The sequence below is a fragment of the Schistocerca gregaria genome, chromosome X, assembly GCF_023897955.1.
Source record: "Schistocerca gregaria isolate iqSchGreg1 chromosome X, iqSchGreg1.2, whole genome shotgun sequence".
NCBI lineage: Eukaryota > Metazoa > Arthropoda > Insecta > Orthoptera > Acrididae > Schistocerca > Schistocerca gregaria.
In genome coordinates, this window is record NC_064931.1 from 164989867 (window position 1) to 165563586 (window position 573720).

General features: G+C 41.8%; 3 long non-coding RNA genes and 1 other non-coding gene across 8 annotated transcripts; 1 reads left to right on the forward strand and 3 right to left on the reverse strand.

The window, feature by feature from the left end:
- Positions 1–124989: 124989 nt before the first annotated feature.
- Positions 124990–125064, reverse strand: Trnas-cga (transfer RNA serine (anticodon CGA)). Its single transcript has one exon. It is a non-coding gene; the product is annotated as a tRNA-Ser (tRNA).
- Positions 125065–190896: 65832 nt separating this feature from the next.
- Positions 190897–439318, reverse strand: LOC126299267 (uncharacterized). Of its 2 annotated transcripts, none has more exons than XR_007552765.1 (3): positions 439094–439318; positions 438684–438793; positions 190897–190980 (listed from the first exon to the last, which is right to left on the reverse strand). It is a non-coding gene; the product is annotated as an uncharacterized LOC126299267 (long non-coding RNA). The 2 variants fall into 2 exon arrangements; XR_007552764.1 differs by lacking the exon at positions 190897–190980 and adding an exon at positions 421690–422450.
- Positions 250146–266635, reverse strand: LOC126299263 (uncharacterized). Its single transcript, XR_007552760.1, has 3 exons — positions 266414–266635; positions 266004–266113; positions 250146–254349 (listed from the first exon to the last, which is right to left on the reverse strand). It is a non-coding gene; the product is annotated as an uncharacterized LOC126299263 (long non-coding RNA).
- A 42802-nt stretch (positions 439319–482120) lies between the features above and the next one.
- LOC126299269 (uncharacterized) lies at positions 482121–494334 on the forward strand. 4 transcript variants are annotated; one of them, XR_007552769.1, is made up of 3 exons: positions 482121–482205; positions 482725–482834; positions 492900–494334. It is a non-coding gene; the product is annotated as an uncharacterized LOC126299269 (long non-coding RNA). The 4 variants fall into 4 exon arrangements; XR_007552768.1 differs by lacking the exon at positions 482121–482205 and adding an exon at positions 482244–482424; XR_007552767.1 differs by lacking the exon at positions 482121–482205 and adding an exon at positions 490288–490371 and having other exon boundaries at positions 482498–482834.
- The last annotated feature ends 79386 nt before the right edge of the window (positions 494335–573720 follow it).

Below are 573720 nucleotides of genomic sequence, written 5' to 3' on the forward strand. Positions count from 1 at the left end.
TTGTTCATGTACTTCCTCACAGCCACTGAAGGACCTGGTGATGCTATATTTGGTTTAAAAAGTGTGTTTTATGAAAAATTTAAAAACTGGTATTATTTTGTATGAGCTGTTTCCAAAGAAGAACCTTTTTAATCTCCCCCCAAAGCTATTAACCTTGCTTTTTCCATTCTGTCTGTACACCACAATGTTGTTTTTGGGACGTTACTACCATTTCATTCATTTAAAACTATAAAATATCACATTAGACTGACAGAAATATGTTCTTCATGAATGCTGGCCAGATCAAAGAATGGAATTAAATGGGAATAGTTACCAAACTACAATGTCTTTAAATCAGAATTTATCATTCAGGCATTGCTGCTGCTACTGTAGTAATGACCCTCCATTTGAGGTGTGTGTAGTTACAGTGCTTATTGTAAATGATTCTCTTCTAAGATAATCCAAGAATCACATTTCCTTATTTTTTTTAAAAACGTAGAATTACTATAAACATACAGAGTTGTTTCAGATAAATCAGAAAGATATTTTTTTAGTCTAGTCATGATAATTTCAGCCAGTCTGTATCTGTAAATGACCACACTGAATAATACGAGTGTAGTCCACAAAGTAAGTTCTGTTTCTATTTCTATCTGCGGCAACGCTACGATCACAGTTCCGAGCATGCATGGCAGTTACTCTGACTCAATGAGAAGACATGTAAGCCATTTTCAAGTCGCTACTGTCGACATGTGCTTTGTAGTGCTTCTTCATAATGTCAGTTGTAATTGAAAATGCCATCGCGTGTGGAATCAGATCTGAGATTCATTTTCTAAACGCAAAGAAAGATAAACCAAAGGAAATTGATTGGCAAATCTGTGAGGTTTATGGACAAAATGCTATGAGTGATTCAATGGTTAGAAGATGGGTCAGACTGTTCAATGAAGGACGTGATCAAGTATGGAGTGAACGCCCATCTGTGGTTACTGTTGAACTGGTTCACACAATTGAAGAGAAGATTAAGCACAACCATAAGTTTACACTTAGTGCCCTTGCTATGAAAGTTCTGCAAATCTCACTATCACTAATTCATGAAATTGTTACAGAAAAACTATAATTTCGGAAATTTTGCTCATGTCCTGTACCCAAATTTCTTACTGAACAACACAAAAAACGACGGTTGGGCAGTGCGCTTCAGTTTTTGACACACTACAATGAAGAAATTGATGGTTTTCTTTCTCGGATAGTCATGGGGGATGAAACTTGGGTAATGTAAGACACCCCTGAAACAAAACAGCAATCAATGGAATGGAGGGACACGTCATCCCCAACAAAGGTTAAGCCTAAGCAAATCTTGACACCTCTAAAAGCCATGTGCACTGTTTTTTGGGACAGAAAAGGCATTTTGCTGATTGATTGGTCTCGTGGTAAGAAACCAGTGCCCATGGTTACAGAGAGACCATCAAGAAATTGTGCCGTGCAATACAGAACAAGCGCCAAGGATTACTGTCAAATGGTGTTTTTTTCTACAATAATGCCCAACCTCAGAGCTCTTATGGGAATTTCACTGGGATGTGTTTGATCATCCTCTGTACAGCCCAGACCTTGCTCCTAGCTCTCTTCTTACACCTAAAATTTGTCCTTGGTGGTTAACACTTCAATGATAATGACAAGCTAAAAGAACATGTTACCACATAGTTGAATACACAGGTGGCAATCTTCTATGAAGAAGGCATACAAAAACTTGTGCCACGGTATAACAAGCGCCTACAAAATTTTAGAAGCTGTACAAAAAAGTAGTTTAACAGTTGTAGATTTTTACAAGAAATATTTTTTCTGTGTCTGTGTACGTTTGTTTTATATAACCAAATGGCACTTGCTTTGTAGACAAAACTTGTAAATTAATAACTGTGAAGATCTATAATCAAAAGTGATGTCTATTTAATTATTTTAAGCATATAATTGAAAATTTTGATACTTCAATTATGAACTTTTTTTAACTGCATTTCATAGTTCACTCTCACCTTCATAGTTTAGTGGTCAGTGCGGCTGATGGCCAATTAAGGGGCCTGGATTTGATTACCAGCAGAGTCAGCAATTTCCTCTGCTTGGGGACTGGGTATTGTTTCGTCCTCATCATTACCGGCATGTAAGTCATCAAAATGAAATCAACTAAAACGACTTGCAGCTGACAAACTCGATGAAAGGGTACCCTTGCCAGAATATGCACATTTCATTTTCATAGTTCAAAAGTCAGAGAAGAAGGAAGAGTAATTTTGTAAGTTGAGCATGGTCACTTACGTTTATTTCATAGTAATGTAATGTCCTATGCAGAGAGTAAAAATAACTTGCAATATTGGCTGAGAGTATAATCCATTGGCTACAATCTTTGGAAAAAACACAGTTTGATAACATTTGACACAAACTTTGCTAACTACTTGTAAAATTAATCTGAGGCAGTAATTTAGCCTCTTGGAAAATAAAGTAGTAAGTACATAAGTAAGTTTATTTTTCAGGTGTAGTTGTTGTTGTTGTTGTTGTTGTTGTTGTGGTCTTTTGTCCCGAGACGGGTTTGATGCAGCTCTCCATGCTACTCTATCCTGTGCAAGCTTCTTCATCTCCCAGTACCTACTGCAACCTACATCCTTCTGAATCTGCTTAGTGTGTTCATCTCTTGGTCTCCCTCTACGATTTTTACCCTCCACGCTGCCCTCCAATACTAAATTGGTGACCCCTTGATGCCTCAGAACATGTCCTACCAACCGATCCCTTCTTCTGGTCAAGTTGTGCCACAAACTTCTCTTCTCCCCAATCCTATTCAATACTTCCTCATTAGTTATGTGATCTACCCATCTAATTTTCAGCATTCTTCTGTAGCACCACATTTCGAAAGCTTCTATTCTCTTCTTGTCTAAACTATTAATCGTCCATGTTTCACTTCCATACATGGCTACACTCCATACAAATACTTTCAGAAAAGACTTCCTGACACTTAAATCTATACTCGATGTTAACAAATTTCTTTTCTTCAGAAACGCTTTCCTTGCCATTGCCAGTCTACATTTTATATCCTCTCTACTTCGACCATCATCAGTTATTTTACTTCCTAAATAGCAAAACTCCTTTACTACTTTAAGTGTCTCATTTCCTAATCTAATTCCCTCAGCATCACCCGACTTAATTCGACTACATTCCATTATCTTCGTTTTGCCTTTGTTGATGTTCATCTCATACCCTCCTTTCAAGACACTGTCCATTCCATTTAACTGCTCTTCCAAGTTCCTTGCCGTCTCTGACAGAATTACAATGTCATCAGCGAACCTCAAAGTTTTTATTTCTTCTTCTACATCTACATCTACATCCATACTCCGCAAGCCACCTGACGGTGTGTGGCGGAGGGTACCCTGAGTACCTCTATCGGTTCTCCCTTCTATTCCAGTCTCGTATTGTACGTGGAAAGAAGGATTGTCAGTATGCTTCTGTGTGGGCTCTTATCTCTCTGATTTTATCCTCATGGTCTTTTCGCGAGATATACGTAAAAGGGAGCAATATACTGCTTGACTCTTCGGTGAAGGTATGTTCTCGAAACTTCAACAAAAGCCCGTACCGAGCTACTGAGCGTCTCTCCTGCAGAGTCTTCCACTGGAGTTTATCTATCATCTCCGTAACGCTTTCGCAATTACTAAATGATCCTGTAACGAAGCGCACTGCTCTCCGTTGGATCTTCTCTATCTCTTCTATCAACCCTACCTGGTGCGGATCCCACACTGCTGAGCAGTATTCAAGCATTGGGCGAACAGGCGTACTGTAACCTACTTCCTTTGTTGTCGGATTTCATTTCCTTAGGATTCTTCCAATGAATCTCAGTCTGGCATCTGCTTTACTGACGATCAACTTTATACGATCATTCCATTTTAAATCACTCCTAATGCGTACTCCCAGATAATTTATGGAATTAACTGCTTCCAGTTGCTGACCTGCTATTTTGTAGCTAAATGATAAGGGACCTATCTTCATGGATTTTAATACCTACTCCAAATTTTTCTTTTGTTTCCTTTACTGCTTGCTCAATATACAGATTGAATAACATAGGGGAGAGGCTACAACCCTGTCTCACTCCCTTCCCAACCACTGCTTCCCTTTCATGCCCCTAGACTCAACTGCCATCTGGTTTCTGTAAAAATTGTAAATAGCCTTTCACTCTCTGTATTTTACCCCTGCCACCTTTAGAATTTGAAAGAGAGTATTCCAGTCAACATTGTCAAAAGCTTTCTCTATGTCTACAAATGCTAGAAATGTAGGTTTGCCTTTTCTTAATCTTTCTTCTAAGATAAGTCGTAAGGTGAGTATTGCCTCACGTGTTCCAGTATTTCTACGGAATCCAAACTGATCTTCCCCGAGGTTGGCTTCTACCAGTTTCTCCATTTGTCTGTAAAGAATTCGTGTTAGTATTTTGCAGCTAAGGCTTATTAAACTGATTGTTCGGTAATTTTCACGTCTGTCAACACCTGCTTTCTTTGGGATTTGAATTATTATATTCTTCTTGAAGTCTGAGGGTATTTCGCCTGTTTCATACATCTTGCTCACCAGATGGTAGAGTTTTGTCAGGAATGGCTCTCCCAAAGCCGTCAGTAGTTCCAATGGAGTGTTGTCTACTCCGGGGGCCTTGTTTCGACTCAGGTCTTTCAGTGCTCTGTCAAATTCTTCACGCAGTATCGTGTCTCCCATTTCATCTTCATCTACATCCTCTTCCATTTCCATAATATTGTCCTCAAGTACATCGCCCTTGTATAGACCCTCTATATACTCCTTCCACCTTTCTGTTTTCCCTTCTATGCTTAGAACTGGGTTTCCATCTGAGCTCTTGATGTTCTCTGATCTCCAAAGTTCTCTCTAATTTTCCTGTAGCCAGTATCTATCTTACCCCTAGTGAGATGTGCCTCTACATCCTTACATTTGTCCTCTAGCCATCCCTGCTTAGCCATTTTGCACATCCTGTTGATCTCATTTTTGAGACATTTGTATTCCTTTTTGCCTGCTTCATTTATTGCATTTTTATATTTTCTCCTTTCATCAATAAAATTCAAGATTTCTTCTGTTACCCAAGTATTTCTACTAGCCCTCGTCTTTTACCTACTTGATCCTCTGCTGCCTTCACTACTTCATCCCAGAAAGTTACCCATTCTTCTTCTACTGTATTTCTTTCCCCCATTCGTGACAATTGTTCCCTTATGCTCTCCCTGAAACTCTGTACAACCTCTGGTTCTTTCAGTTTATCCCAGTACCATCTCCTCAAATTCCCCCCTTTTTGCAGTTTCTTGTTTTAATCTACAGTTTGTAACCAATAGATTGTGGTCAGAGTCCACATCTGCCCCTGGAAATGTCTTACAACTTAAAACCTGGTTCCTAAATCTCTGTCTTGCCATTATATAATAACTTTTAGTATCTCCAGGGTTCTTCCATGTATACAACCTTCTTTCATGATTCTTAAACCAAGTGTTAGCTATGATTAAGTTGTGCTCTGTGCAAAATTCTACCAGGCGGCTTCCTCTTTCATTTCTTAGCCCCAATCCATATCCACCTACTACGTTTCCTTCTCTCGCTTTTCCTACACTCGAATTCCAGTCACCCATGACTATTAAATTTTCATCTCCCTTCACTATCAGAATAATTTCTTTTATTTCATCATACATTTCTTCAACTTCTTTGTCATCTGCAGAGCTAGTTGGCATATAAACTTGTACTACTGTAGTAGGTGTGGGCTTCGTATCTATCTTGGCCACAATAATGCGTTCAGTATGCTGTTTGTAGTAGTTTACCCGCATTCCTATTTTCCTATTCATTATTAAACATACTCCTGCATTACTCATATTTGATTTTGTGTTTATAACCCTGTAGTCACCTGACCAGAGGTCTTGTTCCTCCTGCCACCGAACTTCACTAATTCCCACTATATCTAACTTTTACCTGTCCATTTCCCTTTTTAAATTTTCTAACCGACCTGCCCGATTAAGGAATCTGACATTCCAAGCTCCGATCCGTAGAACGCCAGTTTTCTTTCTCCTGATAACGACATCCTCTTGAGTTGTCCCCGCCCGGAGATCCGAATGGGGGACTATTTTACCTCCAGAATATTTTACCCAAGAGGACGCCATCATCATTTAATCATACAGTAAAGCTGCATGCCCGCGGAAAAAATTACGGCTGTAGTTTCCCCTTGCTTTCAGCCGTTCGCGGTACCAGCACAGCAAGGCCTTTTTGGTTATTGTTACAAGGCCAGATCGGTCAATCATCCAGACTGTTGCCCTTGCAACTACTGAAGAGGCTGCTGCCCCTCTTCAGGAACCACATGTTTGTCTGGCCTCTCAACAGATACCCATCCGTTGTGGTTGTACCTACGGTACAGCTATCTGTATCGCTGAGGCACGCAAGCCTCCCCACCAACAGCAGGGTCCATGGTTCATGGGGCAGTATCTCCATATTGTCCATTGCATTATGATCTCACAATTAAGTGTGCGTCAGGAATATTAATGAAACATAAACATGAACATGAAAACTACAACTGAAACCACTAAAAATCACTTGCTGCCCTTATCAATGTCATATACACATTGGTTCTTTAGCTTCCGATATTAAAGGTAAAATAACAAACAGGTGCAGCAGTGAAATGAGAGATTTGGCAACACTGGAAGTAGGAATCACAAAACACGAGTGATGCCACTGACCTTGATATTTATGTTCAGTGGAGATGCTATCATGGGCCAGTGAACAATGTGTTGTTGCCACGAAGGTAATTTACAAAAATGACAACTAAACAGCTATGCAGTGTGTTTTTCGTATTCATTACAATGTCGCAAGTCATGCCCCTGTCCCATCAGCACATGCTATCAAAGTACAGGTAAAGAACTTTGAGGAAATGGGTGATGAGGTGCAAAAGAAGGATGGAAGTGCAAAATGGATGTGTACAATAGAGAATGTTAAAGGAATGGAAGAAGCCTTCAGCCGAAATTCCAGGCATTCTGCACAAAAGCATGTGCTGGAACTTGACGCAACAGATTGCAGTGTGTGGTGAATATAGCAAAAAGAACTGCAAAACTACCTATATTCTGCAAATGAGCTCCTGAAGATAATATTCTTTCACCAGAATCTGACCATGAATGATGAGGTGTCAGGCTTTGCTGACAAGCAAAACTTCACCAACTGATCATGTGAAAATCCTGAAATGCTTCATGAAACACAACTTCAGTCATAATGTGGTGGTGTGGTGTAGTATATTAATGTTTGGAACTGTTGGGTGCTATATTTTCTAAGACAACTGTGCTAATGCCGGTACCATGAATACAAAACATTTTGTTCACATAGTGAAACACACCCTAATGTGACTACTTCCTGTAACTTTAGCCACATTCTTCCAACAAGACCATACCTTGCAGCATTCCATCAACATGCTACAGAACATCTTTCCTGCTCATCTGACCTTCCAGTATGTGATTTGTTCCTTTGGGGTCATTTGAAATCTCAGATCTTCCAGTGGACCCACCAAACACCATCCAAGAAATGAAGGACCAAATTCAGGAGGAAATTAATTGAAGTTCAGTGCCAGTCTTGCAAGATGTGAAGTCTAACTTCTTTAAGACATGAAATGTGTAGTCAGTTACATGACATCATTTCAAGTGATTGTCATCGTGAAGTGCAAGCATTGTAAACTGTTGTTTTATTTTTTTTTCTAGCACTGTGAATAAATTTTTATTGGTGGTGGAGGTTTCAAGATCATCCATTTCACTGCCATAAATGTTAGTAAGAAAATTAGGACAAGTTGCAAAAATGTTAAGGAACTTCTGCTAAGAGATGTATAGTTCCTTAGAGGTGGAGAGGGGAGAGAAGGGGAAGAAATGAAAAAAATTCTTAATAATGTGTGTGACTTTAACATGTTGACTGCCACATGCATAGTGACGGATGTTTCAACACCACGCCAAACCAGGCACACAGTGTTAGGGATGAGGCTGTGCTATGACCTCATGGCAGTCATCATATTAATGGAGATTCCAGTGTATCAGTGCATACATTTTCTTTCTTAATAAGATAAGCTGTTAGTAGGCAAGAGGAAGAAAGAATGAGGGAGTAAGATAAGAACAAAGTATTAAAGGAACTCGGTGTACATTCTTGACAAATGCGGCATAGAGTTGTCAGTGCTTACAGACAAACAGAACTGCAAGAAATAACTGCAGTCTGGGAAGAATGTACATCTTGTGACAGTTACCTTGAAAAATAAAAACAGGAAAAACATCTCATTTGAAATTGGTTACTCCATTTGTATATTAGCATGGGGTTAATTCATCATGCCTGTGGAAATTTTACTTAACTATTTGTGACGATTCCTTTCCACAAGCCCTCATCCCATTCAGTTGCACCCCTAAATGTCTCATGAAACATCTTATTTATTAGGTAATTATGATGTAGATGCATTCTCTGCATGTCATTGAGGTTGATGTTGCAGGAGACGAATTAAATTCAAATTGGCATCCAAATGCCCATCAAACTGGAACAACACTGCCATGCATATTTAAGAACTTACCTGTAGGTAACACAGTAATATTTTCCAGTAACATTAAAAATAGCATCAACAGTAAGCTATATCTGGCTCAGTTTACTATCTATGCAGTTAGATACTAATGCCCAAGGTCCAAAATGCATTCTTTGAGAGAATGTACTTACGTTCATTGCCCGTGAATTCATTGTCTTACGAAATTGTCCAGAATGTGTAACTGGGGAGCATCATTTCAAATTGCATAATGACAAAAAAATTGATTACATGTAACATGGGAAATTTTTCACAAATTTTAAAATGTGAAGTTGTTTGAAATGTACTTCTAGAAATGTGAAAATGTGTCTGTCTTAATACGCCATGACTAAATACAAATAAAAAAATAAAAAAAATTAATGAGGCAAATACATAACTAAGTATTTATTTTTGTTACTATTGTAGAATATTAGTGTTAATGATGTCCTTTTTGGTGCCATTTGTCTTTGAAAACATTTTTATTACACAATAAATCATTTCATATCAAACTCAGTATGTCTTTCTGGTAAATATTTTGATTTATAGAATCTTGAGAATGGCCATTCTTTTGGTTTCTCTTAATATCTGGTAAGGTTCTCGTGCTCCTTTCAAACAACCACGAGCTGATGTACAAACCTCTTCCTCATTGGCAGTTACAATAGGAACTGCACCAATGAAGTTCGCACAGAAATCTATATCTTATATGCTCTTCTAGCCATCCCCAAAATGTTTAGATAGTAAGTAGTAGATTCACGTCAGTCACCTCTGCTTTGCCTGTATGGTGAAATCACTGATGGTTCTCCCCCTGCACATCCGGGGGTAAGAATACGCCCTAGGTATTCCTGCCTGCCATAACAGGCGATTAAAAGGAGTTTCCCATGTTTCGGCCTTTGTGACGGTCCCCTGTAGGGTTTTGAACTCCCTTCTTCAAAACTTTCCCGAAGATCAAGCCAACTGGGGAAGGGAGCCTTACATGGTGCATAATGTCCATCATGCATTGAAATCTTTAGCCCACTTCCTCATTGTCACATCGCAGTCCCGCTCATTCCCCATCTCTTGGGCGAGGACACCTTCCTGGATGCATTCTGCTGTGTCACTTTCTGTGTCGACGATGACCATGGATTTCTTTCCACCTGATATCCAGCACGTTAGCCAGTCCGTTGTGGTGGGGGCGCCATGTACCGTGTTGGTTGTAGCCCCCTGACCGCACAGGGATCGCTCTGCTCATGCCAGCACCGGTAACTCCCAACGTATGCCAAGGGGTATATACCCATCCCCCTGCGGCATCGGGACTCCCGGCAATGGCCGTCCTACCAGGTTGCCTTTGCTGTGGCTAGGTGGCGCCTGTGGGTAGTGCCCCTGGTCTGAGTGGGTGGCATCAGGGAGAAAGACACGCGATGAATCATAGTCCATCATCTATTGTTGGTGGTGGTGAAAGACTAGCAGACTCTAAGCAATCACAAGTTCAATTCAACGCACAAAAGTGCGACCCCAAATCGTTCCCCTCCTTGGCCACACCATGGAAGGAACAGCAGGCCAAGGATGGCAGTGGAACTTATTCGCCACAGTACCTTGTATGTTCGAGAGCTGATGGGCAATCTTTCATGATGATGAAGCCTCAGTTTTTTGTGGAGCATTTGGAGTACTAGTTTGGAGAGGTGTAGGGATTGTCCAAAATGAGATGTGGGTCAGTCTTGATCAAAACAGCATCCTCAGCCCAGTCACCAATGTTAATAGCTTGTGACAAGCTGGCGGATGTTTCTGTAACCACCACGCCCCATAAGAGCTTAGATATGGTCCAGGGTATCCTATCTCACAGAGACGTTCTTCTGCAGTCTTGCAATGAGCTGGGCCCCAATTTAGAGTGGCGAGGTGTACATTTCGTACCTGTAGTCATTCTGTTGTGGTACTACCGAATTTGCGATGCGTTCCTGAAAATAAATCAAAGATACACTGAATGAGTGGAAAGAACAAACATAAGTAGAATAACATCACTGTATGTCAAATTAGAAAAGAATTAAGTATGTACTGATTAGTAACATGAATTTTCTGTGTAGAGTACACCACTCCATTGCCAATGAAGCACCTATGAAGTGAAAACTGCTGCATTTCAGCAAATATTAAGCTGTCAAATGGTGAAGCATATAATCAGCTAATCTGACAACATGTTGCATTCACAATGTAAATGGGCAGCTGCTGACAGTGATGCTAGTGTTTACCAAGAGTCATTTTATAGGTGCATCTTCAAGGCCTTAAGCATTTGTGATGAAGCAAGCTGGGATCTCTTTACTTCATCTCTTATTTTTCCACCTGTCTCCTTAAATTACTTTTATTTTAATTTCTGCCTAGTTACTTTTACATGTATGAATATAATCTGCATTTCCATAAAAGAGAAATGCTGGCCCTCCACCTTAAGGAATATAGCACAAGGTCTCATTCTGTGCCTTCTTTTGTATATGTAATTAATTCCCTAATTTATTTTGACCATTCCTAGTTAAATTTTTGTTATAGGGTGAAATCAGTAATTGTTTTGTGACAGATTCTATTGTTGACTTATAAATAAATATAAATTCTGTAGTAAATATAAACATTTGGAAGAAAAACTACTCAGATTCTTGAAGTATCTATTTGGCTCTATTCAAAAACATATTAGCAAAGTCAGCACTTAATTAATTCCAACATAATTACCAGGTTTGTCAAAAGTATTGTTTGTGTAACTATATTAATTTCATTATTTAAACAAATGATTCGGCCTAATCTTTGTGGTAGAAGGAACTACTAAAAAGAATGAGTTATGAGTTTGATTGAATGAGTTAAATTTTAACTGTAATTTCTGTAACTCAAACAGTGAAAATGTAAAGCTTCAGTGCCTATTATTGTGAGGATATACAAAAAAAACTGATTTTTGGTGCTGAGACAGTCAGCCCACAGCCGAGTTTCAGACAGGAATTATGTATTTGTTAAATTAACAACAATCCATCAACTTAACAGTGGAATAAGTGTAACACAAATAAGCAGTGTGTTATGACAATGTTCAATTTATTTGAGGAATAGTGTCACACATATCGTATTATTCTGCAAGAACTGCCTAGTTAGGTTTTTACTGCTCATAGATATTCAATGGAAACTATTGCAGCAATATGCTGATGTTGCCTGCAACCTATTAATGAGGTGTTTCAACATTAAGGAGGAATCAAACCCTTGCATTAAGATAAGCAGTGGAAGCAGTCATCACCAGGAATGTTTTCAATTGGCTGAGACAACCAATTACTTGCTGTATGTTAGATGGGAACTTCTTAAATATCTTCACACCATAGGATATAATTCCTAAGTTAGATTCCTGTCTTGTATTGACAGTGCCGAACACAGTTCAGCTTGAACTGATTTTTCACAGCCACACTACAGTTATTTCTTGACACCTATATACCCACTATAATGACTGATTTTTTTTACCCACCAGACAGCATTCTCAGGTGCAGTATGATGCACAGGATGGGGAGAGCCAACTGTTGCCTTATCATCAGATGGTACATGTTTGCAGCACTGCTGGAGAGGTGCAGCTGTGGCCAGGCGTGAATAGTACATACTTCTCACTACATTCAGTGTGTACATGTTTTGTTCTTTGGCCATAGCTACATGAGCCACAACAATGCTGGAAATATGCAATAAATACGTCCCATCTGATGATAAATCGCTTGTGAATTCAAAACCAGCCATGGTAAATAGAAACTGAAGAATAAAATTGAAGGCGCCTGGCTGCTGCAAACCTTTACACAATTTTAAACCTGAACTGAAATTGCTTCTTCTGGCAACATCTGCCTGAAGAGAGGTATTTAACAAAAACCTTGTGGCATAAGACTACGATTGCTTGGGCTATTTAGAACTAGATGCCAATATTCCTTCAGAGTAACATGAGCAGTGATGGAGACCAATATGTTCACTATTACTACTTTTCATGCATTGAGCTTGCTGGTAATCTGTAAGTAGCTAGTATGTAGGCACAGAAGACACAGAGTGTAAAACCAATGTAACCTACACCATTTTGGTACAACAGACCAATGATCCTTGAAACATATCATTATTTCTAGTTAGACACACAAACTATATCTGAAGAACAAATTCAGTCTATATAAAGGGATCTACTGATCTAACTATTATAAAAGGTAGATTGGCAAAAAAAAAAATCATGACTCCATCCACCTGTTTTGAACAGTGATGTCATGGTTTAAACTATTTCAAGCACATACAATACGGTGACCATGACATCACTTATTACAACTGCAAACAAACATAAATAACATGTGAAGTATTTAACTCCAACAACAGAATGAAACTGACAGGAGAACAGAATGACAGAGGTGGTTTCGGGCACAGACAAATATACAACAGTAAGAATAATGACATTACAACAAAACAAATATTTGCCCAAAAATCAAGGACATGAAATCATCAAAATTTAACACAAAAAAATTACAAAAACAAAATCTATTGGCACTGTAAATTTCGATATCTCAAATGAGGACTACAATACCAGCAACCCATACACAATTAAAAACCTCAACACCACAATTTTCACCTACATAGCTCCAACAAAGCCCTCGATACCAGGAACCAACATACAACTTTAAAACACGGTATTGCAAATTTCACTTCACCCATAATCCTCAAGCAAAGGTCTTGATATCGTGAACTTGCACCCAACTCCAAAACCCGATGACACAAATTGACCTATATAGCACCAAAAAACAAATCCCACTGTACACAAAGCAACACATTCAAATGCTAAAATCTATTTTCCACACTTTCATTTACTCTACCTAAAGCAAAGACCACAGTACAACAAATCAAACCATGCCCACATGAGTAATATCAGAAACACATTCTAATGGTACATCAATAATCATGATACCAACCAATCACAAATTAAGTACAATATATATTATTTTTTTACCAACAACTTTTAATTATTTTAGTCGTTGCAGATCCAGACCATTCAGCCAGCATGTTTTTGACATTACTGAGAAACCTGTTGTGATTTATATGTTTCTATTTAGCATCGGCCACCAGTCAACACTGGCGACGATTCGTTCGTCGTCGTCATTGTCGTCATAACAATTGGCGAAAAGGTTGAAGGTACAGATTTTTTGGAAAGTGGAACAGTGAAAGCAGCACTATTTATACATGTTTCCAGACTATATACCCGGCTGTGCCACCCATCCTCTCCACATGGTGTGATTGACGAGTGCATGACATTTTTTTCCTACTCCCGTTGTTGATTATTTGCTTTCGTTGTGATGGCAAATCCAGAGGCAGAACTGTTATGATTACAGAATCAGCAGCCCAACGCACTACTGCACACATTGGGACCGCTCGTCCAGGGACAACAACAAGCTGTGCCATAAGTACCGGCTGCACAGCGGGTCACAGACACCACCTTGCTGCATATGACATCCAACGTAAAACACAGCTGCATATGCTTTTATCTTGTGTTGGCGTAGCATCGTACCTCATTCTCCTAAAACTATTCCCGAGAAGTTCTCCATATCAGCACAGTTTCGAAGAACTTGTTCAGGAATTAACTGATTATTACAAGGAAAGTGTCAATGTTGTCACTCAGCAGTACAAATTTTTCCGCACAAAACGGGTACCTCATCAGAATTACCATGAGTGGGTAGCCAATTTGCAAGGCCTCACTTGCGACTGTGGCTTTTCATGTTCTTGTGGCATATCGTATTCTGACATAAGGGTACAGGACGCTATTGTGCAGAATGTGTCCAACACAAGCATTAGAGAGCAAATTCTTAAATTATCCAACCCCACTTTAGAACAAGTGTTGCACATTTTGGACAGGCAAGACACTTTGGATTTTGCTGCAAATTCTCTTGAATCGCCTCCCACTGTCTGTCAGGTTAGCAAGCTGGCTGCACGCGCATCACACATACATGATAATATACCGGCCCGGCGCACGCCTGCCCAATTCACTTCCAGGAGACAGACACAAGTTATGCGCCGGAAGAAGTCACCTGCTTTGCGCTCATGCCCATCGTGCAAGGCCGTGTGCCATTTTTGCAACAAGAAGGGACATGTCCAGGCAGTGTGCCTCAAGACAAAAATCTAATGCTCCATATTACGTTTTGAGACAAAGTAGCTTCCACCAGAATGGTTTCCAAAATAAGACTTCCTATCACAATGAGCCATAAGCAATGGCAATAAATGTTGTACATTCGCCTCCTGTACCTGTGCCATTACCCTAGTGTGTGAATTTCTTTGTGATGCCAGTGCAAGCTGACGTAAGGAGACCCGTCACACACAATCTGCCTGTCAACACAAGCCAGTGCACACTGCTTCTCAGAATGCTAATTTTTGCTGATGGCAGAACAAACTTTTTGTAAACTTGAACATTCAGAACCATATGATTTCTTTTCAGTTGGACGCTGGAGCTTCTGTTACACTCATGAATCATAAAACTTTTGAATTGCTTGGTTCACCTCCATTGAGTAATGCAAATGTTACCGTTAGCTACCTACAGTGGTCAAAGTATCCAGGTTTTAGGACTGCAAACTCAAGTGATTTCTTTTCATGTACAGTGTTCACCCTCATCTGTAAACATTTGTGATCTTGATTTATTTGATGTATTCTCCTTAATTATGCACGATGACATACTAGCAGTCACTAAACGTGTTCCCACCAACAGTGTTTCCGAACTAAGTCAAGAGTTTGCTGACATTTTTTTCACCAGGTTTAGGGAGCAAGAAAAATTTTCAGACGCGTACTTGAATTGAAGGACAATGCACAGCCTAAATGTTTCCGCTCTCACACAGTTCCTTCATGCACTTTCTAGATGAAGTTGCTAAAACACTGCATGCACTTGAGGAACAAGGAGTGATTGAACCAGTGACATCACTATGGGATTCACTGTTGGTTATCTTAACAAAACCATCAGGCAAATTGCCGCCATCAATCCTCAAATTGTTGTTTCAACATTTCCTTTGCCACTTCCAGAAGACTTGTTTGACAAATTGTGTCAAAGTAAATATTTTTCCAAGTTAGATTTGTAAGATTCATATCTTCAAATTCCCGTGGATGACAAATCCCACAAGATTCTCGTCGTGAAAACGCATTTAGGTCTCTACAAATTTAAGAGGCTTCTGTTTGGATGAGCCTCTGCACCTGCACTATTTCAGCAGTACTTACAGGCTCTTTGTGCCTCGATTTCTTCAGTGTGCAATTACCTAGATGACATCGTAGCTTCAGGTTCTACACAACATGAACATTTGCATAATTTGAGACAGTTATTTGAAGTGTTACATGAGAATGGACTTAAACTCAATAAGGACAGGTGTACATTTTTTCTGAGCAGTTATCCTACTTAGGACATGTAATAAACTCTCAAGACATTCATCCAAGTCTGGATCAGGTAAGAGCAATATCAGAGCTACCAGCATGCAAGACAGTTAAATAATTACAATCCATCCTTGGAAAGTTCAATTATTATCAAGAGGTTTTGCCTCATGCATCATCTCTTGCAGCATCATTACATCGACTATGTTGAAAGAACGTTTCGTTCAATTGGTCGCTTGAATGCGAATGTGCCCTTCAGCAGCTTAAATCTGCATTGTTATCTAGTACATAACCTTTTGGCCTCACGGTTGATGCTTCCGAATTTGGGATCGGAGCTGTTCTTGCTCACAAAATTGGTTTGCGCAATTGCCTGATCGCATTTGCTTCAAAGCTACTCTCCCCTGCACAACGTAACTACTTGCAGATCTAGATGGAAGCTCTTGCTTTGATTTTTGGAGTCACTAAAACCCATGCCAACACACTATCCAGATTGCCAATAGCTGCAGACTTGCTGTCTGACTCTTCTGAACAGGCTTGTATGTTACCTGGTGTGCAAAATGATGATGTAGTAGAAAGTTTTCCTGCTGACTTTTGTCGTATAACCACAGCAACAGTTAACAACCTAGTATTAAGTGTCGTTTTGCGTCATGTCACTAAGCAATAGCCTTTGTCAAAAAATTTGGATCGAAGAACCATTGGTTCGTCTTTTTTTTTTTGTGCAGACGACTTTTTGTCCAATGTGACGTCATCTTGCTCTGCACGGAGAACAATCAGTCTCGTCTTATTGTTCTTCATTCTCTGCAGTCACTGTGCTACGACTTCTTCAAAAAGGTAATTAGGGTATTGTACAGACAAAACAGTTAGCTCGCCGTCACTGTACCTAGTTTGGTATTGTTCCTGACACACCCAAGATTTGTTGTTCTTGTTCCGTGTGTGCAGAAAACAATCCGCACCACCGTAGAAAGTTTTCTCTTGGCTTAAGGCAACTTTGCCACACAATAGCTTACATTTAGATTTTGCTGGTCCTGTTTGGGACGCACGATGGTAATTCTTGTTGATTCTTTTAGCAGTTTTCCATCTGTTGTCCACATGTCATCAACATCGTCTGCTACCATCAAATACTTGTCTTCTATATTTAGCATAGAAGGATTGCTACAAGTCATTGTCACCGACAATGGACCTCAATTTGTGTCTGCAGGGTTCAAAACTTTTTGTGAAGCTAATGGTATTCAGCATTTAACTTCAGCACCATTCTCCCCTCAATCGAATGGAGCCGCTGAAAGATTCGTTCGGACATTTAAGTCGCAAATGTCTAAATTGATTGACTCTCATTCTCATGAGGATGCTCTTTTGTTGTTTTTGTCTACGTACCAATCGCAGCCATGCGGCGGTGCTTCGCAGTTGAATCACTGCAACGTCAACCTCACAGAAATCTGCACTTGTTGCATCCCCCCCACACCATATTTCTTTGCCATGGCAGACCCACAAATTCTTGCCAGATGATATTGTCTATTTTCGTCATTCCCACAGCAATCACCGATGGTTGAAAGGGTGCATCCTTCGCCATCTTGGTTGCGCCATGTTTGTCATATCAGGTCCATCTGGTGAGGCATGCAGGCATCGGAAGCAGATGCGTCTCATTAGCTGTGGGGTCTCTGCCACTTGCCCTATGTTTCCAGTGTTGGCTCCGTCGGGGCTGCCCTTGCAGTGCCCTCTTCCTTGCTCTCCACACCCCTGGGTGCCAGCGCCCGTAGCTTCGCCTTTGACATGCGATGATGCGCCAGTGCGGATACCCTGTCTCACAGTGGAGTTGATCGCAGTGCCAGCAACGCTGCGGGGACCACATGACCACATGGACCAGGTGCCTTCAACTGTGATAGGGCACAGTGAAATTCCAGTTACAATGCCATCCAATGCCGCAGAACAGTCTGCACTTCCTGATTTCCTTCTTTGTTGCCGGTCGGGTGGCCTGACCCAATGGAGGTCGACCCTTCGGTTGCTCCCATAGTTGTAGAAGCGCAGATTCCTCATGTTGACGTGCACCGTGGAGTAGGTTTCCAGGCGTTTCCAGTCTCCCGTTGGCCGGAATGGCAGGGTGTAGGTGGGCATGCCTCACCTGCAGTCAGGCTACCCACTTCCTCGATTACATCAGCATGGCGTCCTCCATGTGGCAGTCATAAGCCATATTCAACGGCCGTTCGCAGATTTGTGAGGGAGGAATGTGATATCAACGTATGACACCACAATTGTCAGGGGTTGAAGTTATCGATTGCGGTCCGTATTGGTGTCACTGTACCCATGAGTCATGGCCAGCGCTGCTCTGCGGCTTGTATCAAGTTTCTAGCAAGCTCTTGTCCACTCTTGCTCGGAATGTCAAGTAGTAAAGTAGCATAGCCTTCAGCTGATAGGAGGCAACCTCTAACAAGGTACTTAGTAACGTATGGCTTAACTGAGGCCTCAATAGCTATCTGTTTATACTTATATGTATGAAGCCAAGAAGAATCCTGAACAATCAGTTAAATACAATATATGTAATATTTTCCAACGACTTCTCATTATTTTAGTCATTGCAGATCCATACCATGCAGCCAGCACCTTATTGACATTACTGACAAACCTGCTGTGATTTGTGTGTTTCTATTTAGCACTGGCCACCAGCCAACACTGGCGACGACTCGTTCATCGCCATCATAAAACATATAATAAAAGCAAAAATATCTCCCACTGCAACAAGTAATGACCTACTCATAAGTATCTGTATCTTATTCACAATTGAAAAAAAAGAAAAAAATAATATTAAATCTCTGACCATAAGAAACACATTCCACTAATATTTCCAAACATAAAAATGAATCCATCAGCCACAATGTGAAAATTCAATCTATCTCAGCAGAAATTCTTCCAATAGCAACCTGAAACATTCAATTCATGTCAAACAACTCACTAACATACTTCTAGCACAAGAGAGCGCCCCTAAATACTACAACACACCATCTACAAACACAGACAGACTCAGAAACATCAAACCTCACCATGACATTACCACCGCATCACAGGTATGTAACAGGTCTAAGCAGATGGGTGTAGCATCAGCACCTGACCTTGAGCAAATAACGTGACAGTAGCATCAGATAGTAAATGTGAGGCGGAAAGCAAAAAGGGACCTCTTGTCGGAAGAGTAAAATTTTCAGTACAGGCAAAAACATTCAATAATGTGTAAAATATCAATTTTCGTTTTTTTTTTTTAATGTAACAGTTTACTTCATTCTGAACACGCTCACATTGATTTGAAACTTGTTTGAATGCAACAAAAGTCAATTATATCATTAAAAAAATCAATGTCAGTCTTCGGAAAAGGGACCTATTGTCGATATCGGAAAATAACATTGGTTCGACAAGAGGTCCCTTTCCTAAATATCGCAGCTATACATGCAGTACTTCACACAATAGCATCTATTAAATTTTAGAAGCATTTTAAGGAGCTCAGAGAAATTTCACATAAAAGAAAACTGTTTTGTGATTTCAATAATGCCAAACAACACACACGGTCCTATTTTTGCGAATGCCTACAGATATTGCCAATGTATAGTTGGTAGCCCTCAAAGAACAGCTGACGTTACAAATTCGTGTTTACAGCTTGCTCAGTTTAAAGTATGCAATGTGTGAAGATAGAATTGTGAAAGCACTAAACGATACTGGTCTTGGTGGTGATTTATATGATAAAATTTATTAAGTATTTCAAGATTATTTTTCTGAAAGAATGTCAAGTAGAGACGAATCAAGTGATGAGGAACGGGAATCTCAAGGTGATGACTCAGTTAACCTATTTGATATTTCTTTATTACAAGACATTCCGAAGTTTAATGAAGCCTTAGGTAACAACGATAATGTTACTGATAATGTTATTATTGAAATAGAACGAAATGTTAATAGTGATCACGTTGTAGATGAGAATGATGGTGCTGAAGACTTTGACCTGGTAGTAACTGATGACTGCATAAATTTAATTGACTCTTTTGATGCTGACAGAGACTATGCTCTCGTTTCAGAGTTTTTAAAAGCAGGTTGCGGGTGCAAAGAAGAATGTTGCAATTGCTGTTCAGTTGATGAATATTTGGAAATGTGTCATTAATGTGCTGAGACTGATCATTATGAGAACACTGTCAACACATTAGATCAAGTACTTTTAGGCCAATTGAGGTGTGTCACTTCAGATTCTTCTTTGGCAGCTCAAAAACATAAAGTACAAACTGAGAGGAAACAATCAAAAAGTAAATACTTAGTAAAAGGTCGGCAAGTTTGTACAAACACTTACATGTTTTCCAACAATATTAAAATTACAAGACTAAAGTGCTGTAACAAAAATGTATAATGATACAGGACTGATTGTCAAAGCTCATGGTAATGCAAGAAAACTTACTAAGAATGTGACTTCTTTTTCTGATTCAGTTTGTTGTAAGGTTTTTACACAATTACTCAGAACAACATGCCATAATTTTATCAGGCAGAAGTAGCACTCAGTACAAAGCAAATTTCAAGCTTCTACCTTCAAGTGATGATAAAGCCAAAATTTTTGAAACTTATATGGCTTCCTTTACAAACGATATGCCTGTAAAACCAGTATCAAGTAGAGTGTTTTGTAATATTTGGAAAGAGATATGTCCAAAAATAGTTGTCTTGAAGCCCAAATCAGATCTCTGTGCATTTTGTCAACAGCATTTCACTTCAGGAACTGCAATGGTTTCAGTGCCTCAAGCAACTAAAATGGAAACTATTGAAAAAATGAGGTCCCATCTACAACTTGTTGCAAAAGAAAGAGTGTTTTATAAGGGAACTATCAAAAAGAGTACAGAAAATTTTGAAGATGGTGATAGAAGTTGTGCACACTACAGTTTTGAAATGGCCCAGCAGGTACACATACACAGTAACCCGTTGCAGCCTGGACCTATTTAGTTCTTGGTTCCATTCAGAATAGGTATATTTGGGGTTATGTGTGAGACTGTGAACAAACAAGTAAACTATCTACTCCCAGAAAGTGTATGAACAACAATGGGATCCAACACATGTTAACTCAGCTGTTGCTGTTGGAAATGAAATAAGTGAAGTTGCTGTGAATACATAACATAGTTAAAAATATAAATATTATGCCAAAAAAATAAGCACGGGGCTAGCTATATTTTTCTCAACAAGGGTCCAATTAATTTGGTTTCAAATGTATTTACACTCTGATGCGATATTGGTCTCTGGGAGTAATCCACAGGTTGTGAAGTTTCAATTAAAAAAACTCCAAACCACTTGACAAAAGACATTTTAAGTGTAATATATATGCAGAATTTGTTTCTTAAATATGTAAAGTTAAGCAATGATAATAAAGTGAAACTTTAAAAGGCCATATCTCAAAACAGCTCTTTTATATAATAAATATTCAACCTGCCATAACTTCCTCAAATTTAGAGACAGAAATAAAAATCTTTTACAGGTTGTTCAGAATTTAATGCTGAATGTAAAAACTACAAAAAATCAAATTCCTAAATTTTCGACACGAGGTACCTTTTCGCTTTCTGCCTCACAAATATTGATGAGGCAATGACTGCCAATTGGCAAGAAAACAGGACTAATTTATCTAGAAAGAAGCTTTATTACTGTTGGAACATTTTTTCAATGTTTGCATCTTCTTTGTACAACCCAAAAAGGTCAGCACTGCCTGCTTTGCATTTAGAAATCTTTCTCACTGTACCGGCCCACAAACAAGACTGACAGCACAGTCTTATTCAATCTGTCCTACAGCATATTCTTCTTAATCAGCGCAGCTAAGATTTAAAAATTGTTTACTCTAACACTGAGATTCATATACTAACACCCTAAACCATTTACTCGCCACTGGTACTTCAGATTAATAAGAAACAGACGCTGATTTTCTGAATGTAAGCCGAGACATTCGCATAAACCCTTACCTGCTACCTCAGTATCCTGTTTTGCAAATGCAAATCTCTCACAGTATCTACTGTTTAGTTGCACGTCACCTTCTGCTTTTAGCAAGTTTCATCGTTAAACGCTTCAGTGACTGAAAATAAACTTCAAGAACTTCACTACTTAACAACTCAAAATGTTTGAATGAGAGTTAACTTTCAAGAAGCCTTCCAACAACCATATAAACAGTACTAAATTGCATACAACATAGCTTTGTACTCTTTAATATAAGCTTACAACTATGAAACTAAATCTGCAGTTTATAACGTTCTCAGTACAACGCTGTACTTGCAGCTTGAGCACATACGACACAGTATTAAATAAATCCTATACATTTATATTCTACGGGAAAATACGATATGCTAACCACAATAATTTTAACTGATAAACTTACTTAACTCCCAGACTGTCAATGTATCTTAGGTTTCCTATTCTCTCTCCAACAATTTTGCAACACATTTTGCGTTCTGCTTTTCGTATCTCATAAATCGGAACAGCACAAAGCCTGCAGTTCCACGAAGCATATACTATCTTGACCAAAACAATAACATACCTCCGGCCATACAAAGATCTTCCCGCTGGCCAAAAATTTCGTCTTCAAAGTTCATACTCACAACGCCTTCAAATGTGTGTGGTAACTTCTGAGAACTATATCACTTCTCCTTGTTTCGCTATCATTAAAGTCTTGTGCGATTCACCGCCAAACACTGTACTTGTATCGCTTTATTACATATTTACAAATATTGCAAAACAAAGTAAATTGACTAATTCAACGAAAGCTGGGTCCATGGAAATACAAGTGTAATAAATTACTTTGCAATGGTTCGATACTCGTTAACTATCGATAGTTGTGCGCGTCGAACTTGTAGCCTATAAATAGCGGCTCTTCGGCGCTTCAGTCTATTGAGAAATGTAAAGTACAGTAGAATTGTAATCAGTAGTACTTGTCGTAAATTTGTTTGTAGTGTGAACGTAGAAATTGAAATGTCGGTGTGGGAAACCACTTTAACTCCGCCTGCAGTTACTGTTGGAGTGAATTAAGTAGCTCTGCAGTTGCTGTTGCCGGTCCCAAGCCCGGAGAAAGGAGGAGGGTTGGCGACACGGAAGCCGTAAAAGAATCGACATAAGATAGTTGGAGAGATCCTTTTGAGCTTAGGACCATAGTCGTAATGACGACTACGATAATAATAATAATATTGATTAACCCACACAATTTCAACGAGCGTAACAAGCAGGAATGTTGGCTCTTCCCCAATCAAACGGAAATGCAAATGCTTCTGGTCATAACCGTTCCTATTGAATAAAACTTTTCCTGGTTGTCCCTATTCTTACAACAGCAAAATATAACAGTTTACGAATGGATAACTTGCACACCCTCCGCGCTTGTGCCAATTCCTGCTGTTATGTCAGTGTAACAGCGCCAAAGGACTTGTTAGTACGTAACGACAGCGTGTTTAGTTTGGAAGTCGAGACAAATTTATTGTAGTGGTGGACACAAGGAATCGGATATTCTAACCAATGCTTCTCAGTATATTTATTCCTTTATGAAACTGGTTGAAAGTAATGTGTCTACAAGGAATAGCTTAGTATATAGTATTAACACTAGTGAAAAGATCAATCTACATAAAAACGTAAAATCACGTGCCTTGGCCCAAAAAGGCACCCAATATTCAGGAACAAATAGATTCAGTTAACTGCCAGCAACCATTAAAAACTTTGTTTCAGATGAACTACTGCTTAAACAGAGTTTGAATGGCGTTTTGATAGGAAACTCATCTACTCTGTAGACGAATATCCTAACAGGGATAGTTAGACCAGCTTATGTAAAAATTTCTGTTTTGGCAACACTTAGTCACAACAGTTAAGATTAGGTATGATGATAAATTTATCAGATATTTATAGCTAGGTTTCATTCTGATAGTGTATGAATTCTGTAAATATTAGCAGTTCCAATTTATTGTAATATGTTCACATATTATGACAATCTCCTGACAAATGATTGGGGAAGTGAGTGTTGCATTCATATGTTCTATAATTTTTATGTTATACTTTCTGACATGTTCCACGCCCATGAGAGTCGTGTCACTTTTGGGTCTATGGAACAAAAACTTAATCTAATCTAGAAAGAAAATTTCATCTCATCAAAACAGTCAATAGAAATTGTGAATTAAATTTCATTATGGGGCTTTAAATTTCTAGTAATGGAATAACAATATCTTTGTGTAAACTTCACAGTCAAGTAGATTACCACATAGTGCAGTACAAGTATGTATTTAGAATATGATTTATAAGCCCTTTGTAATGTTTAATTGTGTCTCAGCTACATTTTCTGACATGATAGAGAAAGAATTTAAAGTATGACTAGTAGTAAATCTGGCAAAAATTACAGTGATCCCTTAGGCTGCCCTCATCTGATGAAAAGTTTAATTTATAATTGCAATTACTGTTGATCTGCTAATGTAATGACCAACCTTGCCTTCCATTTGCTGAAACATTCACTGATAACCCCAAAAGTAACATTGTTTTTAACTGTACTAGTAGAGAATTAAAATTGTAATAGAAATTTTCTGCATGTGTTTACCACTCAGATGCCTTTTACTGTGTGAATCACAGCATTCTCTTAAGTAAATTAGAATATTATGGTGTCAACAGTAGCGCTGCAAAATGGTTTGAGTCTTATTTAACTAACAGGAAACAAAGGGTGTCATTGTGAAATACTTGAGCATTAAGCAGTCTTCATCTGACTGGGAATTGATTACGTGTGGTGTTCCTGAAGGTTCCATCTTGGGTCTGTTGCTTTTTCTTGTTTGCATTAATGACTCCTTGCCCATTACATTCCCAGATGCTAAGTTTGTTTTATTGCAGATGGTACAGACATTGCAATAAGTAGGAAGTCAAGTACAGATTTAGAAATGGCAGCTAATCAAGTTTTCACTTACGTTAATAAACTAGTGAAAACTAATTCACTGCAAAGACACACTGGAACCTGCAAGAGATTTCCTTGTAGCATGTGAATAGCACATGAAGACATGCAGATCAAAGAGGTTGACAGTGTTAAATTTCTAGGATTATAACTCGATAATAAATGCAGTTGGGATGGGATTTGCAGTCAAAATGATGTCAGATGTAGTAAATATAATAATAACGTGCATTTTTTTATTTTCTTTCTGTAATGTCATATGGGATCATATTCTGGAGTAACTGACGAAGCTGAGCAAAAGTTTTTAGCAAGCAAAAGCATAACACAAGATTCATTTGTTGTGTATTTCAAGAAAATCATGTAGAAACCTGTTCGAGGAACTTTGTATCCTAACCATTGCTTCTCAGTATATTTATTCTTAATGAAATTTGTTGCAAGTAATATATCTCCATTTCCAACCAATTGCTCAATACATAGTATCAGTACTAGGAATAAGAACAATGTACAAAAAAAACTTAAAATCTCTTACCTTGGATCAGAAAGGGGTCTAATATCCAGGAACACACATTTTCAATTTATCACCAGCAACCATTAAAAACTTGGTTTCAGATAAAGCACAGTTTAAACAGAGTTTGAAAGACTTTCTGGTAGACAACTTCTTCTACTCTACAAATAAATATCTTAACAGTGACTGTTAGACCATCTTAAGGAAAAATATTAGTTTGCACCAATAGGTCACAACTGACAAGATTACGTATTTTGTGAATGATAAATTTATTAAAAGTGAATAGCTGTGTTTCATCCTGACAGAGTATTAATTCTGTAAATATTAGGTGTTCTCGTTTACTGAAATGCATTTACCTATTTTGACAGTCTGCTGATAACTGATCAGGGTTTATGTTCAGCTACTTGGAGACCATTTGCAGCTATTCATGTTTGGAACAATGGTGGAATTTTTATAAATGACCGTGTACTTGGTCACCGGGCCATAACTGTTCGCCCTAGGTTTGAATAACTTTCTGAACAATTCAAGTGTATGATTTGGGCACCAAGATCACCCAACGTGAATCCTTTCATACATTTATGGGACATAATTGAGATGTCAGTTCATGCACAAACTTGTGTACCCGGAACATTTGCAATTATAGAGACAGCATTGGACGTTATTTCTGCAGGGGTCTTCCAACAATGTATTGAGTCCTTGCCACGTCATGTTGCTACATTACTCTGGGTAAAAGCATGTCCAACATATCAGGAGGCAACCCATCACTTTTGACACATCAGTGTATTACACCATTAGTCCGTGAATGTATTTTATTTGTAGGAGATAGTGTTCTTACATAATTTGTGAACCCAAAGAAGTCATTCTGCTCTCGTGGTTAGGTTATCTGCTGCAATTGGCATAGATAAGTACCATCAAGCATACCACACATAACCTTCTACATTCCATCAGTGGTGCCATCCAGGTCATTAAAAATGAGATGCAGATTCTACATTTCCCACCTCCTGTGTTTAAACCACTAAATTTCGTGCCACACACCGATCCACTTTGGAACATCATGGTTTCAACCACACTGGTCATGACATTGGACACAGTGATATAATCACATAACAATGCCTCACACATAATTACAACAGTGTCGTAAGACATCAAATTCAGAGTGAACATGTTTCCAGTCATTTCACGTTCACTGGTACCACATGTGAAATCAACAGAAATATCCACTCATTAGCTTTCGCAGGCCTCCCACACTGTATTTGCAAATTCAGCCCCCACTGTTTGCAACCAGTCAATTGAAAACTTAGTTGCAGTAAATGGAGAGCATTTTCAAGTAACAGCTAATTAGTGACTCTTTTGAATAGTTCACTTTGGTGACCAGTAATCTTGATCAACATGTAACTTCAGTAGTGTTAGACATTATATTATGACGCTCCCTGCACCAGGCCTACAATGCCCTCATGATGGTGCTTATTTCACATTGCACAAAATCAATGGGTCAAAGGCTCACACAGGTCCTGTACAATGAGAGGCATGATGACATGATTCTGTCTGAATTCTGGAGACATCTGCATGGAATGATTATCAGTTTGGATGCTTTACTGTTACACATTTGGCAACAATTGCTACCAAAGTGAGGTTAATTTTAATTGCTCAGGAAGGGCAACCATTATACTAGTTACCAATGAAGTACAAACCTTGCCCAAAACATATGCCACAGTGGCCGCCACGATAACGTCCATTCACTTTGAAGGAAGCCAAACTATCACAGACCAGCCCAACATGCTGCTGCCTCGCCACCATGCCACATGTACCTGAAAGTCATAGAGTGTTCTCGAGGACCTGTGAACTCCCCATGCCACTGTCAAGAGGTTAACTAAGCACTCGTAAGTGTTGCACTATTGATCATGACAGCTGAGTACAAACGAGTCCCCTGCAAATGCCTACAGTGGTTTCATAGCCATAAGGCCACTCAGTCAAATGTTTGCTGTTCCACAGACATTTTGGTCACCTGGGAATGAATTGCAAGAAATTATGTTTGCACCTCAACGCCAAGACATGATTTGGTTGCAACAGTGTGATAGCCACTTACAGCACCTACTGTTTTAGAACAGTTAGCACCCTATGTTGAAAAGCCAGTATAGGACTGCTCAGCCTAACGCTTCTATCGGCATGCCTCCAAAGCTGCCGACTACCGAATGACTGCACAACACTACATCACAAAGGCTGTTCATTACCAACCACTATTCAGGGCTAGTGTTATTAATCAAATGGGATCAGAGATCAGCACACTGCCACACTAAGGCCAATTTAATGGCAGTTAACAAGTCCGTCATACGTGCATATGGTCACAAAACATTAGAGGCTGAAATAGACGCTTTGAGAACTGCAAGTGGGCTTACAAATTAACCAATGTTGTTCAACCAATTTCAGGTGCTGATTTCCTCACACACGTTGCACTGACCACCAATTTACTAAATGAATGACTGATACACTCTGTCACAGTCATACTATTCTTGCAGGAAAGGCTCATTCATCAAAGTACACAATGTCCAGTGTGTATAACTTTAGTGCTAACACCTCAAATGACCATCAACATTACTGGGAGTCCTACTTCTGCAACTTGAAATTACATCTCCATACCATGAAACAAGATTATGTAACAATCAGGCATGAAATAATCAAGTTACATGAGGACAATGTGGTGTTGAATGATACCCTATTGGAAACAGAAGGCAAACTCAAAGTGGCCCGCAAAACATAAGAACAACATAGGACACCTCCGCATTGCATCTGTGCTTTGCACACAACTGCATCCATGGAGTAACTGTGGCCCGTAAAATCACAGGGCATGGGCACACATACTATGGTTCACCATATCTCTACCAGACCTGGTCTGCAATATCGTCACAAGTTCATTGGATTGTGTGAAAATGTCTACCACCGATTTCCAGTGGCTACACAATGTCACCAGGGGAATTACACCTCACACTTCTCCCCCTCTGTCTGCTACCAATGGCATTCCTACCAACCATCATTCTACAGTCCTGGCTGTGTCACTGACTGCAGTTACATGTCCACCATGTCCAGCCACCCACACACAAGCTGGCTGTGATGTCAAATTTGAACTCTCTCTCATCTTTTAGGGGGGGGGGGGGGGTCAAATGCTGTGTGGGAGTTACATAATCAACTAATAAATGTGTGACAAGTGCAGTGCATCTTTAATTACTCATATTGTTTGTTGCTTCCTGTTCTTGTTTGTTCACTAATACACTGTTATTCCCTGTATGTATTTTATATGGAGTAGATGGTGCCCCTACATGGTCCCACATTGTACAGTAATTCATACTATAGGCCTATACTTAAATGTGCACAATAAAATTAATAAATGTGTACATTTGGTAGACTTTGCAACTGAACATGTTATAGAAGACTTTTTATGGACCTAGGGATTGTGACTTGTATACACTCCCTGGTGCTGTTTTTGGTTAACAGCAAGAGTGAATTTAGGATGAATTCAGCAATTCACAATCACATAACTAGATGAAGTAATAATTCCGATGTCAGCTATGTATCCCTTTCTAGGGTTCATAATGGAGTTATATTTTTGTGTACAAAAGTCTATAAAAGGTAACCAGTGGGCTGCAGGCAGAAAACTGAACATTTGCAAATATTGAAAAACAAAATAAAATAATACCTCATTAGCCACTCTTTCAACAATTTATCAGAATATTTGAAGTGAAGAATGTAAATTCTGATAAAAATTAAGCACACTGTTTCATATAGATACATGACAGTGGCAAAACATTGAGTTCTTTAAAAGGAGTCAAGTGATGGAAGAGAAGGGCACTTATTTAATTATTTTCTCTTTTGTGCAATAAATATATTTTTGAGAGTATGTCCCAAAATGGAATGCAGTGTGGCATTACAAAGTGTACAACTGCAAAGCAGGCACATTTGACTGTTTCTGTGTTGATGACTTTACTCAGTCTGTTTAATGCCTTCTCTTTAAGTATTCCTACTGTCGAGTGGTGTATATCAACATATTGTGAGGAATTTTGTAGTTGCATTTTTATGTTTGTAGCAGCAGTCAGAGCTATGAGTTGATGAGAATATTAGGTTAGAATGACCAGAAGACATTACCAATAGACCATTCTACATGTTTAGGGACAGATCATTGCAAAGTATGATAAACAGAATTGGTCAAAGTGTGAATTCCTTGTCTTAGTGCTTACTGCTTTAACCAACACTTTCACTACTTGTTTGGTGATTACAACTTTTTGGACTCTGTTCAAAAGATATGATCTGAACCTATAACTGCATTTTCCCCTAATTCAGTACTACCATAGTTTCTCAAATGTAATGTATAGTTGCCAAAGTTTGTGAGCTCGAGGAATAGCTTGTTGTGTGTTTTCTTTTACAAAATGCACTATAAAATTAATCAAAATGAATATAAAGCTCCATTTATCATTACCCCTTCTAAAAAGACAAACTTTTGGAGAACCAATAAGCAATAACTTCCAAGGAAGCTCTTCAGGCCAATAGTCATTGCACTTGCAGCTAACCTACTGGCACTAGTTTATGTGGCCAGCTGGTACTAAAACATGGAATTTCATCTAAATTACTCTAGCATAGGAATGATTTGTTAACAATTAATGTAGATTTTGAGATTTGTTAACAAGAGTCCTTTATTAGGCATAAAACACAGATGATAACTTGAAATGAACTTCCAGTGTGCTATATTTTAAAACAATTATTGAATCAAACCACATACACCACAGTCTCTCCCTGTGAGTTTCCAATAGTTCTGTTACAAAAGCCAGCCCTTTTCAGTGGCTTAGTAAACAATAAATGCATTATTCACTGAAGTATTTAGTAATCTTCAAAGATAGATAAGTTATTTGGAGGAAGTAACTTCTTTTGTGATGCACAATATCACCTTCAGAAGGGTAGTTCAATGACAGTAGCAGTACTTGACTTAGTTACAAATATATGTTAGGGTTTTGAAAACAAAAGAGTCTAGAGCACTGGTACCTTGTGAGCTTAGTAAGGTATTCAATTGTACCTCATGTAAGGCCCTCCTCAGCAATGTAAAATCATGTGGTGCTGGGGGAGCTGTTGAGCTAATTCCTACCTGAATATCAGTGCAAGGAGTAGACTACATTGAAAGGAAGTTGAAATGGAGTGCACCATAGGAAGTAACATAAGCATCAATGGGCACACCTTGCAGTTTGCAGATAATAACATTTGTTCTCAAAAAGGGAGAGTGTCGCTCAGGCTTTTCAACAAGCAAAAGTCCTATTAGAAAAAGCCAAGGCCTAGTGTAGAGAATATACTTTGTTTAAGCCAATCTTTATTAATCTGCCTTGCTCATATGGAGGTAAATCGTGCACACTATAGAAAGAGAAATAAATTTCATAGCCACAGCACTGGCAATAGACTGTATAGAAAGCCCTGGATGTTGATTAACAAAAACACACAGGGCGTCCACATGGCGGTTCTCGAACTGTTGAATGCACTATTTAAGGGTATCCTGTCATTACCAATGGAGCAATTTAGGACTAAAATTTTGTCTGAACTGTGCACTATGTTCTAGAACTGATTTCATAGTTGTATTGTCATTGTACATTAGATTATAATCGAGTTGATCTCTTCATTATATACACTCCTGGAAATTGAAATAAGAACACAGTGAATTCATTGTCCCAGGAAGTGGAAACTTTATTGACACATTCCTGGGGTCAGATACATCACATGATCAAACTGACAGAACCACAGGCACATAGACACAGGCAACAGAGCGTGCACAATGTCGGCACTAGTACAGTGTATATCCACCTTTCGCAGCAATGCAGGCTGCTACTCTCCCATGGAGACGATCGTAGAGATGCTGGATGTAGTCCTGTGGAACGGCTTGCCATGCCATTTCCACCTGGCGCCTCAGTTGGACCAGCGTTCATACTGGACGTGCAGACCGCGTGAGACGACGCTTCATCCAGTCCCAAACATGCTCAATGGGGGACAGATCCGGAGATCTTGCTGGCCAGGGTAGTTGACTTACACCTTCTAGAGCACGTTGGGTGGCACGGGATACATGCGGACGTACATTGTCCTGTTGGAAGAGCAATTTCCCTTGCCGGTCTAGGAATGGTAGAACGATGGGTTCGATGACGGTTTGGATGTACCGTGCAGTATTCAGTGTCCCCTCAACGATCACCAGAGGTGTACGGCCAGTGTAGGAGATTGCTCCCCACACCATGATGCCGGGTGTTGGCCCTGTGTGCCTCGGTCGTATGCAGTCCTGATTGTGGCGCTCACCTGCATGGCGCCAAACACGCATACGACCATCATTGGCACCAAGGCAGAAGCGACTCTCATCGCTGAAGACGACACGTCTCCATTCGTCCCTCCATTCACGCCTGTCGCGACACCACTGGAGGCGGGCTGCACGATGTTGGGGCGTGAGCGGAAGACGGCCTAACGGTGTGCAGGACCGTAGCCCAGCTTCATGGAGACGGTTGCGAATGGTCCTCGCCGATACCCCAGGAGCAACAGTGTCCCTAATTTGCTGGGAAGTGACGGTGCGGTCCCCTACGGCACTGCGTAGGATCCTACGGTCTTGGCGTGCATCTGTGCGTCGCTGCGGTCCGGTCCCAGGTCGACGGGCACGTGCAGCTTCCGCCGACCACTGGCGACAACATCGATGTACTGTGGAGACCTCACGCCCCATGTGTTGAGCAATTCGGCGGTACGTCCACCCGGCCTCCCGCATGCCCACTATACGCCCTCGCTCAAAGTCCGTCAATTGCACATACGGTTCACGTCCACGCTGTCGCAGCATGCTACCAGTGTTAAAGACTCCGTATGCCACAGCAAACTGGCTGACACTGACGGCGGCGGTGCACAAATGCTGGGCAGCTAGCGCCATTCGACGGCCAACACCGCGGTTGCTGGTGTGTCCGCTGTGGCGAGCGTGTGATCATTGCTTGTACAGCCTTCTCGCAGTGTCCGGAGCAAGTATGGTGGGTCTGACACACCGGTGCCAATGTGTTCTTTTTTCCATTTCCAGGAGTGTATTTTATAGCATCATAGTTTAAACTGCAGTCTTTCATTCAGTTTATTGTTGTAATACTACTGTAATCTTGATGCAGTCTGTCCAGCTATGGCTGGTTAACAACAGAGGGCCGGTAATAAATGGACAAGATGTCAGTCTGGTTTTTGAAGATAATAAGCAAAGTTATCCTAACCACAGGATTATTCATTAGGCTTTGTGTTATAATATTGCAAATTTCAGTAGGTGTGAGCGGGCAAGGAAAAAGTTATCTTGGGAGCAGCACAAAGCTTGTACAGTGACTGGGTACAGAAGGATTGATAAAAGAAGAAAGTTTGTCATCAATGTTTATAAAGTGACTGCTGAACATTTCACATAAATTTTTTGCTCAGAGGAAACACCATCTTCATTCTTAATACATGTTATTGATTGACTTCTTTCCTTTTCACCAACAGCCTCACTGATGACTTTCCATATAGCTTTTGATTTATTACTTGAATTGAGTATAAACTGCCAGTTCTACATTCTCTTGGCTTCACAACAAACTTGTTCACTTTGCAATAGTTATTGAATAACTTATGTAGTTTTACTGTGAACATAGAGCAGTCTTTTGCTTCTGCAAGGGTTTTGTGTTCCTGACACCAGCAATTTATTACTAGACATTTTCCATATAGTTTGCTTAGATCTAAGTTTGGTTGGAAATGCTATATCTTCATGGTTGTACAGAATACTCAAATTCTGGTACCTTACAGTCAACATCACTATCACAATGTACACGCTTCCAGTCAGCTTCATGGAGCACATGTGTGAAGGTAAATATGCTATATTATTTTCTTCAAACTTTCCTGACGATCTGTCAACATCTTGAGAGGTCAGGTACAGCCCAAGCCTTTGCAGCACCTGTGCTGAATGTCTATCCTCCTGCTGTTCTTTTTGCCCTCCCTTGGGAAATATGTCTGGCTAGTTTTGAGAATGCGTACTGAAGCTTTAGTATCCTGACATCAGAACAGTCCCTCAATTGTTTTTCCTCTCTTTCTTCATTCGCCATCTCCTGCCCTTCCTCTGCTTCAACATTTGAGATTCCTCTTTGTTTCTTCTTCCTTCCTGTTTGCTCTTGAAGGCTGGCCTACATGTTTGAAATGTTACAGGTGACTGGGTAATGTGTTATTCCTAGCCCCGAGTCAACAGGTAGTGTTCACACGTAGCCCCTGCTACAGGCCAGGTGCAGGGAGGGATGACTGCCTGAGCTGTTACCTTCCCCAATTGCCAATATGTCACTCTATCAGGAGTTTGGGAGGTGTGAACAATCACCTAAGGCAGGTGAGGCCCCCTTGGAAGGGCCCCAGTTGGAAGAAATGCACCATCGAAGGCAATGTCAATCATGGGGGATTTTCTCCCAATGAGCCAATCATCATTTCTTTCTACATCTACTAAATGTAAACAGAATGATGCTAAAGATTCAAAGAATCTCCCAGTGGGACCTTGGTCCCTCATGGTATCACATACTGAACAATGTCAGTCCTTTGCTACTGTTAATGTGTTTATTATTCGAAAAAGTTTTGCTGCAATCACAGATCCTGTGAAATATTGCCACAATTTATGTAATGGAACTTTGCTTTTGGAGTATAATTGTGATTTTCAGGCCCAACAACAGCTTACAGCTTCACTCCTCCACAGCTACCCTGTTCATGTTGGGGCCCACTGAATACTGAATTCTTTGCTTTGTGATATTTACACTAGACTGCTTGGAGGTCTGACCAAGGGAGAAATCCAATCTTACCTCTCTGATCAGGACATCACTGCAGTCCATCAGGTAACAAAAAGGTTGATGCAACTTTAGTGCCTACACACTCTTTTTCTCACGTTTGATCAAGCAGTGCTTCCACCGAAGAGCAAAGTAGATTATGAAGTGATCACGATGCAACTGCACATTCCAAACTGGATGTGTTGCCACCAGTGTCAACATTACAACCTAATTCACATGTCCTGTTGAAACAAAACTAAATTAGTTATTTGTGGTAGGGTTGCTCACAAGAGCAATTGCCACTTCCGCCTCCATGCTGTATCAATTGCAACAGCGATCATGCAACCTCCAGCGGAAGGTCCACAGCATTAGATCCAAATAGGAGGAATTATGGCTGCTCTTTGAATCGTAGCATCTACTCTTTGTCTGCCTCCAAGAAACAAAACTGCATCCTTGAGATCGCTCTGACCTCTTATATTTCCTTCTGGTCTGCTTTGACTTTCCTGCAGAAGACACCATTCCATCTCATGGGGGAGTCATATTGCTCATCTGGGATGACATTCATAGCCAGGCCATCTTACTGAACACTTGGCTGCCTGCTGTTGCAGTTGACATTATCCTTCCTTGCTTAACCTTTACTCTTTGCAGTGCATACGCCCCTCCATCATTTGGTGTCGCCAGGGCAGGCTTCCTCCAGCTTACTGATCAACTGCCTCACCTCTGCTCATTGACTTTAATGCACACCATCCCATTTGGGGCTCTTCCAGAACCTGTCAGAGAGGTTCTGTCTTGGCTGACCTCAATCAACTCAACCTCTCTATCTTAATAATGGAGCACCCACATTCCTCTCAGACTCCACACACACCTATTCCCATTTGGACCTCTCATTCTCCAGTGGCCAATTTTCCTGTCATCCTGAAAGGTCCATTCTCTCTGATATGTACTAGAGTGACCATCTCCCATGTGCTATCTGTTTGCTGACTCCTGTCGCACCTATGTGTGAAGCTAATTGGAAGCTTTCGGAGGCTGACTGGAGCCTTCAGTCCTTCCTGCAGACCTTAAAAAAAATTTCCCCAGTTGTGATGACCAGGCATAGTACCTCATAAACATTATCCTTACCATCATAGAACATTCCATACCTCACACTTCACCTCTACCTTGCTGTGTACTGGTCCCCAAGAGAACTGAGGCATACTGTGATGTATTTGTTGTAAACAGTTGCAAGTGCAGTGTCATTGCAGCTAGCTGGATTTCATTTACTAATTCTTTTAACAGTTACACTTCCTCTTCCGCCTTTTGGGGGTAACCTGCATCATCTGTTTGGGACTAAGGTCTATTACCTGATTTCTGGTATGACTGTAGCAGGTGATGTCATTGTGGACCTGGTAGCTATCTCCACACCTTGGGCTGCTATTCTGTGGAGATTTTGAGCTCCACCCAATATCACCCCACCTTCCGCCCTTGGAAACGAGTGGAGGAGGCTCAGATGATACCCTCCTCCTCTCAGAAGAGTGAATGCTACAATTCTGTCTCTACCATGGGGGAAGTAGATCATGCTCTCACTTCATCCTGATCTTCCACCACAGAGCCCGACAATGTTCACATTTAGATTGAAATATGCTCACTATTTATATATACTTGAATTTAGCATATTTCGTGACTGTACTCACTTTTCTGTGAAATGTTTATAAGATGACATTTGAATTTTTTGTGTTGGCTTCAGTCGTCTAGTGAAAGTATGATTCCATAATGCTGTTTCGTCAGCTGCAGAAATGTCCTGGTTCAATGCGTTTGCCTCTTTTTTGGTGCTTGAAATACCATTTCTCCGAATGTGCTTCCTTCTTGATGTTTATATAAAAAAAGCCGTACAATAACTCATTTTTGATGGTCACTTGCAAATTATTATAATGGGGACCTGTACATTGTCCCACTGTCACACAACGAGAGTTCACTGCCGACTGACTATGGTCAAAGACGACTCCAGCATCAAAGACATTTCACACAAAACACTAGCTTCCACTTGTAACCAGTCTCTTTGATATTCTTCATCACATCTACTAATATTGATCAATGTGCTGTCACTCACAAACATATAAGCAAATTAGTATAAAATAAGGCAAATTACAATTCACAAAAAATATTCTGACAAAACCATAAGAAAAAATTTACAACCTCCCTCATTAGATTTGGTATCGACAAATCTGGTAGAAAATAACACATCTCCCAGATCCATTACAAGATGTTGCAGCACCTTTCTCAAGAGGGCAAGCACTTCCTCCTTCATACACACAATCACATTTGGGCAGATGGCACATTTCCCAGATGCTGACGTGAAGTCACTATCATACCCATATCTAAGCCCAATAAGGACAAACACATTCCTTTTAGCCAACACTCCATTTCTCTCATCAGCTGTGTTTGTAAGATGATAGAATGTGTGATTAATGGCTGGTTGGTATGGTGGCTCTAACTTCACAATCTACTAACCCTTGCACAATGTGGATTTTGAGCGCATCATTCTCCAGTTAACCACCTCGTCACTTTGTCAACCCATGTCATTAACCATTTTCAGCCAAAATACCCAGTGTTGACTTTATTTTTTGATATGGAGAAAGCCTATGACACCTGCTGGAGGGCTGGTATCCTCTGTACTCTATACACATGGGGCTTTTGATGCTGCCAGCACTGTTTCCTTCAGAAATTTTTAAAAGACCAACTATTCGAGATATGCGTGGATACAACCTAGTTAAACATCTTCATCCAGGAGAATGGGGTGTCTCAAGGATCCGTCCTGTGCATCGTACTCTTTGCTATAGACATTAACCCTATAATGGCCAGTCTCCCACCAGACATCAACGGCTCACTTAACGATGTACTGCAGTTCTCCACATACTTGTATCTTTGAGCAGCATCTTCAGCGATGTCTTGAACATCTTTACTCATGGAGTATCGACAATGGCTTTCACTTTTCCACTGACAAAACAGTTTGTCTGAATTTTTGGTAGTGCAATGTGTTATGCAGAAGCTGCCGGGCAACTGCTGTTATACCAGTGTGATGTTCTCCTCAAGAGACATGTTTGCCATTTGTCTGCTATGCCTAGCCACCCATCCTACACCTCCTTTTTCGATGACTCCCTTGACTGCCAGTATGGGGTGCATCCCGCCTCTTCTCTGTTACCTCCCAGAGTTTGATTTCAGCTACTATTCCATCAACTTATCTTCACACACCTTTCCAGTTTTCCAGTGGGTGTGAACCCTTCCCTACTTAAGCATGTTGCCATGGCCAGTGTTTATCTTGGACTTCATTTACTTCCTAAGTAAACTACTCCAAATTGAATCTATTGCAGTAAGTTTCTCGAACTCTGCACACAACATAGTGACAGCACCTTTGTGTACAGTAATGGTTCTAAAACTGACTGTGGTGTCCGGTGTGTCTTCATCAATGACATGGACCATTTCAGGTACAGGCTTCCAGAACACCGCCCAATATTTACAGCAGAGCTCTTTGCCCTCTATCAGACTACCTAATACATGCAGCTGGAAAGGCTTTTTAATTGACTCATATTTTGATTCTCTCAGTGCCCTTGAGAACCTGTGTGTGCTGTACACAGTCCATCCCTTAGTGCAATGGGTCCAAGAAAGCTACCGTTTGCTGTCTGTTGAGGGAGACACTGTGATGGTCATGCAGTCTACTGGTCACATTGCTCTGATGGGAAATCAGGCTGCTGATGCTGCTCACATGGTTGGAGTCCTCCTACCTCAGTCTGCTAGCTCTTCCATCCCTTTGGATGATCTCTATGTTGCTGTCTGTTGTCAGGTGGTGCCACTTTGGCATCACCACTGGTGCACTCTCCATTGCAACAAGCTCCAGGGAATTAAACCTCTGCTAGCAGCTTGGCCGACGTCATCTCAGCTCCTTGGTCGTGAGGAGATCATTTTAGCTAGGTTGCATATTGGGTATTGTTGTTTTAGCCATCGCCATTTGTTAAGTGGTGATCCCCCACCACTTTACGGTAATTGTTGTCAACCTTTGATGGTTCACCATTTCATGACCGAATGTCCTTGTTTTAACTACTTATGTTCTCATATATGTTTGCCGTGTGATTTGTACGGTGTTATAAGGAAGGACGCGGGGGTTGTCGACTGTGTTTAACTTTTTATCCTTCATAACAATGTGGCAAAGGACATTTAATCTTTGGTTCAGGACTTCCACTGTCTCCACAGCATATTTTGTGGACCTTTCTACATGAGGAAGTCCTTGTTCTTAGCTCACTTTCCATCAGTCGATTGGACTTAATGTATAATTTATTTTAAGTTCTTTTACTTCTTGATATTCTAAGGTTATGACATGGACACCTTAGTTGTTTTTGTGCCAGTGGGTTAGCAATGACTGGATCTGCAGGATTACATGATTGAATTATGTTTTGCAAGGATAACTGGTGTTGGAGGGGAAGGATCCAGATGACAATGGTTAGGAAACGCTAGTACATTAGTAATCAGGTAATGACCATTCATTCCTCTGGGCTGCTTGTTGGTGATCATGTCAAAATAAAATGCTCTGCAGAAATTGTGGCAGCACTGTGACTGCCAGAAGGAAGGTTCCACCTATTTTCTAACTCCTCCACCCACAATCTGTACCATAGTGATCCCATCCCAGAAGAACAACATAACCTTCAATTCCTACTCAAATCCATAGGCCTATCCCACAAGCTGTTCCCTGAACCCATCTCCCTCCTCACTCCAACAACCCCCCGTCCCCCATCCCCCACACACACATATATTACAACCTTCCTAAAATCTATAAACCCAACAATACTGGATGTCCAGTTGTAGGTGGTTACTATGATCCCATTGGAAGATGGTCACTCTTGTTGACCACCACAACCAACCAGTTGCCTGTAGCTTAGCCTCTCATATCAAACATACAAGCCACTCCACTTGGCAATTCTCAGTCATCCCCACTCCATAACCATCTGGAACCTTATTTGTCACAGTTGATGACACCTCCCTGCACACCATCATTCCTCAGGCCAATGACCATGATGCCATCCAACACTACGACTCTCAATGTCCTTCTGACATCAATCCACTACCTCACTCGTTCTAAACCTTACTGATTACATCCTCCTTTGAGAGGAAGATACACTGAAAGGAAAAAAAATCACAACACCAAAAAATAATTAATGTAGAGTATTGAAATTTCAGGAATACATTTGTTTAAGTAACATATTTAAATCATTGACATTGCAAGATCACAGGTCAACGTAAGCACGAGATAAACCAATGCAAATGTGAAATGCTGGTACATTAATAATCAGTTTACCTGCCAGAATTCTGAATGCGAGCATGCAGACATGCATGCATTGTGTTGTACAACTGCTGGATGTCTCTTTGTGGGATGGAGCCCCTTGCACCTGATCAGTCAATACAAGGATGGTTAATGCTCTTTGTGGATGACACTGGAGATGTCACCTGATGTGTCCCATAGTGCTCGATTGAATATGGATCTCGTGATTGAGTACGCCAGTGCAACATTTCATCACTCTGTAGAGCTTGTGGTATTACAACAGCAGTACGTGGGCGAGCTTGATCCTGTTCAAAAATACTCCCTGTAATGCTTTTCCAGAATAGCAGCACAACAGGTTGAATCACCAGATTGACATACTAATTTACAGTCAGGATGTGTGGACTAATCCCGTGATTGCTCCTGGTGTCATACAAACCATAACTCCAGATGTATGTCCTGTGTGTCTAGCACATGAACTGGTTGGTTGCAGGCTCTCAACTGGCCCCCATATAACCAACACACAGCCATCACTGGCACTGAGGTAGAACCAGCTTTCATTTCAAAACACAACAGTCCTCCGCCCTGGCCTCCAATGAGCCCCTTGACACCACTGAAGTCACAAATGACAGTGGTTTGGGGTCAGTGGAAGGCACACTACAGGGCCTCTGTTTCAGAGCTGTCCTTGAAGCAACCAATTGGTAAAAATTCATTGTGTCGCTGTGTGCTAATTGCTGCTGCAGATGCAGCACAATTCGCCAGAACCTCACACCAGACATGATGGTTTCCCCTCTCAGTAATGTAATGTGACTGTCCAGAGCCCCCATCTTCTTGTGACTGTACTTTCTCATGACCACCCCTGATAATGATCATCTACAGTGGTTACATTTCTGCCAAGTCTTACTGTGATATCACAGAAGGAACATTCAGTTTCTCATAGCTCTATTACATGACTTCGCTCAAACTCAGTGAGGTGCTGATAATGGCATTTTTGCTGTCTTAAAGAGGTTCTTGACTGTCATCAAGTCATTATGTTTAGTCCCAAATGCAACCAACACTATGGTTGTTACACCATGTATTTAAAGCAAGCCTCATTTGCATCCTCATAGTGGCGCCCTCAGCAGCAGTCTTATGCGACCAGCATGAAATTTTAATAGACATCTGAAACACACCTACCAACTTTCATTTGTGTTGCACAACTCCCTCTTGGTACTGCAATATTTTTTAGTCAGTGTATTTAAGCAAATCCACAGCACAGCCATGGGCACCCGCATTGCAACCATTCTAAGCCAATCTGTTTACAGACCTTCTTGAGGAATCCTTCCTAGAACCCCAAAACTCCTAACACCTTGTCTGGTTCTGATTTGTTATCTATATTTTCATGATCTGGACCTAGGGCCAAGATATCCTATCTTCATTCATCCACAACATTAACACCTTCTCTCCCATCTTCTTCATGTGGTCCTTCTCAGCCCTATGTGTCATCTTCTTGGCATTGTCGTCCACCTCACTGATGGCTCCATCCATATCCAGCTGTGTGGCTGGATTGAAGAGTTTTTAGCGAACAGGACACAGCATGTTGTTCTCAATGGAGAGACATCTATACACATTAAAGTATCCTCTGGCATGGCACAGGGGAGTGTTATGGGACCGTTGCTTTTCACAATATATATAAATTACCTAGTAGATAGTGTTGGAATTTCCATGCGGCTTTTCGTGGATGATGCTGTAGTATACAGAGAAGTTGCAGCATTAGAAAATGCAGTGAAATGCAGGAAGATCTGCAGCAGATAGGCACTTGGTGCAGGGAGTGGCAACTGACCCTTAGCATAGACAAATGTAATTTATTGCAAATACATACAAAGAAGGATATTTTATTGTATGATTATATGATAGCAGAACAAACACTGGTAGCAGTTACTTCTGTAAAATATCTGGGAGTATGCATACAGAACAATTTGAAGTGGAATGTTCATATAAAATTAATTGTTGGTAATGCGAGTGCCAGGTTGAGATTCATTGGGAGAGTCCTTAGAAAATGTAGTCCATCAACAAAGGAGGTGGCTTACAAAACACTTGTTCGACCTATACCTGAGTATTGCTCATTAGTGTGGGATCCGTACCAGGTCTGGTTGACAGAGGAGATAGAGAAAATCCAAAGAAGAGCGGTGTGTTTCGTCACAGGGTTATTTGGTAAGCGTGATAGCTTTACGGAGATGTTTAGCAAACTCAAGTGGCAGACTCTGAAAGAAAGGCACTCTGTATTGTGATGTAGCTTGCTGTCAAGGTTTTGAGAGGGTGCGTTTCTGAATGAGGTATCGAATATATTGCTTCCCCCTACTTATACCTCCCGAGGAGATCACAAATGTAAAATTAGAGAGATTCGAGTGTGCATGGAGGCTTTCGCTCTTCCCACAATCCATACATGACTCGAACAGGAAAGGGAGGTAATGACAGTGGCACGTAAGGTGCCCTCCACCACAAACCGTTGGGTGGCTTGCGGAGTATAAATGTAGAGGTAGATGTAGATCTCTGCCCATATCAAACTCACTAATCACCAACAATACCTACTTTTTGAGCACTGTCACACTTTACACATCAAAAAATTGTTTCCATTTAGCATGGCCACTTGTGGACAGCATATCTGCTCTGATGATAATTTGTGACGTATCCATAACCTGTTGATGCACTTGGCTCCATGTATCTCAGAGTCTCAAATTTCAGGGTTTTTAAATAATATGCCGAATACCAATTCTATAAAGCATAGTGCAAAATTATGTAGACCACAGAATAGTTAAATTCCAAAGTGGATTCTCCTACTTTATTTTCACTATAGCATTGTTTTATGCCAGTTCAAGTTTTACATATTACAATTTAAACAGGTGAGGAGACATGCACCTCCTCTTTCATAAATGTATCTTGATGAGAATTAAATCAACCACTAATCATAGTCACAATATTTATTGAATTTCATAGTGGTATAATATGCAGTGACAGAAATATGCAGTTAACAGTGCACATTATATAACTTGCTGCACAATCACCATCATGAATTATTCTGTCCAGCAAATAATAGTGATTGAACATTAACACTTTGAGTTTACATATGTGACATAGGTGTCATGCAGATTATGTCAAATCACAAATTTTCACATGAGATATTAGGCCTTCGATATAGCATGTTTCTGAGTGCTAACGTGTCACAGAACTTTCTGATGCATTGACATTGTTCGTTTGGTAGTGCACCCATGAGTCTAACTTAACTCGACATAGAGATGTTACCTGGTTGCTGACCATTCACAGACATAAGAACAATATGTGATTTATGAAATTACTATTTTTTTTAAAATTTGGCTAGGTTACATTTTACAATTTTGTGTGGACTCAAGGACTTTACTGTTATCTAGCTTATGAAAAATATTTCAGGTTAATAAACCATAAAAGCATGTGGAACATCATTATGTTTTTGTAGTCTGGAATCCCATGTCCACAAGTAGGGCATCTATCCTGAAATCCATATTCTGTGATCCTCAGTTATCCAAAATCTTAATTAATGACTGAATTAATTAGTGAGTGTTGTGTGATTCAGAAAAAAATATAGCAACAAAAAAATTATACCATCACAGGCCAAAATCCCATTGATATTAAAGCACAATAGATCATTGAAATTATGAGTGTCCAAACTTTTAATGTCAATTATCCCATATGTTAATTAATTTCAGATAATTTAAAATATGGTCATGAAAAATTGGAAATGTCTGTTTTTGAATGAGTGGTAATAATAATTCCTATCCTGACCATTAGCTCAATATGTTTACCCATTAAGTGCTGTCGTAGGAACTTTAATTAACCACAACTTTTAATTTCTGAGTGTTCTAGTAAAACTACATCATTTTGATCAAAAAGATAAATACAGACAATTGAACCACAAATTTAAATAAAATTTCACATAAATAACAAAATTACACATTCCTATATATCTTACATATTATGTGTGTGATAGCATTAGATACAGGATGAAAAAATGAAAGAATTTTAGTTATTCATATGAGCAGAAAACACAACAGTTGCAGTATTTTACAATTTCCTACATCTGTTAACCCTCCAACTGAATTAAACAGACACTTATGGCAATTAGCTTACTGGATAATTCAGTGGTCTATAAGAGTCTTACATGTATCAAAATACATAAAAAAGAAACAATGTTATCATAATACTTTACACTAATTTTCAAATCAGGTATCCCAACTAAATGTTACCTAACAGCCTTCCCTGGCCATCATATGAAATAAAATTTTACAAAATTTCGAAACATACATGTGTGTAATTAGAATATTTCAAAACACATTTATGTCAGAGAACTTCATGGGTTATAACTTATTCTTGACATATCCCAAATTTTTCACCATGTTAACACAGCTCATTACTCATTAATGGCACCATCTTCAGTAAAACCACACTCATGGTTTGCTGTAGGATATTTCTGGGATTTCTCCTTCACATTTTCATTCACATCCAATGTATTGTATTGTATAGTATTGTATTGTATTGTATTGATCCAAAGTGGTGTTCAGCATTTACTAACATGAAAAGACAAACAAATTTTCTAAATTTGTGCACATCTAATTCCTATATCTATATCTCCAATAAGAATGATTACTCATTAATTGAACATTTACTTGTTATAAATTAACACAGCTATCAGTATAATGTCACACAGAATTTACAACAAAACATGTATTTAAACTGAATGAGAATGGAAGCTGCTTTATTTACTCAATTGGTGTCCTCTGACTATGACTTAACTTTATTGAAATGAAGATTGAGTTAGTGAAATTCTCTGCATTTTTAATTCCTGTCAGAAAATTATACAAATAGGTGGTGTACAGTACAGTATCATAGAAATGAACTTTGTAGCAATTTATATTCAACAAGTCATTAAATAAATTAGTACTTCACTTAGCTACATTAAATAATTTTCAGTATTATTATCTTTTTTTCATGAAAGCATCACTCTGTTTCTGAATACAGTGCTGCAATGTCCAGCAGGTTCTCAACAAGTTATGTCATATTACTGAGGCATGCCATCACAACAAAAGAATATTCTTCTCTTGTGCATCATTTCACTTTCCAATTTATCAATGCTCATTATACCACTTATTTATCCTGTTAAAAACATGTTGACTGAAGAGGTACTTTTGCAAAAGAAGCTGTTACAAAGGGAGGGTCCCTAAGCATTAATGTTTCATATACAGGGTGTTACAAAAAGGTACGGCTAAACTTTCAGGAAACATTCCTCACACACATATAAAGAAAAGATGTTATGTGGATGTGTGTCCAGAAATGCTTAATTTCCATGTTAGAGCTCATTTTAGTTTCGTCAGTATCTACTGTACTTGCTAGATACACCACCAGTTGGCCCAATTGAAGGAAGGTAATGTTGACTTCAGTGCTTGTGTTGACATGCTACTCATTGCTCTACAGTACTTGTATCAAGCACATCAGTACGTAGCATCAACAGGTTAGTGTTCATTATGAACGTGGTTTTGCAGTCAGTGCAATGTTTACAAATGCGGAGTTGGCAGATGCCCATTTGATGTATGCATTAGCACGAGGCAATAGCCATGGCACGGTACGTTTGTATCGAGACAGTTTTCCAGAATGAAGGTGTCCCTACAGGAAGACGTTCGAAGCAATTGATCAGCGTCTTAGGGAGCATGGAACATTCCAGCCTATGACTCGTGACTGGGGAAGACCTAGAATGACGAGGACACCTGCAATGGACAAGGCAGTTCTTTGTGCAGTTGATGATAACCCTAATGTCAGTGTCAGAGAAGTTGCTTCTGTACAAGGTAACGTTGACCACGTCACTGTATGTAGAGTGCCACGGGAGAACCAGTTGTTTCTGTACCATGAACAGCGTGTGCATGCACTATCAGCAGCTGATTGGCCTCCAAGGGATACACTTCTGCGAATGGTTCATCCAACAATGTGTCAATCCTCATTTCAGTGCAAATGTTCTCTTTACGGATGAGGCTTCATTCCAACGTGATCAAATTGTAAATTTGTGGGCTGACAAGAATCCACACGCAATTGTGGAATCACGTCATCAACACAGATTTGCTGTGAACGTTTGGGCAGGCATTGTTGGAGATGTCTCGATTGGGCCCCATGTTCTTCCACCTACACTCAATGGAGCACGTTATCATGATTTCATACGGGATACTCTACCTGTGCTGCTAGAACATGTGCCTTTACAAGTACGACACAACATGTGGTTCATGCACAATGGAGCTCCTGCACATATTAGTTGAAGTGTTCGTACGCTTCTCAACAAGAGATTTGGTGACTGATGGACTAATAGAGGCGGACCAATTCAATGGCCTCCACGCTCTCCTGACCTCAACCCTCTAGACTTTCTAATATGGGGGCATTTGAAAGCTCTTGTCTACGCAACCCCGGTGCCAAATGTCATGCTCATATTGTCGATGGCTGTGATACAATACGCCATTCTCCAGGACTGCATCACGGATTCCATGCGATGGAGGGTGGATGCATGTATTTTCGCTAATGGAGGAAATTTTGAACGTTACCTGTAATAAAGTGTTTGAAGTCACACTGGTTCATTCTGTTGCTGTGTGTTTCCATTCCATCATTAATGTGATTTGAAGAGAAGTAATAAAATGAGCTCTAACATGGAAACATGAACACATTACATATTTTCTTTCTTTGTGTGTTAGGAATGTGTCCTGAAAGTTTGGCCATACCTTATTGTATCACCCTGTATGCTTCAAAGCACTTCATTCAGTTTGCCATTTCATATTCACTTTATATTTCATCAATTCATTATAATATACGTCTCAGTTACATAATACATTGATACCTCATATACTTCATTCTACTTGGCTTTATACACAAAAAAGACTCTACTGCATAATTCTCAAAAGCAACCAACTATATTAATGACAAGACATTACTGTCTATCACATAGCAGAGAAAAATATATTCAAATAATCGCTTTAGTTTCGTCATGTCTGAAGAGCAAGTCTATGACACACTTTGTTCTCACTAAAATTTAGTGCATGCAACAGTTATTATTACTGCGATCTTCTTTATTTATGCCTGAAAGACTTATAATATGGCACACATGCACTGAAAAGATGAACTTTCATACAGACAACTGAACTTGTGTTAGTTACATTTGCAGAATGAGATGAAAAACTGAAATCCACTGGTAAGAGTAATTTATTTTTGCATTATACAATATCTCCTACAGTTTTACTTTTTGAGTTAAATGAAGTGTTTATTGCTTTATGATACTTCATGAAATATGAGCTGTGCATGGAGTCATTTTCCCTTAATGTTGAAGATTGTTGATAAAGTGCAGGTGGGGTTAACTGTACCAATAAAATTTGTTGTTAAGTGGATTGGTTCAGTTAACCCCAGACAGTTGCAAAACATGTAATAAATTACATAAATGTAAGGTTTGCACGTTCAAGTAAAAACCATTTTTCATGCAGTTTCATTTGCTTGCTGTCAGAAATTGCCTGGAAATTCAACTTTATGTTGACTTCTAAAGGCTCTGATTTCATGAGTAATTTCAAAGAAACACATTCTAGTGCCCAAGAAAAATACCCTATATAACACAGCCCTTGTTGGTGTAGCACTTCCTGACATTTGGAAAGACTTTAGTGTTAGTAGTATCAAACGTATCAGTTATCACGTATCTTATGCCCAAAATTATTTATCGTCTTAAATACCGGGCAGACCTTTCCCAGTCTGACAACAAATAACAAATGATTCACTGGGAGAACATGCAAGTACATCTGCAGATGACAATGTTCAGAATCTTGGACACCAGCAAGGAGATAAGTTTACAGAAATTACACATACATTATAAGTTTGGCCATGTTCTAAGGCAGGTGCAAGGAAAACAATGAGACATAGAAGGAAAGGAAAATAAACGGTCCATAACAGTACAACAGTTAAACAATGGACAGAGGCAGCAGCAAAAGACAGAAGAGCAAAGCTATTGCCAAATAAGCATAAATTAAATTAAGTATGCCAAATACTGGCAGAAAGGAGCAGTAGCTCTGAAGATTCTGATCATGTCCAATACACTGATTCATCTGATGCTAACTTGTTCACAAGTGTTGATGAAAATGTTGAAACAGTGCAGAAAGGTGACTTTAATGTTGCTAGAGTGATTAAAATGTATGTTGATGACTGAAGTAGAAATATATAACACAGTTATTTATACTACAAAATTTGCAGCTACAGAAGAAGAAGATCCTTTTTTTGTGTTAAATGAAATAATTGCCAAACCACCCAATGCACTAGGTCTCAGTATGCAAGTAATTTGGTGTGACATCTCTAAGGAACTGACTTCTTAATAACAATGTCGGGTGTTCACAAGAGGTACAGAAAAAGTTTGCTATTTACATTGTTGAGAGTGGTACTGAGAGTGACAGGTTCAAGTGTTCACATGATGCACAAGTTCGCCGAGTGACTCAGTCTTGGAAACACAGCAGATCACTCGAACTGACCTTAACATTCGAGACATTGGAGGTCTGGAGACTATGCGTGAGTACGGTACTATTGTGACTTGAAGTCGGATCCAGGAGCTGATACAGACAAGCCGGGCGTTGCAGAGCGCGATGTCTGGATGTCTGGAGCTCGACAGTGATGCGAATCGGTAAACTGGCACGGATTTCAATCCGGACTCAATGCCCAATGTGGCAGAGGCACAGGTATGTAAACGAGGGTCCAGGGGCTGCGACAGACACAGGAGGCATTGTCTGGGTCTTGACTGGGGTTACCAGCCGAAGGCATGGGAAGCTGGAGACTGGGTCTCTACAGCAGACGGCAGCACGTGGACGACAGATTCTGACGGCGTTCGGCACCTCGGGCGTGTGCTTTCTGTTGTGGGTGGCGTGCCGCGTTGGTGATGCAGCACTGATGTTTGAATCGGAGGCAGTGGACGGCACGTGTGACGTAGTCCACTGGCAGCTGTGGAGGTGGCAACCGGTGCACCTGTGGTGGGCGCGGTCTGAGCAGCCATGCCACCTGCCTGGGCCGGGTGGTGTTAGGCGCATGTGGTGGTGCGATGACAGCAGGCTGCCGCTGTGTGTCACTGGTGGCTATGGGTGCGGGCTCTGTCTGGCCGTTGGTAGAGAGAGTTTTGTCTGTGATCAGGTCTTCTGCCGGGTCAAAGAAAAGCATGGCTGCTGGAGTGAGCAATACATAGGCTAGTTTGACGCAGTCGATTGACACTGTAGATGGCTTCCCGTTGCACTTGATGACGAGAGTTTTGTTACCTCAGCAATCACCTGGTGCGGTCTGCAGTAGGGTGGCCAGAGAGGTGACTGTAGTGCTTTGGTACGCCACATGACGTGCGTGCAGCACTGTAGGTAAGTGTGCACGAATACCTTCCTGGTACCGTGCTGTATCGGTGCGTGTGCTCAGAGGCTGGCCATGTAAGTGCGCATACGTTCTGCCAGAGCGGGTGCCACGGCGTCATGTGGGAGTGGTACTTCTTCAACGAAATCACCCATGATCATCAGACATAAAGGAGGTCAGCAGGTGACGCCCCGATCTCCTCCTTCGGCATTACTCACAGGCCGAGCAGCACCAGTGGGAGTGCCTCTGGCCATGAGGTGTCGTGGCAAGTTAGGGCGGCTTTCACAGTCCTGTGGAACCATTCGACCATGCCATTTGACACCGGGTGGTAGCTTGTTGTCCTGTGTAGCCGGATGCCACACAATCAGGCGATGTGTGTGAACAATGCGCAGTCAAACTGTCAGCAGTCGGTTGTCACATGACTGGGACATCCGAAGCATGCAGGTGTTGATGAATGTGGTGGCGACGGTCTCGGCGGTGATGTCCATGAGGGGCGTTGCTTCCAGCCAGCGAGTGAAGTGGTCCACCATGGTTAATAGATACCACTTGCCTTGAGAGACAGAAAGTGGGCCAACGAGGTCCACGTGAACGTGTGCAAATAAGCGCGTCACATCAGTGAAGGTACCCACAGGTGTGTGGGTGTGGCTGACATGCCGTGCAAGTGCGCGGCAATTCACGGCAGTCCTTCCAAAGCCCGGTCCAGATGAAACGTGTAGCCACGAGCGTCGCAGTGGTGTTGGCGCTGGGGTTTGATGGTCTGTGGGCATGGTCGAAGCCACTGCACCGGAATTCCCCTGGAAGGAACGGTCGGTGCATGCCAGTTGAGATGTCACACCAAATCTTCAGTCCAGAGCTGGGGACAGGCACCAGCTCCAGTTGCAGGATGCTAGAAGTGTCATGACGGAAGCGGTGCAGTTCTTCATCTCTCTCCTGTACATGGTCGACGTCCTCAAAGTTCACAGGGGGTGAGATAGCGGCTCACACTGGAGACAAATAATCGGCGACAGTATTTTCCATCCCCGAAATGTGTCGGATGTATGTTGTAAATTGCGACACAAACTCTAATTGCTTGAGTTGGTGCGGTGAACAGTTAGTGTGGTTGTTGTGGAACACATGCGTAATCAGTTTGTGGCCGGTGAAAATGACAAATTGCCATGCTCCTACAGACGGATGGAAGTATTTCATTGCTGCATAAACCGCATCAAATCTCGGTCATAAGCGCTCCAAGTATGTTGCGATTTGTATAGCTTCTTAGAGAAAAAACTGAGAGGCTCCCACGGATGTGCTGCTGTAACACTGTACCGATGGCGGCCTGGCTGATGTCCCCGACTACAGCTAAGACCATGTCATGTACCTGGTGAGCGAGCAGCGATGCTTCTGCGAGATTCCACTTTGAATCCATGTAGCTCTGCTCCATTGCGTCTGTCCAATTCACAGGGGTCTTTCCCTTTGAGGTAGGACCATGTAGCGCCTTAGTCAATGGCTCTTGCACGGCAGCAGCGTTGGGGAGGTGTCAGCGATAAAAGTTCAACTTGCCAAGGTGACGGCGTATTTTTGTGTGTCTGCAGTCATGGCATAACCAGTATCGCTTGCACTGTCTCCGGTAGTTGTGTCGATCCAGTGGGGGTAATTAAAGGTCCGAGGAACTCGATTTCCGTCACACTGCATTCGCATTTTGCTCCATTAATAACGATGTCAGCTTCACTCAGGCACTGAAAGACGGTCATTAGGTGGTGGCGGTGGAGCTCGGACGTCTTGGAATACACCAAGATGTAGTCAAGGTACGCGAAACAAAATGGCAAGCCTCGAAAGACGCCATCCAAGAACCGCTGCCAAGTCTGGGCAGTATTCCAAAGACCGAAGGTCAGAAGTAGGCTTTCGGAAAGCCCAAAGAGCATTACAATAGCTGGTTTTTCAGTGTCTTTGGGCGCCATCAGAATTTGGGTGTATGCCTCTGCGCAATCTATCTTGCTAAACACCGCGCAGCCCACCAAAGTATAACTGAAGTCTTGAAGGTGTGGGACTGGGTATCGGTCCGACACTGTTCGCAAATTAAGGGCGTGGTAGTCTCCACATGGGCGCCACGAATTGTCTTTCTTGGGTATCAAATGTGACGCCGATGACCATGGCCTTGCCACAGCATGGCTCAAACTCTGCCTTTGCTGCTGCAAGTCTAACAGGTGCGAGAAGACGTGGGCGTCACGATGTGGGTGGTCCGGGTGTGGTTATTAAGTGGTGCACCATCCAATGTTTAATGTCTCTCGGTGTGCCGGCTGGGCAGGTGAGGTCGAGGAATGTTTCAAGGATGTCAGCGTAAGGACTGGGGCACTTCAGAGGTTTATCACTGTAGAATGTGGCCTGCCAGAGCCGTCCCGCTATCTTTAAATTTGTTGGCACGTCGATGAGCTGGCCATTTGTTATATCATCTAGTAGCCTGTAGTGGCCGAGAAAGTCCTCACCCAGGATTGGCTCATTGACATTGGCCACAGTAAATGTCCACGAGAATGGGCAGCGTAGACCTAGATCTAAATTGTGGCTGTGTGTCCTGTAAGTTTTAATTGCTGAATTGTTTGCCAGTGTGAGGGAGAGTGCCTCGACCCACTTGCAGTCTCGTAACATAGAGCAGGGGAATATCAAAACGTTCAAACCAGTGTCGACAAGGTACCTCACGCCCGCACCCTGTTCCACGACAAAAAGATGCTTCGATATCATACTGTAGCTGGGTGCACCTAGGTCCAATCGCAGCTGGCATTTTTGTGTGTGGACAAGGAGCACGGCACCTGGTTGCTTCGTTGCCGAAATGGGCGTGGTACCAGCAGTACCCGCTTTGTGCGTGCTCTGACGTCTGCGGGGTACAGTTGGAGTGGCTGTTGCTGCATTTCCGGCTGTGCAAGCTGCGCCACCGGTAGCCTGGTCTGCTGCTGCTGCGATGCGTGCCGCCCTCTTGCCGCGAGCGCACCAAGCGATCAACTTGCGTCGAGAGAGTTGCCACCTGTGCTGCCAAATTTGCACTAGCTGGTACAGGTCGATGTTCGATGTGGGTGTGGGAGGTGTGTGCCACCATTGAGGTCCGTGGGCGGTGTCGTAAGCTGCCATGGCCGCGGTGCTAGGCGCTGTTGTCAGCGCATCGTGCCCCTGGTCGACCAAGTTAGCGACAGTGTCCAGCTGCATCTCCGTCTGTGCTGCTATAACTGCCTGCACCTGAACTGGGTGGCTGTGCACCCAGATAGTGCATACCAGCGAATCTAGCATCATGTTGGACTGCACGAGGCTCCGTAAGTGACGCAGTTCGGCCTCCAGTCACCGCGTTCCTCTTGCTGCACCATTTGGCTCATCGTCGTTCTTTGGACGACGAGATCTGCCAGATCAGTTCTTCCTTGAGCCGTCTGTATGATGACTGCATCGGCGGGGCATCCCACACTTCGGCCACGTAATTCTGGTCGAGCTGGTTCACTATGCGCCCAAATTTTGCGAGGTTGCAGGTTATGTGGTTCCTCATAAAGACTGCCTCCACTTGGCTGAACCACATTATAGGATCATGTGCCCAAAAGGGAGGCACCCTGATCAACACACAACCAATGCTTGTTGCCGTTCTGGTGATCATAGGAGGTGTGGATGTTGGGGGGGATTTGCACTACAAAATTCTCCTTGGCTGTCTGCAGCTGTGCGGCGTCCGCACGTGTAGTCCATGCTTGTAGCTCACTCTCCAGCCCTTTGTTGCATGTGAGCGGGTCTTCAACAGTCCTTTGCAACTCTTCTAATGTCACTATCTTAGCTCAGAGTCGAATCCTCACTAAAGAGCAAAGCACACAAAATAACGTGACAAAGGAAATCACACAAAAAAGAATAACACAAGACAGCTCGCAAACCAAACATATGCGCACAAAAACAAAACAAAAAAAGAGTTCGTGCACAAAAAAAGTTTATCACTAAGGAGCACCGTTCAGGTGCAGGTGTGTAAGCACCAACTTACTTGTGGTTCCACATTACTTGTACCGACGAACGTTTGTCACCACGTGTTTTTAGCCTTGGATCACGTCGGGGTCACCAGTGAAGCGGGGACATGTGGTATCACTGCTTACAGTCATGATGTGCAGTGAACCAGCTGTATTGCCATGCTCACGCACTGTGTTCAAGGGAGAGGCTTGGTGACAGAAACAACTAGGGCAGTTTTTGGGTGTGACACATTTATTATTCACTAGTTTTAAAATAAGTAACAAATATCATTCATCATTAATGTCCGTGCGTACAGGTGTGTTGCGCTAGCGGTACAGCTTGATCACCAATCCAGGAGGGTGTACACTCCAGTGATGAGCCTTGGCGCGACCATGTGGAGTGACTGAGACAAAAGCCGTGTCACCAAAGGTTCAGCTCCTGGCGCGACTGGAGGCGGCGTGATGTTTTTGAAGGAAGAAAGGCATTGCCAATGGAAGAGTGTGCACCGCTAAATGGGCAACCCCATTTAGGACCGCACGTACATGTTTGCGATGGAGTCGCGTTCACTCGATCTGGTGTGGGACACATCGATGCTAAAACTCGGTATAATGGTATAGCTGCACCCGTGAATGCCGGGCGTCGCTTACCTCTGTAGTCTGAGCCATAGTTCAGCCCTTCACGGTTTTGAATGGTGTGGCCACCACAAGCCTATTCTCAAATCATGCCAGTGGCTCATGGAAGTGGATTAGCCTGCTGGCCTCACCTGTGGGGTGCAACCAGAGATGCCAATTTGCAGCATTGTTTCCAGAGGTGGTTGGGTTCCTTTGGTTTGGAGATGAGTGGAGTGTCTTAACCATTATCTTTGGCTCTGTGATGATCTTGGGTGCAGATTTCTGGAGCTACATTATTGGGTGGAGAGTCATAGGACTCCTCTAGACAGGTCACGGGTGTATTACACAAAGGAAGCAGCTACTCAGGTAGCAGGGGTATTTGTGGAGTGCTCAAGGGGTTTTTTATGGGCTATGTGATAGTTTGTATTCATCTCATAACATACATTTACAGATCATCCGGTCATGCTGTACAGAATATATGTCAAATTTAGCCTTATGATATACATAATTACATAACGCTATTTTTACCATTACTGGTTGATATTGGCCACAGTAATATTATTAAGTTGTTTTTCTTATGGTGTGACAGTACATTATCTTTATATATGTGTACAATATTATACACAATTCTATAAGATGAAACAGTCACACTGTTCAAATGATGGCCATAGTAATTATATAAAATTGTTTTTCTTATGATGTAACAGTACATTATCTTTATATATATGTATATGATATTATACACAGTGCTATAATATTAAACAGTCACAGACAATTTCATTGTTCATAAATTCCTCAATTGAATAGTAGCATTTTTCCAATAGGATATCATATAGTTTTTTCTTCAGTGAACCTATGTCCATGCTCAGTACATCTCTACCCTTGAGTTTATTGTAAATTTTCATTGCCATGTACTAAGGTGTCCATTGGTAGAGTTTTAAGTGATGTGAAAGCATGGAATTTTCTTTGTGTCTAGTGTTGTATGTATGTTTAAAATGGTTTTCTTCTGTCAGCTCAGGTTTACTATGTAAAAAGATGATAATTTCAAATATGTACAATGCAGGGATATGTAATATTTTTAGGTTCCTGAATAATTGGTGGCAGGATGTTCTTGGAAGGGCAGCACAGATTTTTCTAACAAATCTTTTTTGAAGTAGCAGGATTCATGACATGTAGCTTGAGTTTCCCCCCCAAAATTAAACTATTTCTAATTACAGATTCAAAGTAACTATTGTACAGCACTTTTCTGCAGCTTATATCTGTTATACCATTGCAAAGGCAAGGCTGTTTAATTTTGGAGTTAAATAATCTATATGTTGCTTGCCAGCTTAGATTTTTGTCAAAGTTTATTTCTAAGAATTTAATGGACCGAGCTTCGACCATAACTTGATTTTTGTGTACAATACTGAAGTCACTGATTTTTTATTGGTTGGTTCTAAATTGTGTAAAAGTTAAGTTTAAGTCCATTTTCTTGAAACCATGTATCTAGATTGTTTAGTGTGTTTATAACACCATCTGGAATTTCTCCCTCATTTTGTTTTTCAAGGAGTACTGAACTACCATCAGCAAACATGACTGATATTAAGAGGTAAATCATTTATGTAAAAGAGAAACAATATTGGCCCTAAGATTGAACCTTGATGGACTCATTGTGATAATGTACCCCCATGGTGTTAGTTGTTATGATTAGCAATTGCTACCTGTTTGTCAGAAAAGGCCTGAGCCACTGCAGAGCATTTTGCCTGATGCCATATTTGTCTAGTTTATGAAGCAGCATGGAGTGATTCACAGAATCAAATGCCTCTGTAAGGTCACAGAAAACATGTGACCACAATAAACGTTATGTCCTCCTTAGCTGAAGAGCATTTTGTAGCCAGCGTGTGGACTGCAATATACAACTATAGAATGGATCGTGTGTTTGGCGATGTTTATGACTGTTTAAGTGTTTTTAACTCTAACAAATAGTATTTACAATGTGCTCCTCTGTACTCTCCACCATCTACATCTACATCTACATCCATACTCCGCAAGCCACGTGACGGTGTGTGGTAGAGGGTACCTTGAGTACCTCTATTGGTTCTCCCTTCTATTCCAGTCTCGTATTGTTCGTGGCAAGAAAAATTGGTGGTGTGCGTCTGTGTGGGCTCTAATCTCTCTGCTTTTATCCTAATGGTCTGTTCATGATATATACGTAGGAGGGATCAATACACTGCTTGACTTCTCGGTGAAGGTATGTTCTCGAAACTTCAACAAAAACCCATACCAAGCTACTGAGCATCTCTCTTGCAGAGTCTTCCACTGGAGTTTATCTATCATCTCCGTAACACTTTCGCAATTACTAAATGATCCTGTAATGAATCGTGACGCTCTCTGTTGGATCTTCTCTATCTCTTCTATCAACCCTATCTGGTATGGATCCCACACCAGTGAACAGTATCCAAGCAGTGGACGAACAAGTGTACTGTAACCTACTACCTTTGTTTTCGGACTGCATTTCTTTAGGATTCTTCCAATGAATCTCAGTCTGGCATCTGATTTACCAACAATTAATTTTATTTGTCATTCCATTTTAAATCACTCCTAATGCCTACTCCCAGATAATTTACGGAATTAACTGCTTCCAGTTGCAGACCTGTTATACTGTAGCTAAATGATAAAGGATCCTTCTTTCTGTGTATTTGCAGTACATTACACTTGTCTACATTGAGATTCAATTGCCATTCCCTGCACCATGCGTCAATTCGTTGCTGCATTTAGTACAATTTTTAGTTGTTACAACCTCTCTATATACTACAGCATCATCCGCAAAAAGCCTCGGTGAACTTCCGATGTTATCCACATGGTCATTTACATATATTGTGAATAGTAATGGTTCTACGACACTCTCATGTGGCACACTTGAAGTCACTCTTACTTCAGAAGACTTCTTTCCATTGAGAATGGCATGCTGCATTCTGTTACCTAGAAAGTCTTCAATCCAATCACGCAATTGGTCTGATAGTCCATATTCTCTTACTTTGTTCATCAAACGCCTGTAGGGAACTGTATCAAACGCCATTTTGGTCACAGAGTGTCTGCACATTTTGTTTTGATCCACCTACCGCTTTGACATAAGACTAAAATTTTTTAAGATTTTCTGTCGAGTCAGTACATAGAACTTTACTTTCGAATTTGTTGAACGCGACACGCATAGCCCTCCTCACACTACATTTCGCTTCGTGTAATTTTTGTTTGTCTGCAAGGCTTTGGCTATGTTTATGTTTGCTGTGAAGTTCCCTTTGCTTCTGCAGCAGTTTTCTAACTCGGTTGTTGCACCACAGTGGCTCTTTTCCATCTTTTACGATCTTGCTTGGCACATACTCATCGAAAGCATATTGTACGATGGTTTTGAATGTTGTCCACTAATCCTCAACACTATTTGCACTTGAGATAAAACTTTTGTGTTGAGCCACCCAGTATTCTGAAATCTGCTTTTTTTCACTTTTGCTAAACAAAAAAATCTACCTACCTTTTTTTAATATTTCTATATCTGAAATCACCAATGATGTAACAGCTTTATGATTGCTGATTCCCTGTTCTGCATTAACTGTTTCAAATAGTTCGGGTCTCTTTGTCACCAGAAGGTCTAATATGTTATCGCCACGAGTTGGTTCTCTGTTTAACTGCTCAAGGTAGTTTTCAGATAATGCGCTTAAAAAAATTGGATTCTTTGTCCCTGCCACCCGTTATAAACGTTTGAGTCTCCCAGTCTATATCTGGTAAATTAAAATCTCCACCCAAAACTATAGCATGGTCGGGAAATCTACTAGAAATATATTCCAGATTTTCCTTCAGGTGTTCTGCCACAACAGCTGTTGAGCCAGGGGACATATAGAGACATCCAATTACCATGTTTGAGCCTGCTTTAACCGTGACCATCACCCAAATTGTTTCACATTTCTGATCTCCGTCAATTTCCTTCAATAATATTGTCCTTCTTATCGCTATAAACACGCCTCCCCCTTCACTGTCCAGCCTGTCTCTGCAGTATACATCCCAATCTGACTTTAGAATTTCATTACTGTTTACATGTGGTTTTAGCCAACTTTCCGTTCCTAGTACTATGTGGGCATTGTGACTGTGTATTAATGAGAGCAGTTGTAGGACCTTTCTATAAACGCTCTTGCAGTTTACTATTTCCACACTAATATTGTCATTCGCTGTTGCGTTTTGCCTACTGCTACTTTGTCGCGTCCTAGGAGGCGTCTTGTTGGCCCAAGGGAGGGAATTCTCTAACCCAAAAAAAAAAAACCATGCACACTCTACACGTACTCCGCTACCTTGTAGCCACTGCTACTTTTCTACCATTCCACTCTCGAATGGCACGTGGGAAAAAGGAAGACCTAAATCTTTCCATTTGAGCTCTGATTTCTCTTATTTTATGATGATGATCATTTCTCTCTCCATAGGTGGCTGTCAACAAAATATTTTCCCATTCAGAAGAGAAAGTTTGTGATTGAACTTTCATAAATAGATCTTGCCATAAATAAAACTGCCTTTGTTTCAGTGACTGCCACCCCAACTCGCGTATCATATCAGGTGACACTCTCACTCCTAATATGCGAAAACACGAAACAAGCTGCCCTTTTCTGCACTTTTTCAATGTCCTCCGTCAATCCCACCTTGGAAGGATCCCACAATGCACAGCAATATTCCATCAGAGGATGGAAAAGTGTAATGTAGGCTGTCTCTTTAGTTGGTTTGTTGCATCTTCTAAGTATTCTGCCAACAAATCACAGTCTTTGTTTCGCCTTCCCCAAAATATAATCTATGTGGTCTTTCTAATTGAAGTTGCTCATAATTGTAATTCCTAGGTATTTAGTCGAATTCACAGCCTTTAGATTTGTGCGATTTATGATATACCCAGAGTTTATCGGATTTCTTTTAGTACCCATGTGGATGATCTCACACTTTTCTTTGTTTAGTGCCAATTGGCACTTTTCCCACCATATAGACATTCTCTCTAGATCATTTTGTAATTGTAATTGATCATCTGATGATTTTACTAGACAGAAAATTAAAGTGTCATCTGCAAACAATCTAAGGGGGCCGCTCAGGTTATCACCTAGAAAATTTATGTACATCAGGAACACTAGAGGGCCTATGATACTACCTTACAGAACACCAGCTATAACTTCTGTTCTACTTGATGATTTACCGTCTATCACTACGAACTGTGACTTCTTTGAGAGCAAATCACAAATCCACTCACACCACTGAGACAATAATCCATATGCACACAATTTGATTAATAATCACTTTTGAGGAACAGTATCAAAAGCCTTCTGGTAATCTAGGAATATGGAATAGATCTGAGATCCCTTGTCAACAGCCCTCATTACTTCATGGGAATAAAGAGCTAGCTGCATTGCACAAGAATGATATTTTCTGAATCAGTGTTAGTTATGTATCAATAAGTCATTTGATTAAAGGTGATTCATAATGTTAAAGTACAGTATATGCTCCAAAATCCTACTGCAAATTCAGGTCAGTGATATGGGTCTGTAGTTCAATGGGTTACTCCTATTTCCTTTATTGAATATTGGTGTGACCTGTGCTTATTTCCAGTCTTTAGGAGCAGACCTTTCGTCAAGTGAGTGGTTGTATACAATTGCTAAGAAAAGTGCTATTGTGCCTGCATACTGAAAGGAACCTGAGTGGTATACTCTACCCTCCCCTCCTTCTACCCCCAAGAACTAACTGATGTCAAACAACCAGGAACAGAAGTTGCTGTGGTGACATCACACCAAGCCTCAGTCCAATCACCAACAGCATGAGATTCCTCAAAAGATTGAGTAATATACAACACTTCAGCCAAAAATAGATTATCAGACTGTAGTCTGTGTTGATGCCCCTCCTTTCTGGATCCAATCAAATGGTGGCTTCACAGACCATAGAATCGGCATGTGAATCCTGACAAGCATCAGTAACAAACTGATATTTGCAACTGAGGATGTAGGACTGATGGGGTTATTTATGTCAACAATAGAACTCAACACGTGCTGCAATTACATGCATGTACTTTTGGTGATAACCGGAGAAATTACACACTTACATATTTCATCAAAGAAAGTGATGATGGTTCCTGGAGTGGGACAAGATGGAACAACAACTGGTAAATTTGAGGGGAAATCTAAGAAGCGAACAAAGCCTTAAACATGAGTGCACTGGTGACTCCAAAAACAAAGTGGTGTTGCCTAAGCCACTTCTAATAAGCCAATTGTCTTCAGACACAACACCATAATGGGTAAAGAGTAGTGGTTATGCTGACAACATAGAAGCCTACCTACACAGTCAGTGTGGCTGACAAATTCGTGGTAGCAACTGAAAGGGCCTCCTTTGCCTAAAGGAGAGATTTCAGCACTGCTTTGCATGGACATGAGAAGTGACAGAAAAACCAAATACACTGAGCGCAATGAAGTGAACACCAAACTCAACGCCAATTGCATCATAATGTTAGACATAAACAATAGTGCGGCCCAAAGAACAATGTTTATTTATTCATGTACAAGTAAACAACAAACATAGAAATGGGGAGAATGTTGGGAGAACAGAAGAGGCTCTCTCCTGGAACTGCAGAGTATGAAGTAGGAACATTTTGATTGGGGAACAGGAAAGGAAAATCTACGCCCTTCAGACACAATCAGAGGGAGCAAGGAAGGAACTCATGAGGATCAAGGGAGATAGGGGGAGGAGCATGGCTGCGAAGTGACAGCTGGTAGGAGGATAGGAAGAAAGAGAATGCGATCTGACAGTTTTATCGTCAACAGCAAAAACAGGCATCTACCACTACCAGAGTTATGTGGAGAAGAGCCCCAGGTAGAACGAGGAGCAGGAAATATGCAGCACACTTCAACCAAGGCCAAGAAGCCTAGGAATGTACAAAGTCTTAGGAAGAAGAAAGTGCTGCTAGTTAGTAGCCATGGGCAAGGTGTAGGCCCTCAGTTAAAGGAAAGTTTAGGGGCAGCGTACCAGGCCACCAGTGTGTTCAATCAATGCAGGGCTAAGTCATTTGATCAAGGACCTATGGTCTTTATGTGAGGACTTTAACAGATGAGGACCATGTAGTGAGGGTGGGTGGGATGGGAAACAGTTTGGACAGGGATGAGGCATATGACATAGGTGGTGACTTGGACAAGATAGCTACCCTGACTCATGGCACCAACGTATTCTTTGTTGAGCTGTTCCTGCTTCATGATCAACCACACCTTGATGGAGCTGTGAGGTGAATCAATGTGGGGTTAAGAATGGCTCTGAGGACAGCCACCTTTGCTCATGTTTCTCTGCTGCCCATCGGGATTATCAACAGATGGGGTTTCACTAGGCATGGCCTGCACCTAAACAGGACTGGGAAGGGAAGATTGGTACAGCTGATTCATGAAAGTATATGTAGTGGATCTTGGGCCACACATGGTCAAATAACTGTCATCATAGGTAGGAAAAGTAGGTCTTTTTTAGAATAAATCCAGACACCAAGTTCCCCTCATAAAGATTATCTCAAGCAGTTTAAAAAATACTGAAACAATCACTCACAAGACATATTTTAACACTTCGAATATCACACATACCACATGTCGCAAAGAAAAATAAACCATTGGAAAGAGTAACATGGGGCATTTCACAGACTTACCAATTCTCCATCAAAACATGCAATCAATAAAAATTAAAATACCACTATTAGATGTCGAGCTCCAATCTTTGAACTGCACAGTAGTTTGCATTACTGAGCACTGGTGTAGAGATACAGAAATCGAATATGTAGTATTATTATTATATGAAAGGGCAACTACTTCAAGGGGTGGAGGACCGTGCATTTATATTAGAAAAGGAATACAGTTCAAATGAAGACATGACCTCAGTACAGTAAGTGAAGACAAACACTTTGAAATACCAGCTACTTAATTAACAGGGCTTGATATCACCAAGAAATTAATGCTTTTGTGTGAGTATAGATCTCTCAGTAGTAGTGTGGACATTTTTTTCAGTAAATTAACAGAAGATTTAGATGAAGTTTCAAATGCAAAGTCAACATAATACTATGTGGGGCATTAACATCAACACTAATGTCATAGATGAATCCAGCAGCACCTTCATAAACATCCTTCAAAGTTTTGGCATATCCCTATTGGTCAATAGTGCAACAAGGGTTACTACAATGACTACATCAGTAATTGGCCATGTGGCCACAAATATGGACAGGGAAAAATGTGATTTTGCTGTAAAAGATCTCAAACTATCAGAAAATCTCTGTCAAATAACAGTAGTAAAAATCAGCCATCGAATCATTACCTAAACTCCAAGCCTACAAACAACATCTATCAAAAATCAAAATAAAAGATTTTTCAAAAGAACTAGAAAAACAAAGCTGGGATGCAATGTATAAGGAAACCAATGTGAATATGAAGTTCTCTAAATTCTCCACATTGTTTGAATTTAACTTTAAAAAGGCATATCCAGAAGTATGCATGTCTGTATCAACATCTCACAAAAACAGATGGACAACAGCAGGTGTTAAGAAGTCCTCCCAAACACTTAAACACCTCAGTTCCAAGAAAAATATTTGCAATGATCCAGAATTCATAAATTTCTAGCATAGATACAAAAAGATCTATAAGAATGTGCTGATTGCTGCAGAAAAGTCATTTAATGATAAAATAATATATAATGCAGAGAATAAAAGCAAAGCAGCCTTGGATGTTATAAAAAAAGAAAATCAAGAGAGGCAAACAAATGCAGAATAACATACTGCGAAGGGAGCAGGATAAGGTAATAAATGATCCACAACACTTAGCAAACTATATAAATGAGCATTTTTCAAGTATTGCAGACAAGTTACAGCAAAATTTCCCCAAAACAAATATAACACCTGTAAATAATGTTTTACTTAATACAATGATGTTACTTCCTACCACAGAGAATGAAGTCAGTAAAACACTAAAAAGAATTAAAAAATAAAAAGTCAGCAGGCTTAGATGAAGTACCAGTGTGTGTACTGAAACAATGTATAGGGATTATATAAGGCCGCTTAACAAATATAATAAATGAATCCTTCACATCAGGGACATTTCCAGAGCAGTTAAAACAGGCAAAAGTTGTACCTTTGCTTAAGAAATCTAATGCAGAAGACATAGAAAATTAGCAGCCCATTTCCCTGCTGTCAGCATTCTCAAAAATAATAGAAGCAATTATGAAAGACAGATTAATGAATTACCTAAATAAATACAATCTTTTAAGCGAATCACAATTTGATTTACAAAGTGGCAAAAATAAAAAGTGAGCCATAGTATAATTCACAGAAGTTGTACTTGATGCTCTTTATAAAGATGAGTATGTCACGGGCATATTTTGGTTCTCTCTAAGGTGTTTGATACAGTCAACCACAAGATTCTATTAAATAAATTAGAAGCATTACGAATAAGAGGAGTAGCTAATGACTATTTTCCATCATACAATGCAGATAGGACACAAAGAGCAGAGATAACACATACTTCAAATAGAACTAAACATTTAGTAAAACTCTTATCAGAACCAAAATATATTACTATAGTGGTTCCACAAGGTAGCATATTGGGACAAATACTTTCCTGATGTACATCAATGACTTTTCCACTAGTGTTACTCATGGTGAAAAACTTGTCTTCGCTGATGACGGCAGTATTATAGTCACTGAGAAAACAAGAGAACTCCTTGCCAAGAAAGCAAATGAAACTCTCAAGGAAGTTTATGATTGGCCAATAAGCAATAAAGTGACATTTAACATGAAGAATACTAATGCCATTAATTTCAGTTTGAAGAGGAAAAATGACCATGTTAAATTAAATGTAGATTTTTACCTCTATAGACTGTCCAATAAATGCAAAATTTTTAGAACTCGCTATTTATTCTCAATTAAAGTGGTGTGAACACACAAAGGTACTTGCAAACAGAATGTCATCAGCCCTTAGAATCCTATCATCAGTTTGTAACATAAAGTGTCATTTAGTTACATATTATTCATATGTACACTCAATTCTTAGCTATGGCATTCTTTTTTAGGGAACAAATGCACAAAATATGAACACAATTTTCAAACTCCAGAAAAGAGCCATAAGAATAATAACCAAAAACAGTAGTCAAGCACATTGTAAAGATCTGTTCAGAGCACTGAGGATTTTAACTGCATCTTGTGAATTCACTTACCAGTCAATTGTACACATCAAAAATTACATTGGTAATTGCTGCACAAACAGCTCTGTCCATGACCATGCAACAAGAGAGATACTCAACTTACATTTACCAAGAAAAAAATAAACATAAAAATCAAAACAGTATTTGCTTCCACAGAATATATCTGTACAATAAATTATCAAATGAGATAAAAGAAATCACAAAAATTCACTTATTTAAAAAGACAGCTAAAAAAACAGAGTAGGGGTTTGATAAATAAAGTTATACAAATAAATAAATGATGATGATGATGATAAAACATACAACATTCCACATAACACCTTCACTTTGTTTTTTCCTTCTCTTTTCCTTTCTAGAAAAACTTACCTCCAAGCTATGCGTAGCACAATACTAACATCTCTTTAACTTTCTGCACTCAACTTCTCACTCATTGTGGAGGAATGTTGATTCAGTTTTTCAGGATAGCAAATGGGAAGTTGTGGTACAGAAAATGGCCCATGTGCAGTGAGATATATCTGAACAGTGAGGCATTACATTATTTAACAAGTTATTTGTACCAGGAGAAAATCTAATGATTGTCTCTAACTTATTTTAAATTGTTCTGAACTTGTAAATACTTTGACATGTCCAATACCCTTGTAATAAGAGATCTACGGATGAATAAATCTGCTGCTGCTGCTGCTGCTGCTACAACTACTGCTACAACAACGACTACTACTACTACCACAAATGGCAGTTATTATGACTTGAAACCTAAGTTGGTTAGCTGTTTGTGTGCTACTGTTATCAGTATCGATGGAAAGTGGTTGAAGGACAGTGAAAGTATGAGTAGGTGACATTTTTGGACGTTTGCACCCCACCAAAGAACATGGAGTTTGAAAGTTGGTCTGCTCTGTAACACAGATTAAGAAAGATCCAACAACAGAGTGCAACACTGATGCAAGCACAAATGTTTCAGAGCACACCAGGCTTAGCACATTACTTATTTAAAAGGATCAGTGATATTTACTCGTCATTTCATGAATGTAACAATCTCTAATCTTCTTTATTATATGTCGAATCAATCTGGTATTAACAGTACTTAATGAGTCTTCATTTTACTGAGTACCTCTAACAGGGATACCTGAAAAATGGTGATTACTTAATTCAGTATCCATTAAAAATGTGTATCAAATATAATTATGAAAGGCCAGTATAGTGAGAAAAATATCAGTGGTACAGTAGCAATGTATGAATATCGATATTATTTTGGCAGTTTATTGATATTTCTAACATACTGGTGGTCTATCAGTGTCATCTGCAGCCATTCATTTCAGTGAGTAGGAATAACTGCACCAGCCATCCCAGTTTCCCATTTGTGACTGAGTTAAGTGATTTAATAATGCAGTGAAGTGGATCTGTGTACTCCTGCAAGGAATACAGTTTTATAGGAGAAAAACAATCATTAGTAGGAACCCCAATCTACAATAGTGTTGTAGTGCAGGAATAGAGTTTTATAGGAGAAAAGCAATCATTTGTAGGAACCCCACTCTACATTTGTGTTGTAGAGTGCTCCCCTTTTTTGTGAATAATAATCAAAGATGTTCATGTGACACTAAAATCATTCATCTGTGTTTGTTTATGGAATTTCATATAAGACCAGTCCTAAATTTTTTACTCCTCAACACTGATTTCTTTTTGGACCCTTTCACTTTATCACAAGTGTTCCTCCCTTTCCTGGCTGTACTATCAACAGAGCATTAAAATTTGAAAGGAAATGGGAATGTACATAGGTCTTTTTTACCAGTATTCCATATTCCATTAGTTTTTACATAAAATGGTACTTTAGATTATCACCAGCAGAGGTCCACTTATGACACATAACTTGATTATATCAGTGCCCACATTTGGTAAACTGAAGAATTCAGATTTATTTTGTAGATGTCTATTCAATTCTGCTATTCAATACAGACCAAAACATAGTACTTGGTGTTCTCTTAATAATTTTAAATGCAGCAAAATTCAGTGTTTCAAATGTTTAATTATCACATTTGTTGCAGTATACTGATGTGCAAAGCACAATACCACACATAATTCAGGCTGCCCACTTGCTATAGGCTCGTAAGCTGGACGAGAATGTTCAGGATGTATGCAATATGTGTGGTAATTTTTCAATGTTGCAGGTATATATTCAAAATTAACTGTATCATTGTTTCAAATTGGTGTCAGTTGTAACTGATTTATTAATTTTGCACATGATTAGATTGTCCATTGTGATGGTTCTTACATTGTAATGCATCCACTCATGTTCAAGTCTGGTTTATATACCATAGGGATTAGGAAGAAACATATTTATAAAGACTTGTGAGCTACAGTTGTTTTTTCATGAAAGTAATTAGCATTTCTTGGTGCTACATATGTATATTATATAGCAACTGATTATGTACTTCTCTGCAGCTAGAGCAGGTTGTTGCAGCTTATGTGCTCCAACCAGTGTTGGTGTCAGTGAGGAATTGAATTAGCCTGTACAGCAGCCCCTTGTAACCTGTCAACTATAAATGGTGCACATTATGTTATTGTCAACAACAAATTTGGAGTGTTACATTAACTAAAAAATGCAGGAAACAAAGGAAATAAATAATAAGTAAATCTATTAATAGTATGTAATATGTTCATTGGGCTTCTTTAGTTGAGGTTTTTCCATATGAAGAGGAAATATTGAGAATCAAAGTGTCTGCAGTGTTACTGTAGAAGATTCATCGTAATCTCATAAAGAAAACTCCTTTCTTTGCTTTTTACTCTTGCTATGGACAAAAAAAGTGTTCACATCAGTATATATACCCAAACATGCACATGATCATGACCATATTTTTGTATAGGTTGTGAAACATTTTTGCTGTAATAAAAAATCCCACTATGACGAATTCAGTGTGCTGCGGTATCTTCCTTTCAGTGAAGTTAGAAATACTAGATTCACATATTTTCACTTTGGTAATGGTGGCAGACCATGGAATGGAACCAGGAAAGGATTGCTTAATAATTTAATTTCCATTTCCAAAATATTGAGCTCCTGCAGTCCCCATTTTAAAAGACATGCTGAACTGGTTTATCTTGACTTGGTAATCAGTATAACTAGTAATGTTAAAAAAGCCAGGTGACCCAAAAATGTTAAATTGCAGTTTCTCATTTGTGTCTCAAACATAACTTTTCCAAGAACACTCAGATTTTGTTTTGCATGTCAACCATTTAATTCTCCATCCACTGCAGTAAAATATTTCAATTGTTCAGATGTATTTTTTTGTGTGCCAGGAATGCTAGCTCTGATAAACATTTCAAATCTTTCAGGTATTACTCTTCTTTCCCTATCTCTTTGTCAGAAGGAAAAGCTTGCTCACAAATGTGAAAGTAGTTAACAAGAAGTTACCAATTACGCTAAGTGTAGTGTGGTTAGGTATGTCCTCATACCTTGCATCCACATCTTTCTCCTGCCATGGTTGCCACGTCCAAGTTCCAGCGAGTTGCAATTTGTTGGTAAGGGAAACTCCTTAAATTCTCTGCAACTCCTTTGGAAACAAATATTATGCATCTGCTACCACACTTATTGCTACAATAAACTTTTTTTAAGACATAACGCTCTTGATATTGTGCTTTTAAGTCTGTTAGATCTCTGAGTACTTTGCCCTCTATCTGCTCCTAATGCATTGCATGGCAGCATGCACAAGGGTGTGCTGCAAAGTTATGCCTCCAAGTTTTTATACATAAATTCTTAATGCATTTAAATAAAGCACATGTTATTAACATTCTACATCTTTATTCTTCATTTCTATATATTTGCAGCCCTCTGCCATGAGAGGTCTCTGAACTGTAGCACATAACTTGGTGCTGAGTAATGTAACTATGTCAGTAGATGAGAAACAGCATGCTAAAATCCGATTCTGGGTTAGAAGAGTTTGTCCACACATGTAGCACCTGCACCTTTAGTACGATAAAGGTAGATTACAAATTAGCCCTGTGACATCTGCAACAATCGTCCACCTTTGATTCACTGTCATCGATCATCCTCCATAAAATTCCAACTTGGCACAATCAAATTATCATTTTTCCAAAACTTAAATAACACCTTCAAATATGTTACATTGTCAATGATAAAGTGGTAAAAGCCAAGGTGAGGTTCTGGGTCCATCAACCAAGTCAAATATTCTGCAATGACTGTACCAAGAAATTGTCGTCTCGGGGGGAAAATGTGTTACCAGGATGAGTATGCTGAGAATAATGATACAGACTGCTAAGAACATATGTTTTATTTAAGAATCTTAGAGTTTTCATGTAGAAAATTCAGAGGCATTGCTTATCAGGATGTCTTCGTACAATCATGTTGTATGGTATACATACTGACAACATTAAATACTTCGTGACATACACAGCACTGCAGGCATCCATCTATATTAGTAAATGGAATTGTCTGCTCCTGTGACAAAGACATGAGGCTTTCATGGCTAACAATATCTGCCATTGTCAGTGTCAGAACACAATTGTGTTGGCATTTGTTATGTCAGATATGATGACATGATACTTGCAGACAGAATATCATCAGAATTTTATGCACTTGAAGTCTTAATGAGTATCAGCTGTTGTCTCTGAATTATGTAGCTATTTGTAGGTACAATTAGTTCTTCCTTCTGAAATTCTTCTTTGAGGAACAGTTTTGTCCGTCTCCATTTTATCAGATACTGAAGTTAGAAGACAGTTGACATCCCTACAAAACTTGCCGTTTTAGTACATAACTAATACATTATCATGGAAAATAAAGTAGTAGTAGTAGTAGTAGTAGTACTAGTAGTACAGCCATTAATTGAAATGAATATTTCTTCTGCAGTTATTACTGCATTTGCTTTTCTATGGTTCTAACTGCTACACATGTTTTTCAGATAATCAAAATAATCTGTATACAACTATTGATGGATCTGAAGAATGTGTTCCTGTCAGCTTTATTCACAGAATACAGGCCAAGCTCCTGGAAAGAAGTGAACCTAAGAAACAGGTACGGAGAAATGAGAGCAAATTGCTGCTCTTGCAATGGTTCATAACTAATGAACCTTTTAGAGAAATTGTTAGACATCTATAAACCATGTAAAGTGTTGCATTTTCTACACTGACAAAGGTACCACAGTTATCCTTCTTCATTTTAATTCCACTCAGCAGTACCATGTTTTTGTAGTCCAATGAAAAATTAATTAGTCCTGGAGAGTTCTTTGAGAGGGGTATTCCATTTCCTGCCTGACCACCTCGATAGCTTTGACAGTGACATCTCCCACAGTGTCATCCCTGACCTATACTATTACTCACTATCTAGTATTTTGTGTGTCATATCACTGATCAGCAAGATGGTTGAATGATAAGACATCCAATCAATTCCCTAAGGATGACAGCTGAAAGTTTGTTAGCTACATAGGTTTAGACTGTTTTTGTTTATAATATACTTATTTGTGAATGCCATATATCCATATATCCATATTCAATCCCATGTAACTGTTTACCCTTTGCAGATTGTAAGTACCTAATAAATATTTTTGTGTAGAAAGAATGGCACCACTCCAGCTGGGTTGTTGTTGTTGTTGTTGTCTTCAGTCCTGAGACTGGTTTGATGCAGCTCTCCATGCTACTTTATCCTGTGCAAGCTGCTTCATCTCCCAGTACCTACTGCAACCAACATCCTTCTGAATCTGCTTCGTGTATTCATCTCTTGGTCTCCCTCTACGATTTTTACCCTCCACGCTGCCCTCCAATGCTAAATTTGTGATCCCTTGATGCCTCAAAACATGTCCTACCAACCGATCCCTTCTTCTAGTCAAGTTGTGCCACAAACTTCTCTTCTCCCCAATCCTATTCAATACCTCCTCATTAGTTACGTGATCTACCCATCTAATCTTCAGCATTCTTCTGTAGCACCACATTTCGAAAGCTTCTATTCTCTTCTTGTCCAAACTAGTTATCGTCCATGTTTCACTTCCATACATGGCTACACTCCAAACAAATACTTTCATAAACGACTTCCTGATACATAAATCTATATTCGATGTTAACAAATTTCTCTTCTTGGGAAACGCTTTCCTTGCCATTGCCAGTCTACATTTTATATCCTCTCTACTTCGACCATCATCAGTTATTTTACTTCCTAAATAGCAAAACTCCTTTACTACTTTAAGTGTCTCATTTCCTAATCTAATTCCCTCAGCATCACCTGATTTAATTTGACGACATTCCATTATCCTCATTTTGCTTTTGTTGATGTTAATTTTATATCCTGTTTTCAAGACACTGTCCATTCCATTCAACTGCTCTTCCAAGTCCTTTGCCATCTCTGACAGAATTACAATGTCATCGGCGAACCTCAAAGTTTTTATTTCTTCTCCATGAATTTTAATACCTACTCCAAATTTTTCTTTTGTTTCCTTTACTGCTTGCTCAATATACAGATTGAATAACATCGGGGAGAGGCTACAACCCTGTCTCACTCCTTTCCCAACCACTGCTTCCCTTTCATGCCCCTTGACTCTTATGACTGCCATCTGGTTTCTGTACAAATTGTAAATAGCCTTTCACTCCCTGTATTTTACCCCTGCCACCTTCAGAATTTGAAAGAGAGTATTCCAGTCAACATTGTCAAAAGCTTTCTCTAAGTCTACAAATGCTAGAAACGTAGGTTTGCCTTTTCTTAATCTTTCTTCTATGTTAAGTTGTAAGGTCAGTATTGCCTAACGTGTTCCAACATTCCTACGGAATCCAAACTGATCCTCCCCGAGGTCCACATCTACCAGTTTTTCCATTCGTCTGTAAAGAATTCGCGTTAGTATTTTGCAGCTGTGACTTTTTAAACTGATAGTTCGGTAATTTTCACATCTGTCAGCACCTGCTTTCTTTGGGATTGGGTAATAAAATTTATTACATTGAGTCAGTCTAAAGGTTTCATTGTGCCCTGTATCCATTGCTCTTTCACACTGGAGAGGCATATTCCACTGCAGAAAATTAATGTCATTTTAGTTGCTCAGATTGTTGTACAGTGAGCAGCAGCTGGACTCTTGTCCCGGGAGCAATTGGTTACTGCAAGCAGCAGCCACTTGCGCACGGTCACTCATTGGCTACATCTGCAAGATTCCTGTTCACCTTCATTCACCACTGACACCTGTTGTTTGTGGCTCTTGTGACAGTCATATGCCAAACACCAACTGCAGGTGTCAGCATAGGTGTGTGTGAGTGGGTTGCAGCCAGCTGGCCAATTGCTTGCTGTCATCCTGCTGACCACCTGCCCTCTTCCCATGAAGTGAGGGCACGGTCGCCTCCTTGCACTGATGCAGTGCTAACGCAATTGTGCAAAATAAAATATTAATTTTGGTAGCCACCTCTAGCCTTCACTAGCCTGTTACCTTGCCTCAACTATTTGCTGTCTGCCATCCTTACATTGTAGTAACCCCTACATCTCAGGCTTGGCTATAATTGGCACCAGAATTGGTGGCATCTCTAGTAGGCCCCAGATGTTGCATTGTCCAAGCAGCATGATGTCTGGACCACTGCCTGCAGTGTCAGCACAGTAGGGTGAGTGAGAGAACTGTTGGTTATCTTTGGTGTGTGTGACAGGCATGGGATCTAGCAGTAACTATCACCATAGCTTGAAGTTATATGGTTTAGGTCAGAGCAACTGGATAATGTCTCTGAGTTTCAGGACAATGGCAAGGCTCAGTGTTTAAAGCCTGTTAGATATTCACAACGTAATCTGCTTGGGCATTCTGCACTGTGGGCTGAGTGAGTATATGTAACTTGCTTTACATGCTACAATATGGTCATGTTGCAAGGCTGTATATAGAGTGTAGAGTGTTAATGATAAGGTATAGTTTGTAATTTGTTATTTATTTTTTCAGGTTGTGAACTGTTGCATATTTATACTTTGGATATTGTGTGTGGATGAGGAGTAAAGGTGTTGCAATGGCAGTCCCACATGGTGCAGTTTGCAGCTTAAGGGAGTTCATTTTTTGAAAGAAAATGTAGTACAGTTGTCAGCAGATAAAACAGTAATGGGGGCAAACTGCAGTTAAGGATGAGGAAATGGCATTACTTCAGGCACCAGACCAAGTAATAGATCAGCTGCTGCTTGACCCCCTTTCCTGGAAGGTCATCTGAGGATGTGGTGGTCTTTGTTGAGGACCCAGTGATGTCAGCAGGTATTGGTGATTAGTCCAATGTTCAGTTGTTGTGAGTGCCAAAATTACATCTAGTGGAAGAACTGAAAACTACTGTGGGATATAGAGAGGCATTAAGAAATCATAAGTGTTTGAGCAGGTAAACTAGGGGCTTTGCAAGAGGTAGAAGAAGCAGAGCTGTGCAATGTTGTTTCAGGAATGATTGAGAGCTATTACAAGGAGGCATTGACAAACCATAGAGGATTATATCAACAGAATATGCAAGGTCATTGTACATACATATGAGCTGGGACAGAACAATGAAGCAAATATTCAATACAATCGAAAAACAGACAAAGGTAAAAATCTCACTTTCATTTACTCATTGACAAGTTTTGGCTTGGGAGACATTTTCAAATTATGCAGCTAGTCGAAATGGAATTTCCCAAAATATAATACCCATATCAAGATAGAAAAGTTCCGAGGTATTCCTGCCTGACATATGGGGAAACTAAAAAGAGTTTCATACATTTTGGGCTTCATGTGATGCTCCCCTGTAGGGTTTGACCTCCATTTTTCAAAATTTTCCTGAAGAGAGTGCCAATTGGGGAAGATGCCTTACATGGTGCATTGTGTCCATCATGTGCTGATACCTATTGCATCCTTCATCAACTTGGATCTGCATTTCTGCTCATTCTCCAACTGTTGGGCAAGTCACCCTCCTGGTTGCATATTTTTCCATCAACTGTGCAGTTTTCTACGCTGACGATGATAATGGAATTGTTTGCTTGGTTGTACCTGATATACAGCATAGTAGCCAGTCCGTTGTGGTGGGGCCGCCATGTACTTTGTTAGTTTAGCCCCCTGACCACACAGGGATCACTCTGCTGATTCCTGCACCGTTAACTCCCCATGTATGCCAAGGAGTAGATGCCCATCACTCTGGGGCATTGGGACTCCCGGCAATGGCCATCCTGTGAGGTGGCCTTTACTGTGGCTGGGTGGCGCCCGTGGGGAGGGCCCCTGGTCGGAGTGGATGGCGCCAGGGTGAATGGCACCCGATGAAGCGTGAAACACCAGCAGTCTCTAACCGATCACAAGCTCAATTCAACGCACAGAAGTACGAATCAATATCATTCCCCTCCCTGTCCACACCATGGGAGGAACGTCAGGTTAAGGATGGCAGAGGATCTTATTCACCCCATTACCTTGTATGTTTGAGAGCTGATGAGGAATCTTTCATGATGATGACGTCTCAGTTTTCTGTTGAGCACTTAGAGGACAAGTTCGGGGAGGTAGGTGGGTTAGCCGAAATTAAGTCTCGATCAGTCTTGATCAAAACACCATCCTCTGCCCAATCATGAGAGTTACTCGCTTGTGACAAGCTGGGGGGATGTTTCTGTAACCATCATCTCCCTTAAGAGCTTAAATACGGTCCAGAGTATCGTATTTCACAGAGACCTTGTTTTTCCAGCCTGACAATGAGCTGCACGCCAATTTAGAGCCATGAGGTGTACATTTCGTCTAGTGTGTCTACCAGGGTCCGAAGTATAATCAGATTCCCACCGGTGCCTTCATCTTGGCCTTCGAGGGTGATACATTGCCCAAGAAGGTCAAGGTGATGGTCTACCACTGAGATGTAAAGCCCTATATTCCTCCCCCAATGTGGTGCTTTATATGCTGGAAGTTCAGCATATGTCTTCCTGCTGTACTTCCATCATCACATGTCAAGATTGTGGACGCCCATCACATCCCAACACTCTGTGTGCCTCGCGTCCCATCTGTGTCAATTGTGGAGAGTCTGGCATCCCCGGAGGTTCTAGATCTCGCCAGACCCTCAGACACAATGGTTATAGACAGCTCAGGCTATAAATCGGTGGCAGCAGGTGAATCTGAGGCATAAACTGCTTCATTGAATGTTCCATGCCTTCCCAGTCTCACGATGTCATCCTTGAGTTGAATTACGGCTTGTTTTTCCACCGCCTGGCTGAGCTACGGCAACTGTTAAGCTTTACACCTGCTATCTGCATTGCCCTCCAGGAAGCCTGGTTCCCAGCAATGCGAACCCCTGCCCTCTGGGCTATAAGGGATATTACAGGAACCATAGCAACGATAATAGTGTGTCAGGTGGAGTTTACGTTTATGTCCTAAACTCAGTCTGTAGTGAACATGTGCCCTTCAAAACCCTCTTGAAGCTGTGGCTGTGAGAATAAGGACGATGCAGGAAATAACTGTCTGCAATGTATGTCTTCCTCCAGATGGTGCAGTACCCCTGAATGTATTAGCTGCACTAATTGATCAGCTCCCTAAACCTTTCCTACTTCTGTGAGATTTTAATGTCCACAACCCGTTGCGGGTTGGTACCATGCTTACTGGCCGAGGCAGAGATGTGGAAACTTTACTGTCGCAATTTGACATCTGCCTCTTAAATACTGAGGCCGCCACACATTTCATTGTGGCTCATGTTAGTTACTCGGCCATTGATTTATCAGTTTGCACGGCAGGACTTCTCCCATCTATCCACTGGAGAGCACATGACGACCTGTGTGGGAGTGACCACTACCCCATCATCAGGCAGAAGGACGCCTGCCCAGATGGGCTTTGAACAAGGTGGACTGGGGAACTTTCAGCTCTGCTGTCACCACTGAATTTCTCCCACACAGTACCATTGATGTGATGGTTGAGCAGGCGACTAGGATAATTGTTTCTGCAGAATAAAACGTGCTCCCTCGCTCTTCATGCTGCCCCAGGCATAAGGCAGTCCCTTGGTGGTCACCGGAAGTCGCTGAAGCAATTAAGGAGAGTTAGCAAGTTCTACAGCGGCATAAGCGGCACCCTACCCTTGATCACCTCGTAGTTTTTAAACGGCTCCGTGCCCGTGTTCGCTACCTTATCAAATAATGGAAGAAGGAGTGTTGGGAGAGATAAGTCTCCACCACTGGGTGCCACACGTCACCTTTGCAAGTCTGGGCAAAGATCAAACGTCTTTTCGTGTACCAGGCCCTAACAGCTGTCCCTTGTGTTACCATATATGGCGAGTTATATACCGACGCAACACGATTGCCGGGCGCTGTGCCCGAGCCTCTATGTTGGAGCATTACCACCAAGCCTATCGCACACTCAAACGGTGGCTGGAAGGGAATGTCCTCTGATTCACTACACGCTGCAGTGAATACTATAACGCCCCAATTATAGAGTGGGAGCTCCTCACTGCCCTTGCACATTGCCCTGACACAGCTCCTTGGCCTGATCGCTTCCACAGCCAGATAATTAAACGTCTCTGATCCGATTACAAGAGACATCTTCTCGTCATCTTCAACCGGCTCTGGTGCTATGGCTTCCTTCCATCGCAATGGCAGGAGAGCACCAACATTCCGGTGCTCAAACCCAGTAAAAACCCGGTAAAACCCGCTCAATGTGGATAGCTATCAGCCCATCAGCCTCACCAACGTTCTTTGTAAGCTGCTAGAACATATCGTATGTCGGTGGTTGGGTTGACCCTGGAGTCACGTGGCTTGCTGGCTTCATGTCAGGGCGGCTTTCGCCAGGGTCTCTCTACCGCTGATAATTTTGTGTCCATACAGTCTGCCATTGGAACAGCCTTTTCTAGATGGCAACACCTGATTGCCATATTTTTTGACTTACGTAAAGCATACGACATGACTTGGCGACATCATATCCTTGCCATATTGTATGAGTGGGGTCTCCATGGACCACTCCAGATTTTTATCCAAAACTTCCTGTCGCTGCATACTTTCTGTGTCCAAGTTGGTGCCTCCCAATAGTTCCATCCATATCCAGGAGAATGGCGTCCCTTAGGGCTCTGTATTGAGTGTCTCTCTCTTTTTATTGACCGTTTACGGACTAGCAGCAGCTGTCGGGCCCTCTGTCTCACCTTCTCTGTATGCAGCTGCAGCCTCTACAGAGCCCTTGTCCAATTCTTAATTGACTATGGGAGTGTGGCTTATGGTTCAGCAGCGCCTGCAACATTGCATTTACTTGACCTTGTGCACCACTGTGGGATTATATCAGCGACAAGAGCTTTTAGTATGAGTCCAGTGACCAGTGTCCTGGTGGAGGCTGGTGTCGCTCCACTGCAGATCAGACGTGCGCAACTGCTAGCCAGCTAGCAGCACACATACATAGTTCCCCTGAGCATCCGAATTACCATCTCCTTTTAATTCCCACAGCAGTTCATCTCCCCCATCAGCGGCCCAGATTGGGGCTAACGATTGTGGTTCACGTGCGGTCCCTTCTCTCCAAGCTGGAGTACTTCCCTTTACCACCTCTACTTGAGGTCCATTCACGTACGCCTCCATGGTGTACGCCTTGTCTGCAGCTTCGTATGGAGCTTTCGCATGGCCCTAAGGAATCCGTTAACCTTGAGGCTCTCTGCTGTCACTTCCTCTCGATTCTTGACGTGTTCTGGGGCTCTGAAGCGGTTTACACCGATGGATCAATGGCTGATGGTCATGCAGGCTTCACATATGTTCAGAGAGGACATGTTGAGGAGCACTCCTTGCCAGTTGATTGCAGTGTTTTCACTTCAGAGCTGGCAGCCATATCTCGTGCTCTTGAGTACATCCACTTATGCCCCGGCGAGTCATTTCTCCTGTGTACTGACTCATTGAGCAACCTACAAGCTATCAACCAGTGCTACCCTCGCCACCCTCTGGTAGCATCCATTCAGGAGTCTATCTATTCTCTGGAACAGGCCAGCTGTTCCATGGTGTTTGTGTGGACCCCAGCACACGTCAGAATCTCCGGTAATGAACTTGCTGACAGGCTGGCCAAACAGGCGATGCAGAAACTGCTTCTGGAGATAGGCATCTCCGAAGCTGACCTGCGTTCTTTCTTACACCACAGGGTTTTCCGGCTTTGGATAACAGCACACACAGCAAACTGCATGTGATTAAGGAGACTATGAATGTGTGGAAGTCTTCCATGCAGGCCTCTCGCAGCGAATCAGTTGTCCTCTGCCAGCTCCGCATTGGCCATACGTGGCTAATGCATGGTTACTCTATTGCGAGGACCCACCTCAGTGTCACTGTGGCTCCCAAATGACAGTCGTCCACCTCTTGCTGGACTGCCCACTTTTAGCTGCTCTGCAGCAGACTTTTAACTTTCCTAATGCCCTGCCTTTGGTGTTGGGCAACAATACCTCCACAGCAGCTTCAGTTTAACATTTTATCCATGAGAGTGGGTTTTATACTTCTATCTAGGTTTTAGTGATGTCCTTTGTTGTTTTGTGTCCTCCACCCTAGTGCTTTTAGGGTGGAGGTTTTAATGTATTGCAGAGTGATTGGCTTTCCCTTTTTATTGTTGTGGTTGGCTAGCCACTGTAATCTGCTTTCATGTTTTACTCTCTTCTGTTTCTAGCACCTCTGTTGTTTCCTTGTCCTCTTTTGTTCCTTATTGTTCATTGCCTTCCCTTCATTCTTGTGGCTTTTCCTTTAATTCCGTTTTGTGTTATATGTTTTGTCCATTTCATTCTCACACTTTTGGCATTATTTTATTAGGAACAATGGACCAATGACTCGTAGTTTGGTCCCTTCTCCCACCTTTAAACAAACTAACCAAACAAACATGTACAGGTAACAAAGTGCAAATAAATATTTATAGAGCATACAATTATTTTTTGGTGTTGCAATTCTTTTCCCCCATCAGTGTCATCAATTTTGTAGCAGTCTTACTCAGGCAGCAGTTGCACATGGGCACAGGGCTACAGCAGACAAGGAGATGACATGGAGTCTGTGCTTCAGACTTAGTACCACAGTGCAGCAGACCTTCCTGGCTCACTCCAGCAGCAGTCCAACCCCTGTCATGGGGCCAACAAGGCAACAAATTGCAGTCCATGCACAGCAGCTGTTTCTCACCACCACAGTGGACATGCCTCTGTGCCACATGCAGAGGCTGCAGTAACTCATTTGCAGGATTGGCTACCTCTGCAAGATTACTCTTCACCTTCATGCATTGCTGACACCCATATAATGGGGCAAGGCCATCTCGCAGTATAGATACAGTGATGACGTAACGGTGCAAAATAAAACATTAATTTTGACAGTCTCTTCTCTCTCGTCCTTCACCAGCCTACTAACCAGCCTCAACTCTCCACTGTCCCCCATCCTGACATCATAGCCAACTGTCCACCACAAGGTCACCTATAACATGCAACTGTTATGACCACCCACAAAAAGTGGTGGTTGAAGGATGGCGAAAGCACTGGTAGGTGACAAGATGCTGAATGTCCATGGCTGATCGTAGAATGTGGAGGTGAGAGACTTGCCAGCTCTGTAAAGGCAGACAGCGAGTGCTCAGTGGTAGATCTGATGACATAATACAGCGCTGAACAGTCAGAAGTGTTAAGGGATAAGTAGTTTTGTGCACATTATTGAAAATAAGCCTCCACAACAGACAACCCTTGTGTGTTTACATGTTGACCCAATGACACTGCCAGTTGTGATTGCAGTGGCCACAGAAGCAGAGAGATAAGGCTATGAATCAGTGTAAAAGTCTTGCTTGTTACACAAAATCAGTGATTGTGTCTAAATATACAGCCATCCAGGCGAACGGCTGCTTGCATCATTTGTTGCACAAAGTGTTCATTGCCTTCTGTTCATTATTGTGGCTTTTCCTTTCTTTCCCTTTTGTGTTATATGTTTCGTCTGTTTTATTCTTACACTTTTGGCATTATTTTATTAGGAACGAGGGACCGATGACCTCGTAGTTTGGTCCCTTCTCTCGCCTTTAAACAAACTAACCAACCAAACATGTATAGGTAACAAAGTGCAAATGAATAGTTATAGATCATACAATTATTTTTCGTGTTGCAATTCTTCTCCCCCATCAGGGTCATCAATTTTGTAGCAGTTTTACTCAGGCAGCAGTTCCACAAGGGCATAGGGCTATATCAGACAAGGAGACGACATGGAGTCCGTGCTTCAGACTTAGTACCACAGTGCAGCAGACCTTCCTTGCTCATATCAGCAGCAGCAGCATAACCCCTGCCATGGTGGCAACGAGGCAACAAATTGCAACCCATGCACAGCAGCTGTTTCTCACCACCACAGTGGACATGCCTGTGTGCCACATGCAGAGGCTGCCTGGGTGCAGTAACTCATTTGCAAGATTGGTTACCTCTGCAAGATTACTCTTCACCTTCATGCATTGCTGAAACCCATAGAATGCGATAAGTCCACCTCCCAGTATAGTCAGTGCCCTACAGGCACAAAAATTGCTGTGTACTTCACTGCTACACATCTTCCCTGTCCGGGTTGAAGCGCACCGCACTTTAAATTCCTCACGTGGAGTCGTTTATACTCGCTCCCTCGACGGATTGTCTGACGAGGAAATTCAAAACTACCTGTCTGACCAGGGCATCGTGGCTGACCAGGGTGTAACTGCTGTTCATAGTCATGAAAAGGGTCGACAAGAACATCGTTCCAACTCGTACTGTCTTCTTGACATTTGATAGAGTTCAACACCCATCGAACATAAAAGTGGGCTATGAGATAATTTCCGTTCGCCCTTACGTCCAAAACCCTACGCGTTGCTATCGGTGTCAGCGGTTCAATCAGACCAGCCAGTCCTGTTCCAATCTGGCCAAATGAGTTACATGTGGCAAGGATGCCCAAGATGGTGCTTGTCCACCTCCATCCTCTTGTTGCGTCAACTGTATGGGTGACCACGCAGCTTCCTCTAGAGATTGCACCATTTTTAAAGACAGAAAGCTCATTCAGGAAATCAGAGTGAAAGAAAAGGTGTCGACCTTTGCTGCTCGAAAATTATTCGCCAGTCGAAAGCCCATTGTGCCTCAGACAGGAAAATACAGCATTGTCCTTGCCTCTCCTCGGCCAACAAACGAGGCGGCCATGCAGACTTGTGATCTCACCTTCACTGCCACGGTTGTCAGATCGGCCAGCGCAAAATCGCCCGTTCAACCTCCCCACTTTCGCCTGCTCATTCTAAGACTCACCCTTCATTGGGTTCTGCTAAATCTCGAGCCGAAAAGTCAGACACCCAGAGCATACTCGTGAAGATTTTTTACGTACCCCAAATTCACAACCATCAGTTCCTCCTTCATCTAAACATCCTGTTTCCAAGAAGGCTAATAAGAAACACAGTTCCTCTCCTTCTCCGCCACGGCGTGTCTCATCTACAGCAGCACATGGCGGTAGCCACCCTCGGCCGTCTTCTGTGTCACCGAGACTCACTGCTGGCGGCCGATCAACCGGCCGATCGCTGGTGGCAGGAGCTGCTCCTGAACAACCCATGGATCAGCTGAATACCGTTCCACACTGTCGGTCGCACGGTCTGAGCAGTCATCGAGTTTACGGCAACCTTGGTCACATTCTTCCATTTTCTGTCCACTCTATGTCCATTATCCATTGGAATATCTGCGGCATTCTAGACAATCGGGATGAATTGTCGATCCTCTTATGATCCTACTTGCCGGTCATCTTCTGTCTTCAGGAAACAAAGCTGGGTCCCCACGACCACTTTGTTTTCCCCCATTTTCAGTCAGTCTGATTTGATCTCCCCTCTGTTCAAGGCACTCCAGCAAATGGAAGACTCATGATTCTTCTCCATGATACTTTCCATTATCACCCAATCCCCTTAAACACATCCTTCCAAGCTGTCACTGTCCGTCTTTCCCTTTCTGGATACACCTTCTCTCTTTTTACTGTATACATTCCATCGTCCACACCAATGGCACGAGCTGATCTCCTTCATCTTCTTGGTCAGCTTCCACCACCCTCTTTGCTGCTTGGGGCCTTCAATGCCCACCACCCGCTTTGGGGATCTCCACATCCTTGTCCATGTGGCTCACTATTGCTAGACGTCTTTCACCAAGCGGATCTTGTTTGCATTAACACTGGGTACACTACATTTTTGTCGGCCTCCATGACAAATTTCTCTCATTTGGACCTTTCGGTTGGTACCGTTCCTCTAGCTCGGCGCTTTGAATGGTTCGCCCTTGCTGATACACACTCAAGTGACCATTTTCCATCTGTCCTTCGATTGCAGCCACAACTGCCATATACGCGCCTGTGACACTGGAAGTTTGCCAAGACGATTGGACACTTTTTTCTTGTCCAGCGACATTTGATGTCCGTCACTTTCCTAGTGTCGACGATGAGGTCACTCATATTACAGATGTTATTCTTACATCTGCGAAATGTTCAATACCTCGCAACTCCGAATTGACCTGGCGCCCCCAGTTCCTTGGTGGAACTAGGCATGCAATACGTGCTCTTCGCGTTTTCAAACACCATCTGACTTTGGCCAACTGTATCTACTATAAGCAGTTACATGCGCGATGCCGTCACATCATCCGCGACAGCAAGAAGGCAAGGTGGGACTTCTTTACTAGTTTGGAGTCGGATTCTGCGGTTATCTGGCGCACCTAGTTTCTCCCCAGTCTCTGGGCTCACTGTCGCACATGATACATTAGTTTACCCCGCCGCAATTCCTAACTCATTGGGTCAACACTTTGCTGAGATTTCGAGCTCTTCAAATTACCTGCCAGCATTTCTTCTGAACAAACGTGCAGCGGAAGTGCGACCTCTTTCTTTCTCCTCTCAAAATCGCGAAAGCTACAATACTGTTTTCTCCATGCGGGAACTCCAATATGCACTCTCTTCTTCTCGCACCTCCGCCCCCGGACCGGATGGTATCCACATACAAATGTTGCTGCATTTATCATACCATAGTCTGAGTTACCTCCTTCGCCTTTATAATCGAATTTTACCGACAATACTTTTCCCAGACGATGGCGGGAAGCTATCGTCGTTCCTGTTCCAAAACCTGGAAAGGAAAAACATCTCCCCTCAAGCTATCGCCCCATTTCTCTCACGAGTAGTGTATGTAAGGTTTTGGAGAGTATGGTGAAGTGCCGTTTAGCTTGGTGACTGGAGTCCTGCAGTCTTTTAATACCTGTCCAATGTGGTTTCCGAAAGGATTGTTCAGCAGTTTTGCAATCTTGTTGCCCTCTCCACTTATATCATGAACAATTTTCTCTGGAAACGCCAAACAGTAGCAATATTTTTTGATCTGGAGAGAGCATACGATACCTGTTGGAGGACAGGCATCCTCTGCACACTGTTCACTTGGGGCTTTCGAGGTCGGCTGCCCCTTTTTCTTCGAGAATTTATGGCAGAGTGCACATTTAAAGTGCGGGTGAACACTACTCCTTCCTGTACTTTCTCCCAAGAAAACGGGGTACCACAGGGCTCTGTGCTAAGTGTTGTACTGTTTGCCATTGCCATAAATCCAATTATGGATTGTCTCCTTCGTGATGTCTCAGGCTCCTTCTTTGTGGGTGATTTTGCGCTCTACTACAGCTCTCAACGGGTCAGCCTTCTTGAACGACGTCTGCAAGCAGTGTCGATCGCCTCCACTCTTGGAGCATCGAAACAGGTTTCCGCTCTTCTCCCAGTAAGACCGTTTGTGTTAATTTTTGGCATTGTATGGAGTTTCTTCCACCTTCCTTACATCTAGGACCTGTCAACCTTCCATTTTCGGACGTCGCTAAATTCTTGGGTCTTATGGTTGACAGAAAACTGTGCTGGTCCTCCCACGTTTCCTGTCTTTCGGCTCGCTGTCTGAAAACCCTCAACACACTTCGTGTCCTGAATGGTACCTCCTTGGGAGCGGACCGAGTGGTCCTTCTCTGCCTCTATCGCGCCTTAGTGCGCTCGAAATTGGACTATGGAAGCATAGTTTACTCCTCTGCTCAGCCGTCTATTCTTAGGCGTCTCGACTCTGTCCACCACCGTGGATTACGTTTAGTGTCTGGAGCTTTTTACACCAGCCATGTGGAAAGCCTTTATGCTGAGACTGCTGAACCTCTGCTGCCCAATTGGCGAGCAGTCCTTCGCTAGCCATCTGTCTTCCATGCCTGCTAATCCGGCCCATGACATTTTTTTCGATGCCTCCTTCGATTTAGGGTATGCAGGCCGCCCTTCCTCCCTACTACTACTGGGAGTCCACTTCCACCAACTGCTCCATTCTCTTTTTTTCCGCTTTCCTAAAACTTTCTTGATAACTTGGGGTACAGCATCGCCTTGGCTCCGTCCCCGGACCTGCCTGCTCCGTGCCCTTTGTCAGTTTACCAAGGATGGTACCCCTTCACTTGTTTATCATCGGGCATTTTCTGCTGTATGCGCACAAATGAAGGAAACCACATTTATTTATACTGATGGCTCAAAAACATCGTTTGGTGTTGGGAGTGCCTATATTGTTGGCTAAACCCCAAATCTGCCTATATTGTTGGCGACACCCCAGCTCGATTTCTGCTTCCCGACCAGTGTTTGATTTATACTGCGGAGCTGTACGCTGTTCTCCAGGTGGTCCAATACATCTGTCGCCTTCAGCGGATACAGTATGTTATCTGTTCAGATTCTCTCAGCTCTCTCCTCACTCTCCAAGCTCTCTACCCTGTCCACCGGATTCAGGACTGCCTCCACTTGCTCCACTTGGGGTGCACCTCTGTGGCGTTCCTCTGGATCCCAGGACACATTGGTATCTGTGGAAATGAGGTGGCCGATATAGTGGCCAAAGCTGCACTCTCTCTTCTTCAGCCAGCTATTCGCACGTTTCCCTTCGCCGATCTACGGAGTGTTTTATGTCGTCATGTTGTTCTTTTGTGGCACGCACATTGGTCGACACTTCCCGATAATAAATTGCGGGATGTAAAAGCTCTTCCCTGTGCCTGGACCTCTTCCTCCTGAACGTGTCGTCGGGAGGAGGTAACATTAACTAGACTCCGGATAGGGCACTGTCTTTGTAGCCATCGACATCTGTTAAGCGGCGATCCTCCCCCACTCTGTCCCCACTGTTCTCAACTGTGGACAGTGAGACACCTTTTGCTTGAGTGCCCCCTATTTTACTCCGTTACGCACCCGTCTACAGCTGTCGCGTGATATATCTTCCATTTTGGCAGATGACATGCGATCAGTCGATCGTGCTCTCGAGTTCATTAGTGCCAGTGAGATGAATTCAGTAATTTGAAGCTCATTTTGGGGACAGACAACCCCCCATCTATAGTGGTTTTTTAAGTTTTCCTTCTGTTTTTGGTTTCCCCACTTTTTTGAGTTTTGCTCCCATTGCTGCTGGTTTCCAGTTTCGTTTTTTAGCTTTTCCTAAGTCATAGACCAGGCGCTAATGACCGTAGCAGTTTTGCACCCTAAAACCATAACCAAAAAAAACAACAAAAAACAAAGAAAGAAAGAAGATAGCCATATTCACCTCGGTATTTAGTCTGTAGCAGAATAGACGGGGACTCCTTTCTACCTATGATGCTCAATATTTTGTTGAACACATTGAGGATAAGCCTGGGGAACTGACAGCACTGTGCAAGAAGAGCAGTGGTGCAGTCTTGATTCAGACAGTATCCCCAGCCCAATCCTGGGCGTTACTCACTTCTGACCAGCTGCATGATATTCCTGGTTCCATCACTTCCCATAAAAGCCTTAACATGATCCAGGGCATTATTTTCCATCGCAATCTCTTCTTGCAATCTGATGATGATCTATGTGGCAATCTAGATTGGCGGGGTGTTCATTTCATCTAGTGCAATTACAGGGGACTCAAAGACAACAGGTTTGTGCCTTCATCTTGGCCTTTCAGGGTGATTCATTGCCTGAAAGGTCAAGGTGATGGTTTACCGCTGTGATGATAAACCATACATCCCTCCCCCTATGCGGTGCTTTAAGTGCTGGAAATTCAGCCATGTCTTCTCACTGCATTTCCAGTGCCACATGTCAAGACTGCGGACATCCACTGCAAGCAGATACTCCCTGTGGTGCTCCTACCACATGTATCAACTGTGGAGAGCAGCACTCCCCCTGCTCACCAGACTGCACAGTACTCCAAACAGAACGAAAAATCATGGAATACAAGACCTTGGACCGGTTGACTTACTAAGAGGCTAAACATAAATTTGATCAATTACACCCCATTTGGTTGATGTCCACATGTGCTGCTGTGTGCGCCATGAACAGGGGGACCTCCAGGCCTCCAGAATACATCTGCCCCCTTGGTGGTAGGGGGAAAATCTCCCATAGTACTTACTTCGGGAGCAACACCGCCCCCTCCCCCCCAAATGCAGGGGACATCAGTCCCCTCCCTCCAGCCAAAGAAGCAACAGGCTCCTCCAGCTCCTCTCATGCAGAAGGGGTCCTTTGTTACCCTCTTCCCCCAAGGCCTCTACTAATGACACAGGAGCCAAAAGCTGCTGGATGAAGAGCTTCTCGGTCTTTCTCCGTGCCTGAAGCTACTTCAGAGAAGTACTCCCAGGGAAGCAGGAGGGCAAGCAAACAAAGAAGTTTGCTAAGAAGAAGGACCCTCTCGACCAATTATGCACCTGCAGTTGAGGTGGATATCTCACCATCCCCTAAGGACCTGGAGAACTCACTGACACATCATCCACAATAGGAATGGATACAAATACTCAATCGGTGGGAGCAGGTGACCCTGAGGCATAACCTGTCACCTTGCATGCTTCATTCCTTCCCAACATCACAATATCGTCATGCTCCAGTGGAATTGCTGCGCTTTTTCCAACACCTGTCTGATCTACAGCAACTGTTAAGCTTTACACCTGTTTTCTGCATTGCCCTCCAGGAACCTTGGTTCCCGGCAATGTGAGTCCCTGCCCTCCATGACTATAGGGATATTACAAGAACAGTAGTGCCTATAATAGTGTGTCAGGTAGAGTTTGTGTCTACGTCCTGAACTCAGTATGCAGTGAACCTGAGCCCCTTCATACCCCTCTTGAAGCTGTGGCTGTCAGGAAAAGGATGGCACAGGAAATAACTGTCTGCAACATATATCTTCCTCCAGATGGTGCAGTACCCATGAACACATTGGCTGCACTGATTCATCAACTTCCTAAGCCTTTCCTACTTTTGGGAGATTTCTAACGGCCATATCTCCTAGTGGGGATGGCACTGTGATCACTGGCCGATGTAGAGGTCTTAACTCGACCTCTGCGTCTCAAATACTGGGGCCCCCACACATTTCAGTGTGGCTCATGGCACTTACTCAGATATTGATTTAGCCCTCTGCAGCCAAGGACTTGCCCTACCTGTCCACTGGAGAGCCTACCACAAGTTGTGTGGTAGTGACCTCATTTCCATCTTACTGGGCATCCAACAAGATGGGCATTAAACAAGGCAAGATGGGCATTAAACAAGGCAGACTGGGAAGCTTTCACCTCTGCTGTCACCACTGAATCTCCCCCACAAGGTGCCATCGATGTGGTAGTTGAGCAGGTCACTATAATGATCGTTTCTGTGGCGGACAACACAATCCCATGTTCTTTAGGTTCCCCTCCCCTCTCCCCTCCACACAGTAAAAGTCAATTACTTGATGGTCATCAGAAATTGCTGAGACCATTAAAGCTTTTAAAACCGCTCCGAGCTCACATTTGCCATCTTATAAAAAGAAGGAATCGGGCAAGTTGGGAGAGGTATGTCTCGACCATTGGGTGCCAAACATCTTCTTCGTAAGTCTGGACGAAGATCAGATGTGTTTGTGGGTACCAGACCCTGACATTTGTTACTGGTATTAACATCAATGGCATGTTACCTACTGACACAAACGCAATTTCTAAGCATTATGCCCCAGCCTCCACATCGCAGAATTATCACCCAGCATTTTGCACCCTCAAACAGCAAATGGAAAGAAAGGCCCTCTCATACTCTCAATATCACTGCGAACCCTATAATGCTCCATTTACAAAGTCGGAGCTCCTCTGCGTCCTTGCGTGTGGTGGTTTATACCGTGGTCACTTTTCCACTGATAATCTAGTTTCCCTCAAGTCTGTGATCTGAACAGCCTTTTCCAGACACCAACATCTGGTTGCCGAATTTTATGATTTATGAAAAGCTTACAACGCTACCAGGCGACATCATATCCTTGGTGCATTATATTAGTGAGGTCTCTGGGGCCCGCTCCAGATTTCTATCCTAAATTTCCTATCGTTCAGTACTTTCCGTGTCCAAGTTGGCACCTCTCATAGTTCCCCCATATCCAGGAGAATGGGATCCTGCAGGGCTTTGTATTGAGTGTATCTCTTTTTAGTGGCTATTAACTGTCTAGCAGCAGCTATTGGGCGTTGGTCTCACCTTCTCTGTATGCAGACGACTTCCGCATTTCATACTCTCCTCCACTAGTGGTGTTACGAGCAGCGCCAACAGGGAGCCATCCACAACGTGCAGTCAAGGGCTGTAGCTCACTGCTTCCACTTTTCAGCCGCTAAGTTGTGCATCATGCACTTCTGTCGGTGTCATACCATTCACTCAGATCTTTAACTTAATGATGATCCACTCACTGTAGAGGAGACACATAGATACTTAAGACTGGCTTTTTGATACCCGACTGACGTGGCTTCCTCATCTTCATCAGCTGAAATGGAAGTGCTGGCAGCACCTGAATGCCTTCTGCTGCCTGTGGAACACCAACTGGGTTTCAGATCGATCTATGCTGCTGCAGCTCTATAGAGACCTTGTTCAATCCTGCCTTGAATATGGGAATCTGGTTTATGGTTCACCGGTGCCTTCAGCATTGCGTTACTCGAACCAGTACACCATCATGGCGGTCAACTAGCAACAGGAGGTTTTAGGACGAGTCCTGTGACCAGCTTCCTGGTGGAGGCCGGACACCCTCCATGGAAGGTTGGGCGTGCACAGGGGTTCATTCCCACATTGAAAGCCCAGGTAAGGGCTTACAAGTGCAGTTTTCATCAGATCTCTTCTGTCTGAAGTGGAGTCCTTGCCTTTACCAGCTATACTTGTGGTCTATTCACATACACATCCATGGTGTACAACTAGGCCAAAGCTTTGCCTGAACCTTTCACATGACCCTAATAAATACAAATGTTAGTGGGCATTGCGTTCACTAGTAATTCATAAGAAATATAACAGTGAGTGTACAAATGAGTAAAAAATACAGGGCAAACAAATGTGATTATTATTTGTTAACAACGGGCTGCAAAAGTTGACATGTAGCTATAGTAGTACTAAAACTCAAGCAGTTTAACTTCAGCCGGGTATGTTTTGAGGAGATTTAACAAATACATAAAAAAGTCTGAAGGCTCTTCACCAATGTGAGGAATTAATGTACAGTGTTTCCGGTTAGGTGCTATTTGGTGATTATGACATATTTGTATTACAAAAATCTGTAGATGTTTTGTGATCATTCAGGACCCCAAGGCAATACTCTTTTTGAATACATTCACGAAATCATTAACATGCTGACTGATGAGCTCGTTTCCACATTATTTCATTTGATTGGCAAGCATCAAGTATAAAAGTAAAATTTCAGCATTCAACAATGATGAAATCTAAGTATGCACTGATTGCCAGACATAGTCAAACACACCAGGAGTTTCTTTGATTACAACACCTGCAAAGAGAATTCTTGTGACGAGATCCATTTCGGACTACACAGGCTTACGATACATTAGAGATTTCATGGCACTCGCAGAAACAAACAAACTCAATAAATCCAGTGATCATGGAGGCCAGGGAACTGGTCCACCATGGCCAATCAATTGATGCAGGAAAGACCTATTCAAACACTACGAAGAGCCAATCCAAAATGAGCATGCACCCCATTATGCGCCTCACATTTACTGTAGCATTTTCAAGCAAACTGGGAAAAACCTGTTCCAGAAAAGTCTGATAAGTGGGCAAACCCACCCACGTGTTAACTGTGAATTGATGATGTGCAATGTGGTGCCGCATGCCGTGGGCGTTTCCTGGTACCCATAACTGCTCATTATGGTAAATGAATACACCATCTCCCCCCAGAAGTTTGTCACAACATATATATAGAGGGTACATGGGTGTTTTGCTATGGAAGTACACTGTTTCATGTTATGTATTTTTTTCACCACTATTTGCATAACCTTGTTGCTCTTACAGGCCACATTGCTGATGGACACAAAATTCATGCTCCCACTAAGATTTGCTTTTAATCCATCAAAAATCAAGAAGATATAGAAGTACCAGAGGTACCTACCAATGCTAAGGAAAGTTTTAATTTGTGAGAGTAGTGTTCATCATGAAAACAGAAATGAGCCCTACTACAAGGTTTACATAAATTTCCTTCTGGAGATCTGAGTTCTGAAGTAATAAATGTAAAAATTGTAATGAGTTATGTATTTAATGCTAAACAGTCATCAGCCTCCTATAAATTTAAACTTCTTTATTCCTTCACTTAATATTAATTTCATTCTTAATATTTTGTTATAATGTTACTCCACCTCCTCACAGTTTTTTTGTTCATAAAAAATATTATATATAAAATATCTTTTATAATTATTTAAAATGATTGCAGAATGTGTACATGTGGTTAATGTTTGGCTTTCATGTATGAGGGGGGGGGGGGGGGGGTGGAGTTGTAGTTGTGTGTGTTTGGCTCTGTATAATGTCCTAATTCATTGGCAACAACAAATATTTGTAGATGTAAAAACAGTTGTTGTCATGACAACTTCTGTTTACTTGTAACACAACTGTCACTTTCCTTCTCTGTCTGTGAAATAAAAACTTCGTTCTGCAAGTCAAAGGATGTGTATATACTATGTGGAGCAGTGTTTTAATCTCTCTTAATTCTCCACAATGATGGTTTATTTAAATGTAATGGCACTACTAGACTATTATTCCTTCTTGTTAAAATTTTTTCAAGAAAAATAGGGTTCAGGAGACAGAGAAATAAAAAGTTGTCATCTGACAGATCAGTAACCATGAAGAAACTGAAATAGATAACATAGTCATTTTTCTTTGGTATTCTGTTTATCTCATCATTTTCTTCCTCTTATACTGCTTCTACGTCATCATCTGTTCCTCATTAACACTTAGTGTCTGCCAACTGGGTATCTACTATAATTTACTCCCAGGCCCTTACATGTAAAGTTGTGACAAATTACTTTGATCCACTGATGAGTGCCAAATTACTTTTTTGTAATCATAATGTGGTTTATCTGTAAAGGAAAAGCACAAATATATGTAGATGTCTGGAAGATATTATAAGAATTTGGTTTCCGGCCAGTATGGCCAGTACCGCCATGTAAATGAATATCAGATCTATGTGCAAGTGATTTACAGATATGACTGGTGCGGGCCTTTGTTCGTATTATTTAGCTAGAGATTTCTATTCAGAATAAGTCAGTTCACATATATAAATGATAGATGTAAATTTCATGTTAAAAGATAAATTAGGGGTTGCACCCTGTTAAGGGTATTTAAAAATGGATTGTCTGTTTCATTTCATATGGGTATCAGTCAGTGTGGCCTCATTTTTTTTTTAAACATCAGCTAAAATTTTCACAATATCCATATCAACCATACAAAAGAAATTACTGTGATGATGATAAAGAAATCAAGTTAACTTCTTTCTGTCTGTTCTCTGTATGTATAAGTGATTTTTGTCAGAAATAATATAATTTTTTAAGTTGTTGGGATTCGCCATGATAATGTAATTTGACCATGTGTTACAGAGATATTGCAAGTTACTAGTTGACATGCACAGTTTAATATACACACTGATCACCCAGAACATTATGGTCACCAACCTATTATCAATATAAACCTGTTCATCAATAGCAGAGTCACCTTGTGAGGAATGACTGCCCCCCCCCCCCCCCCCACACACACACACACACACCGTGTGTGTGTGTGTGTGTGTGTGTGTGTGTGTGTGTGTGTGTGTGTGTGTCACTTCGAAAACACAAACAATCACATTTGACATCAAAGAATGATTCATTGTTAATAAAATGAAAATTAATGAACAAATAACACATCATATCATATGCAGCCTTAGCAACTTTGGAAACCATGATAATCTGGAGACTGTCAAACTGCTGTGATTCATGACTGACAGTAAACCTTTGATTTTAAAATGTAACTGCCTATTGAAAGGTGGGGGGAACAAACTTGCTTTGATAGTTTCTAATTCTTTTATTTTTTGCTCTTACGCCATGTTTTTCTAATTATGACACAACATAATGACATTACTTACATCTTCTTATTTGTGTGAAAGGTTGTTATTATTATTATAAATTGGTTTATAATCTGTACTGTGACATTTGTTAACTGTAGGTATTATGTATCAGGCAGAAGTTTGGTGCTCTTCTTGCAAATTCAAGTAAATTATTGAAATATTATTTTCTCTGAAGACTAATATTGATTGTTCATCAAAAATCATTTTTTCATTTTTAAAAATTTATTATTAATAGGGCCTCAGATGGATAAAAGTAAAACAAGTGAGGTTATTAGTAAATCCATCATAAATGTGATAGGCAGACCTACTCTTTGACAAGATCTGCATGAGGAAAGCTTTTCATCTCAATGACTATTTGTTTTTTCTGTTATATATTTTGTTTAACAGCTACTAGATATTTCTATATCAGTCATTGGCTTTAGCTGAAGTATGAAATATTTCATGGGCTAAAATGTCTGTAAAAACAAACAGAGACTTGAAAAAAAATTATTTCCATCATAATTCAAGATTATTTTACTTCTGTTGTCAGTAAATAGTTTGAGACGTTGAGAACATAAGATGTAGAAACAAACTGTAGTGTTCCTCTGACTGAATAAAAATTTTAAATCCATAAAAAGCTATTTGAGTGACTGTTAACTGTAAATATTGCTGAACTTATCAGCGAGAAATAATCTGTGCGCTGAACTTTTAACTGTTTTTAGCAGTTCCGATGGATAGTGAATGTGAGTAACATGCTTGGCTAGGAACATGATGTACATAAAATATTTCTTTCACATGCAGATTTTCTTAAAACTGTACCATTGTTCATGTACTTCCTCACAGCCACTGAAGGACCTGGTGATGCTATATTTGGTTTAAAAAGTGTGTTTTATGAAAAATTTAAAAACTGGTATTATTTTGTATGAGCTGTTTCCAAAGAAGCACCATTTTAATCTCCCCCCCCCCCCCCCCCCCCCGGGGCTACTAACCCTGCTTTTTCCATTCTGTATGTACACCACAATGTTGTTTTTGAGATGTACTTACCATGAATGCTGGACAGATCAAAGAATGGAATTAAATGTGGAATAGTTACCTAACTACAGTGTCTTTAAATCAGAATTTATCATTCAGGCATTGCTGCTGCTACTGTAGTAATGACCATCCACTTGAGGTGCGTGTAGTTACCGTGCTTATTGTAAATGATTCTCTTCTAAGATAATCCAAGGATCACATTTCCTTATTTTTCTTAAAAACGTAGAAGTACTATAAAGAAACATAGTTGATTCAGATAAATCTGAAATATACTTTCAAAAGTCTAGTCATGATAATTTCATCCACTCTGTATCTGTAAATGATCACACTGAATAATACGACGGTAGTCCACAAAGTAAGTTCCGTTGCTATTTCTATCTGCGGCAGCACTACGATCGCAATTCCGAGCATGCACGGCAGTTACTCTGACTCAATGAGAACACATGTAAGCCATTTTCAAATTGCTACTGCCAACATGTGCTTTGTAGCGCTTCTTTATAATGTCAGCCGTAATTGTAAATGCCATCGCGTGTGAAATCAAATCTGCGATTTATTTTCTAAATGCAAAGAAAGTTAAACCGAAGGAAATTCATTGGCAAATCTGTGAGGTTTATGGACAAAATGCTATGAGTGATTCAATGGTTAGAAGACTGTTCAATGAAGGACGTGATCAAGTTCACGATGAAGAATGGAGTGAACGCCCATCTGTGGTTACCAATGAACTGGTTCACACAATTGAAGAGAAGATTAAGCACAACCATAAGTTTACACTTAGTGCTCTTGCTATGAAAGTTCTGCAAATCTCACTATCACTAATTCATGAAATTGTTACTGAAAAACTGAAATTTCGGAAGCTTTGCGCATGTTGGGTACCCAAATTTCTTACTGAACAACACAAAAAACAACTGATGGGCAGTGCACTTCAGTTTATGACACACTACAATGAAGAAATTGATGGTTTTCTTTCTCGGATAGTCATGGGGGATGCAACTTGGGTAATGTAAGACACCCCTGAAACAAAACAGCAATCAATGGAATGGAGGCACACGTCATCCCCAACAAAGGTTAAGCCTAAGCAAATCGTGACACCTCTAAAAGTCATGTGCACCATTTTTTGGGACAGAAAAGGCATTTTGCTGATTGATTGGCCTCGTGGTAAGAAATCAATGCACATGATTAGTGAGAGACCATCAAGAAATTGTGCTGTGCAATACAGAACAAGCGCCAAGGATTACTGTCAAAAGGTGTTTTTTTCCACAATAATGCCCAACCTCACAGCTCTTATGGGAATTTCACTGGGATGCTTTTGGTCATCCTCTGTACAACCCGGACCTTGCTCCTACCTCTCTTCTTACACCTAAAATCTGTCCTTGGTGGTCAATACTTCAATGATAATGACAAGCTAAAAGAACACGTTACCACATGGTTGAATACACAGGTGGCAACCTTCTATGAAGAAGGCATACAAAAACTTGTGCCACATATGACAAGTGCCTACAAAATTTTAGAAACTATGTAAAAAATTAGTTTAACAGTTGTAGACTTTTACAAGAAATATTTTTTCTGTGTCTGTGCACGTTTGTTTTATATAACCAAATGGAACTTGCTTTGTGGCCAAACCTTGTAAATTAATAACTGTGAAGATCTATAATCAAAAGTGATGTCTATTTAATTATTTTAAGTATATAATTGAAAATTTTTATACTTCAATTATGAACTTTTTTTTAACTGCATTTCATAGTTCACTCCCACCTTCATAGTTTAGTGGTCAGTGTGGCTGAATGCCATTTAAGGGGCCTGGATTTGATTACCAGCAGAGTCAGCAATTTCCTCTGCTTGGGGACTGGGTATTGTTTTGTCCTCATCATTACCAGCATGTAAGTCATCAAAATGAAATCAACTAAAACAACTTGCAGCTTACAAACTCCCTGAAAGGGTATCCCTGCCAAATTATGCCATATGCACATTTCATTTTCATAGTTCAAAAGTCAGAGAAGAAGGAAGAGTAAGGTTGTAAGTTGAGCATGGTCACTTATGTTTATTTCATAGTAATGCAATGCCCTGTGCAGAGAGTAAACATAAGTTGCAATATTGGCTTAGAGTATCATCCATTGGCTACAATCTTTGGAAAAAAACACTGTTTGATAACATTTGACACAAACTTGGCTAACTACTTGTAAAAAAAAATCTGAGGCAGTAATTTAGCCTCTTGGAAAATAAAGTAGTAAGGAAGTAAGTTTATTTTTCAGGTATAGTAGTATCTCCATATTGTCCATTGCATTATGATCTCACAATTAAGTGTACGTCAGGAATATTAATGAAACATGAACATGAAAACTACAACTGAAACCACTGAAGATCACTTGCTGCACTTATCAATGTCATATACACATGCATTGGTTCTTTAGCTTTGGATATGAAAGGTAAAATAACAAACAACAGATGCGGCAGTGAAATGAGAGATTTGGCAGCACTGGAAATGGGAATCACAAAACAGGAGTGTTGCCACTGACCCTGATATTTTAGTTCAGTGGAGATGCCATCATGGGCCAGTGAACAATGTGTTGTTGCCACAAAGGTGATTTACAAAAATGACAACTTAGCAGCTATGCAGTGTGTTTTTCGTACTCATCACAATCTCGCAAGTCATGCCACTGTCCCATCAGCACATGCTATCAAAGTACAGGAACAGAACTTTGAGGAAATGGGTGATGAGGTGCAAAAGAGGGATGGAAGTGAAAATGGATGTGTACACTAGAGAATGTTGCAAGAATGGAAGAAGCCTTCAGACGAAATTCCAGGCATTCTGCACAAAAGCATGTGCTGAAACTTGACGCAACAGATTGCAGTGTGTGGTGAATATAGCACAAAGAACTGGAAAACTACCTACACAGAATTCAGATAGTGCAAAAAACTGGTGCAAATGAGCTCCTGAAAATACTATTCTTTCACCAGAATTTTTTGGGGTTCATTAACAACCACCCATGTCTGTGCAACAATCTGACCATGAATGTTGAGGTGTCAGGCTTTGCTGACAAGCAAAACTTCAGCAACTGATCATGTGAAAATCCTGGAATGCTTCATGAAACACAACTTCAGTCATAAAGTGGTGATGTGGTGCAGTATATTAATGTTTGGAATTGTTGGGTGCTATTTTTTCTAAAACAACTGTGCTAATGCCAGTACCATGAATACAAAACATTATGTTCACATAGTGAAACACACCCTAATGTGCCTACTTCCTGATCTTCCTGTAACTTTTAGACATTCTTCCAACAAGACCATACCTTGCAGCATTCCATTAATATGCTACAGAACATCTTTCCTGGTCATCTGACCTTCCAGTATGTGATTTGTTCCTTTGGGGTCATTTGAAATCTCAGATCTTCCAGTGGACCCACCAAACACCACCCAGGAAATGAAGGACCAAATTCAGGAGGAAATTAATTGAAGTTCAGTGCCAGTCTTGCAAAATGTGAAGTCTAACTTCTTTAAGACATGCGATGTGTGGCCAGCTACATGACATCATTTCAAGTGATTGTCATCTTGAAGTGGAAGCATTGTAAACTGTCGTTTTATTATTATTATTTTTTTTTTAGCACTGTGAATAAATTTTAATTGGTGGTGGAGGTTTCAAGATCATCCATTTCACTGACATACATGTTAGTAAGAAAATTAGAATAAGTGGCAAGGATGAAGAAAAATGTTAAGGAACTTCCGTTAAGAGATGTATAGTTCCTTCGAGGTGGAGAGGGGAGAGGAGGGGAAGAAATGAAAAGAAGTCTTAATAGTGTGTGTGACTAACATGTTGACTGCCACATGCATAGTGACGGATGTTCCACCACCAGGCCAAACCAGGCACACAGTGTTAGGGGTGGGGCTCTGCTATAACCTCATGGCAGTCGTCATATTAATGGAGATTCCAGTGTCTCAGTGCATAATTTTCACTTTTGCAAAGATAAGGTGTTAGTAGGCAAGAGGAAGAAAGAATGAGGGAGGAAGATAAGAACGAAGTATTAAATGAACTTGTTGTACATTCTTGACAAATGCGGCATAGAGTTGTCAGTGCTTACAGACAAACAGCACTGCATGGAATAACTTCAGAAATTGTTGTGGGACATGATGAATGTATGTTAGGACAGCATGGTGAAATTTGGTGTTAATGGGCTAGGCAGGAGACAACCGACAGGAGTGTCTTTGCTAACAGCACGATATAGACTGCAGTTCCTCACCTAGGCTCATGACCATGTTGATTGGACCCTAGATGACTGGAAAACTGTAGCCAGGACAGATGAGTCCCTGTTTCAGTTGGTAAGAGCTGAAGATACGTTTCTAGTGTGGTGCAGACCCCATAAAGCCATGGAGCCAAGTTATCAACAAGGCACTGTGCAAGCAGTTTGTGACTCCATAATGGTGTGGACTGAATTTACACAGACTGGACTGGATCCTTTGGTCCAGCTGAATCAATGGTTGATGAAATGTTTATGTTCAGCTACTTGCATGCCATTTGCAAACCATTTATGGACATCATTTCTGTGGATGACAATTGACCATATCACCACACCACAATTGTTCATGATTAGTTTGAAGAATATTCTACACAATTTGAGCAAATGATTTGGCCACCTGAATCACTTGACATGAATCCCATCAAGCATTTATGGTACAATATTAAAAGGTCAGTTTGTGCACAAAATCTTGTATCAGCAACACTTTTAGCATCATGGGTGGCTGTAGAGGCAACATGGCACAATATTCCTGCAGGGAACTTCTAATGACTTGCTGAATCCATGCCACATAAAGTTGCTGCACTACGTCAGGCAGAAGGTGGTCTGACAATATATTAAGGGGTATCCTATGACTTCTTTCACTTCATGGTATAAAGTGAACAGAAACTGGAAGTTCTGGAAGGCCATAAACAAAGAAATACGTTATCCTGACATTATCTCTGTAATGAGAATTTGAAATGTATGAGGTACTAGGTATGAGACCCATTAGAAACATCACAGGTGTTGAAGTCTTAGCCCCCCCCCCCCCCCCCCGAGTTCTTTCTAGCAGATATAATCTACCATTTTCATTAACTGTGGTGGCGCACATTCTCAATTCGGTTGTTAGAAATCAAGGAATATGGTCTTTGCCCTTGAAGTCCACACAGGAAGAAATGGCACGGTGAGTAGTCTGGGAAGAATGTACATCTTGTGGCAGTTACCTTGAAAAATAAATGATTCCTTTCCACAAGCCGTCATCACATTCAGTGGCACCCCTAAAAGTCTCATGAAACATCTTATTTATTAGGTAATTATGATGTAGATGCATTCTCTGCATGTCACTGTGGTCGATGTTGCATGAGACGAATGAAATTCAAATTGGCATCCAAATGCTCATCAAATTGGAACAAGACTGCCATGCATATTTAAGAACTTACCTGTAGGGTAATATTTTCCAGCAACATTAAAAATAGCATCAACAGTAAGCTATATCTGGCTCAGTATACTATCTATGCAGTTAGATACTAATGCCAAAGATCCATAAGGCATTCTATGAGAGAATGTACTTATGTTCATTGCCCGTGAATTCATTGTCTTATGAAATTGTCCACAATGTGTAACTGAGAAGCATCATTTCAAATTGCATAATGACAAAAAAACTGATTACCTGTAACCTGGGAAATTTTTCACAAATTTTAAAATGTGAAGTTGTTTGAAATGTACTTCTAGAAACGTGAAAATGTGTTGGTCTTAATACGCCATGACTAAATACAAATATAAATATAAAAAGAATTAATGAGGCAAATACATAACTAAGTATTTATTTTTGTTACTGTTGTAGAATAATAGTGTTAATGATGTCCTTTTTGGTGCCATTTGTCTTTGAAAACATTTTTATTACACAATAAATATGTTCACATTAATTATTTCATATCAAATTCAGCATGTCTTTCAGGTAAATATTTTGATTTATAGAATCTTGAGAATGGCCATTCTTTTGGCTTCTCTTAATATTTGGTAAGGTCCTCATGCTCCTTTCATGCAACCACAAGCTGATGTACAAACCTCTTCCTCACTGCCCGTTACAATATGAAGTTCACACAGAAATCTAAATCTCCTATGCTCTTGCAGTCATCCCCAAACTGTTTAGATAGTAAGTAGTAGATTCACATCAGTCATCTTTGCTTTGGTGAAATCACTGATGGTTCTCGCCCTGCACGTCCAGGGATAAGAATAGGCCAGAGGTATTCCTGTCTGTCATAAGAGGCAATTAAAAGGAGTTTCCCATGTTTCGGTCTTTATGTTACAGTCCCCTGTATGGTTTTGAACTCCATTCTTCAAAATTTTCCCAAAGATCAAGCCAATTGGGGAAGGGAGCCTTACATGGTGCATAATGTCCATCGTGCACTGAAATCTTTAGCCCACTTCCTCACTGTCGCATCTCAGTCCCGCTTATTCCCCATCTCTTGGGCGAGGACACCTTCCTGGATGTGTTTTCCACCATGAATTGTGCAGTGTCGCTTTCTGTGTCGACGATGACCATGTATTTCTTTGCACCCGATATCCAGAATGGTAGCCAGTTCGTCGTGGTGGGTCCACCATGTACCGTGTTGGTTGTAGCCCCTGACCACACAGGGATCACTCTGCTGATGCCTGTGCCATTAAATCCACACGTATGCCAAGGGGTAGATACCCATCCCCCTGGGGCATCCGGACATCCGGCAATGGCCGCCCTGCCATGTGGCCTTTGCTGTGGCTAGGTGGCACCTGTGGGTAGTGCCCCTGGTCTGAGTGGGTGGCATCAGGGAGACTGACACGCGATGAAGCATAGTCCAAAATCTCTTGCTGGTAGTGGTGAAACACTAGCAGTCTTTTGGCGATCACAAGTTCAATTCAATACACAGAAGTGCGACGCCAAATTGTTCCCCTTCTTGGCCACACCATGGAAGGAACATCAGGCTAACGATGGCAGCGGAACTTATTCGCCACGGTACCTTGTATGTTCGAGACCTGATGGGCAATCTTTCATGATGATGAAGCCTCAGTTTTTTGTGGAGCATTTGGAGTGGTGGAGGGATTGTCCAAAACGAGACGTGGGTTAGTCTTGAACAAAACAGCATCCTCAGCCCAGTCATCAACGTTACTACCTTGTGACAAGCTGGCGGATGTTTCTGTAACCATCACGCCCCATAAGAGCTTAGATATGGTCTGCAGTCTGACGATGAGCTGGGCCCCAATTTGGAGTGGCGAGGTGTACATTTCGCTCCTGTAGTCATTCTGTTGTGGTACTACCGAATTTGCGATGCGTTCCTGAAAATAAATCAAAGATACACTGAATGAGTGGAAAGAACAAACATAAGTAGAATAACATCACCGTATGTCAAATTAGAAAAGAATTAAGTATGTACTGATTAGTAACATGAATTTTCTGTGTAGAGTACACCACTCCATTGCCAATGAAGCACCTATGAAGTGAAAACTGCTGCATTTCAGCAAATATTAAGCTGTCAAATGGTGAAGCATATAATCAGCTAATCTGACAACATGTTGCATTCACAATGTAAATGGGCAGCTGCAGACAGTGATGCTAGTGTTTACCAAGAGTCATTTTATAGGTGCATCTTCAAGGCCTTAAGCATTTGTAACGAAGCAGGCTGGGATCTCTCCACTTCGTCTCTTCTTTTTCCACCTGCCTCCTTAAATTACTTTTATTTTAATTTTTGCCTAGTTATCTTTACATGTATGAATATAATCTGCATTTCCATAAAAGAGAAATGTTGGCCCTCCGTCTTAAGGAATATAGCACGAGGTCTAATTTTGTGCCTACTTTTGTATATGTAATTAATTTCCTAATTTATTTTGACCATTCCTAGTTAAATTTTTGCTATAGGGTGAAATCAGTATTTGTTTTGTGACAGATTCTATTGTTGACTTATAAATAAATATAAATTCTGTAGTAAATATAAACATTTGGAGGAAAAACTACTCAGATTCTTAAAGTATCTATTTGGCTCTATTCAAAAACATATTAGGAAAGTCAGCCCTTAATTAATTCCAAAATAATTACCAGGTTTGTCAAAAGTATTGTTTGTGTAACTATATTAATTTCATTATTTAAACAAATGATTCAGCCTAATCTTTGTGGAAGAAGGAACTACTAAAAAGAATGAGTTATGAGTTTCATTGAATGAGTTAAATTTTAATTGTAATTTCTGCAACTCAAACAGTGCCTATTATTGTGAGGATATACAAAAAACTGATTTTTTGTGCTGAGACAGTCAATCCACAGTCAATTTTCAGACAGGAATTATGTATTTGTTAAATTAACAACAATCCATCAAGTTAACAGTGGAATAAGTGTAACACAAATAAGCCGTGTGTTATGACAATGTCTGTTCAATTTATTTCAGGAATAGTGTCACACACATCGTATTATTCTGCAAGAACTGCCTAGTTAGGTTTTTACTGTTCATAGGTATTCAATGGCATCTATTGCAGCAATATGCTGATGTTGCCTGCAACCTATTAATAAGGCTTTTCAACATTAACCAACAGTTAATCACCCATATAATTGTGTAATATTGGGCAGGCTGTGAACAGTGAAAGTAAAGAACTGTGAATCGCAATTGTGCAACTATCAGCTACATCATTTACAGCAGTCAGTGTTGAGCTTCCACCCACTGCTTTTCAGCTAGTATAACAATCCACAACGTCGACACAGAGGACTATCAAGGAAGAAATAAAGTAGGCAAACGTCACACATTCTAACAGCTGTTTCACAAGATATACATTTACTAACGTGGCTTGACATAAATAAACCAGCACAATTTCGAAAGAATAGTGATACCTTCTACTCATTCACCATGTTCTGTACATCCCACCAAGAATGTGAACTTACAGGGCTATGGAACAAGTAAACAACCAAACATTGCTTAAGCCCTACACTATATTAACAAGAAACTATCACAATACTGCTTAATAATAGTTATGTCTCTGCCAGATAAAAGTGTTCTAATGAATTTGAAAGAAAGCTGCTGTTACTTCAGTTACGTTAGGTAGCTGCAGACTGTCTTAACAGGAACTTAATATTTACTTAATTAATAAAGTATTTTTCAAAGAAAATAGTAACCTAAATCTGTTATTACACAGGACAGTTTACAACATACTACTTGCCATCCATCTAAAGGAGGAATCAAACCCTTGCACTAAGATAAGCAGTGGAAGCAGTCATCACCAGGAATGTTTTGAATTGACTGATATAACCAATTACTCACTGTATGTTAGAGGGTAGCTTCTCAAATATCTTCACACCATAGGATATAATTCCTAAGTTAGATTTCTGTCTTGTATTGATGGTGCAGATCACAGTTCAGCTTGAACTTATTTTTCACAGCCACACAGTAACATGAGCAGTGACAGATACCAATATGTTCATTATTATTACTTTTCTGCCAGTGAGCTAGCTGGTAATCTGTAAGTAGCTACTATGAAGACACAGAGTGTAAAACCAATGTAACCTACACCATTTTGGTACAAACAGACCAATGATCCTTGGAACATAGCAATATTTCTAGTTAGACACACAAACTATGTCTGAAGAACAAATTCAGTCTATATAAAGAGATCTACTGCTATAATTATTATAAAAGGTAGATTGGCAAAACAAAATCAAGGCTCCACCCACCTGTTTTAAACAGTAATGTCATCAACAGGGTTTAAACCATTTCAAGCACATACAATACGGTGACCATGACATCACTTATTACAACTGCAAACAAACATAAATAACATGTGAAGTATTTAACTCCAACAACAGAATCAAACTGACAGGAGAACAGAATGACGGAGGTGGTTTCGGGCGCGGGCAAATATACAACAGTAAGAATAATGACATTACAGCAAAACAAATATTTGCCCAAAAATCAAGCACATGAAATCCTCAAAATTTAACACAAAAAATTACAAAAACAAAATCTATTGGCGCTGTAAATTTCGATATCTCAAATGAGGACTACAATAACAGCAACCCATACACAACTAAAAAACTCAACACCACAATTTTCACCTACATAGCTCCAACAAAGCCCTCGATACCAGGAACCAACATAGAACTCTAGAACATGGTGTTGCAAATTTCACTTCACCCATAATCCTCAAGCAAAGGTCTTGATATCGTGTAGTCGCACTCAACTCCAAAACCCGATGACACAAATTGACCTATATAGCACCAAAAAACAAAGCCCACTGTACAAAAAGCAACAGACTCAAATGCTAAAATCTATATTCCACACTTTCACTTACTCTACCTAAGGCATAGACCACAGTACAACAAACCAAACCATGCCAACATGAGTAATATCAGAAACATATTCTGATGGTACATCAATAACCATGATACCAACCAATCACAGTCCAACACAATTACCACACACTGACATGAAAAACCCCAAAATTTATGAAAAATTGGTCATCACTAATTTCAATATACACAAAGAAACTATAGTCAACAAACTCATACCATTGCCAATAGCTGAAGACTTGCTGTTTGACTCTTCCGAACAGGCTTGTATGTTCACTGGTGTGCAAAATGATGATGTAGTAGAAAGTTTTCCTGCTGACTTTTGTCGTATAACAACAGCAACAGCTAACAACCTAGTATTAAGTGTTGCTTTGCGTTATGTCACTAAGCAAAGGCCTTTGTCTAAAATTTGGATCGAAGAACCATTGGTTCGTCTTTTTTTTGTGCAGACGACTTTTTGCCCAACGTGGTGTCACCTTGCTGTGCATGGAGAACCATCAATCTCGTGTTATTGTTCCTCGTTCTTTGCAGTCACCTGTGCTACAACTTTTTCACCAGGGTCATTAGGGTATCGTACAGACAAAACAGTGAGCTCGCCGTCACTGTACCTGGTTTGGTATTGTTGCTGACATACCCAAGATTTGTTGTTCTTGTTCCGTGTGTGCAGAAAACAATCCGCACCACCGCAGAAAATTCTCTCTTGGCCTAAGGCAACTTTGCCACAGAATAGCTTACATTTAGATTTCGCTGCTCCTGTTTGGGACACACGATGGTTAATTCTTGTTGATTCTTTTAGCAGTTTTCCATCTATTGTTCACATGTCATCAACATTGTCTGTTACCATCAAATACTTGCCTTCTATATTTAGCATAGAGGGATTGCACCAAGTCATTGTCACCGACAATGTACCTCAATTTGTGTCTGCAGGGTTCAAAACCTTTTGTGAAGCTAATGGTATTCAGCATTTAACTTCAGCACCATTCTCCCCTCAATCAAACAGAGCCGCTGAAAGATTCGTTCGGGCATTTAAGTCGTAAATGTCTAAATTGACTGACTCTCATTCTTGTGAGGATGCTCTTCTGTTGTTTTTGTCTTCGTACCGATCGCAGCCATGTGACGGTGGTTTGGAGGTGAATCACTGCAAGGTCATCCTCACAGAACTCTGCATTTGTTGCATCCCCCCGCACCATATTTCTTTGCCACAGTAGACCCATAAATCCTTGCCAGATGATATTGTCTATTTTTGTCATTCCCACGGCAATCGCCGATGGTTGAAAGGGTGCATCCTTCGTCATCTTGGCCGTGCCATATTTGTCATATCAGGTCCATCTGGTGAGGTGTGCAGGCATCAGAAGCAGATGCGTCTCTTTAGCCATGGGGTCTCTGCAACTTGCCCTATGTTTCCAGTGTCAGCGCCGTTAAGGCAGCTCCCGCAGGGGCCTCTTCCTTGCTCTTCTCACCCCTGGATGCCAGCACCCGTCACTTTGCCTTTGCCATGCGATAAAGCGCCAGAGCGGATACTATGTCTCACAGTGGAGTCGCCCGCAGTGCCAGCAACGCTGCGGTGACCAGATGACCACCTGGACCAGGTGCCTTCAACTGTGATAGGGCACAGTGAAATTCCGGTTACAATGCCATCCAATGCCGCAGAACAGTCTGCACTTCCTGATTTCCTCCTTTGTTGCAGACAGACTCAGAAACATCAAACGTCACCATGACATTACCACCACATCACAGGTACGTCACAGGTCTAAGCAGATGGGTGTAGCATCAGCACCTGACCTTGAGCAAATAACGTGACAGTAGCATCAGATAGTAAATGTGAGACGGAAAGCAAAAAGGGACCTCTTGTCGGAACAGTAAAATTTTCAGTACAAGCAAAAACATTCAATAATGTGTAAAATATCAATTTTCGTTTTTTATATATTATAATAGTTTACTTCATTCTGTACAGGTGCATATTAATTTGAAACTTATTTGAATGCAACTAACGTCAAGTACATCATTAAAAACTATCGGAAAAAGAGACCTCTTGTCGTTATCGGGAAATAACATTGGTTCGGCAAGAGGTCCCTTTTCTAAATATCGCAGCTATACATGCACTACTTCACAAAATAGCATCTCTTAAATTTTAGAAGCATTTTAAGGAGCTCAGAGTAATTTCATATAAAAGAAAACTGTCTTGTGATTTCAATAACTCCAAACACACATGGTCCTATTTTTGCGAATGCCTACAGATACTGCCAATGTATAGTTGGTAGCCCTTAAAGAACAGCTGACAGCTGATGTAACAAATTAATGTTTACAGCTTGCTCAGTTTAAAGTATGCAATGTGTGAAGATAGAATTGTGAAAGCACTGAACGATACTTGTCTTGGTGGTGATTTATATGATAAAAGTTTACGAAGTATTTCAAGATTATTTTTCTGAAAGAATGCCAAGTAGAAACGAATCAAGTGATGAGAAACTGGAACCTCAAGGTGATGAGTCAGTTAACCTATTTCATATTTCTTTATTACAAGACATTCCAAAGTTTAATGAAGCATTAGGTAACAACGATAATGTTACTGATAATGTTGTTATTGAAATAGAACGAAATGTTAATAGTGATCAAGTTGTAGATGAGAATGATGGTGCTGAAGACTTTGACCTGGTAGTAACAGATGACTGCATAAAGTTAATTGACCCTTTTGATGCTGACAGAGACCATGCTCTCATAAGTAACAGATGACTGCATAAATTTAATTGACTCTTTTGATGCTGACAGAGACCATGCTCTCGTTTCAGAGTTTTTAAAAGCAGGTTGCAGGTGCAAAGAAGGATGTTGAAATTACTGTTCAGTTGATGAATATTTGGAAATGCATCGTGAATGTGCTGAGACTGATCATTATGAGAACAATGTCAACACATTAGATCAAGTAATTTTAGGCCAATTGCAGTGTGGAACTTCAGATTCTTCTTTGACAGCTCGTAAACATAAAGTACAAACTGAGAGGAAACAATCACGAAATAAATAATCAGTAAAAGGACGGCAAGTTTGTACAAACACTTACATGTTTTCAAACAATATTAAAATTAAAAGACTAAAGCGCTGTAACAAAAATGTATAATGATGCAGGATTGATTGTCAAAGCTCATGGTAATGCAAGAAAACATCCTAAGAATGTGATTTATTGTTCTGATTCAGAGTTTGTTGTAAGGTTTTTACACAATTACGCAGAACAACACGCCATAATTTTACCAGGCAGAAGTAGCACTCAGTATAAAGCAAATTTCAAGCTTCTACCTTCAAGTGATAATAAAGCCAAAATATTTGAAACTTATAAGGCTTCCTTTACAGATGATTTGTCATGAAGCCCAAATCAGATCTCTGTGCATTTTGTCAACAGCATTTCACTTCTGGAACTGCAATGGTTTCAGTGCCTGAAGTAACTAAAATGGAAACTATTGAAAAAAAATGGGGTCCCATCTACAACTTGTTGCAAAAGAAAGTGTGTTTTATAAGGGAACTATCAAAAAGACCATGGAAAATTTTGAAGATGGTGATAGAAGTTGTGTACACTACAGTTTTGACATGGCCCAGCAGGTTCACATACCCAGTGACCCGTTGCAGCCTGGACCTATTTAGTTATTGGTTCCATTCAGAATAGGAATATTTGGGGTTATGTGTGAGACTGTGAACAAACAAGTAAACTATCTACTCCCAGAAAGTGTATGAACAACAATGGGATCCAACGTTGCTGTCAGTCTTTTCCACAACTACTTGAAAAACTACATTCATGGAGAAGACAATGTTAATCCATGCTAACAATTGTGTAGGTCCGAACAAGAACAATATCTTATTAGGATATCTTGCTTGGAGAATCAGTAATAACATAAATAAGAGTATTGTTTTGTCATTAATGCCAGCAGGTCACACGAAATTTGCACATGACTGGGCATTTGGACTTTTAAAAAAAAGATTTAGGGTCACCTATATCTCTTCCATACAAGAATTCGCCGACTGCATTGAGAAATCTTCATCTACAACACATGTTAACTCAGCTTTTGCTGTTGGAAATGAAATAGGTGAAGTTGCTGTGAATACATATGGCTGGCTAAATTTCTTGAAGGATGTTAAAGCTAATAAAGTACCTCACATAACTAAATACAACCACTTTGAGTTCAACGTTAGCTACAAAGGTAGAGTACACTGCAAATTGGACATTGATGGAAATGAATTTGTGCACCGCATCTTCCCCAATGACAATGGACCCACAGGGTTTCCTGCTGCAGTAATTCCTCCAGGGCTGACAAGACAACGAAAACAGTACCTTTTTAAAAACATCAGGACCTATTGCAAAGAGAAGTACAACGACATTACATGTCTTGAGGTAGGCTCAGAAGTGAACCAGAAACTCAAGTCAGCGAAAGTAAGGATCCTAAAGAAGAACCTGACCAAACAAATATTCCAGTGAAAAAAGAAGACACGTAAATGCTCTTGTTAAAGTGCCTTTAACCCCATTCAGACTTTTTTTTATGAACAGAAAATAAAGTCGTTTGGCAACTACAAAATATGGGATCTCAGTAATCTACACTCCTGGAAATTGAAATAAGAACACCGTGAATTCATTGTCCCAGAAAGGGGAAACTTTATTGACACATTCCTGGGGTCAGATACATCACATGATCACACTGACAGAACCACAGCCACATAGACACAGGCAACAGAGCATGCACAATGTCGGCACTAGTACAGTGTATATCCACCTTTCGCAGCAATGCAGGCTGCTATTCTCCCATGGAGACGATCGTAGAGATGCTGGATGTAGTCCTGTGGAACGGCTTCCCATGCCATTTCTACCTGGCGCCTCAGTTGGACCAGCGTTCGTGCTGGACATGCAGACCGCGTGGGACGACGCTTCATCCAGTCCCAAACATGCTCAATGGGTGACAGATCCGGAGATCTTGCTGGCCAGGGTAGTTGACTTACACCTTCTAGAGCAGGTTGGGTGGCACGGGATACATGCGGACGTACATTGTCCTGTTGGAAGAGCAATTTCCCTTGCCGGTCTAGGAATGGTAGAACGATGGGTTCGATGACGGTTTGGATGTACCGTGCACTATTCAGTGTCCCCTTGACAATCACCAGAGGTGTACGGCCAGTGTAGGAGATCGCTCCCCACACCATGATGCCGGGTGTTGGCCCTGTGTGCCTCGGTCGTATGCAGTCCTGATTGTGGCGCTCACCTGCACGGCGCCAAATACGCATACGACCATCATTGGCACCAAGGCAGAAGCGACTCTCATCGCTGAAGATGACACATCTCCATTCGTCCCTCCATTCACGACTGTCACGACACCACTGGAGGCGGGCTGCACGATGTTGGGGCGTGAGCGGAAGACGTCTAACGGTGTGCGGGACCGTAGCCCAGCTTCATGGAGATGGTTGCGAGTGGTCCTCGCCGATACCCCAGGAGCAACAGTGTCTCTAATTTGCTGGGAAGTGGTGGTGCGGTCCCCTACGGCACTGCATAGGATCCTACGGTCATGGCGTGCATCCGTGCGTCGCTGCGGTCCGGTCCCAGGTCGACGGACACGTGCACCTTCCGCCGACCACTGGCGACAACATCGATGTAGTGTGGAGACCTCACGCCCCACGTGTTGAGCAATTCGGCGGTACGTCCACCCGGCCTCCCGCATGCCCACTATACGCCCTCGCTCAAAGTCCGTCAACTGCACATACGGTTCACGTCCACGCTGTCGCGGCATGCTACCAGTGTTAAAGACTGCGATGGAGCTCCGTATGCCACGGCAAACTGGCTGACACTGACGGCGGCGGTGCACAAATGCTGCGCAGCTAGCGCCATTCGACGACCAACACCGCGGTTCCTGGTGTGTCCGCTGTGCCGTGCCTGTGATCATTGCTTGTACAGCCCTCTCGCAGTGTCCGGAGCAAGTATGGTGGGTCTGACACACCGGTGTCAATGTGTTCTTTTTTCCATTTCCAGGAGTGTATTTTGTAGGATTTGTGGCTTCCAATTTCTCGTGGTTCTAGCACCATTCATAGCTCCAGGATCAAAATTTGATCAAAAAGATGTCATAACATAGTGTAAAAATATCAATATTATGCCAAAAAAAAAATAAGCACAGGGCTTGTAATATTTTTCTCAACAAGGGGCCAATTTATTTCGTTTCAAATGTATTTACACTCTGATGTGATATACGTCTCAGGGAGTAATCCACTTATTGTGAAGTGTTCATTAAAAAAGAAATCTCCAAACCACTTGACAAAAGACATTTTAAGTGTAATATATATGCAGAATTTGTTTATTAAATATGTAAAGTTAAGCAATGATAATAAAGTGAAACTTTAAAAGGCCATATCTCAAAACACCTCTTTTATGTCATAAATATTCAACCTGCCATAACTGCCTCAAATTTAGAGATAGAAATAGATTTATTTTACGGGTTGTTCAGAATTTAACGCTGAATGTAAAAACTACAAAAACTCAAAATCCTAAATTCTCCAAAGGGGGTCTCTTTTCGCTTTCCACCTCACAAATATTGATGAGGCAATGACTGCCATTTGGCAAGAAAACAGGACTACATTATCTAGAAAGAAGCTTAATTACTTTTGGAACATTTGTTCAGTGTGTCCATCTTTTTGGTACAACCCAAAAAGGTCAGCACTGCCTGCTTTGCACTTAGAAATCCTTCTCACTGTACTGGCCCACAAACAAGACTGACAGTACAGTCTTATTCAGTCTGTCCTACAGCATATTCTTTTTAATCAGCGCAGCTAAGATTTAAAAATTGTCTACTCTAACACTGAGATTCATATACTTACACCCTAAACCATTTACTCCCCACTGGTACTTCAGATTAATAATAAACAGACGCTGATTTTCTGAATGTAAGCCGAGACATTCGCATAAACCCTTACCTGCTACTTCAGTATCCTGTTTTACAAATGCAAATCTCTCACAGTATCTACTGTTTAGCTGCATGTCACCTTCTGCTTTCAGCAAGTCTCATCGTTAAAGGCTTCAGTGACTGAAAATAAAGTTCAAGAACTTCACTACTTAACAACTCAAAACGTTTGAATGAGAGTTAACTTTCAAGAAGCCTTCCAACAACCATATAAACAGTACTAAGTTGCATACAAGATAGCTTTCTACTCTTTGATATAAGCTTACAACTATGAAACTAAATCTGCAGTTTATAACGTTCTCAGTACAACGCTGTACTTGCAGCTTGAGCACATACGACACAGTATTAAATAAATCCTATACATTTATATTCTACGGGAAAATACGATATGCTAATCACAATAATTTTAACTGATAAACTTACTTAACTCCCAAAATGTCAAAGTATATTACGTTTCCTATTCTCTCTCCAACAATTTTGCAACCCATTTTGCGTTCTGCTTTTCGTATCTCATAAATCGGAACAGCACTAAGCCTATCGCGGAGTTAGCACTACACTTCCACGAAGCATATACTATCAAAACAATAACAAACACAGATCTTCACGCTGGCCAAAACTTTCGTCTTCAAAGTTTATACTCACAACGCCTTCAAATGGGTGTGGTAACTTCTGAGAATTATATCACTTCCCCTTGTTTCGCTGTCATTAAAGTCTTGTGCGATTCACCGCCAAACACTGTACTTGTCTCGCTTTATTACATATTTACAAATATTGCAAAACAAAGTAAATTGACTAAATCACCGAAAACTAGGTCCATGGAAATACAAGCGTAATAAATGTCTTTGCAATGGTTCGACACTCGTTAACTATCGATAGTTGTGCGCGTCAATCTTGTAGCCTATAAATAGCGGCTCTTCGACGTTGCATTTGATTCAGAAATTCAAAGTACAGCAGAGTTGGAATCAGTAGCACTTGTCGTAAATTTGTTTGTAGTGTGAACGTAGAAATTGAAATGTTGGTGTGGGAAACCACTTTAACTCCGCCTGCAGTTACTGTTGGAGTGAATTAAGTAGCTCTGCAGTTGCTGTTGCCGGTCCCAAGCCCGGAGAAAGGAGGAGGGTTGGCGAAGCGCAGAAGCCGTAAAAGAATCGACATAAAATAGTTGGAGAGATCCTTTTGAGCTTAGGACCATAGTCGTAATGACGACTACGATAATAATATTGATTAACCCACACAATTTCAACGAGCGTAACAAGCAGGAATGTTGGAGCTTCCCCAATCTCTTCAACTGAAAGCAATCACTTCTGGGCATAACCGTTTCTATTGAATAAAACTTTTCGTGGTTATCGCTATTCTTATAGCAGCAAAATATAACAGTTTACGAATGGATAACTTGCACACCCTCCGCGCTTCTGCCAATTCCTGTCATTATCTGTCAGTGTAGCAGCGCCAAAGGACTTGTTAGTACGTAACGACAGCGTGTTTAGTTTGGAAGTCGAGACAAATTTATTGTAGTGGTGGACACAAGGAATCGGATATTCTAACCACTGCTTCTCAGTAATTGGTTGAAAATAATGTGTCTACAACCAATAGCTTAATATATAGTATCAATACTAGTGATAAGAACAGTGTGCATAAAAACCTAAAATCACGTACCTTGACCCAAAAATGCGCCCAATATTCAGGAACACACAGATTCAGTTAACTGCTAGCAACCATTAAAAACCTTGTACAGATAAATTAGAGCTTACACACAGTTTGAAAAGCGTTTTGGTAGGAAACTCATCTACTCTGTAGACGAATATTCTAACAGGGATAGTTAGACCAGCTTATGTAAAAATTACTGTTTTGACAACACTTAGTCACAATAGTTAAGATTAGGTATGATGATAAATTTATCAGATATTTATAACTAGGCTTCATTCTGATAGTGTATGAATTCTGTAAATATTAGCAGTTCCAGTTTATTGTAATATGTTCACATATTGTGACAATCTCCTGACAAATAATTGGGGAAGTGAGTGTTGCATTCATATGTTCTATATTTTTTATGTTATACTTTGTGACATGTTCCACGCCCATGAGAGTCATGTCACTTTTGTGTCTATGGAACAAAAACTTAATCTAATCTAGAGAGAAAATTTCATCTCATCAAAACAGTCAATAGAAATTGTGAATTGAATTTCATTATGGGGCTTTAAATTTCTAGTAATGGAATAGAAATATATTTGTGTAAACTTCACAGTCAAGTAGATTACCACATAGTGCAGTACAAGTATGTATTTAGAATATGATTCATAAGTCCTTTGTAATGTTTAATTGTGTCTCAGCTACATTTTCTGACATGATAGAGCAAGAATTCAAAGTATGACTAGTAGTAAATCTGGCAAAAATTACAGTGGTCCCTTAGACTGCCCCCATCTGAAGAAAAGTTTAATTTCTAATTTATAATAGAGCGTGCTGTTGATCTGCTAATGTTATGACCAACCTTGCCTTCCATTTGCCAAAACATTCACTGATTACCCCGGAAGTAACATTGCTATTAACTTTACTAGTAGAGAATTAAAATTATAATAGAAATTTTCAGCATGTGTTTACCACTCTGGTGCCTTACTGCTGCATATCTCTCTCTCTCTCTCTCTCGTACATCCTATGAGTTTAGATTGTGGACAATGTCTATCATACTCGCAGTTTAAAAGTGCTGTATATTAGAGCATAGGTGTTTAAACTGAGTGCTGAATTCAAGTCTATATGTGACCCGAAAGAAATGATAAATAATTGTAAAACATGCTTTGAGCCACTTGTTCAGGATAATGACAGTTGTTTTTTGCCTTCTGCTTGTAATGACTTGTTTATGTGTAGATGTCGATGCATTAAGGTTGATTACATGCATGTATATGAGGTGTAAGGTATTCAGGCTGATTATATGCAAGTAAAGAGAGTGGGAAGTGGGCCTACAGTTAAGGATATGTATAGTTGTGTACATGGTTGTTGTAGCGAAGAAAATATCTTACTTGTGAATTCACTATGGTACTGCAAAACATTTAACTGCAGCTGCCAGGTAAATAAACAAACTTAAAACTTTTTGCAGGGCAAATCATCCTGTGGAGAAGAGACAGAGTAGAGCAAGTTATACATGTAAAACAATTATCTTGTCTTTTTTGCCTTGTTTATGCAGACAGGGACAGGTAGGGCCAAAAAGGAAGAGGAACAGATAGCTCTAAAAATATATGAGACTTTGGTGACAAATGCATGTAATGTTGCAAACCTCTTAAACAAGTACTTTGTTTCTGTTACTGACTGCTTGGGCTTTTCAGGTTCAGTAAACAGTGCAGTTGAGTATCTGAGACCATTGCATTAGCAGACCAGTCATTTGCATTTGATTGATTCATGCGAAAAGGTTTCCAACCTGATTATGGCCACATGAGGGGAATTAACAGACTTTGAACATGGAATGGTAGTTGCTGCTAGATGTGCGGGACTTTCCACTTAAAAAATCATTAGGGGATTCAGTATTCTGAGATCCGCAGTGTCAAGAGTGTTTCAACAGTAGCAAATTTCAGGCGCAGTGCAAGCTATCGGTGGCTCCATAATTGTGTGGGCTGTGCTTACATAGAATGGACTTGCTCCTCTGCTCCAACTGGACCAATCATTTAATGAAAATGTTTTAGTTCAGCTACTTGGAGACCATTTGCAGCTATTGGTGTTTGAAACAATGGTGGAATTTTTACAGATGACAGTGTACCTGGTCACCAGGCCACAATTGTTTGCAGTCGCTTTGAATAACTTTCTGAACAATTCAAGTGTATGATTTGGGCACCAAGATCACTCAACGTGAATCCTTTCATACATTTATGGGACATAATTGAGATGTCAGTTCATGCACAAACTAGTGTAAAAGGAGCACCCGCAATTATAGAGACAGCATGGGACGATATTTCTGCAGGGGTCTTCCAACAACGTATTGAGTCCGTGTCACATCATATTGCTACACTACTCCGGGTAAAAGCACGTCCAACATGATATCAGGAGCCAACCCATAACTTTTGACACCTCAGTGTATTACACCATTAGTCCGTGAATGTATTATTTGTAGGAGATAGTGTTCTTACATAATTTGTGAACCCAAAGAAGCAATTCTGCTCTTGTGGATAGGTTATCTGCTGCAATTGGCATAGATAAGTACCGTCAGGCATACCACCATACATTCCATCAGTGGTGCCGTCCAGGTTATTAAAAAAAGAGATACAGATTCTACATTGCCCGCCTCCTGTGTTTCAACCACTAGATTCCGTGCCACACACCGATCCACTTTGGAACATCACGGTTTCAAACACACTAGTCATGACATTGGACGCAGTGACATAATCACATAACAATGCTTCACACATAACTACAACAGTGCCATAAGACATCAAATTCAGAGTGAACATGTTTCCAGTCATTTCATGTTCACTGGTACCACATGCGAGATCAACAGAAATATCCACTCATCAGCTTTTGCAGTCCTCCCACACTGTATTTGCAAATTCAGCCCCCACTGTTTGCAACCAGTCAATTGAAAACTTAGTTGCAGTAAATGGAGAGCATTTTCAAGTAACAGCTAATTAGTGACTCTTTTGAATAGTTCACTTTGGTGACCAGTAATCTTGATCAACGTGTAACTTCAGTAGTGTTAGACATTATATTATGACGCTCCCTGCACCAGGCCTACAATGCCCTCATGATGGTGCTTATTTCACATTGCACAAAATCAATGGGTCAAAGGCTCACACAGGTCCTGTACAATGAGAGGCATGATGACATGATTCTGTCTGAATTCTGGAGACATCTGCATGGAATGATTATCAGTTTGGATGCTTTACTGTTACACATTTGGCAACAATTGCTACCAAAGTGAGGTTAATTTTAATTGTTCAGGAAGGGCAACCATTATACTAGTTACCAATAAAGCACACACTTTGCTTATAACATATGTCACAGTGGCCTCCACGATAACTTCCATTCACTCTGAAGGAAGCCAAACTATCACAGACCAGCCCAACATGCTGCTGCCTCGCCACCATGCCACATGTACCCGAAAGTCACAGTGTTCTCGAGGACCTATGAACTCCCCATGCCACTGCCGAGAGGCTAACTAAGCAGTCGTAAATATTGCAACTATTGATCGTGACAGCTGAGCACAAACGAGTCCCCTGCAAATGCTCACAGTGGTTTCATAGCCATGAAACCACTCAGACAAATGTTTGCTGTTCCACAGACATTTTGGTCAACTGACAATGAAGTGCAAGAAATTATGTTTGCACCTTAACACCGAGACATGATTTGGCTCAGGTGCAACAGTGTGATACCCACCTAACAGCACCTACTGTTTTAGAACAGTTAGCACCCTATGTGAAAAAGATAGTATAGGACTGCTCAGCCTAACGCTTCTATCAGCATGCCTCTAAAGCTGCCGACTACCAAATGACTACACTACACTACATCACAAAGGCTGTTCATTACCAACCACTACTCAGGGCTAGTGTTATTAATCAAATGGGATCAGAGATCAGCACACTGCCACACTAAGGCCAATTTAATGGCAGTTAACAAGTCCGTCATATGTGCATATGATCACAAAACGTTTGAGGCTGACAATGGTCTCTTTGAGAACTGCAAGTGGACTTACAAATTAACCAACGTTACTTAATCAATTTCAGGTGCTGATTTCCTCACACAGACTGCAATGACCATCAATTTACTAAATTAATGACTGATACACACTGTCAACAATCATACTATTCTTGCAGGAAAAGCTCATTCATCAAAGCACACAATGTCCACTGCCGCAACTTGAAATTACATCTCCATACCATGAAACAAGATTATGTAACAATCAGGTGTGAAATAATCAAGTTACATGAGGACAATATGGTGTTGAATGATACCCTATTGGAAACAGAAGGCAAACTCAAAGTGGCCCACAAAACATAAGATCAACATAGGACACCTCCGCATTGCATCTGTGCTTTGCACACAACTGCGTCCATGGATTAACTATGGTCTGTAAAATCACAGGGCATGCGGGGCAGTCGGCCATGTAAGAACTCAGCCGGGTTGTGGTCGCCCATGGCGATGAAACGGTAAGAAGCCAGAAATTGGAGAAGTGCATCATCAGCAGAAGAAGTCAGGAGGTTACTCATCTGAGCCTTAAATGTGCGGACCAGTCATTCAGACACACCGTTTGACTGTGGATGGAACGGAGAGGCCGTGACATGCAAGATGCCGTGACATGCACAAAAATCCGCAAAATCAGAAGAGGCAAATTGCTGACCATTATCAGTAACAAGAGTAGGGGGAAGGCCCTCCATAGAGAAAATGCGAGCTAGATCACTGGCAGTTGCCACGGTGGTAGGCGACGTGCAATGGACAATGAAAGGAAAGTTAGAGTCGGCATCAATAACGAGAAGCCAATAAGTACCTAAAAAGGGTCCTGCGAAGTCAGCATGAATATGCACCCAGGGCTTCTCAGTCGAAGGCCATGGTGCCAAAGATGACTTCGGGGTGGCGGCCTGTGACGCACAAGGGCCGCAGGCAGCAACCTTGTGTGCGATTTCAGAGTCGATGCCGGGCCAGTACACATGACAGTGCACCAGAGATTTTGTGCGAGAGACATCCCAGTGCCCTTGGTGAAGGGGGTACAAGACAGAAGCACGCAAAGACGCAGGTACCACAACACGCGGCGAAGCATTGTTGATGGAAAAGAGGATAACACCATCCCTAGGCATGATGCGGTAACACGAAGCGTAGTAGTTCCACAATGGATCAGAAGTCTTAGCGGACAGATGATCTGGCCAACCCTTCTGAATATAGCATAAAACCTGGGAGAGGGTAGGGTCAGAAACCGTAGCAGCTGCCAGCCGGTTCCCGGTGATGGGGAACCCGACAAAAACATGCTGCTCGGCAACATCCAGGTGCAAACACAAAGATTTGACCCTATCAAATGCCAGATGAGGACCCATGGGAAGGCAAGACAGTGCATCAGCATTTGCATGTTGAGCCGTTGGCCGGAAATGAATCTGATAATTGAAACAAGACAAGTAAAGAGCCCAACACTGGAGGCAGTGTGCAGCCTTGTCAGGAAGTGATGTTGATGGATGAAACAAGGAAACAAGTGGTTTGTGATCTGTAAGAAGGTGAAATTTGGATCCATAGAGAAAAACACCAAACTTATGAAGAGCACAAATAATGGCTAAAGCTTCTTTTTCAATTTGAGAATACTTTTGTTGGGCAACCATGAGCATTTTGGAGGCATAAGAAATGGGTTGTTCAGAACCGTCAGAAGAACGGTGCCCAAGGACTGCACCGACCCCGTATTGAGAGGCGTCCGTGGCAAGAACAAGATGTGGGCCAGGTCGATAAGTAGCCAGGCATGGGGCCTGCTTCAGCAGTCTTCATTTTCTAGAAAGCTAGATCGCTTGATGCAGACCAGTGAAAAGGCACGTTTTTATGCAACAGGCGATGCAACGGCTGAGCCACCGAAGCAGCAGACAGTAAAAACTTGTGATAGTATGCTATTTTCCCCAAGAAGGCCTGCAGTTCCTCAACAGATGTAGGGCGAGGAAGGGCATCGATCGCAGCGAGAGTTTGCTGAAGCGGATGAATACCATCCTGAGAGAGTAGAAACCCCAAGTACATGATAGATGCCTGAAAAAATTTTGATTACTGAAGATTACACTTAAGACCAGCAGTCTGTAAGACATGAAAAAGTGTGCAGAGATTTTGAAAATGTTCGTCAGTGGTGGAGCCAGTGACAACTATGTCGTGCTGGTAATTTATACACATAGGGACAGTGAGCAATAATTGTTCCAAGAATCGCTGAAAGAGAGCAGGGGCACTGGCAACCCTGAATGGCAATCGTTGGTATTGATATAGGCTGAAAGGCGTGTTGAGGACAGAAACTGGCGGAAAGCAGTGTCGAGAGGATATTGATGATAAGCTTCTGACAGGTCAAGTTCAGAAAAATACTGGCCACCAGCAAGTTTAGTGAACAATTCTTCAGGTCGAAGCATAGAGTAAGTGTCGATAAGGCATGGAGCATTTACAGTGGCTTTGAAATCGCCAGAGACGAATGTCACCATTTGGCTTAGCAACGACAAGAGAGGACCACTCACCAGAAGTGACAGGAAGCAAGACCCCTGAAGCAGTGAGACAGTCCAGCTCCTGTTTGACCTGATCATGAAAGGCCACAGGAATGGGCCGAGCCCGAAAAAACTTAGGCCGAGCAGTGAGTTTGAGCATGATGTGAACTTCAAAGTCGTTTGCATGGCCTAACCCAGGAGAAAAAAGGGATGAAAATGTCATCGACAAGGAATCCAATTGAGCATAAGGAATAGCATCAGAGACAATATTGACAGAGTCATCTACGGAGAACCCAAAAAAGCAAAAGGCATCGAAACCAAAAAGAGTCTCTGCATTACTATGGTTAACCACAAATATGGGAACAGAGCGAATGACAGATTTGTGATACCTCGGCATCAAATTCTCCCAAGAGAGAAATCTTCTGTTTATTGTAAGTTCGTAATTGCCTAGTGACATGTGACAGGACTGGAGAACCCAACTGAAGATACATCTGAGAATTGATGATAGTGGCAGCAGAACCAGTATCCACATGCATGCAAACATCTCGACCAAGTATTTGGACAGTGAGGAATAGCTTCCCTGAAAGGGAAGAAATACAATTGACAGACAACACAGAATCAGAATCAGCGCCATGTTCATGAACATCATGTATGCAGTTGGATTTGCAAACAGATGACACATGACCCCTTTTTTTTTGCATTTGTGACACACGGCCCAATGTGGACAATCTCTTTGTGAATGTTTCGTGAAACACTGCGGACATGAAGGAAGTTGCCGTGGGTTTGCTGTTCTGTGAGACCTTGCTATAGGTGTTCTAAAGTAGCCATGGAAACATGTGGGTCAACAATTGAAAAGAAAAATCATTACCTCATCGCCAATTGTTATAACTTCAAGTTGAACAAATATATTTCAAGGAATATGCAATACGTGAAAGTCACAGATCAAGTAAACAGAGTAAGATGTGTGTACACTTTAACAGTCAAATTATAACTGAGTCCAAGTCTAGCGGCCACTTGCTGGCTGGCCGCTTAGGTGGCGCTGCTGCTGCATGGCTGGCAGACAGAGCCGCATGTAGAGGACGCTCGTAACTGCACGGCGGTACTTTGAAAGATCAGTGAGTCACAACATTCCCCTAATTTGGTACTACCATAGGCTTCCAAGGAAGCTTTTCAGGCCAATAGTTTTTGCACTTGCTGCTAACCTACCGGCACTAGTTCACGTGGCCAGCTGGTACTGAAACATGGAATTTCATCTAAATTACTCTAGCATAGGAATGGTGATTTGTAACAATTAATGAGAATTTTGAGCATTGAGAATTATGCATAAAACATAGATGATAACTTTAAATGAACTTCCAGTGTGCTATATTTTAAAACAAAACACATACTCCACAGTCTCTCCCTGTGAGTTTCCAATAGTTCTGTTACAAAAGTCGGTGTGAAATTTTTGTGAGCGTCCACCTTTCCCTTTTCAGTGGCTTAGTAAACAATAAATGCATTATTCACTGAAGTATTTAGTAATCTTCTAAGATGGATAAGTTATTTGGAGGAAGTATCTTCTTTTGTGATGCACAATATCACCTTTAGAAGGGTAGGTTGATGACAGTAGCAGTACTTGTCTTAGTTACAAATATAAGTCAGGGTTTTGAAGACAAAAGAGTCTAGAGCACTGGTACCTTGTGAGCTTAGTAAGGTATTCAATTTACCTCATGTAAGGCCCTCCTCAGCAATGTAAAATCATGTGGTGCTGGGGGACCTGTTGAGCAAATTCCTACCTGAATAACAGACAGCAGATTGTATCAGTGCAAGGAGTGGACTCAATTGAAAAGAAGTTTAAATGGAGTGCACCATAGGAACCTGTAATGGGGTCTCCGTCATTCCTGATTTTTGTTAGTGACATAAGCATCAATGGGCACACCTTGCAGTTTGCAGATTATAACATTTTTTCTCAAAAAGGGAGAGTATCGCTCAGGCTTTTCAACAAGCAGAATTCCTATTAAGCAAAGCCAAGGCCTAGTTTATCATGAACAAGATGAAAATTGGTGAATACAAAACACAGAATGACCTGGAGCCTTATTGAAACTGGAGCCCTGTGTGACACAGCAGCCATCGGCTTTTTCATTGATTTTATGTTAACATGGCAACAGCCCACAAAATAGTATATTCCAAACTTTCCTGGGTCCTGTATCTCCTGGGGAAATTACAAGGTGTAATACCATACAAGTAGCTAGCAACAGTGTACCATGTAATGTTCCAAAGCTGCATTAGACATGGGCTGCTGCTGTGGAGTCACTCTGCAGGCTGCAAGAATACACTTTGTTTAAACCAATGTTTATTCATCTGCCTTGCTCATATGGAGGTAAATCATGCACGCTACAGAAAGAGGAATAAATTTCATAGCCACAGCACTGGCAATAGACAGTATAGAAATCCATGGATGTTGATTAACAAAAAAAAAAGGGCGTCCACATTGCGGTTCTCGAACTGTTGAATGCACTACCTAAGGGTATCCTGTCATTACCAATGGAGCAATTTAGGACTAAAATTTTGTCTGAACTGTGCACTATGTTCTAGAACTGATTTCGTAGTTGTATTGTCATTGTACATCAGATTATAATCGAGTTGTTCTCTTCATTATATATTTTATAGCATAATAGTTTAAACTGCAGTCTTTCATTCAGTTTATTGTTGTAATAGTACTGTAATCTTGATGCGGTCTGTCTAGCTATGGCTGGTTAACAACACAGAGCTGGTAATAAATGGACAAGATGTCAGACTGGTTTTTGAAGATAATAAGCAATATTATCCTAACCACAGGAGTATTCATTAGGCTTTGTGTTATAATACTGCAAATTTCAGTAGGTGTGAGCGGGCAAGGAAGAGGTTATCTTGGGAGCAGCACAAAGCTTGTACAGTGCCTGGGTACAGAAGGATTGATAAAAGAAGAAAGTTTGTCATTATTGTTTATAAAGTGATTGTTGAATATTTCACATAAATTTTTTGATCAGAGGAAACACCATCTTCATTCTTAATGCATGTTATTGACTGACTTCTTTTCTTTTCACCAACAGTCTCACTGATGACTTTCCATATAGCTTTTGATTTATTACTTGAATTGAGTATAAACTGCCAGTTGTACATTCTCTTGGCTTCACAACAAACTTGTTCACTTTGAAATAGTTATTGAATAACTTGTTGTATGTAGTTTTACTGTAAGCATAGAGCAGTCTTTTGTTTCTACAAGAGGTTTGTGTTCCTGACACCAGCAATTTATTACTAAACATTTTCCATATAGTTTGCTTCGATCTAAGTTTGGGTGGAAATGCTACATCTTCATGGTTGTACAGAATACTCAAATTCTGGTACCTTACAGTTAACATCACTATCACAATGTACACCCTTCCAGTCAGCTTCATGGAGCACATGTGTGAAGGTAAATAGACTATATTATTTTCTTCAAACTTTCCTGACAATCTGTCAACATCTTGAGAGGTCAGGTACAGCCCAAGCCTTTGCAGCCCCTGTGCTGAATGTCTACCCTTCTGCTGTTCTTTTTGCCCTCCCTTGTTAAATATTTCTGGGTAGTTTAGGGAATTTGTTCTGAAGCTTTAGTATCCTGACATCAGAACAGTCTCTCAACTGTTTTTCTTTCTTTCTTCATTCGCCATCTCCTGCCCTTCCTCTGATTCAACATTTGAGATTCCTCTTTGTTTCTCCTTCCTTCCTGTTTGCTCCTGAATGCTGGCCTATAGAGGGTGTCCCAGCTATCTTGTGCACCCAAAATATCTCTGGAACAATAACAGGTATTGGAAAACGTCTTTCACCGGTATCAATGTAGGGCTGGGGCCCATGAATGTACATGTTTGGAAACATTCTAAAACAAAAGCATATTTGTTTTTTAACACAAACTTATGTTTTTTTAAATGGACTTCCTATATGTTTTCTTCAGCAATCCATAGCATGACAAAGCACATACACAATGGCGTTGATTGCATCGCAATATTCCCATTACATCCCGAGATATTGAGACGCGAAGTTGACACTTGAAACATCCTACATGCGGTGCTAGCGCACGTCCTGAGGCCCAGGCGTAAACCCCATGCTGCCCATAATTGCGATGTGATTGACTTGTGTAATCACACCTCCACACTTATCAAGAGGTCCAAAACGAATAATATGGTCTTCTGCATCAACTCTCATAAGCACATAATGGTTTCCCTCTTGCACGTTTTACGTATCTACGTACACAATATGAACCAGTAGCGATTGGTGTACACCCGTCGGGTTGTCTTATTTACCCTGCACCCCCAAAATAAGGTTTATCTAATGCGTTATATGACCCATTGTGCCCGTCACGCAGGGCCTGGCTCTACCTAGTCAAGTGTCCAACATAGTTCCCACTACTGCCACAGTTACCACTTCGCCTTGTTTATGATTTGTGACCCATGTAAACTCCTGTACTCCACCACCCTCCGAGCATCCCATTTGTTGTTGCTTTGGCATGCAGTACACCGCTTGCCAGTGTAGTCATGCATCAGAGTAATCTAGTGACGGCACGGAGGTAGTACACATTCTGAACAAACGTTGTGTTGTGGAACTTATACTGTACAGTATAATGTACACACATGAAGACATGGTAGAAATGCTGCTGATCTATGGAGAATGTACGTTGACGGGAAATACGTTATGAGATTGCTTGTTTGCTGATAGTACTGTTAGCAAAATTATGATTATTAAGTTAATATCTCTGTTTTCTACCCTACTCTATATACCTGTACTGTACCCTGTTGTAGTTGGATGAACTGCTGTTCAGGAAGAACGACTGTACAGTAGACGATTCCCTGACAAGCCATCACCTTCACGCTAGATGTTTGGTCGTCTCACATCTCGTCTCCATGAAATGGGAAGCTTAAATCCAATACCTTGACATCATCCTAGAACACACACAGATGAACGCGCTGAAGTTGCTGTGCTCGCTACCATAGCTGTGAATCCTCAAATCAGCACACGTCAAATTGAACGTGAAGTTGGTGTGTCGAAATCAAGTGCACAGCGTATTCTTAAATGTCATAAATTTCATCCTTACCATGTTCATTAACACCAAGATCTTCATGGAAATGACTTCCACAATAGGGTAACATTTTGTTGGTGGGCTCAGCAAAAACGTCTGACTAATCCAAATTTTTTTTGCAGATGTTCTCTTTACCGATGAGGCATCATTCTCCAACAAAGGAATTGTCAATATGAGGAATATGCATTATTGGTCTGCAGACAATCCAAAATGGCTCCGTCAGGTAGAGCATCAACGTCCGTGGAAAGTTAATGTTTGGTATGGGATTATTGGAGATACCATTATCGGATGTTTCTTTATAAATGGCATCCAAAATGGCAGACAATACTCCAGATTTATTCGACACAATCTTCCTGTTCTCTTGGACACCGTACCTCTGAACTGGAGAATGGTCATGTGGTATCAGCATGATGGATGCCCTTCACATAATGCCTTATGAGCACGACGACTTCTGAACCGTAAGTTCCCTGGTAGGTGGATTGGATGAGATGGCCCAGTTAGGTGGTCTGCCCGATCTCCGGACCTTACACCGCCGGATTATTTTCTTTGGGGAGCAGTGAAGGATGCTGTTTACCAACATGAACCAACAACACCAGAGGACATGAAGCAATGCATTATTGATGCTTGTACAGCCATCAAAGAGGAAACAGTAACACGAAGTAGGGCATCCTTCATCTGCAGAGTGACCCTATGTATGCAATCCAATGGGCATCACTTTGAGCAAGAGATGTGAACGCTATGTTTAGTATGTAGTGCTGGTATCACAGTGGAACTTTCTGTAAAGGGCCATTTTACCCAGTGATGTTAAGAAACATTTGTTTGCAACAATTTGTTATTTAACACATTAGATAAACATAACATTGATAATTATGTGATAATAAACCTAATTGGTTAAACATGTTTACATTCATCTTCTGTGTACTACTTGAACTTCCCAAATCAAAACATTTTTACCTAAACAATGGTAAAACTTTTAGTCCACTTGCTTGTTTCAGTAAAACCTACAGCATGAATTTTACTATTACGAGTGAATGATTAACTGTCACTTGCACTAGATCTACAGTAAAGTAAAGTTTTAACGTTGAATAGCATTACCTTTTTAGTAATGGATTAACGATAAGCGAAGTTAACTTTGTAACTAACCTTGCAGTACACAGATATGTTACAGAACTGCATCAAATGCAGGATGGCAGCAGATCATATTATTAGTTTCGGACCTCTTGATAGGTATGGAAGTGTGATTACGCATGTCAATCACATTGCGATTACGGGAAGCCTCAGGACATGCGCTAGCAGCGCATGTCAGGTGTTTCAAGCGTCAACTTCACGTCTTAATATCTCGGGATGTAATGGGAATATTGCGATGCAATCAACGCCATTATGTATGTGCTTTGTCATGCTATGGATTGTTGATGAAAAAAATATAGGAGGTCCATTAAAAAAACATAAGTTTGTGTTAAAAAACACATATGTTTTCGTTTTAGAATGTTTCCAAATATGTGCATTCATGGGCCCCACCCCTATATTGATACCGGTGAAAGTCGTTTTCCAATAGCTGTTATTGTTCCAGAGATATTTTGGGTGGACAAGATAGCTGGGACACTCTGTATATTTGACATGTAACAGCTGACTGGGTAATGTGTTATTCCTAGCCCCCGAGTCAACAGGTAGTGTTCGCACGCAGCCCCTGCTACAGGCCAGGTGCAGTGAGGGATGACTGCCTGAGATGTTATCTTACCCAATTGCCAATATGTCACTCTATCAGGAGTTTGGTAGGTGTGACCTGAGGTGTGAACAATCATGTAAGGCAGGTGAGACCCCCTTGGAAGGACCCCAGTTGGAAGGAATGCACCATTGAAGGCACTGTCAATCATGGGGGATTTTCTCGCAATGAGCCAATCATCCTTTCTGTCTACATCTATTAAATGTAAATAGAATGAGGCTAAAGATTCAAAGAATCTCCCAGTGGCACATCAGTCCCTCATGCTATCACATACTGAAGAAGGTCAATCCTTTGCTATTGTCAATGAGTTTATTATTTAAAAAAAGGTTTTGCTGCAATTGCAGGTCCTGTGAAATATTGCTACCATTTATGTAATGGAACTTTGCTTTTGGAGTATAATTGTGATTTTCAGGCCCAACAACTGCTTACAGCTTCACTCCTCCACAGCTACCCTGTTCATGTTGAGGCCCACTGAATATTGAATTCTTTGCATGGTGTTATTTACACTAAACTGCTTCGAGGTCTGACTGAGGGAGAAATCCAAACTTACCTCTCTCATCAGGACATCACTGCAGTCCATCAGGTAATGAAAAAGGTTGATGCAACTTTAGTGCCTACACACACTATTTTTCTCACGTTTCATCAAGCAGTGCTTCCACCGAAGATCAAAGTAGATTATGATGTGATCACAATCCAATTGAACATTCCAAACTAGATGTGTTGCTACCAGTCTCAACATTATAACCAAATTCACATGTCCTGTTGAAACAAAACCAAATGAGTTATTTGTGGTAGGGTTGCTTGCAAGGGCAATTGCCACCTCCTCCTCCATGCTGTATCAATTGCAACAGTGACCATGCAGCTTCCAGCGGAAGGTCCACAGCATTAGATACAAATAGGAGTTATGGCTGCTCTTCGAATCGTAGCATCTACTCTTTGTCTGCCTCCAAGAAACAAAACTGCATCCTTGAGATCGCTATGACCTCTCATATTTCTTTCTGGTCTGCTTTGACCTTCCATCAGAAGACAGCATTCCATCTCATGGTGGAGTCATATTGCTCATCTGGGATGACATTCATAGCCAGACCATCTTACTGAACACTTGGCTGCCAGCTGTTGCAGTTGACATTATCCTTCCAGAATGAGATTTTCACTCTGCAGCGGAGTGTGCGCTGATATGAAACTTCCTGGCAGATTAAAACTGTGTGCCCGACCGAGACTCGAACTCGGGACCTTTGCCTTTCGCGGGCAAGTGCTCTACCAACTGAGCTACCGAAGCACGACTCACGACCGGTACTCACAGCTTTACTTCTGCCAGTATCCGTCTCCTACCTTCCAAACTTTACAGAAGCTCTTCTGCGAAACATGCAGAACTAGCACTCCTGAAAGAAAGGATACTGTGGAGACATGGCTTAGCCACAGCCTGGGGGATGTTTCCAGAATGTTGACATTATCCTTCCTCGCTTAACCTTTGCTCTTTGCAGTATACGTCCCTCCATCATTTGGTGTCGCCAGGGCAGGCTTCCTCCAGCTTATTGATCAACTGCCTCACCTCTGCTCGGTGACTTAAATGCACACCATCCCATTTGGGGCTCTTCCAGAACCTGTCAGAGAGGTGATCTCTTGGCTGACCTCAATCAACTCAACCTCTCTATCTTAATAATGGAGCACCCACATTCCTCTCAGACTCCACACACACCCATTCCCATTTGGAACTCCCATTTTCCAGTGCCCACTTTTTCTGTCATCCTGAATGGTCCATTCTCTCTGATATGTACTAGAGTGACAATCTCCAATGAGCTATCTGTTTGCTGACTCCTATCCCACCTATGTGTAAAGTCAATTGAAAGCTTTATGAGGCTGACTGGAGCCTTCAGTCCTCCCTGGAGACCTTCAAAAACATTTCCCCAGTTGTGATGACCAGGCATAGTACCTCACAAACATTATATCCTTACCAGCATAGAGCATTCCATACCTCACACTTCACCTCTACCTTGCTGTGTAGTGGTCCCCAAGAGAACTGAGGCATACTGTAATGTATTTGTTGTAAACAGTTGCAAGTGCAGTGTCATTGCATTCTTCGCTATATCAAAACAGGTAGCAGGATTTCCTTTACTAGTTCTTTTAACAGTTCCACTTCCTATTCCGTCTTGTGGGGAGCGACCTCCATCGTCTGTTTGGCACTGAGGTCTATTACCTGATTTCCAGTATGAGTGTAGCAGGTGATGTCATTGTGGACCTGGTAGCTATCTCCAACACCTTGGGCTGCTATTCTGTGTAGATTTTGAGGTCCACCCAATATCACCCCCCCCCCCCCCCCCTTCCTCTCTTGGAAACGAGTAGAGGAGGCTCAGATGATACCCTCCTCCTCTCAGCAGAGTGAATGCTACAGTTCTGTCTTTACCATGGGGGAAATAGATCATGTTCTCACTTCATCCTGATCTTCCACCCCAGGGCCAGACAATGTTCACATTCAGATGTTGCACCACCTTTCTCTTGAGGGCAAGCACTTCCTCCTTCATACCCACAATATCATTTGAGCAGATGCTGACCTGAAGTCACTATCATACCCATACCTAATTCCAATAAGGACAAACATATTCCTTTTAGCTACGACTACATTTCTCTCATCAGCTGTGTTTGCAAGATGATCGGATGTATTATTAATGGCTGGTTGGTATGGTGGCTCTAACCTCGCCATCTACTTACCCTTGCACAATGTGGATTTAGAGTGCATCATTCTGCTGTTCACCAGCTCATTACTTTGTCAACCCATGTCATTAATCATTTTCAACCAAAATACTCAATGGTGACTTTGTTTTTTGAGTTGGAGAAAGCTTATGACACCTGCTGGAGGGCTGGTATCCTCTGTACTCTATACACATGGGCTTTTGATGCCGTGAGCCCTGTTTCCTTCAGAAATTTTTAAAAGACTAAGTATTCAAGGTACGTGTGGATACAACCTAGTCAGACACCTTTATCCAGGAGGATGGGGTGCCTCAAGGCTCCGTCCTGTGCATTGTACTCTTTGCTGTAGCCCTTAACCCTATAATGGCCTGTCTCTCACCAGACATCACCGGCTCACTTTTTGTCGATGACTTTGTGTTGTACTGCAGTTCTCCACATACTTGTGTATCCTTGAGCAGCATCTTCAGCGATGTCTTGAGCATCTTTACTTGTGGAATATCAACAATGGCTTTCACTTTTCCAGTGACAAAACAGTTTGTATGAATTTCTGGCAGTGCAATCTGTTTCTTCCACCATCTTTACATCTTGGGGTTATTGCTTTTGCATTTGCTGAAATTATGAAATTCCTTGAACTCATGCTTGATAGAAAACTTTATTGGTCCTCCCATGTGTCTTATCTGGCTGAACACTGTACCCACTTTCCTAATATCTTATGTGTTCTAAGTGGTACATCCGGGGGAGCAGATCATACCACCCTCCTCCATTTGTCTATTCGAAACTAGACTATTGGTTTTTTATTTATTCATCTGCACATCCATCAATTTTATGCCATCTTAATACAATCCACCATCATGGGATCCGTTTGGCCACTGGTGCCTTTTACACTAGCCCAGTTGAGAGTCTCTATACAGAAGCTGCTGGGCAACTGCTGTTATACCGGTGTGATGTTCTCCTCAACAGATACGCTTGCCATTTGTCTAGCCACCCATCCTACACCTCCTTTTTCGATGACTCCCTTGACTGCCAGTATGTGGTGCATCCCTCATCTCTGTTACCTTCCAGAGTTTGATTTCAGTTCCTATTCCAGCAGCTTAACTTCACACTCCTTGCCTGTTTTCCAGTTTACTTTCTAAGTAAACTTCGCCCAATTTCATCTATTGCAGTAAGTTTCTCGACCTCCGCACACAACATAGTGAGATCACCTTTGTGTACAATCATGGTTCTAAAACTGACTGTGGTGTCTGGTGTGCCTTCATCATTGACATGGACCATTTCCTGTATTGGCTTCCAGAACACTGCCCAAATATTTACAGCAGAGCTCTTAGCCTTCTATCAGGCTACCTAATACATGCAGCTGGAGAGGATTTTTAATTGAGTCATATTTTGATTCTCTCAGTGCCATTCAGAACCCCTGAGAGCCGTACACAGTCCATCTCTTAGTGCAATGGGTCCAAGAAAGCTACCATTTGCTGTCTGTTGAGGGAGACACTGTGATTGTCATGCAGTCTCCTGGTCACATTGCTCTGATGGGAAATCAGGCTGCTGATGCTGCTCACAAGGTTGGAATCCTCCTACCTCAGTCTGCTAGTTCTTCCATCCCTTTGGATGATTTCTATGTTGCCATCTGTTGGCAGGTGGTGTTACTTTGGCATCACCATTGGTGCATTCTTCATGGCAACAAGCTCCAGGGAATTAAACCTCTCCTAGCAGCTTGGCCGATGTCATCTTGGCCCCTTTACCGTGGGATCATTTTAGCTAGGTTGCATATTGTGTATTGCTGTTTTAGCCATCGCCATTTGTTAAGTGGTGATCCCTCACCACTTTGTGCTCATTGTCGTCAACCTTTGATGGTTCATCATTTCATGACCAAATGCCCTTGTTTTAACTACTTACATTCTCATATATGTGTGCCGTCTGATTTTTAGGGTGTTATAGTGAAGGACGTGGGGGTTGTCGACTGTGTTTTACTTTTTATCTCTCATAGCAGTGTGGCAAAGGAAATTTAATCTTTGGTTCAGGACTTCCATTGTCTCCACAGCATATTTTGTGGACCTTTCTACATGAGGAAGTCCTTGTTCTTAGCTCACTTTCCATCAGCCGATTGGACTTAATATATAATTTCTTTAAGTTCTTTTACTTCTTGATATTCTAAGGTTATGACTTGGACACATTAGTTGTTTTTGTGCCAGTGGGGTAGCGATGACTGGGTCTGCAGGATTACATGATTGAAGTATGTGTTGCAAGGATAACTCCTATCTGTGTTTCAGGAAAACTGGTGTTGGAGGGGAAGGATCCAGATGACAATGGTTAGGAAATGCTAGTACATTAATAATCAGGTAATGACCATTCATTCATCTGGGCTGCTTGTAGGTGATCAAGTCAAAATAAAATACTCTGCAGAAATTGTGGCAGCACTGTGACTGCCAGAAGGAAGATTCCACCTATTTTCTAACTCCTCCACCCACAATCTGTACCACAGTGATCCCATCCCAGAAGCACAACATAACCTTCAATTCCTACTGAAATCCATAGGCCTATCCCACAAGCTGTTCCCTGAACCAATCTCACTCCTCACTCCAACAACCCCCTCCCCCCTTCATATTTTACTAGCTTCCTAAAATCTATAAACCCAACAATGCTGGATGTCCAATTGTAGGTGGTTACTATGCTCCCATTGGAAGATCGTCACTCTTGTTGACCAGCACCTCCAACAAGTTGCCTGTAGCTTAGAATCTTGTATCAAACATACAAGCCACTCCACTTAGCAATTCTCAGCCATCCCTACTCCATAACCACCTGGATCCTTATTTGTCACAGTTGATGACACCTCCCAACACACCAACACTCCTCAGACCATTGACCATGATGCCATCCAACACTACCACTCTCAATGTCCTTCTGACATCAACCCACTACCTAACTCCTACTAAACCTTACTGATTAAATCCTCCTTTGAGAGGAAATTACACTGCCAGCAAAAAAATCACAACACCAAAAATAATTAATGCAGAGTATTGAAATTTCAGGAATACATTTGTTTAGGTAACATATTTAAATCATTGATATTGCAAGATCAAAGGTCAATGTAAGCACGAGATAAACCAATGCAAATGTGAAATGCTGGTACATTAATAATCAGTTTACCTGCCAGAATTCTGAATGCGAGCATGCAGACATGCATGCATAGTGTTGTACAACTTCTGGATGTCTCTTTATGGGATGGAGCCTCTTGCAACTGATCAGTCAATACAAGGATGGTAATGTTCTTTGTGGATGACAGTGGAGATGTCATCTGATGGTGTCCCATAGTGCTCGATTGAATATGGATCTCATGATTGAGTAGGCCAATGCAACATTTCATCACTCTGTAGAGCTTGTGGGATTACAACAGCAGTAGGTGGATGAGGTTGACCCTGTTCAAAAATGCTGCCTGTAATGCTTTTCCAGACTGGCAGCACAACAGGTTGAATCACCAGATTGACATACTAATTTACAGTCAGAATGCGTGGAATAATCCCGTGATTGCTTCAGGTGTCATACAAAATCGTACCCCAGACCATAACTCCAGATGTAGGTCCTGTGTGTCTAGCACATGAACTGGTTGGTTGCAGGCCATCAACTGGCCACCATATAACCAACACACAGCCATCACTGGCACTGAGAAAAATCCAGCTTTCGTTTCGAAACACAACAGTCCTCCACCCTGGCCTCCAATGAGCCACTTCACACCACTGAGTCACAAATGACAGTGGTTTGGGGACAGTGGAAGGCACACTACAGGGCATCTGTTTCAGAGCTGTTCTTAAAGCAACCAATTGCTAAATATTCATTGTGTCACTGTGGTGCTAATTGCTGTTGCAGTTGCACCACAATTCGCCAGAGCCTCACACCAAACATGATGGTCTTCCCTCTCAGTAGTGTCATGTGACTGTCCAGAGCCCCCATCTTCTTGTGACTGTACTTTCTCGTGACCACCGCTGCCAATGATCATCTACAGTGGTTACATTTCTGCCAAGTCTTACTGCAATATCACAGAAGGAACATACAGTTTCTCATAGCTCTATTACATGACTTCGCTCAAACTCAGTGAGGTGCTGATAATGACATTTTTATTGCCTTAAATCAGTTCTTGACTAACATCAAGTTGTTATGTTTAGTCCCAAATGCAACCAACACTACAGATGTTACAGCATGTATTCAAAGAAAGCCTCATTTGCATCCTCATAGTGGCACTACCAGCAGCACTCTTATGTGACCAGCATGAAATTTCAATAGACATCTGAAACACACATACCAACTTTCATTTGTGTTGCACAACTCCCTCTTGGTACTGCAATATTTTTTAGTCGGTGTATTTAAGCAAATCCACAGCACAGCCATGGGCACCTGCATGGCACCCTTCTATGCCAATCTGTTTACAGACCTTCTAGAGGAATCCTTCCTAGAACACCAAAACTCCAAACACCTTGTCTGGTTCTGATTTGTTATCAATATTTTCATGATCTGGACCTAGGGCCAAGATATCCTATCTTCATTCATCCACAACATTAACACCTTCTCTCCCATCTTCTTCATCTGGTCCTTCTCAGCCCTTTGTGTCATCTTCTTGGCATTGTCCTCCACATCACTGATGGCTTCATCCATATCCAGCTGTGTGGCTGGATTGAACAGTTTTTAGCGAACAGGACACAGCATGTTGTTCTCAATGGAGAGACGTTACAGTAACCTCTGGCATGGCACAGGGGAGTGTTATGGGACCATTGCTTTTCACAATATCTATAACTGACCTAGTAGATAGCGTCAGAAGTGCCATGCTGCTTTTTGCGTATGATGCTGTAGTATACAGAGAAGTTAGAGCATTAGAAAATGGCAGCGAAATGCAGGAAGATCTGCAGCAGATAGGCACTTGGTGCAGGGAGTGGCAACTGACCCTTAGCATAGACAAATGTAATGTATTGCGAATACATAGAAAGAAAGATCCTTTATTGTATGATTATATGATAGCAGAACAAACACTGGTAGCAGTTACTTCTGTAAAATATCTGGGAGTATGCGTACGGAACAATTTGAAGTGGAATGTTCATCTAAATTAATTGTTGGTAAGGTGGGTGCCAGATTGAGATTCATTGGGAGAGTTCTTAGAAAATGTAGTCCATCAACAAAGGAGGTGGCTTACAAAACATTTGTTCGACATATACTTGAGTATTGCTCATCAGTGTGGGATCCGTACGAGGTCAGGTTGACAGAGGAGATAGAGAAGATCAAAAGAAGAGTGGCACATTTTGTCACAACATTATTTGGTATGCGTGATAGCGTTATGGAGATGATTAGCAAACTAGAGTGGCAAACTCTGCAGGAGAGGCACTCTGCATTGTGATGTAGCTTGCTGTCCAGGTTTCAAGACAGTGCGTTTCTGGATGAGGTATCAAATATATTGCTTCCCCCTACTTATACCTCCCGAGGAGATCACAAATGTAAAATTAGAGAGATTCGAGCACGCATGGAGGCTTTCTGGCAGTCGTTCTTCCAGCGAACCATATGCGACTGGGACAGGAAAGGGAGTTAATGACAGTGTCACATAAGGTGCCCTCCACCACAAACCGTTGGTTGGCTTGCAGAGTATAAACATAGATGTAGATTTAGATGTCTGTCCATATCAAACTCACTAATCACCAACAATACCTACTTTTTGAGCACAGTCACCCTTTACACATCAAAAAATTGTTTCCATTTAGCATGGCCACTTGTGGACCGCATATCTGCTGTGACGATAATTTGTGACATATCCATAACCTATTGATGCTCTTCGCTCCATGCATCTCAAAGTCTCAAATTTCAGGGTTTTGAAATAATATGCTGAATACCGATTCTATAAAGCATAGTGTAAAATTATGTAGACCACAGAATAGTTAAATTTCAAAGTGGATTCTCCTACTTTATTTTCACTATAGCATTGTTGATTGCTAGTTCAAGTTTTACATATTACAGTTTAAACAGGTGAGGACACATGCACCTCCTCCTTCGTAAATGTATCCAGAAGGGAATAAATTCAACCACTAATCAGAGTCACAAAGTTTATTGAATTTCGTAGTGGTATAATATGCAATGACAGAAATATACAGTTAACAGTGTACATTATATAACATGCTACACAATCACCAATATGAATTATACTGTCCAGTAAATAATAGTGATTGAACATTAACACTTTGAGTTTACATATGTGACATAGGTGTCATGCAGATGATGTCAAATCACAGATTTTCACATGAGATATTAGGCCTTTGATATTTAGTCTGGGACTTCCACGCAGAATGATATAGCATGTTTCTGAGTGCTAGCGTGTCACAGAACTTTCTGATGCACTGACGTTGTTTGTTTGGCAGTGCACCCATGAGTCTAACTTAACTCGACATAGAGATGTTACCTGGTTGCTGACCATTCACAAACTTTCACTTTAATCGACACTAGTTGGACACAACACAGTGATTTTGGGGGAGTGGTGGCTATTTAAAGACAGGCACAAGAACATTATGTGATTTATGAAATTACTTAATTTTTTAAAATTTGGCTAGGTTAGATTTTACTATTTCGTGTGGACTCAAGTAGTTTACTATTATCTAGCTTATGAAAAATGTTTCAGGTTAATAATCCATAAAAGCGAGTGGAACATCATTATGTTTTCATAGTTTGAAATCCCATATCTACATCCAGGGCATCTATCCTGAAATCCATATTCTGTGATCCTCAGTTATCCAAAATCTTAATTAATGACTGAATTAATTAGTGAGAATTGTTGTGTGATTCAGAAAAAATTTATACCATCATAGGCCAAAATCCCACTTATATTAAAGCAAAATAGATCATTGAAATATCAGTATCCAAACTTTTAATATCAATTATCCCGTATGTTAATTAATTTCAGATAATTTAAAATATGGTCATGAAAAATTGGGAATGTCTGTTTTTGAATGAGTGGTAATAATAATTCCAATCTTAACCATTAGCTCAATATGTTTTCCCATTAAGTGTTGTCGTAGGAACTTTAATTAACCACAACTTTTAATTTCTCAGTGTTCTAGTAAAACTACATCATTTTAATCAGAAAGATAAATACAGACAATTGACCACAAATTTAAATAAAATTTGACATAAATAACAAATTTACACATTCCTATATATCTTACATATTATGTTTGTGATAGCATTAGATACAGGACGAAAAAGTAAAATAATTTTAGTTATTCATAGGAGCGGAAAACACAACAGTTGCGGTATTTTACAACTTTCTATATTTGTTAACCCTCCAACTGAATTTAACAGACACTTATGACAATTAGCTTACTGGATAATTCAGTGGTCTATAATAGTCTTACATTTATCAAAATAAATAAAAAAGGAACAATGTTATCATAATATTTTAAACTAATTTTCAAATCAGGTATCCTACCTAAATGTTACCTAACAGCCTTCCCTGGCCATCATATGAAATAAAATTTTACAAAATTTCGAAACATATGAGTGTGTAACCACAATATTTCAAAACACATTTATGTCAGAGAACTTCATCGGTCATAACTTATTCTTGATATTTCCTAAATTTTTCACCATGTTAACACAGTTCATTACTCATTATTGGCACCATCTTCAAAAAAACCACACTCATGGTTTGCTGTAGGTTCTTTCTGGGATTTCTCTTTCAAATTTTCACTCACATCCAATGTATTGTATTGTATAGTATTGTATTATACTGATCCAAATTGGTGTTCAGCATTTACTAACATGAAAAGACAAACAAATTTTCTAAATTTGTGCACGTCTAATTCCTATCTCTATATCTCCAATAAGAATGATTACTCATTGAACATTTACTTGTTATAAATTAACACAGCAATCAGTATAATGTCATACAGAGAATTTACAACAAAACATGTATATAAATTGAATGAGAATGGAAGCTGCTTTATTTACTCAATTGGACTCCTCTGACTATGACTTAACTTTCTTGAAATGAAGTTTGAATCAGTGAAATTCTCTGCATTTTTAATTCCTCTTAGAAAATTATATCAAATAGGTGGTGAACAGTACAGTATCATAGAAATGAGCTTTGTAGCAATTTTAGCAACAAGTCATTAAATAAATTAGTACCTCACTTAGCTTCATTAAAGAATTTTCAGTATTATTATCTTTTTTTTCATGAAAGCATCACTATGTTTCTGAATACAGTGCTGTAATGTCCAGCAGGTTCTCAACAAGTTATGTCATATTACTTAGGTATACCATGACAACAAAAGAATATTTTTCTCTTGTGCATCATTTCACTTTCCAATTTATCAATGCTCATTATACCACTTCTTAATTCTGTTACAAACATGTTGACTGAAGAGGTACTTTTGCAAAAGAAGCTGTTACAAAGGCAGGGTCCCTAATCATTACTGTTACATATACAGGGTGTTACAAAAAGGTATGGCCAAACTTACAGGAAACATTCCTCACACACAAATAAAGAAAAGATGTTATGTGGACATGTGTCCGGAAACGCTTAATTTCCATGTTAGAGCTCATTTCAGTTTTGACAGTATGCACTATACTTCCTCGATTCACCGCCATTTGGCCCAATTGAAGGAAGGTAATGTAGACTGTGGTGCTTGTGTTGACATGTGACTCATTGCTCTTCAGTACTAGCATCAAGCACATCAGTACGTAGGATCAACAGGTTAGTGTTCATCACGAACCTGGTTTTGCAGTCAGTGCAATGTTTACAAATGCGGAGTTGGCAGATGCCCATTTGCTGTATGGATTAGCACTGGGCAATAGCTGTGGCGCGGTACGTTTGTATCGAGACAGATTACCAGAACGATGGTGTCCTGACAGGAAGACGTTCGAAGCAATTGATCGGCATCTTAGGGAGCAGGAAAGATGAAGACACCTGCAATGGATGAGGCAATTCTTCATGCAGTTGACAATAACCCTAATGTCAGCATCAGAGAAGTTGCTGCTGTACAAGGTAACGTTGACCGCGTCACTGTATGGAGAGTGCTACGGGAGAACCAGTTGTTTCAGTACCATGTACAGCATGTGCAGGCACTATCAGCAGCTTATTGTCCTCCACAGATACACTTCTGCAAATGGTTCATCCAACAATGTCTCAATCCTCATTTCAGTGCAAATGTTCTCTTTACGGATGAGGCTTCATTCCAACGTGATCAAATTGTAAATTTTCACAATCAACATGTGTGGGGCTGACAAGAATCCGCATGCAATTATGCAATCATGTCATCAACACAGATTTTCTGTGAACGTTTGGGCAGGCATTGTTGGTGATGTCTTGATTGGGCCCCATGTTCTTCCACCTACGCTCAATGGAGCAAGATATCATGATTTCATACGGGATACTCTACCTGTGCTGCTAGAACATGTGCCTTTACAAGTACGACACAACATGTGGTTCATGCACTATGGAGCTCCTGCACATTCAATCGAAGTGTTTGTACACTTCTCAACAACAGATTCGGTGACTGATGGATTGATAGAGGAGGACCAATTCCATGGCCTCCAAGCTCTCCTGACCTCAACCCTCTTGACTTTCATTTATGGGGGCATTTGAAAGCTCTTGTCTACGCAAACCCAGTGCCAAATGTAGGGACTCTCCAGGGCTGCATCAGCGCATCAGGGATTCCATGCGACTGAGGGTGGATGCATGTATCCTCGCTAAAGGAGGACATTTTGAACATTTCCTGTAACAAAGTGTTTGAAGTCATGCTGATATGTTTCGTTGCTGTGTGTTTCCATTCTATGATTAATGTGATACGAAGAGAAGTAATAAAATGAGCTCTAACATGAAAAGTAAGCGTTTCCCGACACATGTCCACATAACATATTTTCTTTATTTGTGTCTGAGGAATGTTTCCTGAAAGTTTGGCCGTACTTTTTTGTAACACCCTGTATACTTTAAAGCACTTCATTCAGTTTGCCACTTCATGTTCACTTTATATTTCATCAATTCATTATAATATACTTCTCAATTACAAAATACATTGCTACTTCATATACTTCATTCTGCTTGGCTTTATACACAAGAAATGACTCTACTGCATAATTCTCAATAGCAACCACCCATATTAGTGACAAGACATTACTCTCGATCACATTGCAGAGAAAAATGTACTCAAATAATCACTTTATTTTCCTTATGTCTGAAGAGCAAGTCTATGACACACTGTTTGGTGTATGCAACAGTTATTATTACTGTAATCTTCTTTATTTTGGCCTGAAAGACTTATAATATGGTACACATGCACTGAAAAGATGAACTTTCATACAGACAACTGAACTTTATTAAATTTTACTTTGCGGCAATGACTTTCTGAATTTCATATACTTAGGGAAAGTTGGGCTAACTGATTCTCAAAGCTAATTCAACCATCACATTTATAAACAATTCAAGAGGGAAAATTATTTTTTCATGCCACAAATATGTTCCATGTGTGAGCTAATATGGATGGTGTCTGTTAGCTACATTTGCAGATATAGATAAAAAAACTGAAATCCACTGGTAAGAGTAATTTATTTTTGCGTTTCACAGTATCTCCTACAGTTTTACTTTTTGAGTTAGATGAAGTGTTTATTGCTTTATGATACTTCATGAAATGTGAGCTGTGCATGGAGTTATTTTCCCTTAATGTTGAAGATTGTTGATAAAGTGCAGGTGGGGTTAACTGTACCAGTAAAATTTGTTGTTAAGTGGATTGGTTCAGTTAACCCAAGACAGTTGCAAAATATCTAATAAATTACATAAATGTAAGGTTAGCATGTTCAAGTAAAAACCATTTTTCATGCTGTTTCATTTGCTTGCTATCAGAAATTGCCTGGTAATTCAAGTTTACATTCATCTTTAAAGGCTCTGATTTCATGAGTAATTTAAAAGAAACACATTCTAGTGCCCAAGAAAAAGACCCTATATAACACAGCCCTTGTTGGTGTAGCACTTCCTGACATTTGGAAAGGCTTTAGTGTTAGTAGTAGCAGTTCTCACGTATTTTATGCCCAAAATTTTTTATCGTCTTACATACCAGGGAGACCGTTCCCAGTCTTACAACAAATAACAAATGATTCACTGGGAGAACATGCAAGCACATCTGCAGACGACAATGTTCAGAATCTTGGACACCAGCCAGAAGATAAGCATACAGAAATTACACATACATTATAAGTTTGGCCATGTACCAAGGCTGGTGCAAGGAAAACAATGAGACATAGAAGGAAAGGTAAATAAACTCTCCTTAACAGTACATCAGTTAAACAATGGACAGAGGCAGCAGCAAAAGACAGAAGAGAAAAGCTATTGCCAAATAAGCTTAAATTAAATTAAGTATGCCAAATACTGGCAGAAAGGAGCAGTAGCTCTGAAGATTCTGATCATGTCCAATTCACTGATTCATCTGATGCTAACTTTTACACAAGTGTTGATGAAAATGTTGAAACAGTGCAGGAAGGTGACTTTATTGTAGTTAACGTACAAGGGAAAACTGTCACAAGTAGTCACAATTATTTGCTAGAGTGATTAAAATATATGTCGATGACTGGAGTAAAAATATGTAAGACAGTTGTTTATACTACAAAATTTGCAGCTACAGAAGAAGAAGATACTTTTTTGTGTTAAATGAAATAATTGCCAAACCACCCAATGCACTAAGTCTCACTATGCAGGTAATTTGGTGTGACATCTCTAAGGCACTGACCTCTTAATAACATTGTCGGGTATTCACAAGTGCTACAGAAAAAGTTTGCTATTTACATTGTTCAGAGTGGTATTGAGAGTGACAGGTTCAAGTGTTCACATGTTGCACAAGTTCGCCAAGTGACTCAGTCGTGGAAACACAGCAGAGCAATCGAACTGACCTTAACGTTTGAGACAACGGTGGTCTGGAGAACATGTATGAGTACAGTACTATCATGACTCGAAGGTGGGTCCAGGAGCTGATACGGACAAGCTGGGTGGTGCGGAGCATGATGTCTGGAGCTCGACCACGACGCGAATCGGCAAACTGGCACGAATGCCAATCCGGCCTCAACGCCCAATGTGACAGAGGCACAGGGACGCGAAGGTGGGTCCAGCAGCTGCGACGGACACAGGAGACATTGTCTGGGTCTTGACTGGGGTTAACAGCTGAAGGCGCGGGAAGCTAGAGACTGGGTCTCTACAGCAGACGGCAGAACGTGGATTCCAGATTCTGATGGCGTCCAGCAGCTCGGGTGCATGTTTCCTCTTGTGGGTGGCATGGTGCGTTGGTGATGCACCACTGCTGTTCGAATCAGAGACGGTGGCCGGCGCGCGTGACGTAGTCCACTGGAGGCTGTGGTGGGGGCGACTGGTGCACCTGTGGTGGGCACGGTCCGAGTGGCTGTGCCAGCTGCCTGGGTGGGATGGTGTTAGGCGTACATGGTGGTGCGATGACAGCAGGCTGCCGCTGTACGTCACCAGAGGCTATGGGTGCAAGCTACGTCTGACTGCTGGCAGAGGGAGTGTCGTCTGTGATCAGGTCTTCTGCCGGGTTGAAGAAAAGCGTGGCTGCTGGAGTGCGCAAGACATAGGTGTCGTGGCAAGTTAGGGTGGCTTTCAGAGTCCTGTGGAACCGTTCGACCATTCCTTTCGACGCCGGGTGGTTGTCCTGTCTAGCCAGATGTCACACAGTCTGGTGACGTGCATGAACAATGCGCAGTCAAACTGGCGGCCGTGGTCAGTTGTCACGTGATCGAGACATCCGAAGCATGCCACCCAGGTGTCGACGAATGCGTTGGCGACGGTCGTTGCTTCCGGCCAACGAGTAAAGCGGTTCATGGTTAAGAGATACCGCTTGCCTTGAGAGACAGGAAGTGGGCCGACGAGGTCCACGTGAACGTGTGCAAATAAGCGTGTCACGTCAGGGAAGGTGCCCATGAGTGCATGGGTGTGCCTCCCGACTACGGTGCACTGTCATGCCGTGCAAGTGCGCGACCATTCACGGCAGTCCTTTCAAAGACAGAGCCAGATGAAATGCGTGGCCACGAGCGTCACAGTGGTGTTGGTGCTGGGGTGTGAAAGTCCGTGGACACAGTCGAAGGCAATGCCCCTGAATTCCTCTAGAAGGAACGGTCGGTGCGTGCCAGTTGAGATGTCACACAAAATATTCTGTGCAGAGCCGGGGACAGGCACCAGCTCCAGTTGCAGGATGCTGGAAGTGTCGTGACGGAAGCGGTGCAGTTCTTCATCACTCTCCTGTACTTGGTCGACGTCCTCAAAGTTCACAGGATGTGAGATATCGCAGACGCTGAAGACAAATAATCGGCGACAGTATTTTCTATCCCCGAAATGTGTCGGATGCATGTTGTAAATTGCGACACGAACTCTAACTGCTCGAGTTGGAGCGCTGAACAATTAGTGTGGTTGTTACGTAATGCGTGCGTAATCAGTTTGTGGCCCGTGAAACTGACAAGTTGTCGTGCTCCTAAGGACGGACGGAAGTATTTCAGCGCCGCATACACCGCAAGCTACTCTCGGTCATAAGCACTCCAAGCCTGTTGCGATTTGTATAGCTTCTTAGAGAAAAAACCGAGAGGCTGCCAGCTCCCGCCGACGCGCTGCTCTAACGCCGCACCGATGGCGGCCTGGTTGGCATCCACGACTACAGCTAAGTCCGCGTCATGTACTGGGTGCACCAGCAGCATTGCTTCTGCGAGATTTCGTTTTGAGTCCGTGTAGCTCTGCTCCATGGCGTCTATCCAATTTACAGGGGTCTTTCCCTTTGAGGTAGGACCGTGTAACGCCTTACTCAACGGCTCTTGCACGGCGGCAGCGTTGGAAAGTGTCAGGGATAAAAGTTCAACTTGCCAAGGTAACAGCGTAGTTTTTTGTGTGTCTACAGTCGAAGCATGATCAGTATTGCTTGCACTTTCTCCGGTAGTGGCATCGATCGGGTGGGGGTACTTAAATGGCTGAGGAACTCGATATCCGCCACACCGAATTCGCATTTTTCTGCATTAATAATGATGTCGGCTTCACTCAGGCACTGAAAAACTGTCATTAGGTAGCGGCGGTGGAGCTCGCACGATTTCGAATACTCCAAGACGTCGTCGAGGTACGCGAAACAAAATGGCAAGCCTCGCAAGACGCCATCCAGGAACCGCTGCCAAGTCTGGGCAGTATTCCGAAGACCGAAAGTCATAAGTAGGCTTTTGGAAAGCCCAAAGGGCGTTACAATAGCTGTTTTTTCAATGTCTTCGGGCGCCATCGGAATTTGGGTGTATGCCTTTGCGCACTCTATCTTGCTGAACACCGCACAGTCTGAAGTCTTGAAATTGTGGGACTGGGTATTGGTCCGACACCGTTCGCAAATTAAGGACGCAGTAGTCTCTACATGGGCGCCACTAATTGTCTTTTTTTGGTACCAACTGTAACGCCGATGACCATGGGCTGCTCGATGGTCGAATGATGCCCTGCCGCAGGATTACTCGAACACTGCCTTTGCTGCTGCAAGTCTATCAGGCGCGACTGGACGTGGACAGCACGATGTGGGTGGTCCGGGTGTGGTTATTATGTGGTGCACCATCGTATGTTTGATGTCTTTAGTTGCGCCGGCTGGGCAGGTGAGGTCGGGGAATGTTTCAAGCTAGCAGCCTGTAGTGGCCAAGAAAGTCCTCACCCACGATCGACTCATTGACATCGGCCACAGTAAAAGGCCATGAGAATGTGTGGCGTAGACTTAGATCTAAATTCTGGCTGTGTGTGCTGTAAGTTTTAATTACTGAATTGTTTGCCGCTGTGAGGGAGAGTGCCTCGACCCGCCTGCAGTCTCGTAACATAGAACAGGGGAATATCGATAGGACCGAACTGGTGTAGACAAGGTACCTCACGCCTGCACCCCATTACACGACAAACAAATGCCTCGATATCAAATTGCAGCCCGGTGCACCTAGGTCCAATCGCAGCTGGCGTTTGTGTGCGAGCAAGGAGCCCGGCCCCTGGTTGCTTTGTTGCTGAAATGGGCGTGGTACCAGCAGTAGCCGCTTTGTGCATGCTTTGATGTCAGCAGGGTACAGGTGGAGTGGCTGTTGCTACATTGCTGGCTGCGCGAGCTGCACCGCCTGTAGCCTGGTGTGCTGCTGCAGCGATGCATGCTGCCCTCTTGCCACGAGCCCGCCAACTGGTCAACTTCTCTATCTCTTCTATCAACCCTATCTGGTATGGATCCCACACCAGTGAACAGTATTAAAGCAGTGGGCGAACAAGTGTACTGTAAACTACTACCTTTGTTTTCGGTCTGCATTTCCTTAGGATTCTTCGAATGAATCTCAGTCTGGCATCTGATTTACTGACAATTAATTTTATTTGGTCATTCCATTTTAAATCACTCCTAATGCCTACTCCCATATAATTTATGGAATTAACTGCTTCCAGTTGCTGACCTGTTATATTGTAGCTAAATGATAAAGGATTTTTCTTTCTGTGTATTCGCAGCACATTACACTTGCCTACATTGAGATTCAATTGCCATTCCCTGCACCATGCATCAATTCGTTGCTGCATTTCAATACAATTTTCACTTGTTACAACCTCTCTATATACTACAGCATCGTCCTGAAAAAGCCTCAGTGAACTTCCGATGTTATCCACAAGGTCATATATATATATTGTGAATAGTAATGGTCCTACGACACTACCCTGCGGCACACCTGAAATCACTCTTACTTCAGAAAGCTTCTCTCCGTTGAGAATGACATGCAGTGTTCAGTTACCTAGGAACTCTTCAATCCAATCACACAATTGGTCTGATAGTCCATATGCTCTTACTTTGTTCCTCAAACGCCTGTAGGGAACTATATCAAACACCTTGCGGAAGTCAAGAAACACGGCATCTCCCTGGGAACCAATGTCTATGGCCCTCTGAGTCTCGTGGACAAAGAGCGCGAGCTGGGTTTCACATGATCGTGTTTTTCGAATCCCATGCTGATTCCTACAGAGTAGATTTCTAGTCTCCAGAAAAGTCATTATACTCGAACATTATTTGTGTTCCAGAATTCTACAACTGATCGACGTCAGAGATATAAGTCTATAGTTCTGCACATCTGTTCGACGTTCCTTCTTGAAAACGGGGATGACCTCTGCCCCTTTCCAATCTTTTGGAATGCTACGCTCTTCTAGAGACATACGGTACACCGCTGCCAAAAGGGGGGCAAGTACCTTCGCATACTCTGTGTAAAATCGATTTGGTATCCCATCAGGTCCAGCGGCCTTTCCTCTTTTGAGCGATTTTAATTGTTTTTCTATCCCTCTGTCATCTATTTCGATATCTACCATTTTGTCATCTGTGCGACAATCTAGAGAAGGAACTACAGTGCAGTCTTCCTCTGTGAAACAACTTTGGAAAATTACATTTAGTATTTCGGCCTTTAGTCTGTCATCCTCTGTTTCAGTACCATTTTGGTCACAGAGTGTCTGGACATTTTGTTTTGACCCACCTACCACTCTGACATGAGACCAAAATTTCTTAGGATTTTCTGCCAAGTCAGTACATAGAACTTTACTTTCAAATTTATTGAACGCCACTCGTATAGCCCTCCTGACACTACATTTCGCTTCGTGTAATTTTTGTTTGTCTGCAAGGCTTTGGCTATGTTTATGTTTGCTGTGAAGTTCCCTTTGCTTCTGCAACAGTTTTCTAACTCGGTTGTTGTACCATGGTAGCTCTTTCCCATCTCTTACGATCTTGCTTGGCACATACTCGTCTAAAGCATATTGTACGATGGTTTTGAACGTTGTCCACTGATCCTCAACACTATCTGTACTTTAGATAAAACTTTTGTGTTGAGCCGTCAAGTACTCTGAAATCTGCTTTTTGTCACTTTTTCTGAACAAAAAAATCTACCTACCTTTTTTAATATTTCTACTTACAGCTGAAATCACTCATGCTCTAACAGCTTTATGATCGCTGATTTCCTGTTCTGCGTTAACTGTTTCAAATAGTTAGGGTCTGTTTGTCACCAGAAGGTCAAATATGTTATCGCCACGAGTCGGTTCTCTGTTTAACTGCTCAAGGTAGTTTTCAGATAATGCACTTAAAAAAATTCACTGGATTCTTTGTCCCTGCCACCCATTATAAACGTTTGTCTCCCAGTCTATATCTGGTAAATTAAAATCTCCACCCAAAACTATAGCATGGTGTTCTGCCACAACAGCTGCTGAGCCAGGGGACCTATAGAGACATCCAATTACCATGTTTGAGCCTGCTTTAACCGTGACCATCACCCAAATTATTTCACATTTGGGATCTCCGTCAATTTACATAATTACTGTTGCACTTTTTATCCCCCTTCACTGTCCAGCCTGTCTCTGCAGTATACATTCCAATCTGAGTTTAGAATTTCATTACTGGTTACATCTGGTTACAGCCAAATTTCCGTTCCTAGTACTATGTGGGCATTGTGACCATTTATTAATGAGAGCAGCTGTGGAACCTTTCTATAGACGCTCCTGCAATTACCACATTAATATTGTCATTCACTGTTGCGTTTTGCCTACTGCTACATCAGAAGGCGTCTTGTCGGGCCAAGAGAGAGAATTCTCTAACCCAAAAAACCTACATACACACTCCACACATACTCCGCTACCTTGTAGCCGCTTCCTGTGTGTAGTGCATGCCTGACCTATTCAGGAGTACCCTACATTTCTCCACCCGATAGAAGAGATCGAGAAATTTGCACCCCACATTTCTGCTGAATCGTCTGAGCCTCTGGTTTAAGCCTCCCACGCGACTCCAAACCAGAGGCCCGCCATCTGTTCTGGGAATGACATTAAAAATATTTAGCTCAGTTTCCACCCCGCGAACGAGGCAGACGCCTTCACCAACTCCGCAAATCGCCTGTATGAACTGAGGATGTCCTCTGAACCCAGACAGCAGGAGTCATTGGTGCCAACATGAGCAACAGTTTGCAGTCGAGTGCACCCAGTGCTGCCTATCGCTGCCGGCAGGGCCTCCCCCACATCTCGGATGAGACCCCATGGCAAGCAGACAGAGTGAACACTGGCCTTCTTCCCTGACCTTTCCGCTATTTCCCTAAGGGGCTCCATCACTCGCCTAACATTGGAGCTCCCAATCAGTAATAAACCCCTCCCCCCCCCCCCCATGTGCTGCTCGGACCTTGCTGAAGGAGCGGCCACATGTCCACTCATAGGCAGAGCAGGGGATGCCACATGGCCAGCCTCCACATTGACCCTCCGCCTCGTGTGACACGAACACCGTTGAACCCACTGCTCCCCTTGGGGAGGGGGTGGCCCAGCTGTGCCCGGTACCCGCGAAGATGTCTCGACAGCAGGGACTGTGGGTGAAGCATGTAACACCTGGGGTGTATCATGCAATGCATCAAACTCCCCACTGCCGCTACTCTCCGAGGCAGCAGCCTGAAGACGGCTGACTGTGGCCATCAGCACATTCAGTTGTTCGCGAACAGTGGTCAGCTCCTCCTGCATCCGTACACAGCAGTCACACATCCTATCCATCCTAAGAAATCAACAATTTACTGTAGAGAGTTAAGTAATCAGTTTTGAACTAGACTGCTAATTCAGTAAAGGCAGCTAATAGCTGACTAAACTGTGGTTACTAGACACTTCTTGTTGGAAACAATGAGACTAAGCACTAACTGTCTCTGGATTGTATTCAAAACAAACACGAAATCTATGGAACACTATTACTAGTACCTCAAAAATTAAAGTTTCCTAAAAGCAAAAGCACATGGAAAAAGAACTGACAAATAAGAAAAACACAGTTAATAATTAAATTTACGTTGCTTGCTGCACAGGAGGTGTGATGCAGACGGCAGTTACCGCTGACAATCATGTGGTGTCAGCTAACAGATACCTTTCAGAACATTTCCAGAATGCTTTTTAACGACATTCTCCAGTATGTCTACTGATATAATAGAGATATATGCAAGTTCACTGCACTACTAGAAAAGAAAAACCTCTGCCTCTAAATTGACATCGATCTGTGTTAAAGGATGATACAAAGTAGGTGGATTAATCAGCTGAGAGGGGCTCTAATGAGTTATGATTTAATGGTAGACTTATGATACATTCTAGAGACAGCGAGAAGTTGTGGTAGGTCATATATTGCACTTTAAACCATTTTTTCCCAATGTTCTCTCATAGCGTATCAGTTGTGTGGTATAACTTGCATTCAGTTCATATGTAATTGTATGTTCTACGTGTGATTTAGAGAGCTATCGACCTGCGATCATTAACAGAAAACCCCTCCATACCACAGCCAGCGGAGCACTTCCAACGCATGTGGGATGAATTGGGTCTACCAAACCGATGGAAAACCTATTTCAGCATCCTCCTCTAAACAAATGAAGATGAATGCAAAGTACTCCATTCCCCTGCCACATCTTGAACATAAATCGAGTGAGGGGTTTGTGAGGTGGTGGAATCCCTGTGTATATATGTGCTTCACAGTTATTGTGTTTGGAAGAGATTGTGTCCTGTTCTCATAGTTAGTGCAGCATTGGTGTAGTCTGGCATGTCAAACACCACTGCTATGCATTTGTCTTTTTCCTCATAAGATGTAGTTTAATGAATTTTCCACTGCTGACAGTCATTTTATATGACTGATACAAGATAAGAATAATTTTCAAACCGTGTTCCTGTACACCTCGAGAAAGCTATTCAATTTTTCCCCTTGGTGTAGAAGGTAATAGTTTTATCATCTTAAAGCTTCTCACCATAGTAAGTAGGATAGAAATCTTAGAGGGTGAATAAATGTCAGGTGTTGGACATATATTTCCTCCATTGGAGTATTAATAGCGTCGCATTCCACATGAATAACATATTGGAAACCACATTGCTTTTACATTATAGCATGTTTAAGTGTTGAATTGTGTAGTCTTACGAGTGTGTGTTCACGTTCTGCGACAATTTCTTTCTTTCCAATACTACAGAATTGCTAGCACAAGTGATTTATGTACAATTTTTCAAACTCCTTCCTCCTGGAATTCCATCATGCATAAACCATACGTTTCTTCTTCTTAATCATCTCTTATACAACCACAACAGTCTCAAAGGCATCAGACCCGTATTCTCTACACACCAGTAAAGGGTGCTAACCTGCTCAGCGTGGATGCATCTAGAGAGATCATGTGTAATTGTATGAGTGACATAAGATTGTTATCAAACAGTCTTCACAGAATGGCAGCTACAGTAGTGGAATGTAAATACTTGTCTGTATCGCTAGTACCAGTCGGTTGTGCAAGTTTGGAAGTTGTGTTATGCTCTTTCTGAAAGCACGATATCGAAGTATATTGATTATGTGGAACTCAGTTCATTCCGTTCTTTAACAAGGTATCGAATGTAGTGGGTATAGTGCGCTAATACTTCTGGTCAGTTCAAAATTAAGTCGGTGACAATGTTGCAGGGAAGATTGGTTAAAGACCAAGCAATAGTTACAAGATGCATAGAGAAAGCATCTAAGAGTTTTTTCTCAGTATCATTAGCCGACAGGTTCAATCAAGGGGCAGCTCATTTCGATATAGAGGGCAGAGTGCTGGTATGGATATGATTCTTTTGTTGGGATGGTAATTGTCAAAGGTGTTAGTGATATCTTTCAATCTAAGACTTTATGCTATGAATGCAAGTATACTTTGTGACTCTTAATCACATAGGCAGAGATAGGCAATCGCAATAAAATCTTACAGAATGTGTGCAGTGTTTTGGCTAAGGAAAGTAGCTTTTGCACCATCTCTCTGCAAATGACTATTTCCCACATTAAGAAACAGTATTTGTCTCATGTGATGTAGGAAGTGTAACAGGGTTTGCGATATGTCGACATGTATATAGCACTCGCAAAGTAATAGAGGGTATAGTTTAGCAGTGATACAGAAAATTACAATCATGCTGCAGTGTCATTGGCTGATAGCATAACGAAATTGACACGATGAAACTTTTTGTCGTAGTGACAGGTCGTCGAGACTGATGGTCTGAAACTCGAGTAATTGGGTAAATTGCGTTATGGGAAACCTGGCAAAATTACGAAAATTAATGGAAAATACGTAAAACTGAGACAAATGCGACAGAAATGTGGAGGAATAAGTGTACTTACATGATCGCCTGGTTGTATGAAAATCATTCCATTTCTCTACCAGTGCAATTGACAGCTGGTGCTGCATACTATCCATGCCCTATGGGTTTAAATCCTGCAGAATACCCCCATGTTCCACATGTGGTTATGCATTGTAAGCCATAAAAATGAAAGACGCAGTGTCCAAAAATTCTGAGATAATGATGACCTCTACCTAGGACACCAAAACAGTAACCCCACACGTGAGTGCAATATGCGCCACCAGTATGAGGAATCAATGCTCTTTGACTCTTAAAAAATGGAACACTAAAACATCTGCTACCATATCACTGTGGAGCGTGAGTTTAAATGTAGACATAGTCACCTTCAGATAGCTGTTTGGAAATGCTGTACAATACTGCAAAATTTACCAGTTTCCATATGTTGCAATCTCATCCACATTTTCATCAATAAGAAACACCACCTCTGTCTTTTATTTCAACCATCCTGTGTATTTCGGGAGCAGCTTAGTTTACGCCATGGGATGTCCAAGTTTCTGTGAGAGCTCAAGGATCGAAAAGTGTTAATGTCAGTTTACCACCTGACACAGAATTCAAAGTCAAGGTAGAAAACCATAATGTATGGTGGTGTACAGAGCTGTAGCCACACACTGTTTGAATGCATTAAAAAAATGAATGTATCAAACTGCTTATGAAACATCAACACAGGAACCCTCTATTGTGACTGATGGTCTGTGGGATATGGTCCTTCCTTCAGCACAGGCGAAAAACCTTTGCACTGCTCTGTGCAAGCAATTTTAACTACTGGCCACCTGCTTCAGTGTGCCAATACCTACATATTTAATAGGATCGCCAGATATGTTCGATGTCAGGATGCAGAAAGTATTTGTTTTCGATATATTGGAAGTGAAAGGCATGTTAAAACCTTACCGCATTCCCTACCAGGTGGTGTTAGTGAAGTTTTAACAATTCGTTGGATGTTATAAAAGGAAATTGTGTGTGTGTGTGTGTGTGTGTGTGTGTGTGTGTGAGAGAGAGAGAGAGTTAGAAGAAGAAGAGAGACTGTGCCATTAACAAAGGATCTGACACTATTACACTGTTGTATTTCTAGCGTAGTAATCATAGGAATATGATAAAGTTTAGGACATGTACATGGGGATATTTATAGACAGTCATTCGATATCGATGAATTGTAGGTGTTATGCTTCTGAATTTCTTTGTACCGTCCATGTATACCATGCATAGTTGAGAAAATCGTCCTGCATGTTAGAGTTCTATTTTTCTCGTTGTGGTATCTCTCTACCCAATAAGTGATGGGTGGAGGAATAGACAGCCTTCCCTCATTGTGATATCTCTCTGCCCAATCAGACATGGGTGGAGGAATAGACAGTCTTCTGACTAATGGAATGGTGCTGTCAGAACGTAATGCGATTTCGAGAGAATTAACTGGCGTATGGGACTTGTCAGGTGACATGTGTTTCTCGTCGTAATCAGGTGGATACAAATGCTATACCGTGGAACCTCTCTTATCAAGCACTGCTCATAACGTGCAATTCTCATAACGAGAAAAACAAATGGTAAAAAATGATTCGATTAACGAGCAATGTTATGTATAATGAGTGACGATGTGATGTCACCAGCCTTTCGTGCATAGCAGGAGAAACGTTAAACGATATAAACACCTTTCATTGTCGCCAGCTACATAAGACCAGTGTCTTTAGTATACTCTGCCTGTTTGCGTTAGCACTCTCCCAGCTACCATCTTAGTGCAGCTTAGGAACATACATTTTTCTAAATTTGTGTTCACACAGTGTTTTTCTGTGTGCAAATGTTAAGAACTTTCGTACAAATGTCCCTTAGATAAAGCCGTAAGAAGACGACAGTAAGGAAGAGAAAGTGACCTTAGAAATGAAACGTAAAATCATTGAAAAACGTGAATGTGGTGTGAGCATTGCAGATTTAGCACCCATTTACACTATGTGATCAAAAGTGTCTGGACAGCTGGCTGAAAATCACTTACAAGTTTGTGGTGTCCTCCATCGGTAATGACCACCCTTGGCCTCGTCGACAGCTTCCACTCTGGCAGGCATAAGTTCAGTTGGGTACTGGAAGGTTTCTTGGGGAATGGCAGCCTATTCTTCACAGAGTGTTGCACTGAGGAGAGGTATCAATGTCAGCTGGTGAGGCCTGGCACGAATTCGGCATTCCAAAACATCCCAGAGGTGTACTTTAGATTTGAGGTCAGGATTCGGTGCAGGCCAGTCAATTACAGGGATGTTATTGTCGTTTAACCACTCCACCACAGGCCATGCATTACGAACAGGTGCTCGATCATGTTGAAAGATGCAATCACCATCCCCGAATTGCTCTTCAACACTAGCAAGCAAGAAGGTGCTTAAAACATCAATGTAGGCCTGTGCTGTGATAGTGCCTCGCAAAACAATAAGGGGTGGAAACCTCTCCATGAAAAACACGACCACACCACAACACCACCGCCTCCGAATTTTGCTGTTGGCACTACACACACTGGCAGATGACGTTCACCAGGCATCTGCCAAACCCACACCCCGCCATCAGATCACCACAATGTGTATCGTAATTTGTCACTCCACATAACATTTTTCCACTGTTCAGTCGTCCAATGTTTACGCTCCTTACACCAAGCTAGGCATCGTTTGGCATTTACCAACGTGATGTGCGGCTTATGAGCAGCCACTCGACCATGAAATCCAAGTTTTATCGCCTCTCCTAACTGTCATAGTACGTTCAATGGTTCCTGATGCAGTTTTGGAATTCCTCTGTACTGGTCTGGATAGATGTCTGCCTATTACACATTACGACCCTCTTCAACTGTCGGCGGTCTCTGTCAGTCAACAGACAAGGTCGGCATGTATGCTTTTGTGTTATATGTGTCTCTTCACGTTTTCACTTCACTATCACATCGGAAACAGTGGACCTATTAATGTTTAGGAGTGTGAAAATCTCAGAAACAAAGTTATGACACAAGTGACACCTAATCACCTGACAATGTTCATTGTCCATGAATTCCACAGAGCGCCCCATTCTGCTCTGTCACGATTTCTAATGACTACTGAGGTCGCTGATATGGAGTACCTGGCAGTAGGTGGCAGCACAATGCACCTAATATGAAAAACGTATCTTTTTGGGGGTGTCCTGATACTTTTGATCACATAGTGTACAATCGGTGTGCATCAATTACGAGGGTTGCCCAAAAAGTAACGAACCGTATTTTTTTCTCGGCCGAAAACAATTCTACGAATGTGAAATGTTACTTATGTTTTATTTGAAATCTCGTGAGTGAGTGAGTTTCCGTCACCTTCGACAGATAGCGTAGCTGCAGCACAGTTTCAAAATGGCGTCTGTAGGTGATGTACGCTGCTAGCAACATGCCGTCATTGATGTTACTACTCCAAAGAAAAATATTGTGGGGAACATTCTCAAACGCTTGTGTAAAGTCAATGGAGCATCTGCTGTCGATGGAAGTATACCTAGTCGCTGGGCATGGAAGGTGAGGTCATCAGAAAGTGGTTCGGTGGAGCTCAATGATTTACAGCAGTTGGGGAGTCCATCCACGGCTGTCACACCTGATACGTTGCAGCGAGCTGATCTTGTCACTCGCCATTAAAGGATGCCATTCCTGGAAGACTTTTTGAGGACTATGAGGAGGTGATTCACACATGAAGCACTAGCTCTGCCACCAGGACAAAGATTGGTACCGACAGGGCATATGAGGCCTTGTTTCGTGCTGGCTGGAGGAAGGCAAACAGAATGGGATAGAGATTACGTGGAAAAATAGGGTATGTAGATAAAACAATATTCTTTCGTGTGTGGAATCCTCATTGCTTTCAATATAGAATATTTGAAAAAAAATTCAGTGGACAGCTTCCTTGGCAACCCTCGCACTTGCGCTATCCTAAAAAACGTTGACAAGATTAAGGAGATAGATACTTCAAAGGGATTGTCAAGAGTATCTAAACCACGGTTTCGTATTATGGACGAAGTCGAAATATCGCTCCTTATATGGATAAATGAAAAGCAATTGCAAAGCTACACTATTAATGAGAACATCATTTGTGAGAAGGCGAGAATGATTTTCGCCATCCTCCTTAAGATGACGCCAGGATCATCAGGGGCCAAAGAAGTTTATAAGGGAAGCCATGGGTCTTTGAGAAGTTTCAGAGAAGACCTGGCATTCACAGCATTGTAAGGCGTGGCAAAGCAGCCAGCTCCGACACAAAGGCAGCAGAGAACTTCATCAGCAACTTCAAGATGCTCGAAGGTTCTGATGCTTATCTGCTGCAAGAGGTTTTTAATTGTGACGAGGTAGGTCTATTCTGGAAAAATTTGCTGAATCATATCTTTATAACAGCAGGGGAGACGCATTGCCCGATCACAAGCCAATGAAAGAAAATCTCGCATTGCTGTTCTGTGCCAATGCAAGTGGCGATTTGAAAATTAAACCGCTGCTTTACCATTCAGATGCTCCATCAGCCTTCAAAAAGTGTAATGTCCAGGAGAACAGGTTAAATGTGGTTTAGAGGTCCAATGACAAGGCTTGGGTGACACATGATCTTTTTTGTGATTGGATCAATGAAGTGTTTGGTCTTTCAGTGAAAAAAATATTTGCTTTAGTTGAACTGCCACTCCATGTTTTGCTTGTTATGGAAACTCTCCTGCCCATTACCGGCCCTTGTGACCGAGCGGTTCTAGGCACTTCAGTCTGAAAACACACGACCGTTACAGTCGCAGGTTTGAGTCCTGCCTCGGGCATGGATGTGTGTGATGTCCTTAGGTTTGTTAGGTTTAAGTAGTTCTAAGTTCTAGGGGCTGATGACCTCAGATGTTAAGTCCCATCGTGCTCAGAGCCATTTGAACCATTCTCCTGTCCATTTTCCTGGTCTACAAGACCACCACCTTGAAGAGTTTCAATTCATCGAGATCCAATTTCTGCCGCCCAATACCACTCCATTACTCCAGCCTATGAACCAGCAGATTATTTCTAACTCTAAGAAGCTCTACACTACAGCATTCTTCGAGAACTGCTTGAGTCAGCTGAAGAGACTTTTGGAAATATCACTTCGACATCGTTGCCTGCGTGAAGATAATCGAAAAGGTGTGGGAAGGGGTTACCAAAACTCTCACTTCTGCTTGGAAGAAGCTTTGATTGGAGTGCGTTGTCCATACCTACTTGACGCACGGACATCTTATGCGTCAGGAGGATCCCCCCCTGTGTCAGTGTGGGTCCCGGTTGACAGTCGCCCACATTTTGTTGGAGTGTCCCCGCCTGCGCACCCTCCGGCAGACATTTAATCTCCCGGGCACGTTGCCTTTGGTTTTATGCGACGATGCCTCCATGGCTGACGACGTTTTAAATTTAATTCGTGGTAGTCCTTTTTATGGTTCCATTTAGGGGGGACCTGCCCCTTTCCCTTTCTGTGTATCATTTCCTCGAGTATCTCATTGGTTGCAGATTTTAATGTGTGTATTCGGATGGTTGACTCTTTCCCATTTTTTGTTCTCATGGTCAGTCAACGAGTCTCTGGCCCTCTTCTTTTCTTCCGTTTCTTTCTGTCCGGTGTTCTTCTGTACTCTTCTTGTCTCTAGTGTTTCCTGCCACATTGGTGTTCTTTCAGTGACTGGGGGGAGGGGCGTCTCCTCCCCCCTTGGGGTTTTACCTGTTCCGTAAATTTTTGTTTCGCCTGTTTTTGGAATGGGGGACTGATGACCTTAGCTGTTTAGTCCCCCTTAAACATCCCAACGTCCCCCCCCCCCCCATCCTCTAGCCCCCACATCCTCTCGGCCCCCACCCTCTCGCCCCCCTTGCTCTGGCCCCCCCTCGGTCTCGCCCCCCCCCCCTCTTTAGATTACTTGAAGTTATTTGGTTTAGGTCAGAGCAACTGGATAATGTGTCTCAGTATCAGGACAATGGTAAGGCTCAGTGTTTGGATCCTGTTGATATTCACAATATAATCTGCTTGGGAATTCTGCATTGTGGGCTGAGTGAGTTTATGTAACTTGCTTTACATGCTAAAATATGGTCATGTTGCAAGGCTATATATGGAGTGTAGAGCGCTAATGATAAGGTATGGTATGTAATTTGTTATTTACTTTTTCAGATTGTGAACGTTTGCATATTTATACTTTGGGTATTGTGTGTGGATGAGGAGTAAAGATGTTGCAATGGCAGGCACACATTATGCAGTTTGGAGGTTAAGGCAGTTCATTTTTTGAAAGAAAAGGTAGTACAGTTGTCAGCAGATAAGACAGTAATGGGGGCAAACTGCAGTTAAGGATGAGGAAATAGCATTGCTCCAGGCACCAGACCAAGTTATGGATCAGCTGCTGCTTGACCCCCTTTCCTGGAAGGTCATCTGAGGATGTGGTGGTCTTTGTTGAGGACCCAGTGATGTCAGCAGGTATTGGTGATTAGTCCAATGTTCAGTTGTTGTGGGTGTCAAAATTACATCTAGTGAAAGAATTGAAAACTACTGTGGGATATACAGAGGCATTAAGAAATCATAAATGTTTGAGCAGGTAAAGTAGGGGTTTTGCAAGAAGTACAAGGAGCAGAGGTGTGCAATGTTCTTTCAGGAATGATTGAGAGCTATTACAAGGAAGCATTGACAAGCCATAGAGGATTATACCAACAGAATATGCAAGGTCATTGTACATACATATGAGCTGGGACAGAATAATGAAACAAATATTCAATACAATGGAAAAACAGACAAAGTTAAAAATCTCACTTTCATTTACTCATTGACAAGTTTTGGCTTGGGATACATTTTCAAAATACGCAGATTGTCAAAATGGTATTTTCCAAAATATAAAACCCATATCAAGATAACAAACATGTAAATCCCCCCTGTGGGTCTGGGGTTTAGAATAGGTCCGAGGTATTTCTGCCTGACATACGAAATGACTAAAAAGAGTTTCACACATTTTGGCATTTATGTGATCGTCCCATGTAGGATTTGACCTCCATTCTTCAAAATTTTCCTGAAGAGTGAGCCAATTGGTGAAGGGCATCTTACAAGGTGCATCATGTCCATTGTGCATTGAGATCTTTAGCCCACTTCCTCACCGTCCCATCGCAGTCCTGCCTATTCTCCATCTCTTGGGTGAGGACACCTTCCTGGGTGTGTTGTCCACCATGCACTGTGCAGTATCAGTTTCTGTGTTGACTTCTTTGCACCTGATATCCAGCACGGTAGCCAGTCCATTTTGGTGGGGCCGCCGTGTACCCTGTTGGTTGTAGCCCCCTGACCACACAGGGACCGCTCTGCTGATGCCTGCACCGTTAACTCCCCACATATGCCAAGGGGTAGATGCCCATCCCCCTGGGGCATCTGAACTCCCAGCAATGGCCATCCTGCCAGGTGGCCTTTACTGGGGCTGGGTGGCACCAGTGGGGAGCGCCCCTGGTCAGAGTGGGTGCCATCAGAGTGAATGACACGCGATGAAGCATAGTCCTTCATCTTTTGCAGCAGTCTCTATGCGATCACAAGCTCAATTCAACACACAGAAGTACGAATCAAAATCGTTTCCCTCCCTACCCACACTATGAGAGGAAAATCAGGCTAAGGTTGGCAGTGGATCTTAGTCACCCCAGTACCTTGTGAGACCTTAGTTTCTCCTGGTGTATACAACTTTCAAAAAACCTCCGGGAATTCAGCCAGGTATCACTTTCAGCGACTGCCAATATTTCGGCAGGAGAACACCCCATCATTTTCAAGGCAAACTGCAATGGACATGCGGCGTACATGCAGATTTAATACCTCGGTTCTCAGACAGAAGCAGGAAAGATAACACACACACACACACAAACACACTGAACACTAGTGCCACCAAAGATGACCAAAGTCAGAGCTATCGATAGTGAGGCAGAATTGACTCTGTCCCTCAGTTTTTTGACAAAGGAGAGAGCCGGATTTCAAACAGAGCTTAAACAGAAACCTCCATCCCGGTTAACGAAGTTGCTTGCTAATTTAATCCCAACTGCCCCCCTAATAACACTGTCCCAATAGCTGGACGTGCATGCCAATATCTCGGTGTTATTATATAGCATGGGGTGACACGATGGAGGTGGAAGAGGATGGTTGCCTTCCCTTTCTCGACGTGTTGGTTAGGAGGAAGGATGATGGCTCATTGGGACATGCAGTATACAGAAAACGTACTCACACAGACTTGTACTTACAAGCTAATAGTTGTCACCATCCTGCTCAGCGTGAAGGGGTACTTTGTACCTTGGTATACAGGGCACATGTCGTTTCTGACGTTGAGTCTTTTCAGGCTGAGCTGTCCCATCTTGAAGTTACATTTCGTCAAAATGGGTAGAGTGATAGACAGATTGAACGTGCATTTCACAATCGACCAACTGTGCATTGGGGATTGATGATAATTCTGAGTCAACACCTAAGTCTACTGTCTTTTTGCCGTATGTAGGAAAAACGTCCAACAAGATCGGTCATATTTTACGGAAATACGATGTGAAATGTGTTTTCTGATCTCCATCTAAAATTAGAGCACTTTTGAGTTCCGTTAAGGATGATCTTGGACTGCGTAAAGCGGGTGTATATCGTATTCCTTGTAGCTGCGGCATGGCATATATTGGTCAAACTATCAGAACCGTGGAGGACCGATGTACTGAGCATAAACGGCACACACGATTACAGCAGCCAAATAGATCTGCTATTGTCAAACATTGCTTGGATACTGGTCACCGAGATATTGGAATGCATGTCCAGCTATTGGGACAGTGTTATTAGGGAGGCAGTTGAGATTAAATTAGCAAGCAACCTCGTTAACAGGGATCGAGATTTCTGTTTAAACTCTGGTTGGAATCCGGCTCTCTCCCTTGTCAAAAAACAGAGGGACAGAGTCAATGCTGCCTCACCTGCGAATTCATAGTCTCACTGTCGATAGCTCTGACTTTGGTCATCTTTCCTGGCACTAGTGTTCAGTGTGTGTATGTCTGTGTTATCTTTCCTGCTTCTGTCTGAGAACCGAGGTATTAAATTTGCATGTACGCCGCATGTCCATTGCAGTTTGCCTTGAAAATGGCGGGGTGTTCTCCTGCCGAAATATCGGCGGTCGCTGAAAGTGTTACCTGGCTGAATTCCCGGAAGTTATTTGGAACCGCAGTACCTTGTATGTTCGAGAGCTGATGGGGAATCATTCATGAAAATGAAATCTCAGTTTTTTGTTGCGCATTTAGAGGTCAAGTTCAGGGAGGTAGAGGGCTTATCCAAAATGAGATTTCAATCACCCTTGATCAAAAGAGCATCCTCTCCCCAATCACAGAAGTTACTCGCTTGTGACAAGCTGGAGAGATGTTCCTGTAACCATCATGTCCCTTAAGAGCTTAAATATGGTCCAGGGTATCGTATTTCACAGAGACCTTCTTTTGCAGTCCGAAAATGAACTGCCCACCAGTTCAGAGCCATGACATGTACATTTCATCTAGCATGTCTACTGGGGTCCGAAGTATAATCAGATTCCCACCGGTGCCTTCATCTTGGCCTCTGAAGGTGATACATTGCCCGAAAATGTCAAGGTGATGGTCTACCGGTGAGATGTAAATCTTTATATTCCTCCCCTGATGTGGTGCTTTAAATGCTGGCATATGGCATATGTCTTCCTACTGTACTTCCAGCATCACATATCGAGATTGTGGACGCCCATCACATCCCAATACTCCATGTTCCCTGCCTCCCATCTGTGTCAACTGCGGAGGGCACCATTCGCCTTGCTCGCCTGACTGCAGGATTCTCCAGAAAGAAAGGAAAATCACGGAGTACAAGACCCTGGACTGACCGACCGACCTACATGGAGGTTAAAAGGAAATTTGAACACCTGCGTCCTGTGCATATGACATTGTCTTACGTTGCCGCTACAACAGTTCTGGCACCATCAGCTCCGCCAACCAAGGTCACCTCTCAGAGGCAGAAGACTACACCTGCCCGCCCCCTTGATGGTGGTGGACACTTCCCTTCCTCTTGCTCCTGCACCACCTACTTCAGGAGCATCACCCCCCCCCCCCCAACCATCGGGGACACCCTTCCCCACTTCTTAGCCAGAGAAGCTTAAGTCTAGGAAGGGGTCTCTTCAGTCACTCCCTTCCCAGGTTTCTTCTAGAGGGGAAGATGACACCCGCCAGTGGCTGAAGAGACCAAATGCAGCTGGTCGTAGTGCTTCACACTCATCCTCAGTCCCAGTGACTGAGTCAGTGAAGTCCTCCCAGCCAGGGAAACACAAGGAGCAGCGAGAGAAATACTACAAGCTCTGTGGCTGAGGATGAGGGGGGGGGGGGGGTAGTATTTGGTGTCCACTGAAGTCGTATATCTCGCCAGGCCCTCAGACACAATGGTTATAGACTGCTCAGACTATAAATCAGTTGCAGCAGGTGACTCTTGAGGGTTAAACTGCCTCACTGAATGTTCCCTGCCTTCCCAGTCTCACGATGCCATCCTCAAGTCGAATTGCGGCTTGTTTTTCGACCGACTGGCTGAGCTACGGCAACTGTTAAGCTTTACACCTTCTATCTGCATTGCCCTCCAGGAAATCTGGTTCCCAACAATGCAAACTCCTGCCCTCTGCAGAGAGAAGGGGTATTACAGGAACCATAGTGACGACAATAGTGTGTCAGGTGGAGTTTGCGTTTATGTCCTACACTCAATCTGTAGTGAAACTGTGCCGCTTCAAATCCCTTGACGTGTTCCGGGCTCTAAAGCTGTTTACACTGATGGCTCAATGGCTGATAGTCGCATATTCTTCGCATATGTTCGTGGAGGACATGTTGAGCAGCACTTCTTGCCAGTTGACTGCAGAGTTAGTGGCCATATCTCGTGCTTTTGAGTACGTCCACTCATGCCCTGGCGAGTCATTTCTCCTGTGTACTGACTCATTGAGCAGCCTGCAAGTTATCGACCAGTGCCACCTTCTGGTGGCGTCCATTCAGGAGTCTGTCTGTTTTCTGGAACAGTCCTGCTGTCCAGTGGTGTTTGTGTGGACCCCAGGACACGTCAGAATCCCGGGCAATGAACTTGCTGACAGGCTAGCCAAACAGGCAAAGCAGAAACTGCTTCTGGAGATTGGCATCTCCAAAGCTGACCTGCATTCTATCTTACACCACAGGGTTTTCAGGCTTTGGGAGACGGAATGGATAACAGCATGCACAGTAAACTACATGTCATTAAGGAGACTATGAATGTGTGGGATTCTTTCACGCTGGCCTCTCGCAGGGAATCAGTTGTCCTCTGTCGGCTCCGCATTGGCCATACATGACTAATGCATAGTTACTCCATTGCGAGGACCCACCTCAGTGTCACTGTGGCCCCACATGACAGTCGCTCACCTCTTACTGAACTGCCCACTTTTAGCCACTCTGCAGCAGACTTCTAACTTTCCTAATGCCCTGCCTTTGGTGTTGGGCAACAACGCCTCCACAACAGCTTCAGTTTTACATTTTATCCATGAGAGTGGGTTTTATACTTCTATCTAGGTTTTAGTGCATATCCTTTGTCCCTTTGTGTCCTGCACTGTAGTGCTTTTAGGGTGGAGGTTTTAATGTATTGCAGAGTGACTGGCTTTCCCTTTTTATTCTCGTGGTTGGCTAGCCACTGTAATCTGCTTTAATGTTTTACTCTCTTCTGTTTCTAGTGTCTCTTTTGTGTTTCCTTGTCCTCTTTTGTTCCTTTTAGTGTTCATTGCCTTCCCTTCATTCTTGTGGCTTTTCCTTTCATTCCGTTTTGTGTTATATGTTTTGTCCATTTCATTCTCACACTTTTGGCATTATTTTATTAGGAACAAGGGACCAATGACTCGTAGTTTGGTCCCTTCTCCCACCTTTAAACAAACTAACCAAACAAACATGTACAGGTAACAAAGTGCAAATAAATATTTATAGAGCATACAATTATTTTTTGGTGTTGCAATTCTTTTCCCCCATCAGTGTCATCAATTTTGTAGCAGTCTTACTCAGGCAGCAGTTGCACATGGGCACAGGGCTACAGCAGACAAGGAGATGACATGGAGTCTGTGCTTCAGACTTAGTACCACAGTGCAGCAGACCTTCCTGGCTCACTCCAGCAGCAGTCCAATCCCTGTCATGGGGCCAACAAGGCAACAAATTGCAGTCCATGCACAGCAGCTGTTTCTCACCACCACAGTGGAGATGCCTCTGTGCCACATGCAGAGGCTGCAGTAACTCATTTGCAGGATTGGCTACCTCTGCAAGATTACTCTTCACCTTCATGCATTGCTGACACCCATATAATGGGGCAAGGCCATCTCGCAGTATAGATACAGTGATGACGTAACGGTGCAAAATAAAACATTAATTTTGACAGTCTCTTCTCTCTCGTCCTTCACCAGCCTACTAACCAGCCTCAACTCCCCACTGTCCCCCATCCTGACATCATAGCCAACTGTCCACCACAAGGTCACCTATAACATGCAACTGTTATGACCACCCACAAAAAGTGGTGGTTGAAGGATGGCGAAAGCACTGGTAGGTGACAAGATGCTGAATGTCCATGGCTGATCGTAGAATGTGGAGGTGAGAGACTTGCCAGCTCTGTAAAGGCAGACAGCGAGTGCTCAGTGGTAGATCTGATGACATAGTACAGCGCTGAACAGTCAGAAGTGTTAAGGGATACGTAGTTTTGTGCACATTATTGAAAATAAGCCTCCACAACAGACAACCCTTGTGTGTTTACATGTTGACCCAATGACACTGCCAGTTGTGATTGCAGTGGCCACAGAATCAGAGAGATAAGGCTATGAATCAGTGTAAAAGTCTTGCTTGTTACACAAGATCAGTGATTGTATCTAAATATACAGTCATCCAGGCGAACGGCTGCTTGCATCATTTGTTGCACAAAGTATGCAGGCCAATGGAAATACTTTTATTATCTGCTGGACTTTCACCTTGTTTTTCATGGGAAGTATGGTAATAATCAAAGACACATTAAAGCTATGGAGTATATGGACACTGTTGTAGACCATTTACATTCCTTCATGCTTGATTTCTTTCTGCTAGTGATGGCATCTTCCAACATATCTGCCCATGTCTCATGCCTGGAAACATGCTGTAGTGATCCAGGGGGCAATACAATTAACTCGCATTGATGTCTTTACCACCAGATTTACCTGATTTGAACCTAGACATTTAGTAGGATAGCAGTGCTTTAATCTGGTTCCTGACCATACTATATGTAGCTCACAATGAGTTGCTCTACCCCACAGATGAAATGCACAGACTTGTCTTAACAAGGTTTGCTTTTGGCCAGTTCTGATTATACAAACATCAAAAAAAAGTTTTGCATCACCCAGGTTCCCAGAACTCCTAAAGATAGATGTTGACTGTAGATATTGTATCACAGACACAGTCCCTTTGACTGTTCAGAGATCCCCCAATGGGTCTGTCATAAAAGGTGACTAAAAGGAATCTCACACTTTTTGGCCCTATGCGTTCAGGTCCCATTTTATGGTTGGACCTGCCACTTACCAAATTCTACAGAAGTGCAGGCCATATGGGGAAGGACACCTTACGTGGTGCAAGAGTTATCCATAGATCCCTTAGATTCGATCTCCTGAACCTCTTGTCATGACTTTGCATCTCCACCTGCAACTCAACTATTTGGTCGAGGACACTTTACGGGGTATGTCATCTGCTTCCGTTGTCTCCCGTCCTCTTTCACCCCCATGACAGTATTGTATTTCTCTGCACCCACTATCCAGCATGGTAGCCAGTCCATTGTAGTGGGGCCATCATGTACCCATTTGGTAGTAGCCTCCTGACAACAAAGGGATCGCACTGCTGATGCCTGAACTGTAAACTCCCCATGTATGCCAAGAAGTAGATGTCTGTCTTGCTGCAGCATCAGGACTCCTGGCAATGGTCATCATGCCAGGTGGCCTTTGCTGTGGCTGGTTGTCGCCTGAGGGGGAGCCCCTGATCGGAGAGGGTGGCATCAGTCCAGATGACCTGCAATGAAGTGGACTAAGTCATCTCTCGCTGGTGACCATACACCGCCAGCAGTCTCTACAAAGGGCAGTATCGAGTACAATGCTGACATATATGACACTAAATCGTTTCCCTCCCTCACTACACCATGCAAGGAACATAGGGCTACAGAAAGAAGAGACCCTTCCAGGGAGCTCACAACTCTTTTGGGGATACGTGCGTAGCGAGCACAGGACCCCAAGCTAATGTGGCCCTCCTTCCTTTCCAGGCTGCATACCTTCCTCTTTCGCATCCTTTCCCATCCCCCCCTCTTTGCCCCCCCCACCCATCTCACTTCCGCCTCTTTCCTTCCCTTTCTCCCCCTCTGGGAGTATGTTTTGTGCCTACATCTGGAGATGGATGCTCTAAAATGTAAAACAGTCTCTCTTCTTCTCTTTCTCTGCTGGCAAGTCTTTGTCCTTCTCTTTTCGTTACCTCTTCTCTTTACCCTTTTCTCCGCTGCGGCGTTTGAGACCTATCTTCTTTCCTTTCCCTTCCCTTTCTTTGTTTTTTCCTTTCTCGTTTTTCCTCCCTGTGCATGTCTGAAGGCCGAGCCACGCATTCCTATGCATAGCCAGTGACGGGGTAACGCGTATGTACCCCCTGGTAATGGCCAGGCCCACGGAGGGGTGGTTACCCGAGTTGATACCTTCCGAAAGTGCTGATTGGTCTCTCCATCCATTTCTCAGGAGATGTGACCTGAGGTGTGAAAATCACCTAAGGCGGGAGTGCCCTCAGACAGAGAGTGCCCTCACAAGGTAGGAGCTCGCCAACGGAGACGCCGGTAATCATGGGGGATACTTCCGCCATGTCTGCTCACAAGTGAAAGTTCAATGAGTCTCAGCCACAGACAGTTCTTCCATCATTGCCACAGTTCCTTGTTGTTTCTCAGTCTGACGAAGGTCACGACTTCCCCACGGTCTACCCTTTCATTATTCCGAAAGGTGTCGACGCAATTGCAGGTACTGTAAAGTCTTGTTCCAGATTACGAAATGGCACCTTGTTGTTAGAAACAGTCAGTGCCCTACAGGCACAAAAATTGCTGCATACTTCACTGCTACACACCTTCCCTGTACAGGTGGAAGTGCACCGCACTTTAAATTCATCACATGGGGTCGTTTATATATGCACCCTCGACGGATTGACCAGCGATTAAATTCAAAACTACCTGTCTGACCAGGGTATCATGGCTGTTTATCGAGTCATGAAAAGGGTTGACACAAACATCATTCCAACCCATACTGTCTTCTTGACATTTGACAGAGTTCACCTCCAATTGAACATAAAAGCGGGCTATGTGATAATTTCAGTTTGCCCTTACATCCCAAACTCTACGCGTTGCTATCGGTGTCGGGGGTTCAATCATACCAGCCAGTCCTGTTCCAATCTGGCCAAATGCATTACGTGTGGCAAGGATGCCCATGAGGGTGCTTGTCCACCTCCATCCCCTCGTTGCATCAACTGTATAGGTGACCACGCTGCTTCCTCTAGAGATTGCCCCATTTTTATAGACGAACGGCTCATTCAGGAAATCAGTGTGAAGGAAAAGGTGTCGACCTTTGCTGCTCGAAAGTTATTCGCCACTCGAAAGCCCACTGTGCCTCACACAGGTAAATACAGCACTGTCTTTGCCTCTCCTCGGCCAACAAAGGAGGCAGCCACTCAGACTTGTGATCTCACCTTTAGTGCCATGGTCGTTAGATCGGCCACAGCAAAGATCACCCATTCAACCTCCCCACTCTCACCTGCTCACTCTATGGCTCACCCTTCACTGGATTCTGCTAAATCTCGAGACCCAAAATCAGACACCCAGACTTCCAAAAAAGAGCCTACTCGTGAAGATTTTTTACTTACCCCAACTTCTCAACCAACAGTTCCTCCTTCATCTCAATGTTCTGTTTCCAAAAAGGCTAATAAGCAACCCAGTTCCTCTTCTTCTCTGCCACGCCGTGTCTCACCTACCGCACCGCCTGGCGGTAACCGTCCTCGGCCGTCTTCTGTGTCGCTGAGGTGCACTGCTGGCGGCCGATCAATTGGCCGATCGCTAGGTGGCAGAAGCTGCTCCCGAACAACTTATGAATCATGATCTTCTACCTTCGGCTGAATGCCGTTCCACGCTGTCGGTCGCAAGCGCTGAGCAGTCTTTGAGTTGAGGGCAACCTTGGTCACATTCTTCCATTTTCTGTCCACCCTATGTCCGTTATCTATTGAAATACCCGCGGCATTCACGCCAATCGGGATGAATTGTCATCCTCTTACAATCCTACGAGCCGGTCATCTTCTGTCTTCAGGACACAAAGCTGCGTCCCCATGACCACTTTGTTTTCCTCCATTTTCAGTTGGTCCGATTTGATCTACCGTCTGTTGAAGGCACTCCAGCACATGGAGGACTCGTGATTCTTCTCCATGTCACTCTCCATTATCACCCAATCCCCTTAAACACTTCCTTCCAAGCTGTCGCTGCTCGTCTTTTCCTTTCTGGATACACCTTCTCTCTTTGTACTGTCTACATTCCATCGTCCACACCAATGGCACGAACTGATCTCCTTCATCTTCTTGTTCAACTTCCACCCCCGTATTTGTTGACTGGGGACTTCAGTGCCCACAACCCACTTTGGGGATATCCACATTCTTGTTTGCGTGGCTCACTGTTGATAGACGTCTTCCACCAAGCAGATCTTTTTTGCCTCAACACTGGGGACCCTACATTTTTGTCTGTCTCCACGACAAATTTCTCTCATTTGGACCTTTCGGTCGGTACTGTTCCGCTAGCTCGGTGCTTGGAATGGTTCGCCCTTGCTGGTACACACTCGAGTGACCACTTTCCATGTGTCCTTAGATTGCAGCCACAACTGCCAAATATATGCCCGCGACGCTGGAAGTTTGCCCACGCCGATTGGACACTGTTTTCGTCTCTAGCGACATTCGATGACCGTCACTTTCCTAGCGTCGACGATGAGGTCACTCATATTGCAAAAGTTATTCTTACAGCTGCAGAACGTTCAATACTTCGCACCTCTGAATTGCCCCGGTGCCCCCCAGTTCCTTGGTGGAACGAGGCATGCCGTGACGCAATACGTGAGCGGCGACGTGCTCTTCGTGTTTCCAGACACCATCCTACTTTGGCCAACTGTATCCACTATAAGCAGTTCCGTGCGCGATGCCGTCACGTCACCCGCGATAGCAAGAAGGCAAACTGGGACTTCTTTACTAGCTCCTTTAACACCTTCACTCCCTCCTCTGAAGTTTGGAGTCGGATTCGGGGTTTATCTGGAGCACCTAGCTTCTCCCCGGTCTCTGGGCTCACTGTCGCACATGATAAATTAGTGGACCCCGTTGCAATTTCTAACTCACTGGGTCATCACTCTGCTGAGATTTCGAGCTCTTCAAATTACCCGCCAGCGTTTCTCCCGAAGAAACGTGCAACGGAAGTGCAACGTCTTGCCTTTTCCTCTCAAAATCGCGAAAGCTACAATACTGTTTCCTCCATGCGGGAACTCCAACATGCACGCTCTTCTTCTCGCTCTTCCGCCCCATGACCGGATGGTATCCACATACAAATGTTTCTGCATTTATCATACCATAGTCTGCGTTACCTCCTTCGCCTTTATAATCAAATTTGGACCGACAATACTTTTCCCAGATGATGGCGGGAAGCTATAGTCATTAGTGTTCCGAAACCTGGAATGGACAAACATCTCCCCTCTAGCTATCGCCCCATTTCTCTCATGAGTAGTGTTTGTAAGGTCTTGGAGCGTATGGTGAATTGCCGTTTAGCCTGGTGGCTGGAGTCCCTCAGTTTTTTAATACCTGTCCAATGCGGTTTCCGAAAGCAACGTTCTGCAGTGCTCCCTGCCGCCGTTGGATCAGCAGCTGCCAGCAGCAAGTCGTATACTCCTAGCTTACTTATTTGTTACATAGTTTAATTCATACTTTCTTGGCGTGTTTTTGGGTACTTGCATTGTTTAATTCATAAATTTCGGGCGTATTATAGTATTTGAGAGTTGTAGCATCGCGCTTTAGTGTTTACTTCGTAGATTCTTACTTAAATTGCGTGTGAGTTTCGTATAGGAGGTGTAATTTCGAGTTTTAATTACTGTAATCGTAAATTCAGGCAGATTGTAGCGCATTCGTTAGACATTTGTACCGGTTAGTTAATACATTCTTTGTGTGTTTCCCTTGTGTGATCTAGGCACGGACTCGTGTTTCAGTAACTGTTGTTTAACATCGATTAGAATGGTCAGGAACTGTGTTTGCTGTGTTCGGATGAGGGCTGAGTTGGCATCCTTTCGCTCACTGCTGGAAGTGGCGCTGACTTCGGTTCATCAGCTTGAGGCTGTTGCCAATGGGCACCACTGTGGGGGGCTGGAATTGGGTATCACAAGGATGTCAACCTCGTCCTGTCTGTCCCCGGATTGGTCTGCCGCTGTGGTTGCCCCTGTTGCTGCCCGCAGTGGGGCTGAGCCCTCACCTGTGGTTGATTGGGAGGTCGTTCCAAAGCGTGGCAGGCAGCAAAAGACGTCCCTGGTGGCTGATCAGAAAGCCTCCCTGGTGCATCTGACAAACAGGTTTCAAGCACTGTCTCTGGCTGAGCCATATGCAGCTGCCTGCCCTGTTTCAGAGGATGATTCTCAGCCTTCAAGGTCCAGGCAATCGCAGAGGGTGAGCTTATTGGTAGTTCAGAGCTCCAATGTTAGGCGCGTAATGGGGCCCCTTAGGGATGTGGCGGCTAAGGAGGGGAAGAAATCCAGTGTGCACTCCGTGTGCATTCCGGGTGGAGACAGTCCTTATGTGGAAAGGGTCCTTCCGGATGCCATGAAGAGCACAGGGTGCAGCCAGCTGCAGGTGGTGGCACATGTCGGCACTAATGACATGTGTCGCTTTGGATCTGAGGAAATTCTCTCTGGATTCCAGCGGCTATCTGATTTGATGAAGGCTGCCGGTCTTGCTTACAAGATGAAGGCAGATCTCACCATCTGCAGCATCATTGACAGAACCGACTGCGAACCTTTGGTGCAGAGCCGGGTGGAGGGTTTGAATCAGAGGCTCAGACGGTTTTGGGACCGTGTTGGCTGCAGATTCCTTTGACTTGCGCCATAGGATGGTGGGGTTTCGGGTTCCGCTGAATAGGTCAGGAGTTCACTACACTCATCTGGCGGCTATACGGGTAGCAGAGGCTGTGTGGCGTGGACTGAGCGGTTTCTTTTAGGTTAGAAGGCCTCGGGAAAGTATGGGGTTGGCTGCAATCTCAAAGGGTGCATGGCAAATATAGGACGTGCTTGGATCAAGGAACAGTCGGAATTGTGGTTGTAAATTGTTGTAGTTGTGCTGGGAAAGTCCCTGAGCTTCAAGCACTAATAGAAAGCACAGAAGCTGAAATCGTTATAGGTACAGAAAGCTGGCTAAAGTCTGAAATAAGTTCTGCAGAAATTTTTACTAAGTCTCAGATGGTGTTCAGGAAAGATAGATTAGGCAGAACAGGTGGTGAAGTGTTTGTGTTGGTCAGTACTGGTTTATCTTGTAGTGAAGTCGAAGTAGATACTCCGTGCAAATTGGTATGGGTGGAGGTTACACTTAACAGCTGAACTAAGTTAATAATTGGCTCCTCCTACCGACCCCCAGACTTCGATGATATAGTTGCTGAACAGTTCAGAGAACATTTGAGTCTCGTAACAAATAAATACCCCACTCATACGGTTATAGTTGGTGGGGACTTCAACATTCCCTCGATATATTGGCAAAAATACTTGTTCAAAACCGATGGTAGGCAGAATACATCTTCTGAGATTGTCCTAAATGCTTTCTCCGAAAATTCTTTCGAGCAGTTAGTCCACGAACCCACGTGAATTGTAAATGGTTGCGAAAACACACTTGACTTCTTAGCCACAAACAGTCCAGAGCTGTAGAGAGCATCATGACTGATACAGGGATTAGTGATCACAAGGTCGTTGTAGCTAGGCTCAATACCATGCCTTCCAAATCCACCAGAAACAAACGCAAAATAATTTTATTTTAAAAAGCGGATAAAGTGTCACTAGAAGCCTTCCTAAGAGACAATATCCATTCCTTCCGAACTGACTATGCAAATGTAGATGAGACGTGGCTCAAATTCAAAGATATAGTAGCAACAGCAATTGAGAGATTCATACCTCATAAATTGATGAGAGATGGAACTGATCCCCCATGGTACACAAAACAGGTCCGAACGCTGTTGCAGAGGCAACGGAAAAAGCATGCGAAGTTCAGAAGAACGCAAAATCCCGAAGATTGGCTAAAATTTACAGACGCGCGAAATTTGGCACAGACTTCAATGCGAGATGCCTTTAATAGGTTCCACAACGCAACATTTCCTCGAAATTTGGTAGAAAATCCGAAGAAATTCTGGTCGTATGTAAAGTACACAAGTGGCAAGACACAGTCAGTACCTTCGCTGCGCAGTGCCAATGGTACTGTTACCGATGACTGTGCCGCTAAAGAGGAGTTATTGAACGCAGTTTTCCGAAATTCCTTCACCAGGGAAGAAGAATGGAATATTGCAGAATTTGAAACACGAAGAGCTGCTAGCATGAGTTTCTTAGAAGTGGATACCTTAGGGGTTGCGAAGCAACTCAAATCGCTTGACACGGGCAAGTCTTCAGGTCCGAATTGTATACCGATTAGGTTCCTTTCAGATTACGTTGATACAATAGCTCCCTACTTAGCAATCATATACAACCGCTCGCTCATCGATAGATCTGTACCTACAGACTGGAAAATTGCGCAGGTCGTACCAGTGTTTAAGAAGGGTAGTAGGAGTAATCCATCGAACTACAGACCTATATTATTGATGTCGGTTTGCAGTAGGGTTTTGGAGCATATACTGTATTCAAACATTATGAATCACCTCGAAGGGCATGATCTATTGATACGTAATCAGCACGGTTTCAGAAAACATCGTTCTTGTGCAAGGCAGCAAGCTCTTTATTTGCACAAAGTAATGGCCGCTATCAACAGGGGATCTCAAGTTGATTCCGTATTTCTAGATTTCCGGAAAGCTTTGGACACCGTTCCTCACAAGCGGCTTCTAATCAAGCTGCGGGCCTATGGGGTATCGTCTCAGTTGTGAGACTGGATTCGTGATTTCCTGTCAGGAAGGTCGCAGTTCGTAGTAATAGATGGCAAATCATCGAGTAAAACTGAAGTGATATCAGGTGTTCCCCAGGGAAGCGTCCTGGGACATCTGCTGTTCCTGATCTATATAAATGACCTGGTTGACAATCTGAGCAGTTCTCTTAGGTTGTTCGCTGTAATTTACCATCTAGTAAGGTCATCCGAAGACCAGTATCAGTTGCAAAGCGATTTAGAAATATTGCTGTATGGTGTGGCAGGTGGCAGTTGACGCTAAATAACGAAAAGTGTGAGGTGATCCACATGAGTTCCAGAAGAAATCCGTTGGAATTCGATTACTCAATAAATAGTACAATTCTCACGGCTGCAAATTCAACTAAGTATCTGGGTTATAAAATTACAAACAACTTCAGTTGGAAAGACCACATAGATAATATTGTGGGGAAGGCGAGCCAAAGGTTGCGTTTCATTGGCAGGACACTTAGAAGATGCAACAAGTCCACTAAAGAGACAGCTTGCACTACACCCGGTCGTCCTCTGTTAGAATATTGCTGTGCGGTGTGGGATCCTTACCAGGTGGGATTGACGGAGTACATCGGAAGGGTGCAAAAAAGGCAGCTCGTTTTATAATATCACGTAATAGGGGAGAGAGTGTGGCAGATATGATACGCGAGTTGAGATGCAAGTCATTAAAGCAAAGACGTTTTTCGTCGTAGCGAGATCTATTTACGAAATTTCAGTCATCAACTTTCTCTTCCGAATGCGAAAATATTTTGTTGAGCCCAACCTACATAGGTAGGAATGATCATCAAAATAAAATGAGAGAAATCAGAGCTCCAACAGATAGGTTTAGGTGTTCATTTTTCCCACGCACTGTTCGGGAGTGGAATGGTAGAGAGATAGTATGATTGTGGTTTGATGAAACCTCTGCCAAGCACTTAAATGTGAATTGCAGAGTAGTCATGTAGATGTAGATGTATATCTAGATGCAGTTGACCATCTTGTTGCTCTCTCCACTTATATCATGAACAATTTTCTCAGGAAACGCCAAACAGTAGCGATATTTTTTGATCTGGAGAGAGCATACGATACTTGTTGGAGGACAGCCATCCTCCGCACATTGTTCTCTTGGGACTTTCGAGGTCGGCTGCCTCTTTTTCTTCATGAATTTATAGCAGAGTGCACATTTAAGTGTGGGTGAACACTACTCTCTCCCGTAAGTGTTGTACTGTTTGCCATTGCCATAAATCCAATTATGGATTGTCTCCTTCCTAATGTCTTCGGCTTCCTATTTGTGGACGATTTTGTGATCTATTACAGATCTCAACGGACCAGCTTTCTTGAACGACGTCTTCAAGGATGTCTCGATTGCTTCCACTCTTGGAGCATCAAAACAGGCTTCCGCTTTTCTCCTAGTAAGACCGTTTGTGTTAAATTTTGGCGTCGTACGGAGTTTCTTCCACCTTCCTTACATCTAAGCCCTGTCAACCTTCCATTCGCGGACGTCGCTAAATTCTTGGGTCTTATGTTTGACAGAAAGCTGTGCTGGTCCTCCCACGTTTCCTATCTTTTGGCTTGCTGTCTGTGATCCCTCAACGCCCTCCGTGTCCTGAATGGAACCTCCTGGGGAACGGACCAAGTGGTCCTTCCCTGCCACTATCGCACCTTTGTGCGATCGAAATTGGACTATGGAAGCATAGTTTACTCCTCTGCTCGGCCGTCTATTCTTCGGCGGCTCGACTCTATCCAGCACCGTGGATTACGTTTAGTGTCTGAGCTTTTTCCACCAGCCCTGTGGAAAGCCTATATGCTGAGACTGCTGAACCTCCATTGTCCAATTGGCGAGCTGTCCTTCTGAGTCGTTATGCTAGCCATCTGTCTTCCATGCCTGCAAATCCAGCTCATGACATTTTTTTCGACGCCACCTTGGATTTAGGGTATGCTGATCACCCTTCCTCCCTACTACCACCGGGAGTCCGCTTCCGTCAACTGCTCCATTCTCTTTCCTTCCACTTTCCTAAAACTTTCTTGACAACTTGGGGTACAGCACCACCTTGGTTCCGGCCCCAGACCTGCCTGCTCTGTGACCTTTGTCAGGTTCCCAAGGATGGTACCCCTTCTCTTGTTTATCGTCGGGCATTTGCTGCTCTATGCGCACAAATGAAGGATACCACATTTATTTACACTGATGGCTCAAAAACATCGTTTGGTGTTGGGAGTGCCTATATTGTTGGCGACACCCCAGCTCGATTTCTGCTTCCCGACCAGTGTTTGATTTATACTGCAGAGCTTTACGCTGTTCTCCAGGTGGTCCAATACATCCGTCGCCATCAGTGGATACAGTATGTTAAATGTTCAGATTCTCTCAGCTCTCTCCTCAGTCTCCAAGCTCTCTACCCTGTCCACCCTCTGGTCCACCGGATTCAGGGCTGCCTCCACTTGCTCCACTTGGAGGGGGGGGGGGCTTCTCTGTTTCGTTTCTCTGGATCCCAGGACATGTTGGTATCTGTGGAAATGAGGTGGCTGATATAGCGGCCAAGGCTGCAGTCTCTCTTCTTCGGCCAGCTATTCGCATGATTCCCTTCGCTGATCTACAGTGTGTTTTATGTCGTCATGTTGCTCTTTTATGGCACGCACATTGGTCGACACTTCCCAATAATAAATTGTGGGATGTGAAAACTCTTCCCTGTGCTTGGACCTCTTTCTCCTGAACTCGTCATCGAGAGGAGGTAATTTTAACTAGACTCCGGATAGGACACTGTCTTTTTAGCCATTGACATCTTTTAAGTGGCGATCCTTCGCTACTCTGTCTCCACTGCTCTGAACTGTGGACCATGAGAGACCTTTTACTTGAGTGCCCCTATTTTACTCCGTTACTTGCCTGTCTACAGCTGTCGCATGATATATCTTCCATTTTAGCAGATGACACGTGATCAGCCGATCGCGTTCTCGAGTTCATTAGTGCCAGTGAGATGATGTCAGTAATTTGTAGCTCATTTTGGGGATAAACAATCCCCATTCCATAGTGGTATTTTCAGCTTTCCTTCTGTTTTTGGTTTCCCCACTTTTTTCAGTTTTGCTCCCATTGCTGCTGGTTTCCAGTTTCGTTTTTTAGCTTTTCCTAAGTCACAGACCGGGCGCTAATGACTGTAGCAGTTTTGCTCCCTAAAACCATAACAAAAAAAGAAGAAGAAGAGAGCCATATTTGCCTCGGTATTTAATCGGTAGCAGTATAGACAGGGACTCCTTTCTACCTACGACGCCTCTAATTTTTTTTTAACATCTTGAGGATAAGCCGAGGGAAATGACAGCACTGTGCAAGAAGAGCAGTGGTGCAGTCTTGATTCAGACAGCATCCCTAGGCCAATCCTGGGTGTTACTCACTTCTGACCAGCTGCATGATATTCCTGTTTCCATCACTCCACATACAAGCCTCAGCATGGTCCAGGGCATTATTTTCCATCACAATCTCCTCTTGCAATCTGATGATGAGGTATGTGGCAATCTAGACTGGCGGGGTGTTCATTTCATCTAGTGCGTTTACAGGGGACCCAAAGACAACAGGTTTGTGCCTTCATCTTGGCCTTTGAGGGTGATTCATTGCCTGAAAAGGTCAAGGTGATGGTTTACCACTGTGATGATAAACCATACATCCCTCCCCCTATGCAATGCTTTAAGTGCTGGAAATTCAGGCACATGTCTTCCCACTGCATTTCAAGTGCCACATGTCAAGACTGTGGACATCCACTGCATCCAGATACTCCCTGCGCTGCTCCTACCACATGTATCAACTATGGAGAGCAGCACTCCCCCTGCTCACCAGACTGCACAGTACTCCAAAAGGAGCGAAAAATCATGGAATACAAGAGAATACAAGACCTTGGACCGATTGACTTACTAAGAGGCTAAACGTAAATTTGATCGATTACACCCCATTTAGTTGATGTCCACATGTGTTGCTGCTACATTACAATCGCCATTACAAGTACCAGCCATACCACACTCTGTGCGCCATGAACAAATGGCCCTCCAGGCCTCCAGAATACATCTTCCCCCTAGGTGGTAGGGGGAAAATCTTCGTTTGTTTCTCCCATAGTACCTACTTTGGGAGCAACGCCCCCCCCCCCCCCCAAATGCAGGGGACATCCGTCCCCTCCCTCCAGCCAGAGAAGCAACAGGCTCCTCCAGCTCCTCTCATGCAGAAGAGGTCCTTTGTTACCCTCTCTCCCAAGGTAGGCCTCTACTAATGACATGGGACACACACACCAGCGGCTAAAGGAGCCAAAAGCTGCTGGATGAAGTGCTTCTTGGTCTTCCTCCGTGCCAGCCCCTAAAGAGAAGCAAGAAGGCAAGCGAGCAAAGAAGTTTGCTAAGAAGACGGACTCTCTGGTGACCAATTATGCACTTGCAGTTGAGGTGGATATCTCACCTTCCCCTAAGGACCTGGATCTCACTGACACATCATCCACAATCGGAATGGATACAAATACTCAATCGATGGGAGCAGGTAACCCTGAGGCATAACCTGCCTCCTTGCAAGCTTCATGCCTTCCCCACCTCACGATATCGTCATGCTCCAGTGGAATTGCTGCGCTTTTTCCACCACCTGGCTGAGCTACGGCAACTATTAAGCTTTACACCTGCTTTCTGCATTGCCCTCCAGGAACCTTGGTTCCTGGCAATGTGAGCCCCTGCCCTCCATGGCTGTAGGGATATTAAGAGAACAGTAGTGCCTATAATAGTGTGTCAGGTAGAGTTTGTGTGTATGTCCTGAACTCGGTATGCAGTGAGCTTGAGCCCCTTCAAACCCCTCTTGAAGCTGTGGCTGTCTGAAAGGACGACGCAGGAAATAACTGTATGCAATATATATCTTCCTCCAGATGGTGCAGTACCCCTGAACACAGTGGCTGCACTGATTCATCAACTTCCTAAACCTTTCCTACTTTTGGGAGATTTTAACGGCCATATCTCCTAGTGGGGATGGCACTGTGCTTAGAGATGTCAAAACTTTCCTGTCTTAACTCGACCTCTGCCTCTTAAATACTGGGGCCCCCACACATTTCAGTGTGGCTCATGGCACTTACTCGGCCATTGATTTATCCCTCTGCAGCCCAGGACTTGTCCTACCTGTCCACTGGAGAGCCCACAACGACTTGTGTAGTAGTGACCAGTTTCCCATCTTACTAGACGTCCAACAAGATGGGCTTTAAACAAGGCAGACTGGGAAGCCTCTGCTGTCACCACTGAATCTCCCCCACAAGGTGCCATCGATGGGGTAGTTCAGCAGGTCACTATAATGATCGTTTCTGCGGCGGAAAACACAATTCCTTGTTCTTTAGGTTCCAGGGCCCACTCCATATTTTTATCCTAAATTTCCTATCGTTACATACTTTCAGAGTCCAATTTGGCACCTCCCATAATTCCCCCATATCCCGGAGAATGGGATCCCGCAGGGCTCTGTATTGAATGTATCTCTCTTTTTAGTGGCTATTAACAGTCTAGCAGCAGCTGTTGGGCATTGGTCTCACCTTCTCTGTATACAGACGATTTAGCAGTTCATACTGGCCCTCCAGTAGTGGTGTTACGATCGGCGCTAACAGGAAGCCATCCACAAGGTGCAGTCAAGGGCTGTAGCCCACTGCTTCCAGTTTTCAGCTGCGAAGTCATGCATCATGCACTTCAGTCGGTGTCGTACCATTCATCCAGATCTTTAAATTAATGATGATCCACTCACTGTAGAGGAGACACATAGATTCTGAAGACTGGCTTTTTGATGCCCGACACGTAGCTTCCTCATCTTCATCAACTGAAACGGAAGTGCTGGCAGCACCTGAATGCCTTGTGCTGCCTGTAGAACACCAACTGTGATGCAGATCGATCTATGCTGCTGCAGGTCTATAGACACCTTGTTTAATCCTGCCTTGAATATGGGAGTCTGGTTTATGGTTCACCGATGCCTTCAGCATTGCGTTTACTCGAACCAGTACACCATCATGGTGGTCAACTAGCAACGGGAGCTGTTAGGACGAGTCCTGTGACCAGCTTCCTGGTGGAGGCCGGAGACCCTCCATGGAAGGTTAGGCGTGCACAGGGGTTCATTCCCACATTGGAACACCAGGAGCAGGGCTTACAAGTGCAGCTTTCTCTGATCTCTTCTGTCTGAAGTGGAGTCCTTGCCTTTACCACTATACTTGTGGTCTATTCACATACACATCCATGGTGTACAACTAGGCCAAAGCTTTGCCTGAACCTTTTACATGACCCTAATAAATACAAATGTTAGTGGGAGTTGCGTTCACTAGTAATTCATAAGAAATATAAACTGTCTTTAACAGTGAGTGTACAAATGAGTAAAAAATACAGGGCAAACAAATGTGATTATCATATGTTAAGGATGGGCTGCAAAAGTTGACATGTAGCTATAGGAGTACTAAAACTCAAGCATTTTAAATTCAGCCAGGTATGTTTTCAGGAGATTTAACAAGTACATAAAAATAGGGTGTGAAGGCTCTTCACCAATGTGAGGAATTAATGTACAGTGTTTCCTGTTTAGTGCTATTTGGTGATTATGACATTTGTATTACAAAAAGCTGTAGATGTTTTGTGTTTATTCAGGACCCCAGGGCAATACTCTTTTTGAATACATTCAGTCAAAAACACCAGGAGTTCCTTTGATTGCAACACCTGCAAAGAAAATTCTTGTGACGAGATCCATTTCAGACTACACAGGCTTACGATACATGACAAATTTCATGGCTCTCGCAGAAACAAACCAAGACTCAATAAATCCAGTGACCATGGAGTCCAGGGAACTGGTCCACCATGCCCAATCAATTGATGCAGGAAAGACCTGTTCAAACACCTAGGAATAGCCAATCCAAAATGAGCATGCACCCCATTATGCTGTCTCACATTTGCTGTAGCATTTTCAAGCAAACTGGGAAGAATCTGTTCCAGAAAAGTCTGATAATAAGTGGGATGGTAAAAGGTACTGCTCAACGAAGCACTCACTGACCAAACCCACCCACATATTAACTGTGAATTGATGATGTGCAATGTGGTGCCGCATGCCGTGGGCGTTTCCTGGTGCCCGTAACTGCTCATTATGGTAAATGAATACACCATCTCCTCCCAGAAGTTTGTCACAACATATATAAAGTGGGTACATAGGTGTTTTGCTATGAAAGTGCACTGTTTCATGTTGTGTATTTTATTCATCACTATTTGCATAACCTTGTTGCTCTTACAGGCAACATTGCTGATGGACACAAAATTCATGTTCCCAGTAAGATTTGCTTTTAATCCATCAAAAATCAAGCTTGAAGATATAGAAGTACCAGAGGTGTTGAACCTACCAATGCTAAAGAAAGTTTAAATTTGTGAGAGTAGTGTTCATCAAGAAAACAGCAATGAACACTACTACAAGGTTTACATAAATTTCCTTCTGGAGATCTGAGTTCTGAAGTAATAAATGTAAAAATTGTAATGAGTTATGTATTTAATGCTAAACAGACATCAGCATCCTATAAATTTAAACTTCTTTATTCCTTCACTTTAATATTCATTTCATTCCTAATATTTTGTTATAATGTTAATCTACCTGCTTACAGTTTTTTTGTTCATCAAAATATTATATATAAAATATCTTTTATAATTATTTAAAATGATTGCATTTTGTGTACATATGGCTTTTGTTGAAATATGTGGTTAATGTTTGGCTTTCATGTGTGAGTGGGAGAGGGGGAGAGGGGAAGGGGTGGAATTGTGTGTGTTTGGCTGTGTACAATGTCCTAATACATTGGCAACAACAAATATTTGTAGATGTAAAAACAGATATTGTCATGACAACTTCTGTTTACTTGTAACACAACTGTCACTTCCCTCCTCTATCTGTGAAATAAAAACCTCGTTCTACAAGTCAAAGGATGTGTATATACTATGTGGAGCAGTGTTTTAATCTCTCTTAATTCTCCACAATGATGGTTTATTTAAATGTCATGGCACTACTAGACTATTATTCCTTTTTGTTAAAATTTTTCAAGAAAAATAGGGTTCAGGAGACAGAGAAATAAAAAGTTGTCATCTGATAGATCAGTAACCATGAAGAAACTGAAATAGATAACATACAGGCGTTTTTCTTTCAGGGACATTTATTGTTCCTTCGTATCCCCTCTTTTGCCTAATATGAAAGAAAGAAAAACTTCAACCGTATCTTTGGTATTCTGTTTATCTCACCACCTTCTTCCTCTTATACTACTTCTTCGTCATCATCTGTTCCTCATTAATACTTAGGTAAAATTGTATGATTAACTTCAGGATGATTTTGTTTTTCATTTGCAGTCATTCCTCATTTCCTGCCAACTGGGTATCTATTTTTTTTATTGTTTAGTGGCAAGTTACTTTCAGCCACTGATGAGTGCCAAATTACTTTGTTGTAATCATAATGTGGTTTATCTGTAAAGTAACAGTACAAATGTAAGTAAGTGTCTGGAGGATATTATATGAAATTGGTTTCTGGCCAGTACTGCCATGTAAATGAATATCAGATCTGCTATGTGGAAGTGATTTACAGATATGACTGGTTTTTAGTATTAATTTTGTACTAGTTACTGCATGCATACTAGGCCTCCTGCAGGCCTTTGTTCTTATTATTTAGCTAGAGCTTTCTATTCAGACTAAGTCAGTTCACATATATAAATGATAGATGTAAATTTCATGTTGAAAGGTAAATAAGGCGTTGTACCCTGATAAGGATATTTAAAAATGGATTGTCTGTTTCATCCCATATGGGTATCAGTCAGTATGGTCTCATCTTTTTTAAACATTAGCTAAAATTCTCAATATCCATATCAACCATACAAAAGAAATTACTGTAATGATGATATAGAAATCAAGTTAACTTCTTTCTGTCTGTTCTCTGTATGTGTAAGTGATTTTTGTCAGAAATAATATAATTTTTTAAGTTGTTGGGATTCGCCATGATAATGTAATTAGACCATGTGTTACAGAGATATTGCAAGTTACTGGTTGACACCCACAGTTTAATATAGACACTGATCACCCAGAACATTATGGTCACCAACCTATTATCAATAGAAACCTGTCCATCAATGGCAGTGTCACCTTGTGAGGAATGACTGCTACACACACACATGGTGTGTGTGCGTGTGTGTGTGTGTGTGTGTGTGTGTGTGTGTGTGTGTGTGTGTGTGTAGAATGGGGAAGGTGCGCAGTCTATCTGAGTTTGACTGAGGGCATTGAGGGCAGATGGTAATGGCCCCAGGCTCAGCATGAGCATATAGGAGGCTCCACAACTTGTTGGGTATTTGAGAAGTGCTGAGGTGATTGCCTTCAACACATGGTGATACCACATCCAAACGTCATGGGGTTGAGGGACCGCCACTCATAACAGATGCCGGACGTTGTAGGCTGAGCAGACTGGTAAAACAGGACAGGCAGTAAACTGTAGCAAAACAATCCTCAGTCTTCAATACTAGGCAGAGTACAAGTATGTCTGAACACACATTGCACTGAACACTCGTAATGATGGGCCTCTGCAGCCAATGACCCAAGCATATGCCAGTGTTAACACCACATCATCGACAACTACAATTGAAAAGAGCAAGTGACCATTGGCACTGTACATTGGTGCAGTGGCAGAGCATTAAGTAGTCTAATGAATCCCAATGCCATCATCATCATCATCATCATGCCAATGGGTGGGTGCAAATCTGTCATTTTCCCGTGGAGCATCTCCTTCACACCTACACTTGGAATGGAGACAAGCTGGCAGTGTCTCCATTATGCTCTGGGGAACATTCAAGTAGACACTCACGAGTCCAGTGGAGCTTACGCTAGGCACCATGATGGATAAGGAGTATCGTACACTGGTTGCAGACCACATGTACCCCTTCATGACAATCATGTTTCCAGACAGCAGTGGCATTTTTCAACAAGATAATGTGATATATGACAGGGCCATGAGTGTGACAGAATGGTTCAAGGAACACAGTAGTGAGTTCCAATTGATGTTCTGGCCACCCCAACTAGCCAGATCTGAACCTGATTGAACACAGCTGGGATGCAATTGAACGTGGCATCAGAGCTCATCACCCCCCTCCCAGGAATTTATGGAAATCAGGTGCCTTGAGTGAGTTGCCAGCTCCCTACCAAGACCTCGCTGGTTACATGCCATTATGTGTCACCTCACCGCTGTTATCCATGTGAAAACGGTGGACATACTCCCTATTAAGTGTGTGTGTGTGTGTGTGTGTGTGTGTGTGTGTGTGTGTGTGTGTGTCATATAGACAATCACATTTGACATCAAAGAATGATTCATTGTAAAAAAAATGAAAATTAATGAAGAAATAACACATCACATCATATCATATCATATCATATGCAGCCTTAGAAACTTTGGAAAGCCATAAGAATCTGGAGGCTGTCAAGCTGCTGTGATTCATGACTGACAGTAAACCTTTGATTTTAAAATGTAACTGCCTATTGAAAGGAGGGTGGGGGGAGGGGAAATGAACTTGCTTTGATAGTTTCTAATTCTTTTATTTTTTGCTCTTACGTCATGCAATGACATTACTTATATCTTCTTATTTGTGTGAAAGCTGTTTATTATTATTATTATTATTATTATTATTATGTATTGGTTTATAATCCGTACTGTGACATTTGTCAACTGTGGGTATTATGTATCAGGCAGAAGTTTCGTGCTCTTCTTGCAAATTCTAGTAAATTATTGAAATATTATTTTCTCTGCAGATTAATATTGATTATTCATCAAAAATCACTTTTTAATTTTTAAAAATTTAATATTAATAGGCCGTCAGATGGCTAAAAGTAAAACAAATGAGATTATTAGTAAATCCATCATAAATGTGATAGGCAGACCTACTCTTTGACAAGATCTACATGTGGAGAGCTTTTCATCTTAATGACTCTTTTTGTTTTTGCTGTTATATATTTTGTGTAACACTTACTAGATATTTCTATATCAGTCATTGGCTTTAGCTAAAGTATAAAATATTTCCTGGGCTAAAATGTCGGTAAAAAGGAAGAGACTTGAAAAAAATTGATTTCCATCATAATTCAAGACTGTGGTGTTAACTATACTATGGAAAGATGTATAATTTTACTTCTGTTGGCAGTGAATAGTGAAAGACTTTGAGAACATAAGATGTAGAAACAAATTGTATTGTTCCTCTGACTATGACTGAATAAAAATTTTAAATCCATTAAAAGCTATTTTAGTCACTGTTAACTGTAAATATTGCCAAGCTCATCAATGAGAAATAATCTGTGCACTGAACTTTTAATTGTTTGTAGCAGTTCTGATGGACAGTGAATATGAGTAACACGCTTGGCTGGGAACATGATGTACATAAATTATTTCTTTCATGTGCAGATTTTCTTAAACTGTACCATTGTTAAAAAAAGTTGTATAATACTCATTGTTCATGTACTTCCTCACAGCCACTGAAGGACCTGGTGATGCTATATTTGGTTTAAAAAGTGTGTTTTATGAAAAATTTAAAAACTGGTATTATTTTGTATGAGCTGATTCCAAAGAAGAACCTTTTTAATCTCCCCCCAAAGCTATTAACCTTGCTTTTTCCATTCTGTCTGTACACCACAATGTTGTTTTTGGGACGTTACTACCATTTCATTCATTTAAAACTATAAAATATCACATTAGACTGAGAGAAATATGTTCTTCATGAATGCTGGCCAGATCAAAGAATGGAATTAAATGGGAATAGTTACCTAACTACAATGTCTTTAAATCAGAATTTATCATTCAGGCATTGCTGCTGCTACTGTAGTAATGACCCTCCATTTGAGGTGTGTGTAGTTACAGTGCTTATTGTAAATGATTCTCTTCTAAGATAATCCAAGAATCACATTTCCTTATTTTTCTTAAAAATGTAGAATTACTATAAACATACAGAGTTGTTTCAGATAAATCAGAAAGATATTTTTTTTAGTCTAGTCATGATAATTTCAGCCAGTCTGTATCTGTAAATGACCACACTGAATAATACGAGGGTAGTCCACAAAGTAAGTTCTGTTTCTATTTCTATCTGTGGCAACGCTACGATCACAGTTCCGAGCATGCATGGCAGTTACTATGACTCAATGAGAAGACATGTAAGCCATTTTCAAATCGCTACTGTCGACATGTGCTTTGTAGTGCTTCTTCATAATGTCAGTTGTAATTGAAAATGCCATCGCGTGTGGAATCAGATCTGAGATTCATTTTCTAAATGCAAAGAAAGATAAACCAAAGGAAATTGAATGGCAAATCTGTGAGGTTTATGGACAAAATGCTATGAGTGATTCAATGGTTAGAAGATGGGTCAGACTGTTCAATGAAGGACGTGATCAAGTATGGAGTGAACGCCCATCTGTGGTTACTGTTGAACTGTTTCACACAATTGAAGAGAAGATTAAGCACAACCATAAGTTTACACTTAGTGCTCTTGCTATGAAAGTTCTGCAAATCTCACTATCACTAATTCATGAAATTGTTACAGAAAAACTATAATTTCGGAAATTTTGCTCATGTTCTGTACCCAAATTTCTTACTGAACAACACAAAAAACGATGGTTGGGCAGTGCGCTTCAGTTTCTGACACACTACAATGAAGAAATTGATGGTTTTCTTTCTCGGATAGTCATGGGGGATGAAACTTGGGTAATGTAAGACACCCCTGAAACAAAACAGAAATCAATGGAAGGGAGGGACACGTCATCCCCAACAAAGGTTAAGCCTAAGCAAATCTTGACACCTCTAAAAGTCATGTGCACTGTTTTTTGGGACAGAAAAGGCATTTTGCTGATTGATTGGTCTCGTGGTAAGAAACCAGTGCCCATGGTTACAGAGAGACCATCAAGAAATTGTGCCGTGCAATACAGAACAAGCGCCAAGGGTTACTGTCAAATGGTGTTTTTTTCCACAATAATGCCCAACCTCAGAGCTCTTATGGGAATTTCACTGGGATGTGTTTGATCATCCTCTGTACAGCCCAGACCTTGCTCCTAGCTCTCTTCTTACACCTAAAATTTGTCCTTGGTGGTTAACACTTCAATGATAATGACAAGCTAAAAGAACATGTTGCCACATAGTTGAATACACAGGTGGCAATCTTCTATGAAGAAGGCATACAAAAACTTGTGCCACGGTATGACAAGCACCTACAAAATTTTAGAAGCTGTATAAAAACGTAGTTTAACAGTTGTAGATTTTTACAACAAATATTTTTTCTGTGTCTGTGTACGTTTGTTTTATATAACCAAATGGCACTTGCTTTGTAGACAAAACTTGTAAATTAATAACTGTGAAGATCTATAATCAAAAGTGATGTCTATTTAATTATTTTAAGCATATAATTGAAAGTTTTGATACTTCAATTATGAACTTTTTTTAACTGCATTTCATAGTTCACTCTCACCTTCATAGTTTAGTGGTCAGTGCGGCTGATGGCCAATTAAGGGGCCTGGATTTGATTACCAGCAGAATCAGCAATTTCCTCTGCTTGGGGACTGGGTATTGTTTCGTCCCCATCATTACCGGCATGTAAGTCATCAAAATGAAATCAACTAAAACGACTTGCAGCTGACAAACTCGATGAAAGGGTACCCTTGCCAGAATATGCCACCATATGCACATTTCATTTTCATAGTTCAAAAGTCAGAGAAGAAGGAAGAGTAATGTTGTAAGTTGAGCATGGTCACTTACGTCTGTTTCATAGTAATGTAATGTCCTATGCATAGAGTAAAAATAACTTGCAATATTGGCTGAGAGTATAATCCATTGGCTACAATCTTTGGAAAAAACACAGTTTGATAACATTTGACACAAACTTTGCTAACTACTTGTAAAATTAATCTGAGGCAGTAATTTAGCCTCTTGGAAAATAAAGTAGTAAGTACATAAGTAAGTTTATTTTTCAGGTGTAGTTGTTGTTGTTGTTGTTGTTGTGGTCTTTTGTCCCGAGACGGGTTTGATGCAGCTCTCCATGCTACTCTATCCTGTGCAAGCTTCTTCATCTCCCAGTACCTACTGCAACCTACATCCTTCTGAATCTGCTTAGTGTGTTCATCTCTTGGTCTCCCTCTACGATTTTTACCCTCCACGCTGCCCTCCAATACTAAATTGGTGACCCCTTGATGCCTCAGAACATGTCCTACCAACCGATCCCTTCTTCTGGTCAAGTTGTGCCACAAACTTCTCTTCTCCCCAATCCTATTCAATACTTCCTCATTAGTTATGTGATCTACCCATCTAATTTTCAGCATTCTTCTGTAGCACCACATTTCGAAAGCTTCTATTCTCTTCTGGTCTAAACTATTAATCGTCCATGTTTCACTTCCATACATGGCTACACTCCATACAAATACTTTCAGAAAAGAATTCCTGACACTTAAATCTATACTCGATGTTAACAAATTTCTATTCTTCAGAAACGCTTTCCTTGCCACTGCCAGTCTACATTTTATGTCCTCTCTACTTTGACCATCATCAGTTATTTAGCTCCCCAAATAGCAAAAATTCCTTTTCTACTTTAAGTGTCTCATTTCCTAATCTAATTCCCAGAGCATCACCCGACTTAATTCGACTACATTCCATTATCTTCGTTTTGCTTTTGTTGATGTTCATCTCATACCCTCCTTTCAAGACATTGTCCATTCCATTTAACTGCTCTTCCAAGTTCCTTGCCGTCTCTGACAGAATTACAATGTCATCAGCGAACCTCAAAGTTTTTATTTCTTCTTCATGTATTTTAATACCTACTCCAAATTTTTCTTTTGTTTCCTTTACTGCTTGCTCAATATACAGATTGAATAACATAGGGGAGAGGCTACAACCCTGTCTCACTCCCTTCCCAACCACTGCTTCCCTTTCATGCCCCTCGACTCAACTGCCATCTGGTTTCTGTAAAAATTGTAAATAGCCTTTCGCTCCCTGTATTTTACCCTTGCCACCTTTAGAATTTGAAAGAGAGTATTCGAGTCAACATTGTCAAAAGCTTTCTCTATGTCTACAAATGCTAGAAATGTAGGTTTGCCTTTTCTTAATCTTTCTTCTAAGATAAGTCGTAAGGTGAGTATTGCCTCACGTGTTCCAGTATTTCTACGGAATCCAAACTGATCTTCCCCGAGGTTGGCTTCTACCAGTTTTTCCATTTGTCTGTAAAGAATTCGTGTTAGTATTTTGCAGCTATGGCTTATTAAACTGATTGTTCGGTAATTTTCACATCTGTCAACACCTGCTTTCTTTGGGATTTGAATTATTATATTCTTCTTGAAGTCTGAGGGTATTTCGCCTGTTTCATACATCTTGCTCACCAGATGGTAGAGTTTTGTCAGGAATGGCTCTCCCAAAGCCGTCAGTAGTTCCAATGGCGTGTTGTCTACTCCGGGGGCCTTGTTTCGACTCAGGTCTTTCAGTGCTCTGTCAAATTCTTCACGCAGTATCGTGTCTCCCATTTCATCTTCATCTACATCCTCTTCCATTTCCATAATATTGTCCTCAAGTACATCGCCCTTGAATAGACCCTCTATATACTCCTTCCACCTTTCTGTTTTCCCTTCTATGCTTAGAACTGGGTTTCCATCTGAGCTCTTGATGTTCTCTTATGTTCTCTGATCTCCAAAGTTCTCTCTAATTTTCCTGTAGCCAGTATCTATCTTACCCCTAGTGAAATGTGCCTCTACATCCTTACATTTGTCCTCTAGCCATCCCTGCTTAGCCATTTTGCACTTCCTGTTGATCTCATTTTTGAGACATTTGTATTCCTTTTTGCCTGCTTCATTTATTGCATTTTTATATTTTCTCCTTTCATCAATTAAATTCAATATTTCTTCTGTTACCCAAGTATTTCTACTAGCCCTCGTCTTTTACCTACTTGATCCTCTGCTGCCTTCACTACTTCATCCCAGAAAGTTACCCATTCTTCTTCTACTGTATTTCTTTCCCCCATTCGTGACAATTGTTCCCTTATGCTCTCCCTGAAACTCTGTACAACCTCTGGTTCTTTCAGTTTATCCCAGTACCATCTCCTCAAATTCCCCCCTTTTTGCAGTTTCTTGTTTTAATCTACAGTTTGTAACCAATAGATTGTGGTCAGAGTCCACATCTGCCCCTGGAAATGTCTTACAACTTAAAACCTGGTTCCTAAATCTCTGTCTTGCCATCATATAATACCTTTTAGTATCTCCAGGGTTCTTCCATGTATACAACCTTCTTTCATGATTCTTAAACCAAGTGTTAGCTATGATTAAGTTGTGCTCTGTGCAAAATTCTACCAGGCGGCTTCCTCTTTCATTTCTTAGCCCCAATCCATATCCACCTACTACGTTTCCTTCTCTCGCTTTTCCTACACTCGAATTCCAGTCACCCATGACTATTAAATTTTCATCTCCCTTCACTATCAGAATAATTTCTTTTATTTCATCATACATTTCTTCAACTTCTTTGTCATCTGCAGAGCTAGTTGGCATATAAACTTGTACTACTGTAGTAGGTGTGGGCTTCGTATCTATCTTGGCCACAATAATGCGTTCAGTATGCTGTTTGTAGTAGCTTACCCGCAATCCTATTTTCCTATTCATTATTAAACATACTCCTGCATTACTCATATTTGACTTTGTGTTTATAACCCTGTAGTCACCTGACCAGAGGTCTTGTTCCTCCTGCCACAGAACTTCACTAATTCCCACTATATCTAACTTTTACCTGTCCATTTCCCTTTTTAAATTTTCTAACCGACCTGCCCGAGTAAGGAATCTGACATTCCAAGCTCCGATCCGTAGAACGCCAGTTTTCTTTCTCCTGATAACGACATCCTCTTGAGTTGTCCCCGCCCGGAGATCCGAATGGGGGACTATTTTACCTCCCGAATATTTTACCCAAGAGGACGCCATCATCATTTAATCATACAGTAAAGCTGCATGCCCGCGGGAAAAATTATGGCTGTAGTTTCCCCTTGCTTTCAGCCGTTCGCGGTACCAGCACAGCAAGGCCTTTTTGGTTATTGTTACAAGGCCAGATCAGTCAATCATCCAGACTGTTGCCCTTGCAACTACTGAAGAGGCTGCTGCCCCTCTTCAGGAACAACATGTTTGTCTGGCCTCTCAACAGATACCCCTCCGTTGTGGTTGTACCTACGGTACAGCTATCTGTATCGCTGAGGCATGCAAGCCTCCCCACCAACGGCAAGGTCCATGGTTCATGGGGTAGTATCTCCATATTGTCCATTGCATTATGATCTCACAATTAAGTGTGCGTCAGGAATATTAATGAAACATAAACATGAACATGAAAACTACAACTGAAACCACTAAAAATCACTTGCTGCACTTATCAATGTCATATACACATACATTGGTTCTTTAGCTTCCGATATTAAAGGTAAAATAACAAACAGGTGCGCCAGTGAAATGAGAGATTTGGCAAAACTGGAAGTAGGAATCACAAAACACGAGTGATGCCACTGACCCTGATATTTATGTTCAGTGGAGATGCTATCATGGGCCAGTGAACAATGTGTTGTTGCCACAAAGGTAATTTACAAAAATGACAACTAAGCAGCTATGCAGTGTGTTTTTCGTATTCATTACAATGTCGTAAGTCATGCCCCTGTCCCATCAGCACATGCTATCAAAGTACAGGTACAGAACTTTGAGGAAATGGGTGATGAGGTGCAAAAGAAGGATGGAAGTGCAAAATGGATGTGTACAATAGAGAATGTTGCAAGAATGGAAGAAGCCTTCAGCCGAAATTCCAGGCATTCTGCACAAAAGCATGTACTGGAACTTGACGCAACAGATTGCAGTGTGTGGTGAATATAGCACAAAGAACTGGAAAACTACCTATACAGAATTCAGATAGTGCAAAAAACTGATGCAAATGAGCTCCTAAAAATACTATTCTTTCACTAGAAATTTTTGGGATTCATGAACAACCATCCACGTCTGAGCAACAATCTGACCATGAATGATGAGGTGTCAGGCTTTGCTGACAAGCAAAACTTCACCAACTGATCATGTGAAAATCCTGAAATGCTTCATGAAACACAACTTCAGTCATAACGTGGTGGTGTGGTGCAGTATATTAATGTTTGAAATTGTTGGGTGCTATTTTTTCTAAGACAACTGTGCTAATGCCAGTACCATGAAAACAAAACATTATGTTCACATAGTGAAACACACCCTAATGTAACTACTTCCTAATCTTCCTGTAACTTTTAGACATTCTTCCAACAAGACCATACCTTGCAGCATTCCATTAACATGCTACAGAACATCTTTCCTGGTCATCTGACCTTCCAGTATGTGATTTGTTCCTTTGGGGTCATTTGAAATCTCAGATCTTCCAGTGGACCCACCAAACACCATCCAGGAAATGAAGGACCAAATTCAGGAGTAAATTAATTGAAGTTCAGTGCCAGTCTTGCAAGATGTGAAGTCTAACTTCTTTAAGACATGCGATGTGTGGCCAGCTACATGACATCATTTCAAGTGATTGTCATCTTGAAGTGCAAGCATTGTAAACTGTTGTTTTATTTTTTTTCCAGCACTGTGAATAAATTTTTATTGGTGGTGGAGGTTTCAAGATCATCCATTTCACTGCCATAAATGTTAGTAAGAAAATTAGGACAAGTGGCAAAAAAGTTAAGGAACTTCTGCTAAGAGATGTATAGTTCCTTAGAGGTGGAGAGGGGAGAGAAGGGGAAGAAATGAAAAAAATTCTTAATAATGTGTGTGACTTTAACATGTTGACTGCCACATGCATAGTGACGGATGTTTCAACACCACGCCAAACCAGGCACACAGTGTTAGGGATGAGGCTGTGCTATGACCTCATGGCAGTCATCATATTAATGGAGATTCCAGTGTATCAGTGCATACATTTTCTTTCTTAATAAGATAAGCTGTTAGTAGGCAAGAGGAAGAAAGAATGAGGGAGTAAGATAAGAACAAAGTATTAAAGGAACTCCGTGTACATTCTTGACAAATAGAGATGTCAGTGCTTACAGACAAACAGAACTGCATGAAATAACTGCAGAAACTGTTGTGGGACATGATGAATGTATCCGTTAGGACAGCATGGTGAAATTTGGTGTTAATGGGCTATGGCAGGAGACAACCAAAAGGACTGCCTTTGCTAACAGCACGACAGAGGCTGCAGTGCCTCACCTAGGCTCATGACCATACTGATTGGACCCTAGATGACTGGAAAAATGTAGCCAGGTCAGATGAGTCCCTGTTTCAGTTGGTAAGAGCTGAAGGTAGGATTCTAGTGTGGTGCAGACCCCATGGAGCCACGGACCAAAGTTATCAACAAGGCAATGTGCAAGCAGTTTGTGACTCCATAATGGCGTGGACTGAGTTTACACAGACTGGTCTGGATCCAATGGTTGACGAAATGGTTATGTTCAGCTACTTGCAGGCCATTTGCAACCATATCACCACACCACAATTGTTCATGATTGGTTTGAAGAATATTCTACACAATTTGAGCAAATGATTTGGCCACCTGAATCACTTGACATGAATCCCATCAAGCATTTATGGTACAAAATTAAATGGTCAGTTTGTGCACAAAATCTTGCACCAGCAACACTTTTAGAATCATAGGTGGCTGTAGAGGCAGCATGGCTCAATATTCCTGCAGGGAACTTCTAATGACTTGCTGAATCCATGCCACATAAAGTTGCTGCACTATGTCAGGCAGAAGGTGGTCTGACAATATATTGAGGGGTATCCCATGACTTCTTTCACTTCAGTGTATAAGGTGAAGAGAAACTGGAAGTTCTGGAAGGCCATATTTTCATCTGAAATAAACAAAGAAATATGTTATCCTAACATTATCTCTGTAACGAGAATTTGAAATGTGTGAGGTACCAGATATGAGACCCATTAGAAACATCACAGGTGTTGAAGTCTTAGTCCCATTCCCCCCCCCCCCCCCCCCCCCCCCCAGATTCTTTCTAGCAGATATAGTCTACCATTTTCATTAACTGTGGTGCCGCACTTTCTCAATTTGGTTGTTAGAAATCAAGGAATATGGTCTCTGCCCTTTAAGTCCATACAGGAAGAAACGGCACGGTGAGTAGTCTGGGAAGAATGTACATCTAGTGACAGTTACCTTGAAAAATAAAAACAGGAAAAACATCTCATTTGAAATTGGTTACTCCATTTGTATATTAGCATGGGGTTAATTCATCATGCCTGTGGAAATTTTACTTAACTATTTGTGACGATTCCTTTCCACAAGCCCTCATCCCATTCACTGGCACCCCTAAAAGTCTCATGAAACATCTTATTTATTAGATAATTATGATGTAGATGCATTCTCTGCATGTCACTGAGGTTGATGTTGCGGGAGACGAATGAAATCCAAATTGGCATCCAAATGCCCATCAAATTGGAACAACACTGCCATGCATATTTAAGAACTTACCTGTAGTTATCTGTCAGTAACACAGTAATATTTTCCAGCAACATTAAAAATAGCATCAACAGTAAGCTATATCTGGCTCAGTTTACTATCTATGCAGTTAGATACTAATGCCGAAGGTCCAAAATGCATTCTTTGAGATAATGTACTTATGTTCACTGCCCGTGAATTCATTGTCTTATGAAATTGTCCAAAATGTGTAACTGGGGAGCATCATTTCAAATTGAATATGAAAAAAAAAAAAACAATTACAAGTAACCTGGGAAATTTTTCACAAATTTTAAAATGTGAAGTTGTTTGAAATGTACTTCTAGAAACGTGAAAATGTGTCGGTCTTAATATGCCATGACAAAATACAAATATAAAAATAAAAAGAATTAATGAGGCAAATTCATAACTAAGTATTTATTTTTGTTACTATTGTAGAATAATAGTGTTAATGATGTCCTTTTTGGTGCCATTTGTCTTTGAAAACATTTTTATTACACAATAAATCATTTCATATCAAAATCAGTATGTCTTTCTGGCAAATATTTTGATTTATAGAATCTTGAGAATGGCCATTCTTTTGGTTTCTCGTAATATTTGGTAAGGTCCTCGTGCTCCTTTCAAGCAACCACAAGCTGATGTACAAACCTGTTCCTCATTGGCAGTTACAATAGGAACTGCACCAATGAAGTTCGCACAGAAATCTAAATCTCATATGCTCTTCCAGTTATCCCCAAAATGTTTAGATAGTAAGTAGTAGATTCACATCAGTCACCTGTAGGGTTTTGAACTCCCTTCTTCAAAACTTTCCCGAAGAGCAAGCCAACTGGGGAATGGAACCTTACATGGTGCATAATGTCCATCATGCATTGAAATCTTTAGCCCACTTCCTCATTGTCGCATCTCAGTCCCGCTCATTCCCCATCTCTTGGGCGAGGCACCTTCCTGGATGTGTTTTCCACCATGCATTGTGCAGTGTCGCTTTCTGTGTCGACGATGACCATGGATTTCTTTGCACCTGAAATCCAGCATGGTAGCCAGTCCATTGTGGTGGGGTTGCCATGTACCGTGTTGTTTGTAGCCCCCTGACCACACAGGGATCGCTCTGCTGATGCCTGCGCCATTAATTCCCCACCTATGCCAAGGGGTAGATACCCAAGCCTACTGGTGCATCGGGACGCCCGGCAATGGCCGCCCTGCCAGGTGGCCTTTGCTGTGGCTAGGTGGCACCTGTGGGTAGTGCCCCTGGTCTGAGTGGGTGGCATCAGGGTGAATGACATGCGATGAAGTGTAGTCCATCATCTCTTGCTGGTGGTGGAGAAACACTAGCAGTCTGTTAGCGATCACAAGTTCAATTCAACGCACTGAAGTGCGACGCCAAATCGTTCCCCTTCTTGGCCACACCATGGAAGGAACATCAGGCTAAGGATGGCAGCAGAACTTATTCACCATGGTACCTTGTATGTTCAAGAGCTGATGGGCAGTCTTGCATGACGATGAAATCTCAGTTTTTTTGTGCAGCATTTGGAGTGGTGGAGGGATTGTCCAAAACGAGATGTGGGTCAGTCTTGATCAAAACAGCATCCTCAGCCCAGTCACCAACGTTACTAGCTTGTGACAAGCTGGCGGATGTTTCTGTAACCATCACGCCCCATAAGAGATTAAATATGGTCCAGGGTATACTAATTCACAGAGACGTTCTGCAATCTGGCGTTGAGCTGGGCCCCAATTTAGAGTGGCGAGGTGTACATTTCGCTCCTGTAGTCATTCTGTTGTGGTACTACTGAATTTGCGACGTGTTCCTGAAAATAAATCAAAGATATACTGAATGAGTGGAAAGAACAAACATAAGTAGAATAACATCACTGTATGTCAAATTAGAAAAGAATTAAGTATGTACTGATTAGTAACATGAATTTTCTGTGTAGAGTACACCACTCCATTGCCAATGAAGTACCTAGGAGTGAAAACTGCTGCATTTGAGCAAATATTAAGCTGTCAAATGGTGAAGCATGTAATAAGCTAATCTGATAACATGTTGCATTCACAATGTAAATGGGCAGTTGCGAACAGTGATGCTAGTGATTACCAAGAGTCATTTTATAGGGCGCATCTTCAAGGCCTTAAGCATTTGTGATGAAGCAAGCTGGGATCTCTCTACTTCGTCTCTTCTTTTTCCACCTACCTCCTTAAATTACTTTTATTTTAATTTTTGCCTAGTTACCTTTACATGTACGAATATAGTCTGCATTTCAATAAAAGAGAAATGCTGGCCCTCCGTCTTAAGGAATATAGCACAAGGTCTAATTTTGTGCCTATTTTTGTATATGTAATTAATTTCCTAATTTATTTTGACCATTCCTAGTTAAATTTTTGCTATAGGGTGAAATCAGTATTTGTTTTGTGACAGATTCGATTGTTGACTTATAAATAAATATAAATTCTGTAGTAAATATAAACATTTGGAAGAAAAACTACTCAGATTCTTAAAGTATCTATTTGGCTCTATTCAAAAACATATTAGCAAAGTCACCCCTTAATTAATTCCAAAATAATTACCAGGTTTGTCAAAAGTATTGTTTGTGTAACTATATTAATTTCATTATTTAAACAAATGATTTAACCTAATCTTTGTGGTAGAAGGAACTACTAAAAAGAATGAGTTATGAGTTTCATTGAATGAGTTAAATTTTAATTGTAATTTTTGTAATGTGTGTTATGACATTGTCTGTTCAATTTATTTGAGGAATAGTGTCACACATATCGTATTATTCTGCAAGAACTGCCTAGTTAGGTTTTTACTGCTCATAGATATTCAATGGCGAACTATTGCAGCAATATGCTGATGTTGCCGGCAACCTATTAATGAGGCTTTTCAACATTAACCAACAGTTAATCAGCCATATAATTGTGTAATATGGGGCAGGTTGTGAACAGTGAAAGTAAAGAACTGTGAATCGCAATTGTGGAAGTGTCAGCTACATCAATTACAGTAGTCAGTGTTGAGCTTCCACCCACTGTTTTTAGTTAGTATCACAATGCAGCACATCGACACAGAGGACTATCAAGGAAGAACTAATGCAGGTAAACGCCACACATACTAACAGCTCTTTCACAAGATATACATTTGCTAATGTGGCTTGACAAAATAAACCATCACAATTTCGAAAAAATAGTGATACCTTCTACTCATTCACCATGTTCCGTACATCCCACCAAGAATGTGAACTTACAGGGCTATGGAACAAGTAAACAACCAAACATTGCTTAAGCCCTACACTATATTAACAAGAAACTATCACAATACTGCTTAATAATAATTATGTCTCTGCCAGATAAAAGTGTTCCAATGAATTAGAAAGAAAGCTGCTTTTACTTCAGTTACATTAGGTAGCTGCAGACTGTCTTAACAGGAACTTAATATTTACTTAATTAATAAAGTGTTTTTCAAAGAAAATAGTAACCTAAATCTGTTATTACACAGGACAGTTTACAACATACAACTTGCCATCCATCTAAAGGAGGAATCAAACCCTTGCACTAAGATAAGCAGTGGAAGCAGTCATCACCAGGAATGTTTTGAATTGACTGATATAACCAATTACTCACTGTATGTTAGAGGGTAGCTTCTCAAATATCTTCACACCATAGGATATAATTCCTAAGTTAGATTTCTGTCTTGTATTGATGGTACAGATCACAGTTCAACTTGAACTGATTTTTCACAGCCACACTACAGTTCTTTCTTGACACCTATATGCCCACTATAATGTCTGATTTTTTTTACCCTCCAGACAGCATTCTCAGGTGCAGTATGATGCTCAGGATGGGCAGAGCCAACTGTTGCCCTATCATCAGATGGTGCATGTTTGCAGCATTGTTGGAGTGGTCCAGCTGTGGCCAGGCGTGAACTGTACATACTTCTCACTACATTCAGTGTGTACATGTTTTGTTCTCTGGCCATAGCTACATGAGCCACAACAATGCTGGAAATCTGCAATAAATATGTCCCATCTGATGATAAATCGCTTGTGAATTCAAAACTGGCCATGGTAAATAGAAACTGAAGAATAAAATCAAAGGCGCCTGGCTGCTGCAAACCTTTACAAAATTTTAAACCTGAACTGAAATTGCTTCTCCTGGCAACATCTGCCTGAAGAGAGATATTTAACAAAAACCTTGTGGCATTAGACTATGATTCCTTGGGCTATTTAGAACTAGATGTCAATATTCCGTCACAGTAACATGAGCAGTGACAGATACCAATATGTTCATTATTATTACTTTTCTGCCAGTGAGATAGCTGGTAATCTGTAAGTAGCTACTATGAAGACACAGAGTGTAAAACCAATGTAACCTACACCATTTTGGTACAAACAGACCAATGATCCTTGGAACATAGCAATATTTCTAGTTAGACACACAAACCATATCTGAAGAACAAATTCAGTCTTTATAAAGGGATCTACTGATCTAACTATTATAAAAGGTAGATTGGCAAAAAAAAATCATGACTCGACCCACCTGTTTTGAACAGTGATGTCATGGTTTAAACTATTTGAAGCACATACAATATGGTGACCATGACATCACTTATTACAACAGCAAACAAACATAAATAACATGTGAAGTATTGAACTCCAACAACGGAATGAAACTGACAGGAGAACAGAATGACGGAGGTGGTTTCGGGCGCGGACAAATATACAACAGTAAAAATAATGACATTACAGCAAAACAAATATTTGCCCAAAAATCAAGCACATGGAATGTTCAAAATTTAACACAAAAAAATTACAAAAACAAAATCTATTGGCGCTGTAAATTTCGATATCTCAAATGAGGGCTACAAAACCAGCAACCCGTACACAACTAAAACCCTCAGCACCACAATTTTCACCTACATAGCTCCAACAAAGCCCTCGATACCAGTAACCAACATACAACTTTAAAACATGGTGTTGCTCATTTCACTTCACCCATAATTCTCAAGTAAAGGTCTTGATATCGTGAACTTGCACCCAACTCCAAAACCCAATGACACAAATTGACCTATATAGCACCAAAAAACAAATCCCACTGTACAAAAAGCATCACACTCAAATGCTAAAATCTATTTTCCATGCTTTCACTTACTCTACCTAAAGCAAAGACCACAGTACAACAAACCAAACCATGCCCACATGAGTAATATCAGAAACATATTCTAATGGTACATCAATAACAATGATACTAACCAATCACAATCCAACACAATTACCACACACCGACAAGAAAAATCTCAAAATTTATGAAAAATTGCGTCATCAGTGGTAAAATTGCGTCATCACTAATTTCAATATACACAAAGAAACTATAGTCCATAAACTCATACCATACATAGTGTAGTACCAATGTTCGATACCGCATTTGTTAGGGGTTGAAGTTATCGACCACGGTCCATATTAGTATGATTGGACCCACAAATTGCGACCAGTGGCGCTTCGTGGCTTGGATCAAGTTTCTAGCGAGCTCTCATCCACTCTTGCTCGGGACGTCAATTAGTAAAACCTTCAGCTGATTGGAAGCAACCTCTAACAAGGCACTTAGTAACGTATGGGCCAAACGAGGCCACAATAGCTATCTGTTTATAATTGTATGTATGCAGCCAGGAAGAAGCCTGTACAACCAGTTAAGTACAATATATATTATTTTTTTACCAATGACTTTTAATTATTTTAGTCATTGCAGATCCAGACCATTCAGCCAGCACGTTATTGACATTACTCACAAACCTGCTGTGATTTATAGGTTTCTATATAGCATCGGCCACCAGTCAACACTGGCGACAACTCGTTCGTCGTGGTCATAACAATTGGCAACAAGGTTAAAGGTACAGATTTTTTGGAAAGCGGAACAGTGAAAGCAGCACTATTAATACATGTTTACAGACTATATACCCTGCTGTGCCACCCATCCTCTCCACATGGTATGATTGATGAGTGCATGACATTTTTTCCTACTCCAGTTCGTGATTATTTGCTTTCGTTGTGATGGCAAATCCAGAGGCACAACTGTTATGATTACAGAATCAGCAGCCCAACGCACTACTGCACACATTGGGACCACTTGTCCAGGGACAACAACAAGCCGTGCCACAAGTACCGGCTGCACAGGAGCCGGCCGTACAGCGGTTCATAGCCCCGCCGTTTTGCGCATTTGACTTCTGCGTGGAAAGATGGCAGGAGTGACATGCACAGTTTTCACACCACCTTGCAGCATATGACATTCAACGTAAAACACGGCTGCATGTGCTTTTATCTTGTGTTGGCGTAGCATCGAACCTCATTCACCTCAAACTCTTCCCGAGAAGTTCTCCAGATCAGCACAGTTTTGAAGAACTTGTTCAGGAATTAACTGATTATTACAAGGAAAGTGTGAATGTTGTCACTCAGCAGTACAAATTTTTCCGCACAAAACGTGTACCTCATCAGAATTACCGTTCTCCTCCCACTGTCTGTCAGATTAGCAAGCTGGCTTACACGCATCACACATACATGATGCTGTACCGGCTCGACGTGCGCCTGCCCAGTTCATTTCCAGGAGACAGACACCTGTTATGCGCCGGAAGAAGCTGCCTGCTTTGCGCTCATGCCCATCGTGCAACGCTGTGTGCCATTTTTGCAACAAGAAGGGACATGCCCAGGCAGTGTGCCTCAAGACAAAAATCTAATGCTCCATATTACGTTTGAAGACAAAATAGCTTCCACCGGAACGGTTTCCAAAATAAAGACTTCCTATCACAATAAGTCGTAAACAATGGAAATAAATGTAGTACATTCGCCTCCAGTACCTGTGACATTGCCCGAGTGTGTGAATTTTCTGTGTGATGCCAGTGCAAGCCGACGTAAGGAGACCCGTCACACACAATCTGCCTGTAAACACAAGCCAGTGCACACTGCTTCTCAGAATGCTATTTTTCGTTGATGGCAGAACAAACTTTTTGTAAACTTGAACATTCAGAACCATATGATTTCTTTTCAGTTGGACACAGGAGCTTCTGTTACACTCATGAATCATAAAACTTATGAATTGCTTGGTTCACCTCCATTGAGTAACGCAAATGTTACCGTTAGCTACCTACAGTGGTCAAAGTATAGAGGTTTTAGGACTGCAAACTCAAGTGATTTCTTTTCATGTACTGTGTTCACCCTCATCTGTAAACATTTCTGATCTTGATTTATTTGATGTATTCTCTTTAATTATGCACGATGACATACTAGCCGTCACTAGATGTGTTCCCACTAATAGTGTTTCCGAACTAAGTCAAGAGTTTGCTGACATTTTTTTCGCCAGGTTTAGGGCACGAGACAAATTTTCAGACGCATATTGAATTGAAGGACAATGCACAGCCTAAATGTTTCCGCTCTCACACAGTGCCTCACGCGCTTTCTAGATGAAGTTGCTAAAACACTGCATGCGCTTGAGGAACAAGGAGTGATTGAACCAGTGACAGCATCACTATGGGCTTCACTGTTGGTTATCTTAACAAAACCATCAGGCAAATTGCCGCCATCAATCCTCAACTTGTTGTTTCAACGTTTCCTTTGCCACGTCCAAAAGACTTGTTTGATAAATTGTGTCAAGGTAAATATTTTTCCAAGTTAGATTTGCAAGATGCATATCTTCAAATTCCTGTGGATGACGAATCCCACAAGATTCTCGTCGTGAAGATGCATTTAGGTCTCTACAAATTTAAGAGGCTTCTGTTTGGATGAGCCTCTGCACCTGCACTATTTCAGCAGTACTTACAGGCTCTTTGTGCCTCGATTTCTTCAGTGTGCAATTACCTACATGACATCGTAGCTTCTGGTTCTACAAAGCATGAACATTTGCATAATTTGAGTCAGTTATTTGAAGTGTTACATGAGAATGGACTTAAACTCAATAAGGAAAGGTGTACATTTTTTTCTGAACAGTTATCCTACTTAGGACATGTAATAAACTCTCAAGGCATCCATCCAAGTCCGGATCATGTAAGAGCAATATTATAGCTACCAGCATGCAAGACAGTTAAATAATTACAATCCATCCTTGGAAAGCTCAATTATTATCATGTGTTTTTGCCTCACGCATCATCTCTTGCAGCATCATTACATCGACTATGTTGAAAGAACGTTTCGTTCAATTGGTTGCCTGAATGCGAATGTGCCCTTCAGCAGCTTAAATCTGCGTTGTCATCTAGTACATAACCTCTTGGCCTCATGGTTGATGCTTCCGATTTTGAGATCGGAGCTGTTCTTGCTCACAAAATTGGTTTGCGCAATTGCCTGATCGCACTTGCTTCCAAGCTACTCTCCTCTGCACAACGTAACTACTTGCAGGTCTAGATGGAAGCTCTTGCTTTGATTTTTGGAGTCACAAAAACCCATGCAAACACATTATCCAGATTGCCAATAGCCGAAGACTTGCTGTTTGACTCTTCTGAACAGGCTTGTATGTTCACTGGTGTGCAAAATGATGATGTAGTAGAAAGTTTTCCTGCTGACTTTTGTCGTATAACCACAGCAACAGTTAACAACCTAGTATTAAGTGTCGTTTTGCATTATGTCACTAAGCAATCGCCTTAGCCTAAAATTTGGATCAAAGAACCGTTCGTTCGTCTTTTTTTTTGTGCAGACGACTTTTTGTCCAATGTGGCGTCATCTTGCTCTGCATGGAGAATGATCAGTCTCGTGTTATTGTTCCTCATTCTTGGCAGTCATTGTGCTACGAATTCTTCACCAAAGCCATTAGGGTATCGTACAGACAAAACAGTTAGCTCGCCGTCACTGTACCTAGTTTGGTATTGTTGCTGACACACCCAAGATTTGTTCTTCTTGTTCCGTGTGTGCAGAAAACAATCCACACTACTGAAGAAAATTTTCTCTTGGCCTAAGGCAACTTTGCCACAGAATAGCTTACATTTAGATTTTGCTGGTCCTGTTTGGGACGCACGATGGGTAATTCTTGTTGATTCTTTTAGCAGTTTTCCATCTGTTGTCCACATGTCATCAACATCGTCTGCTACCATCAAATACTTGTCTTCTATATTTAGCATAGAAGGATTGCTACAAGTCATTGTCACCGACAATGGACCTCAATTTGTGTCTGCAGGGTTCAAAACTTTTTGTGAAGCTAATGGTATTCAGCATTTAACTTCAGCACCATTCTCCCCTCAATCGAACGGAGCCGCTGAAAGATTCGTTCGGACATTTAAGTCGCAAATGTCTAAATTGATTGACTCTCATTCTCATGAGGATGCTCTTTTGTTGTTTTTGTCTACGTACCAATCGCAGCCATGCGGCGGTGCTTCGCAGTTGAATCACTGCAACGTCATCCTCACAGAAATCTGCACTTGTTGCATCCCCCCACACCATATTTCTTTGCCATGGCAGACCCACAAATTCTTGCCAGATGATATTGTCTATTTTCGTCATTCCCACAGCAATCACCGATGGTTGAAAGGGTGCATCCTTCGCCATCTTGGCTGCGCCATGTTTGTCATATCAGGTCCATCTGGTGAGGCATGCAGGCATCGGAAGCAGATGCGTCTCATTAGCCGTGGGGTCTCTGCCACTTGCCCTATGTTTCCAGTGTTGGCTCCGTCGGGGTTGCCCTTGCAGGGCCCTCTTCCTTGCTCTCCACACCCCTGGGTGCCAGCGCCCGTAGCTTTGCCTTTGACATGCGATGATGCGCCAGTGCGGATACCCTGTCTCACAGTGGAGTTGCCCGCAGTGCCAGCAACGCTGCGGGGACCACATGACCACATGGACCAGGTGCCTTCAACTGTGATAGGGCACAGTGAAATTCCAGTTACAATGCCATCCAATGCCGCAGAACAGTCTGCACTTCCTGATTTCCTTCTTTGTTGCCGGTCGGGTGGCCTGACCCAATGGAGGTCGACCCTTCGGTTGCTCCCATAGTTGTAGAAGCGCAGATTCCTCATGTTGACGTGCACCGTGGAGTAGGTTTCCAGGTGTTTCCAGTCTCCCGTTGGCCGGAATGGCAGGGTGTAGGTGGGCATGCCTCACCTGCAGTCAGGCTACCCACTTCCTCGATTACATCAGCATGGCGTCCTCCATGTGGCAGTCATAAGCCATATTCAACGGCCGTTCGCAGATTTGTGAGGGAGGAATGTGATATCAACGTATGACACCACAATTGTCAGGGGGTTGAAGTTATCAATTGCGGTCCGTATTGGTGTCACTGTACCCATGAGTCATGGCCAGCGCTGCTCTGCAGCTTGTATCAAGTTTCTAGCAAGCTCTCGTCCACTCTTGCTCGGAATGTCAAGTAGTAAAGTAGCATAGCCTTCAGCTGATAGGAGGCAACCTCTAACAAGGTACTTAGTAACGTATGGCTTAACTGAGGCCTCAATAGCTATCTGTTTATACTTATATGTATGAAGCCAAGAAGAATCCTGAACAATCAGTTAAATACAATATATGTAATATTTTCCAACGACTTCTCATTATTTTAGTCATTGCAGATCCAGACCATGCAGCCAGCACCTTATTGACATTACTGACAAACCTGCTGTGATTTGTGTGTTTCTATTTAGCACTGGCCACCAGCCAACACTGGCGACGACTCGTTCATCGCCATCATAAAACATATAATAAAAGCAAAAATATCTCCCACTGCAACACGTAATGACCTACTCATAAATATCTGTATCTTATTCACAATTGAAGAAAAAAGAAGAAAAAAAGTAATATAAAATCTCTGACCATAAGAAACACATTCACTAATATTTCCAAACATAAAAATGAATCCATCAGGCACAATGTGAAAATTCAATCTATCTCAGCAGAAATTCTTCCAATAGCAACCTGAAACATTCAATTCATGTCAAACAACTCGCTAACATACTTCTAGCACAAGAGAGCGCCCCTAAATACTACAACACACCATCTACAAACACAGACAGACTCAGAAACATCAAACCTCACCATGACATTACCACCGCATCACAGGTATGTAACAGGTCTAAGCAGATGTGTAGCATCAGCACCTGACCTTGAGCAAATAACGTGACAGTAGCATCAGATAGTAAATGTGAGGCGGAAAGCAAAAAGGGACCTCTTGTCGGAAGAGTAAAATTTTCAGTACAGGCAAAAACATTCAATAATGTGTAAAATATCAATTTTCGTTTTTTTTTTTTTTTAAATATAACAGTTTACTTCATTCTGAACACGCTCACATTGATTTGAAACTTGTTTGAATGCAACAAAAGTCAATTATATCATTAAAAAAATCAATGTCAGTCTTCGGAAAAGGGACCTCTTGTCGATATCGGAAAATAACATTGGTTCGACAAGAGGTCCCTTTCCTAAATATCGCAGCTATACATGCAGTACTTCACAAAATAGCATCTATTAAATTTTAGAAGCATTTTAAGGAGCTCAGAGAAATTTCACATAAAAGAAAACTGTTTTGTGATTTCAATAATGCCAAACAACACACACGGTCCTATTTTTGCGAATGCCTACAGATATTGCCAATGTATAGTTGGTAGCCCTCAAAGAACAGCTGACGTTACAAATTCGTGTTTACAGCTTGCTCAGTTTAAAGTATGCAATGTGTGAAGATAGAATTGTGAAAGCACTAAACGATACTGGTCTTGGTGGTGATTTATATGATAAAATTTATTAAGTATTTCAAGATTATTTTTCTGAAAGAATGTCAAGTAGAGACGAATCAAGTGATGAGGAACGGGAATCTCAAGGTGATGACTCAGTTAACCTATTTGATATTTCTCTATTACAAGACATTCCGAAGTTTAATGAAGCTTAGGTAACAACGATAATGTTACTTATAATGTTATTATTGAAATAGAACGAAATGTTAATAGTGATCACGTTGTAGATGAGAATGATGGTGCTGAAGACTTTGACCTGGTAGTAACTGATGACTGCATAAATTTAATTGACTCTTTTGATGCTGACAGAGACTATGCTCTTGTTTCAAACTTTTTAAAAGCAGATTGCAGGTGCAAAGAAGACTGTTGCAATTACTGTTCAGTTGATGAATATTTGGAAATGAATCGTGAATGTGCTGAGATTGATCATTATGAGAACAATGTCAACACATTAGATCAAGTAATTTTAGGCCAATTGCGGTGTGTCACTTCTGATTCTTCTTTGACAGCTCGTAAACATAAAGTACAAACTGAGAGGAAACAGTCACAAAGTAAATACTCAGTAAAAGGTCAGCAAGTTTGTACAAACATTTACATGTTTTCCAACAATATTAAAATTAAAAGACTAAAGTGCTGTAACAAAAATGTAGAATGTTACAGGACTGATTGTCAAAGCTCATGGTAATGCAAGAAAACTTACTAAGAATGTGACTTCTTTTTCTGATTCAGTTTGTTGTAAGGTTTTTACACAATTACTCAGAACAACATGCCATAATTTTATCAGGCAGAAGTAGCACTCAGTACAAAGCAAATTTCAAGCTTCTACCTTCAAGTGATGATAAAGCCAAAATTTTTGAAACTTATATGGCTTCCTTTACAAATGATATGCCTGTAAAACCAGTATCAAGTAGAGTGTTTTGTAATATTTGGAAAGAGATATGTCCAAAAATAGTTGTCAAATCAGATCTCTGTGCATTTTGTCAACAGCATTTCACTTCAGGAACTGCAATGGTTTCAGTGCCTCAAGCAACTAAAATGGAAACTATTGAAAAAATGAGGTCCCATCTACAACTTGTTGCAAAAGAAAGAGTGTTTTATAAGGGAGCTATCAAAAAGACTACGGAAAATTTTGAAGATGGTGATAGAAGTTGTGCACACTAGAGTTTTGACATGGCCCAGCAGGTTCACATACACAGTAACCCGTTGCAGCCTGGACCTATTTAGTTCTTGGTTCCATTCAGAATAGGTATATTTGGGGTTATGTGTGAGACTGTGAACAAACAAGTAAACTATCTACTCCCAGAAAGTGTATGAACAACAATGGGATCCAACACATGTTAACTCAGCTGTTGCTGTTGGAAATGAAATAAGTGAAGTTGCTGTGAATACATAACATAGTTAAAAATATAAATATTATGCCAAAAAAATAAGCACGGGGCTAGCTATATTTTTCTCAACAAGGGTCCAATTAATTTGGTTTCAAATGTATTTACACTCTGATGCGATATTGGTCTCTGGGAGCAATCCACAGATTGTGAAGTGTCAATTAAAAAAACTCCAAACCACTTGACAAAAGACATTTTAAGTGTAATATATATGCAGAATTTGTTTCTTAAATATGTAAAGTTAAGCAATGATAATAAAGTGAAACTTTAAAAGCCCATATCTCAAAAACAGCTCTTTTATATAATAAATATTCAACCTGCCATAACTTCCTCAAATTTAGAGATAGAAATAAAAATTTTTTACAGGTTGTTCAGAATTTAATGCTGAATGCAAAACCTACAAAAAATCAAATTCCTAAATTTTTGACACGAGGTACCTTTTCGCTTTCCGCCTCACAAATATTGATGAGGCAATGACTGCCAATTTGCCAAGCAAACAGGACTAATTTATCTAGAAAGAAGCTTTATCACTGTTGGAACATTTTTTCAATGTTTGCATCTTCTTTGTACAACCCAAAAAGGTCAGCACTGCCTGCTTTGCATTTAGAAATCTTTCTCACTGTACCGGCCCACAAACAAGACTGACAGCACAGTCTTATTCAATCCATCCTACAGCATATTCTTCTTAATCAGCGCAACTAAGATTTAAAAATTGTTTACTCTAACACTGAGATTCATATACTTACACCCTAAACCATTTACTCGCCACTGGTACTTCAGATTAATAAGAAACAGACGCTGATTTTCTGAATGTAAGCCGAGACATTCGCATAAACCCTTACCTGCTACCTCAGTATCCTGTTTTGCAAATGCAAATCTCTCACACTATCTACTGTTTAGTTGCACGTCACCTTCTGCTTTTAGCAAGTTTCATCGTTAAACGCTTCAGTGACTGAAAATAAACTTCAAGAACTTCACTACTTAACAACTCAAAATGTTTGAATGAGAGTTAACTTTCAAGAAGCCTTCCAGCAACCATATAAACAGTACTAAGTTGCATACAACATAGCTTTGTACTCTTTAATATAAGCTTACAACTATGAAACTAAATCTGCAGTTTATAACGTTCTCAGTACAACGCTGTACTTGCAGCTTGAGCACATACGACACAGTATTAAATAAATCCTATACATTTATATTCTACGGGAAAATACGATATGGCAACCACAATAATTTTAACTGATAAACTTACTTAGCTCCCAAAATGTCAATGTATCTTAGGTTTCCTATTCTCTCTCCAACAATTTTGCAACACATTTTGCGTTCTGCTTTTCGTATCTCATAAATCGGAACAGCAGAAAGCCTATCGCGGTGTTACCACTACAGTTCTACGAAAAATACCTTGACCAAAACAATAACAAACACAGATCTTCTGCTGGCTAAAAATTTCGTCTTCAAAGTTTATACTCACAGTGCCTTCAAATGGGTGTGGTAACTTCTGAGAACTATATCACTTCCCCTTGTTTCGCTGTCATTAAAGTCTTGTGTGATTCACCGCCAAACACTGTACTTGTATCGCTTTATTACATATTTACAAATATTGCAAAACAAAGTAAATTGACTAATTCAACGAAAGCTGGGTCCATGGAAATACAAGTGTAATAAATTACTTTGCAATGGTTCGATACTCGTTAACTATCGATAGTTGTGCGCGTCGAACTTGTAGCCTATAAATAGCGGCTCTTCGGCAAGCATCCAACACAGCACCCTGAAGAAGAAGAGGGTTGGCAGACAGTACAACGGAAGAGGAAATTCACCAGAAAGCACTCCTCCCTGGAAAACATCTCCCTGAACCCACCCTCCCCTCCCAACACCAACCCGGAAGACCCCAGGCTACGCCGAAACAGCCTCCCTAACCCCCCCTCCTCTCCCATAACCCTCCGCCCCTACCACCTCCTCAATGCAACAACGTCCCCCACCCACCACCCAAGCCAGGAAATCACTGACTCCCCAGCTCCCACCACCTACTTCCTTAAAAACCTCCCTGAGAACTCCACCAACAAGACACTATCCCTCACCCTCAGAGAACACCTTCCTTCTTTCCGCAATTTCAATGGGTCGCTCAACGTCTTCAGAGACGGCAGGACGGCCAAATTAACGTCATATAGAGACATTGAGCCAAATCAACTTCAGGCAGAATTAAGGAAACTACTCCACTCCAGGGTGACAGTGGAGAGGAAAAGCCCCAGGACAAACGCAGACCCCCCTCACCAACCTAAACCACCCACAATCAGCGTAGTAATTAAGGACGTCGGCTTTGACATTCTCCCAGAGGAAGTCAGGGCCGAACTCCTAAGCCAGGGAATCCCAACACTGAAAGCCTGGAGAATAAAATCCAAAAAAACAGGCAACTTTGGCCCTATGATTAGATTAATTACAAATAACCAAAAAGATGTGGACTTCATGCTAGAGCATGGAGTGCACATATTTTTGTCGCACCACAGGGTGGAACCGTCCAACCCCCCTAACCCCCTCCCAATCCAGTGTCAGAGATGCCAGCAGTTCAGTCACAGGACAGAACACGGCACATCACCACCTAAATGCAGCCGCTGTGGCAAGAATCATCCCCTTTCCGCCTGTGAGCTTGACCCCTCTGTTCCCCCCACCTGCGCCAACTGTGGTGGCCCTCACTCCTCCCGCTCCTTCAAATGCAAAAGCCGCCCCCTACAAGCAAAAAACGACAACCTCCAAGCCCCCCTACACCTTGCTGACACCCCAACCACCCAAGGACAACACCTCCTCATCGATGACTTCTTAAAAGCGATTACATTTACGCTCGCCTCCCTCTTCCAAGGCAGACGTAATGACATCATATATACGATTCGACAGGTGGCACAAAAATTCTTCCGGAAGGATATTAGATATAACCAAACCGGCAACAGCGTCACGACGACTGTAACCAAAACCAAAACACTGTACGCACACATGCTGAGGACTTAGAACAAGAAGCCACCAACCACCCCCCACCCCTCGCCCTCGCCATGGCAGCACACCCCATCAGTAGACCTACCAACCTCCTTTTTATCAACATAGAAGGCCTCCACTCCCGCAAAGCCCTCCTCAATGACTGCCTCGACAGAAACGACATTGACATCCTTGGACTAGCTGAGACTTGGACCCGACCCAAAGACAACATGAGAATAAATCGCGACTACGACTGCTTCGCTAAACACCGACCTGACGGAAGAGGCGGAGTAGCCATATACACAAAAACAGCCCTGGCCACCCAAGAAGTTCCACTCCCACCTCAATTCCAACATTTAGAAGCAATCATGATATCAGTTCCCCGCCCCAGACGCAGACGCCTCATAATAGCCTGCCTATACATCCCACCCAACACTGCACTTCCTAGATCCTTCCTCCGCTATCTTACAACCTTCAAGGAATACTTTCTACTAACCGACCTTAACGCAAGACATGAACTACTTGGAGACATCACACATAATAACAATGGAACCGATCTACTTGACTTCCTCACCACCGAAAACATGACACGCATCCCAATCAATACCTTCACCTTCATAGGCCACAATGGCAGCTCCCTCCCTGATCACATCCTACACAGCCCCTCCCTCTCCGACACCATCACCCACTACTCAGTAGGCGACACCCTTACTAGCCCCCACCTACCCATCCTTTTCAGCACCTCTGCCATCAATCCTCCCCCTCAAACTCCCACGTCCCGGACGATAAAACTCTACAACAGAGCCGACTGGACAAAATACAGAGAAACCATAAACAACAACCTACTTGCCCCACTCACCATCACTGACACCGAAGACCTTAACCATATCAACGACAGAATAATAGACACAATCAAGACAGCCATTGACTTAGCCATCCCCACCAAAACCATCCCCTTCTTCAAACCTCACCTACCTCCCGAGATCCTCAGACTTATTCGAGAAAAAAGAAAACTCTACCGCGAGATCAACAGAGACCGAAACCCCGACCTTAAAACACTCTGGAACAGACTGAACAACGAAATCAAACGCCTCACCTCAGAACACAGACAAAAACAATGGGACGAAACCTGCTCCAAACTGGACTACAGACAAGGACGTAAATTCTGGAAGAAATTCAAGACACTCTCAGGCCAAAACACAGACAGAACCTACAAACTAGACATAGACAACTCCCCTACAACTGACCCACTCCAAATTGCAGAGGCCTTCAAAACTGCCCTAGAAGAAACCCACCGATTTCCACAGGACCCCCTCTTCAACAACACCTTCCACCAAACAGTCGCTACAGAGCTTCCCCTACTACTTGTCTCCCCCACAGCCCCTACAGAGGAAGACACGCTATTGCAAAGGGAAATTACGGAAAAAGAAGTAGAAAATGCCATCTTCTCGGGCAGAAACTCAGCCCCCGGCGAAAATGGCATACAGCGCCTCCACCTTCGAAACTGCCCCCTCAACACAATCATCCCCCTTCTCACTCTCCTCTTCAACTTCTGCCTCACCCACAACACCATCCCCACAGCATGGAAATCCGCCAAAATCATCATGATTCCCAAACGAGGCAAACCAAAAGCAGATCCCAAATCCTACCGCCCCATATCCCTTCTTGATGTCCTGCGCAAGACCTTCGAGAGAATAGTCACAGACAGACTGACTCACTACACTGACAAACTACAACTCATCCCACATCTCCAATCCGGCTTCCGCAAACTCCACTCATCCAACGATCCTCTCCTAAGACTCACCTCTGACATCACCAGACACCAAAACATTGGACAGTGCACGCTCGCAGTCTTCTTGGACATCGAGCGTGCATTTGACAAAATTTGGCATGACGGACTTCTATACAAACTCCTAAAAACTGGTTTCCCACCCCAGACAGTACGACTAATAAAAACCCTGCTGCAAGACAGACGCTGCCAAATCCACATCAACCACACCTCCTCCTCCTCCTTCTCCCCTGAAGCTGGAGTAGCCCAGGGTGGGATCATCTCACCCCTACTCTACTCCCTATACACTACCGACGTCCCCACCCCGACAAGACCAACAGAACAACTCCAACTTTACGCAGACGACACAGCATACTGGAACTCTGGACCCTCGACAAACACTATCAACAACCAGACAGCGACTTTCCTCAGGAAACTAGAAGACTGGATGCAACAATGGCGCATTAAACCCAACCCCTCCAAAACCCAACTCATCCTTTTCAAGCACCGCAACATCCCCAACAAACTGAACCAAAACCCTAACCATATCTCCCTCATGCTGTGGGGCACCCCTCTCACCCTTTCCTCCCATGCCAAATACCTAGGCGTCCACTTTGACAAATATCTGAACTTTAGCAACCACATTAAAGAGACCCTCAACATAGTCCGCCAACGCCAAACCCTCGTCAGACGTGTTCAAGGAAAGTTCTCCGGCTGTAGCGACAAGACTGCCATTCACACTTATAAAACATTTGTCCGCCCACTTCTCGAATATGCCGCAGCCCCCCTTGCCTGCATCTCCAAAGCTCAAGCTGAACGGCTCTACCGCACGGAGAGACGGATCATACGCAGCATCCTCCGGCTCCCCCCCACTACCCCCAGAGAAGAGGCATATGAAGAAGCGAAATTAGTTCCCCTCCAATCTAGGCTAGCCAGCCTAAGAGCCAGATACGGCAAAAACACGCTCACCTCCCGACCCGACCTACACGCACTATACACCCACAGACCACGACACATAAACAAACCAAAACACAAATACACTTACCCTCCCAGAACAATTTTAAACAACACCCTCCACACCTTTCCAGAGATAATACACCATCACGAACACACAAGACTGCTACACTTTATGAACAACGACACGCCCACCCCTTCCCATCTCCAAGCATTAAATCCCGACCGTCCCCCTCCATAAAACTGCCCCGATAAAGAGTGAACCATACAGCAAGAACCCGCCTCCACCACTGTCACCCTGGAACCGGTGACATGAAAGATAATAGCCATACACCACATATGAAACAAATGTAACTCCTGTAACTTCAAAAAGTAACGTTAACCATTAATATATAAAAATCATGTATAATTGTTAGTATATAAGGAACCAATAGTAAACTTTCAAAAATTAAAAGCTAGCCTAGAAAAATTATATGTAGTTAATAAGTTAGTTTTAAGTTCATTCTAAACAAATAAAAGAAACAATGAATGTAAAGAACCCAAATCTATGGCCCCAATAGAGCAAAAGCTCTCCAGCGGCCCATCCGCCTCCCTTCAGGAGCGGAAAAAAAAGAAAAAAAAAAAAAAAAAAAAAAAAAAAGAAAAAAAAAGCTTCAGTCTATTGAGAAATGTAAGGTACAGTAGAATTGTAATCAGTAATACTTGTGAATTTGTTTGTAGTGTGAACGTAGAAATTGAAATGTCGGTGTGGGAAACCACTTTAACTCCGCCTGCAGTTACTGTTGGAGTGAATTAAGTAGCTCTGCAGTTGCTGTTGCCGGTCCCAAGCCCGGAGAAAGGAGGAGGGTTGGCGACACGGAAGCCGTAAAAGAATTGACATAAAATAGTTGGAGAGATCCTTTTGAGCTTAGTACCATGGTCGTAATGACGACTACGATAATAATAATAATATTGATTAACCCACACAATTTCAACGAGCGTAACAAGCAGGAATGTTGGCTCTTCCCCAATCAAACCGAAATGCAAATACTTCTGGGCATAACCGTTCCTATTGAATAAAACTTTTCCTGGTTGTCCCTATTCTTACAACAGCAAAATATAACAGTTTACGAATGGATAACTTTCACACCCTCCGCGCTTGTGCCAATTCCTGCTGTTATCTGTCAGTGTAACAGCGCCAAAGGACTTGTTAGTACGTAACGACAGCGTGTTTAGTTTGGAAGTCGAGACAAATTTATTGTAGTGGTGGACACAAGGAATCGGATATTCTAACCACTGCTTCTCAGTATATTTATTCCTTTATGAAACTGGTTGAAAGTAATGTGTCTACAACGAATAGCTTAATATATAGTATCAATACTAGTGATAAGATCAATCTACATAAAAACGTAAAATCACGTGCCTTGGCCCAAAAAGGCACCCAATATTCAGGAACAAATAGATTCAGTTAACTGCCAGCAACCATTAAAAACTTTGTTTCAGATGAACTACTGCTTAAACAGAGTTTGAATGGCGTTTTGGTAGGAAACTCATCTACTCTGTAGACGAATATCCTAACAGGGATAGTTAGACCAGCTTATGTAAAAATTTCTGTTTTGGCAACACTTAGTCATAACAGTTAAGATTAGGTATGATGATAAATTTATCAAATATTTATAACTAGGTTTCATTCTGATAGTGTATGAATTCTGTAAATATTAGCAGTTCCAATTTATTGTAATATGTTCACATATTATGACAATCTCCTGACAAATGATTGGGGAAGTGAGTGTTGCATTCATATGTTCTATAATTTTTATGTTATACTTTCTGACATGTTCCACGCCCATGAGAGTCGTGTCACTTTTGGGTCTATGGAACAAAAACTTAATCTAATCTAGAAAGAAAATTTCATCTCATCAAAACAGTCAATAGAAATTGTGAATTAAATTTCATTATGGGGCTTTAAATTTCTAGTAATGGAATAACAATATCTTTGTGTAAACTTCACAGTCAAGTAGATTACCACATAGTGCAGTACAAGTATGTATTTAGAATATGATTTATAAGCCCTTTGTAATGTTTAATTGTGTCTCAGCTACATTTTCTGACATGATAGAGAAAGAATTCAAAGTATGACTAGTAGTAAATCTGGCAAAAATTACAGTGATCCTTTAGGCTGCCCTCATCTGATGAAAAGTTTAATTTATAATTGCAATTACTGTTGATCTGCTAATGTAATGACCAACCTTGCCTTCCATTTGCCGAAACATTCACTGATAACCCTAAAAGTAACATTGTTTTTAACTTTACTAGTAGAGAGTTAAAATTATAATAGAAATTTTCTGCATGTGTTTACCACTCAGATGCCTTTTACTGTGTGAATCACAGCATTCTCTTAAGTAAATTAGAATATTATGGTGTCAACAGTAGCGCTGCAAAATGGTTTGAGTCTTATTTAACTAACAGGAAACAAAGGGTGTCATTGTGAAATACTTGAGCATTAAGCAGTCTTCATCTGACTGGGAATTGATTACGTGTGGTGTTCCTGAAGGTTCCATCTTGGGTCTGTTGCTTTTTCTTGTTTGCATTAATGACTCCTTGCCCATTACATTCCCAGATGCTAAGTTTGTTTTATTGCAGATGGTACAGACATTGCAATAAGTAGGAAGTTAGGTACAGATTTAGAAATGGCAGCTAATCAAGTTTTCACTTACGTTAATAAACTATTGAAAACTAATTCACTGCAAAGACACACTGGAACCTGCAAGAGATTTCCTTGTAGCATGTGAATAGCACATGAAGACATGCAGATCAAAGAGGTTGACAGTGTTAAATTTCTAGGATTATAACTCAATAATAAATGCAGTTGGGATGGGATTTGCAGTCAAAATGATGTCAGATGTAGTAAATATAATAATAACGTGCATTTTTTTTTAATTTTCTTTCTGTAATGTCATATGGGATCATATTCTGGAGTAACTGACGAAGCTGAGCAAAAGTTTTTAGCAAGCAAAAGCATAACACAAGATTCATTTGTTGTGTATTTCAAGAAAATCATGTAGAAACCTGTTCGAGGAACTTTGTATCCTAACCATTGCTTCTCAGTATATTTATTCTTAATGAAATTTGTTGCAAGTAATATATCTCCATTTCCAACCAATTGCTCAATACATAGTATCAGTACTAGGAATAAGAACAATGTACAAAAAAAACTTAAAATCTCTTACCTTGGATCAGAAAGGAGTCTAATATCCAGGAACACACATTTTCAATAAATCACCAGCAACCATTAAAAACTTGGTTTCAGATAAAGCACAGTTTAAACAGAGTTTAAAAGACTTTCTGGTAGACAACTTCTTCTACTCTACAAATAAATATCTTAACAGTGACTGTTAGACCATCTTAAGGAAAAATATTAGTTTGCACCAATAGGTCACAACTGACAAGATTACGTATTTTGTGAATGATAAATTTATTAAAAGTGCATAGCTGTGTTTCATCCTGACAGAGTATTAATTCTGTAAATATTAGGTGTTCTAGTTTACTGAAATGCATTTACCTATTTTGACAGTCTGCTAATAACTGATCAGGTTTTATGTTCAGCTACTTGGAGACCATTTGCAGCTATTCATGTTTGGAACAATGGTGGAATTTTTATAAATGACCGTGTACTTGGTTACCGGGCCACAACTGTTCGCCCTAGGTTTGAATAACTTTCTGAACAATTCAAGTGTATGATTTGGGCACAAAGATCACCCAACGTGAATCCTTTCATACATTTATGGGACATAATTGAGATGTCAGTTCATGCACAAACTTGTGTACCCGGAACATTTGCAATTATAGAGACAGCATTGGACGTTATTTCTGCAGGGGTCTTCCAACAATGTATTGAGTCCTTGCCACGTCATGTTGCTACATTACTATGGGTAAAAGCACGTCCAACATATCAGGAGGCAACCCATCACTTTTGACACATCAGTGTATTACACCATTAGTCCGTGAATGTATTTTATTTGTAGGAGATAGTGTTCTTACATAATTTGTGAACCCAAAGAAGTCATTCTGCTCTCGTGGTTAGGTTATCTGCTGCAATTGGCATAGATAAGTACCATCAAGCATACCACACATAACCTTCTACATTCCATCAGTGGTGCCATCCAGGTCATTAAAAATGAGATAAAGATTCTACATTTCCCACCTCCTGTGTTTAAACCACTAGATTTCGTGCCACACACCGATCCACTTTGGAACATCATGGTTTCAACCACACTGGTCATGACATTGGACACAGTGATATAATCACATAACAATGCCTCACACATAATTACAACAGTATCGTAAGACATCAAATTCAGAGTGAACATGTTTCCAGTCATTTCACGTTCACTGGTACCACATGTGAAATCAACAGAAATATCCACTCATCAGCTTTCGCAGGCCTCCCACACTGTATTTGCAAATTCAGCCCCCACTGTTTGCAACCAGTCAATTGAAAACTTAGTTGCAGTAAATGGAGAGCATTTTCAAGTAACAGCTAATTAGTGACTCTTTTGAATAGTTCACTTTGGTGACCAGTAATCTTGATCAACGTGTAACTTCAGTAGTGTTAGACATTATATTATGACGCTCCCTGCACCAGGCCTACAATGCTCTCATGATGGTGCTTATTTCACATTGCACAAAATCAATGGGTCAAAGGCTCACACAGGTCCTGTACAATGAGAGGCATGATGACAGGATTCTGTCTGAATTCTGGAGACATCTGCATGGAATGATTATCAGTTTGGATGCTTTACTGTTACACATTTGGCAACAATTGCTACCAAAGTGAGGTTAATTTTAATTGCTCAGGAAGGGCAACCATTATACTAGTTACTAATAAAGTACAAACCTTGCCCAAAACATATGCCACAGTGGCCGCCACGATAACGTCCATTCACTTTGAAGGAAGACAAACTATCACAGACCAGCCCAACATGCTGCTGCCTCGCCACCATGCCACATGTACCTGAAAGTCACAGAGTGTTCTCGAGGACCTGTGAACTCCCCATGCCACTGTCAAGAGGTTAACTAAGCACTCGTAAGTGTTGCACTATTGATCATGACAGCTGAGCACAAATGAGTCCCCTGCAAATGCCTACAGTGGTTTCATAGCCATGAGGCCACTCAGTCAAATGTTTGCTGTTCCACAGACATTTTGGTCACCTGGGAATGAATTGCAAAGAAATTATGTTTGCACCTCAACGCCAAGACATGATTTGGTTGCAACAGTGTGATAGCCACTTACAGCACCTACTGTTTTAGAACAGTTAGCACCCTATGTTGAAAAGCCAGTATAGGACTGCTCAGCCTAACGCTTCTGTCGGCATGCCTCCAAAGCTGCCGACTACCGAATGACTGCACAACACTACATCAAAAAGGCTGTTCATTACCAACCACTATTCAGGGCTAGTGTTATTAATCAAATGGGATCAGAGATCAGCACACTGCCACACTAAGGCCAATTTAATGGCAGTTAACAAGTCCGTCATACGTGCATATGGTCACAAAACATTAGAGGCTGAAATAGTCGCTTTGAGAACTGCAAGTGGACTTACAAATTAACCAATGTTGGTCAACCAATTTCAGGTGCTGATTTCCTCACACAGGTTGCACTGACCACCAATTTACTAAATGAATGACTGATACACTCTGTCACAGTCATACTATTCTTGCAGGAAAGGCTCATTCATCAAAGTACACAATGTCCAGTGTGTATAACTTTAGTGCTAACACCTCAAATGACCATCAACATTACTGGGAGTCCTACTGCTGCAACTTGAAATTACATCTCCATACCATGAAACAAGATTATGTAACAATCAGACATGAAATAATCAAGTTACATGAGGACAATGTGGTGTTGAATGATACCCTATTGGAAACAGAAGGCAAACTCAAAGTGGCCCGCAAAACATAAGAACAACATAGGACACCTCCGCATTGCATCTGTGCTTTGCACACAACTGCATCCATGGAGTAACTGTGGCCCGTAAAATCACAGGGCATGGGCACACATACTATGGTTCACCATATCTCTACCAGACCTGGTCTGCAATATCGTCACAAGTCCATTGGATTGTGTGAAAATGTCTACCACCGATTTCCAGTGGCTACACAATGTCACCAGGGGAATTACACCTCACACTTCTCCCCCTCTGTCTGCTACCAATGGCATTCCTACCAACCATCATTGTACAGTCCTGGCTGTGTCACTGACTGCAGTTACATGTCCATCATGTCCAGCCACCCACACACAAGCTGGCTGTGATGTCAAATTTGAACTCTCTCTCATCTTTTAGGGGGGGGGGGGGGGGGGTCAAATGCTGTGTGGGAGTTACATAATCAACTAATAAATGTGTGACAAGTGCAGTGCATCTTTAATTACTCATATTGTTTGTTGCTTCCTGTTCTTGTTTGTTCACTAATACACTGTTATTCCCTGTATGTATTTTATATGGAGTAGATGGTGCCCCTACATGGTCCCACATTGTACAGTAATTCATACTATAGCCCTATACTTAAATGTGCACAATAAAATTAATAAATGTGTACATTTGGTAGACTTTGCAACTGAACATGTTATAGAAGACTCTTTATGGACCTAGGGATTGTGACTTGTATACACTCCCTGGTGCTGTTTTTGGTTAACAGCAAGAGTGAATTTAGGATGAATTCAGCAATTCACAATCACATAACTAGATGACGTAATAATTCCGATGTCAGCTATGTATCCCTTTCTAGGGTTCATAATGGAGTTATATTTTTGTGTACAAAAGTCTATAAAAGGTAACCAGTGGGCTGCAGGCAGAAAACTGAACATTTGCAAATATTGAAAAACAAAATAAAATAATACCTCATTAGCCACTCTTTCAACAATTTATCAGAATATTTGAAGTGAAGAATGTAAATTCTGATAAAAATTAAGCACACTGCTTCATATAGATACATGACAGTGGCAAAACATTGAGTTCTTTAAAAGGAGTCAAGTGATGGAAGACAAGGGCACTTATTTAATTATTTTCTCTTTTGTGTAATAAATATATTTTTGAGAAATATCTCCTAAAATGGAATGCAGTGTGACATTACGAAGTGTACAACTGCAAAGCAGGCACTTTTAACTTTTTCTGTGTTGATGACTTTACTAAGTCTGTTTAATGCCTTCTCTTTAAGTATTCCTACTGTCGAGTACTGTATATCAACATATTGTGAGGAATTTTGTAGTTGCATTTTTATGTTTGTAGCAGCAGTCAGAGCTATGAGTTGATGAGAATATTAGGTTAGAATGACCAGAAGACATTACCAATAGACCATTCTGAATGTTTAGGGACAGATCATTGCAAAGTATGATAAACAGAATTGCTCAAAGTGTGAAAATTGAGAAATTCCTTGTCTTAGTGCTTACTGCTTTAACCAACACTTTCACTACTTGTTTGGTGATTACAACTTTTTGGACTCTGTTCAAAAGATATGATCTGAACCTATAACTGCATTTTCCCCTAATTCAGTACTACCATAGTTTCTCAAATGTAATGTATAGTTGCCAAAGTTTGTGAGCTCAAGGAATAGCCTGTTGTGTGTTTTCTTTTACAAAATGCACTATAAAATTAATCAAAATGAATATAAAGCTCCATTTATCATTACCCCTTCTAAAAAGACAAACTTTTGGAGAACCAATAAGCAATAACTTCCAAGGAAGCTCTTCAGGCCAATAGTTTTTGCACTTGCAGCTAACCTACCGGCACTAGTTTATGTGGCCAGCTGGTACTAAAACATGGAATTTCATCTAAATTACTCTAGCATATGAATGATTTGTTAACAATTAATGTAGATTTTGAGAATTGTTAACAAGAGTCTTTTATTATGCATAAAACACAGATGATAACTTGAAATGAACTTCCAGTGTGCTATATTTTAAAACAACTATTGAATCAAACCACATACACCAGTCTCTCCCTGTGAGTTTCCAATAGTTCTGTTACAAAAGTCAGCCCTTTTCAGTGGCTTAGTAAACAATAAATGCATTATTCACTGAAGTATTTAGTAATCTTCAAAGATAGATAAGTTATTTGGAGGAAGTAACTTCTTTTGTGATGCACAATATCACCTTCAGAAGGGTAGTTCAATGACAGTAGCAGTACTTGACTTAGTTACAAATATATGTTAGGGTTTTGAAAACAAAAGAGTCTAGAGCACTGGTACCTTGTGAGCTTAGTAAGGTATTCAATTGTACCTCATGTAAGGCCCTCCTCAGCAATGTAAAATCATGTGGTGCTGGGGGAGCTGTTGAGCTAATTCCTACCTGAATATCAGTGCAAGGAGTAGACTACATTGAAAGGAAATTGAAATGGAGTGCACCATAGGAAGTAACATAAGCATCAATGGGCACACCTTGCAGTTTGCAGATAATAACATTTGTTCTCAAAAAGGGAAAGTGTCACTAAGGCTTTTCAACAAGCAGAAGTCCTATTAGAAAAAGCCAAGGCCTAGTGTAGAGAATATACTTTGTTTAAGCCAATCTTTATTAATCTGCCTTGCTCATATGGAGGTAAATCGTGCACACTATAGAAAGAGAAATAAATTTCATAGCCACAGCACTGGCAATAGACAGTATAGAAAGCCCTGGATGTTGATTAACAAAAACACACAGGGCGTCCACATGGCGGTTCTCGAACTGTTGAATGCACTATTTAAGGGTATCCTGTCATTACCAATGGAGCAATTTAGGACTAAAATTTTGTCTGAACTGTGCACTATGTTCTAGAACTGATTTCATAGTTGTATTGTCATTGTACATTAGATTATAATCGAGTTGATCTCTTCATTATATACACTCCTGGAAATTGAAATAAGAACACAGTGAATTCATTGTCCCAGAAAGGGGAAACTTTATTGACACATTCCTGGGGTCAGATACATCACATGATCAAACTGACAGAACCACAGGCACATAGACACAGGCAACAGAGCATGCACAATGTCAGCACTAGTACAGTGTATATCCACCTTTCGCAGCAATGCAGGCTGCTATTCTCCCATGGAGACGATCGTAGAGATGCTGGATGTAGTCCTGTGGAACGGCTTGCCATGCCATTTCCACCCGGCGCCTCAGTTGGACCAGCGTTCATGCTGGACGTGCAGACCGCGTGAGACGACGCTTCATCCAGTCCCAAACATGCTCAATGGGGGACAGATCCGGAGATCTTGCTGGCCAGGGTAGTTGACTTACACCTTCTAGAGCACGTTGGGTGGCACGGGATACATGCGGACGTGCATTGTCCTGTTGGAACAGCAAGTTCCCTTGCCGGTCTAGGAATGGTAGAACGATGGGTTCGATGACGGTTTGGATGTACCGTGCACTATTCAGTGTCCCCTCGACGATCACCAGAGGTGTACGGCCAGTGTAGGAGATCGCTCCCCACACCATGATGCCGGGTGTTGGCCCTGTGTGCCTCAGTCGTATGCAGTCCTGATTGTGGCGCTCACCTGCATGGCACCAAACACGCATACGACCATCATTGGCACCAAGGCAGAAGCGACTCTCATCGCTGAAGACGACACGTCTCCATTCGTCCCTCCATTCACGCCTGTCGCGACACCACTGGAGGCGGGCTAGACGATGTTGGGGCGTGAGCAGAAGACGGCATAACGGTGTGCGGGACCGTAGGCCAGCTTCATGGAGATGGTTGCGAATGGTCCTCGCTGATACCCCAGGAGCAACAGTGTCCCTAATTTGCTGGGAAGTTACGGTGCGGTCCCCTACGGCACTGCGTAGGATCCTACGGTCTTGGCGTGCATCCATGCGTCGCTGCGGTCCGGTCCCAGGTCGACGGGCACATGCAGCTTCCGCCGACCACTGGCGACAACATCGATGTACTGTGGAGACCTCACGCCCCATGTGTTGAGCAATTCGGCGGTACGTCCACCCGGCCTCCCGCATGCCCACTATACGCCCTCGCTCAAAGTCTGTCAATTGCACATACGGTTCATGTCCACGCTGTCGCGGCATGCTACCAGTGTTAAAGACTCCGTATGCCACAGCAAACTGGCTGACACTGACGGCGGCTGTGCACAAATGCTGGGCAGCTAGCGCCATTCGAAGGCCAACACCGCGGTTGCTGGTGTGTCCGCTGTGGCGAGCGTGTGATCATTGCTTGTACAGCCTTCTCGCAGTGTCCGGAGCAAGTATGGTGGGTCTGACACACCGGTGCCAATGTGTTCTTTTTTCCATTTCCAGGAGTGTATTTTATAGCATCATAGTTTAAACTGCAGTCTTTCATTCAGTTTATTGTTGTAATACTACTGTAATCTTGATGCAGTCTGTCCAGCTATGGCTGGTTAACAACAGAGGGCCGGTAATAAATGGACAAGATGTCAGTCTGGTTTTTGAAGATAATAAGCAAAGTTATCCTAACCACAGGATTATTCGTTAGGCTTTGTGTTATAATATTGCAAATTTCAGTAGGTGTGAGCGGGCAAGGAAAAAGTTATCTTGGGAGCAGCACAAAGCTTGTACAGTGACTGGGTACAGAAGGATTGATAAAAGAAGAAAGTTTGTCATCAATGTTTATAAAGTGACTGCTGAATATTTCACATAAATTTTTTGCTCAGAGGAAACACCATCTTCATTCTTAATACATGTTATTGATTGACTTCTTTCCTTTTCACCAACAGCCTCACTGATGACTTTCCATATAGCTTTTGATTTATTACTTGAATTGAGTATAAACTGCCAGTTGTACATTCTCTTGGCTTCACAACAAACTTGTTCACTTTGCAATAGTTATTGAATAACTTATGTAGTTTTACTGTGAACATAGAGCAGGCTTTTGTTTCTGCAAGGGGTTTGTGTTCCTGACACCAGCAATTTATTACTAGACATTTTCCATATAGTTTGCTTAGATCTAAGTTTGGTTGGAAATGCTACATCTTCATGGATGTACAGAATACTCAAATTCTGGTAACTTACAGTCAACATCACTATCACAATGTACACCCTTCCAGTCAGCTTCATGGAGCACATGTGTGAAGGTAAATATGCTATATTATTTTCTTCAAACTTTCCTGACGATCTGTCAACATCTTGAGAGGTCAGGTACAGCCCAAGCCTTTGCAGCACCTGTGCTGAATGTCTATCCTCCTGCTGTTCTTTTTGCCCTCTCTTGGGAAATATGTCTGGCTAGTTTTGAGAATGCGTACTGAAGCTTTAGTATCCTGACATCAGAACAGTCCCTCAATTGTTTTTCCTCTCTTTCTTCATTCGCCATCTCCTGCCCTTCCTCTGCTTCAACATTTGAGATTCCTCTTTGTTTCTTCTTCCTTCCTGTTTGCTCTTGAAGGCTGGCCTACATGTTTGAAATGTTACAGGTGACTGGGTAATGTGTTATTCCTAGCCCCGAGTCAACAGGTAGTGTTCACACGTAGCCCCTGCTACAGGCCAGGTGCAGGGAGGGATGACTGCCTGAGCTGTTACCTTCCCCAATTGCCAATATGTCACTCTATCAGGAGTTTGGGAGGTGTGAACAATCACCTAAGGCAGGTGAGGCCCCCTTGGAAGGGCCCCAGTTGGAAGAAATGCACCATCGAAGGCACTGTCAATCATGGGGGATTTTCTCCCAATGAGCCAATCATCATTTCTTTCTACATCTACTAAATGTAAACAGAATGATGCTAAAGATTCAAAGAATCTCCCAGTGGCACATCAGTCCCTCATGCTATCACATACTGAAGAAGGTCAGTCCTTTGCTACTGTCAATGAGTTTATTATTCAAAAAAGTTTTGCTGCAATTGCAGATCCTGTGAAATATTGCCACAATTTATGTAATGTAACTTTGCTTTTGGAGTATAATTGTGATTTTCAGGCCCAACAACAGCTTACAGCTTCACTCCTCCACAGCTACCCTGTTCATGTTGGGGCCCACTGAATACTGAATTCTTTGCATGGTGTTATTTACACTAGACTGCTTGGAGGTCTGACCAAGGGAGAAATCCAATCTTACCTCTCTGATCAGGACATCACTGCAGTCCATCAGGTAATAAAAAGGTTGATGCAACTTTAGTGCCTACACACTCTTTTTCTCACGTTTGATCAAGCAGAGCTTCCACCGAAGATCAAAGTAGATTATGAAGTGATCACGATGCAACTGTACATTCCAAACTGGATGTGTTGCCACCAGTGTCAACATTACAACCTAATTCACATGTCCTGTTGAAACAAAACTAAATTAGTTATTTGTGGTAGGGTTGCTCACAAGGGCAATTGCCACTTCCTCCTCCATGCTGTATCAATTGCAACAGCGATCATGCAACCTCCAGCGGAAGGTCCACAGCATTAGATCCAAATAGGAGGAATTATGGCTGCTCTTTGAATCGTAGCATCTACTCTTTGTCTGCCTCCAAGAAACAAAACTGCATCCTTGAGATCGCTCTGACCTCTTATATTTCCTTCTGGTCTGCTTTGACTTTCCTGCAGAAGACACCATTCCATCTCATGGGGGAGTCATATTGCTCATCTGGGATGACATTCATAGCCAGGCCATCTTACTGAACACTTGGCTGCCTGCTGTTGCAGTTGACATTATCCTTCCTTGCTTAACCTTTACTCTTTGCAGTGCATACGCCCCTCCATCATTTGGTGTCGCCAGGGCAGGCTTCCTCCAGCTTACTGATCAACTGCCTCACCTCTGCTCATTGACTTTAATGCACACCATCCCATTTGGGGCTCTTCCAGAACCTGCCAGAGAGGTTCTGTCTTGGCTGACCTCAATCAACTCAACCTCTCTATCTTAATAATGGAGCACCCACATTCCTCTCAGACTCCACACACACCTATTCCCATTTGGACCTCTCATTCTCCAGTGGCCAATTTTCCTGTCATCCTGAAAGGTCCATCCTCTCTGATATGTACTAGAGTGACCATCTCCCATGTGCTATCTGTTTGCTGACTCCTGTCGCACCTATGTGTGAAGCTAATTGGAAGCTTTCGGAGGCTGACTGGAGTCTTCAGTCCTTCCTGGAGACCTTAAAAAAAATTTCCCCAGTTGTGATGACCAGGCATAGTACCTCATAAACATTATCCTTACCATCATAGAACATTCCATTCGCACTTCATCTCTACCATGCTGTGTACTGGTCCCCAGGAGAACTGAGGCGTACTGTGATGTGAGTTACGTGCGAAGACCTGCTCTCTGCATTTATAACCATCATCCTTTGATGGTGAACTGTATTTGTTGTAAACAGTTGCAAGTGCAGTGTCATTGCAGTCTTCACTATATCAAAACAGCTAGCTGGATTTCATTTACTAATTCTTTTAACAGTTACACTTCCTCTTCCGTCATGTGGGGGGCAACCTCCATCATCTGTTTGGGACTAAGGTCTATTACCTGATTTCTGGTATGACTGTAGCAGGTGATGTCATTGTGGACCTGGTAGCTATCTCCACACCTTGGGCTGCTATTCTATGGAGATTTTGAGCTCCACCCAATATCACCCCACCTTCCGCCCTTGGAAACGAGTGGAGGAGGCTCAGATGATACCCTCCTTCTCTCAGAAGAGTGAATGCTACAATTCTGTCTGTACCATGGGGGAAGTAGATCATGCTCTCACTTCATCCTGATCTTCCACCACAGAGCCCGACAATGTTCACATTTAGATTGAAATATGCTCACTATTTATATATACTTGAATTTAGCATATTTCGTGACAGTACTCACTTTTCTGTGAAATGTTTATAAGATGACATTTGAATTTTTTGTGTTGGCTTCAGTCATCTAGTGAAAGTATGATTCCATAATGCTGTTTCATCAGCTGCAGAAATGTCCTGGTTTAATGCGTTTGCCTCTTTTTTGGTGCTTGAAATACCATTTCTCTGAATGTGCTTCCTTCTTGATGTTTATATAAAAAAAGCCGTAGAATAACTCATTTTTGATGGTCACTTGCAAATTATTATAATGGGGACCTGTACATTGTCCCACTGTCACACAACGAGAGTTCACTGCCGACTGACTATGGTCAAAGACGACTCCAGCATCAAAGACATTTCACACAACACACAAGCTTCCACTTGTAACCAGTCTCTTTGATATTCTTCATCACATCTACTAATATTGATCAATGTGCTGTCACTCACAAACATATAAGCAAATTAGTATAAAATAAGGCAAATTACAATTCACAAAAAATATTCTGACAAAACCATAAGAAAAAATTTACAACCTCCCTCATTAGATTTGGTATCGACAAATCTGGTAGAAAATAACACATCTCCCAGATCCATTACAAGATGTTGCAGCACCTTTCTCAAGAGGGCAAGCACTTCCTCCTTCATACACACTATCACATTTGGGCAGATGGCACATTTCCCAGATGCTGACGTGAAGTCACTATCATACCCATATCTAAGCCCAATAAGGACAAACACATTCCTTTTAGCCAACACTTCATTTCTCTCATCAGCTGTGTTTGTAAGATGATAGAATGTGTGATTAATGCATTCTCCAGTTAACCACCTCGTCACTTTGTCAACCCATGTCATTAACCATTTTCAGCCAAAATACCCAGTGTTGACTTTGTTTTTTGATATGGAGAAAGCCTATGACACCTGCTGGAGGGCTGGTATCCTCTGTACTCTATACACATGGGGCTTTTGATGCTGCCAGCCCTGTTTCCTTCAGAAATTTTTAAAAGACCAAGTATTCAAGGTATATGTGGATACAACCTAGTTAAACATCTTCATCCAGGAGAATGGGGTGTCTCAAGGATCCGTCCTGTGCATCGTACTCTTTGCTATAGACATTAACCCTATAATGGCCAGTCTCCCACCAGACATCACCGGCTCACTTAACGATGTACTGCAGTTCTCCACATACTTGTATCTTTGAGCAGCATCTTCAGCGATGTCTTGAACATCTTTACTCATGGAGTATCGACAAGGGCTTTCACTTTTCCACTGACAAAACAGTTTGTCTGAATTTTTGGTAGTGCAATGTGTTATGCAGAAGCTCCCGGGCAACTGCTGTTATACCAGTGTGATGTTCTCCTCAACAGACATGTTTGCCATTTGTCTGCTATGCCTAACCACCCATCCTACACCTCCTTTTTCGATGACTCCCTTGACTGCCAGTATGGGGTGCATCCCTCTTCTCTGTTACCTCCCAGAGTTTGATTTCAGCTACTATTCCATCAACTTATCTTCACACACCTTTCCAGTTTTCCAGTGGGTGTGAACCCTTCACTACCTAAGCATGTTGCCATGGCCAGTGTTTATCTTGGACTTCATTTACTTCCTAAGTAAACTACTCCAAATTGAATCTATTGCAGTAAGTTTCTCGAACTCTGCACACAACATAGTGACAGCACCTTTGTGTACAGTAATGGTTCTAAAACTGACTGTGGTGTCCGGTGTGTCTTCATCAATGACATGGACCATTTCAGGTACAGGCTTCCAGAACACCGCCCAATATTTACAGCAGAGCTCTTTGCCCTCTATCAGACTACCTAATACATGCAGCTGGAAAGGCTTTTTAATTGACTCATATTTTGATTCTCTCAGTGCCCTTGAGAACCTGTGTGTGCTGTACACAGTCCATCCCTTAGTGCAATGGGTCCAAGAAAGCTACCGTTTGCTGTCTGTTGAGGGAGACACTGTGATGGTCATGCAGTCTCCTGGTCACATTGCTCTGATGGGAAATCAGGCTGCTGATGCTGCTCACATGGTTGGAGTCCTCCTACCTCAGTCTGCTAGCTCTTCCATCCCTTTGGATGATCTCTATGTTGCTGTCTGTTGTCAGGTGGTGCCACTTTGGCATCACCACTGGTGCACTCTCCATTGCAACAAGCTCCAGGGAATTAAACCTCTGCTAGCAGCTTGGCCGACGTCATCTCAGCTCCTTGGTCGTGAGGAGATCATTTTAGCTAGGTTGCATATTGGGTATTGTTGTTTTAGCCATCGCCATTTGTTAAGTGGTGATCCCCCACCACTTTACGGTAATTGTTGTCAACCTTTGATGGTTCACCATTTCATGACCGAATGTCCTTGTTTTAACTACTTATGTTCTCATATATGTTTGCCGTGTGATTTGTACGGTGTTATAAGGAAGGACGCGGGGGTTGTCGACTGTGTTTAACTTTTTATCCTTCATAACAATGTGGCAAAGGACATTTAATCTTTGGTTCAGGACTTCCACTGTCTCCACAGCATATTTTGTGGACCTTTCTACATGAGGAAGTCCTTGTTCTTAGCTCACTTTCCATCAGTCGATTGGACTTAATGTATAATTTATTTTAAATTCTTTTACTTCTTGATATTCTAAGGTTATGACATGGACACCTTAGTTGTTTTTGTGCCAGTGGGTTAGCAATGACTGGATCTGCAGGATTACATGATTGAATTATGTTTTGCAAGGATAACTGGTGTTGGAGGGGAAGGATCCAGATGACAATGGTTAGGAAACGCTAGTACATTAGTAATCAGGTAATGACCATTCATTCCTCTGGGCTGCTTGTTGGTGATCATGTCAAAATAAAATGCTCTGCAGAAATTGTGGCAGCACTGTGACTGCCAGAAGGAAGGTTCCACCTATTTTCTAACTCCTCCACCCACAATCTGTACCATAGTGATCCCATCCCAGAAGAACAACATAACCTTCAATTCCTACTCAAATCCATAGGCCTATCCCACAAGCTGTTCCCTGAACCCATCTCCCTCCTCACTCCAACAACCCCCCGTCCCCACTCCCCCCCACACACATATATTACAACCTTCCTAAAATCTATAAACCCAACAATACTGGATGTCCAGTTGTAGGTGGTTACTATGATCCCATTGGAAGATGGCCACTCTTGTTGACCACCACAACCAACCAGTTGCCTGTAGCTTAGCCTCTCATATCAAACATACAAGCCACTCCACTTGGCAATTCTCAGTCATCCCCACTCCATAACCATCTGGAACCTTATTTGTCACAGTTGATGACACCTCCCTGCACACCATCATTCCTCAGGCCAATGACCATGATGCCATCCAACACTACCACTCTCAATGTCCTTCTGACATCAATCCACTACCTCAATCGTTCTAAACCTTACTGATTACATCTTCCTTTGAGAGGAAGATACACTGAAAGGAAAAAAAATCACAACACCAAAAAATAATTAATGTAGAGTATTGAAATTTCAGGGATACATTTGTTTAAGTAACATATTTAAATCATTGACATTGCAAGATCACAGGTCAACGTAAGCACAAGATAACCAATGCAAATGTGAAATGCTGGTACATTAATAATCAGTTTACCTGCCAGAATTCTGAATGCGAGCATGCAGACATGCATGCATTGTGTTGTATAACTGCTGGATGTCTCTTTGTGGGATGGAGCCCCTTGCACCTGATCAGTCAATACAAGGATGGTTAATGCTCTTTGTGGATGACACTGGAGATGTCACCTGATGGTGTCCCATAGTGCTCGATTGAATATGGATCTCGTGATTGAGTACGCCAGTGCAACATTTCATCACTCTGTAGAGCTTGTGGTATTACAACAGCAGTACGTGGGCGAGCTTGATCCTGTTCAAAAATACTCCCTGTAATCCTTTTCCAGAATAGCAGCACAACAGGTTGAATAACCAGATTGACATACTAATTTACAGTCAGGATGTGTGGACTAATCCCGTGATTGCTCCTGGTGTCATACAAACCATAACTCCAGATGTATGTCCTGTGTGTCTAGCACATGAACTGGTTGGTTGCAGGCTCTCAACTGGCCCCCATATAACCAACACACAGCCATCACTGGCACTGAGGTAGAACCAGCTTTCATTTCAAAACACAACAGTCCTCCGCCCTGGCCTCCAATGAGCCCCTTTACACCACTGAAGTCACAAATGACAGTGGTTTGGGGTCAGTGGAAGGCACACTACAGGGCCTCTGTTTCAGAGCTGTCCTTGAAGCAACCAATTGGTAAAAATTCATTGTGTCGCTGTGTGCTAATTGCTGCTGCAGATGCAGCACAATTCGCCAGAACCTCACACCAGACATGATGGTCTCCCCTCTCAGTAGTGTCATGTGACTGTCCAGAGCCCCCATCTTCTTGTGACTGTACTTTCTCATGAACACCCCTGATAATGATCATCTACAGTGGTTACATTTCTGCCAAGTCTTACTGTGATATCACAGAAGGAACATTCAGTTTCTCATAGCTCTATTACATGACTTCGCTCAAACTCAGTGAGATGCTGATAATGGCATTTTTGTTGTCTTAAAGCGGTTCTTGACTATCATCAAGTCATTATGTTTAGTCCCAAATGCAACCAACACTATGGTTGTTACACCATGTATTTAAAGCAAGCCTCATTTGCATCCTCATAGTGGCGCCCTCACCAGCAGTCTTATGCGACCAGCATGAAATTTTAATAGACATCTGAAACACACATACCAACTTTCATTTGTGTTGCACAACTCTCTCTTGGTACTGCAATATTTTTTAGTCAGTGTATTTAAGCAAATCCGCAGCACAGCCATGGGCACCTGCATTGCACCCTTCTAAGCCAATCAGTTTACAGACCTTCTTGAGGAATCCTTCCTAGAACCCCAAAACTCCTAACACCTTGTCTGGTTCTGATTTGTTATCGATATTTTCATGATCTGTACCTAGGGCCAAGATATCCTATCTTCATTCATCCACAACATTAACACCTTCTCTCCCATCTTCTTCATGTGGTCCTTCTCAGCCCTATGTGTCATCTTCTTGGCGTTGTCGTCCACCTCACTGATGGCTCCATCCATATCCAGCTGTGTGGCTGGATTGAAGAGTTTTTAGCGAACAGGACACAGCATGTTGTTCTCAATGGAGAGACATCTACACACATTAAAGTATCCTCTGGCATGGCACAGGGGAGTGTTATGGGAGTATATAAATTACCTAGTAGATAGTGTTGGAATTTCCATGCGGCTTTTCGCGAATGATGCTGTAGTATACAGAGAAGTTGCAGCATTAGAAAATTGCAGTGAAATGCAGGAAGATCTGCAGCAGATAGGCACTTGGTGCAGGGAGTGGCAACTGACCCTTAGCATAGACAAATGTAATTTATTGCAAATACATACAAAGAAGGATATTTTATTGTATGATTATATGATAGCAGAACAAACACTGGTAGCAGTTACTTCTGTAAAATATCTGGGAGTATGTATACAGAACAATTTGAAGTGGAATGTTCATATAAAATTAATTGTTGGTAATGCGAGTGCCAGGTTGAGATTCATTGGGAGAGTCCTTAGAAAATATAGTCCATCAACAAAGGAGGTGGCTTACAAAACACTTGTTCGACCTATACCTGAGTATTGCTCATTAGTGTGGGATCCGTACCAGGTCTGGTTGACAGAGGAGATAGAGAAAATCCAAAGAAGAGCGGTGTGATTCGTCACAGGGTTATTTGGTAAGCGTGATAGCTTTACGGAGATGATTAGCAAACTCAAGTGGCAGACTCTGAAAGAAAGGCACTCTGTATTGTGATGTAGCTTGCTGTCAAGGTTTTGAGAGGGTGCGTTTCTGAATGAGGTATCGAATATATTGCTTCCCCCTACTTATACCTCCCGAGGAGATCACAAATGTAAAATTAGAGAGATTCGAGTGTGCATGGAGGCTTTCGCTCTTCCCACAATCCATACATGACTCGAACAGGAAAGGGAGGTAATGACAGTGGCACGTAAGGTGCCCTCCACCACAAACCGTTGGGTGGCTTGCGGAGTATCAATGTAGAGGTAGATGTAGATCTCTGCCCATATCAAACTCACTAATCACCAACAATACCTACTTTTTGAGCACTGTCACCCATTACACATCAAAAAATTGTTTCCATTTAGCATGGCCACTTGTGGACAGCATATCAGCTGTGATGATAATTTGTGACGTATCCATAACCTGTTGATGCATTTGGCTCCATGTATCTCAGAGTCTCAAATTTCAGGGTTTTTAAGTAATATGCCGAATACCAATTCTATAAAGCATAGTGCAAAATTATGTAGACCACACAATAGTTAAATTTCAAAGTGGATTCTCCTACTTTATTTTCACTATAGCATTGTTGATTGCCAGTTCAAGTTTTACATATTACAATTTAAACAGGTGAGGAGACATGCACCTCCTCCTTCATAAATGTATCTTGATGAGAATTAAATCAACCACTAATCATAGTTTATTGAATTTCATAGTGGTATAATATGCAGTGACAGAAATATGCAGTTAACAGTGCACATTATATAACTTGCTGCACAATCACCATCATGAATTATACTGTCCAGTAAATAATAGTGATTGAACATTAACACTTGCAGATTATGTCAAATCACAAATTTTCACATGAGATATTAGGCCTTCGATATAGCATGTTTCTGAGTGCTAACGTGTCACAGAACTTTCTGATGCATTGACATTGTTCATTTGGTAGTGCACCCATGAGTCTAACTTAACTCGACATAGAGATGTTACCTGGTTGCTGACCATTCACAGACATAAGAACAATATGTGATCTATGAAATTACTAATTTTTTAAAAATTTGGCTATGTTACATTTTACAATTTTGTGTGGACTCAAGGACTTTACTGTTATCTAGCTTATGAAAAATATTTCAGGTTAATAAACCATAAAAGCATGTGGAACATCATTATGTTTTTGTAGTCTGGAATCCCATGTCCACAAGTAGGGCATCTATCCTGAAATCCATATTCTGTGATCGTGTTATCCAAAATCTTAATTAATGACTGAATTAATTAGTGAGTGTTGTGTGACTCAGAAAAAAATATAGCAACAAAAAAATTATACCATCACAGGCCAAAATCCCATTGATATTAAAGCAAAATAGATCATTGAAATTATGAGTGTCCAAACTTTTAATGTCAATTATCCCATATGTTAATTAATTTCAGATAATTTAAAATATGGTCATGACAAATTGGAAATGTCTGTTTTTGAATGAGTGGTAATAATAATTCCTATCCTGACCATTAGCTCAATATGTTTTCCCATTAAGTGTTGTCATAGGAACTTTAATTAACCACAACTTTTAATTTCTGAGTGTTCTAGTAAAACTATATCATTTTGATCAAGAAGATAAATACAGACAATTGAACCACAAATTTAAATAAAATTTCACATAAATAACAAAATTACACATTCCTATATATCTTACATATTATGTGTGTGATAGCATTAGATACAGGATGAAAAAATGAAAGAATTTTAGTTATTAATATGAGCAGAAAACACAACAGTTGCAGTATTTTACAATTTCCTACATCTGTTAACCCTCCAACTGAATTAAACAGACACTTATGGCAATTAGCTTACTGGATAATTCAGTGGTCTATAAGAGTCTTACATGTATCAAACTACATAAAAAAGAAACAATGTTATCATAATACTTTAAACTAATTTTCAAGTCAGGTATCCTAACTAAATGTTACCTAACAGCCTTCCCTGGCCATCATATGAAATAAAATTTTACAAAATTTCGAAACATACAAGTGTGTAATTAGAATATTTCAAAACACATTTATCTCAGAGAACTTCATGGGTTATAACTTATTCTTGACATATCCCAAATTTTTCACCATGTTAACACAGCTCATTATTCATTATTGGCACCATCTTCAGAAAAACCACACTCATGGTTTGCTGTAGGCTCGTTCTGGGATTTCTCCTTCACATTTTCACTCACATTGTATAGTATTATATTGTATTGTATTGATCCAAAGTGGTGTTCAGCATTTACTAACATGAAAAGACAAACAAATTTTCTAAATTGGTGCACTAATAATTCCTATCTCTATATCTCCAATAAGAATGATTACTCATTAATTGGACATTTACTTATTAGAAATTGACACAGCTATCAGTATAATGTCACACAGAATTTACAACAAAACATGTATATAAATTGAATGAGAATGGAAGCTGCTTTATTTACTCAATTGGTCTCCTCTGACTATGACTTAACTTTCTTGAAATGAAGATTGAGTTAGTGAAATTCTCTGCATTTTTAATTCCTGTTAGAAAATTATACAAATAGGTCGTGAACAGTACAGTATCATATAAATGAACTTTGTTGCAATTTATATTCAACAAGTCATTAAATAAATTAGTACTTCACTTAGCTACATTAAATAATTTTCAGTATCATTATCTTTTTTTCATGAAAGCATCACTCTGTTTCTGAATAAAGTGCTGCAATGTCCAGCAGCTTCTCAACAAGTTATGTCATATTACTTAGGCATGCCATCACAACAAAAGAATATTCTTCTCTTGTGCATCATTTCACTTTCCAATTTATCAATGCTCATTATACCACTTATTTATCCTGTTAAAAACAAGTTGAATGAAGAGGTACTTTTGCAAAAGAAGCTCTTACAAAGGCAGGGTCCCTAAGCATTACTGTTTCATATACAGGGTGTTACAAAAAGGTATGGCTAAACTTTCAGGAAACATTCCTCACACACAAATAAAGAAAAGATGTTATGTGGACGTGTGTCCAGAAATGCTTAATTTCCATGTTAGAGCTCATTTTAGTTTCGTCAGTATCTACTGTACTTCCTAGATTCACCACCAGTTAGCCCAATTGAAGGAAGGTAATGTTGACATCAGTGCTTGTGTTGACATGTTACTCATTGATCTACAGCACTTGCATCAAGCACATCAGTACGTAGTTTCAACAGGTTAGTGTTCATCATGAACGTGGTTTTGCAGTCAGTGCAATGTTTACAAATGCGGAGTTGGCAGATGCCCATTTTACGTATGCATTAGCACGGGGCAATAGCCATGGCACGGTACGTTTGTATCAAGACAGTTTTCCAGAACGAAGGTGTCCCTACAGGAAGATGTTCGAAGCAATTGATCAGAATCTTAGGGAGCATGGAACATTCCAGCCTATGACTCGTGACTGGGGAAGACCTAGAATGATGAGGACACCTGCAATGGACAAGGCAATTCTTTGTGCAGTTGATGATATCCCTAATGTCAGCGTCAGAGAAGTTGCTGCTGTACAAGGTAACGTTGACCATGTCACTGTATGGAGAGTGCCACGGGAAAACCAGTTGTTTCTGTACCATGAACAGCGTGTGCATGCACTATCAGCAGCTGATTGGCCTCCAAGGGATACACTTCTGCGAATGGTTCATCCAACAATGTGTCAATCCTCATTTCAGTGCAAATGTTCTCTTTACGGATGAGGCTTCATTCCAACGTGATCAAATTGTAAATTTGTGGGCTGACAAGAATCCACACGCAATTGTGGAATCACGTCATCAACACAGATTTGCTGTGAACGTTTGGGCAGGCATTGTTGGTGATGTCTCGATTGGGCCCCATGTTCTTCCACGTACACTCAATGAAGCACGTTATCATGATTTCATACGGGATACTCTACCTGTGCTGCTAGAACTTGTGCCTTTACAAGTACGACACAACATGTGGTTCATGCACAATGGAGCTCCTGCACATATTAGTCGAAGTGTTCGTACGCTTCTCAACAAGAGATTCGGTGACTGATGGATTGATAGAGGCGGACCAATCCAATGGCCTCCACGCTCTCCTGACCTCAACCCTCTTGACTTTCATATATGGGGGCATTTGAAAGCTCTTGTCTACGCAACCCCGGTGCCAAATGTCGTGCTCCTATTGTCGATGGCTGTGATACAATACGCCATTCTCCAGGACTGCATCAGTGATTCCATGCGATGGAGGGTGGGTGCATGTATTCTTGCTAATGGAGGAAATTTTGAACATTACCTGTAATAAAGTGTTTGAAGTCACACTGGTTCATTCTGTTGCTGTGTGTTTCCATTCCATGATTAATGTGATTTGAAGAGAAGTAATAAAATGAGCTCTAACATGGAAACATGAACACATAACATATTTTCTTTCTTTGTGTGTGAGGAATGTTTCCTGAAAGTTTGGCCATACCTTATTGTATCACCCTGTATGCTTCAAAGCACTTCATTCAGTTTGCCATTTCATATTCACTTTATATTTCATCAATTCATTACAATATACTTCTCAATTACATAATACATTGATACCTCATATACTTCATTCTACTTGGATTTATACACAAAAAAGACTCTACTGCATAATTCTCAACAGCAACCAACTATATTAATGACAAGACATTACTGTCTATTACATAGCAGAGAAAAATATATTCAAATAATCGCTTTAGTTTCCTCATGTCTCAAGAGCAAGTCTATGACACACTTTGTTCTCACTAAAATTTAGTTTATGCAAAGTTATTATTACTGCGATCTTCTTTTTTTATGCCTGAAAGACTTATAATATGGCACACATGCACTGAAAAGATGAACTTTCATACAGACAACTGAACTTGTGTTAGCTACATTTGCAGAATTAGATGAAAAACTGAAATCCACTGGTAAGAGTAATTTATTTTTGCATTATACAATATCTCCAACAGTTTTACTTTTTGAGTTAAATGAAGTGTTTATTGCTTTATGATACTTCATGAAATATGAGCTGTGCATGGAGTCATTTTCCCTTCATGTTGAAGATTGCTGATAAAGTGAAGGTGGGGTTAACTGTAGCAGTAAAATTTGTTATTAAGTGGATTGGTTCAGTTAACCCCAGACAGTTGCAAAACATGTAATAAATTACATAAATGTAAGGTTTGCACGTTCAAGTAAAAACCATTTTTCATGCAGTTTCATTTGCTTGCTGTCAGAAATTGCCTGGAAATTCAACTTTATGTTGACTTCTAAAGGCTCTGATTTCATGAGTAATTTCAAAGAAACACATTCTAGTGCCCAAGAAAAAGACCCTATATAACACAGCCCTTGTTGGTGTAGCACTTCCTGACATTTGGAAAGACTTTAGTGTTAGTAGTATCAAACGTATCAGTTATCACGTATCTTATGCCCAAAATTATTTATCGTCTTAAATACCGGGCAGACCTTTCCCAGTCTGACAACAAATAACAAATGATTCACTGGAAGAACATGCAAGTACATCTGCAGATGACAATGCTCAGAATCTTGGACACCAGCAAGAAGATAAGTTTACAGAAATTATACATACATTATAAGTTTGGCCATGTACTAAGGCTGGTGCAAGGAAAACAATGAGACATAGAAGGAAAGGAAAATAACGGTCCTTAACAGTACAACAGTTAAACAATGGACAGAGGCAGCAGCAAAAGACAGAAGAGCAAAGCTACTGCCAAATAAGCATAAATTAAATTAAGTATGCCAAATACTGGCAGAAAGGAGCAGTAGCTCTTAAGATTCTGATCATGTCCAATACACTGATTCATCTGATGCTAACTTGTACACAAGTGTTGATGAAAATGTTGAAACAGTGCAAAAAGGTGACTTTATTGTTGCTAGAGTGATTAAAATGTACGTTGATCACTGAAGTAGAAATATATAAGACAGTTATTTATACTACAAAATTAGCAGCTACAGAAGAAGAAGATCCTTTTTTGTGTTAAATGGAATAATTGCCAAACCACCCAATGCACTAGGTCTCACTATGTAAGTAATTTGGTGTGACATCTCTAAGGAACTGACTTGTTAATAACAATGTCGGGTGTTCACAAGAGGTACAGAAAAAGTTTGCTATTTACATTGTTGTGAGTGGTACTGAGAGTGACAGGTTCAAGTGTTCACATGATGCACAAGTTCGCCGTGTGACTCAGTCTTGGAAACACAGCAGATCACTCGAACTAACCTTAACATTCGAGACAATGGAGGTCTGGAGAATATGCGTGAGTACGGTACTATCGTGACTTGAAGGCAGATCCAGGAGCTGATACAGACAAGCCGGGCGTTGCAGAGCATGATGTCTGGAGCTTGACGGTGAAGCGAATCGGTAAACTGGCACGGATGCCAATCCGGCCTCAATGCCCAATGTGGCAGAGGCACAGGTATGTAAACGAGGGTCCAGGAGCTGCGACAGACACAGGAGGCATTGTCTGGGTCTTGACTGGGGTTAAAAGCCAAAGGCATGGGAAGCTGGAGACTGGGTCTCTACAGCGGACGGCAGAACGTGGACGGCAGATTCTGACCGCGTTCAGCGGCTCGGGCGCGTGCTTTCTGTTGTGGGTGGCGTGGCGTGTTGGTGATGCAGCACTGATGTTTGAATCGGAGGTGGTGGCCGGCACGCGTGACGTAGTCCACTGGCAGCTGTGGTGGGGGCAACCGGTGCACCTGTGGTGGGAGCGGTCTGAGCAGCCATGCCAGCTGCCTGGGCCGGGTGGTGTTAGGCGCATGTGGTGGTGCGATGACAGCAGGCTGCCGCTGTGTGTCACTGGTGGCTATGGGTGCGGGCTCTGTCTGGCCGTTAGCAGAGAGAGCATTGTCTGTGATCAGGTCTTCTGCCGGGTCAAACAAAAGCATGGCTGCTGGAGTGAGCAGGACGTAGGGTAGTTTGACGCAGTCGATTGATACTGTAGATGGCTTCCCATATCACTTGATGACGAGAGTTTTGTTACATCAGCAATCACTTGGTGCGGTCTGCAGTAGGGCGGCCAGAGAGGTGACTGTAATGCTTTGGTATGCAACATGATATGCGTGCAGCACTGTAGGTCAGTGTGCACGAATACCTTCCTGGTACCGTGCTGTATCGGTGCATGTGCTCAGAGGCTGGCCATGTAAGTGCGCATACGTTCTGCCAGAGCGGGTGCCATGGCGTCATGTGGGAGTGGTACTTCTTCAACGAAATCACCCAGGATCATCAACGTTGAAGTATTTTCTATCCCGAAATGTGTCGGATGTATGTTGTAAATTGCGACACGAACTCTAATTGCTTGAGTTAGTGCGGTGAACAGTTAGTGTGGTTGTTGTGGAACACGTGCGTAATCAGTTTGTGGCCGGTGAAAATGACAAATTGTCATGCTCCTACAGACGGATGGAAGTATTTCATTGCTGCATAAACCGCATCAAATCTCGGTCATAAGCGCTCCAAGTATGTTGCGATTTGTATAGCTTCTTAGAGAAAAAACTGAGAGGCTCCCACGGATGTGCTGCTGTAACACTGTACCAATGGTGGCCTGGCTGATGTCCCCGACTACAGCTAAGACCATGTCATGTACCTGGTGAGCGAGCAGCGACGCTTCTGCGAGATTCCGCTTTGAATCCATGTAGCTCTGTCCAATTCACAGGGGTCTTTCCCTTGGAGGTAGGACCATGTAACGCCTTAGTCAATGGCTCTTGCACGGCAGCAGCGTTGGGGAGGTGTCAGCGATAAAAGTTCAACTTGCCAAGGTGACGGCGTATTTTTGTGTGTCTGCAGTCATGGCATAACCAGTATCGCTTGCACTGTCTCCGGTAGTTGTGTCGATCCAGTGGGGGTAATTAAAGGTCCGAGGAACTCGATTTCCATCACACTGCATTCGCATTGTGCTCCATTAATAATGATGTCAGCTTCACTCAGGCACTGAAAGACGGTCATTAGGTGGTGGCGGTGGAGCTCGGACGTCTCGGAATACACCAAGATGTCGTCAAGGTACTCGAAACAAAATGGCAAGCCTCGAAAGACGCCATCCAGGAACCGCTGCCAAGTCTGGGCAGTATTCCAAAGACCGAAGGTCAGAAGTAGGCTTTCGGAAAGCCCAAAGAGCGTTACAATAGCTGGTTTTTCAATGTCTTCGGGTGCCATCAGAATTTGGGTGTATGCCTTTGCGCACTCTATCTTGCTAAACACCGCGCAGCCCACCAAAGTATAACTGAAGTCTTAAAGGTGTGGGACTGGGTATCGGTCCGTCACTGTTTGCAAATTATGGGCGTTGTAGTCCCCACATGGGCGCCACGAATTGTCTTTTTTGGGTATCAAATGTGACGCCGATGACCGTGGGCTGCTCTATGGTTCAATGATGCCTTGCCGCAGCATGGCTCAAACTCTGCCTTTGCTGCTGCAAGTCTAACAGGTGTGAGAAGACGTGGGCGTCACGATGTGGGTGGTCCGGGTGTGGTTATTAAGTGGTGCACCGTCCAATGTTTAATGTCTCACGGTGTGCCGGCTGGGCAGGTGAGGTCGAGGAATGTTTCAAGGATGTCAGCGTAAGGACTGGGGCACTTCAAAGGTTTAACACTTTAGAATGCGGCCTGCCAGAGCCGTCCCACTATCTTTAAATTTGTTGTCACGTCGATGAGCTGACCATTTGTTATATCATCTAGTAGCCTGTAGTGGCCGAGAAAGTCCTCACCCAGGATTGGCTCATTGTCATTGGCCACAGTAAATGTCCACGAGAATGGGCGGCGTAGACCTAGATCTAAATTGTGTTTTTCCTCGAGCCGTGTGTATGATGACTGCATCGGCGGGGCATCCCACACTTCGGCCACGTAATTCTGGTCGAGCTGGTTCACTACGCATCCGAATTTTGCGAGGTTGCAGGTTATGTGGTTGCTCATAAAGACTGCCTCCACTTGGCTGAACCACATTATAGGATCGTGCGCCCAAAAGGGAGGCAGCCCGATCAACACACAACCAATGCTTGTTGGCGTTCCGGTGATCGTAGGAGGTGTGGATGTGGTGGGGATTTGCACAACAAAATTTTCCTTGGCTGTCTGCAGCTGTGCGGCGTCCGCACGTGTAGTCCATGCTTGTAGCTCACTCTCCAGCCCCTTGTTGCATGTGAGCGGGTCTTCAACAGTCTTTTGCAACTCTTCTAATGTCACTATCTTAGCTCAGAGTAGAATCCTCACTAAAGAGCAAAGCACACAAAATAAAGTGACAAAGGAAATCACACAAAAAAGAATAACACTAGACAGCTCGCGAACCAAACATATGCGCACAAAAACAATACAAAAAGAAAGGGTTTGGTGCACAAAAAAAGTTTATCACTAAGGAGCACTGTTCAGGTGCAGGTGTGTAAGCAGCAACCTACTCGTGGTTCCACATCACTTGTACCGACGAACGTTCATCACCACGTGTTTTTAGCCTTGGATCACGTCGGGGTCACCAGTGAAGCGGGGACATGTGGTATCACTGCTTACAGTCATGACGTGCAGTGAACCAGCTGTATTGCCATGCCCACGCACTGTGTTCAAGGGAGAGGCTTGGTGACAGAAACAACTAGGGCAGTTTTTGGGCGTGACACATTTATTATTCACTAGTTTTAAAATAAGTAACAAATATCATTCATCATTAATGTCCGTACGTACAGGTGTGTTGTGCTAGCGGTAGAGCTTGATCACCAATCCAGGAGGGTGTACACTCCAGTGACGAGCCTTGGTGCGACCATGTGGAGTGACTGAGACAAAAGCCGTGTCAGCAAAAGGTCAGCTCCTGGCGCGACCGGAGGCGCCGTGATGTTTTTGAAGGATGAAAGGCATTGCCAATGGAAGAATGTGCACCGCTAAATGGGCAACTCCACTTAGGACCGCACGTACGCGTTGGCGATGGAGTCGCGTTCACTCGATCTGGTGTGGGACACATCGATGCTAAAACTCAGTATAATGGTATAGCTGCACTCGTGAATGCCGGGCGTCGCTTACCTGTGTAGTCTGAGCCATAGTTCAGCCCTTCACGGTTTTGAATGGTGTGGCCACCACAAGCCTATTCTCAAATCATGCCAGTGGCTCATGGAAGTGGATTAGCCTGCTGGCCTCACCTGTGGGGTGCAACCAGAGATGCCAATTTGCAGCATTGTTTCCAGAGGTGGTTGGGTTCCTTTGGTTTGGAAATGAGTGGAGTGTCTTAACCATTATCTTTAGCTCTGTGATGATCTTGGGTGCAGATTTCTGGAGCTACATTATTAGGTGGAGAGTAATAGGACTCCTCTAGACAGGTCACGTGTGTATTACACAAAGGAAACAGCTACTCAGGTAGCAGGGGTATTTGTGGAGTGCTCAAGGGGTTTTTTAAGGGCTATGTGATAGTTTGTATTCATCTCATTACATACATTTACAGATCATCCGCTCATGCTGTACAGAATATATGTCAAATTTAGCCTTATGATATACATAACTACATAATGCTATTTTTACCATTACTGGTTGATATTGGCCACAGTAATATTATTAAGTTGTTTTTCGTATGGTGTGACAGTACATTATCTTTATATATGTGTACACTATTATACACAATTCTATAAGATGAAACAGTCACACTGTTCAAATGATGGCCATAGTAATTATATAAAATTGTTTTTTTTTTATGATGTAACAGTACATTATCTTTATATATATGATATTATACACAGTGCTATAATATTAAACAGTCACAAACAATTTCATTGTTCATAAATTCCTCAATTGAATAGTAGCATTTTTCCAATAGGATATCATATAGTTTTTTCTTCAGTGAACCTATCTCCATGCTCAGTACATCTCTACCCTTGAGTTTATTGTAAATTTTCATTGCCATGTACTAAGGTGTCCATTGGTAGAGTTTTAAGTGATGTGAAAGCATGGAATTTTCTTTGTGTCTAGTGTTGTATGTATGTTTAAAATGGTTTTCTTCTGTCAGCTCGGGTTTACTATGTAAAAAGATGATAATTTCAAATATGTACAATGCAGGGATAGGTAATATTTTTAGGTTCCTGAATAATTGGTGGCAGGATGTTCTTGGAAGGGCAGCACAGATTTTTCTAACAAATCTTTTTTGAAGTAGCAGGATTCATGACATGTAGCTTGAGTTGCCCCCCAAAATTAAACTATTTCTAATTACAGATTCAAAGTAACTATTGTACAGCACTTTTCTGCAGCTTATATCTGTTATACCATTGCAAAGGCAAGGCTGTTTAATTTTGGAGTTAAATAATCTATATGTTGCTTGCCAGCTTAGATTTTTGTCAAAGTTTATTTCTAAGAATTTAATGGACCGAGCTTCGACCATAACTTGATTTTTGTGTACAATACTGAAGTCACTGATTTTTTATTGGTTGGTTCTAAATTGTGTAAAAGTTAAGTTTAAGTCCATTTTCTTGAAACCATGTATCTAGATTGTTTAGTGTGTTTATAACACCATCTGGAATTTCTCCCTCATTTTGTTTTTCAAGGAGTACTGAACTACCATCAGCAAACATGACTGATATTAAGAGGTAAATCATTTATGTAAAAGAGAAACAATATTGGCCCTAAGATTGAGCCTTGATGGACTCATTGTGATAATGTACCCCCATGGTGTTAGTTGTTATGATTAGCAATTGCTACCTGTTTGTCAGAAAAGGCCTGAGCCACTGCAGAGCATTTTGCCTGATGCCATATTTGTCTAGTTTATGAAGCAGCATGGAGTGATTCACAGAATCAAATGCCTCTGTAAGGTCACAGAAAACATGTGACCACAATAAACGTTATGTCCTCCTTAGCTGAAGAGCATTTTGTAGCCAGCGTGTGGACTGCAATATACAACTATAGAATGGATCGTGTGTTTGGCGATGTTTATGACTGTTTAAGTGTTTTTAACTCTAACAAATAGTATTTACAATGTGCTCCTCTGTACTCTCCACCATCTACATCTACATCTACATCCATACTCCGCAAGCCACGTGACGGTGTGTGGTAGAGGGTACCTTGAGTACCTCTATTGGTTCTCCCTTCTATTCCAGTCTCGTATTGTTCGTGGCAAGAAAAATTGGTGGTGTGCGTCTGTGTGGGCTCTAATCTCTCTGCTTTTATCCTAATGGTCTGTTCATGATATATACGTAGGCGGGATCAATACACTGCTTGACTTCTCGGTGAAGGTATGTTCTCGAAACTTCAACAAAAACCCATACCAAGCTACTGAGCATCTCTCTTGCAGAGTCTTCCACTGGAGTTTATCTATCATCTCCGTAACACTTTCACAATTACTAAATGATCCTGTAATGAATCGTGACGCTCTCTGTTGGATCTTCTCTATCTCTTCTATCAACCCTATCTGGTATGGATCCCACACCAATGAACAGTATCCAAGCAGTGGGCGAACAAGTGTACTGTAACCTACTACCTTTGTTTTCGGACTGCATTTCCTTAGGATTCTTCCAACAAATCTCAGTCTGGCATCTGATTTACCGACAATTACTTTTATTTGTCATTCCATTTTAAATCACTCCTAATGCCTACTCCCAGATAATTTACGGAATTAACTGCTTCCAGTTGCAGACCTGTTATATTGTAGCTAAATGATAAAGGATCCTTCTTTCTGTGTATTTGGAGCACATTACACTTTTCTACATTGAGATTCAATTGCCATTCCCTGCACCATGCGTCAATTCGTTGCTGCATTTAGTACAATTTTTAGTTGTTACAACCTCTCGATATACTACAGCATCATCGGCAAAAAGCATCGGTGAACTTCCGATGTTATCCACATGGTCATTTACCTATATTGTGAATAGTAATGGTCCTACGACACTCCCATGTGGCACACCTGAAGTCACTCTTACTTCAGACGACTTCTTTCCATTGAGAATGGCATGCTGCATTCTGTTACCTAGGAACTCTTCAATCCAATCACACAATTGGTCTGATAGTCCATATTCTCTTACTTTGTTCATCAAACGCCTGTAGGGAACTGTATCAAACGCCATTTTGGTCACAGAGTGTCTGCACATTTTGTTTTGATCCACCTACCGCTTTGACATAAGACCAAAATTTCTTAGGATTTTCTGTCGAGTCAGTACATAGAACATTACTTTCGAATTCGTTGAATGCGACACGCATAGCCTTCCTCACACTACATTTCGCTTCGTGTAATTTTTGTTTGTCTGCAAGGATTTGGCTATGTTTATGTTTGCTGTTAAGTTCCCTTTGCTTCTGCAGCAGTTTTCTAACTCGGTTGTTGTACTACAGTGGCTCTTTTCCATCTCTTACGATCTTGCTTGGCACATACTCATCGAAAGCATATTGTACGATGGTTTTCAACGTTGTCCACTAATCCTCAACACTATTTGTACTGGAGATAAAACTTTTGTGTTGAGCCGTCCAGTATTCTGAAATCTGCTTTTTTTCACTTTTGCTAAACAAATAAATCTACCTACCTTTTTTTAATATTTCTATATCTGAAATCACCAATGATGTAACAGCTTTATGATCGCTGATTCCCTGTTCTGCATTAACTGTTTCAAATAGTTCGGGTCTCTTTGTCACCAGAAGGTCTAATATGTTATCGCCACGAGTTGGTTCTCTGTTTAACTGCTCAAGGTAGTTTTCATATAATGCACTTAAAAAAAATTGGATTCTTTGTCCCTGCCACCCGTTATAAACATTTGAGTCTCCCAGTCTATATATGGTAAATTAAAATCTCCACCCAAAACTATAGCATGGTCGGGAAATCTACTAGAAATATATTCCAGATTTTCCTGCAGGTGTTCTGCCACAACAGCTATTGAGCCAGGGGACATATAGACACATCCAATTACCATGTTTGAGCCTGCTTCAACCGTGACCATCACCCAAATTATTTCACATTTCAGATCTCCGTCAATTTCCTTCAATACTATTGTCCTTTTTATCGCTATAAACACGCCTCCCCCTTTACTGTCCAGCCTGTCTCTGAAGTATACATCCCAATCTGACTTTAGATTTTCATTACCGTTTACATGTCGTTTTAGCCAACTTTCCGTTCCTAGTACAATGTGGGCATTGTGACTGTGTATTAATGAGAGCAGTTGTAGGACCTTTCTATAGACGCTCTTGCAGTTTACTATTACCACACTAATATTGTCATTCACTGTTGCGTTTTGCCTACTGCTACCTTGTCGCGTCCTAGGAGGCGTCTTGTTGGTCCAAGGGAGGGAATTCTCTAACCCAAAAAACCTAAATACACACTCCACACGTACTCCGCTACCTTGTAGCCGCTTCCTGGGTGTAGTGCATGCCTGACCTATTCAGGGGGACCCTGCATTTCTCCACCTGATAGCAGAGGTCGAGAAATTTGCACCCCAGATCTCTGCAGAATCGTCTGAGCCTCTGGCTTAAGCCTCCCACTCAGCTCCAAACCAGAGGTCCGTCATTGGTTCTGGGAATGACATTAAAAATTAGTAGCTCAGTTTCCACCCTGCGATCCAGGCGGCCGCCTTCACCAACTCCACCAACTGTCAGCATGAACTGAGGATGACCTCTGAACCCAGACGGCCGGGTCTCGGATGAGACCCCATGGCAAGCACAGCAAACACTGGCTTTCTTCCTCGACCTTTCTGCTACTTCCCTAAGGGGATCCATCACCCGCCTAACATTGGAACTCACAATCACTAATAAACCCCTCCCCCCATGTGCCTGCTAGGACCTTGCTGAAGGGGCGGCCACATGTCCACTAACAGGCAGAGCAGGGGATGCCACACGGCCAGCCTCCACATTGACCCTCCGCCTCGTGTGACACGAACACCGTTGAACCCACTGCTCCACTTGGAGAGGGGGTGGCCCAGCTGTGCCCGGTACCCGCAAAGATGTCTCGACAGCAGGGACTGTGGGTGAAGCATACCATGCGATGCATCAGACTCCCCACTGCCCCTACATTCCGAGGCAGCAGCCTGAAGACGGCTGACTGTGGCCATCAGCACGTTCAGCTGTTCGCGAACGGTGGCCAGCTCCTCCTGCATCCGTACACAGCAGTCACACATCCTGTCCATCCTAAGAAATCAACAGTTTACTGTAGAGAGTTAAGTAATAAATTTTGAACTGGACTGCTAATTCAGTAAAGGTGGCTAATAGCTGACTAAACTGTGGTTACTAGACACTTCTTGTTGCAAACAATGAGACTAAGCACTAACTGTCTCTGGATTGTATTCAAAACAAACACAAAATCTATGGAACACTATTACTAGTGCTTGAAAATTAAAGTTTCCTAAAAGCAAAAGCACATGGAAAAAGAAGTGACAAGTAAGAAAAACATAGTTAATAATTAAATTTACGTTGCTTGCTGCACAGGAGGTGTGATGCAGACGGCAGTTACCGCTGACAATCATGTGGTGTCAGCTAACAGATACCTTTCAGAACATTTCCAGAATGCTTTTTAACAACATTATGCAGTATGTCTACTGATATAATAGAGATATATTCAAGTTCACTGCACTACTAGAAAAGAAAACCGTCTGCGTCTAAATTGACATCTATCTGAGTTAAAAGATGATAGAAAGTAGGTGGATTAATTAGGGGAGAGGGGCTGTAATGAATATGTGATTTAATTGTAGACTGATGAGGCATTCTAGAGACAGCGAGAAGTTGTGGCAGGTCATGTATAGCACTTTCAACCATTTTTTCCCAATGTTTTCTCATAGCGTATCAGTTGGGTGGTATAACTTTCAGTCATCTCACATATATTTGCATATTCTACATGTGATTTAGAGAGCTATGTACCTGCGATCATTAACAGGAAACCCCTCCATATCACAGCCAGCGTAGCACTTCCGACGCATGTGCGATGAACGATGTCTACCAAACCGATGGAAAACCTATTTCAGCATCCCCCTATAAACAAATGAAGATGTATGCAAAGCACTTCATTCCCCAACCACATCTTGAACATAGAGTCAAGAGTTTGTGAGGTATAGTAATCCCTGTGTGTACATTTGCTTCACAGTTATTGAGTTTGGAAGAGATTGTGTTCTGTTCCATAGTTACTGCAGCATTGGTGTAATCTGACATGTCAAACACCACTGCTATGCATTTGTCTTTTTCCTCATAAGATGTAGTTTAATGAATTTTCCATTGCTGACAGTCATTTTATATGACTGATACAAGCAAAGAATAATTTTCGAACCATGTTCGGACATGAACAGTGTGTGCTGTACACCTCCAGAAAGCTATATAGTGCATGTTTCACAAAGAATCAATTTTTTCCCCTTGGTGTAGAAGGTAATAGTTTTATCATCTTAAAGCTTCTCACCATAGTAAGTAGGATAGAAATCTTAGAGGGTGAATATATGTCAGGTGTTGGACATATATTTACTCCACTGGAGTATTAATAGCATCGCATTCCATGTGACTAACATATTGGAAACCACATTGCTTTTACATTATAGCATGTTTAAGTGTTGAACTGTGTAGTCTTACGAGTGTGTGTTCATGTTCTGCGACAATTTCTCTTTTTCCAGTACTACAGAACTGCTAGCACAAGTGATTTATGTACAATTTTTCAAACCCCTTCCTCCTGGAGTTCCATCATGCATAAACCATACGTTTCTTCTTCTTAATCATCTTTTATATCAGCACAACAGTCTCAAAGGTATCAGACCCGTATTCTCTACACACCAGTAAAGGGTGCTAACCTCCTCAGCATGGATGCATCTAGAGAGATCATGTGTAATTGGATGAGTGACGTAAGATTGATGCTACAGTAGTGGAATGTGAATACTGGTCTGTATCGCTAGTATCAGTCGGTTGTGCAAGTTTGGAAGTCGTGTTATGCTCTTTCTGAAAGCACAATATCGAAATATATTGATTATGTGGAACTCAGTTCATTCCTTTCTTTAACAAGGTATCGAATGTAGTGGTTATAGTGCGCTCATACTTCCGGTCAGTTCAAATTATGTCGGTGACAATGTTGCAGGGAAGGTTGGTTAAAGACCAAGGTACAGTTACAAGATGCATAGAGAGAGCATCTAGAGTTTTTTTCCCAGAATAATTAGCGGACAGGTTCAATCGAGGGGCAGCTCATTTCCATATGGAGGGCAGAGTGCTGCTATGGATATAATTCTTTTGGTGTGATGGTAATTATCGGAGGTGATATCTTTCAGTCTCAAACTTTATCCTATGAGTGCAAGTATACTTTCTGACTCTCAATAACATAAGGAGAGATAGGAAATCGCAATAAAATCTTACAGAATGTAAGCAGTGTTTTGGCTAAGGATAGTAGCTTTTGCACCATCTCTCTACTAATGACTATTTCCCACATTAAATAACAGTATTAGCCTCGTGTGATGTAGGAAGCGTAACAAGGTTTGGGATATTTCCACGTGTATATAGCACTCGCAAAGTAATGGAGGGTATGGTTTAGCAGTGATACAGAAAATGAGGATCATGCTGCAGTGTCATTGGCTGATAGCATAACGAGATTTACACAATGAAACTTTTTGCTGTAGTGACAGGTCGTCGAGAGTGGTGGTCTGGAACTTGAGTAATTGGGTAAATTGCGTTATGGGAAACCTGGCAAAATTACGAAAATTAATGGAAAATACGTAAAACTGAGATAAATGCGACAGAAATGTGGAGGAATAAGGGTTCTTACATGATCGTCTGGGTGTATGAAAATCATTCCATTTCTCTACCAGTGCAATTGACAGCTGGTGCTGCATACTATCCATGCCCTATGGGTTTAAATTCTGCAGAATACCCCCATGTCCCACATGTGGTTATGCATTGTAAGCCATAAAAATGAAAGACGCAGTGTCCAAAAATTCAGAGATAATGACGACCTCTACCTAGGACACCAAAAGAGTAACCCCACATGTGAGTGTAAAAAAATTGAAAAACGTGAATGTGGTGTGAGCATTGCTGATTTTGCACCCATGTACACTATGTGATCAAAAGTATCTGGACAGCTGGCTGAAAATCACAAGTTTGTGGCGTCTTCCATCGGTAATACTGGAATTCAGTATGGTGTTGGCCCACCCTTGGCCTTGTCGACAGCTTCCACTCTCACAGGCATATGTTCAGTCAGCTGCTGGAAGGTTTCTTGGGGAATGACAGCCTATTCTTCACAGAGTGTTGCACTGAGGAGAGGTATTAATGTCGGTTGGTAAGACCTGGCACAAAGTCGCCATTTCAAAACATCCCAAAGGTGTTCTATAGGATTCAGGTCAGGACTCTGTGAAGGCCAGTCAATTTCAGGGATGTTATTGTCGTTTAACCACTCCACCACAGGCCATGCATTATGAACAGGTGCTAGATAACGTTGAAAGATGCAATCGCCATCTCCGAATTGCTCTTAAACAGAAGAGGGCAAGAAGTTGCTTAAAACATCAATGTAGGCCTGTGCTGTGATAGTGCCTCGCAAAACAATAAGGGGTGGAAACCCCTCCATGAAAAACATGACACACCATAACACCACCACCTCCGAATTTTGCTGTTGGCACTTCACACACTGGCCGATGACGTTCACCAGGCATCTGCCAAACCCACACCCTGCCATCAGATCACCACAATGAGTATCGTAATTTGTCACTCCACGCAACATTTTTCCACTGTTCAGTCGTCCAATGTTTATGCTCCTTACACAAACTGAGGCGTTATTTGGCATTTACCAGCATGATGTGCGGCTTATGAGCAGCCACTCAACCACGAAATCCAAGTTTTTGCACCTCCCGCCTAACTGTCATAGTACGTGCAGTGGGTCCTGATGCAGTTTTGGAATTCCTGTGTACTGGTCTGCATAGATGTCTGCCTATTACAACTGTCGATGGTCTCTGTCAGTCAACAGACAAGGTCGGCCTGTATGCTTTTGTTCTGCGTGTGTCCCTTCACGTTTTCATTTCACTATCACATCGGAAACAGTGGACCTAGGGATGTTTAGGAGTGTGGAAATCTCATGGACAAAGTTATGACGCAAGTGACACCTAATCACCTGACCATGTTCATTGTCCGTGAGTTCCACAGAGTGCCCCATTCTTCTCTCTCACGATGTCTAATGACTACTGAGATCGCTGATATGGAGTACCTGGTAGTAGGTGGCAGCACAATGCACCTAACATGAAAAACGTATCTTTTTGGGGATGTCCGGATACTTTTGATAACATAGTGTGCAATCGGTGTGCATCAATTATGAGGGTTGCCCAGAAAGTAATGAACCGTATTTTTCTCTCGCCCGAGAACAATACCACGCATACAAAATGTTACTTATGTATTATTTCAAGTCTCCTGAGAGAGTGAGTTTCCGTCACCTTCGACAGATAGCGTAGCTGCAGGACAGGTTCAAAATGGCGTCTGTAGGTGATGTACGCTACAAGCAACGTGCCGTCATTGAATTTATGACTGCAAAGAAAGAAATTGTGGGGAATATTCACAAATGCTTGTTCAAAGTCAATGGAGCATTTGCTGTCGACAGAAGTACATTTTGTCGCTGGGCACGGAGGGTGAGGTCATCAAAAGGTAGTTCGGTGGAGGTCCAAGATTTCCAGCAGTTGGGGAGACCATCCATGGCTGTCACACCTGATATGTTGCAATGAGCTGATCTTGTCATTCGCCATTAAAGGATGCCATTCCTGGAAGACATTTTGAGGACTATGACACAAAGGCAGCAGACAACTTCATCAGCAACTTCAAGATGCTCGAATGTTCTGAGAGTTAACTGCTGCAACAAGTTTTTAATTGTGACGAGATAGGTCTGTTCTGGGAAAATTTGCTGAATCATATCTTTATAACAGCAGGGGAGATGCATTGCCTGATCACAAGCCAATGAAAGACCATCTCACATTGCTGTTCTGTGCCATTGCAAGCGGCAATTTGAAAATTAAACCACTGCTTGTTTACCATCCAGAAGCTCCATCAGCCTTCAAAAAGTGTAATGTCCAGGAGAACAGGTTAAATGTGATTTAGGAGTCCAATGACAAACTTGAGTGACACGTGATCTTGTTTGTGATTCGGTCAATGTAGTGTTTGGTCTTTCAGTGAAAAAAAAAATGATTGACTTGAATTGTTCCTCTGACTATGACTGAATAAAAATTTTAAATCCATAAAAAGCTAAGTGAGTGACTGTTAACTGTAAATATTGCCGAACTTATCAGCGAGAAATAATCTGTGGACTGAACTTCAAATGTTTTCAGCAGTTCCTATGGATAGTGAATATGAGTAACATGCTTGGCTAGGAAGATGATGTACATAAAATATTTCTTTTTTGTGCAGATTTTCTTAAACTGTACCATTGTTAAAAAAAGTTGTATAATACTCATTGTTCATGTACTTCCTCACAGCCACTGAAGGACCTGGTGATGCTATATTTGGTTTAAAAAGTGTGTTTTATGACAAATTTAAAAACTGGCATTGTTTTGTATGAGCTGTTTCCAAAGAAGCACAATTTTAATCTCCCCCCAATGCTATTAACCTTGCTTTTTCTCTTCTGTATGTACACCACAATGTTGTTTTTGGGATGTAACTACCATTTCATTCATTTAAAACTATAAACCATCACATTAGACTGACAGAAATATGTTCTTCACGAATGCTGGCCAGACCAAAGAATGAAATTAAATGGGAATAGTTACCAAACTACAGTGTCTTTAAATCTGAATTTATCATTCAGGCATTGCTGGTGCTACTGTAGTAATGATCCTCCATTTGAGGTGTGTGTAGTTACAGTACTTATTGTAAATGATTCTCTTCTAAGATAATCCAAGAATCACATATCCTTATTTTTATTAAAAAAGTAGAATTACTATAAAGATACAGAGTTGTTTCAGGCAAATCAGAAAGATACTTTCAAAAGTCTAGTAACGATAATTTCATCCATTCTGTATCTGTAAATGACCACACTGAATAATACGACGGTAGTCCACAAAGTAAGTTCCGTTTCTATTTCTATCTGTGGCAGCGCTACGATCGCAGTTCCGAGCATGCACGGCAATTACTCTGACTCAATGAGAAGACATGTAAGCCATTTTCAAATCGCTACTGCCGACATGTGCTTTGTAGTGCTTCTTTATCATGTCAGCCGTAATAGAAAATGCCATTGCGTGTGAAATTGGATCTGAGATTCATTTTCTAAATGTAAAGAAATTTAAACCAAAGGAAATTGATTGGCAAATCTGTGAGGTTTATGGACAAAATGCTATGAGTGATTCAATGGTTAGAAGATGGGTCAGACTGTTCAATGAAGGACGTGATAAAGTATGGAGTGAATGCCCGTCTGTGTTTACTGATGAATTGGGTCACACAATTGAAGAGAACATTAAGCACAACCATAAGTTTACACTTAGTGCTCTTGCTATGAAAGTTCTGCAAATTTCACTATCACTAATTCATGAAATTGTTGCTGAAAAATGGAAACTTCGGAAACTGCTCATGTTAGGTACCCATATTTCTTACTGAACAACACAAAAAACAACTGATGGGCAGTGCACTTCATTTTTGACACACTACAATGAAGAAATTGGTGGTTTTCTTTCTCGGATAGTCATGGGGGATGAAACTTGGGTAAACAAAACAGCAATCAATGGAATGGAGGCACACTTCACCGCAACAAAGGTTAAGCCTAAGCAAATCGTGACACCTCCAAAAGTCATGTGCACCATTTTTTGGGACAGAAAAGGCATTTTGTTGATTGATTGGCCCCGTAGTAAGAAATCAGTGCACATGGTTACTGAGAGACCATCAAGAAATTGTGCCGTGCAATACAGAACAAGCGCCAAGGATTACTGTGAAAAAAGTTTTTTTTCCACAATAATGCCCAACCTCACAGCTCTTATGGGTATTTCACTGGGGTGCATTTGATCATCTTCTGTAGAACCTGGACCTTGCTCCTAGTTCTCTTCTTACACCTAAAATCTGTCCTTGGTGGTCAACACTTCAATGATAATGACAAGCTAAAAGAACATGTTACCAAATGGTTGAATGCACAGGTGGCAACATTCTATGAAGAAGGCATACAAAAACTTGTGCCACGGTATGACAAGTGTCTACAAAATTTTAGAAGCTATGTAAAAAAGTAGTTTAACAGTTGTAGATTTTTACAAGAAATATTTTTTCTGTGTCTGTGCACGTTTGTTTTATATAACCAAATGGAACTTGCTTTGTGGACATACCTCGTAAATTAATAACTGTGAAGATCTATAATCAAAAGTGATATCTATTTAATTATTTTAATAACATAATTGAAATTTCTGATTCTTCAATTATGAACTTTTTGTAACTGCATTTCATAGTTCACTTCCACCTTCATAGTTTAGTGGTCAGTGTGGCTAAATGTCATTTAAGGGGCCTGGATTTGATTACCAGCAGAGTCAGCAACTGACAAACTCCCTGAAATGCTATGAAAGTTCTGCAAATCTCACTATCACTAATTCATGAAATTGTTACTGAAAAATATGCCATATGCACATTTCATTTTCATAGTTCAAAAGTCAGAGAAGAAGGAAGAGTAATGTAAGTTGAGCCTGGTCACTTGTGTTTATTTCATAGTAATCTAATGTCCTATGCAGAGGGTACAAATAAGTTGCAATATTGCTGAGCGTATAATCCACTGGCTACAATCTTTGGAAAAAAGCACAGTTTGATAACATTTAACACAAACTTTGCTAACTGCTTGTAAAATTAATATGAGGCAGTAACTAAGCCTCTTGGAAAATAAAGTAGTAAGGAAGTAGGAAAGTAAGTTTATTTTTCAGGTATAGTAATATCTCCATATTGTCCATTGCATTATGATCTTACAATTAAGTGTGCATCAGGAATATCAATAAAACATGAACATGAAAACTACAACTGAAACCACTGAAGATCACTTACTGCAATTATCAATTTCATATGCACATGCATGGGTTCTTTAGCTTTGGATATGAAAGGTAAAATAACAAACAACAGGTGTGGCAGTGAAATGAGAGATTTGGCAACACTGGAAGTAGGAATCACAAAACAGGAGTGATGCCACTGACCCTGATATTTATGTTCAGTGGAGATGCCATCATGGGCCAGTGAGCAATGTGTTGTTGCCACGAAGGTGATTTACAAAAATGACAACTAAGCAGCTATGCAGTGTGTTTTTTGTACTCATTAGAAACTTGCAAGGCCTGCCCCTGTCCCATCAGCACATGCTATCAAAGTACAGGAACAAAGCTTTGAGGAAATGGGTGATGAGGTGCAAAAGAAGGATGGAAGTGCAAAATGGATGTGTACAATAGAGAATGTTGCAAGAACGGAAGGAGCCTTCAGCCGAAATTCTAGGCATTCTGCACAAAAGCATGTGCTGAAACTTGATGTAACAGATTGCAGTCTGTGGTGAATATAGCACAAATAACTTCAAAACTACCTATACAAAATTCAGATAGTGCAAAAAACTGATGCAAATCAGCTCCTGAAAATACTATTCTTTCACCAGAAGTTTTTGGGGTTCATGAACAACCACACACATCTGTGCAACAATCTGACCATGAATGATGAGGTGTCAGGCTTTGCTGACAAGGAAAACTTTAGCGACTGATCATGTGAAAATCCTGAAATGCTTCATGAAACACAACTTCAGTCATAAAGTGGTGATGTGGTGCAGTATATTACTGTTTGGAATTGTTGGGTGCTTTTTTTTCCCTAAGACAACTGTGCTAATGCCAGAACCATGAACACAAAACATTATGTTCACATAGTGAAACACACCCTAATGTGACTACTTCCTGATCTTCCTGTAACTTTAGAGACATTCTTCCAACAAGACCATACCTTGCAGCATTCCATTAACATGCTACAGAACATCTTTCCTGGTCATCTGATCTCCAACAGTGGGGACATTTCCTAGCATCTCAGATCTTCCAGTGGACCCACCAAACGCCACCCAGGAACTGAAGGACCAATTCAGGAGAAAATTAATTGAAGTTCAGTGCCAGTCTTGCAAGATGTGAAGTCTAACTTCTTTAAGACATGCGATGTGTGGCCAGCTACATGACATCATTTCAAGTGATTGTCATCTTGAAGTGCAAGCATTGTAAACTGTTGTTTTATTTTTTTTTCCCTCGCACTGTGAATAAATTTTTATTGGTGGTGGAGGTTTCAAGATCATCCATTTCACTGCCATACATGTTAGGAAGAAAATCAGAATAAGTGGCAAGGATGAGGAAAAATGTTAAGGAACTTCTGCTAAGAGATGTATAGTTCCTTAGAGGAGGAGAGGGGAGAGGAGGGGAAGAAATGAAAAAAAAGTCTTAATAGTGTGTGTGACTTTAACGTGTTGACTGCCACATGCATAGTGACGCATGTTTCACCACCAGGCCAAACCAGGCACACAGTGTTAGGGGTGAGGCTCTGCTATGACCTCATGGCAGTCGTCATGTTATTGGAGGTTCCAGTATCTCAGTGCATACATTTTCTTTCTTAATTAGACAAGCTGTTAGTAGGCTAGTGGAAGAAAGAATGAGGGAGGAATATAAGAACAAAGAATTAAAGGAACTCGGTGTACAGTCTTGACAAATGCGGCATAGAATTGTCAGTGTTTACAGACAAACAGCACTGCATGAAATAACTGCAGAAATTGTTGTGGGACATGATGAATGTATCCGTTAGGACAGCTTGGTGAAATTTGGTGTTAATGGGCTAGGCAGGAGACAACCGACAGGAGTGCCTTTGCTAACAGCACGATATAGACTGCAGTGCCTCGCCTAGGCTCATGACCATACTGATTGGACCCTAGATGACTGAAAAACTTTATCCAGGTCAGATGAGTCCCTGTTTCAGTTGGTAAGAGCTGAAGGTAGGATTATAGTGTGGTGCAGACCCCATTAAGCCACGGACCATAGTTATCAACAAGGCACTGTGCAAGCAGTTTGTGGCTCCATAATGGTGTGGACTGAGTTTACATAGACTGGACTGGATCCTCTGGTCCAGCTGAACCAATGGTTGATGAAATGGTTATGTTCAGCTACTTGCAGGCCATTTGCAACCATTTATGGACTTCATTTCTGTGGATGACAATTGACCATATCACCACACCACAATTGTTCATGATTGGTTTGAAGAATATTCTACACAATTTGAGCAAATGATTTGGCCACCTTAATCACTTGACATGAATCCCGTCAAGCATTTATGGTACAAAATTAAAAGGTCAGTTTGTGCACAAAATCTTGCACCAGCAACACTTTTAGAATAATAGGTGGCTGTAGAGGCAGCATGGCTCAATATTCCTGCAGGGAACTTCTAATGACTTGCTGAATTCATGCCACATAAAGTTGCTGCACTACGTCAGGCAGAAGGTGGTCTGACAATATATTAAGGGGTATCCCATGACTTCTTTCACTTCAGTGTATAAAGTGAACAGAAACTGGAAGTTCTGGAAGACCATATTTTCATCTAAAATAAACAAAGAAATATGTTATCCTAACATTATCTCTGTAACGAGAATTTGAAATGTGTGAGGTACCAGGTATGAGACCCGTTAGAAACATCACAGGTGTTGTAGACTTAGTCCCATTCCCCCTCCCCCGAGTTCTTTCTAGCAGATATAGTCTACCATATTTGGTAAGGTCGTCACGCTCCTTTCAAGCAAGAACAAGCTGATGTACAAACCTCTTCCTTACTGCCCGTTACAATACGAAGTTCACACAGAAATCTAAATCTCCTATGCTCTTCCAGTCATCCCCAAAATGTTTAGATAGTAAGTAGTAGATTCACATCAGTCATCTTTGCTTTGCCTGTATGGTGAAATCACTGATGGTTATCGCCCTGCACGTCCGGGGATAAGAATAGGCCAGAGGTATTCCTGTCTGTCATAAGAGGCAATTAAAAGGAGTTTCCCATGTTTCGGTCTTTATGTTACGGTCCCCTGTATGGTTTTGAACTCCATTCTTCAAATTTTCCCGAAGATCAAGCCAATTGGGGAAGGGAGCCTTACATGGTGCATAATGTCCATCGTGCATTGAAATCTTTAGCCCACTTCCTCATTGTCACATCTCAGTCCCGCTCATTCCCCATCTCTTGGGCGAGGACACCTTCCTGGATGTGTTTTCCACCATGCATTGTGCTTTGTCACTTTCTGTGTCGACGATGACCATGGATTTCTTTGCACCTGATATCCAGCACGGTAGCCAGTCCGTTGTGGTGGGGGCGCCATGTACCGTGTTGGTTGTAGGCCCCTGACCACACAGGGATCGTTCTGCTAATGCCTGTGCCATTAAATCCCCACCTATGCCAAGGGGTAGATACCCAAGCCTACTGGTGCATCAGGATGCCCAGCAATGTCCGCCCTGCCAGGTGGCCTTTGCTGTTGCTAGGTGGCACCTGTGGGTTGTGCCCCTGGTCTGAGTGGGTGGCATAAAGGAGAATGACACGCAATGAAGCGTAGTCCATCATCTCTTGTTGGTGGTGGTGAAACACTAGCAGTCTCTAAGCAATCACAAGTTCAATTCAACGCACAGAAGTGCAACCCGAAATCGTACCCCTCCTTGGCCACACCATGGAAGGAACATCAGGCTAAGGATGGCAGTGGAATTTATTCACCATCGTATCGTGTATGTTCGAGAGCTGATGGGCAATCTTTCATGACGATGAAGCCTCAGTTTTTTGTGGAGCATTTGGAGTACAAGTATGGGGAGGTGTAGGGATTGTCCAAAATGAGATGTGGGTCAGTCTTGATCAAAACAGCATCCTCAGCCCAGTCACCAACGTTAATAGCTTGTGACAATCTGGCTGATGTTTCTATAACCATCACGCATCATAAGAGCTTGGATATGGTCTAGGGTATCCTATTTCACAGAGACCTTCTGCAGTCTGGCGATGAGCTGGGCACCAAATTAGAGTGGCGAGGTGTACATTTCGCTCCTGTAGTCATTCTGTTGTGGTACTACTGAATTTGCGATGTGTTCCTGAAAATAAATCAAAGATATACTGAATGAGTGGAAAGAACAAACATAAGTAGAATAACATCACTGTATGTCAAATTAGAAAAGAATTAAGTATGTACTGATTAGTAACATGAATTTTCTGTGTAGAGTACACCACTCCATTGCCAATGAAGCACCTAGGAGTGAAAACTGCTGCATTTCAGCAAATATTAAGCTGTCAAATGGTGAAGCATATAATCAGCTAATCTGATAACATGTTGCATTCACAATGTAAATGGGCAGCTGTGGACAGTGATGCTAGTGTTTACCAAGAGTCATTTTATAGGTGCATCTTCAAGGCCTTAAGCATTTGTGACGAAGCAAGCTGGGATCTCTTTACTTCATCTCTTATTTTTCCACCTACCGCCTTAAATTACTTTTATTTTAATTTTTACCTAGTTATCTTTACATGTATGAATATAATCTGCATTTCCATAAAAGAGAAATGCTGGCCCTCTGCCTTAAGGAATATAGCACAAGGTCTAATTTTGTGCCTTCTTTTGTATATGTAATTAATTTCCAATTTATTTTGACCATTCCTAGTTAAATTTTTGTTACAGGGTGAAATCAGTAATTGTTTTGTAACAGATTCTATTGTTGACTTATAAATATATATAAATTCTGTAGTAAATATGAACATTTGGAAGAAAAACTACTCAGATTCTTGAAGTATCTATTTGGCTCTATTCAAAAACATATTAGCAAAGTCAGCACTTAATTAATTCCAAAATAATTACCAGGTTTGTCAAAAGTATTGTTTGTGAAACTATATTAATTTCATTATTTAAACAAATCATTCGGCCTAATCTTTGTGGTAGAAGGAACTAGTAAAAAGAATGAGTTATGCGTTTCATTGAATGAGTTAAATTTTAACTGTAATTTTTGTAACTTAAATAGTGAAAATGTAAAGCTTCAGTGCCTATTATTGTGAGGATATACAAAAAAAACTGAATTTTGGTGCTGAGACAGCCAGTCCACGGCCGATTTTCAGACAGGAATTATGTATTTGTTAAATTAACAACAATCCATCAACTTAACAGTGGAATAAGTGTAACACAAATAAGCAGTGTGTTATGACAATGTTCAATTTATTTGAGGAATAGTGTCACACATATCGTATTATTCTACAAGAACTGCCTAGTTAGGTTTTTACTGCTCATAGATATTCAATGGAAACCATTGCAGCAATATGCTGATGTTGCCTGCAACCTATTAATGAGGCCTTTCAACATTAAGGAGGAATCAAACCCTTGCACTAGATAAGCAGTGGAAGCAGTCATCACCAGGAATGTTTTCAATTGGCTGAGATAACCAATTACTTTCTGTATATTAGATGGGAACTTCTTAAATATCTTCACACCATAGAATATAATTCCTAAGTTAGATTTCTGTCTTGTATTGATGGTGCAGATCACAGTTCAGCTTGAACTGATTTTTCACAGCCACATTACAGTTCTTTCTTGACACCTATATACCCACGATAATGACTGATTTTTTTTACCCACCAGACAGCATTCTCAGGTGCAGTATGATGCACAGGATGGGGAGAGCCAACTTTTGCCTTATCATCAGATGGTGCATGTTTGCAGCACTGCTGGAGAGGTGCAGCTGTGGCCAGGTGTGAATTGTACATACTTCTCACTACATTCAGTGTGTTCATGTTTTGTTCTCTGGCCATACCTACATGAGCCACAACAATGCTGGAAATATGCAATAAATATGTCCCATCTGATGATAAATCGCTTGTGAATTCAAAACCGGCCATGGTAAATAGAAACTGAAGAATAAAATCAAGGGCACCTGCCTGCTGCAAACCTTTACACAATTTTAAACCTGAACTGAAATTGCTTCTTCTGGCACATCAGCCTGAAGAGAGGTATTTAACAAAAACCTTTTGGCATAAGACTACGATTGCTTGGGCTATTTAGAACTAGATGTGAATATTCCTTCAGAGTAACATGAGCAGTGACAGAGACCAATATGTTCATTATTATTACTTTTCTGCCAGTGAGATAGCTGGTAATCTGTAAGTAGCTAGGAAGTAGACATGAGTGTAAAACCAATGTAACCTACACCATTTTGGTACAACAGACAAATGATCCTTGAAACACAGCATTATTTCTTGTTAGACACACAAACTATATCTGAAGAACAAATTCAGTCTATATAGAGGGATCTACTGCTCTAACTATTATAAAAGGTAGATTGGCAAAACAAAATCATGACTTGAGCCACTTGTTTTGAACAGTGATGTCATGGTTTAAACTATTTCAAGCACATACAATACGGTGACCATGACATCACTTATTACAACTGCAAACAAACATAAATAACATGTGGAGTATTTAACTCCAACAACAGTATGAAACTGACAGGAGAACAGAATGACGGAGGTGGTTTTGGGCGCGGGCAAATATACAACAGTAAGAATAATGACATTACAGCAAAACAAATATTTGCCCAAAAATCAAGCACATGGAATGTTCAAAATTTAACACAAAAAGATAACAAAAACAAAATCTATTGTTTTTGTAAATTTTGATATATCAAATGAGGACTACAATACCAGTAACCTATACACAACTAAAAAATTCAACACCACAATTTTCACCTACATAGCTCCAACGAAGCCCTCGATACCAGTAACCAACATACAACTCTAAAACATGGTGTTGCTCATTTCACTTCACCCATAATTCTCAAGCAAAGGTCTTGATATCGTGAACTTGCACCCAACTCCAAAACCCAATGACACAAATTGACCTATATAGCACCAAAAAACAAATCTCACTGTACAAAAAGCAACACACTCAAATGCTAAAATCTATTTTCCACACTTTCACTTACTCTACCTAAAGCAAAGACCACAGTACAACAAACCAAACCATGCCCACATGAGTAATATCAGAAACATATTCTAATGGTACATCAATAATCATGATACCAACCAATCACAATCCAACACAATTACCACACACTGACAAGAAAAATTTCAAAATTTATGAAAAATTGCTTCAACAGTGGCAAAACTGCGTCATCACTAATTTCAATATACGCAAAGAAACTATAGTCCATAAACTCATACCATACATAGTGTAGTACCAATGTTCGATACCGCACTTGTTAGGGGATGAAGTTATCGACCACGGTCCATATTAGTAGGATTGGACCCACAAACTGCGACCAGCGACGCTCCGTGGCTTGTATCACGTTTCTAGCGAGGTCTCATCCACTCTTGCTCGGAACGTCAAGTAGTAAAACCTTCAGCTGATAGGAAGCAACCTCTGACAAGGCACTTAGTAACGTATGGCCCAAACGGGGTCACAATAGCTATCTGTTTTAATTGTATGTATGCAGCCAAGAAGAATGCTGTACAACCAGTTAAGTACAATATGTATTATTTTTTTTACCAACGACTTTTAATTATTTTAGTCATTGCAGATCCAGACCATTCAGCCAGCACGTTATTGACGTTACTGACAAACCTGCTGTGATTTATATGTTTCTATATAGCATTGGCCACCAGTCAACACTGGCGACAACTCGTTCGTCATGGTCATAACAATTGGCAACAAGGTTAAAGGTACAGATTTTTTGGAAAGCGGAACAGTGAAAGCAGCACTATTTATACGTGTTTACAGACTATGTACCCTGCTGTGCCACCAATCCTCTCCACATGGTGTGATTGATGAATGCATGACATTTTTTCCTACTACCGTTGTTGATTATTTGCTTTCGTTGTGATGGCAAATCCAGAGGCACAACTGTTATGATTACAGAACCAGCAGCCCAACGCACTACTGCACACATTGGGACCACTCGTCCAGGGACAACAACAAGCTGTGCCACAAGTACCGGCTGCACAGGAGCCGGCCGTACAGCGGTTCACAGCACCGCCGTTTCGCGCATTTGACTTCTGCGTGGAAAGATGGCAGGAGTGACATGTGCAGTTTTCACACCACCGTGCAGCATATGACATTCAACGTAAAACACGGCTGCATGTGCTTTTATCTTGTGTTGGCGTAGCATTGTACCTCATTCTCCATTCTCATCAAACTCTTCCCGAGAAGTTCTCCTGATCAGCACAGTTTCGAAGAACTTGTTCAGGAATTAACTGATTATTACAAGGAAAGTGTGAATGTTGTCACTAAGCAGTACAAATTTTTCCGCACAAAACGTGTACCTCATCACAATTACTGTGAGTGGGTAGCCACTTTGCAAGGCCTCACTCGTGAATGTGGCTTTTCATGTTCTTGTGGAATACCGTATTCTGACATAAGGGTACAGGATGCTATTGTGCAAAATGTGTCCAACAGACCCATTAGAGAGCAAATTCTTAAATTATCCAACCCCAATTTAGAACAAGTGTTGGACATTTTGGACAGGCAGGACACTTCGAATTTTGCTGCAAATTCTTTTGAATCGCCTCCCACTGTCTGACAGGTTAGCAAGCTGGCTGCACGCGCATCACACATACATGATGCTGTACAGGCTCGGCGCGCGCCTGCCCAATTCACTTCCAGGAGACAGACACCTGTTATGCGCCGGAAGAAGCCGCCTGCTTTGCGCTCATGCCCATCGTGCAACGCTGTGTGCCATTTTTGCAACAAGAAGGGACATGCCCAGGCAGTGTGTCTCAAAATACAAAAATCTAATGCTCCACATTACATTTCCAGACAAAGTAGCTTCCACCGGAACGGTTTCCAAAATAAGACTTCCTATTACAACGAGCCGTAAGCAATGGAAATAAATGTTGTACATTCGCCTCCAGTACCTGTGACATTGCCCGAGTGTGTGAATTTTCTTTGTGATGAAAGTGCAAGCCGACGTAAGGAGATCCGTCACACACAATCTGCCTGTCAACACAAGCCAGTGCACACTGCTTCTCAGAATGCTTTTTTTCGCTGATGGCAGAACAAACTTTTTGTAAACTTGAACATTCAGAATCATATGATTCCTTTTCAGTTGGACACTGGAGCTTCTGTTACACTCATGAACCACAAAACTTTTGAATTGCTTGGTTCACCTCCATTGAGTAATGCAAATGTTACGTTGGCTACCTACAGTGGTAAAAGTATCCAGGTTTTAGGACTGCAAACTCAAGTGATTTCTTTTCATGTACAGTGTTCACCCTCATCTGTAAACATTTGTGATCTTGATTTATTTGATGTATTCTCCTTAATTATGCACAATGACATACTAGCCGTCACTAAACGTGTTCCCACCAACAGTGTTACCGAACTAAGTCAAGAGTTTGCTGACATTTTTTTCGCCAGGTTTAGGGCGCGAGACAAATTTTCAGACGCATATTGAATTGAAGGACAATGCACAGTCTAAATGTTTCCTCTCTCACACAGTGCCTCACGCGCTTTCTAGATGAAGTTGCTAAAACACTGCATGCACTTGAGGAACAAGGAGTGATTAAACCAGTGACAGCATCACTATGGGCTTCACTGTTGGTTATCTTAACAAAACCATCAGGCAAAATTGCTGCCATCAATCCTAAACTTGTTGTTTCAACATTTCCTTTGCCACGTCCACAAGACTTGTTTGACAAATTGTGTCAAGGTAAATATTTTTCCAAGTTAGATTTCAAAGATGCATATCTTCAAATTCCTGTGGATGATGAATCCAACAAAATTCTCGTCGTGAAAACGCATTTAGGTCTCAACAAATTTAAGAGGCTTCTGTTTGGATGAGCCTCTGCACCTGCACTATTTCAGCAGCACTTACAGGCTCTTTGTGCATCGATTTCTCCAATGTGTAATTACCTACATGACATCGTAGCTTCTGGTTCTACACAACATGAACATTTGCATAATTTGAGACAGTTATTTGAAGTGTTACATGAGAATGGACTTAAACTCAATGAGGACAGGAGTACATTTTTTTCTGAACAGTTATCCTACTTAGGACATGTAATAAACTCTCAAGACATCCATCCAAGTCTGGATCAGGTAAGAGCAATATCAGAGCTACCAGCATGCAAGACAGTTAAATAATTACAATCCATCCTTGGAAAGTTCAATTATTATCAAGAGGTTTTGCCTCATGCATCATCTCTTGCAGCATCATTACATCGACTATGTTGAAAGAACGTTTCGTTCAATTGGTCGCTTGAATGCGAATGTGCCCTTCAGCAGCTTAAATCTGCGTTGTTATCTAGTACATAACCTTTTGGCCTCACAGTTGATGCTTCCGAATTTGGGATCGGAGCTGTTCTTGCTCACAAAATTGGTTTGCGCAATTGCCTGATCGCATTTGCTTCAAAGCTACTCTCCCCTGCACAACGTAACTACTTGCAGATCTAGATGGAAGCTCTTGCTTTGATTTTTGGAGTCACTAAAACCCATGCCAACACACTATCCAGATTGCCAATAGCTGAAGACTTGCTGTCTGACTCTTCTGAACAGGCTTGTATGTTACCTGGTGTGCAAAATGATGATGTAGTAGAAAGTTTTCCTGCTGACTTTTGTCGTATAACCACAGCAACAGTTAACAACCTAGTATTAAGTGTCGTTTTGCGTCATGTCACTAAGCAATAGCCTTTGTCAAAAAATTTGGATCGAAGAACCATCGGTTCGTCTTTTTTTTTTGTGCAGACGACTTTTTGTCCAATGTGACGTCATCTTGCTCTGCACGGAGAACAATCAGTCTCGTCTTATTGTTCTTCATTCTCTGCAGTCACTGTGCCACGACTTCTTCAAAAATGTAATTAGGGTATCGTACAGACAAAACAGTTAGCTCGCCGTCACTGTACCTAGTTTGATATTGTTGCTGACACACCCAAGATTTGTTCTTCTTGTTCCGTGTGTACAGAAAACAATCCGCACCACCGTAGAAAGTTTTCTCTTGGCTTAAGGCAACTTTGCCACACAATAGCTTTCATTTAGATTTTGCTGGTCCTGTTTGGGACGCACAATGGGTAATTCTTGAGGATTCTTTTAGCAGTTTTCCATCTGTTGTCCACATGTCATCAACATCGTCTGCTACCATCAAATACTTGTCTTCTATATTTAGCATAGAAGGATTGCTACAAGTCATTGTCACCGACAATGGACCTCAATTTGTGTCTGCAGGTTTCAGAACCTTTTGTGAAGCTAATGGTATCCAGCATTTAACTTCAGCACCATTCTCCCCTCAATTGAACGGAGCATTTCTTGCATCCCCCACACCATTTTTCTTTCCCATGGCAGATGATATTGTCTATTTTCGTCATTCCCACGGCAATCGCCGATGGTTGAAAGGGTGCATCCTTCGCCATCTTGGCTGTGCAATGTTTGTCATATCAGGTCCATCTGGTGAGGCATGCACGCATCAGAAGCAGATGCGTCTCATTAGCCGTGGGGTCTCTGCCACTTGCCCTATGTTTCCAGTGTCGGCTCCGTCGGAGCTGCCCTTGCAGGGGCCTCTTCCTTGCTCTCCACACCCCTGGGTGCCAGCGCCCGTAGCTTCGCCTTTGCCATGCGATGATGCGCCAGCGCGGATACCATGTCTCACAGTGGAGTCACCCGCAGTGCCAGAAATGCTGCGGGGACCAGATGACCATATGGACCAGGTGCCTTCAACTGTGATAGGGCACAGTGAAATTCCAGTTACCATGCCATCCAATGCCACAAAACAGTCTGCACTTCCTGATTTCCTTCTTTGTTGCGGTCGGGTGCCCCGAACCGATGGAGGTCCACCCTTCGGTTGCTCCGATAGTTGTAGAAGTGCAGATGCCTCATGTTGATGTGCACCCTGGAGCAGGTTTCCAGGCGTTTCCTGTCTTGCGTTGGTCGGAATGGCAGGGTGTAGGTGGGCATGCCTCACCTGCAGTCAGGCTCCCCACTTCCTCGATTACATCAGCATGGCGTCCTCCATGTGGCGGTCATAAGCCATATTCAACGGCCGTTCGCAGATTTGCGAGGGAGGAATATGGTATCAACGTATGATACCACAATTGTCAGCGGTTGAAGTTATCAATTGCGGTCCGTATTAGTATCATTGTACCCATGAGTAGCTAGCGCTGCTCTGCGGCTTGTATTAAGTTTCTAGCAAGCTCTCGTCCACTCTTGCTCGGAATGTCAAGTAGTAAAGTAGCATAGCCTTCAGCTGATAGGAGGCAACCTCTAACAAGGCACTTAGTAATGTATGGCCTAAGTGAGGCCTCAATAGCTATCAGTTTATATTTCTATGTATGAAGCCAGGAAGAATCCTGAACAACCAGTTAAACACAATATATATAATATTTTCCAATGACTTAGAATTATTTTAGTCATTGCAGATCCAAACCATGCAGCCAGCACCTTATTGACAAACCTGCTGTGATTTATATGTTTCTATTTAGCACTGGCCACCAGCCAACACTGGCGACGACTCGTTCTTCGCCATCATAAAAGCAAAAATATCTCCCACTGCAACACGTAATGACCTACTCATAAATATCTGTATCTTATTCACAATTGAAGAAAAAAAAATTAATATTAAATCTCTGACCATAAGAAACACATTCCACTAATATTTCCAAACATAAAAATGAATCCATCAGCCACAATGTGAAAATTCAAACTATCTCAGCAGAAATTCTTCCAATAGCAACCTGAAACATTCAATTCATGTCAAACAACTCACTAACATACATCTAGCACACGAGAGCGCCCCTAAATACTACAACACATCACCTACAAACACAGACAGACTCAGAAACATCAAACCTCACCATGACATTACCACCACATCACAGGTATGTAACAGGTCTATGCAGATGGGTGTAGCATCAGCACCTGACCTTGAGCAAATAACGTGACAGTAGCCTCAGATAGTAAATGTGAGGCGGAAAGCAAAAAGGGACCTCTTGTCGGAAGAGTAAAATTTTCAGTACAGACAAAAACATTCAATAATGTGTAAAATATCAATTTTCGTTTTTTTAAATATATTTTAACAGTTTACTTTATTCTGAACACGCCCATATTGATTTGAAACTTGTTTGAATGCAACAAAAGTCAATTATATCATTAAAAACAATCAATGTCAGTCTTCGGAAAAGGGACCTCTTGTCGGTATCGGAAAATAACATTGGTTCGACAAGAGGTCCCTTTTCTAAATATCGCAGCTATACATGCAGTACTTCACAAAATAGCATCTATTAAATTTTAGAAGCATTTTAAGGAGCTCAGAGAAATTTCACATAAAAGAAAACTGTTTTGTGATTTCAATAATGGCAAACAACACACATGGTCCTATTTTTGCAAATGCCTACAGATGTTGCCAATGTATAGTTGGTAGCCCTTAAAGAGCAGCTGACAGCTGACGTTACAAATTCGTGTTTACAGCTTGCTCAGTTTAAAGTATGCAATGTGTGAAGACAGAATTGTGAAAGCACTAAACGATACTGGTCTTGGTGGTGATTTATATGATAAAAGTTGACGAAGTATTTCAAGATTATTTTTCTGAAAGAATGCCAAGTAGAGATGAATCAAGTGATGAGGAACTGGAACCTCAAGGTGATGAGTCAGTTAACCTATTTGATATTTCTTTACTACAAGACATTCCGAAGTTTAATGAAGCCTTAGGTAACAACGATAATGTTACTGATAATGTTATTATTGAAATAGAACGAAATGTTAATAGTGATCAAGTTGTAGATGAGAATGATGGTGCTGAAGACTTTGACCTGGTAGTAACTGATGACTGCATAAATTTAATTGACTCTTTTGATGCTGACAGAGACTATGCTCTTGTTTCGAACTTTTTAAAAGCAGATTGCGGGTGCAAAGAAGACTGTTGCAATCACTGTTCAGTTGATGAATATTTGGAAATGAATCGTGAATGTGCTGAGATTGATCATTATGAGAACAATGTCAACACATTAGATCAAGTAATTTTAGGCCAATTGCGGTGTGTCACTTCAGATTCTTCTTTGACAGCTCGTAAACATAAAGTACAAACTGAGAGGAAACAGTCACAAAGTAAATACTCAGTAAAAGGTCAGCAAGTTTGTACAAACACTTACATGTTTTCCAACAATATTAAAATTACAAGACTAAAGCGCTGTAACAAAAATGTATAATGATACAGGACTGATTGTCAAAGCTCATGGTAATGCAAGAAAACTTACTAAGAATGTGACTTCTTTTTCTGATTCAGAGTTTGTTGTAAGGTTTTTACACAATTACTCAGAACAACATGCCATAATTTTATCAGGCAGAAGTAGCACTCAGTACAAAGCAAATTTTAAGCTTCTACCTTCAAGTGATGATAAAGCCAAATTTTTTGAAACTTATATGGCTTCCTTTACAAATGATATGCCCGTAAAACCAGTATCAAGTAGAGTGTTTTGTAATATTTGGAAAGAGATATGCCCAAAAATAGTTGTCATGAAGCCCAAATCAGATCTCTGTGCATTTTGTCAACAGCATTTCACTTCAGGAACTGCAATGGTTTCAGTGCCTCAAGCAACTAAAATGGAAACTATTGAAAAAATGAGGTCCCATCTACAACTTGTTGCAAAAGAAAGAGTGTTTTATAAGGGAACTATCAAAAAGAGTACAGAAAATTTTGAAGATGGTGATAGAAGTTGTGCACACTACAGTTTTGAAATGGCCCAGCAGGTACACATACACAGTAACCCGTTGCAGCCTGGACCTATTTAGTTCTTGGTTCCATTCAGAATAGGTATATTTGGGGTTATGTGTGAGACTGTGAACAAACAAGTAAACTATCTACTCCCAGAAAGTGTATGAACAACAATGGGATCCAACACATGTTAACTCAGCTGTTGCTGTTGGAAATGAAATAAGTGAAGTTGCTGTGAATACATAACATAGTTAAAAATATAAATATTATGCCAAAAAAATAAGCACGGGGCTAGCTATATTTTTCTCAACAAGGGGCCAATTAATTTGGTTTCAAATGTATTTACACTCTGATGCGATATTGGTCTCTGGGAGTAATCCACAGGTTGTGAAGTTTCAATTAAAAAAACTCCAAACCACTTGACAAAAGACATTTTAAGTGTAATATATATGCAGAATTTGTTTCTTAAATATGTAAAGTTAAGCAATGATAATAAAGTGAAACTTTAAAAGCCCATATCTCAAAAACAGCTCTTTTATATAATAAATATTCAACCTGCCATAACTTCCTCAAATTTAGAGATAGAAATAAAAATCTTTTACAGGTTGTTCAGAATTTAATGCTGAATGTAAAAACTACAAAAAATCAAATTCCTAAATTTTCGACAAGAGGTCCCTTTTCGCTTTCCGCCTCACAAATATTGACGATGCAATGACTGCCAATTGGCAAGAAAACAGAACTAAATTATCTAGAACGAAGCTTAATTACTGTTGGAACATTTTTTCAGTGTTTGCATCTTCTTGGTACAACCCAAAAAGGTCAGCACTGCCTGCTTTGCACTTAGAAATGCTTCTCACTGTACTGGCCCACAAACAAGACTGACAGCACAGTCTTATTCAATCTGGCCTACAGCATATTCTTCTTAATCAGCGCAGCTAAGATTTAAAAATTGTCTACTCTAACACTGAGATTCATATACTTACACCCGAAACCATTTACTCCCCACTGGTACTTGAGATTAAGAATAAACAGACGCTGATTTTTTTAATGTAAGCCGAGACATTCGCATAAACCCTTACCTGCTACTTCAGTATCCTGTTTTGCAAATGCAAATCTCTCACAGTATCTACTGTTTAGCTGCATGTCACTTTCTGCTTTTAGCACGTCTCATCGTTAAACGCTTCAGTGACTGAAAATAAAGTTCAAGAACTTCACTACTTAACAACTCAAAATGTTTGAATGAGAGTTAATTTTCAAGAAGCCTTCCAACAACCATATAAACAGTACCAAATTGCATACAACATAGCTTTGTACTCTTTAATATAAGCTTACAACTATGAAACTAAATCTGCAGTTTATAACGTTCTCAGTACAACGCTGTACTTGCAGCTTGAGCACATACGACACAGTATTAAATAAATCCTATACATTTATATTCTACGGGAAAATACGATATGCTAACCACAATAATTTTAACTGATCAACTTACTTAACTCCCAAAATGTCAATGTATATTACGTTTCCTATTCTCTCTCCAACAATTTTGCAACCCATTTTGCGTTCTGCTTTTCGTATCTCATAAATCGGAACAGCACAAAGCCTATCGCGGTGTTACCACTACAGTTCTACGAATAATATACTAACTTGACCAAAACAATAACAAACACAGATCTTCTGCTGGCTAAAAGTTTCGTCTTCAAAGTTTATACTCACAGTGCCTTCAAATGGGTGTGGTAACTTCTGAGAACTATATCACTTCTCCTTGTTTCGCTGTCATTAAAGTCTTGTGCGATTCACCGCCAAACACTGTACTTGTATCGCTTTATTACATATTTACAAATATTGCAAAACAAAGTAAATTGACTAATTCAACGAAAGCTGGGTCCATGGAAATACAAGTGTAATAAATTACTTTGCAATGGTTCGATACTCGTTAACTATCGATAGTTGTGCGCGTCGAACTTGTAGCATATAAATAACGGCTCGTCGGCGCTTTAGTCTATTGACAAATGTAAAGTACAGCAGAATTGTAATCAGTAATACTTGTCGTAAATTTGTTTGTAGTGTGAACGTAGAAATTGAAATGTCGGTGTGGGAAACCACTTTAACTCCGCCTGCAGTTACTGTTGGAGTGAATTAAGTAGCTCTGCAGTTGCTGTTGCCGGTCCCAAGCCCGGAGAAAGGAGGAGGGTTGGTGAAGCGCAGAAGCCGTAAAAGAATCGACATAAAATAGTTGGAGAGATCCTTTTGAGCTTAGTACCATGGTCGTAATGACGACTACGATAATAATAATAATATTGATTAACCCACACAATTTCAACGAGCGTAACAAGCAGGAATGTTGGCTCTTCCCCAATCAAACCGAAATGCAAATACTTCTGGGCATAACCGTTCCTATTGAATAAAACTTTTCCTGGTTGTCCCTATTCTTACAACAGCAAAATATAACAGTTTACGAATGGATAACTTTCACACCCTCCGCGCTTGTGCCAATTCCTGCTGTTATCTGTCAGTGTAACAGCGCCAAAGGACTTGTTAGTACGTAACGACAGCGTGTTTAGTTTGGAAGTCGAGACAAATTTATTGTAGTGGTGGACACAAGGAATCGGATATTCTAACCACTGCTTCTCAGTATATTTATTCCTTTATGAAACTGGTTGAAAGTAATGTGTCTACAACGAATAGCTTAATATATAGTATCAATACTAGTGATAAGATCAATCTACATAAAAACGTAAAATCACGTGCCTTGGCCCAAAAAGGCACCCAATATTCAGGAACAAATAGATTCAGTTAACTGCCAGCAACCATTAAAAACTTTGTTTCAGATGAACTACTGCTTAAACAGAGTTTGAATGGCGTTTTGGTAGGAAACTCATCTACTCTGTAGACGAATATCCTAACAGGGATAGTTAGACCAGCTTATGTAAAAATTTCTGTTTTGGCAACACTTAGTCATAACAGTTAAGATTAGGTATGATGATAAATTTATCAAATATTTATAACTAGGTTTCATTCTGATAGTGTATGAATTCTGTAAATATTAGCAGTTCCAATTTATTGTAATATGTTCACATATTATGACAATCTCCTGACAAATGATTGGGGAAGTGAGTGTTGCATTCATATGTTCTATAATTTTTATGTTATACTTTCTGACATGTTCCACGCCCATGAGAGTCGTGTCACTTTTGGGTCTATGGAACAAAAACTTAATCTAATCTAGAAAGAAAATTTCATCTCATCAAAACAGTCAATAGAAATTGTGAATTAAATTTCATTATGGGGCTTTAAATTTCTAGTAATGGAATAACAATATCTTTGTGTAAACTTCACAGTCAAGTAGATTACCACATAGTGCAGTACAAGTATGTATTTAGAATATGATTTATAAGCCCTTTGTAATGTTTAATTGTGTCTCAGCTACATTTTCTGACATGATAGAGAAAGAATTCAAAGTATGACTAGTAGTAAATCTGGCAAAAATTACAGTGATCCTTTAGGCTGCCCTCATCTGATGAAAAGTTTAATTTATAATTGCAATTACTGTTGATCTGCTAATGTAATGACCAACCTTGCCTTCCATTTTCTGAAACATTCACTGATAACCCCAAAAGTAACATTGTTTTTAACTTTACTAGTAGAGAATTAAAATTGTAATAGAAATTTTCTGCATGTGTTTACCACTCAGATGCCTTTTACTGTGTGAATCACAGCATTCTCTTAAGTAAATTAGAATATTATGGTGTCAACAGTAGCGCTGCAAAATGGTTTGAGTCTTATTTAACTAACAGGAAACAAAGGGTGTCATTGTGAAATACTTGAGCATTAAGCAGTCTTCATCTGACTGGGAATTGATTACGTGTGGTGTTCCTGAAGGTTCCATCTTGGGTCTGTTGCTTTTTCTTGTTTGCATTAATGACTCCTTGCCCATTACATTCCCAGATGCTAAGTTTGTTTTATTGCAGATGGTACAGACATTGCAATAAGTAGGAAGTTAGGTACAGATTTAGAAATGGCAGCTAATCAAGTTTTCACTTACGTTAATAAACTATTGAAAACTAATTCACTGCAAAGACACACTGGAACCTGTAAGAGATTTCCTTGTAGCATGTGCATAGCACATGGACATGCAGATCAAAGAGGTTGACAGTGTTAAATTTCTGGGATTATAACTCGATAATAAATGCTGTTGGGATGGGATTTGCAGTCAGAATGATGTCATATGTAGTAAATAAAATAAGAACTTGGATTTTTTTTTATTTTCTTTCTGTAATGTCATATGGGATCATATTCTGGAGTAACTGACGAAGCCGAGCAAAAGTTTTTAGCAAGCAAAAGCATAACACAAGATTCATTTGTTGTGTATTTCAAGAAAATCATGTAGAAACCTGTTCGAGGAACTTTGTATCCTAACCATTGCTTCTCAGTATATTTATTCTTAATGAAATTTGTTGCAAGTAATATATCTCCATTTCCAACCAATTGCTCAATACATAGTATCAGTACTAGGAATAAGAACAATGTACAAAAAAAACTTAAAATCTCTTACCTTGGATCAGAAAGGAGTCTAATATCCAGGAACACACATTTTCAATAAATCACCAGCAACCATTAAAAACTTGGTTTCAGATAAAGCACAGTTTAAACAGAGTTTAAAAGACTTTCTGGTAGACAACTTCTTCTACTCTACAAATAAATATCTTAACAGTGACTGTTAGACCATCTTAAGGAAAAATATTAGTTTGCACCAATAGGTCACAACTGACAAGATTAGGTATTTTGTGAATGATAAATTTATTAAAAGTGCATAGCTGTGTTTCATCCTGACAGAGTATTAATTCTGTAAATATTAGGTGTTCTAGTTTACTGAAATGCATTTACCTATTTTGACAGTCTGCTAATAACTGATCAGGTTTTATGTTCAGCTACTTGGAGACCATTTGCAGCTATTCATGTTTGGAACAATGGTGGAATTTTTATAAATGACCGTGTACTTGGTTACCGGGCCACAACTGTTCGCCCTAGGTTTGAATAACTTTCTGAACAATTCAAGTGTATGATTTGGGCACAAAGATCACCCAACGTGAATCCTTTCATACATTTATGGGACATAATTGAGATGTGAGTTCATGCACAAACTTGTGTACCCGGAACATTTGCAATTACAGAGACAGCATTGGACAATATTTCTGCAGGGGTCTTCCAACAATGTATTGAGTCCATGCCACGTCATGTTGCTACACTACTCCGGGTAAAAGCACGTCCAACATATCAGGAGGCAACTCATCACTTTTGACACCTCAGTGTATTACACTGTTAGTCCGTGAATGTATTTTATTTGTAGGAGATAGTGTTCTTACATAATTTGTGAACCCAAAGAAGCAATTCTGCTCCCGTGGATAGGTTATCTGCTGCAATTGGCATAGATACGAACCGTCAGGCATACCACACATAACCTTCTACATTCCATCAGTGATGCCATCGAGGTCATTAAAAATGAGATACAGATTCTACATTGCCCACCTCCTGTGTTTCAACCACTAGATTTTGTGCCACACACCGATCCACTTTGGAACAGCATGGTTTCAACCACACTGGTCATGACATTGAACACAGTGATATAATCACATAACAATGCTTCACACATAATTACAACAGTATCGTAAGACATCAAATTCAGAGTGAACATGTTTCCAGTCATTTCACATTCACTGGTACCACATGTGAGATCAACAGAAATATCCACTCATCAGCTTTCGCAGGCCTCCCACACTGTATTTTCAAATTCAACCCCAGTGTTTGCAACCAGTCAACTGAAAACTTAGTTGCAGTAAATGGAGAGCATTTTCAAGTAACAGCTAATTAATGACTCTTTACAATAGTTCACTTTGGTGACCAGTAATCTTGATCAACATGTTACTTCATGTGTTGGACATTATATTATGACGCTCCCTGCACCAAGCCTACAATGCCCTCATGATGGTGCTTATTTCACATTGCGCAAAATCAGTGGGTCAAAGGCTCACACAAGTCCTGTACCATGAGAGGCATGATGAAATGATTCTGTCTGAATTCTGGAGACATCTGCATGGAATGATTATCAGTTTGGATGCTTTATTGTTACACATTTGGCAACAACAATTGCTACCAAAGTGAGGTTAATTTTAGTTGCTCAGGAAGGGCAACCAATATACTAGTTACCAATAAAGTACAAACCTTGCCCAAAACATGTGCCACAGTGGCCGCCACGATAACGTCCATTCACTCTGAAGGAAGCCAAACTATCACAGACCAGCCCAACATGCTGCTGCCTTCTCACCATGCCACATCTACATGAAAGTCACAGAGTGTTCTCGAGGACCTGTGAACTCCCCATGCCACTGTCAAGAGACTAACTAAGCAGTCGTAAGCATTGCACTATTGATCGTGACAGCTGAGCACAAACGAGTCCCCTGCAAATGCCTACAGTCGTTTCATAGCCATGAGGCCACTTAGTCAAATGTTTGCTGTTCCACAGACATTTTGGTCACCTGGCAATGAAGTGCAAGAAATTATATTTGCACCTCAACGCCGAGACATGATTTGGTTGCAACAGTGTGACACCCACTTACAGCACCTACTGTTTTAGAACAGTTAGCACCCTATGTTGAAAAGCCAGTATAGGACTGCGCAGCCTAATGCTTCTATCGGTATGCCTCCAAAGCTGCCGACTACCGAATGACTGCACAACACTACGTCAGAAAGGCTGTTCATTACCAACCACTATTCAGGGCTAGTTTTATTAATCAAATGGGATCAGAGATCAGCACACTGCCACACTAAGGCCAATTTAATGGCAGTTAACAAGTCCGTCATACGTGCATATGGGCACAAAACATTAGAGGCTGAAATAGTCGCTTTGAGAACTGCAAGTGGACTTACAAATTAACCAATGTTGCTCAACCAATTTCAGGTGCTGATTTCCTCACACAGGTTGCACTGACCACCAATTTACTAAATGAATGACTGATACACTCTGTCAACAGTCATACTATTCTTGCAGGAAAGGCTTATTCATCAAAGTACACAATGTCCAGTGTGTATAATTTTAGTGCTAACACCTCAAATGACCATCAACATTAATGGGAGTCCTACTGCTCCAACTTGAAATTACATCTCCATACCATGAAACAAAGTTATGTAAAAATCAGGCATGAAATAATCAAGTTACATGAGGACAATGTGGTGTTGAATGATACCCTATTGGAAACAGAAGGCAAACTTCAAGTGGCCCACAAAACATAAGAACAATATAGGACACCTCTGCATTGCATCTGTGCTTTGCACACAACTGCGTCCACGGAGTAACTGTGGCCCGTAAAATCACAGGGCATGGGCACACATACTATGGTTTACCATATCTCTACCAGACCTGGTCTGCAATATTGTCACAAGTCCATTGGATTGTGTGAAAATGTCTACTGCCGATTTCCAGTGGCTAAACAATGTCACCAGGAGAAGCAACACCACACATTCCTCCCCCTCTGTCTGCTACCAATGACATTCCTACCAACCATCATTCTACAGTTCTGGCTGTGTCACTGACTGCAGTTACATGTCCATGTCCCGCCACCCACACACAAGCTGGCTGTGATGTCAAATTTAAACTGTCTCTCATCTTTTAGGAGCGGGAGGGGGCAAATGCTGTGTGGGAGTTACATAATCAACTAATAAATGTGTGACAAGTGCAGTGCGTCTTTAATTACTCATATTGTATGTTGCTTCCTGTTCTTGTTTGTTCACTAATACACTGTTATTCCCTGTATGTATTTTATATGGAGTAGATGGTGCCCCTACATGGTCCCACATTGTACAGTAATTCATACTATAGGCCTATACTGAAATGTGCACAATAAAATTAATAAATGTGTACATTTGGTAGACTTTGCAACTGAACATGGACCTAGGGATTGTGACATGTATACACTCCCTGGTGGTGTTTTTGGTTAACAGCAGGAGTGAATTTAGGATGAATTCAGCAATTCACAATCACATAACTAGATGAAGTAATAATTCCGATGTCAGTTATGTATCCCTTTCTAGGGTTCATAATGAAGTTATATTTTTGTGTACAAAAGTCTATAAAAGGTAACCAGTGGGCTACAGGCAGAAAACTGAACATTTGCAAATATTGAAAAACAAAATAAAATAATACCTCATTAGCCACTCTTTCAACAATTTATCAGAATATTTGAAGTGAAGAATGTAAATTCTGTTAAAAATTAAGCACACTGTTCCATATAGATACATGACAGTGGCAAAACATTGAGTTCTTTAAAAGGAGTCAAGTGATGGAAGAGAAAGGCACTTATTTAATTATTTTCTCTTTTGTGTAATAAATATATTTTTGAGAGTATGTCCCAAAATGGAATGCAGTGTGGCATTACAAAGTGTACAACTGCAAAGCAGGCACATTTGACTGTTTCTGTGTTGATGACTTTACTCAGTCTGTTTAATGACTTCTCTTTAAATATTCCTACTGTCGAGTACTGTATGTCAACATATTGTGAGGAATTTTGTTGTTACATTTTTATGTTTGTATCAGCAGTCAGAGCTTCGAGTTGATGAGAACATTATGTTAGAATGACCAGAAGACATTACCAATAGACTATTCTGATTGTTTAGGGACAGATCATTGCAAAGTATGATAAACAGAATTGCTCAAAGTGTGAAAATTGAGATATTCCTTGTCTTACTGCTTACTGCTTTAACCAACATTTTCACTACTTGTTTGGTGATTACAACTTTTTGGACTCTGTTCAAAAGATATGATCTGAACCTGTAACTGCATTTTCCCCTAATTTGGTACTACCATAGTTTCTCAAATGTAATGTATGGTTGCCAAAGTTTGTGAGCTCAAGGAATAGCCTGTTGTGTGTTTTCTTTTACAAAATGCACTATAAAATTAATCAAAATGAATATAATGCTCCATTTATCATTACCCCTTCTAAAAAGACAAACTTTTGGAGAACCAATAAGCAATAACTTCCAAGGAAGCTCTTCAGGCCAATAGTTGTTGCACTTGCAGCTAACCTACTGGCACTAGTTTATGTGGCCAGCTGGTACTGAAACATGGAATTTCATCTAAATTACTCTAAAAAAAAAAGAATGATTTGTTAACAATTAATGTAGATTTTGAGAATTGTTAACAAGAGTCCTTTATTATGCATAAAACACAGATGATAACTTGAAATGAACTTCCAGTGTGCTATATTTTAAAACAAATATTGAATCAGAACACATACACCACAGTCTCTCCCTGTGAGTTTCCAATAGTTCTGTTACAAAAGCCAGCCCTTTTCCGTGGCTTAGTAAACAATAAATGCATTATTCACTGAAGTATTTAGTAATCTTCAAAGATGGATAAGTTATTTGGAGGAAGTAACTTCTTTTGTGATACACAATATCGCCTTTAGAAGGGTAGGTCAATGACAGTATCAGTACTGAAAGCACTGAATGTATATACCATCTGATGATGAGTTGCTAGGCAGCTCGAAACCGGTCATGGTTAAATAAAATACATCTACATAAAAGGTGACTGGTTGCAGTAATTTCTGAAAACCTTTTAGTATCAGTACTTGACTTAGTTACAAATATATGTCAGGGTTTTGGAGACAAAAGAGTCTAGAGCACTGGTACCTTGTGAGCTTAGTAAGGTATTCAATTGTACCTCATGTAAGGCCCTCCTCAGCAATGTAAAATCATATGGTGCTGGGGGAGCTGTTGGGCAAATTCCTACCTGAATATCAGTGCAAGGAGTAGACTACATTGAAAAGAAGTTGAAATGGAGTGCACCATAGAAACCTGTAATCGGCTCTCTGTCGTTCATGATTTTTGTTAGTGACATAAGCATCAATGGGCACACCTTGCAGTTTGCAGATAATAACATTTGTTCTCAAAAATGGAGAGTGTCACTCAGGCTTTTCAACAAGCAGAAGTCCTATTAAGCAAAGCCAAGGCCTAGTGTATTATGAACAAGATGAAAATTGTTGAATACACAGCAGCCATGGGCTTTTTCATTAATTCTATGTTAACATGGCAACAGCACACAAAATGGTATATTCCAAACTTTCCTGGGTCCTGTATCTGCTGGGAAAATTACAAGGTGTAATATCGGACAAGTAGCTTCCAACAGTGTACAATGTAATGTTCCAAAGCTGCATGAGACATGGGCTGCTGCTGTGGAGTCACTCTGCAGGCTGCAAGAATATACTTTGTTTAAGCTCATATGGAGGTAAATCATGCACGCTACAGAAAGAGAAATAAATTTCATAGCCACAGCACTGGCAATAGACAGTATAGAAAGCCCTGGATGTTGATTAACAAAAACACACAGGGCGTCCACATGGCGGTTCTCGAACTGTTGAATGCACTACCTAAGGGTATCCTGTCATTATCACTGGAGCAATTTAGGATTAAAATTTTGTCTGAACTGTACACTATGTTCCAGAACTGATTTCATAGTTGTATTGTCATTGTACATTAGATTATAATCGAGTTGATCTCTTCATTATATATTTTATAGCATCATAGTTTAAACCGCAGTCTTTCATTCAGTTTATTGTTGTAATACTACTGTAATCTTGATGCAGTCTGTCCAGCTATGGCTGGTTAACAACAGAGGGCCGGTAATAAATGGACAAGATGTCAGTCTGGTTTTTGAAGATAATAAGCAATGTTATCCTAACCACAGGATTATTCGTTAGGCTTTGTGTTATAATATTGCAAATTCCAGTAGGTGTGAGTGGGCAAGGAAAAAGTTATCTTGGGAGCAGCACAGAGCTTTTACAGTGACTGGGTACAGAAGGATTGATAAAAGAAGAAAGTTCGTCATCAATGTTTATAAAGTGATTGTTGAATATTTCACATAATTTTTTTGCTCAGAGGAAACACCATCTTCATTCTTAATACATGTTATTGATTGACTTCTTTCCTTTTCACCAACAGCCTCACTGATGACTTTCCATATAGTTTTTGATTTATTACTTGAATTGAGTATAAACTGCCAGTTGTACATTCTCTTGGCTTCACAACAAACTTGTTCACTTTGCAATAGTTATTGAATAACTTATGTAGTTTTACTGTGAACATAGAGCAGTCTTTTGTTTCTGCAAGAGGTTTGTGTTTCTGACACTAGCAATTTATTACTAGACATTTTCCATATAGTTTGCTTAGATCTAAGTTTGGTTGGAAATGCTACATCTTCATGGTTGTACAGAATACTCAAATTCTGGTACCTTACAGTCAACACCACTATCACAATGTACACCCTTCCAGTCAGCTTCATGGAACACATGTGTGAAGGTGAATAGGCTATATTATTTTCTTCAAACTTTCCTGGTGATCTGTCAACATCTTGAGAGTCAGGTACAGCCCAAGCCTTTGCAGCATCTGTGCTCAATGTCTATCCTCCTGCTTTTCTTTTTGCCCTCCTTTGGGAAATATGTCTGGCTAGTTTTGGGAATGCGTACTGAAGCTTTAGTATCCTGACATCAGAACAGTCCCTCAATTGTTTTTCCTCTCTTTCTTCATTCGCCATCTCCTGCCCTTCCTCTGCTTCAACATTTGAGATTCCTCTTTGTTTCTTCTTCCTTCCTGTTTGCTCTTGAGGGCTGGCCTACATGTTTGAAATGTTAATGATGACTGGGTAATTTGTTATTCCTAGCCCCGAGTCAACAGGTAGTGTTCACACGTAGACCCTGCTACAGGCCAGGTGCAAGGAGGGATGACTGCCTGAGCTGTTACCTTCCCCAATTGCCAATATGTCACTCTATCAGGAGTTTGGGAGGTGTGAACAATCACCTAAGGCAGGTGAGGCCCCCTTGGAAGGTCCCCAGTTGGAAGTAATGCACCATCGAAGGCACTGTCAATCATGGGGGATTTTCTCCCAATGAGCCAATCATCATTTCTTTCTACATCTACTAAATGTAAACAGAATGATGCTAAAGATTCAAAGAATCTCCCAGTGGGACCTCGGTACTTCATGGTATCACATACTGAACAATGTCAGTCCTTTGCTACTGTTAATGTGTTTATTATTCAAAAGGTTTTGCTGCAATTGCAGATCCTGTGAAATATTGCCACAATTTATGTAATGGAACTTTGCTTTTGGAGTATAATTGTGATTTTCAGGCCCAACAACAGCTTACAGCTTCACTCCTCCACAGCTACCCTGTTCATGTTGGGGCCCACTGAATACTGAATTCTTTGCATGGTGTTATTTACACTAGACTGCTTGGAGGTCTGACCAAGGGAGAAATCCAATCTTACCTCTCTGATCAGGACATCACTGCAGTCCATCAGGTAATAAAAAGGTTGATGCAACTTTAGTGCCTACACACTCTTTTTCTCACGTTTGATCAAGCAGTGCTTCCACCGAAGATCAAAGTAGATTATGAAGTGATCACGATGCAACTGTACATTCCAAACTGGATGTGTTGCCACCAGTGTCAACATTACAACCTAATTCACATGTCCTGTTGAAACAAAACTAAATTAGTTATTTGTAGTAGGGTTGCTCACAAGGGCAATTGCCACTTCCTCCTCCATGCTGTATCAATTGCAACAGCGATCATGCAACCTCCAGCGGAAGGTCCACAGCATTAGATCCAAATAGGAGGAATTATGGCTGCTCTTTGAATCATAGTATCCACTCTTTCTCTGCCTCCAAGAAACAAAACTGCATCCTTGAGATCGCTCTGACCTCTCATATTTCCTTCTGGTCTGCTTTGACTTTCCTGCAGAAGACACCATTCCATCTCATGGGGGAGTCATATTGCTCATCTGGGATGACATTCATAGCCAGGCCATCTTACTGAACACTTGGCTGCCTGCTGTTGCAGTTGACATTATCCTTCCTTGCTTAACCTTTACTCTTTGCAGTGCATACGCCCCTCCATCATTTGGTGTCGCCAGGGCAGGCTTCCTCCAGCTTACTGATCAACTGCCTCACCTCTGCTCATTGACTTTAATGCACACCATCCCATTTGGGGCTCTTCCAGAACCTGTCAGAGAGGTTCTGTCTTGGCTGACCTCAATCAACTCAACCTCTCTATCTTAATAATGGAGCACCCACATTCCTCTCAGACTCCACACACACCTATTCCCATTTGGACCTCTCATTCTCCAGTGGCCAATTTTCCTGTCATCCTGAAAGGTCCATCCTCTCTGATATGTACTAGAGTGACCATCTCCCATGTGCTATCTGTTTGCTGACTCCTGTTGCACCTATGTGTGAAGCTAATTGGAAGCTTTCGGAGGCTGACTGGAGCCTTCAGTCCTTCCTGGAGACCTTAAAAAAAATTTCCCCAGTTGCGATGACCAGGCATAGTACCTCATAAACATTATCCTTACCATCATAGAACATTCCATTCGCACTTCATCTCTACCATGCTGTGTACTGGTCCCCAGGAGAACTGAGGCATACTGTGATGTGAGTTACGTGCGAACACCTGCTCTCTGCATTTATAACCATCATCCTTTGATGGTGAACTGTATTTGTTGTAAACAGTTGCAAGTGCAGTGTCATTGCAGTCTTCACTATATCAAAACAGCTAGCTGGATTTCATTTACTAATTCTTTTAACAGTTACACTTCCTCTTCCGTCATGTGGGGGGCAACCTCCATCATCTGTTTGGGACTAAGGTCTAACACCTGATTTCTGGTATGACTGTAGCAGGTGATGTCATTGTGGACCTGGTAGCTATCTCCAACACCTTGGGCTGCTATTCTGTGGAGATTTTGAGCTCCACCCAATATCACCCCACCTTCCGCCCTTGGAAACGAGTGGAGGAGGCTCAGATGATACCCTCCTCCTCTCAGAAGAGTGAATGCTACAATTCTGTCTCTACCATGGGGGAAGTAGATCATGCTCTCACTTCCTCCTGATCTTCCACCACAGAGCCAGACAATGTTCACAATTAGACTGAAATATGCTCACTATTTATATATACTTGAATTTAGCATATTTCGTGACAGTACTCACTTTCCTGTGAAATGTTTATAAGATGACATTTGAATTCTTTGTGTTGCCTTCAGTCGTCTAGTGAAAGTATGATTCCATAATGTTGTTTCGTCAGCTGCAGAAATGTCCTGGTTCAATGCGTTTGCCTCATTTTTGGTGCTTGAAATACCTTTTCTCCGAATGTGCTTCCTTCTTGATGTTTATATAAAAAAGCCGTAGAATAACTCATTTTTGATGATCACTTGCAAATTATTATAATGGGGACCTGTTTATTGTCCCACTGTCACACAACGAGAGTTCACTGCCGACTGACTATGGTCAAAGACGACTCCAGCATCAAAGACATTTCACACAACACACAAGCTTCCACTTGTAACCAGTCTCTTTGATATTCATCATCACATCTACTAATATTGATCAATTTGCTGTCACTCACAAACATATAAGCGAATTAGTATAAAATAAGGCAAATTACAATTCACAAAAAAATATTCTGACAAAACCTTAAGAAAAAATGTACAACCTCCCTCATTAGATTTGGTATCGACAAATCCGGTAGAAAATAACACATCTCCCAGATCCATTACAAGATGTTGCAGCACCTTTCTCTTGAGGGCAAGCACTTCCTCCTTCATACACACAGTCACATTTGGGCAGATGGCACATTTCCCAGATGCTGACATGAAGTCACTATCATACCCATATCTAAGCCCAATAAGGACAAACACATTCCTTTAAGCCAACACTCCATTTCTCTCATCAGCTGTGTTTGTAAGATGATAGAATGTGTGATTACTGGCTGGTTGGTATGGTGGCTCTAACCTCACAATCTACTAACCCTTGCACAATGTGGATTTCGAGCGCATCATTTTGCTGTTAACCACCTCGTCACTTTGTCAACCCATGTCATTAACCATTTTCAGCCAAAATACCCAGTGTTGACTTTGTTTTTTGATATGGAGAAAGCCTATGACACCTGCTGGAGGGCTGGTATCCTCTGTACTCTATACACATGGGGCTTTTGATGCTGCCAGCCCTGTTTCCTTCAGAAATTTTTAAAAGACAAAGTATTCAATGTATGTGTGGATACAACCTAGTTAAACATCTTCATCCAGGAGAATGGGGTGTCTCAAGGCTCCGTCCTGTCAATCGTACTCTTTGCTGTAGATATTAACCCTATAATGGCCAGTCTCCTACCAGATATCACTGGCTCACTTAACGATGTACTGCAGTTCTCCACATACTTGTATCTTTGTGCAGCATCTTCAGCAATGTCTTGAACATCTTTACTCATGGAGTATCGACAATGGCTTTCGCTTTTCCACTGACAAAACAGTTTGTATGAATTTCTGGTAGTTCACTCTGTTATGCAGAAGCTGCCAGGCAACTGTTGTTATACAAGTGTGATGTTCTCCTCAACAGATACGCTTGCCATTTGTCTGCTATGCCTATCCACCCATCCTACACCTCCTTTTTCGATGACTCCCTTGACTGCCAGTATGGGGTGCACCCCTCTTCTCTGTTACCTCCCAGAGTTTGATTTCAGCTACTATTCCATCAGCTTATCTTCACTACCTAGGCATTGTGCAGTGGCCAGTGTTTATCGTGGACTTCATTTACTTCCTAAGTAAACTACTCCAAATTTAATGTATTGGAGTAAGTTTCTCAACCTCCTCACAGAACATAGTGACAGCACCTTTGTGTATAGTAATGGTTCTAAAACTGACTGTGGTGTCTGGTGTGTCTTTATCATTGACATGGACCATTTCTGGTACAGGCTTCCAGAACACCACCCAATATTTACAGCAGAGCTCTTTGCCCTCTATCAGGCTACCTAATACATGGAGCTGGAGAGGCTTTTTAATTGACTCATATTTCGATTCTCTCAGTGCCCTTGATAACCTCTGTGTGCTGTACACAGTCCATCCCTTAGTGCAATGGGTCCAAGAAAGCTACCGTTTGCTGTCTGTTGAGGGAGACACTGTGATTGTCATGCAGTCTCCTGGTCACATTGCTCTGATGGGAAATGAGGCTGCTGACACTGCTCACAAGGTTGGATTCCTCCTACCTCAGTCTGCTAGCTCTTCCATCCCTTTGGATGATCTCTATGTTGCTGTCTGTTGGCATGTGATGCCACTTTGGCATCACCACTGTTGCACTCTCCATGGCAACAAGCTCCAGGAAATTAAACCTCTGTTAGCAGCTTGGCTGATGTCATCTCAGCTCCTTTGTTGTGAGGAGATCATTTTAGCTAGGTTGCATATTGGGTGTTGTCATTTTAGTCATCGCCATTTGTTAAGTGGTGATCCCCCACCACTTTGTGCTCATTGTTGTCAACCTTTGATGGTTCACCATTTCATGACCGAATGTCTTTGTTTTAACTACTTATGTTCTCGTATATGTTTGCCGTCTGATTTGTAAGGTGTTATAAGGAAGGACGCGGGGGTTGTCGACTGTGTTTAACTTTTTATCCTTCAGAACAATGTGGCAAAGGACATTTAATCTTTGGTTCAGGACTTCCACTGTCTCCACAGCATATTTTGTGGACCTTTCTACATGAGGAAGTCCTTGTTCTTAGCTCACTTTCCATCAGTCGATTGGACTTAATGTATAATTTATTTTAAGTTCTTTTACTTCTTGATATTCTAAGGTTATGACATGGACACCTTAGTTGTTTTTGTGCCAGTGGGTTAGCAATGACTGGATCTGCAGGATTACATGATTGAAGTATGTGTTGCAAGGATAACTGGTGTCGGAGGGGAAGGATCCAGATGACAATGGTTAGGAAACGCTAGTACAATAATAATCAGGTAATGGCCATTCATCCCTCTGGGCTGCTTGTTGGTGATCATGTCAAAATAAAATGCTCTGCAGAAATTTTGGCAGCACTGTGACTGCCAGAAGGAAGGTTCCACCTATTTTCTAACTCCTCCACCCACAATCTGTACCATAGTGATCCCATCCAAGAACATAACCTTCAATTCCTACTCAAATCCATAGGCCTATCCCAGAATCTGTTCCCTGAGCCCATATCCCTCCTCACTCCAACAACCCCCCCCTCCCCCTCTCCCCCACCCTCACACATATATTACAAGCTTCCTAAAATCTATAAACCCAACAATGTTGGATGTCCAGTTGCAGGTGGTTACTATGCTCCCATTGGAAGATGACCACTCTTGTTGACCACCACCTCCAACCAGTTGCCTGTAGCTTAGCCTCTCATATCAAACATACAAGAAACCCCACTTAGCAATTCTCAGTCATCCCCACTCCATAACCATCTGGATCCTTATTTGTCACAGTTGATGACACCTCCCTGCACACCATCATTCCTCAGGCCAATGGCCATGATGCCATCCAACACTACCACTTTCAGTGTCCTTCTGACATCAACCCGCTACCTTAGCCCTTCTAAACCTTACTGATTACATCCTCCTTTGAGAGGAAGATACACTACCAGGAAAAAAATCACAACACCAAAAAATACACTCCTGGAAATTGAAATAAGAACACCGTGAATTCATTGTCTCAGGAAGAGGAAACTTTATTGACACATTCCTGGGGTCAGATACATCACATGATCACACTGACAGAACCACAGGCACATAGACACAGGCAACAGAGCATGCACAATGTCGGCACTAGTACAGTGTATATCCACCTTTTGCAGCAATGCAGGCTGCTATTCTCCCATGGAGACGATCGTAGAGATGCTGGATGTGGTCCTGTGGAACGTCTTGCCATGCCATTTCCACCTGGCACCTCAGTTGGACCAGCGTTCGTGCTAGACGTGCAAACCGCGTGAGACGACGCTTCATCCAGTCCCAAACATGCTCAATGGGGGACAGATCCGGAGATCTTGCTGGCCAGGGTAGTTGACTTACACCTTCTAGAGCACGTTGGGTGGCACGGGATAAATGCGGACGTGCATTGTCCTGTTGGAACAGCAAGTTCCCTTGCCGGTCTAGGAATGGTAGAACGTTGGTTTAGATGACGGTTTGGATGTACCGTGCACTATTCAGTGTCCCCTCGACGATCACCAGAGGTGTACGGCCAGTGTAGGAGATCGCTCCCCACACCATGATGCCGGGTGTTGGCCCTGTGTGCCTCGGTTGTATGCAGTCCTGATTGTGGCGCTCACCTGCACGGCGCCAAACACGCATACGACCATCATTGGCACCAAGGCAGAAGCGACTCTCATCGCTGAAGACGACATGTCTCCATTCGTCCCTCCATTCACGCCTGTCGCGACACCACTGGAGGCGGGCTGCACAATGTTGGGGCGTGAGCGGAAGACGGCCTAACGGTGTGCGGGACGGTAGCCCAGCTTCATGGAGACGGTTGCGAATGGTCCTCGCCGATACCCCAGGAGCAACAGTGTTCCTAATTTGCTGGGAAGTGGCGGTGCGGTCCCCTACGGCACTGCGTAGGATCCTACGGTCTTGGCGTGCATCCGTGCGTCGCTGCGGTCCGGTCCCAGGTCGACGGGCACGTGCACCTTCCGCCGACCACTGGCGACAACATCGATGTACTGTGGAGACCTCACGCCCCACGTGTTGAGCAATTCGGCGGTACGTCCACCCGGCCTCCCGCATGCCCACTATACGCCCTCGCTCAAAGTCCGTCAACTGCACATACGGTTCACGTCCACACTGTCGCGGCATGCTACCAGTGTTAAAGACTGCGATGGAGCTCTGTATGCCATGGCAAACTGGCTGACACTGACGGCGGCGGTGCACAAACGCTGCGCAGCTAGCGCCATTCGACGGCCAACACCGCGGTTCCTGGTGTGTCCACTGTGCCGTGCGTGTGATCATTGCTTGTACAGCCCTCTCGCAGTGTCCGGAGCCAGTATGGTTGGTCTGACACACCGGTGTCAATGTGTTCTTTTTTCCATTTCTAGGAGTGTAATTAATTTAGAGTATTGAAATTTCAGGAATACATTTGTTTAGGTAACATATTTAAATCATTGACATTGCAAGATCACAGGTCAACATAAGCACGAGATAAACAAATGCAAATGTGAAATGCTGGTACATTAATAATCAGTTTACCTGCCAGAATTCTGAATGCGAGCATGCAGACGTGCATGCATTGTGTTGTACAACTGCTGTATGTCTCTTTGTGGGATGGAGCCTCTTGCACCTGATCAGTCAATACAAGGATGGTTAATGCTCTTTGTGGATGACACTGGAGATGTCATCTGATGGTGTCCCATAGTGCTCAATTGAATATGGATCTCGTGATTGAGTACGCCAATGCAACATTTCATCACTGTGTAGAGCTTGTGGGATTACAACAGCAGTACGTGGGCGAGCTTGATCCTGTTCAAAAATACAGCCTGTAATGCTTTTCCAGAATGGCAGCACAACAGGTTAAATCACTAGATTGACATACTAATTTACAGTCAGGATGCGTGGAATAATGTTGTGTAATACAAAATCGTACCCCAGACCATAGCTCCAGATGTAGGTCCTGTGTGTCTAGCACATGAACTGATTGGTTGCAGGCCCTCAACTGGCCACCATATAACCAAAACACAGCCATCACTGGCACTGAGGTAGAACCAGCTTTCATTCCAAAACACAACAGTCCTCCTCCCTGACCTCCAATGAGCCACCTGACACCACTGAAGTCACAAATGACAGTGGTTTGGGGTCAGTGGAAGGCACACTACAGGGCATCTGTTTCAGAGCTGTCCTTGAAGCAACCAATTGGTAAAAATTCATTTTGTCACTGTGTGCTAATTGCTGCTGCAGATGCAGCACAATTCACCAGAACCTCACACCAGACATGATGGTCTCCCCTCTCAGTAGTGTCATGTGACTGTCCAGAGCCCCCATCTTCTTGTGACTGTACTTTTTCGTGATCACCGCTGCCAATGATCATCTACAGTGGTTACATTTCTGCCAAGTCTTACTGCAATATCACAGAAGGAACATACTGTTTCTCATAGCTCTATTACATGACTTCACTCAAACTCAGGTGATGATAATGGAATTTTTGTTGCCTTAAAGCGGTTCTTGACTAACATCAGGTCAATATGTTTCGTCCAAAATGCCACCAACACTATGGTCGTTACAGCATGTATTTAAAGCAAGCCTAATTTGCATTCTCATAGTGGCGCTACTAGCAGCAGTCTTATGCGACCAGCATGAAATTTCAATAGACATCTGAAACACACATACCAACTTTCATTTGTGTTGCACAACTCCCTCTTGGTACTGCAATATTTTTTAGTCGGTGTATTTAAGCAAATCCACAGCACAGCCATGGGCACCTGCATTGCACCCTTCTAAGCCAATCTGTTTACAGACCTTCTTGAGGAATCCTTCCTAGAACCCCAAAACTCCTAACACCTTGTCTGGTTCTGATTTGTTATCGATATTTTCATGATCTGTACCTAGGGCCAAGATATCCTATCTTCATTCATCCACAACATTAACACCTTCTCTCCCAATTTCTTCATCTGGTCCTTCTCAGCCCTATGTGTCATCTTCTTGGCATTGTCGTCCACCTCACTGATGGCTCCATCCATATCCAGCTGTGTGGCTGGATTAAAGAGTTTTTAGCGAACAGAACACAGCATGTTGTTCTCAATGGAGAGACATCTACACACATTAAAGTATCCTCTGGCATGGCACACGGGAGTGTTATGGGACCATTGCTTTTCACAATATATGTAAATGACCTAGTAGATACTGTTGGCAGTTCCATGTGGCTGTTCGCGGATGATGCTGTAGTATACAGAGAAGTTGCAGCATTAGAAAATTGGAGCAAAATGCAGGAAGATCTGCAGCAGATAGGCACTTGGTGCAGGGAGTGGCAACTGACGCTTAGCATAGGCAAATGTAATTTATTGCAAATACATAGAAAGAAGGATCCTTTATTGTATGATTATATGATAGCAGAACAAACACTGGTAGCAGTTACTTCTGTAAAATATCTGGGAGTATGCATACAGAACAATTTGAAGTGGAATGTTCATATAAAATTAATTGTTGGTAATGCGTGTGCCAGGTTGAGATTCATTGGGAGAGTCCTTAGAAAATGTAGTCCATCAATAAATGAGGTGGCTTACAAAACACTTGTTCAACCTATACTTTAATATTGCTCATTAGTGTGGGATCCGTACCAGGTCTGGTTGACAGAGGAGATAGAGAAAATCCAAAGAAGAGTGGTGTGTTTTGTCACAGGGTTATTTGTTAAGCATGATAGCATTACGGAGATGTTTAGCAAACTCAAGTGGCAGACTCTGCAAGAGAGGCACTCTGTATTGCAGTGTAGCTTGCTGTCCAGGTTTTGAGAGGGTGCGTTTCTGAATGAGGTATTGAATATATTGCTTCCCCCTACTTATACCTCCCGAGGAGATCACAAATGTAAAATTAGTGAGATTCGAGTGTGCATGGAGGCTTTCGCTCTTCCCACAGTCCATACGCGACTGGAACAGGAAAGGGAGGTAATGGCAGTGGCACGTAAAGTGCCCTCCACCACAAACCGTTGGGTGGCTTGCGGAGTATAACTGTAGAGGTAGATGTAGATCTCTGCCCATATCAAACTCACTAATCACCAACAATACCTACTTTTTGAGCACTGTCACCCTTTACACATCAAAAAATTGTTTCCATTTAGCATGGCCACTTGTTGACAGCATATCTGCTGTGATGATAATTTGTGACATGTCCATAACCTGTTGATGCACTTGGCTCCATGTATCTCAAAGTCTCAGATTTCAGGGTTTTGAAATAATATGTTGAATACCAATTTTATAAAGCATAGTGCAAAATTATGTAGACTACACAATAGTTAAATTTCAAAGTGGATTCTCCTACTTTATTTTCACTATAGCATTGTTGATTGCCAGTTCAAGTTTTACATATTACAATTTAAACAGGTGAGGAGACATGCATCGCATCTTTCGTAAATGTATCTAGATGAGAATTAATTCAACTACTAATCAGAGTCACAATGTTTATTGAATTTCATTGTCGTATAATATGCAGTGACAGAAGTATGCAGTTAACAGTGCACCTTATATAACTTGCTGCACAATCACCAAGATGAATTATACTGTCCAGTAAATAATAGTGATTGAACAGTAACACTTTGAGTTTACATATGTGACATAGGTGTCATGCAGATGATGTCAAATCACTTTTTTTCACATGAGATATTAGGCCTTCGATATTTAGGCTGGGACTTTGACTTGGAATGATATAGCATGTTTCTGAGTGCTAGCATGTCACAGAATTTTCTGATGCATTGACCTTGTTCGTTTGGTAGTGCACCCATGAGTCTAAGTTAACTTGACATAGAGATGTTACCTGGTTGCTGACCATTCACAGACATAAGAACATTATGTGATTTATGAAATTAATAAATTTTTTAAAATTCCTCTAGGTTACATTTTACAATTTTGGGTGGACTCAAGGACTTTACTAATATCTAGCTTATGAAAAATATTTCAGGTTAATAAACCATAAAAGCATGTGGGACATCATTATGTTTTCATAGTCTGGAATCCCATATCTACAAGTAGGGCATCTATCCTGAAATCCATATTCTGTGATCCTCAGTTATCCAAAATCTTAATTAATGACTGAAATAATTAGTGAGAGTTGTTGTATGATTCAGAAAAACATATAGCAACAAAAAAAAATTATACCATCACAGGCCAAAATCCCATTGATATTAAAGCAAAATAGATCATTGAAATTATGAGTGTCCAAACTTTTAATATCAGATATCCCATATGTTAATTAATTTCAGATAATTTAAAATATGGTCATGAAAAATTGGGAATGTCTGTTTTTGAATGAGTGGTAATAATAATTCCTATCCTGACCATTAGCTCAATATGTTTTCCCATTAAGTGTTGTCATAGGAACTTTAATTAACCACAACTTTTAATTACTGAGTGTTCTAGTAAAACTACATCATTTTGATCAGGAAGATAAATACAGACAATTGAACCACAAATTTAAATAAAATTTCACATAAATAACAAATTTACAAATTCCTATATATCTTGCATATTGTGTGTGTGATAGCATTAGATACAGGATGAAAAAATGAAAGAATTTTAGTTATTCATATGAGCAGAAAACACAACAGTTGCAGTATTTTACAATTTCCTACATCTGTTAACCCTCCAACTGAATTAAACAGACACTTATGACAGTTAGCTTACTGGATAATTCAGTGGTCTATAAGAGTCTTACATTATCAAAATACATAAAAAAGAAACAATATTATCATAATACTTTAAACTAATTTTCAAATCAGGTATCCTACCTAAATGTTACCTAACAGCCTTCCCTGGCCATCATATGAAATAAAATCTTACAAAATTTTGAAACATACAAGTGTGTAACTAGAATATTTCAAAACATATTTATGTCAGAGAACTTCATGGGTTATAACTTATTCTTGATATTTCCCAAATTTTCACCATGTTAACACAGCTCATTACTCATTATTGGCACCATCTTCAGAAAAACCACACTCATGGTTTGCTGTAAGCTCTTTTTGGGATTTCTCCTTCACATTTTCACTCACATCCAATGTATTGTATTGTATAGTATATTATTGTATTGCATTGTATTGTATTGATCCAAAGTGGTGTTCAGCATTTACTAACATGAAAAGACAAACAAATTTTCTACATTGGTGCACTAATAATTCCTATCTCTATATCTCCAATAATAATGATTACTCATTAATTGGACATTTACTTATTAGAAATTAACACAGCTATCAGTACAATGTCACACAGAATTTACAACAAAACATGTATATAAATTGAATAAGAATGGAAGCTGCTTTATTTACTCAATTGGTCTCCTCTCACTATGACTTAACTTTCTTGAAATGACAATAGAGTTAGTGAAATTCTCTGCATTTTTAATTCCTGTTAGAAAATTATACAAATAGGTGGTGAACAGTACAGTATCATAGAAATGAAGTATGTTGCAATTTATATTCAACAAGTCATTAAATAAATTAGTACTTCACTTAGCTTCATTAAATAATTTTCAGCATTATTATCTTTTTTTTCATGAAACCATCACTCTGTTTCTGAATACAGTGTTGTAATGTCCAGCAGGTTCTCAACAAGTTATGTCATACTACTTAGGCATGCCATCACAACAAAAGAATTTTTTTTTCTTCTGCATCATTTCACTTTCCAATTTATCAATGCTCATTATACCACTTATTTATTCTGTTACAAACATGCTGACTGAAGAGGTACTTTTGCAAAAGAAGCTGTTACAAATGCAGGGCCCCTAAGCATTAATGTTTCGTATACAGGGTGTTACAAAAAGGTACGGCCAAACTTTCAGGAAACATTCCTCACACACAAATAAAGAAAAGATGTTATCTGGACATGTGTCCAGAAACGCTTAATTTCCATGTTAGAGCTTATTTTAGTTTCGTCAGCATCTACTGTACTTCCTAGATTCACTGCCAGTTGGCCCAATTGAAGGAAGGTAATGTTGACTTCAGTGCTTGTGTTGACATGCTACTCATTGCTCTACAGTACTAGCATCAAGCACATCAGTATGTAGCATCAATAGGTTAGTGTTCATCATGAATGTGGTTTTACAGTCTGTGCAATGTTTACAAATGCGGAGTTGGCAGATGCCCATTTGACGTATGCATTAGCATGGGGCAATAGCCGTGGCGCGGTACGTTTGTATCGAGACAGTTTTCCAGAACGAAGGTGTCCCGACGGGAAGACGTTTGAAGCAATTGATCAGTGTCTTAGGGAGCACGGAACATTCCAGCCTATGACTCGTGACTGGGGAAGACCTAGAATGACGAGGACACCTGCAATGGACAAGGCAATTCTTTGTGCAGTTGATGATAACCCTAATGTCAGCGTCAGAGAAGTTGCTGCTTTACAAGGTAACGTTGACCACGTCACTGTATGGAGAGTGCTATGGGAGAACCAGTTGTTTCTGTACCATGAAGAGCGTGTGCATGCACTATCAGTAGCTGATTGGCCTACACGGGTACACTTCTGCAAATGGTTCATCCAACAATGTGTCAATCCTCATTTCAGTGCAACTGTTCTCCTTACGGATGAGGCTTCATTCCAACGTGATCAAATTGTAAATTTTCACAATCAGCTTGTGTGGGCTGACAAGAATCCACACGCAATTGAGCAATCACGTCATCAACACAGATTTTCTGTGAACATTTGGGCAGGCATTCTTGGTGATGTCTTGATTGGGCCCCATGTTCTTCCACCTACACTCAATGGAGCACGTTATTATGATTTCATACGGGATACTCTACCTGTGCTGCTGCATGCACGATGGAGCTCCTGCACATTCAGTTGAAGTGTTTGTACACTTCTCAACAACAGATTCGGTGACTGATGGATTGATAGAGGCGGACCAATTCCATGGCCTCCACGCTCTCCTGTCCTCAACCCTCTTGACTTTCATTTATGGGGGCATTTGAAAGCTCTTGTCTACGCAACCCTGGTGCCAAATGTCATGCTCATATTGTGGATGGCTGTGATACAATACGCCATTCTCCAGGTCTGCATCAGGGATTCCATGCAATGGAGGGTGGTTGCATGTATCCTTGCTAATGGAGGAAATTTTGAACATTTCCTGTAATAAAGTGTTTGAAGTCACACTGGTACATTCTGTTGCTGTGTGTTTCCATTCCATGATTAATGTGATTTGAAGAGAAGTAATAAAATGAGCTCTAACATGGAAACATGTCCACATAACATATTTTCCTTCTTTGTGTGTGAGGAATGTTTCCTGAAAGTTTGGCTGTACCTTTTTGTAACACCGTGTATACTTCAAAGCACTTCATTCAGTCTGCCGTTTCATATTCACTTTATATTTCATCAATTCATTATAATATACTTCTCAATTACATAATACATTGATACTTCATGCTGCTTGGCTTTATACACAAAAAATGACTCTCCTGCATAATTCTCAACAGCAACCACCTATATTAATGACAAGACATTACTCTCTACCACATAGCAGAGAAAAATGTATTCAAATAATCGCTTTAGTTTCCTCATGTCTGAAGAGCAAGTCTATGACACACTTTGTTCTCACTAAAATTTAGTTTATGCAAAGTTATTATTACTGTGATCTTCTTTAATTTTGCCTGAAAGACATATAATATGGCACACATGCACGGAAAAGATGAACTTTCATACAGACAACTGAACTTGTGTTAGCTACTGGTTAGCACTGGTAAGAGTAATTTATTTTTGCATTTAACAATATCTCCTACAGTTTTACTTTTTTGAGTTATATTAAGTGTTTAGTGCTTTATGGTACTCCATGAAATATGAGCTGTGCATGGAGTCATTTTCCCTTCATGTTGAAGATTGCTGATAAAGTGAAGGTGGGGTTAACTGTAGCAGTAAAATTTGTTGTTAAGTGGATTGGTTCAGTTAATCCCAGACAGTTGCAAAACATGTAATAAATTACATAAATGTAAGGTTTGCATGTTCAAGTAAAAACCATTTTTCATGCAGTTTCATTTGCTTGCTGTCAGAAATTGCCTGGAAATTCAACGTTATGTTGACTTCTAAGGGCTCTGATTTTATGAGTAGTTTCAAAGAAACACATTCTAGTGCCCAAGAAAAATACCCTATATAACACAGCCCTTGTTGGTGTAGCACTTCCTGACATTTGGAAAGGCTTTAGTTTTAGTAGTATCAAACGTATCAGTTATCAAGTATTTTATGCCCAAAATTATTTATCATCTTAAATACCGGGCAGACCTTTCCCAGTCTGACAACAAATAACAAATTATTTACTGGGAGAACATGCAAGTACATCTGCAGATGACAATGTTCAGAATCTTGGACACCAGCCAGAAGATACCTTTACATAAATTACACATACATTATAAGTTTGGCCATGTACTAAGGCTGGTGCAAGGAAAACAATGAGACATAGAAGGAAAGGAAAATAAACGGTCCTTAACAGTACAACAGTTAAAAAATGGACAGAGGCAGCAGCAAAAGACAGAAGAGCAAAGCTATTGCCAATTAAGCATAAATTAAATTAAGTATACCAAATACTGGCAGAAAGGAGCAGTAGCTCTGAAGATTCTGATCATGTCCAATACACTGATTCATCTGATGCTAGATGCCAGATTCAACGGCGTTCGGCGGGTCGGGCGCGTGCTTTCTGTTGTGGGTGATGTGGCGCGTTGGTGATGCAGCACTGTTGTTTGAATCGGAGGCGGTGGCTGGCACGCGTTATAATATAGTAAAATGATAATATAATAGGATAGGGAATTAATGATAATAAAATGTTGGAATGTGTGGCTTTTTTAAAATGGATGAATTACAGAGATTAATTCTTTGGCATGAAGGACAAGCACAATAAGCTAGGCATTGCCTGTAACGGGAAAGGAATCATTTTAGTTTATATTTATATAAATAAATCGTCTTCTTAGTATTTTATGCTTACCAATTATTAATATTATGTCCGAAACTTCCTGGCAGATTAAAACTGTGTGCCTGACCGAGACTCGAACTCGGGACCTTTGCCTTTCACGGGCAGGTGCTCTACCAACTGAGCTACCGAAGCACGACTCACGTCCGGTACTCACAGCTGTACTTCTGCCAGTATCCGTCTCCTACCTTCCAAACTTTACAGAAGCTCTTCTGCGAACCTTGCAGAACTAGCACTCCTGAAAGAAAGGATACTGCGGAGACATGGCTTAGCCACAGCCTGGGGGATGTTTCCGGAATGAGATTTTCACTCTGCAGCGGAGTGTGCGCTGATATGAAACTTCCTGGCAGATTAAAACTGTGTGCCCGACCGAGACTCGAACTCGGGACCTTTGCCTTTCACGGGCAGGTGCTCTACCAACTGAGCTACCGAAGCACGACTCACGTCCGGTACTCACAGCTTTACTTCTGCCAGTATCCGTCTCCTACCTTCCAAACTTTACAGAAGCTCTTCTGCGAGCCTTGCAGAACTAGCACTCCTGAAAGAAAGGATACTGCGGAGACATGGCTTAGCCACAGCCTGGGGGATGTTTCCAGAATGAGATTTTCATTCTGCAGCGGAGTGTGCGCTGATATGAAACTTCCTGGCAGATTAAAACTGTGTGCCCGACCGAGACTCGAACTCGGGACCTTTGCCTTTCACGGGCAGGTGCACTACCAACTGAGCTACCGAAGCACGACTCACGTCCGGTACTCACAGCTTTACTTCTGCCAGTATCCGTCTCCTACCTTCCAAACTTTACAGAAGCTCTTCTGCGAACCTTGCAGAACTAGCACTCCTGAAAGAAAGAATACTGCGGAGACATGGCTTAGCCGCAGCCTGGGGGATGTTTCCGGAATGAGATTTTCACTCTGCAGCGGAGTGTGCGCTGATATGAAACTTCCTGGCATATTAAAACTGTAAGCCCGACCGAGACTCGAACTCGGGACCTTTGCCTTTCACGGGCAGGTGCTCTACCAACTGAGCTACCGAAGCACGACTCACGTCCGGTACTCACAGCTTTACTTCGGACGTGCTAAACACCGCACAGCCCACCAAAGTATAACTGAAGTCTTGAACGTGTGGGACTGAGCATCGGTCCGACACTGTTCGCAAATTAAGGGCGTGGTAGTCCCCACATGGGCGCCACGAATTGTCTTTTTTGGGAATCAAATGTGACGCCGATGTCTTTGGGCTGCTCTATGGTCGAATGATGCCTTGCCGCAGCATGGCTCAAACTCTGCCTTTGCTGCTGCAAGTCTATCACGAGCGAGAAGATGTGGGTGGCACGATGTGGGTGGTCGGGGTGTGGTTATTAAGTGGTGCACCATCGAATGTTTAATGTCCCTCGGTGTGCCGGCTGGGCCGGTGAGGTCGAGGAATGTTTCAAGGATGTCAGCGTAAGGTCTGGGGCATTTCAAAGGTTTGATACTGTAGAATGCAGCCTGCCAGAGCTGTCCCGCTATCTTTAAATTTGTTGTCACATCGATGAGTTGGCCATTTAATATATCGACTAGTAGCCTGTAGTGACCGAGAAAGTCCTCACCAAGGATTGGCTCATTGACATTGGCCACAGTAAATGTCCACGAGAATTTGCAGTGTAGATCTAGATCTAAATTGTGGCTGTGTGTCCTGTAAGTTTTAATTGCTGAATTGTTTGCCAGTATGAGGGAGAGTGCCTCGACTCACCTGCAGTCTCGTAACATAGAACAGGGGAATATCAAAACGTTCGAACCAGTGTCGACAAGGTACCTCACGCCCGCACCCTGTACCATGACAAACAGATGCTTACATATCATACTGCAGCTGGGTGCGCCTAGGTCCAATCGCAGCTGGCATTTGTGTGCGAACAAGAAGCACGGCACCTGGTTGCTTCGTTGCCGAAATGGGCGTGGTACCAGCAGTAGCCGCTTTGTGCGTGCTCTGACGTCTGCGGGGTATAGTTGGAGCGGCTGTTGCTGCATTGCCGGCTGTGCAAGCTGCGCCACCTGTAGCCTGGTCTGCTGCTGCTGCGATGCGTGCCGCCCTCTTGCCGCGAGCGCGCCAACCAATCAACTTGCGTGGAGAGAGCTGCCACCTGTGCAGCCAAGTTTTGCACTAGCTGGTACAGGTCGACATTCGATGTGGGTGTGGGAGGCGTGTGATACCACTGAGGTCCGTGGGCAGTGTCGTAAGCTGCCATGGCCGCGGTGCTAGGCGCTGTTGTCAGTGCATCGTGCCCGTGGTTGACCAAGTTAGCGACAGTGTCGAGCTGCATCTCCGTCTGTGCTGCTATCACTGCCTGCACGTGAACAGGGTGGCTGCTTACCCAGATAGTGCATAACTGCGAATCTGGCACCAAGTTGGACTGCACGTGGCTCCGTAAGTGATGCAAGAACTGTGAGGGCCTCTGGTCGCTGCATTCCTCTTGCCACAGTCGTTGGTGTACTCGTTGTTCTTTGGACAACGACATCTGCCGGATCAGTTCTTCCTTGAGCCGTCTGTAGGATGACTACATTGGCGGGGCATCCTGCACTTCGGCCACGTAATTCTGGTCGAGCTGGTTCACTACGTGTCCATATTTTGCCAGGTTTCAGGTTATGTGGTTGCTCATAAAGACCACCTCCACTTCGTTGAACCACATTACAGGATCGCACGGCCAAAAGGGAGGCAGCCTGATCAACATACTACCAATGCTTGTCAGTGTTGCTGCGATCATAGGATGCGTCGGTTTGGGGGGGGATTTGTTCGCCAAAATTATCCTGGGCTGTCAGCGGCTGTGTGGCGACCGCACGTGTAGTCCATGCTTGTAGCTCACTCTCCAGCCCCTTGTTGCATGCGAGCTTGTCTTCAGTCTTTTGCAACTCTTCTAATGTCGCTATCTTAGCTCAGAGTCGAATCCTCGCACAAGAGCAAAACTCACAAAACAACACAACAAAGGAAAACACACAAAAAATAACACTAGACAGCTCCCGAACAAAACATATGCACACAAAAACAATACAAAGAAAGAGTTCGTACTCCTAATAGTTTATCACTAAGGAGCACTGTTCAGGTGCAGGCGTGTAAGCATCAGCCTACTTGTGGTCCCACATCACTCGTACTGACAAACGTTCGTCACCACGTGTTTTTAGCCTTGGATCACATTGGGGTCACCAGTGAAGCGGGAACATGTGGTATCACTGCTTACAGTCATGATGTGCAGTGAACCAGCTTTATTGCTGTGCCCACGCTCTGTGTTCAAGGGAGAGGCATGGTGATGGAAACAACTAGGATAGTTTTTGGTCGTGACACATTTATTCTTCACTAGTTTTACAATAAGTAACAAATACCACTCATCATTAACATCCATCCGTACAGGTGTGTTGCTCTAGCGGTACAGCTTGATCACCAATCCAGGATGGTGTACAGTCCTGTGATGAGCATTGGCGCGACCATGTGGAGTGAGTGAGACAAAAGCTGTGTCACCAAAAGTTCAAGTCCTGGCGCCACCGGAGGCACTGTGATGTCCGCAAAGGAGCAAAAAGGCACTGCCAATGGAAGAGTGTACACCGCATTAGTGGCAGAACAACTGAGAGAAAATTCGGAATACATCTCACATAAATTTTCTCAGCATATTATAGTCTTAGGTGGAGATTTCAATTTACCAGATATAGACTGGGACACTCAAATGTTTAGGCCGGATGGTAGGGACAGAGCATTGAGTGACATTATACTGAGTGTACAATCCGAAAATTACCTCGAACAGTTAAACAGAGAACCGACTCGTGGAGATAGCATCTTGGACCTACTGATAACAAACAGACCCGAACTTTTCGACTCTGTAAGTGCAGAACAGGGAATCAGTGATCATAAGGCCGCTGCAGCATCCCTGAATATGGAAGTTAATAGGAATATAAAAAAGGAGGAAGCTTTATCTGTTTAGCAAGAGTAATAGAAGGCAGATTTCAGACTACCTAACAGTTCAAAACGAAAATTTCTGTTCCAACACTGACAATGTTGAGTGTTAAGGAAAAAGTTTAAGGCAATTGTAAAGTGTGTTTTAGACAGGTACGTGCCGAGTAAAACTGTAAAGGACGGGAAAAACCCACCGTGGTTCAACAACAAAGTTAGGAAACTACTGCGAAAGCAAAGGGAGCTTCACTGCAAGTTTAAACGCAGCCAAAACCTCTCAGACAAACAGAAGCTAAACGATGTCAAAGTTACTGTAAGGAGGGCTATGCATGAAGCGTTCAGTGAATTCGAAAGTAAAATTCTATGTACCGACTTGACATAAAATCCTAGGAAGTTCTGCTCTCACGTTAATTAGTAAGTGGCTCGATACAGCAAATCCAGACAATCCACGATGATGATGGAATTGAAACAGAGGATGACACACGTAAAGCTGAAATACTAAACACCATTTTTCAAGCTGTTTCACAGAGGAAGACCGCACCACACTTCCTTCTCTAAATCCTCGTACAAACGAAAAAATGGCTGACATCGAAATAAGTGTCCAAGGAATAGGAAAGCAACTGGAATCATTCAACAGAGGAAAGTCCACTGGACCTGACGGAATACCAATTCGGTTCTACACAGAGTACGTGAAAGAACTTGCCCCCCTTCTAACAGCCGTGTACCGCCAAGTCTCTAGAGGAACGGAAAATTCCAAATGATTGGAAAAGAGCACAGGTAGTCCCAGTCTTCAAGAAGGGTCGTCGAGCAGATTCGCAAAAATATAGACCTATATCTCTGACGTCGATCTGTTGTAGAATTTTAGAACATGTTTTTTGCTCAAGTATCATGTCGTTTTTGGAAACCCAGAATCTAATCTGTAGGAATCAACATGGATTCCGGAAACAGAGATCGTGTCAGACCCAACTCGCTTTACTTGTTCATGAGACCCAGAAAACATTAGATACAGGCTCCCAGGTAGATGCTATTTTCCTTGACTTCCGGAAGGCGTTCGATACAGTTCCGCACTGTCGCCTGATAAACAAGGTAAGAGCCTACGGAATATCAGACCAGCTGTGTGGCTGGATTGAAGAATTTTTAGCAAACAGAACACAGCACGTTGTTATCAATGAAGAGACGTCGACAGACGTGAAGGTAACCTCTGGCGTGCCCCAGGGGAGTGTTATGAGTTCATTGCTTTTCACAATTATATAAATGACCTAGTAGATAGTGTCGGAAGTTCCATGCGGCTTTTCGGGCATGATGCTGTAGTATACAGAGAAGTTGCAGCATTAGAAAATTGTAGCGAAATGCAGGAAGATCTGCAGCGGATAGGTACTTGGTGCAGGGAGTGGCAACGGACCCTTAACATAGACAAATGTAATGTATTGCAAATACATAGAAATAAGGATCCTTTATTGTATGATGATATGATAGCGGAACAAACACTGGTAGCAGTTACTTCTGTAAAATATCTGGGAGTATGCGTGCGGAATGATTTGAAGTGGAATGATCATATAAAATTAATTGTTGTTAAGGCGGGTACTAGGTTGAGATTCATTGGAAGAGTCCTTAGAAAATGTGGTCCATCAACAAAGGAGGTGGCTTACAAAACACTCATTCGACCTATACTTGAGTATTGCTCATCAGTTTGGGATCCGTACCAGATCGGGTTGATGGAGGAGATAGAGAAGAGCTAAAGAAGAGCGACGCGTTTCGTCACAGGGTTATTTGGTAACCGCGATAGCGTTACGGAGATGTTTAGCAAACTCAAGCGGCAGACTCTGCAAGAGAGGTGCTCTGCATCGCGCTGTAGCTTGATTGCCAGGTTTCAAGTGGGTGCGTTTCTGGATGAGGTACCGAATATAATCCCAGAATGAGATTTTCACTGTGCAGCAGGGTGCGCGCTGATATGAAACTCCCTGGCAGATTAAAACTGCGTGCCCAACCGAGACTCGAACTCGGGACCTTTGCCTTTCACGGGCAAGTGCTCTACCATCTGAGATACCGAAGCACGACTCACGCCTGGTACTCACGGCTTTACTTCTGCCAGTATCTCATCTCCTACCTTCCAAACTTTACAGAAGCTCTCCTGCGAAACTTGCAGAACTACCACTCCTGAAAGAAAGGTTACTGCGGAGACATGGCTTAGCCACAGCCTGGGGGATGTTTCCAGAAAGAGATTTTCACTCTGCAGCGGAGTGTGCGCTGAAATTAAACTTCCTGGCAGATTAAAATTGTGTGCCTGACCGAGACTCGAACTCGGGACCTTTGCCTTTTGCGGCAAGTGCTCTACCATCTGAGCTACCGAAGCACGACTCACGCTCAGTACTCACAGCTTTACTTCTGCCAGTATCTCGTCTCCTACCTTCCAAACTTTACAGAAGCTCTCCTCCGAAACTTGCAGAACTAGCACTCCTGAAAGAAAAGATACTGCGAAGAGCTTCTGTGAAGTTTGGAAGGTAGGAGACGAGATACGGGCAGAGGTAAAGCTGTGAGTACCAGGCATGAGTCATGCTTCGGTAGCTCAGATGGTGTCGGCACGGTAGCTCAGCGTGTTCGGTCAGGGAGCGGGTTGGCCTCTGGAATAAAAAACTGAGTGGAAGGATCAACAAAATGAACTTGATCGGATGTCATGTGACGTCCGCAACGACCAACCACATTGATCAACAACGAAAAAAAAAAAAAAAAGATGGTAGAGCACTTTCCCGTCAAAGGTAAAGGTCCCGAATTCGAGTCTTGGTCGGGCACACGATTTTAATCTGCCAGGAAGATTCATATGAGCGCACAGTGAAAATCTCATTATTGGGTGGAGAGTCATGTGACCCCTCTTGACAGGTCACGGGTGTATTACACAAAGGAAGCAGCTACTCAGGTAGCAGGGGTAATTGTGGAGTGCTCAAGGGTTTTTTAAAGGCTATGTGATAGTTTGTATTCATCTCATAACATACATTTACAGACCATCCGATCATGCTGTACAGAATACACGTCAAATTTAGCCTTATGATATACATAATTACATAACACTATTTTTACCATTACTGGTTGATATTGGATACAGTAATATTATTAAATTGTTTTTCTTATGATGTGACAGTACATTATCTTTATATATGTGTACAATATTATACACAATTCTATAATATTAAACAGTCACACTGTTCAAATGATGGCTATAGTAATTATATACAATTGTTTTTCTTATGATGTAACAGTACATTATCTTTATATATGTATCCAATATTATACACAATGCTATAGTATTAAACAGTCACACTATTCAAATGACAATTTCACTGTTCATAGATTCCTCATTTGAATAGTAACATTTTTCCAATAGGATATCACATAGTTTTCTCTTCAATTAACCTATCTGCATGCTCAGTACATCTCTACCTTTGAGTTTATTGTAAATTTTCATTCCCATGTACTGAGGTGTCCATTGGTAGAGTTTTTAAGTGATGTGAAAGCATGAGATTTTCTTCATGTCTCGTGTTGTACATATATCTAAAATGGTTTTCTTCTGTCAGCTCAGGTTTTCTATGTAAAAAAGATGATAATTTCAAATATGTACAAAGCAGGGATAGGTAATATTTTTAGGTTCTTTAATAATTGGTGGCAGGATGTTCTTGGACGGGCAGCACAGATTTTCTTACAATTCTTTTTTGAAGTAGCAGGATTCATGACATGTAGCTTGAATTTCCCCACAAAAGTAAACCATATCTAATTACTGATTCAAAGTAACTGTGGCACACCACTTTTCAGCAGCTTACGTCTGTTATACCATTGCAAAGGCAAGGCTATTTAATTTTGGAGTTAAATAATCTATATGTGCTTGCCACCTTAGATATTTATCCAAGTTTATTTCCAAGAATTTAATGGACTAAGCTTCAACCATAACTTGATTTTTGTGCCAATACTGAGGTCACTGATTTTTTATTGTTTGGTTCTAAATTATGTAAAGAAGGTCTTTAAAAAGTTAAGTTTAAGTCCATTTTCTTGAAACCATGTATCTAGGTTGTTTAGTGTGTTTATAACACCATCTGGAATTTCTGCCTCATTTTGTTTTTCAAGGAGTACTGAACTACCATCAGCAAACATGACTGATATTAAGAGGTAAATAATTTATGTAAAAGAGAAACAATATTGGCCCTAAGATTGAGCCTTGATTGACTCATTGTGATAATGTACCCCCATGGTGTTAGTTGCTATGATTAGCATTTGCTACCTGTTTGTCAGAAAAGGCCTGATCCACTGCAGAGCATTTTGCCTGATGCCATATCTGTCTAGTTTATGAAGCAGCATGGAGTGATTCACAGAATCGAATGCCTTTGTAAGGTCACATGAGACATGTGACCATAATAAACTTTATGTCCTCCTTAGCTGAAGAGCATTTTGTTACCAGCTTGTGGACTGCAATATACAACTACAGAAGGGATCATGTGTTGGACGCTGTGTGTGGCTGTTTAAGTGTTTTAAACTCTAACAAACAGTATTTACAATGTGCTCCTCTGTACTCTCCACCATCTACATCTACATCCATACTCCACAAGCCACGTGACGGTGTGTGGTAGAGGGTACCTTGAGTACCTCTATTGGTTCTCCCTTGTATTCCAGTCTCATGTTGTTCGTGGAAGAAAAGATTGTTAGTGTGCCTCTGTGTGGGCTCTAATCTCTCTGATTTTATCATAATGGTCTCTTCACGATATATGCATCAGAGGGAGCAATATACTGCTTGGCTTTTCGGTGAAGGTATGTTCTCGAAACTTCAACAAAAGCCCGTACCGAGCTACTGAGCGTCTTTCTTGCAGAGTTTATCTATCATCTCCATAATGCTTTCAATTACTAAATGTACCTGTAACGAAGCGCGATGCTCTGTGTTGGATCTTCTCTATCTCTTCTATCAACCCTATCTGGTATGGATCCCACACCAGTGAACCGTATTAAAGCAGTGGACGAACAAGTGTAATGGAACCTACTACCTTCGTTTTCGGACTGCATTTCCTTAGGATTCTTCAAATGAATCTCAGTATGGCATCTGGTTTACTGACAATTAATTTTATTTGGTCTTTCCATTTTAAATCACTCCTAATGACTGTTCCCTGATAATTTATGGAAATAACTGCTTCCAGTTGCTGACCTGTTATATTGTAGCTAAATGATAAAGGGTTTTTCTTTCTGTGTATTCGCAGCACATTACTCTTGTCTACATTGAGATTCTGTTGCTATTCCCTGCACCATGCGTCAATTCGTTGCTGCATTTCAGTACAATTTTCAGTTGTTACAACCTCTCTATATACTATAGCATCATCCACAAAATGCGTCAGTGAACTTCCGATGTTATCCACAAGGTCATTTACATATATCGTGAATAGTAATAGTCCTACGACACTCCCCTGCGGCATACCTGAAATCACTCTTACTTCAGAAGACTTCTCTCAATTGAGAATGACATGCAGCGTTCAGTTACCTAGGAACTCTTCAATCCAATCACACAATTGGTCTGATAGTCCATATGCTCTTACTTCGTTCCTCAAACGCCTGTAGGGAACTGTATCAAACACCTTGCAGAAGTCAAGAAACACGTCATCTGCCTGGGAACCTATGTCTATGGCCCTCTGAGTCTCATGGACAAAGAGCGCGAGCTGGGTTTCACATGATCGTGTTTTTCGAAACCCATGCTGATTCCTACAGCAGTCATTATACTCGAACATAATATGTGTTCCAGAATTCTACAACTGATCGACGTTATAGGTATAAGTCTATAGTTATGCACATCTGTTCGACGTTCCTTCTTGAAAACGGGGATGACCTCTGCCCCTTTCCAATCTTTTGGAATGCTACGCTCTTCTAGAGACCTACGGTACAACGCTGCCAGAAGGGGGGCAATTTCCTTCGCGTACTCTGTGTAAAATCGATTTGGTATCCCATCAGGTCCAGCGGACTTTCTTCTTTTGAGCGATTTTATTTGTTTTTCTATCCCTCTGTCATCTATTTCGATATCTACCATTTCGTCATCTGTGCGACAATCTAGAGAAGGAACTACAGTGCAGTCTTCCTCTGTGAAACAGCTTTGGAAAATTACATTTAGTATTTCGGCCTTTAGTCTGGCATCCTCTGTTTCAGTACCATTTTGGTCACAGAGTGTCTGCACATTTTGTTTTGATCCACCTACCGCTTGGACATAAGACCAAAATTTCTTACGATTTTCTGCCAAATCAGTACATAGAACTTTACTTTCGAATTTTTTTGAACGCCACTCGCATAGCCCTCCGGACACTACATTTCGCATCGTGTAATTTTTGTTTGTCTGCAAGGCTTTGGCTATGTTTATGTTTGCTGTGAAGTTCCCTTTGCTTCTGCAGCAGTTTTCTAACTCGGTTGTTGTACCATGGTGGCTCTTTTCCATCTCTTACGATCTTGCTTGGCACATACTCGTCTAAAGCATATTGTACGATGGTTCTGAACGTTGTCCACTGATCCTCAACACTATCTGTACTTTAGATAAAACTTTTGTGTTGAGCCGTCAGGTACTCTGAAATCTGCTTTTTGTCACTTTTGCTAAACAAAAAAATCTACCTACCTTTTTTTTTTTTAAATATTTCTATTTACAGCTGAAATCACGGATGCTGTAACAGCTTTATGAAACGCTGATTCCCTGTTCTGCGTTAACTGTTTTTAATAGTTAGGGTCTGTTTGTCACCAGAAGGTCAAATATGTTATCGCCACGAGTCGGTTCTCTGTTTAACTGCTCAAAGTAGTTTTCAGATAATCCGCTTTAAAAAAAATTCATTGGATTCTTTGTCCCTCCCACCCGTTATAAACGTAGGTCTCCCAGTCTATATCTGGTAAATTAAAATCTCCACCCAAAACTATAGCATGATCAGGAAATCTACTCGAAGTATTTTCCAGATTTTCCTTCAGGTGTTCTGCCACAACAGCTGCTGAGCCAGGGGACCTATAGAGACATCCAATTACCATGTTGGAGCCTGCTTTAACCGCGACCATCACCCAAATTATTTCACATTTGGGATCTCCGTCGATTTCCTTCAATACTGTTGCACTTTTTATCGCCATAAACATGCCACCCCCTTCACTGTCCAGCCTGTCTCTGTGGTATACATTCCAATCTGAGTTTAGAATTTCATTACTGGTTACATCTGCTTTCAGCCAAATTTCCGTTCCTAGTACTATGTGGGCATTGTGAACATTTATTAATGAGAGCAGTTGTGGAAACTTTCTATAGACGCTCCTGCAATTAACACATTAATATTGTCATTCGCTGTTGCGTTTTGCCTACTGCTACCTCGGAAGGCGTCTTGTCGGGCCAAGGGAGGGAATTCTCTAACCCAAAAAACCTACATACACACTCCACACGTACTCCGCTACCTTGTAGCCGCTTCCTGTGTGTAGTGCATGCCTGACCTATTCAGGGGTACCCTACATTTTTCCACCCAATAGGAGAGGTCGAGAAATTTACACCCCAGATCTCTGCAGAATCGTCTGAGCCTCTGGTTTAAGCCTCCCACTCGGCTCCAAACCAGAGGCGCGCCATCAGTTCTGGGAATGACATTAAAACCAGTTAGCTCAGTATCCACCCCACGATCAAGGCAGACGCCTTCACCAACACCGCCAATCGTCTGTATGAACTGAGGATGACCTCTGAACCCAGACAGCAGGAGTCATTGGTGCCAACATAAGCAACAAGTTGCAGTCGAGTGCACTCAGTGCTGCCTATCGCCGCCGGCAGGGCCTCCCCCACATCTCGGATGAGACCCCATTGCGAGCAGACAGAGTGAACACTGGCCTTCTTCCCTGACCTTTAAGCTATTTCCCTAAGGGTCTCAATCACCCGCCTAACATTGGAACTCCCAATCACTAATAAACCCCTCCCCCAGATGTGCCTGCTCGGACCTTGCTGAACGAGCGGCCACATGTCCACTCACAGGCAGAGCAGGGGATGCCACACGGCCAGCCTCCACATGGACCCTCCGCCTTGTGTGACACGAACACCGTTGAACCTACCACTCCCCTTGGGGAGAGGGTGGCCCAACTGTGCCCGGTACCTGCGAAGATGTCTCGACAGCAGGGACTGTGGGTGAAGCATGTAACACCTGGGGTGTATCATGCAATGCATCAAACTCCCCACTGCCGCTACAGTCTGAGGCAGCAGCCTGAAGACGGCTGACTGTGGCCATCAGCAAGTTCAGCTGTTCGCGAACAGTGGCCAGCTCCTCCTGCATCAGTACACAGCAGTCACACATCCTATCCATCCTAAGAAATCAACAATTTACTGTAGAGAGTTAAGTAATCAATTTTGAACTAGACTGCTAATTCAGTTAAGCCGGCTAATAGCTGATTAAACTGTGGTTACTAGACACTTCTTGTTGGAAACAATGAGACTAAGCACTAACTGTCTCTAGATTGTATTCAAAAGAAACACGAAATGTAGGAACACTATTACTAGTGCTCAAAAATTAAAGTTTCCTAAAAGCAAAAGCACATGGAAAAAGAAGTGAGAAGTAAGAAAAACACAGTTAATAATTAAATTTACGTTGCTTGCTGCACAGGAGATGTGAAGCAGATGGCAGTTACCACTGACAATCATGTGGTGTCAGCTAACAGATACCTTTCAGAACATTTCCAGAATGCTTTTTAACGACATTCTGCAGTATGTCTACTGATATAATAGATATATATGCAAGTTCACTGCACTACTAGAAAAGAAAAACCTCTGCCTCTAAATTGACATCGATCTGTGTTAAAGGATGATAGAAAGTAGGTGGATTAATCAGCTGAGAGGGGCTCTAATGAGTTATGATTTAATGGTAGACTTATGATGCATTCTAGAGACAGCGAGAAGTTGTGGCAGGTCATGTATTGCACTTTCAACCATTTTTTCCCAATGTTCTCACATAGCGTATTAGTTGTGTGGTATAACTTGCATTCAACTCATATGTAATTGTATGTTCTACGAGTGATTTAGAGAGCTATCTACCTCCGATCATTAACAGAAAACCCCTCCATACCACAGCCAGCGGAGCACTTCCAACGCATGTGCGATGAATCGTGTCTACCAAACCAATGGAAAACCTATTTCAGCACCCACCTCTAAACAAATGAAGATGTATGCAAAGTACTCCATTCTCCTGCCACGTCTTGAACATAAATCGAGTCAGGGATTTGTGAGGTGGTGGAATCCCTGTGAATATATTTGCTTCACAGTTATTGTGTTTGGAAGAGAATGTGTCCTGTTCTCATAGTTAGTGCAGCATTGGTGTAGTCTGGCATGTCAAACACCACTGCTATGCATTTGTCTTTTTCCTCATAAGATGTCGTCGTTTAATGAATTTTCCATTGCTGAAAGTCATTTTATATGACTGATACAAGCATAGAATAATTTTCGAACCGTGTTCGGACATGAACAGTGTATGCTGTACACCTCGAGAAAGCTACATAGTGCATGTTTCACAAAGAATCAATTTTTCCCCGTGGTGTAGAAGGCAATAGTTTTATCATCTTAAAGCTTCTCACCATAGTAAGTAGGATAGAAATCTCAGAGGGTGAATATATGTCAGGTGTTGGACATATATTTCCTCCATTGGAGTATTAATAGCTTCGCATTCCACATGACTAACATATTAGAAACCACACTGCTTTCACATTATAGCATGTTTAAATGTTGAACTTTGTTGTCTTACAAGTGTGTTCAAGTTCTGCGACAATTTCTCTCTTTCCAATACTACAGAATTGCTAGCACAAGCGATTTATGTAGAATTTTTCAAGCTCCTTCCTCCTGGAGTTCCATCATGCATAAACCATACGTTTCTTTTTCTTAATCATCTTTTCTTCACCACAACAGTCTCAAAGGTATCAGATCTGTATTCTCTACACACCAGTAAAGGGTGGTAACCTCCTCAGCATGGATGCATCTAGTGGGATCATGTGTAATTGGACAAATGACGTAAGATTGGTATCAAACAGTCTTCACAGAATGGCAGCTACAGTAGTGGAATGTGAATACTGGTCTGTATCGCTAGTACCAGTCGGTTGTGCAAGTTTGGAAGTCGTGTTATGCTCTTTCTGAAAGCACAATATCGAAGTATATTGATTACGTGGAACTCAGTTCATTCCGTTCTTTAACAAGGTATCGAATGTAGTGGATATAGTGCGCTCATACTACTGGTCAGTTCAAAATTAAGTCGGTGACAATGCGCAGGGAAGATTGGTTAAAGACCAAGGAACAGTTACAAGATGCATAGAGAAAGGATCTAGAGTTTTTTCTCAGTATCATTAGCCGACAGGTTCAATCAAGGGGCAGCTCATTTCGATATAGAGGGCAGAGTGCTGCTATGGATATGATTCTTTTGTTGGGATGGTAATTATCAAAGGTGTTGGTGATATCTTTCAATCTAAGACTTTATGCTATTAATGCAAGTATACTTCGTGACTGTTAATCACATAGGCAGAGATAGGCAGTCGCAATAAAATCTTACAGAATGTGTACAGTGTTTTGGCTAAGGAAAGTAGCTTTTGCACCATCTCTCTGCTAATGACTATTTCCCACATTAAAAAACAGTATTTGTCTCCTGTGATGTAGGAATTGTAACAGGGTTTGCGATATGTCGACATGTATATAGCACTCGCAAAGTAATGGAGGGTATGGTTTAGCAGTGATACAGAAAATGAGAATCATGCTGCAGTGTCATTGGCTGATAGCATAACGAGATTGGCACGATGAAACTTTTTGTTGTAGTGACAGGTCGTCGAGAGTGGTGGTCTGGAACTCGAGTAATTCGGTAAATTGCGTTATGGGAAACCTGGCAAAATTACGAAAATTAATGGAAAATACGTAAAACTGAGGTAAATGCGACAGAAATGTGGAGGAATAAGGGCACTTACATGGTCGCCTGGGTGTATGAAAATCATTCCATTTCTTCACCAGTGCAATTGACAGCTGGTGCTGCATACTATCCATGCTCTATGGATTTAAGTCCTGCAGAATACCCCCATGTTCCATATGTGGTTATACATTGTAAGCCATAAAAATGAAAGACGCAGTGTCCAAAAATTCAGAGATATGATGACCTCTACCTAGGACACCAAAACAGTAACCCCACATGTGAGTGCAATATGCGCCCCCAGTATGAGGAATCAATGCTCTTTGACTCTTAAAAAATGGAGCACTGAGACATCTGCTACCACATCACTGTGGAGCGTGAGTTTAAATGTAGACATAGTCACCTTCAGATAGCTGTTTGGAAATGCTGCACAATACTGCAAAATTTACCAGTTTCTATATGTTGCAATCTCATCCACATTTTCGTCAATAAGAAACACCACCTCTGTCTTTTATTTCAACCATCCTGTGTGTTTTGGGAGCAGCTTAGTTTACGCCATGGGATGTCCAAGTTTCTGTGAGAGCTCAAGGATCGAAAAGTGTTAATGTCAGTTTACCACCTGACACAGATTCTCAAAGTCAACGTAGAAAACCATAATGTATGGTGGTGTACAGAGCTGTAGCCACACACTGTTTGGATGCATGTTAAAACCTTACCGCATTCCCTACCAGGTGGTGTTAGTGAAGTTTTAACAAAGAGAGAGAGAGAGAGAGAGAGAGAGAGAGAGAGAAGAAGAAGAAGAGAGACTGTGCCATTAACAAGGGATCTGACACTATTACACTGTTGTATTTCTAGCGTAGTAATCATAGGAATATGATAAAGTTTAGGATATGTACATGGGGATATTTATAGACAGTCATTCGATATCGATGAATTGTAGGTGTTATGCTTCTGAATTCCGTCCATGTATACCCTGCATAGTTGGGAATTTCCTTCTGCATGTTAGTGTTCTGTTTTTCTCGTTGTGATATCTCCCTACCCAATCGGTGATGGGTGTAGGAATAGACAGCCTTCCCTCGTTGTGATATCTCTCTGTCCAATCAGAGATGGATGGAGGATAGACAGTCTTCTGACTAATGGAATGGTGCTGTCAGAACGTAATGCGATTTCGAGAGAATTGAGTGGCGTATGGGACTTGTCACGGGACATGTGTTTCCCGTCGGAATCAGGTGGATACAAATGCTATACTGTGGAACCTCTTTTATCAAGCACTGCTCATAAAGTGCAATTCGCATAACGAGCAAAACAAATGGTAAAAAATGATTCGATTAACGAGCAATGTTATGTATAATGAGTGACGATGATTAGTGTGATGTCACCAGCCTTTCGTGCGTAGCAGGAGAAACGTAAAACGATATAAACACCTTTCATTGTCGGCAGCTACATAAGAACAGTGTCTGTTTGGGTTAGCACTCTCTCAGCTACCATCTTAGTGCAGCTTATGAACATACATTTTTCTAAATTTGTGTTCACACAGTGTTTTTCTGTGTGCAAATGTTAAGAACTTTCGTACAAATGTCCCTTAGATAAAGCCGTAAGAAGACGACAGTAAGGAAGAGAAAGTGACCTTAGAAATGAAACGCAAATCATTGAAAAACGCGAATGTGGTGTGAGCATTGCAGATTTAGCACCCATGTACACTATGTGATCAAAAGTATCTGAACAGCTGGCTGAAAATCACTTACAAGTTTGTGGTGTCCTCCATGGATAATGCCCACCCTTGGCCTTGTCGACAGCTTCCACTCTCACAGGCATAAGTTCAGTTAGGTACTGGAAGGTTTCTTGGGGAATGGAAGCCTATTCCTCACAGAGTGTTGCACTGAGGAGAGGTATCAATGTCGGTTGGTGAGGCACGAATTCGGCATTCCAAAACATCCCAGAGGTGTACTATAGATTTGAGGTCAGGACTCGGTGCAGGCCAGTCAATTACAGGAATGTTATTGTCGTTTAACCACTCCACCACAGGCCATGCATTACGAACAGGTGCTCGATCATGTTGAAAGATGTAATCACCATCCCCGAATTGCTCTTCAACACTAGCAAGCAAGAAGGTGCTTAAAACATCAATGTAGGCCTGTGCTGTGATAGTGCCTCGCAAAACAATAAGGGGTGGAAACCTCTCCATGAAAAACACGACCACACCACAACACCACCACCTCCGAATTTTGCTGTTGGCACTACACACACTGGCAGATGACGTTCACCAGGCATCTGCCAAACCCACACTCCGCCATCAGATCACCACAATGTGTATCGTAATTTGTCACTCCACATAACATTTTTCCACTGTTCAGTCGTCCAATGTTTATGCTCCTTACACCAAACAAGGCATCATTTGGCATTTACCAACGTGATGTGCGGCTTATGAGCAGCCACTTGACCATGAAATTCAAGTTTTCTCGCCTCTCCTAACTGTCATAGTACGTTCAATGGTTCCTGATGCAGTTTTGGAATTCCTCTGTACTGGTCTGGATAGATGTCTGCCTATTACACATTACGACCCTCTTCAACTGTCGGCGGTCTCTGTCAGTCAACAGACAAGGTCGGCATGTATGCTTTTGTGTTATATGTTTTCACTTCACTATCACATCGGAAACAGTGGACCTATGGATGTTTAGGAGTGTGGAAATCTCACAAACAAACTAATGACACAAGTGACGCCTAATCACCTGACCATGTTCATTGTCCATGAGTTCCACAGAGCGGCCCATTCTGCTCTGTCACGATTTCTAATGACGCGGGTATGGAGTACCTGGCAGTAGGTGGCAGCACAATGCACCTAATATTAAAAACGTATCTTTTTGGGGGTGTCCGGATACTTTTGATCACATAGTGTACAATCGGTGTGCATCAATTACTAGGGTTGCCCAGAAAGTAATGAACCGTATTTTTTTCTCGGCCGAAAACAATACTACGAATGTGAAATGTACTTATGTTTTATTTGAAGTCTCGTGAGTGAGTGAGTTTCCGTCACCTTCGACAGATAGCGTAGCTGCAGGACAGTTTCAAAATGGCGTCTGTAGGTGATGTACGCTGCAAGCAACGTGCCGTCATTGATGTTATTACTCCAAAGAAAGAAATTGTGGGGAATATTCACAAACGCTTGCGTAAAGTCAATGGAGCATCTGCTGTCGATGGAAGTACACTTAGTCGCTGGGCATGGAGGGTGAGGTCATCAGAAGGTGGTTCGGTGGAGCTCAATGATTTACAGCAGTTGGGGAGTCCATCCACGGCTGTCACACCTGATACGTTGCAGCGAGCTGATCTTGTCACTTGCCATTAAAGGATGCCATTCCTGGAAGACTTTTTGAGGACTATGAGGAGATGATTCACACATGAAGCACTAGCTCTGCCACCAGGACAAAGATTGGTACCGACAGGGCATATGAGGCCTTGTTTCGTGCTGGCTGGAGGAAGGAAAACAGAATGGGACAGAGATTACGTGGAAAAATAGGGTATGTAGATAAAACAACATTCTTTCGTGTGTGGAATTCTCTTTATGTTCAATATAGAATAGTTGGGAAAAAACGCAGTGAACTACTTCCTTGGCAACCCTCGTACTTGCGCTATCCTAAAAAACATTGACAAGATTAAGGAGATAGATACGTCAAAGGGATTGTCAAGAGTATCTAAACAATGGTTTCGTATTATGGACGAAGTCGAAATATCGCTCCTTATATGGATAAATGAAAAGCAATTGCAAAGCTACACTATTAATGAGAACATCATGTGTGAGAAGGCGAGAATGATTTTCGCCATCCTCCTTAAGAAGACGCCAGGATCATCAGCGGCCAAAGAAGTTTATAAGGGAAGCCATTGGTCTTTGAGAAGTTTAAGAGAAGACCTGTCATTCATAGCATTATAAGGCGTGGCAAAGCAGCCAGCTCCGACACAAAGGCAGCAGAGAAGTTCATCAGAAACTTCAAGATGCTCGAAGGTCCTGATGCTTATCTGCTGCAAGAGGTTTTTAATTGTGGCGAGGTAGATCTATTCTGGGAAAATCTGCTGAATCATATCTTTATAACAGCAGGGGAGATGCATTGCCCGATCACAAGCCAATGAAAGAAAATCTCGCATTGCTGTTCTGTGCCAATGCAGGTGGCGATTTGAAAATTAAACCGCTGCTTTACCATTCAGATGCTTCATCAGCCTTCAAAAAGTGTAATGTCCAGGAGAACAGGTTAATTGTGGTTTAGAGGTCCAATGACAAGGCTTGGGTGACACATGATCTTTTTTGTGATTGGATCAATGAAGTGTTTGGTCTTTCAGTGAAAAAATATTTGCTTTAGTTGAACTGCCACTTCACGTCTTGCTTGCTATGGAAAACTCTCCTGCCCATTGCCGGCCTGTGTGACCGAGCGGTTCTAGGCACTTCAGTCTGAAAACGCCACCGCTACAGTCGCAGGTTTGAGTCCTGTCTCGGGCGTGGATGTGTGTGATGCCCTTAGGTTTGTTAGGTTTAGGTAGTTCTAAGTTCTAGGAGCTGATGACGTCAGATGTTAAGTCCCATAGTGCTCAGAGCCATTTGAACCATTCTCCTGTCCATTTTCCTGGTCTACAAGACCACCACCTTGATGAGTTTCGATTCATCGAGATCCAATTTCTGCCACCCAATACCACTCCATTACCCCAGCCTATGAACCAGCAGATTATTTCTAACTCTAACAAGCTCTACACTACAGCATTCTTCGAGAACTGCTTGAGTCAGCTGAAGAGACTTTTGGAAATATCACTTCAGCATCGTTTCCTGCGTGAAGATAATCGAAAAGGTGTGGGAAGGGGTTACCAAAACTCTCACTTCTGCTTGGAAGAAGCTTTGATTGGAGTGCGTTGTCGAATGTGACTCTGAGGCATTTGAGACAGTACCCTGCGGAGCCCATAGTCAACGAGATTGTGACTTTGGCCAAGAGCATGGGACTAGAAGTGGATAACAATGATTTTGATGAGCTTGTGGAAGATCACACCCAACAAACGACCACCGAAGAGTTTATGGTGTTGCAGTGTATTTCACAGCAGGAAGTTGTGGAGAAGAGTCCTTCAGATGAAGAAGAGGATGAGGAGGTGGAGATAGTAACAGCAAAGCAGTAATCTTCTGGCGCCGTAAGAGAAATGCTGAAAGTATGGAAATCAGTTGCATCGTACACTGAAAATCATCACCCCAATAAAGCAGTGGCTATGCCCGCTACAAATTTATTTGACATCATTGCTATGTCGCATTTTCGCCACGTGTTGAAGCATCGGCAGAAACAGATGACTATAGATAGATCTCAGTAAAATAGAATTTGTTATGTGTCGTAAAATAAGAAAGTACACGATACTGTATGTATAATTTTCTTGGAATAAATGGACTTTTTCTGCATGGAACATATTATCGTATTTTACATTAATTTATAAGGGATAAATTGTTTCGCTTAACGAGTGTTTCACACTACGAGTAAGATTCCAGAACGAATTTTGCTCTCTGTGTTAGGTTCCATTGTATATCTAAGGCTGGAAGATTCGTGAGCATATGGCAGTTAAGCAACACTCTGATGAATAGGGAGTAGAGAGGTGAACTCTATACCGCTTCTTCTAAGTCTTGTGGGCAGTCATATTACAAGCTCCCACATACGTCTCATGAACTGCCTGCAACGAGAAAATAATACGAGGATTTTTAGCGAGACAAAATCAGCAACATAAGTTCCGTCTTTTGTTTTCTCTATAAATAAGAGACATTTTCTTCCGCGAGTTTTGTATGCCTATGGAGTGACATCTTTACATTTAAAGTACGGTATATACTTACTGGGCAACCCATCGTACGGCGTGTGGCGGAGGGTACCCTGTACCACTACTAGTCATTTCCTTCCCTATTCCTCTCGCAAACAGAGCGAGGGAAAAGGACTGTCTATATGCCTCGATGTGAGCGTTAATTTCTCGTGTCTTATCTTCGTAGTACTTACGCGAAATGCATGTTGGCGGCGGCAGAATGCTTCTGCAGTCAGTTTCAAATATCAGTTCTCTAAATTTTCTCAGTAGTGTTCCTTGGAACGAACACCGTCTTCCCTCCAGGGATTCCCATTTGAGCTACTTGGCGAAAGTAACCCGAGAGCAGGAAAAAATGTAATCGCTATGGAAAGAGGCTGTAATGATCAATTTAATTAATTAGTCAATCAATTTGCTATCAATGACGTCGCCGGGCAGGTGGAAGGGAGGACAAGACTGCCACAGATATACACTACTGGCCAGTAAAATTGCTACACCAACAAAAATGCAGATGATAAACGGTTATACATTGGACAAATATATTATACTAGAACTGACATATGATTACATTTTCACGCAATTTGGGTGCATAGATCCTGATAAATCAGTACCCAGAACAACCACCTCTGGCTGTAATAACGGCCTTCATACGCCTGGGCATTGAGTCAAACAGAGCTTGGATGGCGTGTACAGATACAGGTGCTCATGCAGCTTCAACACGATACCACAGTTCATCAAGAGCAGTGACTGGCGTATTGTGACGAGCCTGCTGCTCGGCCACCATTTACCAGACGCTTTCAATTGGTGAGAGAGCTGGAGACTGTGCTACCCAGAGCAGCAGTCGAACATTTTGTTTATCCAGAATGGCTCGTACAGGACCTGTAACATGTGGTCGTGCATTATCCTGCTGAAATGTAGGATTTCACAGGGATATAATGAAGGGTAGAGCCACGGGTCGTAACATATCTGAAATGTAAAGTCCACTGTTCAAAGTGCCGTCAATGGGAACAAGAGGTGGCTGAGACGTGTAACCACAACGCCAGGTGATACGCCAGTATATCGATGACGAATTCACGCTTCCACTGTGCGTTCACCGCGAAGTCGCCAAACACGAAGGCGACCATCATGATGCTGTAAACAGAACCTGGATTCATCCGAAAAAATGACGTTTCGCGATTCGTACACCCCGGTTTGTCGTTGAGTACACCATCGCAGGTGCTCCTGTCTGAGATGCGGCGTCATGGGTAACTGCAGCCATGGTCTCCGAGCTGATAGTCCATGCTGCTGCAAACGTCGTCGAACTGTTCGTGCAGATAGTTGTTGTCTTGCAAACGTCCCCATCTGTTGACTTAGGGACCGAGACGTGGCTGCACCATCCGTTACAGCCATGCAGATAAGATGCCTGTCATCTCGACTGCTAGTGATACGAGGCCGTTGGGATTCAGCACGGCGTTCCGTATTACCCTCCTGAAACCACCAATTCCATATTCTGCTAACAGTCATTGGATCTCGACCAACGCGAGCAGCAATGTCGCGATACGATAAACCGCAATCTCGATAGGCTACAATCCGATCTTCAGCAAAGTCGGAAACGTAATGGTATGCATTTCTTCTCCTTACACGAGGCATCACAACAACATTTCACCAGGCCATGCCGGTCAACTGCTGTTTGTGTATGAGAAATCGGTTGGAAGCTTTCCTCATGTCAACACGTTGTAGGTGTCGCCACCGGCGCCAACCTTGTGTGAATGCTCTGAAAAGCTAATCATGTGCATATCACAACATATTCTTCCTGTCGGTTAAATTTCGCGTCTGTAGTACGTCATCTTGGTGGTATAGCAATTCTAATTGCCAGTAGTGTAGTTCACGAGTTGGAGCAGTAATCAGGGGTTTTTCGTTGCGCTGATATCTTTCAATCTCCCACCTACACAGGGAGTGATGACCTAAGTAATAATGTTACCAAATTTATAAAGTATTAACATTATGTTTACAACCTCTCTGTGTTGCTATCTTAAGGGACTTCATAGGTGCTAAGGCATCTGGATACTTTAAGAGAGTTCGAAAGTGAGGAGGCATCTTATGACAGAGGTGGAATTTGCTCTTAGCACTCTGTTATAAGACTTGTATGATGAAGAACACAAAAGATTCACTGATTCTTCTTTACCTGAGAGGAAAAATAACCTATACCAAATTGTTGTACAGGATTTTCACAACTGCCAATACTTCAGCAATGGGAAAACGTGTGCATCCCCAATAACTTCTGTCGTCGAAAATAACTCATATAAAAGGGAGGAGTCTACACTTCACGTGAGTCGTTTGAGGTTTATGGACAACATCGTCGTCTACGTCATGGGTGGAACTGCAGTTAGAACTGTATGTCCAAGCTGTATTTGCTCGTCTCGCAGTGTGCCGCCGCAGTCAGCAGCAGGAGCGGCCACAGGGTTTGGCCGACTGAAAGCTGCATCTAAGCCGCACTTGACAGGAGGGTACGAGGAAAGCTCCGCCGTGCGGGATTAGCCGATTGCTCTGAGGCGCTGCAGTCATGGGCTGTGCGGCTCATATCTGACAATGGCTGTTAAGTGACCTTTTGTCAGGCAGTGTAGTTAAAAGCAATATTGTTTGAATTTTAGCTACAAGAGCTGTGGAATTTCTGATGCCAAATATTAGTTTAAGTTTTGTTTTCTTCTTGTGGTGTAATCTAGTTTCTTCCCTAGTAATAAATAAAAAGCAGTGAAACAGGGCACTACTGGCTGTACTGGATGTCATATGTATGTAACATAGGTAAACCAAAACATCTAGGAACCATTGCATTCATATTTACAAGTGTCCAGCTGTTGGTTTCTGACCCGAAATTTTCACATTACTTTGTAGTGTTTTGTTACTCTTGGTTGTTAGAATCTGCAGTTGGATCTTCATGCAGATTATGTAATTTAGAATTATTTAGGAATTTTTTTTTACTATCTTAGAGATATCATCACTGGACACAAGCTTCCTCTTGAACTTGATAACTGTATTAATTTCACCACACAAGATAGCATCACTACTGGCAGCAGCACTTTTTAATTGTGATCTGGCAAATGTTCCATAGAAGGATCTCCCAGTAACACAATTAAAGATCTATTTATCACTTACAGAAAAATAGCTAGTTCTACTGTAACCTGTGCAGGATGGTAGCATCCTGTCACAAACTTTCAATTCCTTGGCGTGTCACCTCTTACTGGTTCCATTATCCAAATCTGATTTTCAAACAATATCCATAATGTAATCATTATTTTATGTTAAAGACACAATGAAATATTAAGAGCAAATCGCTGTGTACAAAATCAACTGCAAACACAGTCAAGCAGATCTGTGGTAGATAGGCTGTCAGATCATGTGAGAAGATGGACACTATGGAAGATGAGTTCAACCTTGCACAACATATCTTAAGAGAAAATAATGCATTAAGATGTGCGCTGTGACATTTTACTTGACTTTAAGAAAAAAGGGAAACGGATAGTTTAAATCAAAAACATATGATATAGAATACCAGCTTAGTTTTAAATGACAAAACACAGGCTGCGCAGGATTAGCTGAGCGGCCTAAGGCACTGCAGTCATGGACTGTGCGGTTGGTCTCGGCGTAGGGTTTGAGTCCTCCCTCAAGCATGGGTGTGTGTGTGTTTGTCCTTAGGATAATTTAGGTTAAGTAGTGTGTAAGATTAGGGACTGATGACCTTAGCAGTTAAGTCCCATAAGATTTCACACACATTTGAACATTTTTTGAACAAAACACAGTTTTCATTCTCATGTCAAATTAAGGTTCATCTATGCAGATGTTAGATTACAACCTTAAAATCAATTTAATTATTATTTTTTATTAAATATAACAGTTGTCATACAATGACTCTGTCTCATCATTTTATATATCTTCGTATGTGTATCAATAATATTGTGTAGATGGCACATCATTCTGTCCACAGTTGTGATGATTGTCTGTTGTCTGTTGTGCTGCCAGACACAAATAAAAGTGTGGCCACAAAGAAAAAAGTTTGTTTAACCACATACAAGTAAACAACACACACACACACACACATATGGTACAATAAACAGTAGAACATAATCTGAGGATGAGCACCTGCTGTGCTGTCCTTATATGGAGGAGATCTCCAGGAGATGCACCATGTGCCCACTGGCATGTGTAGTGCACTGGTAACCTGGTAACATGCATCAGGATTATGTGTACAGGATTATAGCACCCCACCCCCTTACCAAAAGGGTACTCCCCTGTTGCCAGCAATGGGCCAAATGATGACACAACCATGACCTATGTGGTGCGCATTGGAGATGTTGGTGGATGTGGGAACAGATTCTGGCCTGGAACTTGTGAGTAAAGGTGGAAGTAACATGGCCCCTGACATGTGCAGTGGCCACCTCTTGCAAAGTGCCATAAGTGAGGGCCAGTGAGAATGGTGTTGGTATCATCTAGACATCTTGGTCCTCAGTGTGGTGGAACTGCACCAATGCTTAAGTCACTAGCCACTTGGGCCTGGAAGAGAGCTTTGCCACCTGATGGGTTGCACACTGAGAGCAGGCTGTGACAAGACACACAATGTCTCCATCAAGGCCAGGCCAGAAGATGTGTTGATGGGTCAGTGACTTGGTATAAGAGAGCCCTCATCTTTCCCAGATGTAAAAACTGAAGCACTCCATACTTTAGAGCCATTGGAATCACAACCCTGGATGACAGTCCATCTGTAGCTAAGAGAAAAACACCATCACACACTGGAAGGTGGTGACAAAGGACAGAATAGCAACATAAAGAATCAGAAGTCCTGCCCAAAGACCTGTCTGGGCAACCAAGCTGAACAACTTGTTGCAAAGTCAGGTCAACAGCAACAGCAACTGCAATCCAGAAGCCTGCACTAGGAAATCCTTCTACTATACGTTATGCCTCAATTTCCAAACAAAGGCACTCTTCCTGGTATGGCCCGGTCAGAATCAGGGGCAGTGCATTGACACTGACATGCTGTGCAGTAGGCCAGAAATGTATTTCATAGTTGTAGTGAGATAGAAACAAGGCCCCACGCTGGAGGCAATCTGTTGCTTTGTCAAGGTACAAAGCAGAAGGGCTAAACAACAGAACCATGGGCTTGTGGTAAGTAATGAGGTGGAACTTAGATCCATACAAGAATACATAAAACTTTTTGAGTGTATAGATGAAAGCAATGCTTCCTCCTCAACTAGACAGTAGTGCTGCTGGGTGGAACTTAGCATTTTTGACATGTCAACTATCAGACAGTAAGAACCATCCTCATGGCCATCAGACCATACTTAAAGGAGTCTGTAGCCAAGATCATTTGGTGGCCAGAATGCCAGTAGAAGAATGCACTATACATTTCAGAAGCATTAATGCATAATGCCAGGCTGGTGTTCAGTGAAAAGAAATGTCCTTGTGGTGCAATTTGTGGAGGGGATGGTCCACTGTGGGCACAGCCAGAATGAATTTATGGTAGTAAGCAATTTTTCCTAAAAGCAGTTGGATGTTCTGTGATATTGGAAGGGTGAGCCAAAGAGCTGTGACAGCAACATGAGGACATGAAGGCTTTACAATAGGGCCAGCCACATTGTGCCAGACTTCACACGTGCAACATGTGTGGACTGCGGGCAGGACAAGGCACAGCCTGTCACTTGGCTTTGCTCAGTCCTCCTTGGACATACAGGGAATGTTGTGACATTTCATTTACTAGTGTGGTGCAGCATTTTTCAGTTGGCACAACTTTCTGAGTTTGGCAGAATGCGCTGTCAGTGCTGTTTAACCTTTGCTGTTTGTTGATGGTATGAAGGATGTTCAAAGGTCTACTGGTTGTTTTACAGAAAGAGGCAGTCTAACAATCTATCATTGCAACCCTTTAAAATGGATAGGAATGACAGAAGAGAGGTATGAGAATTCTCAGTTTGCGTTAGGGACAGATATTGTATCTTTGCTATGAAATGAAATTGCAATACAATGCAACAAGAATTTGAAGGTTTAGTTGACAATGAAAGAGCAAAAACTGTGATGATACAGATGGGATTCATTGTTCTGCTAAGCGATCACAAGCTCAATTCAACACATAGAAGTACGAATCAAAATCGTTCCTCTCCCTACCCACACCATGGGAGGAAAATCAGGCTAAGGTTGGCAGTAGATCTTAGTCACCCCAGTACCTTGTGAGACCTGAGTTTCTCCTGGTGTATACAACTTTCAAACAACTTCCGGGATTTCAGCCAGGTAACACTCTCAGCGACCGCCGATATTTCGGCGGGAAAACTCCCCGCCTTTTTCAAGGCAAACTGCAATGGACATGTGGCGTACATGTAAATTTAATACCTCAGTTCTCAGACAGAAGCAGGGAAGATAACACACACACACACACACACACACACACACACACACACACACACACACACACACACACTGAACACTAGTGCCACCAAAGATGACCAAAGTCAGAGCTATCGATAGTGAGACTATGAATTCGCAGGTGAGGCAGAATTGACTCTGTCCCTCTGTTTTTGACAAGGGAGAGAGTCGGATTTCAAACAGAGTTTGAACAGAAACCTCCATCCCTGTTAACGAGGTTGCTTGCTAATTTAATCTCAACTGCCTGCCTAATAAGACTGTCCCAATAGCTGGACGTGCATGCCAATATCTCGGTGTTATTATAAAGCATGGGGTGACACGATGGAGGTGGAACAGGATGGTTGCCTTCCCTTTCTCGACGTGTTGGTTAGGAGGAAGGATGATGGATCATTGGGACATGCAGTCTACAGGAAACGTACTCACACAGACTTGTACTTACAAGCTAATAGTTGTCACCATCCGGCTCAGCGTGAAGGGGTACTTTGTACCTTGATACACAGGGCACATGTCGTTTCTGACGCTGAGACTTTGCCAGCTGAGCTGTCCCATCTTGAAGTTACATTTCGTCAAAATGGGTATAGTGATAGACAGATTGAACGTGCATTTCACTATCGATCAACTGTACATCGAGGATTGATGATAATTCTGAGTCAACACCTAAGTCTACTGCCTTTTTGCCGTACGTAGGAAACACGTCCAACAAGAGCAGTCGTATTTTACGGAAATACGATGTGAAATGTCTTTTCTGACCTCCATCTAAAATTAGAGCACTTTTGAGTTCCGTTAAGGATGATCTTGGACTGCGTAAAGCGGGTGTATATCGTATTCCTTGTAGCTGCGGCATGGCATATATTGGTCAAACTATCAGAACTGTGGAGGACTGATGTACTGAGCATAAACGGCACACACGATTACAGCAGCCAAATAGATCTGCTATTGTCAAACATTGCTTGGATACTGGTCACCCCATGTTATATAATAACACCGAGATATTGGCGTGCATGTCCAGCTATTGGGACAGTGTTATTAGGGAGGCAGTTGAGATTGAATTAGCAAGCAACCTCATTAACAGGAATTTAGGTTTCTGTTTAAACTCGGTTTGGAATCCGGCTCTCTCCCTTGTCAAAAAGAGAGGGACAGAGTCAATGCTGCCTCACCTGCGAATTCATAGTCTCACTGTCGATAGCTCTGACTTTGGTCATCTTTCCTGGCACTAGTGTTCAGTGTGTGTGTGTCTGTGTTATCTTTTCAGCTTCTGTCTGAGAACCGAGGTATTAAATTTGCATGTACGCCGCATGCCCATTGCAGTTTGCCTTGAAAATGGCGGGGTGTTCTCCCTCCGAAATATCGGCAGTCGCTGAAAGTGTTACCTGGCTGAATTCCCGGAAGTTATTTGGAACCGCATTACCTTGTATGTTCGAGAGATGATGGGGAATCTTTTATGACAATGAAATCTCAGTTTTTTGTTGCGCATTTAGAGGTCAAGTTCAGGGAGGTAGAGGGCTTATCCAAAATGAGATTTCAATCAGTCTTGATCAGAAGAGCCTCCTCTGCCCAATCACAGTAGTTACTCTCTTGTGACAAGCTGGAGAGATGTTCCAGTAACCATCATGTCCCTTAAGAGGTTAAATATGGTCCAGGGTATCGTATTTCACATAGATCTTCTTTTGCACTCCGACAATGTACTGCGCACCAGTTCAGAACCATGAGGTGTACATTTCATGTAGCATGTCTACCGGGGTCCGAAGTATAATCAGATTCCCACCGGTGCCTTCATCTTGGCCTTTGAGGGTGATACATTGCCTGAGAATGTCAAGGTGACGGTCTACCGATGTGATGTAAAGCCTTATATTCCTCCCCTGATGTGGTGCTTTAAATACTGGCATATGGCATATGTCTTCCTACTGTACTTCCAGCATCACATATCGAGATTGTGGACGCCCATCACATCCCGATACTCCATGTGCCCTGCCTCCCATCTGTGTCAACTGTGGACAGCACCATTCACCTTGCTCGCCTGACTGCAGGATTCTCCAGAAAGAAAGGAAAATCATGGAGTACAGGACCCTGGACTGACCGACCGACCGACCTACACTGAGGTTAAAAGGAAGCTTGAATACCTGCATCCTGTGCATATGACATTGTCTTATGCCGCCGCTACAACAGTTCTGGCACCATCAGCTCTGCCAACCAAGGTCACCTCTCAGAGGTGGAAGACTACACCTGCCTGCCCCCTTTATGGTGGGGGGCACTTCCCTTCGTGTTGCTCCTGCACCACCTACTTCAGGAGCAACGCCTCCCCCCCCCCCCCCCAACCATCAGGGACACCCTTCCCCACTTCTTAGCAAGAGAAGCTTAAGTCTAGGAAGAGGTCCCTTGGGTCACTCTCTTACCAGGTTTCTTCTAGTGGGGAAGACGACACCCGCCAGTGGCTGAAGAGACCAAATGCAGCTGGTCGCAGTGCTTCACACTCATCCTCAGTCCCAGAGACTGAGCCAGTGAAGTCCTCCCAGGCAGGGAAACACAAGGAGCAGCAAGAGAAATCCAAAAAGCTTTACACCTACTATCTGCATTGGCCTCCAGGAAACCTGGTTCCCAGCAATGCGAACCCCTGCCCTCTGCAGCTATAAGGGATATTACAGGAACCATAGCGACGATAATAGTGTGTCAGGTGGAGTTTGCGTTTATGTCCTACACTCAATCTGTAGTGAAACTGTGCCCCTTCAAATTCCTCTTGAAGCTGTGGCTGTCTGAATAAGGATAATGCAGGAAATAACTGTCTGCAATGCATATCTTCCTCCAGATGGTGCAGCTTCAGGCAGTGTTGGCTTCGGTGACACAGCTTGAGGCTGTTGCCAATGGGCATCACTGTGGGGGTTAGGATGGGGGTTTGTCGGGGACGGCCAGCTCGTCCCACACATCCCCCGATCGGCCTAAGACTGTGGCTGCCCGGGATACTGCCCACATTGAGGCTGATCCCTCACCTGTGGTAGAGTGGGAGGTCGTCTCGAGGTGTGGCAGGGGGCGAAAGACATTCTGGAGGGCTGAACGGAAGGCCTCTCCAGTTTGTCTGACGAACCAGTTTCAGGCTCTGTCTCCGGCTTATACTGATCTTCGGCCAGAGATGGCTGCTTGTCCTGCTCCAGAGGTTGCCCCTCAGTCTGTAAGATCCGGGCAGTCGCAGTGGGTGGCCTTACTGATAGTTGGGAACTCCAATGTCAGGCATGTAATAGGGACCCTTAGGGATATGGCAGCAAGAGAGGGGAAGAAAACCAATGTGCACTCCGTGTGCATACCGGGGGGGAGTCATTCCAGATGTGGAAAGGGTCCTTCCGGATGTCATGAAGGGTACAGGGTGCACCCATCTGCAGGTGGTCGCTCATGTCGGCACCAGTGATGTGTGTCGCTATGGATCGGAGTAAATCCTCTCTGGCTTCTGGCGGGTATCTGATTTGGTGGAGACTGCCAGTCTCGCTAGCGGGATGAAAGCAGAGCTCACCATCTGGAGCATCGTCAACAGAACTGACTGAAGAACCGTTGGTACAGAGCCGAATGGAGGGTCTGAATCAGAGGCTGAGATGGTTCTGCGACCGTGTGGGCTGCAGATTCCTCGACTTGCGCCATATGCTGCTGGAGTTTTGGGTTCTGCTGGATAGGTCAGGAATCCACTACATGCAGCAAGTGACTACACGGGTAGCAGGGGTTGTGTGGCGTGGACTGGGCGGTTTTTTAGGTTAGATGGCCTCGGGCAAGTACAGAAAGGGCAACAGCGTCAAAGGGTGCGGGGCAAAGTCAGGACATGTGGGGACCAAGCAGCAATCTGTATTGTAATTGTAAACTGTGAAGCTGCATTGGTAAAGTACCAGAGCTTCAAGCGCTGATAGAAAGCACCGAAGCTGAAATCGTTATAGGTACATAAAGCTGGCTGAAGCCAGAGATAAATTCAGCTGAAATTTTTACCAAGGCACAGACGGTGTTTAGAAAGGATAGATTGCATGCAACCGGTGGTGGCGTGTTTGTTGCTGTTAGTAGTAGTTTATCCTGTAGTGAAGTAGAAGTGGATACTTCCTGTGAAATATAATGGTTGGGGGTTACACTCAACAACTGAGCAAGGTTAATAATTGGCTCCTTTTACTGACCTCCCGACTCAGCAGCATTAGTGGCAGAACAACTGAGAGAAAATTTGGAATACATTTCACATAAATTTTCTCAGCATATTATAGTCTTATGTGGAGATTTCACTATCTGAAAATTACCTTGAGCAATTAAACAGAGAACCGACTTGTAGAGATAACATCTTTGACCTATTGATAACAAACAGGCCCGAACTTTTCGACTCTGTTAGCGCAGAACAGGGAATCAGTGATCACAAGGCCGTTGCAGCATCCCTGAATATGGAGGTTAATAGGAATATACACTCCTGGAAATTGAAATAAGAACACCGTGAATTCATTGTCCCAGGAAGGGGAAACTTTATTGACACATTCCTGGGGTCAGATACATCACATGATCACACTGACAGAACTACAGGCACATAGACACATGCAACAGAGCATGCACAATGTCGGCACTAGTACAGTGTATATCCACCTTTCGCAGCAATGCAGGCTGCTATTCTCCCATGGAGACGATCGTAGAGATGCTGGATGTAGTCCTGTGGAACGGCTTGCCATGCCATTTCCACCTGGCGCCTCAGTTGGACCAGCGTTCGTGCTGGACGTGCAGACCGCGTGAGACGATGCTTCATCCAGTTCCAAACATGCTCAATGGGGGACAGATCTGGAGATCTTGCTGGCCAGGGTAGTTGACTTACACCTTCTAGAGCACGTTGGGTGGCACGGGATACATGCGGACGTGCATTGTCCTGTTGGAACAGCAAGTTCCCTTGCCGGTCTAGGAATGGTAGAACGATGGGTTCGATGACGGTTTGGATGTACCGTACATATTCAGTGTCCCCTCGACGATCACCAGAGGTGTACGGTCAGTGTAGGAGATCGCTCCCCACACCATGATGCCGGGTGTTGGCCCTGTGTGCCTCGGTCGTATGCAGTCCTGATTGTGGCGCTCACCTGCACGGCGCCAAACACGCATACGATCATCATTGGCACCAAGGCAGAAGCGACTCTCATCCCTGAAGATGACACGTCTCCATTCGTCCCTCCATTCACGCCTGTCGCGACACCACTGGAGGCGGGCTGCACGATGTTGGGGCGTGAGCGGAAGACGGCTTAACGGTGTGCGGGACCGTAGCCCAGCTTCATGGAGACGGTTGCGAATGGTCCTCGCCGATACCCCAGGAGCAACAGTGTCCCTAATTTGCTGGGAAGTGGCGGTGCGGTCCCCTACGGCACTGCGTAGGATCCTGCGGTCTTGGCGTGCATCCGTGTGTCGCTGTGATCCGGTCCCAGGTCGACAGGCACGTGCACCTTCCGCCGACCACTGGCGACAACATCGATGTACTGTGGAGACCTCACGCCCCACGTGTTGAGCAATTCGGTGGTACGTCCACCCGGCCTCTCGCATGCCCACTATATGCCCTCGCTCAGAGTCCGTCAACTGCACATACGGTTCTTGTCCACACTGTCACGGCATGCTACCAGTGTTAAAGACTGCGATGGAGCTCCGTACCACGGCAAACTGGCTGACACTAACGGCGGCGGTGCACAAATGCTGCGTAGCTAGCGCCATTCGACGGCCAACACCGCGGTTCCTGGTGTGTCCGCTGTGCCGTGCGTGTGATCATTGCTTGTACAGCCCTCTCGCAGTGTCCGGAGAAAGTATGGTGGGTCTGACACACCGGTGTCAATGTGTTCTTTTTTCCATTTCCAGGAGTGTAAATAAAGGGAGGAAGGTTTATCTGTTTAGCAAGAGTAATAGAAGGCTGATTTCAGACTAACTAACAGATCAAAAGGAAAATTTCTGTTCCGACACTGACAATGTTGAGTGTTTATGGAAAAAGTTCAAGGCAATTGTAAAATGCGTTTTAGACAGGTACGTGCCGAGTAAAACTGTGACGGACGCAAAAAACCGACCGTGGTTCAACAACAAAATTAGGAAACTACTGCGAAAGCAAAGAGAGCTTCACTCCAAGTTTAAACGCACCCAAAACCTCTCAGACAAACCGAACCTAAACGATGTCAAAGTTAGCGTAAGAAGGGCTATACGTGAAGTGTTCAGTGAATTCGAAACTAAAATTCTATGTACCGACTTGACAGAAAATCCTAGGAAGTTCGGGTCTTACGTTAAATCAGTACGTGGCTCGAAACAGCATATCCAGACAGTACGGGATGATGGCATTGAAACAGAGGATGATACGCGTAAAGCTGACATACTAGACATCTCTTTCCAAAGCTGTTTCACAGAGGAAAACCGCACTGCAGTTCCTTCTCTAAATCCTCACACAAACGGAAAAATGGCTGACATCGAAATAAGTGTCCAAGGAATAGGAAAGCAACTGAAATCAGTCAACAGAGGAAAGTCCACTGGACCTGACGAAATACAAATCGATTCTACACAGGGTATGTGAAAGAACTTGCACCCCTTCTAACAGCCGCATACCGCCAAGTCTCTAGAGGAACGGAAAATTCCAAATGATTGGAGAAGAGCACAGGTAGTCTCAGTCTTCAAGAAGGGTCGTCGAGCAATGAGCAAAACTATAGACCTATATCTCTGACGTAGATCTATTGTAGAATTTTAGAACATGTTTTTTGCTTGAGTATCATGTCGTTTTTGGAAACACAGAATCTACTCTGTAGGAATCAACATGGATTCCGGAAACAGCTTTATTTGTTCATGAGACCCAGAAAATATTAGATACAGGTTCCCAGGTAGATGCCATTTTCCTTTACTTCTGGAAGGCGTTCGATACAGTTCCGCACTGTCGCCTGATAAACCAAGTAAGAGTCTATGGAATATAAGACCAGCTGTGCTGCTGGATTGAAGAGTTTTTAGCAAACTGAACACAGCATGTTGTTATCAATGGAGAGACGTCTACAGACGTTAAAGTAACCTCCGGCGTGCCACAGAGGAGTGTTATGGGACCATTGCTTTTCACAATATATATAAATGACCAAGTAGATAGTGTCAGAAGTTCCATGCGGCTTTTCGCGGATGATGCTGTAGTATATAGAGAAGTTGCAGCATTAGAAAATAGTAGCGAAATGCAGGAAGATCTGTAGCGGATAGGCACTTGGTGCAGGGAGTGGCAACTGACCCTTAACACAGACAAATGTAATGTATTGCGAATACATAGAAAGAAGGATCCTTTATTGTATCATTATATGATAGCGGAACAAATACTGGTAGCAGTTACTTCTGTAAAATATCTGGGAGTATGTGTGCAGAACGATTTGAAGTGGAATGATCATATAAAATAAATTGTTGTTAAGGCGGGTACCAGGATGAGATTCATTGGTAGAGTCCTTAGAAAATGTAGTCCATCAACAAAGGAGGTGGCTTACAAAACACTCGTTTTACCTATACTTGAGTATTGCTCATCAGTGTGGGATCTGTACCAGATCGGGATGATGGAGGAGATAGAGAAGATCCAAAGAAGATCGGCGCGTTTCATCAGAGGGTTATTTGGTAACCGTGATAGCGTTACGGAGATGTTTAGCAAACTCAAGTGGCAGACTCTGCAAGAGAGGCACTCTGCATCGCGGTGTAGCTTGCTCGCCAGGTTTCGAGAGAGTGCGTTTCTGCATGAGATATCGAATATATTGCTTCTCCCTACTTATACCTCCCGAGGAGATCACGAATGTAAAATTAGATAGATTCGAGAACGCACGGAGGCTTTCAGACAGTAGTTCTTCCTGCGAACCATACGCAACTGGAACAGAAAAGGGAGGTAATGACAGTGGCAAGTAAAGTGCCCTCCGCCACACACTGTTGGGTGGCTTGCGGAGTATAAATGTAGATGTAGATGTAGATGTAGATGTAGAATGTATTAGCTGCACTAGTTGATCAACTCCCTAAACCTTTGCTACTTCTGGGAGATTTTAATGTCCATAACCCCCTTGTGGGGTGGTTCCATGCTTATTGGCCAAGGCAGAGATGTCAGAACTTTACTGTCACAATTCGACATCTGGCTCTTAAATACACGTGCCCCTACACATTTCAGTGTGGCTCATGGTAGTTACTCGGCCATTGATTTATCGATTTGCACCTCAGGACTTCTCCCATCTATCACTGGAGAGCACATGACAACCTGCGTGGTGGTGACCACTTCCCCATATTCCTGTCACTGCCCCAGCTCTAGGCGTGAGGACACCTGCCCAGATGGGCTTTGAGCAAGGTGGACTGGGGAACTTTCAGCTCTGCTGTCACCGCTGAATTTCCCCCACATGCTAACATCGATGTGATGGTTGAGCAGGTGACTAGCACAATTGTTTCTGCGGCAGAAAACGCGATACCTCGCTCTTCAGGCTGGCCAAGGCGTAAGGCAGTCCCTCGGTGGTCGAAGGAAGTCGCTAAAACAATTAAGGAGTGTCAGCGAGTTCTACAGCGGCATAAGCGGCATCCTTCCCTGGAGCACCTCATAGCTTTTAAACGGCTCCGTGCCGTGTTCACTACCTTATCAAACAACGGAAGAAGGAGTGTTGAGAGAGATAAGTCTCCACCACTGGGTGCCACACGTCACCTTTGCAAGTCTGGGCAAAGATCAAACGTCTTTTTGGGTACCAGGCCCCAACAGCTGTCCTCGGTGTTACCATAAATGGCGAGTTATGTACCGACGCAAACACGATTGCCGAGCACTGTGCCCGAGCCTCTACATTGGAGAATTACCCTCCAGCCTTCCGCACACTCAAACGACAGCTCGAAGGGAATGTCCTCTCATTCACTACAAGCTGCAGTGAATCCTGTCACACCCCATTTACAGAGTGGGAGCTCCTCAGTGCCCTTGCACATGGCCCTGACACAGCCCCTGGGCCTGATCGCATCCACAGCCAGATAATTAAACGTCTCTGATCTGACTACAAGCGACATCTTCTCATCATCTTCAACCAGTTCTGCTGCTATGGCATCTTTCCATCGCAGTGGTGGGAGAGCACCATCATTCCAGTGCTCAAACCCGGTAAAAACACGCTCGATGTGGATAGCTATCAGCCCAACAGCCTCACCAACGTTCTTTGTAAGCTGCTGGAATGTATGGTATGTCGGCGGTTGGGCTGAGCCCTGGAGTCACGTGGCTTGCTGGCTCCATGTCAGGGCGGCTTTCGCCAGGGTTGTTCTACCACTGATAATCTTGTGTCCATAGAGTCTGCCATCTGAACAGCCTTTTCTAGACGGCAACATTGCCGTCTTTTTTGACTTACGTAAACCATACGACATGACTTGGCGACATAATATCCTTGCCACATTGTATGAGTGGGATCTCCATTTACCACTCCCGATTTTTATCCAAAACTTCCTGTTGCTCCGTACTTTCCGTGTCCAAGTTGGTGCCTCCCAATAGTTCCATCCATATCCAGGAGAATGGAGACCCTCAAGGCTCTGTATTGAGCGTCTCTCTATTTTTAGTGGCCATTTACGGTCTATCAGCAGCTGTCGGGCCCTCCGTCTCAGCTTCTCTGTATGCAGACGACTTCTGCATTTCGTACTGCTGCTAAATTACTGTTGTTGCTGAGCGGCGCCTACAGGGAGCCATCCACAAGGCGCAGTAATGGGCTCTAGCCCATGGCTTCCAGTTATCAGCCGCAAAGTCGTGTCTCATGCACTTCAGTTGGCGTTGCACTGTTCATCCGGAACCCGCACTTTACCTTAATGATGATCCACTCACTGTAGTGGAGACATATCAATTCCTAGGACTGTTTTCCAATGCTCGATTGACTTGGCTCCCTCATCTTTCTCAGCTTTAGGCAGAAGTTCTGGCAGCACCTCAATGCCCTCCGTTGCCTGAGCAACAACAATTTGGGTGCAGATCGCTCTACACTGCTGCAGCCTCTACAGAGCACTTGTCCAATCCTGAATTGACTATGGGAGTGGTTTGTGGTTCAGCAGCACCTTCAACATTGCATTTACTCGACCCTGTGCACCACTGTGGGATTTTATTAGCGTGAGGAGCTTTTAGTATGAGTCCAGTGACCAGTGTCTTGGTGGAGGCTGGTGTCCCTCCACTGCAGATCAGACTCGCTGCACACATTCATAGTTCCTCTGAGCATCCGAATTACCATCTCGTTTTCCTTCCTGCGGCAGTCCATCTCTCGCACCGGTGGCCCAGATCTGAGCTAACAATTGTGGCTCACATGCGGTCCCTTCTCTCCAAACTGGAGTCCTTCCCTTTACCACCTCTACTTACGATCCGTTCATGTATGCCTCCATGGTGTACGCCTTCGCCGCAGCTTTGTCTGGACCTTTTGCATGGCCCTAAGGACTAGGTTAACATTGCGGATCTCCGCTGTCACTTTCTCATGATTCTTGACGTGTTCCGGCCTTTGAAGCAATTTACACTGATGGCTCAATGGCTGATGGTCACGCAGGCTTCGCATATGTTCGTGGAGGACATGTTGAGAAGTACTCCTTGCCTGTTGACTACAGTGTTTTCACTTCAGAGCTGGTGGCCTTATCTAGTGCTTTTGAGTACGTCCACTCATGCCCTGGCGAGTCATTTCTCCTGTGTACTGACTCATTGAGCAGCCTACAAGCTATTGATCAGTGCTACCCTCGCCACCCTCTGGTGGCGTACATTCAGGAGTCTATCTATTCTCTGGAACAGTCCTGCCGTTCCGTGGTGTTTGTGTGGACTCCTGGACACGTCAGAATTCCCGGCAACGAACTTGCTGACAGGCTAGCCAAACAGGCGATGCAGAAACTGCTTCTGGAGATAGGCATCTCCGAAGCTGACCTGCATTCTGTCTTACACCACAGGGTTTTCCAGCTTTGGGAGACGGAATGGATAACGGCATGCACAATAAACTACATGTCATTAAGGAGACTATTAATGTGTGGGATTCTTCCACGCTGGCCTCTCGCAGGGAATCAGTTGTCCTCTGTCGGCTCCGCACTGGCCATACGTGACTAATGCATAGTTACTCCATTGCGAGGACCCACCTCAGTGTCACTGTGGCCCCAAATGACAGTCGTCCACCTCTTGCTGGACTGCCCACTTTTAGCCACTCTGCAGCAGACTTTTAACTTTCCCAGCACCCAGCTTTTGGTGTTGGGCAACAATGCCTCCACAGCAGCTTCAGTTTTACATTTTATCCATGAGAGTGGGTTTTATACTTCTATCTAGGTTTTAGTGCATGTCCTTTGTCCCTTTGTGTCCTCCACTCTAGTGCTTTTAGGGTGGAGGTTTTAATGTATTGCAGAGTGATTGGCTTTCCCTTTTTATTCTCGTGGTTGTCTAGCCACTGTAATTTGTTTTCAAGCTTTACTTTTTTCTGTTTCTAGTGTCTCTGTCGTGTATCCTTGTCCTCTTTTGTTCCTTTTAGTGTTCATTGCCTCCCCTTCACTCTTCTGGATTTTCCTTTCTTCCCTGTTGTGTGTTATATGTTTTGTCCGTTTCATTCTCACAATTTTGGCATTATTTTATTAGGAACAAGAGACCAATGACCTCGTAGTTTGGTCACTTTTCCCACCTTTAAACAAACTAACCAACCAAACATGAATAGGTAACAAAGTGCTAATAAATATCTATAGAGCATACAATTATTTTTTGGTGTTGCGATTCTTTTCCCGCATCAGTGTTATCAATTTTGTAGGAGTTTTACTCAGGCACCAGTTGCACATGGGCACAGGGCTATAGCAGACAAGGAGACGACATGGAGTCTGTGCTTCAGACTTAGCACCACAGTGCAGCAGACCTTTGTGGCTCATTCCAGCAGCAGCCCAACTCCTGTAATGGGGGCAATGAGGCAACAAATTGCAGTCCATGCACAGCAGCTGTTTCTCACTACTGCAGTGGACATGCCTCTAGGCCACATGCAGAGGCTGCCTGGGTGCAGTAACTCATTTGCAGGATTGGCTACCTCTGCAAGATTACTCTTCACCTTCGTGCATTGCTGACACCCATAGAATGGGGCAAGGCCATCTCGCAGGATAGATACAGTGATAATGTAACGGTGCAAAATAAAACATTAATTTTGACAGTCTCTTCTCTCTCGCCCTTTACCAGCCTACTAACAAGCCTCAACTCCCCACTGTCTCCCATCCTGACATCATAGCCAACTGTCCACTCCAAGGTCACCTATAACATACAACTGTTATGAGCACCTACAGAAATTGGTGGTTGAAGGATGGCGAAAGCACTGGTAGGTGACAAGATGCTGAATGCCCATGGCTGATCGTAGAATGTGGAGGTCAGAGACTTGCTAGCTCTGTAAAGGCGGACAGGGAGTGCTCAGTGGTAGACCTGATGTCACAGTACAGTGCTGAACAGTCAGAAGTGTTAAAGGATACATAGTTTCGTGCACATTATTGAAAATAAGCCTCCACAGCAGACAACCCTTGTGTGTTTAAATGTCGACCCAATGACACTGCCAGTTGTGATTGCAGTGGAGACAGAAGCAGAGAGATTAGGCCATGAATCAGTGTAAATGTCTTGCTTAGTTAGATGGATCACATTTCTTGTTTCACAAGATCAGTGATTGTGTCTAGATATACAGTCCTCCAGGCGAACAGCTGCTTGAATCATTTGTTGCACAAAGTATTCAGGCCAATTGAAGTAGTTTTATTCTCTGCTGGACATTCACCTTGTTTTTCGTGGGAAGTATGGTAATAATCAAAGACACATTAAAGCTATGAAGTATATGGACACTGTTGTAGACCATTTAAATTCTTTCATGCTTGATTTCTTTCTGCCAGTCATGGCATCTTCCAACATAACTGCCCATGTCTCATGCCTGGAAACATGCTGTAGTGATCCAGGGGGCAATACAATTAACTCACGTTGATGTCTTTACCCCCACAGGTTTACCTGATTTCAACCTAGACTTTTAGTAGCATAGCAGTGCTTTAATCTGGTTCCTGACAATACTTTATGTAGCTCACAGTGAGTTGCTCCACCCTACAGATGAAATGCACAGACTTGTCTTAACAAGGTTTGATCTTGGCTGGTTCTGATTATACAAACATCAAAAAACGTTTTGCATCACCCAGGTTTCCAGAACTCCTAAAGATAGATGTTGACTGTGGACATTGTATCACAGACACAGTCCCTTTCACTATTCAGAGATGCCCCAATGGGTCTGGGGCTTAGAATACGCCCAAGGTATCCCTGCCTGTCATAAAAGGTGACTAAAAGGAATCTCACACTTTGGCTCTATGCGTTCAGGTCCCATTTTGTGGTTTGACCTGCCACTTTCCAAATTCTACAGAAATGCAGGCCATATGGGGAAGGACACCTTACATGGTGCAAGAGTTATCCATAGTGCCCTTAGATTTGATCTCTTGAACCCCATGTCATGGCTTTGCATCTCCACCTGCAACTCAACTATTTGGGCGAGGACACTTTACGGGGTATGTCATCTGCTTCCATTGTCTCCTGTCCTCTTTCGCCCCCATGACAGTATTGTATTTCTCTGCACTCACTATCCAGCACGGTAGCCAGTCCGTTGTAGTGGGGCCGTGATGTACCCATTTGGTAGTAGCCCCCTGACAACACAAGGATCGCACTGCTGATGCCTGAACTGTAAACTCCCCAGGTATGCTAAGAAGTAGATGTCTGTCTTGCTGCAGCATCAGGACTCCTGGCAATGGTCATCATGCCAGGTGGCCTTTGCTGTGGCTGGGTGTCGCCCGTGGGGGGAGCCCCTGATGGGAGAGGGTGGCATCAGGGCAGATGACCTGCAATGAAGTGGACTAAATCATCTCTCGCTGGTGTCCATACACTGCCAGCAGTCTCTACGAAGGGCAAGATCGAGTATAATGCTGACAGATATGACACTAAATCGTTTCTCTCCCTCGCTAAATCATGCTAGGAACATAGGGCTACAGAAAGAAGAGCCCCCCAGAGGGTCCACAACGCTTTTGTTGATGCGTGCGTAGTGAGCACAGGACCCCGAGCTAATGTGGCCCTCCTTCCTTTCCGGGCTGCATACCTTCCTTTTCTGCATCCTTCACCATCCCCCATCTTCCCCCCCCCCCTCACCACTGCCTCTTTCCTTCCCTTTCTCCCCCTCTGGGAGTATGTTTTGTGCCTATGTCCGAAGATGGACGCTCTAAAATGTAAAACAGTCTCTCTTCTTCACTTTCTCTGGTGGCAAGTCTTTGTCCTTCCTTTGTCCTTCTCTTTTCCTTACCTCTTCTCTTTACCCTTTTCTCCGCTACAGCGTTTGAGACCTCTGTTCTTTCCTTTCCCTTCCCTTTCTTTGTTTTTCCCTTTCTCTTTCTTCTTCCCTGTGCATGTCTGAAGGCCGACCCACGCATCCTATGTGTAGCTGGTGACGGAGTAATGTGTACGTACCCCCTGGTAACGGCCAGGCCCAGGGAGTGGTGATTACCCAAGCTGATACCTTCCGAAAGTGCCCATTGGTCCCTCTGTCCATTTCTCGGGAGATGTGACCTGAGGTGTGAACAATCACCTAAGGCGGGAGTAACCTCAGAGATGCCCCCACAAGGAAGGAGCGCGCCATCGGAGACGCCAGTAATCATGGAGGATACTTCTGCAATGGTTTCCTCATCATCTACTACGTCTGCTCACAAGCGTAAGTTTAAAGAGTCTCAGCCACAGACAGTTGTTCCATTGTTGCCACAGTTCCTTGTTGTTTCTGTGTGACGAAGGTCACGACTTCTCCACGGTCTACCCTTACATTATTCAGAAAGGTGTCGACGCAAATGCAGGTCCTGTAAAGTCTTGTTCCAAATTACGAAATGGCACCTTGTTGTTAGAAACAGTCAGTGCTCTACAGGCACAAAAATTGCCGCACACTTCACTGCTACGCACCTTCCCTGTCCGGGTGGAACTGCACCGCACTTTAAATTCACCACTTGGGGTCGTTTATACACGCTCCCTTGACAGATTGTCCGACAAGGAAATTCAAAACTACCTGTCTGACCACGGCGTCATGGCTGTTCATCGAGTCATGAAAAGGGTTGACATGAACATTGTTCCAACCTGTACTGTCTTCTTGACATTTGAGAGAGTTCACCTCCCATCTAACATAAAAGCGGGCTATGAGATAATTTCTGTTCGCCGTTACATACCAAACCCCACACGTTGCTATCGGTGTCAGTGGTTCAATCATACCAGTCAGTCCTGTTCCAATCTGGCCAAATGCATTACGTGTTTCAAGGATGCCCATGAGGGTGCGTGTCCACCTCCATCCCTGCATTGGATCAACTGTATGGGTGACCACGCTGCTTCCTCTAGAGACTGCCCCATTTTTAAAGACGAACGGCTCATTCAGGAAATCAGTGAGAAGGAAAAGGTGTCGACCTTTGCTACTCAAAAGCCCACTGTGCCTCACATAGGTAAATACAGCACTGACCTTGCCTCTCCTCAGCCAACAAAGGAGGCAGCCACTCAGACTTGTGATCTCACCTTTAGTGCCAGGGTCATCAGATTGGCCAGCGTAAAGATCGGCCATTCAACAATCCCATTCTCACCTGCCATTCTATGGCTCACCCTTCATCGGGTTCTGCTAAATCTCGAGCCCCAACATCAGACTTCCAAAAAAGAGCATACTCGTGATGATTTTTTACGTACCCCAACTTCTAAGCCATCGGTTCCTCCTTCATCTCAATGTTCTGTTTCCAAAAAGGCTAATAAGCAGCCCATTTCCTCTCCTACAGCACCGCCTGGCGGTAACCGCCCTCAGCCATCATCTGTGTTGCCGAGGCGCACTGCTGGCGGCTGATCAATTGGCCGATCACTGGTGGCAGGAGCTGCTCCTGAACTACATATGGATCAGGATTTTCTGCCTTCAGTTGAATGCTGTTCCTCGCTGTCGGTTGCAAGCTCTGAGCCGTCGTTGAGTTGAGGGCAACCTTGGTCACATTCTTCAATTTTCTGTCCACCCTATGTCCATTATCCAATGGAATGTCCGAGGCATTCAAGCCAATTGGGATGAATTGTCAATCCTCTTATGATCCTATTCGCCCGTCATCTTCTGTCTTCAGGAAACAAAGCTGCGTTCCCACGACCACTTTGTTTTCCCCCATTTTCAGTTGGTACGATTTGATCTCCCCACTGTTGAAGGCACTCCAGCACATGGAGGACTCGTGATTCTTCTCCATGATACTCTCCATTATCACCCAATCCCCTTAAACACTGTCTGTCTTTCCCTTTCTGGATACACCTTCTCTCTTTGTACTCTCTACATTCAATCGTCCACACCAATGGCACAAGCTGATCTTCATCTTCTTGGTCACCTTCTGCCCCCCTATTTGGTGGTTGGGGACTTAAATTCCCACCACCTGCTTTGGGGATCCCCGCATCCTTTTCCGCGCAGCTCACTACTGATAGATGTCTTCCACCAAGCGGATCTTGTTTGCCTCATCACTGGGGACCCTACGTTTTTGACTGCCTCCATGACAAATTTCTCTCATTTGGACCTTTCGGTCGGTACTGTTACGCTAGCATGGGGCTTCAAATGGTTCGCTCTTTCTCATATACACTCGAGTGACCACTTTCCCTGTGTCCTTCGATTGCAGCCACAACTGCAATATATGCGCACAAGACGCTGGAAGTTTGCCCAAGCCGATTGGACACCTTTTTGTTCTCTAGCGACATTCGATGACCGTCACTTTCCTAGCGTCTACGATGAGGTCACTCATACTGCAAAAGTTCTTACAGCTGCAGAACGTTCAATACCTCGCACCTCCGAACTGACCCGGCGCCCCCCAGTTCCTCGGTGGAACGAGGCACGCCGTGACACAATACGTGAGCGGTGACATGCTCTTTGCGTTTTCAGACACCATCCTACTTTGGCCAACTGTATGCACTATAAGCAGTTCCGTGTGCGATACCGTCACGTCATACGCAATAGCAAGAAGGCAAACTGGGACTTCTTTACTAGCTCCTTTAACACCTTCACTCCCTCCTCGGAAGTTTGGAGTCGGTTTCGGCGGTTATCTGGAGCACCTAGTTTCTCCCCGGTCTCTGGGCTCACTGTCGCACATGATAAATTAGTAGACCCCATCGCAATTTCTAACTCATTGGGTCAACACTTTGCTGAGACTTCGAACTCTTCAAATTACCCGCCAGCGTTTCTCCCGAAGAAACGTGCAGCGGAAGTGCAACCTCTTGCCTTTTCCTTTCAACATCGCAAAAGCTACAATACTGTTTTCTCCATGCGGGAACTCCAACATGCAATCTCTTCTTCTCGCTCTTCCACCCCAGGACCGTGTGCGGTAGCGTTCTCGCTTCCCGCGCCTGGGTTCCCGGATTCGATTCCCGGCGGGATCAGGGATTGTCTCTGCCTTGTGATGACTGGGTGTTGTGTGTTGTCCTAAGGTTACTTAGGTCTTATGCGCATATATTGCAGTTGATGCTGCAATCAAAGGACACAGGGAAAGTGGTCACTCGAGTGTATATGAGAAAGAGCGAACCATTTGAAGCCCCATGCTAGCGTAACAGTACCGACCGAAAGGTCCAAATGAGAGAGTTCTAAGTTCTAGGGGACTGATGACCATACATGTTAAGTCCCATAGTGCTCAGAGCCATTTGAACCCCAGGACCGGATGGTATCCACATACAAATGTAGCGGCATTTATCATACCATAGTCTGTGTTACCTCCTTCGCCTTAATAATCGAATTTGGACCAACAGTACTTTTCCCAGACGATGGCGGGAAGCTATCGTCGTTCCTGTTCCGAAACCTGGAAAGGACAAACATCTCCCCTCTAGCTATCGCCCCATTTCTCTCACGAATAGTGTATGTAAGGTTTTGGAGCGTATGGTGAATTGCCATTAAGCCTGGTGGCTGGAGTCTGACAGTCTTTTAACACCTGCCCAATGCGGTTTCCGAAAGCAACTTTATGCAGCTAACCATCTTGTTGCTCTCTCCACTTATATCATGAACAATTTTCTCAGGAAACGCCAAACAGTAGCGATATTTTTTGATCTGGAGAGAGCATACGATACCTGTTGGAGGACAGGCATCCTCCACACACTGTTTTCTTGGGGCTTTCGAGGTCGGCTTCCCCTTTTTCTTCGTGAATTTATGGCAGAGTGCTCATTTAAAGAGCGGGTGAACACTACTCTCTCCCGTACCTTTTCCCAAGGAAACGGGGTACCCCAGGGCTTCATGCTAAGTGTTGTACTGTTTGCCATTGCCATAAATCCAATTATGGATTGCCTCCTTCCTGATGTCTTCGGCTTCCTCTTTGTGGACGATTTTGAGATCTATTACAGCTCTCAACGGACCAGCTTCCTTGAACGACGTATTCAAATATGTCTCGATCGCCTCCACATTTGGAGCATCGAAACCAGCTTCCGCTTTTCTCCCAGTAAGACCGTTTGTGTTAATATTTGGCGTCGTACGGAGTTTCTTCCACCTTCCTTACATCTAGGCCCTGTCAACCTTCCGCTCACAGGCGTCGCTAAATTCTTGGGTCTTATGTTTGACAGAAAGTTGTGCTGGTCCTCCCATGTTTCCTATCTTTCGGCTCGCTGTGTGCGATCCTTCCACACCCTCCGTGTCCTGAATGGAACCTCCTGGGGAACGGACCAAGTGGTCCTTTCCTGCCACTATCGCACCTTTGTGCGATCGAAATTGGACTATGGAAGCATAGTTTACTCCTCTGCTCGGCCGTCTATTCTTCGGCGGCTCGACTCTATCCAGCACCGTGGATTACGTTTAGTGTCTGAGCTTTTTCCACCAGCCCTGTGGAAAGCCTATATGCTGAGACTGCTGAACCTCCGTTGTCCAATTGGCGAGCTGTCCTTCTGAGTCGTTATGCTAGCCATCTGTCTTCCATGCCTGCAAATCCAGCTCATGACATTTTTTTCGACGCCACCTTGGATTTAGGGTATGCTGATAACCCTTCCTCCCTACTACCACCGGGAGTCCGCTTCCGTCAACTGCTCCATTCTCTTTCCTTCCACTTTCCTAAAACTTTCTTGACAACTTGGTGTACAGCACCACCTTAGTTCCGGCCCCAGACCTGCCTGCTCTGTGACCTTTGTCAGTTTCCCAAGGATGGTACCCCTTCTCTTGTTTATTGTCGGGTATTTGCTGCTCTATGTGCACAAATGAAGGATACCACATTTATTTACACTGTTGGCTCAAAAACATCGTTTGGTGTTCGGAGTGCCTATATTGTTGGCGACACCCCAAATCGATTTCGGCTTCCCGACCAGTGTTCGGTTTATACTGCGGAGCTTTACATTGTTCTCCAGGCTGTCCAACACATCCATCGCCATCAGCAGAGACAGTATGTTATCTGCTCAAATTCTCTCAGCTCTCTCCTCAATCTCAAAGCTCTCTACCCTGTCCACCCTCTGGTCCACCGGATTCAGGACTGCCTCCACTTGAGTGGTGTCTCTGTGGCGTCCCTCTGGATCCCAGGACATGTTGGTATTGTGGAAATAAGGTGGCCGATATAGCGGCAAAGGCTGCAGTCTCTCTTCTTTGGCCAGCTATTCGTATGATTCCCTTCGCCACTCTATGGAGTGTTTTATGTTGTCGTGTTGCTCTTTTATGGCACGCACATTGGTCGACACTTCCCAATAATAAATTGCGGGATGTGAAAGCTCTTCCCTGTGCTTGGACATCTTCCTCCCGAACTCGTCATCGGGAGGAGGTAATTTTAACTATACTCTGAATAGAGCACTGTCTTTTTAGCAATTGACGTATTTTAAGCGGCGATCCTCCCCCACTCTGTCCCCACTGCTTTCAACTGTGGACGGTGGGACACCTTTTAGTTGAGTGCCCCTATTTTACTTTGTTAAGCGCCCATCTACAGCTGTCGAGTCACATATCTTCCATTTTAGCAGATGACACGCGATCAGCCGATCGTGTTCTCGAATTCATTAGTGCCAGTGAGATGACGTCAGTAATTTTAAGCTCATTTTGGGGACAAACAACCCCCCTTCTATAGTGGTTTTTTAAGCTTTCCTTCTGTTTTTGGTTTCTCCACTTTTTTGAGTTTTGCTCCCATTGCTGCTGGTTTCCAGTTTCGTTTTTTAGCTTTCCCTAAGTCACAGACCGGGCGCTAACGACCGTAGCAGTTTTCCGCCCTAAAACAATAACGAACAAAGGAAAAAAAAGAAGAGAGCTATATTTGCCTCGGTATTTAGTCTGTAGCAGAGTAGATAGGGGCTCCTTTCTACCTACGAAGCCTCAAATGGTTTTTGAACATCTAGAGGATAAGCCTGGGGAACTGACAGCACTGTGCAAGAAGAGCTGTGGCTGTCAGAAAAGGACGACCCAGGAAATAACTGTCTGCAACATATATCTTCCTCCAGATGGTGCAGTACCCCAGAACACATTAGCTGCACTGATTCATCAACTTCCTAACCCTTTACTACTTTTGGGAGATTTCAACGGCCATATCTCCTAGTGGGGATGGCACTGTACTTACTGGCCAAGGTAGAGATGTCAAAATTTTCCTGTCTTAACTCGACCTCTGCCTCTTAAATACTGGGGCGCCCACACATTTCAGTGTGGCTCATGGCACTTACTTGGCCATTGATTTATCCCTCTGCAGCCCAGGACTTGTCCTACCTGTCGACTGGAGAGCCCACGACGACTTTTGTAGTAGTGACCACTTTCCCATCTTACTGGACGTCCAACAAGATGGGCTTTAAACAAGGCAGACTGGGAAGCTTTCACCTCTGCTGTCACCACTGAACCTCCCCCCAGAAGGTGCCATCGATGGGTTAGTTCAGCAGGTCACTATAATGATCGTTTCTGCAGCGGTAAACAGATTTCCTTGTCCTTTAGATCCCCCCCCCCCCCCCAGTGAAAGTCATTAACTTGGTGGTCATCAGAAATCGCTGAGGCCATTAAAGATTGTCGGCGAACTCTACAGCGACATAAGAAGCACCCTTCCCTAGAGCACCTAATAGCTTTTAAAACAGCTCCACGCTCACATTTGCCACCTTATAAAAAGATGGACTCAGGTGCGTTGGGAGAGGTATGCCTCGAGCATTGGGTGCCATACCTCACCTTCCCAAGTCTGGATGAAGATCAGATGTACGAGGGTCAGTCAAAAAGTAATGCCTCCTACTTTTTTTACTACGTTTAATTGTCAGGAAATTTAAATGCAATTACATAGGTTGAAAACCACAACATTGAGGATCATTTTGTCATTTTTCAATGTAATCTCCGCCCATCTCTACAGTTTTGGTCCATCTTTGAACAAGGGCATGTATCCCAGCACGGTAAAAATCACAGCTCTGCTTCCTAAGCCATTGACGCACGGATGTTTTGACGGCCTCCTCATCTTCAAAATGAATCCCACGATGAGCTTCTTTTAGTGGCCCGAACAGATGGAAGTCTGATGGTGCCAGGTCAGGGCTGTATGGGGGATGAGGCAAAACTTCCCATCCAATTTTGACAATCTCGTCAGAGGTGTGACGACTGGTGTGTGGTCTTGCATTGTCATGCAAAAGAAGAACATCTGCCATTGATTTTGTTGGGTGAACTCGCTGAAGACATGCTTTAAGTTTTTTGAGGGTTGTGACGTATTGAACAGAATTTATTGTGCATCCCTGCTCCAAAAAATCAACCAGAATCACACCCTCTGTATCCCAGAAAACTGCTGCCATAACTTTCCCTGCCGATCGCACAGTTTTGAATTTTTTCTTCCTCGGCGAGCTTGTGTGACGCCACTCCATTGACTGCCTCTTTGATTCGGGTTCAAAAAAATGCACCCATGTTTCGTCCCCGGTCACAATTTTTTTCAGAAACTCATCTCCCTCCAAACGGAAGCGCTGCAAGTGTTGGGAGGCTATTGTTTTCCTTGCCTCTTTATTCTGATCGGTTAACATTCTTGGAACCCACCGTGCACAGACTTTTGAGTACCCCAATTGTTTAATAATCGTGATCACACTGCCTTTACTAAGAGAAATAATGCGACACACTTCATCTGCAGTCACCCGACGGTCACCACGAATGATGTTATCAACTTGCTGAATGTTGTGTGGAGTCACTGCACTCACCAGCCTGCCGCTCCACTTTTCGTCAGTCAACGGTGTTTGCCCTTCAGCTTCCTTACAACGACGAACCCATCGTCTAACAGTGCTGACATCCACTGTCACAACACCATACACCTTCTTCAGTCTTTCATGAATGCGTATGGGCGTTTCACCTTCTGCATTCAAGAATTCAATCACACAACGCTGTCTCAAACGAACATCGATGTCGGCCATCTTACAAACTTCTGCTGTGCTGCCACCTGTTGACACAGAAAGTTACTACTGCAGTGGATTGCAGAAGAAGGTTTGAGGAATGGCGCCAAATTCAAATTTTTCACTTAATTTTTTTAAGTAGAAAAAAAATGGGAGGCATTACTTTTTGACCGACCCTCGTATTTGTGGGTACCAGACCCTGAAAGGTGCTACCCTCTCGTTCACTCAGTATCACCGTGAACCCTATAATGCTCCATTTACAAAGTCGGAGCTCCTCAGCGTCCTTGCATGTTGCCCTGACACAGTTCCTAGGCGAGATCAGATCTCCAGTCAGATGATCAAACATCTCTCGTCTGACTACAAGCTACATCTCCTTGTCATCTTCAACCAGAATTGGTGGGATGGCATCTTTCCATCACAATGGTGGGAGAGCACCATCATTCCAGTGCTCAAATAAAGTAAAATACCGTTTGATGTGGATAGGTATCGGCCCATCAGCCTCACCACTGTTCTTTGGAAGCTGTTAGAACGTATGGTAAGTCAGCATTTGTGTTAGGTTCTGTGGCGATGTGGCCTACTGGCTCCGTGCCAGGGTGGTTTCCACTGGGGTCACTCTTACACTGATAATCTAGTTTCCCTCAAGTCTGTGATCTGAACAGCCTTTTCCATACACCAACATCTGCTTGCCGAATTTTTTGATTTATGAAAAGCTTACAACACGACCTGGCGATATCATATCCTTGTTGCATTATATGAGTGAGGTCTCGAGGGCCTGCTCCAGATTTTTATCCTAAATTTCTTATCGTTAAGTACTTTCCGTGTCCAAGTTGGCACCTCCCATAGTTCCCCCATATCCACGAGAATGGGATCTCTCAGGGCTCTGTATTGAATTTATCTCTCTTTTTAGTGGCTATTAACAGTCTAGCAGCAGCTTTTCGGCGTTGGTCTCACCTCCTCTGTATGCAGACGACTTCCGCATTTCATACTGCTCCTCCAGTAGTGGTGTTACGATCGGTGCCAACAGGGAGCCATCTACAAGGTGCAGTCATGGGCTGTAGCACACTGCTTCCAGTTTTCAGCCCCCAAAGTCGTGCATCATGCACTTCTGTCGGTGTCATAGCATTCATCCAGATCTTTAACTTAATGATGATCCACTCACTGTAGAGGAGACATATAGATTCCTAAGACTGGCTTTTTTGATGCTCGACTGGCGTGGCTTCCACATCTTCATCAGCTGAAATGGAAGTGCTGGCAGCACCTGAATGCCTTCTGCTGCCTTTGGAACACCAACTGGGATGCAGATCGATCTATGCTGCTGCAGCTCTATAGAGACCTTGTTCAATCCTGCCTTGAATATGGGAGTCTGGTTTATGGTTCACCGGTGCCTTCAACATTGCGTTTACTCGACCCAGTACACCATCATGGCGGTCAACTAGCAACGGGAGCTTTTAGGACGAGTCCTGTGACCAGCTTCCTGGTGGAGTCCGAAGACCCTCCATTGAAGGCTAGGGGTGCTCAGGGGTTCATTTCCACATTGAAAGCCCAGGTCAGGGCTTACAAGTGCAGTTTTCATCTGATCTCTTCTGTCTGAAGTGGAGTCCTTGCCTTTACCACCTATACTTGAGGTCTATTCACGTACACCTCCACGGTGTACAACTAGGCCAAAGCTTTGCCTGGACCTTTCACATGGTCCTAATAAATACAAATGTTAGTGGGCATTGCGTTCACTAGTAATTCATAAGAAATATAAACTGTCTTTAACAGTGAGTGTACAAATGAGTAAAAAATACAGGGCAAACAAATGTGATTATCATATGTTAACGACGGGCTGCAAAAGTTGACATGTAGCTATAGTAGTACTAAAACTCAAGCAGTTTAACTTCAGTCGGGTATGTTTTGAGGAGATTTAACAAATACATAAAAAAAAGTCTGAAGGCTCTTCACCAATGTGAGGAATTAATGTACAGTGTTTCCGGTTAAGTGCTATTTGGTGATTATGACATATTTGTAATACAAAAAGCTGTAGATGTTTTGCGTTTATTCAGGACCCCATGGCAATATTCTTTTTGAACACATTCATGAAATCATTAACATCCTGACTGATGAGCTTGTTTCCACATTATTTCATTTGATTGGCAAGCATCAAGTATAAAAGTATAATTTCAGCATTCAACAATGATGAAATCAAAGTATGTACTGATTGCCAGACATAGCCAAACACAGCAGGAGTTTCTTTGATTGCAACACCTGCAAAGAAAATTTTTGTGATGAGATCCATTTCAAATTACACAGGCTTACGATACTTGAGAGATTTCATGGCTCTCACAGAAACAAACCAAGACTCAAATCCAGTGACCATGGAGTCCAGGGAACTGGTCCACCATGCCCAAACAAGACCTGATCAAACACCTACAAATAGCCAATCCAAAATGAGCATGCACCCCATTATGTTGGAACCACATGCTGTGCCTCACATTTACTGTAGCATTTTCAAGCAAACTGGGAAGAACCTGTTCCAGAAATGTCTGACAATAAGTGGGATGGTAAAAGGTACTGCTCAATGAAGCACTCACTAATCAAACCCACCCACATGTTAACTGTGAATTGATGATGTGCAATGTGGTGCCGCATGCTGTGGGCGTTTCCTGGTGCCCATAACTGCTCATTATGGTAAATGAATACACCATCTCCCCCAGAAGTTTGTCACAACATATATATAGTGGGTACATGGGTGTTTTGCTATTAAAGTGCATTGTTTCATGTTGTGTATTTTATTCATCACTATTTGCATAACCTTGTTACTCTTACAGGCCACATTGCTGATGGGCACAAAATTCATTTTCCCAGTAAGATTTCCTTTTAATCCTACAAAAATCAAGGTTGAAGATATAGAAGTACCAGAAGTGTTGAACCTACCAATGCTAAAGAAAGCTTAAATGTGTGAGAGTAGTGTTCATCAGGAAAAGAGAAATGTGCCCTACTCCTTCTGGAGATCTGGGTTCTGAAGTAATAAATGTAAAAATTGTAATGAGTTATGTATTTAATGCTAAACAGTCATCAGCATCCTATAAATTTAAACTTCTTTATTCCTTCACTTTAATATTCATTTAATTCTTAATATTTTGTTATAATGTTACTCTACCTCCTTACAGTTTTTTTGTTCATCAAAAATATTATATATAAAATATCTTTTATAATTATTTAAAATGTTTGCAGTTTGTGTACATATGGCTTTTGTTGAAATATGTGGTTAATGTTTGGCTTTCATGTGTGAGTGGGAGAGGGGGAGAGGGGAAGGGGTGGAATTGTGTGTGTTTGGCTGTGTATAATGTCCTAATACATTGGCAACAACAAATATTTGTAGATGTAAAAACAGATATTGTCATGACAACTTCTGTTTACTTGTAACACAACTGTCACTTCCCTCCTCTATCTGTGAAATATAAACCTCATTCTACAAGTCAAAGGATGTGTATATACTATGTGGAGCAGTGTTTTAATCTCTCTTAATTCTCCACAATGATGGTTTATTTAAATGTCATGGCACTACTAGACTATTATTCCTTTTTGTTAAAATTTTTCAAGAAAAATAGGGTTCAGGAGACAGAGAAATAAAAAGTTGTCATCTCATAGATCAGTAACCATGAAGAAACTGAAATAGATAACATACAGGCGTTTTTCTTTCAGGGACATTTATTGTTCCTTCGTATCCCCTCTTTTGCCTAATATGAAAGAAAGAAAAACTTCAACCGTATCTTTGGTATTCTGTTTATCTCACCACCTTCTTCCTCTTATACTACTTCTTCGTCATCATCTGTTCCTCATTAATACTTAGGTAAAATTGTATGATTAACTTCAGGATGATTTTGTTTTTCATTTGCAGTCATTCCTCATTTCCTGCCAACTGGGTATCTATTTTTTTTTATTGTTTAGTGAGAAGTTACTTTCAGCCACTGATGAGTGCCAAATTACTTTGTTGTAATCATAATGTGGTTTATCTGTAAAGTAACAGTACAAATGTAAGTAAGTGTCTGGAGGATATTATATGAAATTGGTTTCTGGCCAGTACTGCCATGTAAATGAATATCAGATCTGCTATGTGGAAGTGATTTACAGATATGACTGGTTTTTAGTATCAATTTTGTACTAGTTACTGCATGCATACTGGGCCTCCTGCAGGCCTTTGTTCTTATTATTTAGCTAGAGCTTTCTATTCAGACTAAGTCAGTTCACATATATAAATGATAGGTGTAAATTTCATGTTAAAAGGTAAATAAGGCGTTGTACCCTGATAAGGATATTTAAAAATGGATTGTCTGTTTCATCCCATATGGGTATCAGTCAGTATGGTCTCATCTTTTTTAAATATTAGCTAAAATTTTCACAATATCAATATCAACTATACAAAAGAAATTACTGTGATGATGATAAAGAAATCAAGTTAACTCCTTTCCGTCTGTTCTGTGTGTGTGTGTAAGTGATTTTTGTCATTAAGTTGCTGGGATTCGCCACGATAATGTAATTTGACCATGTGTTACAGAGATATTGCAAGTTACTGGTTAACATGCACATTTTAATATAGACACTGATCACCCAGAACATTATGGTCACTAACCTACTACCAATATAAACCTGTCCATCAATAGCAGAGTCAGCTTGTGAGGAAAGACTGCTACACACACACATGGTGTGTGTGTGTGTGTGTGTGTGTGTGTGTGTGTGTGTGTGTGTGTGTGTGTGTGTGTGTGTGTGTGTGTGTGTGTCGTGCGTGCGTGCGTGCGTGTGCGTGCGTGTGGAATGGGGAAGGTGCGCAGTCTATCTGAGTTTGACTGTGAGGGCAGATGGTAATGGCCCCAGGCTCAGCATGAGCATATCGGAGGCTCCACAACTTGCCAGGTATTTGAGAAGTGCTGCGGTGATTGCCTTCAACACATGGTGATAGCACATCCAAACGTTATGGGGTTGAGGGACCGCCACTCATAACAGATGTCGGACGTTGTAGGCTGAGCAGACTGGTAAAACAGGACAGGCAGTAATCTGTAGCAAAACAATCCTCAGTCTTCAATACTAGGCAGAGTACAAGTATGTCTGAACACACAATGCACTGAACACTTGTAATGATGGGCCTCTGCAGCCAATGACCCAAGCATATGCCAGTGTTAACACCATATCATCGACAACTACAATTAAAAAGAGCAAGTGACCATTGGCACTGTACATTGGTGCAGTGGCAGAGCATTGTATAGTCTAATGAATCCCAATGCCATCATCATCATCACCATCATCATCATCATCATGCCAATGGGTGGGTGCAAATCTGTCATTTTCCCGTGGAACATCTCCTTCACACCTACACTTGGAATGGAGACAAGCTGGCAGTGGCTCCATTTTGCTTTGGGGAACATTGAAGTAGACACTCACGGGTCCAGTGGAGCTTACGCTAGGCACCATGATGAATAAGGAGTATCGTACACTGGTTGCAGACCACATGTACCCCTTCATGACAATCATGTTTCCAGACAGCAGTGGCATTTTTCAACAAGATAATGTGATATATCACAGGGCCATGAGTGTGACACAATGGTTCAAAGAACACAGTAGTGAGTTCCAACTGATGTGCTGGCCACCCCAACTAGCCAGATCTGAACCTGATTGAACACAGCTGGGATGCAATTGAACGTGGCATCAGAGCTCATCGCCCCCCTCCCAGGAATTTATGGAAATCATGTGCCTTGAGTGTGTTGCCAGCTCCCTACCAAGACCTCGCTGGTTACATGCCATTCTGTGTCACCTCACCGCTGTTATCCATGTGAAAACGGTGGACATACTCCCTATTGTGTGTGTGTGTGTGTGTGTGTGTGTGTGTGTGTGTGTGCACGCGCGCGCGCCCATGTGTCTCATATAGACAATCACATTTGGCATCAAAGAATGATTCATTGTAAAAAAAATGAAAATTAATGAAGAAATAACACATATCATATGCAGCCTTAGCAACTTTGGCAAGCCATGACAATCTGGAGGCTGTCAAGCTGCTGTGATTCATGACTGACAGTAAACCTTTGATTTTAAAATGTAACTGCCTATTGAAAGGGGGGTGGCGAGGGGAAATGAACTTGCTTTGATACTTTCTAATTCTTTTATTTTTTCCTCTTACGCCATGTAATGACATTACTTAAATCTTCTTATTTGTGTGAAAGATTATTATTATGTATTGGTTTATAATCTGTACTGTGACATTTGTCAACTGTGGGTATTATGTATCAGGCAGGTGTATGGTGCTCTTCTTGCAAATTCATGTAAATTATTGAAATATTATTTTCTCTGCAGACTAATAGCCATTGTTCATCAAAAATCACTATTTCATTTTTAAAAATTTATTATTAAATAGGCCCTCAGATGGCTAAAAGTAAAACAAATGAGGTTATTAGTAAATCCATCATAAATGTGATAGGCAGACCTACTCTTTGACAAGATCTGCATGAGGAGAGCTTTTCATCTTAATGACTCTATTTGTTTTTTCTGTTATATATTTTGTGTAACAGCTACTAGATATTTCTATATCAGTCATTAGCTTTAGCTGAAGTATAAAATATTTCCTGGGCTAAAATGTTGGTAAAAAGGAATAGACTTGAAAAAAAATAGATTTCCATCATAATTCAAGATTATGGTGTTAACTATACTATGAAAAGGTGTACAATTTTACTACTGTTGTCAGTAAATAGTGAGAGACTTTGAGAACCTAAGATGTAGAAACAAATTGTATTGTTCCTCTGACTATGACTGAATAAAAATTTTAAATCCATTAAAAGCTATGTTAGTCACTGTTAACTGTAAATATTGCTGAGCTCATCAGTGACAAATTATCTGTGAGCTGAACTTTTAACTGTTTTTAGCAGTTCTGATGGATAGTGAATATGAGTAACATGCTTGGCTAGGAACATGATGTACATAAAATACTTTTTTCATTTGCAGATTTTCTTAAAACTGTACCATTGTTAAAAAAAGTTGTATAATACTCATTGTTCATGTACTTCCTCACAGCCACAAAAAAACCAGGTAATGCTATATTTAGTTTAAAAAGTGTGTTTTATGACAAATTTAAAAACTGGCATTATTTTGCATGAGCTGCTTCCAAAGAAGCACCATTTTAATCTCCCCCCAATGCTATTAAACCCTGCTTTTTCTCTTCTGTGTGTGCACCGCAATGTTGTTTTTGGGACATAACTACCATTTCATTCATTTAAAACTATAAAATATCACATTAGACTGACAGAAATATGTTCTTCATGAATGCTGGCCAGATCAAAGAATGGAATTAAATGGGAATAGTTACCTAACTACAGTGCCTTTAAATCAGAATTTATCATTCAGGCATTGCTGGTGCTACTGTAGTAATGACCCTCCATTTGAAGTGTGTGTAGTTACAGTGCTTATTGTAAATGATTCTCTTCTAAGATAACCCAAGAATCACATTTCCTTATTTTTGTTAAAAAAGTAGAATTACTATAAAGATACAGAGTTGTTTCAGATATATCAGAAATATATTTTTTTAGTCTAGTCATCATAATTTCAGCCAGTTTGTATCTGTAAATGACCACAGTGAATAATACGAGGGTAGTCCACAAAGTAAGTTCTGTTTCTATTTCTATCTGCGGCAGCGCTACGATCACAGTTCCGAGCATGCATGGCAGTTACTCTGACTCAATGAGAAGACATGTAAGCCATTTTCAAATCACTACTGCCAACATGTGCTTTGTAGTGCTTCTTTATAATGTCAGCCGTAATTGAAAATGCCATCGCGTGTGAAATCAGATCTGAGATACATTTTCTAAATGCAAAGAAAGATAAATCAAAGGAAATTGATTGGCAAATCTGTGAGGTTTATGGACAAAATGCTACGAGTGATTCAATGGTTAGAAGATGGGTCAGACTGTTCAATGAAGGACGTGATCAAGTATGGAGTGAACGCCCATCTGTGGTTACTGTTGAACTGGTTCACACAATTGAAGAGAAGATTAAGCACAACCATAAGTTTACACTTAGTGCCCTTGCTATGAAAGTTCTGCAAATCTCACTATCACTAATTCATGAAATTGTTACAGAAAAACTATAATTTCGGAAATTTTGCTCATGTTCTGTACCCAAATTTCTTACTGAAAAACACAAAAAACGACGGTTGGGCAGTGCGCTTCAGTTTTTGACACACTACAATGAAGAAATTGATGGTTTTCTTTCTCGGATAGTCATGGGGGATGAAACTTGGGTAATTTAAGACACCCCTGAAACAAAACAGCAATCAATGGAAGGGAGGGACACGTCATCCCCAACAAAGGTTAAGCCTAAGCAAATCTTGACACCTCTAAAAGTCATGTGCACTGTTTTTTGGGACAGAAAAGGCATTTTGCTGATTGATTGGTCTCGTGGTAAGAAACCAGTGCCCATGGTTACAGAGAGACCATCAAGAAATACAGAACAAGCACCAAGGATTACTGTCAAAAGGTGTTTTTTTTTCCACAATAATGCCCAACCTTATAGATCTTAAGGGAATTTCAATGGGATGTGTTTGATCATCGTCTGTACAGCCCAGACCTTGCTCCTAGCTCTCTTCTTACACCTAAAATCTGTCCTTGGTGGTCAACACTTCAATGATAATGACAAGCTAAAAGAACATGTTACCACATGGTTGAATACACAGGTGGCAACCTTCTATGAAGAAGGCATAGAAAAACTTGTGCCACGGTATGACAAGTGTCTACAAAATTTTAGAAGCTATGTAAAAAAGTTGTTTAACAGTTGTAGATTTTTACAAGAAATTTTTTTTTTGTGTCTGTGCGCGTTTGTTTTATATAACCAAATGGAACTTGCTTTGTGGACATACCTCGTAAATTAATTACTGTGAAGATCTATAATCAAAAGTGATGTCTATTTAATTATTTTAAGCATATAATTGAAATTTTTGATTCTTCAATTATGAACTTTTTTTAACTGCATTTCATAGTTCACTCCCACCTTCGTAGTTTAGTGGTCAGTGTGACTGAATGTCATTTAAGGGGCCTGGATTTGATCACCAGCAGAGTCAGCAAACTGACAAACTCCCTGAAATGCTATGAAAGTTCTGCAAATCTCACTATCACTAATCCATGAAATTGTTACTGAAAAATATGCCATATGCACATTTCATTTTCATAATTCAAAAGTCAGAGAAGAAGGAAGAGTAATGTAAGTTGAGCATGGTCACTTGTGCTTATTTCATAGTAATGTAATGTCCTATGCAGAGAGTACAAATAAGTTGCAATATTTCTGAGAATAGAATGCATTGGCTACAATCTTTGGAAAAAGCACAGTTTGATAACATTTGACACAAACTTGGCTAACTACTTGTAAAAAAAAAAATCTGAGGCAGTAATTTAGCCTCTTGGAAAATAAAGTAGTAAGGAAGTAAGTTTATTTTTCAGGTATAGTAGTATCTCCATATTGTCCATTGCATTATGATCTCACAATTAAGTGTGTGTCAGGAATATTAATGAAACATGAACATGAAAACTACAACTAAAACCACTGAAGATCACTTACTGCACTTATCAATTTCATATGGACATGAATGGGTTCTTTAGCTTTGTATATGAAAGGTAAAATAACAAACAACAGATGCGGCAGTGAAATGAGAGATTTGGCAGCACTGGAAATGGGAATCACAAAACAGGAGTGTTGCCACTGACCCTGATATTTATGTTAAGTGGAGATGCCATCATGGGCCAGTGAAAAATGTGTTGTTGCCACGAAGGTGATTTAAAAAAATTACAACTAAGCAGCTATGCAGTGTGTTTTTCGTACTCATTACAGACTCGCAAGTCATGCCCATGCCCCATCAGCACATGCTATCAAAGTACAGGAACAAAACTTTGAGGAAATGGATGATGAGGTGCAAAAGAAGGATGGAAGTGCAAAATGGATGTGTACAATAGAGAATTTTGCAAGAATGGAAGAAGCTATCAGCCGAAATTCCAGGCATTATGCACAAAAGCATGTGCTGAAACGTACGCAACAGATTGCAGTCTGTGGTGAATATAGCACAAATAACTTCAAAACTACCTATACAAAATCCAGATGTCTGTGCTACAATCTGACCATGAATGATGAGGTGTCAGGCTTTGCTGACAAGCAAAAATTCAGCAACTGATCACGTGAAAATCCTGATATGCTTCATGAAACACAACTTCAGTCATAAAGTGGTGGCGTGGTGCAGTATATTAATGTTTGGAATTGTTGGGTGCTATTTTTTCTAAGACAACTGTGCTAATGCCGGTACCATGAATACAGAACATGTTCAAATAGTGAAACACACCCTAATGTGACTACTTCCTGATCTTCAAGTAACTTTAGAGACATTCTTCCAACAAGACCATACCTTCCAGCATTCCATTAACATGCTACAGAACATCTTTCCTGGTCGTCTGATCTCCAACAGTAGGGACATTGCCTGGCCTCCAAGATCCCCTGACCTTCCAGTAGGTGATTTGTTCCTTTGGGGTCATTTGAAATCTCAGATCTTCCAGTGGACCCACCAAACACCATCCAGGAAATGAAGGACCAAATTCAGGAGGAAATTAATTGAAGTTCAGTGCTTGTTCAGTGTCTTGTAAGATGTGAAGTCTAACTTCTTTAAGACATGAAATGTGTGGTCAGCTACATGACATCATTTCAAGTGATTGTCATCTTGAAGTGCAAGCATTGTAAACTGTTGTTTTATTTTTTTCTCGCACTGTGAATAAATTTTTATTGCTGGTGGAGGTTTCAAGATCATCCATTTCACTGCCATACATGTTAGGAAGAAAATCAGAATAAGTGGCAAGGATGAGGAAAAATGTTAAGGAACTTTTGCTAAGAGATGTATAGTTCCTTAGAGGTGGAGAGGGGAGAGGAGGGGAAGAAATGAAAAGAAGTCTTAATAGTGTGTGTGACTTTAACATGTTGACTGCCACATGCATAGTGACGCATGTTTCACCACCAGGCCAAACCAGGCACACAGTGTTAGGGGTGAGGCTCTGCTATGACCTCATGGCAGTCATCATATTATTGGAGGTTCCGGTATCTCAGTGCATACATTTTCTTTCTTAATTAGACAAGCTGTTAGTAGGCAAGAGGAAGAAAGAATGAGGGAGGAATATAAGAACAAAGAATTAAAGGAACTCGGTGTACAGTCTTGACAAATGCGGCATAGAATTGTCAGTGTTTACAGACAAACAGCACTGCATGAAATAACTGCAGAAATTGTTGTGGGACATGATGAATGTATCCGTTAGGACAGCTTGGTGAAATTTGGTGTTAATGGGCTACGGCAGGAGACAACAGATAGGAGTGCCTTTGCTAACAGCACGACAGAGGCTGCAGTGCCTCACCTAGGCTCATGACCACACTGATTGGACCCTAGATGACTGAAAAACTTTATCCAGGTCAGATGAGTCCCTGTTTCAGTTGGTGAGAGCTGAAGGTAGGATTCTAGTGTGGTGCAAACCCCATGAAGCCACAGACCCTAGTTATCAACAAGGCACTGTGCAAGCAGTTTGTGACTCCATAATGGCGTGGACTGAGTTTACACAGAGTGGTCTGGAACCAATGGTTGACGAAATGGTTATGTTCAGCTACTTGCAGGCCATTTGCAACCATTTATTGACTTCATTTCTGTGGATGACAATTGACCATATCACCACACCACAATTGTTCATGATTGGTTTGAAGAATATTATACACAATTTGAGCAAATGATTTGGCCACCTGAATCACTTGACATGAATCCCATCAAGCATTTATGGTACAAAATTAAAAGGTCAGTTTTTGCACAAAATATTGCGCCAGCAACACACGTAGAATCATGGGTGGCTGTAGAGGCAGCATGGCTCAATATTCCTGCAGGGAACTTCTAATGACTTGCTGAATCCATGCCACATAAAGTTGCTCCACTACATCAGGCAGAAGGTGGTCTGACAATATATTAAGGGGTATCTCATGACTTCTTTCACTTCAGTGTATCAGGTGAACAGAAACTGGAAGTTCTGGATGACCATATTTTCATCTGAAATAAACAAAGAAATATGTTATCCTAACATTATCTCTGTAACGAGAATTTGAAATGTGTGAGGTACCAGGTACGAGTCCCATTAGAAACATCACAGGTGTTGAAGTCTTAAATGTGAAGTTATGTTTGAAATGTACTTGAGAAACGTGAAAATGTGAAATCCATTTTGCAATTCTGTTCTTCATATTTAATACGCCATGACTAAATACAAATATAAAAATAAAAAAATTAATAAGGCAAATACATAACCAAGTATTTATTTTTGTTACTATTGTAGAATAATAGTCTTAATGATGTCCTTTTTGGTGCCATTTGTCTTTGAAAACATTTTTAGTACACAATAAATATGTTCACATTAATTATTTCATATCAAACTCAGCACGTCTTTCAGGTAAATATTTTGATTTATAGAATCTTGAGAATGGCCATTCTTTTGGTTTCTCTTAATATTTGGTAAGGTCCTCATGCTCCTTTCAAGCAACCACAAGCTGATGTACAAACCTCTTCCTTACTGCCCGTTACAATATGAAGTTCACACAGAAATCTAAATCTCCTATGCTCTTCCAGTCACCCCCAAAATGTTTAGATAGTAAGTAGTAGATTCACATCAGTCATCTTTGCTTTGCCTGTATGGTGAAATCACTGATGGTTCTCGCCCTGCACATCCGGGGATAAGAATAGGCCAGAGGTATTCCTGTCTGTCATAAGAGGCAATGATAAGGAGTTTCCCACGTTTCGGTCTTTATGTGACGGTCCCCTGTAGGGTTTTGAACTCCATTCTTCAAAATTTTCCGAAGATCAAGCCAACTGCGGAAGGGAGCCTTACATGGTGCATAATGTCCATCGTGCATTGAAATCTTTAGCCCACTTCCTCATTGTCGCATCTCAGTCCCACTCATTCCCCATGCGAGGACACCTTCCTGGATATGTTTTCCACCATGCATTGTGCTGTTTCACTTTCTGTGTCGACGATGATCATGGATTTCTTTGCACCTGATATCCGGCACGGTAGCCAGTCCGTTGTGGTGGGGCCGCCATGTACCGTGTTGGTTGTAGCCCCCTGCTGATGCCTGCGCCATTAAATCACCACCTATGCCAAGGGGTAGATACTCATGCCTACTGCTGCATCAGGACGCCCGGCAATGGCCGCCCTGCCAGGTTGCCTTTGCTGTGGCTAGGTGGCGCCTGAAGGTAGTGCCACTGGTCTGAATAGGTGGCATCAGGGAGAATGACAAGCAATGAATCGTAGTCCGTCATTTCTTGTTGGTGGTGGTGAAACACTAGCAGTCTCTAAGCAATCACAAGTTCAATTCAACGCACAGAAGTGCAACCCCAAATCGTACCCCTCCTTGGCCATACCATGGAAGGAACATCAGGCTAAGGATGGCAGTGGAACTTATTCACCATGGTACCTTGTATGTTCGAGAGCTGATGGGCAATCTTTCATGACGATGAAGCCTCAGTTTTTTGTTGAGCATTTAGAGTACAAGTTTGGGGAGGTGTAGGAATTGTCCAAAATGAGATGTGGGTCAGTCTTGATCAAAACAGCATCCTCAGCCCAGTCACAAACATTAATAGCTTGTGACAAGCTTTCTGTAACCATCACGCCCCATAAGAGCTTACATATGTTCCAGTGTATCCTATTTCACAGAGACGTTCTCCTGCAGTCTGGCAATGAGCTGGGCCCCAATTTAGAGTGGCGAGGTGTACATTTCGCTCCTGTAGTCATTCTGTTGTGGTACTACTGAATTTGCGATGTGTTCCTGAAAATAAATCAAAGATATACTGAATGAGTGGAAAGAACAAACATAAGTAGAATAACATCACTGTATGTCAAATTAGAAAAGAATTAAGTATGTACTGATTAGTAACATGAATTTTCTGTGTAGAGTACACCACTCCATTGCCAATGAAGCACCTAGGAGTGAAAACTGCTGCATTTCAGCAAATATTAAGCTGTCAAATGGTGAAGCATGTAATCAGCTAATCTGATAACATGTTGCATTCACAATGTAAATGGGCAGCTGCAAACAGTGATGCTAGTGTTTACCAAGAGTCATTTTATAGGTGCATCTTCAAGGCCTTAAGCATTTGTGACTAAGCAAGCTGGGATCTCTCTACTTCGTCTCTTCTTTTTCCACCTGCCTCCTTAAATTACTTTTATTTTAATTTTTGCCTAGTTATCTTTACATGTATGAATATAATCTGTATTTCCATAAAAGAGAAATGCTGGCCCTCTGCCTTAAGGAATATAGCACAAGGTCTAATTTTGTGCCTTCTTTTGTATATGTAATTAATTCCCTAATTTATTTTGACCATTCCTAGTTAAATTTTTGTTATAGGGTAAAATCAGTAATTGTTTTGTGACAGATTCTATTGTTGACTTATAAATAAATATAAATTCTGTAGTAAATATAAACATTTGGAAGAAAAACTACTCAGATTCTTGAAGTATCTATTTGGCTCTATTCAAAAACATATTAGCAAAGTCAGCACTTAATTAATTCCAAAATAATTACCAGGTTTGTCAAAAGTATTGTTTGTGTAACTACATTAATTTTATTATTTAAACAAATGATTCGGCTAATCTTTGTGGTAGAAGGAACTACTAAAAGGAATGAGTTATGAGTTTCATTGAATGAGTTAAATTTTAATTGTAATTTTTGTAACTTAAATAGTGAAAATGTAAAGCTTCAGTGCCTATTATTGTGAGGATATACAAAAAACTGAATTTTGGTGCTGAGACAGTCAGCCCACGGCCGATTTTCAGACAGGAATTATGTATTCGTTAAATTAACAACAATCCATCAACTTAACAGTGGAATAAGTGTAACACAAATAAGCAGTGTGTTATGACAATGTTCAATTTATTTGAGGAATAGTGTCACACATCGTATTATTCTGCAAGAATTGCCTAGTTAGGTTTTTACTGCTCATAGATATTCAATGGAAACTATTGCAGCAATATGCTGATGTTGCCTGCAACCTATTAATGAGGTGTTTCAACATTAAGGAGGAATCAAACCCTTGCATTAAGATAAGCAGTGGAAGCAGTCATCACCAGGAATGTTTTCAATTGGCTGAGATAACCAATCACTTGCTGTATGTTAGATGGGAACTTCTTAAATATCTTCACACCATAGGATATAATTCCTAAGTTAGATTCCTGTCTTGTATTGACAGTGCCGAACACAGTTCAGCTTGAACTGATTTTTCACAGCCACACTACAGTTCTTTCTTGACACCTATATACCCACTATAATGACTGATTTTTTTACCCACCAGACAGCATTCTCAGGTGCAGTATGATGCTCAGGATGGGGAGAGCCAACTGTTGCCTTATCATCAGATGGTGCATGTTTGCAGCATTGTTGGAGTGGTGCAGCTGTGGCCAGGTGTGAACTGTACATACTTCTCACTACATTCAGTTTGTACATGTTTTGTTCTTTGGCCATAGCTACATGAGCCACAACAATGCTGGAAATCTGCAATAAATATGTCCCATCTGATGATAAATCGCTTGTGAATTCAAAACCAGCCATGGTAAATAGAAACTGAAGAATAAAATTAAAGGCGCCTGGCTGCTGCAAACCTTTACACAATTTTAAACCTGAACTGAAATTGCTTCTTCTGGCAACATCTGCTTGAAGAGAGGTATTTAACAAAAACCTAGTGGCATAAGACTATGATTGCTTGGGCTATTTAGAACTACATGTCAATATTCCTTCAGAGTAACATGAGCAGTGACAGAGACCAATGTGTTCATTATTATTACTTTTCTGCCAGTGAGATAGCTGGTAATCTGTAAGTAGCTAGGAAGTAGACATAAGTGTAAAACCAATGTAACCTACACCATTTTGGTACAACAGACAAATGATCCTTGAAACACAGCATTATTTCTTGTTAGACACACAAACTATATCTGAAGAACAAATTCAGTCTATATAAAGGGATCTACTGCTCTAACTATTATAAAAGGTAGATTGGCAAAACAAAATCATGACTTGACCCACTTGTTTTGAACAGTGATGTCATGGTTTAAACTATTTCAAGCACATACAATACGGTGACCATGACATCACTTATTACAACTGCAAACAAACATAAATAACATGTGGAGTATTTAACTCCAACAACAGTATGAAACTGACAGGAGAACAGAATGACGGAGGTGGTTTCGGGCGCGGGCAAATATACAACAGTAAGAATAATGACATTACAGCTAAACAAATATTTGCCCAAAAATCAAGCACATGAAATTATCAAAATTTAACACAAAAAAATTACAAAAACACAATCTATTGGTACTGTAAATTTCGATATCTCAAATGAGGACTACAATAACAGCAACCCATACACAACTAAAAAACTCAACACCACAATTTTCACCTACATAGCTCCAACGAAGCCCTCGATACCAGGAACCAACATACAACTCTAAAACATGGTGTTGCAAATTTCACTTCACCCATGATCCTCAAGCAAAGGTCTTGATATCGGGAACTTGCACCCAACTCCAAAACCCAATGACACAAATTGACCAATATAGCACCAAAAAACAAATCCCACTGTACAAAAAGCAACACACTCAAAAGCTAAAATCTATATTCCACACTTTCACTTACTCTACCTAAAGCAAAGACCACGGTACAACAAACCAAACCATGCCCACATGAGTAATATCAGAAACATGTTCTAATGGTACATCAATAATCATGATACCAACCAATCACAAGTTAAGTACAATATATATTATTTTTTTACCAACAACTTTTAATTATTTTAGTCGTTGCAGATCCAGACCATTCAGCCAGCACATTTTCGACATTACTGAGAAACCTGAAGTGATTTATATGTTTCTATTTAGCATCGGCCACCAGTCAACACTGGCGACGACTCGTTCGTCGTCATAACAATTGGCGACAAGGTTAAAGGTACGGATTTTTTGGAAAGCGGAACAGTGAAAGCAGCACTATTTATACATGTTTACAGACTATATACCCGGATGTGCCACCCATCCTCTCCACATGGTGTGATTGATGAATGCATGACATCTTTTCCTACTACCGTTGTTGATTATTTGCTTTCGTTGTGATGGCAAATCCAGAGGCAAAACTGTTATGATTACAGAATCAGCAGCCCAACGCACTACTGCACACACATAGGGACCGCTCGTCCACGGACAACAACAAGCTGTGCCACAAGTACCGGCTGCACAGCAGGTCACAGCCCCGCCGTTCCGCACATTTGACTTCTGCGTGGAAAGATGGCAGCAGTGACGTGCAATTTTCACACCACTTTGCTGCATATGACATCCAATGTAAAACATGGCTGCATGTGCTTTTATCTTGTGTTGGCGTAGCATCGTACCTCATTCTCCTCAAACTCTTCCCGAGAAGTTCTCCAGATCAGCACAGTTTCGAAGAACTTGTTCAGGAATTAACTGATTATTACAAAGAAAGTGTGAACGCTGTCACTCAGCAGTACAAATTTTTCTGCACAAAACGTGTACCTCATCAGAATTACCATGAGTGGGTAGCCACTTTTCAAGGCCTCACTTGTGAATGTGGCTTTTCATGTTCTTGTGGAATACCGTATTCTGACATAAGGGTACAGGACGCTATTGTGCAGAACGTGTCCAACACACGCATTAGAGAGCAAATTCTTAAATTATCTAACCCCACTTTAGAACAAGTGTTGGACATTTTGGACAGGCACGACACTTTGGATTTTGCTGCAAATTCTTTTGAATCGCCTCCCACTGTCTTTCAGGTTAGCAAGCTGGCTGCACGCACATCACACATACATGATGATGCACCGGCTCGGCGCGCGCCTGCCCAATTCACTTACAGGAGACAGACACCTGTTATGCGCCGGAAGAAGCCGCCTGCTTTGCGCTCATGCCCATCGTGCAACGCCGTGTGCCATTTTTGCAACAAGAAGGGACATGTCCAGGCAGTGTGCCTCAAGACGAAAATCTAATGCTCCATGTTACGTTTCGAGACACGGAACGGTTTCCAAAATAAGACTTCCTATCACAATGAGCCGTAAGCAATGGAAATAAATGTTGTACATTCGCCTCCAGTACCTTTGACATTGCCCGAGTGTGTGAATTTTCTTTGTGATGCCAGTGCAAGCCGTAAGGAGACTTGTCACACACAATCTGCCTGTAAACACAAGCCAGTGCACACGGCTTCACAGAACGCTATTTTTCGCTGATGGCAGAACGAACTTTTTGTAAACTTGAACATTCAGAACCATATGATTTCTTTTCAGTTGGGCACTGGAGCTTCTGTTACACTCATGAATCATAAAACTTGTGAATTGCTTGGTTCACCTCCATTGAGTAACGCAAATGTTACGTTAGCTACCTACAGTGAACAAAGTATCCAGGTTTTAGGACTGCAAACTCAAGTGATTTCGTTTCATGTACTGTGTTCACCCACATCTGTAAACATTTCTAATCTTGATTTATTTGATGTATTCTCCTTAATTATGCACGATGACATACTAGCAGTCACTAAACGTGTTCCCACCAACAGTGTTTCCGAACTAAGTCAAGAGTTTGCTGACATTTTTTTCGCCAGGTTTAGGGCGCAAGTCAAATTTTCAGACGCATACTTGAATTGAAGGACAATGCACAGCCTAAATGTTTCCGCTCTCACACAGAGCCTCACGTGCTTTCTAGATGAAGTTGCTAAAACACTGCATGCACTTGAGGAACAAGGAGTGATTGAACCAGTGACAGCATCACTATGGGCTTCACTGTTGGTTATCTTAACAAAACCATCAGGCAAATTGCTGCCATCAATCCTCAACTTGTTGTTTCAACATTTTCTTTGCCACGTCCACAAGACTTGTTTGACAAATTGTGTCAAGGTAAATATTTTTCCAAGTTAGATTTGCAAGATGCATATCTTCAAATTCCTGTGGATGAAGAATACCACAAAATTCTCGTTGTGAAAACGCATCTAGGTCTCTACAAATTTAAGAGGCTTCTATTTGGATGAGCCTCTGCACCTGCACTATTTCAGCAGTACTTACAGGCTCTTTGTGCATCGATTTCTTCAGTGTGTAATTACCTACATGACATCGTAGCTTCTGGTTCTACAAAGCATGAACATTTGCATAATTTGAGTCAGTTATTTGAAGTGTTACATGAGAATGGACTTAAACTCAATAAGGACAGGTGTACATTTTTTTCTGAACAGTTATCCTACTTAGGACATGTAATAAACTCTCAAGGCATCCATCCAAGTCCGGATCATGTAAGAGCAATATTATAGCTACCGGCATGCAAGACAGTTAAATAATTACAATCCATCCTTGGAGAGCTCAATTATTATCACGAGGTTTTGCCTCATGCATAATCTCTTGCAGCATCATTACATCGACTATGTTGAAGAAACGTTTCGTTCAACTGGTCGCCTGAATTCGAATGTGCCCTTCAGCAGCTTAAATCTGCATTGTTATCTAGTACATAACCTCGTGGCCTCATTGTTGATGCTTCCGATTTTGGGATCGGAGTTGTTCTTGCTCACAAAATTGGTTTTCGCAATTGCCTGACTGCGTTTACTCTCCTCTGTGCAGCGTAACTACTTGCAGATCGAGAAGGGAGCTCTTGCTTTGATTTTTGGAGTCACAAAAACTGACATCAACACACTATCCAGATTGTAAATAGCTGAAGACTTGCCGTTTGACTCTTCCGAACAGGCTTGTATGTTCACTGGTGTGCAAAATGATGATGCAGTAGAAAGTTTTCCTGCTAACCACAGAAACAGCTAACAACCTAGTATTAAGTGTCATTTTGCATTATGCCACTAAGCAATGGCCTTTGTCTAAAATTTGGATTGAAGAACCATTGGTTCATTTTTTTTTGTTCAGGCGACTTCTTGTCCAACGTGGCATCATCTTGCTCTGCACGGAGAACGATCAGTGTCGTGTTATTGTTCCTCATTCTTTACAGTCACTGTGCTACGACTTCGTCACCAAGGTCATTAGGGTATCATACAGACAAAACAGTTAGCTCGGTGTCAGTGTACCTGGTTTGGTATTGTTGCTGACATACGCAAGACTTGTTGTTCTTGTTCCGTGTGTGCAGAAAATAATCCGCACCACAGCAGAAAATTTCTCTTGGCCTAAGGCAACTTTGCCACAGAATAGCTTACATTTAGATTTCGTTGATCCTATTAGGGACGCATTATGGGTAATTCTTGTTGATTCTTTTAGCAGCTTTCCATCTGTTGTTCACATGTCATCAACATCGTCTGCTACCATCAAATACTTGTCTTCTACATTTTGCATAGGACTGCTACAAGTCATTGTCACCGACAATGGACCTCAATTTGTGACTGCAGGGTTCAAAACCTTTTGTGAAGCTAATGGTATTCAGCATTTAACTTCAGCACCATTCTCCCCTCAATTGAACGGAGCCGCTGAAAGATTCGTTCGGACATTTAAGTCGCAAATGTCTAAATTGATTGACTCTCATTCTCGTGAGGATGCTCTTTTGTTGTTTTTGTCTTCGTACCAATCGCAGCCATGCGGCGGTGCTTCACAGTTGAATCACTGCAACGTCATCCTCACAGAAATCTGCACTTGTTGCACCCCCCTCCCCGCCCACACCATATTTCTTTGCCATGGCAGACCCACAAATTCTTGCCAGATGATATTGTCTATTTTCGTCATTCCCATGGCAATCACTGATGGTTGAAAGGGTGCATCCTTTGCCATCTTAGCCGTGCTATGTTTGTCATATCAGTTCCATCTGGTGAGGCATGCAGGCATCAGAAGCAGATGCGTCTCTTTAGCCGTGGGGTCTCTGCCACATGCCCTATGTTTCCAGTGTTGGCACCATCAGCGCTGCCCCTGCAGGGCCCTCTTCCTTGCTCTCCTCACTGCTGGGTACCAGCGCCCGTAGCTTTGCCTTTGCCACACAATGATGCGCCAGCGCAGATACCATGTCTCACAGTGGAGTCGCTCGCAGTGCCAGCAACGCTGCAGTGACCAGATGACCATATGGACCAAGTGCCTTCAACTGTGATAGGGTACAATGAAATCCCAGTTACAACGCCATCCAATGCCGCAGAACAGTCTGCACTTCCTGATTTCCTTCTTTGTTCCCGGTCGGGTGCCGCGACCCGATGGAGGTCGACCCTTCGGTTGCTCCCATAGTTGTAGAAGCACAGATGCCTCATGTTGACTTGCACCCTGGAGTAGGTTTCCAGGCGTTTCCTGTCTCCTGTTGATCGGAATGGCAGGGTGTAGGTGGGCATGCCTCGCCTGCAGCCATGCTCCCCACCTCCTCGACTACAACAGCATGACATCCTCCATGTGGCGGTCATAAGCCATATTCAATGGCCGTTCGCAGATATGCGAGGGAGGAATGTGGTACCAACATATGATACCACAATTGTCAGGGGTTGAAGTTATCAATTGCGGTCCGTATTAGTATCATTGTACCCATGAGTAGCTAGCGCTGCTCTGCAGCTTGTATCAAGTTTCTAGCAAGCTCTCATCCACTCTTGCTCGGAATGTCAAGTAGTAAAGTAGCATAGCCTTCAGCTGATAGGAAGACACCTCTAACAAGGCACTTAGTAACGTATGGCCTAAGTGAGGCCTCAATAGCTGTGTGTTTATACTTATATGTATGAAGCCAAGAAGAATCCTGAACAACCAGCTAAATACAATATACATAATATTTTCCAACGACTTATAATTATTTTAGTCATTTCAGATCCAAACCACGCAGCCAGAACCTTATTGACATTACTGACAAACCTGCTGTGATTTATATGTTTCTATTTAGCACTGGCCACCAGCCAGCACTGGCGACGACTCCTTCATCGCCATCACAAAACATATAATAAAAGCAAAAATATCTCCCACTGCAACAAGTAATGACCTACTTATAAGTATCTGTATCTTATTCACAATTGAAGAAAAAAGAAAAAATTAATATTAAATCTCTGACCATAAGAAACACATTCCACTAATATTTCCAAACATAAAAATGAATCCATCAGCCACAATGTGAAAATTCAAACTATCTCAGTAGAAATTCTGCCAATAGCAACCTGTAACATTCAATTCATGTCAAACAACTCACTAACTTACATTTAGCACTAGAGAGTGCCCCCAAATACTACAACACACCATCAACAAACACAGACAGACTCAAACATCAAACCTCACCATGACATTACCACCACATCACAGGTCCAAGCACCTGACCTTGAGCAAATAACGTGACAGTAGCATCAGATAGTAAATGTGAGGCGGAAAGCAAAAAGGGGCCTCTTGTCGGAACAGTAAAATTTTCAGTACAGGCAAAAACATTCAATAATGTGTAAAATATCCATTTTCGTTTTTTTTTTAAATATATTATAACAGTTTACTTCATTCTGAACACGCCCATACTGATTTGAAACTTGTTTGAATGCAACAAAAGTCAATTATATCATTAAAAACAATCAATGTCAGTCTTCAGAAAAGGGACCTCTTGTCGGTATCGGAAAATAACATTGGTTCGACAAGAGGTCCCTTGTCTAAATATCGCAGCTATACATGCAGTACTTCACAAAATAGCATCTATTAAATTTTAGAAGCATTTTAAGGAGCTCAGAGAAATTTCATATAAAAGAAAACTGTTTTGTGATTTCAATAATGGCAAACAACACACATGGTCCTATTTTTGCAAATGCCTACAGATGTTGCCAATGTATAGTTGGTAGCCCTTAAAGAGCAGCTGACAGCTGACATTACAAATTCGTGTTTACAGCTTGCTCAGTTTAAAGTATGCAATGTGTGAAGATAGAATTGTGAAAGCACTAAACGATACTGGTCTTGGTGGTGATTTATATGATAAAAGTTGACGAAGTATTTCAAGATTATTTTTCTGAAAGAATGCCAAGTAGAGACGAATCAAGTGATGAGGAACTGGAACCTCAAGGTGATGACTCAGTTAACCTATTTGATATTTCTTTATTACAAGACATTCCGAAGTTTAATGAAGCCTTAGGTAACAACGATAATGTTACTGATAATGTTATTATTGAAATAGAACGAAATGTTAATAGTGATCAAGTTGTAGATGAGAATGATGGTGCTGAAGACTTTGACCTGGTAGTAACTGATGACTGCATAAATTTAATTGACTCTTTTGATGCTGACAGAGACTATGCTCTCGTTTCAGAGTTTTTAAAAGCAGATTGCGGGTGCAAAGAAGACTGTTGCAATCACTGTTCAGTTGATGAATATTTGGAAATGAATCGTGAATGTGCTGAGATTTATCATTATGAGAACAATGTCAACACATTAGATCAAGTAATTTTAGGCCAATTGCAGTGTGGAACTTCAGATTCTTCTTTGACAGCTCGTAAACATACAGTACAAACTGAGAGGAAACAATCACAAAGTAAATACTCAGTAAAAGGTCGGCAAGTTTGTACAAACACTTACATGTTTTCCAACAATATTAATATTACAATACTAAAGCGCTGTAACAAAAATGTATAATGATACAGGACTGATTGTCAAAGCTCATGGTAATGCAAGAAAACTTCCTAAGAATGTAACTTCTTTTTCTGATTCAGAGTTTGTTGTAAGGTTTTTACACAATTACTCAGAACAACATGCCATAATTTTATCAGGCAGAAGTAGCACTCAGAATAAAGCAAATTTCAAACATCTACCTTCAAGTGATGATAAAGCCAAAATTTTTGAAACTTATATGGCTTCCTTTACAAATGATATGCCCGTAAAACCAGTATCAAGTAGAGTGTTTTGTAATATTTGGAAAGAGATATGCCCAAAAATAGTTGTCATGAAGCCCAAATCAGATCTCTGTGCATTTTGTCAACAGCATTTCACTTCAGGAACTGCAATGGTTTCAGTGCCTGAAGCAACTAAAATGGAAACTATTGAAAAAATGAGGTCCCATCTACAACTTGTTGCAAAAGAAAGAGTGTTTTATAAGGGAACTATCAAAAAGACTACAGAAAATTTTGAAGATGGTGATAGAAGTTGTGTACACTACAGTTTTGACATGGCCCAGCACGTTCACATATCCAGTAGCCCGTTGCAGCCTGGACCTATTTAGTTGTTGGTTCCATTCAGAATAGGAATATTTGGGGTTATGTGTGAGACTGTGAACAAACAAGTACACTATCTGCTCCCAGAAAAGTGTAGGAACAACAATGGGATCCAACGTCGATGTCAGTCTTTTCCACAACTACTTGAAAATCTACAGTCATGGAGAAGACAATGTTCATTCATGCTGACAATTGTGTAGGTCAGAACAAGAACGATATCTTATTAGGATATCTTGCTTGGAGAATCAGTAATAACAAAAATAAGAGTATTGCTTTGTCATTCATGCCAATAGGTCACACGAAATTTACATGTGACTGGCCACTTGGACTTTTAAAGAAAAGATTTAGGGCCACCTATATCTCTTCCATACAATAATTCACCGACTGCATTGAGAAATCTACATCTACAACACATGTTAACTCAGCTGTTGCTGTTGTAAATAAAATAGGTCAAGTTGCTGTGAATACATATGACTGGCTAAATTTCTTGAAGGATGTTAAAGCTAACAAAGTATCTCACATAACTAAATACAACCACTTTGAGTTCAACGTTAGCTACAACGGTAGAGTACATTGCAAATTGGACATTGATGGAAATGAATTTGTGCACCGCATCCTCCCCAATGACAATGGACCCACAGGGTTTCCTGCTGCAGTAATACCTCCAGGGATGACAAGACAACGAAAACAGTACCTTTTTAAAAACATCAGGACCTATTGCAAAGAGAACTACAAAGACATTATGTGTCTCAAAGCAGTCTCAGAACGTGAACCAGAAACTCAAGTCAGTGAAAGTAAAGATCCTGAAGAAGAAACTGACCAAACAAATATTCCAGTGAAAATAGAAGAGGCGAAAATGCTCTTGTTAAAGTGCCTTTAATAGCATTAAGACTTTTTTTATGAACAGAAAATCAAGCTGTTTGGCTACTACAAAATATGAGATCTCAGTAATCTATTTTGTAGGATTTGTGACTTCCAATTTCTTGTGGTTCTAGTGCCATTAATTGCTCCAGGATCAAAATTTGATCCAAAAGATGCCATAACATAGTGTAAAAATATAAATATTATGACAAAAAAATAAGCACAGAGATAGCTATATTTTTCTCAACAAGGGGCCAATTAATTTGGTTTCAAATGTATTTGCACTCTGATGTGATATAGGTCTCAGGGAGTAATCCAGTTATTGTGAAGTGTTAATTAAAAAAATTCCAAACCACTTGGCAAAACATATTTTAAGTGTAATATATAAGATGAATTTGTTTCTTAAATATGTAAAGTTAAGCAATGATAATAAAGTGAAATTTTAAAAGCCCATATCTCAAAACACCTCTTTCATGTCATAAATATTCAACATGCCATAACTGCCACAAATTTAGAGACAGAAATAAAATTTTTTTTACAGGTTGTTCAGAATTTAATGCTGAATGTAAAAACTACAAAAAAATCAAATTCCTAAATTTTCGACACGAGGTACCTTTTCGCTTTCTGCCTCACAAATATTGATGAGGCAATGACTGCCAATTGGCAAGAAAACAGGACTACATTATCTAGAAAGAAGCTTAATTACTGTTGGAACATTAGTTCAGTGTGTCCATCTTTTTGGTACAACCCAAAAAGGTCAGCACTGCCTGCTTTGCACTTAGAAATGGTTCTCACCGTACTGGCCCACAAACAAGACTGACAGCACAGTCTTATTCAATCTGTCCTACAGCATATTCTTTTTAATCAGCGCAGCTAAGAGTTAAAAATTGTTTATTCTAACACTGAAATTCATATACTTACGCCCTAAACCATTTACTCCCCACTGGTACTTCAGATTAATAATAAACAGACGCTGATTTTCTGAATGTAAGCCGAGACACTCGCATAAACCCTTACCTACCACTTCAGTATCCCGTTTTGCAAATGCAAATCTCTCACAGTATCTACTGTTTAGCTGCATGTCACTTTCTGCTTTTAGCACGTCCCATCGTTAAACGCTTCAGTGACTGAAAATAAAGTTCAAGAACTTCACTACTTAACAACTCAAAATGTTTGAATGAGAGTTAACTTTGAAGAAGCCTTCCAACAACCATATAAACAGTACTAAATTGCATACAACATAGCTTTGTACTCTTTAATATAAGCTTACAACTATGAAACTAAATCTGCAGTTTATAACGTTCTCAGTACAACGCTGTACTTGCAGCTTGAGCACATACGACACAGTATTAAATAAATCCTATACATTTATATTCTACGGGAAAATACGATATGGCAACCACAATAATTTTAACTGATAAACTTACTTAACTCCCAGACTGTCAATGTATATTAGGTTTCCTATTCTCTCTCCAACAATTTTGCAACCCATTTTGCGTTCTGCTTTTCGTATCTCATAAATCGGAACAGCACAAAGCCTGCAGTTCCACGAAGCATATACTATCTTGACCAAAACAATAACATACCTTCGACCATACAAAAATCTTCCCGCTGGCCAAAAATTTCGTCTTCAAAGTTCATACTCACAACGCCTTCAAATGGGTGTGGTAACTTCTGAGAATTATATCACTTCCCCTTGTTTCGCTGTCATTAAAGTCTTGTGCGATTCACCGCCAAACACTGTACTTGTATCGCTTTATTACATATTTACAAATATTGCAAAACAAAGTAAATTGGCTAATTCAACGAAAACTAGGTCCATGGAACTACAAGTGTAATAAATTTTTTGGAATGGTTCGATACTCGTTAACTATCGATAGTTGTGCGCGTCAATCTTGTAGCCTATAAATAACGGCCCTTCGGCGCTGCCGTTGATTGAGAAATTTGAAGTACAGCAGAGTTGGAATCAGTAGCACTTGTCGTAAATTTGTTTGTAGTGTGGACGTAGAAATTGAAATGTTGGTGTGGGAAACCACTTTAACTCCGCCTGCAGTTACTGTTGGAGTGAATTAAGTAGCTCTGCGGTTGCTGTTGCCGGTCCCAAGCCCGGAAAAAGGAGGAGGGTTGGCGACGCGGAAGCCGTAAAAGAATGGACATAAAATAGTTGGAGAGATCCTTTTGAGCTTAGTACCACAGACGTAATGACAGCTACAATAATAATATTGATTAACCCACGCAATTTCAACGAGCGTAACAAGCAGGAATGTTGGAGCTTCCCCAATCGCTTCAACCGAAATGCAAATACTTCTGGGCATAACCGTTCCTATTGAATAAAACTTTTCGTGGTTATCGCTATTCTTATAGCAGCAAAATATAACAGTTTACGAATGGATAACTTGCACACCCTCCGCGCTTGTGCCAATTCCTGCTATTATCTGTCAGTGTAGCAGCGCCAAAGGACTTGTCAGTACGTAACGGCAGCGTGTTTAGTTTCGAAGTCGAGACAATGTTATTGTAGTAGTGGCCACAAGGAATCGGATATTCTAACCACTGCTTCTCAGTATATTTATTCCTTTATGAAATTGGTTGAAAATAATGTGTCTACAGCCAATAGCTATATAGTATCAATACTAGTGATAAGAACAGTGTGCATAAAAACCTAAAATCACGTACCTTGACCCAAAAGATGCGCCCAATATTCAGGAACAAATAGATTCAGTTAACTGCCATCAACCATTAAAAACTTTGAACAGATAAATTACAGCTTAAACAGAGTTTGAAAGACGTTTTGGTAGGAAACTCATCAACTCTGTAGACGAATATCCTAACAGGGATAGTTAGAGCAGCTTATGTAAAAATTTCTGTTTTAACAACACTTAGTCACAACAGTTAAGATTAGGTATGATGATAAATTTATCAGATATTTATAACTAGGTTTCATTCTGATAGTGTATGAATTCTGTAAATATTAGCAGTTCCAATTTATTGTAATATGTTCACATATTGTGACAATCTCCTGACAAATGATTGGGGAAGTTAGTGTTGCATTCATATGTTCTATATTGTTTATGTTATACTTTGTGACATGTTCCACACCCATGAGAGTCGTGTCACTTTTGGGTCTCTGGCACAAAAACTGAATCTAATGTAATCTAATTCCATTTCATTATAGTCACAGAACTTTGTAGATAGTAGTCCAAGTGCTGTGTTGACATTGCCAAAACATTCTCTAGTCCATGTAGTAATTTTGCCACAAGTGTCATATCAGAGCAGACTGGATCACTTATTCTACATTATTTGCCCACAAAATTGAAATACTGAATGGGGATAAGGTATTTACTTATTTTTATCTACACTAAATCATTCACATGCAGTCAATGGCTCCATGGATAATTTTGATAACTACTCTTACATTGGGAATTGACAAAATGCGGTTGTGGGAGTGATGTAATCAACTAATTGATATGTGACAAGTGCAGTGTCTCTCTAATTTCTCATGTTCTTTGATGCTTCCTGTTCTGGTTTGTTTGCTAATGTGTACACATGTGTCTTTTCTATCTATGCACAATAAAGTGTGGTTTACCCTGAGATGAAAAACAGTCATAGAAAAGCAATGTGCACATGGTGGTAATATCATTTATACAGTGTATAAAAGGACAGTGCATTAGCAGACCAGTCATTTGTATTTGAGTGATTCATATGAAAAGGTTTCCAACCTGATTACGGCACCATGAGGGGAATTAACAGACTTTGAACATGGAATGGTAGTTGCTGCTAGATGTGCGGGACTTTCCACTTCAAAAATCATTAGGGAACTCAGTATTCTGAGATCCACAGTGTCAAGAGTGTTTCGACAGTAGCAAATTTCAGGCACAGTGCAAGCTATTGGTGGCTCCATAATTGTGTAGGCTGTGTTTACATAGAATGGACTTGCTCCTCTGGTCCAACTGGATCAATCATTGAATGGAAATGTTTATGTTCAGCTACTTGGAGACCATTTGCAGCTATTCATGTTTGAAACAATGGTGGAATTTTTATAAATGACAGTCTACCTGGACGCTGGACCACAACTGTTCGCACTCGGTTTGAATAACTTTCTGAACAATTCAAGTGTATGATTTGGGCACCAAAATCACCCAACGTGAATCCTTTCATACGTTTATGGGACATAATTGAGATGTCAGTTCATGCACAAACTAGTGTAAAAGGAGCACCCGCAATTATAGAGACAGCATTGGACGGTATTTCTGCAGGGGTCTTCCAACAATGTATTAAGTCCATGCCACGTCATGTTGCTACACTACTCCGGGTAAAAGCACGTCCAACATATCAGGAGGCAACCCATCACTTTTGACACCTCAGTGTATTACACCGTTAGTCCGTGAATGTATTTTATTTGTAGGATATAGTGTCCTTACATAATTTGTGAACCCAAAGAAGCAATTCTGCTCTCGTGGATAGGTTATCTGCTGCAATTGGCATAGATAAGAACCGTCAGGCATGCCACACATAACCTTCTACATTCCATCAGTGGTGCCATCCAGGTCATTAAAAATGAGATACAGATTCTACATTGCCCACCTCCTGTGTTTCAACCACTAGATTTTGTGCCACACACCGATCCACTTTGGAACATCATGGTTCAACAACACTGGTCATGACATTGGACACAGTGATATAATCACATAACAATGCTTTACACATAATTACAACAGTATCGTAAGACATCAAATTCAGAGTGAACATGTTTCCAGTCATATCACGTTCACTGGTACCACATGTGAGATCAACATATATACCTACTCATCAGCTTTCGCAGTCCTCCCACACTGTATTTGCAAATTCAGCCCCCATTGTTTGCAACCAGTCAATTGAAAACTTACTTGCAGTAAATGGAGAGCATTTTCAAGTAACAGCAAATCAGTGACTCTTTTGAATAGTTCACTTTAGTGACCAGTAATCTTGATCAACGTGTTACTTCAGTAGTGTTGGACATAATATTATGACGCTCCCTGCACCAAGCCTACAATGCCCTCATGATGGTGTTTATTTCACATTGCACAAAATCAATGGGTCAAAGGCTCACACAAGTCCTGTACAATGAGAGGCATGATGACATGATTCTGTCTGAATTCTGGAGACATCTGCATGGAATGATTATCAGTTTGGATGCTTTACTGTTACACATTTGGCAACAACAATTGCTACCAAAGTGAGGTTAATTTTAATTGCTCAGGAACGGCAACCATTATACTAGTTACCAATAAAGCACAAACCTTGCCCAATACATATGCCACAGTGGCCGCCACGATAACATCCATTCACTCTGAAGGAAGCCAAACTATCACAGACCAGCCCAACATGCAGCTACCTCGCCACCATGCCACATCTACCTGAAAGTCACAGAGTGTTCTCGAGGACCTGTGAACTCCCCATGCCACTGTCAAGAGGCTAACTAAGCAGTCGTAAGCATTGCACTATTGATCATGACAGCTGAGCACAAACGAGTCCCCTGCAAATGCCTACAGTGGTTTCATAGCCATGAGACCACTCAGTCAAATGTTTGCTGTTCCACAGACATTTTGATCACCTGGCAATGAAGTGCAAGAAATTATATGTGCACCTCAACGCCGAGACATAATTTGGTTGCAACAGTGTGACACCCACTTACAGCACCTACTGTTTTAGAACAGTTAGCACCCTATGTTGAAAAGCCAGTATAGGACTGCTCAGCCTAATGCTTCTATCCGCATGCCTCCAAAGCTGCCGACTACCGAATGACTGCACAACACTACATCAGAAAGGCTGTTCATTACCAACCACTATTCAGGGCTAGTGTTATTAATCAAATGGGATCAGAGATCAGCACACTGCCACACTAAGGCCAATTTAATGGCAGTTAACAAGTCCGTCATATGTGCATATGGTCACAAACCGTTTGAGGCTGACAACGGTCTCTTTGAGAACTGCAAGTGGACTTACAAATTAACCAATGTTGCTCAACCAATTGCAGGTGCTGATTTCCTCACACAGGTTGCACTGACCACCAATTTACTAAATGAATAACTGATACACTCTGTCAACAGTCATACTATTCTTGCAGGAAAGGCTCATTCATCAAAGTACACAATGTCCAGTGTGTATAATTTAAGTGCTAAAACCTCAAATGACCATCAACATTACTGGGAGTCCTACTGCTGTAACTTGAAATGACATCTCCATACCATGAAACAAGATTATGTAACAATCAGGCGTGAAATAATCAAGTTACATGAGGACAATGTGGTGTTGAATGATACCCTATTGGAAACAGAAGGCAAACTTCAAGTGGCCCACAAAACATAAGAACAACATAGGCCACCTCCGCATTGCATCTGTGCTTTGCACACAACTGCGTCCACGGAGTAAATGTGGCCCGTAAAATCACAGGGCATGGGCACACATACTATGGTTTACCATTGAGATCTTTAAAAGGTGTCAAGTGATGGAAGAGAATGGCACTTATTTCATTATTTTCTCTTTTGTGTAATAAATATATTTTTGAGAGATATGTCCCAAAATGGAATGCAGTGTGGCATTATGAAGTGTACAACTGCAAAGCAGGCACTTTTGACTGTTTCTGTGTTGATGACGTTACTCAGTCTGTTTAATGACTTCTCTTTAAGTATTCCTACTGTCGAGTACTGTATGTCAACATATTGTGAGGAATTTTGTAGTTACATTTTTATGTTTGTATCAGCAGTCAGAGTTTCGAGTTGATGAGAACATTATGTTAGAATGACCAGAAGACATTACCAATAGACCATTCTGAATGTTTAGGGACAGATCATTGCAAAGTATGATAAACAGAATTGCTCAAAGTGTGAAAATTGAGATATTCCTTGTCTTACTGCTTACTGCTTTAACCAACATTTTCACTACTTGTTTGGTGATTACAACTTTTTGGACTCTGTTCAAAAGATATGATCTGAACCTGTAACTGCATTTTCCCCTAATTTGGTACTACCATAGTTTCTCAAATGTAATGTATGGTTGCCAAAGTTTGTGAGCTCAAGGAATAGCCTGTTGTGTGTTTTCTTTTACAAAATGCACTATAAAATTAATCAAAATGAATATAAAGCTCCATTTATCATTACCCCTTCTAAAAAGACAAACTTTTGGAGAACCAATAAGCAATAACTTCCAAGGAAGCTCTTCAGGACAATAGTTGTTGACCTTGCAGCTAACCTACCGGCACTAGTTTATGTGGCTAGCTGGTACTGAAACATGGAATTTCATCTAAATTACTCTAGCATAGGAATGATTTGTTAACAATTAATGTAGATTTTGAGATTTGTTAACAAGAGTCCTTTATTAGGCATAAAACACAGATAACTTGAAATGAACTTCCAGTGTGCTATATTTTAAAACAAATATTGAATCAAACCACATACACCACAGTCTCTCCCTGTGAGTTTCCAATAGTTCTGTTACAAAAGCCAGCCCTTTTCAGTGGCTTAGTAAACAATAAATGCATTATTCACTGAAGTATATAGTAATCTTCTAAGATGGATAAGTTATTTGGAGGAAGTAACTTCTTTTGTGATGCACAATATCACCTTCAGAAGGGTAGTTCAATGACAGTAGCAGTACTTGACTTAGTTAAAAATATTTGTCAGGGTTTTGAAGACAAAATAGTCTAGAGCACTGGTACCTTGTGAGCTTAGTAAGGTATTCAATTGTACCTCATGTAAGGCCCTCCTCAGCAATGTAAAATCATGTGGTGCTGGGGGGCTGTTGAGCAAATTCCTACCTGAATAACAGACAGCAGATTGTATCAGTGCAAGGAGTAGACTCAATTCTAAAGAAGTTGAAATGGAGTGCACCATAGGAACCTGTAATGGGCTCTCTGTCGTTCCTGATTTTTGTTAGTGACATAAGCATCAATGGGCACACCTTGCAGTTTGCAGATAATAACATTTGTTCTCAAAAGGGAGAGTGTCGCTCAGGCTTTTCAACAAGCAGAAGTCCTATTAAGCAAAGCCAAGGCCTAGTGTTGAGAATATACTTTGTTTAGGCCAATCTTTATTCATCTGCCTTGCTCCTAAGGAGGTAAATTATGCACGCTACAGAAAGAGAAATAAATTTCATAGCCACAGCACTGGCAATAGACAGTATAGAAAGCCCTGGATGCTGATTAACAAAAACACAAAGGGTGTCCACATGGCGGTTCTCGAACTGTTGAATGCACTATCTAAGGGTATCCTGTCATTACCAATGCAGCAATTTAGGACTAAAATTTTGTCTGAACTGTGCACTATGTTCTAGAACTGATTTCATAGTTGTATTGTCATTGTACATTAGATTATAATCAAGTTGTTCTCTTCATTATATATTTTATAGCATCATAGTTTAAACTGCAGTCTTTCATTCAGTTTATTGTTGTAATACTACTGTAATCTTGATGCAGTCTGTCCAGCTATGGCTGGTTAACAACACAGAGCCGGTAATAAATGGACAAGATGTCAGACTGGTTTTTGAAGATAATAAGCAATATTATCCTAACCACAGGATTATTCATTAGGCTTTGTGTTATAATATTGCAAATTTCAGTAGGTGTGAGGGGGCAAGGAAAAAGTTATCTTGGGAGCAGCACAAAGCTTGTACAGTGACTGGGTACAGAAGGATTGACAAAAGAAGAAAGTTTGTCACCAATGTTTATAAAGTGATTGTTGAATATTTCACATAAATTTTTTGCTCAGAGTAAACACCATCTTCATTCTGAATGCATGTTATTGATTGACTTATTTCCTTTTCACCAAGCGTCTCACTGATTACTTTCCATATAGTTTTTGATTTATTACTTGAATTGAGTATAAACTGCCAGTTCTACATTCTCTTGGCTTCACAAGAAACTTGTTCACTTTGCAATAGTTATTGAATAACTTATGTAGTCTTACTGTAAGCATAGAGCAGTCTTTTGTTTCTACAAGAGGTTTGTGCTCCTGACACCAGCAATTTATTACTAGACATTTTCCATATAGTTTGCTTAGATCTAAGTTTGGTTGGAAATGCTACATCTTGATGGTTGTACAGAATACTCAAATTCTGGTACCTTACAGTCAACATCACTATCACAATGTACATCCTTCCAGTCAGCTTCATGGAACACATGTGTGAAGGTGAATAGGCTATATTATTTTCTTCAAACTTTCCTGGTGATCTGTCAACATTATGAGAGGTCAGGTACAGCCCAAGCCTTTGCAGCACCTGTGCTGAATGTCTATCCTCCTGCTGTTCTTTTTGCCCTCCTTTGGGAAATATGTCTGGCTAGTTTTGGGAATGCTTTCTGAAGCTTTAGTATCCTGACATCAGAACAGTCCCTCAATTGTTTTTCTCTCTTTCTTCATTCACCATCTCCTGCCCTTCCTCTGCTTCAACAGTTGAGATTCCTCTTTGTTTCTTCTTCCTTCGTGTTTGCTCCTGAAGGCTGGCCTACATGTTTGAAATGTTACAGGTGACTGGGTAATGTGTTATTCCTAGCCCTGAGTCAACAGGTAGTGTTCACACGTAGCCCCTGCCACAGGCCAGGCGCAGGGAGGGATGACTGCCTGAGCTGTTACGTTCCCCAATTGCCAATATGTCACTCTATCAGGAGTTTGGGAGTTGTGACCTGAGGTGTGAACAATCACCTAAGGCAGGTGAGGCCCCCTTGAAAGGACCCCAGTTGGAAGGAATGCACCATCGAAGGCACTGTCAACCATGGGGGATTTTCTCCCAATGAGCCAATCATCATTTCTGTCCACATCTACTAAATGTAAACAGAATGAGGCTAAAGATTCAAAGAATCTCCCAGTAGCACCTCAGTCCCTCATGGTATCACATACTGAAGAAGGTCAGTCCTTTGCTACTGTTAATTTGTTTATTATTCAAAAAGCTTTTTCTGCAATTGCAGGTACTGTGAAATATTGCTACCATTTATGTAATGGAACTTTGCTTTTGGAGTATAATTGTGATTTTCAGGCCCAACAACTGCTTACAGTTTCACTCCTCCACAGCTACCCTGTTCATATTGAGGCCCACTGAATGCTAAATTCTTTGCATGGTGTTATTTACACTAGACTGCTTGGAGGTCTGACTGAGGGAGAAATCCAAACTTACCTCTCTGATCAGGACATCACTGCAGTCCATCAGGTAATGAAAAAGTTTGATGCAACGTTAGTGCCTACACACACTCTTTTTCTCTCTTTGATCAAGCACTGCTTCCACCAAAGATCAAAGTAGATTATGAAGTGATCACGATCCAACTGTACATTCCAAACTTGATGTATTGCTACCAGTGTCGACATTACAGCCAAATTCACATATCCTGTTGAAACAAAACCAAATGAGTTATTTGTGGTAGGATTGCTTGCAAGGTCAATTGACACATTCTCCTCCATGCTGTATCAATTGCAACAGTGACCATGGAGCCTCCCGTGGAAGGTCCACAGCATTAGATCCAAATAGGAGGCATTATGGCTGCTCTTCAAATCGTAGCATCCACTCTTTCTCTGCCTCCAAGAAACAAAACTGCATCCTTGAGATCGCTATGACTTCTCATATTAACTTCTGGTCTGCTTTGACCTTCCTGCAGAAGACTGCATTCAATCTCATGGGGGAGTCATATTGCTCATCTGGGATGACATTCATAGCCAGACCATCTTACTGAACACTTGGCTGCCTGCTGTTGCAGTTGACATTATCCTTCCTTGCTTAACCTTTGCTCTTTGCAATGTATACGTTCCTCCATCATTTGGTGTTGCCAGGGCAGACTTCCTCCAGCTTATTGATCAACTGCCTCACATCTGCTCGGTGACTTTAATGCACACCATCCCATTTGGGGCTCTTCCTTAACCTGTCAGTGAGGTGCTCCTATCCCACCTATGTGTTAAACCAATTCGCAGCTTTCTGAGGCTGACTGGAGCCTTCAATCCTCCGTGGAGACCTTCAAAAAACATTTCCCCAGTTGTGATGCCCAGGCATAGTACCTCATAAACATTATCCTTACCATCATAGAACATTCCATACCTCCCACTTCACCTCTACCATGCTGTGTACTGGTCCTCAGGAGAACTGAGGCATACTGTGATGTGAGTCACGTGCGAAGACCTGCTCTCTGCATTTATAACCATCATCCTTTGATGGCGAACTGTATTTGTTGTAAACAGTTGCAAGTGCAGTGGCATTGCATTCTTCACTATATTAAAACAGCTAGCTGGATTTCATTTACTAATTCTTTTAACAGTTCCACTTCCTCTTCCGTCATGTGGGGGGCAACCTCCATCGCCTGTTTGGGACTAAGGTCTATTGCCTGATTTCTGGTATGACTGTAGCAGGTGATGTCATTGTGGACCTGGTAGCTATCTCCAACACCCTGGGCTGCTATTCTGTGCAGATTTTGAGCTCCACCCAATCTCACCCCACCTTCCACCCTTGGAAACGAGTGGAGGAGGCTCAGATGATACCCTCCTCCTCTCAGAAGAGTGAATGCTACAATTTTGTCTCTACCATGGGGGAAGCAGATCATGCTCTCACTTCATCCTGATCTTCCACCCCAGGGCCAGACGATGTTCACATTCGGATGTTGCAGCACCTTCCTCTTGAGGGCAAGCACTTCCTCTTTCATACACACAATCACATTTGGGGAGATGGCACATTTCCCAGATGCTGACGTGAAGTCACTATCATACCCATATCTAAGCCCCATATCTAAGCCCATACCCATATCTAAGCCCAAGCTGTGTTTGCAAGATGATAGAATGTATGATTAATGGCTGGTTGGTATGTTGGCTCTAACCTCGCAATCTATTTACCCTTGCACAATGTGGATTTCGAGCACTTCATTCTGCTGTTGACCAGCTCGTCACTTTGTGAACCCATTTCATTAACCATTTTCAGCCAAAATACCCAGTGTTGACTTTGTTTTTTGATTTGGAGAAAGCCTATGACAACTGCTGGAGGGCTGGTATCCTCTGTACTCTATACACATGGGGCTTTCGATGCCACCGGCCCTGTTTCCTTCAGAAATTTTTAAAAGACCAAGTATTCAAGGTTTGTGTGGATACAACCTAGTCAGACACCTTCATCCAAGAGAATGGGGTGCCTCAAGGGTCCGTCCTGTGCATCGCACTCTTTGCTGTAGCCATTAACCCTATAATGGCCTGTCTCCCACCAGACATCACTGGCTCACTTTTCGTCGATGACTTTGTGGTGTACTGTAGTTCTCCACAAACTTGTATCCTTGAGGAGCATCTTCAGCAATGTCTTGAGCATCTTTACTCCTGGAGTATCGACAGTGGCTTTCGCTTTTCCACTGACAAAACCTTCAGATAGCTGTTTGGAAATGCTGTACAATGCTGCGTAATTTGCCAGTTTCAATATGTTGCAATCTCATCCACATTTTCGTCAATAAGAATCACCGCCTCTGTCTTTTATTTCAACCATCCTGTGTGTTTTGGGAGCAGCTTAGTTTACCCCATGGGATGTCCAAGTTTCTGTGAGAGCTCAAGGATGGAAAAGTGTTAATGTCAGTTTACCACCTGACACAGACCTCAAAGTCAAGGTAGAAAACCATAATGTATGGTGGTGTACAGAGCTGTAGCCACACACTGTTTGGATGCATTAAAAAAAATCAGTGTATCAAACTGCTTATGAAACATCAACACAGGAACCCTCTATTGTGACTGATGGTCTGTGGGATATGGTCCTTCCTTCAGCACAGATGAAAAAACTTTGCACTGCTCTGTGCAAGCAATTTTAACTACTGGCCACCTGCTTCAGTGTGCCAATACCTACTTATTTAATAGGATAGCCAGATATGTTCGATGTCAGCATGCAGAAAGTATTTGTTTTCGATATATTGGAAGTGAAAGGCATGTTAAAACATTACCGTGTTCTCTACCAGGTGGTGTTAGTGAAGTTTTAATAATTCGTTGGATGTTATAAAAGCTAATTGTGTGGGTGAGAGTGAGAGAGAGAGAGAGAGAGAGAGAGAGAGAGAGAGAGAGAGAGAGAAGAAGAGAGACTGTGCCATTAACAAAGGATCTGGCACTATTACACTGTTGTATTTCTAGCGAAGTAATCATAGGAATATGATAAAGTTTAGGGACATGTACATGGGATATTTATAGACAGTCATTTGATATCGATGAATTGTAGGTGTTATGCTTCTGAATTTCGTTGTGCCGTCCATGTATACCCTGCATAGTTGAGAAAATCCTCCTGCATGTTAGTGTTCTATTTTTCTCATTGTGATGTCTCTCTACCCAATCAGTGATGGGTGGAGTAATAGACAGCCTTCCCTCATTGTGATATCTCTCTGCCCAATCAGAGATGGGTGGAGGAATAGACAGTCTTCTGACTAATGGAATGGTGCTGTCAGAACGTAATGCGATTTCGAGAGAATTAACTGGCGTATGGGACTTGTCAGGGGACATGAGTTTCTCGTCGTTATCAGGTGGATACAAATGCTATACCGTGGAACCTCTCCAATGTGAGAAGACGGCAGTAAGAAAGAGAAAGTGACCTTAGAAATGAAACGTAAAATCATTGAAAAACGCCAATGTGGTGTGAGCATTGCAGATTTAGCACCCATGTACACTATGTGATCAAAAGTATGTGGACAGCTGGCTGAAAATCACTTACAAGTTTGTGGTGTCCTCCATGGGTAATGCCCATGCTTCCACTCTCATAGGCATAAGTTCAGTTAGGTACTGGAAGATTTCTTGGGGAATGGCAGCCTATTCTTCACAGAGTGTTGCACTGAGGAGAGGTATCAATGTCGGTTGGTGAGGCCTGGCACGAATTCGGAATTCCAAAACATCCCAGAGGTGTACTAAAGGTGTCAGGTCAGGACTCGGTGCAGGCCAATCAATTACAGGGATGTTATTGTCGTTTAACCACTCCACCACAGGCCATGCATTACAAACAGGTGCTCCATCATGTTGAAAGATGCAATCACCATCCACGAACTGCTCTTCAACACTAGGAAGCAAGAAAGTGCTTAAAACATCAATGTAGGCCCGTGCTGTGATAGTGCCTCGCAAAACAATAAGGGGTGGAAACCTCTCCATGAAAAACACGAAAACACCACAACACCACCACTTCCGAATTTTACTGTTGGCACTTCACACACTGGCAGATGACGTTCAACACGCATCTGCCAAACCCACACCCCACAGTCAGATCACCACAATGAGTATCGTAATTTGTGACTCCACACAACATTTTTCCACTGTTCAGTCGTCCAATGTTTATGCTCCTTACACCAAGCTAGGCATCATTTGGCATTTACCAACGTGATGTGCGGCTTATGAGCAGCCACTCGACCATGAAATTCAAGTTTTCTCGCCTCTCCTAACTGTCATAGTACGTTCAATGGTTCCTGATGCAGTTTTGGAATTCCTCTGTACTGGTCTGGATAGATGTCTGCCTATTACACATTACGACCCTCTTCAACTGTCGGCGGTCTCTGTCAGTCAACAGACAAGGTCGGCATGTATGCTTTTGTGTTATATGTGTCTCTTCACGTTTTCACTTCACTATCACATCGGAAACAGTGGACCTATGGATGTTTAGGAGTGTGGAAATCTCACAAACAAACTAATGACACAAGTGACGCCTAATCACCTGACCATGTTCATTGTCCATGAGTTCCACAGAGCGGCCCATTCTGCTCTGTCACGATTTCTAATGACGCGGGTATGGAGTACCTGGCAGTAGGTGGCAGCACAATGCACCTAATATTAAAAACGTATCTTTTTGGGGGTGTCCGGATACTTTTGATCACATAGTGTACAATCGGTGTGCATCAATTACGAGGGTTGCCCAGAAAGTAATGAACCGTATTTTTTTCTCGGCCGAAAACAATACTACGAATGTGAAATGTTACTTATGTTTTATTTGAAGTCTCGCGAGTGAGTGAGTTTCCGTCACCTTCGACAGACAGCATAGCTGCAGGACAGTTTCAAAATGGCGTCTGTAGGTGATGTACGCTGCAAGCAACGTGCCGTCATTGAATTTATTACTCCAAAGAAAGAAATTGTGGGGAATATTCACAAACGCTTGTGTAAAGTCAATAGACCATCTGCTGTCGATGGAAGTACACTTAGTCGCTGGGCATGGAGGGTGAGGTCATCGGAAGGTGGTTCGGTGGAGCTTAATGATTTACAGCAGTTGGGGAGTCCATCCACGGCTGTCACACCTGTTACGTTGCAGCGAGCTGATCTTGTCACTCGCCATTAAAGGATGCCATTCCTGGAAGACTTTTTGAGAACTATGAGGAGGTGATTCACACATGAAGCACTAGCTCTGCCATCGGGACAAGGATTGGTACCGACAGGGCATATGAGGCCTTGTTTCGTGCTGGCTGGAGGAAGGCAAACAGAATAGGATAGAGATTACGTGGAAAAATAGGGTATGTAGATAAAACAACATTCTTTCGTGTGTGGAATCCTCATTACGTTCAATATAGAATATTTGAAAAAAAATTCAGTGGACAACTTCCTTGGAACCCTCGTACTTGCGCTATCCTCAAAAACATTGACAATATTAAGGAGATAGATACTTCAAAGGGATTATCAAGAGTATCTAAACACCGGTATCGTATTATGGACGAAGTCGAAATATCGCTCCTAATATGGATAAATGAAAAGCAATTGCAAAGCTACACTATTAATGAGAACATCATTTGTGAGAAGGCGAGAATGATTTTCGCCATCCTCCTTAAGAAGACGCCAGGATCATCAGCGGCCAAAGAATTTTATAAGGGAAGCCATGGGTCTTTGAGAAGTTTAAGAGAAGACCTGTCATTCACTGCATTGTAAGGCGTGGCAAAGCAGCCAGCTCCGACACAAAGGCAGCAGAGAACTTCATCAGCAACTTCAAGATGCTCGAAGGTTCTGATGCTTATCTGCTGCAAGAGGTTTTTAATTGTGGCGAGGTAGGTCTATTCTGGGAAAATCTGCTGAATCATATCTTTATAACAGCAGGGGAGATGCATTGCCCGATCACAAGTCAATGAAAGAAAATCTCGCATTGTTGTTCTGTGCCAATGCAAGTGGCGATTTGAAAATTAAACCGCTGCTATACCATTCAGATGCTTCATCAGCCTTCAAAAAGTGTAATGTCCAGGAGAACAGGTTAAATGTGGTTTAGAGGTCCAATGACAAGGCTTGGGTGACACATGATCTTTTTTGTGATTGGATCAATGAAGTGTTTGGTCATTCAGTGAAAAAAATACACTCCTGGAAATGGAAAAAAGAACACATTGACACCGGTGTGTCAGACCCACCATACTTGCCCCGGACACTGCGAGAGGGCTGTACAAGCAATGATCACACGCACGGCACAGCGGACACACCAGGAACTGCGGTGTTGGCCGTCGAATGGCGCTAGCTGCGCAGCATTTGTGCACCGCCACCGTCAGTGTCAGCCAGTTTGCCGTGGCATACGGAGCTCCATCGCAGTCTTTAACACTGGTAGCATGCCGCGACAGCGTGGACGTGAACCGTATGTGCAGTTGACGGACTTTGAGCGAGGGCGTATAGTGGGCATGCGGGAGGCCGGGTGGACATACCGCCGAATTGCTCAACACGTGAGGCGTGAGGTCTCCACAGTACATCGATGTTGTCGCCAGTGGTCGGCGGAAGGTGCACGTGCCCGTCGACCTGGGACCGGACCGCAGCGACGCACGGATGCACGCCAAGACCGTAGGATCCTACGCAGTGCCGTAGGGGACCGCACCGCCACTTCCCAGCAAATTAGGGACACTGTTGCTCCTGGGGTATCGGCGAGGACCATTCGCAACCGTCTCCATGAAGCTGGGCTACGGTCCCGCACACCGTTAGGCCGTCTTCCGCTCACTCCCCAACATCGTGCAGACCGCCTTCAGTGGTGTCGCGACAGGCGTGAATGGAGGGACGAATAGAGACGTGTCGTCTTCAGCGATGAGAGTCGCTTCTGCCTTGGTGTCAATGATGGTCGTATGCGTGTTTGGCGCCATGCAGGTGAGCGCCACAATGAGGACTGCATACGACCGAGGCACACAGGACCAACACCCGGCATCATGGTGTGGGGAGCGATCTCCTACACTGGCCGTACACCTCTGGTGATCGTCGAGGGGACACTGAATAGTGCACGGTACATCCAAACCGTCATCGAACCCATCGTTCTACCATTCCTAGACCGGCAAGGGAACTTACTGTTCCAACAGGACACTGCACGTCCGCATGTATCCCGTGCCACCCAACGTGCTCTAGAAGGTGTAAGTCAACTACCCTGGCCAGCAAGATCTCCTGATCTGTCCCCCATTGAGCATGTTTGGGACTGGATGAAGCGTCGTCTGACGCGCTCTGCACGTCCAGCATGAACGCTGGTCCAACTGAGGCGCAAGGTGGAAATGGCATGGCAAGCCGTTCCACAGCACTACATCCAGCATCTCTACGATCGTCTCCATGAGAGAATAGCAACCTGCATTGCTGCGAAAGGTGGATATACACTGTACTTGTGCCGACATTGTGCATGCTCTGTTGCCTGTGTCTATGTGCCTGTGGTTATGTCAGTGTGATCATGTGATGTATCTGACCCTAGGAATGTGTCAATAAAGTTTCCCCTTCCTGGGACAATGAATTCACGGTGTTCTTATTTCAATTTCCAGGAGTGTATTTGCTTTAGTTGAACTGCCACTTCACGTCTTGCTTGCTATGGAAAACTCTCCTGCCCATTGCTGGCCTATGTGACCGAGCGGTTCTAGGGGCTTCAGCCTGAAAACGCCACCTCTACAGTCGCAGGTTTGAGTCCTGCCTCGGGCATGGATGTGTGTGATGTCCTTAGGTTTGTTAGGTTTAGGTAGTTCTAAGTTCTAGGGGCTGATGACCTCAGATGTTAAGTCCCATAGTGCTCAGAGCCATTTGAACTATTCTCCTGTCCATTTTCCTGGTCTACAAGACCACCACCTTGAAGAGTTTGAATTCATCGAGATCCAATTTCTGCCGCCCAATACCACTCCATTACTCCAGCCTATGAACCAGCAGATTATTTCTAACTATGAGAAGCTCTACACTACAGCATTCTTCGAGAATTGCTTGAGTCAGCTGAAGCTACCAATCTCACTCTCAGAGAGTTTTGGAAATATCACTTCGACATCGTTGCCTGCTTGAAGATAATCGAAAAGGTGTGGGAAGGGGTTACCAAAACTCTCACTTCCGCTTGGAAGAAGCTTTGATAGGAGTGCGTTGTCGAATGTGACTCTGAGGCATTGGAGACAGTACCCTGCGGAGCCCATAGTCAACGAGATTGTGACTTTGGCCAAGAGCATGGGACTAGAAGTGGATAACAATGATTTTGATGAGCTTGTGGAAGATCACACCCAACAAACGACCACCGAAGAGTTTATGGTGTTGCAGTGTATTTCACAGCAGGAAGTTGTGGAGAAGAGTCCTTCAGATGAAGAAGAGGATGAGGAGGTGGAGATAGTAACAGCAAAGCAGTAATCTTCTGGCGCCGTAAGAGATATGCTGAAAGTATGGAAATCAGTTGCATCGTACACTGAAAATCATCACCCCAATAAAGCAGTGGCTATGCCCGCTACAAATTTATTTGACATCATTGCTATGTCGCATTTTCGCCACGTGTTGAAGCATCGGCAGAAACAGATGACTATAGACAGCTTCTCAGTAAAATAGAAGTAGTTATGTGTCGTGAATAATAAAGTACATAATACTGTATGTATAATTTTCTTTGAGTAAATGGACTTTTTCTGCATGGAACGTATTATTGTATTTTACATTAATTTATAAGGGATAAATTGTTTCGCTTAACGAGTGTTTCACACTACGAGTAAGATTCCAGAACGAATTTTGCTCGCTGTGTGAGGTTCCATTGTATATCGAAGGCTGGAAGATTCGTGAGCATATGGCAGTTAAGCAACACACTGGTGAATAGGGAGTAGAGAGGTGAACTCTATACCGCTTCTTCTAAGTTTTGTGGGCAGTCATATTAAAAGCTCCCACATACGTCTCATGAACTGCCTGCAACGAGAAAATAATACGAGGATTTTTAGCGAGAGAAAATCAGCAACATAAGTTCCGTTTTTTGTTTTCTCTATAAATAAGAGACATTTTCTTCCGCGAGTTTTGTATGCCTATGGAGTGACATCTTTACATTTACATTTAAAGTACGGTATATGCTTACTGCGCAAACCATCGTACGGCGTGTGGCGGAGGGTACCCTGTACCACTACTAGTCATTTCCTTCCCTATTCCTCTCGCAAACAGAGCGAGGGAAAAGGACTGTCTATATGCCTCGATGTGAGCGTTAATTTCTCGTATCTTATCTTCGTAGTACTTACGCGAAATGCATGTTGGCGGCGGCAGAATGCTTCTGCAGTCAGTTTCATATGTCAGTTCTCTAAATTTTCTCAGTAGTGTTCCTTGAAACGAACACCGTCTTCCCTCCAGGGATTCCCATTTGAGCTACTTGGCGAAAGTAACCCGAGAGCAGGAAAAAATTTAATCGCTATGGAAAGAGGCTGTAATGATCAATTTAATTAATTAGTCAATCAATTTGCTATCAATGACGTCGCCGGGCAGGTGGAAGGGAGGACAAGACTGCCACAGATATACACTACTGGCCAGTAAAATTGCTACACCAACAAAAATGCAGATGATAAACGGGTATACATTGGACAAATATATTATACTAGAACTAACATATGATTACATTTTCACGCAATTTGGGTGCATAGATCCTGATAAATCAGTACCCAGAACAACCACCTCTGGCTGTAATAACGGCCTTCATACCCCTGGGCATTGAGTCAAACAGAGCTTGGATGCCGTGTACAGATACAGGTGCTCATGCAGCTTCAACACAATACCACAGTTCATCAAGAGCAGTGACTGGCGTATTGTGACGAGCCTGCTGCTCGGCACCCATTGACCAGACGTTTTCAGTTGGTCAGAGATCTGGAGATGTGCTGGCCTGAGCAGCAGTCGAACATTTTCTTTATCCAGAAAGGCCAATACAGGACCTGCAACATGTGGTCGTGCATTATCCTGCTGAAATGTAGGGTTTTGCAGGGATAGAATGAAGGTTAGAGGCACGGGTCATAAAACATCTGAAATGTAAAGTCCACTGTTCAAAGTGCCGTCAATGTGAACAAGAGGTGGCCGAGACGTGTAACCACAATGCCGGGTGATACGCCAGTATATCGATGACGAATTCACGCTTCCACTGTGCGTTCACCGCGAAGTCGCCAAACACGAAGGCGACCATCATGATGCTGTAAACAGAACTTGGACTCATCCGAAAAAATTACGCTTTGCCATTCGTGCACCCAGGTTTGTCGTTGAGTACACCATCGCAGGTGCTCCTGTCTGTGATGCAGCGTCATGGGTAACTGCAGCCATGGTCTCCCAGCTGATAGTCCATGTTGCTACCAACGTCGTCGAACTGTTCGTGCAGATGGTTGTTCTCTTGCAAACGTCCCCATCTGTTGACTCAGGGATTGAGACGTGGCTGTACGATTTGTTACAGCCATGCGGATAAGATGCCTGTCATCTCGACTGCTAGTTATACGAGGCCATTGGGATCCAGCACGGCGTTCGGTATTACCCTCTTGAACCCACCAATTTCATATTCTACTAACAGTCATTGGATCTCGACTAACGCGAGCAGCAATGTCGCGATACGATAAACCGCAATCACGATAGGCTACAATCCGATCTTTAGCAAAGTCGGAAACGTGATGGTATACATTTGTCCTCCTTACACGAGGCATCACAACAACATTTCACCAGGCAACGCCAGTCAACTGCTATTTATGTATGAGAAATCGGTTGGAAACTTTCCTCATGTCAGCATGTTGTGGATGTCGCCACCGACGCCAACCTTGTGTGAATGCTCTGAAAAGCTAATCATTTGCATATCACAGCATATTCTTCCTGTCGGTTAAATTTCGCGTCTGTAGTACGTCATCTTGGTGGTGTAGCAATTTTAATGGCCAGTAGTGTAGTTCACGAGTTGGAGCAGTAATCAGTCGTTTTTTCGTTGCCCTGATATATTTCAATCTCCCACCTACACAGGGAGTGATGACCTAAGTAATAATGTTACCAAATTTATAAAGTATTAACATTATGTTTACAACCTCTCTGTGGTGCTAACTTAAGGGACTTCATAGGTGCTGAGGCATCTGGATACTTTATGAGAGTTCGAAAGTGAGGAGGCATCTTATGACAGAGGTAGAATTTGCTCTTAGCACTCCGTTATCAGATTTGTATGATGAAGAACACAAAAGATTCACTGATTCTTCTTTACCTGAGAGGAAAAATAACCTATTCCAAATTGTTGTACAGAAGTTTCACAACTGCCAATACTTCAACAATGGGAAAACGTGTGCATGCCCAATTCCTTCTGTGGTCGAAAATAACTCATATAAAAGGGAGGAGTCTACACTTCACATGAGATGTTTGAGGTTTATGGACAACATCGTCGTCCACGTCATGGGTGGAACTGCAGTTAGAACTGTATGTCCAAGTTGCATTTGCTCGTCTCGCAGTGTGCCGCAGTCAGCAGCAGGAGTGGTCACAGGGGCTTGGCTGACTGGAAGCTGCAGCTAAGCCTCACTTGACAGGAAGGTACGAGGAAAGCTGTGCCGTGTGGGATTAGCCAAGCGGTCTGAGGCGCTGCAGTCATGGGCTGTGCGGCTCATATCTGACAATGGCTGTTAAGTGACTTTTTGTCAGGCTGTCTAGTTAAAACCTATATTGTTTGAATTTTAGCTACAAGAGCTGTGCAATTTCTGATGCCAAATATTAGTTTAAGTTTTGTTTTCTTCTTGTGGTGTAATATAGTTTCTTCCCTAGTAATCAATAAAAAGCAGAGAAACAGGGCACTACTGGCTGTACTGGATGTCATATGTATGTAACATAGGTAAACCAAAACATCTAGGAACCATTGCATTCATATTTACAAGTGTCCAGCTGTTGGTTTCTGACCCGAAATTTTCACATTACTTTGTAGTGTTTTGTTACTCTTGGTTGTTAGAAGCTGCAGTTGGATCTTCATGCAGATTATGTAATTTAGAATTATTTAGGAATTTTTTTGGAATATCTTAGAGATATCATCACTGGACACAAGCTTCCTCTTGAACTTGATAACTGTATTAATTTCACCACACAAGATAGCATCACTACTGGCAGCAGCACTTTTTAATTGTGATCTGGCAAATGTTCCATAGAAGGATCTCCCAGTAACACAATTAAAGATCTATTTATCACTTACAGAAAAACAGCTAGTTCTACTGTAACCTGTGCAGGATGGTAGCATCCTGTCACAAACTTTCAATTCCTTGGCGTGTCACCTCTTACTGGTTCCATTATCCAAATCTGATTTTCAAACAATATCCATAATGTAATCATTATTTTATGTTAAAGACACAATGAAATATTAAGAGCAAATCGCTGTGTACAAAATCAACTGCAAACACAGTCAAGCAGATCTGTGGTAGATAGGCTGTCAGATCATGTGAGAAGATGGACACTATGGAAGATGAGTTCAACCTTGCACAACATATCTTAAGAGAAAATAATGCATTAAGATGTGCGCTGTGACATTTTACGTGACTTTAAGAAAAAAGGGAAACGGATAGTTTAAATCAAAAACATATGATATAGAATACCAGCTTAGTTTTAAATGACAAAACACAGGCTGCGCGGGATTAGCTGAGCGGCCTAAGGCACTGCAGTCATGGACTGTGCGGCTGGTCTCGGCGGAGGTTTGAGTCCTCCCTCAAGCATGGGTGTGTGTGTTTGTCCTTAGGATAATTTAGGTTAAGTAGTGTGTAAGATTAGGGACTGATGACCTTAGCAGTTAAGTCCCATAAGATTTCACACACATTTGAACATTTTTTGAACAAAACACAGTTTTCATTCTCATGTCAAATTAAGGTTCATCTATGCAGATGTTAGATTACAACCTTAAAATCAATTTAATTATTATTTTTTATTAAATATAACAGTTGTCATACAATGACTCTGTCTCATCATTTTATATATCTTCGTATGTGTATCAATAATATTGTGTAGATGGCACATCATTCTGTCTACAGTTGTGATGATTGGCTGTTGCCTGTCTGTTGTGCTGCCAGACACAAATAAAAGTGTGGCCACAAAGAAAAAAGTTTGTTTAACCACATACAAGTAAACAACACACACACACACACATATGGTACAATAAACAGTAGAACATAATCTGAGGATGAGCACCTGCTGTGCTGTCCTTATATGGAGGAGATCTCCAGGAGATGCACCATGTGCCCAAGTTATGGGCAGCCTCTGGTGGCCATCTCACACAGATGCCACTGGCATGTATAGTGCACTGGTAACATGGATCAGGATTATGTGTGCAGGATTATAGCACCCCACCCCCCTTACCAAAAGTTTACTCCCCTGATGCCAGCATTGGGGCAAATGATGACACAACCATGACCTATGTGGTGCGCATTGGAGATGTTGGTGGATGTGGGAACAGATTCTGGCCTGGAACTGGTGAGTAAAGGTGGAAGTGACATGGCCCCTGACATGTGCAGTGGCCACCTCTTGCAGAGTGCCATAAGTGAGGGCCAGTGAGAATGGTGTTGGTAGCATCTAGACATCTTGGTGCTCAGTGTGGTGGAACTGCACCAATGCTGAAGTCACTAGCCACTTGGGCCTGGAAGAGAGCTTTGCCACCTGATGGGTTGCACACTGAGAGCAGGCCGTGACAAGACACGCAATGTCTCCATCAATGCCAGGCCAGATGATTTGTTGGTGGGTCAGTGACTTGGTATAAAAGAGCCCTCCACTTTCCCAGATGTAGGAACTCAAGCGCACCATACTTTAGAGCCATTGGAATCACAACCCTGGATGACAGCCCATCTTTAGCTAAGAGAAAAACACCATCACACACTGGAAGGTGGTGACAAAGGACAGAATAGCTACATAAAGAATCAGAAGTCCTGCCCAAAGACCTGTCTGGGCAACCAAGCTGAACAACTTGGTGCAAATTCAGGTCAACAGCAACAGCAACTGCAATCCAGAAGCCTGCACTAGGAAATCCTTCTACTATACGTTATGCCTCAATATCCAAACAAAGGCACTCTTCCTGGTATGGCCCGGTCAGAATCAGGGGCAGTGCATTGACATTGACATGCTGCGCAGTAGGCGAGAAATGTATTTCATAGTTGTAGTGAGACAGAAACAAGGCCCCACGCTGGAGGCAGTCTGTTGCTTTTTCAAGGTACAAAGCAGAAGGGCTAAACAACAGAATCATGGGCTTGTGGTAAGTAATAAGGTGGAACTTGGATCCATACAAGAATACATCAAACATTTTGAGTGTATAGATGATAGCAATGCTTCCTCCTCAACTAGACAGTAGTGTTGCTGAGTGGAATGTAGCATTTTTGACATGTCAACTATCAGACATTAAGAACCATCCTCATGACCATCAGGCCATACTTAAAGTAGTCTGTAGCCAAGATCATTTGATCGCCAGAATGCCAGTAGAAGAATGCAGTATACATTTCAGAAGCATTAATGCATGCTACCAGGCTGGTGTTCAGTGAAAAAAAAAAATGTCCTTGTGGTACAATCTGTGGAGGGAATGGTCCGCTGTGGGCACAGCCAGAATGAATTTATGGTAGTAAGCAATTTTTCCTAAAAGCAGTTGGATGTTCTTTGACATTGGAAGGGTGAGGCAAAGAGCTGTGACATGAAGGCTTTACAACAGGGCCAGCCACATTGTGCCAAACTTCACATGTGCCACATGTGTGGACTGCGGGCAGGACAAGGCACAGCCTGTCACTTGGCTTTGCCCAGTCCTCCTTGGACATACAGGGAATGTTGTGACATTTCATTTACTAGTGTGGTGCAGCATTTTTCAGTTGGCACAACTTTCTGAGTTTGGCAGAACTGCGCTGTCAGTGCTGTTTAACCTTTGCTGTTTGTTGATGGTATGAAGGGTGTTCAAAGGTCTACTGGTTGTTTTACAAAAAGAGGCAATCTAACAATCTATCATTGCAACCCTTTAAAATGGATAGGAATGACAGAAGAGAGGTACGAGAATTCTCAGTTTGTGTTAGTGGCAGATACTGTATATTTGCTATGAAATGAAATTGCAATACTATGCAACAAGAATTTGAAGGTTTAGTTGACAATGAAAGAGCAAAAACTGTGATGACACAGATGGGATTCATTGTTCTGTATGTCAAATAGCATGTTATGATACATTTGCAGGCCTGTAGTGCATGAAGAAATTGATGGTATGACCAGTAAAAATTTTGAAGTCGCACACATTATTCCATTGTCAGTTGCAATCGTTTTCAATAGAACTGAACGAAGGGTGCTGAGACTTCATATTTTACTGAAAGTCTATTGATTAAGTGAAGAGGCATGCCTGGAAAGATTTCTTGATTTAAAAGTCACTATTGTTTACTTTATGAAGGAAAAAGGAGAGCAGGAATGAAAATTTGAACATCCACAATGGAGTGCAGACTTCACATTTGAAGTAGACTCGACTGCACACTATCCACATTTCTTTCTGGTTTCATATGGATACATGTGAAAAGAAAATCATGTTATAGAAGGGATACATTCTGACAAAGACAGTCCAGTTCTGTAAGCTGACTGGAATTAAGAGAAAATGAAAGGTTTGAAGAATCCATTGTGGCCTTGCAAGAATTACAAGGATAGTTTTATAAAGATTTTGAGGACACTGTCAATTGTACATCAGTTTTTTTATACCCTTTGTTTCTGTTGAAAGTGCCCCTAATCTTATGCAGATGTAATTGATTGGGCTGCCTTATAATTCTAGTTTTAATTACAAATCTTTCTGCATTAAAACTGTCCAGAATGTCTATATTACTTTCACCAGGTAGAGTTTCAAAGTCATCATAATGAGAATACAAAAGTGATACAATGTTTCAATCACCATATTTTTTTGATTATGAAACTAAATAAGTCACAATTATGTGGTGACTTGAGTGCAAAACTGTGAAATTGTCTGCATCTGTCCATATTTCAACAGTTGGTACTATTATGTCTTCAATGAGCCAAAAATAATTAAATAATACTGAATTTTTTTTGTGAGCTATGTTGTTGGTAAATGTGAAATATAAAACCATGTAGTATGCAGTGTGCTTGCACTCCCATTTAAATGCGGTGTGTTCCGTTTTGCCCTCCTCCCCCACCTTGTGCTGAGACAGTGTGGCATGGCAATAGGGGAAACATGAAGGGAGGCTGAGCACTTTGGCCCTTGTGCCTGGCATGGCCTGGGAGCTGAAATCTTGATCAACCCTGCTTTACATTATCCTGAGAGAACTCAAACCCCAAATATGCAATTCATGGCTGCAGTATGTAAGGCCATGATAAAGTAGCATAAGTTGCATAAATGCTCTTCCTTGGATGCACCCATCATGACAATATCATCAGGATAGTTGATGCATGCCAGAAGAGACATAATCAATTGTTCCAAAAATGCTGAAAAATCAGAGGTGTGCCAGCCACACCAAATGGGAGGCACTGATTTTCGTATATCCCAAAGGGCGTCCCAATCACAAGGAGCCTTTTTGGATCCTCATCCAATGCAACCTGTAAATAGGTTTCAGATAATTCAGTTTTAGCAAATAACTAGCCTCCTGTGAGTCTGGCCAACAACTCATCCTGATGGGGCCAAGGGTGAGTGTCAATAATAGTGTGAGTATTATTGGAAACTTTATAGTCATTGCAAGGCGCTACTCAGCATTTGATTTTTTAGCAGACAGTGAGGGTAGGCCAAATATTCGTTGTAATAGACTGTAAGACCCCAAAATCACCAGCCTAAACAATTCTGATTTCATTTGTTTGTTCGAAGCTACAACAATAGGGCACGCATGTAAAAATGTGGCTGCACAGTAGGTTTCAAGGTAATGTGGGCTGTAAAATTAGTGGCACAACCTAAAACATAAAAAAATGTGAACTCAGAATCTGCAAATCTAACTGCTGCTAAGGGGACCTCATCAGAAGCAAGGTGCACTGCATCTGCAATAAAAAACCAGAAACATGGAAAGCATCCAGACCAAATAAATTGTTGGCACCAGCATCATCAACTACCAGAAGAGTTAAGGAATGAACCTCAGATTTATATACAGTGCAAGCTGTAAATTGCCCAAAAACTGGAATACGTTGTTCAGTTGTAACTCGCCAGATGTTAAGTACACAGACACAATGCCAAACATACCAAATCAACATAGGTTCACAAGTTCAGCAAAGTCAGAGCTGCATGTTTGTCGCCACTTGTTGCCTGAACTCTTTGTCTATTACTCACACTTCAATAAACAATGTGTTAAAAGTCATAAGCATTGGAGATACACAATTAACACCTGTAGAACAGGGCTGGGAATGACACATGCAAAATATTATATACAGGGAGTCACAAAAAGGTACAGCCAAACTTTCAGGAAACATTCCTCACACACAAATAAAGAAAAGATGTTATGTGTACATGTGTCCAGAAACACTTAATTTCCATGTTAAAGCTCATTTTAGTTACGTCAGTATGTACTGTACTTCCTCGATTCACCACCAGTTGGCCTAACTGAAGGAAGGTAATGTTAACTTCAGTGCTTGTGTTGACATGCGACTCATTGCACTACAGTACCAGCATCAAGCACATCAGTACGTAGCATCAACAGGTTAGTGTTCATCACGAACGTGATTTTGCAGTCAGTGCAATGTTTACAAACGCGGAGTTAGCAGATGCCCATTTGATAAAAACGAAACCCACAAAGCAAAACAAGAACTAAAAAGGTGCTTAGGACAGTTGACACACACAAATGTTTTAGTGCTGAACATTCCACATCGGCATGACTTACCGTCTTGGTCATGCGTAAATAAAGATATAATCAATGCCATCCAACAAATTTCATTACTTTTCAAACATTTCAGAAATGTAGAACTCGTAAATGTTAATAATATTGGGCGCAGATTCCACACATTACGTGGATTGCACGTTAACAACATGGGGAAAAAACTGCTCGTCGGAAAAATCGAAGAAATTATCACCAAGAGGCATCAAACACTCAAAAGCAAAATCATCCTGGATTGGCCCCCCAAATATTCGAAGGAAACAACGCCAGCAAAACCTCACTCACCAACATCAACAACAAAAGAAGGAACTAGGTGCCTCCAATATCCAGGCACAGTGAATGCAGTAACAGCTCTACCAATTGCAGACCCAACTCTATCACCAGCAGCAATATTATCAACAGTAAGAGCAACAGCTGAACAACTACCAGGGCAGCCAGACACAGAAGAAAATTCTGCTGCAGATGATAATAGAAGAATATATGCAGCCGGGAAAAGAAAAGCAGTAATTCCAGCACACCTGAATGATTTTTTATTGACAAGGTAAAGGTAAGTGATCAATTAAATATGCCAAAGCCTAACAAACCCTTTGACTTCATGCTGATTCATCAAAATGTCTAATCATTGCTAAACAAATTAAGTGAAGTTGAAATTTTATGTACTGATGAGCTAAAAAACCTTTCTGTAGTGTGTATAACTGAACACTGGCTGCCTAAAGATGCAATCTCAGTCACAAAACTTGCAGACTTCAATCTTTCTTCATCATTTTGTAGAATTACATCCAGTCATGGAGGGTCATGTATATTTGTTAAAAGTGACATTGATTATTTTAACATAAAACCCATTGAACTGTTAGCTGAAGAGAAAATTTTTGAAGTATCCGCAGTTGAACTCTGTGCATTAAAATTAATAATCATTTGTGTATATAGGAGCCCTGATGGGAACTTAAATGATTTCTGCCACCAACTAGAAGCAGCTTTAAATACTATAAAAAAACTTCAACAAAACAGTGATCATATGTGGAGATTTTAATATAAATTTTCAAGAAATCTCAAAGACCAGCAAAGCTTGATGACCCTACTGGAAACATATAACATGAAAACCACCATTGACTCTCCTACAAGAGTAACACCATCAGCTAGTACAACAATTGATCAGATATTAATAAACACAAATGTAAATAACAATTTCTGTGCCGGAAATCTTAATAGTGGCTTCAGTGATCACTATGCACAGTTTATTGCTTTGCACACCCTAAGTGAAACAACTGAGAAAGAGGAACTTGTAAAAGAAGCAAAGAAATTCACTAACAAACAAATAAACCTTTTTGTACTGAGACTAAGTGAAGAAACTTGGTATGAAGTGTATACTTGTGAAAATACTAACAAAAAGTTTGAAAAATTCATGGAAATCTTCATGTCATACTTTGAAGCTGCATTTCCATTAAAAAAGCAAAAATGACAACCTAACTTCAAAAAGAACAAATGGATTACAACAGGTATTAGAATATCTTGTGCAGAGAAAAGAAGATTACACACTATAGCAAAGACACAGAACACTCCTCCTGAATTTCTTTTGTACCTGAATAATTACAAGAGGATCCTCAAAAACGTTGTAAGAAAAGCTAAAACAATGGCAAATGACAAATACATTGAAAATTCAAAAAACAAATCTAAAGCTATATGGGAAGTTATAAAAAATCAAACAAGTGAAACTAAACAATATAAAAATATGAACTTATGTTATGAAGGACAAATGATTTCTTGCCCAACAGAAATTTCAGGGACCTTCAACAAATATTTTGTGAATGTAAGTGAACAGTTGGTGAGTGGACTGGAAGAACACAACAAAATATCACCTCCATCATGCAATAGTGTGAGAAATGTGTCTACATCTTTGTTCCTTTCACCCACATATTCTGAAGAAATTTTATCAGTTATAAAAACCTTGAAAACAAGGTACTCATGTGGAATTGATGGAATACCAGATGCAATTATTAAAAAATGCTGTCTTGCCTTAGCTGAACCATTGACACATTTGTGCATCAGCTCACTAGCATCAGGAACCTTCCCCTCATGCTTGAAAACAGCAAAGCTGAAACCACTGTTCAAAAAAGGAAATCCAGAATGTGTTTCGAATTATAGACCAATAGCCCTACTGCCTGTATTTTCTAAAATTTTAGAAAAAGTTTTTTTTTGGGATTGTCTGATTTCCTAAATAATTGTCTGATTTCCTTCACAACTTGGCTTCAGGAAAGGCTATTCAACTGAAAGTGCAATATTTGAATTTATTAATGAAATCTATGCTAAACTGGATGCAAGTGAGTTTGTGACAGGCATATGTCTTGATTTATCTAAATCTTTTGATGTCATTGACCATAATGCCCTACTGCAGAAGCTTGACCAGTTAGGAATTAGAGATATATCCAATGAGTGGCTCAAGACATACCTATGTGGTCGCAAACAGGTGGTTGAAGTGCAATATACTGACCATAACAAAATCAGCTACTTCTATTTAGGATATGAAAATGTGAAATGTGGCGTCCCTCAAGGATCAGTATTAGGACCCATTCTGTTTCTCCTCTATGTCAATGATCTTATGTACAAAACGTATTGCCAAACTACCCTCCAATTTGCAGATGATACAAGCTTCCTTATTAGTGGTAAAACAGAAGAAAAACTAAAAGACTCCACTATACAAACAATGAACATTGTAGAACAGTGGTTCAGCTACAACAAGCTAATTATAAACAAAGAAAAGACAGTAGCACTGAACTTCTATAATGTAAAAGGAAGACACCACCCAAACATAGAAATAGAACTTAGGGACAAAGTTACTGAAAGTGTTAACAGCACTAAATTTCTGGGACTCTGGCTCCAGAACAACATAAAATGGGAGGAACATATTGAATATTTGCAAAGAAAACTAAGCAAAATCTGTTACATGATACGGATCATAAAACTTGTTGCAGCAAAGCCAGCCTGTTAAATGTATACTACTCCTATGTGCATTCTGTAATTAAGGATCAGTATTAGGACCCATTCTGTTTCTCCTCTATGTCAATGATCTTATGTACAAAAAGTATTGCCAATTACCCTCCAATTTGCAGATGATACAAGCTTCCTTATTAGTGGTAAAACAGAAGAAAAACTAAAAGACTCCACTATACAAACAATGAACATTGTAGAACAGTGGTTCAGCTACAACAAGCTAATTATAAACAAAGAAAAGACAGTAGCACTGAACTTCTATAATGTAAAAGGAAGACACCACCCAAACATAGAAATAGAACTTAGGGACAAAGTTACTGAAAGTGTTAACAGCACTAAATTTCTGGGACTCTGGCTCCAGAACAACATAAAATGGGAGGAACATATTGAATATTTGCAAAGAAAACTAAGCAAAATCTGTTACATGATACGGATCTTAAAAACTTGTTGCAGCAAAGCCAGCCTGTTAAATGTATACTACTCCTATGTGCATTCTGTAATTAAATATGGCATAATCTTCTGGGGCAATACAACAACAAATATTAAACTTTTCAGGGTGCAAAAGAGAATACTACGAATTATTGAAGGGGTAAACAATACAAAATCATGCAGACCCATATTCAAAAAACTGTCAGTTCTTCCTCTTCCTTGCATTTTTATCTACGAAACATCAGTTTTCATCAAACAATATATTGATAGACATGCAGATATCTTATTAAAAAATGAAGATATACATGCACACAATACAAGGCAAAAATCTGACCTTCATGTGAAACAGGTGAGAACATCATTGTGCCAAAAAGGCACACTACATACTGGGATAAAGATTTTCAATAATATACCTAAACATATTAAATCAATAGGTAAACTCTGTAGTTTTAAGGCTGAAGTAAAGGCATATTTAATTGATCATTGCTTTTACAGTCTGACAGAATATATAAATGCCAAACAACAAAAATAAAGATGCATTATTAATATTCTACTTTGTACGTTGCCTGTGATGTTTGTTGTATTTAAGAATCTGTGCTAAATTACCTGACTATCTAGTCCTTAGCATTGCAATACAAACTGTATTTTTATCTTGTAAATACGTAACCATGTCCAATATCCTTGTATATATTCTATACATATAGGATTTGAAGGACTAAATAAATAAATATATGGATTAGCAAGAGGCAATAGCCGTGGCGCGCTACCTTTGTATCCAGACAGATTTCCAGAACGAAGGTATCCCGACAGGAAGACGTTCAAAGCAACTGATCAGTGTCTTAGGGAGCACGGAACATTCCAGCCTACGACTCGTGACTGGGGAAGACCTAGAACAATGAAGACATGCAGTTGACGATAACCCTGTCAGTGTCAGAGAAGTTGCTGCTGTACAAGGTAACATTGACCAAGTCACTGTATGAAGAGTGCTACGGGAGAACCAGTTGTTTTTGTACCATGTACAGTGTGTGCAGGCACTATCAGCAGCTGATTGGCCTCCACAGGTACACTTCTGTGAATGGTTGATCCAACAATGTGACAATGCTCATTTCAGTGCAAATATTCTCTTTACAGATGAGGCTTCATTCCAACATGATCAAATTATAAATTTTCACAATCAACATGTGTGGGCTGACGAGAATCCTCACACATTTGTGCAATCACGCCATCAACACATATTTTCTGTGAACGTTTGGGCAGGCATTGTTGGTGATATCTTGATTGGGCCACATGTTCTTCCACCTACGCTCAATGGAGCATGTTATCATGATTTCATACAGGATACTCTACCTGTGCTGCTAGAACATGTGCCTTTACAGGTACGACACAACATATGGTTCATGCACAATGGAGCTTCTGCACATTTCAGTCGATGTGTTCGTATGCTTCTCAATAACAGATTCAGTGAAAGATGGATTGGTAGAGGTGTACCAATTCCATGGCCTCCACACTCTCCTGACCTCAATCCTCTCGACTTTCATTTATTGGGGCATTTGAAAGCTCTTTTCTATGCAACCCCGGTGCCAAATGTAGAGAGTCTTCGTGCTTGTATTGTGGACGGCTGTGATAAAATATGCCATTCTCCAGGGCTGCATCAGCGCATCAGGGATTCCATACGACGGAGGGTGGATGCCTGTATAATCGCTAACAGAGGACATTTTGAACATTTCCTGTAACAAAGTGTTTGAAGTCACACTGGTACGTTCTGTTGCTGTGTGTTTCCATTCCATGATCAATGTGATTTGAAGAGAAGTAATAAAATCAGCTCTAACATTGAAAGTAAGCGTTTCTGGACCCATGTCCACATAACATATTTTCTTTCTTTGTGTGTGAGGAATGTTTCCTAAAAGTTTGGCCGTACCTTTTTGTAACACCCTGTATAGTGCATGCAGCTTCTGCACCCTCACGGACAGCAACAAATGACAACCAACCACCTCACCCGTCTTTCCCACACTGTTTCATGTAGCATGTCAGGCCATGTGCCCTATGCACTTGGCAACTTGCCATCTACATCTACATGGTTACTATGCAATTTACACTTAAGTGCCTGGCAGAGGGTTCATCGAACCATTTTAATACTACTTTTCTACCATTCCACTCTCGAATGGTGCATGGGAAAAAGGAACACCTAAATCTTTCCATTCGAGCTCTGATTTCTCTTATTTTATGATGACGATCATTTCTCTCTACATAGGTGGCTGTCATAAAAATATTTTCGCATTCAGAAGAGAAAGTTGGTGATTGAACTTTCATAAATAGATCTTGCCATAAAGAATACTGCCTATGTTTCAGTGACTGCCACCCCAACTCGCATATCATACAAGGTGAAACTCTCACTCCTATTATGCGATAACATGAAACAAGCTGCCCTTTTCTGCACTTTTTCAATGTCCTCCGTCAATCCCACCTTGTAAGGATCCCACACTGCACAGCAATATTCCATCAGAGGATGGAAAAGTGTAATTAATGTAGGCTGTCTGTTTAGTTGGTTTGTCGCATCTTCTAAGTATTCTGCCAACAAAGCGCAGTCTTTGTTTCGCCTTCCCCAAAATATTATCTATGTGGTCTTTCTAATTAAAGTTGCTCATAATTGTAATTCCTAGCTATTTAGTCGAATTGACAGCCTTTAGATTTATCATATATGCAGAGTTTATCAGATTTCTTTTAGTACCCATGTGGATGACCTCACATTTTTCTTTGTTTAGTGCCAATTGCCACTTTTTCCACCATATAGACATTCTCTCTAGATCATTTTGTAATTGTAATTAATCATCTGATGATTTTATTAGACTGAAAATCACAGTGTCATCTGCAAACAATCTAAGGGGGCTGCTCAGATTATCACCTATAAAATTTGTGTACATCAGGAACACTAGAGGGCCTCTGACACTACCTTGCAGAACACCAGATATAACTTCTGTTCTACTTGATGATTTACCATCTATCACTACGAACTGTGACCTCTTTGAGAGGAAATCACAAATCCAGTCACACCACTGAGACAATACTCCATATGCACACAATTTGATTAATAGTCACTTTTGAGGAACTGTATCAAAAGCCTTCTGGAAATCTGGGAATATGGAATCAATCTGAGATCCCTTGTCAACAGCCCTCATTACTTCATGGGAATAAAGAGCTAGCTGCATTGCACAAGAATGATATTTTATGATTTAGTGTTGGTTATGTATCAATAAGTCATTTGATTAAAGGTGATTCATAATGTTAAAGTACAGTATACGCTCCAAAATCCTACTGCAAATTGAGGTCAGTGATATGGGTCTGTAGTTCAATGGGTTAATCCTATTTCCTTTCTTGAATATTGGTGTGACCTGTGCTTATTTCCAGTCTTTAGGAACAGACCTTTCATCAAGTGAGTGTTTGTATACAATTGCTAAGAAAAGTGCTATTGTGCCTGCATACTCTGAAAGGAACCTGAGTGGTATACTCCACCCTCCCCTCCTTCTTCCCCCAAGAACTAACTGATGTCAAACAACCAGGAACAGAAGTTGCTGTGGTGACATCACACCAAGCCTCAGTCTAATCACCAACACCATGAGATGCCTCAAAAGATTGAGTAATATTCAACACTTCAGCCAAAAATAGATTATCGGACTGTAGTTTGTGTTGATGCCTCTCCTTTCTGGAGCCAATCAAATGGTGGCTTCACAGACCATAGAATCAGCATGTGAATCCTGACAAGCATCAGTAACAAACTGATATTTGCAACTGAGGCTGTAGGACTGATGGGGTTATTTAGGTCAACAATAGAACTCAACATGTGCTGCAATTACACGCATGCACTTTTGGTGATTACTGGAGAAATTACACACTTACATATTTCATCAAAGAAAGTGATGATGGTTCCTGGAGTGGGACAAGATGGAACAACATCTGGTAAATTTTAGGGGAAATCCAAGAAGTGAACAAAGCCTTAAACATGATTGCACTGGTGACTCCAAAAACAAAGTGGTGTTACCTAAGACACTTCTAATAAGCCAATTGTCTTCAGACACATCACCATAATGGGTAAAGGGTAGTGGTTATGCTGACAACATAGAAGCCTACCTACACAGTCAGTGTGGCTGACAAATTTGTGGTAGCAACTGAAAGGCCCTCCTTTGCCTAAAGGAGAGATTTCAGCACTGCTTGCATGGACATGAGAAGTGACAGAAAAACCAAATACACTGAGCGCAATGAAGTGAACACCACACTCAACGCCAATTGTGACATAATGTTAGACATAAACAATGTTTATTTATTCATGTACAAGTAAACAGCAAACATAGAAATGGGGAGAATATTGGGAGAACAGAAGAAGCTCTCTCCTGGAACTGCAGAGTATGCAGTAGGAACATTCTGATTGGGGAACAGGAAAGGAAAATCTATGCCCTTCAGACACTATCAGAGGGAGCAAGGAAGGAACTCATGAGGATCAAGGGAGATAGGGGGAGGAGGGTGGCTGGGAAGTGACAGCTGGTAGGAGGATAGGAAGAAAGGGAACGCGATCTGACAGTTTTATCATCAACAGCAAACACAGGCATCTACCACTACCAGAGTTATGTGGAGAAGAGCCCCAGGTAGAACGAGGAGCAGGAAATATGCAGCACACTTCAACCAAGGCCAAGAAGCCTAGGAATGTACAAAGTGTTAGGAAGAAGAAAGTGATGCTGCTAGTTAGTAGCCATAGGCAAGGTATAGGGCCTCAATTAAAGGAAAGTTTAGGAGCAGCATACCAGGACACCAGTATCTTCAAGCCAAATGCAGGGCTAAGTCATTTGATAGAGGACCTAGGGTCTGCCATTTGTGGTGGTAGTAGTAGTAGTAGTAGTAGTAGTAGCAGTACTAGTAGTAGTAGTAGTAGCAGCAGCCGCAGCAACAGCAGATTTATTCATCCGTAGATCTCTTATTACAAGTATATTGGACATGTCAAAAGTATTTACAAGTTTAGAACAATTTAAAATAAGTGAGAGACAATCGTTAGATTTACTCCTGGTATAGAATACTTTATTTTTACAAATAACTTGTTAAATAATGAAATGCCACACTGTTCAGTCATATCTCACTATGAGTCACTGCACATGGGCCATTTTTTGTACCACAACTTCCCATTTGCTACCCTGAAAAACTGAATCTGCATTCCTCCACAATGAGTGAAATGTTGAGTGCATTGTATTTCTAGTTCTTTTGAAAAATCTTTTATTTTGATTTTTGATAGATGTTGTTTGTCGGCTTGGAGTTTAGGGAATGATTCGATGCCTGATTTTTACTACTGTTATTTGACAGAGATTGTCTGATAGTTTGAGATCTTTTACAGCAAAATCACATTTTTTCCTGTCCATCTTTGTGGCCACATGGTCAATTACAGATGTAGTCATTGTAGCAACCCTTGTTGCACTATTGACCAATAGGGACATGCCAAAACTTTGAATGACGTTTATGAAGGTGCTGCTGGATTCATCTATGATACTAGTGTTGATGTTAATGTCCCCACACAGAATTATGTTGAGCTTTGCACTTGAGAATTCATCTAGACCTTCTGTTAATTTATTGAAAAAATGTCCACACTACTACTGGGAGATCTATACTCACACAAAAGCATTAATTTCTTGGTGATATCTAGCCCTGTTAATTCAGTAGCAGGTATTTCAAAGTGTTTGTCTTCACTCACTGTACTGAGATCATTTCATTTGAACTGTATTCCTTTTCTAATATAAATGTGTGATCCTCCACCCCTTGAAGTACTTGCCCTTTCATACAATGATAATACTACATATTCGATTTCTGTGTCTCTACACCAGTGCTCAATAATAGAAACTACTGTGCAGTTCAAAGATTGGAGCTCATCTTCTAATAGTTGTATTTTAATTTTTATTGATTGCATGTTTTGATGGAGAATTGGTAAGTCTGTGAAATGCCCCATGTTACTCTTTCCAATGGTTTATTTTTCTTTGCAACATCTGGTATGTGTGATATTCGAAGTGTTAAAATATGTCTTGTGAGTGATTGTTTCAGTATTTTTTAAACTGCTTGAGATAATCTTTATGAGGGGAACTTGGTGTCTGGATTTATTCTAAAAAAGACCTACTTTTCCTACCTATGATGACAGTTATTTGACCATGTGTGGCCCAAGATCCACTACCTATACTTTCATGAATCAGCTGTACCAATCTTCCCTTCCCAGTCCTGTTTAGGTGCAGGCCATGCCTAGTGAAACCCCATCTGTTGATAATCCCGATGGGCAGCAAAGAAACATGAGCAAAGGTGGCTGTCCTCAGAGCCATTCTTAACCCCACATTGACTCACCTCACAGCTCCATCAACGTGTGGTTGATCATGAAGCAGCAACACCTCAACAAAGTATACGTTGGTGACATGAGTCAGGGAAACCTAAGTTTGTTAGCTCTTTGTGTGCTACTGCTATCAGTATCCATGGAAAGTGGTTGAAGGGCAGTGAAAGTATGAGTAGGTGACATTGTTGGACGCTTGCACCCCACCAAAGAACATGCTCTGCTCTGTAACACAGATTAAGAAAGATCCAACAACAGAGTGCAACACTGATGCAAGCACAAATATTTCAGAGCACACCATGCTTTGCATATTACTTATTTAAAAGAATCATTGATATTTACTGGTCATTTTATGAATGTAACAATCTCTAATCTTCTTTATTATATGTCATATCAATCTGGTATTAACAGTGCTTAATGAGTCTTCATTGTACCGAGTCCCTCTAACAGGGATACCTGAAAAACAGTGATTACTTCATTCAGTATCCAGTAATAATGTGTATCAAATATAATTATGAAAGGCCGGTATAGTGAGAAAAATATCAGTGGTACAGTAGCAATGTATGAATATCGGTATTATTTTGGCAGTTTATTGATATTTTTAACATATTGGTGGTATATCACTGTCATCTGAAGCCATTCATTTCAGTGAGTAGGAATAACTGCACCAGCCCTTCCAGTTTCCCATTTGTGACTGAGTTAAGTGATTTAATAATGCAGTGAAGTGGATCTGTGTACTCCTGTAGGGAATACAGTTTTATAGGAGAAAAGCCATCATTAGTAGGAACCCCACTCTACATTTGTGTTGCAAAGTGCTACCCCTTTCTTGTGAATAATAATCAAAGATGTTCGTGTGGCACTAAAATCATTCATCTGTGTTTGTTTATGGAATTTCATACAGGATCAGTCCTAAATTTTTTACTCCTCACCACTGATTTCTTTTTTGACCCTTTCACTTTATCATAAGTGTTCCTCCCTTTCCTGGCTTTACTATCAACAGGGCATCAAAATTTGAAAGGAAATGGGAATGTACATAGGTCTTTTTACCAGTATTCCATAATCCATTAGTTTTTACATAAAATGGTACTTTAGATTATCACCAGCAGAGGTCCACTTATGGCACATAACTTGATTATATCAGTGCCCACATTTGGTAAACTGAAGAGTTCAGATTTCTCTTGTAGATGTCTATTCAATTCTCCTGTTCAATACAGACCAAAACATAGCACTTGGTTTTCTCTTAATAATTTTAAATGCAGCAAAATTCAGTGTTTCAAATGGTTAATTATCACATTTGTTCCAGTGTACTGATGTGCCAAGCACATTACAGCCCGTAATTCAGGCTGCCCACTTGCTACAGGCTCGTAAGCTGGACGAGAATGTTCAGGATGTATGCAATATGTGTGATAAACTTTCAATGTTGCAGGTATGTATTCAAAATTAACTGTATCATTGTTTAAAATTGGTGTCTGCTTCATATGTATATTATACAGCAACTGATGATGTAATTCTCTGCAGCTAGAACATGTTGTTCCAGCTTATGTGCTTGTAGTAATATGTGGATTGCTCCAACCAGTGTTGGTGTCATTGAGGAATTGAATTAGCCTGCACAGTAGCACCTTGTAACCTGACAACTATAAATGGTGCACATTATGTTATTGTCAACAACAAATTTGGAGTGTTACATTAACTAAAAAAAGTAGAAAGCAAAGGAAATAAATAATAAGGAAATCTATTAATAGTATGTAATATGTTCATTGGGCTTCTTTAGTTGAGGTTTTTCAATATGAAGAGGAAATATTGAGAATCAAAGTGTCTGCAGTGTTACTGTGGAAAATTCATCGTAATCTCATAAAGAAAACTCCCTTCTTTGCTTTTTACTCTTGCTATGGACACAAAAAGTGATCACATCAGTATATATACCCAAACATGCACATGATCATGAGCATATTTTTGTATAGGTAGTGAAACATTTTTGCTGTAATGAAAAATCCCACAATGACGAAGTCAGTGTGCTGTGGTATCTTTCTTTCAGTGAAGTTAGAAATACTAGATTCACAGATTTTAACTTTGGTAATGGTGACAGACCATGGAATGAAACCAGGAAAGGATTGCTGAATAATTTAATTTCCATTTCCAAAATATTGAGCTCCTCCAGTCCCCATTCTAAAGACATGCTGAACTGGTTTATCTTGACTTGGTAATCAGTAAAACTAGTAATCTTATAGAAGGCAGGTGACCCAAACATGTGAAATTGCAGTTTCTCATTTGTGTCTCAAACATAGCTTTTCCAAGAACACTCAGATTTTGTTTTGCACGTCAATCATTTAATTCTCCATCCACTGCAGTAACAATTTCAATTGTTCAGATGTATTTTTATGTCTGCCAGGAATGCTAGCTCTGATAAACAATTTAAATCTTTCAGATATTACCCTTCTTTCCCTATCTCTTTGTCAAAAGGAAAAGCTTGCTCACAAATGTGAATGTAGTTAACAAGAAGTTACCAATCAAGCTAACTGTAGTGTGGTTAGGTATGTCCTCATACTTTGCATCCATATCTTTCTCCTACCATGGTTGGTCCAAGTTCCAGCGAGTTGCAATTTGTTGGGAAGGGAAACTCCTTAAATTCTCTGCAACTCCTTTGGAAACAAATATTATGCATCTGCTACCACAGGTATTGCTACCAAGTCAAATATTCTGCAATGACTGTACCAAGAAATTGTCATCTCGGGGAGAAATGTGTTACCAGGATGACTATGCTGAGAACAGAGATTTCCTTCTGAAATCCTTCTTTGAGGAACAGGACGACTATGCTGAGAACAGAGATACAGCCCGCTAAGAACATATGTTTTATTTAAGAATCTTAGAGTTTTCATGTAGAAAATTCAGAGGCATTGCTTTTCTGGATGTCTTCATACAATCATGTTGTATGGTATACATATTGACAAAATTAAACACTTCGTGACATACACAGCACTCCAGGCATCTATCTATATTAGTAAATGGAATTGTCTCCTCCTGTGACAAAGACATGGGGCTTTCATGGCTAACAATATCTGCCATTGTCAATATCACAACACAAATGTTTTGGCATTTTTTATGTCAGATATGGTGACATGATACTTGCAGACAGAATATCATCAGAATTTTATGCGCTTGAAGTCTTAATGAGTATCAGCTGTTGTCTCTAAACCATGTACTATTTGTAAGTACAATTAGTTCTTCCTTCTAAAATTCTTCTTTGAGGAACAGTTTTGTCTGTCTCCATTTTATCAGATACTGAAGTTAGGAGAAAGTTGACATCCTTACAAAACTTGCCATTTTAGTACAAAACTCATACATAATCATTGCAAATGTAGTAGTAGTAGTAGTAGTAGTAGTAGTAGTAGTAGTAGTAGTACAGCCATTAATTGAAATTAGTATTTCTTCTGTAGTTATTACTGCATTTTATTTTCTATAGTTCTAACTGCTACACATGTTTTTCAGATAATCAAGATATTCAATCTGTATACAACCATTGATGAATCTGAAGAATGTGTTCCTGTCAGCTTTATTCACAGAATACAGGCCAAGCTGTTGGAAAGAAGTGAACCGCAAAAACAGGTATGGAGAAATGAGAGCAAATTGCTGCTCTTGCAATGTTTCATAACTACTGAACCTTTTAGAGAAATTGTTAGACATCTATAAACCATGTAATGTGTTGCATTTTCTACACTGACAAAGGTACCACAATTAGCCTTCTTCATTTTAATTCTGCTCAGCAGTATGATGTTTTTGTAGTCCAATGAAAAATTAATTAGTCCTGGAGAGCTCTTTGAGGGGAGTATTCCATTTCCTGACTGACCACCTTGATAGCTTTGACAGTGACATCTCCCACAGTTTCATCCCTGACCTATACTATTGCTCACTATCTAGTATTTTGTGTGTCATATCACTGATCAGCAAGATGGTTGAATGATAAGACATCCAATCAATTCCCTAAGGATGACAGCTGAAAGTTTGTTAGCTACATAGGTTTAGACTCTTTTTTGTTTATAATATACTTAGTTGTGAATGCCATATATCCATATTCAATCCCATCTAGCTGTTTACCCTTTGCAGATGGTAAGTACCTAATAAATATTAAAGATTTAGAAAGAATGGTATGATGTTTTAACAGTCTCTGCAGTACCCTAGCTGTTAAAATTGCTGTGCTAGTGTATCATTACCAAAAGACAAAAAAAAAAACGTTTTTAAGCACCTTCATACCTATAGACATGTATGGGTAAGAATTCTACAGGAGCAGGAAGTGGAAGAATAAGCCTTCGGGAAGAAAAAATATTTACCATGAAACAAAGCAATTAGCAAAATAAATGCCGTCTGAAAATGCATATCCGTGTAACCAAAAATTGCTGCTGGGTAACACTGATGACTGTATTCCTGAAGTCTGTCTCCTCTTCAGCGGCAGCCCTCCTGTGGTCCAGAGTGGTTTCTCCATCCATAGTTAAAAACTTCCCTTCACAGGTGTTGCAGCAGGAATCCTTGAAGATCATAGGCAACTAGTCCTGTACTTTTACTATTGAGTAGGAGTGGTATGCCACCACAATGGTTACATGATCTGCCTAACTCTCCCCCCTCACCCTCCCCTCGCCCTCCCCCCTCCCTCTCCACCCTCACTCTCTCCCTCTCGCGCTCACCCTCTCGGCCACCACCCTCTCGCCCCCCACCCTCTCCCCCCCTGCTCTCGCCCCCCCCCCTGCTCTAGTCCCCCCTGGCTCTCGCCCCACTCGCTCTCGCCCCCTCGCTCTGCCCCCCCCTCCCCTTTAAATTACTTGAAGATATTTGGTTTAGGTCAGAGCAAGTGGATAATGTGTCTGTGTATCAGGACAATGGTAAGGCTCAGTGTTTGGATCCTGTTGATATTCACAATATAATCTGCTTGGGAATTCTGCAGTGTGGGCTGAGTGAGTACATGTAACTTGCTTTACATGCTACAATATGGTCATGTTGCAAGGCTATATGTGGAGTGTAGAGTGTTAATGATAAGGTATGGTTTGTAATTTGTTATTTATTTTTTCAGGTTGTGGACTGCTGCATATTTATACTTTAGGTATTGTGTGTGGATGAGGAGTAAAGGTGTTGCAATGGCAGGCAAACATGATGCAGTTTGGAGCTTAAGGCAGTTCATTTTTTTGAAAGAAAAGGTAGGACAGTTGTCAGCAGATAAAACAGTAATGGGGGGCAAACTGCAGTTAAGGATGAGAAATGGCATTGCTCCAGGCACCAGACCAAGTTATAGATGAGCTGCTGCTCGACCCCCTTTCCTGGAAGGTCATCTGAGGATGTGGTGGTCTTTGTTGAGGACCCAGTGATGTCAGCAGGTATTGGTGATTAGTCCAATGTTCAGTAGTTGTGGGTGTCAAAATTACATCTAGTGGAATAATTGAAAACTACTGTGGGATAAACAGAAGCATTAAGAAATCATAAATGTTTGAGCAGGTAAAGTAGGCGTTTCGCAAGAGGTACAAGGAGCAGAGCTGTGCAATGTTCTTTCAGGAATGATTGAGAGCTATTACAAGGAGGCATTGAAAGCCATAGAGGATATACCAACAGAATATGCAAGGTCATTGTACATACATATGAGCTGGGATAGAATAATGAAACAAATATTCAATACAATGGAAAAACAGGCAAAGTTAAGAATCTCACTTTCATTTACTCATTGACAAGTTTTGGCTTGGGATACATTTTCAAAATACGCAGATTGTCAAAATGGTATTTTCCAAAATATAAAACCCATATCAAGATAACAAACATGTAAATCCCCCCTGTGGGTCTGGGGTTTAGAATAGGTCCGAGGTATTTCTGCCTGACATACGAAATGACTAAAAAGAGTTTCACACATTTTGGCATTTATGTGATCGTCCCATGTAGGATTTGACCTCCATTCTTCAAAATTTTCCTGAAGAGTGAGCCAATTGGTGAAGGGCATCTTACAAGGTGCATCATGTCCATTGTGCATTGAGATCTTTAGCCCACTTCCTCACCGTCCCATCGCAGTCCTGCCTATTCTCCATCTCTTGGGTGAGGGCACCTTCCTGGGTGTGTTGTCCACCATGCACTGTGCAGTATCAGTTTCTGTGTTGACTTCTTTGCACCTGATATCCAGCACGGTAGCCAGTCCATTTTGGTGGGGCCGCCGTGTACCCTGTTGGTTGTAGCCCCCTGACCACACAGGGACCGCTCTGCTGATGCCTGCACCGTTAACTCCCCACATATGCCAAGGGGTAGATGCCCATCCCCCTGGGGCATCTGAACTCCCAGCAATGGCCATCCTGCCAGGTGGCCTTTACTGGGGCTAGGTGGCACCAGTGGGGAGCGCCCCTGGTCAGAGTGGGTGCCATCAGAGTGAATGACACGCGATGAAGCATAGTCCTTCATCTTTTGCAGGTGGTCACACACCAGCACTCTCTAAGCGATCAGAAGCTCAATTCAACACATAGAAGTACAAATCAAAATCGTTCCCCTCCCTACCCACACCATGGGAGGAAAATCAGGCAAAGGTTGGCAGTGGATCTTAGTCAACCCAGTACCTTGTGAGACCTGAGTTTCTCCTGGTGTATACAACTTTCAAATTACTTCCAGGAATTCAGCCAGATAACACTTTAAGTGACCGCCGATGTTTCGGCGGGAGAACACCCCATCATTTTCAAGGCAAACTGCAACGGATATGCGGCGTACATGCAAATTTAATACTTCGGTTCTCAGACAGAAGCAGGAAAGATAACACACACACACACACACACACACACACACACACACACACACACACACTGAACACTAGTGCCACCAAAGATGACCAAAGTCAGAGCTATCGATAGTGAGACTATGAATTCGCAGGTGAGGCAGAATTGACTCTGTCCCTCTGTTTTTGACAAGGGAGAGAGTCGGATTTCAAACAGAGTTTGAACAGAAACCTCCATCTCTGTTAACGAGGTTGCTTGCTAATTTAATCTCAACTGCCTGCCTAATAAGACTGTCCCAATAGCTGGACGTGCATGCCAATATCTCGGTGTTATTATATAGCATGGGGTGACATGATGGAGGTGGAACAGGATGGTTGCCTTCCCTTTCTCGACGTGTTGGTTAGGAGGAAGGATGATGGATCATTGGGACATGCAGTCTACAGGAAACGTACTCACCAGACTTGTACTTACAAGCTAATAGTTGTCAGCATCCGGCTCAGCGTGAAGAGGTACTTTGTACTTTGGTACACAGGGCACACGTCGTTTCTGACGCTGACACTTTGCCAGCTGAGCTGTCCCATCTTGGAAGTTACATTTCGTCAAAATGGGTATAGTGATAGACAGATTGAACGTGCGTTGCACTGTCGACCAACTGTACATCGGGTGATTGATGATAATTCTGAGTCAACACCTAAGTCTACTACCTTTTAGCCATACGTAGGAAACATGTCCAACAAGATCGGTCGTATTTTATGGAAATACGATGTGAAATGTGTTTTCTGACCTCCATCTAAAATTAGAGCACTTTTGAGTTCTGTTAAGGATGATCTTGGACTGCGTAAGGCTGGTGTATATCGTATTCCTTGTAGCTGCGGCATGGCATATATTGGTCAAACTACCAGAACCGTGGAGGACCGATGTATTGAGCATAAACGACACACACAATTACAGCAGCCAAATAGATCTGCTATTGCCAAACATTGCTTGGATACTGGTCACCCCATGTTATATAATAACACCGAGATATTGGCATGCATGTCCAGCTATTGGGACAGTGTTATTAGGGAGGCAGTTGAGATTAAATTAGCAAGCAACCTCGTTAACAGGGATGGAGGTTTCTGTTTAAACTCTGTTTGGAATCCGGCTCTCTCCCTTGTCAAAAACAGAGGGACAGAGTCAATGCTGCCTCACCTGCGAATTCATAGTCTCACTATCGATAGCTCTGACTTTGGTCATCTTTGCTGGCACTAGTGTTCAGTGTGTGTGTGTGTCTGTGTTATCTTTCCTGCTTCTGTCTGAGAACCGAGGTATTAAATTTGCAAGTACGCCTCATGTCCATTGCAGTTTGCCTTGAAAATGGCGGGGTGTTCTCCCACCGAAATATCGGCGGTCGCTGAAAGTGTTACCTGGCTGAATTCCCGGAAGTTATTTGGAACCCCAGTACCTTGTATGTTTGAGAGCTGATGGGGAATCTTTCATGACAATGAAATCTCAGTTTTTTGTTGCGCATTTAGAGGTCAAGGTCAGGGAGGTAGAGGGCTTATCCAAAATGAGATTTCAATCAGTCTTGATCAAAAGAGCATCCTCTGCCCAATCACAGGAGTTACTCGCTTGTGACAAGCTGGAGAGATGTTCCTGTAACCATCATGTCCCTTAAGAGCTTCATTATGGTCCAGGGTACCGTATTTCACAAAGACCTTCTTTTGCAGTCCGACAATGAACTGCGCGCCAGTTCAGAGCCGTGAGGTGTACATTTCATCTAGCATGTCTACCGGGGTCCGAAGTATAATCAGATTCCCACCGGTACCTTCATCTTGGCCTTTGAGGGTGATACATTGCCCGAGAATGTCAAGGTGATGGTCTACCGGTGTGATGTAAAGCCTTATATTCCTCCCCTGATGTGGTGCTATAATGCTGGCATATGGCATATGTCTTCTTACTGTACTTCCAGCATCACATATCGAGATTGTGGACGCCCATCACATCCCAATACTCCATGTGCCCTGCCTCCCATCTGTGTCAACTGTGGAGAGCAACATTCACCTTGCTCGGCTCACTGCAGGATTCTCCAGAAAGAAAGGAAAATCATGGAGTACAAGACCATGGACTGACTGACCGACCTACACTGAAGTTAAAAGGAAATTTGAAGACCTGCATCCTGTGCATATGACATTGTCTTAGGCTGCCGCTACAACAGTTCTGGCACCATCAGCTCCGCCAACCAAGGTCACCTCTCAGAGGCGGAAGGCTACACCTGCCTGCCCCCTTGATGGTGGGGGGCACTTCCATTCCTGTTGCTCCTGCACCACATACTTCAGAAGCATCACCCCCTCCCCCCCAACCATCGGGGACACCCTTCCCCACTTCTTAGCCAGAGAAGCTTAATTCTAGGAAGGGGTCTCTTGGGTCACTCCCTTCCCAGGTTTCTTCTACAGGGGAAGACGACTCCTGCCAGTGGCTGAAGAGACCAAATGCAGCTGGTCGTAGTGCTTCACACTCATCCTCAGTCCCAGGAACTGAGCCAGTGTCCTCCCAGCCAGGGAAACACAAGTAGCAGCGAGAGAAATCCAAAAAAGAAACCCCCCCTTTTTTTTTGGTCATCAGTCTACTGACTGGTTTGATGCGGCCCGCCACGAATTCCTTTCCTGTGCTAACCTATTCATCTCAGAGTAGCACTTGCAACCTACGTCCTCAATTATTTGCTTGACGTATTCCAATCTCTGTCTTCCTCTACAGTTTTTGCCCTCTACAGCTCCCTCTAGCACCATGGAAGTCATTCCCTCATGTCATAACAGATGTCCTATCATCCTGTCCCTTCTCCTTATCAGTGTTTTCCACATATTCCTTTCCTCTTCGATTCTGCGTAGAACCTCCCCATTCCTTACCTTATCAGTCCACCTAATTTTCAACATTCGTCTATAGCACCACATCTCAAATGCTTCGATTCTCTTCTGTTCCGGTTTTCCCACAGTCCATGTTTCACTACCATAGAATGCTGTACTCCAGACGTACATCCCCCGAAATTTCTTTCTCAAATTAAGGCCGGTATTTGATATTAGTAGACTTCTCTTGGCCAGAAATGCCATTTCTGCCATAGCGAGTCTGCTTTTGATGTCCTCCTTGCTCCGTCAGTCATTGGTTATTTTACTGCCTAGGTAGCAGAATTCCTTAACTTCATTGACTTCGTGATCATCAATCCTGATGTTAAGTTTCTCGCTGTTCTCATTTCTACTACATCTCATTACCTTCGTCTTTCTCCGATTTACTCTCAACCCATACTGTGTACTCATTAGACTGTTCATTCCGTTCAGCAGATCATTTAATTCTTCTTCACTTTCACTCAGGATAGCAATGTCATCAGCGAATCATATCATTGATATCCTTTGAACTTGTATTTTTATTCCACTCCTGAACCTTTCTTTTATTTCCATCATTGCTTCCTCGATGTACAGATTGAAGAGTAGGGGCAAAAGGCTACAGCCTTGTCTTACTCCCTTCTTAATATGGGCACTTCGTTCTTGATCGTCCACTCTTATTATTCCCTCTTGGTTGTTGCACATATTGTATATGACCCGTCTCTCCCTATAGCTTACCCCTACTTTTTTCAGAATCTTGAACAGCTTGCACCATTTTATATTGTCGAACGCTTTTTCCAGGTCGACAAATCCTATGAACGTGTCTTGATTTTTCTTTAGCCTTGCTTCCATTATTAGCCGTAACGTCAGAATTGCCTCTCTCGTGCCTTTACTTTTCCTAAAGCCAAACTGATCATCACCTAGCGCATTCTCAATTTTCTTTTCCATTCTTCTGTATATTATTCTTGTAATCAGCTTCGATGCATGAGCTGTTAAGTTGATTGTGCTATAATTCTCGCACTTGTCAGCTCTTGCCGTCTTCGGAATTGTGTGGATGATGCTTTTCCGAAAGTCAGATGGTATGTTGCCAGACTCATATATTCTACACACCAACGTGAATAGTCGTTTTGTTGCCACTTCCCCTAATGATTTTAGAAATTCTGATGGAATGTTATCCATCCCTTCTGCCTTATTTGACCGTAAGTCCTCCAAAGCTCTTTTAAATTCCGATTCTAATACTGGATCCCCAATCTCTTCTAAATCGACTCCTGTTTCTTCTTCTATCACATCAGACAAATCTTCACCCTCATAGAGGCTTTCAATGTATTCTTTCCACCTATCTGCTCTCTCCTCTGCATTTAACAGTGGACTTCCCGTTGCACTCTTAATGTTACCATCGTTGCTTTTAATGTCACCAAAGGTTGTTTTGACTTTCCTGTATGCTGAGTCTGTCCTTCCGACAATCATATCTTTTTTGATGTCTTCACATTTTTCCTGCAGCCATTTTGTCTTAGCTTCCCTGCACTTTCTATTTATTTCATTCCTCAGTGACTTGTATTTCTGTATTCCTGATTTTCCCGGAACATGTTTGTACTTCCTCCTTTCATCAATCAACTGAAGTATTTCTTCTGTTACCCGTGGTTTCTTCGCAGCCTTCTTTGTACCTATGTTTTCCTTCCCAACTGCTGTGATTGCCCTTTTTAGAGACGTCCATTCCTCTTCAACTGTGTTGCCTACTGCGTTATTCCTTATTGCTGTATCTATAGCGTTAGAGAACTTCAAATGTATCTTGTCATTCCTTGGAATTTCCGTATCCCACTTCTTAGCGTATTGATTCTTCCTGATTAATGTCTTGAACTTCAGCCTACTCTTCATCACTACTATATTGTGATCTGAGTCTATATCTGCTCCTGGGTACGCCTTACAATCCAGTATCTGATTTCGGAATCTCTGTCTGACCATGATGTAATCTAATTGAAATCTTCCCGTATCTCCCGGCCTTTTCCAAGCATATCTCCTCCTCTTGTGATTCTTGAACAGGGTATTCGCTATTACTTGCTGAAACTTGTTACAGAACTCAATTATTCTTTCACTTCTTTCATTCCTTGTCCCAAGCCCATATTCTCCTGTAACCTTTTCTTCTACTCCTTCCCCTACAACTGCATTCCAGTCGCCCATGACTATTAGATTTTCGTCCCCCTTTACATACTGCATTACCCTTTCAATATCCTCATACACTTTCTCTATCTGTTCATCTTCAGCTCGCGACGTCGGCATGTATACCTGAACTATCATTGTCAGTGTTGGTCTAGACCAAGGAAATTGTGGTGCCACCCACACCACCGCTACCTACAAGCTCTGTGGCTGAGGATAGGGGGGCAAGGGGAGTGTTTGGTGTCCGCTGAGGTCATAGATCTCACCAGTCCCTCAGACACAATGGTTATAGACTTCTCAGGCTATAAATCAGTTGCAGCAGGTGACTCTTGTGGCTTGAACTGCCTCATTGAATGTTCCCTGCCTTCCCAGTCTCATGATGTCATCCTCAAGTCGAATTGCGGCTTGTTTTTCCCCCGACTGGCTGAGCTACGGCAATTGTTAAGCTTTACACCTACTATCTTCATTGCCCTCCAGGAAACCTGGTTCCCAGCAATGCAAATCCCTGCCCTCTGCAGCCAGAAGGGGTATTACATGAACCATAGTGACGATAATAGTGTGTCAGGTGGAGTTTTTCTGTGTCTGTGTACGTTTGTTTTATATAACCGAATGGCACTTGCATAGTAGACAAAACTTGTAAATTAATAACTGTGAAGATCTATAATCAAAAGTGATGTCTATTTAATTATTTTAAGCATATAATTGAAATTTTTGATACTTAAATTATGAACTTTTTTTAACTGCATTTCACAGTTCACTCCCACCTTCATAGTTTAGTGGTCAGTGTGGCTGAATGCCATTTAAGGGGCCTGGATTTCATTACCAGCAGAGTCAGCAATTTCCTCTGCTTGGGGACTGGGTATTGTTTCGTCCTCATCATTACCGGCATGTAAGTCATCAAAATGAAATCAACTAAAATGACTTGCAGCTGACAAACTCCCTGAAAGGGTACCCTTGCCAGAATATGCCACCATATGCACATTTCATTTTCATAGTTCAAAAGTCAGAGAAGAAGGAAGAGTAATATTGTAAGTTGAGCATGGTCACTTATGTTTATTTCATAGTAATGTAATGTCCTATGCAGAGAGTAAAAATAACTTGCAATATTGGCTGAGAGTATAATCCATTGGCTACAATCTTTGGAAAAAAACACTGTTTGATAACATTTGAGACAAACTTTGCTAACTACTTGTAAAATTAATCTGAGGCAGTAATTTAGCCTCTTGGAAAATAAAGTAGTAAGTAAGTAAGTAAGTAAATTTATTTTTCAGGTGTAGTAGTATCTCCATATTGTCCATTGCATTATGATCTCACAATTAAGTGTGCGTCAGGAATATTAATGAAACATGAACATGAAAACTACAACTGAAACCACTGAAGATTTGTTGCTGCCCTTATCAATGTCATATACACATGCATTGGTTCTTCAGCTTCGGATACGAAAGGTAAAATAACAAACAGGTGCGGCAGTGAAACGAGAGATTTGGCAACACTGGAAGTAGGAATCACAAAACAGGAATGATGCCACTGACCCTGATATTTATGTTCAGTGGAGATGCTATCATGGGCCAGTGAACAATGTGTTGTTGTCACGAAGGTAATTTACAAAAATGACAACTAAGCAGCTATGCAGTGTGTTTTTCGCACTCATTACAATCTCGCAAGTCATGCCCCTGTCCCATCAGCACAGGTACAGAACTTTGAGGAAATGGGTGAAGAGGTGCAAAAGAGGGATGGAAGTGCAAAATGGATGTGTACACTAGAGAATGTTGCAAGAATGGAAGAAGCCTTCAGCCGAAATTCCAGGCATTCTGCACAAAAGCATGTGCTGAAACTTGACGCAACAGATTGCAATGTGTGGTGAATGTAGCACAAAGAATTGCAAAACTACCTATACAAAATTCAGATAGTGCAAGAAACAGATGCAAATGAGCTCCTGAAAATACTATTCTTTCACCACAAATTTTTGGGGTTCATGAACAACCACCCATGTCTGTGCTACAGTCTGACCATGAATGATGAGGCGTCAGGCTTTGCTGACAAGCAAAAATTCAGCTACTGATCACGTGAAAATCCTTAAATGCTTCATGAAACACAACTTCAGTCATAAAGTGGTGGCGTAGTGCAGTATATTAATGTTTGGAACTGTTGGGTGCTATTTTTTCTAAGACAACTGTGCTAATGCCGGTACCATGAATACAAAACATTATGTTCACATAGTGAAACACACCCTAATGTGACTACTTCTTGATCTTCCTGTAACTTTAGAGACATTCTTCCAACAAGACCATACCTTGCAGCATTCCATTAACATGCTACAGAACATCTTTCCTGGTCATCTGACATTCCAGTATGCGATTTGTTTCTTTGGGGTCATTTGAAATCTCAGATCTTCCAGTGGACCCACCAAACACCATCCAGGAAATGAAGGACCAAATTCAGGAGGAAATTAATTGAAGTTCAGTGCCAGTATTGCAAGATGTGAAGTCTAACTCCTTTAAGACATGTGATGTGTTGTCAGCTACATTACATCATTTCAAGTGATTGTCATCTTGAAGTGCAAGCATTGTAAACTGTTGTTTTATTTTTCTAGCACTGTGAATAAATTTTTATTGGTGGTGGAGGTTTCAAGATCATCCATTTCACTGCCATAAATGTTAGTAAGAAAATTAGGATAAGTGGCAAAAATGTTAAGGAACTTCTGCTAAGAGATGTATAGTTCCTTAGAGGTGGACAGGGGAGAGGAGGGGAAGAAATGAAAAAAAAGTCTTAATAGTGTGTGTGACTTTAACATGTTGACTGCCACATGCATAGTGACGCATGTTTCAAAACCACGCCAAACCAGGCACACAGTGTTAGGGGTGAGGCTCTGCTATGACCTCATGGCAGTCATCATATTAATGGAGATTCCAGTGTCTCAGTGCATACATTTTCTTTCTTAATAAGAGAAGCTGTTAGTAGGCAAGACGAAGAAAGAATGAGGGAGTAAGATAAGAACAAAGTATTAAAGGAACTCAGTGTAAAATTCTTGACAAATGCGGCATAGAGTTGTCAAGGACAGCATGGTGAAATTTGGTGTTAATGGGCTATGGCAGAAGACAACTGACAGGAGTGCCTTTGCTAACATCACGATAGAGACTGCAGTGCCTCACCTAGGCTCACGACCATATTGATTGGACCCTAGATGACTGGAAAACCGTAGCCAGGTCAAATGAGCCCCTGTTTCAGTTGGTGAGAGCTGAAGGTAGATTCTAGTGTGGTGCAGACCCCATGAAGCTACGGTCCCAAGTTATCAACAAGGCAATGTGCAAGCAGTTTGTGACTCCATAATGGCGTGGACTGAGTTTACACAGAGTGGTCTGGAACCAATGGTTGACGAAATGGTTATGTTCAGCTACTTGCAGGCCATTTGCAACCATTTATGGACTTCATTTCTGTGGATGACAATTGACCATATCACCACGCCACAATTGTTCATGATTGGTTTGAAGAATATTCTACACAATTTGAGCAAATGATTTGGCCACCTAAATCACTTGACATGAATCCCATCAAGCATTTATGGTACAAAATTAAAAGGTCAGTTTGTGCACAAAATCTTGCACCAGCAACACTTTTAGAATAATAGGTGGCTGTAGAGGCAGCATGGCTCAATATTCCTGCAGGGAACTTCTAATGACTTGCTGAATCCATGCCACATAAAGTTGCTGCACTACGTCAGGCAGAAGGTGGTCTGACAATATATTAAGGGGTATCCCATGACTTCTTTAACTTCAGTGTATAAGGTGAACAGAAACTGGAAGTTCTGGAAGACCATATTTTCATCTGAAATAAACAAAGAAATATGTTATCCTAACATTATCTCTGTAACGAGAATTTGAAATGTGTTAAGTACCAGGTATGAGACCCATTAGAAACATCACAGGTGTTGAAGTCTTAGTCCCATTCCCCCCCCCCCCCCCCCCCCCCAGATTCTTTCTAGCAGATATAGTCTACCATTTTCATTAACTGTGGTGGTGCACTTTCTCAATTTGGTTGTTAGAAACCAAGGAATATGGTCTTTGCCCTTGAAGTCCACACAGGAAGAAATGGCACGGTGAGTAGCTGGCAAGAATGTACGTCTTGTGGCAGTTACCTTGAAAAATAAAAACAGGAAAAACATCTCATTTGAAATTGGTTACTCCATTTGTATATTAGCATGGGGTTAATTCATCATGCCTGTGGAAATTTTACTTAACTATTTGTGACGATTCCTTTCCACAAGCCCTCATCCCATTCACTGGCACCCCTAAAAGTCTCATGAAACATCTTATTTATTAGATAATTATGATGTAGATGCATTCTCTGCATGTCACTGAAGTTGATGTTGCAGGAGACGAATGAAATCCAAATTGGCAACCAAATGCCCATAAAATTGGAACAACACTGCCAGGCATACTTAAGAACTTACCTGCAGTTATCAGTCAGTAACACAGTAATATTTTCCAGCAACATTAAAAATAGCATGAACAGGAAGCTATATCTGGCTCAGTTTACTATTTATGCAGTTAGATACTAATGCCGAAGGTCCAAAATGCATTCTTCGAGATAATGTACTTATGTTCACTGCCCGTCAATTCATTGTCTTATGAAATTGTCCACAATGTGTAACTGGGGAGCATCATTTCAAATTGCATAATGACAAAAAAACTGATTACCTGTAATCTGGGAAATTTTTCACAAATTTTAAAATGTTAAGTTATGTTTGAAATGTACTTGAGAAACGTGAAAATGTGAAATCCATTTTGCAATTCTGTTCTTCATATTTAAGGAAAATGTGTCGGTCTTAATACGCCATGACTAAATACAAATATAAAAATTAAAAAAATTAATAAGGCAAATACATAACCAAGTATTTATTTTTGTTACTATTGTAGAATAATAGTGTTAATGATGCCCTTTTTGGTGCCATTTGTCTTTGAAAACATTTTTATTACACAATGAATATGTTCACATTAATCATTTCATATCAAACTCAGCACGTCTTTCAGGTAAATATTTTGATTTATAGAATCTTGAGAATGGCCATTCTTTTGGTTTCTCTTAATATTTGGTAAGGTCCTCATGCTCCTTTCAAGCAACCACAAGCTGATGTACAAACCTCTTCCTTACTGACCATTACAATACGAAGTTCACACAGAATCTAAATCTCCTATGCTCTTCCAGTCACCCCCAAAATGTTTAGATAGTAAGTAGTAGATTCACATCAGTCATCTTTGCTTTGCCTGTATGGTGAAATCACTGATGGTTCTCGCCCTGCACATCCGGGGATAAGAATAGGCCAGAGGTATTCCTGTCTGTCATAAGTGCGATTAAAAGGAGTTTCCCACGTTTCGGTCTTTATGTGACGGTCCCCTGTAGGGTTTTGAACTCCATTCTTCAAAATTTTCCCAAAGATCAAGCCAATTGGGGAAGGGAGCCTTACATGGTGCAAAATGTCCATCGTGCATTGAAATCTTTAGCCCACTTCCTCATCGTCGCATCTCAGTCCCACTCATTCCCCATGCGAGGACACCTTCCTGGATATGTTTTCCACCATGCATTGTGCTGTGTCACTTTCTGTGTCGACGATGATCATGGATTTCTTTGCACCTTTGCACCTGATATCCAGCACGGTAGCCAGTCCGTTGTGGTGGGGCCGCCATGTACCGTGTTGGTTGTAGCCCCCTGACCGCACGGGAATCGCTCTGCTGATGCCTATGCCGGTAACTCCCCGCATATGCCAAGGGGTAGATACCCATCCCCCTGCGGCATCGGGACTTCCGGCAATGGCCGTCCTGCCAGGGTGCCTTTGCTGTGGCTAGGTGGCGCCTGAAGGTAGTGCCCCTGGTCTGAATAGGTGGCATCAGGGAGAATGACAAGCAATGAATCGTAGTCCGTCATCTCTTGTTGGTGGTGGTGAAACACTATTAGTCTCTAAGCTATCACAAGTTCAATTCAATGCACAGAAGTGCAACCCCAAATCATTCCCCTCCTTGGCCACACCATGGAAGAAACATCAGGCTAAGGATGGCAGCGGAACTTATTCACCACGGTACCTTGTATGTTCGAGAGCTGATGGGCAATCTTTCATGACGATGAAGCCTCAGTTTTTTGTTGAGCATTTAGAGTACAAGTTTGGGGAGGTTTAGGAATTGTCCAAAATGAGATGTGGGTCAGTCTTGATCAAAACAGCATCCTCAGCCCAGTCACCAACATTAATAGCTTGTGACAAGCTTTCTGTAACCATCACGCCCCATAAGAGCTTACATATGTTCCAGTGTATCCTATTTCACAGAGACGTTCTCCTGCAGTCTGGCAATGAGCTGGGCCCCAATTTAGAGTGGCGAGGTGTACATTTCGCTCCTGTAGTCATTCTGTTGTGGTACTACTGAATTTGCGACGTGTTCCTGAAAATAAATCAAAGATATACTGAATGAGTGGAAAGAACAAACATAAGTAGAATAACATCACTGTATGTCAAATTAGAAAAGAATTAAGTATGTACTGATTAGTAACATGAATTTTCTGTGTAGAGTACACCACTCCATTGCCAATGAAGCACCTAGGAGTGAAAACTGCTGCATTTCAGCAAATATTAAGCTGTCAAATGGTGAAGCATATAATCAGCTAATCTGATAACATGTTGCATTCACAATGTAAATGGGCAGCTGCAGACAGTGATGCTAGTGTTTACCAAGAGTCATTTTATAGGTGCATCTTCAAGGCCTTAAGCATTTGTGACGAAGCAGGCTGGGATCTCTCCACTTCGTCTCTTTTTTTTCCACCTGCCTCCTTAAATTACTTTTATTTTAATTTTTGCCTAGTTATCTTTACACGTATGAACATAATCTGCATTTCCATAAAAGAGAAATGTTGGTCCTCCGTCTTAAGGAATATAGCACGAGGTCTAATTTTGTGGCTACTTTTGTATATGTAATTAATTTCCAAATTTATTTTGACCATTCCTAGTTAAATTTTTGTTATAGGGTGAAATCAGTAATTGTTTTGTGACAGATTCTATTGTTGACTTATAAATAAATATAAATTCTGTAGTAAATATAAACATTTGGAAGAAAAACTACTCAGATTCTTGAAGTATCTATTTGGCTCTATTCAAAAACATATTAGCAAAGTCAGCACTTAATTAATTCCAAAATAATTACCTGGTTCAATGGCAAACTATTGCAGCAATATGTTGATGTAGCCTGCAACCTATTAATGAGGCCTTTCAACATTACGGAGGAATCAAACCCTTGCACTAAGATAAGCAGTGGAAGCAGTCATCACCAGGAATGTTTTCAATTGGCTGAGATACCCAATTACTTGCTGTATGTTAGATGGGAACTTCTTAAATATCTTCACACCATAGGATATAATTCCTAAGTTAGATTCCTGTCTTGTATTGACAGTGCCGATCACAGTTCAGCTTGAACTGATTTTTCACAGCCACACTACAGTTCTTTCTTGCAACCTATATACCCACTATAATGACTGATTCTTTTTACCCAACAGACAGCATTCTCAGGTGCAGTATGATGCTCAGGATGGGGAGAGCCAACTGTTGCCTTATCATCAGATGGTGCATGTTTGCAGCATTGTTGGAGTGGTGCAGCTGTGGCCAGGTGTGAACCGTGTATACTTCTCACTACATTCAGTTTGTACATGTTTTGTTCTTTGGCCATAGCTACATGAGCCACAACAATGCTGGAAATATGCAATAAATACGTCCCATCTGATGATAAATCGCTTGTGAATTCAAAACCAGCCATGGTAAATAGAAACTGAAGAATAAAATTGAAGGCGCCTGGCTGCTGCAAACCTTTACACAATTTTAAACCTGAACTGAAATTGCTTCTTCTGGCAACATCTGCTTGAAGAGAGGTATTTAACAAAAACCTAGTGGCATAAGACTATGATTGCTTGGGCTACTTAGAACTAGATGTCAATATTCTGTCACAGTAACATGAGCAGTGACAGAGACCAATATGTTCATTATTATTACTTTTCAGCCAGTGAGCTAGCTGGTAATCTGTAAGTACCTAGTATGTAGACACAGAAGACACAGAGTGTAAAACCAATGTAACTTACACCATTTTGGTACAAACAGACCAATGATCCTTGGAACATAGCATTATTTCTAGTTAGACACACAAACTATATCTGAAGAACAAATTCAGTCTATATAAAGAGATCTACTGCTCTAACTATTATAAAAGGTAGATTGGCAAAACAAAAACATGACTTGACCCACCTGTTTTGAACAGTGATGTCATGGTTTAAACTATTTCAAGCACATACAATACGGTGACCATGACATCACTTATTACAACTGCAAACAAACATAAATAACATGTGAAGTATTTAACTCCAACAACAGAATCAAACTGACAGGAGAACAGAATGACGGAGGTGGTTTCGGGCGCGGGCAAATATACAACAGTAAGAATAATGACATTACAGCAAAACAAATATTTGCCCAAAAATCAAGCACATGAAATCCTCAAAATTTAACACAAAAAATTACAAAAACAAAATCTATTGGCACTGTAAGTTTCGATATCTCAAATGAGGACTACAATAACAGCAACCCATACACAACTAAAAAACTCAACACCACAATTTTCACCTACATAGCTCCAACAAAGCCCTCGATACCAGGAACCAACATAGAACTCTAGAACATGGTGTTGCAAATTTCACTTCACCCATAATCCTCAAGCAAAGGTCTTGATATCGTGAACTTGCACCCAAATCCAAAACCCGATGACACAAATTGACCTATATAGCACCAAAAAAACAAATCCCACTGTACAAAAAGCAACACATTCAAATGCTAAAATCTATTTTCCATGCTTTCACTTACTCTACCTAAAGCAAAGACCACAGTACAACAAACCAAACCATGCCCACATGAGTAATATCAGAAACATATTCTAATGGTACATCAATAACCATGATACCAACCAATCACAATGCAACACTATTACCACACACTGACAAGAAAAATCCCAAAATTTATGAAAAATTGCATCATCACTAATTTCAATATACACAAAGAAACTATAGTCAACAAACTCATACCATACATAGTGTGGTATCAATGTCTGATACCACACTTGTTAGGGGTTGAAGTTATTGACCACGGTCCATATTAGTATCATTGGACCCGCGAGCTGCGACCAGTGCCACTCGGTGGCTTGTATCGAGTTTCTAGCGAGCTATCATCCACTCTTGCTTGGGATGTCAAGTAGTAAGGCCTTCAGCTGATAGGAAGCAACCTCTAACAAGACACTTAGTAACATATGGCCCAAACGAGGCCTCAATAGCTATCTGTTTATAATTGTATGTATGCAGCCAAGAAGAATCCTGTACAACCAGTTAAGTTCAATATATATTATTTTTTTACCAACAACTTTTAATTATTTTAGCCATTGCAGGTGCAGACCATTCAGTCAGCACGTTTTCGACATTACTGAGAAAACTGCTGTGATTTATATGTTTCTATTTAGCATTGGCCACCAGTCAACACTGGCGACGACTCATTCGTCGTCGTCATAACAATTGGTGAGAAGGTTAAAGGTACAGATTTTTTGGAAAGCAGAACAGTGAAAGCACTATTTATACATGTTTACAGACTATATACCCGGCTGTGCCACCCATCCTCTCCACATGGTGTGATTGACGAGTGCATGACATTTTTTCCTACTCCCTTTGTTAAATATTTGCTTTCGTTGTGATGGCAAATCCAGAGGCACAACTGTTATGATTACAGATTCAGCAGCCCAATGCACTACTGCACACATTGCGACCGCTCGTCCAGGGACAACAACAAGCTGTGCCACAAGTACCGGCTGCAGAGCCGGTCACAGCCCCGCCGTTCCGCACATTTGACTTCTGCGTGGAAAGATGGCAGGAGTGACATGTGCAGTTTTCACACCACCGTGCAGCATACGACATCCAACGTAAAACACGGCTGCACGTGCTTTTATCTTGTGTTGGCGTAGCATCGTACCTCATTCTCCTCAAACTCTTCCCGAGAAGTTCTCCAGATCAGCACAGTTTCGAAGAACTTGTTCAGGAATTAACTGATTATTACAAGGAAAGCGTGAATGTTGTCACTAAGCAGTACAAATTTTTCCGCACAAAACGTGTACCTCATCAGAATTACTGTGAGTGGGTAGCCACTTTGCAAGGCCTCACTCGCGACTGTGGCTTTTCATGTTCTTGTGGCATATCATATTCTGACATAAGGGTACAGGACACTATAGTGCAAAACGTGTCCAACACACGCATTAGAGAGCAAATTCTTCAATTATCCAACCCCACTTTAGAACAAGTGTTGGACATTTTGGACAGGCACGACACTTTGGATTTTGCTGCAAATTCTTTTCAATCACCTCCCACTGTCTTTCAGGTTAGCAAGCTGGCTGCACGCGCATCACACATACATGATGCTGTACCGGCTCGGCGCGCGCCTGCCCAATTCACTTCCAGGAAACAGACACCTGTTATGCGCCAGCAGAAGCCGCCTGCTTTGCGCTCATGCCGATTGTTCAAGGCCGTGTGCCATTTTTGCAACAAGAAGGGACATGTCCAGGCAGTGTGCCTCAAGACAAAAATCTAATGCTCCATGTTACGTTTCGAGACACGGAACGGTTTCCAAAATAAGACTTCCTATCACAATGAGCTGTAAGCAATGGAAATAAATGTTGTACATTCGCCTCCTGTACCTGTGCCATTGCCCGAGTGTGTGAATTTTCTTTGTGATGCCAGTGCAAGCCGACGTAAGGAGACCCATCACACACAATCTGCCTGTCAACACAAGCCAGTGCACACTGCTTCTCAGAATGCTAATTTTTGCTGATGGCAGAACAAACTTTTTGTAAACTTGAACATTCAGAATCATATGATTCCTTTTCAGTTGGACACTGGAGCTTCTGTTACACTCATGAATCAAAACTTATGAATTGCTTGGTTCACCTCCACTGAGTAACGCAAATGTTACGTTAGCTACCTACAGTGGTCAAAGTATCCAGGTTTTAGGACTCCAAACTCAAGTGATTTTGTTTCATGTACTGTGTTCACCCTCATCTGTAAACATTTGTGATCTTGATTTATTTGATGTATTCTCCCTAATTATGCATGATAACATACTAGCTGTCACTAAATATGTTCCCACCAAAAGTGTTTCCGAACTAAGTCAAGAGTTTGCTGACATTTCTTTCGCCAGGTTCAGGGCGCAAGACAAATTTTCAGACGCATATTGAATTGAAGGACAATGCACAACCTAAATGTTTCCGCTCTCACACAGTGCCTCACGCGCTTTCTAGATGAAGTTGCTAAAACACTGCATGCGCTTGAGGAACAAGGAGTGATTGAACCAGTGACAGCATCACTATGGACTTCACGGTTGGTTATCTTAACAAAACCATCAGGCAAATTGCCGCCATCAATCCCCAACTTGTTGTTTCAACATTTCCTTTGCCACGTCCACAAGACTTGTTTGACAAATTGTATCAAGGTAAATATTTTTCCAAGTTAGATTTGCGATCGAGAAGGAAGCTCTTTATTTGGTTTTTGGAGTCACAAAAACCCACGCCAACACACTATCCAGGTTGCCAATAGCTGAAGACTTGCTGTTTGACTCTTCCGAACAGGCTTGTATGTACACTGGTGTGCAAAATGATGATGTAGTAGAAAGTTTTCCTGCTGACTTTTGTCGTATAACCACAGCAACAGCTAACAACCTAGTATTAAGTGTCGTTTTGCATTATGTCACTAAGCAATCGCGTTTGTCTAAAATTTGGATTGAAGAACCATTGGTTCGTCTTTTTTTTTTGTGCAGGCGACTTTTGTCTTTAGCCATGGGGTCTCTGCCACTTGCCCTAAGTTTCCAGTGTTGGCGCCATCAGGGCTGCCACTGCAGGGCCCTCTTCCTAGCTCTCCTCACTGCTGGGTGCCAGCGCGGATACCATGTCTCACAGTGGAGTCGCCCGCAGTGCCAGCAACGCTGCGGTGACCAGATGACCATATGGACCAGGTGCCTTCAACTGAGATAGGGCACAGTGAAATCCCGGTTACAACGCCATCCAATGCCGCAGAACAGTCTGCACTTCCTGATTTCCTTCTTTGTTCCCGGTCGGGTGCCCCGACCCGATGGAGGTCGACCCTTCGGTTGCTCCCATAGTTGTAGAAGCACAGATGCCTCATGTTGACGTGCACCCTGGAGTAGGTTTCCAGGCGTTCCCTGTCTCCTGTTGATCGGAATGGCAGGGTGTAGGTGGGCATGCCTCGCCTGCAGCCATGCTCCCCACCTCCTCGACTACATCAGCATGGCGTCCTCCACGTGGCGGTCATAAGCCATATTCAATGGCCGTTCACAGATTCGCGAGGGAGGAATGTGGTACCAACGTATGATACCACAATTGTCAGCGGTTGAAGTTATCAATTGCGGTCCGTATTAGTATCATTGTACCCATGAGTAGCTAGCGCTGCTCTGCGGATTGTATCAAGTTTCTAGCAAGCTCTCATTCACTCTTTCTCAGAATGTCAAGTAGTAAAGTAGCATAGCCTTCAGCTGATAGGAAGACACCTCTAACAAGGCACTTAGTAATGTATGGCCTAAGTGAGGCCTCAATAGCTATCTGTTTATAATTATATGTATGAAGCCAAGAAGAATCCTGAACAACCAGTTAAATACAATATATATAATATTTTCCAACGACTTCTAATTATTTTAGTCATTGCAGATCGAGACCATGCAGCCAGCACCTTATTGACATTACTGACAAACCTGCTGTGATTTATATGTTTCTATTTAGCACTGGCCACCAGCCAACACTGGCGATGACTCTTTCATCGCCATCATAAAACATATAATAAAAGCAAAAATATCTCCCACTGCAACAAGTAATGACCTACTCATAAGTATCTGTATCTTATTCACAATTTAAGAAAAAAGAAAAAATTAATATTAAATCTCTGACCATAAGGAACACATTCCACTAAAATTTCCAAACATAAATATGAATCCATCAGCCACAATGTGAAAATTCAAACTATCTCAGCAGAAATTCTGCCAATAGCAACTTGAAACATTCAATTCATGTCAAACAACTCACTAACTTACATTTAGCACAAGAGAGCGCCCCCAAATGCTACAACACACCATCTACAAACACAGACAGACTCAAACATCAAACCTCACCATGACACTACGACCACATCACAGGTCTAAGCAGATGGGTGTAGCATCAGCACCTGACCTTGAGCAAATAATGTGACAGTAGCCTCAGAAGGTAAATTTGAGGGGGAAAGCAAAAAGGGACCTCTTGTCGGAAGAGTAAAATTTTCAGTACAAGCAAAAACATTCAATAATGTGTAAAATTTCAATTTTCGTTTTTTTAAGTATATTATAACAGTTTACTTCTTTCTGAACACGCTCATATTGATTTGAAACTTGTTTGAATGCAACTAAAGTCAATTACATCATTAAAAACAAACAATGTCAGTCTTCGGAAAAGGAACCTCTTGTCGTTATTGGCAAATCAAATTGCTTCGACAAGAGGTCCCTTTTCTAAATATCACAGCTATACATGCAGTATAAAATAGCATCCCTTAAATTTTAGAAGCATTTTAAGGAGCTCAGAGTAATTTTGTATAAAAGAAAACCGTTTTGTGATTTCAATAATGCCAAACAACACACATGGTCCTATTTTTGCGAATGCCTACAGATGTTGCCAATGTATAGTTGGTAGCCCTCAGAAAGCAGCTGACAGCTGACGTTACAAATTCGTGCTTGCTCAGTTTAAAGTATGCAATGTGTGAAGATAGAATTGTGAAAGCACTAAACGATACTGGTCTTGGTGGTGATTTATATGATAAAAGTTGACGAAGTATTTCAAGATTATTTTTCTGAACGAATGCCAAGTAGAGACGAATCAAGTGATGAGGAACTGGAACCTCAAGGTGATGAGTCAGTTAATCTATGTGATATTTCTTTATTACAAGACATTCCGAAGTTTAATGAAGCCTTAGGTACAACGATAATGTTACTGATAATGTTATTATTGAAATAGAACGAAATGTTAATAGTGATCAAATTGTAGATGAGAATGATGGTGCTGAAGACTTTGACCTGGTAGTAACTGATGACTGCATAAATTTAATTGACTCTTTTGATGCTGACAGAGACCATGCTCTCGTTTCAGAGTTTTTAAAAGCAGGTTGCGGGTGGAAAGGAGAATGTTGCAATTACTGTTCAGTTGATGAATATTTGAAAATGCATCGTGAATGTGGTGAGATTTATCATTATGAGAACAATGTCAACACATTAGATAAAGTAATTTTAGGCCAATTGCGGTGTGTCACTTCAGATTCTTCTTTGACAGCTCGTAAACATAAAGTACAAACTGAGAGGAAACAATCACAAAGTAAATACTTAGTAAAAGGTCGGCAAGTTTGTACAAACACTTACATGTTTTCCTACAATATTAAAATTAAAAGACTAAAGTGCTGTAACAAAAATGTATAATGATACAGGATTGATTGTCAAAGCTCATGGTAATGCAAGAAAACTTCCTAAGAATGTAACTTCTTTTTCTGATTCAGAGTTTGTTGTAAGGTTTTTACACAATTACTCAGAACAACATGCCATAATTTTACCAGGCAGAAGTAGCACTCAGTATAAAGCAAATTTCAAGCTTCTACCTTCAAGTGATGATAAAGCCAAAATTTTTGAAACTGATATGGCTTCCTTTACAAATGATATGCCTGTAAAACCAGTGGTGGTGGTGGTGGTGGTGGTGGTGGTGGTGGTGTGTTGGGGCTTATGGGCGCTCAACATCGAGGTCATCAGCACCCTGACACACATTTAAAGGAACGAACGTGGACAGACCTAAGAAAACTAAAGCACACACTCAAAGAAAGCAGGAAAAGAAGGAAAATGCTACATAAGAAAGTAAAACCTAAGGAAAGGGGAAACTTAGCAACAAGAATGTCACAGGAAATTGTTATTGGCTGCCCACTTATATAAAATATGGGCTAGCTTGTCACACAGTGAGCAAATTAAAATCCTCTCCCTAAAATCTTTGTAAAAACATTTGACATGTCACAGAACTTTAAAACTTTAGCCACATTCATCCGAGTGTTGCCTAAAAGAGATGGCAGGTCTGCTGGCAAGTCAGCTGCGGCCTGCTGGTCAGAAAATAAAACACAATCCAATAAAACGTGGCGCACAATGACCTGGACGCCGCAAGCACCACACATTGAAGGGTTCTCTCGCCGGAGCAGGTAGCCATGCGTCATAGGGCTGTGGCCTATTCGACGCAGAGTGAGGAGAACCTCGTCCCATCGATGGGGCTGAAAGGAAGTACACCACACACGTGTTGTGGGCTTGACTATACGGAGCTTATTGTCAGTCACTTCCAGCCACTCATCCTCCCACCGACGCATAACCCGTGAGCTCAACAGCGAGGTGAGTGCGTGCAAGGGGATAGCACACTGAGAAACATGTGGGGCGAGACACACCTCCTTGGCTGCGAGATCTGCCCTTTAATTCCCAGCAATGCCGACATGCCCCGGAACCCAGCAGAAAGCTACAGCCTTCCTCAGTCGCTGTAGTCGGAGGAGGGCATCCTGGATGGTCTGGACAATTTTGTCTGCCGGATACAAACGTTGCAATAAGTGAAGGGCACTGAGTGAATCGGAACAGACAAGAAATTTACGAGAGGAAGAATGTCTCATGTGCTCCAGTGCCCGCAAGATCGCAGACAATTCTGCATCAATGACAGCGAAAGTCTGCGGCAGGCGGACCTTGAATACACGATCTGGAAAAACAACTGAGCAACCAACAGAATCCCCTTGTTTCGACCCATCCATAAAAACAGCTACATAGTCGTGGTGCTCAGATAAAATGGCAGAAAATGCTGCATTAAAAACGGTGGCAGGAGTGCAATCTCTCTTGTACTGCAATGAATCTAAAATCACTCCGGGCCTCTTCAGTAACCAGGGTGGCAGGTGGTTTAAACCCTGGATTTGGGGTTGTACAGACTCCACACCAAGGGAATCTAGTACACGTTGCACACGGATCCCAAATGGCAACGTAGCCCTGGGGACGGCGGTAAAAAAGGCGGTCCAGAGGTGGATGGGCAACAAGATGGTGAGCAGGCGAGCTGGGAGCTGCAAGAAACTTACAAGCCTGGCACACCAGCAGGAGCTGCCGCCGAATGGTAAGTGGCGGTTCCCCAGCCTCAGCACAGAGGCTGGGTATGGGAATGGTCCGATAAGCACCCGTGGCCAGTCGAATCCCAGCATGGTGAACAGCATCAAGGATCTGCAAATAAGAAGGCCTCACTGACCTATATACTGTGCACCCATAGTCCAACCGTGAACGCACGAAAGCTCGGTAAAACTGAAGGAGACGCGCCCTGTCCGCTCCTCAAGACCTGTGGCTGAGGCACTTGAGGAAGTTGAGTGCCTTCAGGGTTCTGGCTTTCAAGTCACGTAGGTGTGGCAGCCATGACAACCTGGAGTCAAAAATTAGGCCCAGAAACCGCACTGTGTCTCTAAAATGTAGGACAGTATCCCCGATATGCAAGGCAGCCAAAGTAAGAAGACGACGAGAACGATTAAAATGAACACAAACACACTTATCGACAGAAAACCGAAAACCCGTCTTTGCAGCCCACTCCTCTAACTGCCGCACTGTTAGCTGCAAGTGACGGCTCACAGCTGCAACACTGGAGGAGGAACAGAAAACAGCAAAGTCGTCCACAAATAAGGAGCACTGTAGTGGACTCCTCACTGTAAACGTTATACTGTTGATGACTATGGCAAAGAGGGTAACGCTTAAAATGCTACCCTGGGGGACACCGTTCTCTTGCTCAAAGCGATCAGATAGTGTTACCAACGTGGGTCCGAAAAAAACGCTGAGACAAGAAAGACCGAATGAAAATCGGAAGCAGATGTGGAAGAATACAGTATCTCCAAGTAGTATCATATGCCTTACTGATATCAAAGAAGACACCAATACAGTGATGCTGATGGAGAAAAGCCTGCTGAATAGCCGTCTCTAGGAGGGTCAGGTTGTCGACCGTGGACCGAAATTTTCGGAATCCCCACTGAAAGCGGCTAAGGAGCTGTCTGGTCTCTAACAGCCAGACCAGACGCCGGTTAACCATCCGTTCCAGGGTCTTTCCGACACAGCTGGTCAAGGAGATACTACGATAACTACTGGGACATGTGTGGTCCTTTCCTGGTTTGAGGAGAGGGATGAGGATTGCCTCCCACCACGAGGTGGGGAACACTCCTGTCTGCCATATGAGATTAAAACATTCGAGGAGGATTCCCACATGGAGAAAGGGGAGTTGTACGCCTTAGAACTGTTCGACAGAAAGTCCAAGTTCGCTCTTTCGACAGTCGCACGGTAGCGACGAAACGCTGGATCCTGATTTGCAGTGGCAGTACTTTGTGCAAAATGCTCTGCCAGCGTCTGAGCAATGGCTCTGGGTGTCGTTAGGAGGCATCCCTGGTTCAGGACAGCAGTTATTGGTAAACGGCTATGTTTACCGGAAATCCGCCGGATGGCTTCCCATACTTTTGTGGAACAAATGGAACGGTTGATGGAGTCCAGGAACGCCTGCCATGACCTTTTATTGCTCTCTTTAATGACACGGCGTGCCCTGGCTCTTGCGATTCGAAAGGCGGTAAGATTGACCGCTGTTGGACGGCATTGAAATCGGCGAAGAGCCGTACGCCTGTCCCGGATGGCTGAACGGCACTCTTCTGTCCACCAAGGCACAAGGCGCCGCTTCAAGAGTGCCAGAAGACTGTGGTATGGACAGGTCAGCAGCATGATGGATCACAAGCGTTATGTGATCCACCCATTCTTGGATGCTATTGTGGCGGTCAAAGACAGCCAACCGAGTGAACAGTGGCCAGTTAGCCCTGCCAATTATCCACGATGGTGGCCGCTGCTCCAACAATACACCATCCAGGAGATGAATGCGGATAGGGAAGTGATCGCTGGAATGAAGGTCGTCAATGACCTCCCAGTGAACAGAGTCGGTGAGGGTTGGAGAGCAGAAAGATAGGTCAATGGCTGAGAATGACCCTGTAGCAGGAGAGAAATGAGTCGGTGTACCTGTGTTGAGGATGCACAACACTTGAGATGTTAGGAGGATCTCCAAAATTCGACCTCGAGCACAAAGAGAAGTGGAGCCCCACAGGACATTATGGGCATTGAAGTCTCCCAGGAGGAGAAATGGGCTGGGGAGTTGGTCGATAAGATCTGTGAAAGCGTCTAAGGTCATTGCATCCTGAGGGGGTAAATAAATGGAGCAAACGGTAAGCCTCCGAGGTGAATGAATTTCAACTGCAACTGCTTGCAGGTCAGTAGCCAGGGGGAGAACAGAGGAGTGGTGGTAATTATTGAGAAACACAGCGACTCCACCTTTGGCCCTTTCTCCAGTCAGGTCACCTTTGCGATATGACGTATAGCCCCTTAGTATAGGAGCATCAGATGGTTTGAAATGCGTTTCCTGTAAACACAAGCACAGGGGGCGTTGCCGTGCTAGGAGGTGCAGTTCCTCCACATGTGCCCGGAATCAATTCATGTTCCACTGTATAATGGGAACCATCTATCAGGGTGGGAGTACCTTCATTCTCACTTTCTGTCGGGGAGGACAGCCCACAACAGACGGAGGCTCAGTTTTGGGGCGAGATGAGTGCCCCAGTCTGACATCAACCTCCATCGTCTCTGAAGAGGAGTCGAGAGAGACGTCAGAGAGAATGACATCCACATCAGCAGACTGTAGAATGTCGGTCTCCTTTAGCGGGCGAGTCTTCACCTTTGTCTTTGGCTTCAATTTTCTGGCCTGAGGCGGCATTGGTGCCAAAACCTCAGAAGCAGTAGGGGGTGTAGCAGCGCTGGGCAATGCACAAGACTGGATCCAGGAAGGGGCAGGAAGTTCCATGACGTCAGCTACCACGGCCTGGTCAGAAGGCCGGGGGGGGGGGGGGGGGGCAGCAGGCTTCACAGGAACGGCAGCAGCACACGTACATTGACAAACGCAGGTGCTAGTGCTGACAGTAGCAACCTCCGTTTGTGTAGTGGCATCGGATTTCAACACTGGCTGTTTGAGAATGGAAGAAAAGGAAGCAGCGAACGTGGGCGGCTGCATGGACTTGTAAATTTTCTTCGCCTCACCATAAGAAGGGCGTTTTGTAGTTTTAAGTTCCTGGATCTTCCGTTCCTCAAGAAAAACTCTGCAGTCCCTACTCCACACAGGGTGATCCCAGAGCAGTTGACACACTTGGGAGGAGAGGAGCAGCCAACTCCCTCATGGGCGGCTTTACAACATTTCCCGCAAGTGGCTTCCCCTCTACAGCCGAGAATAGTGTGTCCAAAGTGTTGGCATTTAAAACACCGCATGGGGTTGGGGTAATAAGGCCGTACACTGAGACGAAGGAAACAGGCCTTCACATGCTCTGGCAATTTGGTGGTGTTAAATGTAAGGATAAACGAGTCAGTCTTTACGAGAGTACCATCCACCCGTTTCATAATGTGTTGCACATTGACAATACCTTCCCGGGACCATTCAGCCTTCAGTTCGTCTTGGGGAATGTCAACGAGATCTCTGCAAGTCACAACACCCTTGCTGTAGTTCAAGGTGTTATGAAATTCAGTCTCTATCGCAAACTCCCCAAGAAATTGCGCCTTCTGAAGGTTCTGAGCTTGCTGGAAGGTAGATGTTTCAACCACCAAGGTTCCATTTCGCAAGCGCTTTACAGACTTTAGAGTGCCAGCAATGCCTTCTAAGCCCTTCTGGATATAAAATGGTAAAACTTTTGCGAAACTCCCATCGTTTCTTTTAATTACAAGAAACACATTCAGCGAAGCAGCATGCGTTCTGTTACGACTACCTGAATCAGGAGGACTGGCTACACTAGCCCTCTTGTTAGATTGGGTGTTAGAACCTTCAGCGGCCCACCCTCTCCGATGGGAGGAGGAGAAGAAGAAAAGTTCGAAGGTTCCATCTCGGTCCCACGAGCAGCTAGGGAACTAAGAGTCCACCTAGACAGAGCCCCGCGTGCCTAAGTAAGCCTTATACAACTGAGGTGCGGCAGGTTCTCCAGAGGTTGCCCGCTAATGACTGTTCCACCTCAACAGCCATGCATCTCATTGGCGCGCAGCACACCTTGAGATTGAGGGGTTGTTTATAGAGGTTTATTCCATCCTTGCGATCCGGGTGGCCAAGCCAAGATCCCCAATCCCTGAGACACACAACATTACACCGCCACACCGCACGGTGGTCGTTGAAGCATGTCCAGAGCTTACGGTGACAGGGGACTGGCGGCGCTTACCAGTCCCCAGCTCAGGAACCCCGGGGTAGCCAAGCCCGTACCCAGCAAATGAATGCTGAGCCCCTGGGGGCGTAAAACCAGTATCAAGTAGGGTGTTTTGTAACATTTGGAAAGAGATATGCCCAAAAATAGTTGTCATGAAGCCCAAATAACAGCATTTCACTTCAGGAACTGCAATGGTTTCAGTGCCTGCAGTAACTAAAATGGAAACAATTGAAAAAATGCAGTCCCATCTACAACTTGTTGCAAAAGAAAGTATGTTTTATAAGGGAGCTATCAAAAAGACCACGGAAAATTTTGAAGACGGTGATAGAAGTTGTGTACACTACAGTTTTGACATGGCCCAGCACGTTCACATACCCAGTAGCCTGTTGCAGCCTGGACCTATTTAGTTGTTGGTTCCATTCAGAATAGGAATATTTGGGGTTATGTGTGAGACTGTGAACAAACAAGTACACTAGTACACTATCTACTCCCAGAAAAGTGTAGGAACAACAATGGGATCCAACGTCGATGTCAGTCTTTTCCACAACTACTTGAAAATCTACAGTCATGGAGAAGACAATGTTCTTTCATGCTGACAATTGTGTAGGTCAGAACAAGAACGATATCTTATTAGGATATCTTGCTTGGAGAATCAGTAATAACAAAAATAAGAGTACTGCTTTGTCATTCATGCCAATAGGTCACACGAAATTTACATGTGACTGGACACTTGGACTTTTAAAGAAAAGATTTAGGGCCACTTATATCTCTTCCATACAATAATTCACCGACTGCATTGAGAAATCTACATCTACAACACATGTTAACTCAGCTGTTGCTGTTGTAAATAAAATAGGTCAAGTTGCTGTGAATACATATGACTGGCTAAATTTCTTGAAGGATGTTAAAGCTAACAAAGTATCTCACATAACTAAATACAACCACTTTGAGTTCAACGTTAGCTACAACGGTAGAGTACATTGCAAATTGGACATTGATGGAAATGAATTTGTGCACCGCATCCTCCCCAATGGCAATGGACCCACAGGGTTTCCTGCTGCAGTAATACCTCCAGGGATGACAAGACAACGAAAACAGTACCTTTTTAAAAACATCAGGACCTATTGCAAAGAGAACTACAAAGACATTATGTGTCTCAAAGCAGTCTCAGAATGTGAACCAGAAACTCAAGTCAGTGAAAGTAAAGATCCTGAAGAAGAATCTGACCAAACAAATATTCCAGTGAAAATAGAAGAGTCGAAAATGCTCTTGTTAAAGTGCCTTTAACAGCATTAAGACTTTTTTCATGAACAGAAAATCAAGCTGTTTGGCAACTACAAAATATGAGATCTCAGTAATCTATTTTGTAGGATTTGTGACTTCCATTTTCTTGTGGTTCTAGTGCCATTAATTGCTCCAGGATCAAAATTTGATCCAAAAGACGCCATAACATAGTGTAAAAATATATATATTACGGCAAAAAAATAAGCACAGGGCTTGCTATATTTTTCTCAACAAGGTGCCAATTAATTTGGTTTCAAATGTATTTACACTCTGATGTGATATAGGTCTCAGGGAGTAATCCAGTTATTGTGAAGTGTTAATTTAAAAAATTCCAAACCACTTGGCAAAAGATATTTTAAGTGTAATATATTAGAAGAATTTGTTTCTTAAATACCTAAAGTAATGATAATAAAGTGAAATTTTAAAAGCCCATATCTCAAAACACCTCTTTTATGTCATAAATATTCAACCTGCCATAACTGCCTCAAAATTAGAGATAGAAATAATTTTTTTTTTACAGAATGTTAAGAATTTAATGTTGAATGTAAAAACAACAAAAACTCAAATTCCTAATTTTTCGAAAAGAGGTCTATTTTCGCTTTCCACCTCACAAATATTGATGAGGCAATGACTGCCAATTGGCAAGAAAACAGGACTAAATTAGCTAGAAAGAAGTTTAATTACTGTTGGAACATTTGTTCAGTGTGTGCATCTTTTTGGTACAACCCAAAAAGGCCAGCACTGCCTACTCTGCACTTAGAAATGCTTCTCACTGTACTGGCCCACAAACAAGACTGACAGCACAGTCTTATTCAATCTGTCCTACAGCATATTCTTTTTAATCAGCGCAGCTAAGAGTTAAAAATTGTTTATTCTAACACTGAAATTCATATACTTACACCCTAAACCATTTACTCCCCAGTGGTACATCAGATTAATAATAAACAGCGAATTTTGAACACGCTGATTCTCTGAATGTAAGCCGAGACATTCGGATAAACCCTTACCTGTTTCTTTAGTATCTTGTTTTGCAAATGCAAATCTCTCACAGTATCTACTGTTTAGCTGCATGTCACCTTCTGCTTTTAGCAAGTCTCATCGTTAAACGCTTCAGTGACTGAAAATAAAGTTCAAGACCTTCACTACTTAACAACTCAAAATGTTTGAATGAGAGTTAACTTTGAAGAAGCCTTCCAACAACCATATAAACAGTACTAAATTGCATACAACATAGCTTTGTACTCTTTAATATAAGCTTACAACTATGAAACTAAATCTGCAGTTTATAACGTTCTCAGTACAACGCTGTACTTGCAGCTTGAGCACATACGACACAGTATTAAATACATCCTATACATTTATATTCTAAGGGAAAATACGATATGCTAACCACAATAATTTTAACTGATCAACTTACTTAACTCCCAGAATGTCAATGTATATTACGTTTCCTATTCTCTCTCCAACAAATTTGCAACCCATTTTGCGTTCTGCTTTTCGTATCTTATAAATCGAAACAGCACAAAGCCTATGGCGGAGTTACCACTACTGTTCCACGAAGCATATACTATCTTGACCAAAACAATAACAAACACAGTTCTTCCCGGTGGCCAAAATTTTCGTATTCAAAGTTTATGCTCACAACGCCTTCAAACAAGTATCTATGTGCAAATGTTAATATGTTTCGTACAAATGTCCCTTAGATAAAGCCGTAAGAAGACGACAGTAAGGAAGAGAAAGTGACCTTAGAAATGAAACGTAAAACCATTGAAAAACGCGAATGTGGTGTGAGCATTGCAGACTTAGCACCCATATACACTATGTGATCAAAAGTATCTGGACAGCTGGCTGAAAATCACTTACAAGTTTGTGGTGTCCTCCATGGGTAATGCCCACCCTTGGCCTTGTCGACAGCTTCCACTCTCACACGCATAAGTTCAGTTAGGTACTGGAAGGTTTCTTGGGGAATGGAAGCCTATTCCTCACAGAGTGTTGCACTGAGGAGAGGTATCAATGTCGGTTGGTGAGGCACGAATTCGGCATTCCAAAACATTCCAGAGGTGTACTATAGATTTGAGGTCAGGACTCGGTGCAGGCCAGTCAATTACAGGAATGTTATTGTCGTTTAACCACTCCACCGCAGGCCGTGCATTACGAACAGGTGCTCGATCATGTTGAAAGATGTAATCACCATCCCCGAATTGCTCTTCAACACTAGCAAGCAAGAAGGTGCTTAAAACATCAATGTACTCCTGTGCTGTGATAGTGCCTCGCAAAACAATAAGGGGTGGAAACCTCTCCATGAAAAACACGACCACACCACAACACCACCACCTCCGAATTTTGCTGTTGGCACTACACACACTGGCAGATGACGTTCACCAGGCGTCTGCCAAACCCACACCCCGCCATCAGATCACCACAATGTGTATCGTAATTTGTCACTCCACATAACATTTTTCCACTGTTCAGTCGTCCAATGTTTATGCTCCTTACACCAAACAAGGCATCATTTGGCATTTACCAACGTGATGTGCGGCTTATGAGCAGCCACTCGACCATGAAATTCAAGTTTTCTCGCCTCTCCTAACTGTCATAGTACGTTCAATGGTTCCTGATGCAGTTTTGGAATTCCTCTGTACTGGTCTGGATAGATGTCTGCCTATTACACATTACGACCCTCTTCAACTGTCAGCGGTCTCTGTCAGTCAACAGACAAGGTCGGCATGTATGCTTTTGTGTTATATGTTTTCACTTCACTATCACATCGGAAACAGTGGACCTATGGATGTTTAGGAGTGTGGAAATCTCACAAACAAACTAATGACACAAGTGACGCCTAATCACCTGACCATGTTCATTGTCCATGAGTTCCACAGAGCGGCCCATTCTGCTCTGTCACGATTTCTAATGACGCGGGTATGGAGTACCTGGCAGTAGGTGGCAGCACAATGCACCTAACATAAAAAACGTATCTTTTTGGGGGTGTCCGGATACTTTTGATCACATAGTGTACAATCGGTGTGCATCAATTACGAGGGTTGCCCAGAAAGTAATGAACCGTATTTTTTTCTCGGCCGAAAACAATACTACGAATGTGAAATGTACTTATGTTTTATTTGAAGTCTCGTGAGTGAGTGAGTTTCCGTCACCTTCGACAGATAGCGTAGCTGCAGGACAGTTTCAAAATGGCGTCTGTAGGTGATGTACGCTGCAAGCAACGTGCCGTCATTGAATTTATTACTGCAAAGAAAGAAATTGTGGGGAATATTCACAAACGCTTGTGTAAAGTCAATAGAGCATCTGCTGTCGATGGAAGTACACTTAGTCGCTGGGCATGGAGGGTGAGGTCATCAGAAGGTGGTTCGGTGGAGATCAATGATTTACAGCAGTTGGGGAGTCCATCCACGGCTGTCACACCTGATACGCTGCAGCGAGCTGATCTTGTCACTCGCCATTAAAGGATGCCATTCCTGGAAGACTTTTTGAGGACTATGAGGAGGTGATTCACACATGAAGCACTAGCTCTGCCACCTAACAAGGATTGGTACCAACAGGGGATATGAGGCCTTGTTTCGTGCTGGCTGGAGGAACACAAACAGAATGGGATAGAGATTACGTGGAAAAATAGGGTATGTAGATAAAACAACATTCTTTCGTGTGTGGAATTCTCATTACGTTCAATATAGAATATTTGAAAAAAAATTCAGTGGACAACTTCCTTGGCAACCCTCGTACTTACGCTATCCTCAAAAACATTGACAAGGTTAAGGAGATAGATACTTCAAAGGGATTATCAAGAGTATCTAAACACCGGTTTCGTATTATGGACGAAGTCGAAAGATCCTTCCTTATATGGATAAATGAAAAGCAATTGCAAAGCTACACTATTAATGAGAACATCATATGTGAGAAGGCGAGAATGATTTTCGCCATCCTCCTCAAGAAGACGCCAGGATCTTCAGCGGGCAAAGAAGTTTATAAGGGAAGCCATGGGTCTTTGAGAAGTTTAAGAGAAGACCTGGCATTCACAGCATTGTAAGGCGTGCCAAAGCCCCCAGCTCCGACACAAAGGCAGCAGAAGAGAACTTCATCAGCAACGTCAAGATGCTCGAAGGTTCTGATGCTTATCTGCTGCAAGAAGTTTTTAATTGTGACGAAATAGGTCTATTCTGGGAAAATTTGCTGAATCATATCTTTATAACAGCAGGGGAGATGCATTGCCCAATCACAAACCAATGAAAGACCATATCACATTGCTGTTCTGTGCCAATGCAAGCGGCGATTTGAAAATTACACCGCTGCTTTACCATTCAGAAGCTCCATCAGCCTTCAAAAAGTGTAATGTCCAGGAGAACAGGTTAAATGTGGTTTAGAGGTCCAATGACAAGGCTTGGGTGACACATGATCTTTTTTGTGATTGGTTCAATCAAGTGTTTGGTCTTTCAGTGAAAAAAATATTTGCTTGAGTTGAACTGCCACTCCACATCTTGCTTATTATGGAAAACTCTCCTGCCCATTGCCGGCCGGTGTGACGGAGCGGTTCTAGGCGCTCCAGTCTGAAAACGCACGGCTGCTACAGTCGCTGGTTGTTGTCCTGCCTCGGGCATGGATATGTGTGATGTCCTTAGGTTAGTTAGGTTTAAGTAGTTCTAAGTTCTAGGGGACTGATGACCTCAGATGTTAAGTCTCATAGTGCTCAGAGCCATTTGAACCATTCTCCTGCCCATTTTCCTGCTCTACAAGACTACCACCTTGAAGAGTTTCAATTCATCGAGATCCAATTTCTGCCGCCCAATACCACTCCATTACTCCAGCCTATGAACCAGCAGATTATTTCTAACTTTAAGAAGCTCTACACTACAGCATTCTTCGAAATTTGCTTGAGTCGGCTGAAGCTACCAGTCTCACTCTCAGAGAGTTTTGGAAATATCACTTCAACATCGTTGTCTGCGTCAAGATAATCGAAAAGGCGTGGGAAGGGGTTACCAAAACTCTCACTTCCCATTGGAAGAAGCTTTGATTGGAGTGTGTTGTCGAATGTGACTCTGAGGCATCTGAGTCAGTACCCTGTGGAGATTGTGACTTTGGCCAAGAGCATGGGACTAGAAGTGGATAACAATGATTTCGATGAGCTTGTGGAATATCACAGCCAACAAACGACCACCGAAGAGCTTATGGAGTTGCAGTGTATATAAGTTGTAGAGAAGAGTCCTTCAGATGAAGAGGAGGAGGAGATAGTAACAGCAGTTCAGTAATCTTCTGGCGCAGTAAGAGAAATGCTGAAAGCAAGGAAATCGGTTGCATCGTACACTGAAAATCATCACCCCAATAAAGCAGTGGCTATGCCCGCTACAAATTTATTTGACATCATTGCTATGTCGCATTTTCGCTAAGTGTTGAAGCATCGGCAGAAACAGATGACTATAGACAGCTTCTTAGTAAAAAGGAATTAGTTATGTGTCGTGAATAATAAAGTACATAATACTGTATGTATAATTTTCTTTGAATAAATGGGGTGAATAAGATAAAACTTTTAGTACTTTTCTGCATTATCGTATTTTGCATTAATTTATACGGGATAAATTGTTTCGCGTAACGAGTGGTTCGCTCTATGAGTAAAACTCCAGAACGATTTTTGTTAGCTATGTGAGGTTCCACTGTACAATGAAGGCAGGAAGATTCATGAGCATATGGCAGGTAAGCAACACTCTAATGAATGGGGAGTAGAGAGGTGACGCTTCTTCTAAGTATTGTGGGCAAAAATATTACAAGCTCTTACATACGTCTCATGAACTTACGGCTCATGAACTGACTGCAACGAGAAAATTAGGGGATAATACGAGGATTTTTGGCGAGACAAAATCAACAACATATGGAAACTGGTAAATTTTGCAGTATTGTAGAGCATTTCCAAACAGCTATCTGAAGGTGACTATGTCTACATTTAAACTCACGCTCCACAGTGATATGGTAGCAGATGTTTTAGTGTTCCATTTTTTAAGAGTCAAAGAGCATTGATTCCTCATACTGGTGGCGCATATTGCACTCACGTGTGGGGTTACTGTTTTGGTGTCCTAGGTAGAGGTCATCATTATCTCAGAATTTTTGGACACTGCGTCTTTCATTTTTATGGCTTACAATGCATAACCACATGTGGAACATGGGGGTATTCTGCAGGATTTAAACCCATAGGGCATGGATAGTATGCAGCACCAGCTGTCAATTGCACTGGTAGAGAAATGGAATGATTTTCATACAACCAGGCGATCATGTAAGTACACTTATTCCTCCACATTTCTGTCGCATTTGTCTCAGTTTTACGTATTTTCCATTAATTTTCGTAATTTTGCCAGGTTTCCCATAACGCAATTTACCCAATTACTCGAGTTTCAGACCATCAGTCTCGACGACCTGTCACTACGACAAAAAGTTTCATCGTGTCAATTTCGTTATGCTATCAGCCAATGACACTGCAGCATGATTGTAATTTTCTGTATCACTGCTAAACTATACCCTCTATTACTTTGCGAGTGCTATATACATGTCGACATATCGCAAACCCTGTTACACTTCCTACATCACATGAGACAAATACTGTTTCTTAATGTGGGAAATAGTCATTTGCAGAGAGATGGTGCAAAAGCTACTTTCCTTAGCCAAAACACTGCACACATTCTGTAAGATTTTATTGCGATTGCCTATCTCTGCCTATGTGATTAAGAGTCACAAAGTATACTTGCATTCATAGCATAAAGTCTTAGATTGAAAGATATCACTAACACCTTTGACAATTACCATCCCAACAAAAGAATCATATCCATACCAGCACTCTGCCCTCTATATCGAAATGAGCTGCCCCTTGATTGAACCTGTCGGCTAATGATACTGAGAAAAAACTCTTAGATGCTTTCTCTATGCATCTTGTAACTATTGCTTGGTCTTTAACCAATCTTCCCTGCAACATTGTCACCGACTTAATTTTGAACTGACCAGAAGTATTAGCGCACTATACCCACTACATTCGATACCTTGTTAAAGAACGGAATGAACTGAGTTCCACATAATCAATATACTTCGATATCGTGCTTTCAGAAAGAGCATAACACAACTTCCAAACTTGCACAACCGACTGGTACTAGCGATACAGACAAGTATTTACATTCCACTACTGTAGCTGCCATTCTGTGAAGACTGTTTGATAACAATCTTATGTCACTCATACAATTACACATGATCTCTCTAGATGCATCCATGCTGAGCAGGTTAGCACCCTTTACTGGTGTGTAGAGAATACGGGTCTGATGCCTTTGAGACTGTTGTGGTTGTATAAGAGATGATTAAGAAGAAGAAACGTATGGTTTATGCATGATGGAATTCCAGGAGGAAGGAGTTTGAAAAATTGTACATAAATCGGTTGTGCTAGCAATTCTGTAGTATTGGAAAGAAAGAAATTGTCGCAGAACGTGAACACACACTCGTAAGACTACACAATTCAACACTTAAACATGCTATAATGTAAAAGCAATGTGGTTTCCAATATGTTATTCATGTGGAATGCGACGCTATTAATACTCCAATGGAGGAAATATATGTCCAACACCTGACATTTATTCACCCTCTAAGATTTCTATCCTACTTACTATGGTGAGAAGCTTTAAGATGATAAAACTATTACCTTCTACACCAAGGGGAAAAATTGAATAGCTTTCTCGAGGTGTACAGGAACACGGTTTGAAAATTATTCTTATCTTGTATCAGTCATATAAAATGACTGTCAGCAGTGGAAAATTCATTAAACTACATCTTATGAGGAAAAAGACAAATGCATAGCAGTGGTGTTTGACATGCCAGACTACACCAATGCTGCACTAACTATGAGAACAGGACACAATCTCTTCCAAACACAATAACTGTGAAGCACATATATACACAGGGATTCCACCACCTCACAAACCCCTCACTCGATTTATGTTCAAGATGTGGCAGGGGAATGGAGTACTTTGCATTCATCTTCATTTGTTTAGAGGAGGATGCTGAAATAGGTTTTCCATCGGTTTGGTAGACCCAATTCATCCCACATGCGTTGGAAGTGCTCCGCTGGCTGTGGTATGGAGGGGTTTTCTGTTAATGATCGCAGGTCGATAGCTCTCTAAATCACACGTAGAACATACAATTACATATGAACTGAATGCAAGTTATACCACACAACTGATACGCTATGAGAGAACATTGGGAAAAAATGGTTTAAAGTGCAATATATGACCTACCACAACTTCTCGCTGTCTCTAGAATGTATCATAAGTCTACCAGTAAATCATAACTCATTAGAGCCCCTCTCAGCTGATTAATCCACCTACTTTGTATCATCCTTTAACACAGATCGATGTCAATTTAGAGGCAGAGGTTTTTCTTTTCTAGTAGTGCAGTGAACTTGCATATATCTCTATTATATCAGTAGACATACTGGAGAATGTCGTTAAAAAGCATTCTGGAAATGTTCTGAAAGGTATCTGTTAGCTGACACCACATGATTGTCAGCGGTAACTGCCGTCTGCATCACACCTCCTGTGCAGCAAGCAACGTAAATTTAATTATTAACTGTGTTTTTCTTATTTGTCACTTCTTTTTCCATGTGCTTTTGCTTTTAGGAAACTTTAATTTTTGAGGTACTAGTAATAGTGTTCCATAGATTTCGTGTTTGTTTTGAATACAATCCAGAGACAGTTAGTGCTTAGTCTCATTGTTTCCAACAAGAAGTGTCTAGTAACCACAGTTTAGTCAGCTATTAGCTGCCTTTACTGAATTAGCAGTCTAGTTCAAAACTGATTACTTAACTCTCTACAGTAAATTGTTGATTTCTTAGGATGGATAGGATGTGACTGCTGTGTACGGATGCAGGAGGAGCTGACCACTGTTCGCGAACAACTGAATGTGCTGATGGCCACAGTCAGCCGTCTTCAGGCTGCTGCCTCGGAGAGTAGCGGCAGTGGGGAGTTTGATGCATTGCATGATACACCCCAGGTGTTACATGCTTCACCCACAGTCCCTGCTGTCGAGACATCTTCGCGGGTACCGGGCACAGCTGGGCCACCCCCTCCCCAAGGGGAGCAGTGGGTTCAATGGTGTTCGTGTCACACGAGGCGGAGGGTCAATGTGGAGGCTGGCCATGTGGCATCCCCTGCTCTGCCTATGAGTGGACATGTGGCCGCTCCTTCAGCAAGGTCCGAGCAGCACATGGGGGGGGGGGGGGGGGGAGGGGTTTATTACTGATTGGGAGCTCCAATGTTAGGCGAGTGATGGAGCCCCTTAGGGAAATAGCGGAAAGGTCAGGGAAGAAGGCCAGTGTTCACTCTGTCTGCTTGCCATGGGGTCTCATCCGAGATGTGGGGGAGGCCCTGCCGGCAGCGATAGGCAGCACTGGGTGCACTCGACTGCAAACTGTTGCTCATGTTGGCACCAATGACTCCTGCTGTCTGGGTTCAGAGGACATCCTCAGTTCATACAGGCGATTTGCGGAGTTGGTGAAGGCGTCTGCCTCGTTCGCGGGGTGGAAACTGAGCTAAATATTTTTAATGTCATTCCCAGAACAGATGGCGGGCCTCTGGTTTGGAGTCGCGTGGGAGGCTTAAACCAGAGGCTCAGACGATTCAGCAGAAATGTGGGGTGCAAATTTCTCGATCTCTTCTATCGGGTGGAGAAATGTAGGGTACTCCTGAATAGGTCAGGCATGCACTACACACAGGAAGCGGCTACAAGGTAGCGGAGTATGTGTGGAGTGTGTATGTAGGTTTTTTGGGTTAGAGAATTCTCTCTCTTGGCCCGACAAGACGCCTTCTGATGTAGCAGTAGGCAAAACGCAACAGTGAATGACAATATTAATGTGGTAATTGCAGGAGCGTCTATAGAAAGGTTCCACAGCTGCTCTCATTAATAAATGGTCACAATGCCCACATAGTACTAGGAACAGAAATTTGGCTGTAACCAGATGTAACCAGTAATGAAATTCTAAACTCAGATTGGAATGTATACTGCAGAGACAGGCTGGACAGTGAAGGGGGATAAAAAGTGCAACAGTAATTATGTAAATTGACGGAGATCCCAAATGTGAAATAATTTGGGTGATGGTCACGGTTAAAGCAGGCTCAAACATGGTAATTGGATGTCTCTATAGGTCCCCTGGCTCAGCAGCTGTTGTGGCAGAACACCATGCTATAGTTTTGGGTGGAGATTTTAATTTACCAGATATAGACTGGGAGACAAACGTTTATAATGGGTGGCAGGGACAAAGAATCCAGTGAATTTTTTTAAGTGCATTATCTGAAAACTACCTTGAGCAGTTAAACATAGAACCGACTCGTGGCGATAACATATTTGACCTTCTGGTGACAAACAGACCCTAACTATTTGAAACAGTTAACGCAGAACAGGAAATCAGCGATCATAAAGCTGTTAGAGCATGAGTGATTTCAGCTGTAAGTAGAAATATTAAAAAAGGTAGGTAGATTTTTTTGTTCAGAAAAAGTGACAAAAAGCAGATTTCAGAGTACTTGACGGCTCAACACAAAAGTTTTATCTAAAGTACAGATAGTGTTGAGGATCAGTGGACAACGTTCAAAACCATCGTACAATATGCTTTAGACGAGTATGTGCCAAGCAAGATCGTAAGAGATGGGAAAGAGCTACCATGGTACAACAACGAGTTAGAAAACTGTTGCAGAAGCAAAGGGAACTTCACAGCAAACATAAACATAGCCAAAGCCTTGCAGACAAACAAAAATTACACGAAGCGAAATGTAGTGACAGGAGGGCTATACGAGTGGCGTTCAATAAATTTGAAAGTAAAGTTCTATGTACTGACTTGGCAGAAAATCCTAAGAAATTTTGGTCTCATGTCAAAGTGGTAGGTGGGTCAAAACAAAATGTCCAGACACTCTGTGACCAAAATGGTACTGAAACAGAGGATGACAGACTAAAGGCCGAAATACTAAATGTAATTTTCCAAAGTTGTTTCACAGAGGAAGACTGCACTGTAGTTCCTTCTCTAGATTGTCGCACAGATGACAAAATGGTAGATATCGAAATAGATGACAGAGGGATAGAAAAACAATTAAAATCGCTCAAAAGAGGAAAGGCCGCTGGACCTGATGGGATACCAAATCGATTTTACACAGAGTACGCGAAGGTACTTGCCCCCCTTTTGGCAGCGGTGTACCGTATGTCTCTAGAAGAGCGTAGCATTCCAAAAGATTGGAAAGGGGCAGAGGTCATCCCCGTTTTCAAGAAGGAACGTCGAACAGATGTGCAGAACTATAGACTTATATCTCTGACGTCGATCAGTTGTAGAATTCTGGAACACAAATAATGTTCGAGTATAATGACTTTTCTGGAGACTAGAAATATACTCTGTAGGAATCAGCATGGGATTCGAAAAACACGATCATGTGAAACCCAGCTCGCGCTCTTTGTCCACGAGACTCAGAGGGCCATAAACATTGGTTCCCAGGCAGATGCCGTGTTTCTTGACTTCCGCAAGGTGTTTGATACAGTTCCCTACAGGCGTTTGAGGAACAAAGTAAGAGCATATGGACTATCAGACCAATTGTGTGATTGGATTGAAGAGTTCCTAGGTAACTGAACACTGCATGTCATTCTCAACGGAGAGAAGCTTTCTGAAGTAAGAGTGATTTCAGGTGTGCCGCAGGGTAGTGTCGTAGGACCATTACTATTCACAATATATATAAATGACCTTGTGGATAACATCGGAAGTTCACTGAGGCTTTTTCAGGATGATGCTGTAGTATATAGAGAGGTTGTAACAAGTGAAAATTGTATTGAAATGCAGCAACGAATTGATGCATGGTGCAGGGAATGGCAATTGAATCTCAATGTAGGCAAGTGTAATGTGCTGCGAATACACAGAAAGAAAAATCCTTTATCATTTAGCTACAATATAACAGGTCAGCAACTGGAAGCAGTTAATTCCATAAATTATATGGGAGTAGGCATTAGGAGTGATTTAAAATGGAATGACCAAATAAAATTAATTGTCAGTAAATCAGATGCCAGACTGAGATTCATTCGAAGAATCTTAAGGAAATGCAGACCGAAAACAAAGGTAGTAGTTTACAGTACACTTGTTCGCCCACTGCTTTAATACTGTTCACTGGTGTGGGATCCATACCAGATAGGGTTGATAGAAGAGATAGAGAAGTTGACCAGTTGGCGGGCTCGTGGCAAGAGGGCAGCATGCATCGCTGCAGCAGCAGACCAGGCTACAGGCGGTGCAGCTCGCGCAGCCAGCAATGTAGCAACAGCCACTCCACCTGTACCCTGCTGACATCAAAGCATGCACAAAGCGGCTACTGCTGGTACCACGCCCATTTCAGCAACAAAGCAACCAGGGGCCGGGCTCCTTGCTCGCACACAAACGCCAGCTGCGATTGGACCTAGGTGCACCGGGCTGCAATTTGATATCGAGGCATTTGTTTGTTGTGTAATGGGGTGCAGGCGTGAGGTACCTTGTCTACACCAGTTCGGTCCTATCGATATTCCCCTGTTCTATGTTACGAGACTGCAGGCGGGTCGAGGCACTCTCCCTCACAGCGGCAAACAATTCAGTAATTAAAACTTACAGCACACACAGCCAGAATTTAGATCTAAGTCTACGCCACACATTCTCATGGCCTTTTACTGTGGCCGATGTCAATGAGTCGATCGTGGGTGAGGACTTTCTTGGCCACTACAGGCTGCTAGCTTGAAACATTCCCCGACCTCACCTGCCCAGCCGGCGCAACTAAAGACATCAAACATACGATGGTGCACCACATAATAACCACACCCGGACCACCCACATCGTGCTGTCCACGTCCAGTCGCGCCTGATAGACTTGCAGCAGCAAAGGCAGTGTTCGAGTAATCCTGCGGCAGGGCATCATTCGACCATCGAGCAGCCCATGGTCATCGGCGTTACAGTTGGTACCAAAAAAAGACAATTAGTGGCGCCCATGTAGAGACTACTGCGTCCTTAATTTGCGAACGGTGTCGGACCAATACCCAGTCCCACACCTTCAAGACTTCAGACTGTGCGGTGTTCAGCAAGATAGAGTGCGCAAAGGCATACACCCAAATTCCGATGGCGCCCGAAGACATTGAAAAAACAGCTATTGTAACGCCCTTTGGGCTTTCCAAAAGCCTACTTAAGACTTTCGGTCTTCGGAATACTGCCCAGACTTGGCAGCGGTTCCTGGATGGCGTCTTGCGAGGCTTGCCATTTTGTTTCGCGTACCTCGACGACGTCTTGGAGTATTCGAAATCGTGCGAGCTCCACCGCCGCTACCTAATGACAGTTTTTCAGTGCCTGAGTGAAGCCGACATCATTATTAATGCAGAAAAATGCGAATTCGGTGTGGCGGATATCGAGTTCCTCAGCCATTTAAGTACCCCCACCCGATCGATGCCACTACCGGAGAAAGTGCAAGCAATACTGATCATGCTTCGACCGTAGACACACAAAAAACTACGCTGTTACCTTGGCAAGTTGAACTTTTATCCCTGACACTTTCCAACGCTGCCGCCGTGCAAGAGCCGTTGAGTAAGGCGTTACACGGTCCTACCTCAAAGGGAAAGACCCCTGTAAATTGGATAGACGCAATGGAGCAGAGCTACACGGACTCAAAACGAAATCTCGCAGAAGCAATGCTGCTGGTGCACCCGGTACATGACGCGGACTTAGCTGTAGTCGTGGATGCCAACCAGGCCGCCATCGGTGCGGCGTTAGAGCAGCGCGTCGGCGGGAGCTGGCAGCCTCTCGGTTTTTTCTCTAAGAAGCTATACAAATCGCAACACGCTTGGAGTGCTTATGACCGAGAGTAGCTTGCGGTGTATGCGGCGCTGAAATACTTCCGTCCGTCCTTAGGAGCACGACAACTTGTCAGTTTCACGGGCCACAAACTGATTACGCACGCATTACGTAACAACCACACTAATTGTTCAGCGCTCCAACTCGAGCAGTTAGAGTTCGTGTCGCAATTTACAACATGCATCCGACACATTTCGGGGATAGAAAATACTGTCGCCGATTATTTGTCTTCAGCGTCTGCGATATCTCACATCCTGTGAACTTTGAGGACGTCGACCAAGTACAGGAGAGTGATGAAGAACTGCACCGCTTCCGTCACGACACTTCCAACATCCTGCAACTGGAGCTGGTGCCTGTCCCCGGCTCTGCACAGAATATTTTGTGTGACATCTCAACTGGCACGCACCGACCGTTCCTTCTAGAGGAATTCAGGGGCATTGCCTTCGACTGTGTCCACGGACTTTCACACCCCAGCACCAACACCACTGTGACGCTCGTGGCCACGCATTTCATCTGGCTCTGTCTTTGAAAGGACTGCCGTGAATGGTCGCGCACTTGCACGGCATGACAGTGCACCGTAGTCGGGAGGCACACCCATGCACTCATGGGCACCTTCCCTGACGTGACACGCTTATTTGCACACGTTCACGTGGACCTCGTCGGCCCACTTCCTGTCTCTCAAGGCAAGCGGTATCTCTTAACCATGAACCGCTTTACTCGTTGGCCGGAAGCAACGACCGTCGCCAACGCATTCGTCGACACCTGGGTGGCATGCTTCGGATGTCTCGATCACGTGACAACTGACCACGGCCGCCAGTTTGACTGCGCATTGTTCATGCACGTCACCAGACTGTGTGACATCCGGCTAGACAGGACAACCACCCGGCGTCGAAAGGAATGGTCGAACGGTTCCACAGGACTCTGAAAGCCACCCTAACTTGCCACGACACCTATGTCTTGCGCACTCCAGCAGCCACGCTTTTCTTCAACCCGGCAGAAGACCTGATCACAGACGACACTCCCTCTGCCAGCAGTCAGACGTAGCTTGCACCCATAGCCTCTGGTGACGTACAGCGGCAGCCTGCTGTCATCGCACCACCATGTACGCCTAACACCATCCCACCCAGGCAGCTGGCACAGCCACTCGGACCGTGCCCACCACAGGTGCACCAGTCGCACCCACCACAGCCTCCAGTGGACTACGTCACGCGCGCCGGCCACCGTCTCTGATTCGAACAGCAGTGGTGCATCACCAACGCACCATGCCACCCACAAGAGGAAACATGCACCCGAGCTGCTAGACGCCATCAGAATCTGGAATCCACGTTCTGCCGTCTGCTGTAGAGACCCAGTCTCTAGCTTCCCGCGCCTTCAGCTGTTAACCCCAGTCAAGACCCAGACAATGTCTCCTGTGTCCGTCGCAGCTGCTGGACCCACCTTCGCGTCCCTGTGCCTCTGTCACATTGGGCGTTGAGGCCGGATTGGCATTCGTGCCAGTTTGCCGATTCGCGTCGTGGTCGAGCTCCAGACATCATGCTCCGCACCACCCAGCTTGTCCGTATCAGCTCCTGGACCCACCTTCGAGTCATGATAGTACTGTACTCATACATGTTCTCCAGACCACCGTTGTCTCAAACGTTAAGGTCAGTTCGATTGCTCTGCTGTGTTTCCACGACTGAGTCACTTGGCGAACTTGTGCAACATGTGAACACTTGAACCTGTCACTCTCAATACCACTCTGAACAATGTAAATAGCAAACTTTTTCTGTAGCACTTGTGAATACCCGACAATGTTATTAAGAGGTCAGTGCCTTAGAGATGTCACACCAAATTACCTGCATAGTGAGACTTAGTGCATTGGGTGGTTTGGCAATTATTTCATTTAACACAAAAAAGTATCTTCTTCTTCTGTAGCTGCAAATTTTGTAGTATAAACAACTGTCTTACATATTTTTACTTCAGTCATCGACATATATTTTAATCACTCTAGCAAATAATTGTGACTACTTGTGACAGTTTTCCCTTGTACGTTAACTACAATAAAGTCACCTTCCTGCACTGTTTCAACATTTTCATCAACACTTGTGTAAAAGTTAGCATCAGATGAATCAGTGAATTGGACATGATCAGAATCTTCAGAGCTACTGCTCCTTTCTGCCAGTATTTGGAATACTTAATTTAATTTAAGCTTATTTGGCAATAGCTTTTCTCTTCTGTCTTTTGCTGCTGCCTCTGTCCATTGTTTAACTGATGTACTGTTAAGGAGAGTTTATTTACCTTTCCTTCTATGTCTCATTGTTTTCCTTGCACCAGCCTTGGTACATGGCCAAACTTATAATGTATGTGTAATTTCTGTATGCTTATCTTCTGGCTGGTGTCCAAGATTCTGAACATTGTCGTCTGCAGATGTGCTTGCATGTTCTCCCAGTGAATCATTTGTTATTTGTTGTAAGACTGGGAACGGTCTCCCTGGTATGTAAGACGATAAAAAATTTTGGGCATAAAATACGTGAGAACTGCTACTACTAACACTAAAGCCTTTCCAAATGTCAGGAAGTGCTACACCAACAAGGGCTGTGTTATATAGGGTCTTTTTCTTGGGCACTAGAATGTGTTTCTTTTAAATTACTCATGAAATCAGAGCCTTTAAAGATGAATGTAAACTTGAATTAGCAGGCAATTTCTGATAGCAAGCAAATGAAACAGCATGAAAAATGGTTTTTACTTGAACATGCTAACCTTACATTTATGTAATTTATTAGATATTTTGCAACTGTCTTGGGTTAACTGAACCAATCCACTTAACAACAAATTTTACTGGTACAGTTAACCCCACCTGCACTTTATCAACAATCTTCAACATTAAGGGAAAATAACTCCATGCACAGCTCACATTTCATGAAGTATCATAAAGCAATAAACACTTCATCTAACTCAAAAAGTAAAACTGTAGGAGATACTGTTAAATGCAAAAATAAATTACTCTTACCAGTGGATTTCAGTTTTTTTATCTATATCTGCAAATGTAGCTAACAGACACCATCCATATTAGCTCACACATGGAACATATTTGTGGCATGAAAAAATAATTTTCCCTCTTGAATTGTTTATAAATGTGATGGTTGAATTAGCTTTGAGAATCAGTTAGCCCAACTTTCCCTAAGTATATGAAATTCAGAAAGTCATTGCCGCAAAGTAAAATTTAATAAAGTTCAGTTGTCTGTATGAAAGTTCATCTTTTCAGTGCATGTGTACCATATTATAAGTCTTTCAGGCCAAAATAAAGAAGATTACAGTAATAATAACTGTTGCATACACCAAACAGTGTGTCATAGACTTGCTCTTCAGACATAAGGAAAATAAAGTGATTATTTGAGTACATTTTTCTCTGCAATGTGATCGAGAGTAATGTCTTGTCACTAATATGGGTGGTTGCTATTGAGAATTATGCAGTAGAGTCATTTCTTGTGTATAAAGCCAAGCAGAATGAAGTATATGAAGTAGCAATGTATTTTGTAATTGAGAAGTATATTATAATGAATTGATGAAATATAAAGTGAACATGAAGTGGCAAACTGAATGAAGTGCTTTAAAGTATACAGGGTGTTACAAAAAAGTACGGCCAAACTTTCAGGAAACATTCCTCAGACACAAATAAAGAAAATATGTTATGTGGACATGTGTCGGGAAACGCTTACTTTTCATGTTAGAGCTCATTTTATTACTTCTCTTCGTATCACATTAATCATAGAATGGAAACACACAGCAACGAAACATATCAGCATGACTTCAAACACTTTGTTACAGGAAATGTTCAAAATGTCCTCCTTTAGCGAGGATACATGCATCCACCCTCAGTCGCATGGAATCCCTGATGCGCTGATGCAGCCCTGGAGAGTCCCTACATTTGGCACTGGGTTTGCGTAGACAAGAGCTTTCAAATGCCCCCATAAATGAAAGTCAAGAGGGTTGAGGTCAGGAGAGCTTGGAGGCCATGGAATTGGTCCTCCTCTATCAATCCATCAGTCACCGAATCTGTTGTTGAGAAGTGTACAAACACTTCGATTGAATGTGCAGGAGCTCCATAGTGCATGAACCACATGTTGTGTCGTACTTGTAAAGGCACATGTTCTAGCAGCACAGGTAGAGTATCCCGTATGAAATCATGATATCTTGCTCCATTGAGCGTAGGTGGAAGAACATGGGGCCCAATCAAGACATCACCAACAATGCCTGCCCAAACGTTCACAGAAAATCTGTGTTGATGACATGATTGCATAATTGCATGCGGATTCTTGTCAGCCCCACACATGTTGATTGTGAAAATTTACAATTTGATCACGCTGGAATGAAGCCTCATCCGTAAAGAGAACATTTGCACTGAAATGAGGATTGAGACATTGTTGGATGAACCATTTGCAGAAGTGTATCTGTGGAGGACAATAAGCTGCTGATAGTGCCTGCACATGCTGTACATGGTACTGAAACAACTGGTTCTCCCGTAGCACTCTCCATACAGTGACGCGGTCAACGTTACCTTGTACAGCAGCAACTTCTCTGATGCTGACATTAGGGTTATTGTCAACTGCATGAAGAATTGCCTCATCCATTGCAGGTGTCTTCATCTTTCCTGCTCCCTAAGATGCCGATCAATTGCTTCGAACGTCTTCCTGTCAGGACACCATCGTTCTGGTAATCTGTCTCGATACAAACGTACCGCGCCACAGCTATTGCCCAGTGCTAATCCATACAGCAAATGGGCATCTGCCAACTCCGCATTTGTAAACATTGCACTGACTGCAAAACCAGGTTCGTGATGAACACTAACCTGTTGATCCTACGTACTGATGTGCTTGATGCTAGTACTGAAGAGCAATGAGTCACATGTCAACACAAGCACCACAGTCTACATTACCTTCCTTCAATTGGGCCAAATGGCGGTGAATCGAGGAAGTATAGTGCATACTGTCAAAACTGAAATGAGCTCTAACATGGAAATTAAGCGTTTCCGGACACATGTCCACATAACATCTTTTCTTTATTTGTGTGTGAGGAATGTTTCCTGTAAGTTTGGCCATACCTTTTTGTAACACCCTGTATATGTAACAGTAATGATTAGGGACCCTGCCTTTGTAACAGCTTCTTTTGCAAAAGTACCTCTTCAGTCAACATGTTTGTAACAGAATTAAGAAGTGGTATAATGAGCATTGATAAATTGGAAAGTGAAATGATGCACAAGAGAAAAATATTCTTTTGTTGTCATGGTATACCTAAGTAATATGACATAACTTGTTGAGAACCTGCTGGACATTACAGCACTGTATTCAGAAACATAGTGATGCTTTCATGAAAAAAAAGATAATAATACTGAAAATTCTTTAATGAAGCTAAGTGAGGTACTAATTTATTTAATGACTTGTTGCTAAAATTGCTACAAAGCTCATTTCTATGATACTGTACTGTTCACCACCTATTTGATATAATTTTCTAAGAGGAATTAAAAATGCAGAGAATTTCACTGATTCAAACTTCATTTCAAGAAAGTTAAGTCATAGTCAGAGGAGTCCAATTGAGTAAATAAAGCAGCTTCCATTCTCATTCAATTTATATACATGTTTTGTTGTAAATTCTCTGTATGACATTATACTGATTGCTGTGTTAATTTATAACAAGTAAATGTTCAATGAGTAATCATTCTTATTGGAGATATAGAGATAGGAATTAGACGTGCACAAATTTAGAAAATTTGTTTGTCTTTTCATGTTAGTAAATGCTGAACACCAATTTGGATCAGTATAATACAATACTATACAATACAATACATTGGATGTGAGTGAAAATTTGAAAGAGAAATCCCAGAAAGAACCTACAGCAAACCATGAGTGTGGTTTTTTTGAAGATGGTGCCAATAATGAGTAATGAACTGTGTTAACATGGTGAAAAATTTAGGAAATATCAAGAATAAGTTATGACCGATGAAGTTCTCTGACATAAATGTGTTTTGAAATATTGTGGTTACACACTCATATGTTTCGAAATTTTGTAAAATTTTATTTCATATGATGGCCAGGGAAGGCTGTTAGGTAACATTTAGGTAGGATACCTGATTTGAAAATTAGTTTAAAATATTATGATAACATTGTTCTTTTTATTTATTTTGATAAATGTAAGACTATTATAGACCACTGAATTATCCAGTAAGCTAATTGTCATAAGTGTCTGTTAAATTCAGTTGGAGGGTTAACAAATATAGAAAGTTGTAAAATACCGCAACTGTTGTGTTTTCCGCTCCTATGAATAACTAAAATTATTTTACTTTTTCGTCCTGTATCTAATGCTATCACAAACATAATATGTAAGATATATAGGAATGTGTAAATTTGTTATTTATGTCAAATTTTATTTAAATTTGTGGTTCAATTGTCTGTATTTATCTTCCTGATCAAAATGATGTAGTTTTACTAGAACACTCAGTAATTAAAAGTTGTGGTTAATTAAAGTTCCTACGACAACACTTAATGGGAAAACATATTGAGCTAATGGTTAGGATTGGAATTATTATTACCACTCATTCAAAAACAGACATTCCCAATTTTTCATGACCATATTTTAAATTATCTGAAATTAATTAACATACGGGATAATTGATATTAAAAGTTTGGATACTGATATTTCAATGATCTATTTTGCTTTAATATAAGTGGGATTTTGGCCTATGATGGTATAATTTTTTCTGAATCACACAACAATTCTCACTAATTAATTCAGTCATTAATTAAGATTTTGGATAACTGAGGATCACAGAATATGGATTTCAGGATAGATGCCCTGGATGTAGATATGGGATTTCAAACTATGAAAACATAATGATGTTCCACTCGCTTTTATGGATTATTAACCTGAAACATTTTTCATAAGCTAGATAATAGTAAACTACTTGAGTCCACACGAAATAGTAAAATCTAACCTAGCCAAATTTTAAAAAATTAAGTAATTTCATAAATCACATAATGTTCTTGTGCCTGTCTTTAAATAGCCACCACTCCCCCAAAATCACTGTGTTGTGTCCAACTAGTGTCGATTAAAGTGAAAGTTTGTGAATGGTCAGCAACCAGGTAACATCTCTATGTCGAGTTAAGTTAGACTCATGGGTGCACTGCCAAACAAACAACGTCAGTGCATCAGAAAGTTCTGTGACACGCTAGCACTCAGAAACATGCTATATCATTCTGCGTGGAAGTCCCAGACTAAATATCAAAGGCCTAATATCTCATGTGAAAATCTGTGATTTGACATCATCTGCATGACACCTATGTCACATATGTAAACTCAAAGTGTTAATGTTCAATCACTATTATTTACTGGACAGTATAATTCATATTGGTGATTGTGTAGCATGTTATATAATGTACACTGTTAACTGTATATTTCTGTCATTGCATATTATACCACTACGAAATTCAATAAACTTTGTGACTCTGATTAGTGGTTGAATTTATTCCCTTCTGGATACATTTACGAAGGAGGAGGTGCATGTGTCCTCACCTGTTTAAACTGTAATATGTAAAACTTGAACTAGCAATCAACAATGCTATAGTGAAAATAAAGTAGGAGAATCCACTTTGAAATTTAACTATTCTGTGGTCTACATAATTTTGCACTATGCTTTATAGAATCGGTATTCAGCATATTATTTCAAAACCCTGAAATTTGAGACTTTGAGATGCATGGAGCGAAGAGCATCAACAGGTTATGGATATGTCACAAATTATCGTCACAGCAGATATGCTGTCCACAAGTGGCCATGCTAAATGGAAACAATTTTTTGATGTGTAAAGGGTGACTGTGCTCAAAAAGTAGGTATTGTTGGTGATTAGTGAGTTTGATATGGACAGACATCTAAATCTACATCTACGTTTATACTCTGCAAGCCAACCAACGGTTTGTGGTGGAGGGCACCTTATGTGACACTGTCATTACCTCCCTTTCCTGTCCCAGTCGCATATGGTTCGCTGGAAGAACGACTGCCAGAAAGCCTCCATGCGTGCTCGAATCTCTCTAATTTTACATTTGTGATCTCCTCGGGAGGTATAAGTAGGGGGAAGCAATATATTTGATACCTCATCCAGAAACGCACTGTCTTGAAACCTGGACAGCAAGCTACATCACAATGCAGAGTGCCTCTCCTGCAGAGTTTGCCACTCTAGTTTGCTAATCATCTCCATAACGCTATCACGCATACCAAATAATGTTGTGACAAAATGTGCCACTCTTCTTTTGATCTTCTCTATCTCCTCTGTCAACCTGACCTCGTACGGATCCCACACTGATGAGCAATACTCAAGTATATGTCGAACAAATGTTTTGTAAGCCACCTCCTTTGTTGATGGACTACATTTTCTAAGAACTCTCCCAATGAATCTCAATCTGGCACCCACCTTACCAACAATTAATTTAGATGAACATTCCACTTCAAATTGTTCCGTACGCATACTCCCAGATATTTTACAGAAGTAACTGCTACCAGTGTTTGTTCTGCTATCATATAATCATACAATAAAGGATCTTTCTTTCTATGTATTCGCAATACATTACATTTGTCTATGCTAAGGGTCAGTTGCCACTCCCTGCACCAAGTGCCTATCTGCTGCAGATCTTCCTGCATTTCGCTGCCATTTTCTAATGCTCTAACTTCTCTGTATACTACAGCATCATACGCAAAAAGCAGCATGGAACTTCTGACGCTATCTACTAGGTCAGTTATAGATATTGTGAAAAGCAATGGTCCCATAACACTCCCCTGTGCCATGCCAGAGGTTACTGTAACGTCTCTCCATTGAGAACAACATGCTGTGTCCTGTTCGCTAAAAACTGTTCAATCCAGCCACACAGCAGGATGTGGATGAAGCCATCAGTGATGTGGAGGACAATGCCAAGAAGATGACACAAAGGGCTGAGAAGGACCAGATGAAGAAGATGGGAGAGAAGGTGTTAATGTTGTGGATGAATGAAGATAGGATATCTTGGCCCTAGGTCCAGATCATGAAAATATTGATAACAAATCAGAACCAGACAAGGTGTTTGGAGTTTTGGTGTTCTAGGAAGGATTCCTCTAGAAGGTCTGTAAACAGATTGGCATAGAAGGGTGCCATGCAGGTGCCCATGGCTGTGCTGTGGATTTGCTTAAATACACCGACTAAAAAATATTGCAGTACCAAGAGGGAGTTGTGCAACACAAATGAAAGTTGGTAGGTGTGTTTCTGATGTCTATTAAAATTTCATGCTAGTCGCATAAGAGTGCTGCTGGTAGTGCCACTATGAGGATGCAAATGAGGCTTTCTTTGAATACATGCTGTAACATCTGTAGTGTTGGTTGCATTTGGGACTAAACATAACAACTTGATGTTAGTCAAGAACTGATTTAAGGCAATAAAAATGTCATTATCAGCACCTCACTGAGTTTGAGCGAAGTCATGTAATAGAGCTATGAGAAACTGTATGTTCCTTCTGTGATATTGCAGTAAGACTTGGCAGAAATGTAACCACTGTAGATGATCATTGGCAGCGGTGGTCACGAGAAAGTACAGTCACAAGAAGATGGGGGCTCTGGACAGTCACATGACACTACTGAGAGGGAAGACCATCATGTTTGGTGTGAGGCTCTGGCGAATTGTGGTGCATCTGCAACAGCAATTAGCACCACAGTGACACAATGAATATTTAGCAATTGGTTGCTTTAAGAACAGCTCTGAAACAGATGCCCTGTAGTGTGCCTTCCACTGTCCCCAAACCACTGTCATTTGTGACTCAGTGGTGTGAAGTGGCTCATTGGAGGCCAGGGTGGAGGACTGTTGTGTTTCGAAACGAAAGCTGGATTTTTCTCAGTGCCAGTGATGGCTGTGTGTTGGTTATATGGTGGCCAGTTGATGGCCTGCAACCAACCAGTTCATGTGCTAGACACACAGGACCTACATCTGGAGTTATGGTCTGGGGTACGATTTTGTATGACACCTGAAGCAATCACGGGATTATTCCACGCATTCTGACTGTAAATTAGTATGTCAATCTGGTGATTCAACCTGTTGTGCTGCCAGTCTGGAAAAGCATTACAGGCAGCATTTTTGAACAGGGTCAAGCTCATCCACCTACTGCTGTTGTAATCCCACAAGCTCTACAGAGTGATGAAATGTTGCATTGGCCTACTCAATCATGAGATCCATATTCAATCGAGCACTATGGGACACCATCAGATGACATCTCCACTGTCATCCACAAAGAACATTACCATCCTTGTATTGACTGATCAGGTGCAAGAGGCTCCATCCCATAAAGAGACATCCAGAAGTTGTACAACACTATGCATGCATGTCTGCATGCTCGCATTCAGAATTCTGGCAGGTAAACTGATTATTAATGTACCAGCATTTCACATTTGCATTGGTTTATCTCGTGCTTACATTGACCTTTGATCTTGCAATATCAATGATTTAAATATGTTACCTAAACAAATGTATTCCTGAAATTTCAATACTCTGCATTAATTATTTTTGGTGTTGTGATTTTTTTGCTGGCAGTGTAATTTCCTCTCAAAGGAGGATTTAATCAGTAAGGTTTAGTAGGAGTTAGGTAGTGGGTTGATGTCAGAAGGACATTGAGAGTGGTAGTGTTGGATGGCATCATGGTCAATGGTCTGAGGAGTGTTGGTGTGTTGGGAGGTGTCATCAACTGTGACAAATAAGGATCCAGGTGGTTATGGAGTAGGGATGGCTGAGAATTGCTAAGTGGAGTGGCTTGTATGTTTGATATGAGAGGCTAAGCTACAGGCAACTGGTTGCAGGTGGTGGTCAACAAGAGTGGCCATCTTCCAATGAGATCATAGTAACCACCTACAACTGGACATCCAGCATTGTTGGCTAATAGATTTTAGGAAGCTTGTAATATATGTGTGTGGGGGGGAGGGGGGAGGGGGGGTTGTTGGAGTGAGGAGGGTGATGGGCTCAGGGAACAGATTCTGGGATAGGCCTGTGGATTTCAGTAGGAATTGAAGGTTATGTTGTGCTTCTGGGATGGGATCACTGTGGTACAGATTGTGGGTGGAGGAGTTAGAAAATAGGTGGAATCTTCCTTCTGGCAGTCACAGTGCTGCCACAATTTCTGCAGAGTATTTTATTTTGACTTGATCACCTACAAGCAGCCCAGATGAATGAATGGTCATTACCTGATTATTAATGTACTAGCATTTCCGAACCATTGTCATCTGGATCCTTCCCCTCCAACACCAGTTTTCCTGAAACACAGATAGGAGTTATCCTTGCAACACATACTTCAATCATGTAATCCTGCAGACCCAGTCATCGCTACCCCACTGGCACAAAAACAACTAAGGTGTCCAAGTCATAACCTTAGAATATCAAGAAGTAAAAGAACTTAAAGAAATTATATATTAAGTCCAATCGGCTGATGGAAAGTGAGCTAAGAACAAGGACTTCCTCATGTAGAAAGGTCCACAAAATATGCTGTGGAGACAATGGAAGTCCTGAACCAAAGATTAAATTTCCTTTGCCACACTGCTATGAGGGATAAAAAGTAAAACACAGTCGACAACCCCCACGTCCTTCACTATAACACCCTAAAAATCAGACGGCACACATATATGAGAATGTAAGTAGTTAAAACAAGGGCATTTGGTCATGAAATGATGAACCATCAAAGGTTGACGACAATGAGCACAAAGTGGTGAGGGATCACCACTTAACAAATGGCGATGGCTAAAACAGCAATACACAATATGCAACCTAGCTAAAATGATCCCACGGTAAAGGGGCCAAGATGACATCGGCCAAGCTGCTAGGAGAGGTTTAATTCCCTGGAGCTTGTTGCCATGAAGAATGCACCAATGGTGATGCCAAAGTAACACCACCTGCCAACAGATGGCAACATAGAAATCATCCAAAGGGATGGAAGAACTAGCAGACTGAGGTAGGAGGATTCCAACCTTGTGAGCAGCATCAGCAGCCTAATTTCCCATCAGAGCAATGTGACCAGGAGACTGCATGACAATCACAGTGTCTCCCTCAACAGACAGCAAATGGTAGCTTTCTTGGACCCATTGCACTAAGAGATGGACTGTGTACGGCTCTCAGGGGTTCTGAATGGCACTGAGAGAATCAAAATATGACTCAATTAAAAATCCTCTCCAGCTGCATGTATTAGGTAGCCTGATAGAAGGCTAAGAGCTCTGCTGTAAATATTTGGGCAGTGTTCTGGAAGCCAATACCGGAAATGGTCCATGTCAATGATGAAGGCACACCAGACACCACAGTCAGTTTTAGAACCATGATTGTACACAAAGGTGATCTCACTATGTCGTGTGCGGAGGTCGAGAAACTTACTGCAATAGATGAAATTGGGCGAAGTTTACTTAGAAAGTAAACTGGAAAACAGGCAAGGAGTGTGAAGTTAAGCTGCTGGAATAGGAACTGAAATCAAACTCTGGAAGGTAACAGAGATGAGGGATGCACCACATACTGGCAGTCAAGGGAGTCATCGAAAAAGGAGGTGTAGGATGGGTGTCTAGACAAATGGCAAGCGTATCTGTTGAGGAGAACATCACACCGGTATAACAGCAGTTGCCCAGCAGCTTCTGTATAGAGACTCTCAACTGGGCTAGTGTAAAAGGCACCAGTGGCCAAACGGATCCCATGATGGTGGATTGTATTAAGATGGCATAAAATTGATGGATGTGCAGATGAATAAATAAAAAACCAATAGTCTAGTTTCGAATAGACAAATAGAGGGAGAACCGATAGAGGTACTCAGGGTACCCTCCGCCACACACCGTCAGGTGGCTTGCGGAGTACGGATGTAGATGTAGATGTAGATGTAGAGGAGGGTGGTATGATCTGCTCCCCCGGATGTACCGCTTAGAACACATAAGATATTAGGAAAGTGGGTACAGTGTTCAGCCAGATAAGACACATGGGAGGACCAAGAAAGTTTTCTATCAAGCATGAGTTCAAGGAATTTCATAATTTCAGCAAATGCAAAAGCAATAACCCCAAGATGTAAAGATGGTGGAAGAAACAGATTGCACTGCCAGAAATTCATACAAACTGTTTTGTCACTGGAAAAGTGAAAGCCATTGTTGATATTCCACAAGTAAAGATGCTCAAGACATCGCTGAAGATGCTGCTCAAGGATACACAAGTATGTGGAGAACTGCAGTACAACACAAAGTCATCGACGAAAAGTGAGCCGGTGATGTCTGGTGAGAGACAGGCCATTATAGGGTTAAGGGCTACAGCAAAGAGTACAATGCACAGGACGGAGCCTTGAGGCACCCCATCCTCCTGGATAAAGGTGTCTGACTAGGTTGTATCCACACATACCTTGAATACTTAGTCTTTTAAAAATTTCTGAAGGAAACAGGGCTCACGGCATCAAAAGCCCATGTGTATAGAGTACAGAGGATACCAGCCCTCCAGCAGGTGTCATAAGCTTTCTCCAACTCAAAAAACAAAGTCACCATTGAGTATTTTGGTTGAAAATGATTAATGACATGGGTTGACAAAGTAATGAGCTGGTGAACAGCAGAATGATGCACTCTAAATCCACATTGTGCAAGGGTAAGTAGATGGCGAGGTTAGAGCCACCATACCAACCAGCCATTAATAATACATCCGATCATCTTGCAAACACAGCTGATGAGAGAAATGTAGTCGTAGCTAAAAGGAATATGTTTGTCCTTATTGGAATTAGGTATGGGTATGATAGTGACTTCAGGTCAGCATCTGCTCAAATGATATTGTGGGTATGAAGGAGGAAGTGCTTGCCCTCAAGAGAAAGGTGGTGCAACATCTGAATGTGAACATTGTCTGGCCCTGGGGTGGAAGATCAGGATGAAGTGAGAACATGATCTATTTCCCCCATGGTAAAGACAGAACTGTAGCATTCACTCTGCTGAGAGGAGGAGGGTATCATCTAAGCCTCCTCTACTCGTTTCCAAAAGAGGAAGGGGGGGGGGTGATATTGGGTGGACCTCAAAATCTACACAGAATAGCAGCCCAAGGTGTTGGAGATAGCTACCAGGTCCACAATGACATCACCTGCTACACTCATACTGGAAATCAGGTAATAGACCTCAGTGCCAAACAGACGATGGAGGTCGCTCCCCACAAGACGGAATAGGAAGTGGAACTGTTAAAAGAACTAGTAAAGGAAATCCTGCTACCTGTTTTGATATAGCGAAGAATGCAATGACACTGCACTTGCAACTGTTTACAACAAATACATTACAGTATGCCTCAGTTCTCTTGGGGACCAGTACACAGCAAGGTAGAGGTGAAGTGTGAGGTATGGAATGCTCTATGCTGGTAAGGATATAATGTTTGTGAGGTACTATGCCTGGTCATCACAACTGGGGAAATGTTTTTGAAGGTCTCCAGGGAGGACTGAAGGCTCCAGTCAGCCTCATAAAGCTTTCAATTGACTTTACACATAGGTGGGATAGGAGTCAGCAAACAGATAGCTCATTGGAGATTGTCACTCTAGTACATATCAGAGAGAATGGACCATTCAGGATGACAGAAAAAGTGGGCACTGGAAAATGGGAGTTCCAAATGGGAATGGGTGTGTGTGGAGTCTGAGAGGAATGCGGGTGCTCCATTATTAAGATAGAGAGGTTGAGTTGATTGAGGTCAGCCAAGAGATCACCTCTCTGACAGGTTCTGGAAGAGCCCCAAATGGGATGGTGTGCATTTAAGTCACCGAGCAGAGGTGAGGCAGTTGATCAATAAGCTGGAGGAAGCCTGCCCTGGCGACACCAAATGATGGAGGGACGTATACTGCAAAGAGCAAAGGTTAAGCGAGGAAGGATAATGTCAACATTCTGGAAACATCCCCCAGGCTGTGGCTAAGCCATGTCTCCACAGTATCCTTTCTTTCAGGAGTGCTAGTTCTGCATGTTTCGCAGAAGAGCTTCTGTAAAGTTTGGAAGGTAGGAGACGGATACTGGCAGAAGTAAAGCTGTGAGTACCGGTCGTGAGTCGTGCTTCGGTAGCTCAGTTGGTAGAGCACTTGCCCGCGAAAGGCAAAGGTCCCGAGTTCGAGTCTCGGTCGGGCACACAGTTTTAATCTGCCAGGAAGTTTCATATCAGCGCACACTCCGCTGCAGAGTGAAAATCTCATTCTGGAAGGATAATGTCAACTGCAACAGCTGGCAGCCAAGTGTTCAGTAAGATGGTCTGGCTATGAATGTCATCCCAGATGAGCAATATGACTCCACCATGAGATGGAATGCTGTCTTCTGATGGAAGGTCAAAGCAGACCAGAAAGAAATATGAGAGGTCATAGCGATCTCAAGGATGCAGTTTTGTTTCTTGGAGGCAGACAAAGAGTAGATGCTACGATTCGAAGAGCAGCCATAACTCCTATTTGTATCTAATGCTGTGGACCTTCCGCTGGAAGCTGCATGGTCACTGTTGCAATTGATACAGCATGGAGGAGGAGGTGGCAATTGCCCTTGCAAGCAACCCTACCACAAATAACTCATTTGGTTTTGTTTCAACAGGACATGTGAATTTGGTTATAATGTTGAGACTGGTAGCAACACATCTAGTTTGGAATGTTCAATTGGATTGTGATCACATCATAATCTACTTTGATCTTCGGTGGAAGCACTGCTTGATGAAACGTGAGAAAAATAGTGTGTGTAGGCACTAAAGTTGCATCAACCTTTTTCATTACCTGATGGACTGCAGTGATGTCCTGATGAGAGAGGTAAGTTTGGATTTCTCCCTCAGTCAGACCTCGAAGCAGTTTAGTGTAAATAACACCATGCAAAGAATTCAATATTCAGTGGGCCTCAACATGAACAGGGTAGCTGTGGAGGAGTGAAGCTGTAAGCAGTTGTTGGGCCTGAAAATCACAATTATACTCCAAAAGCAAAGTTCCATTACATAAATGGTAGCAATATTTCACAGGACCTGCAATTGCAGCAAAACCTTTTTTTAAATAATAAACTCATTGACAATAGCAAAGGATTGACCTTCTTCAGTATGTGATAGCATGAGGGACTGATGTGCCACTGGGAGATTCTTTGAATCTTTAGCCTCATTCTATTTACATTTAGTAGATGTAGACAGAAAGGATGATTGGCTCATTGCGAGAAAATCCCCCATGATTGACAGTGCCTTCAATGGTGCATTCCTTCCAACTGGGGTCCTTCCAAGGGGGTCTCACCTGCCTTACATGATTGTTCACACCTCAGGTCACACCTACCAAACTCCTGATAGAGTGACATATTGGCAATTGGGTAAGATAACAACTCAGGCAGTCATCCCTCACTGCACCTGGCCTGTAGCAGGGGCTGCGTGCGAACACTACCTGTTGACTCGGGGGCTAGGAATAACACATTACCCAGTCAGCTGTTACATGTCAAATATACAGAGTGTCCCAGCTATCTTGTCCACCCAAAATATCTCTGGAACAATAACAGCTATTGGAAAACGACTTTCACCGGTATCAATATAGGGGTGGGGCCCATGAATGCACATATTTGGAAACATTCTAAAACGAAAACATATGTGTTTTTTAACACAAACTTATGTTTTTTTAATGGACCTCCTATATTTTTTTCATCAACAATCCATAGCATGACAAAGCACATACATAATGGCGTTGATTGCATCGCAATATTCCCATTACATCCCGAGATATTAAGACGTGAAGTTGACGCTTGAAACACCTGACATGCGCTGCTAGCGCATGTCCTGAGGCTTCCCGTAATCGCAATGTGATTGACATGCGTAATCACACTTCCATACCTATCAAGAGGTCCGAAACTAATAATATGATCTGCTGCCATCCTGCATTTGATGCAGTTCTGTAACATATCTGTGTACTGCAAGGTTAGTTACAAAGTTAACTTCGCTTATCGTTAATCCATTACTAAAAAGGTAATGCTATTCAACGTTAAAACTTTACTTTACTGTAGATCTAGTGCAAGTGACAGTTAATCATTCACTCGTAATAGTAAAATTCATGCTGTAGGTTTTACTGAAACAAGAAAGTGGACTAAAAGTTTTACCATTGTTTAGGTAAAAATGTTTTGATTTGGGAAGTTCAAGTAGTACACAGAAGATGAATGTAAACATGTTTAACCAATTAGGTTTATTATCACATAATTATCAATGTTATGTTTATCTAATGTGTTAAATAACAAATTGTTGCAAACAAATGTTTCTTAACATCACTGGGTAAAATGGCCCTTTACAGAAAGTTCCACTGTGATACCAGCACTACATACTAAACATAGCGTTCACATCTCTTGCTCAAAGTGATGCCCATTGGATTGCATACATAGGGTCACTCTGCAGATGAAGGATGCCCTACTTCGTGTTACTGTTTCCTCTTTGATGGCTGTACAAGCATCAATAATGCATTGCTTCATGTCCTTTGGTGTTGTTGGTTCATGTTGGTAAACAGCATCCTTCACTGCTCCCCAAAGAAAATAATCCAGCGGTGTAAGGTCCGGAGATCGGGCAGACCACCTAACTGGGCCATCTCATCCAATCCACCTACCAGGGAACTTACGGTTCAGAAGTCGTCGTGCTCATAAGGCATTATGTGAAGGGCATCCATCATGCTGATACCACATGACCATTCTCCAGTTCAGAGGTACGGTGTCCAAGAGAACAGGAAGATTGTGTCGAATAAATCTGGAGTATTGTCTGCCATTTTGGATGCCATTTATAAAGAAACATCCGATAATGGTATCTCCAATAATCCCATACCAAACATTAACTTTCCACGGACGTTGATGCTCTACCTGACGGAGCCATTTTGGATTGTCTGCAGACCAATAATGCATATTCCTCATATTGACAATTCCTTTGTTGGAGAATGATGCCTCATCGGTAAAGAGAACATCTGCAAAAAAAATTTGGATTAGTCAGACGTTTTTGCTGAGCCCACCAACAAAATGTTACCCTATTGCGGAAGTCATTTCCATGAAGATCTTGGTGTAAATGAACATGGTAAGGATGAAATTTATGACATTTAAGAATACGCTGTGCACTTGATTTCGACACACCAACTTCACGTTCAATTTGACGTGTGCTGATTTGAGGATTCACAGCTATGGTAGCGAGCACAGCAACTTCAGCGCGTTCATCTGTGTGTGTTCTAGGATGATGTCAAGGTATTGGATTTAAGCTTCTCATTTCATGGAGATGAGATGTGAGACGACCAAACATCTAGCGTGAAGGTGATGGCTTGTCAGGGAATCGTCTACTGTACAGTCGTTCTTCCTGAACAGCAGTTCATCCAACTACAACAGGGTACAGTACAGGTATATAGAGTAGGGTAGAAAACAGAGATATTAACTTAATAATCATAATTTTGCTAACAGTACTATCAGCAAACAAGCAATCTCATAACGTATTTCCCGTCAACGTACATTCTCCATAGATCAGCAGCATTTCTACCATGTCTTCATGTGTGTACATTATACTGTACAGTATAAGTTCCACAACACAACGTTTATTCAGAATGTGTACTACCTCCGTGCCGTCACTAGATTACTCTGATGCATGACTACACTGGCAAGCGGTGTACTGCATGCCAAAGCAACAACAAATGGGATGCTCGGAGGGTGGTGGAGTACAGGAGTTTACATGGGTCACAAATCATAAACAAGGCGAAGTGGTAACTGTGGCAGTAGTGGGAACTATGTTGGACACTTGACTAGGTAGAGCCAGGCCCTGCGTGACGGGCACAATGGGTCATATAACGCATTAGATAAACCTTATTTTGGGGGTGCAGGGTAAATAAGACAACCCGACGGGTGTACACCAATCGCTACTGGTTCATATTGTGTACGTAGATACGTAAAACGTGCAAGAGGGAAACCATTATGTGCTTATGAGAGTTGATGCAGAAGACCATATTATTCGTTTTGGACCTCTTGATAAGTGTGGAGGTGTGATTACACAAGTCAATCACATCGCAATTATGGGCAGCATGGGGTTTACGCCTGGGCCTCAGGACGTGCGCTAGCACCGCATGTAGGATGTTTCAAGTGTCAACTTCGCGTCTCAATATCTCGGGATGTAATGGGAATATTGCGATGCAATCAACGCCATTGTGTATGTGCTTTGTCATGCTATGCATTGCTGAAGAAAACATATAGGAAGTCCATTTAAAAAAACATAAGTTTGTGTTAAAAAACAAATATGCTTTTGTTTTAGAATGTTTCCAAACATGTACATTCATGGGCCCCAGCCCTACATTGATACCGGTGAAAGACGTTTTCCAATACCTGTTATTGTTCCAGAGATATTTTGGGTGCACAAGATAGCTGGGACACCCTCTATAGGCCAGCATTCAGGAGCAAACAGGAAGGAAGGAGAAACAAAGAGGAATCTCAAATGTTGAATCAGAGGAAGGGCAGGAGATGGCGAATGAAGAAAGAAAGAAAAACAGTTGAGAGACTGTTCTGATGTCAGGATACTAAAGCTTCAGAACAAATTCCCTAAACTACCCAGAAATATTTAACAAGGGAGGGCAAAAAGAACAGCAGAAGGGTAGACATTCAGCACAGGGGCTGCAAAGGCTTGGGCTGTACCTGACCTCTCAAGATGTTGACAGATTGTCAGGAAAGTTTGAAGAAAATAATATAGTCTATTTACCTTCACACATGTGCTCCATGAAGCTGACTGGAAGGGTGTACATTGTGATAGTGATGTTGACTGTAAGGTACCAGAATTTGAGTATTCTGTACAACCATGAAGATGTAGCATTTCCACCCAAACTTAGATCGAAGCAAACTATATGGAAAATGTTTAGTAATAAATTGCTGGTGTCAGGAACACAAACCTCTTGTAGAAACAAAAGACTGCTCTATGCTTACAGTAAAACTACATACAACAAGTTATTCAATAACTATTTCAAAGTGAACAAGTTTGTTGTGAAGCCAAGAGAATGTACAACTGGCAGTTTATACTCAATTCAAGTAATAAATCAAAAGCTATACGGAAAGTCATCAGTGAGACTGTTGGTGAAAAGAAAAGAAGTCAGTCAATAACATGCATTAAGAATGAAGATGGTGTTTCCTCTGATCAAAAAATTTATGTGAAATATTCAACAATCACTTTATAAACAATAATGACAAACTTTCTTCTTTTATCAATCCTTCTGTACCCAGGCACTGTACAAGCTTTGTGCTGCTCCCAAGATAACCTCTTCCTTGCCCGCTCACACCTACTGAAATTTGCAGTATTATAACACAAAGCCTAATGAATACTCCTGTGGTTAGGATAATATTGCTTATTATCTTCAAAAACCAGTCTGACATCTTGTCCATTTATTACCAGCTCTGTGTTGTTAACCAGCCATAGCTAGACAGACCGCATCAAGATTACAGTACTATTACAACAATAAACTGAATGAAAGACTGCAGTTTAAACTATTATGCTATAAAATATATAATGAAGAGAACAACTCGATTATAATCTGATGTACAATGACAATACAACTACGAAATCAGTTCTAGAACATAGTGCACAGTTCAGACAAAATTTTAGTCCTAAATTGCTCCATTGGTAATGACAGGATACCCTTAGGTAGTGCATTCAACAGTTCGAGAACCGCAATGTGGACGCCCTTTTTTTTTTTTGTTAATCAACATCCATGGATTTCTATACTGTCTATTGCCAGTGCTGTGGCTATGAAATTTATTCCTCTTTCTGTAGCGTGCATGATTTACCTCCATATGAGCAAGGCAGATGAATAAACATTGGTTTAAACAAAGTGTATTCTTGCAGCCTGCAGAGTGACTCCACAGCAGCAGCCCATGTCTAATGCAGCTTTGGAACATTACATGGTACACTGTTGCTAGCTACTTGTATGGTATTACACCTTGTAATTTCCCCAGGAGATACAGGACCCAGGAAAGTTTGGAATATACTATTTTGTGGGCTGTTGCCATGTTAACATAAAATCAATGAAAAAGCCGATGGCTGCTGTGTCACACAGGGCTCCAGTTTCAATAAGGCTCCAGGTCATTCTGTGTTTTGTATTCACCAATTTTCATCTTGTTCATGATAAACTAGGCCTTGGCTTTGCTTAATAGGAATTCTGCTTGTTGAAAAGCCTGAGCGATACTCTCCCTTTTTGAGAAAAAATGTTATAATCTGCAAACTGCAAGGTGTGCCCATTGATGCTTATGTCACTAACAAAAATCAGGAATGACGGAGACCCCATTACAGGTTCCTATGGTGCACTCCATTTAAACTTCTTTTCAATTGAGTCCACTCCTTGCACTGATACAATCTGCTGTCTGTTATTCAGGTAGGAATTTGCTCAACAGGTCCCCCAGCACCACATGATTTTACATTGCTGAGGAGGGCCTTACATGAGGTAAATTGAATACCTTACTAAGCTCACAAGGTACCAGTGCTCTAGACTCTTTTGTCTTCAAAACCCTGACTTATATTTGTAACTAAGACAAGTACTGCTACTGTCATCAACCTACCCTTCTAAAGGTGATATTGTGCATCACAAAAGAAGATACTTCCTCCAAATAACTTATCCATCTTAGAAGATTACTAAATACTTCAGTGAATAATGCATTTATTGTTTACTAAGCCACTGAAAAGGGAAAGGTGGACGCTCACAAAAATTTCACACCGACTTTTGTAACAGAACTATTGGAAACTCACAGGGAGAGACTGTGGAGTATGTGTTTTGTTTTAAAATATAGCACACTGGAAGTTCATTTAAAGTTATCATCTATGTTTTATGCATAATTCTCAATGCTCAAAATTCTCATTAATTGTTACAAATCACCATTCCTATGCTAGAGTAATTTAGATGAAATTCCATGTTTCAGTACCAGCTGGCCACGTGAACTAGTGCCGGTAGGTTAGCAGCAAGTGCAAAAACTATTGGCCTGAAAAGCTTCCTTGGAAGCCTATGGTAGTACCAAATTAGGGGAATGTTGTGACTCACTGATCTTTCAAAGTACCGCCGTGCAGTTACGAGCGTCCTCTACATGCGGCTCTGTCTGCCAGCCATGCAGCAGCAGCGCCACCTAAGCGGCCAGCCAGCAAGTGGCCGCTAGACTTGGACTCAGTTATAATTTGACTGTTAAAGTGTACACACATCTTACTCTGTTTACTTGATCTGTGACTTTCACGTATTGCATATTCCTTGAAATATATTTGTTCAACTTGAAGTTATAACAATTGGCGATGAGGTAATGATTTTTCTTTTCAATTGTTGACCCACATGTTTCCATGGCTACTTTAGAACACCTATAGCAAGGTCTCACAGAACAGCAAACCCACGGCAACTTCCTTCATGTCCGCAGTGTTTCACGAAACATTCACAAAGAGATTGTCCACATTGGGCCGTGTGTCACAAATGCAAAAAAAAAGGGGTCATGTGTCATCTGTTTGCAAATCCAACTGCATACATGATGTTCATGAACATGGCGCTGATTCTGATTCTGTGTTGTCTGTCAATTGTATTTCTTCCCTTTCAGGGAAGCTATTCCTCACTGTCCAAATACTTGGTCGAGATGTTCGCATGCATGTGGATACTGGTTCTGCTGCCACTATCATCAATTCTCAGATGTATCTTCAGTTGGGTTCTCCAGTCCTGTCACATGTCACTAGGCAATTACGAACTTACAATAAACAGAAGATTTCTCTCTTGGGAGAATTTGATGCCGAGGTATCACAAATCTGTCATTCGCTCTGTTCCCATATTTGTGGTTAACCATAGTAATGCAGAGACTCTTTTTGGTTTCGATGCCTTTTGCTTTTTTGGGTTCTCCGTAGATGACTCTGTCAATATTGTCTCTGATGCTATTCCTTATGCTCAATTGGATTCCTTGTCGATGACATTTTCATCCCTTTTTTCTCCTGGGTTAGGCCATGCAAACGACTTTGAAGTTCACATCATGCTCAAACTCACTGCTCGGCCTAAGTTTTTTCGGGCTCGGCCCATTCCTGTGGCCTTTCATGATCAGGTCAAACAGGAGCTGGACTGTCTCACTGCTTCAGGGGTCTTGCTTCCTGTCACTTCTGGTGAGTGGTCCTCTCTTGTCGTTGCTAAGCCAAATGGTGACATTCGTCTCTGGCGATTTCAAAGCCACTGTAAATGCTCCATGCCTTATCGACACTTACTCTATGCTTCGACCTGAAGAATTGTTCACTAAACTTGCTGGTGGCCAGTATTTTTCTGAACTTGACCTGTCAGAAGCTTATCATCAATATCCTCTCGACACTGCTTTCCGCCAGTTTCTGTCCTCAACACGCCTTTCAGCCTATATCAATACCAACGATTGCCATTCAGGGTTGCCAGTGCCCCTGCTCTCTTTCAGCGATTCTTGGAACAATTATTGCTCACTGTCCCTATGTGTATAAATTACCAGCACGACATAGTTGTCACTGGCTCCACCACTGACGAACATTTTCAAAATCTCTGCACACTTTTTCATGTCTTACAGACTGCTGGTCTTAAGTGTAATCTTCAGTAATCAAAATTTTTTCAGGCATCTATCATGTACTTGGGGTTTCTACTCTCTCAGGATGGTATTCATCCGCTTCAGCAAACTCTCGCTGCGATCGATGCCCTTCCTCGCCCTACATCTGTTGAGGAACTGCAGGCCTTCTTGGGGAAAATAGCATACTATCACAAGTTTTTACTGTCTGCTAATTCGGTGGCTCAGCCGTTGCATCGCCTGTTGCATAAAAACGTGCCTTTTCACTGGTCTGCATCAAGCGATCTAGCTTTCTAGAAAATGAAGACTGCTGAAGCAGGCCCCATGCCTGGCTACTTATCGACCTGGCCCACATCTTGTTCTTGCCACGGACGCCTCTCAATACGGGGTCGGTGCAGTCCTTGGGCACCGTTCTTCTGACGGTTCTGAACAACCCATTGCTTATGCCTCCAAAATGCTCATGGATGCCCAACAAAAGTATTCTCAAATTGAAAAAGAAGCTTTAGCCATTATTTGTGCTCTTCATAAGTTTGGTGTTTTTCTCTATGGATCCAAATTTCACCTTCTTACAGATCACAAACCACTTGTTTCCTTGTTTCATCCATCAACATCACTTCCTGACAAGGCTGCACACTGCCTCCAGTGTTGGGCTCTTTACTTGTCTTGTTTCAATTATCAGATTCATTTCCGGCCAACGGCTCAACATGCAAATGCTGATGCACTGTCTTGCCTTCCCATGGGTCCTCATCTGGCATTTGATAGGGTCAAATCTTTGTGTTTGCACCTGGATGTTGCCGAGCAGCAGGTTTTTGTCGGGTTCCCCATCACCGGGAACCGGCTGGCAGCTGCTACGGTTTCTGACCCTACCCTCTCCCAGGTTTTATGCTATATTCAGAAGGGTTGGCCAGATCATCTGTCCGCTAAGACTTCTGATCCATTGTGGAACTACTACGCTTCGTGTTACCGCATCATGCCTAGGGATGGTGTTATCCTCTTTTCCATCAACAATGCTTCGCCGCGTGTTGTGGTACCTGCGTCTTTGCGTGCTTCTGTCTTGTACCCCCTTCACCAAGGGCACTGGGATGTCTCTCGCACAAAATCTCTGGTGCACTGTCATGTGTACTGGCCCGGCATCGACTCTGAAATCGCACACAAGGTTGCTGCCTGCGGCCCTTGTGCGTCACAGGCCGCCACCCCCGAAGTCATCTTTGGCACCATGGCCTTCGACTGAGAAGCCCTGGGTGCATATTCATGCTGACTTCGCAGGACCCTTTTTAGGTACTTATTGGCTTCTCGTTATTGATGCCGACTCTAACTTTCCTTTCATTGTCCATTGCACGTCGCCTACCACCGTGGCAACTGCCAGTGATCTAGCTCGCATTTTCTCTATGGAGGGCCTTCCCCCTACTCTTGTTACTGATAATGGTCAGCAATTTGCCTCTTCTGATTTTGCGGATTTTTGTGCATGTCACGGCATCTTGCATGTCACGGCCTCTCCGTTCCATCCACAGTCAAACGGTGTGTCTGAATGACTGGTCCGCACATTTAAGGCTCAGATGAGTAACCTCCTGACTTCTTCTGCTGATGATGCACTTCTCCAATTTCTGGCTTCTTACCGTTTCATCGCCATGGGCGACCACAACCCGGCTGAGTTCTTACATGGCCGACTGCCCCGCATGCCCTGTGATTTTACAGACCATAGTTAATCCATGGACGCAGTTGTGTGCAAAGCACAGATGCAATGCGGAGGTGTCCTATGTTGATCTTATGTTTTGTGGGCCACTTTGAATTTGCCTTCTGTTTCCAATAGGGTATCATTCAACACCATATTGTCCTCATGTAACTTGATTATTTCACACCTGATTGTTACATAATCTTGTTTCATGGTATGGAGATGTAATTTCAAGTTGCGGCAGTGGACATTGTGTGCTTTGATGAATGAGCTTTTCCTGCAAGAATAGTATGATTGTTGACAGTGTGTATCAGTCATTAATTTAGTAAATTGATGGTCATTGCAGTCTGTGTGAGGGAATCAGCACCTGAAATTGATTAAGTAACGTTGGTTAATTTGTAAGTCCACTTGCAGTTCTCAAAGAGACCATTGTCAGCCTCAAACGTTTTGTGATCATATGCACATATGACGGACTTGTTAACTGCCATTAAATTGGCCTTAGTGTGGCAGTGTGCTGATCTCTGATCCCATTTGATTAATAACACTAGCCCTGAGTAGTGGTTGGTAATGAACAGCCTTTGTGATGTAGTGTAGTGTAGTCATTTGGTAGTCGGCAGCTTTAGAGGCATGCTGATAGAAGCGTTAGGCTGAGCAGTCCTATACTATCTTTTTCACATAGGGTGCTAACTGTTCTAAAACAGTAGGTGCTGTTAGGTGGGTGTCACACTGTTGCACCTGAGCCAAATCATGTCTCGGTGTTAAGGTGCAAACATAATTTCTTACACTTCATTGTCAGTTGACCAAAATGTCTGTGGAACAGCAAACATTTGTCTGAGTGGTTTCATGGCTATGAAACCACTGTGAGCATTTGCAGGGGACTCGTTTGTGCTCAGCTGTCACGATCAATAGTTGCAATATTTACGACTGCTTAGTTAGCCTCTCGACAGTGGCATGGGGAGTTCATAGGTCCTCGAGAACACTGTGACTTTCGGGTACATGTGGCATGGTGGCGAGGCAGCAGCATGTTGGGCTGGTCTGTGATAGTTTGGCTTCCTTCAGAGTGAATGGAAGTTATCGTGGAGGCCACTGTGACATATGTTATAGGCAAAGTGTGTGCTTTATTGGTAACTAGTATAATGGTTGCCCTTCCTGAACAATTAAAATTAACCTCACTTTGGTAGCAATTGTTGCCAAATGTGTAACAGTAAAGCATCCAAACTGATAATCATTCCATGCAGATGTCTCCAGAATTCAGACAGAATCATGTCATCATGCCTCTCATTGTACAGGACCTGTGTGAGCCTTTGACCCATTGATTTTGTGCAATGTGAAATAAGCACCATCATGAGGGCATTGTAGGCCTGGTGCAGGGAGCGTCATAATATAATGTCTAACACTACTGAAGTTACACGTTGATCAAGATTACTGGTCACCAAAGTGAACTATTCAAAAGAGTCACTAATTAGCTGTTACTTGAAAATGCTCTCCATTTACTGCAACTAAGTTTTCAATTGACTGGTTGCAAACAGTGGGGGCTGAATTTGCAAATACAGTGTGGGAGGACTGCAAAAGCTGATGAGTGGATATTTCTGTTGATCTCGCATGTGGTACCAGTGAACATGAAATGACTGGAAACATGTTCACTCTGAATTTGATGTCTTATGGCACTGTTGTAGTTATGTGTGAAGCATTGTTATGTGATTATGTCACTGCGTCCAATGTCATGACTAGTGTGTTTGAAACCGTGATGTTCCAAAGTGGATCGGTGTGTGGCACGGAATCTAGTGGTTGAAACACAGGAGGCGGGCAATGTAGAATCTGTATCTCTTTTTTTAATAACCTGGACGGCACCACTGATGGAATGTATGGTGGTATGCCTGACGGTACTTATCTATGCCAATTGCAGCAGATAACCTATCCACAAGAGCAGAATTGCTTCTTTGGGTTCACAAATTATGTAAGAACACTATCTCCTACAAATAATACATTCACGGACTAATGGTGTAATACACTGAGGTGTCAAAAGTTATGGGTTGGCTCCTGATATCATGTTGGACGTGCTTTTACCCGGAGTAGTGTAGCAATATGATGTGACACGGACTCAATACGTTGTTGGAAGACCCCTGCAGAAATATCGTCCCATGCTGTCTCTATAATTGCGGGTGCTCCTTTTACACTAGTTTGTGCATGAACTGACATCTCAATTATGTCCCATAAATGTATGAAAGGATTCACGTTGAGTGATCTTGGTGCCCAAATCATACACTTGAATTGTTCAGAAAGTTATTCAAAGCGACTGCAAACAATTGTGGCCTGGTGACCAGGTACACTGTCATCTGTAAAAATTCCACCATTGTTTCAAACACCAATAGCTGCAAATGGTCTCCAAGTAGCTGAACTAAAACATTTTCATTAAATGATTGGTCCAGTTGGAGCAGAGGAGCAAGTCCATTCTATGTAAGCACAGCCCACACAATTATGGAGCCACCGATAGCTTGCACTGCGCCTGAAATTTGCTACTGTTGAAACACTCTTGACACTGCGGATCTCAGAATACTGAATCCCCTAATGATTTTTTAAGTGGAAAGTCCCGCACATCTAGCAGCAACTACCATTCCATGTTCAAAGTCTGTTAATTCCCCTCATGTGGCCATAATCAGGTTGGAAACCTTTTCGCATGAATCAATCAAATGCAAATGACTGGTCTGCTAATGCAATGGTCTCAGATACTCAACTGCACTGTTTACTGAACCTGAAAAGCCCAAGCAGTCAGTAACAGAAACAAAGTACTTGTTTAAGAGGTTTGCAACATTACATGCATTTGTCACCAAAGTCTCATATATTTTTAGAGCTATCTGTTCCTCTTCCTTTTTGGCCCTACCTGTCCCTGTCTGCATAAACAAGGCAAAAAAGACAAGATAATTGTTTTACATGTATAACTTGCTCTACTCTGTCTCTTCTCCACAGGATGATTTGCCCTGCAAAAAGTTTTAAGTTTGTTTATTTACCTGGCAGCTGCAGTTAAATGTTTTGCAGTACCATAGTGAATTCACAAGTAAGATATTTTCTTCGCTACAACAACCATGTACACAACTATACATATCCTTAACTGTAGGCCCACTTCCCACTCTCTTTACTTGCATATAATCAGCCTGAATACCTTACACCTCATATACATGCATGTAATCAACCTTAATGCATCGACATCTACACATAAAGAAGTCATTACAAGCAGGAGGCAAAAAACAACTGTCATTATCCTGAACAAGTGGCTCAAAGCATGTTTTACAATTATTTATCATTTCTTTTGGGTCACATATAGACTTGAATTCAGCACTCAGTTTAAACACCTATGCTCTAATATACAGCACTTTTAAACTGCGAGTATGATAGACATTGTCCACAATCTAAACTCTTAGGATGTACGAGAGAGAGAGAGAGAGAGAGAGAGAGAGAGAGAGAGAGAGAGAGAGAGAGAGAGAGAGAGAGAGAGAGAGAGAGTGAGAGAGATATGCAGCAGTAAGGCACCAGAGTGGTAAACACATGCAGAAAATTTCTATTATAATTTTAATTCTCTACTAGTAAAGTTAATAGCAATGTTACTTCCGGGGTAATCAGTGAATGTTTTGGCAAATGGAAGGCAAGGTTGGTCATAACATTAGCAGATCAACAGCATGCTCTATTATAAATTAGAAATTAAACTTTTCTTCAGATGGGGGCAGTCTAAGGGACCACTGTAATTTTTGCCAGATTTACTACTAGTCATACTTTGAATTCTTGCTCTATCATGTCAGAAAATGTAGCTGAGACACAATTAAACATTACAAAGGGCTTATGAATCATATTCTAAATACATACTTGTACTGCACTATGTGGTAATCTACTTGACTGTGAAGTTTACACAAATATATTTCTATTCCATTACTAGAAATTTAAAGCCCCACAATGAAATTCAATTCACAATTTCTATTGACTGTTTTGATGAGATGAAATTTTCTCTCTAGATTAGATTAAGTTTTTGTTCCATAGACACAAAAGTGACATGACTCTCATGGGCGTGGAACATGTCACAAAGTATAACATAAAAAATATAGAACATATGAATGCAACACTCACTTCCCCAATTATTTGTCAGGAGATTGTCACAATATGTGAACATATTACAATAAACTGGAACTGCTAATATTTACAGAATTCATACACTATCAGAATGAAGCCTAGTTATAAATATCTGATAAATTTATCATCATACCTAATCTTAACTATTGTGACTAAGTGTTGTCAAAACAGTAATTTTTACATAAGCTGGTCTAACTATCCCTGTTAGAATATTCGTCTACAGAGTAGATGAGTTTCCTACCAAAACGCTTTTCAAACTGTGTGTAAGCTCTAATTTATCTGTACAAGGTTTTTAATGGTTGCTAGCAGTTAACTGAATCTGTGTGTTCCTGAATATTGGGCGCATTTTTGGGTCAAGGTACGTGATTTTAGGTTTTTATGCACACTGTTCTTATCACTAGTATTGATACTATATATTAAGCTATTGGTTGTAGACACATTATTTTCAACCAATTACTGAGAAGCAGTGGTTAGAATATCCGATTCCTTGTGTCCACCACTACAATAAATTTGTCTCGACTTCGAAACAAAACACGCTGTCGTTACGTACTGACAAGTCCTTTGGCGCTGCTACACTGACAGATAATGACAGGAATTGGCATAAGCGCGGAGGGTGTGCAAGTTATCCATTCGTAAACTGTTATATTTTGCTGCTATAAGAATAGCGATAACCACGAAAAGTTTTATTCAATAGAAACGGTTATGCCCAGAAGTGATTGCTTTCGGTTGAAGAGATTGGGGAAGCTCCAACATTCCTGCTTGTTACGCTCGTTGAAATTGTGTGGGTTAATCAATATTATTATCGTAGTCGTCATTACGACTATGGTCCTAAGCTCAAAAGGATCTCTCCAACTATTTTATGTCGATTCTTTTACGGCTTCTGCGCTTCGCCAACCCTCCTCCTTTCTCCGGGCTTGGGACCGGCAACAGCAACTGCAGAGCTACTTAATTCACTCCAACAGTAACTGCAGGCGGAGTTAAAGTGGTTTCCCACACCAACATTTCAATTTCTACGTTCACACTACAAACAAATTTACGACAAGTGCTACTGATTCCAACTCTGCTGTACTTTGAATTTCTGAATCAACTGCAGCGTCGAAGAGCCGCAATTTATAGGCTACAAGATTGACGCGCACAACTATCGATAGTTAACGAGTGTCGAACCATTGCAAAGACATTTATTACGCTTGTATTTCCATGGACCTAGTTTTCGGTGAGTTAGTCAATTTACTTTGTTTTGCAATATTTGTAAATATGTAATAAAGCGAGACAAGTACAGTGTTTGGCGGTGAATCGCACAAGACTTTAATGACAGCGAAACAAGGGGAAGTGATATAATTCTCAGAAGTTACCACACCCATTTGAAGGCGTTGTGAGTATAAACTTTGAAGACGAAAGTTTTGGCCAGCGTGAAGATCTGTGTTTGTTATTGTTTTGATAGTATATGCTTCGTGGAAGTGTAGTGCTAACTCCGCGATAGGCTTAGTGCTGTTCCGATTTATGAGATACGAAAAGCAGAACGCAAAATGGGTTGCAAAATTGTTGGAGAGAGAATAGGAAACGTAATATACTTTGACATTTTGGGAGTTAAGTAAGTTTATCAGTTAAAATTATTGTGATTAGCTTATCGTATTTTCCCGTAGAATATAAATGTATAGGATTTATTTAATACTGTGTCGTATGTGCTCAAGCTGCAAGTACAGCGTTGTACTGAGAACGTTATAAACTGCAGATTTAGTTTCATAGTTGTAAGCTTATATTAAAGAGTAGAAAGCTATCTTGTATGCAACTTAGTACTGTTTATATGGTTGTTGGAAGGCTTCTTGAAAGTTAACTCTCATTCAAACGTTTTGAGTTGTTAAGTAGTGAAGTTCTTGAACTTTATTTTCAGTCACTGAAGCCTTTAACGATGAGACTTGCTAAAAGCAGAAGGTGACATGCAGCTAAACAGTAGATACTGTGAGAGATTTGCATTTGTAAAACAGGATACTGAAGTAGCAGGTAAGGGTTTATGCGAATGTCTCGGCTTACATTCAGAAAATCAGCGTCTGTTTATTATTAATCTGAAGTACCAGTGGGGAGTAAATGGTTTAGGGTGTAAGTATATGAATCTCAGTGTTAGAGTAGACAATTTTTAAATCTTAGCTGCGCTGATTAAAAAGAATATGCTGTAGGACAGACTGAATAAGACTGTACTGTCAGTCTTGTTTGTGGGCCAGTACAGTGAGAAGGATTTCTAAGTGCAAAGCAGGCAGTGCTGACCTTTTTGGGTTGTACCAAAAAGATGGACACACTGAACAAATGTTCCAAAAGTAATTAAGCTTCTTTCTACATAATGTAGTCCTGTTTTCTTGCCAAATGGCAGTCATTGCCTCATCAATATTTGTGAGGTGGAAAGCGAAAAGAGACCCCCTTTGGAGAATTTAGGATTTTGAGTTTTTGTAGTTTTTACATTCAGCGTTAAATTCTGAACAACCCGTAAAATAAATCTATTTCTATCTCTAAATTTGAGGCAGTTATGGCAGGTTGAATATTTATGACATAAAAGAGGTGTTTTGAGATATGGCCTTTTAAAGTTTCACTTTATTATCATTGCTTAACTTTACATATTTAATAAACAAATTCTGCATATATATTACACTTAAAATGTCTTTTGTCAAGTGGTTTGGAGATTTCTTTTTTAATGAACACTTCACAATAAGTGGATTACTCCCTGAGACGTATATCACATCAGAGTGTAAATACATTTGAAACGAAATAAATTGGCCCCTTGTTGAGAAAAATATTACAAGCCCTGTGCTTATTTTTTTTTGGCATAATATTGATATTTTTACACTATGTTATGACATCTTTTTGATCAAATTTTGATCCTGGAGCTATGAATGGTGCTAGAACCACGAGAAATTGGAAGCCACAAATCCTACAAAATACACTCCTGGAAATGGAAAAAAGAACACATTGACACCGGTGTGTCAGACCCACCATACTTGCTCCGGACACTGCGAGAGGGCTGTACAAGCAATGATCACAGGCACGGCACAGCGGACACACCAGGAACCGCGGTGTTGGTTGTCGAATGGCGCTAGCTGCGCAGCATTTGTGCACCGCCGCCGTCAGTGTCAGCTAGTTTGCCGTGGTATACGGAGCTCCATCGCAGTCTTTAACACTGGTAGCATGCCGCGACAGTGTGGACGTGAACCGTATGTGCAGTTGACGGACTTTGAGCGAGGGCGTATAGTGGGCATGCGGGAGGCCGGGTGGACGTACCGCCGAATTGCTCAACACGTGGGGCGTGAGGTCTCCACAGTACATCGATGTTGTCGCCAGTGGTCGGCGGAAGGTGCACGTGTCCGTCGACCTGGGACCGGACCGCAGCGACGCACGGATGCACGCCATGACCGTAGGATCCTACGCAGTGCCGTAGGGGACCGCACCACCACTTCCCAGCAAATTAGAGACACTGTTGCTCCTGGGGTATCGGCGAGGACCACTCGCAACCATCTCCATGAAGCTGGGCTACGGTCCCGCACACCGTTAGACGTCTTCCACTCACGCCCCAACGTCGTGCAGCCCGCCTCCAGTGGTGTCGTGACAGGCGTGAATGGAGGGACGAATGGAGATGTGTCATCTTCAGCGATGAGAGTCGCTTCTGCCTTGGTGCCAATGATGGTCGTATGCGTATTTGGCGCCGTGCAGGTGAGCGCCACAATCAGGACTGCATACGACCGAGGCACACAGGGCCAACACCCGGCATCATGGTGTGGGGAGCGATCTCCTACACTGGCCGTACACCTCTGGTGATTGTCAAGGGGACACTGAATAGTGCACGGTACATCCAAACCGTCATCGAACCCATCGTTCTACCATTCCTAGACCGGCAAGGGAAATTGCTCTTCCAACAGGACAATGTACGTCCGCATGTATCCCGTGCCACCCAACGTGCTCTAGAAGGTGTAAGTCAACTACCCTGGCCAGCAAGATCTCCGGATCTGTCACCCATTGAGCATGTTTGGGACTGGATGAAGCGTCGTCCCACGCGGTGTGCACGTCCAGCACGAACGCTGGTCCAACTGAGGCGCCAGGTGGAAATGGCATGGGAAGCCATTCCACAGGACTACATCCAGCATCTCTACGATCGTCTCCATGGGAGAATAGCAGCCTGCATTGCTGCGAAAGGTGGATATACACTGTACTAGTGCCGACATTGTGCATGCTCTGTTGCCTGTGTCTATGTGGCTGTGGTTCTGTCAGTGTGATCATGTGATGTATCTGACCCCAGGAATGTGTCAATAAAGTTTCCCCTTTCTGGGACAATGAATTCACGGTGTTCTTATTTCAATTTCCAGGAGTGTAGATTACTGAGATCCCATATTTTGTAGTTGCCAAACGACTTTATTTTCTGTTCATAAAAAAAAGTCTGAATGGGGTTAAAGGCACTTTAACAAGAGCATTTACGTGTCTTCTTTTTTCACTGGAACATTTGTTTGGTCAGGTTCTTCTTTAGGATCCTTACTTTCGCTGACTTGAGTTTCTGGTTCACTTCTGAGCCTACCTCAAGACATGTAATGTCGTTGTACTTCTCTTTGCAATAGGTCCTGATGTTTATAAAAAGGTACTGTTTTCGTTGTCTTGTCAGCCCTGGAGGAATTACTGCAGCAGGAAACCCTGTGGGTCCATTGTCATTGGGGAAGATGCGGTGCACAAATTCATTTCCATCAATGTCCAATTTGCAGTGTACTCTACCTTTGTAGCTAACGTTGAACTCAAAGTGGTTGTATTTAGTTATGTGAGGTACTTTATTAGCTTTAACATCCTTCAAGAAATTTAGCCAGCCATATGTATTCACAGCAACTTCACCTATTTCATTTCCAACAGCAAAAGCTGAGTTAACATGTGTTGTAGATGAAGATTTCTCAATGCAGTCGGCGAATTCTTGTATGGAAGAGATATAGGTGACCCTAAATCTTTTTTTTAAAAGTCCAAATGCCCAGTCATGTGCAAATTTCGTGTGACCTGCTGGCATTAATGACAAAACAATACTCTTATTTATGTTATTACTGATTCTCCAAGCAAGATATCCTAATAAGATATTGTTCTTGTTCGGACCTACACAATTGTTAGCATGGATTAACATTGTCTTCTCCATGAATGTAGTTTTTCAAGTAGTTGTGGAAAAGACTGACAGCAACGTTGGATCCCATTGTTGTTCATACACTTTCTGGGAGTAGATAGTTTACTTGTTTGTTCACAGTCTCACACATAACCCCAAATATTCCTATTCTGAATGGAACCAATAACTAAATAGGTCCAGGCTGCAACGGGTCACTGGGTATGTGAACCTGCTGGGCCATGTCAAAACTGTAGTGTACACAACTTCTATCACCATCTTCAAAATTTTCCATGGTCTTTTTGATAGTTCCCTTATAAAACACACTTTCTTTTGCAACAAGTTGTAGATGGGACCCCATTTTTTTCAATAGTTTCCATTTTAGTTACTTCAGGCACTGAAACCATTGCAGTTCCAGAAGTGAAATGCTGTTGACAAAATGCACAGAGATCTGATTTGGGCTTCATGACAAATCATCTGTAAAGGAAGCCTTATAAGTTTCAAATATTTTGGCTTTATTATCACTTGAAGGTAGAAGCTTGAAATTTGCTTTATACTGAGTGCTACTTCTGCCTGGTAAAATTATGGCGTGTTGTTCTGCGTAATTGTGTAAAAACCTTACAACAAACTCTGAATCAGAACAATAAATCACATTCTTAGGATGTTTTCTTGCATTACCATGAGCTTTGACAATCAATCCTGCATCATTATACATTTTTGTTACAGCGCTTTAGTCTTTTAATTTTAATATTGTTTGAAAACATGTAAGTGTTTGTACAAACTTGCCGTCCTTTTACTGATTATTTATTTCGTGATTGTTTCCTCTCAGTTTGTACTTTATGTTTACGAGCTGTCAAAGAAGAATCTGAAGTTCCACACTGCAATTGGCCTAAAATTACTTGATCTAATGTGTTGACATTGTTCTCATAATGATCAGTCTCAGCACATTCACGATGCATTTCCAAATATTCATCAACTGAACAGTAATTTCAACATCCTTCTTTGCACCTGCAACCTGCTTTTAAAAACTCTGAAACGAGAGCATGGTCTCTGTCAGCATCAAAAGAGTCAATTAAATTTATGCAGTCATCTGTTACTTATGAGAGCATGGTCTCTGTCAGCATCAAAAGGGTCAATTAACTTTATGCAGTCATCTGTTACTACCAGGTCAAAGTCTTCAGCACCATCATTCTCATCTACAACTTGATCACTATTAACATTTCGTTCTATTTCAATAACAACATTATCAGTAACATTATCGTTGTTACCTAATGCTTCATTAAACTTTGGAATGTCTTGTAATAAAGAAATATGAAATAGGTTAACTGACTCATCACCTTGAGGTTCCAGTTTCTCATCACTTGATTCGTTTCTACTTGGCATTCTTTCAGAAAAATAATCTTGAAATACTTCGTAAACTTTTATCATATAAATCACCACCAAGACAAGTATCGTTCAGTGCTTTCACAATTCTATCTTCACACATTGCATACTTTAAACTGAGCAAGCTGTAAACATTAATTTGTTACATCAGCTGTCAGCTGTTCTTTAAGGGCTACCAACTATACATTGGCAGTATCTGTAGGCATTCGCAAAAATAGGACCATGTGTGTTTGGAGTTATTGAAATCACAAGACAGTTTTCTTTTATATGAAATTACTCTGAGCTCCTTAAAATGCTTCTAAAATTTAAGAGATGCTATTTTGTGAAGTAGTGCATGTATAGCTGCGATATTTAGAAAAGGGACCTCTTGCCGAACCAATGTTATTTCCCGATAACGACAAGAGGTCTCTTTTTCCGATAGTTTTTAATGATGTACTTGACGTTAGTTGCATTCAAATAAGTTTCAAATTAATATGCACCTGTACAGAATGAAGTAAACTATTATAATATATAAAAAACGAAAATTGATATTTTACACATTATTGAATGTTTTTGCTTGTACTGAAAATTTTACTGTTCCGACAAGAGGTCCCTTTTTGCTTTCCGTCTCACATTTACTATCTGATGCTACTGTCACGTTATTTGCTCAAGGTCAGGTGCTGATGCTACACCCATCTGCTTAGACCTGTGACGTACCTGTGATTTGGTGGTAATGTCATGGTGACGTTTGATGTTTCTGAGTCTGTCTGCAACAAAGGAGGAAATCAGGAAGTGCAGACTGTTCTGCGGCATTGGATGGCATTGTAACCGGAATTTCACTGTGCCCTATCACAGTTGAAGGCACCTGGTCCAGGTGGTCATCTGGTCACCGCAGCGTTGCTGGCACTGCGGGCGACTCCACTGTGAGACATAGTATCCGCTCTGGCGCTTTATCGCATGGCAAAGGCAAAGTGACGGGTGCTGGCATCCAGGGGTGAGAAGAGCAAGGAAGAGGGCCCTGCGGGAGCTGCCTTAACGGCGCTGACACTGGAAACATAGGGCAAGTTGCAGAGACCCCGTGGCTAAAGAGACGCATCTGCTTCTGATGCCTGCACACCTCACCAGATGGACCTGATATGACAAATATGGCACGGCCAAGATGACGAAGGATGCACCCTTTCAACCATCGGCGATTGCCGTGGGAATGACAAAAATAGACAATATCATCTGGCAAGGATTTATGGGTCTACTGTGGCAAAGAAATATGGTGCGGGGGGATGCAACAAATGCAGAGTTCTGTGAGGATGACCTTGCAGTGATTCACCTCCAAACCACCGTCACATGGCTGCGATCGGTACGAAGACAAAAACAACAGAAGAGCATCCTCACAAGAATGAGAGTCAGTCAATTTAGACATTTACGACTTAAATGCCCGAACGAATCTTTCAGTGGCTCTGTTTGATTGAGGGGAGAATGGTGCTGAAGTTAAATGCTGAATACCATTAGCTTCACAAAAGGTTTTGAACCCTGCAGACACAAATTGAGGTACATTGTCGGTGACAATGACTTGGTGCAATCCATCTATGCTAAATATAGAAGGCAAGTATTTGATGGTAACAGACAATGTTGATGACATGTGAACAATAGATGGAAAACTGCTAAAAGAATCAACAAGAATTAACCATCGTGTGTCCCAAACAGGAGCAGCGAAATCTAAATGTAAGCTATTCTGTGGCAAAGTTGCCTTAGGCCAAGAGAGAATTTTCTGCGGTGGTGCGGATTGTTTTCTGCACACACGGAACAAGAACAACAAATCTTGGGTATGTCAGCAACAATACCAAACCAGGTACAGTGACGGCGAGCTCACTGTTTTGTCTGTACGATACCCTAATGACCCTGGTGAAAAAGTTGTAGCACAGGTGACTGCAAAGAACGAGGAACAATAACACGAGATTGATGGTTCTCCATGCACAGCAAGATGACACCACGTTGGGCAAAAAGTCGTCTGCACAAAAAAAAGACGAACCAATGGTTCTTCGATCCAAATTTTAGACAAAGGCCTTTGCTTAGTGACATAACGCAAAGCAACACTTAATACTAGGTTGTTAGCTGTTGCTGTTGTTATACGACAAAAGTCAGCAGGAAAACTTTCTACTACATCATCATTTTGCACACCAGTGAACATACAAGCCTGTTCGGAAGAGTCAAACAGCAAGTCTTCAGCTATTGGCAATGGTATGAGTTTGTTGACTATAGTTTCTTTGTGTATATTGAAATTAGTGATGACCAATTTTTCATAAATTTTGGGGTTTTTCATGTCAGTGTGTGGTAATTGTGTTGGACTGTGATTGGTTGGTATCATGGTTATTGATGTACCATCAGAATATGTTTCTGATATTACTCATGTTGGCATGGTTTGGTTTGTTGTACTGTGGTCTATGCCTTAGGTAGAGTAAGTGAAAGTGTGGAATATAGATTTTAGCATTTGAGTCTGTTGCTTTTTGTACAGTGGGCTTTGTTTTTTGGTGCTATATAGGTCAATTTGTGTCATCGGGTTTTGGAGTTGAGTGCGACTACACGATATCAAGACCTTTGCTTGAGGATTATGGGTGAAGTGAAATTTGCAACACCATGTTCTAGAGTTCTATGTTGGTTCCTGGTATCGAGGGCTTTGTTGGAGCTATGTAGGTGAAAATTGTGGTGTTGAGTTTTTTAGTTGTGTATGGGTTGCTGTTATTGTAGTCCTCATTTGAGATATCGAAATTTACAGCGCCAATAGATTTTGTTTTTGTAATTTTTTGTGTTAAATTTTGAGGATTTCATGTGCTTGATTTTTGGGCAAATATTTGTTTTGCTGTAATGTCATTATTCTTACTGTTGTATATTTGCCCGCGCCCGAAACCACCTCCGTCATTCTGTTCTCCTGTCAGTTTGATTCTGTTGTTGGAGTTAAATACTTCACATGTTATTTATGTTTGTTTGCAGTTGTAATAAGTGATGTCATGGTCACCGTATTGTATGTGCTTGAAATGGTTTAAACCCTGTTGATGACATTACTGTTTAAAACAGGTGGGTGGAGCCTTGATTTTGTTTTGCCAATCTACCTTTTATAATAGTTAGAGCAGTAGATCTCTTTATATAGACTGAATTTGTTCGTCAGATATAGTTTGTGTGTCTAACTAGAAATAATGCTATGTTCCAATGACATTACTGTTTAAAACAGGTGGGTGGAGCCTTGATTTTGTTTTGCCAATCTACCTTTTATAATAATTATAGCAGTAGATCTCTTTATATAGACTGAATTTGTTCTTCAGATATAGTTTGTGTGTCTAACTAGAAATATTGCTATGTTCCAAGGATCATTGGTCTGTTTGTACCAAAATGGTGTAGGTTACATTGGTTTTACACTCTGTGTCTTCATAGTAGCTACTTACAGATTACCAGCTAGCTCACTGGCAGAAAAGTAATAATAATGAACATATTGGTATCTGTCACTGCTCATGTTACTGTGTGGCTGTGAAAAATCAGTTCAAGCTGAACTGTGATCTGCACCATCAATACAAGACAGAAATCTAACTTAGGAATTATATCCTATGGTGTGAAGATATTTGAGAAGCTACCCTCTAACATACAGTGAGTAATTGGTTATATCAGTCAATTCAAAACATTCCTGGTGATGACTGCTTCCACTGCTTATCTTAGTGCAAGGGTTTGATTCCTCCTTTAGATGGATGGCAAGTAGTATGTTGTAAACTGTCCTGTGTAATAACAGATTTAGGTTACTATTTTCTTTGAAAAATACTTTATTAATTAAGTAAATATTAAGTTCCTGTTAAGACAGTCTGCAGCTACCTAACGTAACTGAAGTAACAGCAGCTTTCTTTCAAATTCATTAGAACACTTTTATCTGGCAGAGACATAACTTTTATTAAGCAGTATTGTGATAGTTTCTTGTTAATATAGTGTAGGGCTTAAGCAATGTTTGGTTGTTTACTTGTTCCATAGCCCTGTAAGTTCACATTCTTGGTGGGATGTACAGAACATGGTGAATGAGTAGAAGGTATCACTATTCTTTCGAAATTGTGCTGGTTTATTTATGTCAAGCCACGTTAGTAAATGTATATCTTGTGAAACAGCTGTTAGAATGTGTGACGTTTGCCTACTTTATTTCTTCCTTGATAGTCCTCTGTGTCGACGTTGTGGATTGTTATACTAACTGAAAAGCAGTGGGTGGAAGCTCAACACTGACTGCTGTAAATGATGTAGCTGATAGTTGCACAATTGCGATTCACAGTTCTTTACTTTCACTGTTCACAGCCTGCCCAATATTACACAATTATATGGGTGATTAACTGTTGGTTAATGTTGAAAAGCCTTATTAATAGGTTGCAGGCAACATCAGCATATTGCTGCAATAGATGCCATTGAATACCTATGAACAGTAAAAACCTAACTAGGCAGTTCTTGCAGAATAATATGATGTGTGTGACACTATTCCTGAAATAAATTGAACAGACATTGTCATAACACACGGCTTATTTGTGTTACACTTATTCCACTGTTAACTTGATGGATTGTTGTTAATTTAACAAATACATAATTCCTGTCTGAAAATCGACTGTGGATTGACTGTCTCAGCACAAAAAATCAGTTTTTTGTATATCCTCACAATAATAGGCACTGTTTGAGTTACAGAAATTACAATTAAAATTTAACTCATTCAATGAAACTCATAACTCATTCTTTTTAGTAGTTCCTTCTTCCACAAAGATTAGGCTGAATCATTTGTTTAAATAATGAAATTAATATAGTTACACAAACAATACTTTTGACAAACCTGGTAATTATTTTGGAATTAATTAAGGGCTGACTTTGCTAATATGTTTTTGAATAGAGCCAAATAGATACTTTAAGAATCTGAGTAGTTTTTCCTCCAAATGTTTATATTTACTACAGAATTTATATTTATTTATAAGTCAACAATAGAATCTGTCACAAAACAAATACTGATTTCACCCTATAGCAAAAATTTAACTAGGAATGGTCAAAATAAATTAGGAAATTAATTACATATACAAAAGTAGGCACAAAATTAGACCTCGTGCTATATTCCTTAAGACGGAGGGCCAACATTTCTCTTTTATGGAAATGCAGATTATATTCATACATGTAAAGATAACTAGGCAAAAATTAAAATAAAAGTAATTTAAGGAGGCAGGTGGAAAAAGAAGAGACGAAGTGGAGAGATCCCAGCCTGCTTCGTTACAAATGCTTAAAGCCTTGAAGATGCACCTATAAAATGACTCTTGGTAAACACTAGCATCACTGTCTGCAGCTGCCCATTTACATTGTGAATGCAACATGTTGTCAGATTAGCTGATTATATGCTTCACCATTTGACAGCTTAATATTTGCTGAAATGCAGCAGTTTTCACTTCATAGGTGCTTCATTGGCAATGGAGTAGTGTACTCTACACAGAAAATTCATGTTACTAATCAGTACATACTTAATTCTTTTCTAATTTGACATACAGTGATGTTATTCTACTTATGTTTGTTCTTTCCACTCATTCAGTGTATCTTTGATTTATTTTCAGGAACGCATCGCAAATTCGGTAGTACCACAACAGGATGACTACAGGAGCGAAATGTACACCTCGCCACTCTAAATTGGGGCCCAGCTCATCGTCAGACTGCAGACCATATCTAAGCTCTTATGGGGCGTGATGGTTACAGAAACATCCGCCAGCTTGTCACAAGGTAGTAACGTTGATGACTGGGCTGAGGATGCTGTTTTGTTCAAGACTAACCCACATCTCGTTTTGGACAATCCCTCCACCACTCCAAATGCTCCACAAAAAACTGAGGCTTCATCATCATGAAAGATTGCCCATCAGGTCTCGAACATACAAGGTACCGTGGCGAATAAGTTCCGCTGCCATCGTTAGCCTGATGTTCCTTCCATGGTGTGGCCAAGAAGGGGAACAATTTGGCGTCGCACTTCTGTGTATTGAATTGAACTTGTGATCGCCAAAAGACTGCTAGTGTTTCACCACTACCAGCAAGAGATTTTGGACTATGCTTCATCGCGTGTCAGTCTCCCTGATGCCACCCACTCAGACCAGGGGCACTACCCACAGGTGCCACCTAGCCACAGCAAAGGCCACATGGCAGGGCGGCCATTGCCGGATGTCCGGATGCCCCAGGGGGATGGGTATCTACCCCTTGGCATACGTGTGGATTTAATGGCACAGGCATCAGCAGAGTGATCCCTGTGTGGTCAGGGGCTACAACCAACACGGTACATGGTGGACCCACCACGACGAACTGGCTACCATTCTGGATATCGGGTGCAAAGAAATACATGGTCATTGTCGACACAGAAAGCGACACTGCACAATTCATGGTGGAAAACACATCCAGGAAGGTGTCCTCGCCCAAGAGATGGGGAATAAGCGGGACTGAGATGCGACAATGAGGAAGTGGGCTAAAGATTTCAGTGCACGATGGATATTATGCACCATGTAAGGCTCCCTTCCCCAATTGGCTTGATCTTTGGGAAAATTTTGAAGAATGGAGTTCAAAACCATACAGGGGACTGTAACATAAAGACCGAAACATGGGAAACTCCTTTTAATTGCCTCTTATGACAGACAGGAATACCTCTGGCCTATTCTTATCCCTGGACGTGCAGGGCGAGAACCATCAGTGATTTCACCAAAGCAAAGATGACTGATGTGAATCTACTACTTACTATCTAAACAGTTTGGGGATGACTGCAAGAGCATAGGAGATTTAGATTTCTGTGTGAACTTCATATTGTAACGGGCAGTGAGGAAGAGGTTTGTACATCAGCTTGTGGTTGCATGAAAGGAGCATGAGGACCTTACCAAATATTAAGAGAAGCCAAAAGAATGGCCATTCTCAAGATTCTATAAATCAAAATATTTACCTGAAAGACATGCTGAATTTGATATGAAATGATTAATGTGAACATATTTATTGTGTAATAAAAATGTTTTCAAAGACAAATGGCACCAAAAAGGACATCATTAACACTATTATTCTACAACAGTAACAAAAATAAATACTTAGTTATGTATTTGCCTCATTAATTCTTTTTATATTTATATTTGTATTTAGTCATGGCGTATTAAGACCAACACATTTTCACGTTTCTAGAAGTACATTTCAAACAACTTCACATTTTAAAATTTGTGAAAAATTTCCCAGGTTACAGGTAATCAGTTTTTTTGTCATTATGCAATTTGAAATGATGCTTCTCAGTTACACATTGTGGACAATTTCATAAGACAATGAATTCACGGGCAATGAACATAAGTACATTCTCTCATAGAATGCCTTATGGATCTTTGGCATTAGTATCTAACTGCATAGATAGTATACTGAGCCAGATATAGCTTACTGTTGATGCTATTTTTAATGTTGCTGGAAAATATTACCCTACAGGTAAGTTCTTAAATATGCATGGCAGTCTTGTTCCAATTTGATGAGCATTTGGATGCCAATTTGAATTTCATTCGTCTCATGCAACATCGACCACAGTGACATGCAGAGAATGCATCTACATCATAATTATCTAATAAATAAGATCTTTCATGAGACTTTTAGGGGTGCCACTGAATGTGATGACGGCTTGTGGAAAGGAATCATTTATTTTTCAAGGTAACTGCCACAAGATGTACATTCTTCCCAGACTACTCACCGTGCCATTTCTTCCTGTGTGGACTTCAAGGGCAAAGACCATATTCCTTGATTTCTAACAACCGAATTGAGAATGTACGCCACCACAGTTAATGAAAATGGTAGATTATATCTGCTAGAAAGAACTCGGGGGGGGGGCTAAGACTTCAACACCTGTGATGTTTCTAATGGGTCTCATACCTAGTACCTCATACATTTCAAATTCTCATTACAGAGATAATGTCAGGATAACGTATTTCTTTGTTTATGGCCTTCCAGAACTTCCAGTTTCTGTTCACTTTATACCATGAAGTGAAAGAAGTCATAGGATACCCCTTAATATATTGTCAGACCACCTTCTGCCTGACGTAGTGCAGCAACTTTATGTGGCATGGATTCAGCAAGTCATTAGAAGTTCCCTGCAGGAATATTGTGCCATGTTGCCTCTACAGCCACCCATGATGCTAAAAGTGTTGCTGATACAAGATTTTGTGCACAAACTGACCTTTTAATATTGTACCATAAATGCTTGATGGGATTCATGTCAAGTGATTCAGGTGGCCAAATCATTTGCTCAAATTGTGTAGAATATTCTTCAAACTAATCATGAACAATTGTGGTGTGGTGATATGGTCAATTGTCATCCACAGAAATGATGTCCATAAATGGGTTGCAAATGGCATGCAAGTAGCTGAACATAAACATTTCGTCAACCATTGATTCAGCTGGACCAAAGGATCCAGTCCAGTCTGTGTAAACTCAGTCCACACCATTATGGAGTCACAAACTGCTTGCACAGTGCCTTGTTGATAACTTGGCTCCATGGCTTTATGGGGTCTGCACCACACTAGAAACGTATCTTCAGCTCTTACCAACTGAAACAGGGACTCATCTGTCCTGGCTACAGTTTTCCAGTCATCTAGGGTCCAATCAACATGGTCATGAGCCTAGGTGAGGAACTGCAGTCTATATCGTGCTGTTAGCAAAGACACTCCTGTCGGTTGTCTCCTGTCTAGCCCATTAACACCAAATTTCACCATGCTGTCCTAACATACATTCATCATGTCCCACAACAATTTCTGAAGTTATTCCATGCAGTGCTGTTTGTCTGTAAGCACTGACAACTCTATGCCGCATTTGTCAAGAATGTACAACAAGTTCATTTAATACTTCGTTCTTATCTTCCTCCCTCATTCTTTCTTCCTCTTGCCTACTAACACCTTATCTTTGCAAAAGTGAAAATTATGCACTGAGACACTGGAATCTCCATTAATATGACGACTGCCATGAGGTTATAGCAGAGCCTCACCCCTAACACTGTGTGCCTGGTTTGGCCTGGTGGTGGAACATCCGTCACTATGCATGTGGCAGTCAACATGTTAGTCACACACACTATTAAGACTTCTTTTCATTTCTTCCCCTCCTCTCCCCTCTCCACCTCGAAGGAACTATACATCTCTTAACGGAAGTTCCTTAACATTTTTCTTCATCCTTGCCACTTATTCTAATTTTCTTACTAACATGTATGTCAGTGAAATGGATGATCTTGAAACCTCCACCACCAATTACAATTTATTCACAGTGCTAAAAAAAAAATAATAATAATAAAACGACAGTTTACAATGCTTCCACTTCAAGATGACAATCACTTGAAATGATGTCATGTAGCTGGCCACACATCGCATGTCTTAAAGAAGTTAGACTTCACATCTTGCGAGACTGGCACTGAACTTCAATTAATTTCCTCCTGAATTTGGTCCTTCATTTCCTGGGTGGTGTTTGGTGGGTCCACTGGAAGATCTGAGATTTCAAATGACCCCAAAGGAACAAATCACATACTGGAAGGTCAGATGACCAGGAAAGATGTTCTGTAGCATATTAATGGAATGCTGCAAGGTATGGTCTTGTTGGAAGAATGTCTAAAAGTTACAGGAAGATCAGGAAGTAGGCACATTAGGGTGTGTTTCACTATGTGAACATAATGTTTTGTATTCATGGTACTGGCATTAGCACAGTTGTTTTAGAAAAAATAGCACCCAACAATTCCAAACATTAATATACTGCACCACATCACCACTTTATGACTGAAGTTGTGTTTCATGAAGCATTCCAGGATTTTCACATGATCAGTTGCTGAAGTTTTGCTTGTCAGCAAAGCCTGACACCTCAACATTCATGGTCAGATTGTTGCACAGACATGGGTGGTTGTTAATGAACCCCAAAAAATTCTGGTGAAAGAATAGTATTTTCAGGCGCTCATTTGCACCAGTTTTTTGCACTATCTGAATTCTGTATAGGTAGTTTTCCAGTTCTTTGTCCTATATTCACCACACACTGCAATCTGTTGCGTCAAGTTTCAGCACATGCTTTTGTGCAGAATGCCTGGAATTTCGTCTGAAGGCTTCTTCCATTCTTGCAACATTCTCTAGTGTACACATCCATTTTCACTTCCATCCCTCTTTTGCACCTCATCACCCATTTCCTCAAAGTTCTGTTCCTGTACTTTGATAGCATGTGCTGATGGGACAGTGGCATGACTTGCGAGATTGTGATGAGTACGAAAAACACACTGCATAGCTGCTAAGTTGTCATTTTTGTAAATCACCTTTGTGGCAACAACACATTGTTCACTGGCCCATGATGGCATTTCCACTGAACTAAAATATCAGGGTCAGTGGCAACACTCCTGTTTTGTGATTCCCATTTCCAGTGCTGCCAAATCTCTCATTTCACTGCCGCATCTGTTGTTTGTTATTTTACCTTTCATATCCAAAGCTAAAGAACCAATGCATGTGTATATGACATTGATAAGTGCAGCAAGTGATCTTCAGTGGTTTCAGTTGTAGTTTTCATGTTCATGTTTCATTAATATTCCTGACGTACACTTAATTGTGAGATCATAATGCAATGGACAATATGGAGATACTACTATACCTGAAAAATAAACTTACTTCCTTACTACTTTATTTTCCAAGAGGCTAAATTACTGCCTCAGATTTTTTTTTTACAAGTAGTTAGCCAAGTTTGTGTCAAATGTTATCAAACAGTGTTTTTTTCCAAAGATTGTAGCCAATGGATGATACTCTAAGCCAATATTGCAACTTATGTTTACTCTCTGCACAGGGCATTGCATTACTATGAAATAAACATAAGTGACCATGCTCAACTTACAACCTTACTCTTCCTTCTTCTCTGACTTTTGAACTATGAAAATGAAATGTGCATATGGCATAATTTGGCAGGGATACCCTTTCAGGGAGTTTGTAAGCTGCAAGTTGTTTTAGTTGATTTCATTTTGATGACTTACATGCTGGTAATGATGAGGACAAAACAATACCCAGTCCCCAAGCAGAGGAAATTGCTGACTCTGCTGGTAATCAAATCCAGGCCCCTTAAATGGCATTCAGCCACACTGACCACTAAACTATGAAGGTGGGAGTGAACTATGAAATGCAGTTAAAAAAAAGTTCATAATTGAAGTATAAAAATTTTCAATTATATACTTAAAATAATTAAATAGACATCACTTTTGATTATAGATCTTCACAGTTATTAATTTACAAGGTTTGGCCACAAAGCAAGTTCCATTTGGTTATATAAAACAAACGTGCACAGACACAGAAAAAATATTTCTTGTAAAAGTCTACAACTGTTAAACTAATTTTTTACATAGTTTCTAAAATTTTGTAGGCACTTGTCATATGTGGCACAAGTTTTTGTATGCCTTCTTCATAGAAGGTTACCACCTGTGTATTCAACCATGTGGTAACGTGTTCTTTTAGCTTGTCATTATCATTGAAGTATTGACCACCGAGGACAGATTTTAGGTGTAAGAAGAGAGGTAGGAGCAAGGTCCGGGTTGTACAGAGGATGACCAAAAGCATCCCAGTGAAATTCCCATAAGAGCTGTGAGGTTGGGCATTATTGTGGAAAAAAACACCTTTTGACAGTAATCCTTGGCGCTTGTTCTGTATTGCACAGCACAATTTCTTGATGGTCTCTCACTAATCATGTGCATTGATTTCTTACCACGAGGCCAATCAATCAGCAAAATGCCTTTTCTGTCCCAAAAAATGGTGCACATGACTTTTAGAGGTGTCACGATTTGCTTAGGCTTAACCTTTGTTGGGGATGACGTGTGCCTCCATTCCATTGATTGCTGTTTTGTTTCAGGGGTGTCTTACATTACCCAAGTTGCATCCCCCATGACTATCCGAGAAAGAAAACCATCAATTTCTTCATTGTAGTGTGTCATAAACTGAAGTGCACTGCCCATCAGTTGTTTTTTGTGTTGTTCAGTAAGAAATTTGGGTACCCAACATGCGCAAAGCTTCCGAAATTTCAGTTTTTCAGTAACAATTTCATGAATTAGTGATAGTGAGATTTGCAGAACTTTCATAGCAAGAGCACTAAGTGTAAACTTATGGTTGTGCTTAATCTTCTCTTCAATTGTGTGAACCAGTTCATTGGTAACCACAGATGGGCGTTCACTCCATTCTTCATCGTGAACTTGACCACGTCCTTCATTGAACAGTCTTCTAACCATTGAATCACTCATAGCATTTTGTCCATAAACCTCACAGATTTGCCAATGAATTTCCTTCGGTTTAACTTTCTTTGCATTTAGAAAATAAATCGCAGATTTGATTTCACACGCGATGGCATTTACAATTACGGCTGACATTATAAAGAAGCACTACAAAGCACATGTTGGCAGTAGCAATTTGAAAATGGCTTACATGTGTTCTCATTGAGTCAGAGTAACTGCCGTGCATGCTCGGAATTGCGATCGTAGCGCTGCCGCAGATAGAAATAGCAACGGAACTTACTTTGTGGACTACCGTCGTATTATTCAGTGTGATCATTTACAGATACAGAGTGGATGAAATTATCATGACTAGACTTTTGAAAGTATATTTCAGATTTATCTGAATCAACTATGTTTCTTTATAGTACTTCTACGTTTTTAAGAAAAATAAGGAAATGTGATCCTTGGATTATCTTAGAAGAGAATCATTTACAATAAGCACGGTAACTACACGCACCTCAAGTGGATGGTCATTACTACAGTAGCAGCAGCAATGCCTGAATGATAAATTCTGATTTAAAGACACTGTAGTTAGGTAACTATTCCACATTTAATTCCATTCTTTGATCTGTCCAGCATTCATGGTAAGTACATCTCAAAAACAACATTGTGGTGTACATACAGAATGGAAAAAGCAGGGTTAGTAGCCCCGGGGGGGGGGGGGGGGGGGGGAGATTAAAATGGTGCTTCTTTGGAAACAGCTCATACAAAATAATACCAGTTTTTAAATTTTTCATAAAACACACTTTTTAAACCAAATATAGCATCACCAGGTCCTTCAGTGGCTGTGAGGAAGTACATGAACAATGGTACAGTTTTAAGAAAATCTGCATGTGAAAGAAATATTTTATGTACATCATGTTCCTAGCCAAGCATGTTACTCACATTCACTATCCATCGGAACTGCTAAAAACAGTTAAAAGTTCAGCGCACAGATTATTTCTCGCTGATAAGTTCAGCAATATATACAGTTAACAGTCACTCAAATAGCTTTTTATGGATTTAAAATTTTTATTCAGTCAGAGGAACACTACAGTTTGTTTCTACATCTTATGTTCTCAACGTCTCAAACTATTTACTGACAACAGAAGTAAAATAATCTTGAATTATGATGGAAATAATTTTTTTTCAAGTCTCTGTTTGTTTTTACAGACATTTTAGCCCATGAAATATTTCATACTTCAGCTAAAGCCAATGACTGATATAGAAATATCTAGTATCTGTTAAACAAAATATATAACAGAAAAAACAAATAGAGTCATTAAGATGAAAAGCTTTCCTCATGCAGATCTTGTCAAAGAGTAGGTCTGCCTATCACATTTATGATGGATTTACTAATAACCTCACTTGTTTTACTTTTATCCATCTGAGGCCCTATTAATAATAAATTTTTAAAAATGAAAAAATGATTTTTGATGAACAATCAGTATTAGTCTTCAGAGAAAATAATATTTCAATAATTTACTTGAATTTGCAAGAAGAGCACCAAACTTCTGCCTGTTACATAATACCTACAGTTAACAAATGTCACAGTACAGATTATAAACCAATTTATAATAATAATAACAACCTCTCACACAAATAAGAAGATGTAAGTAATGTCATTATGTTGTGTCATAATTAGAAAAACATGGCGTAAGAGCAAAAAATAAAAGAATTAGAAACTATCAAAGCAAGTTTGTTCCCCCCACCTTTCAATAGGCAGTTACATTTTAAAATCAAAGGTTTACTGTCAGTCATGAATCACAGCAGTTTGACAGTCTCCAGATTATCATGGTTTCCAAAGTTGCTAAGGCTGCATATGATATGATGTGTTATTTGTTCATTAATTTTCATTTTATTAACAATGAATCATTCTTTGATGTCAAATGTGATTGTTTGTGTTTTCGAAGTGACACACACACACACACACACACACACATGGTGTGTGTGTGTGTGGGGGGGGGGGGGGGGGGCAGTCATTCCTCACAAGGTGACTCTGCTATTGATGAACAGGTTTATATTGATAATAGGTTGGTGACCATAATGTTCTGGGTGATCAGTGTGTATATTAAACTGTGCATGTCAACTAGTAACTTGCAATATCTCTGTAACACATGGTCAAATTACATTATCATGGCGAATCCCAACAACTTAAAAAATTATATTATTTCTGACAAAAATCACTTATACATACAGAGAACAGACAGAAAGAAGTTAACTTGATTTCTTTATCATCATCACAGTAATTTCTTTTGTATGGTTGATATGGATATTGTGAAAATTTTAGCTGATGTTTAAAAAAAAATGAGGCCACACTGATACCCATATGAAATGAAACAGACAATCCATTTTTAAATACCCTTAACAGGGTGCAACCCCTAATTTATCTTTTAACATGAAATTTACATCTATCATTTATATATGTGAACTGACTTATTCTGAATAGAAATCTCTAGCTAAATAATATGAACAAAGGCCCGCACCAGTCATATCTGTAAATCACTTGCACATAGATCTGATATTCATTTACATGGCGGTACTGGCCATACTGGCCAGAAACCAAATTCTTATAATATCTTCCAGACATCTACATATATTTGTGCTTTTCCTTTACAGATAAACCACATTATGATTACAAAAAAGTAATTTGGCACTCATCAGTGGATCAAAGTAATTTGTCACAACTTTACATGTAAGGGCCTGGGAGTAAATTATAGTAGATACCCAGTTGGCAGACACTAAGTGTTAATGAGGAACAGATGATGACGTAGAAGCAGTATAAGAGGAAGAAAATGATGAGATAAACAGAATACCAAAGAAAAATGACTATGTTATCTATTTCAGTTTCTTCATGGTTACTGATCTGTCAGATGACAACTTTTTATTTCTCTGTCTCCTGAACCCTATTTTTCTTGAAAAATTTTTAACAAGAAGGAATAATAGTCTAGTAGTGCCATTACATTTAAATAAACCATCATTGTGGAGAATTAAGAGAGATTAAAACACTGCTCCACATAGTATATACACATCCTTTGACTTGCAGAACGAAGTTTTTATTTCACAGACAGAGAAGGAAAGTGACAGTTGTGTTACAAGTAAACAGAAGTTGTCATGACAACAACTGTTTTTACATCTACAAATATTTGTTGTTGCCAATGAATTAGGACATTATACAGAGCCAAACACACACAACTACAACTCCACCCCCCCCCCCCCCCCCCTCATACATGAAAGCCAAACATTAACCACATGTACACATTCTGCAATCATTTTAAATAATTATAAAAGATATTTTATATATAATATTTTTTATGAACAAAAAAACTGTGAGGAGGTGGAGTAACATTATAACAAAATATTAAGAATGAAATTAATATTAAGTGAAGGAATAAAGAAGTTTAAATTTATAGGAGGCTGATGACTGTTTAGCATTAAATACATAACTCATTACAATTTTTACATTTATTACTTCAGAACTCAGATCTCCAGAAGGAAATTTATGTAAACCTTGTAGTAGGGCTCATTTCTGTTTTCATGATGAACACTACTCTCACAAATTAAAACTTTCCTTAGCATTGGTAGGTACCTCTGGTACTTCTATATCTTCTTGATTTTTGATGGATTAAAAGCAAATCTTAGTGGGAGCATGAATTTTGTGTCCATCAGCAATGTGGCCTGTAAGAGCAACAAGGTTATGCAAATAGTGGTGAAAAAAATACATAACATGAAACAGTGTACTTCCATAGCAAAACACCCATGTACCCTCTATATATATGTTGTGACAAACTTCTGGGGGGAGATGGTGTATTCATTTACCATAATGAGCAGTTATGGGTACCAGGAAACGCCCACGGCATGCGGCACCACATTGCACATCATCAATTCACAGTTAACACGTGGGTGGGTTTGCCCACTTATCAGACTTTTCTGGAACAGGTTTTTCCCAGTTTGTTTGAAAATGCTACAGTAAATGTGAGGCGCATAATGGGGTGCATGCTCATTTTGGATTGGCTCTTCGTAGTGTTTGAATAGGTCTTTCCTGCATCAATTGATTGGCCATGGTGGACCAGTTCCCTGGCCTCCATGATCACTGGATTTATTGAGTTTGTTTGTTTCTGCGAGTGCCATGAAATCTCTAATGTATCGTAAGCCTGTGTAGTCCGAAATGGATCTCGTCACAAGAATTCTCTTTGCAGGTGTTGTAATCAAAGAAACTCCTGGTGTGTTTGACTATGTCTGGCAATCAGTGCATACTTAGATTTCATCATTGTTGAATGCTGAAATTTTACTTTTATACTTGATGCTTGCCAATCAAATGAAATAATGTGGAAACGAGCTCATCAGTCAGCATGTTAATGATTTCGTGAATGTATTCAAAAAGAGTATTGCCTTGGGGTCCTGAATGATCACAAAACATCTACAGATTTTTGTAATACAAATATGTCATAATCACCAAATAGCACTTAACCGGAAACACTGTACATTAATTCCTCACATTGGTGAAGAGCCTTCAGACTTTTTTATGTATTTGTTAAATCTCCTCAAAACATACCCGGCTGAAGTTAAACTGCTTGAGTTTTAGTACTACTATAGCTACATGTCAACTTTTGCAGCCCGTTGTTAACAAATAATAATCACATTTGTTTGCCCTGTATTTTTTACTCATTTGTACACTCACTGTTATATTTCTTATGAATTACTAGTGAACGCAATGCCCACTAACATTTGTATTTATTAGGGTCATGTGAAAGGTTCAGGCAAAGCTTTGGCCTAGTTGTACACCATGGATGTGTATGTGAATAGACCACAAGTATAGCTGGTAAAGGCAAGGACTCCACTTCAGACAGAAGAGATCTGATGACAACTGCACTTGTAAGCCCTTACCTGGGCTTTCAATGTGGGAATGAACCCCTGTGCACGCCCAACCTTCCATGGAGGGTGTCCGGCCTCCACCAGGAAGCTGGTCACAGGACTCGTCCTAAAACCTCCTGTTGCTAGTTGACCGCCATGATGGTGTACTGGTTCGAGTAACGCAATGCTGAAGGCACCGGTGAACCATAAACCAGATTCCCATATTCAAGGCAGGATTGAACAAGGTCTCTATAGAGCTGCAGCAGCATAGATCGATCTGAAACCCAGTTGGTGTTCCACAGGCAGCAGAAGGCATTCAGGTGCTGCCAGCACTTCCATTTCAGCTGATGAAGATGAGGAAGCCACGTCAGTCGGGTATCAAAAAGCCAGTCTTAAGTATCTATGTGTCTCCTCTACAGTGAGTGGATCATCATTAAGTTAAAGATCTGAGTGAATGGTATGACACCGACAGAAGTGCATGATGCACAACTTAGCGGCTGAAAAGTGGAAGCAGTGGGCTACAGCCCTTGACTGCACCTTGTGGATGGCTCCCTGTTGGCGCTGCTCGTAACACCACTAGTGGAGGAGAGTATGAAATGCGGAAGTCGTCTGCATACAGAGAAGGTGAGACCAACGCCCAATAGCTGCTGCTAGACAGTTAATAGCCACTAAAAAGAGATACACTCAATACAAAGCCCTGCAGGATCCCATTCTCCTGGATATGGGGGAACTATGAGAGGTGCCAACTTGGACACGGAAAGTACTGAACGATAGGAAATTTAGGATAGAAATCTGGAGCGGGCCCCAGAGACCTCACTAATATAATGCACCAAGGATATGATGTCGCCTGGTAGCGTTGTAAGCTTTTCATAAATCAGAAAATTCGGCAACCAGATGTTGGTGTCTGGAAAAGGCTGTTCAGATCACAGACTTGAGGGAAACTAGATTATCAGTGGAAAAGTGACCACGGTATAAACCACCACACGCAAGGACGCAGAGGAGCTCCGACTTTGTAAATGGAGCATTATAGGGTTCGCAGTGATATTGAGAGAATGAGAGGGCCTTTCTTTCCATTTGCTGTTTGAGGGTGCAAAATGCTGGGTGATAATTCTGCGATGTGGAGGCTGGGGCATAATGCTTAGAAATTGCGTTTGTATCAGTAGGTAACATGCCATTGATGTTAATACCAGTAACAAATGTCAGGGTCTGGTACCCACAAACACATCTGATCTTTGTCCAGACTTACGAAGAAGATGTTTGGCACCCAATGGTCGAGACATACCTCTCCCAACTTGCCCGATTCCATCTTTTTATAAGATGGCAAATGTGAGCTCAGAGCGGTTTTAAAAGCTTTAATGGCCTCAGCAATTTCTGATGACCATCAAGTAATTGACTTTTACTGTGTGGAGGGGAGAGGGGAGGGGAACCTAAACAACATGGGATTGTGTTGTCCGCCACAGAAACGATCATTATAGTGACCTGCTCAACTACCACATCGATGGCACCTTGTGGGGGAGATTCAGTGGTGACAGCAGAGGTGAAAGCTTCCCAGTCTGCCTTGTTTAATGCCCATCTTGCCTTGTTTAATGCCCATCTTGTTGGATGCCCAGTAAGATGGAAATGAGGTCACTACCACACAACTTGTGGTAGGCTCTCCAGTGGACAGGTAGGGCAAGTCCTTGGCTGCAGAGGGCTAAATCAATATCTGAGTAAGTGCCATGAGCCACACTGAAATGTGTGGGGGCCCCAGTATTTGAGACGCAGAGGTCGAGTTAAGACCTCTACATCGGCCAGTGATCACAGTGCCATCCCCACTAGGAGATATGGCCGTTAGAAATCTCCCAAAAGTAGGAAAGGCTTAGGAAGTTGATGAATCAGTGCAGCCAATGTGTTCAGGGGTACTGCACCATCTGGAGGAAGATATATGTTGCAGACAGTTATTTCCTGCGCCATCCTTTTCCTGACAGCCACAGCTTCAAGAGGGGTATGAAGGGGCTCAGGTTCACTGCATACTGAGTTCAGGACATAGACACAAACTCTACCTGACACACTATTATAGGCACTACTGTTCTTGTAATATCCCTATAGTCATGGAGGGCAGGGACTCACATTGCCGGGAACCAAGGTTCCTGGAGGGCAATGCAGAAAACAGGTGTAAAGCTTAACAGTTGCTGTAGCTCAGACAGGTGTTGGAAAAAGCGCAGCAATTCCACTGGAGCATGACGATATTGTGATGTTGGGAAGGAATGAAGCATGCAAGGTGACAGGTTATGCCTCAGGGTCACCTGCTCCCACCGATTGAGTATTTGTATCCATTCCTATTGTGGATGATGTCTCAGTGAGTTCTCCAGGTCCTTAGGGGATGGTGAGATATCCACCTCAACTGCAGGTGCATAATTGGTCGAGAGGGTCCTTCTTCTTAGCAAACTTCTTTGTTTGCTTGCCCTCCTGCTTCCCTGGGAGTACTTCTCTGAAGTAGCTTCAGGCACGGAGAAAGACCGAGAAGCTCTTCATCCAGCAGCTTTTGGCTCCTGTGTCATTAGTAGAGGCCTTGGGGGAAGAGGGTAACAAAGGACCCCTTCTGCATGAGAGGAGCTGGAGGAGCCTGTTGCTTCTTTGGCTGGAGGGAGGGGACTGATGTCCCCTGCATTTGGGGGGGAGGGGGCGGTGTTGCTCCCGAAGTAAGTACTATGGGAGATTTTCCCCCTACCACCAAGGGGGCAGATGTATTCTGGAGGCCTGGAGGTCCCCCTGTTCATGGCGCACACAGCAGCACATGTGGACATCAACCAAATGGGGTGTAATTGATCAAATTTATGTTTAGCCTCTTAGTAAGTCAACCGGTCCAAGGTCTTGTATTCCATGATTTTTCGTTCCTTTTGGAGTACTGTGCAGTCTGGTGAGCAGGGGGAGTGCTGCTCTCCACAGTTGATACATGTGGTAGGAGCACCACAGGGAGTATCTGCTTGCAGTGGATGTCCGCAGTCTTGACATGTGGCACTGGAAATGCAGTGAGAAGACATGGCTGAATTTCCAGCACTTAAAGCACCGCATAGGGGGAGGGATGTATGGTTTATCATCACAGCGGTAAACCATCACCTTGACCTTTCAGGCAATGAATCACCCTGAAAGGCCAAGATGAAGGCACAAACCTGTTGTCTTTGAGTCCCCTGTAATTGCACTAGATGAAATGAACACCCCGCCAATCTAGATTGCCACATAGATCATCATCAGATTGCAAGAAGAGATTGCGATGGAAAATAATGCCCTGGATCATGTTAAGGCTTTTATGGGAAGTGATGGAACCAGGAATATCATGCAGCTGGTCAGAAGTGAGTAACGCCCAGGATTGGGCTGGGGATACTGTCTGAATCAAGACTGCACCACTGCTCTTCTTGCACAGTGCTGTCAGTTCCCCAGGCTTATCCTCAATGTGTTCAACAAAATATTGGAGCATCATAGGTAGAAAGGAGTCCCCGTCTATTCTGCTACAGACTAAATACCGAGGTGAATATGGCTATCTTCTTTCTTTCTTTGTTTTTTGTTGTTTTTTTTGGTTATGGTTTTAGGGTGCAAAACTGCTACGGTCATTAGCGCCTTGTCTATGACTTAGGAAAAGCTAAAAAACGAAACTGGAAACCAGCAGCAATGGGAGCAAAACTCAAAAAAGTGGGGAAACCAAAAACAGAAGGAAAACTTAAAAAACCACTATAGATGGGGGGTTGTCTGTCCCCAAAATGAGCTTCAAATTACTGAATTCATCTCACTGGCACTAATGAACTCGAGAGCACGATCGACTGATCGCATGTCATCTGCCAAAATGGAAGATATATCACGCGACAGCTGTAGACGGGTGCGTAACGGAGTAAAATAGGGGGCACTCAAGCAAAAGGTGTCTCACTGTCCACAGTTGAGAACAGTGGGGACAGAGTGGGGGAGGATCGCCGCTTAACAGATGTCGATGGCTACAAAGACAGTGCCCTATCCGGAGTCTAGTTAATGTTACCTCCTCCCGACGACACGTTCAGGAGGAAGAGGTCCAGGCACAGGGAAGAGCTTTTACATCCCGCAATTTATTATCGGGAAGTGTCGACCAATGTGCGTGCCACAAAAGAACAACATGACGACATAAAACACTCCGTAGATCGGCGAAGGGAAACGTGCGAATAGCTGGCTGAAGAAGAGAGAGTGCAGCTTTGGCTACTATATCGGCCACCTCATTTCCACAGATACCAATGTGTCCTGGGATCCAGAGGAACGCCACAGAGGTGCACCCCAAGTGGAGCAAGTGGAGGCAGTCCTGAATCCGGTGGACAGGGTAGAGAGCTTGGAGAGTGAGGAGAGAGCTGAGAGAATCTGAACAGATAACATACTGTATCCGCTGAAGGCGACAGATGTATTGGACCACCTGGAGAACAGCGTAAAGCTCCGCAGTATAAATCAAACACTGGTCGGGAAGCAGAAATCGAGCTGGGGTGTCGCCAACAATATAGGCAGATTTGGGGTTTAGCCAACAATATAGGCACTCCCAACACCAAACGATGTTTTTGAGCCATCAGTATAAATAAATGTGGTTTCCTTCATTTGTGCGCATACAGCAGAAAATGCCCGATGATAAACAAGTGAAGGGGTACCATCCTTGGTAAACTGACAAAGGGCACGGAGCAGGCAGGTCCGGGGACGGAGCCAAGGCGATGCTGTACCCCAAGTTATCAAGAAAGTTTTAGGAAAGCGGAAAAAAAGAGAATGGAGCAGTTGGTGGAAGTGGACTCCCAGTAGTAGTAGGGAGGAAGGGCGGCCTGCATACCCTAAATCGAAGGAGGCATCGAAAAAAATGTCATGGGCCGGATTAGCAGGCATGGAAGACAGATGGCTAGCGAAGGACTGCTCGCCAATTGGGCAGCAGAGGTTCAGCAGTCTCAGCATAAAGGCTTTCCACATGGCTGGTGTAAAAAGCTCCAGACACTAAACGTAATCCACGGTGGTGGACAGAGTCGAGACGCCTAAGAATAGACGGCTGAGCAGAGGAGTAAACTATGCTTCCATAGTCCAATTTCGAGCGCACTAAGGCGCGATAGAGGCAGAGAAGGACCACTCGGTCCGCTCCCAAGGAGGTACCATTCAGGACACGAAGGGTGTTGAGGGTTTTCAGACAGCGAGCCGAAAGACAGGAAACGTGGGAGGACCAGCACAGTTTTCTGTCAACCATAAGACCCAAGAATTTAGCGACGTCCGAAAATGGAAGGTTGACAGGTCCTAGATGTAAGGAAGGTGGAAGAAACTCCATACAATGCCAAAAATTAACACAAACGGTCTTACTGGGAGAAGAGCGGAAACCTGTTTCGATGCTCCAAGAGTGGAGGCGATCGACACTGCTTGCAGACGTCGTTCAAGAAGGCTGACCCGTTGAGAGCTGTAGTAGAGCGCAAAATCACCCACAAAGAAGGAGCCTGAGACATCACGAAGGAGACAATCCATAATTGGATTTATGGCAATGGCAAACAGTACAACACTCAGCACAGAGCCCTGTGGTACCCCGTTTTCTTGGGAGAAAGTACAGGAAGGAGTAGTGTTCACCCGCACTTTAAATGTGCACTCTGCCATGAATTCTCGAAGAAAAAGGGGCAGCCGACCTCGAAAGCCCCAAGTGAACAGTGTGCAGAGGATGCCTGTCCTCCAACAGGTATCGTATGCTCTCTCCAGATCAAAAAATATTGCTACTGTTTGGCGTTTCCAGAGAAAATTGTTCATGATATAAGTGGAGAGGGCAACAAGATTGCAAAACTGCTGAACAATCCTTTCGGAAACCACACTGGACAGGTATTAAAAGACTGCAGGACTCCAGTCACCAAGCTAAACGGCACTTCACCATACTCTCCAAAACCTTACATACACTACTCGTGAGAGAAATGGGGCGATAGCTTGAGGGGAGATGTTTTTCCTTTCCAGGTTTTGGAACAGGAACGACGATAGCTTCCCGCCATCGTCTGGGAAAAGTATTGTCGGTAAAATTCGATTATAAAGGGGAAGGAGGTAACTCAGACTATGGTATGATAAATGCAGCAACATTTGTATGTGGATACCATCCGGTCCTGGGGCGGAGGTGCGAGAAGAAGAGAGTGCATATTGGAGTTCCCGCATGGAGAAAACAGTATTGTAGCTTTCGCGATTTTGAGAGGAGAAAGAAAGAGGTCGCACTTCCGCTGCACGTTTGTTCAGAAGAAATGCTGGCAGGTAATTTGAAGAGCTCGAAATCTCAGCAAAGTGTTGACGCAATGAGTTAGGAATTGCGGCGGGGTAAACTAATGTATCATGTGCGACAGTGAGCCCAGAGACTGGGGAGAAACTAGGTGCGCCAGATAACCGCAGAATCCGACTCCAAACTAGTAAAGAAGTCCCACCTTGCCTTCTTGCTGTCGCGGATGATGTGACGGCATCGTGCATGTAACTGCTTATAGTAGATACAGTTGGCCAAAGTCAGATGGTGTTTGAAAACGCGAAGAGCACGTATTGCATGCCTAGTTCCACCAAGGAACTGGGGGCGCCAGGTCAATTCGGAGTTGCGAGGTATTGAACATTCCGCAGATGTAAGAATAACATCTGTAATATGAGTGACCTCATCGTCGACACTAGGAAAGTGACGGACATCAAATGTCGCTGGACAAGAAAAAAGTGTACAATCGTCTTGGCAAACTTCCAGTGTCACAGGCGCGTATATGGCAGTTGTGGCTGCAATCGAAGGACAGATGGAAAATGGTCACTTGAGTGTGTATCAGCAAGGGCGAACCATTCGAAGCGCCGAGCTAGAGGAACGGTACCAACCGAAAGGTCCAAATGAGAGAAATTTGTCATGGAGGCCGACAAAAATGTAGTGTACCCAGTGTTAATGCAAACAAGATCCGCTTGGTGAAAGACGTCTAGCAATAGTGAGCCACGTGGACAAGGATGTGGAGATCCCCAAAGCGGGTGGTGGGCACTGAAGGCCCCAACCAGCAAAGAGGGTGGTGGAAGCTGACCAAGAAGATGAAGGAGATCAGCTCGTGCCATTGGTGTGGACGATGGAATGTATACAGTAAAAAGAGAGAAGGTGTATCCAGAAAGGGAAAGACGGACAGTGACAGCTTGGAAGGATGTGTTTAAGGGGATTGGGTGATAATGGAAAGTATCATGGAGAAGAATCATGAGTCTTCCATTTGCTGGAGTGCCTTGAACAGAGGGGAGATCAAATCAGACTGACTGAAAATGGGGGAAAACAAAGTGGTCGTGGGGACCCAGCTTTGTTTCCTGAAGACAGAAGATGACCGGCAAGTAGGATCATAAGAGGATCGACAATTCATCCCGATTGTCTAGAATGCCGCAGATATTCCAATGGATAATGGACATAGAGTGGACAGAAAATGGAAGAATGTGACCAAGGTTGCCGTAAACTCGATGACTGCTCAGACCGTGCGACCGACAGTGTGGAACGGTATTCAGCTGATCCATGGGTTGTTCAGGAGCAGCTCCTGCCACCAGCGATCGGCCGGTTGATCGGCCGCCAGCAGTGAGTCTCGGTGACACAGAAGACGGCCGAGGGTGGCTACCGCCATGTGCTGCTGTAGATGAGACACGCCGTGGCGGAGAAGGAGAGGAACTGTGTTTCTTATTAGCCTTCTTGGAAACAGGATGTTTAGATGAAGGAGGAACTGATGGTTGTGAAGTTGGGGTACGTAAAAAATCTTCACGAGTATGCTCTGGGTGTCTGACTTTTCGGCTCGAGATTTAGCAGAACCTAATGAAGGGTGAGTCTTAGAATGAGCAGGCGAAAGTGGGGAGGTTGAACGGGCGATTTTGCGCTGGCCGATCTGACAACCGTGGCAGTGAAGGTGAGATCACAAGTCTGCATGGCCGCCTCGTTTGTTGGCCGAGGAGAGGCAAGGACAATGCTGTATTTTCCTGTCTGAGGCACAATGGGCTTTCGACTGGCGAATAATTTTCGAGCAGCAAAGGTCGACACCTTTTCTTTCACTCTGATTTCCTGAATGAGCTTTCTGTCTTTAAAAATGGTGCAATCTCTAGAGGAAGCTGCGTGGTCACCCATACAGTTGACGCAACAAGAGGATGGAGGTGGACAAGCACCATCTTGGGCATCCTTGCCACATGTAACTCATTTGGCCAGATTGGAACAGGACTGGCTGGTCTGATTGAACCGCTGACACCGATAGCAACGCGTAGGGTTTTGGACGTAAGGGCGAACGGAAATTATCTCATAGCCCACTTTTATGTTCGATGGGTGTTGAACTCTATCAAATGTCAAGAAGACAGTACGAGTTGGAACGATGTTCTTGTCGACCCTTTTCATGACTATGAACAGCAGTTACACCCTGGTCAGCCACGATGCCCTGGTCAGACAGGTAGTTTTGAATTTCCTCGTCAGACAATCCGTCGAGGGAGCGAGTATAAACGACTCCACGTGAGGAATTTAAAGTGCGGTGCGCTTCAACCCGGACAGGGAAGATGTGTAGCAGTGAAGTACACAGCAATTTTTGTGCCTGTAGGGCACTGACTATACTGGGAGGTGGACTTACGCATTCTATGGGTTTCAGCAATGCATGAAGGTGAAGAGTAATCTTGCAGAGGTAACCAATCTTGCAAATGAGTTACTGCACCCAGGCAGCCTCTGCATGTGGCACACAGGCATGTCCACTGTGGTGGTGAGAAACAGCTGCTGTGCATGGGTTGCAATTTGTTGCCTCGTTGCCACCATGGCAGGGGTTATGCTGCTGCTGCTGATATGAGCAAGGAAGGTCTGCTGCACTGTGGTACTAAGTCTGAAGCACGGACTCCATGTCGTCTCCTTGTCTGATATAGCCCTATGCCCTTGTGGAACTGCTGCCTGAGTAAAACTGCTACAAAATTGATGACCCTGATGGGGGAGAAGAATTGCAACACGAAAAATAATTGTATGATCTATAACTATTCATTTGCACTTTGTTACCTATACATGTTTGGTTGGTTAGTTTGTTTAAAGGCGAGAGAAGGGACCAAACTACGAGGTCATCGGTCCCTCGTTCCTAATAAAATAATGCCAAAAGTGTAAGAATAAAACAGACGAAACATATAACACAAAAGGGAAAGAAAGGAAAAGCCACAATAATGAACAGAAGGCAATGAACACTGAAAGGAACAAAAGAGGACAAGGAAACAACAGAGGTGCTAGAAACAGAAGAGAGTAAAACATGAAAGCAGATTACAGTGGCTAGCCAACCACAACAATAAAAAGGGAAAGCCAATCACTCTGCAATACATTAAAACCTCCACCCTAAAAGCACTAGGGTGGAGGACACAAAACAACAAAGGACATCACTAAAACCTAGATAGAAGTATAAAACCCACTCTCATGGATAAAATGTTAAACTGAAGCTGCTGTGGAGGTATTGTTGCCCAACACCAAAGGCAGGGCATTAGGAAAGTTAAAAGTCTGCTGCAGAGCAGCTAAAAGTGGGCAGTCCAGCAAGAGGTGGACGACTGTCATTTGGGAGCCACAGTGACACTGAGGTGGGTCCTCGCAATAGAGTAACCATGCATTAGCCACGTATGGCCAATGCGGAGCTGGCAGAGGACAACTGATTCGCTGCGAGAGGCCTGCATGGAAGACTTCCACACATTCATAGTCTCCTTAATCACATGCAGTTTGCTGTGTGTGCTGTTATCCAAAGCCGGAAAACCCTGTGGTGTAAGAAAGAACGCAGGTCAGCTTCGGAGATGCCTATCTCCAGAAGCAGTTTCTGCATCGCCTGTTTGGCCAGCCTGTCAGCAAGTTCATTACCGGAGATTCTGACGTGTGCTGGGGTCCACACAAACACCATGGAACAGCTGGCCTGTTCCAGAGAATAGATAGACTCCTGAATGGATGCTACCAGAGGGTGGCGAGGGTAGCACTGGTTGATAGCTTGTAGGCTGCTCAATGAGTCAGTACACAGGAGAAATGACTCGCCGGGGCATAAGTGGATGTACTCAAGAGCACGAGATATGGCTGCCAGCTCTGAAGTGAAAACACTGCAATCAACTGGCAAGGAGTGCTCCTCAACATGTCCTCTCTGAACATATGTGAAGCCTGCATGACCATCAGCCATTGATCCATCGGTGTAAACCGCTTCAGAGCCCCGGAACACGTCAAGAATCGAGAGGAAGTGACAGCAGAGAGCCTCAAGGTTAACGGATTCCTTAGGGCCATGCAAAAGCTCCATACGAAGCTGCAGACAAGGCGTACACCATGGAGGCGTACGTGAATGGACCTCAAGTAGAGGTGGTAAAGGGAAGTACTCCAGCTTGGAGAGAAGGGACCGCACGTGAACCACAATCGTTAGCCCCAATCTGGGCCGCTGATGGGGGAGATGAACTGCTGTGGGAATTAAAAGGAGATGGTAATTCGGATGCTCAGGGGAACTATGTATGTGTGCTGCTAGCTGGCTAGCAGTTGCGCACGTCTGATCTGCAGTGGAGCGACACCAGCCTCCACCAGGACACTGGTCACTGGACTCATACTAAAAGCTCTTGTCGCTGATATAATCCCACAGTGGTGCACAAGGTCAAGTAAATGCAATGTTGCAGGCGCTGCTGAACCATAAGCCACACTCCCATAGTCAATTAAGAATTGGACAAGGGCTCTGTAGAGGCTGCAGCTGCATACAGAGAAGGTGAGACAGAGGGCCCGACAGCTGCTGCTAGTCCGTAAACGGCCAATAAAAAGAGAGAGACACTCAATACAGAGCCCTAAGGGACGCCATTCTCCTGGATATGGATGGAACTATTGGGAGGCACCAACTTGGACACAGAAAGTATGCAGCGACAGGAAGTTTTGGATAAAAATCTGGAGTGGTCCATGGAGACCCCACTCATACAATATGGCAAGGATATGATGTCGCCAAGTCATGTCGTATGCTTTACGTAAGTCAAAAAATATGGCAATCAGGTGTTGCCATCTAGAAAAGGCTGTTCCAATGGCAGACTGTATGGACACAAAATTATCAGCGGTAGAGAGACCCTGGCGAAAGCCGCCCTGACATGAAGCCAGCAAGCCACGTGACTCCAGGGTCAACCCAACCACCGACATAAGATATGTTCCAGCAGCTTACAAAGAACGTTGGTGAGGCTGATGGGCTGATAGCTATCCACATTGAGCGGGTTTTACCGGGTTTTTACTGGGTTTGAGCACCGGAATGTTGGTGCTCTCCTGCCATTGCGATGGAAGGAAGCCATAGCACCAGAGCCGGTTGAAGATGACGAGAAGATGTCTCTTGTAATCGGATCAGAGACGTTTAATTATCTGGCTGTGGAAGCGATCAGGCCAAGGAGCTGTGTCAGGGCAATGTGCAAGGGCAGTGAGGAGCTCCCACTCTATAATTGGGGCGTTATAGTATTCACTGCAGCGTGTAGTGAATCAGAGGACATTCCCTTCCAGCCACCGTTTGAGTGTGCGATAGGCTTGGTGGTAATTCTCCAACATAGAGGCTCGGGCACAGCGCCCGGCAATCGTGTTGCGTCGGTATATAACTCGCCATATATGGTAACACAAGGGACAGCTGTTAGGGCCTGGTACACGAAAAGACGTTTGATCTTTGCCCAGACTTGCAAAGGTGACGTGTGGCACCCAGTGGTGGAGACTTATCTCTCCCAACACTCCTTCTTCCATTATTTGATAAGGTAGCGAACACGGGCACGGAGCCGTTTAAAAACTACGAGGTGATGAAGGGTAGGGTGCCGCTTATGCCGCTGTAGAACTTGCTAACTCTCCTTAATTGCTTCAGCGACTTCCGGTGACCACCAAGGGACTGCCTTATGCCTGGGGCAGCATGAAGAGCGAGGGAGCACGTTTTATTCTGCAGAAACAATTATCCTAGTCGCCTGCTCAACCATCACATCGATGGTACTGTGTGGGAGAAATTCAGTGGTGACAGCAGAGCTGAAAGTTCCCCAGTCCACCTTGTTCAAAGCCCATCTGGGCAGGCGTCCTTCTGCCTGATGATGGGGTAGTGGTCACTCCCACACAGGTCGTCATGTGCTCTCCAGTGGATAGATGGGAGAAGTCCTGCCGTGCAAACTGATAAATCAATGGCCGAGTAACTAACATGAGCCACAATGAAATGTGTGGCGGCCTCAGTATTTAAGAGGCAGATGTCAAATTGCGACAGTAAAGTTTCCACATCTCTGCCTCGGCCAGTAAGCATGGTACCAACCCGCAACGGGTTGTGGACATTAAAATCTCACAGAAGTAGGAAAGGTTTAGGGAGCTGATCAATTAGTGCAGCTAATACATTCAGGGGTACTGCACCATCTGGAGGAAGACATACATTGCAGACAGTTATTTCCTGCATCGTCCTTATTCTCACAGCCACAGCTTCAAGAGGGTTTTGAAGGGCACATGTTCACTACAGACTGAGTTTAGGACATAAACGTAAACTCCACCTGACACACTATTATCGTTGCTATGGTTCCTGTAATATCCCTTATAGCCCAGAGGGCAGGGGTTCGCATTGCTGGGAACCAGGCTTCCTGGAGGGCAATGCAGATAGCAGGTGTAAAGCTTAACAGTTGCCGTAGCTCAGCCAGGCGGTGGAAAAACAAGCCGTAATTCAACTCAAGGATGACATCGTGAGACTGGGAAGGCATGGAACATTCAATGAAGCAGTTTATGCCTCAGATTCACCTGCTGCCACCGATTTATAGCCTGAGCTGTCTATAACCATTGTGTCTGAGGGTCTGGCGAGATCTAGAACCTCCGGGGACGCCAGACTCTCCACAATTAACACAGATGGGACGCGAGGCACACAGAGTGTTGGGATGTGATGGGCGTCCACAATCTTGACATGTGATGATGGAAGTACAGCAGGAAGACATATGCTGAACTTCCAGCATATAAAGCACCACATCGGGGGAGGAATATAGGGCTTTACATCTCAGTGGTAGACCATCACCTTGACCTTCTTGGGCAATGTATCACCCTCGAAGGCCAAGATGAAGGCACCGGTGGGAATCTGATTATACTTTGGACCCTGGTAGACACACTAGACGAAATGTACACCTCATGGCTCTAAATTGGCGTGCAGCTCATTGTCAGGCTGGAAAAACAAGGTCTCTGTGAAATACGATACTCTGGACCGTATTTAAGCTCTTAAGGGAGATGATGGTTACAGAAACATCCCCCCAGCTTGTCACAAGCGAGTAACTCTCATGATTGGGCAGAGGATGGTGTTTTGATCAAGACTGATCGAGACTTAATTTCGGCTAACCCACCTACCTCCCCGAACTTGTCCTCTAAGTGCTCAACAGAAAACTGAGACGTCATCATCATGAAAGATTCCTCATCAGCTCTCAAACATACAAGGTAATGGGGTGAATAAGATCCTCTGCCATCCTTAACCTGACGTTCCTCCCATGGTGTGGACAGGGAGGGGAATGATATTGATTCGTACTTCTGTGCGTTGAATTGAGCTTGTGATCAGTTAGAGACTGCTGGTGTTTCACGCTTCATCGGGTGCCATTCACCCTGGTGCCATCCTCTCCGACCAGGGGCCCTCCCCACGGGCGCCACCCAGCCACAGTAAAGGCCACCTCACAGGATGGCCATTTCCGGGAGTCCCAATGCCCCAGAGTGATGGGCATCTACTCCTTGGCATACATGGGGAGTTAAAGGTGCAGGAATCAGCAGAGTGATCCCTGTGTGGTCAGGGGGCTAAACTAACAAAGTACATGGCGGCCCCACCACAACGGACTGGCTACTATGCTGTATATCAGGTACAACCAAGCAAACAAGTCCATTATCATCGTCAGCGTAGAAAACTGCACAGTTGATGGAAAAATATGCAACCAGGAGGGTGACTTGCCCAACAGTTGGAGAATGAGCAGAAATGCAGATCCAAGTTGATGAAGGATGCAATAGGTATCAGCACATGATGGACACAATGCACCATGTAAGGCATCTTCCCCAATTGGCACTCTCTTCAGGAAAATTTTGAAAAATGGAGGTCAAACCCTACAGGGGAGCATCACATGAAGCCCAAAATGTATGAAACTCTTTTTAGTTTCCCCATATGTCAGGCAGGAATACCTCGGAACTTTTCTATCTTGATATGGGTATTATATTTTGGGAAATTCCATTTCGACTAGCTGCATAATTTGAAAATGTCTCCCAAGCCAAAACTTGTCAATGAGTAAATGAAAGTGAGATTTTTACCTTTGTCTGTTTTTCGATTGTATTGAATATTTGTTTCATTGTTCTGTCCCAGCTCATATGTATGTACAATGACCTTGCATATTCTGTTGATATAATCCTCTATGGTTTGTCAATGCCTCCTTGTAATAGCTCTCAATCATTCCTGAAACAACATTGCACAGCTCTGCTTCTTCTACCTCTTGCAAAGCCCCTAGTTTACCTGCTCAAACACTTATGATTTCTTAATGCCTCTCTATATCCCACAGTAGTTTTCAGTTCTTCCACTAGATGTAATTTTGGCACTCACAACAACTGAACATTGGACTAATCACCAATACCTGCTGACATCACTGGGTCCTCAACAAAGACCACCACATCCTCAGATGACCTTCCAGGAAAGGGGGTCAAGCAGCAGCTGATCTATTACTTGGTCTGGTGCCTGAAGTAATGCCATTTCCTCATCCTTAACTGCAGTTTGCCCCCATTACTGTTTTATCTGCTGACAACTGTACTACATTTTCTTTCAAAAAATGAACTCCCTTAAGCTGCAAACTGCACCATGTGGGACTGCCATTGCAACACCTTTACTCCCCATCCACACACAATATCCAAAGTATAAATATGCAACAGTTCACAACCTGAAAAAATAAATAACAAATTACAAACTATACCTTATCATTAACACACTACACTCTATATACAGCCTTGCAACATGACCATATTGTAGCATGTAAAGCAAGTTACATATACTCACTCAGCCCACAGTGCAGAATGCCCAAGCAGATTACATTGTGAATATCTAACAGGCTTTAAACACTGAGCCATGCCATTGTCCTGAAACTCAGAGACATTATCCAGTTGCTCTGACCTAAACCATATAACTTCAAGCTATGGTGATAGTTACTGCTAGATCCCATGCCTGTCACACACACCAAAGATAACCAACAGTTCTCTCACTCACCCTACTGTGCTGACACTGCAGGCAGTGGTCCAGACATCATGCTGCTTGGACAATGCAACATCTGGGGCCTACTAGAGATGCCACCAATTCTGGTGCCAATTATAGCCAAGCCTGAGATGTAGGGGTTACTACAATGTAAGGATGGCAGACAGCAAATAGTTGAGGCAAGGTAACAGGCTAGTGAAGGCTAGAGGTGGCTACCAAAATTAATATTTTATTTTGCACAATTGCGTTAGCACTGCATCAGTGCAAGGAGGCGACCGTGCCCTCACTTCATGGGAAGAGGGCAGGTGGTCAGCAGGATGACAGCAAGCAATTGGCCAGCTGGCTGCAACCCACTCACACACACCTATGCTGACACCTGCAGTTGGTGTTTGGCATATGACTGTCACAAGAGCCACAAACAACAGGTGTCAGTGGTGAATGAAGGTGAACAGGAATCTTGCAGATGTAGCCAATGAGTGACCGTGCGCAAGTGGCTGCTGCTTGCAGTAACCAATTGCTCCCGGGACAAGAGTCCAGCTGCTGCTCACTGTACAACAATCTGAGCAACTAAAATGACATTAATTTTCTGCAGTGGAATATGCCTCTCCAGTGTGAAAGAGCAATGGATACAGGGCACAATGAAACCTTTAGACTGACTCAATGTAATAAATTTTATTACCCAATCCCAAAGAAAGCAGGTGCTGACAGATGTGAAAATTACCGAACTATCAGTTTAATAAGTCACAGCTGCAAAATACTAACGCGAATTCTTTACAGACGAATGGAAAAACTGGTAGATGTGGACCTCGGGGAGGATCAGTTTGGATTCCGTAGGAATGTTGGAACACGTTAGGCAATACTGACCTTACGACTTAACATAGAAGAAAGATTAAGAAAAGGCAAACCTACGTTTCTAGCATTTGTAGACTCAGAGAAAGCTTTTGACAATGTTGACTGGAATACTCTCTTTCAAATTCTGAAGGTGGCAGGGGTAAAATACAGGGAGTGAAAGGCTATTTACAATTTGTACAGAAACCAGATGGCAGTCATAAGAGTCAAGGGGCATGAAAGGGAAGCAGTGGTTGGGAAAGGAGTGAGACAGGGTTGTAGCCTCTCCCCGATGTTATTCAATCTGTATATTGAGCAAGCAGTAAAGGAAACAAAAGAAAAATTTGGAGTAGGTATTAAAATTCATGGAGAAGAAATAAAAACTTTGAGGTTCGCCGATGACATTGTAATTCTGTCAGAGATGGCAAAGGACTTGGAAGAGCAGTTGAATGGAATGGACAGTGTCTTGAAAACAGGATATAAAATTAACATCAACAAAAGCAAAATGAGGATAATGGAATGTCGTCAAATTAAATCAGGTGATGCTGAGGGAATTAGATTAGGAAATGAGACACTTAAAGTAGTAAAGGAGTTTTGCTATTTAGGAAGTAAAATAACTGATGATGGTCGAAGTAGAGAGGATATAAAATGTAGACTGGCAATGGCAAGGAAAGCGTTTCCCAAGAAGAGAAATTTGTTAACATCGAATATAGATTTATGTATCAGGAAGTCGTTTATGAAAGTATTTGTTTGGAGTGTAGCCATGTATGGAAGTGAAACATGGACGATAACTAGTTTGGACAAGAAGAGAATAGAAGCTTTCGAAATGTGGTGCTACAGAAGAATGCTGAAGATTAGATGGGTAGATCACGTAACTAATGAGGAGGTATTGAATAGGATTGGGGAGAAGAGAAGTTTGTGGCACAACTTGACTAGAAGAAGGGATCGGTTGGTAGGACATGTTTTGAGGCATCAAGGGATCACAAATTTAGCATTGGAGGGCAGCGTGGAGGGTAAAAATCGTAGAGGGAGACCAAGAGATGAATACACGAAGCAGATTCAGAAGGATGTTGGTTGCAGTAGGTACTGGGAGATGAAGCAGCTTGCACAGGATAAAGTAGCATGGAGAGCTGCATCAAACCAGTCTCAGGACTGAAGACAACAACAACAACAACAACCCAGCTGGAGTGGTGCCATTCTTTCTACACAAAAATATTTATTAGGTACTTACAATCTGCAAAGGGTAAACAGTTACATGGGATTGAATATGGATATATGGATATATGGCATTCACAAATAAGTATATTATAAACAAAAACAGTCTAAACCTATGTAGCTAACAAACTTTCAGCTGTCATCCTTAGGGAATTGATTGGATGTCTTATCATTCAACCATCTTGCTGATCAGTGATATGACACACAAAATACTAGATAGTGAGTAATAGTATAGGTCAGGGATGACACTGTGGGAGATGTCACTGTCAAAGCTATCGAGGTGGTCAGGCAGGAAATGGAATACCCCTCTCAAAGAACTCTCCAGGACTAATTAATTTTTCATTGGACTACAAAAACATGGTACTGCTGAGTGGAATTAAAATGAAGAAGGATAACTGTGGTACCTTTGTCAGTGTAGAAAATGCAACACTTTACATGGTTTATAGATGTCTAACAATTTCTCTAAAAGGTTCATTAGTTATGAACCATTGCAAGAGCAGCAATTTGCTCTCATTTCTCCGTACCTGTTTCTTAGGTTCACTTCTTTCCAGGAGCTTGGCCTGTATTCTGTGAATAAAGCTGACAGGAACACATTCTTCAGATCCATCAATAGTTGTATACAGATTATTTTGATTATCTGAAAAACATGTGTAGCAGTTAGAACCATAGAAAAGCAAATGCAGTAATAACTGCAGAAGAAATATTCATTTCAATTAATGGCTGTACTACTAGTACTACTACTACTACTACTACTACTTTATTTTCCATGATAATGTATTAGTTATGTACTAAAACGGCAAGTTTTGTAGGGATGTCAACTGTCTTCTAACTTCAGTATCTGATAAAATGGAGACGGACAAAACTGTTCCTCAAAGAAGAATTTCAGAAGGAAGAACTAATTGTACCTACAAATAGCTACATAATTCAGAGACAACAGCTGATACTCATTAAGACTTCAAGTGCATAAAATTCTGATGATATTCTGTCTGCAAGTATCATGTCATCATATCTGACATAACAAATGCCAACACAATTGTGTTCTGACACTGACAATGGCAGATATTGTTAGCCATGAAAGCCTCATGTCTTTGTCACAGGAGCAGACAATTCCCTTTACTAATATAGATGGATGCCTGCAGTGCTGTGTATGTCACGAAGTATTTAATGTTGTCAGTATGTATACCATACAACATGATTGTACGAAGACATCCTGATAAGCAATGCCTCTGAATTTTCTACATGAAAACTCTAAGATTCTTAAATAAAACATATGTTCTTAGCAGTCTGTATCATTATTCTCGGCATACTCATCCTGGTAACACATTTTCCCCCCGAGACGACAATTTCTTGGTACAGTCATTGCAGAATATTTGACTTGGTTGATGGACCCAGAACCTCACCTTGGCTTTTACCACTTTATCATTGACAATGTAACATATTTGAAGGTGTTATTTAAGTTTTGGAAAAATGATAATTTGATTGTGCCAAGTTGGAATTTTATGGAGGATGATCGATGACAGTGAATCAAAGGTGGACGATTGTTGCAGATGTCACAGAGCTAATTTGTAATCTACCTTTATCGTACTAAAGGTGCAGGTGCTACATGTGTGGACAAACTCTTCTAACCCAGAATCGGATTTTAGCATGCTGTTTCTCATCTACTGACATAGTTACATTACTCAGCACCAAGTTATGTGCTACAGTTCAGAGACCTCTCATGGCAGAGGGCTGCAAATATATAGAAATGAAGAATAAAGATGTAGAATGTTAATAACATGTGCTTTATTTAAATGCATTAAGAATTTATGTATAAAAACTTGGAGGCATAACTTTCCAGCACACCCTTGTGCATGCTGCCATGCAATGCATTAGGAGCAGATAGAGGGCAAAGTACTCAGAGATCTAACAGACTTAAACGCACAATATCAAGAGCGTTATGTCTTAAAAAAAGTTTATTGTAGCAATAAGTGTGGTAGCAGATGCATAATATTTGTTTCCAAAGGAGTTGCAGAGAATTTAAGGAGTTTCCCTTACCAACAAATTGCAACTCGCTGGAACTTGGACGTGGCAACCATGGCAGGAGAAAGATGTGGATGCAAGGTATGAGGACATACCTAACCACACTACACTTAGCGTAATTGGTAACTTCTTGTTAACTACTTTCACATTTGTGAGCAAGCTTTTCCTTCTGACAAAGAGATAGGGAAAGAAGAGTAATACCTGAAAGATTTGAAATGTTTATCAGAGCTAGCATTCCTGGCACACAAAAAAATACATCTGAACAATTGAAATATTTTACTGCAGTGGATGGAGAATTAAATGGTTGACATGCAAAACAAAATCTGAGTGTTCTTGGAAAAGTTATGTTTGAGACACAAATGAGAAACTGCAATTTAACATTTTTGGGTCACCTGGCTTTTTTAAGATTACTAGTTATACTGATTACCAAGTCAAGATAAACCAGTTCAGCATGTCTTTTAAAATGGGGACTGCAGGAGCTCAATATTTTGGAAATGGAAATTAAATTATTAAGCAATCCTTTCCTGGTTCCATTCCATGGTCTGCCACCATTACCAAAGTGAAAATATGTGAATCTAGTATTTCTAACTTCACTGAAAGGAAGATACCGCAGCACACTGAATTCGTCATAGTGGGATTTTTTATTACAGCAAAAATGTTTCACAACCTATACAAAAATATGGTCATGATCATGTGCATGTTTGGGTATATATACTGATGTGAACACTTTTTTTGTCCATAGCAAGAGTAAAAAGCAAAGAAAGGAGTTTTCTTTATGAGATTACGATGAATCTTCTACAGTAACACTGCAGACACTTTGATTCTCAATATTTCCTCTTCATATGGAAAAACCTCAACTAAAGAAGCCCAATGAACATATTACATACTATTAATAGATTTACTTATTATTTATTTCCTTTGTTTCCTGCATTTTTTAGTTAATGTAACACTCCAAATTTGTTGTTGACAATAACATAATGTGCACCATTTATAGTTGACAGGTTACAAGGGGCTGCTGTACAGGCTAATTCAATTCCTCACTGACACCAACACTGGTTGGAGCACATAAGCTGCAACAACCTGCTCTAGCTGCAGAGAAGTACATAATCAGTTGCTATATAATATACATATGTAGCACCAAGAAATGCTAATTACTTTCATGAAAAAACAACTGTAGCTCACAAGTCTTTATAAATATGTTTCTTCCTAATCCCTATGGTATATAAACCAGACTTGAACATGAGTGGATGCATTACAATGTAGGAACCATCACAATGGACAATCTAATCATGTGCAAAATTAATAAATCAGTTACAACTGACACCAATTTGAAACAATGATACAGTTAATTTTGAATATATACCTGCAACATTGAAAAATTACCACACATATTGCATACATCCTGAACATTCTCGTCCAGCTTACGAGCCTATAGCAAGTGGGCAGCCTGAATTATGTGTGGTATTGTGCTTTGCACATCAGTATACTGCAACAAATGTGATAATTAAACATTTGAAACACTGAATTTTGCTGCATTTAAAATTATTAAGAGAACACCAAGTACTATGTTTTGGTCTGTATTGAATAGCAGAATTGAATAGACATCTACAAAATAAATCTGAATTCTTCAGTTTACCAAATGTGGGCACTGATATAATCAAGTTATGTGTCATAAGTGGACCTCTGCTGGTGATAATCTAAAGTACCATTTTATGTAAAAACTAATGGAATATGGAATACTGGTAAAAAAGACCTATGTAAATTCCCATTTCCTTTCAAATTTTAATGCTCTGTTGATAGTACAGCCAGGAAAGGGAGGAACACTTGTGATAAAGTGAAAGGGTCCAAAAAGAAATCAGTGTTGAGGAGTAAAAAATTTAGGACTGGTCTTATATGAAATTCCATAAACAAACACAGATGAATGATTTTAGTGTCACATGAACATCTTTGATTATTATTCACAAAAAAGGGGAGCACTCTACAACACAAATGTAGAGTGGGGTTCCTACAAATGATTGCTTTTCTCCTATAAAACTCTATTCCTGCACTACAACACTATTGTAGATTGGGGTTCCTACTAATGATTGTTTTTCTCCTATAAAACTGTATTCCTTGCAGGAGTACACAGATCCACTTCACTGCATTATTAAATCACTTAACTCAGTCACAAATGGGAAACTGGGATGGCTGGTGCAGTTATTCCTACTCACTGAAATGAATGGCTGCAGATGACAGTGATAGACCACCAGTATGTTAGAAATATCAATAAACTGCCAAAATAATATCGATATTCATACATTGCTACTGTACCACTGATATTTTTCTCACTATACTGGCCTTTCATAATTATATTTGATACACATTTTTAATGGATACTGAATTAAGTAATCACCATTTTTCAGGTATCCCTGTTAGAGGTACTCAGTAAAATGAAGACTCATTAAGTACTGTTAATACCAGATTGATTCGACATATAATAAAGAAGATTAGAGATTGTTACATTCATGAAATGACGAGTAAATATCACTGATCCTTTTAAATAAGTAATGTGCTAAGCCTGGTGTGCTCTGAAACATTTGTGCTTGCATCAGTGTTGCACTCTGTTGTTGGATCTTTCTTAATCTGTGTTACAGAGCAGACCAACTTTCAAACTCCATGTTCTTTGGTGGGGTGCAAACGTCCAAAAATGTCACCTACTCATACTTTCACTGTCCTTCAACCACTTTCCATCGATACTGATAACAGTAGCACACAAACAGCTAACCAACTTAGGTTTCAAGTCATAATAACTGCCATTTGTGGTAGTAGTAGTAGTCGTTGTTGTAGCAGTAGTTGTAGCAGCAGCAGCAGCAGCAGCAGATTTATTCATCCGTAGATCTCTTATTACAAGGGTATTGGACATGTCAAAGTATTTACAAGTTCAGAACAATTTAAAATAAGTTAGAGACAATCATTAGATTTTCTCCTGGTACAAATAACTTGTTAAATAATGTAATGCCTCACTGTTCAGATATATCTCACTGCACATGGGCCATTTTCTGTACCACAACTTCCCATTTGCTATCCTGAAAAACTGAATCAACATTCCTCCACAATGAGTGAGAAGTTGAGTGCAGAAAGTTAAAGAGATGTTAGTATTGTGCTACGCATAGCTTGGAGGTAAGTTTTTCTAGAAAGGAAAAGAGAAGGAAAAAACAAAGTGAAGGTGTTATGTGGAATGTTGTATGTTTTATCATCATCATCATCATTTATTTATTTGTATAACTTTATTTATCAAACCCCTACTCTGTTTTTTTAGCTGTCTTTTTAAATAAGTGAATTTTTGTGATTTCTTTTATCTCATTTGATAATTTATTGTACAGATATATTCTGTGGAAGCAAATACTGTTTTGATTTTTATGTTTATTTTTTTCTTGGTAAATGTAAGTTGAGTATCTCTCTTGTTGCATGGTCATGGACAGAGCTGTTTGTGCAGCAATTACCAATGTAATTTTTGATGTGTACAATTGACTGGTAAGTGAATTCACAAGATGCAGTTAAAATCCTCAGTGCTCTGAACAGATCTTTACAATGTGCTTGACTACTGTTTTTGGTTATTATTCTTATGGCTCTTTTCTGGAGTTTGAAAATTGTGTTCATATTTTGTGCATTTGTTCCCTAAAATAGAATGCCATAGCTAAGAATTGAGTGTACATATGAATAATATGTAACTAAATGACACTTTATGTTACAAACTGATGATAGGATTCTAAGGGCTGATGACATTCTGTTTGCAAGTACCTTTGTGTGTTCACACCACTTTAATTGAGAATAAATAGCGAGTTCTAAAAATTTTGCATTTATTGGACAGTCTATAGAGGTAAAAATCTACATTTAATTTAACATGGTCATTTTTCCTCTTCAAACTGAAATTAATGGCATTAGTATTCTTCATGTTAAATGTCACTTTATTGCTTATTGGCCAATCATAAACTTCCTTGAGAGTTTCATTTGCTTTCTTGGCAAGGAGTTCTCTTGTTTTCTCAGTGACTATAATACTGCCGTCATCAGCGAAGACAAGTTTTTCACCATGAGTAACACTAGTGGAAAAGTCATTGATGTACATCAGGAAAGTATTTGTCCCAATATGCTACCTTGTGGAACCACTATAGTAATATATTTTGGTTCTGATAAGAGTTTTACTAAATGTTTAGTTCTATTTGAAGTATGTGTTATCTCTGCTCTTTGTGTCCTATCTGCATTGTATGATGGAAAATAGTCATTAGCTACTCCTCTTATTCGTAATGCTTCTAATTTATTTAATAGAATCTTGTGGTTGACTGTATCAAACACCTTAGAGAGAACCAAAATATGCCCGTGACATACTCATCTTTATAAAGAGCATCAAGTACAACTTCTGTGAATTATACTATGGCTCACTTTTTATTTTTGCCACTTTGTAAATCAAATTGTGATTCGCTTAAAAGATTGTATTTATTTAGGTAATTCATTAATCTGTCTTTCATAATTGCTTCTATTATTTTTGAGAATGCTGACAGCAGGGAAATGGGCTGCTAATTTTCTATGTCTTCTGCATTAGATTTCTTAAGCAAAGGTACAACTTTTGCCTGTTTTAACTGCTCTGGAAATGTCCCTGATGTGAAGGATTCATTTATTATATTTGTTAAGCGGCCTTATATAATCCCTATACATTGTTTCAGTACACACACTGGTACTTCATCTAAGCCTGCTGACTTTTTATTTTTCAATTCTTTTTAGTGTTTTACTGACTTCATTCTCTGTGGTAGGAAGTAACATCATTGTATTAAGTAAAACATTATTTACAGGTGTTATATTTGTTTTGGGGAAATTTTGCTGTAACTTGTCTGCAATACTTGAAAAATGCTCATTTATATAGTTTGCTAAGTGTTGTGGATCATTTATTACCTTATCCTGCTCCCTTCGCAGTATGTTATTCTGCATTTGTTTGCCTCTCTTGATTTTCTTTTTTTATAACATCCAAGGCTGCTTTGCTTTTATTCTCTGCATTATATATTATTTTATCATTAAATGACTTTTCTGCAGCAATCAGCACATTCTTATAGATCTTTTTGTATCTATGCTAGAAATTTATGAATTCTGGATCATTGCAAATATTTTTCTTGGAACTGAGGTGTTTAAGTGTTTGGGAGGACTTCTTAACACCTGCTGTTGTCCATCTGTTTTTGTGAGATGTTGATACAGACATGCATACTTCTGGATATGCCTTTTTAAAGTTAAATTCAAACAATGTGGAGAATTTAGAGAACTTCATATTCACATTGGTTTCCTTATACACTGCATCCCAGCTTTGTTTTTCTAGTTCTTTTGAAAAATCTTTTATTTTGATTTTTGATAGATGTTGTTTGTAGGCTTGGAGTTTAGGTAATGATTCGATGGCTGATTTTTACTACTGTTATTTGACAGAGATTTTCTGATAGTTTGAGATCTTTTACAGCAAAATCACATTTTTCCCTGTCCATATTTGTGGCCACATGGCCAATTACTGATGTAGTCATTGTAGTAACCCTTGTTGCACTATTGACCTATAGGGATATGCCAAAACTTTGAAGGATGTTTATGAAGGTGCTGCTGGATTCATCTATGACATTAGTGTTGATGTTAATGCCCCACATAGTATTATGTTGACTTTGCATTTGAAACTTCATCTAAATCTTCTGTTAATTTACTGAAAAAAATGTCCACACTACTACTGAGAGATCTATACTCACACAAAAGCATTAATTTCTTGGTGATATCAAGCCCTGTTAATTAAGTAGCTGGTATTTCAAAGTGTTTGTCTTCACTTACTGTACTGAGGTCATGTCTTCATTTGAACTGTATTCCTTTTCTAATATAAATGCACGGTCCTCCACCCCTTGAAGTAGTTGCCCTTTCATATAATAATAATACTACATATTCGATTTCTGTATCTCTACACCAGTGCTCAGTAATGCAAACTACTGTGCAGTTCAAAGATTGGAGCTCGACATCTAATAGTTGTATTTTAATTTTTATTGATTGCATGTTTTGATGGAGAATTGGTAAGTCTGTGAAATGCCCCATGTTACTCTTTCCAATGGTTTATTTTTCTTTGCGACATGTGGTATGTGTGATATTCGAAGTGTTAAAATATGTCTTGTGAGTGATTGTTTCAGTATTTTTTAAACTGCTTGAGATAATCTTTATGAGGGGAACTTGGTGTCTGGATTTATTCTAAAAAAGACCTACTTTTCCTACCTATGATGACAGTTATTTGACCATGTGTGGCCCAAGATCCACTACCTATACTTTCATGAATCAGCTGTACCAATCTTCCCTTTCCAGTCCTGTTTAGGTGCAGGCCATGCCTAGTGAAACCCCATCTGTTGATAATCCCGATGGGCAGCAGAGAAACATGAGCAAAGGTGGCTGTCCTCAGAGCCATTCTTAACCCCACATTGATTCACCTCACAGCTCCATCAAGGTGTGGTTGATCATGAAGTAGGAACAGCTCAACAAAGAATACGTTGGTGCCATGAGTCAGGGTAGCTATCTTGTCCAAGTCACCACCTATGTCATATGCCTCATCCCTGTCCAAACTGTTTCCCATCCCACCCACCCTCACTACATGGTCCTCATCTGTTAAAGTCCTCACATAAAGACCATAGGTCCTTGATCAAATGACTTAGCCCTGCATTGATTGAACACACTGGTGGCCTGGTACGCTGCCCCTAAACTTTCCTTTAACTGAGGGCCTACACCTTGCCCATGGCTACTAACTAGCAGCACTTTCTTCTTCCTAAGACTTTGTACATTCCTAGGCTTCTTAGCCTTGGTTGAAGTGTGCTGCATATTTCCTGCTCCTCGTTCTACCTGGGGCTCTTCTCCACATAACTCTGGTAGTGGTAGATGCCTGTTTTTGCTGTTGACGATAAAACTGTCAGATCGCATTCTCTTTCTTCCTATCCTCCTACCAGCTGTCACTTCGCAGCCATGCTCCTCCCCCTATCTCCCTTGATCCTCATGAGTTCCTTCCTTGCTCCCTCTGATTGTGTCTGAAGGGCGTAGATTTTCCTTTCCTGTTCCCCAATCAAAATGTTCCTACTTCATACTCTGCAGTTCCAGGAGAGAGCCTCTTCTGTTCTCCCAACATTCTCCCCATTTCTATGTTTGTTGTTTACTTGTACATGAATAAATAAACATTGTTCTTTGGGCCGCACTATTGTTTATGTCTAACATTATGATGCAATTGGCGTTGGGTTTGGTGTTCACTTCATTGCGCTCAGTGTATTTGGTTTTTCTGTCACTTCTCATGTCCATGCAAAGCAGTGCTGAAATCTCTCCTTTAGGGAAAGGAGGCCCTTTCAGTTGCTACCACGAATTTGTCAGCCACACTGACTGTGTAGGTAGGCTTCTATGTTGTCAGCATAACCACTACTCTTTACCCATTATGGTGTTGTGTCTGAAGACAATTGGCTTATTAGAAGTGGCTTAGGCAACACCACTTTGTTTTTGGAGTCACCAGTGCACTCATGTTTAAGGCTTTGTTCGCTTCTTAGATTTCCCCTCAAATTTACCAGTTGTTGTTCCATCTTGTCCCACTCCAGGAACCATCATCACTTTCTTTGATGAAATATGTAAGTGTGTAATTTCTCCGGTTATCACCAAAAGTACATGCATGTAATTGCAGCACGTGTTGAGTTCTATTGTTGACATAAATAACCCCATCAGTCCTACATCCTCAGTTGCAAATATCAGTTTGTTACTGATGCTTGTCAGGATTCACATGCCGATTCTATGGTCTGTGAAGCCACCATTTGATTGGATCCAGAAAGGAGGGGCATCAACACAGACTACAGTCTGATAATCTATTTTTGGCTGAAGTGTTGTATATTACTCAATCTTTTGAGGAATCTCATGCTGTTGGTGATTGGACTGAGGCTTGGTGTGATGTCACCACAGCAACTTCTGTTCCTGGTTGTTTGACATCAGTTAGTTCTTGGGGGTAGAAGGAGGGGAGGGTAGAGTATACCACTCAGGTTCCTTTCAGTATGCAGGCACAATAGCACATTTCTTAGCAATTGTATACAACCACTCACTTGACGAAAGGTCTGCTCCTAAAGACTGGAAATAAGCACAGGTCACACCAATATTCAATAAAGGAAATAGGAGTAACCCATTGAACTACAGACCCATATCACTGACCTGAATTTGCAGTAGGATTTTGGAGCATATACTGTACTTTAACATTATGAATCACCTTTAATCAAATGACTTATTGATACATAACTAACACTGATTCAGAAAATATCATTCTTGTGCAATGCAGCTAGCTCTTTATTCCCATGAAGTAATGAGGGCTGTTGACAAGGGATCTCAGATCTATTCCATATTCCTAGATTACCAGAAGGCTTTTGATACTGTTCCTCAAAAGTGATTATTAATCAAATTGTGTGCATATGGATTATTGTCTCAGTGGTGTGAGTGGATTTGTGATTTGCTCTCAAAGAAGTCACAGTTCGTAGTGATAGACGGTAAATCATCAAGTAGAACAGAAGTTATAGCTGGTGCTCTGTAAGGTAGTATCATAGGCCCTCTAGTGTTCCTGATGTACATAAATTTTCTAGGTGATAACCTGAGCGGCCCCCTTAGATTGTTTGCAGATGACACTTTAATTTTCTGTCTAGTAAAATCATCAGATGATCAATTACAATTACAAAATGATCTAGAGAGAATGTCTATATGGTGGGAAAAGTGCCAATTGGCACTAAACAAAGAAAAGTGTGAGATCATCCACATGGGTACTAAAAGAAATCCGATAAACTCTGGGTATATCATAAATCGCACAAATCTAAAGGCTGTGAATTCGACTAAATACCTAGGAATTACAATTATGAGCAACTTCAATTAGAAAGACCACATAGATTATATTTTGGGGAAGGCGAAACAAAGACTGTGATTTGTTGGCAGAATACTTAGAAGATGCAACAAACCAACTAAAGAGACAGCCTACATTACACTTTTCCATCCTCTGATGGAATATTGCTGTGCATTGTGGGATCCTTCCAAGGTGGGATTGACGGAGGACATTGAAAAAGTGCAGAAAAGGGCAGCTTGTTTCGTGTTTTCGCATATTAGGAGTGAGAGTGTCACCTGATATGATACGCGAGTTGGGGTGGCAGTCACTGAAACAAAGGCAGTTTTATTTATGGCAAGATCTATTTATGAAAGTTCAATCACAAACTTTCTCTTCTGAATGGGAAAATATTTTGTTGACAGCCACCTATGGAGAGAGAAATGATCATCATCATAAAATAAGAGAAATCAGAGCTCAAATGGAAAGATTTAGGTCTTCCTTTTTCCCACGTGCCATTCGAGAGTGGAATGGTAGAAAAGTAGCAGTGGCTACAAGGTAGCGGAGTACGTGTAGAGTGTGCATGTTTTTTTTTTTTTGGGGGTTAGAGAATTCCCTCCCTTGGGCCAACAAGACGCCTCCTAGGACGCGACAAAGTAGCAGTAGGCAAAACGCAACAGCGAATGACAATATTAGTGTGGAAATAGTAAACTGCAAGAGCGTTTATAGAAAGGTCCTACAACTGCTCTCATTAATACACAGTCACAATGCCCACATAGTACTAGGAACGGAAAGTTGGCTAAAACCACATGTAAACAGTAATGAAATTCTAAAGTCAGATTGGGATGTATACTGCAGAGACAGGCTGGACAGTGAAGGGGGAGGCGTGTTTATAGCGATAAGAAGGACAATATTATTGAAGGAAATTGACGGAGATCAGAAATGTGAAACAATTTGGGTGATGGTCACGGTTAAAGCAGGCTCAAACATGGTAATTGGATGTCTCTATATGTCCCCTGGCTCAACAGCTGTTGTGGCAGAACACCTGAAGGAAAATCTGGAATATATTTCTAGTAGATTTCCCGACCATGCTATAGTTTTGGGTGGAGATTTTAATTTACCAGATATAGACTGGGAGACTCAAACGTTTATAACGGGTGGCAGGGACAAAGAATCCAATTTTTTTAAGCGCATTATCTGAAAACTACCTTGAGCAGTTAAACAGAGAACCAACTCGTGGCGATAACATATTAGACCTTCTGGTGACAAAGAGACCCGAACTATTTGAAACAGTTAATGCAGAACAGGGAATCAGCAATCATAAAGCTGTTACATCATTGGTGATTTCAGATATAGAAATATTAAAAAAAGGTAGGTAGATTTTTTTGTTTAGCAAAAGTGAAAAAAAGCAGATTTCAGAATACTGGGTGGCTCAACACAAAAGTTTTATCTCAAGTGCAAATAGTGTTGAGGATTAGTGGACAACATTCAAAACCATCGTACAATATGCTTTCGATGAGTATGTGCCAAGCAAGATCGTAAAAGATGGAAAAGAGCCACTGTGGTGCAACAACCGAGTTAGAAAACTGCTGCAGAAGCAAAGGGAACTTCACAGCAAACATAAACATAGCCAAAGCCTTGCAGACAAACAAAAATTACATGAAGCGAAATGTAGTGTGAGGAGGGCTATGCGTGTCGCGTTCAACGAATTCGAAAGTAAAGTTCTATGTACTGACTCGACAGAAAATCTTAAAAAATTTTAGTCTTATGTCAAAGCGGTAGGTGGATCAAAACAAAATGTGCAGACACTCTGTGACCAAAATGGCGTTTGATACAGTTCCCTACAGGCGTTTGATGAACAAAGTAAGAGAATATGGACTATCAGACCAATTGCGTGATTGGATTGAAGAGTTTCTAGGTAACAGAATGCAGCATGCCATTCTCAATGGAAAGAAGTCTTCTGAAGTAAGAGTGACTTCAAGTGTGCCACATGAGAGTGTCGTAGAACCATTACTATTCACAATATATGTAAATGACCATGTGGATAACATCGGAAGTTCACCGAGGCTTTTTGCGGATGATGCTGTAGTATATAGAGAGGTTGTAATAACTAAAAATTGTACTAAATGCAGCAACGAATTGACGCATGGTGCAGGGAATGGCAATTGAATCTCAATGTAGACAAGTGTAATGTACTGCAAATACACAGAAAGAAGGATCCTTTATCATTTAGCTACAGTATAACAGGTCTGCAACTGGAAGCAGTTAATTCCGTAAATTATCTGGGAGTAGGCATTAGGAGTGATTTAAAATGGAATGACAAATAAAATTAATTGTTGGTAAATCAGATGCCAGACTGAGATTCATTGGAAGAATCCTAAAGAAATGCAGTCCGAAAACAAAGGTAGTAGGTTACAGTACACTTGTTCGCCCACTGCTTGGATACTGTTCACTGGTGTGGGATCCATACCAGATAGGGTTGATAGAAGAGATAGAGAAGATCCAACAGAGAGCGTCACGATTCATTACAGGATCATTTAGTAATTGCGAAAGTGTTACGGAGATGATAGATAAACTCCAGTGGAAGACTCTGCAAGAGAGATGCTCAGTAGCTTGGTATGGGTTTTTGTTGAAGTTTCGAGAACATACCTTCACCGAGAAGTCAAGCAGTGTATTGATCCCTCCTACGTATATATCATGAACAGACCATTAGGATAAAAGCAGAGAGATTAGAGCCCACACAGACGCACACCACCAATTTTTCTTGCCACGAACAATACGAGACTGGAATAGAAGGGAGAACCAATAGAGGTACTCAAGGTACCCTCTACCACACACCGTCACGTGGCTTGCGGAGTATGGATGTAGATGTAGATGTAGATGGTGGAGAGTACAGAGGAGCACATTGTAAATACTATTTGTTAGAGTTAAAAACACTTAAACAGTCATAAACATCGCCAAACACACGATCCATTCTATAGTTGTATATTGCAGTCCACACGCTGGCTACAAAATGCTCTTCAGCTAAGGAGGACATAACGTTTATTGTGGTCACATGTTTTCTGTGACCTTACAGAGGCATTTGATTCTGTGAATCACTCCATGCTGCTTCATAAACTAGACAAATATGGCATCAGGCAAAATGCTCTGCAGTGGCTCAGGCCTTTTCTGACAAACAGGTAGCAATTGCTAATCATAACAACTAACACCATGGGGGTACATTATCACAATGAGTCCATCAAGGCTCAATCTTAGGGCCAATATTGTTTCTCTTTTACATAAATGAGTTACCTCTTAATACCACTGCCGAGCCAGTCATGTACTCCTTGAAAACCAAAATGTGGGAGAAATTCCAGATGGTGTTATAAACACACTAAACAACCTAGATACATGGTTTCAAGAAAATGGACTTAAACTTAACTTTTACACAATTTAGAACCAATCAATACAAAATCAGTGACTTCAGTATTGTACACAAAAATCAAGTTATGGTCGAAGCTCAGTCCATTAAATTCTTAGAAATAAACTTTGACAAAAATCTAAGCTGGCAAGCAACATATAGATTATTTAACTCCAAAATTAAACAGCCTTGCCTTTGCAATGGTATAACAGATATAAGCTGCAGAAAAGTGCTGTACAATAGTTACTTTGAATCTGTAATTAGAAATAGTTTAATTTTGGGGGGGAAACTCAAGCTACATGTCATGAATCCTGCTACTTCAAAAAAGATTTGTTAGAAAAATCTGTGCTGCCCTTCCAAGAACATCCTGCCACCAATTATTCAGGAACCTAAAAATATTACATATCCCTGCATTGTACATATTTGAAATTATCATCTTTTTACATAGTAAACCTGAGCTGACAGAAGAAAACCATTTTAAACATACATACAACACTAGACACAAAGAAAATTCCATGCTTTCACATCACTTAAAACTCTACCAATGGACACCTTAGTACATGGCAATGAAAATTTACAATAAACTCAAGGGTAGAGATGTACTGAGCATGGACATAGGTTCACTGAAGAAAAAACTATATGATATCCTATTGGAAAAATGCTACTATTCAATTGAGGAATTTATGAACAATGAAATTGTCTGTGACTGTTTAATATTATAGCACTGTGTATAATATCATATACATATATATAAAGATAATGTACTGTTACATCATAAGAAAAACAATTTTATATAATTACTATGGCCATCATTTGAACAGTGTGACTGTTTCATCTTATAGAATTGTGTATAATATTGTACACATATATAAAGATAATGTACTGTCACACCATAAGAAAAACAACTTAATAATATTACTGTGGCCAATATCAACCAGTAATGGTAAAAATAGCGTTATGTAATTATGTATATCATAAGGCTAAATTTGACATATATTCTGTACAGCATGACCGGATGATCTGTAAATGTATGTTATGAGATGAATACAAACTATCACATAGCCCTTAAAAAACCCCTTGAGCACTCCACAAATACCCCTGCTACCTGAGTAGCTGCTTCCTTTGTGTAATACACCCGTGACCTGTCTAGAGGAGTCCTATGACTCTCCACCCAATAATGTAGCTCCAGAAATCTGCACCCAAGATCATCACAGAGCCAAAGATAATGGTTAAGACACTCCACTCATCTCCAAACCAAAGGAACCCAACCACCTCTGGAAACAATGCTGCAAATTGGCATCTCTGGTTGCACCCCACAGGTGAGGCCAGCAGGCTAATCCACTTCCATGAGCCACTGGCATGATTTGAGAATAGGCTTGTGGTGGCCACACCATTCAAAACCGTGAAGGGCTGAACTATGGCTCAGACTACAGAGGTAAGCGACGCCCGGCATTCACGGGTGCAGCTATACCATTATACCGAGTTTTAGCATCGATGTGTCCCACACCAGATCGAGTGAACGCGACTCCATCGCAAACATGTACGTGCGGTCCTAAATGGGGTTGCCCATTTAGCGGTGCACACTCTTCCATTGGCAATGCCTTTCTTCCTTCAAAAACATCACGCCGCCTCCAGTCGCGCCAGGAGCTGAACCTTTGGTGACACGGCTTTTGTCTCAGTCACTCCACATGGTCGCGCCAAGGCTCATCACTGGAGTGTACACCCTCCTGGATTGGTGATCAAGCTGTACCGCTAGCACAACACACCTGTACGCACGGACATTAATGATGAATGATATTTGTTACTTATTTTAAAACTAGTGAATAATAAATGTGTCACACCCAAAAACTGCCCTAGTTGTTTCTGTCACCAAGCCTCTCCCTTGAACACAGTGCGTGAGCATGGCAATACAGCTGGTTCACTGCACATCATGACTGTAAGCAGTGATACCACATGTCCCCGCTTCACTGGTGACCCCGACGTGATCCAAGGCTAAAAACACGTGGTGACAAACGTTCGTCGGTACAAGTAATGTGGAACCACAAGTAAGTTGGTGCTTACACACCTGCACCTGAACGGTGCTCCTTAGTGATAAACTTTTTTTGTGCACAAACTCTTTTTTTGTTTTGTTTTTGTGCGCATATGTTTGGTTTGCGAGCTGTCTAGTGTTATTCTTTTTTGTGTGATTTCCTTTGTCACGTTATTTTGTGTGCTTTGCTCTTTAGTGAGGATTCGACTCTGAGCTAAGATAGTGACATTAGAAGAGTTGCAAAGGACTGTTGAAGACCCGCTCACATGCAACAAAGGGCTGGAGAGTGAGCTACAAGCATGGACTACACGTGCGGACGCCGCACAGCTGCAGACAGCCAAGGAGAATTTTGTAGTGCAAATCCCCCCCAACATCCACACCTCCTATGATCACCAGAACGGCAACAAGCATTGGTTGTGTGTTGATCAGGGTGCCTCCCTTTTGGGCACATGATCCTATAATGTGGTTCAGCCAAGTGGAGGCAGTCTTTATGAGGAACCACATAACCTGCAACCTCGCAAAATTTGGGCGCATAGTGAACCAGCTCGACCAGAATTACGTGGCCGAAGTGTGGGATGCCCCGCCGATGCAGTCATCATACAGACGGCTCAAGGAAGAACTGATCTGGCAGATCTCGTCGTCCAAAGAACGACGATGAGCCAAATGGTGCAGCAAGAGGAACGCGGTGACTGGAGGCCGAACTGCGTCACTTACAGAGCCTCGTGCAGTCCAACATGATGCTAGATTCGCTGGTATGCACTATCTGGGTGCACAGCCACCCAGTTCAGGTGCAGGCAGTTATAGCAGCACAGACGGAGATGCAGCTGGACACTGTCGCTAACTTGGTCGACCAGGGGCACGATGCGCTGACAACAGCGCCTAGCACCGCGGCCATGGCAGCTTACGACACCGCCCACGGACCTCAATGGTGGCACACACCTCCCACACCCACATCGAACATCGACCTGTACCAGCTAGTGCAAATTTGGCAGCACAGGTGGCAACTCTCTCGACGCAAGTTGATCGCTTGGTGCGCTCGCGGCAAGAGGGCGGCACGCATCGCAGCAGCAGCAGACCAGGCTACCGGTGGCGCAGCTTGCACAGCCGGAAATGCAGCAACAGCCACTCCAACTGTACCCCGCAGACGTCAGAGCACGCACAAAGCGGGTACTGCTGGTACCACGCCCATTTCGGCAACGAAGCAACCAGGTGCCGTGCTCCTTGTTCACACACAAAAATGCCAGCTGCGATTGGACCTAGGCGCACCCAGCTGCAGTATGATATCGAAGCATCTTTTTGTCGTGGAACAGGGTGCGGGCGTGAGGTACCTTGTCGACACTGGTTTGAACGTTTTGATATTCCCCTGCTCTATGTTACGAGACTGCAAGTGGGTCGAGGCACTCTCCCTCACACTGGCAAACAATTCAGCAATTAAAACTTACAGGACACACAGCCACAATTTAGATCTAGGTCTACGCTGCCCATTCTCGTGGACATTTACTGTGGCCAATGTCAATGAGCCAATCCTGGGTGAGGACTTTCTCGGCCACTACAGGCTACTAGATGATATAACAAATGGCCAGCTCATCGACGTGCCAACAAATTTAAAGATAGCGGGACGGCTCTGGCAGGCCACATTCTACAGTGATAAACCTCTGAAGTGCCCCAGTCCTTACGCTGACATCCTTGAAACATTCCTCGACCTCACCTGCCCAGCCGGCACACCGAGAGACATTAAACATTGGATGGTGCATCACTTAATAACCACACCCGGACCACCCACATCGTGACGCCCACGTCTTCTCGCACCTGTTAGACTTGCAGCAGCAAAGGCAGAGTTTGAGCCATGCTGTGGCAAGGCCATGGTCATCGGCGTCACATTTGATACCCAAGAAAGACAATTCGTGGCGCCCATGTGGGGACTACCACGCCCTTAATTTGCGAACAGTGTCGGACCGATACCCAGTCCCACACCTTCAAGACTTCAGTTATACTTTGGTGGGCTGCGCGGTGTTTAGCAAGATAGAGTGCGCAGAGGCATACACCCAAATTCTGATGGCGCCCAAAGACACTGAAAAACCAGCTATTGTAATGCTCTTTGGGCTTTCCGAAAGCCTACTTCTGACCTTCGGTCTTTGGAATACTGCCCAGACTTGGCAGCGGTTCTTGGATGGCGTCTTTCGAGGCTTGCCATTTTGTTTCGCGTACCTTGACTACATCTTGGTGTATTCCAAGACGTCCGAGCTCCACCGCCACCACCTAATGACCGTCTTTCAGTGCCTGAGTGAAGCTGACATCGTTATTAATGGAGCAAAATGCGAATGCAGTGTGACGGAAATCGAGTTCCTCGGACCTTTAATTACCCCCACTGGATCGACACAACTACCGGAGACAGTGCAAGCGATACTGGTTATGCCATGACTGCAGACACACAAAAATACGCCGTCACCTTGGCAAGTTGAACTTTTATCGCTGACACCTCCCCAACGCTGCTGCCGTGCAAGAGCCATTGACTAAGGCGCTACATGGTCCTACCTCAAAGGGAAAGACCCCTGTGAATTGGACAGACGCAATGGAGCAGAGCTACATGGATTCAAAGTGGAATCTCGCAGAAGCATCGCTGCTCGCTCACCAGGTACATGACATGGTCTTAGCTGTAGTCGGGGACATCAGCCAGGCCGCCATCGGTACAGTGTTACAGCAGCACATCCGTGGGAGCCTCTCAGTTTTTTCTCTAAGAAGCTATACAAATCGCAACATACTTGGAGCGCTTATGACCGAGATTTGATGCGGTTTATGCAGCAATGAAATACTTCCATCCGTCTGTAGGAGCATGGCAATTTGTCATTTTCACCGGCCACAAACTGATTACGCATGTGTTCCACAACAACCACACTAACTGTTCACCGCACCAACTCAAGCAATTAGAGTTTGTGTCGCAATTTACAACATACATCCGACACATTTCGGGGATGGAAAATACTGTCGCCGATTATTTGTCTCCAGTGTGAGCCGCTATCTCACCCCCTGTGAACTTTGAGGACGTCGACCATGTACAGGAGAGAGATGAAGAACTGCACCGCTTCCGTCATGACACTTCTAGCATCCTGCAACTGGAGCTGGTGCCTGTCCCCAGCTCTGGACTGAAGATTTGGTGTGACATCTCAACTGGCATGCACCGACCGTTCCTTCCAGGGGAATTCCGGTGCAGTGGCTTCGACCATGCCCACAGACCATCAAACCCCAGCGCCAACACCACTGCGACGCTCGTGGCTACACGTTTCATCTGGACCGGGCTTTGGAAGGACTGCCGTGAATTGGCGCGCACTTGCACGGCATGTCAGCCACACCCACACACCTGTGGGTACCTTCACTGATGTGACGCGCTTATTTGCACACGTTCACGTGGACCTCGTTGGCCCACTTTCTGTCTCTCAAGGCAAGTGGTATCTATTAACCATGGTGGACCACTTCACTCGCTGGCTGGAAGCAACGCCCCTCACGGACATCACCGCCGAGACCGTCGCCACCACATTCATCAACACCTGCATGCTTCGGATGTCCCAGTCATGTGACAACCGACTGCTGACAGTTTGACTGCGCATTGTTCACACACATCGCCTGATTGTGTGGCATCCGGCTACACAGGACAACAAGCTACCACCCGGTGTCAAATGGCATGGTCGAATGGTTCCACAGGACTGTGAAAGCCGCCCTAACTTGCCACGACACCTCATGGCCAGAGGCACTCCCACTGGTGCTGCTCGGCCTGTGAGTAATGCCGAAGGAGGAGATCGGGGCGTCACCTGCCGACCTCCTTTATGTCTGATGATCATGGGTGATTTCGTTGAAGAAGTACCACTCCCACATGACGCCGTGGCACCCGCTCTGGCAGAACGTATGCGCACTTACATGGCCAGCCTCTGAGCACACGCACCGATACAGCACGGTACCAGGAAGGTATTCGTGCACACTTACCTACAGTGCTGCACGCACGTCATGTGGCGTACCAAAGCACTACAGTCACCTCTCTGGCCACCCTACTGCAGACCGCACCAGGTGATTGCTGAGGTAACAAAACTCTCGTCATCAAGTGCAACGGGAAGCCATCTACAGTGTCAATCGACTGCGTCAAACTAGCCTATGTATTGCTCACTCCAGCAGCCATGCTTTTCTTTGACCCGGCAGAAGACCTGATCACAGACAAAACTCTCTCTACCAACGGCCAGACAGAGCCCGCACCCATAGCCACCAGTGACACACAGCAGCAGCCTGCTGTCATCGCACCACCACATGCGCCTAACACCACCCGGCCCAGGCAGGTGGCATGGCTGCTCAGACCGCGCCCACCACAGGTGCACCGGTTGCCACCTCCACAGCTGCCAGTGGACTACGTCACACGTGCCGTCCACTGCCTCCGATTCAAACATCAGTGCTGCATCACCAACGCGGCACGCCACCCACAACAGAAAGCACACGCCCGAGGTGCCGAACGCCGTCAGAATCTGTCGTCCACGTGCTGCCGTCTGCTGTAGAGACCCAGTCTCCAGCTTCCCATGCCTTCGGCTGGTAACCCCAGTCAAGCCCCAGACAATGCCTCCTGTGTCTGTCGCAGCTCCTGGACCCTCGTTTACATACCTGTGCCTCTGCCACATTGGGCATTGAGTCCGGATTGAAATCCGTGCCAGTTTACCGATTCGCATCACCGTCGAGCTCCAGACATCCAGACATCGCGCTCTGCAACGCCCGGCTTGTCTGTATCAGCTCCTGGATCCGACTTCAAGTCACGATAGTACCGTACTCACGCATAGTCTCCAGACCTCCAATGTCTCGAATGTTAAGGTCAGTTCGAGTGATCTGCTGTGTTTCCAAGACTGAGTCACTCGGCGAACTTGTGCATCATGTGAACACTTGAACCTGTCACTCTCAGTACCACTCTCAACAATGTAAATAGCAAACTTTTTCTGTACCTCTTGTGAACACCCGACATTGTTATTAAGAAGTCAGTTCCTTAGAGATGTCACACCAAATTACTTGCATACTGAGACCTAGTGCATTGGGTGGTTTGGCAATTATTTCATTTAACACAAAAAAAGGATCTTCTTCTTCTGTAGCTGCAAATTTTGTAGTATAAATAACTGTGTTATATATTTCTACTTCAGTCATCAACATACATTTTAATCACTCTAGCAACATTAAAGTCACCTTTCTGCACTGTTTCAAGATTTTCATCAACACTTGTGAACAAGTTAGCATCAGATGAATCAGTGTATTGGACATGATCAGAATCTTCAGAGCTACTGCTCCTTTCTGCCAGTATTTGGCATACTTAATTTAATTTATGCTTATTTGGCAATAGCTTTGCTCTTCTGTCTTTTGCTGCTGCCTCTGTCCATTGTTTAACTGTTGTACTGTTATGGACCGTTTATTTTCCTTTCCTTCTATGTCTCATTGTTTTCCTTGCACCTGCCTTAGAACATGGCCAAACTTATAATGTATGTGTAATTTCTGTAAACTTATCTCCTTGCTGGTGTCCAAGATTCTGAACATTGTCATCTGCAGATGTACTTGCATGTTCTCCCAGTGAATCATTTGTTATTTGTTGTCAGACTGGGAAAGGTCTGCCCGGTATTTAAGACGATAAATAATTTTGGGCATAAGATACGTGATAACTGATACGTTTGATACTACTAACACTAAAGTCTTTCCAAATGTCAGGAAGTGCTACACCAACAAGGGCTGTGTTATATAGGGTATTTTTCTTGGGCACTAGAATGTGTTTCTTTGAAATTACTCATGAAATCAGAGCCTTTAGAAGTCAACATAAAGTTGAATTTCCAGGCAATTTCTGACAGCAAGCAAATGAAACTGCATGAAAAATGGTTTTTACTTGAACGTGCAAACCTTACATTTATGTAATTTATTACATGTTTTGCAACTGTCTGGGGTTAACTGAACCAATCCACTTAACAACAAATTTTATTGGTACAGTTAACCCCACCTGCACTTTATCAACAATCTTCAACATTAAGGGAAAATGACTCCATGCACAGCTCATATTTCATGAAGTATCATAAAGCAATAAACACTTCATTTAACTCAAAAAGTAAAACTGTAGGAGATATTGTATAATGCAAAAATAAATTACTCTTACCAGTGGATTTCAGTTTTTCATCTCATTCTGCAAATGTAGCTAACACAAGTTCAGTTGTCTGTATGAAAGTTCATCTTTTCAGTGCATGTGTGCCATATTATAAGTCTTTCAGGCATAAATAAAGAAGATCGCAGTAATAATAACTGTTGCATGCACTAAATTTTAGTGAGAACAAAGTGTGTCATAGACTTGCTCTTCAGACATGACGAAACTAAAGCGATTATTTGAATATATTTTTCTCTGCTATGTGATAGACAGTAATGTCTTGTCATTAATATAGTTGGTTGCTTTTGAGAATTATGCAGTAGAGTCTTTTTTGTGTATAAAGCTAAGTAGAATGAAGTATATGAGGTATCAATGTATTATGTAACTGAGACGTATATTATAATGAATTGATGAAATATAAAGTGAATATGAAATGGCAAACTGAATGAAGTGCTTTGAAGCATACAGGGTGATACAATAAGGTATGGCCAAACTTTCAGGACACATTCCTAACACACAAAGAAAGAAAATATGTAATGTGTTCATGTTTCCATGTTAGAGCTCATTTTATTACTTCTCTTCAAATCACATTAATGATGGAATGGAAACACACAGCAACAGAATGAACCAGTGTGACTTCAAACACTTTATTACAGGTAACGTTCAAAATTTCCTCCATTAGCGAAAATACATGCATCCACCCTCCATCGCATGGAATCCCTGATGCAGTCCTGGAGAATGGCGTATTGTATCACAGCCATCGACAATATGAGCATGACATTTGGCACCGGGGTTGCGTAGACAAGAGCTTTCAAATGCCCCCATATTAGAAAGTCTAGAGGGTTGAGGTCAGGAGAGCGTGGAGGCCACTGAATTGGTCCGCCTCTATTAGTCCATCAGTCACCAAATCTCTTGTTGAGAAGCGTACGAACACTTCAACTAATATGTGCAGGAGCTCCATTGTGCATGAACCACATGTTGTGTCGTACTTGTAAAGGCACATGTTCTAGCAGCACAGGTAGAGTATCCCGTATGAAATCATGATAACGTGCTCCATTGAGTGTAGGTGGAAGAACATGGGGCCCAATCGAGACATCTCCAACAATGCCTGCCCAAACGTTCACAGCAAATCTGTGTTGATGACGTGATTCCACAATTGCGTGTGGATTCTTGTCAGCCCACAAATTTACAATTTGATCACGTTGGAATGAAGCCTCATCCGTAAAGAGAACATTTGCACTGAAATGAGGATTGACACATTGTTGGATGAACCATTCGCAGAAGTGTATCCCTTGGGGGCCAATCAGCTGCTGATAGTGCATGCACACGCTGTTCATGGTACAGAAACAACTGGTTCTCCCGTGGCACTCTACATACAGTGACGTGGTCAACGTTACCTTGTACAGAAGCAACTTCTCTGACACTGACATTAGGGTTATCATCAACTGAACAAAGAACTGCCTTGTCCATTGCAGGTGTCCTCGTCATTCTAGGTCTTCCCCAGTCACGAGTCATAGGCTGGAATGTTCCATGCTCCCTAAGACGCTGATCAATTGCTTCGAACGTCTTCCTGTAGGGACACCTTCATTCTGGAAAACTGTCTCGATACAAATGTACCGTGCCATGGCTATTGCCTCATGCTAATGCATACATCAAATGGGCATCTGCCAACTCCGCATTTGTAAACATTGCACTGACTGCAAAACCACGTTCATAATGAACACTAACCTGTTGATGCTACGTACTGATGTGCTTGATACAAGTACTGTAGAGCAATGAGTAGCATGTCAACACAAGCACTGAAGTCAACATTACCTTCCTTCAATTGGGCCAACTGGTGGTGTATCTAGCAAGTACAGTAGATACTGACGAAACTAAAATGAGCTCTAACATGGAAATTAAGCATTTCTGGACACACATCCACATAACATCTTTTCTTTATATGTGTGTGAGGAATGTTTCCTGAAAGTTTAGCCGTACCTTTTTGTAACACCCTGTATATGAAACATTAATGCTTAGGGACCCTCCCTTTGTAACAGCTTCTTTTGCAAAAGTACCTCTTCAGTCAACATGTTTTTAACAGGATAAATAAGTGGTATAATGAGCATTGATAAATTGGAAAGTGAAATGATGCACAAGAGAAGAATATTCTTTTGTTGTGATGGCATGCCTCAGTAATATGACATAACTTGTTGAGAACCTGCTGGACATTGCAGCACTGTATTCAGAAACAGAGTCATGCTTTCATGAAAAAAAGATAATAATACTGAAAATTATTTAATGTAGCTAAGTGAAGTACTAATTTATTTAATGACTTGTTGAATATAAATTGCTACAAAGTTCATTTCTATGATACTGTACTGTACACCACCTATTTGTATAATTTTCTGACAGGAATTAAAAATGCAGAGAATTTCACTAACTCAATCTTCATTTCAATAAAGTTAAGTCATAGTCAGAGGACACCAATTGAGTAAATAAAGCAGCTTCCATTCTCATTCAGTTTAAATACATGTTTTGTTGTAAATTCTGTGTGACATTATACTGATAGCTGTGTTAATTTATAACAAGTAAATGTTCAATTAATGAGTAATCATTCTTATTGGAGATATAGATATAGGAATTAGATGTGCACAAATTTAGAAAATTTGTTTGTCTTTTCATGTTAGTAAATGCTGAACACCACTTTGGATCAATACAATACAATACAATACTATACAATACAATACATTGGATGTGAATGAAAATGTGAAGGAGAAATCCCAGAAATATCCTACAGCAAACCATGAGTGTGGTTTTACTGAAGATGGTGCCATTAATGAGTAATGAGCTGTGTTAACATGGTGAAAAATTTGGGATATGTCAAGAATAAGTTATAACCCATGAAGTTCTCTGACATAAATGTGTTTTGAAATATTCTAATTACACACATGTATGTTTCGAAATTTTGTAAAATTTTATTTCATATGATGGCCAGGGAAGGCTGTTAGGTAACATTTAGTTGGGATACCTGATTTGAAAATTAGTGTAAAGTATTATGATAACATTGTTTCTTTTTTATGTATTTTGATACATGTAAGACTCTTATAGACCACTGAATTATCCAGTAAGCTAATTGCCATAAGTGTCTGTTTAATTCAGTTGGAGGGTTAACAGATGTAGGAAATTGTAAAATACTGCAACTGTTGTGTTTTCTGCTCATATGAATAACTAAAATTCTTTCATTTTTTCATCCTGTATCTAATGCTATCACACACATAATATGTAAGATATATAGGAATGTGTAATTTTGTTATTTATGTGAAATTTTATTTAAATTTGTGGTTCAATTGTCTGTATTTATCTTTTTGATCAAAATGATGTAGTTTTACTAGAACACTCAGAAATTAAAAGTTGTGGTTAATTAAAGTTCCTACGACAGCACTTAATGGGTAAACATATTGAGCTAATGGTCAGGATAGGAATTATTATTACCACTCATTCAAAAACAGACATTTCCAATTTTTCATGACCATATTTTAAATTATCTGAAATTAATTAACATATGGGATAATTGACATTAAAAGTTTGGACACTCATAATTTCAATGATCTATTGTGCTTTAATATCAATGGGATTTTGGCCTGTGATGGTATAATTTTTTTGTTGCTATATTTTTTTCTGAATCACACAACACTCACTAATTAATTCAGTCATTAATTAAGATTTTGGATAACTGAGGATCACAGAATATGGATTTCAGGATAGATGCCCTACTTGTGGACATGGGATTCCAGACTACAAAAACATAATGATGTTCCACATGCTTTTATGGTTTATTAACCTGAAATATTTTTCATAAGCTAGATAACAGTAAAGTCCTTGAGTCCACACAAAATTGTAAAATGTAACCTAGCCAAATTTTAAAAAAATTAGTAATTTCATAAATCACATATTGTTCTTATGTCTGTGAATGGTCAGCAACCAGGTAACATCTCTATGTCGAGTTAAGTTAGACTCATGGGTGCACTACCAAACAAACAATGTCAATGCATCAGAAAGTTCTGTGACACGTTAGCACTCAGAAACATGCTATATCGAAGGCCTAATATCTCATGTGAAAATTTGTGATTTGACATAATCTGCATGACACCTATGTCACATATGTAAACTCAAAGTGTTAATGTTCAATCACTATTATTTGCTGGACAGAATAATTCATGATGGTGATTGTGCAGCAAGTTATATAATGTGCACTGTTAACTGCATATTTCTGTCACTGCATATTATACCACTATGAAATTCAATAAACATTGTGACTATGATTAGTGGTTGATTTAATTCTCATCAAGATACATTTATGAAAGAGGAGGTGCATGTCTCCTCACCTGTTTAAATTGTAATATGTAAAACTTGAACTGGCATAAAACAATGCTATAGTGAAAATAAAGTAGGAGAATCCACTTTGGAATTTAACTATTCTGTGGTCTACATAATTTTGCACTATGCTTTATAGAATTGGTATTCGGCATATTATTTAAAAACCCTGAAATTTGAGACTCTGAGATACATGGAGCCAAGTGCATCAACAGGTTATGGATACGTCACAAATTATCATCACAGCAGATATGCTGTCCACAAGTGGCCATGCTAAATGGAAACAATTTTTTGATGTGTAAAGTGTGACAGTGCTCAAAAAGTAGGTATTGTTGGTGATTAGTGAGTTTGATATGGGCAGAGATCTACATCTACCTCTACATTTATACTCCGCAAGCCACCCAACGGTTTGTGGTGGAGGGCACCTTACGTGCCACTGTCATTACCTCCCTTTCCTGTTCCAGTCATGTATGGATTGTGGGAAGAGCGAAAGCCTCCATGCACACTCGAATCTCTCTAATTTTACATTTGTGATCTCCTCGGGAGGTATAAGTAGGGGGAAGCAATATATTCGATACCTCATTCAGAAACGCACCCTCTCAAAACCTTGACAGCAAGCTACATCACAATACAGAGTGCCTTTCTTTCAGAGGATGCCACTTGAGTTTGCTAAACATCTCCGTAAAGCTATCACGCTTACCAAATAACCCTGTGACGAAACACACCGCTCTTCTTTGGATTTTCTCTATCTCCTCTGTCAACCAGACCTGGTACGGATCCCACACTAATGAGCAATACTCAGGTATAGGTCAAACAAGTGTTTTGTAAGCCACCTCCTTTGTTGATGGACTACATTTTCTAAGGACTCTCCCAATGAATCTCAACCTGGCACTCGCATTACCAACAATTAATTTTATATGAACATTCCACTTCAAATTGTTCTGTATGCATACTCCCAGATATTTTACAGAAGTAACTGCTACCAGTGTTTGTTCTGCTATCATATAATCATACAATAAAATATCCTTCTTTGTATGTATTTGCAATAAATTACATTTGTCTATGCTAAGGGTCAGTTGCCACTCCCTGCACCAAGTGCCTATCTGCTGCAGATCTTCCTGCATTTCACTGCATTTTCTAATGCTGCAACTTCTCTGTATACTACAGCATCATCCACGAAAAGCCGCATGGAAATTCCAACACTATCTACTAGGTAATTTATATATATTGTGAAAAGCAACGGTCCCATAACACTCCCCTGTGCCATGCCAGAGGATACTTTAATGTGTATAGATGTCTCTCCATTGAGAACAACATGCTGTGTCCTGTTCGCTAAAAACTCTTCAATCCAGCCACACAGCTGGATATGGATGGAGCCATCAGTGAGGTGGACGACAATGCCAAGAAGATGACACATAGGGCTGAGAAGGACCACATGAAGAAGATGGGAGAGAAGGTGTTAATGTTGTGGATGAATGAAGATAGGATATCTTGGCCCTAGGTCCAGATCATGAAAATATAGATAACAAATCAGAACCAGACAAGGTGTTAGGAGTTTTGGGGTTCTAGGAAGGATTCCTCAAGAAGGTCTGTAAACAGATTGGCTTAGAATGGTTGCAATGCGGGTGCCCATGGCTGTGCTGTGGATTTGCTTAAATACACTGACTAAAAAATATTGCAGTACCAAGAGGGAGTTGTGCAACACAAATGAAAGTTGGTAGGTGTGTTTCAGATGTCTATTAAAATTTCATGCTGGTCGCATAAGACTGCTGCTGAGGGCGCCACTATGAGGATGCAAATGAGGCTTGCTTTAAATACATGGTGTAACAACCATAGTGTTGGTTGCATTTGGGACTAAACATAATGACTTGATGACAGTCAAGAACCTCTTTAAGACAGCAAAAATGCCATTATCAGCACCTCACTGAGTTTGAGCGAAGTCATGTAATAGAGCTATGAGAAACTGAATGTTCCTTCTGTGATATCACAGTAAGACTTGGCAGAAATGTAACCACTGTAGATGATCATTGGCAGCGGTGGTCACGAGAAAGTACAGTCACAAGAAGATGGGGGCTCTGGACAGTCACATTACATTACTGAGAGGGGAGACCATCATGTCTGGTGTGAGGTTCTGGCGAATTGTGCTGCATCTGCAGCAGCAATTAGCACACAGCGACACAATGAATTTTTACCAATTGGTTGCTTCAAGGACAGCTCTGAAACAGAGGCCCTGTAGTGTGCCTTCCACTGACCCCAAACCACTGTCATTTGTGACTTCAGTGGTGTCAAGGGGCTCATTGGAGGCCAGGGCGGAGGACTGTTGTGTTTTGAAATGAAAGCTGGTTCTACCTCAGTGCCAGTGATGGCTGTGTGTTGGTTATATGGGGGCCAGTTGAGAGCCTGCAACCAACCAGTTCATGTGCTAGACACACAGGACATACATCTGGAGTTATGGTTTGTATGACACCAGGAGCAATCACGGGATTAGTCCACACATCCTGACTGTAAATTAGTATGTCAATCTGGTGATTCAACGTGTTGTGCTGCTATTCTGGAAAAGGATTACAGGGAGTATTTTTGAACAGGATCAAGCTCGCCCACGTACTGCTGTTGTAATACCACAAGCTCTACAGAGTGATGAAATGTTGCACTGGCGTACTCAATCACGAGATCCATATTCAATCGAGCACTATGGGACACATCAGGTGACATCTCCAGTGTCATCCACAAAGAGCATTAACCATCCTTGTATTGACTGATCAGGTGCAAGGGGCTCCATCCCACAAAGAGACATCCAGCAGTTGTACAACACAATGCATGCATGTATGCATGCTCGGATTCAGAATTCTGGCACGTAAACTGATTATTAATGTACCAGCATTTCACATTTGCATTGGTTTATCTCATGCTTACGTTGACCTGTGATCTTGCAATGTCAATGATTTAAATATGTTACTTAAACAAATGTTTTCCTGAAATTTCAATACTCTACATTAATTATTTTTTGGTGTTGTGATTTTTTTTCCTTTCAGTGTATCTTCCTCTCAAAGGAGGATGTAATCAGTAAGGTTTAGAATGAGTGAGGTAGCGGATTGATGTCAGAAGGACATTGAGAGTCGTAGTGTTGGATGGCATCATGGTCATTGGCCTGAGGAATGATGGTGTGCAGGGAGGTGTCATCAACTGTGACAAATAAGGTTCCAGATGGTTATGGAGTGGGGATGACTGAGAATTGCCAAGTGGAGTGGCTTGTATGTTTGATATGAGAGGCTAAGCTACAGGCAACTGGTTGGTTGTGGTGGTCAACAAGAGTGACCATCTTCCAATGGGATCATAGTAACCACCTACAACTGGACATCCAGTATTGTTGGGTTTATAGATTTTAGGAAGGTTGTAATATATGTGTGTGTGGGGGATGGGGGACGGGGGGTTGTTGGAGTGAGGAGGGAGATGGGTTCAGGGAACAGCTTGTGGGATAGGCCTATGGATTTGAGTAGGAATTGAAGGTTATGTTGTTCTTCTGGGATGGGATCACTATGGTACAGATTGTGGGTGGAGGAGTTAGAAAATAGGTGGAACCTTCCTTCTGGCAGTCACAGTGCTGCCACAATTTCTGCAGAGCATTTTATTTTGACATGATCACCAACAAGCAGCCCAGAGGAATGAATGGTCATTACCTGATTACTAATGTACTAGCGTTTCCTAACCATTGTCATCTGGATCCTTCCCCTCCAACACCAGTTGTCCTTGCAAAACATAATTCAATCATGTAATCCTGCAGATCCAGTCATTGCTAACCCACTGGCACAAAAACAACTAAGGTGTCCATGTCATAACCTTAGAATATCAAGAAGTAAAAGAACTTAAAATAAATTATACATTAAGTCCAATCGACTGATGGAAAGTGAGCTAAGAACAAGGACTTCCTCATGTAGAAAGGTCCACAAAATATGCTGTGGAGACAGTGGAAGTCCTGAACCAAAGATTAAATGTCCTTTGCCACATTGTTATGAAGGATAAAAAGTTAAACACAGTCGACAACCCCCGCATCCTTCCTTATAACACCGTACAAATCACACGGCAAACATATATGAGAACATAAGTAGTTAAAACAAGGACATTCGGTCATGAAATGGTGAACCATCAAAGGTTGACAACAATTACCATAAAGTGGTGGGGGATCACCACTTAACAAATGGCGATGGCTAAAACAACAATACCCAATATGCAACCTAGCTAAAATGGTCTCCTCACGACCAAGGAGCTGAGATGACGTCGGCCAAGCTGCTAGCAGAGGTTTAATTCCCTGGAGCTTGTTGCAATGGAGAGTGCACCAGTGGTGATGCCAAAGTGGCACCACCTGACAACAGACAGCAACATAGAGATCATCCAAAGGGATGGAAGAGCTAGCAGACTGAGGTAGGAGGACTCCAACCATGTGAGCAGTGTCAGCAGCCTCATTTCCCATCAGAGCAATGTGACCAGTAGACTGCATGACCATCACAGTGTCTCCCTCAACAGACAGCAAACGGTAGCTTTCTTGGACCCATTGCACTAAGGGATGGACTGTGTACAGCACACACAGGTTCTCAAGGGCACTGAGAGAATCAAAATATGAGTCAATTAAAAAGCCTTTCCAGCTGCATGTATTAGGTAGTCTGATAGAGGGCAAAGAGCTCTGCTGTAAATATTGGGCGGTGTTCTGGAAGCCTGTACCTGAAATGGCCCATGTCATTGATGAAGACACACCGGACACCACAGTCAGTTTTAGAACCATTACTGTACACAAAGGTGCTGTCACTATGTTGTGTGCAGAGTTCGAGAAACTTACTGCAATAGATTCAATTTGGAGTAGTTTACTTAGGAAGTAAATGAAGTCCAAGATAAACACTGGCCATGGCAACATGCTTAAGTAGGGAAGGGTTCACACCCACTGGAAAACTGGAAAGGTGTGTGAAGATAAGTTGATGGAATAGTAGCTGAAATCAAACTCTGGGAGGTAACAGAGAAGAGGCGGGATGCACCCCATACTGGCAGTCAAGGGAGTCATCGAAAAAGGAGGTGTAGGATGGGTGGCTAGGCATAGCAGACAAATGGCAAACATGTCTCTTGAGGAGAACATCACACTGGTATAACAGCAGTTGCCCGGCAGCTTCTGCATAACAGATTGCACTACCAAAAATTCAGACAAACTGTTTTGTCAGTGGAAAAGTGAAAGCCATTGTCGATACTCCATGAGTAAAGATGTTCAAGACATCGCTGAAGATGCTGCTCAAAGATACAAGTATGTGGAGAACTGCAGTACATCGTTAAGTGAGCCGTTGATGTCTGGTGGGAGACTGGCCATTATAGGGTTAATGTCTATAGCAAAGAGTACGATGCACAGGACGGATCCTTGAGACACCCCATTCTCCTGGATGAAGATGTTTAACTAGGTTGTATCCACGCATATCTCGAATACTTGGTCTTTTAAAAATTTCTGAAGGAAACAGTGCTGGCAGCATCAAAAGCCCCATGTGTATAGAGTACAGAGGATACCAGCCCTCCAGCAGGTGTCATAGGCTTTCTCCATATCAAAAAATAAAGTCAACACTGGGTATTTTGGCTGAAAATGGTTAATGACATGGGTTGACAAAGTGACGAGGTGGTTAACTGGAGAATGATGCGCTCAAAATCCACATTGTGCAAGGGTTAGTAGATTGTGAAGTTAGAGCCACCATACCAACCAGCCATTAATCACACATTCTATCATCTTACAAACACAGCTGATGAGAGAAATGGAGTGTTGGCTAAAAGGAATGTGTTTGTCCTTATTGGGCTTAGATATGGGTATGATAGTGACTTCACGTCAGCATCTGGGAAATGTGCCATCTGCCCAAATGTGATTGTGTGTATGAAGGAGGAAGTGCTTGCCCTCTTGAGAAAGGTGCTGCAACATCTTGTAATGGATCTGGGAGATGTGTTATTTTCTACCAGATTTGTCGATACCAAATCTAATGAGGGAGGTTGTAAATTTTTTCTTATGGTTTTGTCAGAATATTTTTTGTGAATTGTAATTTGCCTTATTTTATACTAATTTGCTTATATGTTTGTGAGTGACAGCACATTGATCAATATTAGTAGATGTGATGAAGAATATCAAAGAGACTGGTTACAAGTGGAAGCTAGTGTTTTGCGTGAAATGTCTTTGATGCTGGAGTCGTCTTTGACCATAGTCAGTCGGCAGTGAACTCTCGTTGTGTGACAGTGGGACAATGTACAGGTCCCCATTATAATAATTTGCAAGTGACCATCAAAAATGAGTTATTGTACGGCTTTTTTTATATAAACATCAAGAAGGAAGCACATTCGGAGAAATGGTATTTCAAGCACCAAAAAAGAGGCAAACGCATTGAACCAGGACATTTCTGCAGCTGACGAAACAGCATTATGGAATCATACTTTCACTAGACGACTGAAGCCAACACAAAAAATTCAAATGTCATCTTATAAACATTTCACAGAAAAGTGAGTACAGTCACGAAATATGCTAAATTCAAGTATATATAAATAGTGAGCATATTTCAATCTAAATGTGAACATTGTCGGGCTCTGTGGTGGAAGATCAGGATGAAGTGAGAGCATGATCTACTTCCCCCATGGTAGAGACAGAATTGTAGCATTCACTCTTCTGAGAGGAGGAGGGTATCATCTGAGCCTCCTCCACTCGTTTCCAAGGGCGGAAGGTGGGGTGATATTGGGTGGAGCTCAAAATCTCCACAGAATAGCAGCCCAAGGTGTGGAGATAGCTACCAGGTCCACAATGACATCACCTGCTACAGTCATACCAGAAATCAGGTAATAGACCTTAGTCCCAAACAGATGATGGAGGTTACCCCCAAAAGGCGGAAGAGGAAGTGTAACTGTTAAAAGAATTAGTAAATGAAATCCAGCTAGCTGTTTTGATATAGTGAAGACTGCAATGACACTGCACTTGCAACTGTTTACAACAAATACATCACAGTATGCCTCAGTTCTCTTGGGGACCAGTACACAGCAAGGTAGAGGTGAAGTGTGAGGTATGGAATGTTCTATGATGGTAAGGATAATGTTTATGAGGTACTATGCCTGGTCATCACAACTGGGGAAATTTTTTTTAAGGTCTGCAGGAAGGACTGAAGGCTCCAGTCAGCCTCCGAAAGCTTCCAATTAGCTTCACACATAGGTGCGACAGGAGTCAGCAAACAGATAGCACATGGGAGATGGTCACTCTAGTACATATCAGAGAGAATGGACCTTTCAGGATGACAGGAAAATTGGCCACTGGAGAATGAGAGGTCCAAATGGGAATAGGTGTGTGTGGAGTCTGAGAGGAATGTGGGTGCTCCATTATTAAGATAGAGAGGTTGAGTTGATTGAGGTCAGCCAAGACAGAACCTCTCTGACAGGTTCTGGAAGAGCCCTAAATGGGATGGTGTGCATTAAAGTCAATGAGCAGAGGTGAGGCAGTTGATCAGTAAGCTGGAGGAAGCCTGCCCTGGCGACACCAAATGATGGAGGGGCGTATGCACTGCAAAGAGTAAAGGTTAAGCAAGGAAGGATAATGTCAACTGCAACAGCAGGCAGCCAAGTGTTCAGTAAGATGGCCTGGCTATGAATGTCATCCCAGATGAGCAATATGACTCCCCCATGAGATGGAATGGTGTCTTCTGCAGGAAAGTCAAAGCAGACCAGAAGGAAATATGAGAGGTCAGAGCGATCTCAAGGATGCAGTTTTGTTTCTTGGAGGCAGAGAAAGAGTGGATACTATGATTCGAAGAGCAGCCATAATTCCTCCTATTTGGATCTAATGCTGTGGACCTTCCGCTGGAGGTTGCATGATCGCTGTTGCAATTGATACAGCATGGAGGCGGAAGTGGCAACTGCTCTTGTGAGCAACCCTACCACAAATAACTAATTTAGTTTTGTTTCAACAGGACATGTGAATTAGGTTGTAATGTTGACACTGGTGGCAACACATCCAGTTTGGAATGTACAGTTGCATCGTGATCACTTCATAATCTACTTTGATCTTCGGTGGAAGCAATGCTTGATCAAACGTGAGAAAAAGAGTGTGTAGGCACTAAAGTTGCATCAACCTTTTTATTACCTGATAGACTGCAGTGATGTCCTGATCAGAGAGGTAAGATTGGATTTCTCCCTTGGTCAGACCTCCAAGCAGTCTAGTGTAAATAACACCATGCAAAGAATTCAGTATTCAGTGGGCCCCAACATGAACAGGGTAGCTATGGAGGAGTGAAGCTGTAAGCTGTTGTTGGGCCTGAAAATCACAATTATACTCCAAAAGCAAAGTTCTATTACATAAACTGTGGCAATATTTCACAGGATCTGCAATTGCAGCAAAACCTTTTTGAATAATAAACACATTAATAGTAGCAAAGGACTGACATTGTTCAGTATGTGATACCATGAGGGACCGAGGTCCCACTGGGAGATTCTTTGAATCTTTAGCATCATTCTGTTTACATTTAGTAGATGTAGAAAGAAATGATGATTGGCTCATTGGGAGAAAATCCCCCATGATTGACAGTGCCTTCGATGGTGCATTACTTCCAATTGGGGCCCTTCCAAGGGGGCCTCACTTGCCTTAGGTGATTGTTCACACCTCCCAAACTCCTGATAGAGTGACATATTGGCAATTGGGGAAGGTAACAGCTCAGGCAGTCATCCCTCCTTGCACCTGGCCTGTAGCAGGGTCTACGTGTGAACACTACCTGTTGACTCGGGGCTAGGAATAACACATTACCCAGTCAGCATTAACATTTCAAACATGTAGGCCAGCCCTCAAGTGCAAACAGGAAGGAAGAAGAAACAAAGAGGAATCTCAAATGTTGAAGCAGAGGAAGGGCAGGAGATGGCGAATGAAGAAAGAGAGGAAAAACAATTGAGGGACTGTTCTGATGTCAGGATACTAAAGCTTCAGTACGCATTCTCAAAACTAGCCAGACATATTTCCCAAGGGAGGGCAAAAAGAACAGCAGGAGGATAGACATACAGCACAGGTGCTGCAAAGGCTTGGGCTGTACCTGACCTCTCAAGATGTTGACAGATCGTCAGGAAAGTTTGAAGAAAATAATATAGCATATTTACCTTCACACATGTGCTCCATGAAGCTGACTGGAAGCGTGTACATTGTGATAGTGATGTTGACTGTAAGGTACCAGAATTTGAGTATTCTGTACAACCATGAAGATGTAGCATTTCCAACCAAACTTAGATCTAAGCAAACTATATGGAAAATGTCTAGTAATAAATTGCTGGTGTCAGGAACACAAAACCCTTGCAGAAGCAAAAGACTGCTCTATGTTCACAGTAAAACTACATAAGTTATTCAATAACTATTGCAAAGTGAACAAGTTTGTTGTGAAGCCAAGAGAATGTAGAACTGGCAGTTTATACTCAATTCAAGTAATAAATCAAAAGCTATATGGAAAGTCATCAGTGAGGCTGTTGGTGAAAAGGAAAGAAGTCAATCAATAACATGTATTAAGAATGAAGATGGTGTTTCCTCTGAGCAAAAAATTTATGTGAAATGTTCAGCAGTCACTTTATAAACATTGATGACAAACTTTCTTCTTTTATCAATCCTTCTGTACCCAGTCACTGTACAAGCTTTGTGCTGCTCCCAAGATAACTTTTTCCTTGCCCGCTCACACCTACTGAAATTTGCAATATTATAACACAAAGCCTAACGAATAATCCTGTGGTTAGGATAACTTTGCTTATTATCTTCAAAAACCAGACTGACATCTTGTCCATTTATTACCGGCCCTCTGTTGTTAATCAGCCATAGCTGGACAGACTGCATCAAGATTACAGTAGTATTACAACAATAAACTGAATGAAAGACTGCAGTTTAAACTATGATGCTATAAAATACACTCCTGGAAATGGAAAAAAGAACACATTGGCACCGGTGTGTCAGACCCACCATACTTGCTCCGGACACTGCGAGAAGGCTGTACAAGCAATGATCACACGCTCGCCACAGCGGACACTCCAGCAACCGCGGTGTTGGCCGTCGAATGGCGCTAGCTGCCCAGCATTTGTGCACCGCCGCCGTCAGTGTCAGCCAGTTTGCTGTGGCATACGGAGTCTTTAACACTGGTAGCATGCTGCGACAGCGTGGACGTGAACCGTATGTGCAATTGACGGACTTTGAGCGAGGGCGTATAGTGGGCATGCGGGAGGCCGGGTGGACGTACCGCCGAATTGCTCAACACATGGGGCGTGAGGTCTCCACAGTACATCGATGTTGTCGCCAGTGGTCGGCGGAAGCTGCACGTGCCCGTCGACCTGGGACCGGACCGCAGCGACGCACAGATGCACGCCAAGACCGTAGGATCCTACACAGTGCCGTAGGGGACTGCACCGTCACTTCCCAGCAAATTAGGGACACTGTTGCTCCTGGGGTATCGGCGAGGACCATTCGCAACCGTCTCCATGAAGCTGGGCTACGGTCCCGCACACCGTTAGGCCGTCTTCCGCTCACGCCCCAACATCGTGCAGCCCGCCTCCAGTGGTGTCGCGACAGGCGTGAATGGAGGGACGAATGGAGACGTGTCGTCTTCAGCGATGAGAGTCGCTTCTGCCTTGGTGCCAATGATGGTCGTATGCGTGTTTGGCGCCATGCAGGTGAGCGCCACAATCAGGACTGCATACGACCGAGGCACACAGGGCCAACACCCGGCATCATGGTGTGGGGAGCGATCTCCTACACTGGCCGTACACCTCTGGTGATCGTTGAGGGGACACTGAATACTGCACGGTACATCCAAACCGTCATCGAACCCATCGTTCTACCATTCCTAGACCGGCAAGGGAAATTGCTCTTCCAACAGGACAATGTACGTCCGCATGTATCCCGTGCCACCCAACGTGCTCTAGAAGGTGTAAGTCAACTACCCTGGCCAGCAAGATCTCCGGATCTGTCCCCCATTGAGCATGTTTGGGACTGGATGAAGCGTCGTCTCACGCGGTCTGAAGTCCAGTATGAACGCTGGTCCAACTGAGGCGCCAGGTGGAAATGGCATGGCAAGCCGTTCCACAGGACTACATCCAGCATCTCTACGATCGTCTCCATGGGAGAGTAGCAGCCTGCATTGCTGCGAAAGGTGGATATACACTGTACTAGTGCCGACATTGTGCACGCTCTGTTGCCTGTGTCTATGTGCCTGTGGTTCTGTCAGTTTGATCATGTGATGTATCTGACCCCAGGAATGTGTCAATAAAGTTTCCACTTCCTGGGACAATGAATTCACTGTGTTCTTATTTCAATTTCCAGGAGTGTATATAATGAAGAGATCAACTCGATTATAATCTAATGTACAATGACAATACAACTATGAAATCAGTTCTAGAACATAGTGCACAGTTCAGACAAAATTTTAGTCCTAAATTGCTCCATTGGTAATGACAGGATACCCTTAAATAGTGCATTCAACAGTTCGAGAACCGCCATGTGGACGCCCTGTGTGTTTTTGTTAATCAACATCCAGGGCTTTCTATACAGTCTATTGCCAGTGCTGTGGCTATGAAATTTATTTCTCTTTCTATAGTGTGCACGATTTACCTCCATATGAGCAAGGCAGATTAATAAAGATTGGCTTAAACAAAGTATATTCTCTACACTAGGCCTTGGCTTTTTCTAATAGGACTTCTGCTTGTTGAAAAGCCTGAGCGACACTCTCCCTTTTTGAGAACAAATGTTATTATCTGCAAACTGCAAGGTGTGCCCATTGATGCTTATGTTACTTCCTATGGTGCACTCCATTTCAACTTCCTTTCAATGTAGTCTACTCCTTGCACTGATATTCAGGTAGGAATTAGCTCAACAGCTCCCCCAGCACCACATGATTTTACATTGCTGAGGAGGGCCTTACATGAGGTACAATTGAATACCTTACTAAGCTCACAAGGTACCAGTGCTCTAGACTCTTTTGTTTTCAAAACCCTAACATATATTTGTAACTAAGTCAAGTACTGCTACTGTCATTGAACTACCCTTCTGAAGGTGATATTGTGCATCACAAAAGAAGTTACTTCCTCCAAATAACTTATCTATCTTTGAAGATTACTAAATACTTCAGTGAATAATGCATTTATTGTTTACTAAGCCACTGAAAAGGGCTGGCTTTTGTAACAGAACTATTGGAAACTCACAGGGAGAGACTGTGGTGTATGTGGTTTGATTCAATAATTGTTTTAAAATATAGCACACTGGAAGTTCATTTCAAGTTATCATCTGTGTTTTATGCCTAATAAAGGACTCTTGTTAACAAGTCTCAAAATCTACATTAATTGTTAACAAATCATTCCTATGCTAGAGTAATTTAGATGAAATTCCATGTTTTAGTACCAGCTGGCCACATAAACTAGTGCCAGTAGGTTAGCTGCAAGTGCAATGACTATTGGCCTGAAGAGCTTCCTTGGAAGTTATTGCTTATTGGTTCTCCAAAAGTTTGTCTTTTTAGAAGGGGTAATGATAAATGGAGCTTTATATTCATTTTGATTAATTTTATAGTGCATTTTGTAAAAGAAAACACACAACAAGCTATTCCTCGAGCTCACAAACTTTGGCAACTATACATTACATTTGAGAAACTATGGTAGTACTGAATTAGGGGAAAATGCAGTTATAGGTTCAGATCATATCTTTTGAACAGAGTCCAAAAAGTTGTAATCACCAAACAAGTAGTGAAAGTGTTGGTTAAAGCAGTAAGCACTAAGACAAGGAATTCACACTTTGACCAATTCTGTTTATCATACTTTGCAATGATCTGTCCCTAAACATGTAGAATGGTCTATTGGTAATGTCTTCTGGTCATTCTAACCTAATATTCTCATCAACTCATAGCTCTGACTGCTGCTACAAACATAAAAATGCAACTACAAAATTCCTCACAATATGTTGATATACAGTACTCGACAGTAGGAATACTTAAAGAGAAGGCATTAAACAGACTGAGTAAAGTCATCAACACAGAAACAGTCAAATGTGCCTGCTTTGCAGTTGTACATTTTGTAATGCCACACTGCATTCCATTTTGGGACATACTCTCAAAAATATATTTATTGCACAAAAGAGAAAATAATTAAATAAGTGCCCTTCTCTTCCATCACTTGACTCCTTTTAAAGAACTCAATGTTTTGCCACTGTCATGTATCTATATGAAACAGTGTGCTTAATTTTTATCAGAATTTACATTCTTCACTTCAAATATTCTGATAAATTGTTGAAAGAGTGGCTAATGAGGTATTATTTTATTTTGTTTTTCAATATTTGCAAATGTTCAGTTTTCTGCCTGCAGCCCACTGGTTACCTTTTATAGACTTTTGTACACAAAAATATAACTCCATTATGAACCCTAGAAAGGGATACATAGCTGACATCGGAATTATTACGTCATCTAGTTATGTGATTGTGAATTGCTGAATTCATCCTAAATTCACTCTTGCTGTTAACCAAAAACAGCACCAGGGAGTGTATACAAGTCACAATCCCTAGGTCCATAAAAAGTCTTCTATAACATGTTCAGTTGCAAAGTCTACCAAATGTACACATTTATTAATTTTATTGTGCACATTTAAGTATAGGCCTATAGTATGAATTACTGTACAATGTGGGACCATGTAGGGGCACCATCTACTCCATATAAAATACATACAGGGAATAACAGTGTATTAGTGAACAAACAAGAACAGGAAGCAACAAACAATATGAGTAATTAAAGATGCACTGCACTTGTCACACATTTATTAGTTGATTATGTAACTCCCACACAGCATTTGACCCCCCCCCCCCCTAAAAGATGAGAGAGAGTTCAAATTTGACATCACAGCCAGCTTGTGTGTGGGTGGCTGGACATGATGGACATGTAACTGCAGTCAGTGACACAGCCAGGACTGTACAATGATGGTTGGTAGGAATGCCATTGGTAGCAGACAGAGGGGGAGAAGTGTGAGGTGTAATTCCCCTGGTGACATTGTGTAGCCACTGGAAATCGGTGGTAGACATTTTCACACAATCCAATGAACTTGTGACGATATTGCAGACCAGGTCTGGTAGAGATATGGTGAACCATAGTATGTGTGCCCATGCCCTGTGATTTTACGGGCCACAGTTACTCCATGGATGCAGTTGTGTGCAAAGCACAGATGCAATGTGGAGGTGTCCTATGTTGTTCTTATGTTTTGCGGGCCACTTTGAGTTTGCCTTCTGTTTCCAATAGGGTATCATTCAACACCACATTGTCCTCATGTAACTTGATTATTTCATGCCTGATTGTTACATAATCTTGTTTCATGGTATGGAGATGTAATTTCAAGTTGCAGAAGTAGGACTCCCAGTAATGTTGATGGTCATTTGAGGTGTTAGCACTAAAGTTATACACACTGGACATTGTGTACTTTGATGAATGAGCCTTTCCTGCAAGAATAGTATGACTGTGACAGAGTGTATCAGTCATTCATTTAGTAAATTGGTGGTCAGTGCAACGTGTGTGAGGAAATCAGCACCTGAAATTGGTTGAACAACATTGGTTAATTTGTAAGCCCACTTGCAGTTCTCAAAGCGTCTATTTCAGCCTCTAATGTTTTGTGACCATATGCACGTATGACGGACTTGTTAACTGCCATTAAATTGGCCTTATTGTGGCAGTGTGCTGATCTCTGATCCCATTTGATTAATAACACTAGCCCTGAATAGTGGTTGGTAATGAACAGCCTTTGTGATGTAGTGTTGTGCAGTCATTCGGTAGTCGGCAGCTTTGGAGGCATGCCGATAGAAGCGTTAGGCTGAGCAGTCCTATACTGGCTTTTCAACATAGGGTGCTAACTGTTCTAAAACAGTAGGTGCTGTAAGTGGCTATCACACTGTTGCAACCAAATCATGTCTTGGCGTTGAGGTGCAAACATAATTTCTTGCAATTCATTCCCAGGTGACCAAAATGTCTGTGGAACAGCAAACATTTGACTGAGTGGCCTCATGGCTATGAAACCACTGTAGGCATTTGCAGGGGACTCGTTTGTACTCAGCTGTCATGATCAATAGTGCAACACTTACGAGTGCTTAGTAAACCTCTTGACAGTGGCATGGGGAGTTCACAGGTCCTCGAGAACACTCTATGACTTTCAGGTACATGTGGCATGGTGGCGAGGCAGCAGCATGTTGGGCTGGTCTGTGATAGTTTGGCTTCCTTCAAAGTGAATGGACGTTATCGTGGCGGCCACTGTGGCATATGTTTTGGGCAAGGTTTGTACTTCATTGGTAACTAGTATAATGGTTGCCCTTCCTGAGCAATTAAAATTAACCTCACTTTGGTAGCAATTGTTGCCAAATGTGTAACAGTAAAGCATCCAAACTGATAATCATTCCATGCAGATGTCTCCAGAATTCAGACAGAATCATGTCATCATGCCTCTCATTGTACAGGACCTGTGTGAGCCTTTGACCCATTGATTTTGTGCAATGTGAAATAAGCACCATCATGAGGGCATTGTAGGCCTGGTGCAGGGAGCGTCATAATATAATGTCTAACACTACTGAAGTTACATGTTGATCAAGATTACTGGTCACCAAAGTGAACTATTCAAAAGAGTCACTAATTAGCTGTTACTTGAAAATGCTCTCCATTTACTGCAACTAAGTTTTCAATTGACTGGTTGCAAACAGTGGGGGCTGAATTTGCAAATACAGTGTGGGAGGCCTGCGAAAGCTAATGAGTGGATATTTCTGTTGATTTCACATGTGGTACCAGTGAACGTGAAATGACTGGAAACATGTTCACTCTGAATTTGATGTCTTACGACACTGTTGTAATTATGTGTGAGGCATTGTTATGTGATTATATCACTGTGTCCAATGTCATGACCAGTGTGGTTGAAACCATGATGTTCCAAAGTGGATCGGTGTGTGGCACGAAATCTAGTGGTTTAAACACAGGAGGTGGGAAATGTAGAATCTGCATCTCATTTTTAATGACCTGGATGGCACCACTGATGGAATGTAGAAGGTTATGTGTGGTATGCTTGATGGTACTTATCTATGCCAATTGCAGCAGATAACCTAACCACGAGAGCAGAATGACTTCTTTGGGTTCACAAATTATGTAAGAACACTATCTCCTACAAATAAAATACATTCACGGACTAATGGTGTAATACACTTATGTGTCAAAAGTGATGGGTTGCCTCCTGATATGTTGGACATGCTTTTACCCAGAGTAATGTAGCAACATGACGTGGCAAGGACTCAATACATTGTTGGAAGACCCCTGCAGAAATAACGTCCAATGCTGTCTCTATAATTGCAAATGTTCCGGGTACACAAGTTTGTGCATGAACTGACATCTCAATTATGTCCCATAAATGTATGAAAGGATTCACGTTGGGTGATCTTGGTGCCCAAATCATACACTTGAATTGTTCAGAAAGTTATTCAAACCTAGGGCGAACAGTTATGGCCCGGTGACCAAGTACACGGTCATTTATAAAAATTCCACCATTGTTCCAAACATGAATAGCTGCAAATGGTCTCCAAGTAGCTGAACATAAACCCTGATCAGTTATCAGCAGACTGTCAAAATAGGTAAATGCATTTCAGTAAACTAGAACACCAAATATTTACAGAATTAATACTCTGTCAGGATGAAACACAGCTATGCACTTTTAATAAATTTATCATTCACAAAATACGTAATCTTGTCAGTTGTGACCTATTGGTGCAAACTAATATTTTTCCTTAAGATGGTCTAACAGTCACTGTTAAGATATTTATTTGTAGAGTAGAAGAAGTTGTCTACCAGAAAGTCTTTCAAACTCTGTTTAAACTGTGCTTTATCTGAAACCAAGTTTTTAATGGTTGCTGGTGATAAATTGAAAATGTGTGTTCCTGGATATTAGACCCCTTTCTGATCCAAGGTAAGAGATTTTAAGTTTTTTTTGTACATTGTTCTTATTCCTAGTACTGATACTATGTATTGAGCAATTGGTTGGAAATGGAGATATATTACTTGCAACAAATTTCATTAAGAATAAATATACTGAGAAGCAATGGTTAGGATACAAAGTTCCTCGAACAGGTTTCTACATGATTTTCTTGAAATACACAACAAATGAATCTTGTGTTATGCTTTTGCTTGCTAAAAACTTTTGCTCAGCTTCGTCAGTTACTCCAGAATATGATCCCATATGACATTACAGAAAGAAAATAAAAAAATGCACGTTATTATTATATTTACTACATCTGACATCATTTTGACTGCAAATCCCATCCCAACTGCATTTATTATCGAGTTATAATCCTAGAAATTTAACACTGTCAACCTCTTTGATCTGCATGTCTTCATGTGCTATTCACATGCTACAAGGAAATCTCTTGCAGGTTCCAGTGTGTCTTTGCAGTGAATTAGTTTTCACTAGTTTATTAACGTAAGTGAAAACTTGATTAGCTGCCATTTCTAAATCTGTACTTGACTTCCTACTTATTGCAATGTCTGTACCATCTGCAATAAAACAAACTTAGCATCTGGGAATGTAATGGGCAAGGAGTCATTAATGCAAACAAGAAAAAGCAACAGACCCAAGATGGAACCTTCAGGAACACCACACGTAATCAATTCCCAGTCAGATGAAGACTGCTTAATGCTCAAGTATTTCACAATGACACCCTTTGTTTCCTGTTAGTTAAATAAGACTCAAACCATTTTGCAGCGCTACTGTTGACACCATAATATTCTAATTTACTTACGAGAATGCTGTGATTCACACAGTAAAAGGCATCTGAGTGGTAAACACATGCAGAAAATTTCTATTATAATTTTAACTCTCTACTAGTAAAGTTAAAAACAATGTTACTTTTAGGGTTATCAGTGAATGTTTCGGCAAATGGAAGGCAAGGTTGGTCATTACATTAGCAGATCAACAGTAATTGCAATTATAAATTAAACTTTTTATCAGATGAGGGCAGCCTAAAGGATCACTGTAATTTTTGCCAGATTTACTACTAGTCATACTTTGAATTCTTTCTCTATCATGTCAGAAAATGTAGCTGAGACACAATTAAACATTACAAAGGGCTTATAAATCATATTCTAAATACATACTTGTACTGCACTATGTGGTAATCTACTTGACTGTAAAGTTTACACAAAGATATTGTTATTCCATTACTAGAAATTTAAAGCCCCATAATGAAATTTAATTCACAATTTCTATTGACTGTTTTGATGAGATGAAATTTTCTTTCTAGATTAGATTAAGTTTTTGTTCCATAGACCCAAAAGTGACACGACTCTCATGGGCGTGGAACATGTCAGAAAGTATAACATAAAAATTATAGAACATATGAATGCAACACTCACTTCCCCAATCATTTGTCAGGAGATTGTCATAATATGTGAACATATTACAATAAATTGGAACTGCTAATATTTACAGAATTCATACACTATCAGAATGAAGCCTAGTTATAAATATCTGATAAATTTATCATCATACCTAATCTTAACTATTGTGACTAAGTGTTGTCAAAACAGTAATTTTTACATAAGCTGGTCTAACTATCCCTGTTAGAATATTCGTCTACAGAGTAGATGAGTTTCCTACCAAAACGCTTTTCAAACTGTGTGTAAGCTCTAATTTATCTGTACAAGGTTTTTAATGGTTGCTAGCAGTTAACTGAATCTGTGTGTTCCTGAATATTGGGCGCATTTTTGGGTCAAGGTACGTGATTTTAGGTTTTTATGCACACTGTTCTTATCACTAGTATTGATACTATATATTAAGCTATTGGTTGTAGACACATTATTTTCAACCAATTTCATAAAGGAATATACTGAGAAGCAGTGGTTAGAATATCCGATTCCTTGTGTCCACCACTACAATAAATTTGTCTCGACTTCCAAACTAAACACGCTGTCGTTACGTACTAACAAGTCCTTTGGCGCTGTTACACTGACATAACAGCAGGAATTGGCACAAGCGCGGAGGGTGTGCAAGTTATCCATTCGTAAACTGTTATATTTTGCTGTTGTAAGAATAGGGACAACCAGGAAAAGTTTTATTCAATAGGAACGGTTATGCTCAGAAGTATTTGCATTTCGGTTTGATTGGGGAAGAGCCAACATTCCTGCTTGTTACGCTCGTTGAAATTGTGTGGGTTAATCAATATTATTATTATCGTAGTCGTCATTATGACTATGGTCCTAAGCTCAAAAGGATCTCTCCAACTATTTTATGTCGATTCTTTTACGGCTTTCGTGTCGCCAACCCTCCTCCTTTCTCCGGGCTTGGGACCGGCAACAGCAACTGCAGAGCTACTTAATTCACTCGAACAGTAACTGCAGGCGGAGTTAAAGTGGTTTCCCACACCGACATTTCAATTTCTACGTTCACACTACAAACAAATTTACGACAAGTACTACTGATTACAATTCTACTGTACTTTACATTTCTCAATAGACTGAAGCTTTTTTTTTTTTGAGATAGGATGGGGCCCCTCCACGCCCGCACCAACGTGGTGACCAAACCAAAAGTTCTACTGTCACCTCCGTATAACATGTTAGTTTTTAGAATCAAGAGTCACAGGATGCAGGCTGTGATGTTATCCATGCGTCTGGGTAAGATTACTCATTTACATGGTCCATCAGGAGATAGAAGTGGTCGAAAGCGATTGAAGGGTAGCGGTTTTTAAGGGCAGAGGGAAAAAAGTGCCAAGGCAAGCGCCAAGGGAAAAAAAACCTCTGCGATAGTAGGACGGGTAGTAAGGGCAGTAGCGGATTACTAGCTGCGACAGCGCATGCAAGGTGTGGTTATGTTAGTGCGAGGTATCGTGCATCGTTACCGTTGTCGTTGCTGGCGTTCGTTCCAGGATCTGCTGCTGCTGCGTCCCTGAAACATGACATTGTCATCATATATTAGTGGGCGATCGGTCGTAGATCAGCTCACAGTGTGGGGGGTGTGTGTGGCTGGTTTGCGTGCTGTGTGCAGTACGGTTTCCCTGCAGTTGCCGGTATTTCGGCGGGTTAATCATCTGGGGTTGCCAGTAGTAGCTGAGTTGCAGGGGCTCGCCAGTACTGTCATGTTAGCGTGCTATGGACCATAGATGTTTAGTTTCGTGCTAATAGTGTTTTTGGTCTATTATGTTTCCATCTATGGTTGTGGTCGTAGTTACCCAGAGAAAGAATAAACGGGTTACGCGACTGTCTCGTGTTTCTGTATAGTCGTGTGGAGAGTTTTTGGAATACCTGCAAGATAGTATCTAGCCGATATTCCCGGTGAAGGTCCGCGGTGCGCGTGTAGCGCGGAGCGTTGCTTATGATTCTGAGTACTTTGTTCTGTATGAGCTGCAGACGGCGCACACGTGTGGGCGCAGCGTATCCCCAGACGGGAGCAGCATACGTCATCAGAGGTCTGATAAGTGTGGTGTACATGGACCTGGACACCCTCCTATTCAGTGTGCTACGCCTGTTAAGCATAGGGTAGAGTTGTTTGAGCCTCGCGTTTGCTTTGTTGGTCACGTGTTGGATGTGGTCCCCCCAGAGTAGTTTCCGGTCCAGCCAGACACCGAGGTATTTGACCTTCTCTCGGAAACGTATTGGGCGTGCGTGTAGTGTTATTTGATTGCAGTGTTGATGTTTGCGCAGTTGTTTCGGTCTTCTGGTGAACAGAACGGCTTCGCACTTGTCGACGTTTACTCTAACACGCCACTTCACCAACCAGGGCTCTGCCGTTCTGAGTGCGGTCTGTAGTCGTGAGTTAATGTTAGACGGCTTCCAATCTTGCGCTAGGATGGCAGTGTCATCCGCGTAGATTGCCATCGTCGTGTTATGTGTATCTGGGAGGTCGTTAATGTAGAGGTTAAACAGTAAGGGCCCTAGGATGCTTCCTTGGGGTACCCCTGCCTGTATACCGTGTCGTGTTGATTGTTTGCCCTGCACGTCAGTGTTGAAACTCCTGTCCGTGAGATATGAGTGTATGAGACGTACGAGCCCGCCGGGAAACCCTGCGTCGTTTAGTTTGCGTATGAGGCCGTTGTGCCATAGACGATCGAAAGCCTTCTCGATGTCCAGGAACACCGCACCAGTTGCTTTGTTCATGTTGTATCCGTGTGTGATGTATTCGACGACGCGGAGGAGTTGTTGTGTTGTCGAGTGGTGATTCCTGAAGCCGAATTGCTCCGGCCTCAGGGTGTCATTTGTGATGCAGTGCCTAGTGAGTCGTTTTAGTATTACCTTCTCAACAATCTTGCTGAGCGCGCTCAGCAGGCTGATGGGTCGGTAATTTTGTGGGAGGGAGTGGTCTTTCCCCGGCTTCCTGAACATCAGGACCTTGGCCGTCTTCCAAAAGGCGGGGAAGTGTTGGTGTTTGAGTATGGCATTCGTGATGTGCGTGAGATAGTCTATTGCTTTATCCGTGAACTCCTGGAGGACACGGTTTTGAATGCCATCGTGACCAGGGGCCTTCCTAGCAGTGGTATGCATGATGGCCCATTTCACTTCAGCTGTGCTAGCCTGGCGGATGTTGTTGCGCGCTGGTTGGGCCAGGATGCGAGTGACCTCCTGGTCTGTTGCAAGTGTGAACACTGGATCTGATGGATCCATGTTCGGTGTGAATGACGCTGCAAGTGTGAGGGCCATCAGTTCAGCTTTTTCTTCCGCAGAATATGCCGGTCCGTCGGGCCCTTGTAGTGTGGGTGTGTAGTGTTTCTCCCTGGTGAAGTGTCGGGCCATCTGCCACACGCCAGGTCGCGTGGTGTCTAGCCCTGCGAGTTTTTGGTCCCACTGTTGTGTTTTAAATGTTTGTATTTTGTCCCGGATTATTCCCTGGAGCCTGTTAATGTGCCGTTTGAAGTGCTGGCGCCTGGTACGCTGCCAATACCTCCTGAGGCGGTTCCTCATTGAGATAAGGCCCAGGATCTCCTGGGGCAGGGCAGCACTGTAATGTTGTGGTGTGCGGATTGGTATGGTGCCGGCTATTGCGTCTTGGACGGCGTTTGTAAGGGTTTCAACAGCATCATCTATTTGGGCTGTCTCATTAATTGCGTGGGTAGGTGGGATGTGACTGTCGAGCGTTTCCTTGAACAATGTCCAATTCGCGCGCTTGTAGTCGAGCATCCTGCGTTGGTCGATGTGCTGCAGTGTTTCTTCAATGTACAGCATAACAGGTTGGTGATTTGAGGGCAGATCGTTTTCAACAGCAACGTTGAGTGTCGTTGTTATGCCCTTGATGAGGGCCATGTCTAACACGTCTGGCCTGTGTCCCCTCCGGTAGGGAATGTGCGTCGGTTCGGTCGGCGCTAGTGTAATGTAGTTTCGTCCTAGCGCGTGTTCATATAGTTTTTTGCCGTTGGAGTTTCGTATACGTGAATTCCAGTCTGGGTGTTTCGCGTTAAGATCTCCAGCGGCTATTACGCGCGGTGATATGTTGAGTATAGTGCTGATGTCGCGTGTCACTATGTTCTTAGGACTGTTGTATACTGACACCAGTGTGGTATAGGCTCCGTTGAACTTGACCCTGACGGCGGTTGCCTCTAATTTTTCAAGATCAGGGAGCACTATGTTTGTGTGTTCGATGTCTTTGTGTATAATGATGGCCGTTCCACCGAAACCAGAGCCGTCCGGTCGGTCGGTACGATAGACGCAGTAGCTGGTAAAGTTTAGGTGGTTGTGCGGTTTGAGTTTAGTTTCGCTCAGTAGTGCGATAAGGATGCCCTTACGCTCCATGAACGCGGCAAGTTCCGCCCTTTTGTTGTTGATCCCGTCTGCATTCCAGAACAGGATCTGTGATAGTGTCCGGATGTTTGCGAAGGGGGCCGGGTGTGGCGTATTATCCATGTAGGGATGGGAACAGTGTGGTGAGAGCTGTTTGTATGGCAGTCCAGTACTGTCCGGGTTGGGCAGACATGAGCTGTGTGAACAGTGTAGTGATGACCGCGAAGATCCTGGCGAAGATCTGTTGGGTCGTATGCTGGGGGAATAGTGTTTCCATTATTCCCCCTTGTGTTGTGTTTGTGTTGTGCGTGTCGGCCTGTGGCTTGTTTGTGGTGTTAGCGGCCGCTGGTGCGGGTGTTGGCGTTGTGTGTGGGCTGGCGCTTGTGTTGCTGCTGTGTGCTGCAGTCTGTGGTGCCTGTGTTACAGGTGTGGTGATGGGCGGAGTAGTGTGTGTGCTGGTGTCACTGGCTTGCTGACTGTGTGTCTGCGTTTCCGTGTTCTGTTGTTGTCGAGTGGTTTGTTGTGGCGATCTTGTGTACCCGTTCCTGTTCCCTTGAGGTCGCCTACGCCTTCTCTGGGTTTTCGGTTCTGGGGGTCCTTGTGTGGGTGCGTCTTCCTGTGCGGTCTGCGTGGTTTCGCATGCCGTGGCCTCAGGGAGTGGGGTCGTGTTGTTTTGGGGAGGTGGTGTTGGAACCGGTGTGGTCGATGTGTTTTTTGTTGGCTGAGACGGTTGTATTGTTGTCGCAGCGGTTGTGTTTTGTGCGTGTGATGGGCGCGGAGGTTCCGCCGCCCGCACCGCTCCTCCAGGGCTCGTAGCCATGGCGAACGTTACACCGTTCCTGACAGGGTTTGGTGCGGGCCTTGGACGTGGTATGGCGCTGAGTCCTCTGGATTGTTGTGTTTTACGCCTCTGCGCCTCTCTGTATACGTCGCAGCCCCTGTAGTTGGCCGCATGGCCTTGACCACAGTTGGCGCAACGGCGTGCGTTTTGTTGTGCTTGTGTACAAGCGTTGGATGCGTGTTTGCCAGCGCATCCGCGGCAACGGGGTGCCAGGCGACAGCGAAGGGCCGAATGACCGAATCGCTGGCAGTTGTTGCATTGTTGGGGGACGAGTGGTGGTTCATATAATTCTACCCTTACGTCCATCCGCAGAAGGCTTTTTATCTGCAGAAGGCCGCGGGAGGCAGCCGTATCGGCCATCTCGACCAGGTAGTGTGGTAGGCGGGTGTGTGTGCGGAAGCCCGTCATCCGGTTAGCACTTCGGCAGTCGTAACCAAGGAAGTTGAGCGCCGCTTGAACTGTTTTGTTTGGTGTGCTGGGGTCCACTCCCTTGACCACGTACAGCTGTGTCCGCTCTTCAGCCGTTCTGTACGTGTAGTGCTCGATCCCCTGTTCTTTGAGGAAGAACAGGAGATCTTTGTACTCTGTGTTAGTAGCCACGTACAGTGAGGCCCTATCCCCAGAGTATTTAGTGTGGAGCGTGCAAGGTGTGTGCCTCGCTTCGAATGTGGTGTTGAGGACGCTAAGGTCCCCATAGTTCTGTATTACGACTGGGGGAAAACCAGTCTTTTGTTGTGCGGGCGTAGCTGCGGTTTGTGTATTTGAGTTATTACTGACCGCAGGTCGGTTCGTGTTGGTTATAGTGTCTGTGTTCCTAGCCGGAAGTGTTTGTTTCGGTGTAGGCAGCAACGCCTTTCGGCTGCCTAGCGAGTTTGGTTGCTCGCATGTACCTCTTGTGTTTCTGCGTTTGTGTGACGGGCCCTCCACCTGCCAGGGCCCGGTGTAGTGTTGTTCTGTGTCCTCGTCCGCCGCCGCTGATTCCGCCACTGGAGTCAGCAGCGACAGCGGGACGGTCGTGCAGGAGTCACCAGTAGCAGGCGAGTGAAGCGTGATGTGAAGCGTGGTGCGCTTCGGTGTGTCGTTTGCGCCGCAAAGGTCGGTTATCAGCCGACGTTGGTCCAGCAGTTCCTGCGCTTGCTGCGCGATCTGCCGATCCTTGTCGGCCAATACCTCCCCCACGGCGGCAAGCGGGACGCTGGCGTCGACGGGGTCAGTCGACCCGAGCGCCTCTTTCGCTGCAGCTTTGCTGCGGGTTATGGCGGGAGAAACACCGGCGGAATCTGCCATCTTGGTGTTCTGGGAGGGACGAGAAAGGGGAACGACAATTTTGCTCTTTCTGAGAAGAAAAAGCCCTAACTGTTTTACCCTACGGAAGTGGGGGGAGTGCCCTACGGCCTAGCGTGCGCCGTTAGTGCAGTGGCGCGGCACCTAAAGGAGGTGCGGAAGAAGAGAATCGGCCTACAGTACGCGGGGTGATCCGACGTGAACGGGCCCCTGGCACTGATTAACCCTACAAAGAACGAGATAGCCTCGATGTGGAGTTTGTAACAAACGTTACGGGGTTGCTGTGAGTCTAGGACTCTTCACGACAATTCTGCTTTCCGCAACTACGCGGTTTCTCGACGAAAGGGAGCAAGCTCAACCCTCCGCCGATCCACCGGGCGCTACTGTCGCGCTTCGGAAGAACACTCTCTGTAGAGCAGAGCGGTCAGCGAGGCTTA